We start from the raw sequence: 487,587 nt of genomic DNA on the forward strand, positions 1-487,587 counted from the left end.
CACTCACTTAAGTATTGATACGATGAGGAGACGAGACGTCATCCATGCAATGCATGGTCCCTACCCCAGGACGTTTAATCAGCATTAAGCTGTGTGCTTTATGTCCTAATTGCAACTGTTCTTGTGCTACAAAGTGGGGCCTATTTTCATCTTTCCTCAAGAAGGGACTAATCCTGCTGTGAGGGAAAACAAGGAACAAGTGCGTGGAAAACTAAGCTCTGGAGCAGAGAGTCCTAGCACGAGGGAGGCAGCAGGGCCCCCTGGCGTTCCTTGGAATTAGATGTGTCAGACGCTGTTGCTCTAACGCTGGTGGCCAAAAAGGATACAAGGCAGCGGCTGGCTCATAATGGGAGGGCTCCAAGTTCCAGTCAGACTACACGCGGGAGCAGGAGCCGCCAACTTGTATGGCTGGGTACAGCTGGCAAGCCAGAGTGGCCTTGCAGCCCATAGGTCCATCCTGCTAAGACTTGCCAAGATATCTCTGGCATTAAACAAAAACAAAAACTCCCCCCCCCCATCTCCTAGAAGGTTCCATGCAATACATTGCTGTATCCCATCTTGCAGAATAACCAGCAGAGATTTTCCTTCCTTTTTCATGGCCTCTCGTTACATTCCTGTGAAAATTAAGCTGCAGAGCTGTTGCTCTGAATATTTTGTTCCTATGGATTTTTAACAAATATCTGAGTAATGCTGCAAAATCCTTTGCCCCACCCTCTCAGGTATAGAGGTATAGTCGTGACCCCCTTGACCCCAGGTTTCTGTACTCTGCTTCTATTTAAATAACATTTTTCTTACCTCCTCGAGCCCTTCGTGCTGGGTACCAGCTGTGCCGTTGCTTATGGCCAGTGGAGAAATGCTTCACAGGAGCTGAAAAAGGAACTCCGGTTCAGTGTTTATTATTTACCTGGTGCTGGTTCAACCTTCTAGAGTACGATGCCAGGAAAAACGTTTCTTGGAAAACCGTTTACCTGTTGACATGGAGCCCAACCCTGTGTATACAGCACAGCTTAAGACATGTTTAACACCGGAACTCCAGTGTACGTATGGCATCTTTCATCAAAATGGGTTCTGTTGGCCGAGAAACAATGCTCAAGGCACAGGTCTAAGGAGAATGACTGGGGTAAAGATAATAACTTGGAGGGGTCAGGAGTGGTCTAACACAGAAGGCACCTAGGCTGTTGTAAAGTACAAGTGACATTTCTCATAAAGATGGGCTGTGTTGACTGGGAAGAGTCTGGGATAGCCAAACTCAACAGTCTGGGGGATTCCGGCAGAGCCTTGCCCTACAGGTAGCACAAATCACCAGGCTGTAAACTACATACTTCTCCCAGATTTTTTGGGTGGAAAACAGGTAAATGACTCTGTAGAGGAATGTTAATTCAGACCATGGCTGTTCTGGCAAGAGATCACATCCAAAGATTATCTAGGTCAGTGTGATCCGGCTGGGATACAAACACACCTTCAATCCAGCAGACAGAGTCAAACAGATCTAAATTAAAGGCCAGCCTGGTATAGAGCAAGCATCAGGTAAAGAAAAGCTTAGATCCAGGTATGGTGGCACATGCTTTTTAGTCCCAAACAATGAAGATAAAGTTAGTTTGTAGAAGGAAGCACCTATGTTTAGAAGTGATGCCTAATTAGTGGCAGAAAAAGTAATGAATCAGAGAAGATTTGACAGAACAGGATATGCCCAACTCTCAGGAGAAGAGAGAGGAAAAAGGGAAGCTACTTAAGAGGCAGTTTTCACCAGGTCAGTAACTGAGAGATGGGTGGCAGAGAGAGAACTTAGGTAAAGGCAGAACAGGCCAGAAAATGAGAAGAAGCCAGAAGATTAGAGCAGACTACTGAGCTAGTTTGAGGCCAAGCAGAGCAATTCTGGGCCGAGAGAGAAGCCAGATTAAATAAATCAGCTGGGAGAAGAGTTTGACCCAGAACAGCTGAGATGAACCAGTCAACCCAGAGCCCAGAAAGAACAAGTAACGGTGAGCTTATTCAGCAGTAAGTCTCAGAGGCTGAAAACATTCTAGGCTTGGGTTAGATTGTACAGAGGCTAGAAGCTTCCAGGACTAGGCCTAGGTAACAGAAGGAGGCAGTAAGCTTCCCAGACAACAATCAAGCCAGGCGAATAAAAGTTACTTTTATGCGTCTCCTTCCTCTAAATAGACAAGCCTGTGTGTTTAACTTTCCTGCAGTCCCTGGGGCCTGCCTGTTGAGCACGATGACCTCATACCTCTTGTCCTTCCTGCCTGAAGCAGAGGCTGAAGTGGACTCAGAGCCACTGGCTGTGGCCACTCCTTCCTGGCTACTGTAGAATGGACCGTGAGAGCTGGTTCTCCTAACAGAGATGCCAATTTCCACCCTGGAAGGTCCGTGAGTCCGAGATCAAAGTGTTGGCACAGGGTTGCTTCCTGCAGGGACCCCTGGGCAGGAGAATTTATTTGTTTCATTTTGTTGAGACAGGGTCTCACTATATTGCTTTAGCTGTTCTGGAACTCAGTATGTAGACCAGGCTGGCCTCCGAACTCATAAAGCTCTGACTGTCTCTGCCTCTCAAGTGCTGAGATTAAAGGTGTGCACCATCATACCAAGCTCAAGGGCAGGGAACTTTCTCACAGCTCTTCACTCTTGGTGGCTGCTGATGGCACTTGTTGGTTTGGGAGCTTGTCCCTCCTGCTTCTGTCCCATTGTTATGTGGCCATCTTCTCCCGTGCCTCTGATCATATTGTCTTCTATCTGTGGGTCCCCTTTCCTCCTAAGTCTTAAAAGGATGCCTGTTAGCTGGAGGAGGGCCACCCTGACTACCGCTGTTTACTGACTCACACCCACAGAGACCCTGTTTCTAAACAAGGTCACATGCTGTGGACACTGATCAACACAGAACATTTGGAAATCTCCATGACACCATCTTGGTTCACGGAAAGGAAATCTGGTACCCTAGACAGTGGCTCATCTGGATTGCTGGTGGGCAGTCCTGGCCGCTGGGGGTTTCCAACCCCATCCGTCCAGGGCTTTGCTTTTATGAACATATGAGGGAAGCTGTGTGCCTCCTGATCTGGGAGGCAAGGGCTCTCGGCTTCCTTGAAGAGTTGAGGTTACTGCAAGGCCACAGACAGGCTCTTCTGAGGTGGCTGCTGTCACTGTGGTAAGAACCATGAAGCTGCCGAGAAAAGGCGGGGCTGTGTGTGTGTGTGTGTGGTAGGGTGCCCTACTACACAGCTGTCAGCTGCTCTGTTTCAAACTTATCTCTGTCCCTAAGGTGTTCCATGCTGTAGCACCGCCAACCTACAGACTTTCTGGAGCTAGAGATCACATGATGAGTCCTGGGGGTGGGGCAGGTGAAGCTGGGCTCTATGTATTCTTTTTTTCTTTTTTTTCTTTGTTTGTTTTTAGGGTTTCTCTGTGTAGCCTTGGCTGTCCTGGACTCACTTTGTAGACCAGGCTGGCTTCGAACTCACAGTGATCCACCAGCCTCTGCCTCCCAAGTGCTGGGATTAAAGGCATGCGCCACCACGCCAGCACTCTAGGTATTCTTTAAGTTGGACATTGTTATCCCAGAACTCCAGGGCCTGTCCTATATTCTCCTGACAGTGGTGGCTGGGTACTGTCTCAGTGCCGACGGCAAGAGACTCAGCCCAACGTGGAAATCACCCTCTGCGGTTAGTATATTGCATCTGCATTTGTTCCTGAAAGACAGGGGCATCCCTGAACCAGCCATGGTGTTTGCTTCCCCAAACATCCACAGCCAGGTCCTGATGACTCAGAGGGGCTGTGAGGTGAGAGAAGAAGTCACAGCAGTGAGGGAGGACCACGCCTAGTGCAGCTGCAGAACGGGTGACAGGTGGCCAGCAGGAACTCCTGGCGACATTGCCCGGCTTTTGCCTTCTTTTCTCCACCTAACTGCTGGCTCAGATAACTGAGAGTGATACCTCAAGAAAAGTAAGGAGGCACCATGACTGGCCTTCACCTGCCTTGAGGACTTGATTTCCATGGGATGCTAACAAAGCAGGCAGTACCACTGCAATGCCATCCCTCTCATAGCCATAGCCTCAAGACCCAAGCAGACTTTACCCCATCCTGGCAAGTCTTTTTTCCCCCCCAGACACAGGGTTTCTCTGTGTAGCCTTGGCTGTCCGCGACTCGCTTTGTTGACCAGGCTGGCCTCGAACTCACAGTGATCCGCCTGCCTCTGCCTCCGGAGTGCTGGGATTCTTATATCATATAGTCACTTGAGGCTTTTCACTCCTCTCCAGGCTGTGACCTCTATGAGGTCCCGGTATCTGCAGGCTGACTGTCTGGTCTACGACGACCCAGGCTATGTTTGCTCTGGCAACGCTGCCTCCTCATGGTGCATCTCTGACACTGGGACCAGCCTGCAGGCGCAGCCCTGTCCGTTAGACCCTGCACATAGACCTGGCTTCCACTGGCAAGTCAGTGAAAGGTAACTCCTGGACACCCCTTTGGGTACTCACTCTCATACCTGCCCAACATGGAAGCCAAGTTTGAGCAGTTAGATGTAGCTATTTTGTGGGGGTGATGTACAAAATGTGCCGGAGGGTTCTCCGGTGGTCCCTGCTACAACGCCAGGCAGCGAAACCAGCCACAGCTCCTCAGCAGTCATCTTCTTGGGGGTGGAGTATGTTGAACTGATAGCTAGCCTCAGCTGCTGGAGCAATGTCGGCACGCACAGCATGCGCCACCGCACCTGGCTTGAGTTTCCACTTTTAAGAGTGACAGACAAGGGAGGCCCAGGGACCCAGCCTAGTTGTCACTTATGTCACTTATGTGTAGGTGGTGCTGTGGACGAAGTGGCCCAGGGGTTTTTCCTTCATTGTTCCTGGTGAGGGTGGTTGAGATGGCAAAACTAAATGTCCCTGCCTGGCCTGTGACTGTGCAGCCAGAAACCTTGCCTTGCAGCCTCACAGAGCCCTCTCCCAGCCTAGGCTCATACAATGATTGACAGACCCTGCTTCCAGGCTGGAATCTGCCCCGGCTGTCTGCACCCCTTCCCTGTTTTCCTCCCTAACCTCACCCCCCCATCCCCTCCCCCGCCCCACTTAGGATTGGGGAGGAGTCTTCTGGAATTTCACAGGATAGAGTCCAGAGTCCACATAACCCAGCAGATATAAAAGGGCTTTCCTTGTGACCCTGCACATCCTGGGTGGTGACGCTGACACTAGCCTGCTGCCATGGAGACCAGAGCCCTCTGGCTAATGCTGCTGGTCCTGGTTGCTGGGTCCTCTGGGGTAGCTGCAGAGTACATTGGCCTGTGTAAGTACCTATCTGGTTCCCTGGGAACTAGGCTGGAACCTTCCTAGCATGAGGAGGGAACAGAGAAGACCCAGGCTAAGACAGTGCTGTGAGTTTGAAATCTGAGGAAACTGCCTACCTTCTACACTGATCTAATAATTAATTACCGCCCATCAGGCACACGGCTTCTTGCAGCAGTCCTACAGAAAGGTTCTTTCTGACCCATTTCACAGACAAGTTAATGGCGGTTCAAAGAAAGTTAACATACTTGGGAGAACTCTCCTCCTCAGAGTCCGTGGTGGGGTTAAGAACCAAGGTTGTGGTGGGAGAGGATCTCTGGTGCCTCGCCCCTCATTTCTTTCTTCACCAGAGATTTCTGGGCACACTGACCATCTTGGCAAGTTACCAGAACAACAACAACAAAAAGAACCAATTGAGCAGGCTGTAGCTCCAGGCAGTTTCTAGAAACCCAGGTTCACTTGGCCACTGAGTCACAGTGCTAGGTGACAAATGGCCAAGCTCAGAGGCACTGAGTGTCACTGTCGCCAGGTCACCCTTGACCAGGTGAAGACAGTAGGTCCTCTGGGGACCTATGAAACCCTGCTGCCCTGAAGGTGTCAGCTAAGAGTATCTGGGAGCTAGAGCCAGGTTGAAATCTGTCTGGAGCCACCTGTGTCAAGGTCTGGAGGAGCCAAGGAAGGCATGGTGGACCCGCTGCAGCAGGGAAGATGTAGAAGATGGCTGGGCTCCACTTTCATAAGGGAAATCCGCTAGCTGATGAAAGGAGGCACATAGGGAGAACCATCTGATCTTCTGGAAGCAGGAATTCTGGAGATGGAGGGAGCGCACGGCTAGGACAGGAGCTAACCACCAGGTGGCGGGGAGCTGCAGCTGAGAGGTTAACATAGTACACATGCCGATTTTCCTTGTGGCATTGGTATTTCCTGGGACACTTTTCACTGTGTGTGTGTGTGGGGGGGGGGGGCGGGCAGTTCTTACAGATCAAACAAGGAAGAAAACCCTGTTTCATGTTTCAGGGGGCCCCTGGATGTCCAGGGATCTTGCCAGCTGTAGGGTATCTAGACCTGTTTTTGATCAGGTGAGATGACTAAGGCAGGTGAGGGGCCCCAGGCAAATGGCCCACTTCCTTGGGCTAGCATTCAGCGGTGGCTGCAAAGTATAGCTATCCTTCCAAATCGATGAGTGAACAGCAAGTTCAAGGCCAGCCTAGGCTACATGAGATCCTGTCTCAAACAAAACAAAACAAACAAAAACAAAAACCAGAGATTCACCCTGAGCTAAACGTGAGTGACTAGGGCCAGGAAGCTGCCCCTTCTACCACAAGAAGAAAGATGGTCTCAGATCAAGGCATTTCCCAAGTATACTGCCAGGGATGTCAGAGCAGGGGGTAAGTCGGGGCTCTGATGGCATTCTTAGCTTTGGAGTTGGTGGCAGCTAAGGCTCTGTGCTGGTGACACATTCCAAAGGTTTCACCTGATGGTCAAAGGATGTTAGTCAGATGCACCCATGGGTGGTAAACTACTAAGACTGAAACTAAGGCCAGCCCAGGATGATTTTAGCTCTGCATCCCCACTCTCCACTGTCAGGGAGATACCCAGGAAACTTCATTTTTTAATAGATCCTTTTTTTTTCTCTCTAGACATCCCCCTGTGGGGGCAAGAGCACCATTATCGTTGAACTTGGGGGAAGGGTTGAGGGGGTGCTCCAGGAAGCAAGGAAGTCACCCCAGCTGCCCTAGTAGTGCAGCAGCTGACTGCGTCTCATTTGCACAGCTCCAAGCCAGTGTATGGTGCCGGCGAACGTCAGGGTGGACTGTGGCTACCCCAGCGTTACAGAGAAGCAGTGCAACAACCGCGGCTGCTGCTTTGATTCCAGCATCCCAAATGTGCCCTGGTGCTTCAAACCTCTGCAGGAGAGTGGTAAGGCCGGCTGGTGGTGCCCATGGTGTCCCTGTCCTTCCATGGGGCTGGGCCTCAGCAGGACAACAGCATTGCCACTGTTCCTTGGTGGAGACCTCACGTAGGAGATCTCCTATCGGGGGCTTTGCACCTAGGCCAGCTAGTGGCCAGTGGCTAGCCCTTTCTAGAAAATATAAAAATGTGTTCTGACTGCCAGGGCGATGGCTCAGTCAATAAAATGCTTCCCACGCAAGCATAGGAATATGAGTTTGAGTCACAAAATCATGTCAAGAAGCCAGGGTTGGTGCTGTATGCGTGGACCCTCATCACGGGGGAGGTACAGACAGGCAGATCCCTGGGGCTTGCTGGTCAGCTAGCCTAGCCTAGTAGATGAGTTCCAGGCCAGTGAGAGACCCTGTCTCAATAAGCAAGGTAGGACCTGTAGGACCTGTGAGATGGCTCAGTAGATAAAGGTGCGCACGGCATGGATCACTTCCTGAAACCCACTTGGTGGCAGAAGAGAATTGACTCTGCCAAGTTGTCCTCTGACCTCCACGTGTGCACTGACATGCGCCCTTTCACATATGCACACAAAGTAAATAAAGTAAATATATATGAAGATGTACTCGTGTGTACACACACACACACACACACACACACACACACCAAAGCAGCAACACCTGAACTGACCTCTGCCCACCCCTTCTGACATGCAGGCATGCATGCACATGCACCCACAGTGACAAGGTGCCATATGGTGGGAGCTAGTTGAAACAAAGAGACACAGACAGAGAAGAGAGGGGACCTCGTGGGAGGGTTGGGGATGGGGGAGGGGGAGGAAGGAGACAGATACAGAGAGAGGCAGAAGCGCGCACGCGCACACACACACACACACACATGCACACACACACACACACAAACATAGACTGGGGGAGCGGCACTGTGTAGCTGTGGATCTGGGCTGATATTGATCCTGTTTTTAGCAAACAAGCCATCCATAGTCCCTTGTCACCCATAACATGCTCACAGCAGACCAGTAGCCAGGTGACTGTGTTTGTGCCCTGTTGGTTCCCCCTTCCCTGTCTCTCTTAACCCCACCCTGGGTGGAGTGGGTTTCTGGGCAAGTCCCCTGAGAATCCCTGGGTAGGGCCATGTGCAAACAGCAGATGGCCAGGCACACGGGGGGGGGGGGGGGGGGGGAGTAAGGGGGAGGGCACAGGGGGGGCGCTAATCCTACTTTACCCAGGTCCCAACCTACCACATCTTGCGGTAGCCACCCACTGTGAACCATCTGTCACATCCAAATGCTGGCTCACCTTCTAGGTATACAGAAGGCTGTATCTCTACAAGGCGTCTCCCTGGGCTGGCACTCAAAGGAGCCAGATGTGCTCTTTGGTCTGAGTAACAGATGGCTGAATTGGGGATGAATGAAGGCATACCACATGCAGCCTCCCTCCCTTCAGCAAAGACAGGAAAGGGAGCTGAGCTTAGTCAGGAGCAATGGCAGTGGGAGGAGCTAGCCACTGCCTCACAATTGGCAGGTCGCTTGCTTGTGGGACCCCCCTCCCCCCAGGTACCATCTCACATAGGCCCTGTCAGGACCACCGTGGGCAGGGGAGGGGAGGGGTGGGGTCTAGTTACCTGGTTTGGCAACACCGTGGAGGATGCACACTGTCTCCCAGGCTTGGGCAAGGGGGGGGGGGGGTGTCACATTTCCTTTTTGCCTGGGGGATGAAGACTGACTAGTGCTGGCCTTGGAGCTGGTCCTGACCTTGGGGAGCCAGGCACTCACCCTGACCCTTTCCTTTCTTCCCAGAGTGCACATTTTGAAGCCGTCCAGGCACTGGGCTCTGCACCCCTGGACTCTTGCAGACGGTGTTGGCCGAGGGCAGCTTTCATGCCTGCTCTGCTCCCTCTGCTGTTGACTAATGTAGGAGCCGGGAAATAAAGACCCCTCACAGTCAGCACAAGGCTGCCTTGACTGCTGAGACCTCTGCACCTGTGTTTATTTCCTGTGTTCCGCTCTCACTGGTGGGGAAGGTGAAGGGTCACACTGAGGACAGGGTGTCCCAGGCCAGTAGCGAACTGACCCTGAGTTGCTGCAACACCCTGGGGGCAAAAGCCTCAAGCCAGGAGCCCCCACCCCACCACCACCACGATTATTCTAGCTTCCTTCCACTGCTGTGACAAAACACTCTTGACCAAAATCAACTTAGGGGAGGAAGGGTTTGGCTTACACTTCCAGGCCACAGTCCTGTCACTGAAGGAGGTCACAGCAGGAGCTCCTGCGGGAAGAAACCTGGGAGGAGGGTCTCAGTCTCCGGCTCCAGCTCAGCTGACTTGCTTACAAAGGGATGGCGCCGCCCACAGAGGGCTAGGCCCTTCCTTCTATGTCGGTTAGCAATGGAGACAGTCTCCCACCCACCCCCCCTCCCATCCTCAGGCGTTCCAGGGAGCCAATCTGAGCTGGGCAGGCCCTCAGTTGAGAATGCTTCCTTAGGTGCCTCTAAGGGGTATCAAATGTTCAGTTTAGAGCAAGCTAGGGGAGCAGGTGGGTGGAACCTTTCACAGCACACTTCCTCTGTAAGATGAGAAACAAACAAACAAACAAACAAACAAGCAAACGAACCACCTCTCCTGCAAGATTTACGACCTAAGAAAACCATCTTACACGCCAGCCTGCTTTGTCCTTATCTACAGTTACACTAAACACCTGTCACACTGTAGGCAGCATTCTTTTCTTCTTTTCTTCTTCTTCTTCTTTTCTCTCTCTCTCTCTCTCTCTCTCTCTCTCTCTCTCTCTCTCTCTCTCTCTCTCTCTCTCGTGAACACAGAGCAGCGATCTGCATCTCTGTTAATGCCCGCTGGTGCTCTGGAGAGGGTCCAGGGTAGTTTCTCTGGTGTTGGATGCGGATGCCCTTCCAGTCCACTTTATCTCTTGGGTGGCCAGAGCTGATGGCTCAGGCAACCGATCAGGATTGAAAGAAGAAAAAGAAAGGAAGGGGAAAAGAGCCCAGGGTTTCTTCTCTAGGGACTGGCTGTACTGCAGCTGAGGAGAACTTAAACTGACCACAACTTTCCTATCGCTGAGGCTGTAAAAGCAGCTTCTGGCTAGAAACTGCACAGGGGTCGTAAAAGGAGGCTCTTTGGTCTGTAGACAGGCCTCTTTGCAGAGATCTCCAATAAGCTGGTGTAAATTTAGGCTTATTAGCCGTAGAAGGCTGATGGCTCTGAGTCTGTTAACTTATTTGCGAATCTACAGAGAAATAAGAAGTGAGAGAGAGAGAGAGAGAAAATCAACCACTCACACACATACGTTCAAGAGAAGAGGATCGGGAGAAAAGGTGGATGAAGTCAGGCATCTTACCTTCAACTGAAGTTAAGCTGCTCAATTTTCTCCCAGCCACGTTTATTGTAGGACCATGCTTACACTTCTGAGAAAAGGGAATTACCTCATAGTCAAAAGAATACAATTAATCACAAAAACAGATGAATTCTAAAATATAACAGGTTATATATTTTAAAGCTAAACATTTCTTGTCTATGTATCCATTACATAAGCTCATGGTGAGTTCAGAATGACGAAGGTTGGCAGGGTCTAAGGTTAATAGGGTCTGAAACTTACAAGAGTATACGACTTATCAGTTAGGACGGACCTGACTATACATTATCCAGCTATCTCTTAGTTCATATGAGCTCAGGACAATAATTTTGTCTGTCTTTCATTCTAAGAAACAGAGTAAATTCAGACATCTCTAGGTAACTTCATTCCACATAGGTTCACATGGAGTTTAAACAAATTTGGCTATATTTATGGTCAAATACCAGGATTCGTGGTGCCATCTGCGGTGGAGGCTTATCTGAAGCCACAAATCTGCTGGTAGGCTATCCTAGTGAGGCATCTGGAGGTCCACAAAGGTATTTATTGCAGCCATAAACTAACTTTAACTTTTAAAACTATTTGAGTCAAATCAGGAATTCCATAAGCAGGGACTAATTCATCTGGATAACAAAAAGTATAACTTCAATAAGATCCTCTAGGAAGTTTGCTCAATCAGAGCTGGTCAGTGCCCAGAAGCTAACAATTCACACCAGTGCCAGATGTATTTATTTTTGGTTTTTCGAGACAGGGTTTCTCTGTGTAATCTTGGCTATCCTGGACTCGCTTTGTAGACCGGACTGGCCATGAATATAGTCCTGGCTGTCCTGGACTCACTTTGTAGACCAAGCTGGCCTTAGACTCACAGTGATTCACCTGCCTCTACCTCCCTGGGTGCTGGGATTAAAGGCGTGCGCCACCATGCCTGGCTCTAATGTCAGATTTTAGAGAGATGCACAATTGACAGGGTAGTCAGAGGTTGGAAGCAATTCTGGGGTACATCACGATACAGACCTTGCAAATACCAGATCACCTCCAGAGATCTCTCATGCCTCCTAGACTTCCTCAAATCAACGGCTCCTGACAGCATGTCAGAGGCTGGAAGCAGTTTGGGGGTGCATCCTGGTATAAGACCTTGCAAACACCAGATCACCTCCCAGACAGCCCACATGCCTAGTGAGCTCCCTGAACAGGGTGGCTCTTGGCACATCTCACATCCCTACCCATGTCCACAGTCCCCTTCTCCTCATTTTCTGGTGTTGCTTTTTACTGCACCCACTATGGGAAGGTTTGGGGTGAGGCCCCTGTGTAGGCTGCATGGCTGATCCCTGCCTCTGCTCCCATAGGGGACCCTCTGTTACTGTATGGCCCACTTATACAGCACAGGGGCCAGAAAACATGGCTTCTTACTGTGCTGTGGCTTCCTGGTTTCTTCCTGAAAGAGACCGCGGTCCCCTTAAACAGCACTGCACTGGAAATGATGATTCAGTGTAAGTCTTGACAAGTCACATGTAAAGCATATCAGACTGACCATCACAGTGACCTTGATACCCAGGATGCACAGGGGTAAACTCTGAGTCTGTATGGTAAGCGAAGCCCCTGCCTTCTTGGCTCCTATTTGCTTTTATAAATAAAGACTTATTGGAAGCAGGGCCAAAATTACAGTGTAGCAGTAGGGTATTGTTGTCCAAGTGCAGAATTTTGGCATTTTACTAATGGTATAGTTAGTTCTGAATTACTTTTTTTTTTTTTTTTTGGTTTTTCGAGACATGTTTTCTCCATGTAATCTTGGCTGTCCTGGACTCGCTTTGTAGACCAGGCTGGTCTTGAACTTACAGAGATCCTCCTGCCTCTGCCTCCCAAGTGCTGGGATTAAAGGTGTGCGCTACCACGCTCAGCTTACTTCTGATTTCTAAATGCTGTGGTCTGTCTTGATGGCTGAGTTTTCTGTACATTTCCATGCAAGGTGAACACCACAATTCACTCTGGTCCCCACCTTGCTGAGTGACTGCTGGACTTGGGGCCCTCACCTTTGTAGTGACAGTTTTGAGAACTCTGGGATTTTGGTTCCCTTTTTGAAAACGCGGAAATATTAAGAATGTACTTTTGTTTTCCTCCCAGGGGTAGTAGGGACTTCTGGCTGCTTCGGACTGTCCGCAGCAGCTGACAATGATTTGCCTCGTGCTCTAGCAGAAGCACGGTTTTGCCAGCTGCAAATAATTCCTGTGTTTATGTGACGTTTGGAATTCTGGGAACTTTTCAGAGGGTTCCAAGAGTGGTGGGTGGTTGTTGATTGTTTACGGAGGTTGGTTGTGGTTTGCTAGTAGCCGTGGTCAAAGAAGAAGCAAAAGGAAAGAAATTAGATTCAGGGGTCAGCCCTACCCCTCTATCCTTGTTTCTTTACTATCTAGTGTTAGAGGGGATGAAACATGGCGGGGGGGGGGGGGATAAAGGATAAAGAAGAACCCACAAAGTAGGAAAGACCAGCTACAGCCTTTAAAGCACATCAGAAATAAGATGTCGCTGCCCTAGGCTCACATACAACAAGAAGCCTTCCTGTAGGCACGGAGTCCCAAGCCCCCGACTTAAGAGGGAAGCTGTCACAATGTTCTTAGTTAGAATCTAAAGGGTCCTTCAACCTGTCTGCCTGCCAACCTTAGGAGGAACACTTTTAGTTTCGCCTCACTCTTTACTAAGCCGTGTCTCCAGGCTAGCTCCCTGGGGCCCCTGCACACTGTCCTGGAGGGTAAGTGCCTGCCTAGCTTTGCCCTAGACCCTACTGTTTGGTGAAGGGAGGGACCCAGGCTGAGCCGCTAACTGGGGAAATGGTCAGTAACCCCAAGCATGGTTGGAAACCTTTTGAAGGTCCCACGGCAGAGGTGTAATCTCAGAGACAAGAAACCAGATTAAAGAGGTTCTAGAACATAAAAGAACACTGTCACGGAGTCCTCCATGAAAGTCAGTGGTCCCTGGCTCTGCCGTGGGGCCCGGATAGAGGCTGAGGCAGAAGTCCTAGGCCATGGTCATCATCAGAGAGCCTCTAGGCTGGCAGGACAGCTTCTGTCTTCTCACCCCCAACTAGGAGGTCAGATCTGGTTGGTTTTGGAAGTAAAGTACCTGCCAAGCTCTCTCTGATGTGTAAAGTCAGGGGCTTTGGGTAGGTTGGTGTGATTCAGCTGAAAGCAATCTGCCCACATTGTAGGAGCATCTTCTATGCCTGAGTGAAGCCAGCTGCGAGCCCACTCTGCGCCTTGAATAAAACTCACGCGGCCTCATAGCGCCCTCTGCTGGCAGCTAGGAGTGATGGCTGCTCTGCACGGCCTTACAGCGCCCTCTGCTGGCAGCTAGGCATGATGGCTGCTCATCACCTAGTATTCCCTGACCTACCTTCATGAACTTTCTATTTTCTTAAATTTCCTTGCCTTCCGACAGCACCCAATCCCGAGCCAGCCTGTGTCATGTCCTACAGTTGTTAATTCTCCCTGACACTGTCAACTTGAGCCAGTGTTGAGTACTGAGACCTTCCTGGCTGAGGTTGGCAAGCCCAGCGGCACCCTGCTGCGTGCCAATGATCTCCTGTGGGAGACGCGGGACTCACATGGACAAAAGAAAAGCATCTTCCAGTGAAGCCCATTTTTTAACTGTTCCCTATCTAGGTATTGGGGTAGACTGGGGCTCAGAGATGAAGTCTAATTGTATTGCCTTGTGGGTATTCTGAAACTTGGGGTGCATTTCTCGGTGTTACATAAATGTGGGGATAAGGCTGGCTTTGAGTAGATACAAGGTCAGAGATGGCAGGAGTCCATGATGTGCCATGTGTCACCCATAGTCTCCTGCCCCTGACAGTGACTATCCAGGGCGCTGACTGCTCATGGTGGTTTCAAATTCGTTGTTATGATTTGGACCTAGGCCCTGTCCCATGTTGCATCCTGATACAGATTATGTCCTGGTTTGATGCTGTGATAAACACCAAGACCAGAAACAACTCTGGAGGGGGGGGGCAGAGATGGAAGGTTGACTTGGTTTTTACAAGGCCATCGCTGAGGGAACTCAAGACAGGGAGCTAGGCACAGGAACCGGAGCGGAGGCCATGGAGAACCCCTGCTTACTGGCTCGCTTGCCCTGGCTTCCTCAGCTTGCTTTCTTATAGAACCCAGGACCACTTGCCTAGGGGCGGCTCTCCCACATCAATCAGTAATCAATAAAACACCCCCACTGCTTTGCCCATAGGCCAATCGGAGGGAGAGGCATTTTCTCAATCCAGTTTCCCTCTTCCCAGACGATTCAACCTTGTGTCAAATTGGCAAATAAATAAATAAATTTGCCAGGGCAGTTTGTGGGAAGGAGTAAGCTTTGTCACAGGTGGGAGCAGTCTTGGTGGGCTTTACCCTTGGGGCACCCCATGAATACCTTGTGACAGACTGAGTGGAGCCATCCTGGGTCTGGAATTCAGGAAGCAGACCTGGGAACCCCACCTGGACTATTGTCTTTCTAATGGACCCTCACCGGGAGAAGGAGCCGGTCCTTCTCACGTGACTGAAGGAGTTGGGGAAGAGAGAATTACAAAGTTGGGAGCTGGGAGAGCGTGCAGGAGCAGCGGACAAGCTGGATCAGCACGCCGGCCAGAGAGACACCTAAGGATCCGTCCCATGGAACGGCTACCGGAAGGTTCACTCTTTCGTCCCTTTAACCTTTTTCCTTCTTTTATAAGCTAGTTGGGTTGCATAATAAAGTTTAATTGCTAAGAAACAGAGTCAACAGCAGTTGCTTTTGTTTTCTGGCTTAACAGTGTCCTGCAGTTACCTAATGTGGAGCTTTAAAGGATGATGCCCATTCCAGTGCGGTGAAGCCCACGCTACACAGCTGCCCATCCAGCCTGCCAGGGGCTCCGGCACCCTGGTCCCCATTACATCCTATGGGGTGTGGCATGCCAGCACATGTTGCATTAGATAGTTTATCCTGTCATACCTAATAGGAATGTATGTATTTTTTGAAAGTTTGCATGCAGACTTGACTATGGTATGTAATGTGGAGGGGATGAGTTCTCTGTCTGTCCGTCCGTCTGTCTGTCTGTCTGTCTGTCTGTCTCTCTCTCTCTCTCTCTCTCTCTCTCTCTCTCTCTCTCTGTGTTAGCTGAGGTTCACTAGAGGAACAGAATGCATGCGTATTAGAAAGGGGGATTCAATAAATTGTCTTATACCATAGGGACGCTTGGAAACCAGAGACAGAAAGATCACTGCAAATTCAAAGCCAGCCTGTTCTAGCCTGTGAATTCTAGGGGTGACTATCAGCACACCCTCGCTCACTCACCTCACCTCTCTGTCAGTTTCCCACTTAGGCAGAGTCTGAGATTTGAGTGTGTTGCCAGGGACATAAGCCCTTGGTCCTGCCTGTTGCTTCTGACATGGCTTGTCCCTGTCCAAACTGACCCTGTTCTATTTCTAGCCTTCTCTCTGGACATAAGAGTTTATGAGCTGCCTTTCCCTGCAGCTGTCCTAGCCCACACTGGCACACCCCCTTGCAGTCTTTCCAATTTGTGACTCTACCTCCCCAGCTCTAACCTGCCCTCTTGTTCTCTTCCAGAGGACAGATCTGCTCCGCACACTGTGGGTGTTCAGCCGCAGTAACCACTAGAGGGCGCCAGTGAGTACTCACATGCATTTGTCCTTGTCCTTTCAAAGCCCAAGTAGGCAAAGGATGTGGCACTCAGGTCCCCCAGGAGGGGAGACTGTGCTACTGACACCCTAGAGACAGGTGAGCATATGTGCCATCCTCCTGCCTCCAAACTTCCAGTCAGAGACGTGTGCTGGGAGCTTTCAGAGCTGCTGTGTGTGCCTGGGGCAAGGAGAAAGGTTTAGCCCACTGCTGCGTAGGGAGGTGGAGAGCAACAGGAGTACCATGCTGGCTGCTCGAAGCTAGGACAGCTCGTGGAGAACCAAGTACTGGCTCCAGCAGGTCACCAGCAAGGGCCACCACATAGCTAGGTGCTTGCTCCCTGACTATTCTCGGCACCTCTGCCTCCCACGCGAAGAGGGACCTCATGGGGTTCCAGGTTTTCCAGAGGCCAGACCTCAGGGCTCAGTGGACACAGTTCGTTCCCTCCACACCAAAGACACAGGCCCACAACATCCTAAGGGAGTGAAGGTTCTGTTTGGTTCATCCAGTGCTGGCAGGCAGAGGAGACCAGCACTGTTGCCCTGAGAGAGACAGCACTGAAGGAGCCGTGGGTTAATGCCAAGGCTCGCTGTTCTGTCTATGGAGTTGTGAAGGATAGTTTTATGTCAATTTGATGCAAGCTCGTCATGAGAAGAGGGAAGGCTTCCATAAAATTGGGCCTGCTAGCAAGACTGTAAGGCGCTTTATTAATCAGTGACTGACAGGGGAGGGCCCAGCCCATTTGGGTGCTTCCAGACCTGGGCTGGTGATCCTGGGTTCTATAAGCAGGCTGAGCAAGCCATGGGGAGCAAGCCAGTAAGCAGCATCCCTCCATGGCCTCGGCATCAGCTCCCGCCTCCACCTTCCTGACCCGTTTAAGTTGCTGCCCTGACTTCCTCCAATGGTGGGCTACAGTGTGGAAATGTAAGCCAAACAAACCCTTTTCTCCCCAAGTTGCCCTTTTTTTTTTTTTTTTTTTTTTTTGGTTGCAGTGCTTCATCCTAGCAATAGAAACCACAGTTGGACGCGCGCCCTTGGCAAGATCACAGTGCAGAAAGGTTGTTCTATTGACATCACCCCTAAGCCATCCCTGGGGACCTAGAAAGAAGAGGTGGTGGGAGGGTCCTCACAGCATCTTAAGACAGTCACCGCTCTGAGCTCTAGAGACCCAGTAGCTGTGCCTCCCTGACACCTGAAGCCTTACAGGGGACAGGCTGAGGTAGCTCTGCATTGGTGTCAAACAAGGTGGCTTTTCTGCTTGCTTTCCTGGCACTCTGCTCTGCAGTGATCCTCAGGAGGAGGGGCCTTGGGGCCGCACCCACTGGTGACCAGGATTGGGGAGACATGTGGTTGGCCTGTTGTCTCCCTTTGGGGTCTGGGGACAGTCGTAAGGCTACGAAGGCATCAGGGTCTAGCCTGTGTGTCTTGGAATCCATCAGGCAATCTGCATAGAATAGGCCTCCTCCCTGGTCTCTCAGCACACTGCTAATGTCTGCTAGAGGAAGGCTCCATGTTGGCGCAGGGACAATGGGAAGTGGAGCCCAAGGCAAACCCTCCGTTCTCACCAGGATGAAAGCAAGATGGAGCAGGGCACTGAATTGTCACCGGGATGCTTTAAGACTCACACGGTGTCAGGAACGTGTGTCATCTCCTCTGCTTCCCAGAGCCCAAGCCTAAGCCTGATGCCTACCTCCTGCGGAAGCAGAATTCTGGGCAGGCCACCCTGATGCACCTGCAGGGCATGGAGAGGAGCAATAGGGAGGGCTGTGTGGGCTGTGCCTCTGGGGTTGCGGTGGTGGCAGCCTCCATGTTCCAGTGGCTTTACCGGGTCACATGGATCCCAGCAGAGGACATGGGTAAGGCATTTTGGGGAACGTGACCTAAAGACAGTTGCACAGAAAGTGCTGGGGAAGGCAGACCGGACTCCACAGTGGGTCAGACCATGAAGCCGGTCAGAATCCTTCACCAGGCAGACACACGCATCTTCAGAGAGTGGAACCACGGATCTGACTCAACAAAACACAAGCAAAGCCACTTGAAGCGTTTGACGCCGAACGCACGTGAGAGTTTTTATATAAAATATTTTATTATCAGTTTTTATCTCTTCCAAGGATCTAACTTTATATTGACACAGTCTGCTCCTTGAGTTCCCCTGCTGGGTTCTGTCACATTCTTTCTGTCACATTCTCGTTAGCTGGTGTTTGTCAGTAGCCTTGGTGGACTTTTCCATTGCACTTTCATCTCCTGTGCTACAGGCATAGATACACTTTGCCTTTCCTTCCTGGGGTAAAGGCAATAGGGAAGGACTTTGGAGACCTGGTGTGCTGCTGACACAGAATAACACTAGGAGACACGTGTGGGAAGCACATGTGAGTGTGTGCACGAGTGTGTGTGCAAATTCATGTGCAGACACTGAAACACAAATGCATGGACACCAGTGTCACTGGCCTGCGGTGGCCCACTAGGGTTGCCTTGGGAAGCTCAGATGGGAAAGAACGGGACCGCCTCCACTAAGACACAGGTGAGGTCGGCCCCTGTGTGGGCTAGTGACACTCATCATGGGCACTTGGATGTCAATCCTTTGGGGGACAAAAAGCAGATTGGCCTCCCACCTTGGCCATCTCTTTAGTGACTGGCTGGGTAGACAGTAGCATCTGTCCACCCACTTTGAGTCTGTTTGCATTGTTTGAACAAGGACAGCTGGAAAAGCCAGAGAACAGGCCTAATGGCCCTCAGCACCTCGCCAGCCCCTCCTCACCTTGCCTCAGTGCTACACAGATGAGGAGACCGGAGCAGCTCCCCACCAGGACAAGCCCTGAAGGAAGGCCCCTTCCCTGCACCCAGGGCCTGGAACAACAGAGAAACCAGCTCAGTGAAGGTACAAGGGATGAAATCAGCATGGAAAAGCAGATGGGGCTGCACAGGGCCTGGACACTCCCAAGGGGAGGCTCACTGGTTTTCTGTTGTTACGGACACACACAGAGGTGTTTTCTGCTTTGCAGATACTGTCTGCCCCTGGCCTCAGCCAATGAAATGACCTCTCTTTGGGTTTCTGAGATGAAAGCTGTATCTGCATTTCTCAAGTCCTATTGTGCTCTTCCCCACCTCCGGGTGAAGAAGGGAGATTCTAGCACCTACTGTGTGCAGCACTGGAAGGCTCATCTCCCTCCCTGGGATGCCCCCGGGGGAGTTTAACTCTCTAGACCAAGGGTAGAAGGGGAGGCCGAAGAAGCTGGGATTGCAGAGGTGGAGATGCGGGTGGGGGTGGTAGAGAGGGGGCAGGGCAGGTAGACAGGACAAAGGATGGGACTGGACAGAGGCTATCAGACCCACCCTTGCACCCAGCCTTTTCTGAGCCTGAACCTGGCAGGCCACAGGCCTCACTCTATGCCGAAGTCCCCAGTAAATTCTGTCTTAGGACCTTTGTTTTTTTGCATAAAGACTTTTGTCTTACTCTGCTAACATGCAGGGGTGGTGTAGGCTTTAACCTGATGGGTTCCTTCCTTTCTGTTGAAGAGCCTCAATTGGAGATGAGAGGAGGGGCCCGGGTCCTTAGGATCACACGGAACCCAATTGCAAGGGAGTTTCACTTTAACATCAGTATCGGGAAAGGTGGACACTTCCGGGTACCTCCTACCATGAGCAAAACGGATGCTCCCTTACCCTAGGGAGTGATCTAGAAATACAGATAGCATCTCTGAAACCTAAGCTATGTATGGTGATGAGAGGAGCCACACATCAGGGCACCTGTGGACACTGGGTGAGGGACAAGGCTGTAGGGTGCCCTAGTATGGCTGTCAACGTTCCTCGAGTCTACAGAACAAATGAGCGGTGCTGTCCCGAGAGGGGACTTCTGACGTCTTGTCTGTTCTGCTCAACACCCTTTACCAGCTGCCTGTGTCACTCTGCCCACCAGCAGCCTACCAGCTCCTGTATCCTAAGCTTAGACTCTGCCCTGTGGAAGGACCTCATCACACCCCCACTTACTTAGGAGCAGTGACAAGCCGTTCTCAGCGGTCCAGTGGCTGAGGGGCTCTTCCGGATCTGACACATGGGCCACTCCGCCTACGACTGACAGCAGAGCAGTCTGCAGAGAATGGCAGCCCCTGGCCCATCCTGCCAGGCATGACCCAGCACACTAACCCCCAAGGGGAGACACAGAAGGGATCGGTCCTTTGGCACCGACCTCACCAAGTGTGAGTATGAGACCTGGCCACCCAACCTCCATTCCTCTCAGCTCACACTTGACCAGCTGTTGGCAGGAAGTCCCTCTCTGGACGCCATACCTAACTTCTTGAAATTAAATAAAGACTTTCTTTCTTTCTTTTTTTTTTTTTAAATGAAGACTTTTTATAAAGGCGAATTGTGTCCCTGGTTAAAAGCTGAATCTAGAAGGCAATGCCATGTTTGTATAGAACAAGCAAACTGAAAATTACATTGTAATATGCATTTCAATCGTGTTCTCTATAAAAGATCTAGGAGTGAAAAAAATAAAAAGAATCTCTAAATATTTTCAAAGCACATCCATGCGTTAAGTAAAATTCAGACCCTTCTCATTCTCTGCAAGTAAGATATGAAAGCTTCAAGGCCACGACCAAGGAATCTCAGGACCTGTCAGAACATGATCTAGTGCAATTACTTATAGGTGTGGAAACTGAGGCTCTCAAGGGTAAACTGACCTACCCACATAAATACAGACTTTTGCAGGAGACTGATCCTAGGAGGGCCGTGCTCCAGAAGAAGCAAGCAGGTGTGTTTTCCTGATTGGGGCATCCAGGGTACCTCCTTTATACTTGGCCGGCCTGCTCATCACTGACGCCCGACAGTTTGAGGGCTACGCCCACTGTGACCCCAGGCCGGCTTCCCAGGCTTAGTGGAGGTAGTTAAGGTAACTCAGGAAGAAAAGGAAAAATGCTCTCCCAAAATCAACAAGATTGATCTAGTATTTCTTGGGCGACATGAAAGTGGCCAGAAAACTAGGAAGAAACCACGTACTTCGCTTAAAATGAGATCGCATGAAAAAGAAAGTCTGGAAGGAGCCTGCCGACTCCCACCTGGTCGGCGTTGCCCTTAGTCCTGCTGGCCAGCGCAGCACCTGGAGCCGGCGTTTGACCTTCTGTGGCTGTGGCTATGAGCCCCACTCGGTGGCTGTGTGGGCTTCTCCCATTTCTAAGCAAAACATACCTTCTACCCTGAATAAGTCCTCAAAAAGTACTAAAAAGATACAATCTCTCAAAAATGGATGAAATTTATCGACTTTGGCTCGGAAATTGACTTCATCATAAATGAGATGAACTTTAGAAAGATGAAAGAAACCATAAGGAACAAAAAGTCATCAAGCGGACGGAATCCCACCTTGCGTGGACTTTCCCCCTAAGACATCCACCTCTCTGAGGACCAACGTGGCCAACACCTCCTCCATCCAGGGCCAAGGTGCCCTGGACTCCAGGAAGACTCTACCGAGGAAGCCTCTTGTCCCCAGCTGGATCAGAGGACAGCATTCTGTGCCAGCTGTGTTTTGAATCCCTCATGTAAAAAAAACAAAAAACAAAAAACCCCAACTGCCCTACGTCTTCCTAGTTAGAAAAGGAAATGAAAACAGTTCCAACTGGGCGGGCAGAGGCGCTGAACACTGGTTGCCATCGACCTGCATGGGCTCCAGGTTGGGTTGGGAGAGTCTGTGTCACCAGGAGCATGTGCACTGCTGCCGCCCAGCGGTGCCCTTGGTCACAATGTCTGCTTTGCCTCGCTGCAAACCCCTGCAGGGGTTTTACCTCTCGGCCCGGATTTTGTATCTCAGGACAAAATAGGCAATGAGCCTCAGGGAGATGAAGAAGATGCCCAGGACGATGAAGTCCAGGTATAGCTTCGCGTTCTCCACGTCCAGCTCCCGCAGGATGGCCTCTGACTTCTGGAAGTGGCACGTCTCAGCAATGTCGCAGTGCAGATCCTCCCGGTCCAAGCCGTAGATGGAGAGGATGACCCCCTCGAAGCCGTATCTAAGAGGAGGAGCACCAGGTGTGAAGGTCACTCTGCAGGCTCTCTACTCTCAGTGACCCGCCGCCACCCCCCGAAACTACTTGTCACTGCGTCTTCCTAAGCCAGCACTCTAGCAGCCTCCCACCTTTGTTTTCTGATTCTGTTGCTTCCAAGGCCACCAGTGAAAATGCAAAATGGAATGAACTGTGCACAACCCACGGGGGAAATAAATAAATAAATAAATAAATAAATAAATAAATAAATAAATCGCATTTGGCTTCCTTCTGAACCTGCACACCTTTTCACTGTTAGGTCCTGTTATGGGTTAGATATCCTGGCAAGAACACTGGAGTATTTAAATAAAGCCCCTTTGGTCCAGCCTTGTTTTGCAGAACAAAAGCACCCATCTTCAGAAGAAAGGCGCTGGTCTCCAGTTTCCCAGAATTGGCAAGCGCGCAGGCAGCTGAAACCCGGCACAAGGGCTTTGTGTCTGTCTTGTTCTCCTAAACAATGTGGTGGGGTCTAAGCTGACCCTCCAGGAAAGCAGCACACTTGTTCCCAGAGTGGACCTCTGTGATGCAGGAAAATAGCTGCAGCTGGGGGTAGGGGACACAGGCCGAGTGCTAAGGATGCACACTGACCGCCCAGGGCATGGCCCATGGTGCAGAGTCAGTCACTCAGCAGAGGGACGGAATGCTGGTAGACCCTGGACTCAAATTGCCAGGAAATTCCTGTTGATAAGAAGGCCCTGGGGTATTTCAGTTGTGCCCTGGATGCCTTGTTTAGGTTTTATAATCAGGATAGCGTTGTGGTAGCACTTTTTACATAAATACGGGCACACCCTTGGAAATACCCAGAATCTGAGGGCATGCCATAGCATCTTCAGGGTGTGAGTCTCCATGCATTTGTGTGCACCGGAGAGGTGGGGCACAGAACTAAGGGAAAAATAAAGGCAGGTGCAGATTCCGGGGTGGCCAAGCCCTTTTGTCACCACTCAGTTCCCAGGCCTGCACCCTCCACCGCCACTGCCCACATGTACCTGACATAGGAAATGTAGGACATCCACTGCAGGTAGGCTGGGATCGTGTCAAAGCTGACGAAGAATCCGGAGAAAAGCAGGACAGGAATGGCTGTCACGGGTCCCACAAATGTCGCCACCTGGAGTGAGACGGGGCGGGAACCTGAGCAGTGCTCACTGGAGGGGGCGGGGCATTACCCACCCACTCAGGTGACCCTGAGGACATCCAGGTGGCTAGAAAGGAGGAGTGTCGAAGGGACAGAGTCTTCCTGGGCTGGCCAAGGCCAGGACGGTGGTCAAGAATGTCCCCTGGCAGGGCCAGAAGTTAATTTACTGACGAGGGGCCCTGAAAGCCCAGCTGAGGAAGGAGACCAAACAAAATGAACAGAATTTCCTGAGGAGAAAGGCCAATGTGTTCTGGGAATTGTCTTTAAGGAGTCTTAGTGAGCAGCTTATTGCTCTCCCTGGAGCTGATAACTGGGTAGGGCCACCTCTCTGGGGGTCCTACCTAGTGGCAAAGATGCTGTCACCTGCTGTGGAGCCAAATGCCAGAGACAGGTTTCAAGGACCCCATGGGACCCACTAGAGGGCCCCTCCTCTGGGGTCCTGCTGTCCCTGAGAGCTAAGAGCAACACGTGGCAAGGCTGGCAAGTAGCTGCTCCCACTGACCAGGCTCTGAGGAAAAGACTCTGAGACGTGGTTGTGACATGCATGTTGTTGTATGTATGAGCTTAAAGGACATCCAGCACGCAGTCAGTTACACCCTCTGAGGTCCAAAGCTCTGGGTAGAGGGGTGGGGGAGGATCTGCAGAGGTGAGATGGGGGTCAACATAGGGGAAAAAGCCATCTATAAAAACAGCATGGTTCTGATGTCTGGATGGGACTAACGAGGTGCATGGGCTACACTGACTAATGGGGTAGGTCAACATGGGAGTGACAGATGCTCTTCTACAGGCCTGATTTGGGGCTGATATGTCCCAGGCCCTTCTCCAGAGTGCTGTCATTGGCCCTTGTGAGAATGCTATGTGGCAGACACCAAGGATGAGTCCACTTCCAAGTAAGGAACCTGGACCCTGGAGGCCAGGAAGCCATTGTTGGGGACACTAGCAATGAATTGGGAAGCATTAGCACCCAGGAGCCCTTGGAACACGGCATGGGACCTCAAGAGCCTCAGGTGGCTTTGGTTTCTAAGGGGACATCAGCCATGGTCTTGGCCAGGTAGTAGGCCTTCAGGCTGTACCAGTAGTTCAGGTGCTCTCGGAGGAAGACACTCATCTCCAGGGGGACTAGGGACAAGAAGACAGAAGAGATGGGTCAGGTGGGCACAGCCAGGGAGTCAGAAAGGCACATGGATGGCCTTGGGCTGAGTCCTTAAGGTTCTGACCTATAACACAGTGTGGACCTGTCTAAGGACAGGGAGGGAGCTGGGGGTCGGAGATGAGACCACACTCAAAGAGACAGAGAAGCGCTATGCTTGCGAGGCTCTGGGTGAGGTGTGGGTGTCTACCATTGGTGGGCCAAAGGGTGGCCAAGTGGACCTGCGGAGGCAAGAGCAGAGGTGTGAAGGGCTTGGCCTCTGTGCCAGCTGTGTGTTGCCAACCAGTCAGGGCATCTCTGGTCCTTAGTCATCCCTACCTGTAAAATGAGGTCCTGGGGTGTGCTTGGTACAACATGAACAAGTCTGGGTGTGTACAGTGTGTAGGCTCAGACACTCCAAGTCACCACTGTGAGAATAATATTCTGATCATGGGTAGCAATGCTATTCTTTCCCATGAGAACAGTGTGACGACAACTAGAAGTTAAGGACAGAATTAAGGGTACGGGGCAACTGCCGAGCCCCATAGGGCCTCATTAAACCAAGGAGGCAGACGGAAGCTCAGCACTGCTCAGTACTTCCTCAGATGTACCTGCAGGGATGTGGAGGCAGCTCCAATCAGCAGGCCCAAGGACTGGGCCACGAGTGAGGTCATGGTGCCCAGAGCGGCAAAGAGTACAAAGCGCACAGCGTCTGATGGCTGCGATGTCATCCAGTACACGATGCTGCAGTAGGCCACGGGGAACATGATCTGCAAGGACAGAATCTGTGTCCCTGGGGGGGCTCTGCTTGTCCCCAGCGGGCAGCTATCCCCTGTGGCCCTTCCGGTCGCAGACCCCACAGATCCCACCAAATCCTGCTCCACTTCCCAGTAGAACCCTAGTGGAAACCGGTCCCACTTAGCTCCACAGGGTGCGGAGGACGTCCGTTCACCCTTGTAAGTCCCTGGTGGCTCGCATACCTGGAAGGGGACATCAGCCATGGTCTTGGCCAGGTAGTAGGCCTTCAGGCTGTACCAGTAGTTCAGGTGCTCTCGGAGGAAGACACTCATCTCCAGGGGAACTAGGGACAAGAAGACAGGAGAGATGGGTCAGGTGGGCACAGCCAGGGAGTCAGAAAGGCACGTGGATGGCCTTGGGCTGAGTCCTTAAGGTTCTGACCTATAACACAGTGTGAGCCCATCCCCCCAGCCCTCCCCAGCCCCCCCAACACTCCAGTACTCAGACTTTAAACAAAAGATGCAACCCAGACTCATTGGTCTGGAAAAAAAATCACCAGCCATTTCTCTAATCTAAGGATTTCATGGTGGTCTGAATGAGAAATGTCCCCCCACAGGCTCATGTATGTGACACTTGGTCCCCAGTTGGTAGCTGTTTGGGGAAGTTTTGGAAACTTCAGGAGGTGGGCCCTTGCTGGAGGAAGTGGATCACTCCGAGGGTGGGCTTTAAAGGTTTACAGCCTTGACCCATTTCCTGTTTTCACTCTCTGCTTCATGTGCGCAGATAAAGTGTGTCCAACGGGTTTCCTGCTCTTTGTGGGCCCGCCGTACCTCCCCCACCTTTACTGATGCTGGTTCTGGAACTGTACGCCTGATAAATGCTCTCTTCCTTAAGTTGCTTTTGGTTGTGCTATTTTCTCACAGTAGCAAAAACGAAACCAATCCAGGTGGTCCCCTGAAGACCCAGAGTGGACCATGTCCCTGAGAACACTGAGTGCCCCCACGGTGGCTCATGGGACCGTTCTGACCAGCCCTGTCTCTGATGGGGTCATCTGACCACTAGATTTCTGCTTTGTACCTAGCAGCCCAGAGAGGCCAGAGCTGACCAGCCCAGGCTGTCTGGATAGCTGAACTCCACTGGTCAGGTAGGCACAGCCAAACTGAGGGTCTCTTAAATAGCAAACTTTGGGGAATTTCCTTCCACTGCCTTCCACCAGCCTAATTGCCCTTTACTGAGATTTGATCATTTGTACTAGACACAGTAGTGTGTGTGTGTGTGTGTGTGTGTGTGTGTATGTGTGTGTGTCACATATGTACAAGTGTCCACAGAGACCAGAGGCATTGGATCCCCTACAGCTGAAATTACACATGGTTGTGAGCCATTCAACATGGATCCTAGAAACCAAATCTGGGGCCTATGAAAGGGCACGATGTCCTCTTAACCACCGGGGCATCTCCCTCAACCCACTATACAATAGTTTCTTACCCAATAGTAAATATAACACAACCTGTCTTGTTACCATAAAAAGGTTGAATCTGAGACATCAGGACATAATGTGGCAGTAAAAGCCACACCTGGCCAAAGCGACGCCTCAGCCCCCAAGCCTGGGTCAGAGTCCCGGCTAGCCGGGGAGGGACACTCACAGGTCAGAACGGTGGGCATGAGGGCCGCGAACATGAGGAACAGCATGGAGAAGAACAGGAAGCCGGAGTTGCTCAGGACCTTCTTGGCTTCGTTCCCGATCCCCAGGTACAGCAGGCCAATGAGGAGGCCGATGCCGATGTGGGAGGTGATTCGCAGGTGTGTCAGGACCTAAGGGCAGGCACAGCTCTCACCCAGTGCACAGGAGTGAGAGAGCAGGGCCAAGGCTACTGGGGGCATCGGATTCTGACTCCCGCGACAGAAGATCATAAGAGCCACCTTCTCTTTCCTCAAGGGAAGTAATCAGAGTCCTTACCAAGTGCATGCATTCACATTTACACACACACACACACACACGCATGCGCGTTCACACACGCACGCTGAACTCATGTACTACTGAAACAGAAAAAGAATTACTAGGCTTTGTTGCTTCTATTCAAATCTGGCAATCAAGGCTGGTCTCCCTCCCAAGGAGACAAAGCAATAGTGGGCATGGCTCTACAGGAGACCTCACTGCTGAGCTGTGGCTTGGGCTGCTATGAGCAGGAGCTCATAGGCTAAGTTACAGGTCTTCCAGCATAGGGCTGTGAGGCTACGCTGGACTTCAGCCTCCCCAGGCCGGCTGCCTAGTGCCCACTGGACCCATGGTGCTATCTATTAAACCCTCCATCTTCCCCTGCTTCCCTCTTTGCATGATCTCAGGCCTCTGCTTTCCTCTAGCACTTTTCTGTAGGCCCATACTAGAACTATCCAGTTTGGGGTTTGGAATGGGAAGATAGGTAGGGCCAAGCTCATCTTGACCTACGAGCACATATATGATACCAGCACCTAGGCCATGTGGACATAGACATCTGGGGGCATTCTGTTGCTGAGGCACAACAGTGATTGCCGATTGATGCAAACTGAGGATTACCAACTTGAAAGTGTGCTTGGAGTAGGGGGCGAGGGAACAGACCACCAAGGACATCCTTACCGAGTCCCGCATGATGCTGAGGAAGGTCCTCTTGAAGAGGATGCAGAACTGGGTGAGGCAGCTGGCCGAGAAGCTGTGACAGCCTTCCATGGAGGCAGAGTCCTGAGGATACACAGTGAAGGGGGTGACTGAGCCATATGCCTACCACACCCACCTTGCTCCAGAAGGGCCCTTATGCGGCAGGTGCATCAGGCACGCGAGCTACGCTGCAGGACCTATATCTCCGGACCACTCGAATCCCTTCACCTGGCTCACCTCTTCAGCAGGCCGGTGCCAAAGAAATGGGTTCACGTCTGTGTCGCCTCCGAGATCTCTCTTATAGTCAGAGTCACACATGCCCTCCCGCACGGCTCTCACCAGGCGGCTGTTCTGGTCGCCGTACTCTCCTGATGCCACTTCCATGACTGCAGAAGACAACAGAGGGTAAAGTGAGGCAGGGGCTCCTGGGAAGATGCACCACAGTGCTGGTGGGGAATGAAGGACTCTGTCGCTTTGTAATAGTAAAGCCTATATGGTAAAATGAGAATGCTCTAAAAGGAGGCACCACCAGAGAGCCATGGCAGCAGGTTGCCGACTGACTGACATTCGCTCACAACCCTCAGGAGACCGGAAGCACAAACACTCAAACGTGCCTGCATCTTGCGCATCTATGCCGTGACCATCTGTACAGCGTGCACTGAGTCCCTTGCTCTGGATCTGCACAGGCTAGAGCGTGGGTTGGGCAGGAGGAAGCAAGGCTCCTTGCTCAAGCATTGAGCATAAGGAACAATGAATGGATGGTCCACAGGGAAGGACAGCTCACAGCACATAGGCTCCACTGCTCTGAGACTGGGGACCATGGGCCACACCCCTCATTTCCCAGCAAGCAGCTCCATCTTCTGGTTTTCCTCACTGGCTTCTTCGGTCCTTCCTGGACCCCGTCCAAATTCCCTCTGCCTAGATTACTTCTGTGGTTGCTCACCGGTCCCCACTCACTCCGTGGTGATGACAGTTTGTTGCTGTCTAGACACCTCTGAGTCCTTCTCCTTCCTCTACTGCCTCCCTGGATAGCACAGCCCTCATCCCAATACCATGCTGAAGATGTCAAAGACCCTTCCTGCCCCTATAACCCTTAGTGAACTAGCAACTCCTTTTCTATGTGGCTATCAAGCTGAAGCCATCTCACCACCTCATCTCACCAGATACCTGCCATCTTCCCATGATCCATGTTTTTCCTCCCTCCTTTTGTCCCCCTTTTTGGGATTCCACCTCCCTTCCCCAGCTCAGTGGTGCTTATCACCTCTCTCTTGTTCTCGCTTGTGAGGGAATAAGCTGACTGCAAACAAGATCTTTCTGTTGGCTTTTAGATATGTCCAGTTCTCCCCTTTAAGTGGCGCTTTCCCTCGCCTGTCTCCTCCCCGCCCCACTTCATGGCAGTCTGCTTCCTGTGGGTGAGGAACATTCCCAGGGTCACTTAGGAAGTGACATATGGAACCCTGGGAGCTGTGAGGCCAGAGGTCTGAAAGAAATACAGCCAGGGGTGGGGGAGCCACAAAAGAGGGTTATCCAGCTGGGACCTGAGTGGTCCTGGGTAGCATCTGTGGATGTAGGGTTGGTCCTGAGTCTAGTGACCAGTGTGGGATGGCTAAGAGACAGAGGGTGAGGCTGTGCAGACAGGGTAGAGCCTGGTCATTAGACAAGTCCTCTGAAGAGAGGCCTGCCTGGAGTTCCTACAGGTACCACCACAGGATGGCCCCCGCCCCATCGGTCAGTAACCCCTGACTCAGGCATCAGACCGAATACACTAGACTGGGGGAGATTCCCTCTCCTTCCAGCTGGGCGGGGCTCTACTCACCAAAGTCTGCAGGGTTGTGGTAGGTAGGGCAGTTCAGACCCAAATCCCTCAGATATGGCACGAGATTCGAGACCTTTCCCCGGTATACGCACTGTCCTTGACTCAGGACATAAAGCTGAGAGAAAAGACGAGAGAAAGGCATCAACCATAGCCCTCACCTCTGTAAAGCACTAGAGGCTCCCACTCTGTCAGTCCTTCAATCCTGTCATCCATCCATCCATCCAGCCCACTGATGAGCCAGCTTGTCAGTCTGCCAGGCAACCAGCTATTCAGTCAGTCAACCAGCTAGTTAACCAACAGTCAGCTAATCACCCTAAAAACTAGTAGAGAGAATAAGGATCCAGGGTCTAATTTTTTTTTCAGGCTATCTCAGTCCTATCAGAGATCTTGAGATGGGGTCTGGGGTAGAAATCTGGGGTGGAAATTTAGGTCAAGGACCCTGACTGTGGTTGGGCCCACGTACCTGGTCAAAGAGCTCAAAGAGCTTGGCGCTGGGTTGGTGGATGGTACAGACGATGGAGCGGCCACCCTGGGCCAGCCCTTTCATCAGGGACACCACCTGGAAGCAGGAGGCACTGTCCAGGCCACTGTAAGTCAAAATCACCAGGAAAGGTTGAGAATGTGAGGGACAAGCCCAGTGTCCCAGGTCACTGCTGAGGGAGGGCTTGACACAAGACCGGTAGCTACACCCCCAAGGGCAGGCTCTTCTTGGCCTGTGTAACTGTTCAAGGGTCACACTTCCACGGGGACTGTAAACTGTATGGTGCTCTTGACAAGAAGGGAGAAGCCCAGCAGATTCCCCAAGGACTGGCTGTGGAATGGGGGGAGGGGTGCCCCACCTACCAGGCAAGGGACATCAGAACTGTCTGGGTAAATAGCTGGGCCCCAAAGTAAGCAGTAGTCACAATGCCATATTCTTTCACCCACGTGGGGGCTGTTAGAAAGGGTGGGCGGGGCAGCGGCTATGCTCCTAATGATGTTTTATTGACTATATTGATGCTTTTTGTGGTGAAGTGGTGTCCTGAGGCTTGCAGGGCTTTGCCAGTGTCTGGCACCCATAGGTGGGTTCTCCTCTCCTCCCCTCCCCTCCCCGCCTCTCCTCTCCCCTCCTCTCTCCTTTCCTCTCCTGCTTGTACACCCCCAAGCCTGTCTTGCTTCTACTGTGTACCTCCCAACAATGGGAATGCATCACAGTGGGCACCCCTGAGCACTGGCTTTCCCCACAGCACCAAGCCTGCCTGTGAGAGGCAATTTGTGTGTGTGTGTGTGTGTGTGTGTGGCAATTTTAAAGGTTCTTGAAGTTGTCTTTTGGGCCCTTTTAAGCACCCCTGCCCCGACTGTGGGCCAGGCACTCGGCAGCGCTGAGGTAGATGTGACCCTCCCCCTGTGATGCTTGGGATGCCTCTCAAGTTCAGTGGGCAGCCACGAGATGAGCACACAGTGGGAAGGAGATGAATAAGTCAGGATGAAGTCAGTCGGGCCAGCCCTGTGCAGCTGGCCTACTGTGTTGGGAATGCCTGAATACAACATGCTTGGATGAAAGGCGGGCTGATTAACCAGTGACCCGTGAACTCAGGAGCCAGGACTTGAGACCAGCATCGGCCCAAGTGTCAGCAGGTGTGTCCAGGACAGAATTCAGAATTCTCATGGCCACACAAAAGCAGTGAGGCACTTAAAATGGGAGGGGGTGCTACAAGCCTAAGATATCAGGCCCCTTTCTCAAAGTACCCCATTAGCACTAGCTTTCAGGGTACTATGCCACAGATAACTCGAGAAAAAGGGGGAGACAGATACTATAAAGGGCTGTTTCCAAACCGCAACCATACCTCTACATTCAGTACCCCATGTCCCAAGCACACACAAGCCTCTAAGCCAGTGGTTTTGTCCTGCCATCCTACAGATGCTAGCTCCTCCAAGGCCATACCAAGATGGCAGGGCCACCTCTAAGAACCTCAGAACATACTCTAGAAGTGACACTGCCTTGTCTCTTTTTGGTCACCAGTACAGAGACCAGACACAGGCTTACCTGGTGGGCTCATCAAAGAACATGACAGGAGGGTTGTTGACCAGTTCCAGGGCAATGGCCAGGCGTTTCCGCTGGCCACCCGATAGGCTCCCCGTGCGCGTGTTGGCACAGGGCAACAAGCCCAATGCTGTCAGGATCTCCTTGACCTGTGGGCAACAAAACCAGAGTCTCTATTAGGGAACAACCTTCTAAGCTTGTGACTATCAGGAACATGTGCTGAGCCCTGTGGGATGTCCTGATGAGCTCTGTGGGATACCCTACCCGGCACAGCCTCGCTAGTCCATACACAGACCATACACAGTGCTGGTCTGTTTCAGGTCATCTCAAGTGAGTGGCAGGTGCTGTCTTTAAACCTGTGGTCCTTCCTGGAGAGATAGGCAGAATTGTCAAGAGGCAAGAAGTAGCGTTGGGAGGTCAAGTCAAGGGTTGGAATCTTCACTCAGCCTCCGTGACCTCATATCATCCTTCAATTCTAAGCCAAGTGCAATGACTGGCATGAAGAAATGTCCTATATATTTTTGATCAATGGATGGATTAATGGACACATAACTAGATGGATGATCAGGTCTGTGACCAGTGCCAAGTGTCAGTGACCATCAAGTACAGTGATGGAACACTTGGCACATGGTAAGTACCCCCAACAGCTATCACTCATGTTCTCATCTCACATGAAGCATATGAGCAATTTCTCTGCAAGTTCCCTAACACGCACCCCGAGCCAGCCCTGTCAGGAGGCCACTTGAGACTGTGCACAGGTAAGTGGCTCAAGGTAGCGAACAGATCTGTGCTGTAACAGACAGAGTGGTCACCCCACGTCCAGGGCTCTGGGATGAAGGCGGAGAATAGAGACAGAGTTAGCTGCGTGCAGGGTCCTCTGGTTGGCCTAGGATGGTGACCTAATGTTGGCCAAGGGAGCAAACAGGTCAGCGGGCTCTTGGGAAGCAGATGCTGAGCCTGCTCCTCTCCTGGGGGTGGAGGAGGCCTCGGTGATTGGTTCCAGAATTTGTCCAGAGGCACAACAGCTCTGAGGCAGCCAGCCCCTGGTGGCCATACCAGGAGGATGTTGGCCAGTGGTTTCTCTGGGGAGATGAGGTCATCCAAGAGGAGGAAAACTCACAAAGAAGAAACTTTCCACTCTGGACTTCTGAATTATTTATGTGTGGTCGGTATAAAGTGGAACTGGTGGCTGAACTCGGGGCCAGGGACCCGGGATCAAGTCCTGTCTGCCTCTTCTTGTGGATGCTCTCAACCAAGTCTCCTGGAACGCCATGCCTCTGAGAGATGGACATCAACCTGAGATGGCTTCCGTGTGGCTGTCCGGGAAGGGCCAGAGAGGCAGAGCCAATCTTTTTGGCAGTTTGCTTCTTGCCACGATGTCAGCTGATTTTTCAAGGACAGGGCTTCAGGCTCTTCCAGACAGCTGGCTGATCCTGCAGGGTGGTTGGGGGGTGCTTTCCTCTGAGGGACATTCCATACACAAAATACACCCCCCTTTTCTTCACTTTCATGTCAGGGAAGTGGAAATAGAGGCCACCAATTTGTGGCTGCCCTTCTGCCTACCTAATGTGTTTCTACAGCCATTATTAGGCCAGGCCTGGCCTCTCCAGCCTTGTCTCAGAAGTGACTCTAACTATATAGGTTGGTTTAGGTTTAAAAGTAGTCAGCAGGGGCAAAACAAAAACAACAACAAAAAAAACAAACCCAAAACAAAACAAAAAAACCAACTGCATTTATATGTTTTCCTAAATAAGCAAACAAAAAGCAAAACAAAACTCCCCATGGTCACTTGCAATTCAAGGCCTCCTGGAGCCTCACCCTCTAGGGACGGTCTCAGCAGCACAAGACTGGCTCCCGGTGACCTCTCTCTTGAGGAAGCAGCACTACCAGAGAGCTCTCGGGGCCAAGGTGCCTTTTCTGGGAAACAAGGCAGGCTATGAACAGCACACTCCATGAAGTGCTGGAGAATGCCAGTCCATTGTTCACCCACGTCCTATACGCTGAGGTGCTGCTGCAGGGGCTGACGAGAAATGAGCCAGGGTAGTGTCCAGCCACAACTCTGTCCTTGAGATGCCTCTTACAGGCTCTTCATCCGAGAAGAGGCTCAGAGCAAGTGAGATTTCTGGTACAAACACAAGCAGGACGTACCAGTGCCTTAGGCCTGCATGGCTGGTTTACTGTAACACACAACATGGGCTATGACTGGAGGAGGAGTTAGGGCTTGGCTCTCTTGGGGACATTTCTAAGAACAGAATAATGGATGCTGGGTATACATGACAGGCCTGTCAGACTGAGCCCTAGTTATGACTTTTTCTAGAAGGCTCCAGGCTTCTCCAAAAAAGGCCACCTTCCACTCCAGCAGCGGAATGGGCTCCTGGGGCCCTGGCCAGCACCCACAAGAGGAGCTGAATCTAGAAGCTAGACTCTGACAGCACGGAACAGCATCAGAGGCAAAGATGGCATGCCTCATAGTGGTCACCTGCTCAGAGGCCCGAGTCCAGTGATGTCTTCTTCCCCAGCTACATAGGGAAAGGCTGGCCACAGAGCCACAGCTATGAAGAAACAGCCCCACCTCCATCTCTCCATCCTACACTCTCATTGATCATATTAACTTGAAAACTTAAAAGATACTGTCTCATTCGCCTGACTCTGCCTGAAAGGCAGGAGGGACCCTGTGTATGGGTGATATAGGCCAAGATACCCAGAGAGGTTCAGGGAAGCCACAGCTAAAGAGGCCACCACCAGTGTGGTCAGCTCTGCTTCTCCGCCGGACCCTCCCCTGTGGTCTGCTCACCTCTACACTATGAGAGTCTGTGGTCAGCCCAGACCTTGGGTCTTTGGTTTGAGCCCTTTGCCAGCTGCTCACTCTCCAGAGAGACCCAGCGTCTTCCACACCAGGGAGGACAATCAGTCTTGCCGTCATTGCTTTGCTTGGTGGCAACTGCCTCATCGAGGTTGGATGGAGCTTTAGGCCCTCATGGAGCACGTGAGGCCGGTAGATTGGAGGGACCAGGGATGGAGGTTGGTCCCAGGGTTACCATAGCCCTCTTATCAGTAACCAGGAAACACAAGGATGCTCCGAAGGAGAGTGCTCCATCTGAACTCACTTCTGGCTTCTGCCAGTCTCACTGTTGGTCCAACCATGAGTGGTCCTCCTCCTCACCAGTGAAAAATGGAATGCAGGACCAGGGAGTGTGGGAACAGGCCTCGGATAAAGGATAAAGGACCCCATCCATTGGTGTAGGCCACCTCAGGCTCACCCTGGCACACTGTGTTCTGACACTTGGTTTCCTTTCTTTTCTTCTTCCTTTCTAGACTTTTCTTTTGTCATCGCAATTGTTGCTTGACTTGACTCAGCACAGGTTGCCATGACAAAATGTCTCAAACTGAAGGCATAGACATTGGACACAGCACCTCAGAGTATGAAAGCGGTTGGTCAAGCCCACAGTGTGGGTGGTACTGTTTCTCCCAGTCTCTGTGACCCCTCTCTTCCAGGTTTGCAGATGGTGTCTTCTCCCTGGGCCCTTAACACTAACCCTTCTGAGTGAGTGCCTGTCCTGACCTCTTCTTATAAGGGCACAGTGAGACTGGATCAGGGCCATCCCAGGGACTCTGCAAATAGTCTGTTAATTCTGAAGTAGTGGGGTTAGAATTGCAGCAAATCTCCCGGGGCGTCAGCCCTTAAGCCTTGTCTCTTCTTGTCTTCATTCTCAGGGGCGGTGGAGGTAGATCTGAGGATGGGAGTCAGTGAGGGACAGGCGGTGGTGTCTTTTTATGTCACACTATTCAGAGGAGACCGGAGGCCATAATGGCTCTTGAAGTTCATCCTGCATGATGAGGTCACAAGCCCCATTCTACCACCGCCCACGCACGGCCTCTGAACTTTTCCACAGCTTCTCTGTGCTGGGTGCAAATGGTTCAATTTCTTCCCCTCAATCTCAGAATAAGAAAATCCCACAGGAAACATTTTCAGTAGTTCTGGGGAAATGTCCTCATCTCAGAAATGAGTTCTTCCTCTCCACGCTGCACACTCCACTACCGTGACAGAGAATCCCGAGAATGGGAGGGTCCTGTGAGGAAGGGGGAAGGGGGACCCTCAGGCTGCCCAGTGCTGCTTTCCCACAGCAAGCCACCTTAATCCACATCACATGAGCCCCTCTAGGCAGGAAAGGGAGGGGAGGGGAGAGCAAGTGAGCAGACTGGCAACAGATACTTCCTGAGGTAAGTATTTTGATGCTGCCCACACCACACTAATGTCCCTGGCAACTGCCAGTCAACTGCACTGCCCCTTGGCCTTGCAAGGTGTCAAAAGGCACAGAGGACATCGGGTGAGGTGACCTTCTGTTACACTGAGCAACCCAGTAACACTAGAGACAGCAAGAAGGGGGCAAGCTGAACTTCCCTTAGGTGGCCTGGGACTATGGACTGACTGGCACTCCCCACCTGCAGGACCTCCTGGGGCTTCTGCTGGGTTTGCTTACTTGTGTCCTACCCTGCTCCTTGAGTGCTCAGGGAGCCAGGAAAACTGAGAAAAGGGAGGAGAAACATCTCAGATAGGCTGGAAAAAATTTTTAAAAAAAATTTTCCTTGTAAAGGCTGGTTAATAATATGTAAAAGCCCAATTTCTCCTTGCAAAGGTATGTGGGTGGATGGGGGGTTATTTTTAAACCAATGACTAACTGTCTCCATTGTCAGTGTTTCATAAAAAAATAGTTTTATCTAAAATGTATTAAGCATCCAAGGGGGCGGAGCCCTTGGCCAGGCCCTGAGGTTTGTGTCTTCTGGCGCTGAGGCTTTGGATTGCTAGATCTACCTGTCATTCTAGCCCCAGAAACCATCTTTCCTGGACTCTAGCCACTGCATCCTACCACATGCTTTCTCATGCTCCCACTCACCTACACAGACACACTCAAGAGGAGGCAAAGAAAATCAACAGAAAAAAAAAAACAGAAGAGAAGAACAAGCCTCCCCCCTACCCCCCAACTTTTCACATGTATTTCTATCACGCTCTGGACCACGTGTGGCTTGGAGTTGCACACTCACCATCTCCCGTCTGCCTTCATCCTTCTCCTGCAACTTTAGATGCGCAGACACCTGTGGGCAAGAGGCAACAGTGAGGCGGCTTCCGGAAGGATGAGTCCCACAGGGCCATACCATGGTCAAAGCCACTCCACTGCCAAAGCCACACTACGGTCCAGGGTCCCATCAACTCTTTAGAGCTGCTTGATGGATCTCAGCTTCCCCGTGCCCACGGCCTGGTAGAGGTGTGGGGTCCTGGGGGACTTACATGGGTCGGCTATACTTCAGTTATCTCTGGTGTCCCCATGAGATGACTCAGATGTGCACACACAGAGATGAGGTAACCCTAAGGCAGCAGGGTTTGAAAACAGACTAGGAGGGGACCCGACTCAGGACCACCACGTTTCAGGTGATAAACTATTGCTGACTTGAAGTTGTCACCCTGGGAAGGTGGCAGGTGTGGGACAGCAGGGTGAGATTCCTGGTTCCCTTACTCAGATCCTGTTTACCAGTGTAGTGTGGGGTCTCCAGCCTTGCCTGGTGAAACCCTGAGACAGAATCACCTAGTCCAGGCTCAGCCCTGTTTCGATTATACCAGACTCTGCGTTCTTAGGCTCGCCTGGGCCTCGGTTTCCTCTCATCAGCACAAAACAAGCTTAAAAGCTACCGCCTTAATAATTCTGAAAACAGATGTATTTCCCAGCAAGACCTGGAAGGGACACGGTCACCACAAAAGAGAACTTGCTGAAGGGATCAGATCAGAGGCTGAGAGGCAGGAGAGGGGACTAAAGAGACCCTGGGCCTCAGAGTGGGACAAAGGTAGGCCTGCATCACCTCTGCAGGGCCAGCTGCCTGTCTTGTGACCCCAAGTGTCGCAAGAGGTTGTTAGGACGGAGGTGAGGTGAAAGAAGCACATAAAAATTTGCCACTGCCACAGGTCAGTAGCCAGTGGCCAGGAAGTGGGGCCCACAGGAGACAGGCCCTCAAAGATTAAAATGTTAGAGAGAAACATTTCCAAAGGTTCTGTGAAAGCCCCCAACTGAGCATCTGTGATTCTGTTAACAGATGCATTTCACAGCAAGACCTGGAGGGGACACGGTCACCACAGAAGAGAGCAGTGATGGGCACGACGGAGCTGGAGGCTCAGAGCGATGGTTCCATACCTGCAACCTCACGGCCCTCTAGTGACTCACCACGTGCTACAATCAGGTCACCCAACACACAGAGGGTCCCTGGGGACTCACAAGAGTGCATGAATACACAAGGACCGAGCCTCGAGGTGATGGCAACCTCAGAGGGCTTCCTGGCCTGGTCTGTGTGCAAACATTTTTCATCCTCTAAGCCCTCCAAAGCCCCCCATTGGAGGCCAGGTAAGTAGGCAGAGCTCCTTGAAGCCACTGTTCATGGAGATTGGGTGGTGGACAGGTGTTCCTTTATCCAGCACTAGGGCAGAGGAATGAAAGCAGCCCTAACAGCACCCCGCTTCCTCTTACCCCATAAAGCAGGTGGTGGAGCAGATCTCAGATCTAAAATCTTAACCCACTTTTCTTCATCTAAGAGTCCCCTAGAGCCACACAGAGTGCTGTGCGGTGGCCACTGGGCTTTGCCCAATTCAAGTCACGAACACAAGGGCAAGACCTTCCCACCTAAGGCTGCCAACACAAACGCCCCATCATCTACCGAAGCGCAGGGTTTCTGGCAATGTCTTCTTCAGGACCGGGGGAGGTACAACCCTACTGGGGGACTCTACACAGTGACAAGGAGAAAGCCGAGAAACAGCGCCAGCTAGGCACGAAGTGAGCCGGGCAACAAGCGGAGGCTACCAAGTAGAACTCAGTGTTCATTTTTTAAACCACTCTTTAGTGAGAGACATTCTAGGGGTTTCTTCTACTGACAGTGAGATCACATGGGCTGTCACTGACTATGGGGTTAGACCTTTAGTAAAAAAATGTCCTAGAAGCCCAGAGTTCCTGCACTGGTGGGGACACGGTCTGTGCCAAAGAGCACAGCCCGGCTGCTCTGGAAACCTATGACACAGGCTCCATTTGGACATTTGCATGGCCCCAGAGGGGAAGGTATTTTTAAACTCCTCCTGGACTTAGGTACTGGAGTCTCATGCGAAAATACAGTGAGAAGATGCACGAGGGGTGGAAAGAACCAGGATGGATCTGTAAGGACAGCACTAACAAGCCCCAAGACCTAGGTTCCCCCCACCTTCCTGTGGTCCCCATCCACCACAACTCTGGCAACACTGGAACAGGCCCATAGATGAGAAAAAGGCTGAAGAGACATCATGGAAGGAGGTAGAGTTTAGCAGAGAAACTCGGAGAGCCTGGAGCCAGAGCTCTGTTTGAGTCCCCACGCAGCTTTGGCAGACCTGTAGAGCCAGGCCTCACGGCTTAACTCTTGGAGGCTCTGCTCACCCCAGCTCCCTAGAGACTGCGTAGCCAAGACCTCGTGGGTACCCAGCAACGGCTGACTCTTATCTTTTCCCTGGCAGTCAGAAGAGAACTAGGACTCCACCAAAGGCAGAAGGATTCAAGGACAGCAATGGGGGTGTGTGCCTGTTAGGCTATGCCAGCTTAATGTAGGCTAGAGTCATTTGGAAAGAGGGAAACATCAATTGAGAAAACGGTGCCAGCAGATGGACCTGTGGGCAAGAGCCACCCCTGGGCTGGTGGTCCTTGGTGCTGTAGGAAGAGTGGCTGAGAAAGCCACGGGAAGCAAGCCAGTAAACAGCATTGCTTCAGGGGCCTGCTTTTAGTTCCTGCCTTGAGTTTCCTGCCCCAGATCCCCTGGATGATGGGCTACAGTTGTAAGATGAAATTAACCTTTTCCTCCCCTTGGTGCTTTTGGTCATGGTGTTTTATCACAACAATAAAGCAGAGGGGACATTGCTTAGCCCTAGGGAAATAGGACGGTGGTTACCATGGAAACAGACATTCAACTTAGTGATCAATAATCTCAGAAACTTGGCTGTGGCTTTGCCATTAAAGGAATTTTCCACTAAAATTCCTCGTCTCTCTGGGATTATGCTTCACATAGCTTGTGCAGGCAGCAGGACCAGGGCTGTAACTCAGCTAGAGAGGGGGGCAACTGTATGTGGCCAGGCGCAGCAGCAAGTCTAGTGTAGTACCGAGGGCAGGGGTGGCTCACCATCATGGCCTCCTGAACAGTGAGGTGAGGCAGCAGCATATCATCCTGCATGATGTAGCACGAGACCTTCCGGAAGCAGCGCAGGTCCCGGGGCATGCCATTGATGAGGACTGCCCCCTTCATGCCAGTCTCTCTGAAGTGACAAGGAGAAAGGAGACCATGAGCCCAGCTCCTTCGGCGTCCCGCCAGCCACCTTTAGGTGGCTTGGAGAAGCAAACCAGAGAGGGGCCTCCCTCCCTCCTGGGCTCCCCCAACCAGCAGAACCAGTCACCATTGCAACAAGGTGGGGCAGAGACACCAGTGACCCAGAGCACCACACTAGTACTCTCCTCAGGGGAGCAAGTGGTCAGCAGGGAGACAAGGCACACATCAGGCCCCTCCCGGTTGGCATGTATATCGCACCAGATGGATATGGCATCCTTTCTTTGCCTACTACCCAAAGATGCCCAGGGATGGCCCTCAGTACAGCTGCAGGGCAAAGATGTACAGCACTGGGTACTCTATCTGGAGCCCAGACTACACCACAGGGTACAGGTGCCTCAGGCTCAGGTGGCTTAGGGACAGTAGCAGTAGTCCAGCCATGACAGTTTTCAGCCCCATGACTAGCCCAGGTACAAGGTGAGGCCTGTAGGTAAGGAGGTTTGGAGCCTCCTGTGTCCTGAAAGGGATGGAGTGCCACCACCACAGCAGCCACCCTGTCAACTCCTCATTGTGCCTGTTGCCTCTCGGGTGCTTCTAAGCACCAGAAGAGCTAGTTTCCAGAGGCCCCCTCCGTCTTCCCTTCCTCCCAAGGACACATCTTTGCATCTCTCTCTCCCCGTGGCCATGGAGAACAGTAGCATTATGGAACCTGCGGGGACTAACAGAAGCATTCTGGGCCCCAGCCTCCTGCAGTCCACTGTCAAGGCTGAGGGCCTTGTAGTGCACCCTATTTTCCTCCCAGGCAATGGGCAGCTCCCCTAGCGGCCTCCTCTGAGTATCTAGCCTGGCAGGGCTGCCTCTGCATCTCTGGGATACACAAGCACCCTTGGTCTTCTAGGAACTGCTGTGGTGGTCTGAAAAACAGCCAGCCCCAAGAAGATATACCATTCAGTTCTTTGTCTGTCTTGACTCGGTGGGGGGGGGGCGGCGGCGAGGGGGTGGAGTGGAGGGTAGGGTTGAGAATTTGGCTTTCACCTTTAAATGTGAATGCACCAAACAGGAACTTATAGTGATGATTTTGAAAAATAATAATCTCCGATATTAAGAGATAATTCAGAGCTCTAAGGAATGGTGAGATGTATCTTTCTTCCCCTCCCCCCCTCAAATCATTAACATTACAGGTATCCATTATTTATTATTCTCAGGAGCGATATTATGCAATGGCTTGCATCTGAAATGCCGCCTACTCGGTGTGCTTGATAAGGGAGGCTGTGGAGCCTAGGTGGTAGAGGTGGGCCACTGAGGGCAGGGCTTTAAAGGCTGAAGCCTGCCTCTGCCTCTGGCTTCACTCTCTCTGCGTCCCGGGCAGTGTCCGGAAGTGAGCAGCCCTCACCTGTGGAAGCAGCCCACCAGCTTCCACAAACCCACGGCCTCAGCTGTCATGCCTTCCTTCCCACGACTGTGCTCTCTGAGACTGTGAGCCAAAATGGACCCTTCCTATCTTAAGCTCCTTCTGCTCCAGGGATTTGGCCACAGCAACAGGAAAGTAATTGACATGTGATCTGGGTAGATACTGAAACCATGCAGCGTTTTGTACACTATATGGACCATGATTTTTCCTATGCTGTATGTGTGAGTGAGTGTGTGTGTGTGTGTGTGTGCGTGCGTGTGTGCACGCACACACACATGCATGTGTGCATACACGTGTATGTGTGTGTGAAAGCTGAATTTATAAATTAAGCATGGCAAGAGATTAATAATAACTAATAGAGTAGTTGTTATTCTATTACAATTATTTGGGGACATTACTAAGGAAAACGAGGGTCCCTTGAACAAAACTCTACATCTCTCCAGCCAGTCTTATAGCCTGGACAGCTAACAGGCATAGAGTATAGATACAATGAATCCATGTCCTGGGTGGAACAAAGGCAGCATCAGATTTCATTAGATTTTTTTTTTTCTAAAGTGTGTGCAAGTAAGGTTTGAATAGTTTAGAATGGAACTTTAATTCTTTCTGAGCATGGTTAACTATGGACTGTTGCTGCCGCCACTCTTACTTTAGTTGTCAAGTGAACCCTGTGAGGACTGAAGAAGAATATTTTCAGAAAGCCTTTCTTGAGCACTTTAGAGTCACTCACAGATGAGAGGCCTTGGCATGACCTTGGAAATGGTGAGCCCTAAAAAGTCCTCAACAATCATGGGAACCACAGGCCTTGGGCATGGCAGCCCCTCATTGTCTTCTATCCACGCCCTCCATGTCTACCTGTCCAGCATGTCTAACAGTCCATTATGTGTAACTGTTTAACTGTCCATCATGTCTAATTATCTAACTGTCCATCATGCCTAATTGTCTAACTGCTCATCACATCTAACTGTCTGTCTATCATGTCTAAGTGTCTATCATGTCTAACTGTCCATCATGTCTAACTGTCTAACTGTCCATCATGTCTAACTGTCTAACTGCCCATCATGTCTAACTGTCCATCATATCTAACTGTCTGACTGTCCACCATATCTAACTGTCTGACTGTCCATCATGTCTAACTGTCTAACTGTCCATCATGTCTAACTGTCCATCATTCTCTCCTACTGGCTCTCAGTCTTCTGACCATTGCTTTCCTAGATCATGACCTTGGTACATTTTCCTGTCCAGAGGGTGGGCTGAGGGAGGAGTTAATTAGGAAGCTGCCTTGTGCACCTGTCTGTTGTCTCTTCTTTATGCCCTGTGCAGCCATCGGGAGGTATAGCTTTCAGTATTGTTTCTCTGTGCTGTTTCCTTCATGGGTTCTCAAGCTCTGGATGCAAACATGCAACACACACATACACACACCAGAGAGAGACACATACACACAGGCACACAAGCATGCATGCACACACACAGACACCCATACACACATGCAGTTTCCCAGGAGCCCATGTGAGCCAAGCTTCTGGCAGCCAACAGATGACAGCATGCTCCCAGTGACTGCAATGAAGCATGAAACGCCTCCACTCTTCACACAGCTTTCTCTGCTGGCGTCTGCTCACCTGTATCCTGCCAGAATGTTCATGAGTGTGGACTTCCCGGCTCCAGAAGGACCCATAATGGCCACCAGCTCTCCACTGTTGAATTTCCCAGAGATCCCTTTCAAAAGGGTCTTGTATCCTGCAAAATGCAGATTGGATTCATTTTCTAACTGTTGCATACTTTGTTTGACCCCAATGCTGAACTTCTGGGGCCAAAGGCACAGTCTCCCACAGTGCAGTTAGAAAGACTTACAGCGACAATCTAGCCTAGAAGCAGACCTTGTGTCTGTTTCCCAGACTGACCTCACACCTTAAAACCATGATCATGGAACATGCATATTGCTTAAGGTTTTTAGAGTACTTGTCCAAATAGCATCCAGGAAGATCCACCATCCCCATATCAAAAGGAGGACAGGTGGAAAGAGCCCACTTAGCACTGGACCCAATGGCCATTTCCCTCTTCCCAATATGGTGCATATGTGGCAGTACTATCAGGGAACTAGCTCAGTGTTTCATTTGCAGGTTTTTTATTTACTCCTTATACATAATACAAATTAGTACATAAATACAAATAATTGATACATGGGTTATAAACAATTGCTTTATGATTAAATAATATAATCAATGCATTGTTAATTCCTCTATGAATAATTGAAAGGGCTTATTGTCACATGGTCACATCGAATGTCTAGGGAATGTCTGCCAAGTGTCTTCTGCCTGGATCTTTAGAAGGTGGGGGGAGTCACACATCCAAAACAAGTCAGCACAGTCCAATTTTCAGGCAGACTGTGGAAATGTACTACAAATGGGAGCAACTGGGTCAGAGATAAAGATGCCAACTCAGGCGTGTCACTTGGTGAGGTGTCAGTTAAGAGTCCACCTAGCATGACAGGCAAGCGTTACATTTTAGCTCCTGTGCATAATGTCTAAAGAGATGTCATGAGCAAGGGACATGTGGGGACCTTGCCTGGTCTCCCCAGTCTCCAGCTAGCACCCAAACCTACCGGTCTGAGAAAGCTGAGTCCAAGAGAACATTCATACAGTCTTACAGTCTTTAACAGATGGGACTCTTGTACGTTCCAACCTGTCACCAGGTGCCACCTTATTTGGACAAGGAGTCCCTAGAGCCTTGTTTAAGGGAGGCAGAGAGTAGCGGAAGCTAGAGACTGGAAGCCTGCGGCTCTGAGACTGAATCATTAAGCAGAGGAGGCTGGCTCTCAGCTGTCGCCCCACAGGGCTGAGCAGCATCCCAGTGGGAAAAGGGGCCCAGGAACAAAGGGAGGGGCACTGGTGAGCAGGAGATAACTGCGGGGGGGGGTGCACGGGGGGCGGGAGGAAGGGCTGCTGGCTGTGTCTGCCTTCAGTGGACAGACAGGAGAGCAGACAGAAGTATGGAAGAGGCAGGGATGGCAGAAACTCTCTGCACATAGCCAAACTCCCTATTCTACAGGCTCATCAGACAGAGTTCTGCCACTTGGGGACAGATGTGGACCTCAAGGGGCCCCCGAGTGACATCACCAAGGGAGCACTAAATGCCCAGGTGCCTGCTCATTACTATACTTATCTATCTAGGCTGGGGTTGGGGTTACTGTAGAGCAAACGGTGCTTTCGGCTGCTGCTTCCACTCCAAGATGGACTCTCACTCCCTGCTGAGGCCCTCATGAGCCGGAAGCTGCTCAAAGCCCGAGACAGGTCACTGAGATGGCCACCGGCTGAGTGAAAGCCAAATATGGTGCAAGTCCCCTATGTATAGCTCACGTGAGAAAAGCACATAGAAGCCTGGGCACAGCCAGGGCAGGACCAGATAGTTTCTTCTCTTAGAAGTCAGGACTGCACGCATTCCTTTGCCTATGGACAAGCCAGTCCTTCCTCTCTTTCCCCTTATCCATTCCCAAGTGCTGTGGTATACGCATGTTTGCATGTATGTAGAGGCATGCACATATGTGGAGGCCAGAGGTAGGTGCTGGGAACCATTCTCCATCACTCCTCCACCTTACTGAGGCAGGATCTGTCAATCAAACCCAGAGGTCACAGATGTGACCAGTCTTGCTCTAGCTAGCTTGCACTCAGGAGTCCCTCTCTCGGCCTCCCTAGGCTGAAATTAAGGGTGAGCCGGCCACGCCCACCCAGGACTTAACGTTTACATCCTAACCAGTGGAGTGCTAATAGCGGTTCACAAATCGAACCTTCTTAGTCCAACTAAGAAGACGCAGGTGGTATAACTCAGGATCAAGACCACCTTTCTTGTTTTTGTGGAAAGTGGCTTGCTGGGTGTCCCAGAAGGCAGCTTGGCTCACTGGGGTTGGATGCAGCGCCAGCTCTGTTCATACTATCCTGTTTGCCTACGCTGTTTTTCTGTGAATTTTGCACACACAGAGAGATTCAGAGAGGACTGCCAACTGCCAACACCGCCCAGCAGCCCAGCAAAAGAAACAAGGCCCCGCAGCTTCAGCGGGGCCAGCCATGCTCATAGAGCATTTACATGGCTCTGAGGTCCCCAAACTGTTCTTCACACTTGTATGAAGCCCTCTGGCCACCAAGCCACTTCCCTTGCCCAAGCCTTTCCTCTTTAGAGGGGAGATCACTCCCTAACTAGCCCGTGGCAGGCCACAAGCCTGGACTGGCATCTTTGCCAGCCTGGGCAGGGCATCCTGCAGGTCTCAACAGCGGCTCTTCCCCTGACTCCCTTCCCCTGTGAGCAGACTCATTTCTCACAGGGTCCAGCCGCTCCATCCAGTCACAAAACACGCGGGGCATTAGTCCCTTACTCGTGCCTTGGGGTCAAAGCCTCTCTTCATGCCAAGTACAGGGCTGAGTATTCATGTCCATGTGGATTAAGGGTCCTGTCTGTTTCCAGGGTACCTACAGAGCACCAGCTCCAACCAAGCACTCACGAGACAAGACTGTTTTGATCCATCTGCTCAAGCCTGTGGTCATTTCCAGGAAAACCTGGGAGTCTGTTCAGAGGGCTGTCAGTCTGGGAGAAATCCTGTGCCCAGTATGTGTCTTTAAGGCTGATCTGTAGCTCTGAGAACCTGTCCCCACCACAGTGAGGACAGTCACTGCTGACTGGCACTCCTGGGGCCCAGCAGGCAGAGGGTACCCCATGAGAAGCAGCTAGGAAACCCACACCCGAAGAAGGAAAAAAGCATGTGTGTCTTGACAGTCTGCTATTAGCACCTTTGCAGATAGGGAAACATTGTGGGCTAGGGAGTAAACTACTCCCAGGTAGAATGAACTCTACTTTTATGACCTCAGCACCCCCAGGGGAGAAAGCAGGGAGGATCATATGACTGTTTTGTTGGTGGGGGGGGGGTGGGGAGGGGAGGGAGAGGCTGTGGGGGCCGTGAGAACTTGCAGGGGCCTCAGAGAGTGAGAGTCCATAGTATCCATACGTGCAGCAAAGGCCACTTGGCTCCACCCACTCTTCCTAGGACAGGCCGAGGGATAGGTTATAAAGTAAAGTGGATGTCCCATTCAGTGACAAAAGCTCCCAAGGGTTGAGTTGTAAAGCCCAGCCAGACTCCCTGTGGAGCCAGACAGTCTGAGGTCATCTGCCTAGAGGCAAGTGTGTGGACCCCTCAGCCTCAGGGGCTGGAGCTGGGAGAACCTGACTAAGATAGGGAAAGCAGAGCCACTCCCTCCCTAAGTAGGTGCATGGCAGAGCCCCAACTAAAACAAACAAACAAAAACCAAATAGAGGCCATCGGCTCTTAGGAGGCTGAGGATTTCTTCAAATCTAAATACCTCAGCCTCAGGTGGGGAAGAGAGAAACAGGCACCCCTAAATACTAGCAGCACTCCAGCCTACTCGGGACCTCTTCCTGTCACAGGCACCGGAAAGAGCTCATGGCAAATCTGCCTTACGCTTAAGTGCACACAGTCTGTGTACACGCTGCCAGCATGTGCACAGGGACATTCTGCGTCTACATCTGAACATGCCATGTGCACTCACATACCTGCAGCTTGTCATAAACACCGTGGGTGCAACCTATGCTCCTCCGCTGTGGTCACACTCATCCTTCACAGACACGCACACACTTAAGGCACACAGATTGTGTTCAGACATGCTAGGTCCTGAGATCACAGCCTGCTGCTCCTGCTCCAGCATGGATAAAACTGACAGGCACTTGCATCTCCCTGCATGAAGCAGATTTCTATCATACAGAAATTGTATGCTTCTAGAAGCGAAGGTGGTCTCTTTGTAAGCTTCTAAGCCTGGCTAGAACAATTTGGAAAATAGTTCTTATGGTCCAAATGATACCAAATGGCCTCTAACTGCCGCATCAACATTAGCCTGAAGGCTATGCACACCCAAGGCCCAAACTGCCTCTGCACAAGCCAGTTTTCCTAAGATGAGGCTGCCCTCACTTCCTGCCTCCCCTCCGCATCTCCACACTCTTTTAGCTCCTATCTGATAGGATCTGGCTCCAGAACAGATTGCTTGCCTTTCCCGAAGCATCACAGTCCCTCCCCAAGAACAAATACAACACCTAAAAGACACAGGTACACAGTCTCTTCCTCTTCCTCCTCTTCTTCTTCTTCTTCTTCTTCTTCTTCATCTCATCATTTTATATGTGTGTATTTTTGCCTGCATGCATGTCTGTGCACCATGTGTATGCCTGGTGCCCATCACAGCAAGAAGAGGGCTTCAGATCCCCTGGAATGGGTAGTTATGAATCGTCTTGTGATTTCTGGGAATTGAACCCAGGTCCTCTGGAAGAGCAGCCAGTGCTCATAACTGCTGAGCTGTCTCTCTAGCCCAGAGGTACATAACCTTGCTGTACCTGGTAGCATTTCTTTCTTACCCTCTTTGGGGGGGGGTTCTCCCCCAGTACTCAAGGACCTTCTGACCTGCCAGGCAGCCAGGACATGAGCCAACCCTCACCCTGCCAATCAAACTGACGACCCTGGCATTCTGTGCTCTCTGGAGGACAAGGGGGCTTTGGAACAATGACAATGGTGGACATGGGGTCTGGGACATTGTCTTGATAACAGAAATATGGACCTGAATGTTCACAGGGAACTAAGTCACAGGGAGCCAGTGACAGAGGATGACACTGATCTATCCCCCAATGTGCAAATAGCACACTGTCCCAGTGGCTGTTCCTCTCTTTGGCCCATGAGTAGGACCTCTGTTGGCCTATGGAGATCCCCCAGGGGTATGGGGAAACTGCAGAACAGGGGGCCCTGTGTCCCTCTGTCCCTAACTCTACTTTACAGGCTTAACAGTGTTCACCGAGCCCCCCAATTCACTCTCCTGGCCAGCAGTTCCCCTTTGCTTTCCTTCACCATCTTCTGCCATGGATTTCCTGCCCCCTAAATGTAGAGGCCTTCCCGCTTCTAGCCTGGATACACTACTTTTAGTTGTACTAAGCACAGGGTGACATCCAGAAGTGAAAAGGCATAAATACATCAGTAAAGATGGGGAAATGGCCTCTAGTCTCCCCTACACCCTCATGAGGCAAGCGCATCTTCCTTGCTTCTAGCTTTTGCCTATCACCAATGCCAACAGGCAGCACTAGGTAGCTTCTGTTTTGGGTCCTAGGAACCAGGTCCTCCAACAATTCTCTCCCTATAAGGCTCCACCCTGGAGGCCCAAGGCACACAATGTCATCTGCCGGGTGGGCGGGCTTCAGTGACATCACCAATCTCCAATGTGACTCAAGGGCTCTTTGTGTAGAAGGTTCATGGAAGAACAGGAAGTCACATTATTACTGGACAGTCCATGCCTCGTTCTGGGTCTCTCTTAACTGAGTCCAGTTTTCTCATTTCCAGCTCTCCACGGTAGCTAAAGGATGTGCTGGCTTACCTGGCCTGAGGCTCGGCTTCTGGTCTACCCCCAGCTCAGCATGTTCTGCCAAACAATCCTTTCCACACTGCAAGGCCTCCTGCTGGGAAATCCCTCTTTTGATTCTGACCAGGACCAACACAGACACAGAATAGCCTGTGTCTCACTAGCTGTGGTGCAAGGTCGCCATCGTGAACATGCGTCCACCTTGCCCTCTGTAAGGTGAGGCTCTGGGAGCATCTGATGTGGCATGCCAGGACATGGAGGGTACCCTGCAGAACTGTGGTGGTGGCTGCTGGCACAAGCTTCCCCTCCATGGCAACACCTGGCCCTGGCTTCCCTGTCTCATCCTGAAAAACTTGGCTTGCATTGGGAGGGATGCTTTCTTCCAACAGCGCCCCCAGATCTGACACCAAAGCAGGGTTTCAAATCTGAGTGGTGAGCCGGGCTCAGTAGCACTCGCCTCAAGTCCCAACCTCTCAGGATGCTGAGGAAGGAAGAGTGTAAGTTCAAGGCCTTCCGTGGACTTCTCAGTGAAGCTTCTCAACGTAGAAGATAGTAAGAAGAAAGGAACAGAGTTGGGGATGTGGCTCAGTGGAAGAGGGCTTGTCTAGAATGTGTGAAACACGAGGTGCCCAGTACTACAGATAAACCAGTAAAATAGAACCCACGTTCTAAACCTCAGAGGAAGGACCTAGGGAGGAAGGCCAGGCGAGATGAGGCTGCCCTCCAACCTGCAGTCACTGTGCCCCTCAGGTCCTTGTGCTTTTCTGCGCCGCTGCTGTGAGTAAAGGTTTACCTTGGGACACATGTCAGAGTCGAGTGACATCCGAGCCATGCTCCACTGAAGTGCAAGCAATTACAGTACAGCTTCTAGAAGCAAGTCTTGGCTGGTAACCACTGGGCCTTGCCATGTTCCCTGAATATTTACTTAGGGAGGGTTCTCAGAAGAAAACACCAGATCACTGCTCACTGCTCTCCTTCTCCTGGCAGCCATGGGCAGCTGAAGATATCCAGGTAAGCTCTGTGTGTGTGTGTGTGTGTGTGTGTGTTCCATGTCTGTGAGACATCTCAGGACAGCTTCCATACCTGGTTTCACCAACCTGCCGCTGTTGGGGTGGGGGTGGGGGCTACCTCCTGGACCACCCTCTCTTTGCTGTTCTGACTGAGGTAGACATAGTGAGAACCTTATAAGGCAGCAGCCACCCCAAGTAGGAGCATCCCTCAGAAGGCCTGCTCAGCCTGGGAGCTCTGCTGTGGCCCACGGAGGAGAGCTCAGTCTCCATGCCGGACTCAGCATCTCCCTCTTAATGGGATCCTGTCTTTCCACAGGACCAACTTTACCTCCTTCAGCCTGTGGCTCTGGGCCTACTTTCCATGACAGAGGCCTCTGGTCCATCTTCTCTTACCCTCAATATTCCCTCAGCTGTCCATCTGGTCTGAGTTTCCCAAACACATGTTGGCCAGTCCAATCGATCCTGCACATGCTTAAAGCCAGTTTTCAGCCCCCAAGAAGTACATGGATTTGACAGGGTGACTGGCCATGCCCCCAACCTCACTTAATATCATGAGTATATGATGAGATGGCTCCATGTGTCCCTATGGGCCATGCTTTCTCTTCTGTAACTTAGGGACAAGGATACCCACTCAGCACCCAGTGCCACTGAGGCACACTGGGAGGGTTACACAGTGCTTGATATATGTCTGTGCCCCACAGACCCCTTCTGTCATCATCCACACCCTCACCCACAGCAGATTCCTTCCTCCAGGTCAAGGGGCCACTACTCCCCTCTCTCCTTTGTTTCTTGTACATTCCACCCTCAGGGAGTCCAACTAGTAAGCCATATTGACTGGCCAGGACACTATCTCACCTCCTACCCCCCAGAAAAAGACAAGAGTGAGGTCATGGGACTGTGTTTGGGGTTAGGTAAAGTATGCAAGATGGCCTGTGTTGGGACCCGCTATTGCCTTATGTCCTGATCCCTCCTCTTGTTGCTGAAACTATAAGCCAGTACTACTGTCATCAGGTGTTTCACACACTGCATGGATAAGTCTCGATCCAACCCATTATCAATCCTGGGCCAGCCTCCAGTTACACAGTAGGAAAAGGCATAGTTACAAGAAGACAAAAATAGCTAATAGCGTCTGAAGCTCGGAGACAGTGGCTGAAGATGGCTCATGCTAGTGAGGGGGGCACAGAGGAGACACTGATGAAGGTTTGCAGTGTGACCCAAGTGCAGAACCGTAACAGTTAATGAGCAGCTGCAAGGACAGTCATGGCTAGGCTGAAGACAAGTCCCCAGGCTGCTCTTGGCCAGTTCTCTCTGGGATGCCCCAAGCCATCCAGAACATTCTCATGATCCAGTGAGCTAGAGTGAACACCATACACTGATGAAGGTTTGCAGTGTGACCCAAGTGCAGAACCGTAACAGTTAATGAGCAGCTGCAAGGACAGTCATGGCTAGGCTGAAGACAAGTCCCCAGGCTGCTCTTGGCCAGTTCTCTCTGGGATGCCCCAAGCCATCCAGAACATTCTCATGATCCAGTGAGCTAGAGTGAACACCATGGCTGCCAGACCTGGGAGTCTGAGTCTCCTGTCAGGCAGAAAGAAAACTGAGTCCAGCAAGACACTGGGCATCTCAGGAAAGCAACCTGTACCAGGCAGGGGCTAGGGAGCTAGCTCAGTCAGTAAGATGCTTGCATGTAAGCGTGAAGACCTGAGGTCGAGCCCTAGAACTCACATCAAAAGCAAACGTGCAGTGGTGTATACTTATAAACTGAGCGCTGGGAAATCTCAAGGCAGATGCCTGGGTAGCCAGGTAGCCTGCAAGGCAGCCCCACAGCTTAGCTTACTTGGGGCAAAGCACCATGCCAGTGAAAAACAGGCCACATCTTACAAAGAAAGTTAATCACACACACACACACACACACACACACACACACACGCACACACACGCGCACGCACACACGCACGCACCCACGCATACACACTTTATCCCAAGTTGGCAGGGCAGTGGCGTTTATCTCAGGTGTCATTAACATGCCCATCTATCTTTAGTTTCTCTCCTGTCTCAGACCTACACCTCAAAGTCTCTTTGAGCCTCCACTGCCTGGAGGGTCAAATGTGAACAAATGTGCCTCATTCAACTCCTTCGTTTTTCGAGATGGGGTTTCTCTGTGTAGCCTCAGCTGTCCTGGACTCGCTCTGTAGAACAGGCTGGTCTCGAACTCATAGAGCTCCACCTGCCTCTGACTCCCTGGGTGCTGGGATTACAGGCGTGCGCCACCAGGCCTGCCGCCTTCTTCTTGATGTATGTATGCTACAGGGGACACTTTCAGTACACTAACGTCGGAGAGAAGAAATGCTGAAATGTTTATCCTCGAGTACCTCACCACGTACATGGAAAGCCAGAACTTAAGAGTCACCTGGATGCAGAGTTCATGAGCTGCTCTCTATGGCAGGTTGGTCACTTCTGTGAGACTAACTAAATATGCTTGCTATTCAAGGAAGAAGGTGGTAGGGTCTCAGGAAAACCCACAATAAAGCTGAAGAAGTCCTGAGAAACTTCCAAGGCTCCAGAGGCTTCTCCCTGAGGCCAGGGAGGAGGGAGTCTTAGGTGGAGTTGTTCCCCCAGGGTGTGTAGGAACCTTCAGAGAGGCAGCTTCTATGACTTGCCACACAGGCTGGGGCAAACAATTAATGACGCTCTTGTCTGAATCACCTATAACTCCTATGTCATCCCTCACACATATTCCTGTCTCCAATAAACTCACTGGTTCACCAAGCTGAACCTGTGTATAAAATCATTGGTTTGTTTTGCTGTCGGTGCCCTCTCTGAGGCTTTAACTGTCAACTTGACACAACATAAAGCCATCTGAGAAGGGACTCTGCCCAAATCGACTCGGTCTGTGGGTTCACCTGTGTGAACTGTCTTGTTAATTGATGTAGGAGGGTGCAGCCCACCGTGGGTGGTACCATTCCCTAGTCAGGTAGTTCTGGGGTGTCTAAGAAAGCAGGTTGAGGGTAAACCTGCAAATAAACAACCAAGCAATGTTCTTCATTGACTTCTGCCTCAGTTTCTGCCTTGGCTTCCCTCAGTGATGGGCTGTGGTCTGGAAGTGTAAACCACCAAAGACTTTCCTCTCCTAGGCTGCTTCTGTTAGAGTGTTTTATCATGCCAACAGGAAGAAATCCAGAACACAAAGGCGCACAGTGTTTGATCATGTCTCTCCAGGAAAACTTACACAGCAACCAGCCTGTCTCCAGTCTGAGACACGCACCTAGCCTCTTCCTGGGCCTCAACCCTTCCTGATCACAGTCTCAAACCCTGCTGTACACAGCACCTCTACTGAGTTTTTTATTTTACCGTTCTCTTTTTTACTGCCTAACTATATTTATTCTTAAAGAGTTTGAGTAATTTTTGCATGTTTCTGGAATTTATATAAATGGTGAAATATTGTCCCAGGGGTGGTTTTTTTTGTTTGTTTGGTTGGTTTTTTTGTTTTTGTTTTTGTTTTTTTGTTGTTGTTGTTGTTGTTTTTTGGTTTTTCGAGACAGGGTTTCTCTGTGTGGCTTTGGCTGTCCTGGACTCACTTTGTAGACCAGGCTGGCCTTGAACTCATAGCAATCCACCTGCCTCTGCCTCCCAAGTGCTGGGATTAAAGGCGTGTGCCACCACCGCCCGGCTCCAGGGGTGGTTTTTATCACCCAGTTTATTGCTGTTGTTATTGGTCAAGAGACTAGGTTTTACTTCTTTACAAAATTCTAGAACAGTCCATGGCGAGTGTATCTGCAGTTTGCTAACTAGCCCTTCTTTCTAGTGATAACACATAGTATTCGGCATGGACAGTGTTGACCTCAGATTGGGGCAATTCTGCACCTGAAGGGACCTGCAGTATTGGACACTGTCAGTGTATTATGGACCCCAACCATAAGGATCAGCCCAGTAAAGAGGCACATCTGCCTGGGACACATGGCCCACTTCAGGCTGATGCTGGCCACTGCCTGCCACCCGGTCCTGCATGGGATATGCTGTGCCTCAACTGTGTGTACATCCGCTGTGTGTAAATCTCCTCCTGGTCCCTATGAAGACATTCCTCGCATTTCAGTCAGCTGTCTCCCTCCACATTTAGGATAGCATCTCTACAGTTGTGCGAAGTCTACCATTTAGCCCAAGGATTAATATTAGTAATTAAGCTGGGCGTGGTGGCGCACGCCTTTAATCCCAGCACTTGGGAGGCAGAGGCAGGTGGATCGATGTGAGTTCGAGGCCAGCCTGGTCTACAAAGCGAGTCCAGGACAGCCAAGGCTACACAGAGAAACCCTGTCTCTAAAAACAAAACAAAACAAAAAATTAGTAAGTAAAACCGGAATAAAGAAAAGAAAGTTAAAGAAATGGCCCAGTGGTTAGGATCACTTGCTGTTCCTGCAAAAAAGAGAAGTTTGGTTCCTAGCATCCAGGGTGGAAACCTCACAAGCACCTGCACCTCTAGATCCAGGGGACCGGATGCCCTCCTCTGGCCTCTGTGGGTAGCCACACATAGGCACATACATGAACATAAAAACATATCATTAAAAACATTAGGATAAAGAAAGCAGAGATTGCCACAGGTCATAAAAACGAATTCTGCAGCACCTGGTGAGCTTAAAGGCCATGAGGTTAATGTTATTTGTAAGTTACTGCCGTTCAGTAGATGGTGACATTGTAAGAAGACACAACTGTGCCCATATATGCTCCTGACCCTGGATTCACAGCACTTTATTTCCTACCTTTTTTTTTTTTTTTTTTTTGGTTTTGGTTTTAGTTTTGTTTTTTGTTTTCAGTTTTTCGGTTTTTTGAGACAGGGTTTCTCTGTGTTCGCCTTGACTGTCCTGGACTTGCTTTATAGATCAGGCTGGCCTTGAACTCACAGAGATCCGCCTGCCTCTGCCTCCCGAGTGCCGGGATTAAAGGCGTGCGCCACCACGCCCTGTGCCTTTCCTAACTTAAAGAAATGCCCACATTATAAACGTGGCTGAGCATGCACAGACACACACGTGCCACTGTACCTTAAGATGACATTTCTCACTATCTGCAGGGCAAAATCACATAGACAGTGAGATGCTCATGGGTTATTTTTCAGTCCCTAATTTCAGCGAGTTTAGGCTGTGACTGTGAATCAGTCTGTCTCCCTCCCCTTCTCTCCTCCTCTCCCCCTCCCCCCACCCTCCTTTCTTCCTTTTCTTCTCTTTCTTGGCCCCCCTGCCCCCCAGCCCTGAGCAGAGCTGTTCTTATTGTTTGTGCACATGGACTGAGATTGTTTTATGAAATATTTATTAACAAGTAAATTACTAGAGCAGCTTGGGTGCTCTGCCAGTATCCCTCAGAATTGAAACTCCTCAATAATAATTCCCCTCGGAGCTACTCTGGACCCACTGAAGACTCTATAGAAGTGCCTTCTCACAGACACCCTCTGGAGGAATCCTCCAGCCCAGTCCTTTGAAGTGCTTGCATGGTTGGTTCACAATTCCAGCGGCCCTGCATCTAGAATGTGAAGAGCCCCACACCCCATGTTGGCACTAACTCAGGAGTAGTGGCCCCTTCCGCGACCTTTTCCCTTCAGCCATCTACAGCTGCCCAGGGTACAGTCCCTGCCCTGCCCTGGCCCTTCCAGGACATTCCTGATAGGACACAGACCTTGACCAACTTCAAAGCCATCCCAAGAAGAGGCAGACAAGGTCGTATACTGTTGAACCAGTCCTTCGGGCTGCCTTCAGCGTGGTCCTTCCATCAACCTCCCTCCACCACACTTCCCTGCGAAGAGAGTCCCCAGAAAGGGTAGGTCTCGGGAATAGGTAGGGAAGTGGTGTTTGAGATGCTACGTTGCCCCCAGGATGGGACAATGACCTTGCTGTCCTCACCTCAGCCTTGGGCTGCTCTGGCTCTGGTGGGACTCCCACATGTACACCCAGGGTCTGAGCCTCCCAGGTGCTCTCTTCTCATGAATGACAGCTTTAGTCCTGTTTCTGCTCTGTTACTTGCCCTAGCCTCCTCTTGTCCCCACAGGCTGGCCTGAGAAGCCACCCGGGCTGTGTTTCATTGCAAGCACTGGAAGCCACTGACACACAGAAGGCCAGGCTGGGCCAGGAGGCTTCCTTGCAACAGCCTCTGGTGCAGGTGGGGTTAGCACTCTCCTGCATCCCATCTCCCCACCCGTGCCCCCCAACCCCCAGTGCCCCATCTTCCCATCCCCCAATCCCACCACCTCCTTGTCAGCCCTGTCCTGGATTCAAGTGAGAAGAGAATAGCCTTCTAGCTCCTTAATCTTCTGTATCCGATCCCCCCACCCCCCAGTCCCCCATCTCCCCATCTCCCCATCCCCCATCCCTTTATGCTCCTTAATCTTCTGTATAACAGTACTCTCAATCCATCAGTCAGTCACCTTATGGGGACTGATCGGCGGGTCTGTTGTTCATAGAGAGGCTCATCTTGCTAGCAAACAGTTTTTCCTGCAGTTGCTTAATCGGTTCTGTCTCAGAGGTTCAGTGACGCAGGAGTTTATTTTGTCTCACCCACTCCCCGGCACAGAACACAGCCATGTAGATTCCTTAGGAGGCCCAGGTTACACCAAGGTATAGTGGATCCATCAAACTGTCACCTTCCCTCCAGATACCTGGCACCTGTGTGAGGCCCCAAGAACAGCTTCGGGCCAGTGACTAAGGAGTGTCGTTGCCAGAAATGGGGTGTTCACACCATCGTCTCTCACCCACCCCCTCTGAATCTGACTCTGGCAAGTCACCTCCTGGCACCTCCACCAGTCCCTATGATGGTCCTGTATGTGAAAAAAACTTCCTCTATGCAAAGGTCACCTGGAGCCTCAGAAGTGTGGGTGTTTTCCACACTTTTCTTGGTAGGAACATGAGTTGCTCATAAACAACCCAGACCTCCATCAGCAGGAGTACTAAGAAGCTTCCATTGTCCCCTGTACACCAGGACCAGTGTGGCCATGTCTATGCTCCAAGTGCAATCTTTAACATTCAGGGGTTATGATCCTTGTACATTAGAAACTTCCATTATTTAAATAAGAAAAAATTGAAGTTTGTTCCATTTCCCAAGAGTAAGAACTGCAAAGTTAGACAATACAGAAATCGGGCTGCAGGAGACTTAGGACACTAAGCATCCAGGGCTTCTGTGTGGAGCACTGGCTGCGATAATTTTTTTTCCCCCTGAGACAGAGTTTCACTGTATAGTCTTGGCTGTGCTGGACTCACTTTGTAGACCAGGCTGGCCTCGAACTCACAGAGTTCCCCCTGCCTCTGCCTCCCTGCGTGCTGTGCCACACCTGGCTACGCTGCTATTTGCATGTTTTAATTTAGGTTTTATTTTTCTTCTGTGCATGGCGCTGAACCCAAGGCCTGTCCCTGCTATAGAAATACTCTGCCACACCCCAGCTCTACTTGTTTCTTACCTGACCCTAAGAGTCTGGAACAGAGGACTGTGGGAATATCTACTGTATTCTGTCCTGATATGTCATATATAACCAAATTCTGAGCAGCTGGCTCAGCAGGGCTGGGCATTGCCATCTACTCAACATCTGCTAGTCCCTGCCTGCACTCCATGACACACTCCTACTCTGGTGCCACCTGAGGCTCTGCACATGTTTCTGTCATTTCCAGTGACAAAGTGACAGAGGGTGAGTTTTCTTCCAGCCAAAGATAAAGATGGTTTACAGATGGATACAAAGACCTCTCCAGCCAGAATGGTCCATCTTTAGACTTCCCTCCTGCCACTTCTGACAGGACATGGCCCTAGAATCCTGGGATAGATGTGTCTCCTCCACTCACAGGACATTCTCTGCGGCAGTCTTCAGATGCTAGCTCGCAGGCGGGGATGGAGATGCTTCCCAAACCAGTAGATGGGACCCCATCTTTCCCACCCACCAAGGGACACAGCAGCTGCTCATTCAAGAGCACATAAAGGGGAGTTAGAATGTGCCTCTGGGGGGTGGGCGCGGGTGAGTGAGACAGAAATAAAATCTGCACTTTCTTAAATAATAGTAACAGGAACTGCTGAAGCCAGGCGTTTTGTCCCACACTCAGCACCAAAGTCTGCTGTCCCTGGCAGATGCCCTGGGGGAAATGATCCTCCGCCCAGATCCCCATGAAGGAAAAAGGACTGAGCAGCTCCTTGGGTTCACAAGATTTCTCTCTCATCCTCCAGTGTTTTTCCAGGGCTGGCGGATCTGCTGATATGTGGGGGCTGCATGAACCACTGTGAGTAAGATCCTGCCATTGTTGTCAGCAATGTCTGTCCCCCCTCCTCCTGCACCCCGAATCTAGGAAAATGATGAGGAGCAGTGATACTTCCTGACTCTGCTTTTCAAAGGGTCGAGTGTGACTCTCAAGTGGCCACGCTCTCCACATCAATCTGAACCAGCAGTTCTCAAGATGAACTTCCTGGCTTCCCCGCGCGACAGGGATCGGGCATTGCCAGAGTGATGGGAATTCCCACTACTACATGTTCCATAACTCAGGAGCACTGGAGTATCACAGAGTCAACGTGTTCCAAGCCCTCGAGACCACACCAGCAAAACACACAAACAGCGCCATGGGTCACTGCCCTGTCACGTCCACTCTGAAGGGCTGTGGGTGTGGGACTGTGAGGCAAAATGAATGGGCTCCTGGGCCATGCGTCCTCTCCAAAGGGAGAATTCACACTGCCAGGCTGTTATTGTCCACACTGATTAGCCTCACCGTTTCATTCTAGGGTCACTTCCTAGCTAGATGGGTCTAGCCTCAGTCCATGGCCACATGCAGCCAGGATAGCTATGCAGATGGCCTAACACAACAATTGTAAACGTACTTAGAATATTCTAAACGTTTAGGAAAAAAAACCTCATAACTTGATTGTAGAGCTCTCAAGCATGAACTCTATAGATGTCAAGGTCAAATGGTTGGACACGCGCCTGTGAGGTGCTTCAGTGTCTTCTCTCAAGCAGATGTGTGCAGCAAACACACAGTGCTGTGGCATTGGTTTCTTAGGGAATACATAGGCTTATGGGTCTGACTTCCCCATGGAACATACCCGGCGGCACCCACACCCCACTCCCACCTGTGCCAAGCTTGCTGATGTCCTGGGGATAGGAGGGGATCTATTGTACCTCAATGTCGTGACAATGGGTCCTGAGAGCTGGTAGAGAAGCCTGCTACTCCATCAGCATTCTGAGGGGCAGCTGAACTGCGCATACGCAGTGCTCTCACCACATACCCTTGAAATTCAGAATGTAAGGTCTTCAGAAACTCAGAAACTCCTCGGCAGAACTAAAGAGTGTTAGGGTGATTACTGTGGACACCTCTGCCAGCCAAATTCCTTCTGAGCCAGCCCACAGCCTGATGCTCTCTTTTTTGTTTTGTTTTGTTTGTTTTGAAACAGGGTCTCTCTGTGTTAGCCTTGGCTGTTCTGGATTCGCTTTGTAGACCAGGCTGGCCTCAAACTCTCAGTGATCCACCTGTCTCTGCCTCCCGAGTGCTGGGATTAAAGGCGTGCATGGCCACTGCCCAGTACCTGATGCTCTCTTAAACCTTCCCCCGTACCCTCAGACCTTTGGGTGGAGCTGAAGGTCTTGCTGGCCAGGTGTGAGTAAGTGTGGAATGTTCTGATCTTGGTTGTTTGTCCTCCCCAAGCACGGCTTGCAGGTGTCACCTGGGGAGCCCTGCTGGGGGCCTCCACCCCTTGAAACACCCCGAGCTCGCCAAACCTGTCTCTAGGTTCACTGCTTCCTCCTCACTGAAAGCTACTGCATGTAGGCAGCAAGCACATGAGTGTTCAAGGTCACTGGGTGGCCATGATCCTTGGTGCTCACTGACTGTTTCATATGACCTCCAAGGGAGGCTTAGGAGTCATGTCATGCTGGGCTTTGCCTTAGGGTCCCTCCTGTCATCAGCAGGGTCTCTGAACTTCATGCTGCAGCCTCTTCTTTGATAATATAAAAAACGATGCTTTACTGGGTTGCTGGGGGCACAGCCTAGCTGGCATCCTACCCGGATCCAACATTGCACCACCAGCCTCAGCTGCCTTCCTCTCCTGCATAATCCAGTTCCCCTTGCAGCCCACGGTAAACACACACAGGGCTCTCAGCACCAGAAGAGGGTGCCACCAACTGCCAGGACCTGGTGCAGAGGTGTCATCGTCACACGCCCCTTCTTGGGGTCTGATCTGAGGAATGAGGTGCTAGAAACCTGAACATCATCAGACATACCCAAATGACTAGAAGAACCTTCTAGAACAGTTCCTGTCCAGCTCCTCGACTCTGAAGATACCATCTGGTCAATGTTCTTTGAGTGTCATGAACATCTATCTGCCTGTGGCAGCTGCACGGGGGTGGGGGGAGGGGCTGGCCAGGCTGCAGGATGGGCCACTCCCAAAGTACATATTACACTCAGACATTCTGAGTTAGTTCAGCATGGAGATCTATCCAGGGCCTGTGAGGTAGCAGCCTAGATCATTTAAGGCTCTACCACCAACAGACTTGTGACTTTGATCAGGTTTTGAACACGTCTCTTGTCACAAGGCAGGAGTGAGGCTCCCAGAACAGACACCCAAGGGCTTTGAGGACCCAAAGCCTAGGAAAGGCTGAGCCAGGATCAGCCAACAGCCATGCTCACAGACATCTGAAGCCTGGTGTCACAGCATACTTTCTTTTACAATGACTAAAAAGCTTTTAATCCACTTTATTTATTGATTCTATTATTATTAGTTTCTGATGTCACACATAATACTGTTTGTTCAGTCCTGCCTGTGTGACATAATGCTCTGTAGGTGTCAAGCTCTTTGACCCACTAAGATCTGGCTTATTGCTGCTACGACTCCCTACTTTATAGGGAAGGTCAAGACTGCCAGTGTCCTGCCGGTGAGTGGACTTCAACACCTACATTTGCAAGCACTGGAGTCCTTACTTTGGCCTTTTCCTTGACTGGATGTTACAGAGTTAGAACCATTTTTATTAAGAAAAGAGACAGAGAAGTTGAAATTCAAACTAAGTTCAGATTGTTGTTTAATTTATTTTAGCCTTTTTTTTTTTTTTTTTTAAAGAAAAAAGAGAAATGCATTTTCTGTAACTATATGAGATTATGGAACTTACTGTTACTAGTCACAGACCCAAGAGCAATGCTCACACTCCGACCTGGCCTCGGGTATTGAGGCTGCTTCTCCGCCAGCCCTACTTCTGTCCCCGTTGCAGCTGCCAGTTAGAGCTGTGGGCACAACTAGAGCCATGCTTACAGCTTTCTCATGTTCACACATGAAGATCCAGCCACAAGACGAAAATACGTGGGGCCTGATAGTCTCACATCCTCCCAGAATGACCTACATTAACCTCTCTCGGGAGGCAGATTCTGAAGTGTAACGTTGCCTACCCAGCTCTGTTTCAAGGCTGGAAATTTCCACCCAGCCACTCACAAATGCCGATGCTTAAATATAAATAGTCTCCGAGATGCAAAACTCATCATCCAATGACCTGAAAGTTCTCAGAGGGCCTCTCAGGTGTGACACAGCTATGACCTGTCCTGTATGGGGCACTGCCGAGTCCTAAGTAAGGCGTGTTTATCAATGCCTCTGAAATGAAGGTTGACTCAGTTCTGATATTTGCCACCAGGAAGACACAAGTGGAAAGCCTTAGGATGGCAGCAGAGGGTGCCTGAGAGGGACAGGACTGGAGTTGTTAGGGACACAGACCCACCCCTGGTGGCCCTAACAAGCCATGTTCAGCCACCTGCCCCGAATATGTTGATTAAAGAGACAAAATAATACTGAACAGCAGAGAAAGAAAATGTAATGTAACCACATTGGGAAAACAAGTAAGAGGTCCAGTGACCCCAAAGTCCACCTTCAGGCTCAGGTTTAAGTAGAGGGACGGAGAGTATATATAACTGAGCATCCCGGTCAAAATGTCTGCCCACCCACCATGGACCAATCAATGTCTGGGCTCTGGGTTCTCCTGCAAGGTGGTCTGACAGGCTGTCAGAGAGGTGTGAAATCTAGTCCTGGGGTGGGGGTGGCGGGGAAAGTTCCTCTTTGGCTTTTCCTTCTGTCAGCCTGAGATTCCTGGGGAAATTCCAATGTTTTGGGGACGGTTGTTAAAGTCTGTTGGCCGTGGAGGAGGCACAAGTGTCTCCAGGAAGTTCCTTCAGTCTATACAGGGAACAGAGCTCAGAGCCCTCTGTAGCCTCTAAGCCCCAGCACTTCTGTCCCTCACAAGACGGGGAGCTAAGGACACTTCCACATGGGGTTGCTGGGCGTGTGGTCATGTGTCAGTGTCTTCAGCAACACCGCAGTTATCGCTCATGCACACTTCCTTCTTTCAGGGAGAGGTTTCCGCCACCTCCCTGACAAGCCCCAGGAAACAGAAGAGGGTTCACTGTGTCACTGTTACTCTCTGCCACAAATTTGCAGCTCGCTTCAGTCTGCTGTCGGTTCAGAGAATTGACACTCGGGAACTCTCGTCCCTCTTGCAAAATGTTAACTCTACAACCACAAAAAAACAAAAACAAAACAAAACAAAACAAAAAACAAAACAAAACAAAACAAAAAAACTGAGGCAGAGAAGCAAACCGTGAAAACACAAGCCAGAGAAGTCACCAGCCCCAGGGGGTCTCCTTGCATTAAGGCAGGAGCCCCAAAGGTTGAACAGATCATATGTGTGATAGTGCTTAGCACTTTACAAGGTGGCTAAATTAAGCCCAAAGGAACTATCAGGCCAACGTCTCAAGAAGGCCAGGGTCCCCTGGGAGGGCACAACATAGCACCTCCTGTTCCTTCCAGTCAGTCCTGGGCCTTCCAGTTAGACAAAAGGGAGAAACCATGCTTTTCTTACATCTACGAGGACACAGAGGCACAGACATGACAAAGTGCACTCCTGGAGTTCAGTATTGCTCATCCTCCGACATGCCCAGGGTGGAAGTGACTCAGCTGGGGCAGGGGAGCCCTCCGGATTCCAGCTGGCTTAGTAGATCCACAAACCAGTCTCAAAGGGAAATTCCGAGGTTTGGGAACCCATCCTGGTCCTTTTCCAAGGCTGGTCATAGAGAGAGCTGCCTCTTATGCCTTCTCCTGTTCTGAACTTAGAAGTGAATAGGACCATTTGCAAGGAGTCAAGGACCAGCAGTGTCTCTTCAAAGAGGGTGTGACCTGGAGCCATAAGCTCTCTTTGACTTTAAACAGCCTTTTAGAAGCACCCCTGACCCCACAAGACTGATCAAAACTTCAAGGCCATAGCCAGCACACAGAGAAGGTTGTAGAGTTCTGGTATCTGCTGTGTTATTCCCACCCAGCCACAAACCCCAATTAAGCTTAAACAGGAAACATGTTGGAAGAGCTCTCAGTTTTGGGTGCCTTTTGGACCTGGGGTGGAGAAGTGAACAGGGCTTTGCACTTCGCAGGAATGCGGAGCATCAGGACCACTTGAGCCCTCTAGAGCAGCAACATCCTTCTCTTAGCAACAGTGGCGCGAGCAGCCAATCGCGCAGCTCCCCGCGGCCGCCAGCTGGAGGTTACTAGCGAGCATTGACCGATAGTAACCCCGGCGCAGGCGGCGGCGCCAGGCAGGCATGCACTGCGCCTGCGCAGCAGCACACACCTGCCCCGCCCGCACCTGCACGATAGAGGAAGACAGCGCCCTGCTGTATCTCCTTCTAGTCATTGAGAATTCAGTTTCCTAAGAACTCAGAAATCCTGCGGGCAGCCTCCGCCAAGCCTGCAGCCAGGTTTACATGTGAGCGATGGAGCCAGTGTGTCCCGGCTGCCTGTAGGATGTGCACAGAACCACAGAGGGAGGGGAGGGGTGTTCTAAGCAATTAAAAACCCGTCCCTTGGCCAGTGCCTCCAATACTGGGGCCGTGTAGATGACAGTTGGCTGGAATGAACTATTCTCTCATTCATATTCCTAATGTTTACATTCATGTGTTTCTCTCTCTCTCTCTCTCTCTCTGCCTCCCCCCCTCTCAGCCCCCCCCCCCCCACCCTCAATTTCTCTCTGGGTGAAGATGTGTAAACTCCACCTTGGAGAGTGAGCAGAGATCCAATGTACCCAGCAGGCGCTGGAGGGGTTCTGAACTCTAGGTAGAGGCCAAAGCTGCCTCTTGCCCAAGCCTGAAAGATCCGCCCCCACCTCACCCCCCTCACCCCTCCCCCCGCCGCCCCCAGAACCTTCACTGATAGAGGCAAAGAGGCCTTCTTGTGGACACCCACAGTGCTTATCTCCTGAGGAAGAACACAACACAGGTCATCTTACGTGTGTCTGGGCCTCCTGAAACATTTTGAGGCAGGAGTTAAGCTCTGGGGTAATGAGACAATGTGGGAAAGAAAACAGTAAACATTTGCTATTTTTAATTGAAAATAAGCACGACTCTCTCAAAAGTGGGAGAAGAGGCGTAAGACAGGGACCTCCTACAAATCATGCTAGGATGCCTGGCCCAGGGGCTTCTGGGCAGAGCCACCAGTTGCCACATGACAGGCACAGAGCAGGTGACGAATGCTGTTCCTCCTCTGAGCTCTATCTACCCTTACTAGTTACAGAGAACCTTCTGGCTAGGCCCCTGCCCTGCTGCCCACAAGCATCACTGTGCTGTGTAACCACAAAACAAAACTGGAACCCCATTTCCTGGATGGCTGCATGTCATGTCCCTCCTGTCCCCCATCAAGGCTGTCCACCCTGATGCACTTGGTTATTGTTTTGTTTTGTCCCTGGGCAGGCTCTTATACTGCCTGATTTGTGAGCCTGGCTACAGAGTCCCAGAAGCAGAGTCAACTCATGAGCCTTACCCAAACACTAATCTTAGCTCACAAACATTTTCTAAGAATTAGCCTTGTGCAAGCACACCTGTGCTGTCCTGGAGTCTCAGTTCCTGATGGCTGAAATGATCACACGGGCTGACTTGTAGGGTGGGATGATGCAGATGGCTTGCCCCCGCCCTTGTCCCCGCCCCCCCCCCCCCCACTTCCAACACGGGAGTTCAGGCCAGGGTAGGCCTAAGGCTCCTGTTGGCTCCAAGATCTAGATTCTAAATATACGTCTTGGCTGGACATAATCACAGCCGCATTGACATCAAATGCCACTTACCCCACTGCGCAGACGTGGCTAACAACACACAGCTAGCTCAGCGGATGGCGAAACTATTGGCTTTGGGCCATGTAGGATGGACCCAGCAGGCATGTTAACCTTCCTTGACTCTGGAGAGCCCTTTGACACCTTTTCTCGAAGGAGCGAAGCTCTAGCAATAGACATATCTGATTTGAAGGTACCTTTTCCTCTGCATAGTAGGGATTTTTATCAGCATTTGTCTCGTGAAGAACGCACCTTGAAACCATCACCTCGATTGTGTAGTGCAGTCTTAACTATATTTAATCTGACCCACGTGGTTGCCTCTTTTCCTTAAACGAGGGAATCTGTTGGCTAAAACTGAACTCAAAGAGAGCAGGTGTGTGGTTGCTAAACACTGTTTGCCTGCCAGTTTATAAACAAAAGAATTGGTTTTATGTTCAGCAAGCTGTCAGCCGCGGTAATTTCTTGAACCAGGAGAATGGGCTTCGGTTTAGAAAGGTCTTTTGCCTCAGAAGGTGGAGGTTTCTGGATGCAAGCCCACACTGAGGTGCTAAATGCAAGCAAGCAGGGCACAGGGCAAGCGTGGCAAGAATGTCCTTGGAAAATGAAATAGCGACACTAATACCTGCCAAGCAGCAGTGCACAGGCCTGCAAAGCCATCCTACGGAGGCCAGATGGCCCAAGAACAGGGCCAATCTTGGGAAAGTGACAACGGGGTCACATGCCCAAATAAAGAAATGGCCAGACAGAGTGCCCAGGGAAATAAGAACCCAGGGTCAATGTCATCAGTGCACCTGACCCAAGTCCAGAGGTGTCGGCCCTGACCACACAATGCTTTGGAAACACATACCTCTGACTCCAGACCTTACCTGGAGATAGCTGGCTCCTCCTGTGGGCAGACTAGATGGAAAAGGTGTGCCAGCCAAAAGAAGGGAGACCCAAGACCCTGGCTGCTGAGACCATAAACTAGCAAGTCAATGGCTCTCACTGCTCTGTCTGGCGAGTCTATCATCAGTCCCTCAAATTCTATTTTTAGACCACCAAAGAAGTTCCTTATCACCAAGGGTGCTGCTTTCAGGACCCCGAACAGATGGCCTACCCATCTGTCCCCAGGAGTCACCAAATACTGAAGGGCAAGGACTGACCTAAGAGTTCACCAAGGCAGCAGATGGCCACTGGGGTACTCTCCAAAAACACTTAAAGTCACAAGAAGTCTCTGCAAGTGGCCTGTGGTACACGCTGCCTGAAAGTGAGCCTAAATAAAGCAAACAGTGTGTTCAAAAGCAATTTCTGTTTGGGCCCAAAAGAAAGCCCAACACTAGACAGGCCAAGAGGGTCAATGGAATTCTTCCATGCTAATGGCCCGTGAATCTCCCTTAAAACCTGAGCAACCTAACACTATCCTGGGGATCCCTAGAGCCTGGGCTCCCCTTCCCATTCCTGATCTTGGGCGTTTGGTTGAAGTCCAAGTCTCCTAATGGAATTCCTGAAAGGGGTTTATTAATGGCACATTCCACTCATTTTAGCCAGCCTGTAATGACAAGCCTTGTGAAATAGTGATGGAAATTAAGAGAAAGCAGACCTCAATTTGAGAAGGGCGTTCAAAGGCCTTTCATAACTCAGAAGCAAACCAATACACATAATCGGGCTTGGAGTTGCCTGGACTGCTTAACTCCTTCCTGGTTGGTTTGGCAGGGCTGGAACTGGTGGATTCGGTTTCAGCATAGGCTGTGGTGTATTCTACTCTGTCCATGGCATGTGGCATGTGGAGACATGGCCTAGCCTGGCTAAAGGGCAGGAAAGAAAATGTGCGGAAGGCCTGGGCTTGATTGCATTTGCTCTCAACCTAACCCTCACAGCTAGGTGACCTCTACAGGTGTATTTAATTCCTAAGAGCCATGTTGTTGGCTAGGGAGAGAGTTGCTCCCTGCCATCAGCCCCCTTCTCTGTCAAGGATGCAGGACAGACACATCTCTCCGGAGGAGGATGGAATTGTAAAGCCCATTAGATAGGCATATCAAAGGTTACATTGAAGCAGGACCATGAGACAGGAACCAGGACAAGCACAAATAACTCCATCTGTATTGTGGTGGTCCAGGGTGAACTGCCTGTCTCAGGGGCAGCCAAGACAACCACAAATAACTCCATCTGTACTGTGGTGGTCCAAGGTGAGTCTTCCACCCGCTCCCTCACCAGGGGGAAGCACTCATGAGGTTCCTTGCAGGGAACTGATCTTGGTTTGAAACACGACAAGCTGGTTTCAAGTTGGTCTTTCCTGCAGCCACGACCTTGAGATGGGCAGAGGGGGTCAGAACACCTCCTGCAGCGGCTTCATGAGCCAAGCTAGCTGAAGAAGTTCCCTCAGTCAGTCAGCTATGCAGGAAACCACTCAGAGGTGTTTGGGTGGCAGAGGGGACAGTAGACAGAGTACCCCAGCCATTCTGTGACGTCAGCCAACCACGTCGTAATGGAAAAGAAACGTGGAACAGCATAAGACCCCATCACTCTCAGCTCCTCAGTTCTACCATGTGTATTCATTGTTTTTAGGGGGATACTTAGCAACGCCACCATCCAGGAAGCATAGGCTGTCTCCCACAGTCACTGTGGCCTGGGGGGGGGGGCACTGCTCCCATCAGTCCCCTAACACAACAGCCAGTGTGACGGCACCAAAGACGAGATTGTTCCGAGTCATTTGTCCCATCAGCTCACACTACGTGAGTGGGGTTCCTTGAGGGAGAGTAATTACCAGATCAGAAGCCGGTGAGATGCTCCTTGGGGTGTGCTGTTTCCTCCCGAGACAGGCTCCTTTCACAATTACGTTCCCTACCAGGAATCTATTACATGATCTAGTTTGTCCTCCAAAGACATCATTAATCATAAGATGAAAACTTAAATACAATTGAAAATACATGTTTGGTTAAGCACTACTGTCAATTCTTAGCAGTCCGTCCAGTTCCTAGATGTTACAGAGACAGAATGGCCGCTCCTAAAGCTACGGGCGGTATTGCCTCTCCCTGACTCCCTTTCCTCCTAGCAGGACAGACTATGCATCCTCTTACTGTTCCTGCTTTCTTTAACATGACAAAGTATTTATAGTGTCACTGACTTCAGAAGGGCCAGTGTGGTAGCTCCACATTCTGGGAGGAATTGAGGAAGGAAGTGGTTTCCATGGGGTGGGGTGGGGTGGGGTGTCTACAGAATAAGTAGTCCAGCATCCATCTGGGTAATGGAAGAGAACAGCTGGGGCCCCTCTCTAGCTTTGACTTCGGGCAAACGGCCTCTGCTCCCAGACTCCTACTGGCCTTCTCAACCTATAAACCCGACAGGCTAGACGCCCTCCTAGAGCCCCTCACTCCTATAAGTCAAGTCAGGAGCCTTCCCTCCAGCAGTGCTGTGTGGCAGCCAGCCCCTGAGTTACAGTCAGCTCAGCACATGGGGCGAATCTTAAAAGCCAACAACCAATCAACTCGATATACAGACAGCAAAACTAATCAGGTGGCAGCGTATGAGAAGTGGCTTCTATGCTGAAGGTCACCTTGGAGCCTCACAAAGAGGATGGCAGATTCAAAAATCACTATGGGGGGGGAGGGGGTGGGAGTAGGGGGGAGGAGAAGAGAGGGAAAGAGGCAGCCAGGATATAAGCTCACCACTCCAGTTACTGCTGGAGCTCATGAGGGTCCCTAGCCATCAGAGGACTGAGAGAGGAAAAGGTCCCACAGAGGGATCTTTGGACATTCAGGAGCAGAGGTGGCAGCGGGGGATGGGGGTGGGTGGGGGGGGTGGGGTTTCATGTGGAAAAAGGGCAGGGGATCCAGAGGTGTAGAGTGTGTCAGCCAGCCTGATGCCTGGTTCTGGGTAAAACAATGTGCACTTTATCAATGGCCTGCTTCTTCCTGTGTGTTGAGGAAGTTCAGAGTCACCAAGATGTAGCACTGAAGAGCGCACTGGTGCTAAGAGGGAAGTTATAGGGGTGTCTGCAACTCATGCCATTCGCAGCTGATGGGACAAATGACTAGACTTTACTGAAAGGGCCTTGCAGGTTAATGACTATTTCCCCGGGGGGGGGGCACCTGAGCCTCCAGGAAGAGCCCTGTTTCCCTGCTGGCTGCATGAAAGTGAGCCATATGGCTCAGAAGTGAGCAAGGCCTGGCCACCATGTTGGGCTCCACCGAGTCGGCAATCACCACGCAAGCCATCACACTATACAACACTGCCTGAAACACACTACTGCAGATTAAAAAAAACAAAAAGCCAACAACAGGAACACACCAGATTGAGCATGTCTGTCATCCTCTGACTCATGAGCAAGTCCCGCAGGGCTCACGCTCGGCTCCTCCCATGCCCGAACCCACAGAGGTTACTACAGGGCAAGCAGCCATCCAGCTGAATAGCCATGAAGGGGCTGAGAAGGGACACTTGTTAAGTGTCTCAGCCTTGTTAAGATTCCACTACCTGTTGGCTGACTCTGATGGTGAATGCGCCCTGTTTACGGAGGCGGACGCAGCACCTAGAGGGTTGCCCCTGGATTTCAACTCAAGATGCTCCCATGGTTTGATGGCTCATCTGAGTGCCGGCTTGATAGAACTTAGAACACCCATAGAGACAGGTATCTGGGCGCTTCTGTGAGGGACTGTTACCTAGATTAGGTCAACTGGGGTGGGAGGACACACCCTAAACGTGGGTGGCAGCATGCCATGGGCTGGGGTCCTGGACTGAGTAAAAAGGAGAAAGAGAGCAGAAAATCACCATTGTCACTCCCTGCTTTCTGAATGGGGATACAACCGGCCTCATGCGGGCCGGATACAGCTGCCTCATGTTCCTGTTGTTATGACTAGTCTGCCATGATGGCCTGTACCCACCACCTCTGAGCCAAAACAACCCTTTCTCCCTTAACTTCTTCCTGTCAGGCATTTTGTTGCAGTAGATGAGATAAGCAAGTAACACACAAGGCTTTGAACCTCCAAACTCCTACATGGCAAGGCGTCCTCACCTTTAGTGTGGGTTTTCAAACCCCCGAGACCACACACAACACATGTTCAGAGATCAATCACTGTGCACCTCACAGGTGTGCCACGATTTATCCACACTAACCAATAGGCCCCATTTGGTACATTTTTTTTCCTGTAAAATCTGTATATTCTTACTTTGCAATTGGAGCAGGCTCCACAGAGTGGGCCCGTGGCTGAGCCTGGCGCAGTTTCTTTCTTAACAAAAGAGGCTGGCACCTGGAAACGTGAGTATCAGATGACAGTGCCCTACAATCAGCCTTTGAGAGGGGACTGGGCCTGTTCCTGGCTGTGCACACCCAGACACAATTGTTAAACAACCACTGAGCTTTGAGGACCTGGGGGATTGGCTTCTCAGGTTTCCAAAATTGTGTTTACCACCAACACCAGATTGCCCATGCCCATGATCTCACATGCTTAGTTTCAAGGGGCAGGAAAAAAGAAAAAAAAGGGGGGGAAGAAAAGAGGAGACGATGAAAAACTTAAAAAAGAGTATAACTTGGTTCTCCTGGAAAAAAAAATATGTTGTGGCAATATTTAAGGTAAGAGTGCCCTGTCCCCAACCCCGCCCTCACCTCAAAAAAATATCAGTCTTTAGCCGGGCCTGGTGGCGCACGCCTTTAATCCCAGCACTCGGGAGGCATAGGCAGGTGGATCGTTGTGAGTTCGAGGCCAGCCTGGTCTACAAAGTGAGTCCAGGATGGCCAAGGCTACACAGAGAAACCCTGTCTCGAAAAACCAAAAAAAAAAAAAAAAAAAAAAAAAATCAGTCTTCTGGTGGGACCTGATTCATTTTGGATGTCCCAGGTTCCTTTCAAGTTTCTAATTTGCATGTGGTGACTCAGTAGACACCAGGGACTGCCTGGTCTGTTCCCCAGCTACCCAGTGACTTCTACAAATAGCAGACTAGACTGGGAAACAAACAAACAAAAAAAACCAGTCAGAAAGGTGCATGCACTCAAGCTGGGTGGTAGTGCTTGCCTATAATCCCCAGTGCTTGGGGAGGCAGAGGTAGGCGGCTCTCTGTGAGTTCGAGGCCAGCGTGATCTACAAAAGCGAGTCTAGGACAGCCAAGGCTACACAGAGAAACCCTGTCTCGAAAATAAACAACAAAACAAAACCAAGTGAGACAAAAAGAAAGACCTGTGCACTCAAACCTCAGGCAGCCGAGAATGAGGGACTGTGGTTGAACAATTGGGACCATCAAGGTCCTTTGGCATATGACAAGGTCCCTCATGACACGGTTTTCTGGGATCTCCTCTTCCCCACCCTCCCATTTTAATGGACACAGCTTATTTTTATGGCAGGCTGTTTTTCACTCTGTGGGCCACCAGCACCATACATTGACGAGTCCTTCCAAAGATCTAAAATAAACCAGTTGGTTCCCAGAAAGGCTATGCCAGACCCTGGAATGCTCTTCAACAGTTGACACTTGGGAGGCAGCACCCCATTTTCTCTGAATGGCTAGAAAACTACTCCTCTTTAAAAGATGGGCATAAAATGAGTGCCTGCTAGGGAGGACCGTCATGCTAAGACCAAGCAAACCCTGATGCTGGGTGAGCTCTGAGAAATCCTTTATCCGGTCCCCAATATTGGACAATGCCTTGTCCAAGAAACATAAGAATATCATGGATACATTTGCATCCTGTCCCCAAGGTACCTCATTAGGGATATGTACATACTCCCCAAATCCAAAATATATACGCAGTCAAGAAGCATTTCTAGTCCCAAGCATTTTCAGCAGGGGACACGGAACCTGTACCAACACCGCCGAGTTGAGAGCCACTGAGAACTCTGAGGTCACATAATCCAGCCTGTGTATTTATTTCACAGGAGAGAATTCAGCTGTGGATCGGTGAAGGCAGGGCTGTGTTGCAAGAAAAAAAACATCTCAGCCTTCCAAACTGCAGACCAAGGCTCTCTCCCGAAACAACCTGTGGTTTCTTTCACGACTCCCCGAAGCCCAACCACCCATTCGCTGCTGCTCCCTACCTTTCTTCCGCCACCAGGGTCCCTCGGGAACAGAGTAGGAAAGGTCCTTGAATTCGATGTTCACAGCTGCCCTCCGAGGCAGGGAGGAAAAGCGCTGGGCCTCCGTGAGGTTATTGTCCACCTTTTTCAGGTGCCCGTTTAGCAGGTCTGTCTCCACGTCATCCACGTTGCTGGACACAACCTCGTCCACCGACACGCACACGGACTTGGGCTCTGTCATTGCTGCAGAGTAGCTGCTGGCAGTCTAGAAAGGAGAGCAGAGGCGATAAGTAAGATGCATTCAATGTGCTCCTTGGAGAGAAAGAGCATCAAGAAGCATGCCGCTGGCTTCAGGGTCATCAATTATCCATAGAGATACTTTTTAGACTTTGAGAGTACCTTTGGCCCCGGAGGAGAGAGAGGCCACCTGCAGGAACTGTCCTAGCGAACTATCCCTTTTGCTTCTAGTAAAAGAGGCACCTAAGATAAGATGCCAAACACATCTACTGTCTTCCTTTAGGATCTCGAAATCTGATCATAAAACTTTAATACGTGACTTGCTTTCCTCCATGGGCTCCCATGGAAAGTCACCTCCTTCCACTCTACTCATAAAAACCTCAGGGAAGACACGAGAGAGGCTACAAAGAACAGTGAACAGCTGAAACCGGCCTTTTTAAAATGAGATGTTGTCACGTGTTTCCTGTGCACCCCCTCCTGACGTGTCCCGGGCAGCATTATTAAAGTACTGGCCTGTGGTGGCTGATCACATTTTACTGTCACATTGCCTAGATCCCTGTAACTCCATGCTTGCATGTCTTTCTAAGAATACTGGAGGGCTGCAGTAGTTGGTGTATTTTCTCTGTTATACAGGCGAGGAAACTGAGGCACCAATGACTTAAGGTGCTGGCTGGGAGCGGGAGTGAGGCCTAACCCTGAGTCATTAAAACACGTGGAGATGCTTCCTGTATTAATTACCAAGGCACCCCTTAGCTAGCATAGGTGGGGCCTCAGAAAAGCCTCCAGCGCTATGTCATACACAGAGGCCTTGAGGCCTTAGCTTTAGCTTTTAAGCCTTTCAGGAGGAATCAAATGCACACTGCAGGTGGGCCAAGACCCAGGAGTATTTATGCCAAGCAAGGGGTTTGCTTTTCTAATGGCTTGGCAACCTGGGCTTGATCAATAAGCTTCAGGAACCTCCAAACACAGCAGAACCCTAAAGGGACAAGTTGTACTAAAGTGTTTCTTCTAGCTGTCTCCTCAAGACTAGGTACTATGTCCAAAAGCGTGGGCCTTCTGCAGGCTCAGCCAGGCTGCTGATAGTGTATGGGGGGGGGGGGAGTGGGGGAAGCCCACCCCTCCTCACCACTTCTGGTCACCAACCAAGGCCACTATGAGGCACTGTTGTTGTCCTCACTTCTTGAGGGTTGGGGAGGTGACTCAGTTGGTAGGATGCTTGCCCAGCACACTGCACAAATCCTGGCTCTGCCCCTGAGCACTGTGGGAACCTGATGCACCAAGTGCACGCCACAACTCTAGCACTTGGGAAGCGGGGGACAGAAGATTCGAAGTTCAAAGTCATCCTCAGCTACAAAGTGAGTTTGAGGCCAGGCTTAAGGAAAAATAACCCACCAGCGAAAATCTCTGGAACCCCGACAAGCCGTCTCCCACCCACAGAAAGCATGCAACAAACCACGGAAAAGCTGGCATTGTGGCATTTGGGGGTTCAGAGTCTAGTGGTGAGCTTGGGGGGGGCTCTGGATGCATAACACAAATAGGGCATGGAAGAGGTGGGCCTAGGGATTCAGAGTCTCTTAGTGATGGAAAACAGAGCTTTGCACTTCGGAAAAAAGATGTGTGAACCACAAATACACCCCCAGCCCCATGAGTACCTCCTAATTCTCACTGACACTCCTGCTGAGTGAAAGAAAATAAAGGTATAGAGACAATTCTTGGACTCCAGCTTGGGGCAGCAGCATGAATCATATATGTTCTTTCTACTGTCGAGAAGGGCAGGTTCAAGACTTTGCTCAAGACTTTGAGACCCACAGAGTCCAGTGGAGAGCAACCATGTGCGGCCTCAGGCGCCTTCCCTGTTAAGCCTCTTGAAGGGGTGGGTCACCTTGTCAGAGTTCAGTGGCTCTGGAGAAATGCACCCAGCAGGTACAGGGGCCTTCCCTCAACCCTACCCACTGCCTTTTGTGGCTATAGCTGCTGTGGCAGGTTCATAGGCACAAGGGCTATGGGGGGGCCTGAGAGGTGCCAGGTACTGGCTTTAGGAGCAGGGTGTCCTTCTTGTGGAGAGGCAGCAAGGCAGTCAGCTGAGGCAAGGCCATGTTCCTCCCACCGCACCTTGCCATGTGAGTTTGGAAGTACTCCAGACTTGGCTCCAACCCTGGAAGAGGTGGCCAGCCCTCCTCCAACATAGCCCCCCTGAGCTCTACTCCTTCAGGTCCCAGCTGCTGTGGGTAGTCCCTCCCTCCCTGCAGGTCCCCACCATAAGTGTCCAACCCCAGAAAAGCCAAGAAGCGTTTGCCTCCTTTCCCGCTGAAACCCACAGGAGTAAGGGGCCTCACAGCCATCACCCCATCCATCCGCTGGAGGGGGCAGATATCAGACAGGCATCAGGCCAACATCCTGACCTTCTCTACCTGACCTAACTATGCCTACGTTCATTCCCTTGGCAGACTGAATACTAGATAAAGCCAGACAGCTAGCTAGACACAGACATGGCCTCTGACCCTAGCAAGCTCAAGTTCAAGACTGAGCCCAGGAAAGGGAGTAGCCCATAACAGGATTAGGCAAAGGCCATGGGGGTTTATTTGATTCAGACCAGACCCTGGGGTGGGGGTGGGGGGCTACGGGTAGCTCCCTCCCTCCCCCGCCTTCAACAAAGTCTGTCTGCAGAAACGGTCCAGGCTGAGATTAGCAAAATGAGATGGGGGCAGGTCATTGTGTACCATGCTCCCTGCACAGGGCCTCTTGTGAACAGTGGGTGTGGGATATGGAGACCCAGACCTTTAGCAGAATCTGCCAGAATGTGGTCTGGGGTGCAGAGTGGGAGAGGAAGACCGAAAGCAGGGTACTTGGCATAGATGAGACTAGAGAGGCAGACTTTAGGAAAGAGATTTTTGAAGAGTACTGGGGACCCTGAAGGGGAACACAAGCCTGGAGCTCCAAGCTCAGAAGACTGTGTCAGTCACCTGCAGAACTGACTGGAGAGCTTAATCAATGGTGGTAGTAGTAGGGGGGTGGGGGTGGGGGTGGAGTCCATTATGCCAGCCAGTAGGCCTAGCTGGGTAGTTGAAACTGAGTAGGGAGGTTGGAAGAAGCCAGAGTCAGCTGCTTAGGATGTGGAGTATTCAAGACAAGAAGAAGGCCACGTGCGTGCCTGTCCATGCCGGGCAGGGGACCGTAAACAGCAGTGGGTAAGACTCAGCCTCGTATACTCCAGCCTGCAGCCGGTGCTCCTAGCATTTGTACAGCACTGGTGGTGGGAGGGAGGCTACAAGCTCCAGTTTGGAAGAGCACAGGAAAGCAGCAAGGTTGCCCACCTGGCTTAGGACCCCTCAGTCAGGAAGTGGTCCAAGGGGTCCAGCTCCCTGACGCTTCCAAGCCTGAGCTGGCCTCCTCCCGCCCAGCTATTTGACCATTGCTTAGTTCATTGTATACACTCCTTTAGAGTAAACTGCATAGCCAACAGGAACTCAGGAAGCCTTCCTGCCCCATCCCCCCCCATCACAGAGAACAGCCCCACCCTTCCTCCACTGGTGTCCAGTGGCCTCACCCAATTAATAAAATCATGGAAACCTATGTGATGAGGCAGTGGCCTGTCACTCCAAAATAGACCAGCTCTCTGGAAACACATCCTCCAATGAGAGCGTGTAGCTAGCAATGTAGGTTACAGCAAGCTCTGCCTCAGCCTCCTGAGCTCATTAAAAATAAAACAAACACCCATTCCCTCCTGCTCTCCCCCTTGGCTGGTCTGTTTCCCTACCTTCCTGTCTGGACACTGTGCCCTCTCTTCATGGAATGTGTTTTTTGCTGACAGAACAGATGGTGAAGGCAGGAAGTCTATTCCTGGGGACTTTGTGCAGAGGGGACCCTCTTGGGACCGTTGCTGGGGGGCCGTTCAAAAGAATGCTTCCTCATGGCCAGCTATGATGCTCAGCTGGGTGGTACCTTAGGACATCCAAGGAAAACATGCCAACCCATAACCTCATCAATTCTCCACAGGAAAAGTGTCCAAACGTCATATCCTGAACTTGAGTGACCACTCACAATGCTGCGAAGCTCCAGCACTACCATCTCTTGGGAAGACCTGCCTGTCTTGTATGTCTCTGCAACCTCCATACTCCTGGATGCTCTGGCCACCCTCCAGGGTGTTCCCCTCAGAGTTGTAGCTCACTCAGCCAGCACCACCAGGACCCCATGGTAATAGAGACTAGAAAGAAAATCTTAATGTCTTGTCATAACTAAGATAGGACATTAAAAAAAAAAAAAAACTCATCTTTGTTTTGTGCCTGTAGCACCTGAAATTCTAGCTGCTGATACTTCTCAAGCAGGCCCCAACCAGGCTGACCTCTCTTGGCTTCCAAGAACAGGCAAGACCCGTGGACCCAGGGTGGTATGATATCCACAGACAGACAGACAGACATTTAAAAAGTAAAACAAAAGTGCCAGGTTTCCAGAAGAAAATTCTTTTCAAATATACCAATAGGTTTCCTGGGTAATAATAATAATAATAATAATAATAAAAAATAATAAGCCCAGCTTTCATGATATGAGACCCTCACAGCAGAGATCTGGGCTGTATCAAACCATAATGTTATGAATCTGTGTAAAAACCTGCATCTTACAGCATTCTGGTTCATTTATCCACACACTCAAGTTCTAAATGGCGGGCATGTGCAGAGAGAACCCACCAAACTTCCTCTTTTTGCAAAGACCATCAGTTATCCTAATTTTCCCCTGCCAACATAATCCTCGCGTTGACAGATAAGTGCTCAAGGGTCAGTTTTTCAGTGTTTCCCAAGGAATCAACTCCAATAAAAGCGAGTATCTTGAGAAGTGATTCCTGTTTTCATTGACTCTGTCGTGTCAGAAACAGAGCACACCCCAAGGAGGATAACCAGCTTGGGGGTCTTCCCACCCGCCTCACTTCACCCCTCCTAACCACCACCCCAGTGCATCTTTGCTCTATTCTACCGGTTTACGCGAAATCATTACATAATGAGTCGTAGGGCTGGGCTCCAGGCGAGTTCTACAGTAACCTGTTTGGAATCACAGGATGCGGGTGTCAGAGCAGAGCATGCGCACAAGGCCCGGTGCTTTTTTTTTCCTCTAGAGCTCAAGGCAAGAGGTAACTGTCGGTCAAATCCTGCTGACTTCAAATACAGGATGCTAAAAATGAAATAAAGGGGAGGGACTGTGCTATGTGGGCTTCCAGCGTATGGGAAGGAGCAGGCAGGCTAGTAACAAAGCTAGAAGGCAGGGAAAGGGACGATCCGGGTGGAAATACGGAGGGCTTTTTGTTTGGACTCCACACAGTCTGAAATCAGCCTAAGAGGATATTAACCGCAATGTCCGCCTGTTAGGCGGAGCAGGTAGAAACTAAATGGGCGGTGGGCTGTGGTTTTGTTGTAGTTTACTCCCCCCCCCCCCCAGAGCTTTGAGTGACCGTGCAAGAGGAGACACTTGCCCACCTCTGGGAGCAGAGCTTGTCTTGCAATTAATTCGGTAGCACCCGGGTTTTGCCTAAAGACTGTTACCTTGAGTGGGGGTGGAGGGTAAATGTCCCCACTCTGTCCTCACCCTGACAAGGTTCTGGGCTCATCCTCCTCTGTCTCCCCTGGGACTCCGCTGCCTCCTCCAAGAGTAGCTGTCCCTGGGGAGCGCAGGAGAGCAGGCTCCGTTTCGTGGGGCGCAGTTTCTCTTTTTGTTGTCCCCCCCCCCACTGTGCCCCGAGCTACGGAGGGTGGCGCAAGAAGTGCCCACCGCCCGCCTGCCCCGTAGAGCTCCCCAGGGAGATCCGACCCTCCCTTCCCTAGGGCTGGGCCTGCATTCCCTCCCCAGTGCGCTCCCACAACCCAAGCCCCTCACTCAGGACTCGGACAAGTCAAGGCCATCTATTTGTCTACTTGTGGGGCTGTTCGCTGCCCGGTCCCCACACCGGATTCCCTCCATCTTCTCAGAGCCCTAAGCCAGTGCAGGAGCATCCCGAGACTCTAGGGGGTCAGGTCGGAGGCGAACAGAGATCTGCACCTCTCCAGGGTGTCCCGGGTTATCACCCAGAGGACGAGCTCCTAGGCGGCGGGTGTGAGGACTAGGATGCCCGGCTTTGTGTTTCCTGTTTCCCTAGAAGATAAAGGCCGGCCCCAAGTGCAAAGGATGCGCGACTCACCATGGCGGTGCCGACCGAGAAAGCGGCCATCAGACAGGCCATGCCCCGGGGGCGGCGGCGGCGGCGGCGGCGGCGGGGAAGAAGCTGCGGGCGGGGACGAGTTTGCAGAGACAAGGCTGCGTTAGCTCCAGCTTCACCGCGGCGCTCTGCTCGGTTCCGACAGTGGCCCGGCCCCGCCCCGGCCCACGATTGGCCCGCGCGCAGGGGGCGGGGCGCCGACAGGTGAGCGTGCTCTTGTTTTGCTCCTGTTGCAGAGGCTGGAGGACGCTGTGGACTGGAAGGCATCTGCTAGGCCGCTAGCTCTGCCCGGCCACCAGGGCCTGGCAATCCTAATACAGGGACCCCACAGAGGCTGGGTTAGCTCAAGCCTAGGCAAGCTACTGGAAGTGCCCACAAACCATAGGGTCCTTATTTAGGAAACCTCCCGAGGTAGCTTGAGGAGAGCAAAAGGGTGGGGGAAAAGGTTCTTTTCATCTGCCTTTGTCATGCATCCGTCTTCCAGGTGGAAACACCAGGCAACAAAAAAGGAAAGAAGACTGCTGCAGGGCCCTCCCCATAGCTCCAGTGGGGGGTGATTCCCATGTTGAGGCAGCCTGGGTATTCCCGTAGGTAACACCAAGGCCTCCATCCCCACCACTCCAACCTCAAAATAAGCCACAGGGTTGTTTCCAGGGTCTTCTGTACCCAGCACCTCCTGATGCCCCCTATGAAATAAATGTAAGTGTGCTGTTCCCTGATGAGCAAGCTGGCATTCTTCTAATCCCAACATCAGATGCTGTTGTGGGATCTGTTTAAACCCAACATAACTCAAACACCAGGTCCATACAGGTGACAGAAATTGATTGTAATCAAACCGATACTTGATCAATCAGGGCCACAGGACAGACAGGAGCTGAACTGCGACCCTGAAGGGATGTTATACAGTATATTTAAAGGATGAAACTATAAAAGCAAGAGGGTGCGGGGTGGGCTGTAGTAATTTGACATAAGGGGTTGAACAGGGGAATTTCCATCAATTAGGACCGGAGTAGTAGGTTCCTGGGCCTGGGCACTTGCCAGCAAGATGGAGAAGTTGTCCTTGAGATGGCTGGACTCAGACAATTTTCTCCTTACAAGTTGTCCCTGAGATGTCTGGACTCAGACAACTGTTTCCTTACAGCAGAGGCTGCACAGCTATTGGGAAGTCCCCAGTTCCCCTAGGGACCTTGAGTCTAGTTTCTCCCTATGATTAAACGGAGTCTGAAAATAAAATGGTGTTACCTAGACTACACTTCTTCTGCTTGTTCCCAACAATGCTAAGCTAAGGCTTCTGTTGAAACTATTGTCTGTCACTCCCAGCACAACAGAGCCACTCGCTCCAACACTCGGGTGTGCCAGGACACTTTCTGCTCTCCTAGAAGGGGGCAGGCAAATGAGTATAACACCCTCATATCTTTGACCTGTGGTCAAGCTTTTCGCTAGAATCATTGAAAGGAAAGTGGGTGTGGCTGAGATTGGGAGGGAGAGGGTGGGCTTCCATGCCTGAGGGGCTGATGTCCTGTATGGTATAAAAGAGGCTGGACAAAGGCTGGGCATTCTAGGAAAAGGTTTCAAATACAAACCTCTCAGGGAGTGAGCAGTTTTCTGGAGACTGGGCTGCTGTCTGCCCTGGTGCCCACCACTGCCCCAGAGGTGGCCCAGATGGACAAGAGGAAACCCTGAACAGTGGGACCAGGACAGAGGCCATGCTGTCAGCATGCCTATTTTCATAGACATCTACTCTCTGCTGGGCATCTGATGTCTACTCTCCCTATATCCAGAAGTCCATCTGGAATTTTCTTCTGGAAGTTTTCTTTTTCTCAAACCCCCCTTGCTCAGCCCTACACCTCATTTCCTGTTTCTATGCCCTTTTGACTCATGTGCATTTGATCAACCTTCGATCCAAACAAAGGTCAATTAGCCTCCATCACCAAGTAGCCTCAGTGCAGCCTGGCCACAGTGGATGGTCAGGAGCTTCAAATGGGAGGCAGTGCTTTCCGGGGTCAGGGGTCAGTGTGGAGCCCTGAGGAGGAAGTCAGAGGGGCACACAGCTGTGCATGGGGTCCTCACTGGTGTGGCTTGGGCCCCTGAAAGAGTTCCTCATCACACATGTGTACATGGGGTAATGATCCCCCTGGACCATAGTGGAACCAGCAAGTGATAGATGCTTTCCACCTCCAACCAAGGATCTATTTCCTCTCATCCCACTCATACCTGAACAGGGAATAAGTGAGGGGTAGAGTTGGACAGACTTGCATTGTAAGTGACCGAGAACCAGTTTTGGCTGTCTGAGAACACTGCTTTCTACAGTGAACAGATTCCTGAAATCTCAGGCCTGATGAGGCCAAAGACAAGGACACATATACACACACACACACACCTACCTACCTACCTCACTTTATCCATAGCTCTGCCTTCATGCGGTGGCTTTTTCAGGGACTGTTACCTTCTGTGGTGTCTAGTCTTGTGTCAACTTGGCACACGAACTAGAGGTATCTGAACTGAGAAAATGCTTCCATAAGATCTGGCTGCAAGGCGTTTTCTTAATTAGTGATTGAGGGCCCAGTCCATTGTGGGTGGTACAAGCCTTGGGCTGGTAGTCCTAGGTTCTATAAGAAAGAAGACTGAGCAAGACAGGGGAAGGAAGCCAGTAAGCAGCACCTGTCCATGGCCTCTGCGTCAGCTCCTGCCTCCAAGATCCCACTCTGTTGGAGTTCTTGACCTGAATTTGGTGATGAACAGCAATATAAAATAAGCTGAATAAACCCTTTCCCTCCCCAATTTGCTTTTGGTCATGGTATTTCATTGCAGCAATAGAAACCCTAACTAAGACTCAACCCCCACCCCGCCCCCAATCCTATCAGCTGCAGCCAGTCATTGTACCCAGTAGTGCCTAGCCCTGATGGACTCTCCCAGTCTGTGTCACATGGAAGGAAAACTCAAGTAGCTGAGTTCTGACGCACTATAGAAGAAGCTGCAGCCCGGATGATTCTGTGCCACTTGAAGGCCTTCTAACTACAAGTACTAGGCTGGCAAATGTGAAGCGGGCACAGGGCAGCACTGTCCAGCCTAGACACACCCCAGTGAGAACGTCTACCAAGACATGACCATAGATGGGGCTGGTTGGCCTTGAGGACCTCTGGTAGGCAGCCACTTCCTGTTTCAAAAAGAAAGTTTTCCATTATGAAACACTGTCATCCTTGTTGTCTTTGGGAGATTGGTTTCCACACCCCTACTCAATGCCAAATTCTGTGGAAGTCCATATCCCTTGTACGCAAGGACGCAGGGTTTGCTTATAACACACCTGTTCCCTCCTGTGAACTCAGCACCCATCCCCAACTCACTTCTAATATGATACAAACACATCTCATAAGAGGCAAGTGTCATTTTAGTGTTGGCGGCACTTAGAGGAAAGGTTCTTAAACCGCCGGCGGGGGGTGGGGTGGGGGTGGGGTGGGGGTGGGGGTGGGGGTGGGTTGTCGACACTTCATCTGGAGCTGCAATACATGAAGTGTGGGTCATGAAGAAGCTGGTATAAAAGTTCGTTCAAAATCAAGCACATAATGAACCCAAGGGGTTTCTGTCAACACTCACCTGGGTTGCATCACAGATATCACTACAGCCTTGAGCCTTAACATACAACACACACACACACACACACACACACACACACACACACACACACACTTTGCACCACACAGGCCATCATACTATACAACACTGCCTGAAACACATTATTGCAGATTTCCAAATACTGTTTGTTTGTTTATTTATTTATTTTTACCGTGCATACAAAGTTGTAGGTTCCCATGGAAACATAATGGTTTAATGATGGAAAATAATGTCTCTTAATACTGTTATGCCATTGTTCCCCAGCAGATGTGATGCTGGTCAGTTTTGTCACTTTGACACAAACCCAGAATCACTTGGGAGAATGTCCATGAAGGATTGTCGAGACTGGCTGGCTGGCCTGTGGGCATGTCGATAGGGGACTGTCTTGATGACACTAAGTTGATATTGGAAACCTAGCCCACTGTGGGAGGCGCCATTCCCTGCGTTTGCATCCTGAACTGACAGGGATAGAGGGAACCGAGGAAAGACTAAAAGCACCCGCACATTATGCATTCACTTCTCTCTGTTCTTGACTGTGGATGCGATGGGGCTGACGGACTTAAGTTCCTGCAGCCCTTGGCTTTTCTGCTATGAAAAACTATAACCTGGGCCTGTGAGCTGAAACAGACCCTCTTCCCTCCGAGTTGTGTGTGTGTGTGTGTGTGTGTGTGTGTGTGTGTGTGTGTGTTTATAATTGTGTGACTTGGTGCGTGTGTGTTTATAATTGTGTGACTTGAACTCTGGGCCTCAGGCATGTTAGACAGAGTTCTACCATAGAGATACACCCCAACCTTTCTTGCATTTGATTTTTGCCAGCGTATTTTGTCACAGCCACAGAAATGAAACTTGGACAGCATGTAGGCATCAAACCTGTATACCTAGGGATTGCATTAAGTTAGAAACACATTTATCTCACTTGTATGCCAATTTGCTTTCCTCTTTAATAGATGGTAAGATGATACGTGTAACTTTTTTTTTATCACAAAGTTGTGATTTACTTATCCGCAGCTATTTGATTTATATGCCTATTCTATAAAAGCACATACCCAGAGTTGTGTAAAAATGTCTCAGCCAAAAAAAAAAAAGGATGATGAGCGGAAAAATCTCAAGAAGCTTGTTTTAAAGACTAGCATGAAGTGGGTGTGAAGGCTGTGGTATCTGATGTAGGTGTGTGCCTTTTAACACTTTTCATCCAAGGTTACTTGAATCTACAGATGCAGAACACGCAGACACAGAGGGCTGACGACAGGTGCCGCAAGCAGAAAGACACCCCTGCGTCTGCCTCCTTCTCATCCTGACTGCTCTCAGTCACAAGGCTATATGATCAGTTGGCTCCCGTCTGGCACCACAGGCCCCAGTGAGGCAACCAAGCTATGAACCATCTGTCCAGGCCTCTACGCCCTTGTCTAGTCTCCACCGCCCCAGTTCTCCGGCAAAGCTTTGCAGGACATGCCTTCTACCCCTCCTGCTCTGGATGTGTGCCAGGTTCTTGGAATCCTTTGTGTGAAATGCTGAATCTACCATGGAGTACTTGCTATTCAGTGTGCTCTGATCAAGACAGAACGTGTGGCCAGGATAACCCATTCTCAAATCCAGATGCTCTAAGCTGCTAGCAAGGCCCACTCTGGATTGAAGGTGTGGGAAGCTGTATTGTGGGGCTTTGAGTGACATCCAGCCAGCCAGGGCAGGGCACAGCCAAGAACTGCTGCCTCTTACACTCCTCTGTGGCTGGCTTGTGTTGTGCTGGGTTTTTATAGCCTGAGTTCAGGCTCCACATTTATGTCTAATAAATGTGTCCTTATGTCTCACAGCATCTCCACGCCCAGGCTCCATGGCAGTCCCTGTGTGATATGATCATGTAGTCACCACAAGCCAAAGCCTGTATCCATGGCCAGGCTGTCCTGCAGCAAACCGCTGACTTGATATCTGTGAGCCCATAGGTCAACAGATCCACTGCTGTTAAAGTAACCTTTATTTGCCTGATGTAATTGTCGTCTCAGAGGCTTACTGCCTCTGTCTGCTATCCAAGTCTAGTCCTGGAAGTTTCTAGCCTCCATAAAATCTAATCGAGGCCTAGGATGTTTTCAGCCTCTGAGGCTTTTTGCTGAGTAAGCTCACCCTTATTTTTTCTTTCTGAACTCTTGCTGGCTGATTCAACTCAACAGTTCGGACTCAAAAACCCTCTCCTAGATGACTCAATTTGGTTTCTATCTTGGCCTCTGACTGAATTGCTCTGCTTGGCCTCATCTATTGTTCATTTATAACTTTAACAATATTTTCTAATTTTCTGGCTCCTTCTCATTCTCTGACTCATTCTGTCTTTACCTGTGGCTACCTTGTTTTCTCTTCAACCTGTCTCTGTGTAACTCTCCCAGTAAAAACTGCCTCAGAGTTCCATGAACTGAACTGCCACAAACTCAGCTCCACTGCACAGCCTTTCAACTCACAGACTCAACCAAACTGCCTGAACAGCACTGACTAGAACTCAGAGATCTGCATGTCTCTGTCTCCTGAGTTCTGGGAGTAAAGGCATGTCTGCGTATTCCAGCTCAACTGCACAGACCTACAAGGTCTTTGGATGTGATCTCTTCTTACCAGAGCAGCTTTGTTCTGAATTAAAATTCCTCTACACTCTGCCATCTGACTGTAATCACCACATGGACTTCCACTGGTCCTGTGTGCACCTTATATTCAACATCTCACCCTAAGGAATATACAATCTCTCCATTCGGGACAGGTAGCTGGTGAGTGAGCTGAGAGGGCGCGAAGGAGGGTCCCTGAGGTCTTAGTCTCTTGTGAGAACTCTACAGTTAGTATGTGGTATAGATGGATGCAATCAAGACAAGCACGTAGGATTCGCCATGAGGAGGCTGTAGCTTCCATGATGAGCATTTGCAGGAAGCTGGACAAGCATGATGTTGGCTTGACCTCTTAGACAGTCCCCTTCTTAGGTCAGTGGGCCGCCAGAAAAGTCCCCAGGGACAACCACTGCACCAGTTCTCTTGTCTGCCCTCAGCTAGCCAAGGAGAGCTCAGATGAGTTATTTCCCATGACTTATGGTCTTCTTTGCATTCAGGTGATGTGACTTTCAATGTGAGTTGGCTTTGTTGGGGTCAGGGCACCCTGCTCAGAAAGGCTGGGAGAGAATTCCTGTGGCCCACTTTCCAGTATTTGACTAGGGAGCTCTTTCAGTATGAGCAGCTCTTCCTGACCAAGATTGCACCTTGGGCTCAGCAGATCCAGATACACCAGGTGCCAGAGCTGTTCTCAGCACTGGGGACACAGGTAGACCAACCAAAATCCCACCCTCGAGGGACAGGAAGGTGTTAGAAGCCAAATACACAGCTTTGGCTCCCTCCAGGAATTGGGGGCATCACAACTTCGAGTGAAGACTGTGGTGTGTGTGTGTGTGTGTGTGTGTGTGCGTGCGCATGCGCGCGTGTGCCCGCTCCAGCCGGAGGCAAGCTAAGGATGGGGACCTCTCATCTTTGGCATCCTCGTCAAGTCTACCTTCCTGGCATCTGTTCTGGAGATTCAATCTCTGGGGCTATCTCCTGCAGGCTGCCTCACCCCTGTTGTAGTCTATGAATGCATAGCACCTCTTGAGTCATCTGTCCTGGTCATCCGTCCCGGACGTCAGGCTCAAGATGCAGTCATGTTTATCAGTAGCCAGATTCCTACCATGGGACAGTGTGAGCACTACTTTTTATTATATTTTAATGGGGTTTCTTATACCTCTACCTCCCTTCCACCAACGCCCCAACACTAGGTAGAAGAGAAAGAAGGTTAGAAGGAAAAGGGGGTTGGGTTCTTTGGGGGCATCAGGATATCCAGCAGTCCAACTAAACAGCAAACAGCAAGCAAACCCGCAGCCTTCTTCCTCCTCTGAACATCTCCCCGAAGCCACCTTGCAGTGTTCTCTCTGCCCATGGCCTCTGGTATTTATATCCTCCCAGAGTCCTCAGAATTAAACTACCTGTGGCTAGCAAAGACCACATCCCCTTCTGAGCTGCACGAGGCAATTATCAGCTGTGGATAAACCAAGGTAGCCCCATATCCCACACTTGGGATTAAAGCAAAAACATACTTTTTTAAACACAACATAACTAAGTTTTTAAAGAAACCAAAACTTCCACTGCAGGGCAGTGCCAGCTTGGGGGAGGGATTCTGTCTTGCTTAGAGTGTGCAAATCAAGCTTGCACCCCCAGTCTCTCTGACTCCCTCACTCAACTGGTTACTCTCCCCCTAGTGTAAACTCTGCTAGTCCGTGTGGATATATAGCTGCCAGTATAGGCACTGTCTGTCAGTGCAGACACATACCTGTTGATGTAGACACATGCCACTCAGTGCTGGCACACTCCTCAGTGTAGGTGCACTTCTGCCAGTGTAGACACTGCCCGTGCATGTGAACACACACCTCTGGGCATGTGTGAGTGTGGATACACTCTAACGACCATGAACTGGTGCCTGTCCTGCTTCTGTGTGGTTCATTGTGTGCTGGGGACACACAAATATCTTCGCTTGGCTGCTCTTCATATTTTGAAGGAAAACACAAAACTAAAGAATGCTGGCCCCCTGTGTGCCCTAAGTATGCTGATGACTGTCCATGGCCTTATTAGCCATAATGGATTAGAAGGCTTCTTCTTCTTCTTCTTCTTCTTCTTCTTCTTCTTCTTCTTCTTCTTCTTCTTCTTCTTCTTCTTCTCCTCCTCCTCCTCCTCCTCCTCCTCCTCCTCCTCCTCCTCCTCCTCCTTCTTCTTCTTCTTCTTTTTCTTCTTCTTTCCAAAGCCTCAAGCCCGGGCAGAGGCCTGGTCATGGGAGAGGTGTTTGCTTGAGTGATTGCAAAAGCTCTGGTCTCCCTTCACTCCCACTCCCTGCTGCACCATCCAAATATCCAGAGGAATTTCTTTGTCCCTGGCACAGAGAGGCAGCCGGAGGTAACGGAAGTGAACTGTGGAGAAGAGAAGGAACAGGCACAGGGCACATGGGAAGAGCCCAGAAGGCAGAGATGGGAAGGTGAGATTAGGTAGTGATGTCTCAGGGAATGAGAAAATACACAGGCACGCTTTTCAGAGTGAGAAAGAAGCAAGCTGTGTCCTGCTAAGGGCTCGTTTCCGTTCTCATTAGCCCAGAACCTGGAACGGCAGGAAAAGACCCAGAAGCCAGAGTCTTCAGAGGAAGGACGAGAAAGCACCAATTGGCAATGAAATGGTCTTCCTAGAGAAAGGTTAGGGAGGAGGTCTAGGATAAACATTCCAGAGACAAACCTTGGAAACTTCCTGGAGGCCACCTTCCCGCACATAATTAGAACCTCTTGTCCCCTAGCAGAGGTCCTTGCTCAAAAAGTGTCAGCAACCTACACTGCAAGTCCTCTTTTCCTTAGTGGACGATCCCTAACTCCAGGGGCACACTCCACTCAGAGCCAGTCAACATCCCAGGGCTCCAGCATTGCTGGGGTCCCATGGGTCTAGAAGGCCAGGAGGTCTTCAGCTCTCCAGAGACTAGCCTGGTTGCCAGAAGGAGGCTTCCCTGGGACAGACACAGCAGCCCTCTTGCTAGCCCTAAAGGCGATGGAGCTGAGAGCAAGTGAAGGCAGGGGTGGGGGGTGGAGGGGTAGGGGTGGGGGAGGGGGACTGGTAAAGTTTAATTTATAAACTAGGCTCAGCGAGAAATAAACAACAGTGACTAATATTGAAATGGGATGGTGACAGTGACACACTGCATGAAAGATACACAGGTGGCCACTTTTTCCTGATAGGGGTTAATGTAACCAGAAACAGAACAAAGCAAAGCAAAACAAAACAACAACAATAACAACAGAACGCCACAGTCCCCACTCCTGCCAGCACTAATGCCCATGAACAGGGCCTGGATCTCTAAGCTGTGCTTTAGCTAGAGCTCTAGTGATCCAGGAAGGCAGTAAGTTGTCACCCTAAAAAGACAACAAAACAAACAAACAAAAACCCAAAAAACAAAACAAAACAACATCAACAAAACAAAAACCCTGCCTCTGGCTAAGCTCCAGCCTGCAAGTTTTAAAGGGAGGGGGCACACAGGCAGTCAGTCATTTTGGAGCTCTGGCTCCCCATTCTGGTCACACGTGGTCAGTTGACAGGCATTTCTGACACAAGTGAATTGTCTGCGGCTGCCTTGTTATCACTGCTCGGGCTCTTCCTCCCCTCTTTGCACACCTGATCGCAGGGAGTCTGTGGGAAGACAGGCCTAGTTAGCGTCTGCCAGTGGCGACTCTGGCCACTCCAGGCTGGAGAGTCAGCTGGGGCAAGCCGGTCCTCGTTAGTGTGTTTGCACCAAGCTGCGAGTAACACGTATGTGCAGATAGGGAATGGAATAGGAAGGTACTCCTTCCATCTCCCTCCTCCCCTTCCCATCAATAAGACAAATAGTAAGTGTTTTCAGAGCGCAGGCAATGGTGGGGAACTGAAACGTCACAGTAATAATAATGCGAGTTGTCTGCTTCACTGTCTCACAGGGAAGTTTAAGCTGTTTAAGCATCTCTTTTGTTCTTTGACAATTTCATACTTTCATACAATGTATCTAGATCCTACCTGCTCCCTCCTCCCTGTTTCTACCACTCTTACCCAGTAGTACTAGGAATAATAGCCAGTGTGATAAAGCAAGAAAATGAAATAAAGGGCATAGAGATTGTATCTGCACTTTCTTCTTTTCTTCCTCTTTTTCTTTTTTCTTTTTCCCCAACACAGGGTCTCTGTGTTAGCCTTGGCTGTCTTGTCCTGGACTCACCTTGTAGATCAGGCTGGCCTAAAACTCACAGCGATCTGCTTGCCTCTGCCTCCCGAGTGCTGGAATTAAAGTTGTGTGCCACCACGCCTGGCTCACATTTGTACTTTCAAATAAAGAGCATGTCTGCATAGGAATTCACAAAACACCCTTTGAGTGATGACTTGGGGAGGTGAAGTCAACTTGTGAGCCAAACATAAGAGGAAAAAAAAAAAGAAAAATCTATCTTTATATTCTAGTATTGAACACATGGACTGACAGTAAAAATTCCACAGCCTTTGCGGTTGCTCAAACAAAACTTCAGTGCTGAGTCAGGTGTGGTGGTGCACAACTTTAATCCCAGCACTTGGGAGTCAGAGGCAAGCAGATCTCTGAGTTCGAGGCCAGCCTGGTCTACAAAGAGAGTCCAGGACAGCCAAGGCTGTACAGAGAAACCCTGTCCCAAAAAACAAAACAAAACAAAAACAAAACCACAGGGCTTAGGGGTAAGTCTCATAAGCATTGGAGGCTTCACATAATAGTTACTTCAAATTCTACTTGAAAATCAAAGAGTAAAATGTTTAAGAAAAATAGAAGAAGAGGAAGAAAATCTAGGTTGCAGGGCCAGTCCTTAAAATTCACAAAGAGAATGATCTAGAAAATGAACCGATAACCTGGGCTCATCAAAATGAAAACCATTTATTCTGAGAAGGGCTCTGTTATTAAGTTGAGAACACAACTCTAGACAGCAGCAGGAAGTGCCTGCAAATCTCACAGCCAGCGTAGGCCTGGGTTGAGAATGAAAAAAATCCTCAAAGTTTGGCAGTAAATACTCACTTAGACTATAAAACAAGCAAAATGTACCAATAGACATTCTATGGAAGGTAGCCAGATACCAGTGAGGCTAGAAGAGGTCCAAACTCATTAGCCACTACAGGAATGCACATTAAAACATAATGAGACAGTCGGGCAGTGGTGGCAGCTCGCACCTGTAATCCCAGCCTGGTCTACAGAGTGAGTCCAGGACAGCCAAGACTACACAGAGAAACCCTGTCTCAACCCCCCCCCCTTCCAAGAAAAACCTCGAAAACCAACCAACACAACAAAAATGAGACTACAGTCCACACCTATTCAAATGCCAAAATGAAAAAACAGGGATTCCAGGAGCAGCAAACACAGTGTGAAGGTGTGAAACACCCATTGCTTGCTGGGCATGGTGACACACTCCTTTAATCCCAGCACTTGGGAGGCAGAGCCAGGTGGATTGCTGTGAATTGGAGGCCAGCCTGCTCTACAAAGTGAGTCCAGGACAGTCAGGGCTACACAGAGAAACCCTGTCTTGAAAAACCTAGAAAGAAAGAAAGAAAGAAAGAAAGAAAGAAAGAAAGAAAGACAGACAATCACCCAGGCATTGCTGGAGGTCTGAGCAGGGCAGCCACTCTGAGGAAAACCTGACAGGCTTTTTACAAGCTCATATAATTACCATCTGACCTGGTAACTGCACTACAGACATGGAGAGGCCTAGCTGCTCAAAGCCCTGGCCGTCTATACTTAAAGCAGGTGTGTTTGTGAGAACCAGACTTGGTAAGCAGCCCGACTGTTGCTCACAGTGAAGCGAGCCTTTGGTTCGCCTGGGGGCAAAGAGTACTATGCATCTGGAAACAAGATGCAGATGGAAGGAATCTCCAGAGAATTCACCTAGGAAAAGCAGATCCCGAGGGTACCTGCTGTAACCTTCCTGAAATGAAGGTGTTACACAGATGGGCTTATGTCAGTGGGTGAGCTCAAGAAGGAGATGGACCCAGACAGGGAGAGGATGCCACTACAAAAGGGTGACAGGAGGAATCCCTTCAGGGTGATGTGCTCTGTCTCTAGGCTGTTGTCAAGGACAATACCCTGCTTGTGACATTACAACTGGGCAAGAAGTCACTGTTGAAACTCGAGCAAAGGCTATACGGCTGGTTCTTTCTGCTCTTTCTTAACCCTTCAATATGAACCTGAATAGTCTCAAAAAAATTAAAAAAAAAAAAATGTAACGTCTGGAAAGTCACAGGATAGTGAGGGAGACTCACACCCAGGCTGGGGAGAGGCGACATCACATGGGGTGGGGTGTCGGGATGGTATAGAGGAGCTGTTGGAAGATAGGGAAAAAGAAACTCTCAGGCTAGCCAGAACCAGGGTTGGTGGGCTCTGGGTCACTATTGAAAGTTACACCAGCCAAGTGCTAAGAAGGGCATCCTCACAGGGGGCACACCCATTGGACCCCCTCCTTAGCTGACTAGGGGTCAATAAGAAAGCTGGGTACAGTGCCTATTTTTGAAGATTTCTCTGGAAAGGTGCTGGACCTGTCTCTGGGGACCTTCCAGGGAACGTGCAATCTAAAAGGCCATCCCAGCTCCCTACAGATGCCAACACCCCTGTGGCAGGGACCCCTAGATGGCTAAGTTCATTAGAGCCATCCCTACCACACTAAGTAAAAGGTCTTCACCCCACAGATCAAGTTCTCAGGGGCCCCCTTTCTTCTTATTTCCTTCAGTCTGTTCTCACTGGGCCACTGAAGTTTGTCCATGCTTTCCTCCTGGGCACCTCTCACTAGTCCTTGAATGACTTACTGAGGTCATAGATCTTAGCCTTGAAGGTAAAATTCCCATGATTCTTTGCTGCCTAAATTGGGAGCCATGACTTACAATTTCCTTGACTGCATCTAGTTAGTGACATCCCAAACATTTATTTATTTAGGTTTTTCAAGACAGGATTTCTCTGTTTAGGTTTTTTTTTTTTTTGTTTTGTTTTTGTTTTTTGTTTTGTTTGTTTTTGTTTTTGTTTTTGAGACAGGGTTTCTCTGTGTAACAGCCCTGCCTGTCCTAGACTCACTTTGTAGCCCAGGCTGGCCTTGAACTCACAGAGATCTACTTGCCTCTGCCTCCCGAGTGCTGGGACTAAAGGCGTGTGCCACCATGCCTGGCTAAACATTTATAATTTTTAAATTAAAAAAAAACATATTGCTTTAGGCATAGATACTTTTCACTACATTGCATGGTTGCAAATCACCTCTGTTATCCATTCTAGGACTCTGCAAGTCACCAAGGGAAGGGGACCCTCCCTTTTAGGGGTGACAGGGTTTGATTGTTCACTGCTGCAGACATACAAAACAAACCCCAAGCCACCCACAAGGGTTCAGCTTCTGTTTTCTGCTTTGTGGAGAACAATTTTAAAATGAGCCTGATGTGGTCACGTGTTGTGAGGGGATTGCCTAATGGAGCTGTCTCTGCATAGGCAGGAAGGGCTGGGGTTACTCCAGGGCAGTTCTGAGGCAAGCAGAACCTAGCTCACATCTCCAGGGCCCTGGGATGAAACTCGCCTGTGCCCTGCAGTCACATTGTCACTTAAGACTAGGAACTGTGCATTGCGAACATGCCAGGCAGTTTTTGCTTTGTTTTGGTGTTGGTTTTTTGAGACACGGTCTCTCTGTGTTAGCCTTGGCTGTCCTGAACTCACTTTGTAGACCGGGCTGGCTTCGAACTCACAGCGATCCACCTGCCTCTGCCTCCCGAGTGCTGGGATTAAAGGCATGCATGCCTGGCTTACAGGCAGTTTTATTTTTTTTTAAGATTTATTTATTTATTATGTATACAGCATTTTGACTGCATGGGTGCTTGCAGCCAGAAGAGGCTAGATCTCATTATAGATGGCTGTGAGCCACCATGTGGTTGCTGGGAATCGAACTCAGGACCTTTGGAAGAATAGACAGTGCTCTTAACCTCTGAGCCATCTCTCCAGCCCACCTCTGAGCCATCTCTCCAGGCAGTTTTTAATGCACACTATAAACCAGTGGTTCTCAACCTTTCTGGGAGTTGAACAACCCTTTGGCAGGGGTCGCATATCAGATACTTACATTAGACTCATAACAGTAGCAAAAGCAGTTACAAAGTAGCAATGAAGTAAGTTGGTTTTACCCTCTTCCAGGCAGTTCAATTGGTCTTTGTTTCTTCTAGTATGGTCTCTTTTGACTTCAGGCAGTTGGGCTTCTCTAGGAATTTTTTTTCCATCAGTCTTTACTATTTATTTATTCTTTGAAAGGGAGGAGCCTTGTGAACCTAGTCAGTTTCAAGATTTTTTTTTTCTGAAGCTATTTTGAGTTACTTTCTGTCTTAGGGAGCTTCCTGAGATGCATTTTCATAAAAACTCTTTGGTTCACCAAAAAAAAAAAAAACAAAAAACAAAAACAAAAACAAACAACAACAACAACAAAAAAGTAGCAATGAAGATATTTTATGGCTGGTGGTCATCTTAAGGCTTGCATATCACATTGTGCTCTGCTCTGTCAGTTGGCCACTAGGCTGTCTGAACCACCGTAGTCCAAATATACATTTGCGCTTCCAGAGTGTACATCCAATGGTGCTCTTTCAAACTGCATTCTCATTGAAGCGCTGTTTGCAGCCATCTTACCCAGCCTTTCCATTGAAGCTCGTCGCCATTATTTCTAAGTCTTTGGCTGCCAGCTCTATTTACTCCGCACCGCACTGTCTGCTGGGAAAGAGGCAGAAGCTGTCACCCAGAGCCGAGTTGCCTCTCACCCATTTCATGCTGCTGTTTACCATGGTTTCGCCTCTCTCTGGCCTGCATTTCTCAGAGCTATTACCAAATACCAGGAACCCAGGTGGCAGATGCTACTGCCCACTGCATGAGGTCATTGGCCTGTGACTTGGAGTCAGGGGATGCCGGTCTTCTGTCACAGCCACTTTGGGAGTGCCAGGAGTGTGCCAACAAATCACTTATACCACTTCCCTTGAGTTGGCCTTACCACAAGGAAGCTTACCAACCCACCCAATCACATAATGAGAGTAAAATGTTATTTATTTATTTATTTATTTATTTATTTTAAATGATCTGAATTGGCCTTGGTAGATTTTGTGGGGTGTTTGTTTGTTTGTTTGTTTGTTTGCTTTACTTCATTTTGTTGAGACAGAGTCTCACTATGCAGCCCTGGTTGGCCCAGAACTCTGCCCGTAGATCAGGCTGGCTTCAATCAGTAAGGTCTTAACAGAACTCTAAGGACCGTGGTTCCTGCAGACAACCCCACATACGCATGCTCAGTGTGCAGGTGAGGCTGTGTGAGGACGGCCTGCTCATAGGGAAGGGCCGGGAGTCCCTCAGTCTCCGTGCGGCATGGAGAGGTTCTTAGCCTGATGCGGTCCAGATGCTTTCCATTTGGCTACATTGTTTCTGATCTGAAGCCGAGGAAGATGAGAAAAGTGCTGCTTGGGCTGTGGGATAGCTCTGCCCACGGAGGGGAGGAGGTGAGAAAATGGCAGCCAGTCCAGATGTACCTCTGAAACAGTCAGTATGGGCTGTGTCGAGGGGCCCTGAGGTAGACCTGGAGATGCTTACTGTCCTTGAAGCCTTTCTGGGCTAATCCTATCAGGGCAAACTCGTCCTCTGTCTGTGCTGTGCTTGGAATTCATCCCTCAGAGTTCATATGTTAGACTCTGATGGGCGGGGCCTCTAGGAGGTGACAAAGCCGTTAGAGCCCTTCTTCTTCTTCTTCTTCTTCTTCTTCTTCTTCTTCTTCTTCTTCTTCTTCTTCTTCTTCTTCTTCTTCTTCTTCTTCTTCTTTTGTTTTTTTGTTTTTGTTTTTCGATAAAGGGTCTCTCTGTGTAGCCTTGACTGTCCTGGACTCACTTTGTAGACCAGGCTGGCCCCGAACTCACAGCGATCCACCTGCCTCTGCCTCCCAAGTGCTGGGATCAAAGGTGTGCGCCACCACTGCCCGGCGAGCTCTGTCTTCTTAGACATGGAAGTGGGCTTCTGATGAAAGGCTGGGTCTGTCCCCGTCCCTCCCTCCTTCACCACCTGAAACCCAAGTGCTTCCTGAACACTGAACCTTGGTCTTGGACTCCTGCCTCTAAAACAGTGAAGTAACACAGCTCCATATTTAAAGTTTATCCACTCTTGGGTATTCTATTACAGCAACACAAAGCAGCCCCAGACACCAAACTGCCCTGGCCTCGCCCTGTGCTGTACACCAGCACCTCGTCACCTCCATGCTGCCCCTGTGCAGCTCCAGTGTGGCCATGCAGGTCTCCTTCATCGACCCATCCCAGACCAAGCTGTCGGGCTATGGCTCTCCAGCCACCGCGCTCTGGAGCTGGCTAGACATCCTGCCCCCATCATATACACACACAAAGACACAGGCGATAAGAGAATGGACTGGAAACTGGACGCACAGGGACTTATTTTTCTTTGTCCCTAAGCAAGATGTGTAGAAAGACCTTGACCCGGCATTTCCATGCTCGGCGGAAGGAGCTCAGAGGTAACTTAGTCTACAGAGGAAGTGTGTGGGCTCTGAGCAAAGGCTATATACATTTTATGTAGGGGAACATGAACAGCTGTGCCCTGGGGGTATCTGGAACCTACCCCAGTGCCCAGGAAAACTCCACTAGCGTGGTATGGCAGGCTGTTCTGTTTCTACTGAGCAGATCTGCAGGGCTGTTGGCTCCTCGGTCCTCATCAAATGCCATTAAAATTCACTCTGCCATTAAGGCACCAGCTTCCAAAGGGTTTTGTCCTTGGGAATCATGGAAGCTTAAACGTCAAGCTGAACTTTAGAATCTTTACAGAATGTTCTGGAACACTAGTGGAAGAGCCTGGAGTTGCTGTCATGAGAGTATGGTGCCCCTCTGTCTCTCATCACCCAGACTCCAGAACCCCACCGTGTTCTGCAGTTCTTGCAGGCGGTGCCGTCAGCTCCTTGGCCCATGGGCGATGCCTTGCAGCTGGGCCAGAGTGCCAGCCATCCCTCCACAGGCTTGCTAGTGCATCCGTGGGCGTTTTGTTTAGAATGCAGCACACACTTTCCCATCGGGTGGGGGTTAGGTTCCCAGGCCAGCCCATAAAAGCCCTGTTTTGTTCCGTTTGCAGAATGTGTCACTGTGGCTCTCTGTGGCAGTGAGCTGTGGAAGTCAGGGTGGAGAGCTGCACAGTGCTGCGTCTGCGGGAAAAGATGCCAAATCCAGGCTCCTGGAGCCGAGGCCCAGGCTCCTTCTCCACTCCAGCACAAGACTGTGGCTGCCCAGGCCTAATCTTCTAGGATCCACCTGCTGCAGGTGGTGTTTGCAGTGTGGCCAGTGGGGCAGCCACACCCAGACAGCATCCCAGGAGCGAGGCCAGTCCCAGGGCCAGGGAGATGATCTGGGGAAGGTCAGGTGAGAAGAGCCAGGTCTCAGACCAGGCACCCATAGCAGCTGAACTTCAGTTAGTACTGTGATTTCTTTTCAAGGTATAGATGTGGGTGCTGTGCAGGTTTTAATACCCCTCCACTACAGAGATAGTAAAGTGAATCCAGAAGCAGCCACTGGCCAGCACAAAGGACCAGCCTGGAGGAGAGGCAAAAAGGGCTCCTCTTGCATGCCTAATCTCATCGATTAGTAGGGCTGTCATTTGACCCAAATCCACCCACCATCCTAATCAATTAGTAATATCTGCCATGGGAGAGGTCAGGGCAGTATGCTGGGTATTTGCCAGCCTTTGAGTCTCACTGGAGAAGGCAGGATCTCTTATGGTTTTAGGACAATACCCCTTCACCCTGAGGAAAAGTGTGCTCTCCATGCAGAGGCAGACACTTGTGTCCTTTTCAGAATTATTATGTCACCTGAGAGCTATGCAGCGTTAGGAAGTCAAAAGTAGTTATGACTGGAGAGATGGCTCAGTGGTTAAGGCTCTCTTCCAGAGGACCCAGCTTTGATTCCAAGCGTTCACATGGTGGCCCACAACCACCTGTAACTTGAGTTCCAGGAAAGCAAATGTCCTTCTCTTGCCTCAGCAGTCACGCACATACCCGGAGGCAGAACACCCAAACACACAAGGTAAAATGAAACATAATCACTTTAACAATTAGTTATACTTGGAGGAAAAAAAGTTTTGCTTCCTGTGCATGTAGTCGGGTGCTAGCTGGTAGCTGAAATAACATTGGGGGAAATCCAGTTTCTTGATTCCAGTGTCCAGAGAATCTCCGTTACAGGGTGCGCGCACAGTCACTGTGAATCCCACTTGAGTTCCCACCACAGTTTTATCTCTGCATGCCTTGTGCGTAGGAGATATTACATATTCCAGGAGCATTGTCACCAAAATGTTTCAGCTCTACGTTTGTTTGTTTGTTTGTTTGTTTGTTTGTTTTCGAGTCTTGTGTAGCCCAGAAGAGTTTGAGGCTAGCCCCCACACTACTATGTTGCTGAAGATAATTTTGAACTCCCAGTTTTCCTCCTCCCACATCCTGACGCTGGGACTCAGGCTGGCACACCCAGTATTACTAGGTGCTGAAGACGGAGCCAAGAGCTTAGTGCACACAAGGCAAGCGTTACACGAACTGAGGCACATTCCCACGCCACAGTTTTAATGTCATTTAAAAGTGCTCCTCACTTGCACCTGCACCCTAAAACCCTTCATGTCAGTGTTTCAGGGAGAACCTTGGGGTGCTGAGAGATGCTTCAAATACCCAAAGATAGTACAAGTCCTGGGGGTTCAGCCCTTGGGATGCCCCACTGTGCATGGTTCCATAGTGTCCTCTGCTCAGCAATCTAGAAGCACTAACAAGTCTGTGACCGACTCTCTGCAGACCTGCATGTGCAGAGTGTGAAACTGGCTAGAAAGTGGGGATCTTGACTTTGCAGACATCGGCTAACCATGGAAACTCACTTTCATCCTTTTATATTTAAAAAGGAACCTTTAAGTCACTTCACTGAGCTTGACACATGTGAGGAAATGCCATGCGGGGCGTGCTTCTGAAGGAAAGGCTGGAAGAGGCGAGTGCCTGGTCCCGACCCTTCCTGATGGCCTTGTCTGACCTCCACTCTAAGTTCTCAATGTTAGCTCCAGCCCCAGCTGTGCAGGGGAAGGTTACAGACTTACACAACATAGGGGAGCCCCCTTCTACATGCCAGCTGCTGGTTGGCACAGTGATGGTCATGTGATCTCAAGCCAAGACAAATTGATTTCTCCTTTGGCCTTGTCACTGAGGCTCCTGGAAGCCCTTCTCTTTCTATGGAGGAGAAACGGTCACCCTCTGGGGTTCTCCCTACCCACAAAGTCCAGGGCAGGGCCTGGCTGCTTCCACAGAGAGCATGAACCAGGTGTGGAGGGGGCTGGGCACGGGGAAGGAGTGTGCCCTGGCCTTAGGAGGTTGGGAGAATTCATATTCTTCAGGCCTGCACTGAAATTGGCTTGTTTATTTTTATTTTTTAAAAGATTTTATTTATTTATTATTTATACAGTACTCTGTACCCCATGTATACCTGCAGGCCAGAAGAGGGCACCAGATCTCATTAGAGATGGTTACAAACCACCATGTGGTTGCTGGGAATTGAACTCAGGACCTTTGGAAGAACAGACAGTGCTCTTAACCTCTGAGCCATCGCCCCAGCCCAATTGGTTTGCCAGTTCACCCTCCCTCTAAGCCGAGGACCGCTTGTTAACTGTTTCCATCTCTGAGGACCGCCCCGTTACATCTTATCAAGGGCCTCCTTGCCCCACACTGAGCGGCCCCTTTGCTTGGCGAACAGCAGATGTTTAGAGTCACAACCTGCCCTGTTTTGCCTGGACTGGAGTAGCCCAGCTGTCACACTCGCAGCAATGAAGCCATGCACAGTGTCCACTCCATTATTCTTACTTCACAGATGAAGTACCAAGGGGCCAATAGCTCGTCAGAGCATGGGGTGAAGGGGCAGCCAGGACCTGCGGGCCTGCTCTCTCAGGGCCTCCTCTTTCTTAGACATAAAAGTGCAGATATGTCGGGGTGTTCTTAGTAGTCTAGACTCAAGCTGCCTCAAGGTCACCTGGAAGACACAGGTGCCCATGTAAGTAAGCTGTCTGCAGCCCACCTGAGGGGACTTTCTCTCCTCTGGGGCTCGGATTCCACGGGACCCTCCTCATCCTTGCTCTGCCTCTTACAGTACAGGACTCCTCCAGGAGCCTGGCCCTCCCCCTGCTCAGGCCCCAGGATGCCCTGAAACCTGCTTCCTTCTCCTGACATGGCAGCTTCCAACCCTGGGCAGATAACACCTGCTCAGTCAAGCAACGATGAGGGGTGAGTTGTTCAGAACATGAAAGAAAGAGGCAACTCCCTTAATCATGAGCTGCATCTCAGCTGCATAAGAGAGAAAACTAAAGATGAATGAAAACAAGGCTTTAGAGCCTTCGTTTTCTTTCTTCTTAATAAAAATGTCTGGTTTGACATGTAATGATTGCACATATTTATGGGGCCAAACGTGCAATTTTGATGTATGAAAGATTCATAATTAGATCAAATCAGAGGTTTGTGGCTATAGCTCAGCCCTAGATCTGATTCCCAACATCAGACAACAAAACCCGAAGCAAAGGCTCAAGTGAGCTAATTAGCATATCCATCGCCATAAACACTTATCCTTTCCTGATGGCAAGATTGGGTTGTGAAATGCTCTGCATTAGTGCTGAGTCCAGCACGCTGCTAGGCATGGGCCGCTGGCACTTAGTCCTCTTTTCTCTCATCTGTTAATTTTCTAAGAACATACATATGGCAAACAGTTTGGTGTGTATGGTGGCTATAGTGTGAATGGTCTAGTTGACCTGTCTGGGATCCCCTGGGACACAGGGCTCTGGGCATGTCTGATCATCTTGATTACTTTCTTTGAGGTAGGAGAGCCTGCTACCTGTGGGTGGCATGATTCCCTGGCTGGGATCCTGGACTATGTGAAGGGAGAAGGGAGCTGAGGAGCAGCAGGCATTCACTGCTCTCTTCTGACTGTGGATTCGATGTAACCAGTTGCATCAAGCTCCTGCTGCCTTGACTCCCCTGCTGCCATGACTGACTGTGTAACCTTGAACTGTGAGCTAAAAATAACCCTTTAGCCTCTCAAGTTGCTTTTGTTTAAGTTTCCCCACAGTCACAGGGTAGGAAGATGAGAATGTGTAAACAGTGTGTGTTTTTCCAAATCTCTGTGTTGGGATCTTAATGTGTTAGTATTTGGATGAGGGCCTTTGGTGGCGATTGGGCTGTAGCAGACCTCAATGACAGGACTGTCACAGGATAGGAAGATGAAGAGATATCAGAAATGTTGCTCATTAACTCTTCCCCATGTTAAGAGGACACAGCAAAGAGAAAAACAAATGGGTCAGGAAGTGTTGTCACCAGAACCTAGCCCTGCTGTTACCACCTGACCTTGGCTTTCCAGCCCACAGAACTGCAGGGCACAAATGCCTGTGGTCTATAAGCCACTCAGTCACTGTTGCTTCATTATAGCAAGCCAAGCTAACCTAAAGCAATGCCAGTGCAGAAGGCCAGAGCCATGCTGACCCAGACATGAGTTCAGGGCTGAGCTGAGCCTCAAAACATGAGTGTCACTTTAGAGTCTCACAGGAAAAGTAACTCAGCTTGATGAGTGCTTGCTTAGTATCTATAGTCTTACCAGAAGTCTCTGACAGGTTTTCAGACTGGTTTCATCAAATCTCCAAGAAATAGACAAATGTGCACACAGCCTAATTACTTCAAAGGCTTACAATACTACAAGATGCTGGCATAAGGCTAAGAAAGAGCCCAAGCCATCCTTAGCCACTCAACCACAAAGGCTCAATGTCTAGACTACACAAAGAAATGCTACAGCTCAAAAGCAAACCCTTCAGCCTTGTATTTAAAGTAGCACACAGGATATGAATGGGAAACTCACATAGGGAACGCAGACACCCAACAAACACTCAAGAAGATGCTCAGAGTTGCCAGTGAGTACAAAGCTGGGGATTACAACAGCACTGCCACTTTCCACTCAATCATATTGCATTAGTCTGCTTTCTGTTCTTGTAACAAAGTATCCGAGGCAATCCACTTTAAAAGGAAAAAGAAAACCAAACCTCTTTATTTTGTCTCATGGGTTCAGAGGTTTCAGTCTGTGGTGGTTTGAATAAGAGGGACCAAGAATACTTGCTCACTAGGGAGTGGCACTAGTAGGGAGCTTGGCCTTGTTGGAGTAGGTGTGGCCTTGTTGGAGTAGGTGTGGCCTTGTTGGAGTAGGCGTGGCCTTGTTGGAGTAGGTGTGGCCTTGTTGGAGTAAGTGTGCCTTTGGGGGGCAGATGCTCACTAAGCCAGTGGATCACTCTCTCTTCCTGATGCCTTTGGATCCAGATGTAGAACTCTCAGCTACTTTTCCAATACCATATCTGTCTGTGTGCCACCATGCTTCTCACCACAACGACAAAGGACTAAACCTCTGAATGGTAAGCCTATCCCAATGAAGTGTTTTCCTTTATAAGAGTTGCTGTGGTCATGGTGTCTCTTCACAGCAATAGAAACCCTAACACAGTCATTGTTGCTTGGTCATTAGAGAAGTAGCCAAGTGTGGTAGGTGCACATGAGGAATCTTTGCCTCCTCAGGACCTTGAAGAGAATGATAGGACAGTGTTGTATCCCTTCAAGGACACTTCCCAATGACCTAAGATTGCTCCCCGGGATCAACCATCTTGAAATATGCAATCTGTGACCAAGCCTCTAACACTCTGGCTTTTGGGGAGCACATACAATCTCAGTCCCAGCACCCCTGCCCACACAAGACTACACCAAGCATGCACCCCAAGCACACAGATAAACAGCATTTCTGCCAGGCTCAGGGGTACTTAAAGTAGAGCACCTACTGTGCCAGGCACCTTCCACAGCAGGTGGTTGTGACGCCTCTGTCAGCTGGCTCTATTAAAGATCAAAGATCGGTGGCCCGTAAGTCAGACTGACATGGCCTGCATGCAGAAGTCAAGGGCACAAGGTTAGGTGCGGCAGTATGCAGCTGTACCGAGGGCTGCCACCTACCTCTCAAAATCAGGAGCACATTGTACCGCAGGATGCATCTCCAATAGCATTTAGACATTTCAACAACTGCAAATTTGCTCACCCTAATGATTTTTCTCGTGACTTGAAAAAAGAAACTTGCAACGTATTTAATTAAGATAGGAAATCTAGCCATCAGATCTCAGCCGCTTGAGTGTTTCATTGAGGGGTGTCACCATTGCAAGTTCAGAAAAACCCAGTGGGTGTATTTTCAGCTGGATGGTAGCATAAAACAGTCATCTCAGCCATGCGAGCAGGCTTCCAAAAACACTTTTCACCACTTACAAATGGCCTATTTGCTAAAAAAGAATCCAGGGCCTCTGCTGGAGAAAATCCACATCTCTAAGAAGACAATCAGATCTTTCCATCTGCCGAGGACCACTCTGGGAATTCCTGTAAACATGGCCTGTGCTCCTTTGGGTTATAAGAGGCGTGGAAGGCAGAGTCATTTTGGGCAGCCAGATGAAGAAGGATGCCTGGCCTCCGTCTGACTTCCCTACAAGTTCCTGGCTAGACTTGAAGGACAGTGTTTCTCTGGACATGTGTGACCTTCCTCAGTCTTAGAGGGCTATATCATCAACCCTACTGGGGTGGGCTCAGCGATTCTGAACCCTGCCAGGAGGTGAGAAGATACAGTAGTGTTGGCTATTGCGCGCCTGGATCTTGAATCATCAAGAACTAACCACTTAGAGGTTCCAAGAAAACAGAAGGAGTAACCTGAATGTGTTCCATCACAGTATCACCTGGGCCCTAAAGATCAAGGAGCTGGGAACCCTAAGGACACCTGACAGTAAGAGTTTTTTTTAACCCATGAGGCACCAGGAAGCAGACAAGGAAGGACTCGGGACTCTCCACACTTGTGAATGTTGAACTTGGTGTTGACACAGTGCACCTGCCTCAATGGGTGGCACACAGTGAGGCAGGCACTGGGGAGAGTCCAGAACTGTTAGGCAGGCACTATGGGGAGTCCAGAGCTGTCTGAGGGTGGGGGGGGAGGAACGACGACTCAGTGGTTATATTATTCTAGAGATTCTCTGGCTCACAGCTCCAAACTCTTCCAAAAGCCCTGGAACCACTTGGTTAGTTTCACTAACACAAATCCCCCACCCCTGGGTCCATTTTTTTTTTCCATCTTAGTTCCTTTGCTTATTGCTCTAACAAAATACTGGACAAGAGCTTGTTAAGGAAGGAAGGGGTTTACTTGAGATCATGGTTTGAGGGGACAGTCCACACCGGCATGGAAGGCGTGGAGGATGGGTGGAAGGTCACGTTGTAGCCACAGTCAGGAAGCAAAGAGTGATGGTTGCTGGGGTTCCACTCACTTCTGCCTTTCCATTCCCTCTAGGGCTCCGGACTGGGGGATGGTGGCACCCACAGTCAGGGAAACTGTTCTCTGTTCAGTTAAACCCTCTTGGAAACACACTCACGGGCACACTCAAAAGTGAGTTTCCACAGCGATGTTCTGAATCCCATCTTTCTACCAATGAAGATTGTCCCACTAACCTTTACAATAAGGCAAGCTAGCAAGTCAAACAGGAATTTTAAAAACCACACATTTTGAAGCCACACAACCCATTTTTTTTTTAACGGATTTGATTCTTACACACCAAGGCATGAGTGTAGGGAAGAAGAAGGCTGTTTTCCTTGATTAAACCATGGTGTTTCTGGAAGAGCACTAAAAACACCTCAAATCCACCGCATACACTTGTCTGAGATCCAAGCTAAGTATCTCAGGCAATGTTTGTTGGCATTGTACGGGTGGAGACATGAGCGCACACCGAGCGTACAGGACCAAGGATAAAGTGAAGTCATGTGCGGCCACACCTGTGAGCACCACCAGGCACACCTCAGACTCATCACTCACTTGACTGAATTGAGTTTTTGGTCATTGAGCACCCAGGAAACGTTTTCCTATTGCAAAAAAAAAAAAAAAAAATCACAATTCCCCAATTCAGTCGTGTGAGCTGCCGGTAAGCCACTGAAGAAGCTGTGGCTGCGAGGCAATGGGAGATAACTTTGCTTGAGTCTCTCAGAATTCTTGAAATCAGATTTGAGGTGTAGTGCCAGGACAAACAGGCTTGATGTGAGAAAAGCCATAGTGAATATCGCTGGCGGCAGGCGGCAAAGCTTCGAAATACATCAACAGATGCCGCTAGCTGTAGATTCCACGCTGAGACCTTGCCTGGCCCTAGTAACGATCCAGTGGTACAAGAGGAGCTAGTCCTGGACTGATCCGTATCTGGCAGTTTAAACAATAAACTAAAAAGATGGAGAATGACTGTCGGCAGGGGCTGCTAGGACACCAGTACACTTTGCTGCCTCCCTGAGAGGATACCAGTCCTTTGTCACCAAAGCAGTAGGCCTGGCTTGCTAATCCTCTGTCTAGATCTGACCTATAAGAGCAGTCCTGCTACCCGCCACTTAAGTAGTCTGTTTTTTATTCATGTGACCTGGGTTGAGCCAATCAGAGCCCTTGAAAGCTTCTGATGGGGAAGCAATGGGATGGGGCTTGGGGGGGGGGGTAAGGGTTTGGAGGTGGGGGCTGGGAGGTGAGTGTTTGGGAGTGGGGGTTTGGGGCGTGGGGATGAGGGAGCAGCAGGGGATGGGACACACAGGACTGTTTGCATCTAGGGATCCAGCTAGGGGTGTTGGGACTCTGGCAATCTCCTCTCCAGCCTGTCTTGAGAACACCTTTGAGGGACAGGAGGACAGGTATAGGGGAGGAGGGATGAAGAAGGCATCATAGTGCCTGCTACCGAGGGGCCTCTGGGTTTCCTTTATGTGAAATAAGACCCTCCTGTCCTGAAAAGCCTGTGTGAGGAGGAGGCTGTAGCTCAGGAAGCTGGCTAGAAGGAGTGTTACTGTGGCGGAATTTAGGGACCATTTAAAATATTACAGCTAACATCTGCCCCGACAGAAAGAGAACTAGCTGTTAATTCAGGCCACTCAAAAAGAGAGACCAAGTGATCCACATGTTAGAGGTACAGATAGACGACTGTGTTTACACGGAATTTTCTCAAGCGTGCATACACTCTGGTACCTCTCCTCCTCTCCCCCACCCCACCCCTATTTCCAGGGTGTTATTTATGAGATGAAATCAGTTTCCCCAGGTGCTGGGCCAGCCCCAGAGTACTAACGTCTTAAATGGCACACCATCATTTTGGAAGAGTTAATAAAACTTCTCAGACAATGCCTCCTGCCTCACTTTCTCAGAGTCGTTTCCCGATTGGTTAAGTCAAACTGAACACTTCCTGGAAGCTCCCCATCTCTGAGGGTGATTGCTTCTTTATGCAAAGAAGATTTCACACAGCTTCACGTGGTGGGGGTCTTAAGGAGGCTTAGGAGGTAAGGAGAGTGGCCTGGAGCCATAGAGTGCTTCACAAAGAACAAGTCTAGCCAGTTTCCTTCCAATGTCTTCTGGACTCCTGGCTTATCCTTAGCCTACAAATCAGTGGTCCCCTCTCCCTGTCGCTATACCACAGCTTTCCGAGGCCCAGACGGACCTCGACTGGCCCTTTCATCAGATCCCAGCCTTCTACAGGCTCAGGAAGGTGCTCTATTGGATGACAGACAGTGAGAATTCCCAGCCACCAACCCAGCTAGTCACCTTCACTGTAGCTGTCCAGTCCCTCATCAGAATCCAGGGGCACTGGTCACTTCCCAAGGCAGTCTTCTCTCCTCCCCACTCAAATCACTGCCCACCAGGGGTCTCAGAGACATGTAACTGAAAGAGGTGGCATCTACGAGAGCTGGACCTGTGGGAGCATCTCTCCCACACAGCAGCAGTCCTGCATCATGAAGTCTCTATGATGCAGAAGTTGATAGCCGAACTGTGTGTACATGGGAAGGAAGAAAGATCTAGAACAAATGGGTGGTCATGCTGTGTATACTGCCTTCTTGTTTGGGGCATGGAGCTACATGGGTCTTCTACCACAGCAATGGGAGACAAACCCCACCTCGTCCCAAATCACACACTTAGTAGACAAACGAGGTGGGGTGGGGGTGGGGGGAGAGGAATGAACTTCATTTAATTTTACACATGAAAGTGCATCCCCTTTAAACAAGACTGTATACACACCTACACACCCCACTTTCAAATGGGTCCTCTTTTATAATAGATTGGAGAAGTGGAAAAATATTAGTTCTGGTTTTTAATTTATTTATGTAGAAATGTCCAATCAGGCACATTGTGAACATTTTTTTTCAACCTATCTCAACATTTCAAGGCTTAGAAAATGACAGAAAGGTCAGCTAAGCATGGGAAAAAAAAAAAAAAAGCCATAATGCTGGAATTGTTCTGATTCAGAATGCCAGAAGAGAAATATTTCCACATCCTTGTGTTTCAGAGGAGCTGAGAACACTGTTGCCTGTTGTAAGCAGTCCTGTCCTAGTCCAGCCCAGAGCCACCCAGTCACTTCACAGGGCCACCAGCACAGACCAGCTAAGCACCTAGGCACGTCCTAAGGCATGAATCCTAACCATCTCATTAAGCAGGGGGCATATCAGTTGAGTTCCAGAAAATTCTTTGTGCTGGATAAAGGTGCTAAGCTGCCTTGGTTTCCCCAATGAGATCAAGAGCAAGCACGAGGTTCTGAGTCACTTTCCAGGGCAGCTAGAAATGTGGGCCCTAGGCCCCACCCACAGTCACATTCATTCAAATGCAAACACACCCAAGGGCTCTGGACCCATTACCCATTGAAGTGTCTGAAAGGAGGCCAAGGTTAGGACTGCTGGAGGCCTCATTGCAGGTGGGGGACATTTTATAGTCAGCTTACTGGAGCCTACTATGATGGCACCTGCTGGCCTCTCCTTTGTTGCATCTTGTTGAAAGGTTTGATGGTGAAGGTGGGGACAAGGGAGAAGACGTACCTAAGTATCATTATCTGGTCTGCCTGCTGGGACATGTCCAAACCTGTGCTCAGTGTTTGTGTTTCTGTGGTCTCATCCTTCTGGCACCCTGTACGCCAGTTGGCAGGCAGGAAATGAGCGATGGCCCAACATTTGCTGAACTCCTGCCCAATACCAGGCATTGTGCTGAGTTCCAGGACGAATAGATGCTGCTTTGTCCCTAAAGGACCTTATTGTCCAAGGCAGAAGAATGACAAACAAATAAAAACAACACTAAAACAATGTCACAATCAAAGTACAAATAGTGCGTCCCAGAAGCAAGAGAAGAAGCCGTTTATCCACTATGGCACCACACTGCATGGCGACCATGACAGGGGCACTTACAAATAGTTGTCAATTCAGTTGTGATTTCAAAAGACCCGATCAAAATTGCACGTTGTGCAATTCCTAATGTGTGAAAGTGAAACAAACACAAACAATTACGTAAAAGAAGGACGAGGCCCACGGAGCAACAGGTGAGGGCGTTGTAAGCCTCTGAGCCTGTTCAGGTGTGGAGGTGGAAAGTCACCTGCAGGTGGCTGGTCACAAACTACCGATGCCATAGGGCACAACATTGACAGTCAGCAGGGTAATGGCTGAGGAACAAAACAGAACCATCTGAGATCCTAGAGCAGAGGCTTTGTTTAAATTGTGTTCCGTATGTTTCACCCCAGTGAGAGAATTATTCACTTCTCAAACTGACGAAGATAAAGAGGGAAATAATAAGATTAAGAAAACAAATCCTGAGATAGGCATGTCAAGTCTAGTCACACCCAAATTGATCTCTGGGGCTCAAGTGCTGGATTTTTAAAGGTAGAGCATTAAAAGGACTAAAAAGGAGGGTCCACATTTACTGGGTCCACCTCAAAGGCCATGACAGGAAGAGGACACTGCAGAATGACAGGGGCAGAGTCACCACAATACCATGTCAATCCCAAATACCCCCAAACAGAGCTTCAAACTGTGCATAAAGGAGTGGGTGAATACCTATCAACTCAGCACTCAGAAGACAGAGGCAGACGGATCTCTGTGAGTTCAAGGCCAGGCTGCTCCACATAGCTGGTTCAAGGCTGGCCGTATCTGTATAGTGAGAGTCTGCCTTCCTTCCCCAGTGCCAACAAGAAATGCACAAAGGAAAAGCTGGCAGATGTAAAAGGAGGTGCCGACGAGTGAGAAGCCAGAGATAGAGACCTCAGTGTTGGAGAGGACGTAGTTAGCGTGGCGTGATCTAGGCACTGGTCTAGGAACTGGTATTGAAGAATCTGTAAGTCACTGAGATTGAAAATGTCCCTGACAGACTTGACTGCTAACAACTATATCCCAAGCTGGTGATATTATTTTGCAAGATTCTAGGAATTCCAGGAGGCGGGGTTCAGCTGGGAGGAGGTCACTAGTCGTGAGTCCTTCAGGCACCTGGTCCCTTCTCATTCCTCTCTCTGTTTCCTGTCTTCCCACAAGGCGAGCAGCAACTCCCTCCCAACTGTTGGAATGTTTAAAAAAAAAAAAAAAACTTATGATTGATTATTTATTTATTTATATGTATGTGCTTGCATCTCACAGTACATGTATGGTGGTCAGAGGACAATTTGTGGGAGTTGGTTATCGCCTTCCAACCTGTGGATCCGAAAGTTTAAACTTGCTTGCTAAGCTTGGTGGCCAGAAGAAAAATTTACACCATGCGTTCTTGTCCTTGTGATGTCCTGCCCAAGTGTATTGATCCAAGAAACGACAGGATGAGCCATCTAAAACAGGGACCCAGATTAAACTCCTCCTCCCCCGATCCTGTTCTCTCAAGTATTTTTGTCATAACTACACAGATGCTCAGGAAATGGCCCTGGTGCTCCGGTCTGGGTGAGCTCAGCAGAGCACAGCAAACATGGCCACGGGTGTGAAAGGATCTTGGAAGTTAGGACACGCAGGGTCAAGAAGTCCTAGGGTATGAGCAAGGCAAAAGAGAACCTAGCAGGAACTCAGAAGCACAGCCGGGATAGCCATGCTGTTAAGGTTTCAGGTAGAAACAGAGGCATCTGGGAGTAAAACAACTGACCATTTGTAGTGCAGTCTAGCAAAGACTTTGTCTCCATGTTGTCCATGTACTGAGACTTGGGGTAAGACTCCAAGTTTTAAAGTGATGGCCTGGGGTTCGAGAGATGGCCCAATGGTTAAGAGCACTACTAGCTGCTCTTCCAGAGGTCCTGAGTTCAATTCCCAGCAACCACAGAATGGCTCACAACATCTATAATGAGATCTGAATTCTCCTCTTCTGGTCTGCAAGCAGAACAGAGCACTCATATACATAAATTAATTAATTAATTAAAGTGATGGACTAACGAGTGATGTCAGAAATGCCATGGGCCTTAGTAGCTGCTTTTAGCCAGGTTCACGGTGAGAACTGGCAAGGGCAGTTTAGTCAGAAAGGTGCATGCCCTAAGTATACACGAAGAAGGGATGTGCTTAATCTCAATCATCAACACAATGAGATTAGGGATCACATGGAAACATATCTCTGGTTAGGTCTATGAGGCATTATCTAGATGAGGCTAATTGAGATGGAAAAATCCACTATAGATGTGGGGAGTGCCGTTTCACGGGCAGTAGGGGTGAGCCTAAAAGGGAGAAGCCCACTGGTCATAAGCACTTAACGTTCTGATTCCTGGCTGTGACTACAACATGACCTACTGCCTCAAGCCATCCCCTGCCATTAGGACTTTTCCCATCACAATGGACTATACCTTCAAACTCAAGAGGCCAAAGTGAACCCTTCCTTCCTTCCTTCCTTCCATCCTTCCTTCCTTCCATCCTTCCTTCCTTCCTTCCTTCCTTCCTTCCATCCTTCCTTCCTTCCATCCTTCCTTCCTTCCTTCCATCACCCTTCCTGTCCCCACAGCAGCAAGACAAGCAATTAGTACAGAAGATGTGGCTGTTACAGATACTACTAGGTCTACTAAAATGAAACCAGTATGGGCTGCTCTTCCAAAGGACCCAGGTTCAATTCCCAGCAACCACATGTCAGCTCACAACTGCCTGTAACTCCAGTACCAGAGGAACCGCATGCATGAATGTCAAACAGCAAATGTACCTAAAAATAATTCTTAAAAAATTTAGAAAGAAGCCAGATGTTTTGTATTTGGACAATGAGAAAGACGCCTTGACAGCTGGCCAGACTCCACTCCTGGTACCACTTTTCTATGCTAGTTCTATCACTGATATGGCCACGCATCTGACAGAAGCAGGTTCACGGAGGAAAGATTTATTCTGGCTCCTGATTTCAGAGGCTTCAGTCCACAGTACTTGCTTCTGTTCTTAGCAAACAGCAAGGCAGAATGTCACAGAGGATTGAGTGTGGAGAAGGAGGCTTCTCAGCATATATTGTGTAGGAAGCAGAAAGAGTGGATAAAGGACTGAGAACCAGGTGACTCATTTCCCCAGCTAGGTTCTACTTCCTATGGTTTATTGACTGTCCTAAAACAGCGCCAACACCTGGAAGACAAAACATTCAACACCGAAGACTGTGAGAGTTTCCTATTCAAATGATACTGGTACAATTTTGAAAGTTAAAAAAAAAAATTAGAGGTAGAAATTTAAATATTCCTGTCTCAGTGATTGATAAACTAAGTAGAGAGAAATTACTAAGAATTTCCTTTGTACTCAAGAGAAAAGTATTAGGCACTGTGGGCCAACTAGCCCGCAATGGCTATTCCTCCTCACTCTGCCATTTCATCTACAGTGTTACAAACAATGGTCAAATCACAGTTGAATTGAAAATGCAAGAGTATGGCATACAAAAAAAATCCTTGCAATGGTTCTGTGGAGTTTAATTGGCAACACAACATTATGATAGAAGTGTCTATTTATTATTTATGAGCTCCACACAATTCTGCTTAGCAGTAGATTGCGGGGTGGGGAGGCTGAAGAGATGGCTCAAAGGTCAAGATCACTTGCCGCTCTTCCAGAGGACCAGAGTTTGGATCCCAGCATCCGTGATGGGCAAGAAACAACTACATGTAACGCCTGCTCAGGGGATGCCCTCTTCTGTCCTCTACAGATCTTGCAGTCATGACAGACAGACAGACAGACAGACAGACAGACAGACATGAAATAAGAAATAAACCTTTATGGGAAGTAGACCAGAATGTTACACACACACACACACACACACACACATACAGATACACACAGAGAGAGAGAGAGACAGAGACAGAGAGAGACAGACAGACAGAGAGACAGAGACAGAGAGACAGACAGAGAGAGAATTGGCAGGCAGGCAGGCAGGGTGTTTCTGTAGGGATCTAGTTGTTGATGTTTTCACACACTGCTGCCTTCCCAACCATCCCACCTTAGCTCTGCCTTCTGAGGCATTCGGTTGTCCCAGCACCCCATGCTTGTCCAGAGCGGCAGCAGTTGCAAGTAGAGTTGGAATGTTGCAGAGTGAAAGTTGTGGAGAAATACCAGGTGGCAGACCCTCGGCCTCCAGGGAGTACAGCCCTCTTTCCTTTGACTGTGGCCCAGCGAGCCCCAGGGAATATGCTCATCTTGGCAAGTTGAAGACAACTGTGTATTACTTCCAGCTGCTGCCCTGAACTTGTGATCCTTGGTTGCAGCACCCTCTCTCTCTCTGTATCCCATGCGATTCTATGGCATTACAGGGCTCTGGGCTAACTTGAAGGCCTGGGCCAGCCCTGCTAACACTGACCTAGCAAGGCTCTGGGAATAGGGGCAGCAAAGTGACCACATCAGATGGTTGTGAAAATTAAATGGCACTGTAGGGAAATGGCTGTCATGGTCCTGATATGGAGCCACAGAAGGCACAGGCACAAGGAGCCGAGTCCTCAGAACCAGTGTCTGGGAGGCTGAGGGCCACTTCCCAATGTAGTATCAGCAGACGAGTGTCCCCAGGATCTGCCACTGTGCATTGTTCCCAGAGGCAGCAGCCTGCCTCCTGCCTTCTCTAGCTCATGGCCTGGGGCCAGAAGGGCTGGTGTTTCTGTGTCCCCCTTTGTCCTCTAGCAATGAGCCGAAAGCCATCTTAGGGTGTGGCCGCCTCACTGAGTGGTCTCGAGGACCCCTTCCCTCCGCTGTGATGGGACTGTGGGTGCTGAGAACTCAGCAGTGAGGGCAGGATCGCATGAGCACTGCGCTCACTGCCTTTTATGCCTGACTTTGGCCTCGCTGGCATCTGTACCTAAGAGTGGGTGTGGATGGTGGAGAAGCCTCCACTGTCACCAGGGCCCAGAGGCTGGACACAGGTGGGGGCAGTTTGTCTTCACAAAACAGCTGTGAGAGCAGGGAGGATGGAAAACAGGGCCAGTGCGCCACCGGCACACCCACACCCTGTCCCCTCACATCATCTGGGCAGACTTCCGCCTTCCTCTTCTAGTTCCTGCCAAGGCAGTGACCCACAGTCCTCTCTGGGTTAAAGGTATGAACTTCAATGTCCAGAAAAATCCATAGATTAAGCCTGTGGCTGGCAGGCGGACTAGGGAAAAAACTTGGTTATGGGGAGATCGCGCCACAGGCAACTCAGATTTCCCTTTTGTCCTTTCTCAAGGCAAATCTGGGGGCTGGGAGGATGAGTGCACAGTCTTCTGGAGTGAGGGGCTGGGGGCTGCCTCTGAGTGGAAATAGGTCAGGAGGCTAAGGCCCTGGGAAAGGGGGAAGATTCACCAGGAGTTTCTATCTGGACAGCGCATAACCGGGCTCATCCAAAGTTTCAGGATTCCTGTCATCTTGTTGAGGGCATAGAGGTTGGCTGCAAAGAGAAAGGTACCCCTTTATCTGTGGGCACAGTGCTCTGGGGTCCTCACAAGCAGCTTCTGAGAGAAACCTTACGTCATTGTTGCACAAACTGCAGGGGTGCCTGTGGGATATTATGGGTGTGCAGCCTCGGGGATCCACAGTGTCTGGGTCAGTGTAGACAATGGAAGGTCTGACCAACAGAACAGCTGCCGGCAGGACCTAACCAGACCCCCAGATATGTCCACCCCTACTAGCCAACCCTGGATAAGCTCTGAGACCAGAATGTAGACTTCTTTGCCACCCTTCACCCCCAGAAATGCCTTCCCTCCCTGCCTCTCACAGCCTAGTTCCTGCCGCTTCCGGTGGTTAGACCCAGACCTGTGGGAAGGCTTCCTGTCCCTGGTGCTTCCAATACTGTACCAAATTCTTTGGGGGACAGGAATATGTGTTTTGTTCTTTATTTCCCCTATGATGACTATCTTTACAGTCTGGAAAAATTGTAGGAAGTACACAGATAGTGTTGGGGACAGTGGTGCCTTTCCACGGGGACTCATGTTACACAGAGAACAATGGGCATGGCCAAGCTGGCAAATATCCTTGTGTGAGGCTATGGTGGCTTCTGCACAGGCTTATGGAAGTGGCTTTCTCCTGCACTAGTTACTGTCAGGCGGTCCGGCAGAAAAGCCCTCTGTAGGAGTCTTCATAGGGTTGACACAAGTGACTCCACCTTGATTTTCACACCTTGACTTTCTTGCTCAACCTCCCACTAAGCTTTAGGCTCGGCCCACAGTGCCCTCTAGAGGCGAGTCCCTAAGAGCCGGCCGGCAGCATCCAGCTCTTGTCGATTGCAACCCATACTGCAAAGATCCACTTTGCGTTTTGAAAACTGCAAAGAGGATTTAAGAGTCTTGCTCAGGATACCACAGAAGAGAAGTGATGGTCTTACAAGTTCCTCCAGTACTTTAAGAACATGGTTCCGGAGCCGGGCGTGGTGGTGCACGTCTTTAATCCCAGCACTTGGGAGGTAGAAGCAGGCGGATCGCTGTGAGTTCAAGGCCAGCCTGGTCTACAAAGCGAGTTCAGGACAGCCAAGGCTAACACAGAGAAACACTGTATCAAAAAAAAAAAAAAAAAAAAGCAAAAACCAAAAAACCAAAAAACAAAAACTAAACTAAAACTTAAAAAAAAAAAAAAAAAAAGAACATGGGTCCATGGCCAGGCCACCTCTGGTTTATCAAACTAGAAACTCCTCCCCTTTCCATCTACACACACACACACACACACACACACACACACACACACACACACACACACAGACACACACACACACCACACTTTTGATGGAGGAGCATCATGGATTTCAGGTGTTTGGATTAGGGATGCTTGGGCTATACCAACTCCAGCCCATAGGACCACAGAGAAGGAAGCTCTAACTGTTGGCCATGCTCTGGAGGCTCAGGGTCTCTCACCACCAGCATCTCTGAGGTTATCTGTGTCGTGTAGCTTCTTGTACCACTTAAGGCTTTTGCCAGAATCTCCTTTCACAGGGCTAGAGAGGCCCTGACTCAGCTTTCCACCTGGATAAGACTTAGCTTGCAACCCAGCCTGCTTTTCGGAGCATCCCCTCATACCTGTTCTGCGGAAGACAAGGGCTCTGGGCACAGCTGAGAAGTAGCTGCATGCATGCTGTTTAACTGTACCGTGCAGATGCTGATTCTGATCTTGTGTGTGTGTGTGTGTGTGCAGGACTGGAAACATTCTGCGTAGGATTTTATCTCTTTCCCTCTGGACTATACTGCTGTTTGTGCCTGTTTCTGTCTCTCACATTGCAAGATGCAGGGAGAAGTCCTGGGTTCACCGGGCTCCACAATCCTTGGGATTAGCCTTGGCACGGGCCTGAAAATGCAGACACCCAAGCGCGGCATGGGCAGACTGGAAAAAGGAAACCTGGATGGCCCCATTCTCAGGAATCCTGGTCCATGTAGCTAAAAGCCCCTACCTGGATCCCAGCCTGGACACTGGCCACTACAATTTACTGTCATTGCGAGGGATCCAGGGCTTGTGAAATGGGGACAGACACCTCCCTAGAAGGGGACCAGGGATTCCAGCCCCAAAGACTGTAAAGGTTTACAAGCCTATCCATTCACTGCAACTCCGGCTCCCAGGTAGCACGCGGACTCCCCTCTTGTCCACCTGAGGCCTCAGCTTGGTGCTGAGTTACCATGGTTACCAACATGCTTGCTTTAGCTGGTGGGATGGCAATTTCTGCTGCTCTATAAAGAATATTTATAAATGCTTTTTAGAGAAGTACAAAGTGTAAGATGGATGGAATATGATCAAAAGAGGTCTCCTGCCACACAGCCCTGTCTCCTCTCACAGCCACTTATGGCTGGGAGACCCCGAGCTAAGATTGCCAGACACTTAGTTCACTTCTGTATAGTCTGGGGTTGGGACAATGTTCTCACCCAGAAGGGAAAAGAGAGCTGGAGACAGGGAGAGTCTGGACCCCACAGTTAGGTCCTGTCCCCCTGGGAAGTTAGCCACATCCCTGAGTGCTGGGGTGGAGAGGATGGAGAGCCTTTGCTCCCTGCCCATCCTGAGCACGTGCCCTTGATGTAGCAAAAGTGACAGAGGAGTGGGGAGCACTCAGACCCTACTCACTTCAGACTGGTTCTAAGGGGTCCTGGGCACAAGGCATAAGCTCTTATTGTAGCTGTTCTAGCAAAACAGGAGAGAGAGACATGCCGTCAAATTGTTTGAAACACTGGGTCTCAAAGAACCAAACTTTCCTGTCTTGCCGGGAAGAGATTTCACAGAGTCCCTACAACTTGCAGGAGAGACCAGGGGCCAAACAATGCTGCATCCATGGTGGGTGGGACTACTATTTAAACCTGAACCTCATGTGAGCACCCCTAAAGACAGACCTGGGCAGGGGGTGGGAAGTGTCACAGGTACATGGTAAAAGATCATTAGATACCAGAATGAAAATTTCTGCCTGTAGGGCCGAGAGGTGGCTCAGTCAGGAAGGAGGCTGCCACACAACCTTGAGGATGTGCGTCTAACCCTGGTACTAATATAAAACAGCCGGACCCAGAGCACAGGGGAATGGCTGGAAACCACTGGACTTGGAGTTGGTACCAAGACATACAGTTCCATGCAGGAGCTGCCAAGCTGGCAGCCCACACAGAGACTTTCCTCATGGGAACCATGGTGGGAGGAGCTTGGAGAGAATTCAGAGAGGGGGCTAGGGTCAGAAGTGAAGTGGGCTTGTCTCTAAGAGAGGCCAGACTAAGAAGAAGAAAGGTGGACTGATCTGTAGGAGTCTGGACAGGGCCTGGGAGTCTGGCTCCTCTGCGGCATGTGCAGGCCCTGGACATGACAGCTCCTGGCTGGCTTGTTGGGAACATGGCTGTGTACCCTGAAAGATCACCGACACCTCGGAAGGGAAGCCAGCCCTTGCTTGGGTGTGGCTATGGAGGTAGAGATGCTCTCTGAACTTGAGAAACATCTGCTGGGGAGCTCAGGGACCCCAAGCCACATAGTGGACTCTGTGTTTAAAATGTCTGTGATGTCGGCAAGAGCCATATGTAGCAGGGCTCCCCTCACGGCACCTCTGGCCCCTGCGTACCATGCATGGTGGATTCTGGTTTCTACTGTCCTCTTCACTGTGGCTTGGTTGTGCTGAGCCAAAAGCTACCAGGAGGAGCAAAGTAACCATACTTAAACAGAATTTGGATGTGTCCTAGGGCCCGGGAGCAACCTGTGTACAGAGAAATCATGGTCTTGGGCACTTGCCTGTCATTCAGAGGGCCCACAGGTTCCATCTCTGGACCCCACATTCACACTAACAAAACCAACACAAAACAGTACACTCATTAGCTTTCCACAGTCCTTCTGGACCCGGCTAGGGCAGCTGAGGCACTTCACAAAACAAATGGAATAAATTAAATTTGTAAATTCAGTTTAGAGCGCTTGAGGGGGATTTAACAAGCAGAATTGTTGATGAGGTTTTCACGGACGGAGTTGGTCAAATATGAATCAAGGGCCTCTTCGAACATGATTTGAAAATTCCCACGTGTGTACTAAATAAACAAATAAATAAATAAAAATTCTAAGTTGAATTTACTTAAGGAAAAGGAATCACCTTTGAAAATTAATCTCACCTGAATCTGTATTATATTTTGTCAGAGGAAGTTGGTTATCATGTGTGTACGCACGTGTTCAAATGTGTGTGCTCATCAGCTTCCTGGGAGAAAATCTGTTTAATGGTGTAACAGTCAACACCAGGCAGGAGACCAGAGCCAGGAAACCAGGGAACCAAAGGCCAGGTAGAGCTGGGAGGGTGGCTTTGACCTTGAAAGCCCCTTCTTCCCAGGTTCCATCTCCTACACTCTGTACCAGCAAGGGTTAATTTAGCTACAGGCGTGAAGTGGGCTGGCACCTGGCAGCAAGGACCTGCAGGCTTGGAGGTATCACTCACCTTTGTTTCCTGCCCACACCTGCCCGAGAACCTTTCATACAGGAACTGAAATCTCTGAGACAGCCACAGTACCCTGGTCCTGCTGCTCCAAGGAGGACCCATGTCATGTGGGTTAGCTAAACCCATCTGGGACACCCATCTGGTAAGTGAACATGTGTGACGGTGGGAAGGGACAGAGCAGGTATCATGTACCTGCACAGAGGCGAGCTCAGGGCTGCTCTTGGGAAGCTAAATTAGTTCCTTCCACTCTGGAGGAAGACAAATATGAGCCATTCCCTGGATTGGCGTCTACGATAGCCTAAACCAGCTCCTTTGGAAGCCTGGATGCCATTAGGCATAAGAGTCATAGACAAGAAATGCCGTGGGTAGGCTGGAGAGAGAGGGCTCAGAGGTTAAGAGAACTGACTGCTCTTCCAGAGGTCCTGAGTTCAATTCCCAGCAATCACATGGTGGCTCACAACCATCTATAATAAGATTTGGTGCCCTCTTGTGGTGTGCAGGCACACATGCAGGCAGAGTACTGTATAAATAATAAATTAAATTAAAATTTGAAAAATGCCATGGGCAGCTGGGGGTGGAGAGCAATGGCAGGAAGTCACATGGTACTTCAACACACACAAAGGATGCAGAAAAGAAGAGAAGCCGCAGGCACCTGTAAGGCTAACTCATATATTGGGTACCCCACAAAAGGCAAGTGGCCACTTCCTCCACAGACTCAGCTCCAGAACTCAGCATGGGGACATCGCAAGCCAGAGGCCGCTCCAGCCACTTGTGGTGGCACCTTCACCTAGGTCTCCAGCACTGCCTCCTGCCCTGGCTGCCCACCTGCCTGCCCAGGGTTCCCAGGGCAGCACCTGCAAGGCCTGGAGGTGAAGCCCCAGCAGGGGTAGGCTCTAACCACCTGCTGCTTTGCTGGGTGGGAGAGTCCAATGACCTGTCCCAGTCCCTGATTCAATACCAGGGAGTTTCTGTATCTTCTTTCCCTCTAGGCTTCTGGAAGGAAAAGGGGTTGGGGAGAAAGGAAGATTCCAAGGTAGCTGTGGGGGCCTTACCAGTACAGCCACTGTACTGAGCAGCCATGATTTCACTTTGCAGATTAAGTGCATGGTGACCAAGAGCCATTGTGGCCAGGGCTCAATTGGAGTCCCTTGGGTACACTTGACTAAAAGATGAGGAAATCCTAGCCATCTTTCCCAACCACATTTTCCTTCCTAGAAATGGACAGGGAAGGAAGAAAGGGACTGTTTTCCCTAAGAAATCTACTGAGTACATGCTACCTCCTACTTCCCACCCCCCCCAACTCAGCGTACCAGAGAGAACTGCTAGGTCCTATTCTCAAAGACTAATATTACCTCTGAGGCCCTGTGCCATCAGGCGCAGACCTACAGAAAAACTTCAGATTCATCTTTGCTTACAGGCAGGCGGTTTAAACCCCGCAAATAAACAGACAGGCGATGCTGCCAGAGCCGTCTTTACAGCAGAAACACAGGGGTTTGCACAGCCCTGGGTGCGAACTTGGCTCAGGGCTCCATCTAGTGGTGGTAATGAAGAGCTGCAGCTTGGGCCAGGCAGTGAGTGGGTCAAAGCTCAGAGGTTCTCCACCTCGGTTACACCCTCTTCCATCAACCCCACCACCTCCCATCAGAATTTACCTGCACCAGACCCCCCCACTTTGATCAGACCTTCACCTCCATCAGACCCTCCCTTCCTTCAGAACTTCTCCTTCAGAACTTCACTTCCATCTGGCCTCCTCCATCAGACCTTCACCTCCATCAGATCTTCTTCCTCCCACAGACCTCCTCCAACAGCCCTTCCTCCACCACACCTTCTACTACAAACAGACCCTCTTCCATCAGACCTTGACCTTGGTCAGATCTCTTTTATGTGTCATTTCCCATCCAGAATACTCTGTCAGGAAGATCAGGGCCAAGATGAGTATTCCCAGGGACCCAGACAGAACTACAGAAGGCGAAGGATGACCACTCTGGGGGATGCTCCATGACCATCTGGACTTTTCAGGTATATTCAAAAACCCACAGGGCCTTCCTCCCCTGTCCCCCAGGAGGCAAAGGGAGATGCAGACTTGACACCAGATCGGTCAGCTCCAACAGATAGTGGCTGGTTTTGGTTCCAATTCTGTGTCCTCGGCACATTCTATAAAACTCAACTGATAGGTACATGTCCTCACCCCCCACCCCAGAGAGGCCCTGGTGAGCACTGAGTGAGCAAATGCCTGCCACCTCTTCCACCTAGAGCAGACCTGACTGCTCATCTGAGGACTGGAGTCTCCGGAACCCTGAAGTTTGGCCTCACAGCTGGCATAGCCTGTCCACTGAGACTGCGTGAGAAGCGAAGATGAAGTGTGATGGAAAATTTCAGACTCCAAAGAGTTGCCTCATCCTGGGCTCAGCATCAGGTTTTTATGAGATTCTCACTCCTTTCCCCCCTGCCCCCTCCCCCTGCCAAGAACAGTCAAGGAAGGTGCTGAGCTGACGTCAGAACTGGTGGAGGAATCCCAGCCACGTGAGCTGAGCCACACGGGGAATCAACACAGCGAGACACGCTTCAGTGCCAGCAGAAATTTATTGCTCAAAGTCGGCTAGTCACACAGATTCCTGGTTGGCATCCTCACCCCCAAGAATATGCAATACATCAAGGCTCATGCCCCCTCAAGTGTTCTGGGTAAGAACAGAATTGAGCCTATTAAGGAAAGGAAATGCTAAGACCCTGTTGCAATCCTAAATTCATTAGGGGAAACACTATCGCCTTTAGGCAGTAACTATGTAACCAACTCTGGCCTTTCAAAGTGAGGATCTCTTAGCATGGCATATGCCTCCCGTGCCCTTTCCCTGCTTTCTTGTGGTGTGGTGGGTAAATCACACCTTCCTCTCATGGGATTACATGAAAAATGGCCATGGATGTGCTTGGAAACATGGGAAAAGCAGCGCATACACATCACGTGACTGTCACTTATTAGAAAGCGCCGCCCCTCCCATGGTCATGTAGGCTGTCTTGAGTCACTGCTGCCTAAGTGAAAGCCGAGTGCTGATAAGCAGAGCAGGGTTAGTGCGTTTGTGTGTGGACACGGACACAGCGCAGAGTTTATCAGATGGATCCATCCATCACAGGCATCGTCAAATGTCTGCGAAGGTGTGTTACGTAATTGTCAGTGAGCAAGGGTCACGTGGGCAGTTTGAATGTCAAAGCTTGGGGAGGCTGCGCCAGTAGCTTGGACGATGGAGGGGCCGTGTTTGTGCTGGTTCTGAGGGTGGGAGGCCATTCTGTCACTCGGCTCACATCTTCAGCAGGCCTGTCACTGGCCTGGTGGGCGGTGCTCTGCATCTTCAGCCTCTGGCGGGGGGGGGGGGGGGGGGGGGGGCGATAGAGGGTGGTGTCATTGTGGGGGAGCTTATCACCAAGTGCTGATACAGCGCTGTCCAGAGTGGACTCCTGTCAGTCAATGCTGGACGATAAACTACTGGACCTCACAGTGTGGCCTGTGTGGGGAAGGAGGTCACAGGGTCAGTCTCCCGGAAGGAGAAGAGCAAATTCACAAGGGGCCCTCCATGTCCTCAGGCTCCACAGCCACAGATCCACCAAACATGGGTCAAAGCATTCTTTAAAAAAAAAAAAAAAATGTGTCCCTGGTTCCAGTGAGGTAGTTCAGCAGGGAAAGGGACTTGGCACCAAGTCTGACGACTGGCTTCAACCCCTGGGACCCACATGGTGGAAGAAGAAAACCAACTAGTACAAATAAATAAATTGATAAAAAAAATATTTAAATTGTCTGCTTCAAACAGGGACTGGCATTTCTGGCCGTTATTACTTAAACAACACAGTGTGATGACTCTGTAGCGTTTCTACTGTGAACTAGCTTAGTCCATCAAGAGGGAAGCATCTCTGGCTGAGATTTAGGGTGGGCACGGCGGGGGGGGGGGGGGGGGTGGGGGTGGGGGTCACGGCACCATCTCTGACCGTGGTGTAAATGGCAGAACTCTTTGCTAATCTGCAAACGGTCTGTGCTCCCTCCCCACCTACTCTCACAGCTGCTTCTGGGGGTGAGAGCTTTGCCAGTTACAGATCTATCTACCCCTGGCCACGCCCACTCAGCCATCTCCTATAGGTGATGGAGGCAGGGTGTGGCATCAGACATGCTCCCTCTTACCCATCTCCTGGTCAGCCTGGGTCTCCTACTGAGAGAACACCTGGTAGCCGAAGTCATCAGACTGGATTCTGAGATTGTACTTTCCCCTTATTCTCTGGTAACGCAAGATCAGAAGGGTTGTGGCCCCTGCCACCACAATAAATGCAGCCACAGCAATGGCAATGATGTAGCCAGTCCCCAGGCCTGGCTTTGTACATTCAGGTATGCCTGTGGATGAGATAGGTGTAGGGTAAGAGAGGTGCCAATGTCAGAGGAAGCATGCTCCTGTGGCTGGATGCTGGCCCAGAAGCTGTGAAGCTAGCAAGAGGCAGAGGGTACGATTAGATTGCGGTAGGGGGTGGATCTGAGCCGTGTGCTCTGAATTTGATGTGAGGCCCCTCAAGGCAAAGCCCTGTGTGCACCTGTGGGACAGCAAAGAAGGCAGGGGCCCTCATCCAATGGGAGCAACTCAGCCTGCAAATGTGCAAAATGAAGCTTCTGCCCGGAAGTAGAGCTGTGCAGAACCTCTGGCCCCCGTCACAGCTGGAGAACCAGCCAGGTCCTCATAGGGAGACACAGGGGGGTCCTGTGTACCACCCGCATCAGAGGCCAGGGTTTGCCCCATGCCAGAGTAACAGCCAAAAGTCCAGGAGACTATAGACCCCAAAGAATGGAGAGAAAAGTTCCTCTAACAGTTGCTTGTACACTATGTCCATAGCAGCGCTGTTCATAATGGGTGAAATGTGGACATAGCCCCAATGCACGTGAATGAATGGGCCAACCATAACCAGGACTCACAATAAAGTTTCTTGTTTGTTTGATTTTGTTTTTTGATTTTTTTGGTTTTTTGTTTGTTTGTTTGTTTGTTTTTTGTCTGTTTAGTTTTTTTTTTTTTTTTCTTTTAGACATAGTCTTATACTGTAGCACAAGCTGGCCTGGAATTCACTGTGTAATCTCAGTCTCAGCAACCCTCCTGCCTCAGTCTTCCATGTGGTAGGACTATGGGCAAGAGCCCCACTATGTCCAGTTTATAGAATGGATTTATTATCAAGGCACAAAAAGGAACAGAGCTCTGATGTCACATGCCGCCTAGGAGACAGTGTGTAAGGGAGTCACAAAGGACCATGGTTAGTGAGACCTATTCATAAGAATGCTCTAGAACAGGCAAACCAGAGACAGAAGACTGATAGTTCTGGGGTTTGGAGAAGAGGCTGATGTGAGGCAGGGAGGATGCTGTTAGAGGGCCCAGGCTTGTTTGGGGGTGTGGATGTTCATTCACACCACAGAGACAAAGAGGCAGTTCTCTCTGATCACTGTGCCACATACCACCCAATTCTCTTCCATCGGGGCTGTCTGGTACACAGGTGAACTTGATCTCGGTCTTTAAAGATCCATGCTGTCAGGGCTGGGAGAGATGGCTCAGAAGAGCCCTTACTGTGCAAGCATGAGGTTCTGAATTCAAGTTCCCAGAATCCACGTAAAGGCTGCAGACCTGGAATCCTAGTGCTGTGGGGGCGCGGGGGAGGCAGGAGGATGCATGGGGCTGGCTGCCCTCATAGCTCTAGGAGCAGTGAACGACCTTGCCTCAAGAGACAGAGACTAAAGTGGAGTATGGTAGAGCAAGACACCAATGTCCTCCTCTGGAGAAGCACGTGCGCGCGCACACACATACGCACACGCACATGCACACACACGCACTCACACAATCCCCACTGGCATGGGCCCATAGTGCTTTGTGCATGAGTGTGACACATTGTCAAGGGCATCAACAGCAGGGATCTCGGATGTGCCCCGGGCACGCTAATCCCCCATCCCTTCCACTTCCGCTATTCTAGAAAGTTCTGGTTAGGGCACAGCCTGTGTAGTCTGAAGGATTCAAATCCCATTTCCCTTCCCTCATGTCACTTCTGGGCCCCACAGAGGACATTGAGCTGTCCTCTAGGATGTGGCCCACGGGTTGTTGTTGTCAATTGCTGTTGTTGTCCCACAATAGTCCTGGGGTTGCCTCTGGACCACCTAGACAAAGAGCTTCAACCAGACAACCTTGTTGTCTGAACATGCCAGAGTGGGGTGTCACCCCCTAGCTGCAACTGTGCAACTTAACTTCCCCAGGAAAGTGGGTCCTCATGCCTGGTCAGTCATCTTGTCAGGGACATGGAATAGCTGGTCCCAAAATCCAGTCAGCCTCCAGGGGCCTTCAGGAAGACCCAGCACAGTTGGGGTACCTGAATTGAATAAAGCAGAGGCAGGAGACTGGCCTTGTTGGCACTGTGGAACAGACTGTGACAACACACACTGTCAGCCCCTGAGAACAACACACCCCTGTCCTGATGCTGCCTGTCCATTTGAATCCTTATCACCGCCGACAAGGTCACTAACTCAGCCCAGCTCAGAGTGGGGCCTGCAGGCCAGGTTGACTCCTGACTGTGTCCACTGCGGGAGAGTCTGAAATGGAGAGCATGCTCTCAGAATTGCTTGTGCAGTTTGACACAGTGAATGTGTCCCTTGGCACGGCACCTCTGTCTGTCCATGTGAGGCTCTGAACATCACCACGTGACCTGGGTGGGTCCTGCAGGCACACCCTCTCTGTCTATGAAGCAGGCAGAAGTTTTGTAAGTGCAGACATGGAGGATACAGAAGACCTAACTACAGAGTGGGAAGTGCAGACAGACAGACAGCTCCTGGCACACACATGACCAGCCCATACTGGCCCTCCCACACGGCGAGTGTATAGTTCTCAAACAATATAAACAAACCCCTCCCTACCACATGCACAGCCCCTGCACAGCAGAAGCGATCTATCCTGGTACACGCGTTACCCATGCAGGGTGGGAGCAAGCCCTCCTGGTACTGAGAACCCCAGTTCAGATACTCTGGAAGGGCTCAGCAGCCTCAGTAACTGCCCTGGACATCTGCACGTGCCCTAGCCATTTCATGCTACCCAAGTTTTTGTCCAGCAATGAACAATCAGCAGGATAAGTGACTAGTGAAGAGATGGCTGCAGGAGACTCCCAAACTGGAGCAAAAGCAGGCAGCACATATTCAAGAGGAAGGCCGTATTTCCCTACAATCATCAACACATGAAACTATAGGTGGAGGGTTGCCCCCTATGAAAAAATATGTTAAAGCCCAAATCCAACAAATATAGGACCCATCTGAAACAGGGCCACTGTAGGGGGACTAGGGAAGATGAAGCCACACTGAAGGGGCTGGACCCTCACATAGTAGGGCTAGTTTTCTTTTTTCTTTTCTTTTCTTTCTTTTTTTGGCTTTTCGAGACCGGGTCTCTCTGTGTAGCATTGGCTGTCCTGGACTGACTTTGTAGACCAGGTTGGCCTTGAACTCACAGCAGTCTGCCTGCCTCTGATTCCCCAGTGCTGGGATTAAAGGCGCGCGCCACCATGCCTGGCTTTAGTTTTCTTGGGAGTTGCCTGGAGTAAGATGGAGCTGTGGGCTGGGGGATGAAAAGATAGGCCACAGGCCCGAGGGACCTGGAAGAGGCTGGACAGGTGCTTGACTGTGGGTCTCAGAGGAAACAGGGCCTGGCCACCCCTGCCCCCCCACCCCCACCCCACCCCCCCACCCCCATCTCAGGCTTCTGGCTCTCAGAACTGTGAGAGAACACAACTCTGTGGTCTATGGCACCCAGTCCATGGTGTTTTGTCATTTGCCCTGACCCTTGGGGACAAAGACAAACAGAGGGTTATGAGCAGCCAGACTCTGCCTCTGAGGCCCAGTTCACTGCAGTTCAGTTCCAGCCATAAGTGAACACACACACACACATTCTCCCAGATCTCAAGGTGAACCTCGTGCATCCCTGAAATGGAAGTGATGATGACAGTGGGGATAGAGGCCAGACGCTGAAGGAACATGCCAGGGGGCCTGTTGACTTCCCCTTGTCCCCGCAGACTCCCACAGTGCTTCTGCTAACACCACTGCTGCCACAGAGCAGTCCTTACCAACTGGAGGCACCATGTGTTGAGAGTGGCTTTCCTGTCACATTTGTTTGAGAATGTTGTCAAAATAAAAGCCCCAAGACAGTAAGGCAGCGTGGGGAACAGAAAGGAGGGTGATTGATAGAGCTTTGGGGACACATCAGTCACACCCTTGCTGCAATGCTGTCTATACTGGCCTAGTGTAGAGACAGACCTCTGCTTGGTAAAAACAGCAACAACCAACTCTTCTCCAGAAGCTCGGTTAGGTCGTTTTCTGTCTGAAGCAGGAAATGATGTCCCCATTTCGCAATTGGAAGATGAGGAAGGAGATAGCAGTGTGCCCAACATCCCAGAAGTATTACCATTAACCTGGTTTTCAATTCAAAGAGCCTCTCACATTAAGGACTTTCAGAGAGAGTGTCTGCCTATCTGACACATGGAGGGTGGAGAAAGAAAAGTCTGTCTGTCTCGTCTGTCTGATGAGTAGGTGACTAGTTGGTGGATGACTAGACAAGTGTGTGAAATGGATGGATTAGTGAAGATTAAATACATCATATAGATGACACATTGATGAATAGCAAATGGATGATGACGGCTGGATGGGTCATTGGAAGGTAGATGATGACCAGAGCGAGGATGCATAGATGGAGAGATGGTGATGGATAGAGCCAATAATATTACATAGACCACACAGCTTATGCATCAGCCTATGATCAAACTCAGGTCTACTAACTCCAAGTCCAGAGCCTCTCACATTCCTGGCATTCCCGTGACATCTATGAATGAATGAAGACATTCCATTTCTATTAATGAGAGCACATGATCATGCATACTCTTTCTTATTGGGGCCCAGGTTGACCAGTTCTCTACAGCATTTTTTTTTTTTTTCCTTTTTATCAAGACTGGGTGGTTTCTCTGTGTTGCCTTGGCTGTAGATTAGGCTAGCCTCAAACTCTGCCTGCCTCTGCCTCCCTGAATGCTAGGATTACAGGCGTGGGCCATAGTGCCCGGCTTCTCTACAGCAAGAGGATAATGACTGAAGAAAAGGCACATGGTTCTAGAACGTGGGCCAGCAGTTACCTGAGGACCCTCACCTGGGTCAGCAATCATTTGTGCTCCCCCCTCCCCCTCCCCTTGCCACCCAGGGTCTGGAACACTGTGAGTTAGTAGGCTGGGAATGTGTCCTGAAAAGTGTGCCTAAAGCTTTATTTTCCCACTGCTTGCATAAAAAGCAACAGCTGAGAAACACCAGCCAGCTGGGTCCTGCCTGCTGATGCCCTCACTCTTACCTAAAACCCAGCTCCCACCCTGAGCCTGAATCCCAGGAGCCATTATGCAAGAAAACACAGAGAGACACAAGATAATCAAGGTTGAGAGGGAAAAAAAATAACAGAAAGAAAACAGCCAGGATTGCGCTGAGCAACGGGAAAAGCTTAAATTTTTTTCTGGCATAAAGATGAGAGGCCAGCCAGGTGTCATGGCACATGCCTTTAATCCCAGCACTCAGGAGGCAGAGGCAGGTGGATCGCTGTGAGTTCAAGGCCAGCCTGGTCTACAAAGTGAGTCCAGGACAGCCAAGGCTACACAGAGAAACCCTGTCTCGAAAAACAAAACAAAAACAAAAAGATGAGAGGTCATCAGGGGACAAGGAAGAAGGAAGTGGCTACGGGTGGCACTGGATGATCCTTGAGGAGGGTCCCCTTGACTTGTCAATGCTTTCTTTCCCCTCTCACTGGCCAGAACTGACCTCCTCAGCCATACTCAGCAGCCCAGGAAGCTGGGAGCTGAAGTTTTTACTCCAGGAAGTCATGTGTCAGCTAAAGTCTGAAAATTCACTTACTATAGAGAGGAGAGAGAAACTTGGAGGCATCTAAAAACTTGTCATCGTGCCCAAGGCACACAGATTCCTCATTTTTTCCAAATAATTAGATCATGGGGCGGGGGCATGTTTGGAAAATTGATCCTGAAAACACATGAATGTAGTCATCTAGTAAGCGGAAACTGAAGGCCTTTTTTGTTCATCTTCTGAATTAAACAGATTTTCCATGTGGATGTGTAATTACATGTGCGTACACGTGAGCACACACCTGTGCACGCGCACACACACATGCGCACACACGCTGCAGCTGTCTGCTTACAGCTTGGCTCCTTCCTCTTTGTATCCATTTGACATTTTTACTCAGGGTCAAAGCCCTTCTCAGCTTCCTAGGACTCAGGTCACAGCACCCAGGACCTCAGAAGCTGGTACGCGTCCTATAGCATGGCCACAGAAGTAGATCTCGCCTCTCAAGGTGACCAAAAGGAACAAAGCTTGTCCTCCACGAGATGACCTTAGACCCCCTCCGCACAAGCACGTAGAGTCTTGAGGCCACTGCCATGAGTCTTTTACGAGAAATCTTTAAAGTCCCAGATTTCAAACAGGCACTTTGCATGCTGGGAAGATGGGTTAGTTTCTTTGCCATTGAAACCCAGAGGACTCACCTTCAGACCGATGGAGGGGCCCCCAGGACATCTGGTGCTCGGCTTCAGTGCTTCTCAGCAACCGTAAGTCGCTGCAGCTCTGTTTCGAAAAGAGAAACCTCACATTTAGTCTCAAGGTGCTTACAGGACCTGAACTCACTGTCTGGAGTTTTCCCCATCTGACCGTGACTATTTGGTCTTCTAGAACAGGACGTTGAACCATTATATGGGTGAGTCTAGATGGGGGTGTGGGAGCCGGGGAGCCTTACAGTCTGTTAAGGGAAGCCAAGAATGGGGGCAGGCTCTGAAGCAGAGGCCGAGGAGGAACGCTGCCTACTGGCTTGTTCCCCATGGCTTGCTCAGCCTGCTTTCTTAGACAACCCAGACTACATGCCCAGCAGTGGCACTGGCCCCAGTTGCCTGGGCTCTCCCCCAGCAATCGCTAATCAAGCAAATGCCCCACAGAGTTGTACACAAACAATCAGATGGGGGCATTTTCTTCTTCTAAGTGACTCTAGCTTGTGTCAAGTTGACAAAAACAAACCAGAGAACCACTTGAAGCAGTGGGTACACATGAAGGAATGGAGCACAAGAAGGGGTGCGGTGGGTACACATGGAGGAACGCAGGCGTGCGGTGGGTACACACAAAGGAACGGAGCACGAGAGGCATGTGGTAGGTATACACGGAGGAACGGAGCACGAGAGGCGTCCGGTGGGTACACACGGAGGAACGATGGAGAAAACACACAAACCTCTGATCCCTCCCCAGGACCATGCCTTAACCACACCGCCCAGATTTCCCTTATGTGTCCTCCCTGGGCTCAGCCAGGCCTTCACTCCTCCAGATTCCTTTGTCCTTCAAAAATCACTGCCTGGCTCAGTGGTATGGAGCAATCTGCCCTCTGGATACTCATCACCCACCATGGTCTTCCAAGAAAACGTTGGCACCCTAACCCCAGATTTCTAACTCTGATTGTCTTAGGGTCTCTATTGCTGTGATGAGATGCCATTGACCAAAGGCAGCTTGGGAAGGAAAAGGTTTATTTGGCTTACGTATCCAGAGTAACAGTCCACTGAGGGAAGGCAGAGCAGGAATGCAAGCCAAACAGGAACCTGGAGGCAGAGCTGATGCAGAGGCCACGAAGGAGTGCTCGATGTGACTTCCTCAGCCTGCTTCCTTACAGAGCCCAGGACCACTAACCTAGGGGTGGCACCACCCACAATGGGCTGGACCCTCCCACATTGGTCACTAATTAAGAAAATGCCCTACAGGTTTGCCTACAGTCTGATCCCGGTGGAGGCATTTTCTCAACTGTGGTTCCCTCCTCTCAAATGACTCTAGCCTCTATCAAGGTCACACAAAACTGGCCACATGACCATATTTGGTCAACTTCTTTGGTCGAGATGAACTTTAACCCCAGTTGTTTCTTGTCTGGCAGCCTTGGGAACTAATGGAAAGAAAGCTACACTCTAAAGGAAATGGGTCGGGGGTCGGTGGGCAGAAGATCAGGGTCAGGCTGCAAACACCTGAGAGCGGCCCCTGAGGAGACAACAGGTTACTATAACTGCTGACCCGGTGCTATAACTGCTGGCCCTGTGCTATACCTGCTGGCCCTGTGCTGTAACTGCTGGCCCTGTGCTATACCTGCTGGCCCTGTGCTGTAACTGCTGGCCCTGTGCTGTAACTGCTGGCCCTATGCTTCTGAGGATTCTATGGTTCCAGGCACATACTGGAGCACGCCACACAGTGAGCATCCTGGGAAATCAACTGTGCCTGCAGGAAGACCTACTGTGTGAGAAAGTTGGATGACTGAATTATCTGTCACTGTGTTGCTTAGCCACACATTGCTATTGGCCAAAGGCTTGTCACTTGGAAAAGCCCCAGATGTCTGGCACATCTGTGTCACCCTCAGAGATGGGTACAGTAGCAAAGGAGGAACACACATAGTCTGGGTAAATGAGAATACAAACTACCCATAAGCTCTATGTAAATGCCACACACAAGGAGAGAAAAGGCTGCTACGGAGGCTGAGAGCTGCGGATGCACCATTCATATCACTAAAGTGGTATTGGGTTAAGGTAATGTTTTACACCCAAGCTTCAATGTCATCGGAGGGGAATACTCCCGCAGCTGTTTGGGGTGGGATGGGATGGGGAAGGGTGGGTTGAGGAGGAGAGGGGTAGGAAGGGGAGGGGTAGAGAGGGGAGGAGTAGAGAGGGGTGGGGTGTGATGGGGTGGGGCAGAGTGGGGTGTGATGGGGTGGGGCAGAGTGGGGTGTGATAGGGTGGGGCAGAGTGGGGTGGGGAGGGGTGTAGCAGGGTGGGGAGGGGTGAGGTGACCGATTAGTTTTATTGTCAATCTGACACACCTGGGAAGAGAAACCCTCAACTGAAGACTAGCCTTGATTGGATCCGCCTGTGCGCACATCTGTTGGACAGTTTCCTCATTGCTATTTGAAGTAGGAAGGCCTGGTTCACTGTTGGTGGTCGCCACGCCTAGGTCTCAGCAAGCCAGGGGAGCAAGCAGTAAGGAGCAATACTCCACCATTGTTGTTTCAAGCTTCTGAGTTGGTTTCTCTTGAAAATGGGCTAAAATAGAGCTTTTCCTTCCCAAGTTGTTGTTGGTCATGAATTTTATCACAGCAATAGAAAACAAACTAGGACAGAAAGCTCAGGTGAAGCTGAAAGAGATGAGAAAGGGCAATGTGTGTGTGTGTGTGTGTGTGTGTGTGTGTGTGTGTGTGTATGTATGTATGTATGTCTATGTGTGTATGTGTACCTGTGTGTGTGTGTGTGTATATATATATATATGTATGTGTGTGTGTGTGTGTATGTGTGTAGATGTAGTGTGTGGTATGTCTGAGTGTATGTGTGTATATCTATGTGTGTGTATATACATATGTGTATATATGCATATGAATGTATGTGATGTGTGCACGTAAATGTATATGTGCATATAGGTGTGTATGTGTGTATATATGGTATGTGTGTGTGTATATATGTGTGATGGGAGCAGAAACTTGGACCATGGGAGGAGGAAGTGGGGGAGATGGGCATAAATAAGCAAAGCATGGCAATAAATATATATGAAGATTGTCACAATGGAATTCATTTCTTTGTATGCTAACCAAAAAAATTAATAAAAACCCAGGAAGAACAAATTTGGCCTGAATCAAAGTATGTCACATGTGCCACCCTGTCCTGCACCCTCCCTCTAAGTTGCATGCTTCTGGGCACTGCCCCTGTGCTCTTGTGCATGGGCCAGTACCTCCGCCAAGCAGGATAGCAAATCCCCACCACCATACCACAAGAAGCAGCAGAAGGAGCCAGCACTTACTATCCTGCACGTGTTCCTGGGGTCCTCCATGCACACTCTGAGCTTGCAGTGCAGGTAGACGATGGAATTGTTGACGAAGGAGAAGATCCTCAGCTTGAACTGGGCCTTGCTGGAGTTGCCGTTCTGGATCACACTGGTGTAGGTGTTAGGAACAGGACAGCTGGGGGAAGGAACATGGCGCCTTAAGTCAGCTGCTCTTCCCGGCTGCTACTCAGGCATGCCTCTTGTGAGAATCTGCCCTTCACAGGCATCCATGGAAGTCTTAGAGGCCGCTGCCTCATCTGGCCCCAAACCCAGGCTGCATCAGCATTTGCCTGGAAATTCCAAGGGGTCCAAAAGTAGGCCCTGGGGGCTGGGCAAGGTGTGGTTTCTAACCTGTTGTTGATGAAGCCAAAGGTGACGGGGTCCCTGGCGTTGCTGGAGGGGGTGGCCCAGCACTCGGTGAGTACCACCTTAAGACTGCTCTTCTGCCTGTGAAGTCCCACTTCAATCTTGATCTCATCGCTGGCGGACACGGTATAGTTCTGAGGTATGGGAGACTCGCCGATGAACAACTGCATTTCAGTGACAAAATTTCCAGTACCGTGGAGGTCTTCGATGACGGTGTAGACTCTGTTGGGGAGAGGCTCTCAGAAGCTTACTCTATGCACCCCTTTCTTCCACTACCTTCCCATAAAAGGTGATTCTGGGGGTAGCATAGAAGTCAAGGAAGACCTCCCCGCCGCAGGTAAGAAGAGGTGCTGCATGCACAGCTGGCTGTCACAAGGAGCTGGCTCCTCTCTGTGTAGGTGGGTGTGCCCCAGAAAGAGGGTGGCTGGTCATGGTAGAGGCTGTGACAGCTCTGAGGAGCTCGAGGTTGCTGTTTAGAAGCTTTTCCTCGTAGCTGATCAGCCACAGAGAGAGGACTGGGGACAGAAATGGGGGAAGCTGGCAGTTAGCACAAGTCCTGTTCACGTGTGTGGTCACTCAAGAAAGCCCTCGAAGGACTGATGCCCCAAACAGCCTTCAGGCAAAGGCGCTAGAGGGAGCCCAAGCTGGGTGGAGGCAAGGGCAGCCTCCCACTCACCCCCATTGTGGGGTGTAGCCCGAGGAAGTCAGAAGGTCATTGCGGAACACACACTGGATGGGACTGAGGATCTGCAGGTGGTGGATGACGCCCTCTGGGGACAGATCGTTCCTCAGTGTGGTCTTCACCACTGTGCTGGTCATGTTCTGAGCACAAAGAGATGGGGTGTAAGTGAGCTCCCTGGCCCGGAGGGTGTCCAGGCCCCAACTGCAGGCATAGCCCAGGTACTGGAGGATTATCCCCAGAAGTGTGACGATCCCAACAAGTGTCCCCTGATGTCACCAAAGGGAGACCAGCCTACCAATCATATGCATGTGCGCAGCTATGCCCTTGGGTCAGCCTGGATCTGACCATGTGATACCCTATCCTATCAATGGTGTTCTCTTTTCTCTCGGCATTCCCCCAAACCAGTTAATCTGCACTGAACTGCCAATTAGATATTTGCCTCAGAGCACAGAGCTGGCTCTAACCCTCCATCTGCTGGTTCCTGCATCCTGCCACTTCGAGGAGGTGCTGCTTCACTGGTACAGCTTGGCCTGCAGAGGACACTTGAGCACGTGGTACGGCTACTGTTCTTACTGTGGCCTTCCTAGTGTGTGTTCTTTAGACACGGCAGCTCATGAAGTCCCCCCCCCCCCCGCACATTTGTGGGCAACTCAGAGGGTTTAGAAAGTGGAGCCTAGATGGAGTAAGTTAGAACATGGGGTGGGGGTGGGGCATTCAAAGAGCTCTTGGATCTTAGCACATGCTGGTTCTCTCTCTCTCTCTCTCCCTCTCTCCCCTCCCCCTTCCTTCCTCTCCCATTTCTGGCCACCATGAAGCGAGCAGCTTTGCTCCATCATACTCTCCTGCCCAAAGCAATAGAGTCAGCCAGCCATGGACCGAAACTTCTGAGTGTGAGCTAAAATAACCCTTTCCCTCCCTTAACTTGACTTATCTCTGGTATTTTGTCACAGTGACAGAAATCTGACTAGCACACAAGTATACCCATACAAATACATAAGTATGTATACAGGTGGAGTCACACACATGTTCCCATGTGACTCCTTGGCTTTCCCATTTTTCCTTTCCATCTAGCCTGGGCAGAGAGGATTCCATAAACCCCGACTCTGGCCAACCCCAAGCTCTTTGCACCAGAAGAATTCTGCAATATGGAGCTTGCATTTACCTCAGGCTTCCAGTATGGCAACTGTGACAATGTGGGACTGTCTGACATCCTCTTCTTGTGTCTCTCGCTTAGAAGTCAGAGGCCCAGGGGTGAAGAGCCTGCCTGGCCTCCCTACCAGGTGCAAACCCTCCCCACAGGTCCCTCCAGGTGGCTCGCGGCAGCCAAGTTCACTCACACTCTGCACGAGGGTCCCGCACTCGCCCCAGCCTGCCGCCAGGAACACATGTGTGCTGTTGCTCTTGCTCACGTTGCAGGAGGGCTCTCCCAGGTACAGAGAGGCCTCAGGTATAGCCTCCTGCCGCAGAAAGCGCTTCTGGATGGTGATGACCACTGTCTCAATCTCACAGGACACTCCAACCGCATCTGTCAAGGTCAGCCGCAGGGGCAGGTCCTGGGCCATGGAGCTGGCAGCTGGCACATGGGTATCCCTAGTTCCTGTTAGGATAGGGGGCCACTCTTGGCCTGGGGTCTGGACCAGGTTCCCAGAAGAGCCACCTGAAGGTTCCAAGGAGACAAAGACTCAGGGTGAGTCTGTTTGGGGATTAGAGGGACAGGGTAGACTTCTAAGGCCCCACACTTTAAAGCAGACATAACCAGGAGCTTCCTGCTCCAGCCACAGTGTCCCCACACTTGCACTTGAGTGCCAAGTGAGAATAGGTGAGTAACCTGCCCCAGAGTCACTGAGGCCTGTCTCCAAGGAGAGTCCTAAGTTGTCCCCTCAGGAGCCTCTACTGTCTCGGCTTCCTTCTTGCCCCAAAGCTCACACCTTTGCAAGATCCAGGGGACTATAGAAAAGTCCCCCACACTCTTGGGTAGCATGTTTCCTTTTTCATCCACTTCTGCAGGCTCCCAAGTTTCAGCCATTCTCTGTTGCCTGCTTGGACCCACACTGCCAGGTGTTGACTTAGCTGGCCCTGCTGGTCAGTTTCAGCATAACTTGACCCCCTCTGTATTCCACCTTCCCCAGGCAGAGCAGGTCTCCTGCTCCACTGTCTACTCACACAGGTGGCTGTCTCCCCCCATTGGACATATATGAAAAAGGAGGGAGGGCCAGGCACACACAGACACCCTACACTTGCACACACACACACACACATATACACCCTATATGCACACACATATACCTTCCATATACACATATGCACAGTACACGCACACACAGACACATGCTACATGCACACAGACACATGCTACATGCACACACACATGCTACATGCAAACACACGCTACACGCACACACACACGCTACATGCAAACACACACATGCTACATGCACACACACATGCTACATGCACACACACACGCTACATGCACACACACATGCTACATGCAAACACACATACACACACATGCTACATGCATGCACTTATACCTTCCACACATACATACACATACCCTACATGCATACACACATGTATCTTTCATATACACAAATGCAAACATAATGCATATCCTACATGTATATGCATATACACCCTACATGCAAGGACATGCAAACACACACACACACACAAAACGTGCCCAGGTCATAAAAAACATGCTGATGTCATTTGGACAAAGGCCCTTTTTTCCTAGGAATGAGTGTCCTTAAGAGATGATGATATTAGCCGGGCGGTGGTGGCGTACACCTTTAATCCCAACACTTGGGAGTCAGAGGCAGGCAGATCACTGTGAGTTTGAGGCCAGCCTGGTCTACAAAGCGAGTCCAGGACAGTCAAGGTTACACAGAGAAACCCTGTCTCAAAAAACCAGAGAGAGAGAGAGAGAGAGAGAGAGAGAGAGAGAGAGAGAGAGAATATGATGATGATGATGATGATGATATTGATTGTCTTCCAGGAAAAGGCTTATAAGACTTACCATCACAGGATCTTCCAGAATATTCCACATGCGAGTCAGGTCTTCCCCCATCACAGCTACATGTAAAAGACCCAAAGGTGTTTCTGCACATCCCAGGTGCACAGTCATCTTCCCTCATTTCACATTCATTGTAATCTGAAAAGCATTGAGGGGAGAACAGGAGCCATGACGGGCCCACAAGCGGCTCTGGTGTGGCCAGCGTCATCAGCTGCATGCCCAGTCCTGCTCAGACAGTGCATCTCAGGAGGCAAGGTAAAAACATATGCAGATGGCAGGCTTAGGACAGTCTGTAAGGCTCTTCAGTGTTTGTGTGAGTTGCTGTGGGAATGGGGAGCCAGGGAGATTCTGGAAGGATACAGCCCTGAGGCAGGGAAGGGGTTCCCCCAGAGCTGAACCCCCTCCAGCCTGCTGTTTCGACCAAGAGATACACAGAACTGGAGACCCGAATGACGAGTACTGGGCCCAGCAGATGCTCCTTATGCCTTCCATCTTTCTGCCCATTCGGTCTGTCAGCCCTGCACAACAGGGCTATGAACCAAAACACAAAGCTAAGAGTCATACTGTTTCCTTCTGGTCTTTACAAAGCAGACTGCAGGTTGTAGCTCAGTGGTAGCAAACTTACTTAGCATGTACATGCATGCTCACATACACACTCTCATACATGCTGAGCGGGCACACACACATGTGCCCGCTCAGCACATACACAAGCAAATGTGTGTGTGTTTGTGTGTGTGTGTACATGACACCCACTGTAACTCAGTGCATGCCCTTCCAGCATCTTCTGTCTCAACAAACCCCGTTCAGTGATGACAACAGCCCACAGTGTGGGAAGAACTCAGCATAGGCCAGTTTTAGCCCAGACTATAGGTTGTTTACAGTTTCTTTGCTTTTTAAGGCACTCTGACAATGGCTGTCTTTCCATTAACTATGGTCTGAGCTGAGATAATTTCTTCCAGGACAGAGTCCCAGAATGAAATGCCAGGCCACTGAGGAAGATGCTGTGGACTACTGACACCCATCACTGCCTGGATTTTCAAAAAAGGTGAGAAAATCCTACTCTCCAGTCTCCACTGCTTTTCATGTCTTATCAGGGTCCATGCTGTTCTCAGAGAGAATCTGGGAGTCTTTTTAAAAAATATTTATTTATTTTTATGTATATGAGTATTCTATCTGCATGTATACTTACATGCCAGAAGAGGAGGCCAGATCACATTACAAATGTTTGTGAGCCACCATGTGGTTGCTGGGAATTGAACTCAGGACCTCTGGAAGAGCAGACAGTGCTCTTAACCACTGAGCCATCTCTCCAGCCCCTGGAAGTCTTTTTCGTTTGTTTGTTTCATTTTGTTTTGTTTTTTGAAACGGGGTTTCTCTGTGTAGCCTTGGCTGTCCTGGACTCACTTTGTAGACCAGGCTGGCCTTGAACTCACAGCGACCCACTAGCCTCTGTCTCCCGAGTGCTGGGATTAAAGGTGTGTACCACCATGCCTGGCAAGACAGTTTGTTTTTTAACTTAGGTTTATTTATAGTACTTTTTTTCCTTTCCAATTCTGTGGACAAAAGGAGCGATGTCCTTAGTGATCACATCTTTATTGGTGACTTGCATTTCCTTTGGGTTTTGTCTGTTAGCGTCTTTTGCACACTGACCTATCGGGCTTACTATTTATCAATGCTGTGTGATCTCACTCTGCACACAAGCTGTTTAATTCTTCTAGAAGTTTTCTTCTATCATTTCTACAGTGATGACTTTACTCTGCTTGACAATAAGACTGATATTTTTAGGTAATCATGTATTGCAGTCCTTTCCTCTGAAAACCTGCATTTACTTAAGTAGTTCTTCTCACTCTTCAAAAAAAAAAAAAAAAAAAAAAAAAGACATTCAATTTTAAAGTCTTCATTAAAAAAAAAAAAAAAAAAAAACCTATTTAGAGTCAGGCATGATGGCACATGCTTTTAAACCCAGCACAAAGGCAGGCAGATCTCTGTGAATGTGAGGCCAGCCGGATGTACAGAGTGAGTTCCAGGCCAACCAAGGCTACACAGTGAGACCCTGACTCAACAAAATAAAAGATCTATCTATGAGCCAATTGTCATTTTTCTTCAAGTCCGAGGAGGGTAGAGTCCAAATTGCCTTCCCCATGCTGCTTTCTTCACTGGTACTTTTGCTAGGCTCTCCTCGGACTCTTCCTGGACAGTGGCTGCCCAGAATGCCCCATCTGTTCTCATCCCATTAAAGCACAGGTAGAAATAAGAAGGACAAAGAAGGGACTGGAGAGATGGCTCAGAGGTTAAGAGCACTGACTGTTCCTCCAGAGGTCCTGAGTTCAATTCCCAGCAAACACATGGTGACTCACAAACCATCTATAATGTGATCTGATGCCCTCTTCTGGCCTGAAGGTGTAGATGCAGACAGAGCACTGTATACATAAATAAATATATAAATCTTAAGAAAATAAAAAAGGAGGAGGAGGACAAGGAAGCCCCAATCACTCCATGCTTCAGAAAGCTTTTGGGAACGCCCACAAGGAGGCGCAGAGAGCCACAGCTGACTATGTGACTTGGGCAGAAGAGCAAGCCCAGCACCCCGCCCCCCCTCACACACACCTTGTATAAAGGTTTTGCCTCTGACCACCTCCAGCAGCGATGTGTTCTGTAGGGCAGTGAGGAAGGCAGCAGACACCTCCCTGACGTCCACGTCTGCCATTATTAGCAAATTAAACTCCACCACGACGCTGCCATTGGTGATGCTGATGATGTCCACATGGATCCTGCCCGTGTCCATGTGCTGACGCAGCGTGGCTGGTAAAGAGTCCCGCACCTTCGAGAAACAGGCTGTGTGAGAAGAGCTGCCCACTGAGGTTACAGGCCATTTGTCCTAAGCGTAGATACTCCTGGTATTCTGCCTGGTGGCAGAATAGGCTTGTGGCAAGAGGGTCCAAGCCTGAAATCTGTTACTGGCCCTTTCACCCCACTAAAATACCAGAAGGTGCCGATGATGCCCAGGGGAGCCCTCCTCCCCTACAAGCAGCCCACAGCTTCAGAGAGATGCCTTTGGGTTGAGCAGGGGACAATGCCAATATCAGGGACCCACCTATACAGGCCTGTAAAGCAGATGCTCACAGTGGCAGTTAACAGTCGGCCGGGAGGCTGAGCAAGTGGTCCCAAGGAAGAAGACCACCTACTCACTTTGTTTTTTTCTAGAACTTACCTTTGCCTCTGATGCTTCAGGACATTTCCCCTCTCCTCCTCCCCTTCCCCACCTGTTGGCAGGCTACTTTTGAATGAGCGTCTCCCGTAGCCCTATCAGGAATCACAGTTCCTGCCTCTGAAGGGCTTGTATTTGTCCCCCATCTTTTAGTGCAGAGCCATGTGTTATAGGCTGCATCATTCTAATCCAGCTCAACATAGTCAGAGGCACACGCTCTTATAATAAGCCTCAACAGTCCATGTGATTCAAATTTCCTTGGAAAGAGCACCTCCAGGGACTGCCAGAGATACGCACGAGGGCCAGTACCCCATGGCATGAGCTCCTGGCCCCTCTTTCCTTTTCTGGGACACCCAAGGTAGAGAACCCCAATTTCCCCCATCAGTGGCTAAGTATCTCCAAGCCCACCCCCCACTGGCTTTGGGTAGCTCAGTCAGACATCTGCTGTGCTTCTTACCCCCTCCCCTGTTTTTTTTTAAAAGAGTTATTTATTATTTATACAGTATTCTGCCCACATGTGCGCCTGCCCACCACAAGAAGACACTAGATCTCATTACAAGTGGTTGTGAGCCACCATGTGCTTTCTGGGAATTGAACTCAGAACCTTTGGAAGAGCAGACGGTGCTCTTAACCTCTGACCCGTCTCTCCAGCTTCCTCCCCTGTTTTCTTTAGACATATCCGCCAAAGCACTGCATCCCCATTGAAATGTCACCATTTCCATTTCAAAGTGATCTCCAGGCAAGGCTCTAGCCCCTGCTAGGAAATGATGAGCCATTAGCCCACCACTTCCAAAACTGGTCCTATCGGTGTACATGGCCACATGACTGTTTTATAGCCTGAAAAACCAGACAAATAAAACAATGGTGTTCAAAAAAATGGGCCAGGGAGGAAATTGTTTTGAAAGGGAAGATTAATCTAGAAGCTTAGGGTAGAGCTGGAGCTGCTGTAGTTGGCCACCAGAGTGGGCAAGGGGCCCGGCATCTGCTGCTTGATGCGATATGCAAACATTGTTTGCTAAAGACAGGAGGCGATGCACGTCATCAGTCGCTCCACTGAAGACTCTTGGATCCAGGCACTGGGAGAGTTGGGAATTCCAGGATAAGGAAGGCAAGGGCTTCAGATCCTATGGAGCCAGACTGGGTCAGCTCCTGAGGTCCGCTCTGCTAGAGGCTAGCACCTATTGGCTTCTGGACGCATCAGCATAAATTCACAGCCAACACTAGGTGGCACTGTCCAACCCCTCTCTGAAACTCAAACTACAGAAAACCTAAAAGAAGGTTGACTTTCTACCGGGTAATAAAATCACTAGATTATAAGGGTATTGCCTATACGTTAAAAAGCAGTATAATTTAGGACTAGGGCCATATCTCTAGAGTGTAGCCTAGCATATGTGAAGCCCTGGGTTCCATCCCCAGCATCACAGGAAAACAGGCATGGTTGCGCTCAGCCATAATCCCAGCACTCAGAAGGTAGATGCAGGAGGATCAGGAGTTCACGCTTATCCTTGGCTATATAGAGAGTTTGAAGCCAACCTGGGGCCCATGAAACCCTGTCTGTGTAATAATCATAGCACCAGGACATGCTGAGATTGCTATCTGTGCTACACTGTAAGAATATACCGCCCCAAAGAGAGCAGGAGGGACAGCAGAGAAGAAACAGGCACAGGGTCAGAGCAGCTTTGCTCTAAACAGACAAGGAGCAGCAGGATGCTGCCTCTCCAACAACGAGTGCGTGGACAAATGAAAGGTACAACGGAGCAGTGTCCACCCGTGAAAGGATGGGAGTGCTGAGGCACATGGTGATGTGGATGGACCTGGAACACGTTAAACAAGTGGCAGACGTAACACATCACTTCTCTTGTCATTCCACGTTCACAAACACCCAGCAGGCAGATCCAAAGAGACCAAAGTAGTGGCCCGAGGGCTGGAGGAGGAGCAGAGGGGGAGTAACATGGAATGGGTAGAGAGCTTCTACTGAGGGTGATTAGACACTCTGGTATCAGGTGGTGGTAGTAGCTGCAGGTCTTTGCAAACAATAGAAATCACTTGATTTTACATTTAAGATTGTCATGCTATCTGTAATGGAGCTCAGTTTTTAAATATCCATTTATGTGTGTGTGTGCACACGCGCGCACATGCATACATGTGTGCACATGCATGCCTCCATGTGTTCAGTGCACAGATATCACAGGGGACTGAACCTAGGGCCTGGTGTACTCTAGGTAAACAGTGTAGCACACTTAGCTTTTTACTCTATAAATTTTGAAACAGGGCCACACTAAATCGTCCAGGCTAGCCTTCGGCTCTCTCTATAGCCCATACCAGCCTTGAACTTGCAATCCTCCTGCCTCAGCTTCCTAAATTGCTGGGATTATGAGCCTGCACCACCAAAGCCTTGCTCAAACACTTTGTTAAAGCGCTTCAGGGAGCATGAAGCAGGGCACACCAGAGTGGGGCCGGGGAGGTGTAGATATGGCTGGCTTCCGTCTCCAGGCAGGCCTCAGCCGTGCAGTTCAGAATGCTCAGACCTGCCACAGTCAGAAGCATCTAGAAACTCTCCCCATCCCCCACCCCGCCTCCTTCCTTTCTTCCCAGGAAGTAGGCTTGACCGTGCCAACTCACCGTTCTGAAGAACAACTGTACGAAGTCTCGATGCTCCCGGCTGCTGGCGTTTCGGAAGGATTCCAAATATCGGATGTTCGCTATCCGGACTTCACCAGTGAGTTTCTGGGCCACTGCAGGATGTAGCGTGCACTAGGTCACACATTGTCATTTCAGTGTCCCTGTTCACCGCATGAGACTGACCAGGCTACAGAGAAGGTATAGTGTCTGCTGCTCACAGACACAGCCCACCAGGCTCCAAGGGTGTGAGACACATGCAGCCAGCCTCCCTTGAGGCTTCTTTGCAAGTCAGGCAGCTGGCTAGCAAACCAGGACAGTTTGAGAAGGAACAGGTGCCAAGAGACAACCAGGGCCACAGTGTAAACCAGATGTACTTCCTCTGTTCGGAGCCTATACCTCACTGGGGGCCCTGTTCAGGCAGCTCTTTTTCCACCTGGCAGTTGTACCCGTCTGTGGTCTAAGGGCAGTCCCCCTTTCACCCAGGCTGGTCTCTGTGAGTCTTTGCCCTCTGGGGATTCTAGAAACACATGGGACATGAGCATAGTCTGGAATATTCCTAGTCACATCCTGGCCTCTGACACATCAGTCTCTCATTCAGCCCCTTCCTAGATGTCTGTGGCATGCGTGTTCCATGTAAGGGGCCTACATCTTCCCCCTAGTGACATCAACACCCCCCACACACGCTGAGAATCTCACTCAGTCCCAAGCCAAACCATAAAGCCACCTCACTATGCATTCCTGATAAGCGTCAGACCCGGGTCCTTGGGGACATTGCTGTCACTGTACCCAAGGGCCAGAAGCATGGCCAGTGGCATATGCAACTTGATGTATGAGGCACAGAGGCAGACAGGGGCATAGGCAGCAGTAGACGTGGGAATCGTCTTAAGGTGAAGGGCCACACACCCATGCACAGCCCGTTCCTTCCAGAGTGAGGCATTCAGAGGTCTCCTGGCTTGGTTCAGGCTCAAGGGCTTTTCTGCCTCTGATCATCCAGATACCACCAAACTCCTTCTCCTTTATCTGGCCATGAGCTGTTCTTACTGCACCCCAAAAGGCCATCTTAGGCTCACCCAAGGAATGTACCCCCCCAACCTGAGAGACAGCGCCCAGTGTGTGGGAAGCTTCTTGAGATGTGAAGACCCCCCACTACCCCCCCCCCCCACTACAGTATCACACACATAGGTAAGTCATGTGCTGGGAAAACAGATGTCAAGAAGGAATAAAGAGAAAAAAAAAAAAAGGATTTTTCTCTGACTATGTAGCTGTGGGAAGGACCGTCTCCCATGTAATGGGGTCCCTGGGTCATTATCCAAGTCTGCCACCATCTCCTTATAAAGTGAGCCCGGGGCTTCTATGTGAGGAGGGAATGGACATTCTGTAGCCCGCATGCAGGCCTTTCTATGTTCAACCCATCATGCTTGTCTGTCTGTCTAGAGTCCTTACCTGTCCGCACTTTCACCTGTGTTCTGGCACCTTCTTTCCCACACACCTTAGCCACGATCTCTACCAGGTGCAAGGCTCCGGGCTCTAAGCCTGACATTGTCACATTATTGTCCTGGGTCTCCATAGTTGTGGCTGGGCCCCGAGGAGAGACCAAAGTGAGGTAGAAGGTTGGGGAAAGGCTGATGTCTGCTGACCACTCCAGGGAAAAGCTGGTGCTGGTCACGTTGGAGACAGTGACCTTTCCGATGGGTCCAGGAACTGGGAAGTGGGACATACATGACAACACAAAAATCAATCCATGTGCATTGACAGACAGGAAAGAGCTTCCCAAAGCCCAAGGTCCAGTTCTTAACAACTGGAGGGGTGGTGATGCCAGCCAATGATGCAGACTGTCACAACCCCTTCACAGAGACAGTACCCCTATGCACAGAGCCTTGTGGGGTCCTTAGCTTGGCTTCCTAGAGGAAGCCCTGTGTTGTGACAGCAAGAATTGGTCCCTGGGATATTTTGTTCCAGAGGATGGTTCTTACTCATCTCTGGTGTCCTAGGCTGCCTCCAACCACTCCACCCTTTGCAGGTATGTCAGGGGCAGCCATTGGCATTGCTGGCCCAAGACAAGCTAAACAGATGGTTTAGCTTGTAGCAGGGAGGGCTCAACAGGGTCAGTGGGAGAGCTGGAGTTCAGGAAGCTGAGAGTTAGGGGGACAGTGATGCTTGGGATTATGGAACTGTTGGGGTATCCAACCCGCAAGGGAATGCTCCACTGCTAGATGGGACATATAGCCCATAAAGTCCCCTCTCTCTCCCTTGCCCATCTTCTGCCCCAGCTTCTGAAAGCCAAGGGTTCATAGGAAGAGGGCGAGGGATGCAAAGGAGCCCTTTGTCTCTCTGACTAGGCCAAGCACCTGCCAGCAAGGACCATTGTTCTATGCCTAAGTCCACATATGTTCAGGATGAAAGAGCACACCCTGCATTTCTGGCACACCTGACATCAGGGTTTACTCAGGCTGAGATTCCCACTGGGCTCCCTGTGCCCTGATGACTCACCACAGGCAGGGGGCTCTGGAGCCTCAGGATTTGGGGCCGATGGCAGGCCTGGGAAGGAGGAAGGTCCAGGGTCTTCATTCTGTACTCTTGTGGAGTTCAGGGGTATCCCCAAAGCAGGACTGGGGTGCCATACAACATAGCCCGTGGGTGGAGCAGTCAAGAAGGGTGGGTCTGTGGTGAAATATTCTTGTGTCTTTCCAGTGGGGTGCAGTGTGACATCTTTTGTCCCCTGAGGGGAACCATGGGTTGGCCCTGGAGACTCAGGAAAGGGGCTTGTCATCCATTTGGTACTTCCATGGTTCATACCCAGGCTCAGGGCCATGCTGGCCACCTCCACATCTTGCCCCGTGCTAGTCCTATCCTGCCCGACTGTGCTGCCACCATCTCTCCTAGATGGAAGGCCTGCGGTCCAGGTTTGGCCTCTTGCTGGGGTGCTCTTTGGTGGCCTGGGACTTGGAGACAAGGTGAGGGTCTCTGGGCCACTGGCTGCCAATCCCCTGCTGGCAGCTGGGGACGTGGCCTTTGTTACAGGCAGTTCATCTCCTGTGGGGGTCATCATGTCACCTGCAAGATACATCCACTGTCAGATGCCTGAGGCAGCTAGCAAGGCCATCAGAGTCCCCCTACAAGCAAAAGCTCTCCCTAGAGAAAGAAATGCATTGCAGAAAGATGTCCCTGTCATCACACACACACACACACACACACACACACACACACACACACACACACACACACACACACACACACACACACACGGTGAGTGTGCAGAGATGACTTAGCACTTAAGAACAGAACACTTGCTTCCCTTCCAGGCAATGCAAGTTCAGTTTTCTGATTCAATAGGCTGCTCACATCAGCCTGTAACTCATCTCTAGGGCATCTGACGCTCTCTTTTGGCCTCTGTAGGCAACTGCACTATTGCACACCCATCCACACAGACACATAATTAAAAGTAAATCTTAGAAAAAAACAATATGCTGGTCACAGTGGTGTGCATTTGTAATCCCAGCTCTGAGGAAACAGAGGCAGGAGGATACCCGGGAGCTCAGTAACCAGCCAGTCTAACCTCATCTGTGAGTTTCAGATCCTAGTGAGAGACCCTGTGGTGGTGCACACCTTTAGTCCTAACAGAAGGATTGATACTCCACAATCACATACACTTACATGTGTAAGTAACCCACCCCCACATGCTCACAAGAGGGGCGGGGAGAGGGTGAGGAAGGAGGAAAAAGACAACACCTTTTCTGTCCCAGCAGGCTCCCAAGGCAGACATGACTAATCACACACAGAGTCAGATATCTGCAAGTGGCTGCCTCCTGCTTCTTAGCTCAGCCCCCTCCCCCACTAGAAGACTTAGGAGTGGCAGAGATGTGGCAGGAGTTGGGCTCAGGAGCCCCACAGAAGGGCTCTTTTCTAGGAACTTGGTCTCTCCATCTTGAAGCCACCAAGACAGGACTCCCCTCTCCTGGGGACATATGGCTTCCTTGGGGCTGGGGTACTTAGCTTATATGGACTCTTTTACCTCTTTATTTAAAAGACAAAAACAAAAACAAAAAACAAACAAAACAAAAACAACAACAACAAAAACAAAAACAAACAAACAAAAAAAACAAAAAACCCTACTCCAATTATATTTTACAGGTGTCTTGGGAAAAAGAGCCACAGAACCCATGCTATATTTGCTCTTAGGTACATTTCCTATCACATCGATTCCTTCTGAATAAAAAAATAAAACAAAAACCAACTAAATAATAACAAAACAAACAAACAAACAACAACAACAAAACCCAGAAAGGCTACTGAGGCCCTTAGCAGTATGCCTGGCAAAGCTGGCCCTCGCTTCCCAGATCTCAGAGCACTGCCGGGCACACACACCCTCACAGGCCCTGCCGGCCCTGGAGGGGTTAGCATCCCTGGATGTGAGACACTGGCACTTGTAGGAGCCTTCCAGGTTGATGCAGCGGGCAGCTGGGTGGCAGTCATGCTCTGAGCTGTGTGCACACTCGTCCCAATCTGCGGGGAGAGGAGGGAGAGTTAGTGAGAAAGGGGCCAGACTGGTCAGGAAACAAAAGGGCAGCACACGGAAGTCTTCCTGTCCTTCCTACAGAGAACTGTTGGGAACTGATGGGCTTGTCAAGGCCCAAGTCTGTTACTCAACATATCAAGAAATTGAATTCATAACAGGGCTGATGAAACAGATCTATAGGTGAGCAGTTCACTGACAGGCACTGAGGTGCCAAGCCCTGGCCACCAGACACAGGGATCCCCTTTCCCTTCCCCTCCACAGACCCCTAATCCCTTACTCTGTGTTCTGGACCAGGGATTGCAAAAGGCACCATCCATAGAGAATGAGCCTACTTCAGGAGGAGCCTCTGGTCCTGGCCCTTGCTTCTCACAGAAGAGCCCAGGACACAGTTTACACTTTCATTTCATTCGCCATTCAGGTAAGGGGAAGATTGGCTCAAACTATTGCTTCCCTAGCTCTTGTGAACCTGAGGTATGCCCTGATGCCCTAAGGGACGTACCTTGCACTAGCGTCCCCTGCTGGTCAACCTGGAACACGGTGCTCGCAGACAGAGCCTGCAGCATGGGCCTAAGTGTGGAGACACCCACTGGAAACTCAGGGTCTTGCAGAGTGAGTCTAAGGGTCACCACCAGGCTCCCTGCCTCCAGGGACACGATCTGCATCCTCAGCTTTCCTTGTCGGTACACGTCAGAGATGACTTGGGGGAAGGATTTTTCCACCTACCAGGAGACACGCATGTCCTCTCAGCCATGGGGCCCACCTAGCTCTCCCAGGAACAGCTAGGGAAATCCCAAGCACCCTCTATAGCCCAGCCCCCAAGCTACATGCAGACAGCCCACCCAACTGTCCTGGGAGCGGGCGTTGAGGGAATGTGTGCATGTGGGTGAAATACAGAGCCTGGCAGCTTGATTGATGAACTGACTGACAAGGACGGACTATTTAGAAACAGCCCCATGACTTGTAGCTGTGCCCTCGTCGCTGGGGAGACACAAGCTTCACTGCCACCGTCCTGCCAATCATTCCATGAACACTGCAGTTAGCTTTGAGGGAGCAAAACCAGAGATGACGACAGCAGCAACAACAAAAACCTAGCTGTGTAAGAGCCTTCGAGAGCTGCTCCTGGCATCTAGGCAGGGGATCACCTCTAATCCAAGGTCAGCCTGAACTACATAGTGAGTTCTAAGGCATCTTAGGATGCAAAATGAGACCCTGTCTTTAAAAAAATAAAGGTAGCTGGTGCTCCTAGAGGCAGCTCTCAGGAGCAGTCCCCAACAGTCTGGCATCTCTGCCCACCCTGCACACAGAATACCCTAGATCCTTTTGTTGTGGGCACTTTTCAGTGAGGTGGGGTACACAGAGTAGCCTGGGGGCCCTCTTCTACCACTAGCACAGGGAACATAACCTCCCCTTCTGGAACACAATTTAGGGTCTGTAAGATCTGGAATCTCTAAGCCAGGGGTTGCTCAGCTGAGGCACGCCCCATCATGGACACACAGATCCCTGGATTGGATCATCCTGCATGCACACTTTCGGGGGGGGGCAAGATGGGGAACCAGCCTTACATGACCTGTTGTGCTGTGACAGGCACTCTGCCTCTGACCCAGGGACCTTGTGTCTCCTGCCAACATCTGCGATGCTATTATCAAGCTAGCCTGTGGTTTTCCAAAGGGGTAAAACCCCAGACCCTGGACAGCTGGAGAAGTCAGAAGTCAGCTTCCTCCCCAACCCAGAACCTATGTTAGATAACAAATGGCTGGCTCTGTTCTCCAGGCTCAGCGCCAGTGTCTCCTGCCAACCACGGGGGGCAACAGATGCTAAGACTGGTGACACAGCCTTGCTCAGGGAGCTACTATGAAGCCACACAGGATAACAGCATCCCAAGGCAGGGGCTCACACAGTGAGTCCGGCCGTGTAAGCAAGCTACTAATTTGATGGAAGATTGTTATCCCATGAGGGGCTGTGGATGGCAGGCGTGACCTTCTCAGGCTGTGATAGAACATAACTTTGCCTAACCTCAGGGAGGAGCCACATTGATGATGTGTATGTGTACATATGTATGGGCATATGTATATGCACACATGCGTGGCTGTTCATGTATGAGCACATGTGAGCATGTGTATCAGGTGCATCTACATGTGTACACATGTATGAGTGTGTATGTGAATGCATGCATGTGCATGTTCATGTGTGCATATGCCTACATGTGTGTCCTTGTTGCAAGGACTTGAGGACAGGCCAATGGTCTGCTCTCCTGCTACCTCATGAAACAGCTGTCGAGAAAAGTTCCAGAATTCCACACTGCTGCAATTGAGCATCTGCTCTGTCAGGTTCCGGTTCGTGATCCGTATCGTGACTTGGAAAACCTGGGCATCTGAGACAGAAGTGATACAAATTAGCCATAACACTGAGAGGGGAAGTCACATGCTAGGGCTAAGGTATACCTAGGTGGCGGAATGCTGGCCTAGCATGCACACAGCTTTTTAAAAAAAAAGAAAATAAACTGAGAGAGACATCAATTTTAGACTGAGGTGGTTAAACTGGAGAGATTGGTACAAGGAATGGTAGTTCTGACATTTGCACTGGAGTGAAAGAATGGAGCAGAGTCAGTTGGGTCAGGGACACTGAGTCACCATGCCTGTAGGAGCTGGGTTTCAGGACGTGCTTGTGGCGTCCCAATGTCCCTCCAGCTGTCATTTCCTGGGGTGGGAGAAGGTGCTGAGTACTGGGCCCGGCCAGGTCCTCACGTTCGATCACTCCCCGTGCCTCCCACATTAGAGTGACTGTGGTCCCAGTTTGCCAGCACTGAAAGTACCACCTCTGTGCACATAGCAAGCTGGTAGAGTTGGTCCCCTGCCACAAAGTTGCTTCTCCTCTAGATGCTGGGAACCTATGTCTCCTTCATGGGAGTACATTCACTGTGCACAGGCACTGGTGTGACTCCACTACAGCCCCTGACGCTCCCTGACTGTTGACAGTGAGCCACAGACTAACTCCAACCTGGGATGGAGAGCCCTGGGCCCACAGACCACAGAGTCAATCCAACAAGTCACAAGTGCACGTCACACTGAAACCACAGAAATGTTGCCAAGGCAATAGGGAAGCTCTTGCCCTGGGGGAGGCGTTCCTCCTAGGGGAAACCTGGAACCAGCTCCTTACATGTTCTTTGTCCTGCACACCCTCCTGGAATAAGCCTGAGTCACCGTCAGAAGAGAAGATTCTGGAGTGACAATGAACCAGACCCCAGCCCTCAGCAACCAGCTGTGCTAGAGGAGGGACAGACCTGAGAATTTAGGACTTCAAGGTAGCAGAGCCCCCTCCTCTTTACACATCACCAGCCTCAGAACTAGGGGAGCTGTCTCATTGCATTGCTAAGTCTGGTGAGGTCTGTATATCACCATGACCAGGCAGAGCCAGGTGGACAACCTATAAATGACCAGAAGGCCACATCAGCTGCCACCTAGTGGGAGAGGTCCGAGCATATTCACGTGTCCTGTAGGTTTGGAAGAATCCGTCCCTACTGGCACAGGCAGGGTGAATGCTACAAGCTGTAGGAAATAGGGTGTGCTCTAATTCCATCACAACAGCACTGAGCTGCCCAGCCCTGATGGCGAGAGGCTATATAAACAGTCCTGTAGGAGTCTGTGTGGCTGAAGGTCTGTGGTGCACCATCTGTGGGTACCTCCTGTATCTGACAACACCCATGTATGTCAGACTATTAGAAGGCAGGTCTCCATGGAGCCTGTAGGTCAACAAGCAAGGAGCCCATATAAATGCCAGGCAGCTCTCAGTACAATATGGGACATTCAGATGGTAAGAGGACACACACAGTAGGGGCAGTCACCGCTTCCCCCTGCTTGCATTCAGGAAGAATCATGAGGCATGTTAAGGTCCCAGAACTCTGGGACAAAGAAAGCTCACTCAAGGAAGCACTCAAGGCTTTCAGACTAGTGCCTTACCTGTCTTGACGACCAGCGAGGCAGAGACATCGGCCCCACACCCCTGGTAGCTGGTCGTCACTCTGTAAAGGACTCCTGCCTCCAACCCAGACACGGCCAGAATCCGGCTCCTTGCCCAGGTGCTTTTGAGTATCTCTCTGCCTTTGTACACTTGAACATTAAAAGTGTGGTTCTGAGTGGAATTCAAGCTCCAGGACACACGGAAACTGCTGCTGGTGACATCAAGCGCCACAAAGTCTCGGATTGGAGGGCAATCTGGGGAGAAACATACATGGATCTCAGCGAGGAGGCATCTCGGCCTCAGTTTCTCCTGTTTACCCAACCAGGTGACTGATGCACAGAATGCCTCTGCCTCCTGAGTGCTGGGATTAAAGGCATGCACCACCATACCCGGCTCTCCTCTTTTTCTTGACTGCCAATTTTCCTGGAGTTGAGTGCAGTGCCTAGTCACAGTTCTCCAACACTACCTTCTTGTCTCGTCCTTTCAACCACCATTTGCTGCCTTTTGTCACGCTAGCTCCCTGTGTGCTGGGCTTCCTGGTGGAGCACTCTCTCAGACCCACCTCAAGATGGTGGGCTTAAATTACCAGCAGCCCAAGCTCCCTGCTTGAGCCAGACGGGACTCAGATCTGCAGTTTCCTTGGGGTACTTCAGAAGTCTCAGCTAGAGGGATAGACACGGGCCTAGTGGCTCACTCGGTAGCTTCTCTGGTTGGGTTTTGTCAGCTTGTACCAAGATGGAGTCACTTGGGAGGAGAAACGTTGACTGAGAAAATGGCTCCATCACATTGGCCTGTGGGCAACTCTATAGATATTTGCTTGATTAATGATTGATGTGGGAGAGCCCAGTTCACTGTGGCCATTGCTACCCTTGGGCTGCCCACCTGAGGTATAAGAAAGCAGGCTGAGCAAGCCACAGAGAGCAAGCCAGTAAGCAACACCCTCCATGGTCTCTGCCTCAATTCCTTCCTCATCTTCCTTTCATTATGGAAGCTGAAACAAACCCTTTCCTCCCTGAATTGCTTTGGTTATGTTGTTTATCACAGTAACAGAAACCTAAGACAACGATGTTGTCCTCAGTGGCAGGAAATGCAGAGCACGTGGGCAGCTACAGTCCCGGCCTAACCATGGTTCCTATCCCCAGCTCTGGTTGGTTGGTCAGTGGATGGAACCCTGAGGTGGAAAGTTCCGCCCCAACCTTCTAGTCACTGCAAAGCTCAAAATTTGCTGGCCTGTGCTGGGAATAGATAACTCACAGAATGAAGGAACAAGGGAAGGGGGAGGGAGGGATAGGGAAGACAGGGAGGAGGGGGGCAGACGTGGAAGGGAGGAAGGAAGGGAGGAGGGAGGGGGAAGGGAGAACAGAGGGCTACACTCACCTCTCAGAAAATACACTGAAAGCTTTGTCTATGCTGTTCCTATAGTCCAGACTCTGCACTTTGACTGCCATGAGACCCTCCAGACAAAAATTTCTTTCTACGGCCCCACTTTATGGAAGGCAAAACTGAGGCCTAGAAAGGTCAAAGTGAAATAACACTTAAGGCTAAGCATTGCTGAGCCCACTGGCACTCCCAGCTGCATGTGGTCTCAGCTGGTCCCAGAGGATGGAAGGCTTACTGCACAGAGCGGTAGGGCGGGGGCTACATCTAAGCTGTCCATAGTCCTGTAAAACCCACACTAGGCTTCGATGGAACCATCTCTTTGGTCTGTTGTTGGAGCCTTTTCTTGGGTGGGTAGATATCGGCTCACACAGCGAAGTGCTACAGAAAGAAACTCTGGTTTTCTGAAATCTAGGCCAAAGACCTTGCTCTGTGGCTCTCCCCATCCTTTGGCTTGGAACAGAACCCCAAAATTTTATGGTCCCTTTGGAGAGGTCCATCAGTGTCACCAGGAGCGTAGGTCTGGCCTCTTGCTCCTTCCAGGTGGCCCTGACGCAGAGCTCCCTCGGATCAGGAGGAACACTACGACACCAGCCTTCACGAGCACTCCCTGCCACACTCTGGTCCTCTTTTCCTTCACAGCGAGCAGCTTGACCCCCATGCCTTGTGGAACGTGAAGCACTGAAGACAGATACAATCAAACATTCTCATTATTGAAATCAAACTTGAATCGAAGTCACAAGCATTGCCTCAGGGAGCCCAACCTTTTCACTTCACACCAGCCTTGCTTGCCTCTGCAGCTGGCACCCCGACCCACTGAGCCACGAATCTAGGTGACAGCTAAAGAGCTGGCAGGTGCCAGGTGAGCATGAAGATAATATGGGAAAGACTTGGGGCTCCCTCAGAACAGGACATGCTCCTAGGATAGCAAGGGCAAATCACACAAGGTTGCTTTTGGATGTTTTCTTGTGCAAAAACCCAGCTGCCCTGTGGACCATCAGCTGGGTGACTAATTTCTCAGGAACTGCATCTGAAATCTGTGCTGGATTCTCCAGCGATTTGTATGGCTGAGCCAGCCCAACAGATTGCTCATTGGTATTAGCTTCTAAATTTAAAACGCAGTGGTTCTTATAGCAGTGTGCAGGCAAAACTGGCCCTGTCTCTCCAGTCTGGAAGTGCACATACGTGCCTGTGTCACCTAGAGAAGTGTGATTAGGGATGGGCAGCCTTCCCGTGTCATGTCCCGCATCCTTCCTCAATCTAGGAAGGCCACTAGAAGCTCATTGTACCTAGAGCATAGCCCAGTTTAACTGGCAGCATATCTAACTGCAGGGAGATCCCGGCATCTTATCAGGACCATTGACCACAAAGTGGCAGTGTCACAGCTGCCTTTGCACTGCATGAACAGAGTTCTTGGCCTGGAGTCGGCAGACCAGGCAATCTCCAGGACATGAGGGTACACAGCAAGCTCCCTGGAATGATGGCGTGTGAGTTGGCAGTGCCATGCTACAGACCCTCAGGATCACAGGCTCCCCAGGCAGAGGAGGGCTCTGCAAACAGAATGGAGCTGCCAGTTGTCTGCCGTCATTTTCAATACCAGGGAACCCCGGGAGCAGAACCTTCAGGGTTCTTATATTGCAGAGATGTACAATGTGGCCTCCTACGTCTGGAACTTTCTCAAGAGATCTGTAACCTTTGAACACTGGGGCACGCTCCACTGTCTTTCTGTTATGAGGATTGAGGCATGTGCCCTGCCGTTGTCAGGGGAAGCATGAGGCAGCTTTAGCAGAGCGTGGGCACACACAACCCCATGGGTTTCTTCCACTGAGGAGGGAGATGGTGGCATGCATGGGGTCTCTATCTAGGTCCTTAATCCTTTCCTACCCAGCACCAGGATGCATCTGAGAAAAGGAGTCCATGCCTGGATTTGAAAGATCAGGGAGAAAACACCAGGTGAGAAGGTGACCACTTGGAGCCACAGGGGTCAAGAGATAGTGCTACATATCCCACCGGGAAAGGTGAGGGGCTGAGTGTACCCAAAACCCAGCCTGCGTATCTGTAGGAAGTGACACCAAGCCTCCATTATGCAACGAGTAGCAGGGGAACCCTGTGTAAGGGGCACAGCCAGAGGTGACTTTGCTCTGGCTGTAAGGTCGAGTCTGCTGTCTGTGTGTATGTACACCTGGGACCATTTTCTGAAGTGCTTTTAGCCTTACCAGGCACTAATGGGGTCCAGGGCCAACGAGAAGGGGAACCCCACTCCAAAGCTGAGGGCCCATCACAGGATTCCCAGGGAGATAGTCATAAAGTCCAGCCAATAGGGTGGCATGGGTCTTTAGGTCTCTAATCTGTCCCCACACAGCACCAGGAAGCACCTGAGATAATGCACCTCCCGGACTAAGGGAGGCCAGGATGCCTATACCTGTGATGACAAGAGGCAGACACAGAGGCAGAGGGGGAAATGACATAATTTAAAGTGAATAGCTGCAGAACCATCAGAGATAAGTGGTGAACACAGCTGAAATATATAAGTTCAGACTTTAAAGACGATAGTGAAGAGACTATCGTATCTCAGAGACTGGACACTGGATGTTACAATAGCAGGGTGTGTTATTTTGGATATGAGCATCTCTTAAAGATACACTAGTGTGGCTACAATGAAATAGGCTGATGAAGGTTTGATGCTTATGGAAGGTAGGAGGAGAGGGAGGTTTGCCAAGCTGGGACAAGATGGCCCAGGGAGGAGTGGGGGTTCTGTTGTGGATCTCTCTCTCTCTCTCTCTCTCTCTCTCTCTCTCTCTCTCTCTCTCTCTCTCTCTCTCTCTCTCTCTCTCTCTCCCTGTGTGTATGTATGGTGTATGTGTTTTCAAAGCCCCCATAGCTTCCCTGCCCCCCACCTCCGGCTTTGCCTTTATGTCACCCATACAAAGCCAGAGACAAACCGAGTTCATCCCTCAGGGATTGGTTTAAATATTCCTTGAGTCTCTTTCAGAACCTCAGTGTCCTATTCATGATCCTCCTGCCTCCGCCTCCTTCATCAAATCCTACCAGTGTGTGCCACCACAACTGGCGAGTGTCCTATTCATGACTCCTTGAATTCTCTTCTACCTCCCAGCCTCCTGTGCCCTTCCTTTGCTCCTGGCTTCCCTCAAGGGAAGATAAGAGGACGATCTATCTAAGGTCTGTGGGCCATCTGCCCTAGAAATGGCCTCTTTGCCACTCTCATGCAATCCGAGGACTCCAGAATTACCTTCTTTTGTGTGGTTCAGCTGCTGGGAAGGCAAGGTGGGCAGCTGCTGGGTAGAGACACATTGGTAGGAGCCCTCCATGTTCAGACACTGCTGTCCTTCAGAGCATACACGGAGTTCACTGTGCAAGCATTCGTTCACATCTGTGGAGAGGTGTGTATGGGGGGGGGGGGGACAGGTGAGACAGCACCACAGTTGCTTTTTCATTCTCTACAATGCTCTACACGTGACCTCCCATAGATTCAGACAAGGGCCAAGCACACTCACTGGCAGCTTGCTGACCCCAGGCAGCTGTTAGAGCCTGCACACATGGCTGGCCTGGGTCTCAGTGGTCACAGCATGCTGGGTCCAAGAATAAACCAAGGGAACCAGAAGTTTCCTGAGCTAAGAAGAATCTGGAACATTCTTCCAACATTTCCAGCTGGCCTGGCCCTCACTCTTGGGCCTGTCATCCTCCCATCTGAGGCCTCACATAAAGCCACTCTTTCCAGGGCAAAGAGGGCAAAGACAGACTACTTCATTACTTAAATATATTTAAGCATTAATAGGAAAGCTCATGGTCATCCACAAAGTACCAACCCCTTCTCTTGGGAGGAAAATAACTGTGTGATTATTAGTTATTTATCTTCACGCATTTCTACTTTCTATGAAATGTGATTTAGGAAATTAATCAGTTATACCATGACCTCATGTTATGACAGCCTCCCATTAGAACCAAACCTGGTCAATGCAGACTTCCCCAAACCTCCCAGCACAAGCCCACATTTGTGGCAGATTCTGGCTAAGGATGCTCACTGGCCTCCAGGAACAGGCCTGTGACCAATGGCTGAGGGACATTTTCAGAAGGATAGGATGAATGCTTTGGTCATGGGTTCCCCCTAACATGCTTGACACAAGAGACCGGGCTGCCCAGGAGCCTAGCTATACCTATCCCCAGCTTTACCAGGAGGAGGTTATCAGTCCCAGCCCTTTGCTCATATATACACCAGTGACTGCTACATGCCAGCAGCAGACCTAAGGAGCTGAAGTGAAAGAGCAAACGTTTTCAAAAGCATTTGCCAATCCCTGACGTTGATTTTTTTTTTTAAGCCATAGGTGCTATTATTTCTTTCATCTAGAGTTTGAGTTTTCCATCTGTGGTTTGCAGTTTAGTGTACCATGGGCAGTTGATGAGCTTGCTAGGGAGGAAGGAAGAGAGTACAGGAGATGTGTGTGTGTGTGTGTGTGTGTGTGTGTGTGTGTGTGTGTGTTGCACACTGGGAGTAGGTGCTGATGGAGCAAAAAAAGAATTCCTCAAATTGTCACATAGGAGTTTATACTTGGTTTGGGCCAGAGTGAACAGAAAGTGAGCCAAACCACGCCCATGCCCTGCAGAGCAGTACACCCAAACCAAGCCATCTCCCACACCTGAGCTTAAACCCACTTTAGTACCACATTCAGGACCAGATCGAGCCTTGGAGTCAGCTTGGTAGTGTGCCCACCTTGCACCCGGATGCTGATCACTTCATAGACACGATTCACCATGTCATCCAACATGGCTGAAACGTTGGCCACAGTCATGAGCTGCGGAAGGCCCAGCAGCAGCCACGACACTGTGGTGAATGTGTCCCTGCCACCAGTTGAGTTCAGGTAGTGTACAGCTGGGCTCAGAGGCTGCAAGGCACTGGTGACCTGGGAAGTAGAATCAGAGAGATGATCAACGGTAGAAAGGCACGCTGTGCTGGGGGAAGGAGCCAGATCCATGGAAAGCCAAAACAAATTGTACACAAGCACACGCACACATGCGCGTATGCACCAGTCTACCCAACAGTAAAGGACTGTTATGGGGCTGGGGTTGTGATTCATTTGTCACGAAGCCTCAGGTCTGATCCTTGGTACCACATAAACTGGGCGTAGCAGCATAGGCCTGTAATTCCAGTACTTGGAAGGTGGAGCCAGGAGAATTCATTTCAAGGTCATCTTTGGCTACCTGGTGAGTTCAAGGCTAGCCTGGGCTACACAAAATTGTTAAAAGGAGATGAAGAAGACGAGGAGGAAGAGGGGGGGGGAGGAAGAAGAAGCATAAGACTGCTACAATATCTTTCACATCTGTGACCTTCACAGAAAACCAGAGTCACCTCAGCTTCTGCAAGCTCCACCGTTGCTGGTAGATCCCACCACATCCAAATTCAGGTAGGAAGCTCTGACCTCCAGTGCCAGGTGTAGCCTTGGTTGGACACAGGTGTGACTGGCTAAGCCGAGGGCGGACCTTGATGCTGTCTCTAGTAAAAGGGGAAATTTGAGCTGGGTGCGGTGGCATATGCCTATATCCTAGCCATTTGGGGGCCTGAAGCTGAAAGATCACCTGACTCCGGGAGTCTGAGGCCAGCCTGAGCCACTTAGTGAGACCCCCATCTTGATTAATCAGAAGGCGGAATGCGGGCACGTGGCTGGGCATGCTCAGAGTAAGAACAATGTGAAGAGGGCTAAGGGACAGATGGCCATGCAAGCCAAAAGGGAGCAGCATCACTGCTAATACTTTGATGACAGATTTTCCAGCCCATGCTGCTGTAAAGAACTTTTTCTGCTAAGCCATCTATTATCAGCAGCTCTTTACTGGGGCTGCCCCAGGTTGCCTGCAAAGCTGTGGCTTGGGAACCTGAGTCCTCACCCCCTGTAGGAACCTGGCCTCAAGAGCAAGGGATCTAGAGTTAAGGAGTGGCTACTAGAAGGTGAGGCCTCTTGTTGCTCTGTCTCACTACTTTTTTAGATGGACAGTTCTTTTGCTTTCTCCATAGGATGCTTCCCAGTTAGACTGTATCTCAGCATCTCAACCCCAGGGAAACCAGGCAAGTTGGCACTGCACACCCGGACTGGTGTCTCCACAGCAGGTTTGTAAACAGACCTGACTCTGTGGGACCAGAGACCCAGAACCCTTCCCGGGAGACAGAGTGTAACTAACTCAGGAGGTAAGCCAAGATCTACCCACCCCACCCCCACTGGAACCCTTCAGACTGGAGCCCAGGGGCCAGCACCTGCTGCAGCCGGGAGCCTGCCTGGGCAAGCTGGCTCCCTCAGGAGGGAGGCAACTGCACGGCTACAGAAATAATGTGAGCAAAGACCTAGTGTGCCAGGCGCTGCGGCAAACGCCTCACAGGCTGTGATGGTGAATGCTGTCAATGTGATAGGTTCTTGTCCCCGAAGAGTTGAGTCTCTGAGTGTGCCAGGGAGGGCATCTCTCGGTTAACTGAGGTGGGAAGACCCACCCTGAATATGCATGGCACCACTCCATGGACTATACTCTCAAACTGTGAGCCCAGATAAGCCTTCCTTCCTTGAGCTGCTCAGTCACGCGTCCAGTCACAGGTACTGTTCAAACCACAGCTGCTATCTCGTGCAGAATTATGACCATCTGTATTTAACAAATGATTATCTGAGCACCAGAGAGGTGAAATAATTTATCTAAGGTCACACAGCAGGTGCCAGGCTGGGGTTTGTACCCTGGTGGCCTGGCTGCAGAGGTGTGCTCCTAGTGGCCAGTTGGGCAGGCCCTCAACAAACCAACAGCAAACAGAGTCCCCTCCAGCACTGGGCCCCAAGGAGCTTCTTGGCGGAGGTGAGGGTTCAGACAAGCCCTAGGGTAGCTGCATCACTTCACAGTGGCTAGGGCAGGGTACGCCTGGCTCCTCTATTCTAAGCTGCTTGGCTGGTAGGTGTAGTGACTGAGGAGGGATCCCATTCTCGTTCTTGTGCCCATGGGTCATTATCTGTGGGGCCTAGAGGCGCGGAATGGAAACCTTCATCCCTTGCTGGATTCGTTACACTGTGGTAAGCCAGCAGCGGGGCGGCAAACTCCTCTGGGCCCTCCATTGTGCACAGGCTCCTATACATAGTTGGCTACAAGAGCAGGCTGCTGTTTAAAGGCACACTGGGGGAGACAATGCCTGCTATGCTAGGATCCCCAAGTCTGGGACAATGCTGGCTTAGAGAGACTGACTGGGAATAGCCGTGACATGTTTACAGTGTGGCTGCACTGTAGGCAGGGATCTCTACCAAGGTGGCTTTGACCCCAGGGGACACCAGGCACTGCCTGGAGATGTGTTTGGTTGTCACACTTAGGGGATGCTCCTAGCCTAAACAGGACAGACCAGAATTCCACAAAGTGAAAATGAGGACTCCGGGGTTTGGGGTCTGAAAGACCAAAGCCATACTGAGAAGGACACCCTTTTAAGCACTCAACTGAGCCTCTCAAGAAGGAGGCTTCTCCATCCCATGCAGGTGTGCCTTCAGATACACATGCCAGAACTCATGAAATCACACTCTTATCACAACCATTCCAGTGTGTCTCTCTGATTTTTTTTTTCCAAAACAGAGCCTCAAGTAGCCTAGGCTGACCTTGAACTCGCTATGTAGTCATGGATGGCCTTTGAACTACTCATCTTCCTGTCTGTGTGCCCCCTGGGTTGGGGTTACAGGTGAGGCTGATTTACTTTTGTCACTAATTCAAGTTTGGTTCAAGGTCATTTACTTGGGGCACTTGTGGGATGTCACCCCTTTTTATCTGTCCTGGGAGAGACATGACGTTTGTAGCCATCACACTCACCAAAGAGTAGAGCAGGCGCGTGTGGTTCCGGAGCCCAGGGTCCTCTCGCTGCAGGTCCTCGAAGGCCATCTTCACCAGCACAGTCAAGTTGTACCAGCCCACCAGACTTCTCTCTGCTCCTACAGGTCAGATGCCAACAAGTTACAATCCTGGGGCCAGGGCACTACCACCAAAGGGCATGGGCCCCGGAAGGCAGGAGACCACCTTTCTGCATAAAATGCCTGAGGGGAGTTTCCTCCATTTGCCCTCACTCCTCTCTCTCCTGTTGTGGCAAAGACCACTGGCTCCCACCTGTGAAGAGTCAAAGGCCTGGCTTGAGGCCCCGCTTGAGTAGAGCCGGTTGGGACACAGCTCAGCCCACAGCCTTTGTTACAATGTAACATCAAATCAGTCCACTCCACCAATGTTTCCTTATCCTGACCGCAAACAGTATGCTGTTTGATACTCTGTGTAACATTGTTTATGTTGGATAGCTCCTGCTGTCTAGGTGTATAGTGTAAGTGGCTGACATTAGAGTGTCGTGTATGACTACACGCTAGACAACTGCTGTCACTTGCAGCACATGTATAAAACTCATACTGAGTCTATGCAGTTGTCCTCAGCAACAGTAAACATGGCTTCCAAGACTCCAGGGGTCACCAAAGTCTGCAGATGTTCAAGTTGCCTATGTAAACAGAACAAGTGGGGCTGCTGAGATGGCCCAGCGGTTAAGAGTTCTGGCTGTCCTTCTCAAAGACTTGAGTTCAGTTCCCAGCATCCCCGTGATTGCTCCCAACCATCTGTAACTCCAGTCCCAAGGGATCCAGTGCCCTCTTCTGGCCTTTGTGGGTACTATACATGCAGGCAAAGCATTCATTCACATAAAAATATAATTAAATGAAAATTTAAAAATAGTTAAAGTGGACAAGTGTTTGCATGTAAGAAAATGCTCTCCCAGACAATCTAATCATTTCTCGATTATAGGCGTAGAGTGCTGCATGCTGTGTAAATGCCTGTCACTCTGCATATGGATTGTTTAGGGAGTGGTGATTTTTTACATTGTCCTTATAGGTCCAGTACCAACTCAGGCCTACCTATATAGGACATATTGGCAACAAAATTATTTTTCAAATGGTTTTAAATAATTTGGATACAGAATCCTTGGAAATGGAGGGTCAGTTGCTGTTCAGGAGTATAATTGGCAAGGAGTTATAATATATTAATCCTTTTATTATATGTGCTAATTTTATGATTATATGCTAATAGGACAATATAATACACGTGGTATACATGCATATTACTTTTTTGGTATTTCTTAAGTTATGAACATTGATCCAACTCTGAACGCAGTATAGCCCCTAAGCAGAGAGTATGTCCCAGAAGAGTGGGCACATGTGCCAGATTGCCAGCAGCTGCTCTGGGCTGTGAGCTATGAGCCGAACAACCAGGTCTGTATTTCCTAGGGGGATATACAGCTCCAACAAGCTCACCTGCTGCTTCCAGCCTGACAAGCGACCATGGCTCTGCCCAGCACATCTGTCTTGTCACTGGTTTAACTCTGGAGGCTCTGGGGAGCAGCGGTGAAGTCAGGCAGACCCCCTGCCCTATCCCCAGCTCCGAGCTCCTCAGAGACCAGTGGCTGCCATGTCTTCTATGCCTCCCCCCAGACCAATGTCTTCTGGGGACCCCCCTTTAGTGTGACCCTACCTGTGGGTGTGGGGGCCACACAGCGGCGGGCCCCTGGCCAGGAGCAGCACTTTTGAAGTCCAGAGCAGTCGATGTCCAAGCTGCACGGTGGGCTAGCTGACTCTGGCTCAGCTGCTGGGCAGACCCCGGGTCTGGATGCAAACTCTCCGGACCGGTTCAGAGCTGGTGGAATGAGACAAGTTAACCATATTTAGCATCAAAAATAGACTCAGCTGGCAGAGTGCTTGCCAACAGGAAGACCTGGGCTCAGTTCCCGGCACCTGTTAAGACAGGGTGTGGTGCCATGTGCCTGGAATCCCAGGGATCAGGGAGATCCGAGTTCAAGGCCATCCTCACCCTGTCTCAAATGCAATGGCAGGGGCTGGGGAGGCAGTTCAGTGGTTCAGAGTGCCTGCTGTTTTTGCAGAGGACCAATATTCAGTTCCTAGCACCCACATGGTGACTCACAATCATGGGCTCAGAGAAAGTAGCCCTATAGAAGGGGGTCACACATGGGTCGGGGGAAACTCATAATGGCCCTGCTGTCCTCAGCTGCTAGGTAAGGCCTGCTGGCTAAGGATCACGTAGAGCTGGTGCACCACTGTGAGTGGAGTACAGATGGGGAGGGGTCCCATAGAGGCCCTTCCTGTGGGATGGGCCTGGAGGCTTGGAATCTTGTGGTGACGGAGACTCTTTTGGTGCCTCCAGGCCTTCAGACACTTTAGTGGCTCCGTGCTCTTCTCTCTTATCCTTCCTCCAGGCTACCACAGGCACTGGAGGTACTACCATCTCAGAAACTGGCTTCTCAGTTGGCCTCAATGCCATGCCCTCAACATCTGCTCCCTTCCCTTTGCTGTCTTACTTCCTGGGGACAAGGTTCACACGTCTACCGACACTCCAGGTCCCTCAAGGGTCAGGAATCTCTGACAATGCTGACCAATATTGTCATGGTCTGAGTGAGAATGGCCCCCACCAGTTCAGAGACTCACATACTTGGGCCCCAGTTGGTGAAATTGTTTGGGAAGGATTAGGAGGCGTGGCCTTGTTGAGGAAGGTGTATCACTTTTGAGGTTTTCAAAGCCCTCAGCATTCCCAGTTAGCTCTCTCTGTCTCATGCTTGTGGACCAGGTGTGAACTCTCAGCTGCTGCTCCAGCGCCATGCCTGCCTACCTGCCTCCTGCCATGCTTCCCACCATGATGTTCATGGCGGGCATGGATGCTAACCATTTGAAACAGTAAGCCCAAATAAATGCTCTCTTTCATAAGTCTCCTTGGTCATGGTGTCATGGTGTTTGATCAAAGCAATAAAAAAAAGTAACTAAGACAACACCCCGTGAGGATGGGAGGAAGGTTTGGTAGGGCCTCAGAGAGGTGGAAAGGCAGCCCAGAGATGCTGTAGTCTCAGAGGTAATCCTCTTGGGTCTTCCAGGGACTCTGGAACTTTCTGTAGCTAATGAAGAGAACTGTGGCCTCACTTCTGTTGGGAACAAGTCCCAAGGACAGGCACTCAGCTGAAGCAAATGTAGGGCTGCAGGCCAAGCAAACAAGAAGATAAGGGGGAGGTGTCCCAAGACAACAGAAAGAAGATGGAGGGCAGGTGAAGGCCGAACACAGCATGAGGTTTGCTGTCAGCTTTGCTTCATGTTCCTGGGCTGTAAAGCCTGTCCTAGGGAGGTAAGATGCACACAGTGGAGCAAAGCAATCTGCAGGACCTAGGCATAACCTCTGTAGATCTAAGACAATTTTATTTATTTATTATTTATTTTTATTTTTTAATTTAATTTATTCATTTTACAGATCTAGGATAATTTTAAACTGAAAAAAAAATAATTTAAAAAACATATACAGGCCACTTCATAAAAACTGGCTGCGGGCTGGAGAGAGGGGTAATGTGTTCGCCACACAAGTGTTAGGATCTGAACTCGAGTCCTGGAACCCAGGTAAAAACAGCCTTGCACAGTGGTGCACACTTGTCGTCATTCAGCACTTGGGAGTCACAGACAGCCGGATCCCTAGGGCAAACTGACTAGTCAGCAGAGCTGGACTGGGGAGAACTCCCAGCAGTGAGGCCCTGTCTCAAAAAAAAGGGGGGGGGGGATGGTACCCTAGGATGGGACCTGAGGTTGTTCTCTGGACACACACACCCCAGGAAGAAAAAGTTCTAATAACGGTTGCCTAGCAACAGCAGTGTTCTGGAACCCAAGTTCTTCATCTCAAGCTGATTGCTGCTGGGAATTCCCCTTCCCCTTGGGGGCAGTGACTAAATTATGTCCTAAAGGAATAGCCAGTCAACTTGGTAGAGAGTAAGTAAGTAAGTAAGTAAGTAAGTAAGTAAGTAAATAAATAAATAAAAACCTCTCTTTTCTTAACTCAAGGCAAACAAGGAAACAGCACTGTTCAGTGCCCAGCAACCCAGTGAGTCCCAGTTCAGCCAGATGGCCCCAGAGATTCCTACGTGGACTACAACCTCCAAGGCTTCCCTGAGCTGAGAAATCACTAGTTGGTGGGCACAATCCTTCAGCGAGCCTCCTCCCTCTGCTTCTTAGCCTGGGCAGCACGAGGGACCCCTGGACATCTGCATGGAGATGGGAGGTTGCAGGTACCCTGATCCAGCAGGTCCTGGGTGTTTACAAGGAGTGAGAGTTTGCCAGATTGCTGGCAGGTGGAGAGGGACCATGCCGAAAAGGGGGGGAGGGGCTGGGGTACATGGCTCCACCTCCTGGCATGTGCCCTGAGGATGGATCCAATGCTGACTCAGTGTGACGGGTTCTGTGTAATGCCCATTGCATGCAGGGTTATGGATAACTAAAAATTAGAAACAACTGAATGCTGAATAGCAAAATTGCTTAATAAACATTTATGCATCCATATGAGATAATTCCCCGAGGCCACTAAATCAAATGCTAGAGTAATATTTATTGATGTGGAAGACATTCTAAGTGATGGAAATATGCAACAGAAAGTTCCATCAGGGTGACCAGTCTCTTGTGCAGTGTTGGCTCTAGGGTATGAGTTAGGGGGGAAACATCACCAGAGGTGACCGTTGAATGGCGGCCTTTGCAGTGATCACCCTCCAATTTTTCCCCTTTGCTTCTAAAATGTGTGCCTTGTGAATTCATGTTTACAACTATTTAAAAATTTTTAATAAATGGAGCCGGGCAGTGGTGGTGCATGCCTTTAATCCCAGTATTCGGGAGGCAGAGGCAGGCAGATCTCTGAGTTCAAGGCCAGCCTGGTCTACAAAGCAAGTCCAGGACAGCCAGGGCTGTTACACAGAGAAACCCTGTCTCGAAAAACTAAAAAAAATATATAAATAAAATAAATAAATAAATAAAAATGAAAAATTTTAATAAATGGATATATAGCTTAGCATTGCATTCCAGGTGTGGGATTCTTGGAGCTGGAAAGAGCTGGTGACATTGGAAGTCACAACAAGTGTATCCGTGAGTTGTCTCCCTGTATTGAACGGTTGCTTACTGTGTGGAAGGAGGAAGAAAGGCAACGTCTGGGGTTGCCCTGATGGCTGAGGCATGATGCCAATGCTCAGACACCAGGCTGTAGAGATAACTGCTGCCCATGCTTGGGCGAAGGTGAGTGTGTCTTTGGTTCTGTTTGTTCTTTCCAACCTGTGGGCCTAGGTGGGATCTAGCCTTGTTCTACACACACCTGGGCCATGGTTGCTGAGACTGTCACCTTGGGCTGGCTCAGGTAAGCCTGTTGTGAGCTGTCTGTGAGTGAGCAATTCTGAAACTTATGGATTTATGAATTTCATAAACTTGTGAATTTCAATTATGAAACTCACCTCAAGTCAACAGCATGGAGAAAGCTGTCTGCCCACGGCTGTAGCATCAATGCTACCTTACAGGTAGCTTCAAGCCACCCAGGGGGATGTCCCTGAATACACGGCTGGGGACACTTAAGTGATCAACTCTCCAAGATGGGGCATGGGGGACACACTGCAGTGACCCCATGAGGTGTATCCAACACCAAGCCTTGACACCAGCAGGGATCTTCCTATGGGGGATCCCAGTGTCGGGACAGAAAGGATAAAAAGACAGACACTATGGTGAATGAAAAGGAAGGAAAGCCGGGCGTGGTGGTGCACGCCTTTAATCCCAGCACTTGGAAGGATTGCTGAGAGTTCAAGGCTAGCCTGGTCTACAAAGTGAGTCCAGGACAGCCAAAGCTAACACAGAGAGACCCTGTCTTAAAAAAGAAAGAAAAAAAAAAAAAAAAAAAAAAAAAAAGGAAGAAAGACTTTCCTCATGGGATCAATTTTGTCTTTCCCACTGATAAAGACAAGAGACCCCAGACCCCACATATGAGGCCCAAACTGGCCAACCCAGACAGCATGTCTTTTCCTACAGACATCTCCAAGAAACCATGCTTGCTTTATAACCTGTTGCCAACTCTGCAGTACTGGCTCATCCTGGAACCTGCAACAAAGCCACAAATCCCAGTTTCTCCTGAACAGGGGTTTCAGAGCAGGAAGAGAGCCCTCCAAGCTTCCGAGAGTGACAGAGGAGTCTCTGTTTCCGTCATCACTGGTGTCCTCTGTGTCCTGAAATGCCTCCTCTGCTTCCCTCTGTGGGACTACTAGCCTCAAATTTCAGACTCCCTTAAAGCGAGCTGTCCTGGGTGAACTGAAAAGTGTCCTTGATGGGCAGGAGATAGGAGGCTTGGGCACTATTTTTGTTGCATATTGTAGAAGGATTTTGCATACTATTATTAATCCAACACAACACACTCTTAAGGGCTTGCTTGGTCTGAGTTAACCCCTACCCCATCCCGAACCTAGATGTCCTTGGACATACACAAGGTTGATGCGGGCAGCAAACACTAACTTGACTCAGTGTTAGTAAGAAGTGGCTGGTGAGCTGGCAAGATGGCTCAGTGAGTTAAGGTGCTCGAGGCAAAGCACCACCCTGAGGTTGATCTCTAGGACCAACATGGTGGAAGGAGAGAGCTGACTCCTGTAAATTGTCCTCTGACTCCGCCCCCACACACGCAGGCATGCTCACACATCGTAAACTTTGTTTTTGTTTTTCTGAAGTTGACTGAACCCAGGGCTTCACGCTTGCTAGGCAAGCACTCTACTGTTGAGCTAGATCCCCAAAAACTCTGAAGTCACTTAAGAAAGAAAAGAGTGTCAGCTCAAATGTCCATAGTGAAGGAGGGATGCCAGGGCTGATAGGAAGAGAGGCACCGACACCTGCATCTCAGGGACAAGGCTGACCTCCAGGCCAGAGACCAAGGCTGGGGCCCAGGATGACTTCCCTTCACCAATCCTTACAGAGCTTGCTGCCTGGAGATGAGAGGGAGGCAGCTTCTAGGGTTGTAACCACCTTCCTTCCCAGACCACTGGCTCTCTGAATATGGCACAATGTAGAGCTTCTATTCCTGTCTTTTGCCCTTGTGGTGAGGGACACAACTGTCCCAGTTACAATTTCGCTGGGGCTGCTCATCTCAGGGTCTAGTCCCAGTCTGACCCCAGTTGCACTGCCTGTCAGGGCCACTCACTGGTCTTCCCCACACTGTGTCTGGGTGGGCAGACCCAGGGACCTCCTGTCCGCCTTGGCCCGGGAAAACCTCTGTTAGAAGACCATGGTCAGTGCCAATGGCCTCCCCTCTTCCATTCTTTCTGGGATGCTCTATAGCTGCCCATCATCCTGCTATTTGACTGGGCCTTCTAAGATCTAAGGGATCATGCATTGATTGACCCTACAGGACCACTCTCTCACCTCCAGCCATCTCATAACCACCAGCCCACCTGCCCTGCCCCTACCACTTCATCCCCTGCCTCTGCTGTCTTCCAGAGCAAGGCTTTACCCCTCTTCCTGCCCAAGCCTGGGGGCCCTAACTAGGGCTCTAACTGGGGGTCAACAGGACTATCATCTCCCTAATTAAAGACAGTAACATTACAAAAGTGGGGCTCAAGCCCTACAACAGACGTTTCCCCAGGAACAGTTTAGTGATAGGGAAAGGATAAGGGGTGGGGTATGGGGAGGGGAGGGAGAAAACCCAGCATCACTTTCTCTTTAATGCAGCAGGTGAGGTGGGTGGGGACTGCTGTAGCTGGCACACCTTGGGGTGGGAGCAGCTAAGGCTTGGCTTCCCGCTCACAGCCTCCTCCCCGATCTTCAGCCGTGTGATCCTTTATAACTGTGACACTAGCCAACAGCTAGGAGACGTCATGGCTGACACTGGACCAGGCCACAGCTGGCCTTTCACTGCCAGACTCTGCAGAGCCCACATGCTCTGATGCTCTGAACCACAGTACCAGGACTCCCAAGGCCTTTTCTAGCCTATGTTGATATCTAGTGGGAGCCACCGCCCAGCCTAGGAGCTGAAGGAGCATCAAGAGATGTGTAGTTGATGCCTAGCAGCCTTGGAGTGGGACCAGGGCATGTGGGAGGGAAGCCTTAGGCCAGCACCTGGCAAGATGGCCTCTCCAGTGTCCCTGCAGGGAGGCAACGGGAACCTGAATGGCTGCCTGCCCTGACTGATTCCTACTTGAGCCGGAGGCGTCCTTTAGCCTCCTGATCAGCAGCAGGTCAACTGTATCCTGCCAGCACCTCGCCCGACCCTTGGAATAGGGCAGGGGAAGTGTCAGCCAATCTTCAGGACGTCTTCAGAACATCACACTGTTGGGGCAAGTTGAGGCAAGATGGTCTCCCATAGGTTTTCAGGACATGAGTCTCTGAAGCCTGTAACCCCTGACTGGGGAAGAAGTCAGCCCTCCCTGATTGGGAGGGACCTTATATAGCCTTAACCAAGGGCTGTAGGGATAGGTCACGTGACGGTCCCTTTGGGGCACTCAAACTTGTACTTCTTGCAGTTTAAGGCAGCAGCCCTCATATCTCAGGGTGACTCCATCTGACACTCCATGACACTGCCCGCTGCTCCCCACATCCCATCTCTTTTGAGTGGGAGGCATGACTTTTTGACTATACAGAAGCCCATTCCAATCTGATATTGACTCAGAACAAGCAAGCACTGCCTTCTCCCCGCCCCACACCCCCTTGCTAGAAGAGGTACTTGATGTACACCCTCCAAGTTAGGAGCTAGGTCCTGAACCCCCAAGCCATGCCTGGCTCCAGCTGTGACATGGGCAACCATTTGGATCACCTAGGTAACCAAGCACAACCCTGCACCAAGGAGGTAGAGGATATGGGACCTCTGGGTAGTGAGGCGGGAGGCCCAGCCCCTCCATCACTTTTTAGTGGAGTCCAGATTAGAATCTCAGTTCCACAGCAGCTGTGAAAAGAGAAGGCAGTCTCTACCACTAGAGAGGTTGAGCACTGGTGTCAAATGCCACTCCACATTATAAAAAGCCACAGGTGTGCCAGGCATGGTGGTGCATGCGTTTAATCCCAGCACTGGGGAGGCAGAGGCAAGTGGATCGCTGTGAGTTCGAGGCCAGCCTGGTCTACAAAGCGAGTCTAGGAAAGCCAAGGCTACATAGAGAAACCCTGTCTTGGAAAAAAAAAAAGCTGCAGGTGGTCACAATGGATTCAGATCAGTTCTGCCACCAGCTCTGAGGCTGCTGCTTGGCGCAGTGTCCAGAGACGCTTGCCATACAGTCAGACCTGAGGACCGCAGGGTCTCCAGCCTGTGGTGCCTCTCCAGAACATGTTAAAAGGCTGGTGATGCTGACATAGTGCCACACGCCTTTAATCCCAGCACTTGGGAGGTGGAGGCAGGTGGCTCTCTGTGAGTTTGAGTCCAGCCTGGTCTACAAAGCGAACCCAGGACAGCCAGGGGTACGTAGTGAGATCCTGTCTCAAAAACACAAAAACTAAAAACCAAAGGGCCAATGATTCCTGTACTTTACTTGAGCTGTGGAATCAGAAATCTGAGGTTGGGTCTATCAAAAGCCCTCAGAAGCCCCTGGGGTTCAATCAAGATGGAGCAGCGATGTTCTAGAAAGATCTAGGACTTCAGGGAACCCTCTCAAGCCTGCACACATAGTCCCAGCAGCTCCTCCCTCCGGGAGGTGGGGAGGAAAAGCTCATCCATATCCCGCCCTTCACCCTGGACTCACGCAGAACACAGTAGAGGCCAAGCTGCTCAAAGCCCGTACAGCAGTCGGTCACGTTCTTGGACTCGGAAACCTCCACAGCCAGGTACTGGGTCCGGTACATGGTCTTGGGGCACTTTCTCCACGGGATCCATCCTCCACAGTACACATAGGCTATATGGGAGGTCTGCACCGCTTGCAGCCTCTGGACATTCCGGGTCACGGGGTAACTGCACAGCTGGTAGCTTAGCAGTGAGAGGCCATTTTCTACAAAGGAGAAAGGACTTTAGCAAGCCTTGGGCACCGGGTGAGATCACTGTGAAGTATATGAAAGGTTGCTCCCAGCAACAGCAAGTGGACTGAGGTCTCTACTGTTGGATGGACCCTAGGACCAGCCCTCTAGTCCTAGCACGACTTTCTCCTTTTCAAATGCCCAAGCCACCGCTTTGTTTGCATAGACGCAAAGCCATCAGCATCAACCTGTGCGCTAAGAACGCTCTTGTTTGGTGCCAGGAGCCACCCAGATTGCACTTGAGTGTAGTATTAGATTCAAGAGCATAGAGTTGGAGTCCAAGATCTGGGGACTGTGTCTCCATTGTCACTCTGGTTTTGGTCCCACTTGCTGCAGACTCCCCTACACAGCAGTTCCCCTAAATCTGAGTTTGGTCAATGGCCCACAGACAGGCAAACATCACCCAAAAAATGCATACTTTTTTTTTTTTAATGGAATGGCAGATGAACAACAGAACAGTGTGTGTGTGTGTGTGTGTGTGTGTGTGTGTGTGTGTATGCATGCATTTCAGGTTTTTTGTCACCATCATCATCACTGTAAGAGGACACAGTTGCCCTTGCTGAAGGCCAGCCTATCTCAGCTCATCCTCTCTGGCCTGGCCTGGGCCTCCCTCTCTGAGCCTGGTCTTGGGGCTGAGATATCATCCTCTTTTATCAAAAGCATCATGGCTCCCCAGACTTTCACCCCCATGGCACCTTCCAGTCCCTCACTTCTTCATGATAGGCTGTACCCCATGAAACCACTGTCACTTATGTCACAGAAACACTAGGGGACAAGGCACGTCCTTCCAATCTATATAAGACTCCCATAACCTGGGCACTCAGTGGCCTTGTTGAGTGGGCCCTGTAGGACTTTTGTCTCACACACACACACACACACACACACACACAGAGAGAGAGAGAGAGAGAGAGACAGAGACAGAGACAGAGAGACAGAGACAGAGAGAGACAGAGACAGAGACAGAGAGACAGAGACAGAGAGAGAGACAGAGACAGAGACAGAGAGACAGAGAGAGTGAGAGACAGAGACAGAGAGACAGAGAGAGTGAGAGACAGAGACAGAGAGAGACAGAGACAGAGACAGAGAGACAGAGACAGAGAGAGAGACAGAGACAGAGAGACAGAGAGAGTGAGAGACAGAGACAGAGAGAGACAGAGACAGAGACAGAGAGAGAGAGACAGAGGAGAGAGAGACAGAGACAGAGAGACAGAGAGAGTGAGAGACAGAGACAGAGACAGAGAGACAGAGACAGAGAGAGACAGAGACAGAGACAGAGAGACAGAGACAGAGAGAGAGACAGAGACAGAGACAGAGAGACAGAGAGAGTGAGAGACAGAGACAGAGAGACAGAGAGAGTGAGAGACAGAGACAGAGAGAGACAGAGACAGAGACAGAGAGACAGAGACAGAGAGAGAGACAGAGACAGAGAGACAGAGAGAGAGAGAGACAGAGACAGAGAGAGACAGAGACAGAGACAGAGAGACAGAGACAGAGAGAGAGACAGAGACAGAGAGACAGAGAGAGTGAGAGACAGAGACAGAGACAGAGAGACAGAGACAGAGACAGAGAGAGAGAGAGACAGAGACAGAGAGAGACAGAGAGAGAGACAGAGAGAGAGACAGAGAGACAGAGACAGAGAGAGTGAGAGACAGAGACAGAGACAGAGAGAGACAGAGACAGAGAGAGACAGAGACAGAGAGAGACAGAGACAGAGACAGAGAGTGCCATGTGAGGGAGAAGGCAAAGATCAGGGTGATTCTCTACACATTAAACAGTGCCAATGATTTCTAAAGACCTCCAAACCACAGGCTTGGAAAGGACTCAGCCCCCCCCACTCCGTGTCCCCAGAGGAAACCAGGCCAACACTTGGCTGTGGGAGAAGCCACCTGCTGCTCAAGCTTCTTTACTCAGCAGTCTTGAAGCTCTCATGCAGGGGCCATAGGCACCCTCTCACAGCAGCCCCTCAGCTACTAGACCAGTTGGCACACCAGCATCTTAGAGTACTCAACTTCAGAGCCCCCCCACCCCCCATCCCCCCACCCCACCACCAAGCTTCCTTAAATGGCAAGGTCACAGCTCCCTCCCCTCCATGAGGATTAGTGTCTGGGGAGGCTTGGAGACCGAAGAAATCCTAGGGGTAGTGGGCCGTTTTTCATCTACTGGACCATGACGGCACTTCTGTAGATCCCTCCCTGGGCCCAACAGCAGCTCGTAGGAGTGGGTGGCGTGACGCAGCACTGCATCATGGGGGTAGCTGGGCACGTGTGCGTGTGTGTGTGTATGTGTGTGTGTGTATGTGTGTGTGTGTGTATGTCTGTGTAGCACTTCAGCCTCATGAAAGGCAGACAGAGCACAGAGTCCCTTGCCCTGCAGCCACCTCAGAGGGCAGGGACAGCTATACCCCAGTCACCCCCATGGGGTCAGCCCGGCCTTGGGAAAACTTACTTCTCCTCTTTACCAAAAGTGGTCACAGAACATTCTGTAGAGAAATCGAGGCTCTTAGGACACGAATGTGGCTGGAGGCCAAGATCTCAGAGGTGACACAAGTGAAGGGCGGCAGAGAGTTACAATGTGACTACACCGAACAAGATGAAGCCCGGGGTACCCTGCAAGAATCTCCTGGAGTTGATGGAGAGTCTTCCAACTTAACCTCAGCTGAAATGTCAGCTGTGTTAATGAAGGACACAGGCTCTAGGGAGCCACCTGCCTCCGCCTGATCCTTTTAGGGCCAACAGTTCCTCCTTAACCCTCCTCCGCCCCCTCCATTTCCAGGAAAGCCTGGGAAATGTTTACCTGTTTTAGCTTTTTATCTTCTGAGGCCACTCCAAGCCCGGGGATGTGAAGAGCTGTGGTGGAAACCCCCTTATAAAATCTGTTGTGCAAAAATCTCTTTCAGGAGTCATCAAGGCAGGAGATGGATGAACTCATTGCTCTAGCCCAGTGGTTCCTACCCTTCCTAACACTGCAGCCCTTTAAAACAGTTCAGTTTCATTACTACTTCATAACTGTAATTTTGCTGTGTTATGAATTGTGTAAATATCTGCTTGCCAATGGTCTTAGATGACCCCCTGTCAAAGGACTATTTGACCCCTCCCAAGAGGTCACAAGCTCAGCCACCTCAACCCTCACATATTGCTCCACAAATGCCCGCTTAGGTCATTAGGGCCCCATTGCTCCAGAGATTATACCCTAGCCAACCTCCCTCAGCTGACCTCACAGTCATGCCCGTGTGGAGCAGCCCCCAGGAGTATGTTATACATCTCAGTGTCCCAGCGCTGTCATTCGTAAAATAACCTCTATGCCCTGTAGTTGTGGGGCTACACAGTGATGAGCCAGTACAGGTTCCATGGCTCTCCTGGTGGAGAAGGCTGCACTCTGTCCTGTGGCCTCACACGAACAATGAAGGGTATGAGAGCCTCATGAACTCCCCAATGTCCCACTCCTCCTGTGACTAAGCGTCATACAAAGAGTGCAAAGCACAGTCCCAAGTAAAGTAAGATCCTCCTCTAGATAGAAAACAACACAGACCTGGCACAAAGACAGAAGTGGCTTTAGAAACAGCATGGGTCTCTGAATTCCCAACCAAGGCAGACTGATTTTAAGAGGAAAAGGAATCACAATTCCATGAAGCCTGGGGTTTCAGGAATATGGAGGCTGGCTATGTCAGTTTGGTTTGAGCAGTTCTGGGGATAGAAGCCGGGGTTCATACATGCTGGGTACTCTGAGCTGCACCCCAATTCCACAATGTGGTTTTTTAAAAACACATTTTTAACACATGGTTTGCAAACCATGAACTTCCCAATGTTTTGGCCAGCACCCTCATTGCACCCCTCACTCTGTAATTCTGTCCTTGAGAACATATACTTCGGGGCATGTCTGAACCACCCTTCTGCCCTTTCCCTGATCTGTAAGTGAGACCTTTATGCTGGGGACAAAAGAATGCATTGTCCACATCCATTCCTCCCTCAAAAATTTGGTGCTTTAGGCCCAAATCCAACCTCAGAATCTGCTTCTCAGGCCCTGGAATCCTGGGCATCCTTCCCACTGGGGAAGACCTCTTTCTGAAAGGTACCCAGTGCTCCACTGTAGCCTGTTGCTATTGGTGCAGACAGTGTGGCAAGCCAGGACAAGATGCCCCTATCAGAGAAGATGCTTGCTAGCCTGCCAGGGTCCCAGCAGGCACTGTGCTCTTGAGATCCGCTTGAATCCCCTTCTCCAGACTCACCCCTAGATCCCTCACCTGTGAAGCTACTGGCCCGGATCAGGTCCACAGCGCAGGCCAAAGCCAGCAGGGCCAGCCTCAGGGTCCTGGACATCATCCCGTGCTGACAGTGGTGGTGCAGGCAGGGCTCAGGACCTCTCTCTACTGCAGTGGCCTGAGTCCTAAGTCAGGGTCAGAGGAGCCTGAGCTGCGTCAGTCCAGAGAAAAAGCCCTTCTGTCCCCGGTGCTGCTGCTAGTGGCAGTGACTTCAGAGGAGCGTTCACCGGGAGCGGTCCCTTATGGCTGCTCATTAACGCCAGCCACTGCCACGGCTGTTTCCCTGGGGGGCACCTGCATGTCAGAGCCTATTCTTGCTCTGAGCAGATGGCATCTTTTAGGAAAGGTGAGCAGTTAGCAGCCTCGGCCACATCACTGGGTCTCATCTTGTTTGTACGTAGAGAAAGCATTTCAGACCCAAATCTGACTCCCCACATCGGACACAAAGTATTCCATTACCCTGCTGTTCCCAGCTGGCAGAAGAAGACAGGCCCACATCAAAGTGTCACATCGGCTCCAGAAAAGAGCCTTCATAGCGCTCAACAATAGAGTTCAGAGGCCACAGCCACATTCGTCAGCTCCATGAAGTTTTAACTGGGGACTGGAGACCCTGTGCTCACACAGACATTCTATGTCCAAAACTGAAAGTATGAAGTGACCAGCTGGAGGAGAGTGGGCAAGTCAGTGACTGGAGAGCATCTACGTGCCATGTCACTCGGTTAGTAAAATCTTCACCCAAAGTCATTTTAACACCAGTTAGCGAGATTCAGCTGAGAGAGGCCAGGATAAAACCTCCTACAATTCCCCTGCACAAAGATGCCACTGTGGGGCTCTGTGGACACAAACACATCCAGGGACGGCAGAAGAGAACCGTATCGAGGGTTGATAGAAATACTGATGGTGTAGTTTGTATTTCATTAGTTATCATGCTATGCAGCAAAGGGACTTTTGAGGTTTCTGTCTGGTCTGGAGGACAAGGCTCAGGTGGTAGAATGCTCACCTGGGTTCAACCCCCAGTACTGCATAAACCAGGTTGGGAGCGCATGGCTGATAGGAGGTAGGAGAAGGAGGGTCATAGGCGCCAGTCATTCTGTGATACATAGAGAGTTTGAGAGTAGCCCGTGTTACATGAGAAACAATCAGAGAACACCCACAGAAATATATACATGTACACACACACATAAATATACATTTGTACATAAGCATTCAAATGTAAGCATAAAGGAACATGCACATGTATATATAAAAATATATACACATATATACACATACATAGATATATACATGAACGTTCACATAAATATACATACATAAATACACATGTACACAATAAATATAAACACACATACACATAAATATAAACATGTACACACATACACATGCATGTTGGGGGTTCTCTGTGATCACCATGGCCAGCAGAGTGCCCATCTGCAGGAGACAAGAAGGCAGTTCAGTTCAACATGACTAAGTAGACAATATTGGTTCAAAACTTCAGGAGTCTGACCCCAAGTGGTTTATTTTAGGCATGTCTAAGCACAGCGCAACTTGGTGGAAACTTTCCTGATGATAATCAACTTAGTGCTTTGTCCACAATAAAACACAAAGTAAGCTAAATAAAGTTCAGACGTGACGACACCGAGACTCTTTGTAAGGTATGTGTGATATATTCCACAAAGGTGGGTTCTGTAGATTGACTGAGAAAAACCAAGTTTATGATAAAAGTCTAGGAGGCTCCAGTGTGGTCTTAGCCATACAGAAAGTTCAAAGGTCACCAGGTTATTGGTCCCATCCACTCCCAGCCTTCTGGGTGGATAACAGGCTATGCATGCATCCCTTCGTTTGAAGGAACAACCCTGCGTGCTTAACATTACAGGTTTACCCAGTGCTCATCTGAGAGCGCAGGGACCTCCATGCCTCCTACGTCTCTGGCCAATGCTGTATGCATTGCCTGCAAGGCTAGTCTAACTAACATAAGCAAACATAACATAATTATAAGAATTTCAAACAAAGGACCAAGGAGAGGGGAAAGCCATGCTAACCTTGATGAGCATCCAAAGGTCGATTGGGAGATTTCGTTTATCTTTGTACAGATCACTGATTTGACCATTGATTGTATGAGAGAAATCTGACACATTAAACCACATATGCCAGGAAATTGCTGACCAAGATTACGCTTGAGCCGCAGATAATCTATAGTACTCTATTTTTTAAAGCGCCAGTTCTCAATTCGCCCACCTCTAGGTTGATTTCTGATAGCATTTTTTTTTTTTTTGCTACAATATTAGTAGTTTTACTAATCATCGTTGAGACCTGTCTGTAGTCCAGTAATCATTTCTGGGACTTGTAACTTTTTTTTCAAAAGCATAAAAACAATCTTAACATGGGAAAGCAGCAGCATCATGCAGTCTCCTAGGAAGGGCGTGCCTTTTATCCCCTCTGACAAAAGGCATTCGGATTCTGCATTGACAAGCTAAGAGTCAACATCTGGTCAGTACACGTAACAGCATCATTCCTGGGTCAGAGTGTTCTTGCTGCCTCCCCAAGTCACCGTCTTATTCTTTCTCTTGGGACGTGTCCTTCCCATAGGCTTGCCGTCTATCTTCAGACGCTTTCTTTGTCCGGTGGCCTCTGGGACGCTGTCCTGGTTGGACTCAACAGGTTGGGAGCCATCCAGGACTTCGCTCATTTTCTGGGAAGACACAAGCATGTCTTCACCCCAGTGTTAGGAGAACATCTGGCCCTTCTCATCTATTTGTTTCTAGATCTTTCCATTTAACATATACTTTAGGTTGGGTCTCCTTTAGGGTAAAACATTTGGGGGCAGCAGTGAAAACAATGTAAAGTTAGCATAGCTAAATGTGTCATGGTATGTGGGGATTTAGGTGGATGTATATACACTAATATATATGCACATATATTCCTATATGTTATAGATACTGCACATATACTTTTAAATACTGCATATATATTAATAATAACTACTATATATTATTAAATACTGTGTTTTTTTAAGTTGCCACTTAAGTACTTGATGGTGTTATTCTACAATAGTTCAACCATGTGGATTGTAAAGGATTCCAGTAATACAATTAATATGACATTATTTGCTAAAGCCCTTGAAGCGTTTGCTAGTATAAGCAGGGTCACTATCAGTTTGTAGTTGTGGTGGGAGTCCTAGAAAGGAGAAGGTGTATAATAAATGACTTATGGCATTTGAGGTTTTCTCAGCCCCTGTGAGCAGAAGCAACAGTCACATTAGAAAAAGCATCAACCACTACATGAACATATTTTAAATGTTCTAAATTCAGAGGTATGAGTACCAGTGGCATTAAATTTTAACCTGCGATGATTAATTCTGCCAGTAGAGGGCAGTGCTGTAAAAGAAGAAGGAGGTTGAAATCATTCCTATGATTTTTAATTTTTATTATTCTTTCTATCTATCTATCTATTTTTTTCTATCTATTTTTTTAGCAGCCTAAAAATGAAGTATTAGGAGTCAGCACACTGGCTTGAGCATTAGTGGATGTTAAAGGACCTGGCAAATCAGAATCAGCAGGAAATATGGGTTATGAGAAAAGGCTGAGCGCACTGTGCTATAGACTGCTGACGGGAGAGAAATAATTGTGAAATAACCTCAGTTGTGGCCTTGGGTTTAAGTCTTGCAGTTTCTAAAAGAGAAACAGTACGACCACAATATGCAGAGTCTGTTAAAATGCTCAGCGGTTGAGAAACGCCTGAAGAAAGCTAATTGATCACCACAAGTTCGACTGTTGAGCTGTATAAGCAGGGGGTGAGTGCGATCTTTTTTGTGGAGCATGTGGAATTTGTATATAAGACATAAGCTCCTTGTCCTTTTTTGTGGGGGGGTTGTTTTTGTTTTGTTTTGTTTTGTTTTTGAGACAGGGTTTCTCTGTGTAGCCCTGGCTGTCCTGGACTCACTTTGTAGACCAGGCTCGCCTCGAGCTCGCAGAGATCCGCCTGCCTCTGCCTCCTGAGTGCTGGGATTAAAGGCGTGCGCCACCACCACCTGGCCAGCTCCTTGTCCTTTTGAAGAGCCAGCCACCTGTGAAAGCATTGAGAGCAATCTCTGTAGGACTTTAAGGTGTAATTTTAGGTTATACCCGTGGGGTATCTTTAAAAAAAAAAATCTCGAAAGGGCATCTTTAGGTTAATGACTATCTATAGATCCTGAGTAACAGGCTAGTGCTACCTGCCAGTTATGATCAGTGTGGACCAAATAACCAGCCTGCATTTTATTTAGTGGTGCAGTGGTTTCTACAGCCTCTTTACCAGTGAATGGCTCAAGATGTGCCCTTTCCAGCATTAAGTCTATAGTTTCTTGTAAATAAGAAGTTACAGATTGCTGCATACAGCTCTATAATACCACTGCCTGTTGATATGTAATTCCAGTTGGTGAGGAGGAGGAAGGAAGGATAAACAATCGGTAAGGAAGTAGGGGTCACTTTTATGAGCTACCACTTTAGCAGCAGCCGCATTGTTTAGTTAGTAATAACCCGCCCTGCTTGAAGTGTTATGATCCTTATAGAATTTAACCAGGAGCCTCCAGAGAACAACTTTTAAAAGGTTGCTCTTTTAGAAAAGCCAAGTCCTTAGCAGTGATTGGCAGGCAAGGACATACTCAATTGGCATGGCCCCAACATTCTTGTAAGGAATGGAAGGTACATGTTTGGGAAATTTTAAATGGAGAAGATGATGGCGGATTTGAAATCTGGTGGAAACTTTCCAGTAATAATTAATTCAATCCCGTGTGGACAACAAAGCTTATATAAATCCCCTTAAGGAACAAAGTAAGCTAGATAAAGATTGGGCATGATTACATCGAAACTTTATAAAGTCCGCGTGACATGTTCCATAAACATAGACTGGCGAAGAAAAGCGTGCCGTAAGGATCTGTGGAGGATCTATCTGGTAAGGTTGCTCACACAGTCAGGCTACAATTCCCCTGCGCACAGCCTTCTGAAGGATTAATAGGAGGTGATGCATCCCTTCCTTTGAAGGAACAACCCTGTGTTTAACATTCCAGGCTGCTTTAGCACTTCTCTGTGAGCACAAGGACCTCCATGCCTCCTACAAATACATACTTGTACATGACATATTTACATGTACACACACATAAACACACACATCACACACACATAAACATACACATATGCGTGCACATAAATACAGACATGTACACACATAAATATACACACGTACACAACACATAAATGAACAGAGGTACTCACACATACACATATACAACCACAACCACACTCATGCACATATTAAATATACACATGTACATATATAAATACACACATGTATTTGCACATAAGCCATTATTAGTACATGAGCCTGAGGTTGGGTAATGCTCCTGGAAAAAACCTTTAGGAAACACTGGCTCATGCGGTTTTAGTCTCTGAGTGACAGAGTCTCTCATTTCACCTCAGCTGTCTCGGCCAGAGCTCATGCAGATTCTCTGCATGCGCAGTTCAAGCCTTCCCTTTCTGGTTACATCCTCCTGCCTCCTGGCCAGCCTCCAGCACGTCAGTCCTTCACAGCGCTCTTTACCCCAGTCAGTCTGCTCTTTGCTCTCCTAACCTACCGATCTAGTAAGCTTAGGCTGCATGGCACATCACCTTAGAAAAACCATTAGCCAATGACCTTATTGTCTTTCATGTCCATTTGGCCAAGCTCGCATGCGCACGGAGCCAGCCATCTTGCTGTTTCCACTTAACCCTGCTGGAGAAAGTCACATGGCCACCCGAATACATACTTACTATCTAACTAGCCTCTATATTCCCACATTCATCCTACTTCCCGAATGACTATTTCAAATATTTCCCCTTTCTGAATTCTACCTCGTGCCATGCTGCCCTAGCACGTTAGTACTGTGTCTGAGCTCCCAATCCTACGAGTCTGCTGTGTCTGTCCCCCTCCTCCCCTTCTGTGCCTGGGACTGACCTTGGGGATGCCTCTCCCTGCCTAAGGATGGCTCCGTTCAGACTTGGACTCCCACATCCTCCCGGTTTCCCAGGGAGCATCTTCCTGACTATACCTCTGCTTTTCCATATGAACACCATCTTACTCTCTTTGTTGTTTGGTTTTGGAGCCAGAATCTCACTGTGTAGCCTAGGCTGGCCAGGCTTGCTTTAAGCACACGATTATTCTGCCTTAGTGTCCCATGGACTGGGATTACATCACATATGTCTAGTTCACTGTAACTGGTCTTCTCATCAGCCATTGGCACTTTGACATGCTTAGGTCTTCCCATTATAAAAACGGAGGAAAGGAGGGAGGGAGGGAGGGAGGGGGGGAAAGAGGGAGGACGGACTGAAGGAGATAGGAAGCTCTTCCCTGTCACTTCATAAAATCCACTTCATAAATTCCTTCCTTTTCATAGCCCACATGCCTACTGTCTGCATTCACTAAGCCCCTTCTCACTCCTTTACTTCTTTCTGTCTAAGTAGGGGAAAACTCACAGAGATGCAACTTATATATAAAGCACGCTGATCTCAAATGCACAGTTCAGTGAAGGTTTACGCTTTTATGTACCCTAAGCAGCCACTTACCTGATCAACATACGCAGCATTTGCAGGAATATGATTTACTCAGGGCTCTCTAACTCTGTATTTCCACTTGATAATGTTCCTGGCAGACAATTCTATAGCAGTGTGTAGTGAGAGTTTTGGTTTCCTTAAAAACTCAGTTATGTGAATGTGTTTTTGCTTTGATCCCAGGTGTGGTATATGGGGCTGCATCAGATTGTCCACAGATGCTAACTATCATTTGACTTGTGTTCCAGCAGGGGCGTGATTTTTGCCAGCTGAACATAGTATACATTTGGAATCCTGGTGGCTGTTGAGAGGGTATAAATGCAAGAGCCCTGGGAAGGCCTGTGGCAGCTGCTGTTTGCCTTGCTGCTGCTGGTCCCTCCTGCTTCTGGTCCCTGCTGCTCCTGGTTCCTGCTGCTGTTGACTTCTGCTGCTGCTTTTGCTATTGGTGCATTGCTGGTTGCTGTTTTCCTGGCTTGCTGGTATTCTGACCATGAAGATTGGACTTGCCCCCAAGGAACTCGAAGCCACTAACCATCAGGACATAGTCTACAGAGGTCTACACCCCCTCTCCCCTCCTTTGTCACCTACCTAGTGTTGGGGGGTTGGAAGGGATTGGGGTGAAGAAGGGTGGTAGATAGAGAAACCCAAAATAGTAGCCAAAAGTATTGCTACAGCAGTATTTTTAAAAAAGATTTATTTTATTATTTATTTTAATTAAGTGTGTCTTCTGTGGATATGTAGCCATGTGAGTCCAGGAGCCTGTAGAATCTAGAATCTAGACGAATGTGTGTTTGGTACATGCTCTCTCATTTTCTTTTGTACTGGGAATGGAACCTAGACCCTCACACATGCTTGACACGAACACAGTATGTATCGCTGAGCTACAGCCTCAGCTCAGATTCCTAAAAGTGGCCAAAGACTAAACATATTGTCATGTGTGTGCATGCTGTCCGGCTTCTCCTGAGAGACCATGCCTTTCTTAATATTTTTGAAGCTTCATTGGAATGTAATTGACATGCCATGATATATTGTCACAAGTTGATGAATTTTGCTCTATGCACATAATCCTGAAATTATCATGTACCATCAAAGAGATACATCTATCTAGTCCCAAAGTGTCCTGTTCCTCTTTGTAATCTATCCTTCCCTTCACACCCCATCCTCAAGCATGTCAGTTCTCAAAGCCTTTACTTCTTCTACACTCCTGCCCCAAGGTTTCAGGAAATACCTATTATTATAGAGGAAAAGCAAAGAATAGAAAAGAAAAAAAAGGTGGGGGGAGGGGATAGTCTCAGTGTGACAGTGAGGAGATATCCCAGCCACTGGCCTCCTGCAAGCTAGGCTGATGGCCTCAGCTTGCAGAGCAAGGCTGAAATCAGCTGTGATTAATTCTCAAAAGTTCTGACTGGTGGACGGGAGATGCTACTCAGGGATTGAGAGCATAAGCTGCTCTTCCATAGGACCTGGGTTTGATTCCCAGCACCTGTCTCATGTGGCTCACAACTGTCCCAGCTCCAACAGATCCAATATCCATTTTGGGCCTCTGCCACAGGCATTCATGTGCACACACAAACATAGAGATACCTATATAGTTAAAAATAAATAAAATTGAGAAATTAAAGATAGCGGCAGATATCTCAGAGCTCTGAGGAGTCTGAGAGACTCCCGAAGGGCGAAGGGCGAAGGGCAATGCGGTAGCAAAAAAGGAGTCTTCAGGGCCCACAATAGCTCCAAAATGACAGGAGAGAGAGGGAGGGAGCGGTAGCAGGAGAGGGAGAGGGAGCGGGAGAGGGAGAGGGAGAGGGAGAGGGAGAGGGAGCGGGAGAGGGAGAGGGAGAGGGAGAGGGAGAGAAAACAAGTGAGTGAGTGTCTTATGGGAAGGTGCTTTTAAAATGTGGACTCAAGAACCAGGCCGTGGTGGCACATGCCTTTAATCCCAGCACTTAGGAGGCAGAGGTAGGCGAATCGCTGTGAGTTCGAGGCCAGCCTGGTCTACAAAGCGAGTCCAGGACAGGCAAGACTACACAGAGAAACCCTGTCTCAAAAAAAAAAAAAAAAAAAAAAAAAAAAAAAAAGTGGACTCACCAAATTGTATGGAAAGATGGCGGAACAGAGCCCTGGTAGAAAATGATGAATCTATATCTCTGTTACCATGTCTCAGCCAGGAGGCCGCAAGCAGAAAAATTGTTCCTGGTGCCTCTTGTATTGGCCAGCACTGACAACAAGGAGATGTGAGGCTCCCTGGATCTCCTCCAGAAGCAGGTTATAACTGGTAGCTTCCAACTTGAGCCGTTGTGTCTGTAGCCTGTGCTGCCTGCCCTGCTGGGAGACGGAAAGCGGAAAACACAGCACAGCACTCACGCCAGTGGCTAGCACCGAGGACAGGGCTATGTGCAGCGGCCTGGAGTTCCCTTGGAAACATGTCATAATTGAAAAGGACTGGTCCTGGTCCTAGGCCCGTCAGGTGACACAGAGCACGGAGTCCCTGCAGCTGTGGCCTGTGCTGCTTGCCCTGAGAGAGTGTGGGGCAGCTGCCTCCAGCCTCCAAGCACAAAGGTGGAGTCTGGTGAGCCTCCCAGCTGCAAGGTGTGCAAGGGTTGGGGGCTCACACAGACCCTGCACCCAGATGCTGTGCCTAGTTGCAACGTCACCCTGACTCGCCAAAACAGTGAGATATTGAAGTTGAGTCTCAACAATTGTCCAGTATTTATGGTGCTTCAGAAACCAGAAAGCTTGACACAGACCACAGACTGATTGCAATGAATATTTGCATGCGAAGCTACACACACACACACACACACACACACACACACACACACACACACACTGCAGTTTTCAATGCCACTACAAAGAACAAATACATGCTGATATCCTGGGCTGGGCTGGGCTACAGCCTGCATCATATTGATGTTTCCGGGTCATGCTGTTGCTGGGGAGCCATATTGATTTGAGTGGCCTGCACTGCTGCCTGAGGCGGGGTCATGCTGATGTCAGGTACTGCTGCCAAGGGTCCAGGTCTTCCTGCAGCCAGAGTCTGTGTTGATGTCCATGGCCATACGGACGTCCGTGGTCTGTGCTGCCACCGAGGGCTGTAATGGTGTCTGGGGCCCATGCAGCGACCAGAGGGCCGTGTTGATGTCCGTGGTCTGTGCTGCCACTGAAACCACACAGAGGTCTGTGGTGCATGCTGATGCTGGAGACCATGGGGATGTCCGTGCTGTTGCCAGAAACCACGTGAAAGTCCTTGATTTGTGTTCCCGCTGACTGTTAAAGGGCAAGGAAGCTATTTCTGTGTGGTACTGATGACTGCAGACTCACAGTTGAGAAAGGGGGACATATAAGGCTTCTGTGACAACCTCCAACCCCCATCCCCATCCCAAAGTAATAGCCTAGGCTGAAAGCCATTGAAAAGAATTCTTAAAAATTTTGATAAGGATGCTGAAATGCAGATCTCCACAACTGATGGCTTCTGACATGGGTGCCGTGGGAAAGGAAGGTCTCACTTTTCTTTAAGGATGGCGGGCAGACCTGGCATGACTGGAAAGTGAGTGTGCTCAAGGTTCATGATGTGCAAATCCCAAATAATCAATAAAAGCATTATGAAAAAAATTAAAAAATAAAATAAATCTTTAAACAACAATAAAGTTTTGACTGGAAATTTAGAAACCTCGGGAGAAATCTCATGACTGAAAACCAAGGGAGTAGCCTAAACGAAAAGAAAGAGGAGTCAGACACGGTGGCGCACGCCTGTAATCCCAGCACTCTGGGAGGTAGAGGCAGGCGGATCTCTGTGAGTTCGAGGCTAGCCTGGTCTACGAAGAAAGTTCCAGGACAGCCAAGGCTACACAGAGAAACCCTGTCTTGGAAATTTAAAAAATAAAAAATTTTTTAAAAAGAAAGAATAAGGGATGATAATACAACAGATGTTTCAGCTACAAATCACGTTCATGTCGCTGTAAATATTTAAAGTGGTGTAGACAAAATTTCTCAGAAGAGCGGCAGGGTAGGAGGGCAGGGCATGAGGTAGAGGTGAAGGAGGCTAAATTTTGGTTTGGTTTTTATCCTGATATTAGGGATTAAAACTAGCAACTCCTACATGGTAGGCAAGCCCGTCAAACACGTGACCAGCTACAGCATCCCGTCAGCCCTCTCTTACCCTTTCTGTGAGACAAAGTCTTACTAAGTTGCCTGGAGTGGCCCTGAATTTCACTCTCTAGCTCACTTATGCCTTGACCACACTGTGAGCCGCTTGTCTTGGCCTCCTGAGTAGCTGGGGTCACCAGGCTATACCTCCAGGTTCTTTCTCTTTCTTTCTTTTTCCTGTGTGTGTGTGTGTGTGTGTGTGTGTGTGTGTGTGTGTGTGTGTGTGTGTGTTTGTTTGTGTGTATCTGCCTGTACACCTGCAGGCCAGAAGAGGCCATTAGATCACATTACAGATGGTTGTGAGCCACCATATGGTTGATGGGAATTGAACTCAGGACCTCTGGAAGAGCAGTCAGTGCTCTTAACCTCTGAGCCAGCCCTCCAGCCCCCTACCTCCAGATTCTTATCTTCCATAAGGCAAGCTGAAGGACCACATGGCTGGAGCACCAAGGAGAAGCCAAGGAAGCAGATTCTTCCTTGATTCTTACGTGGCCAGGACATATTGACTTGAACAACAGACCTCTTCCCAGACTACCCATGACTGTGCTGGACTCAGCTTTGAAACCATGGGACATAGCCCCAAATGAGTCATATAAATGTGAAAATTTTGGAAGCAGTGAGCATCTCAGAAAGTGCCCAGTGCTATGAAGTTGCCTCCTAGGCCTGCCTTCATTCTGTCCCGTAAGCTCGGGTATGCTGTGTTTTTGTTTTCATTCAATTCTCAAAGTTTTTTTTTTTTTTAATTTTATTCTTGATTCCTGTCTTGACCCATTTTTCATTCTGTAGTGAGTTTTTCACTTGTTTTGTTTTGTTTTCTGAGACAAGGTTTCGCTGTGTAGCCTTGGCTGTCCTGGACTCACTTTGTAGGCCAGGCTGGCCTCGAACTCACAGAGATCTGCCTACCTCTGCCTCCCAAGTGCTGGGATTAAAGCTGTGTGCCACCACTCCTTTAATAAGAAGCTTGTAAGATTTTTATTGTTTCTGTTTTTATTAATATCCAGCTTTAATCTATGGTAGTCAAGATAGGATATAGGGTGTTTACTTCAATTTTCTTGTATCTGTTTGGACCTTTGTTGTATCCAAGTATGTGGTCGGTTTTGGAGAAAGTTCCATGAGATGCAGAGAAGAAGAATTATTCTTTGGTGTTGGATCAAGTGCTCTGTAAGTATATGTTAGGCCCATTTGGTTTATGACATCAGTTAGCTACAGTATTTCTCTGTTTAGTTTTTGTCTGGATGATCTGTCTATTGATGAGAGTGGGGTATTGAGGGCCAACATGTGACTTAATCTGCAGTAGTGTGTGTGTGTGTGTGTGTGTGTGTGTGTGTGTGTGTGTGTGTGTGTGTGTGAACTTGGGTGCCCTTGTGCTTGGTGCATAAATGATAAGAATTGTAATATCCTCTTGGTGGATTTTTGTCCTTTGATGAGTATGAAGTGTTCCTCTTTGAACTAGTTTTGGTTTGAAGTCTGTTCTGTCAGATATTAAATTGGCTACATTGGCTTGCTTCTTCGGTCCATTCACTTAGACTATCTCTTTCCATCCTTTTATCCTGAGGAGATGCCTATCCTGGATGTTGAGATGTATTTCCTAGATGCAGCGGAAGGATGGATCCTATTTTGGTATCCCCTCTGTTAGTCTGTGCCTTTCTATCGGGGGAACTGAGACCATTGATGCTGAGAGACACCAGTGAGCAGTGTCTGTTCATTTCCACTGTGTTGTTGTAGTACGGGTCCCGCCCCCGCCCCCATTTGATTTGCTGGTCTGATATTATTTATTCTTTGTGTTTATTTTTATTTTTTTATTTTTGTGGTTGACACCTTCAGGTTGAAGTTTTCCTTCTAGCACCTTCTGTAGGGTTGGATTTGTAGATAGATACTGCCTGAATTTGGTTTTATCATGGAGTGTCTTTCTCTATTGTGATGATAAGTTTTGCTGAGTAGCGTGATCTGGGCTGGCACCTGTGGTCCCTTTAGACTTTATAGACCACCCTTATGGCTTTTAGAGTCTCCACTGGGAAGTCAGGTGTTGTTCCAATAGGTCTGACTTTATATGTTATTTGTTTGGTCTTTTTCCCTTGCTGCTTTTAATATTTGCTCTTTGTTCTGTACATTTAGTGTTTTGATCACTTTGTGCCATGGGGAATTTCTTTTTGTGTTCCAGTCTATTTGGTGTTCTGTGTGCTTCTTGTGCCTTGTGAGGCACCTCCTTCTTTAGATTAAGGACATTTTCTTCTATGCTTTTGTTGAAATTATTTTCTGTGCCTTTGACCTGGATTTCTTCACCTTCCTCTCTTCCTATTAGTCATAGATTTGGTCTTTTCATAGTGTCCTAGATTTCCTGGATGTTTTGTGCCTGGTTTTTTTTTTTTTTTTTTTTTAAGATTTAACATTTTCTTTGACCGAGGTATTTCTTCTATCATGTCTTCAATGCCTGAAACTCACTTTTCCATCTCTTGTTTTCTGTTGGTGAGGCTTGCCTGTGACATTCCTGTTCGTAAAGACTACTGTGAAGTCCTTGCCTTATGCTGCAGCTACATTGCATTTCTTGGGGCCCACTGTGGTAGGGTTTCTGGGCTTTAGAGGAGACATATTGCCCTGGCTATTATTGACTCTTTTTATGCTGGCATCTAGGCATCTCCGTTTGGGATTGTAATTCAAGTTGCTGGTATCTGATCCTGTCTTTGTTGGGTGGGTGCTCTCTGGTTCTTAGGAGATTATGGGGCTGTGGGTTCTCTGGTAAAGAATGCTTCTGAGATCCTGCAAGGTATGGCCACCGGGGTTCCAGGCAGAACATGTTTCTTGGTACTGGGAGCTGACACTCAGGGATGGGATCTATGAAAGGGTGCGCCCCCAGGATCTGACTAGTCATCTGAGACTGGCAGCTGATAGGAAGAGGAGGCAGACTGTTTCAGAGGCAGGGATGGGACTGGGAATTGGATGTTAAGAAGAGGAGGGGCTGTGAGGATCACCTACCTGCTTCCCTGGGCAGCGAGGCCAGCGGGTTCCCAGGAAACCCCACGGTCTGTCTTCCTGTCTAAAAGAATGAGATCTGCACGCCATCAGGAATTTCATATCTCTTTCAATTCTGTGGTCTCTGGTTTGCTGAGACCAGGTCTCAGCCTAGTCCACACTAGGCAACTCACTTCCCTTAGCCTCCCAAATGCCTGCTTCACAGGTGCCAGTCACACCCCTGTTTTCCTGCTTTGTTTCTCTCTGTGTTTTTTTTTCTTCTTCTTTAGACTTATTTATTTTACTTTATTAATGTTTTTGCCTGCCTGCATGTATATGTGCCATATGCAGGCCTGTTGGATCGCCTGGAACTCACGTTATAGATGGCTGCAAGCCACCATGCCAGTGCTTGGAATCAGAGCCCAACTCTGCCGAAAGAGCAACAAGTGCTCTTAATTGCTGAGCCATCTCACCAACGCAGTCTCTCCTTTTTCTATTTTACATACTTCTTCCTATGTACATCCAATAGATTTTTCAAGTCCTCCCAATACTGTCCTTTCTGTGTTTGTTTGTTTTACCTTCAGATGGGGAAGTTCTAGGCCAGCCTGTACTACATAGTGAGGTCCTTAACAACGAAGCAAAGGTTGAGGTATTTTTGTGGCTTCTAACAAGGTGTCTTATTTACTGTTCTAATTTATGATTAGCCCCATCTGCTTCCTGCCAACCATCCTGTCAGCAGAGCGGAAATAATCATGGCGACTCTAGACACACCATGGCACCAAGGAAAGCTCTCAAAGTTACAGTGCTTACCCATGTTTCTTTATTAGAGAAAATGTTTTCCAAAGCAATGTGGTGGTTACCATTCTTTAAAAAATTTTAAATTACACTTATTTATTTGTTATGCGGATATGTGTATATGGGGGCAGGGGGGCATGCATGTCACTTCATGCATGTGGAGGTCAGAAGACAACGTTGGGAGTCAATTCTCCCCCACCATGTGAGACCCAGGATCAAACCCAGTCACCTGGCCTGGAGGCAAGTGACTTTACCTGCTGGTCCCAAACAGTGCTTCTTGATATGGTCCTCCCCAGGGCCAGGGAAAGGGTTCTGGCTGCAGACAATGGCACAGGTGCATGGCAATGTTGGTAGAAGTCTCTCAAAGTGGACTCCTTTTTTCTCCCCACCAAGGAAACACTTGAGCCACGAAAAAGGTTGAGGTGGGGACCCACCTCACTGTATTAGAATTGATGCTAATTTACTTTCCGTTGAATATTTAACATGCCATTTACATAGCTGTCTTAGCAGAATCAATCCCTGTGTTTTATTATTTGAGGATTAAAAAAAAAAAAAATAGTTTGCCTCCTAGGAGTCGAAAGTCGAGTCAGCCCTGTAGATTAGAATCAATTCTGCAGATGGAAAATAAAGCTTTGAAACATATTCTTGCCTTCCCTGAGCACGTTGCAGGCATTAGCGATAATGGGAGCCCTGTCTCTGCATTGGAGGGGTTGCATCTGCCAAACCGCAGCCAGTCCCACTCTGGGTTGTGCAAGCCCGTGACCTTCCTGGTGGAGGAGGGCTGAATCTAGCCCCAGCATCTCCTCAGCGTGGGCTGGAATGCACAGGACAATCACAGGCCCACATAGTGCTCTTTCCTTTGAGTTGCTAAAACACAGCCAGGGCAGGCATGAAGGAAGTGCTGACTCTCCTCGTGTCCTTCAGAACACTGTACCACATCTACTGGCCCAGTTTGTTAGATTGCTCCAAAATTCACAGGGAGCACTAGAGAGGGGGAGATGAAGTCCAGGGTCATCGTTTAGTTTCCTTCAGTTGCTTCACGTCCCTATCAGCACATCTCAAACAAAGAGATGAATCTGGAGAAATGTAAGACAGTAAGGTTCCTATGACTGAAGACTCTGCGCTCCATTTTATAGTATTACAGGGGTTGTGGGAGGGCAGACTGTAACTCTGCTGAGGGTTGAGGAAAGCCTGCCCTGGGGACGTGATAGTTGAGCTGGGGCCCTGGGGATGTGATAGTTGAGCTGGGGCCCTGGGGATGTGATAGTTGAGCTGGGGACGTTATCTACTAGGGGCCTGGCACTGTTTTGGACCCTGATGTTGTAGTGATAAAATAAAACAAAGTCAATAGCAAAAAAAAAAAAAAAATCCCATGACTGCTCCCTCAAATATATCACCAGTCTTGTTCCTATGCAAACCTGCACTCAAGTGTATTTCATCTCTTAATTTGTTTTTGCAGATTCTATTTTATGTATATGTGTATGTGTGTGTTTGTGCAAGTTGTATGCATGCCACATGTGTGCAGGTTCCAGTGGAGGAGGCTAATAGAAGGTGTCGACTTCACCCTGGAGTGGAAGTTACAGCGGGCTGGGAAACTGAGCACAGGTCCTTTCCAAGAGCAGTTTACGTTAACCACTGAACCATCTCTCCAGCGCCCCCTCTTAATTTTAAGAACAAGGGGGGGGGGGCGGTACTAGAGCAGACTATAAGACACACCCTACTTCTTCTCACAACATCTTTACCATGTGATGAGTCCATCCACTTTTGCTTGCTGTTCCATTTCTTCTTCAATATAAATTCCAGGTCACATGAGGACTTGTAGTTGGCCTATCTTGAGTGACCACTTATGCTTTCACCTGGCCTGCCCATGGGCCCAGCTACTCTGGGCAGGCTAGTGCTGTGGCCCCCAGCAAGCCTCTGCAGATTGAAGTCAGGAGGAATTATCAGGATCTTTCCTGCTCGCAGAGTGTCTCAGAACCCCATTAATGTTGTCTTCAGTGGGAGGCGTGCTGGGGCGACTGTAATCGTGTCTGCCTTGAACAAAGTCACTTGAAAGAGAAGGGAGTCCCGCAGGGTAAGCAGTCTGTAAAGTTCAGCGAGTTAGCTGTTGAAGACTTCAGTTCAGCCCCTACCCTGTTCCCAGGAGCTGGCCAGAGTGCTGAAGCCAGCAACCATTGGCAACCACCAGGTGAGCCTTGCTGGCTGCATAGCTCCAATAAAGCCACTAACTTATACCCTACAGGTCAGGATCGTAGCCCCAGGACAGGGTGGGGCAGCCAGAGAGTTCTCAGCAAGTGCCAGGCTTAGACTTATGGCCTGAGGCATGTAAACAGCTAGTGGAATTTCAGGGTACATAACATCGGACGGTTCCCAGACCTGGGGGAGCTATATTTAGCTTAGGCAAGTTTAGAAAGAGCTCAGAGGGAGTGCAGTGGCATTCAAACAAATGTTAATAGTATGGGGCCTCGGAGGAAGGCAAAATTTTCTTCAGCATCAGGAATCTGGAAAGGAAAACCTGCATTATAGATCTTGGGACATGGGCTGTGGCGAGCCTGGGAACCCAGAGTTCCAGAGGGACAAGCACTCCCCACAAAAGCTCCTACTGAGTTGCCCAGGCTCTTTCAACATCTCTCCCCTGGAAAATTTATTTCATGCAGATTATATCTGTCTGTTCCTTTCACTTGTGTAATTAATTATTCTCAAAACTTCCCAATTTATCCCACACTTATTTTTCCACTGTTCCCTGAGTCAAAACAACAAAGAGGTGCCCACTGGGAAAACTGCTCTTTTCTTAGGGAGCAGAGGAACCTGGGCCCACTTCCCCCACTGAACCCCTTTGTCTTGGTCGAGGAGGCAGCTGGGCTGCACGGCTATCTTCTCTCGCCTGAGGTTCCTCTTCCCTATTAACATAGACACAACACTCGGTTGAGGCTGAAGGCTAAGACATTTTCTGCTTGGTATGCTTTATGGCCCATTATTATCTGCCATACATGCCTCATGCCTCTCCAAGGGGCACAGGAGCATGTGCTTAGTGTAAGCATTGGAGAGAGTCTCCCATTTTTGACAGGGCGAGGGAGAGATCAGCCTCATGAGAGAATCCATTTGAAGCCACCCATCCCAATTTCAAAGGCGATCCGGACTCCTAGGAGTCTCTCCAACTCTGGAACCTTCCTTGGGTCTGCGAACACATTGCCTACACCCCCAGGGAGGCAGTCCTTGGGTTTGGGTCTCTGTAATGCTGTCCCCTGCCAGCTTTCTCACAGCAGCCAGTGGGCAGGAGTGATATTTCTCTCCCCCACCCCCCCATTCTATCTGCTGCTCATTATGTGTGGGAGGAGCCTGGAGGTGGGACAGACATTACTTACCAACAACAGTGTGTGGAGGGGTGGGTTGGGGAGGGGAGGGAATCAAATCAATCACTTCCCCCACTTCCCTCAAACATAACAACAGCCATGATCTAGCTCTTCCACTGGTTGGGAGAAATCAGAATTAGATGTTTGAATACACACAGCAGCCATGGCAATAAAGGAAATATATATATATATATATATATATATATATATATATATATATATATATATATGCTCAAAGTGGGAGGATTGCCAAGGTGGGGGGGGGGGGCCAGCCACCATGGCAATACCAGGAACAGTTGGTTTCAATGGAAGAGTCTCTTCTGAAGTCAGAGGACGTGCCCCAATTCTCATATAAGATATAGAATCTAGTCACAGATGAAGTGGGGGGGGTGGGGGTGGCAATTGATCCCTTGTCCCTCTAGATTCACGTCATCAGCACCCCAAGGAGGACATTCTTCAATGCCTCTAGATGAACCCTAGAGGGTATCTGAGCATCTTTACAACAGAACTGAGGGGTCACACACCACATCTGGGCTCCTCACTGCGGTACTTGCCCTAGTATCACGGACACAGCAGAAGCTGAGAACAAAGCAGCTTAAAAGGCGGGGTGAGAAGTGGACACCATCAAAGGCGACCCCTGGGCATTGCCTCAATGCTTATCCTCAACACCACTCACAGCCACTTGTTGTCCCGGCAAAGACAGGATGGTGAGGTGAATGGGCAGACGAAAGAACGCCAGCAGCACAGAGAAACCTTCTCTTTTCATGAGGAAGGCTGGTGCAGGTGGCAACCCCAGCCATGCACAAAGCACAGACTGGCCGCACCGTGCTGCACTTCGTGCTGGCTGAGGGACGAATGGCAGGGTCTCTTGTGGAACTGCATCTCACAAGTCCCAGTTCCACTAATCAGCAATTGCCCTTGAGTGTGAGCCTGGGGTTGATTTGCTGTTCTGTCTGAGGGAACCTCAAGGGCCTGTGGCTTTAACAGGAAGAAGTCCTCCTCATTTTCATTTTAGCAGCAATCGTTTGTCCCTCTCTTCCTGCCATGGTGATTAAATTAGCAGGCTGTCCATGGAGAACATATGCCGATGGTCCCAGGGAGGCGCTGCCCACTTGCCTGTCTGATGGGTTTGGAGAAGGAAAGCAAGGGGCGTGTGTGGTGTGCCTGTGTCCCTCCCCTTCCCTGTCTGTCCCTGGGAGGGTCTCCCACCTGGGATGGCCACCCAGCCAGCATCAAGGACCACAGGAAGGGTGGCACGGAGGCTTAGCTGCAGGAAGTCTGGTAGGTGGCTGCATACACACTGCTACCCACTGTGGCCCCACTGCTCACACTGCTGGTGGGACACTTGAGGGGCTTCATGCTGTTGTCACTCTGGATGCTCAGATGCTCCAACCTCCAGCGTTCCCAGCTCTTCCGAAACTCCATCTGGACCTTCCGTAGGGAAGAAGAAAAAAAAAAAAAAAGAGAGAGAGAGGGAAGCAAAAGCCATCATGCAAACCAACTGCCCACAAAATGGCCCTGTTATTACATTAGCAGAGAAGGGAAAAAATCCACTGGATTATATTAAGAGACACAAGCCAAGGTCTTCAGGCGCCTAAATTAATATCCCAATAAAATTGTTTATTGTTGTCTCCTATTTTTTGCCTCTCCTCTGGAGAGAGATGGGCTTGATGACCTAATTGGCCCTACCCATCTCTAAATTCAGTGATTCAGCTAAGTACCTTTTACAATCCATCACAGTATTATTTAACGGAAGAGAATGAGAGTGAGGGAGAGAGGCTGGGAGAGAGAGAGAGAGAGAGAGGGAGGGAGAGGGAGAGAGAGAGAGAGAGAGAGAGAGAGGGAGGGAGAGAGGAGAGAGAGAGAGAGAGAGAGAGAGAGAGAGAGAGAGAGAGAGAGAGAGAGAGAGAGAGAGAACTGGAGAAGATGGAGTCTCACTTTATAAAGTGCTCTCACAGTGTGGCTTTGACAACTGAACGGGGAAGGCACACCCATGCCTAGCTCTAGTGATGCCCTTGGCAGTCTAAATTCCCTCAGGAGCTTTTGCTTTGTTTTTATTTGGGTCTGGGTTTGGTGTTGTTCGTTTCTTTCTGAAAGAATACATCTCACTTATATAGCCCAGGCTGGTTTCGAACCCTTCACCCTACTAACTCAGCCCATTGAATGCGAGGAATTACAAGCCCAGTTTCCCTTCAGGTTTTCACTCAGTCCTTGAGCACCCCAGGCCAGAGAAGGGGTGAAGAAAGCAAGGAGGATGAGACAAGACCCAGGACTTCCGTGCCCAGCTTTGAACCCATCCCGTTCAGAAATACTGAAGAGAGCTTGGCTGGACAGTCCGCCCAGGTGAGCTCAGCCAACCTGCTTCCTCGTTGTGCTGAGCTCAGCCTTCCCAAGGGGAAGAGACTCCTCAGCAGGGAATGTGCTGGAAGTCAGACTGCTGGGGCAGACAGTTACACAGAACACAGGGCCCTCTGAACCCTCTGGGCTGTGGCTCCATCACGGCCCTGTGACTGGGGTTCCAGAGAGGCCTGTTACAAGCTGCTCAGCACATCCTGAGGGCTGGAGCACTCTTCTGCAGAGGTAATCTCCTTGTCTGCTCTTCCATCCTTGCCACCGGCCTTCCCAATCTAGAACTGTCTGGACTGTGTTCCTTTCAGACCCAAGCCCTCAGGAGGGCCAGAAGCCAGCAGCTGGCTATGTGCAATGTGCTCCTTGCCAATACCTCTCCCTGCCCCTAGGCGAACATTCCTCCTGCACCCTTCCCATGTCATCCACCAAGCCTTAAGCCCAGACAGACGCCCTGTGTGGCCACAAGACATCCCTTACAAGAACTTCTGTGCCGGGTAGAGCTAAGATTACCCAGCACCTGCCTGTCTGGGCATCATGGAGCCCAGGCCTAGAGGGCGAGAGAGGGTCATGGAGCAGGCATTACTTATGGCTGTCCTGCCGGGCGGGCTTGTGTAGTGCACACAGCTGGGATACAGCCCCTGAGCTCAAAGATGGCTCCCTTCTGCACAGCTGCAGGAAAGCAACTCTCTCAGTCTTCTACTTGGAGGAGGGGAAAGAAAACTAGTACACTGAGGCCCAGCCAAACCAACAGGGCTTAGAGCACATGGTTTCTCTTGATCCTGCCTTCCTTGGCACTTTTTCTGAGCCCCCATGGCAGGCCCCAGTCATCATGGTTGTTCTTAAGAACCACTGGCTGCGGGGGATGGTCCAGTCAATGAATTACCTGCTTCAGAAACATGAGGACCTGCATACTGGCTGCTCTTCCAGAGGACCCAGGTTCAATTCCCAGCAACCACACGTGGCTCATGGCCATTGACCATCTATAACTCCATTTCCAGGGGATCTAATGCCTTCCACTGGCCTCCATCGGCTCCAGGAATGCATGTGGTGGTGCCCAGACATGCATGCGGGTAAAACATTTATGTTTTACCAAGACAGGGCTTCTCTGTGTAGTTTGTAGACCAGGTTGGCCTCGAACTCACAATGATCCGCCTGCCTCTGCTTCCCAAGTGCCGGGATTAAAGGTGTGTGCCACTGTGCTGGCTCAGATGTATGAGTCTAGCACTAGAGGGGTATATGTTTGTGTTGGGGGTGGGGGACCAGCTGGACGCCCAGAGATCTAACTCATTGATGAACTCCAGATGTTAGCAAGAATCACTGTCTCAAAACAAGGTGAAGAGTATTTGAGGAAGACACTTGGCACAAGTGCCTGGCCTCCACATGTGTGTGCACACAAGTGTATACACACTCACATCCAAAAAGAAACACCGTCTTAGTAAATACCCGGGGACCAGCCGTCATTACTCAAGGAAAGATGAGGAAGCAGAAGACACATAAATGTTTCCCAGGGCTCAGCCAGGATGAGAGCCCAGGTCTGACTCCAGTGCCTGGCACCAAACCACTGGCTTCCTGCCTGTCACAGCTTTAGCTGGTCTCTGGCCATGTCTCCTCCCCACTTAGCAGAGAGCACTTGAAGGCATGACTACACCTGCCTCCCCTGAGTACCCAGGCTCCCAAGACAGCGCTCGGCACACAGCAGGCACTCGCTGCAGGTTCCTTCAGTGAGTCAAATGAACGGCCACTCAATGCATGGGCCTCTGACACAATGTCCTCGCAGTGATCAGTGAGAGAAACAAAACAAAGAATGACCCTGGGGCTGGTGAGATGGCTCAGTGGGTAAAGGCATTTGCCACCAAGCCTGTGGACCTGAGTTGGATCACCAGCGCCTACACGGAAGAGGGAGAGAATCAATTCCCCCAAGTTGTCTTCTGACCTTCACCTATGGTCTATGGCACATACACGCTGTTAATATCCCAATGAATGAATGATCGGATGAATGAATAATCGGCTGAATGAGTGAATGAATGAATGAATGAATGATCCTGCGTGGCATCTGTTCCATCTAATGTTAACTCTTTCTACACTGAAGCCCAGCATCATATCCTAAGCGCCCTCCCTGACTGGGCTTAGGGTTTGGTAAAGGTTTCTCACCTCAACTGACCTCTGGGTAGAAGAGGAAAAGACGACAAGGCGGCTAGCCTGAAGTCACACAGCTTGGCGGTGCAGAGCAGGATGAGCACTCAGGGCTCCTGAGCTACTTCACGTTGGCCCTCCGACACGAGCCACAGTAAATCCACCGGCGGCCCTCCCCTCCCCTAGTCCCACGCCCCACCAACCAGCAGCTGGTGCAGGCCTTGACAACCACATGAGACCGATGGATGTTAGAGCCATCTTCTCAGGTCACAAGTACCTGGCATTGCCATGGTAACCCCGGGTCTGGAGAACAGCTCTTGTGGGCAGAGGCCACAAGAGTGGCTTGGGCACATGTGTGTTGTATCACTGCAATAAATCAGGTGTGCCCAAGCTGTAACCTAATGGACGCATGCATATTAGGATAGCGACGGATGTGGCCCGGAACATTTGTGGATGACAATGACATATGGCCAGGTCAAAAGGTTGGACACCCCTGCTTGAAATAGTCAACATTAACCCTTTAACGTGAGGCTGGGTCATCCTAAGCTCTTTTTTTCATTTGTGTGTGGTCGGGGTGGGGGGGGGAGGGGGAGGAAGAGAGTGTAGGTGGTGTTTTGAGGGGGAGGCACAGAACAGAATATGTCACCTCGATTTTCAGCCATGGTGAAGGGACTGGAGGTGTTTCAACGAGAAAGACTGCAGAGAGACCCCACGGCATAGCCCCATAGCAACCAATGGCAGCAGTCCCAGAAGGGCCCCCAACACTCATCCCTCCTCAGACCTTACCTCATTGTTGACAAAGCAGTATAAGATAGCCACCATCAGGCCCTGGAAACAAGAGGCACGTTAGCAGGAAGGGAGCCCAAAGGAGGCAACTGGGCGACCATCCCCTGGGTCCCTCTTCTCAAATCAGACAGCCCAGGCAGGTTTTGGAATACTCGAGAGTGTTTTTGTTTTTAATTATGCAAAGCAAATTGTATGAGTGTGAGCGCGCGCGCGCGCGCGCGCGCGTGTGTGTGTGTGTGTGTGTGTGTGTGTGTGTGTGCGTGCGTGCGCACACACTTTGTCTCCATGTATGTCTGTGCACAACACACCTGGTGCCTACAGAAGCCAGATTTTCTAGCACTGGAGTTACAGGTAGTTGTGAGCCACCATGTGGGTGATGGGAGTTGAACTCAGGTCCTCTGCTACAACAGCTCTTAACCACTGAGCCATCCTCTCCAGCAATGGTTTCTTATATTTTTCACCCATGTCGCATCATCTAATGCTAGTGAAGAGGACGAGTTCCTTCCTCTGAGCCTTTGTGACCTCTACGTTGTACGGCTAGTTCTTCTGACCTAAGATATTCCTTCCTTGAAGGGGGAGGAAACGCATAAGACCCAGGAAGGTCACGGAACGTTTAAGACTCAGGAAGTTCAGAAAGGTACAGGTCCCTCCATAGGATTACATGAGCAGTCAGCGGTTGCTGGGGGAAGAGGAGACACCCCTCCACGGAGCTGCCTGCAAATTGTGCAAGGAGCTTCAGGTATGCAACTTTTGTGAGTCACCGCACATTTTCGATAATGCAGCTGGCTCTGAGTCACCTGTGCTCCTGTAACCAACCCCAATAAGCTCATTGGTTCACTAACTAGACTTCAGTGGAATCATCTCTTTGGTTGGCTGTCAGTACTCTCTGTGGGGTGAATAGATGTATATTCATGTGCCCCTAGGAAAAGTCACACAACACCCTATATGCAGATCTTGTTTTAACATCTCCAGGTCTCGGTTTCCAGTTATGTCAAGCAGGGGCAATCTCTCAACTGTGAGTCCTGGGTAGACTGAAAGAATTGTCTGTATAAACTATCTGGCGGGATGCTAGTGGATGGCGGTGCCTTTCTCTAGATGCCCAGATGCCCAGGTCCACATCTGGGAAAGGTTTCTTGTCCTGTGGACTTACAGAGAAGATTGCCATATATGCCCAATTACCTGGGGATACCAACTCTGGCTTTGCTCCAACCTTGTGACCTGGAGTAGGGGGCAGGATTGTTCTCCCAGGCCCCAGCCTATCCATCTGTATGATGCAGGCTGGTACCACCCCTCCCTCCCTTCGGGATATCCCAGGCAAGTGGCCCCAGCACTGAGTCACCTGGAAGGAAGTGAAGGAGAGCTCTGTGAACAGCTTGATGAAGCGTAGGGTTCCTCGGGCATGCTCGTCCATCACAAAGGCAAAGATGACTTCATGTGTCCCCAGAAGGGGGATGAGTGTCAAAGTGGACTTGGCAAGTCTGGAGAGAGGGTGAGACCGCTTGTGTCATTCTGGGCTTGTGTCCAGACTACTCTTTCAAAATACCCTGGACAGGCTAGGCTGTCTGGATGTGAGGGATGGGGGTAGAGGTCAGAGGTCAAGACTTCAAGATGAAGGGAAAGCTTAGGGGTTGCAAACCAGGCTTGGATTGGAAAAGAGCACTACATGGGGCTCCAAACAGAGTCCCCCAAGATTCTCTCTCTGATGGAAGGGAAGGCTGAGGACACCCCTGCAGCCAGCTTGGTTAAGCACCTGCATTTGATGTCAGTCTTGCACATGAGATTAGCCTTCAGTTTGGATACCACGATGCAGATGACCCGGATGAAAATGAGAAAGTTGACCTGCAGAGGACAGGGACAGGAGGCTGGGACCTTTCATTCTTTTCCAGGTCATTAGCCTGGTCCCACCCAGCTCGGGCCCACCAGCTTCCACCCTCCCCCCCCAATCCTGTCTCTCACCCCAATAGCAAAGAGAATGGGCAGCCGGATGATGAGCCAGTAGTTCATGTTGGAGTTCCTGGTCCAGCAGCTGGGGAGGAGGAGAGAGGTATACAAGCCCTCCAGCTAGACTCACAGAGACCCTGGTGGCTAGTGCAAGACAAAGCCACAAGTGTACAAGGCCAAGCAAAGGGCTACACTCAGCCACAGACCCATGAAGAGCCCTGCAAGTACATCCTATACCCCATCCCCAAGTCCTCAACACGCGGTCACACACAGAGTTGCCCATGCCCCTCCCCCATCTTCACAGACCTCTGCAAACAGTGACATGCACACCCAGAATTACACACAAAACAACAGGCGATTCACTCCAATGCCCATAAAAAGCCACCAAGAAGACACCATGGACTACAAAAGCCAGCGGTGTTGATCACCATACCAGGCTAGGCAAGTTCGGGAAGAGGAGATTAGGGACTAAATTCATATGCTAAACTCCTGCTGACCCCAGAGTTCTCCCCCAGCAGGGTTCAAGAACCCCAGGGACAAGACCCCAGCACATCACTCCCCTGCAGCAGGACACTCACCCCTCATCCTCATAGAGGTATTTGACAACGCCCCAGGGGATTACAAACAGCAGAGGGACACCTAGAAGAGGGAGGGAAAGACAAGAGAGAAGAGCTGGCAGGACAGAGCTGCTGACACAGTGGCCAGGTCTTCTCCACACCCCAGACCCCTCACACCCCCTTCTTGGCCCTAAAACAGGCTGGTCCGGGTGCTTGGGAGGATGAAGGTGCAGGGTCTACACTCATGCGCCACGTTCATCCTTACAGAGTTCTTCATGGTCCAGCCCCTCCCGTGTGCCAGGCCCACTATCACGATTTGCCTCCAGAGTCTTGGCTGTTAGACAATTGAGTAGCACAGGATTAGTACACATGATGAGGAGGACATGCTTGACAAGGAAGGGACCAGGGAATCTCTATGATGCTCCGTCCTCCCTTTCTCCAGCCCATATGTCCAGCTCAGGCCACTCCTTGAGGGGACAGAAGACCCCTCAGATACATGCTCCCTCCCCCATGCACTTGTCAGATGCCTAGAAAAGAGACATACTCCTATCCCAGCTGCACAGAAGCCTACACAATCAACAAGGCAGCAGTAAGACTTCCCAGTGAATGCTTAGGATCTCGGTAAGCATCAGTGTGTTGCTAGTAGGTGGGGGAGTCTTGAGAAGACAGGGTCTGTTGGGCAGTCCTTCCCAAAGGAGACTTTTGGGACCCTAGCCTGTCAGGTCTCTCATTTTTGCTTCCTCAAATGAGGTGGGCTATTTACTACTCTCTATGCACCCCACCACTGCAATATGGCAGCCCCACAAGAGGGCCAAAGCTATGGATCTGCCTAATCTTTGACTTAAACCTGCAGAACAGTGATCTTATTTCCAAACATTTTCTCTTTATGATAACCATGTTGCAGGTGTTTTGTTATGGCAATGCACAGCTGACTAACACAACTTATAGAGAGCCATTTAGATTGCCCCTAGCAATTACTAGTTCTTGGTATTCCTGTTGTTGTTGTTGTTGAGACAAGGTCTCAAGTAGTCCAAACTTGCCTAAAACTTTCTATAAGGTCAAACTCCTAATCTTCCATCTACTTCCTAAATGCTAAGATTATAGACTTGTGGTTTCTCTCCATCTAGTTGGGGGAAGGGCGTTGTCATGTCAAGAGTTCTATCTGACTCCTGCCTACAGCCCTGTGAGCTTGGACATAGATTTCCCCCAATCAGACCCTGGATGACAGCAGCTCTGACAAACAGACAGACAGACAAAGCCAGCTGGAGATTCCGCGTCAGGGATGGGCAGCCATGTTGAACTCAAGCCTTTTGAGCAGGGGAACTGTGGGGCAGTAGTTTGATACTATAAGTGGCAAGGGTCAGAGGTCATTATTAAACAGCAATGGACTCATGGTCCAGCTGGTGTCTAAGGTCTACAGGGTAGAGCCAGGAGCCTTACTCATCCCCAGAGCTCAGTCTGTGATGGTTAACTGGCAGGCACGCTGTTCATCCTTTTATGGCAGATGAGGTAAACCAGAAGGAAAGAACACAGGTAGGAGCAGATCTGGGGCTGCAACCCTGACACTCATTCCAGCCACCCTCAGTGGCTTCTGCATCAGTGTTCTCATTGCTTGCCTCCTACCTATGCCTTTCTCAAGTTGGTCATGCACATGTATGAAGTAGGACAGAGGGTACATATGAAGGTGTGTGGACACAGGTTTCATGTGTGTGGGTAGGGTCCATGCACGTGCATATGTGGATTTAGGACATCTCTCCCAAGTGTATACTCCCCAGGCTGAATTACTTTGTGACCTTTCCAACTGCCACTATCAGTGTCCTTAGTCACTGGTGCTCACACAGTCATAGGTGTCGAGCAACTTGTGTGTCTGGATCTCTGCACTGGCCCATGATTCAGAGAGGGGAGGGGGACCCAACAGTGTACACCTGGCCAGCGTTCATCAGATCTCCCCTGCTGGTCCATTTACTTCTTTTACTATTACTATTGTTTAAACGTTTTATTACATTCATTGTGTGTGTGTGTGTGTGTGTGTGTGTGTGTGTGTGTGTCCCTGTCTATATTCAAGGGTGTGTGTGTGTAAAAGTCTACATACTCAAGCATGTGATAGCCAGAGGACAACCTCAGGCATCATTCCTAAGGCTCTGTCTATTTGCTTTTTGAGTCAGGGTCTCTCACTAGGAACCTGACGTTTACCTGTTAGGTTGAACTGGTTGGCCAGTAGTCTTGAGCATCTGTCTGTTTCTGTCTCCCTAGCACTGGAATTACAAGCCTGTGTCATCACTTCTTTGTGTGAGTTCTAGGGAATCGAACTCCAGTCTTTATAACAGTGCAGTAAGCAGCTCCATCGAGTGAGCTATCTCTCTCTCTCTCCCTACCCTGTTTATTTTCACACAGATCAGCCATTCTAACATATAACCATATATAACATATAACATATAAACAGGCTTTCATTGGACTGAACAAAATAATGGGTGGCCTAGGAGGGGCCTGGGGCATATCACACACTCTGTCCCATAGAATATGCCCAATAGGAGAGAATAAATATTATCAGTGAGTGAAGGGACCGCCCCCCCCTCTAGACAAGAACATGCAATTTCTTGGGCCACACATTGTACAGGAACTTCCAATGTGTGTCCTCCATCAGCTGTGGTTCTTTCTCTCTGAGACTGCACTCCAGTATGAGAGAGCGTGCTCGTGTCACCAGCCGGCTCCGACGAGCTTTGTTCATTCCTTAACACCTGGTGAACAAAGTCCTTGTAACGAAACAGGAGCACAGCCCTACCACCTGCCGAGGTGAGATACTCCTTGCAGGCTCTAAGACGCTAGGACAAGCTAGGGGAAGAAGGTCAGGTCCTGGGAAGTCATGTCTTCCCACTATGGCGTAGCTCCCTTCAGAGGATGGGCAGTTGCTCACGGATGACAGCACAGGTTGTATACCTTTCAGGGCATTCCCACAGTCGCATCGGTCTTCTGGTTCAGCTGCACAGGAAGTCACAAGTTGCTCCCCAGCATCCTTACTTGGGCTAGACTTCCTGACAGGGCTATAGAGCCTGTAGGTCTCTATGACTCTTTCTTTTCTCTCTGACTCCTTCTTTCCTCCACCTCAGTTCCTCAAGAAAAGGTGTTCTGACTGGGGAAGATGTCCCCAAGATGAGCCCTGAGGTAGGCTAGGCAAGATAGACCTGTCACCCTTCTCCCGTCTCCTTCTTGGAGACTTCCGGAACACCATATGTCTCCACTGACCCCTACCGCTCCCTTCTTTTCTGCACACACCCCTTTGATTGGCCCTACCCTTGGGTTGCTATGGCGACAGATACAAACAGCGCTGATGTTATTTCCCAGAAATGGACAGACACTATCCGTCCCACACACAAAGGAAGTCCTTTCCTGAGTTCTCCTTAATGGTCTGTCCCTGCACCCCCTTAGGGAGCATCAGTATGCTCAAAGGGACTGCCTGGCAGGATGGAGAGGCCTAGGAAGGAAGGAAAGATCTAGTAGGACGGGCTGGGTCTTGGAGGAGGAGGGAGAAAAAGGACCATCAGGGATTTCTGTGCTCATTTTTATCTGTATAAAGACCTAATCCTGCTCAGCAGAACCAACAGGGGATCGAGGGGAAAGCAGATGCCAAGACTGGCGTTTGGCAAAGAGGTAACAAGGCCCAGAGCCAGGAAGCTAGGAGCCTCTTGTGACCCAGTGCCTGCTCTGTTGCTCTCCGGGTCTTAGAGACCTTAATACTTGGGCCACACTAAACCCCATTAGAGTTCCTCGGCACTGAGGTGGCTTAGCAGCCCCAGAAGAAATAAGCAGGGTGCAAGGAGAGTGCGGAGAGGCTGAGAGGGCCAGAGAGCAGGCAGAGAGGGCCTGAGGCAACGTTCTGGAGCCTTGCATGAGGAGGATGCTCTCAGCATCAAGCAGCATTTTGGAAGGACTGCAGCAGGACCAGGATGAGAAAACACAGTCCTCGTGACTAAGCTGAGACGTCTCTGGAAAGCTAAGGCTGGAGGGACCGGAATAGCTCCAGGGATTGAAGTATGGCACAAGGAAGAAAGCTCAAGGGCAGCTCAAGGAGAACTGAGCACAGGTCTGTCCTCTGATCTGTCCCAAGTAGAGGTATCCAGTGCTCCCTCTAGGAGGGACTGTCCCCATCTGTATCCCTGCTACCGAAGGATTCCAACCTGCCCAACCCCATTCCAACCGAACTGCAACACCCCCACCCCCTACGGCGCCCTCCAGGAGACTCCCATGTGGCGAGAGGTGGAAACACAACCAGAAATGTTCCAGCAAAAAAAAAAGGGACAATGGTACTCAGTAGACTTTTTTGGCTAGAACATTTCCAGCTGGGCTCCATGCAAGTCCGCAGTCCACCCCTTTCATTGGCTGGTCGCTCCTCCCAGCTTGGCTCTCTCCTGAGCCCTTCCCTTCACCAGCACAACAGCATCCTATCTTAGCCCGTGCCCTGTTCACTTGCCTACCCCTTGTCTGCCGTGAGGCCCAGGATGTAATGTCTCCCACTGGACCTCAGGTTGCCCTGCACTGGGTATAAAACACTCTCCCATAGGATTTCAGCAGAAAAGGTACTTGAAGACAGTGTCTTGACTTCTAGTGGTGTGATGGCAAGGCTAAGGGTTGGCAGTGGGGGCATAGGGCTGATGCGTGGCCATATGAGAGTAGAAGCATCTACTAAGAAAGGAGATTTATTTAAAAAAAAAAAAAAAAAAAGGTAGGGTAGGGTCTTCCACCCTTGCTGTAGGTCCCCCATGGAGGTGGTGAGGTGAACGACGGTTGGCCTTACCCCAGCCTACACTCAGGTACAGCATGAAGAGGCGCTGCTCCGAGAACACTGAGAAGGCCAGCAGCGTGTACAGGTACACACCCTCCACCAGCAGCCAGTAGTAGTTGGCCGCCACACAGTACTGCATGAGCAGGAACACCAGGCGGCATCCTAGAGAGTCCTAGGGGCAAAGAAGAGACCCGTGGGACGAGCAGCCCTGCCTCCCGCCCCTCCTGTCCCTCCTGCCACTCCTCACTGGCCTGGCCTGGCCACTGTCCTGCCATGGTTAACTTAACGCGGGATGACGGAGCTTTCATTCGGCCGGGGCTACTGCTGGGAACTCTCTCTGCTTTGGTTCGCTGAAGAAAGCACCTGCTATTGCCCTCATGCTGGGAGGAGACCTGAGCCCTGGAGAAGTTGTGTGAAGGGTCTCGGTTTGTGCATTAACTAGTATGTGGTAGAGCTGGGATTCAAACGCAGGTCTGTATGCAAAGAACTCCGTGTGTCAGACTGAACCTGCCATGGCGGAGTCTCTTACCTGTCCCAGGTAGACTGCCTCCTCCGTCAGACTAGGGGCTCCATGTGTTGAACAGCCCCGTCCATCACACTAGGGACTCCCCATGGTGGAATGAATGTCTCTTTTATCAGACTTTCCTCACACTACGCCTCCCAGCGTAGGTAGGCTACCTCTCACATCAGACTAGGGGTTTCCCATAATGAACTGACTTCTCCCACCAGACTAGGAACTCGCCAAATTGGAATGTTTCTCTCATCACACTAGGGGCTCCCCATGGTGTAGTGCCTCTCCCGTAAGACTAGGAGTTTCCCATGGTAGACTCCCATAACATAGGGACACCCCTCATCCCCTAGGGACGGCCTGTCCCATTATACAGGGGCTCCCCAAGGCTAAGTCTGAGCCACTCTTGCTTTTACCCATCCCAGGCTTATGCAGTGGACTCCTTCACCAACGCCCTCCCCTTCCCAGGCTCCCTGGGACACACCTGGTAGGAGAGGAGCCCATCCCACTGGTGCTGCTGGGCAGCCGTGCTGTACATCCACTTGAGGGCAGCATCCTTGATGAAGACGGACAGTGCACGGAGGATGAAGGATGCAAACAGGTTCAGGTGGATGTAGTTCCGGGTGCAGTGCAAGTGTCTAAGGGAGAAAACAGGGCCCTTCCCTGGCAAGGCGGCCAGCACCGGGCCCTCTGGCCAGCACCGGCTCTCTGGCCAGCCCACAAACACATCAGGCATGTGCCCATCTCTGGATTATATTCGCATCTTCACATCTTCCTTCCTCTGAGAATGCCCTTCTTCTTCATAGCCTTGAAAATCCCCGATGCCTTGCCTGTGTAAGAGGCCCTCAACCGGGCAGTCACCGCCCGCTCCCAGCCCATACTTTCCCCTTGGCTGTGATGCCTTCTTTCATACAGTTATGTGTAACCAAAGCAATTATGTGTCAGGATCAGTCTTCCCAATAGGAGTTTTGATTCTTTAGGCCAGGACGTTTCTGGACTGCAGAGTGGGTCTGAGGCACATGGTGGAAATTCAGAAGGAATTGAGTAGAGTGTCAGTAGACTTTCCAGTAAAAAACAAAAATGAAAACAAAAACAAAAAACATGTAGCAGGGCTGAGGGGATGACTCAGTGGGGAAGAGTGTGGTACAAGTGTGAGGGCCTCAGTTCAGATCCCCAGCAAGTGTGCACACCTCAGTGCTGGGGTAGGGGTAGGGCATAGAGACCAGGAGATTGCTAGAGTTTGCTGGCTGCCACCCTAGCTCAAGCAAATAAGATCAGAATGACAGAACGGGACATACAATATTTTTTTCTGGCTTCTGCATGCTTGGTATACAATCTATGTGCAGAGCATGCACATACATACTTACACAGACACACACACAGAAAATCTAAGGGCACTTCATTTGATAAAGGCCATCTCCCAACAAAAGCCAAAATCATTCTTTCTTTCCTGAGACAGGGTTTCTCTGTTTAGGTTTTTTGAGACAGGGTCTCTCTGTGTAGCCTTGGCTGTCCTGGACTCCTTTTGTAGACCAGGCTGGCCTCGAACTCACAGCGATCCGCCTGCCTCGGCCTCTCTGAGCCCTTAATGGAGAAACTTGGCAGCTATTTCCTTTAAATTCAGCAGCCGTGCTTCTAATGGCTATTCTACAGATCTGACCACCGCAACAGGGCCATGGTAGAGGTGAACCAGAGCTGCTTACGGCTTAGAGAGGGTGTCTTCAGTGAGACCCCCAGAACAATGCACAGATGAACTATAGCAACTAAAGAGTCCAGCAACAGCTTCCCCGACACATTCTAGCAATGCGCAATAAAAGGAAATTGAAGACTCATTCATAAGATTCTATCTGATTTCCCAAAACTATCTCTAACAAGAGAGTGGGTAAGATCATTACGGGCAACGTTGGCTGAAAATTACTAGAGACGTCTTTAAATGAGTGGGAAATACATAGTCACACTGTACTTATGACCAGAAATGCCACTGTCACTGTCCCGTGTTAAGTAATGGATTCAAAGCAGCTGTAATAAAATGACAACTTTTTTCATGGTACTTAAAAAATTTACAAAGCATAGCTAAAGGTCAGGAACAGTGTAAGTGGCCAAGAGGCGCTTTCCTATAATCCCAGCACATGGAAGGCTGAAGCAGGGTGACCAGGAGTTCTAAGCCAGCCTCAGCTCCATAGCAAGTTCAAAGCTAGCCTAGATTCCATGAGACTCTGTCTCAAAACAATCAACACACGAAAAGCAATCAAGACACAGGAGTCTTTGTTGTGAGAGAGTTAGCATTCCTCTGTGTGAATGTAAGTATGATGCCTGTGCATATGTGTGCATGTTCATGTGTGTGAGTGTGAGTGCACGTGCCAAGGTCAGAAGATAACCTCAGGTGCTGATCCTCCCTTCCCACCTTGTTTGAGACACTCTCGTTCTCCACTCCCCACAGCAGGCTGGCCGGCCCCTGAGCTTGGGTATTCCTGTCTCTGCCTTCTGTGCCTGCAGGAGCACCAGGTCACAAACACATGCCACTGACCACATCTGGCTTCCCGTGGGTTCTGGGCATGCAAACTCGGGTTCTCACACTGCATAGTGTGTGTGTTTACCTCCCCAGGCTATATCCATTGCCAGAGAGCCATGATTTATTTTTACTTCCCCTTTAAAAAAAAAGCATTATTACAGCTGGGCATGGTGGTGCACACCTATAATCCCACTCGGATAGGCAGAGGCAAATGGATCTCTGTGAGTTCTTAGCCAGCCTGGTCTATAAAGAAAGTCCGGGACAGCCAAGGCTACACAGAGAAAACCCATCTTGGGAAAAAAAAAACCACATTATTACATTAATTTATTTTATGAATATATAGTATATATGTATATGTTTGAGCCCACACATGCATGAACACTTGTGTGGTGGCCAGAGATGTGGGAATGAATTTGGAGGAGTCAGTTCTTTCCTTTCACTGTGGATTCCAGGGATCAAACTCAGGGCAGCGGGCTTGGCAGCAGGAACCTTCACTAGCTGAACCAACTTGCTGGCCCGAGACCTTAAATTTCTAATAAATCTTCAGGAGGGAGACAAGGCGCTGTGGTTTGGCAATAGGATAGATGAACAGACCAAGAGAGAAAGATGCAAACAACAAAAACCAAATTCCAGGGATCCTTGTGTCAAAAACCAAGGCTATTGGCAAAGAGACAGTACAGTGGTGTGTATGTGAGTGTGTATAAATGTGTATGCATGAGTGGGCATGTGTGCAAGTGAGTGTGTATGTGCATGCATATGTGTGCCTGCGTGTGTGTGCACAAGTGTGTGTATATGTGCATGAATATGTGTGCCTGTGTGTGTGTGTGTGTGTGTGTGTGTGTGTGTGTGTGTGTGAAATCCCTGTTTTTCACCTTATTGACATAAACTTAGTTCCAGGTGGACTAAAGAACCAAAGGGCAGAGCAAGACTCTGTGGCTTCTCGAGGGAACGGATGTGAGCGGCTTTGTAACCATAGGAGAAGAAAAGCGTGTCTGCAGGAGAGCAAAAAGAAATCTCGTCTTCAGTGACAAAAATAAGTATCAATTTACGAGATTAACTTTTGCTAATCAATAGTTATTATTGATGTATTTTACTCATCAATAAAGCTTGATAGTTGACCAATTTCGCTTCATGTAAATGCACAACTCCTGGGTATAAAAGGCACCATGGAATAATAAAATAAACACAGAGTAAGTATGTCTCAGGCTAATATCCAGATAATGAATCCCTAAGACAAGCCAGAAAAGCCAAATAAACTAATTAAAAAAAAAAAAAAAAAAAAGCAATGAACAAGCAATCCATAGACTAAAATATGAAAAAAAAAAAAAAAAAGAAAAACCACACCCCACTTCATCTCTCTAGGGGTGAAAGATAAGCAAATTAGAATCATAAGAATGTCTTTTACAAGCTTTATAGAGTAGCAGTGCTTAATTCTGAAAATATTAAACGTGGGTGGGGAGGGAGCACAGGGTACCTTCTTCATTGGTTCTTGAGTACAAACTAGCAGTGGCCACCAGGCAAGCAACCTAACAGCAGCTAACAAGACCCTCAAACCAGGCAGGTGGTTATTATTGTCGGCAATTCTGATGACTTGAATACGAAATATCTATGGGATGTGTAGATTTGGATGGTGGCAGTATTTCAGAAGTGATGATCGCTTAGCGGGTAGAGCCTAATTGGAGGAAGTAAGTCAGGAGGGGGTATCTCTGAAGGATATACTTAGCCTGCTTCCTGTCCACCAGGACATGAACAGCTCCCTGTGACTCACACTCTCATGGCCATAATTTTCTACCCGATCCCATGAGGATCAAGAGGCCCAAGGCTGAAGCCTCCAAAATCATGAGCTAAAACAAACCCTTCCACAATGAGCCTGCCCTTGCCTATATATCTCTCGGGTACATAAAAGCAGCTGACACAACAATCATCCAATGAATGCGCTTACTGAACACTGGCTGTGTCTCAGTGGTCTACTGCCGTGAAGAGACACCATGACCAAGGCAACTCTTATGAAGGAAAACATTTAACCGGGGCTGGCTCACAGTTTGAGATTGTTTAGTCCACTATCACCATGGTGGGACGCATGGCAGTGTGCAGGCAGACATGGAGCTAGAGAAGCTGAGAGATCTACAGGCAGCAAAAAAATACTGTGTCTCTACCACACACATACCTACATATAACCTCATACATTCATGTATATATACATAAACATATATACACACACACATACACATGCACATACATACATACATATACATACACGCACACATACACAACACACACACACACACACACACACATATATATATATATATAATTTGAGCATATATAACCTCAAACTTCCTCCAACAAGGCCACACCGCCTAACAGTGCTACTCCTTATGGGCCAAGCATTCAAACACATGAGTCTATAGGGCTCATTCTTACTCCAACCACCAGAGACTAAACGCTCAGTATTCACCGGGGGCTTCAGAGACAAGAGGAGGGAAACTACATCCCCTGTTTTCGTTAAATATTTTTTATTATTTTTTAGCTACGTGTATGTAGTGTGTATGTGGTATGTATGAGCATATGAGTTCAGGTCCCATAGAGAGCAAAAGAGGGTGCGTTGGATCCCTAGAGCCGGAATCACAGGCGGTGCTGGGAATTGAGCCAGGGTCCTCTGTAAGAGCAGGACATGCTCTTCACCACAGAGCCATCTCTCCAGTCCCACCTCTCTGATTCTTGATGACCGATATACTGAGGTTTCTGCCCTCATAATTCTCCTGACGTTAAACTCAGTTCCCCACGCTTATCCCAGAGAGATTAAGGAAGTTGCTTCCCAGCCCCTCATCAGCTAGGTTAGACCCAAGAAAGAACTTTCCTCTGGGGTTAACAAGGCCCAAAATGGCAGAATCCATAGCCATTGATGCTTCCCAAGTCAATAGTCACTGATTATTATCTGCTTGATGGATGAGACTTGTTGGAATTTCCCATCATCTTACCATCCACTGTTACATTTCATATGTGTGCTTGCATGTGTGCATGTGTGTGTGTGTGTGTGCGTTTGCATGTGCATGTGCACGTGTGTGTGCGTGCATGTGCATATGTGAGTGTGTGTGTGTAATTTGGAGCAGACACGCACAGTTACATAGTGGAAATTAGACTGAACACGCACTGTTGCAACCTACATTTTCAACCTCGTGTTTTCCAGAAAGATTTAGAAAGTTCCTCCACAGGGGAACTGGGCATACGACAGTGCCCTTCCCTCCCAGTCTTGAGCCCTGCCATCTTACCTGAAGCCAACAAGGATGGCTGAGGCGATGACCAAGGCGGAGAAGGAAAGCGCGTACCCCACGGTGTAGATAATGTACAGCGACAGGAGCTGTTCCTCGGGGGAGTTCTGTGTACACAGAGGGACATGAGGATGTGTGCCCATCCGGTGGCCTCCTTCTCCCATATCCTTCATTCCAGGGTCCGAGGACTGAAGTGACCTGGGGGGGGCCCCACTTGGAATTCCAGACTCAAGAAGGAAAATGACTTTGGAAGTGGTCCAGGCACATTTACGACCTCGTCCGAGGTGAGCACACATCACCTTTGGCCAGAGAGCAGATGGTCAGAGTCACCAGAAGCATGGGGGGGGGGGCATCGGGGCGTGACAGATGATGTGACAACAGCCAGCCCCACCCAAAGCCTAGGGCCTCTGCTCCCATGAAGCAGAGACCTAGCTGCCCCTTTCCCGCGGCTCAGAACCCTCCAACTCACTCTCTCCCCTCGCTTGGACTCTTCGCACTCCGACAGGTCCCTCCACGGCAGGCTGGAGTTGTCCTTATGTAGCCAGAGGCCCTCCGCTGTGCAGAACCGGTACACGTGGCCCTGAAGCACTGAGCAGGGACACATGGTGGCTGAGGCTCAGCCTAGCAATGAGCAGCCCACCCAGTGTTGCCCTTATCCCTTCCTCTCCTGGGAACACCCTGCTCCATTAGAGCTGACTCTTCTGAGTTAGTAACAGGACATACACACACACACACACACACACACACACACACACACACACACACGCACACACACACACACATACACACACACGCACATACACGCACATACATGCACACACACGCACACACACACGCACACACACAGACACCCCATAATGGTCCAGTACATGACAAGAGGTCCCCAAGGTTCTCAAGAGTCACCCAGCCACCCCCAGCTGCTCCTCCTAGCCACCCAAAGACACAGTTGAGTGAATCCCCAGCTTTTAGGCGAGACAAATAGGAGCCATGTCCTATTACCCAGCCTGGAACCATACTATTGACAAGGTCTGGTGCTGAGCAGAAGGGGCCCTGCCAATCAGTCACCCTCAGGGGTTTCTGATCTTCCTGACTCAGTCTTTTGCCCTCCCGCATTCTTTGGGGGATAGACAGCTTTAAGACCAAAGCTGGTACCAAACTCCTGAGAATGGAAGTAAAGCAACCTACCTACGGAACCCTAACCTGAGGAGGCATGGCCTGCCCAGGGAGGCCCAGTCTGTGGAGATTCAGACTTCCTTTCAAAGACCTCTAAAAGGAACAGAGTCTTAGCTGTTGCTCTTAGAAATTTCCGCTTCAAATAAGGAAACAAAGCTTGCTCCTGCAAGTAACCCCTACGCTCAAGAAAGAAACTGCTCTTTGAGAGGTCTGATTCTCTGCACGAAGGCGGCTCATGCAGCTCCCAGAAAAGAACAGTGCCAAGGGAAATCCACAGGGACCCAACACCGTCTCCACAGGGCTGGGTGTGTGCTGTCACCTGTGTTCTTCGCATCCACTTGAAGATCGGCATGCTGGAGCAGTGCCCAGCATGCCCTACTGTCTAGGAGATGAGGGAGAAGAGTGATTTCTGGCCCCAGACTCCACATGAGACCGGCAGAGTGTTCACTGTATCTAGGAAATGCCTCCTCCATTGCCTCCCTATGGGAGAACTTAAATCTTTCACCAGGGCCAAGGAGCAGGGGTGGGGGGTTGGAGGACAAAGTGGTTAGAGTAATGGGAATTAACACAGGACAGTGAGGAAGGCAGCCAAAGTCAGGGCCTGGCCGTCGAAGATTTAAATTCTACAGACTAAACTCAAATCAGTGAGATGGACCAGGAGGTAGAGTTGTCTGCTACGAAGCCTGGTGTCCCGAGTTCAGTCTCTGGGACCCTGTGATAAGAAGAAAAGAACCAACATCTATAAGCTGCCCTCTGACCTCCACGTGAGTGCTATCGCACGTGCCTCCCCTAAAGGAGCAAATTAATGTAATACAAATATTTTAAAGACCAAACGACTTGAAGAGCCTGTGGCGGTGGGCTGTGGGTGGCAGGCACTGTGGGCAGAAAGGCACAGGGAGAATATAGAAGTCATCAGGAGCCCTTGGTGGCCACGGCTGGTCAGTGTTAGAGGGGTGTCAGTAAGAATTAATTAATATATGTACACAGCAGAGTAGCAGCTGCACCCTTGGGTGGCATACCCAAGGAATGCCCACCTCCAGGGGGGCCACTCAGTACAGAAATCCAATTTCCCAGCTGCTAAGACCACTGTTGTGTGCCAGGGAGCCTTACTGTCCTGTGAGAGTCCTCTTCCAGTGCAGTCATGTACCTGTCAATCAAGCCTTATTCTCAACAGCAGCAACCCTGCCACCCAGCCCAGTGCGGGCAGCCTTCACATCTTACCTCTTCTTTCTCTCTTCCCTTCATGAATAGGCCCTGAAGCGGGGGTTGGGGGTGGGGGGGTGGCAGGGGGTGAGTCCCATGTGAGGTGAGAGAAGGTGTCAAAGTAAACCAGCTTTGTAATACCACTATGACTGTTAGAAGAGCCTCGTGTGTGTGTGTGTGTGTGTGTGTCTGTCTGTCTGTCTGAGTGTGTGTGTCTGTGTTTGTGTGCCTGTCTCTGTGTGCCTGTGTGTGTGTGTCTGTCTATGTGTCTATGTGTGTGTGTGTCTGTCTATGTGTCTATGTGTGTGTGTGTGTGTGTGTCTGTGGGTGTGTATGTCTGTGTGTCTGTCTGTCTGTCTCTGTGTGTATATATCTGTCTCTGTGTGTTGTATACATGCATGCATGTCTCTGGGACACATACATGTGAACATATGTGCATGGAGGCCAGAAGTTGATGGTGGATGTCAGGTGTCTCCCCAACAACCACCTTATATTTTGGACAGGATCTTTCACTGAACCTGGAGCTCCCTGACTGGGCTAGACTAGCTGACTGGCCAGCCCCGCCCCTGTGCAGGCACACCCCACCACGCCCAGCTTTTTGCACGCCCCTTGGCCTGGAACCTGCATTTTTGGAGACTCTAACAAACCCCTAAGAGTCTGATGGCAGCACGTCCAGCAGCGAGGAATGAGCTGAGCACAGGAACATATCTAAGGAGTTTAAGAATGGCTGGGTACAGTGGAGGGCCAGCACATGGCCTCATTTTAGCATCTTGAAGGGCTACCTTTGGGCCTCTGTTATCTGGTGTATGGAAACTTAAAGTTCTTTCTGGGAGTCCAGGCTCCTGGTAGATAGCACACCTGTCTTTGGGCTGTAGATGCACCCCAAGAATGGTGATGGGGACCTGAGCCAATTTTGTGGGAATGACACTGGTATCAGCCTGCTCCATAGGCTGTCTGTGTGGGAGGAAGTGGGGAGGGAGGGAGGGAGGGAGCTTGGGAACGAGAAGAAGAGAGAAAACGCAGCAGTGGACTCTTCCCAGATCTGGCACAAACCCCAGCACACACACAGTAGGTACCATAACCTACAAGCACTGTGCACACAGTAGGCATTATGCCTTATATGTACCATGCACATAGTAGGCACTGTACCCTACATGCACCATGCATATAGTAGACACCATAACCTACACTCATTGGCACACAGTAGGCACTATATCCTACATGCACTGGGAACACAGGAAGCACTGTACCCTACATACACTGTACACACAGGAGACACAGGACATGCATCATGCACACAGTAGGCACCATACTCTACATGCACCTGGCACACAGAAAGAACTGTACCCTGCACACACTGTACACATAGGAGACAAAAGACATGCACCAGGCACACAGTAGGCACCATACCCTACCTGCACCATGCACACAGTAGGCACCGTACTCTACATGCACCAGGCACACAGGAAGCACCATACCCTATGTACATTGTGCACACAGGAGACACAGGACATGCACCATGCATACAATAGGTGCCGTACCCTACATGCACAGCACACACTGGAGGCACTGTACTATTGGAGGCTTCTTTCCTACATGCATTGCACCTGTGGTCTCTGAGGACTATTTACCCACAGAATCAAGTTTTGAACACCTACTGTATGCCTGCCCCTAAGAACATCATAGCAGCCTCACCAAGGAGACATGGTTAACCCCATTTTACAGATGAAAATACCGAGCCTCTGAGAAGCCATGAAGCTCAGGATCATGCAGATAGGAAGCAGGATTCTAGCTCCTTCTAAAATAGACAGGATTCAAACTCTCAGCTCTCTGCCTCTAGGATCTAAACATTAGCAGTCAGAGTTGTGCCAAGAGTCAATTGTGGCCAGGTGCCATTTTCCCCTGTTCTTCCCCTGGGTTTGGATTCCCACACAGACCACGTGGCCCCTAGACAGCCTGCATAGCTCTGGGCTCTGCTTGGGGCCAGCTTGGGGATGGGGAGGCGGTGTGTGCAAGGATGTGTGCCTTCCTGGCTTAGAGTCAAGAGATCACTGTGTCCCAGCGAAGCCCAGGCAGCAAGTTAATCTGTCAGTTAGCCCTCATTAACATCAAATATTAAAAGCCACATCTGGGTCCTGGCTGAGCCCATGGTCCCCAAATGCCCTTCTTGGCTGGAGGTGGGTGGTCTGGGCAAAGCCCTGCTTATCAGTTCGGCTTTATCTGGCCTGTGAGGAGCTGGCCAATCACAGCATAGGCTTGGCTTGGTCTAGTCAATAGAAGGAGGGCAACCAGGCGGCCGCATGCCAGGAGGCCCAGGGATATTTCATTAAGTCAGACCCTGGTGCTGGAAATAAAACCCCCAATTAAACACTTCGCCTCCCGGAAGCTGCCACGGCGTCTGTAATCAAGCTAACAGCCGCCCTTCCACGTGAATGGCGGGCACTCAACGCTGTGGAGAGCTGCTAGCTCCTGCACCCTGGCAACAGAGATGCTGGCAAGGGCCAGAGGGGCCCCATTTCACAGATGGAGATGCAGAGGCTCAGAGAGCCTGGCACCTCTCCCCGTATGTGACAGGGCGGAGTAGGGTAGCAATGAGGGGGCCAGATCCGGGTGGGGGCACTGAGAAGCTTGGAGCATCAGGAAGAAGCTGGGTTATAAAGTCCAGACTCAAGTGTGAATCCTGGTGCCACTCTAGATCAGCCATGGCACTTGGGTGGGGGGAGGAGGCGGGATGTTACCTCACTTCCCCGGCTACATCACTTCCCCGGCTCTCAGCGTCCCTCACCTATAAAATGGAAGCCATTCTGAGAATGTTTAGGAACTGTCTGGCACACACACAGTCCCAGTGGGGGCCTCACTACCTCCCCCAGCTTTAGGAGGCGAGAACTCCTGTCTCCCCTTGGTAACCCCAGCCCTCTCTAAAAGCTCCCAGGCAGGCTCCACATTGCGCAGGGGAGGTGACCTGTCAGAGGCTCTAAGAATTGCGAGTGATAGGCTATTTTAAAAGCATTTTATGGCCCCCATATAATTAGAGTTAAGCTAACAAACAGGTAGGAACCTGGAGAGGGCCGGCTAATGAGCCTGGGATGATGTAAAGCAGCGGATCCCTGCTGGAGAGTAAATGGGGCTGCCATAAGGCCGGGAGACAGCCGACACACAGACTGCATCTTCTTGTCTCCTGTGGACCAGACTCCTCCTTCCTACGCCGTTATCTTGGTACTCATCCGATCTTTCGGCACTATCTGGAGTCCCAAGTCCATGACGAAAAAGGATCAGACTGCAAGGTTTTCCTGGGACACTGTGCACCTCTGAGGCCTGAGGTCTTGGTCCTGTGTCCGAGGTGCCCCCTAAGCACTCACCGGCCTCTTCCCCCGCCTATGCCCGTCCTCCCTGCCTGGCCCCAGTGTCACCTGTCCTGATGTCACGCCCCAGGAAATAAGATGTCTCTGACTTCCCCCACCTGCCTCTGCTTGGACCATAAAGTTGACCCCTCCCCTCTCCAGCTCCATGCAGCTCCCCTGCATATGTCACACAAACATATTCCTAGCTGCTGACGAGGACTTAGCTCAGCCACGGCCATTGGTTTGAATTTGGTTCTATGTGAGGTCACCCGCCCCTCCATCTTGCTCTGAACCCCAGAAGGCTCACTCCTTCTATGTGGCATCACACAATTCTTGCCCCTTCCATTACTGGGTTTGGTCAACAGGCGACACCGGCACAGGACACTAGGATGGGAAAGAACCCGGGCATCACTCTCTCACCTCTACCCTGCTGGAGTCTGGGGCTCCAGCTACAACGTTGCCCCTTCTTGGCCTCTTTAGCCTAACTCCAGCCATCTTGGGCACCTCTGGCCCCAAGCCTACTGCCTTCTTCTTCTCAAGCCTTTAGGGGTGCTGAGCTCTGTCCATTATATTCCTTTCATATGCCCCACTGGGCATGTTTTCTAGAGACACCCCCGCCCTTGCTGAGACAAGGCCCCACCTGTCATCTCCTTGTCCCCAGCACATGCTGTGAGGCCTCTCTACTAGCTGCTCCCTGTCGTAGGCTAAGAATGCTCCAGAGACGTCCCTTTCCTCATCCCTCACAGCTCTGGGCGAGGTTAGGGAGCCCCTCTGGTACAGTGATAGCATCATGTGAGTCCAGTGGGTGCCTCTGTGGGTCTCCAAGTCAAGAGAGGGAGCCAGGGTTGGTGATCTGGGTGTTGAGGAAGGTGGGAGGAGTAAATTAGCCTGGTGAGACGGGAGGGAAGGTGGCTGGCAGGGGGCCTGTGCAGAGGCCGTTATCTTCATGGAGAAAGCAATAAAACCGTGTTCGCTCATAAACGGGCACCACCAGGACCTATTTCCTGCTCAAATAAAATTAAAGGTGATGGATGGAGCAGCAAGCGCAGGCAGAGCTGGGGGCGCTTGGTGCTGAGTGATAGGCTCTGTCCCATGCCTGGCTCCCTGGGGTGTAGGGGCTCAGCCTGCCCGAGCAGAGGTCCCAAATCTTTGAGGCAGGGAACACGTGTGTCACGCAGGAAGGTGCCAAGGCATGTAGGGCAAGTGAGAACAAAATGAATGGAGACTTGTTTTCTCCCTGAGGATCTCCAATCCTCTCCCAACGGCATCACTCGGTTTTATCCCAGCCCCTGAGTGCGCATACAAACCAGAGCACAGAGAGGTCTAGGAACCACTCCTGACCACACAGCCACCTGGGCCTCAACGAGCAGAGCCACGGATTGCATGGCTCAGAGGGAGAGGGCAGGATCCCATTGCCCTTAACGTGTGTCCAGCCAGTAGAGGTCATTCAGACCACTCACCTGTCTCCAGACCCAGTGCCACACGCAGGCAGGCATGCACATGCACGTTCGGGCACAGTCCAGCTCCCCAGGAAGCCTGGCTCAGCAATTAAACAATGAAGTGCAGAGACTAACCCAGCTTTCTGGACTGATGCCCAGGTCTGCCAAGCCAGCTAACTGTGTGTCTTGGAAAAGCCATGTCATATCTCTGTACGTCAGCAGCCTCATCAATAGAGAGAATAGGAGTAATTGCTTCAGAGAGCTGTAGGCATCGCCGAATGAGTGTCTTGCCTGTCAACAGGCAAAGGGTGCGGAGGAATTCTGAGTGACAGGGCCACCTAGCCACTTGGAGCCTGCCTCTTTTAGGCTCCGGATAGCTCTGAATAGCTCAGGAGAGATGGGTGGAGCCTCGCTAGAAGACCTGCCTAGGTCTCATCAGACCATACTTCATCCTGAAGAGAAGTTTGTGTCTGGCCCACCAGGCCACCTCCTCCAAGAAACATGTGCTGGAGACACTTGAGAATGGCAGATCCCTAGGGTTTACTGACAAGGCAGTCTAGTCAGGGTGGACGTTCTGTGAGGCTCACCCAAGGCCCACCCTCTCTACATGGAGGGCCATACTTGTGGATGTAAATAAAATTGTACATAAAATTGCACCTGCACACATATGAACAGACACACACACAGACACACAGACACACAGACACACACACACACACACACACACACACACCTTTCCTCCCCTCGTGGACACTGGGATTCCTTGCAGCAAGAATGCTTGTCTCTGTTAACCCCTATGGAGCCTCAGCAAGGAGACTAGGATGGAGCAATAGCCACAGAAATTACCACTGCAGTCATGAGCACCCTGGCCCTTTGCGGGGCTCGGTGGGGAGTGACTTTCCCACCCACGCAATCATATCTTTCCCAGTGTAGAGTGTCCCCTGCAGGCTGGACCAGGACTGAGGGACCAGCCCACCATGCCCTGGAGCATGGTTCTCTGTGGTCCTTTAAAAGACTCTCTCTCTCCCTCTCTCTCTCTCTCTCTCTCTCTCTCTCTCTCTCTCTCTCTCTCTCTCTCTCACACACACACACACACACACACACACACACACACACACATGCATGCACACACCAGGCAGAGGCACCCCTCTAGGTCCCTCCTTCCTGTCCCCCCATGGTCTGTTCCTCCCTCCTGCCCCTTTGTTGACCAGGAGGGTCTCATTCCTGCTTTAAGTCATATTCCACCTCTGTCTGCACACGCATCAGACTCAGGACACCTCGGGCAGTTCTGACTCCTGTCATTGCTAGCTATCCAAGCACCAGGCCAAAAGCAGGTGGGCTACCCTCCAGGAGGCCTGAGGACACTTTCAGTACAGGATCTGGGTCCCAAAGGAAGGGAGGCCACGTCCCAATCTCCTCCAGAGTCCTGAGGACAGAGAAGGGACACACTCACCACTGCTGGCCCAGGGCAGGTACCAGGGGCAGCTGACATTCACGAAGGAACCCGGGGGCCCATCTGGCCAGCAGGCATAGTCATCAAAGGTTCGGTTGCAGAAAAGGCCTGTAGAAACAGCAGAGCCATCTCTGAATCCCAGGCTGTCATTTATCCTTCCTTCCTACCTCCTCCCCAACCACTGGAAGCTGTACCCCCAAACCTCAGCTGAGTGTTTACTGCATGCTGAGCACTCTCCCTCATTGGGCTGACTGCATGCTGAGCACTCTCCCCATGGGGCTCACTGCATGCTGAGCACTCTCCCCATGGGGCTCACTGCATGCTGAGCACTCTCCCCATGGGGCTCACTGCATGCTGAGCACTCTCTCTCATTGGGCTCACTGCATGCTGAGCACTCTCCCCATGGGGATCACTGCATGCTGAACTCTCTCTCCATGAGGCTCACTGCATGCTGAGCACTCTCCCCATGGGGCTCACTGCATGCTGAGCACTCTCCTCATGGGGCTCATTGGATGCTGAGCATTCTCCCCTCAGAGCAGGGACCAAGGAAAGACACCTTATGCATGCATCAGGGGCAGGACCTTTAAGCAGATTCCTTCACAACTCTATGCTGTCCTCTGTGGAATGGAGGTATGCCCTGGTCCATGGAACTTTGCTATAGCATATGCTATATAGAAGAAGCTATATAGTAAGGGCTCAACAGATGGATCCTATAAGGCATTTTTGAGCTGTTCTTCACAGATGGGAGGGAAATGTTGGCCCATGAGGCTGAGGAGACCTTCCCCAGGTCACTGATATGGTCAGAGATAGGATTTGAACCCAAGCCCAACTGGCTCCAATGCTGTGATCTGTAAACCATCTTATAACCCTCCCTCAAAGATTGACTCCCATTGGCTCAGCTGGTGGAATGTTTGTCTAGCATGCATAAGGCCCTACATTCAGCCCCCAGCACTGCATAAGCCAGGTGTGATGGCACAAAACACCAATGCTTGGGAGGTAGAAGCAGGGTGACCAGAAGTTCAAAATCGTCCATGGCTACATAGCGAGATGGAAGCTAGCCTGGGCTACATGAGCTCTTGTCTCAAAAAATAAAGATTGATTTGTATAAATGTCTATGTTGGGCCTTCAGTCTATGCACAATTAAGGAGGAGCTGAGGAGAACACTAAAAGGACAGTGGGGTACCTGCCCTGGGGGTAAAGACAGCAAGCAATAAAGCATTCTCACAAAGCTGTCTGAGAGAAGACAGGTGGGAAGGGGGCTGGAAAGCGCTTCAGTGATGATGTAATGTGGTCCCTGGGACAGAGCCCCAGGCAGCTAGCATTCCAGAAAGAAGCAACACCAGCTCTGGACTTGGGGTCAGAAGAGCCTCCCCTGGAGCTGTGTGGGGCGGTACAGGCGTGAGGGCTCATCAGGACTCACCTGTGGCCAGAAGCGGTGTTTCAGTGAGGAAATGCTGGCACTGGCGTCGGTATTCTCGCCATTTCTGCACCGTCTCCGAGAGGGATACCGTGGCACCCTATGAGGGAAAACAGAAATGGAGACCCTGTGGCTCCAGGAGCCCCTTCCACTCCCCCATCCTCATGGTCTCTTAATCTCTAGTGGAACAAAGCCCACTGGGAACTTCTGGAAGGGAAGAGAGAAGTGACTGTCACTTTGGGGATCCAGGCAGGGCCTTTTGTGTGTTTATTCCGCCCAGGGGACTGTGCAAGGCCAACGTGTACGAAGTACCCAGCAAGTGTCTAACAGATTAATGCCTGAGGAGGTGGGGTGAAGGAGAGTGCAGAGGGAGAATATGTGACTCATTCATGGTCCCATCTGCCCTTCATCTACCCTCAGCAAGGAGAGACTTCCTGAGGGACAGGGCTGCATCACAGCCTGGGGCTCCTCCCCTCCTGATGTCTGGCCATGCAGACTGCCTGGAGATGTCTTGCTTCCAACTGTTCTAGAAGAGTCAAGAGAAGACTCCATCAAAGGCACAGGGCATCTTGGGAAGCAGAGTCAAGGCCAGTAGGCAGATCCATCTAGTTCAGTGGCTAACCTCCAGCACCCGAGGATGCAGGATGTGGTCTCACTGAGGGCTTATATAAAGAGCCAAAATATCACCCACTCCTCCTGCTAGACTCAGTTGCTGCCCTAGGAAGGGAAGACCTTCCCTCCCCACAGCCTCTTCCAGTACAACACAGATCTGATATTCAGCCTGCTTCTATATCCCAGGGGATGCTGAGGGCAGGGCGAAGACAGAAAATTTCCAGAACACTTAAGTTGTACCTGCACTGGGAGATGGCCTCTTACCTGTAATGGAAGGCTGGGAGCCTAAATAAGTCTAACAGCACTGGCCTTTGAGAGTGTGCCACTAACATCCACTGAGCACATCCCCTCTGCGTATTTCTGAGTGTTTCCTTTGAGCTGTAATGCTTTTTAATTTGTCCCACAAACATCCTTAAAGATTAAAAATATTACCCACTTAGAAATGATAGTTGTCAAAATTATCAGAGAGCCCCTTGTTGGGATTTATACACAAGGACATTCACACATGAGTGTGCATATGTGCATGTGTGCACAGGAGAGAGAGACAGAGGGGGTGGCAGAGAGAGAGAGAGAGAGAGAGAGAGAGAGAGAGAGGTGCCACAGAGTACAGAGTGTATGTGGAGGTCAGGTGGCAGCCAGTGGAAGTCAATTCTCTCATTCAATCATGTGGGATACTGAGGATTGAACTCATATTGTCAGACGTGGCAGCAAGCACCCTGAGAGCCATTTCTCTAGCCTAGAAGTTTATTTTTCTGAAACCACAAGTTACACATAGGTGATAAAATGAAAAGTCTGATTTCCAGATACCTTGGGCCCCTGAGTCCTAGTCACGCCCTCACCCTGACACACACACACACACACACACACACACACACACTCATACACCAGATCTGATTTCTGGATGAGCCTGCCCTGGTTTAAGCAGAGTCTTAGTTCATATGACATCACCACAGAACAACATACAGTGACATGTGCTTGTTCCTAGTGACATGGAAAGTTCCAGAAGCAAGGGGGGTTGGTGGTGTCAAGCTTGCTCTGAATGCCACCAACATCTCTGGAGTGAGTGTGCTGGTGAGGCTGCCCTGAAGGACAGGTTCTTCTGAGAGCAAAGGTCAGCAGTATTTGCTTGGAGAATAAAGAAAAGGAAATCAAATGTGCCAGCAGCCAAGGTGGATTGTGCTTGGAGCCATTCCTGCGGGGTGGCAGATTCATTGGACTAAATCAGGGAGGATTGGTGCTACTTCCCTCCCTTCCTTTTCTGCTTCCCTCTTCCTCTCTTCTCACTGTCCTGAAGGCAGTGGGGCAGGTGAGGGCAGGCAGCAGCAAGGCAAGGAATCCCCCACAATGTCCGCTCTTAGTGGGACAAGTAGCAGAAGGCAAGGTCACTGCTGGGAACTGAGGCAGCAGGTGCGTCTAGCCAGGGAGTGAGCAGGAGGTCCGAGAATACAGCAGCTGGGGAAGGGCTGGTGGCCAGAGACAGGACCTTGATGGCCAGCCACCACAGGGAGCATCATCAAAGATACGTTGACAGTGACTAAGAGCGGAGGGAAGACATGAAACTTAACTTCGCATCTGGGGTTCTGTTGGGACTTGGCCTTGCCTCCCCCTAAAGCCATAGAGTGCCAAGGTTAGACAGTAGAGGGGACAGGAGAGATTTGGAGACTACGCTGAGAGTCTTCAGGCTGTATGAGGTTGGGTAGAATGTTCTGCAGGACAAATGACGTAAGGAGGCAGTGGGGGTAAGAGCTCAGGAAGTGGTCAGGGCAGGTCTCGGTGTTGATCCGAAGAGTCATCTGGGGCCTGAGAGGTACAGGAAGGCAAAATGGAGGCTGGCCTAGCAAGGAAGATGGGCATTTCAACAGGAAGGCACAGTAGGGACAAAAACGGAGAGCCGGATGGAAAATGGCTCTGTCCATAAAGTGTGCCCTGCAAACCCACGGAAGTCTAAATCCCATACCCAGAGCCCAGGTGAAAAGCTGGGTAGGGTGGCACATGCTTTTAATCTCAGAGCTGGGAAGGTGGGATTTGGGGCAGGAGCTGGTTAACATGATAATCAAGCCCCAGGTCCCAGAGGCAGAAAACCCACCTCAGAAGCAAAGCCAAATAAACCAAAAGGCATAATACATATGGTTCTTGAGGATCAACACTCAGGTTTGACCCACGTCCCCCACATGCATGCACACACATATGAATGCATGTAAGCCCACAACACATGTACATACATATGTACATACATGCTCATCCACAGAGACGTCCAAGACAATTTCCGGGGCAAAAAGAATGGTGGGAGTGACAGATAGGAAGCTCTGATCTGAGACAAACCCTGTTGAAGTCGGGGCCACTGAGTGCCACAGACCCTGGGGCCCAGGTGACAAGGCAGTGAATGGCCCTCGTTTTGGGGTTAGATCTGCACTTGATCCCGTAGCTCTCTCCTAAGTTGGGCCTGTGACCTTGTGCAAGCCTTCACTTCTAACCTCAGCTTGCCTATGTGACAAAAGGGACCGACAAGAGTCCACGCCTGGAAGACTGTGCCAACTAAGCTACAGCTTACAGTGACCCTTGGCAGATGGGAGAGGCTGTCAGAGCCTTGGTTCGGAGGATTTCCTCTGTTTAGAAGACAGACTGGAACCCTGAGGCTGGCTTCCTGGATTTAGGGAGAGTCTTCTTTCTAAATTCAATAAACTGCCAGGAGGGAGAAATTAGCAGGGCTGTCCCAGGGTGGTAACAATGGTTAGAACAGTTCAGAAGCCTCAGGGGCCAGAAGGACAGCCTAGCATTTCCTAGGACCAGCAGCTCCAGGGTATTGGGGCAGGGAGAAGTAAGTGAGGACAATGCCCAGGTGGAGGGGACAGTAAGGAGGGGACACCCCTAGGAGAAGAGGCAAGAGTTGGAGAATAGACCACTAAGGGGTTTACAGCCTGCTCCCATCTGCTCTGTGCACAATCTGCACAGCGACACAGGCCGCCCTCCATGGGCTCCGCATAAGAGTGTGCACCAGGGTTGTTTCTTTTCTGGAAATCATTTGGGTTGAGGGGTAGGAGAAAAAGGAGGCCAGTCTCTTCTTACTACTGGGGGAGGGAGGAGGGAGGTGCGGCCCCTCAGAAGGAGCAAACAGGGCTCCAAAGACAGTTTCTAGAAGCCCCAACCAGGTATAGCCCTGCAGATTCCTGCCATTTCCTTCTGGAACACCGCACTTTTCTTCTTTCTGGTTCCCCCTCCGAGCCTGGATCATGCTTCCCATTGCTGAGTCCTGTGGTTTTGTGTCCGTGTTTTGTTTTCTTAAGATCATTCCTGAGACAGCTGACCAGCCAGGGCAAGGCAAGGTACAGGCAACTTCTCTCAGACTCGGGTAACCGCTCAAAGGCACACTGTCACACACAGTCCCCCTCACACTGTCACACACAGTCCCCCTCACACTGTCACACACAGTCCCCCTCACACTGTCACACACAGTCCCCCTCACACTGTCACACACAGTCCCCCTCACACTGTCAGGGATGTTTCCAGCACTGAGACCCTGACCTTGAGTCTCCTGTCCCCCACACCATCACACCCAGACCATCGGACACACAGGCACATGCTGAAACACTGACCAATACACACACACACACACACACACACACACACACACACACACACACACAATCACACAATCACACATATAAACACTGTAAGAAGCTCAGCACCTCTCCCCTACGTGGGCACATACAAGCAGATCCCCATTCACTCGCCAGGCTGTTACATACAACCCCATACCCTCCCCCCCAAAACACAGTTTAACAGGCAGGATACCAGCACACACACAAAACACTACACCACACTGCACAGTTGGACACGTTATTACATGTTGATAGGTTATTGCTCATACATGGAGACTCCCATCCAGACTGTCACACAAACAGTCCCCAACAAACACATAGTGAAACAGGGGCTTGTACACCTTGTACACCTATCTCCTAATCTATCTCTGTCTCCTTATATGCATCTCTGTGTAATACACCACACACACACACACACACACACACACACACACACACACACACAGAGGAATTTGCCAAAGGACAGGTACAATAAATGAAGGACCTATTTTTCCTCAGCGCCAGGCACTGAGGGCCAGGATGTGGTTTCTTGGCTGCTCCTGGACAGCCCTGTGCTGGGTCTTTCCGTGTCTGGAAGGAAGCCCAGCTAGGGACAAAGTCCACCCAGACCAAGCTGTAGCCTCAGCCTCCATTGCCCTTTGCTGGAGTGCAGAGGCCGGGCGGGGGGGGGGGGGGGCTTCCAACAATCCTGCTCCAGGCTCTCCTCTGCAGCCTCGGGAACACACCAGGTTCCAAAGGACAGCTCCCCCAGAGGCCTTGAGTTTTGGTGTCCCCTTGGTGCCCCCCTCCACCCATTCATGTCAGATGCTGTGATCTCTGTTTTACCCTTAGGGAAACTGGGGGGTTTGGGACCCTGGAGGGTCCTGCTGAAGAGTTCCAGAGAAGCTCAGACCTGACCTCAGAACCCAGCTGCATCTGGTTGGCACGTCAAATGTCAAGGGCCCGCCTGCCTCTCAGGAGCCCAGCTCCACGGGGAGGAAGAAAGCAGAAAGAGGAGTGGTCCTTCACACACTGGAGTAGCAGGTCTGCAGAAGTCAGTCCAGCCATCCCTCATCCTGCAAGGAAGAAACTTCCGGCCTCACCAGACCTGCTCCCTCAGCCTTCATGGCCTCCAAAAGGAAGCAGTGAGCCAAGAACTGGGCTCCTTCACTCTTGCCTTCCCTGTTCCTGAGCTGCTGGATCACATCGCCTAGGGAACCCTGTTTCTAAGCACTTACCCACCGCAAGCGGCATGAAGGGGGACGTTGTAATCTTGCTGACCTCGCAGACAGAAACTAAAACACAAAATTTATTTTTGGGTCTTCTGAGTGTCCATGAGGTTGTGTCGTAATTACTGCAATCTAATCTCGAAGTGGCCTGGTCACATACACACTTCTGTGGCTGCTGGAAATTGTCGGTACACCCCCCCCCCATAACAAGGGCACCCCATCAAAAGCTCGAGTGTGTCTCTTCAGTGCCTGCATTTTCTGCCACCCGGGTGCTGTTACGCACCAGGGCTGGAGTGAGATGACGTGGAGGCGGTCCAAGGAGCCTGCCACTGGGGAAGGGGGATTTACAGGAGAAGACAGGCAGGCCCCAAGTTTGACTCTCTTCCTTCAATCCCAACCTGATCTGCAAATGTGGCCTGCAGCAGCCTTGAGCCAGGAGGCTCACCCGCCTCCCCACCTTCCCGGCTCACAGAACTCAGCAGTGTATCTGCGGTGGTGACTCTGGAAAGAACCCAATGTCACCAGGAAAGCCATGGCCTGTGGGGGGGGGGGGGGAGAACAGTGATGAAGGTGCCAGGGATTTGGGGAAGGTGTCTCTTGGGGTCGGCTGGCCCTGGAGAACAGGGAGAGGGAGAGGAGTAGCCTGGGATTTGGGATTTGGGGACACTAACAATGCTGGCACTTTCCTTGGGAGACACCTCTGCCCACAACTGGGTTCTCAGCCACGAGTATGGTCTGCACACCCCCGCCCCAATTCAGACCAAGTCAAGCCAGGGCAGGCCCGCTCCCTAAAGGTCTGCCTGTGGACACAGAAGATGATGGGACAAAGTGTTCTCTTATATAGGACACTGCCCAAGCCTGGGGCCTCTTCTACTCAGGGGTGTCCTGGCACTTTTGAACAACTGCCTTCCCAACAAGGAGCTGACCATCATGGGCAGGGCAGGAGTCTGGGGCAGGACACGCAGGCAGGTCAGTGAGAGCCTGAGAAGAATCCACCTGAGTCCAACTGCAACCTATTCTTTGGAGACACCAAGGAAGGTATGATGGTCCTGAGGGTCCCAGGATGCTTTCTGCTGGGTTATTGATCAACGGGGGACTAGAATGGGTGTTAGCCGACTGTGTGAGAAGGCTTATCTGATTGGGAGGGTTCGGGGGAACCTGCTGCATGCTTGCTGCAGAGGCTGGGGTGGGGGTGGTAAGCCAGTGCCACCTGAGAGGTCATCAGGAAGGACAACAAGCTGTCACCGGCAGGGTCCCTTGGGCTATGAGTCAAAGACTGTGATGAGGGGCCAATGACGGAGGGGGGGAGGAGCTGGGTTTCCAGGCCCCTTCAGCCTTCTAGAGCATCCTGAGTAACGCCGCCCCCCCCCCCCGCCACACACACACACACACACACACACACACACACACACACACACAAGAGAACACAAGACCCGAGTACAGGGGGAAGCTCCAAGAGCCAATGGGTTTGGCAAAAGGAGTTGGGAAAGTGGTAGAAGGACAAAGATGCTTAGCAGAAGTCAGAGCAGGGCAAGGCAAATGCAGGGCAGCTGGTGCCCTGGCAGTGGAGCTGTGGCCCAAAAGTGGGGTGCCTCTTCAGGATGAGGGTAGTCACCTGGTGTCCAACCCCAACTGGGCTCCCCACCTCCTTTCTCCCCTGAGCCTTGCACTTCCCCTGTCTGGGGTCCCGGAGTTTCGCTCAAGTCCAAAGGCCCTTCCGCTAGCTCCTGCGCCCGCAGAACACCGCAGCGTCCCCTTCCCATTTGTCTCCGGGGTCCCCGGGGCTCACCTGGGGGCGGGGGCCGGCCCTGCCCACCGCCCCGAGCAGCAGGAGCGCCAGGCGCAGTAGGCTAGGGGTGCTGGCCATGGTGGGGCGCTCAGGACTGGGTCATAGCTGCCACCTGCGGAACCGCGCACCGCGACTGATCCCTGCCGGGCTGCGGGGGAGGAGCCGGTGGGGGACCGCCCCGCCCGCCCGCAGAAGGGATCGGGCGGGGTCCCTGTCGTCTTCCGCCCGTGTCTCGGGAGGCTGGGGGGTCAGACAAGCAGCCTGCGTCCCGGGCCAGCGGGTGCTCCGCTTTGCGCTTCCCACAGGCGCCACTCAGGTTTAAGAACCGCAGGAGTGGAGCCACCAGCTCTGAGCGCCTGCGATGCGTGCGCCTGGCCAGCTCGCTGCGACCAGTGGGGCCCGCCTCCCACCCCCGCACCCCAATCTCCTTCAGGCTCCCCCTCAACTAGGAAAAGCCACGCCCCCGCCGAGTCAGTGCTTTAAAAAGGAAACTGAGGTCTGAGAGAAGTAGAATTGGACAAGGTCACAGTGTTTATCAGACTTCTCCTAGGGAGTGTATCCTACACGTTGTCAGTGACTAGGAAAGAAAGATCCATCTATGCGGGGCTATCTACTTGCCCAGTCCCATCCTTATGCCAAGCCTAGTTTCTGGGCCTGCCTGGGAGTCAAGGTTGCAGGACTCCAAGGAGGGTCCTCAAGCTCCCTTCTGTCTGGAAACTTTAGAAATTCCACGGTGGAAAGGCTTGAGGCTGGAGGTCTGTCTTTCTAGAACTTTCCAAATGTTCCTTGCCCACCCTTTGCAGCCTGCGGGGGCTTACTACTTACTATAGCCACTGCATAAGTGTGATCATGTGCTTTCTGACCGGCATCCCTGTGTACTTCAGTCTGTCTTCCTACTTTGTGGAGAGACTCTTAACGTTTTGATTTTTTTTCCCCATCTTTGCCCTTGCATCCAGTTCAGGTCTTAGGGAGCTCCAGTCTCCCATCTGTTCTGCAAGTCAGTAAATGGAACAGGCAAGCAGAGAGATACAACTAACCCTCTTGAGGGAGGCAAGAGGATGCCTGGACCCAAGAACTATAGTGTAAGGAAAGTTGGGTGTGGCTCTACTCAGCCCTGGACCTGCCTGGGGCTAGATAGAACCGTTCTAGAACATAGGGGCACCTCTTGGAGAATACAGAACTTCTCAAAGTCCTGAGTGAAGCAGAGATGCACAGTCAGGACTCCATCCCAGGGAGGAAGCAGACAAGCAGAGGGGCTTGCAGGCTCCATTCACAGAGAAAGATGCTCCCCTGTGGCCAGCTCTGCCTCTGCCTCCTGAGTCCCTTGTTCTCGCTCCACCCTCAGGTCAGTCAAATATGTTCTCTCTGGGTCCCACACAGGCTTGGGCTGTCTACCTGCCAGCGACAGAAAATTCCACCCCAAATAATGAGGTAAAGCAAGGCTCGAGGTTCAGCCAAGATTGGGATGAGTAGCCATTCTCTGATCATGGGAGTCTCTAGATCTTTTAGCGTCTCTGGTTTCAGGCATCTACCTAAACAACCAGAAGTGGCTTCCTGTAGACCCAATCATGATATCAAAAGTCCTGCAGGGAAGGACCAGTGACTACTGCCAGGGACATATCCTGAAGCTACCAACCATCCATCCCGCACTTATTGGTCAGAATTTATTTCCACTGTCACCCCCAGTTCTGGAAGGTACCTTTTATTGCAGGCTGTCATGGGTGCAGTTAAGTGGTGTCCCTTTTATTACTGTCTGCTTTCTGCTGCTAATAATGTCATACCACAGACTGAGTGCTTTGTGTTTTGTTTTAGACAAGTTCTCTCTATGCAGCCCTGGCTGTCCTAGAACTTGCTCTGTAAACCAGGCTGGCCTCGAACTCACAGAGATCTACCTATCTCTGCCTCTCAAATGCTGGGATTAAAGGCATGTGCCACCACCGCCCAGCTAGGCTAAGTACATTTTGAAGAAAATTTTCTTTGGGCTCCCGATTCTGGTGTAAGGGTGATGAACCTACCATTGGTGGCACCCTCCATCAGAATTCTGGAGTGGTGAAGGGTATCCCACAATGCCCCTCAGGGAGTTCTCAATATACCTAGCCACAGTAGCTTTGAGAACACAAGGGCTAGTCTTGGTTGTCAAACTGAGTCGAATCAATGCTCCCCAAGGGGCTTTCTTGGTCAGATTATTTAAAGTGGAAAACTCTACACTGTATGTTGGCGGCACCCTCAATAAAAGGGCATGGCAGAAGGAAGTCTTGGCTTTTAGCCTACCTGTCTTCACTCTTGCTGGCAAGCTCATCTACCCGATTGTTGCTACTGCTACATTCCTTTGCTGATATTAGAATAAGCTTCTTGAAGCTTTCAACACACACTAGAAGGTCTCCGAGAATCCTCCAGGCCTTTGGGGTGAAATTAGGATGGCTGAGACACCCAGCCGCATATCTATTCGGCAGGTACCAGATTCTCAGCCTCTCTGGTGTGAGTCAGTCATTGTCAGGTATCCTGGACCATGCATGTAAACTAATCTAACCAATCCTTCTCAGCACTACATAATTAATTGTTTTAATTGTATGTGTATGTGTGGATGCCTACATATATGTTTGTGTACCATATGTGTCCAGTGCCCCTGGAGGCCATAAGAGGGCATCAGATCACCTGGAACTCAAGTCGCAGGCACTTGTGAACTGCCATGTAGGTATGGGAACCGAACACGGGTCCTCGGCAAGAGCAGCCACTGTTCTATTAACCATTGGGCCATCTCTCCAGCCTTCATGTCACCTTTTAATAGATATTCATTCTGTAAGTTCTATTCTTCTAGAGAACACTAATAGAGAGAGCAAACCCACATGGGAAGCAACCCACTAACCCATGCATCCCTAACTGTTAACTTCCCTCATTGTGACCAAGTTCCCGACAAGAAGCAACTTAAGGGAGAGAGGCTTTATTTGGCTCATAGATTAAGGTGATACAGTCCATCCCAGGCAGGGAAGGCATGGCTACAGAAGCAGCAGGTGGTTGGTTACATTGTACCCTAGTCAGTAGAAAGAGACTGGTGATTTGAATAAGAACGGTCCCCATTGGCTCATCAATTTGAATGTTTAGTCGTCAGGGGGTGGCACTGCTTGAGAAGAATTGGGAGGTGTGGTCTTGTTAGAGGAAGTGTGTCACTCACTCGGGGTGGGCTTTGAGGTTTCCAAAGCCCAAGCCAGGCCCAGTGACTCTCTCTGCCTCCTGTCTGAGGATCCAGCTGTAGAACTCTCAGCTGCTTCTCCAGCACCACGTCATAATGGACTAAGCCCCTGAAACTGCAAGCAAGCCCCAATTAAATGCTTTCTTTTCTAAGAGTTGCTGTGGTTCACAGCCCTTTGAATGGGACAGCTTTGGGGTGGCACTGCCCTCCCTCGAGGGTCCCCAGATTCCCACAGTAAGCTGCCTGCACTATCATGTGCCCATTGCTAAATTTCTTTCTCCTCCTAGTTCATTTTCTAACAGTGTGGGTCAGGAGCAAGAACTTCTTGGGATTCACTTCCCAAATTTAAAATAAAGCATTTGTGCTTCTGCCCTCATACTAGCCTCTCTGCATGAGGTGCCAGTTTCTCTGGGTATGCGTGGGCGGAGTGCCTGGTTTCTTCCTTAAAAATCTGTGGATCCAGAAATCTCTGTGTGTGCTGTGGTGCTACCTCTCATCTTGGTATGCATCATCCTGGGACTCAGCAATAACACCTTCTCTCTAGACCATGGGAAGATGGGGTCCAAATGCAGGATTTTCGCATAGTTTACTTCTGTCCCTAACCTGGTTCCCTCTGGTTTCTGTCTCGGGATGATGGGTGGGTGAGAGCTGGTCCTCCGCCCTTTTGCAGCCATGGGTGTTTCTTTCAGCAGTCCATGGGACGTTTTGGAGGACCCATCTCTGTAGCACCTAAGGTATGAGACCCCTTGTACATAGCAATCTACTTGTTACAATTTGTCAATGCAGCTGGCTTTAGAATCACCTAGAAATAATTTCACATGTCTGTGAGGCATAGTGTTATAAAGACGTGTGTGTGCGCGCACATGTGTCTGTGCGTGCGTGTGTATGTGTGTGTGTTTGAACACATGCTGGAACAAGAGTTACAGGCAGGCGTGAGCTGACTACCATGGGTTCTGGGAACGGAACTCCTATCCTCTGGAAAAAAAGCCAAGCGCACCTAACCACTGAGCCATCCCTCTGGCCTCTCCAGAAGGGTCTCACTGAGATGAGGAGACTCAGTCTCAATGTGGGAGGACACCATTCCATGAGCAAAGGCCTGGGTTACCTGAGAGGGCAAGGTGAGCTAATCACCAGCGCTTCATCTCTGTCCGCTTCCTGACCACGGACATTCATGTCCCTGCTGCCACAGCTAGAGTGCTCTTTCCACTTAGAGGAACCTCAGCCTCACACTGTGAGACAAAATAAGCCCTCCATCCTTAAGTTGCTTTTGTCAGTGATTTTTGTCACATCCATGGGAAAAGCTCCAGGCAGATGCTGGCCTCCCTCTTCATCCAGGGTCCTTACCTGATTTGTCCCTAAGGCCATTCATTGACTGTCCATTTCCCCGTAACTTGGGAGCAAGTCCTCCAAACTCATTAGCTCCAAGGAGGAAGCTGGAACCTGCCCCGCCTCCCTCCCCTCTGCAACCTCTCATGCCTCTTCTGGCCATGCTCCTGCAAGCGCAAGTGCCTCTGATGTTCCCTTATTCCTGTCTCCTAACTGAATTCCAGACCACGCCTCAAATCCCATCTCAGACAGCCCCCTTCCCGGGAGTCCGTTCTCCAGCCCTGTCCCTCCGTGTCCTTTCAGTCAATATAGACGCTTACTCCAAATGGCTGCTCTGGCTGCTCTGGCTGCGGGAGGCTGCCCTAGACACACATCTCCTCAAAGATGCTGGACTCCTGCCCAGCCTCAGAGCCTCCATGGAGGGCTCATCCTTATCTTCGAGATGTATCACTCCTCATTTCCCAGGGCTCCTGGCCCCTCATGTTACTACCACTGCCAGGGCACCATGAAACAGTAAAGTGATAGAAGTAGTGGGTCACGTCCCCTATGCTGCCTAGTTTGTTCCCCTAGGAACACTGTGCCTCTTAGTGACCGAGCTTCATCTAGACCAGGAGTACTCAACCTTCCTAATGCTGCGACCCTTTGATACGGTTCCTCACATTGCAACTTCGTAGCTGTAAGTTCGCTGCTGTTATGAATCACACTGTAAATGTCTGTGCTTTCTGATGGTCTTAGGTGACCCCTGTGAAAGGGTCAGCTGACTTCCAAAGGGGTTGTGACCCACAGGTTGAGAACCATTGCTCTATACTTATAGCATCCAGCCTGGGAGTACTGTCCCTATCCATGTGACTTTCCCAGGAAACTGAAAGTTCCTTGAGTGAATACAGGTCCCCTCAGCCATCCCCAAATACCTGTATCAGCACTGGCCCTGGTCCATGGTAGGTGCTTGTTGCAAATGGCATGTGGGGATCCAAGTATTCTGTAGCTGTGTGGTATACAGAAGGTTAGAAGGTTCTGAGACCTTTGTTAGAATGGATGGGTTGGGAGAGGGGGCAGAGTATGCCTTGAGAACGCATACTCCTTTCGTGCCATCCTAGAGCAGGAGAAAGGATGACTCTCTAAGGATGGAGATCTGAATGGATGAAATAGTGTCTGCTAATTAGCAAGAGTTATGAGGGGATGGGGCCATGACTCAGTTGGTAAAGTACTTGCCTTGCAAGAAGGGGGATCTGAGTTCAATCCCCAGACCCCATAGAAAAAGCCAGGTGCAATGGCGTGCCCTGTCAGACAAGTAGATTTCTGGGGCTCACTGGCCAGTCAGCCTCACCTACTTGGTGAACTCCAGGCCAGTAAGAGACTTAAAAAAAAAAAAAAAAAAAAGACTGTAGACAGGCTTTGTGGTTAAGAGCATGTGATGCTCTTGCAGAAGACCTGAGTTCCTTCCCGGCACCCATATCAGATGGTGTACTGTCTGCCTATCACTCCAGCTTCAGGGTATATGATACCCTCTTCTGGCTTCCATGGACAGCTGTACTCACATGCACATATACACATATGTAATTGAAAATAAATCATAAAAAAGATAAATGGCATCTAAGGAACTGCACCAAAGTCTTTTGGCACACACACGCACACACACACACACACACACACACACACACACACACACACACACACGAGAGAGAGAGAGACAGACAGACAGACAGACCGACCGACAGACAGACAGACAGAGACAGAGAGACAGAGAGAGAAGACAGAGACAGAGCAAAAGAGACAGAAAGACAGAGACACAGATAGAGAGAGACAGAGAGATAGAGACAGACAGAGACAGAGAGACAGAGAGAGAAGACAGAGACAGAGTGAAAGAGACAGACAGAGACACAGATAGAGAGAGACAGAGAGATAGAGAGAGACAGACAAAGACAGAGAGACAGACAGAGAAGACAGAGACAGAGCGAAAGAGACAGAAAGACAGAGACACAGATAGAGACAGAGAGATAGAGAGAGACAGACAGAGACAGAGAGAGAAGACAGTAGAGACAGAGACAGAGAGAAGAGACAGAGACACAGATAGAGAGACAAAGATGAGACGGAGACTCAGGGAGATAGAGAGACAGAGAGATAAATGAAAGAAGCCACTGCCTATTGGGTGCTCTCCGGGGGCCCTGACCTCAGAAAGCATCATGAACTGGCAATGTCATACCCTTTTATAGACTGGAAGCCCAAGACTCAGGCATAGAAAACACACTATTCATGAGAGGAGAACTGCAGCCACCACCAACTCCCAAAGCTGGTGTGCCAGGCAGCTTGATGCCTAGCAGCTTGGAGAATTCAGGCTCGCACCCCAGCAGCTGAGCTTGAGCACTTCCCCAGGGCGGGGGGTGGGGGGCGGTGCAGGGGAGCTTCTTCTTCCATAGCCCAGAGTGAAAACACCTGCTTCTCACCCTTGTGCCCACATGCCCAAGGCTTCTCCTGGGGCCTTTGGAGGCATCTCACCTTCACTCTCAGATTGTCCTCAGAAATGTAAATGAGGTTAAAAGATGCTGGCACCGCCCTTCAGGGGATGCAGGCTAAGAGCCCCTGGCCACCCACCCTCCCTGTCCCTACCCAGGAAAGCCCCACCCTCTGCAAGAAGAGCAGGCATTGGGGAGAGTCTTTCTGCATGAGAGAAGGTTGGAGAGAAAAGAGCAAGAGGACAGGAGAGGAAAGCAAAGCTAGAGGTGTTGTCCAAGCTACTTCTCAAAGAAACCTACTTCTCCCAAGTTCAAGATCACATTCTGCTCCTGACTGGGGAGGCTGGAGCTGTTGTCTTTGGGCCTGCTATCATCCACAAACATACAGATCTTCAGCCTGGTGTGGTGGCACACACCTTTTATTCCAGCACTCGGGAGGTAGAGGCAGGCGGATTGCTGTGAGTTCGAGGCCAGCCTGGTCTGCAAAGTGAGTCCAGGATGGCCAAGATAATGTAGAGAAACTCTGTCTTGAAAAAAGAAAGAAAGAAAGAAAGAAAGAAAGAAAGAAAGAAAGAAAGAAAGAACAGATTTTAGAGGCTGAAAGTTGTGAGTTCAAATCCAGACCACCTCACTTCCTGTGCACCTGTCGTGGCTAATTCTGGCCTGCTGTCTATGAAGTATAGGTATGGTGAATAAAGCCAGAGCTTGCTGAGCATTTGCTGGCCTCAGGCTTACACCAGTGTCCCTGCCCTGCTTGCCACCAGGATCCTGAAGATCTGCCCCCTAGAGGACACAGAGACGACAGAGTCCCAAACCCACCTTCTGCCAGGAAAGCCTGCCAGCTGCAGATCCTGCATACAGGATCTTGTCACAGAGGATGCCCCTGCAGGCGAGGGCTTTGCTCTTCCATCTCCTTTGAGTAAGCTCCAGCCCTCGGCACCCCACCCCACCCCACCCTATCTCCTGCTCAGAGCGACACTGGCTTATAACCAGTTACTTTTATTACAGTTTTACAAATGAGTAAGGGATGTAACACAGCTTGAGATAGCCCAAGAGAGGTTTGATGCAAGCTCACACAGCCTGCACCCCACAGACCCCCACAAGCCACACTGATCACGCTGCAGGTATGTTTTACAGTCAGAAGCAGCCCCTCCCCAACACCTGGCACCAATTAAGTCTTCAGTCAACAGCAGCTTTAACTCAGCAGTTATACCCAGCCCCTCCATCTCCCCTGCTGTCAGTGCCCCAGCTGTGTGGGGCTCAGCCAGGCAGCAGGTGTGGCTGCTGAGACCTAAGGGCCTTAGCATGGAGCTCTATCCGCCCAGGTGGCTGCTGCCGGGACCACCAGCTCTAGCAGACAAGGAGGCTTGACCTATCTAAGGGCCCTTTCCCCCCACACTATCCCAGTGCATGGCTGCCCTCATCGCTCCGCACTCACTGAGTCAGCCAAGCTTACCAGGTACTGGGCCCTGTCCAGCTCCGGGCAGTCAGCAGAGAAGATTTACCACCTCTTGAGCTACAGTGATTATTGTTCTCTTGAGGGGCTGCGGCAAGCTGTATTTTCAAAATGTCAGAGCGTCGGTTTGCAAAGGGACTCCTCTGTTGAGAGAAGTCAGTGAGATCAGATCGCAACCCGCAACCCGTTTACTGGGGAAGACTCGGGAGTTCTACAAGCCTGGGCATTTGCCTGGGGTCACTTAGGAAAATGCAGGCAGAGTTCTTGAAACTCTGGACCAAAAGAGAGGAATCAGGAAGTGAAGGAAGAGTAGCTCCTGTGCCTTTTCCACATGGATGCACTAGCCAGAAATGGTTCAGGCCTTCGCCTGCTCCCAGAGTGCAAAGAAAGTGACAGAAAGCCCAGGGGACAAATGGGGCCTGGTTGATGAGCCAGAAAACATCCCCTGGGGAGATAGTAAAGTGCCTTAAGGAGGACCCATTTCTTCCTTTGGACAAAAAGAAACTGACAGAGCTGACTGGATGTTCCCCAGATCTGGACAAGGCACGGTGTGTTTCTGCTTCCTGGGGCAGCCATAGCAAGGCAGCCCACAGTGTGTGGCTTAACTTCAGGCATTTCATCTCAGACTTTGAGAGGCTGAGAGGCTGGGATCATGTGTGGGTCCTTCTGAGAACTTAGAAGAGTCCACTCCAGGTCTCAACGGTTTCTCACAGCCTCGGGTACCCCTTCTGTGTCTCTGCATGTGTGGCATGTGGTCTTTCCTAGGTGTTTGTCTCTCCATGTCCAGATACCCTTAATGTAAGAATGCTGGCTGGTGGGCACAGCTCAGTGGTAGAGCATTTGCCTGGCATGTGCAAGGGGCTGGGTTCCATCTCCAGTGCCTGGGGGGAAAAAAAGAAGTTGGCTTACTCAGGTTTGATGGCGCACACCTGTAATCCCAGCACTTGCGAGGTCGAGGCAGGAGGGTCAGAAGTTCAAAGTCATCCTCAGCTATATAACAAATTTGAGTTCAGCAGCCTGTGTGAGACCCTGTCCCAAGAGAAAGGAGAAGATGAAAGATGAGGAGCAGGAGGAAGAGGAGGAGGAAGAGGGGGAGGATTCAGCTCCCTTAGTTTCTAGGCTAATCTATGACGATCTGACTCGAACTTGATTATATCTCTGTAAAGACTTTATTTCCAAATTAAGCCACACTCTAGGATACCAGGGGTTAGGAGCTTTAGGACAGCTTCTTAGAGAGAGACTATTTGGTCCATAAAGCTCTGAGACACCAGTGTTTTCCTGTGGACCATGAACGGGGAAGAAAGGGATATAGCTGCCTACAGTCCTGGCCCACAAGATGGCTTGCTCTCAACCCTCCGGTACTTCTTCTTCTGCTTTGTGCAGTACAGGTGATCATCAAAGGGCCTGGGTCCCTGACTGCCTACATGGAGCAGAGCCTCCTGCCAGACCTGATTTGGATGGTATCATGGTAATCTCTGGGACTTGGAAGGTAGACAGCCTGGCAAATGCCCTTAGATACAGGCCAAGGTTAGTTATTCTGGGCCGAGGGCCCTTCTGAAGATCCCATCAGAGTAGCTACAATTAAGTGGAGAGGGCCCCTCACCCCAAGTTATCTCCTCCTCTGCTCCTCTCACTTATGTCTCAGGAAGACAGAAATCAGAAGATTCTGGGTCTGTGTCAGTGTGGTACCTGGCCCTCCTGTGTAGCTCGCCTCCAGTGTTCTTCACACATCGGCCCTTTTCTGTAGAACCAGAGTATCGGGGAGGGCGGGCATGACAGAGCCCATGGCTTCCTCATCCCTAAATTAAAGCTCTTATGGGAAAAGAGAAAACACCATATTTCACACACTCAGAAGCCAAAGGAAAAAGAGTGCCACGAGGGGCCTTCTCGTGCCTGAGAAACCCACCGTGACCAAAATGAGACATGAAACTAAGGTCAATGTGAGTGAAAAACCAGGGGGTGTCCCCAGACCATCACTCAAGCCCTTCACAGAGACCCTGAAGTGTACCCTCTTCAGAGCGTCCCTCGAATCGGGGTGGAGAGGAAATAGGAACTGGTGGTGCCTCAGAGTTTTCAGCTCTGGCACCACCAGTGTGGAGGTGTGGGGATCTGGGGCTGGGCTTCAGGTAGCGAGGTTATTAGAAGGCTGAGAAAGGTCATCACAGAATTTCACCTGGGTCTCCCAGGTTCAGGAAGGAGGAACTCTGGGGGCAGACAGGACCCCGACACCAGTAGACACTCATCCTGGAGCCTTCTGAGTCACCTCACTCTTGGATCTGTGTGTTCACATCAGGGTGAGTGGGCATGTGGGTACATACATGTACTTACATGTTTGTGGAAGTCAGAAGACAACCCTGAGCATGGGCATAGACTCATCTGCCTCTGCCCCTGAGTGCTGGGACCAAATGTGTGCTCTACCATGCCTGGATCTTTTTTTTTTTTTTTTAAATAAAAGGTGTGTGTGTGTGTGTGTGTGTGTGTGTGTGTGTGTGTGCTTGTGTGTGTACACTTACATGTGCGTGCCCATGAGCACTTACCTGTGTGCACCTGTGGATAGGAGAAGATGGCATTGGATGCCCCGGAGCTGAAGTTACAGGCAGTTGTGAGCCACCAGATGCAGGTGCTGGGACCTGAACTCAGATCCTCTTTGAGAGCAGCAAGCGCTCTTGACCACTGAGCCACCTCTGCAGTCACCACCTTGTCTTGGGAAGCAGGGTCTCTCCTTGGCCTGAGGCTAGGTTAGCTGAATGATAAGCCCCAAATACCTGTCTGCGTCTGCTGCTGCCTTCTGAGCACTGGGATTATAATCATATGCCCACCATGCTCATCTCTCCCCACCCCACCCCCACCCCCGACCCCTGGGGGATCATACTCAGGTCTTTTTTGCTTTGGTAGCAAGTACCTTGCTGACTGAGCCAGCTCTCCTGCCCCCGGTCTCCTCGCTTTTACCAATCACACACAGGCTGGATACAACTGCCTCCTCCCCAGCTTCTGCATGACAGACATTTAATGATCTTTGTTCTTTTCCCCTTGATAAAACAAATACAGGACAGCTACTCCTGGAGTTTCCATGCCCGCTTCTCTCAGCAGCTGAAACCAACCCCCCTCCCCCACCCCATACACCTTGGTTTTTAGCGTAGATTCAGTATTGTGGTGCCCAGACTTCAACAGAAAGTGAAGTGCCACCACTACTCAAGATTGACCCCAAAGTTGTCTTCATGCACAGGAGTACAGCCTAGGCACTCCCATCCCTGCCTCTGATAGTTTCTCCTGATCAAATCTGCCTTGGGCCATGGCAATGAGTCAGAAGCCCATGCCGGCCTGTGACTACAAAAGCTCTAGGTCTCTCGCTGCTACTCGGGTCCTCTCCAAGCACCTTCATTCCTTCCCCTCACAAGGCCAGAGCCAGAGTCACTTTTCCCCCCTTCTTCTAAATGTCCCCTCCCCACCCCCACCTCAACCTCATGCAGATGTCTTGGTTTCTGGCTCATTTGCCAAAAGGGACGGCAAACAGAGCTGATGAGCGCCTGTAGCATCTAATGAATGGCTCCGGTGCCCCACCCTCCCCCACCCCTCCCCGCCCAGCTGCTCTCAGAAGGTGGTGGTGGCTCCTCTGAGGGTAAAACCAACCGCAGCATTAATTTTAAACAGGCAGTCTCCTGATGGGAAAAGGCTGACCGTGTCAGTATTGAGGAAGAGATGCTGAAGAGGAGACTTCCAGATTGGTGTGGCTTGGATTTGGACTGGGGTCCAATCCCAGGGCTAAGGCCTCATATCTTGTGGGACAAGCCTCAGGAAAAGAATGCAAGTCTCAATGGCAAGCCCCATCAATCAAGGACCCGGAGACCTGTTTTTTTGTATTAGTTAGCTTTCTTATCAGTGTGACAGAATGACAGACAGGAATTTCATTTTGGCTCACGGTTGTAGAGGGCTCAGTCCTTTGCTGCTTGGCTCCAGAAGCTTGGTGGGCAGAACAGCACGGTGACAGAAGTGGGCGTCCATTTCATGGATAGCCAGAAAGGGGAAGGAGAGGGAAAGAGGAGGGAGAGAAAAAGACAGGGGACCAGATGCAACCCTCGAATTTGTGCCTCTGGGTACCAGTGAGGCTCCATCTATCTCTCAACGTTTTCAAAACCTCCTAAGATAATACCACCAGCAGCTGGGAAATGATATTTAAATCCTAGGTCTATGGAGTGTATGTGGTGTGTGTGTGTGTGTGTGTGAGAGAGAGAGAGAAAGAGAGAGAGAGAGAGAGAGAGAGAGAGAGAGAGAGAGAGAGAGTGCGTGTGTATGTATGTATGTACTCAAGCAGATTTTTTTATTCAAACCACAGCACTTCTCTCTGCTTATCAAGGGGTTCCACTCAAAGTCAAGCTTCTAAAGGTAATGCCACAGACAAGGTGGCAATGGTCAGTATAGGGAAGGACTGTGGTAAAGCCAGAGGTTTGAGTGACCCAAGGAGATAGCCACTGTCTATCAAACTTTCGACAAAGTGGGAAATGAGATTTGCAAGCTGCAATCCATGTCTTACATGGCAACACTGGTCCTGTTCTGTACTCACACACCTCAGGACCCCAGGATGCTGTGCACGTGTGTCCCTGAGTGACAGTTAGAGGACACCATGAAGGAGTTGGTTCTCTCCTTCCATCTTGAGGTCCTGGAGATTGAACTCAGGTCATCAAGCTTGGTGGCAGGTACCTTTACCTGCTAACCCTTTCTTGCCTGCATAGCCCCAGTGCTGGCATTATTGGTGTGCACCTGTGTACCCAGCTTATTGCCCTAATCATTTACAGTCTTAATGATGTCTACACATCTACCCCGTTAGCCAGAACCTCATCTGATGACACACCCATGACCCCATACCTCTGACCTCTAGGAAAAGCCCATTCTCCAAGTCTCCATCTCAGGAACACTCTGACATACCTGAAATATCCACTAGGGCCTTTACACAAGGAGAGGCAGTGAGTTAAATCCTACCAACACATTCAACCAAAGATGCTCAAAACCACTGTTACTAAGAACGGAGGTCTCTTACAGGCTTCCTGCTTACACTGTTGTTTAGGGGCAGGGTCCTACTTAAGATGTTGGAAGCTGCAGCACAGTGGTGGGGATATGAACATGTAATCCCACCCCTAGCTGTTAGCTGTTTGATGGCTGCTGGGAGAGGAAGCTCGGGTATGCTTTTTATTTGTGTTTTTGTTTTAATGGTGTACCTCCTGGTAGGCTGACCACACGTGAGAGCAGGCTCAGATCTCAAGACTAGCTGGGCAAGTGATACTGGACTTGACAGGAAAAGAAGAAAAATAAACAGGTAACAGAAGAAATGTCTACCTCTGTTTATTCTGTTTCCCCTTCTGAGTGAGATGTAAGCATCCTCCCTTGCATCCTCCTTGTTACTTATCTTCTTTGGCTCTGTGCATTGTAGTGTGGTTATCGTCTTCTAAGTGGCTGGAAGCCACTCATAAGTGAGTACATACCATATGTGTCTTTCTGGGTCTGGGTTACCTCCCTCAGTTGAAGAGAGGGAATAAGGTAGGAGAAGGAGCACAGAGAGAAACAAGGATGGAGATCAGGCCTGGGGAGAGCGGAGACAGGAGGACCAAAGGCCTGCAGAGAAACTGTGGGTGGGGGCATCTCTGTGACAAGCTGGAGACCTACGTCAGAATAGGCCTCTGGGAGGACCTGAGGGGGACTCTGGCTGAGACTCCTAGTAGCAGGGGCCATGGAGACTGACGAGGACACCCTTTGACTAGACAGGACTCCTCGTGGAGGCAGGAGAACATCAACCTACCTGCAAAAACTTTGATCCCAAACTTACCCTGCCTACAAGACGTGCAGGGATAAGGGTATTCTAAGATAGAGCAGAGATGGAGGGAATGCCCAACCAATGCCTGGCCCAACCCAAGACCCACCCCAGGGAAGAGAGCCAACCCCTGTGACGCTATTGACGACACTTTGCTATGCTTGCAGACAGGAGCCTAATAGACTTGTCCTCTGAGAGACCCCACCCAGCAGTGGTTCTAAATAGATGCTGAAACCCACAGCCAAACATTGGGCGAAGCATGGGAGTCTAGAGGAAAAGTGGAGGGAGGATAAAAGGGCCTAGAGGAGACAAGAGCTCCACAAGAAGACCAACAGAGCCTGTGGAGTCTGAGGTACCAACCAAGGGCCATGTAGGGCCCTGACCTAGGCCCTCTGCATAGATTTAGTCAATGGGCAGCTCAGGCATCATGTAAGTCCCCTAGGAAGAGGAACAGGGGCTGCCTCTGATGCAGACTCTGTTGCCTGCTTTTTCACTCACTTCCCCTAAGTGGGACTGCCTTGTCAGGCCACTGAGGAAGAGGACGAACTCAGTCCTGATGTGACTTGATGAGCTGGGGTGTGTGGGTAGGGGGTTCCTCTTTTCTGAGGCATAGGGGAGGGGTCAGGAGGAGTGGGGGAGGGAGGATGCAGAGGAGGGAGGGTGCTACGCCGCCGGAGATGTAAAGTGAATAAATAAATAAATTAAAAAAAAAAAAAAAAGAAATCTCAAAGTTGGATAGGAAGGGATGGGTGTTGAGAGGGCAGTATGGGGCAGGGTTGAAGAGGGTGAGTATGTTTAAAATACATTGTACGAAATTCTCAAGGAATTAGTTTTTTTGTTTTTGGTTTTTTTTTTTAGTGTTGGAAGAACTGAGTCTTCAATTCCGTGCTTCCACTACTCTTTGTCCTAGAGGCAAATCATGCACGCAGATCTCCCTTCTACAGATAGCACCCCCAAGTCCCGTCTTCCCAAAGAAAAGTCAGGATTCTGTGCCGTCTTTGTTACTATATATAGCTCATCATCCCTGGACCGGTGACCACGTCCTGGTTTACATACTGTCTTGTGGGCACGGTTGGTGCCTTCTGCTCTGATAAGTGTCTGAGATTTGTTCTTTGACTTGGTCACCCCTGCATTTCTCCTAGGGGTTGGCACAGAGTTCAGAGTCTGCAAAAGGCACACAAGAGCCTGGGGCTTGGTTTCGGAGAATTGGAGTGGACCTTAAGAAGTGATCAATGTCTTCTGAGCCCGCAGGCGGGAAGATGAGTGGCCAGGCTCCAGAGATCAGGCCCATAAACATCTTTTGACAGAATAGGCTAACTTCAAAGCCTAGCAATTTTAGATTATATTTGCATCTGAGGCTTTTAAAGTAGCAAAACTTTAGATTTATGCCTTTGTGAACAGATGTGGAAGGGAAAATCAATTCCTCGTAGGATTGGCTTATTTGTTTTTTATCTCAGTACTAAATATTATGCAGCAAGTGACAAATTAATACATAAATTGACCCGGAGACATCTACATACTGGATGGATGGTGATCAGAATGGAGTGAGTGGCTTGAGGAACTCAAGAGCCGGCTGGGCACCATGGATGCTTGCCCGTTACCTGACAATCAGATGCTTCCTAGGAAGACAGCTTCGATCAAGTGCTAAAGAAGAGAAGAAAGGCTCACAGGCTTCAAGGGGGACAGCGGCATGCAGGCAGGCAGTGTCACCTTACAACACTGGCACCGGAGCTGTGATCCAAACACGACCCACCGGAGGAGGACCAGCAGCATCCTGTTTGCTCCACACCTGTGTCCTTCCCTTCTCCAGGATCCTGGTGACAGAATGAAGGCTGACACAGGTGGCCTGTGGGGGCTCTGCTGTCAGGGTTCCAGGAGTGAGTAATGTGTGCTAACAAAGGATAGGGTGACCATACTCTCTGGAGTCAAGCCTCACCTCCCATAGCCTCAGGGCAGAGCAGAAAAGCGGACAGGAGTAGCAGGAGTCAGGCTCAGATAAAACACAGCTACTGGCGTGCCTGGGCCTGGTGCTCCGCTGCCCAGGAGTCACTGTGCACTGAAGGAACCCAAGGGGAGCATGGGATTTGAGAGCCTCCAGGGACCGCCACAGCTCCTGCTGGCACTCGGGACCAGCTTTCTGAGAAAGCAGAGGAAGCAGAAAGAACAAGTCAGTTCTCTAGAAGAAGAAAAAGAAAATTCCATAAAATGTGGAAAAAAACCAAAAGTGACTGCTTTTCCCAGGAGAGGGGATGACACATCGAAGACGAAGCTTTTGATACAGTCTAGCTAAATGCCAAACAACCAGTCTGGCTCTGGAGAGAAAGAAAAAGAGAGGAGAGATAAGGGAATGGGTGGGAGGGTGTGTGACAGAGTATTTTCTATTTGTCTGGCAACCTCTTTTTGGGTTTTATCGTGACAGGACACGGGTGTCCTTTAGGGCTCACAATAGAAGAGGGACAATAGAGAAGAGGCAGTTTGCATAATCAGGAAGGCATGCATAGAAGCCAGAAACACAGCTGGATGTCCTTATTCTCCAGACAGCGAGTGACATCCCCCCAGTCACATTCCTGGTGACAGAATTACTTGGGTATTGATCAGCATGGGGAACGGAAAAAAAAAAAAAAAAAAAAAAAAAAGCCCCCAACACACTCATAAACACCATCCTGAAGAAGCCAAGGAGGTGTCAGGGAATTGGAGCCGCGAGCGCGAAGTGTCTGGACCCGGTCAAACAAAGATTTCTGTCTGGAAACAGAGAGGAGGTGATTTGATTACTCCGCCCCACCTTTAGTAAGGATGGCGGGTGGGAGCTGCCGGCACCATATTCGTGTGCCGGGTTGTAGAGGCAGGTATGTGCCGCCCAAGGACACCTGTTCAATTAAGACTGTTTATAATGGAACACCTGTAGCACTGTCACTTTCCTGCACCCCATAATTCCCAAAAGAGTGATTAAGCCTTAGGGGTATGGGGGCGGGTGCAGTGGCACCTGTAAGGCCCTCAGGCTCATTCTGGGGTGAATAGAAGGGGTTAGGGTAATCTTTCCACCTGCAGCTCCTATGAGGCGTCTGTATTGATTCAGGATAGGTTAGGCAGAGACTATTTTGACGTCTTGAGTTTTACCCCCCACAGTATTTATATTCATCTCAGAGCCTTGCATGCAAATCAAGACTCGAGTGTTCAAAGACTGCACACTCTCTTTTGCAGTCAGTGCCAGATGTAATGGACCCGGCCAACTTTTCCCCATGTGCTCAAGGTACAAAAGTAATTTTTCAAAGGCAAAAATACAGCTAGCTCCTTCAAAACTTCTTAGGGAATTTATGGCCCCAAAAAACAAAACAAAAAACCCCAATACAAACAGCAATTAAGAACAGAGACTTTCAAATTTTAGCAGTTTTTGTGTCAAGAGGGCATTTTTTCAAAACCCGCCCATTTGGGGCTCACCCTGGGTCCTCCCTCAAGAAGGGATGTCTCTTCACCTGGTCTCTCACAGGTTAGAGTCCCTGCAGGTGTGTCACTCAAGGTATTGAATTCAGTTGTTCAGGTGGCTGAAGACAGTAAAGAGAAGAAGGAACACAAAAACAGCCTCGTGACAGGATTTACAACCAAAGCAGGTTGGGAAGGCGTGTGTGCATGTGTGCTTGCGTGTGACTGGGGAGGGGTGCTAGGTGCCCTTAGCTGGCTAATCCTACTCAGGCCCCAAGCTGTCTTCTAGTCTGCTGGGCTTATTGCTGCTGCTGCTGCTGCTGCTGCTGGCTACCTGCCTGATGCCCGGCCACACGTGGAACAGCCTGAAGGGCCGTCTTTTGCCTGGCAGCCCAACTTCTCCCTTGGCCCCTTGGTCTGTCTCCTCCAACCACACCACAGGAGCTGTGTGCCCCAGAGCTCTTTCTAGGGGCCCCAACCCCCAACTCCAAATCCATACCTCGCCCTCTTGGTTTCTGGAGAAGCCAAACTAAAACAGACAAAAAGAGAAGGAAGCTTTTGGGTTGTTTTTTGTTGTTGTTTTGTTTTGTTATTGTTGGATTTGTTTGTTTTCGCTTCTCTCAATGTATATATACATATACACATATACATATGATTAGTTGAGGTGTGTGTGTGTCTGTGTGTGTCTGTGTGTGTCTGTGTGTGTCTGTGAGTACAGGCATATGTGTACCACACCACAAATGGGGAGGTCAGAGAACAAACTCGGGTATTGGTCCTCACCTTCCACCTGAGACAGTGTCTTGAGGGATCTGGTTGCCTCTGTGTCTCCCATCTCACTGTTACTGGGATGGCAAACACATACTACAGTGGCCAGCTTCATGTGTGTGGGGCCTGGGGATCCGAACCTAGGTCTTCATGCCTGTGTGGCAGGTGCTTTATGGACTGAGCCACTTCCCCAGCCCTCTCCTAGATTTTAAGAACAAAAGAAACAAACATCCAGTCAGACTCTATAGACTATAAACAGCTGTATTTTCAACAGTTTGTATGTGGAGTATGTGTGCTATGTGTGTTGCGGCGTGTGGGGGATATGTGTGTGATGTTTGTGTGTATGTGTTATGTAGGGTATGTGTGTTGTGTGTGGTACATTTGTTGCATTTGTGTGTGTCATGGGGTGGTTTTGTGTGGCTATGTGTGTGTGCATCTGTATGTGGTCCTATAAGCAAGCTAGGCAAGCACTGCCATTCAGTGGCAGCCTTCTTCAGACTCCTCCTGTTGCTCCTTCTCAACTCAGCTTGCTGAGTCTCTGCATCCTCCCTTCTCTGCATCTTTCAGAAGCTCTGCCCTAGTCTTTTCTAATCGTCAGCTCTCTGGTTCCAACCTACAACAGTGGCTCCTCCAACCATCCTGTCCACCTCCACCCCAGCATGATCCTCTGGGATTCTCGCCCCTCAGACCTGTCTCTCATGGATGGTCCTGCCCTCCTCCTCATCACCTGCGCTCAAGCTGGGTTGCCATCTGTTTGCTGATTCTTTCGTTTTGACAATACTTTTTTGGGGTGGCTAATAGGCTGTACTTTGCAGAGGCTTGCTGGGGCGGCGGGGGGGGGGGTTGCCACTTCAGTGACAGGTTGGACAACAAAGCTGAAGTTTTGGCTAGCTCACGAGGCCTTTGGTATTTGGGGTGTGAAGTCCTAGTGATGGCAGTCTCTGTCTCTGGACACTTCCTGTCTTCTTCTCTTCTCTCCTCTTCTGTCGTCCACAGGCTCCTGTCTTGGGACAGCTGGTCTTCAGCTGGTGCTGTTGGCTGCCTTGGAGGGCTGTAGGTCCATCAGGAGGTGGAGCCTCGCTGAAGGAAATGAGTCACCGGAGGTGGTGGTCCCTGAGGTTGATAGCCTGGCCCTGCTTCCTGTCCAGTCTCTGCTTCCTGACCTACCCACCTCTGAGGCAGTGGTCTCACCTTCCAGCCACCACCACAGCCATGAGCCACTCCCACCACTATGATGAACTATGCCCGCCCCCAAACCGTGACGGGGGCAGGGGGGCGGGGAAGGAGATAAACCCTTTCTTATATACAACTTCTACTTGCCCGGCATTTGGCTACATCAATGAGATGACTACTTTATCTCCCTGACACTAGGCCCTTCCCTTGATGACATCCATAAAAGTTGAGAATCTAGCTCCAGAGTTGCCGCGTTTTTCACCTCCATCCCTCAGTCCTGAATATCCTCAACCACACCTGTGACCTTGAGCCATGGCCCTGAGTCACACTGCATCCCCTGTTGAGTCCAGGCCCCTACCCATCTGGAGCCTCTGAGAGCGGAGGGTGGCTAATTCACACATCACCGCCCACAAGACGGATCTCTCTCTCTCTTTTTTTTTAGGCTCTATCTTTGGATGCTTTCTTTTTGCCTTTATTTTTATGTAAAGTCCAAAGTAAAATAACATTTTAAATCAACGAAGATATAAATCTCGTGGCTCATTTTGCCGAGACCAAAATGAGAAAACGTGGACCGATTCCAAGGAGGGAAAACAAAACAAAACCAACCACTAACTCTGCCCCAGCTTCAGTTGGCTTAACCATCTCGTCCTCTCTGCTCTTTTATGCTCACCAGGTCTCCCTCACTCAAGTGTGGCAAATTATGTAATTAGTGAAAGAGCAACAATTTTGCTGAGAAAATGGTTATGTGTTTATGGAAGTTCAATGGTGCAAAAAGTCTAAGGAAAGCCATTTGCTAAGCCAGAGAAAGACAGCGGAACTGGGTCCCCAGCCAGCTCCCAGCAGAACCCAGGCGGCAGTTCAGAAGCGCCAATCATCAACAAAACCATTTGGAGGCACTGCCCAGGGGCCAGGTGCCCATCTTGGCCGGGCCCCGGTGCCCATTTCTCTCTCTCTTCACTGTCGACTCGGAGCAAAATAACCAGGCACAGAAGTGTTCCCAGAAGATGGTTCTCATGTACCATTAACCAGTCTTATGGGTGACCTTTGCCAGGGTTACAGCTTTCTACCTCGCTCCCCGCCTCGCCCCGCCCTGCCCCGCCCCGCCCCATTTTCTCCAAGCCATTCAAGTCATTAGACAACACTGAACCTAACTGTGATTCTCTAACTATCATCTCAGATATCCAGGGGCTTAGATTTTACACTTGCCTTTAATTGTTTTTATCACTTGACACGTGTGTTGTTTCAGAACCCGTGGGCTGGTTTGCTACAGTCTGAGACCTGCACTGCTCTCCTGGGTCCGCCCAGGCTGGCAGGCTGGTGCTTCCACATTCTGGCTTCATCTCAAGAGGGCGCTTCACCCGGGGATTGCTACCTTTGCTTTAGTATATGTCCTGGTCACGGAAGGTACAGAGACATTTGGACTACGAACTTGGCTGCTGTTCTAGTTAGCATTCACTGTCAGTTTGACACAACACAGAGTCGCCCAACCCAAAGGAAAATACATGTTACTGTCTTTATAAAGGCCATCTGCGGACATTTCTGTGAGGTCTGTTTTGATTGATGCGGGGAGGGCCCAGCCCACTGTGGGCGGTGCCATCCCTAGGCAGGTGGTCCTGAGCTGTGTGAGAAAACTAGTTCGAATAAGCAGGAGCCTATGAAGAGTGAGCCAGCAAGCAACCATCACCCATGGTCTGCAATTCAAGTTCCTGCTGGGACTTCCCTCAGGGATGGACTGTGGCCTGGAAATTTAACCCTAATGAAGCCTTTCCTCTCCCAGGTTGCTTTTGGTCAGGGTGGTGTTTTTTTGTTTTTTGTTTTTGTTTTTGTTTTTGTTTTTGTTTTTGTTTTTTATCACAGCAACAGAAAGGAAACAAGAGGCTTTAGGGACATATCAGAAGTTACCACTCTATTCTACTTCTGGGGGCTACACCAGACAGGAGGCACAACAGGACTTCCTCTGAAGTCATCCCCGGAGACCTTACCCTGGTTACCACGGGGCCATCTCACTTGATCTGCCATTACCATCTCTGATCAGGGTAACGAGGGACAACAGAGGAATGGCTCCTCCTCCAGAACAGAGAGGGTGAAGTTGGTGGGAGCAGCCAGGCAGCAGGCAAGAAGATTCCAGATGAGATGACAAGCAGAGACACACTTATTCACTGTCCCGGAGCTACACGGGCATTTCATCCGAGGACCCCATCTGTTTTGTTAAATTGACAATTTCCTTCTGCAGGAAATCAAGGTTCATACCGAGTCTCAGACTAACTACTGAGTAAGAAATAGCTTCACTTTCTAAAGACTCTGCTTTTTAAGACGTTCAGCATGTAACCTAATTTCATTTGATGGAGTTTGTTTTTGCTTTCTCCATTTGCTACCTAGATATGTGTTTCATTATTTCCCACAGAATTGGGCTTGGGTGGGAGAGCTGGGGAGACAGAGTTCACTGAGCCTCAAAGGCACTACAAAAAGAGGAGAAAATAATATTAAATAAAATTACAGTAAGTTACAGGATCAACTGTCCCTGTGGGTTTTCTGCCCCCCTAATATGAACACACACATATACATGCTCACATACATATACACTCACACATAGACACACACACAGACACACACACATATGCACATATACACACACATACACGAGAGAGAGAGAGAGAGAGAGAGAGAGAGAGAGAGAGAGAGAGAGAGAAGGGTAATATGTGAACAAATCTAGACATGGGAAGATTTTTTATTTTATTTATTTGATATAGTTAATATATTTATTTGTATATTTTAATTACATTTATTTGTGTGTGTGTGTGCATGTGCTTGCACACACACATGTGCATAAGCATGCTCCACAGTGCACATGTATAGATCAGAGTGCAACTTGTGGTAATTGGCTTTCTCCTTCTACCATGTGGATCCCAGGGCACTCAACTCATGTTGTTGGCCTTTACCCACTGGGGACATCTTCCCATCGCAAGATTTTTTTTTTTTTTTTTTTTTGAGACAGGCTTTCTCTGTGTAGCTTTGGCTGTCCTAGACTCACTTTGTAGACCAGGCTGGCCTCAAACTCACAGCGATCCGCCTGCCTTAGGATTAAAGGTGTGCGCCACCACCGCCCAGCCCTAAGAATGGTTTTCATTGGAGGAAAAAAGTTTCTATCTGTTGGGGTCCTTTTAGGATGACTCCTATCAAAACCCTGTTTTCGATTTTTTACTTCTAAAAAGTATTCTAACACCAAGGCAGGGGTTTATCTTTCAAGAAGTAATTATAACATAATGTGAGTTCTTGGAGCCAGAAGCGTGAATTCGGAACGGTCCTGTGAATAGTGATATGAGAGGAAGAAACAGGCAAGCAATGAGGAAAAAAAAAACATCAACTGTTTAATTGAGGGAGAATAATGAAGGACCTACCAAGGAAGGAAAGACATGAGTGCCTGAGTCTCTCAGCGGCAGGGCTTCTGTGTAGCTCTTCTGGGACTTACTTGATGTCACACAGGAGGGCTACTCCCCTCAGGATCCAGTGATCCGGGGACAGCACCGTGCGCAGGTACACCACGGTGATGAAGGTGAGGTCGGTTCGCCTGGGTTTCTTGTAGATAGGACACACGTACAGCTTCGGGTCCTTGGGGGCCGTGGAGTTAATGGCAAAGATGTGCAGGACAGGAAGTTGCATGAACAGAACCTTCGGAGTGGATTCTGTGAGTTTGCCGTTCCTCCTGTCCCAGGATGCTCCGTCCATATACAGCCCATAAATATACACACCTTCCTGGAAAGCCAAGTGACAGAGAAGGAGAGGTGCTGAAAGCTGGGCATCCATTATATAACGAGGGCTGCCAGCTCAGGAAGAAAACACATGCCAGTCTTAAAACTCTAGCAGATAAGAAAACACCACTGGGAAAACGAGGTGGCCATGTTTTTCCCCCTGGGGCACAAGGTGAGTCTAGCTGCATGGTGGAAATGCTCTGCCATGCGTTATTGGGATGTAGGGTGACCCACCTGGGTAACAGGAGGGCTATGAGTTACTGTTCTAAGTCCAGTTTGAACCGGTGCAAGCTGGGAGCATAGACTGTGACTTGTTGGACCTTAGGCTGAGTTGACCAAACTAATCCTAGGCTCCACCCCATCTCTTTCACAGAATGAAATCAGATTAGAGCGCCCCCAGAGGCATGGAGTGGTACAGCAAGGAGGGTTGGCTGCTCCACCGTGTATGGCCAACCATTCTCCCTACTTTTTTCCCCCCCCTACAAATGGACTTGCCTTTAAAGGCAAGGAAGCAAGACCCCTGAGACAGTGACCGCTTGAAATCCGTTAATGGAGTCCCTGGTGATGGGTTACGAGGGTAAATGCAGGGACTTCAGACTGAAGGTCATGGGGGCTTTAGCCATCCGGGTAGACTGTAGAGGGGACAATCTTGAGGAGATCCCTGAAGAGGTGGGGCAGCACGCAGAAATGGGGAGGAGGGTGCTGAAGCAACTCCACAAAGACAGAAAGGACAGGCAAAGAAGATATTTTACTCCTTGGCAAAAAGGGGTTCAAAGGTAATAAAGTGAGTTATCACTTGACCATGGAAGACGAGTGTGCAGAGCTGGAGTGTCTGAACTCTATCTCGCAGGCACGGGGGAGCCACAGACCATGTATTCATTAAAACAAGAAAGGGCCGGAGAGAACCATGCGAGCTCATAAAGTATATTTATGTAGAAGATGGTGACCGTTTTTCTATTTCTAATGAAGATGGGGCCTGGGGAAGTAAATGTAGATCATGATAAAGGACGGAGAGATTAGCTGCAAAGGGTTTCCAGGACTCTCTCATGTGGGCTGACTTCATGAGGCCCATATATTCTGAACCATGAACTGGGGCACATAGTTTGACAGTGAAATCCTGGGAAGTCCCGGAGAATCAGGACACAAGAGTTCCCATCACTAACTTAGTGGTTGACACTTATCTGCATGAGCAAGGCCACCACCAAGAACCATCCTACAGCCAGCTGTGTCCTTTTCTATAGCCCTTGCAATTTAGGGACCTTAAACATCACAGCAAGAAGACATAGCAGGTGGAATAGTGTCACTATGTGCTGGCCGCTTTTGCCTGTCAACTTGACACAAGCCAGAGTCATCAGAGAGGAAGAAGCCTCATTCGAGGAAATGCCCCCATGAGATCCAGCTGTAGGGCATTTTCTCATCTAGTGATCAATGTGGGAGGGCCCAGCCCATCTTTGGTAGTGCAACCCCTGGGTTGGCAGTCCTGGGTTCTATAAGAAAACTGGCTGAGCAAGCCACGGGGAGCAAGCCAGGAAGCAGCACCCCTCCATGGCTTCCGCATCAGCTCCTGCCTCCAGGATCCTGCCCTGTTTGAGTTGATGTCCTGACTTCCTTCAATGATGAGCATCAATGTGGAGGTTTAAGCTGAATAAACCCTTTCCTCCCACGCTGCTTTTTTGGTCACGACGTTCCATTGCAGCAATAAAGACCCTAACTGAGACACAGTCCAAATTTATGTCAACCCAGCACCCAGAGTGCAACTGTTTGGCTTTGCAGATACACTTTGTTTAGTTATTAACACACTGGGTCTGGAAAGGCTGGTGTGTGTGTGTGTGTGTGTGTGTGTGTGTGTGTGTGTGTGTGTGTGTAATGGGGTGGGTCATACAGAGGGACACATAGCAGAATAAAGCTTTTGACAGTTGTGGTAGATGCTGGGAAGATACAACCAAAATCAAACCAGTCTTGCCAACAGATGCCAGTAGGCATCAGAAGCCAGGAGAGAGTCATGGGGTAAGATCATTTGTCACAGCTTCCTCCTTCTGGAAGAAGCCAACACTGCCAGCCATTGACTTATTTTGTTTTGTTTTGACACAGGGTCACATGTATCCCAGGCTGGTCTTAAACTCCTACGCCTCCCGCTTCCATCTCCCAAGTGTTTGGATTCCAGGCGTGTGCCACAACGTGCAGCTCATGTGGTTCTGGGGATCCAACCCAGAGCTCCATGCTTGCTAGACCAGCACTCTACAGTGGTTTTGGACTTCTGGACTCCTTAACTGTGTGGGAACACACTCCAAGCTTTTAGTAACCCAGACTGTGGTATTCTAGGCAACAAATATGGACTGGGCACCGGGAAGCTAGGTGGTGCTGTAACAAACACGTGGAGGGGACATGGGGGGTGTGAGATAGTAGGTGGAAGATGCAAGAACTTTGGGGCATGTAACAGAGAGACCCTAAATTAACTTAAAGAGGGGCCGGAAGAACTACACAGGGCAGGGGTGTGTGGGATGAGGGTTTGAAGAACGTGCCAAGCATCTGTGTCAAAGCAGAGGGCTTTGGGCCTGCTCTCTCCGTAGCACGGCAGAGTCCCTGCACTCCGAGTCACACAAATAGACTGAGGGACACCATGGTGTAGGGTCTGAGCTTCCAACAGGTAGTCCGATGGATTTCCATGGCTCTCAGCTGCTACAGGGGGCCCCGCGAGCCCAGAGCAGGCACTGAACACACATAGAAATCCTCCTAAGCCATCATGTGCATAACCTGTACTTACTAAGAAAGGTCACCCCGGGGAGTCCCTGGGCTCACCTGGCCCTTGTCATTAACCTCCCACTCAGCAGACAGACGGGGGAGGCACTGGCCTTGAGGCTGTCCAGCTACAATGGAGAAAAACCTCCCTGAAAAGCAAGGCCGCTTTCATGGAAGAAGCCAAGGCCAGCTATTAATTTTTCGCTTGTTTCTGCAGTGTTGGGGCTTGAACCCAGGCCCTTGCCCACTAGCCAAGTGCCTGGCCAGTCACTACACTGCATCCCCATCCCTCAAGGACAGTTTTGAGCTGAGCTTGGATTTTTCACCCTCAGCTCCCCGCAGCACCTACCGCAGGGGGTGTTGTGATCTCTTCCTTGGTCTGCCGTAGGACATCATTGTGGATGGTCACGGTGTCCAGAGCCCAGCCTTTGTGGGCTCGGGTCACTTCTTGTCTCATTGCTGTGAGGAAACCTAGAGACAGGAAAGGTGGGGATGGAGACAGAGGTGGGGGGGATAGAGGAGAGAGAGAAAGACACTCTTGGTAAAGTCCATCTCAGAAACACAGATGAAATAACACAGAGGGTGACTTGACAGTCTCTATACTGCCTGCCCATCCTGGAAGGGGCTGAGACCAGAACTCCAGAGCAAAGGGCATTTCTTGCTAGGGATTTGTTTCCATGGGGACAGTGAAGAGCAAGGGACCTTGGTTTGGAAGTCTCCTGGAACTGCAAGTTTTTTTTTTGTTTGTTTGTTTTTTTTTTTTTTAAGAGTTTCAACCCAGCCCTAGCTTGTGTTCTCTATTGGAAAAGGCAATATCCAATGTGTGACCGGAATGGTAAAAATATTCTGAGAAGCAGCCTTCCAATTAAACTCAAATCAAACCATTATGGAGCTTCTATTTGCCATAATGGGACAATTTCATTTAGTCTAAGGAAATAAGGCATAAACACCATAATAGGAACCTGACTTTCAATTTGATCAAACAAGGCAATCACACCGGAAAGGGAAAGCTACATCTTTTAATGTGCATAATACAGTTATTTTAAGATAATGCGTGGCTCCCGTATCTGTGGCCTTTCTCTAAAGTTAATATTTGGGAATCATGCCATTCAACTCAATAAGAGAAGTCTTTTCTGGAGAGTGGCATTTGATGGCAGAAATAAAATATCCTAATTTCTAGAGCTGGCTGCAAACCATAGATGCTGCCTGTGGGCTACCCATTATATTTTGGTTTTCTGTTAAAAATATGGACTGTGTATGACCTCAGTACTCTTTTTTTTTTTTTTTTTATCTAATTGCTTTTTTTGGGTGATTTTATACAAGAATATGACGTGCTTAGAGCACTTCCAACCCGGGCTCCCATCCTGGCGCTCTTGAGTGACCTCTGAGAGCCAGAGAGCGGAGGTTGCAAAACAGCCTTAACATGCACTGAGTTAAGCTCCCTGGGAGGAAAGAGTGACACCCATTCTGGCTGTACTGGGGGACTCCGGTTTATGGAAAGGAGATCATTCTTCCTTTTATTTATTGGTCAGCTCTCTTGAGAGCGGCCACGGTGTACCAGGCACAGCTCAAGGTGGCACAAAGTGGAAGAGGCATCCCTCTGAGAGAGCCCCTAAGACCCAAGGTTCTCACCTTTTCTAATAACGACGACCCTCTAATACCCTCATGTTGTGGTGACAACCATCCAATCGCGAAATTATTTCATTGCCACTTCACAACTGTAGCTTTGCTATTGTTACGAGTTGTAATATAAATATCTGTTTTCCGATAGTCTTAGGTGACCCCTGTGAAAAGGTCATTCAACCCTCAGAAAGAGGTCTGGACCCACAGGTTGAGAAACAGAGACAGAGACTTAACAGGTCACAATCAAAGGTGTGGGAAAAGTTTAGAAAGACCTAACTGGAAAGCAGAAGTTAATTGCAACTTTTTTGATATTTACTTTTGTACTGCTTTTAGTTGTGGGGTGTGCATCGAGGGGTTTGGGGGTGGGGTGGGAACACAGGAGATGTCAGAGTATACTAGAGCTCAGCTACAGCTGTGAGCTGCCCAACATGGATGCTGGAAACCACACTCAGGTCTTCTGCAAGAACAGGGCACATCCTCTCCAGCCCCGGGTGCAAACCTTGAAAGTCGCATGAGAATTTGCAAGGCAGAGACAGGGCCACCGTGAGCAACAGCATGTATAAGGACACAGGGGCAGGGTCTAGGTAAAAGGAGGTGGTGAGGATTCCAGATGAAGACAGCATAAAGGTGGAGACATGATTTCTGGGGTCTGGGCCAGGAGTTCATCCCGCCCTCTTAAAAAAAATCAATTTGTATTATATTTATTTGTGTGCATGTCTGCATATGTATGTGTGTGTGCAGGCATGCTGTGGCATGCATATGGAAGTCAGAGAGCAATTTGCAGGAGTCAGCAACCTCTTTCCACCATGCGGGTGCCAGGACCTAATTCAGGTTGCCAGGCTTGGCGACAAGGGGCTTTATCTAAGAGCCATTTCACCACTTGCACTGCTTCTCGGGAGGTGAAAGCCACTGAACGTTTAGAGGAAGCCAAGGACTTGTCTGCACTTGCATCTTAGAAAGCTCACTCAGAGCACCCATTAAAACAGGATTTGGGCCACTAGAAAAAGCCTTCTGCCTTCCTCCAAGAGCCAAGCCCCTCTAGCAGCCAGAGTGGAAAAGAAGGACCCTCACAGTACCAGCTATAGTCATCAGGGAGCACAGTGGAAGTTCATCTGGCAACAACAGCTGGCCACTGCCTGGCTCTTCCTGGTGTCCCAGATGGTGATCTAATCACCAGGAGATCATGTTCGCTTGCGTTTTTTTTTTTCTTTTTGAGATTTGTTTATTTTTATTTTATGCGTATGAGTGTCTGCTTGCACCTAAGGCTGTTTGCCATATGCATGCAGTGATCATGGAGGCCAGAAGAGGGCATCAAATGCCCTGGGCCTGGTGTTATAGACGGTTGTGAGCTGTGTAGGTGCTGGGAGTCGAACCCAGGTCCTCTGCAAGAACAGTTAGTGCTTTTAACTGCCGAGCCGTCTTTCCCGCCGGAAATGCCATTTTCATAATTCAAGACATACTGTTCATCCATGTGTCTATTAGACACTGCTGATCCAACTTGAGTGCCTGGAATTAAATCGACCTTAGCTTATGATATTTTAAAATTTACCTCTGGTATTATAAAACTATGAGGTCACAATGTCCAAGTCGCTGATCCTACCCTTAACCTTCTCTCTGCACCAGCTGAGTAACTGACATCCTTTTTCTATAACATCTTAAAATCATGACTAGACTACAAATTGGCCTCACCCCTCACCCTGTATGGCTCTTGGGGCCAGGACAGAAGTGTCCAAAGAGAAAGGAAGCAGGGTCTTTACCACTACTACCCAATGCTTTTAATATCCTTTTTCTGCTTCTAAGATTTTAGTCATTATGAGGGAGTTCTGCAAAACTCCAGTGCAGTTAAGAGATACTATTTCTTGACTAGTCTCTACTGGGGAACACACATTACATTGTCCAGACTCCACCAGTCCGTTCCCTGATGGCAAAGAGGCACTCTTTGCATGCCAACAGGTGGAATCTACACACACACATACACACACACACACACACACACACACACACACACACACACACACACACACGTCCATTCAGCTATTAAGAAAGGCAGTGTTGAGTAGATCTATCTGAGACCTGGATTTAGGGCCAGGAAAGGTTTGTGAGCCATTCCTACTCAGAGGGCATGGAGGAGAGAGGATGTGTGTGTTTTCAAATCTGTCTGTCTATCCAATGTGTCCGTCCGTCCATCCATCCATCCATCCATCCATCCATCCATCCATCTCTTTATGTGAGATAGTCTCATTATTCCAAGTTGCCCCAAATGCCATCTGCAGCCAAGAATTACCTTCCTCCTTTGAGCTTCCACTCCTCCTGCCTCCTCCTCTAAAACCACTCATTGCATGTAGTATTGGGACTCCGGCCCAGGGCTCCATGTGTGCTAAGTAATCTACCAGCTGGGCTGCAACCCCGTCCACTTTTCCTGGCTTCGTCATTTCACATTGGCTTCCCACAGAGGACGCAATCTTGTCGCGTTCAAAATGTACTGAATCTACTGAAACATTAATTGTTGGTTTTTGGTTTTTTTTTTTTTTTTTTAAAGAATGGCTGTCTCTCTTGGAGACTGATGTCAAACCCAATGAAACTACAATCTGCTCTTTCTGCTGCTTGCATAAGTTTTTAAAAGGCCTATTGATACAGCTTTCTTCACAAAAGCTTGAAAATCAAACACTTTTGTTTTGGCATGAACTTAGTTATAATCATCCTGAAAGTGATTCATATGTTCCTGTGCTTGAAATCAGAAACAAAAAGTCAGTCGGGGCGAGACCTCAGCAGCAATAAGCTTCCATTCTTCATGAGACTTAACCACCCACGTGAAGAATGAGCGAATTGACTAAAGGCCGGAGTTGCATGTGGTCTGGAAGCTCAAATAAGTCTCCCCTTCAAATGCATAAAGTGCCACGACTTCTTAAAAACACTTGTCAAGTTCGTTTTGTTTTGTTTTGTTTTTTAAACTCACCATTAATCTAGGATTATGCTGTGAAAAGTCAGCCCTGCAGCAACTTGTTACATGTTAATTCCTATAACAGGACAATCTAACACGGAAGCAAACTGATTTCTGCCACTTGACTTGTGCAATCAGCTGGCCTAAGGAAAGCCATGGGGCGTTTTAAGTGGCGTTCCCTACAAGGTCTTAGGAAAAAAGGTGAAAGAAGGCAGCTCATCAGGAAGGCCGCGCTTCTCAGCTTCACAAAGAGTCAGTTGGTATTCTGTAATGAGGGTCCTGTGCCAATGACAGGTGCAGAGAGAGAGAGACGAGAGAGACAGAGAGAGAGAGAGACACAGAGAGAGACGAGAGAGAGAGAGAGAGAGAGAGAGAGAGAGAGAGAGAGAGAGAGAGAGAGAGAAAGAGAGAGACAGAGACACAGAGAAAGAGATAATATGTCCGTGTGCCTGAAGGCCAGACTTCAACCTTAGATATCTTCCTTAATTGCTCTCCACTTCATTCACCCATCCATCCATCCACCCATCCATCCACCCACCCATCCACCCACCCATCCATCCATCCACCCATCCATCCATCCACCCATCCATCCATCCATCCATCCATCCACCCATCCATCCATCCATCCATCCATCCACCCACCCATCCATCCACCCACCCATCCATCCACCCATCCATCCATTCACCCATCCATCCATCCATCCATCCATCCACCCATCCATCCATCCACCCATCCATCCATCCACCCATCCACCCATCCATCCATCCATCCATCCATCCATCCATCCACCCACCCATCCATCCATCCACCCATCCATCCACCCATCCATCCATCCACCCATCCATCCATCCATCCATCCATCCATCCAGCAGGGTCTCTCACTGAACACAGACTTCACCAATTCAATTAGAATGGCTGGTCAATGAGTGCTGGGTTACAGATGTGCGACACCATGCCTGACTTTTATATAGGTGTTAAGGTGTCTGAATTCAGGTCCTTATGCTCCACAAAGCCATCTCCCTGGGGCCTCCAGGTGGCATTTTTTTTTTTCTCCCTTCAATAAATGAACCAGTCCTTCCGTCATGCGCCTTGGTCTGCACAGTTATATCCTGCCTAAACCCTTGCCACACCTCCCCGCCGTGCCTCTAGAGATGAGGAGAAATGATGTCCCTGCCACGAGTTTATGGCAGGCAGTTTTTCCCCCAAATGAGAAACAAATGCAGTTCATTGGTAAGTTAAATAAAAGGACAGACATCGTTAGACAGCGACGAAGTTGGTCAGCTGAGCTGAGTGAACACGCCCTGGGCACCTTTCAGGGGTATTTGCTAGACACTATGGGGCAGGAAATGGCTGCAAAATCGAAAGGCCAGGGCAGCTTGGTCCAGAGCGGTGAAGTCTGAAGTGCCAGAGGAGGGGTCCACAGTGCGGTAGTAGAGTTTTTCTCAAACTAGTGTGTATGTGCACCCGTGAGTGTGTGTGTGTGTTTCTGTATCTGTGTGCTTGCACATGCGTGCATATTTGGAAGCTAGAGATTGAAGTCACAGGTCTTCTTCAATCACCTTCTTGCCTTATTTTTCAAGACAGAATTCACTGAACCTGGAGCTCACAGGTTTGGTTAGACTGGCTTAAGTGTCCCAGGGTCAGCACTGGGGTAAAAGGTGTGTGCAACCACACCCGGGCTGTTGTTGTTGTTGCTGTTTTTAATGTGGGCCCCAAGGATCCAAACTCAAATTTTCCTTCTTGTATGGAAAGCATTTTCCTGACTGGCCCGTCCCCTCACCCCCAACCCTTTCTCTCAAAGTTTAATGATCCGAGGAGTCATCTGGGGAGGGGACTCTAGTTAACCAGGGGGGATGGGTCTGCAGTTGCTGCAGGAGGCCCACACATCAGGTACCAGGGATCTAAGTTCAAAGTTCTTGTCACATTGGAATGACCAAGGGAGCTCTTAAGAAAACTCTTTTTAAAAAAGCTGAGAGCTGAGGCTCTCAGCTCATGAGTCTAGGGGTCTTAACCCTGGAGAGCAGGGACACGATTGGTTTTGGGTCCCAGCCGTTAGTACTTATTAGACATGTCCCAGGCGATTCTGCGGTGGAAGGCAGGCCTGAGACCGGCGCTCTGTCAAATGCTCTCGCAAGACAGGACACTTGGCCAGCCATTGACCCACATTTGTTTTAAGAACCAGTTTGACAAAGGGGGGAAGGTCAGTGCCTCCGAGTACAAGTGAAATATCTGGCTGTCGGAGGATGAGCTGGCTCTTTGCAGGGTCTCTGGAGAGTCACTGGAGCTCTGCGCTGTCATTCATCTTAACTGACAGGTTGTCGGGCCCATGAACGCAGTAAAGGGCGGGCAGTAAGGAAGGTTGGGACCCTCTACCCAAAGTGGCAGGAGTTCAGAAGTCTAAAACACACACACACACACACACACACACACACACACACACAAACACACACCCTTCTCCTTGAGTGATGGTGGCTTTCTCTGGACCCCTCCAGTACCAATTCTTCTCTCCCTCCCAGACCTTCCCATCATGCCCTCTGGCATGGCTCCATTTCCACACAAAATGGTCTGCCTACCTTTTGGCTTTTACTGGAATCGACTCTGGGTGCACAGCCCTTCCCAGTCATTTCCCCCAGCCAGCACGAGAACGTCTCTGCTGCCCTGACAACCACAGGCTCTGGAGACCAGCCCTTCTCTTCATCATCCCTGCCGTCTGTCCCAAGTCACTGAGCAACCACCAACATCTGCTTTGTGTGCATGCATGCGTGCATGCGTGTGTGTGTATGTGTGTGTGTGTAGTGTGTGCATGTGTGTAATATACATGTGTACATGGTTGGGGAGTGCAAATGCACATGCGAAGGTCAGAAGGCAATGTCAGCGTGTCCCCCCCCCCTCAATTGCTCTCTCCCTTATCTTTTGAGGCAGAGCCTCTCCCTTGAACCTGAAGCTCACTGATTTAGCTGGACTAGCCGGCCAGCAAGCCCCAGGGACCCTCCTTGTCTCGGCTTCCTGGGTCACAATGGGATTGTGGGTCTGAGCTAAGGTACTCAGCTTTCTTCATGGGATCTGAACTTGGGGCCCTCACGTTGGCATCTTGAGCACTTGACTGAGTTATCTCCTCAACCCATCTGACCCTCTTCAGTGTCCCATCCAGCAGTATGGCCTCTCTGTTCTCAATATCATCATGTCACTATTTATTTACTTTATTTCATGTGGGGGGGGTCTAGGGGGTGCACACATGTCGTGGTCCATGTGTGAAGGTCAGAGGACAGCTTGAAGGAATCAGTCCTCTTCTTCCACCATCCAGGTTCTAGGGACCAAACTCAAGTCATCAGGCTTGGTGGCAAGCACCATCTTGGTGCCACTGAGTCATCTTGCTTGCCCAGACCGCATTGTTTGTAACTCAACACTTCCACCTCCTCTCTGCCTTGCCTCATTAGATCCTTCTTTTTCACTGCATGCCAGGCAGAGCCCCAAACACAGATAAGCCCAGAGGCCCCTCTCCTTACAGCAGTAACTCACTGCAAGAGGATACCGCTGATGTGCAGAACCTCAGTGGGTTTCAAAGCCATCTGATGTCCTTCCCTGTCCCAACCAGCCCTCCTCTCCTGGCTTCTGTCACTTTCCTGAAATTCTTGCTCACAACATTTTCTTGCTCCCAAGACAAGCTTGCCTGTTTCTTTAGCTGGAGGATAGGAAGGTCCCTTTCTTTCCATCCTAGCACCAAGCCCGCACCATTATCCACTGTGAGCATCTGTCTTAGTCAGGGTCTCTATTGCTCTGATGAAACATCATGACCCAAAAGCAAGTTGGGGAGGGGAGGGTTTATTTGGCTTACACTTCCAGATCACTCTTCACCGCCAAATAAAATCAGGACAAGAACCCAAACAGGGTAGAAACCTGGAGGCAGGAGCTGATGCAGAGGCCATTTAGGTGTGCTGCTTACTGGCTTGCTCAGCCTGCTTTTCTAAAGAACCCAGGACCACCAGCCTAGCGGTGGCACCACCAACAATGAGATGGGCCCTCTCGTATCAATCACTAGTTAAGAAAGTACCCTACGGGTTTGTCTACAGCCCAATCTTATGCAGGCATTTTCTCAATTGAAGTTCTCATCACTCAAATGACCTTGGCTTGGGTCAAACTGGCATAACACTAGCCAGCACAGCATCTATGGTCAGTCCTTCCTTATTGTTCTTGTTACTGTGGAAAGGGTGTCCAGGCACCCCATCCACTGGTCCTGCACAGTCTCTCCACTGTGACACACACATCCCTCCTGCCTTTTCTAAGCCCTGCCCACTTCTGGTAGCCTTAGACTGTCTCTCTTTACCTCCCTATGCGCCATTTCCTCTGGTATTTGAACAGACTTCTCTTATCATTAAAAGAGAAAGAAGAATCTTTCTTCTTACAAATATCCTCCCGTTTTCTTCAAAGTCTGATTTCTCCATAGTACCTGCCACATCGTCCACACAAATCCATATTCTCTCTCTCTCTCCTCATCTTCTCTCTCTCTCCCTCCCACCTCCTCTCTCCTTCCTCAATCCACTCACTCGTCTTGAAATCTGACCCCTCAAGTTCCCACCTGCACCCATGGGACTTCTGATCCAAGTGCAGGCCTTCCTGAGAGACGTATGCAGTCACTCGGGGCCCATCTGGCTTGACCTCTGGCAACCTCTGTTACACTTCCTGCCTCCCCTTTCTTTCTCTTCTGGGACCCATGCGTTTCTGCTCTGCCTTTTCCAAGATATTTGGTGGAGGATCCAGATTTGTGTGTTCTGGACGATGGTGCACAAGGAGACAGTGGGCTCCCCATGAGGACGGCTTAAGGGAGGATCGCCAGATTGTGCACTGGGGAGGTCACTGGAGAACGAAACCTCCTACACTGGATCTTGGCAGTGAGTCAATACCCATGAGAAGAGGAGGCTGAGCCCAAAGGCAGAGGCTACCTGGGAGAAACCACAAAGAGGCCCGAGGAAGTACATGGATGGAAGCTGAGGTCTAAAACAGCTTCCAGGAATTGGAGAGACGGATCAGCAGTTAACGGCACTTACTGCTCTTCCAGAGGTTCGCTTGTAACTGTCTGTCACTCTGGCACGAAGAGGGGTGTCAGATGCCTCCTTCTGGCCTGTGTAGACACCAGCACGCATGCGGCACACACACATAAAATAAAAAGGAAGAAAGGAAGGGAGGGAGGGAAGGGGGGGGGGACCCTTCACACTTGGCATCCTAGCTACATTCAAGGGAATGAAGTTAGCAGAAATGTCATCAGGCGGAGTGGCCTTAGAGAGAGTGGTTTTGGTGGCTCCTGACAGCGGGCCAAATTACAAGGGACTAGACAGTTGGTAACCATGTGCAAGACTAGAATTTTAAGAGATATGGCTGTGACTGTGACCACACTCAAAGGCTCCTCGCATCCGAAGGCAGGCAGAACCACCTGTTACCCCCAAAGACGCTTTTTCACTCAGTGTAGTGGGTCCCTCTGCAGTTCCGAGATTTGGGCACAGGGACATGCAGAAACAGGCAAAGAATTGACATGAGGTGATAAGTTTTCCTGGTTCCTTTCTGATCCTGAAAGTCTGTTAACCCTTGGCCCACTCCCACCTTAACAAGCAGCAAACTCTTGGAGTGTGTGTGTGTGTTATGTGTGTGTGTGTGTGTGTGTGTATGTGTGTGTGTGTGCGCACACACACACAGCAAGATAACAGAACAAAAATGACCCATCTCTTTGCTTCAGCAACAGCCCATCTAAGTGAAAAATTCTGATTCACAGGAATGAATAAGTTGGTATTGATATCTGCTGCAACAGATGGGTATGGCTGAGGGAGACACAGGAGGAAAAATTGGGATCTAAACAGCACCAAGCTCAAGACTGAACCAAGCATTTGTTGCTGCAGAGTTCAATCTAACACAGGCGTTCAAGGCCTGGGGAACATGCCCAGCCTCCACCATCATGTCATTAGCATGCCTGTGAGTCACCCCCAGCACCAAATGACCAAATGTGGCTATTCACTTGAAGGTATCCCAATGGATTTTTAGCTTGAAGTTGGTCTTCCTATAACTCAGGCACATCTCCACATATAGGACACACAGGTGTACACACACACACACACACACACACACGTACACAAATGCACACGCACACAACACACATGCGCATGCACACATGTGTGCATATACACAAATGCACACAACACACACACATGAAGCCAAATCATGTGTGCGGTGCCCTGAGAATGGCACACTCGAGGGGCAGGCCAAAAAAATTCCTTTGTGGGCTGTGAGAATCACAGCCTTAAAGAGTTGAAGAATTCCATGAGCCCAAGACTGCCAGGGAAACCCAGTAGAAGACAAAATCTCTCTGGGTCTGCAGAACCTGCTGGAAAGTAAGAGCCATCCACCGAAGAAGCCGTGCCATTGAAACAAACAGCGCAGGGTCACCCACACAGCGAGCTGACCACTTTAATCATCCAGTCTAATTGTCCACATGGCTGAGCTCATCAATGACCACAGAAATCATTGTGAAGGGGGCCTGAAAATAGCAGGTGAGGCTGTGCGGTGTCTGGATCAGCCTTCTCAAATGTGTCAGCCCAAAGAAGAAAACAAAAATCAAGCCAGTCACAAGGCAAGTAAGTGTAAACAGTGCTGGTTGGGATGCTGGGATGCTGGTGTGTGTGTGTGTGTGTGTGTGTGTGTGTGTGTGTGTGTGAGAGAGAGAGAGAGAGAGAGAGAGAGAGACAGAGACAGAGACAAAGGATGTTACCTGTCCTTATGGTATCATGGACCTCAAAGTCACCTAAGTCTGAGAAGAAGGGCCCTGATGGGAAATAACACCACGCCCTGTAAGATACCACAGGCATTATACTGTGATAAATGTATTCACATGTGAATAATTTTATTTTTAATTCATTACGTTTCTTTACTAGGGGTGGGGGAGGAGCTTGCATGCCACAGCACACATGTGGAGGTCAAAGGACAACTTGCTGGAGTTTATTCTCTCTCCACAATGTGGGTCCTGGGGTTTGAACCCAGGTCATCAGCCTTGTTGGCAAGTGCCTTCATCCTCTGGGGTAGCTTGCCAGGCCCCAAACTCCATTTATTTGTGATGAAACTGTGGCCTCTTTGTAGATAGCACTATGTGTGGGGTTTTTGTTGTTGTTGTTGTTTTTTGTTTGTTTGTTTGCTTTTTTACTTGAATGTGTGGGGCATTGTTTATAAAGCCGTTTACTTAAATGTTTTAAATTTTAAAAAACAAGCTGATTTTTATCATAGTGACCAGGGAGGAAGGCACAGTCTCGGGAGATGAGTCCACATTGAAGGACCTACTGCTCATATCAAAGAATTCTTATCTGTTTTGGACACTGCCTGTGAACACACTTCAGGACAGGGAGGGGCCGAAAAGCTCCCTGCTTTTCTGATGCGGCCAACTGATGTGGAACAGGAAAGTAATTTGTCCCCTGTGTCAAGAGAAGGAAAAGGAAGCAAGGATGTGATTAGTGTGCACAAGAGGCGACCTCGAGGCTTCTAAGCAACAAGCAGAAAGCAATCACAGATAAGGGTGTGGGTGTGGGTGTGGGTGCGTGCCACTGTGCACGTCTATAAAGGGCAGGGTGCTGGCTTGAATCAAGTGTGGACTTTCTCAGACGCAGCCATGAGGGAAAACAGCAACAGTCCCACAGACACAGAAGGAAGGACCGTGAAAAGGGTTTTGTCTTATCAGCAAGAGAAACTAAAATGCACATCTATATTCAAAAGAAATTTTTTAAAGATTTATTTATTACTATATATACAGTGCTCTGCCTGCATGCATACCTGCAGGCCAGAAGAGGGCATCAGATCCCATTACAGATGGTTGTGAGCCACCATGCGGTTGCTGGGAATTGAACTCAGGACCTCTGGAAGAGCAGCCAGTGCTCTTAACCTCTGAGCCATCTCTCCAGCCCCACTCAAAAAAAATTTTTTTAAAAAGAATTAAGGAGCTGTGGAGATGGCTCAGTGGTTAAGAGCGTTTGCTGCTCTCATAGACGACCCGGGTCTGGTGCGCAGCAACTACCTTGAGCAGCTCCCAGCTGCCCATAACTCCAGCTCTGGGTGACCCGACATTCTCTGCGAGCCTCCGTGGCACCTGCACACACATACACTCAGGCCCCGCACATACATGTAAAATAAGATAAACTTTTACTTTTTTTTTTTTCTATTTTAATTATGTGTATATTTGTGTCTGTACGCATGAGTGCAGGCGCCTATGGAAGCCACAGCAGGGCATCTGATCCCCTAGATCTACTACTACAAATCACCATGGTTAGTGCTGCAAATTCAGGAAAGCAGGAAGGTCCTTGGAAACGCATGGAAGAGGGCCGGCAGGGTGGTAAAGCACTTGCTGAGAAGGCCTGATGACCTGAGTCCAATCCTCACAAACCACATGGAGATAGAAGGAGAGAACCCACTCCACCAAGCTGTCCTCTGACTCCCCGCCCCACACACCACGACATGTATGCCCCGCCCCCATCGCACACACATAATAAGTAGTTAATTAGTTAATTTAAAGAAGAATGTGCACCCAACATAGGAGCACATATGCACAGAGGGCGTGTGAATATACATATTTTAAAGGCATGATAGTTGCTTAAAATCTATTTATAAGAAGTAACTGAGCGTATAGAGTTTATAAGTCAGTAGATTGTCACCAAAAAAAGGGCCGTGTTGCCCACGGGAGGGACAACAGCACATCTCAGACTCCCAGGAAGTCCTGCTGTGCCATCTTACAGAGCAAGGCCATGATCCTGTTTGCCAGGACCCTGCATCTACTGTGCCCATCCTTAGCCCTCGAATGAACGGGCTCCTACAAGGTGCTGCCGTTTTCACCGGGCTGCCTTGACTCAACACTATTTTTATGAGATTCACCCAGATCGCTGCGATTCCTCCCAAATCAGCCGGTGCTTCTTAACTCACTGACAGATAGAGAGACCGGGGTGCTGAGCATAGAGACACCCAAATCCTTTCCTCTAGCTGAGAATGGCTTGTAAATGCCTGCACTGTGGTAAGACAGAACGTGGCTGGCTATCCAGACCTTACAAGGTCCATGGCACCAACCCAGCGACTTTTTCAGAGAATGTTTCTAAAATGGAAGGATGGATGACAGAACAGCCAAGCACCTTCAGGGAGAGGGGAGGACGCCCTGCCCCTCCTCCCCACCCCCCGACAAAGTTGCCCCGATTTTTCATGTCTAATTTTCTAACTTAAAGCAGCAATTTTTGGCACATCTTCTGGCATCTCATACTTTGGCTTTATTTGTTTATTTTCTATTATTTGTGTGCATGGGCACATGTTACACTGTGTGCACACATATGAGTGCTTATAAATAGAGGTCAAAGGCCAACGTCGGGCGACTTCCTCTATCTCTACTTTATCTCTAATGTTAAAGGATTTATTTATTTATTTATATCTTGTGCATATGCATGTTTTGTCGCGTGTACGTATATCACATGTGGGTGTCTGGTGATTGCAGAGGTCAGGAGAGGGTGTCAGATCCCCTAGAACTGGGGTTCCAGAGGGTTGAGGACCACCGCGTGGGTGCCGGAAACCAAATTGTGCGTCCTTCTCAACAGCAGCTGGTTCTCATAACTGCGGGGTCATCTCTCCACCTTCCCTCTTAGATGAAGGCTGTCACTGAACCTAGGGCTTGCTGATCTGACTAGCCTGGCTGGCCAGCAAGCCCCCAAGATCCTCCCATCAATGAAGCTCCCCCAGCACCATCCGGCCCGGCTGTATGTTGACACTGGTGTGGAGAATCAAACTCAGGTCCCAACTGACCCATCAACTGTTAAAAAACTAACGTTTGAGAGAAGTTTTGGGGGTTTGTTTGGTTGTTTTTTTTTTTTTTTTTTAACCCTTTCACCACAGGCCATGATATTTACTCATGTGGGTAAACAGGAAATGGCAGTGTTTGGCCACTGCACTGTGGGAGAAATGTGACAAGAAGGATTTCGAAGGACTACGTGTATTCTTGGACCTTTGAAAGGCTGTCCCAAGCTCCCGCCCCACCTACACCCCCATACAGCTTCATGGAGTGTACATTTGGCATGCAATGCCGTCACACAGCAGTGCGTGAACGTCCATGTCAGCCCACTTCCGTGATCACATACCTTGGGGGTTAAAGAACCCGGTCATCCAGAACACGTTAGGCCTCCCTTCAAATATCCACGTGGAAAACTGAGAGTTCCTTTCCAGAAGCTCAGTGAACCAGAAGCCCAGGGTGGAGGAATCCCAGGACACTCTCTTCCAGAGCTGAGGTATGCGAGCATCGTACATGTTGTCCAATGCATCCCGCAAGTTCTGAAGACAACAAGGGCAAAACACGTGACGGAGGGAACTGGAGAGATGTCTCGGAGACTAAGATCACACATCGCTCTCACAGGGAACCTGAGTTTGGCTCCAGACACCCAGGTCCAGGGGCTCATGATGCCGACCTGCAATACCAGCTTCAGGGGACCATCTGCCCTCTTCTTCACAGCCACAGGTGCCCGCACTCGTGTGCACATCACAGCCACAGGTGCCGGCACTCGTGTGCACATCACAGCCACAGGTGCCCGCACTCGTGTGCACATCACAGCCACAGGTGCCCGCACTCGTGTGCACATCACAGCCACAGGTGCCCGCACTCGTGTGCACATCACAGCCACAGGTGCCCGCACTCGTGTGCACATCACAGCCACAGGTGCCCGCACTCGTGTGCACATCACAGCCACAGGTGCCCGGACTCTGTGCACATCACAGCCACAGGTGCCGGCACTCGTGTGTGCACATCACAAGCCACAGGTGCCCGCACTCGTGTGCACATCACAGCCACAGGTGCCCGCACTCGTGTGCACATCACAGCCACAGGTGCCCGCACTCGTGTGCACATCACAGCCACAGGTGCCCGCACTCGTGTGCCACATCACAGCCACAGGTGCCCGCACTCGTGTGCACATCACAGCCACAGGTGCCCGCACTCGTGTGCACATCACAGCCACAGGTGCCCGCACTCGTGTGCACATCACAGCCACAAGTGCCCGGCACTCGTGTGCACATCACAGCCACAGGTGCCCACACTCGTGTGCACATCATACTGCACACAAATGCAGGGACAGGGACATGACTCACATGGAAAATAAGATCTTTTTAAAACAGTGGGGCTAGTGGGCCGGAGAGATAGCTCGGCAGTTAAGAGCACGGGCAGCTCTTGCAAAGGACTTGGGTTCAGTTCCCAGCCCCCGCACGGTGGCTCACAACTGTCTGTAACTCCGGTTCCAAGGAATCTGGTTTCCTTCTCTAGCCTCAGTGGGTGTGTATATATACATGCAGGCAAAACACTCATATAAAAATGAATAAATATTTTAAAACAATGGTTTCTAAGAATACGTGGCTAGGAAACAATACTGGGGAGCTGGGAAGAGAGGCCCGGTTGGTAAACTGATTACCCAGTGAGCAAGAAGACCTAGATTCTCCATATAAACACAGCTGGGTGTGGTTACACATGACTACAACCCCAGCACTGGGAAAGCAGAGACTGGAGGACCTCTAGGGGTCACTGGCCAGTTACCCCATCCTAATGGGTGAGAGCCAGGTCCCAGGGAGAGACACTGCACCCAAGTGAAGGTGTGTGAGGAATGACAGGTGAGGCTGCCCTCTGCCCTCAACATGACGTAGGGTCTCACACATGTTCATGCACACTCACACACCTTAGTACACTCACACACAAATGAACGCGTGTGCGCGCACACATGAATACATACATGCAAGAAAAGACAGAAGCAACCAGACAAGGGTGATGCCCACCTCACTCATGATGATTGTCCCTTCGATAGCCAACTTCAGATCGCTCAAGCTACTGCGGAGGATGGAGATGACTCTCTGCATCCTGTCAATTTCTTGTCTAAGAAATATGTTCATGGAATTAAGGTGTCCCATCTTTATCAACCGAGCTTTCACCTAAGGCAAAGTATAGCATGCCATAGTTTTAAAAATTCATCCATCACTTCTCTCCCAAATGACCTCTCTCCCAATCTCCATTCTTTCTCTTCCTCTGGATGTGTCTCCTCCACTAGACCCAACGAACTAGAAAACATCTCTTGCAGAACCAGACTGGCTGTTAAATCCCCCATTTTCTGAGCTTCAAAAACTTCTGTTCAACTTAAATGATTTTTATTTCCCACTGATTGTACTTAGTTAATAATTGGAAATGTTCTTTAAAAAGCTGAAATAAAACTGTACCTATTTCCTCTTTCCAAAGATTAAGTAGTGAGTGTCAGCTAAATATTCTTTTGCAATCTAACCTTCCCAGGAGTGTAGCAGGACGTTTTTCCATCACTCTTACAGAGCTGCTATTAGAAATGTCACCAAAAGTTAACGCAGCCCAAATCTTTACAGAACAGTCACCAGTAGACACAGTTAACTATAGGATCACGTTGGCCTCAGCTACAGAGGCTAAAAATGGCTTTCCTTAATCTAATCAGTAAAAAATGTTTGGCTTCGTGGGAGAGCCATTAAGTGACCTGTCACTTGTTCCTGTTGGCATATCATTTATCGACCATGTTGAGGAGATCAATACCAAAGCCTCTCATTGTGAAAACAATAAAATATAATGATTAATTCATTAATTAATAAGTCAATATACATTCACATTTCAGTTTAGTGATACACGCCGTGAAGAAATTGACCGTTGACACCAGCAGGAACTCATGAGTGGACATGAACAATTCAAGAGGTGCCAGGATGGAAGGGTGACGGAGACAGAAAGTTGAAGATTTGACTCATGGATGAGTTCAAAGAGCCACCGGGAGGCTAGCAGCCAAGGGACTTTCTTGCCAGAGATGCGCATGGCTCTCCTGAGATGTGGGATGTTAAGCATGTTCCTCCAGCAGGGGGCATCTCTGCTGTACAGCAGCTGTGTCATTCTCGGTGAGTTAAAGATAAAGGCGCAAAACAGTTACATAAGAGCTGATGGCCTGAGCTGAGGCCACCTGAGGAGGGCGGAGCAAATAGTACCACCCTTCCAGCCCAGCTGGGCCAGTGGAGGACCATGACCCAGTCCCACATACTAACTTTGGGGTTTCTCGTAACTCCAGCATTTACATTTTTCAAAGAATCTGTGTGTGCATCTGTGTTATGTATGTGTACAGGTGGGGTGCCTGCAGCAGGCAGAAGATGCCCTGGGACTAAAGTTACAAGTGGTTTTGAGTTGCCCTGCATGGGTCCTGGGGATGGAACGCAGGTCTTCTGCCAGGAGCAACAAGTGTTCTTAACTGAAGAACCATCTCCTAGACTCTAAAAGCCTTCATTTGTTCTTTTACTTAGAGAGAGCATCTCAGGCTGGCCTCCAACTTGGTATAGAGATAAGGATGACTTTGAACTTCAGATACCCCTGCCTCCACCTCCCGAGTGCTAGAATGGTAGGCGTGCGCCACCATGCCCATTGTGTGCAGTGTTGGGAATCGAACCCAGGGCCTTCTGCATCCTAGGCAAGCACATTTACCACCTGAGCCACATCCCAGTTGTTTTTCCAGTCTCCAGCGCTCTGCTCGGTCTTCATCCTGAACCCTTCAGCCTAGGTGGCTGACACCACACACAAGCATCCTTTGCTCATGGCTGTCATGTGGCAATTCACTCTTTGGGGAAGAAGAAATCAGGGAAAGACCACTTCAATCCCACAAACGGGACATGAATCCCAAGTATGGGCCACAAGATAAAACATCCCCGTGACATGTGGTAACTGCCTCAAAATAATTACCCTGTCCTGAGCTTAGGGTTTTAAAGGTTTACTCTGGGGCTAGAGAGTTGGCTCAGAGGTTAAGAGCACCAACTCTTCTTCCAAAAGTCCTGAGTTCAATTCCCAGCAGCCACATGGTGGTTCACAACCATCTATAATGGGATCTGGTCCCCTCTTCTGGCATGCAGGTGTACATGCAGGCAGAGCATGGTACACATAATAAATAAATCTTTAAAAAAAAAAAAAGATTTACTTTGTGTGTGTGTGTGTGTGTGTGTGTGTGTGTGTGTGTGTACACACACTCACATGCATGTATGTAATTAATGTATGTATGTGTACCGTGTGCATGCAGGTGCCTGCAGAGGCCAGTCGAGGGAGGGCATCAGATTGCCTGGACCTGGAGTTATGGCAGGCAGTAAGTTATTTGATATGAGTTCTGGGAACTGAACCCAGGTCCTCTGAGAGAACACCAAGCACTCTTAACTGATGAGCCAGCCATCTCTCTAACTCCCGGCTGCAGGTTTTAACAGGGAACCTCGTTGGGCATAATGGACTGCACCTGTAGTCCCAGCTACTCAGAAGGTAGAGGCAGAAGGATTACTTGAACCTAAGAACTCTAGGCTGGCCCAGGCAACATGGCATGGCCAATTTCTTCTTAATTAAAAAAATAAAAATAATAATTAAACCAGAAGGGGAACACCCTAGAAAAGAGTATAATTTTAATGCGGACTGTATTCAACACATGACTATGATTCCAGCATAAACTGCTAATAAAGTCAAAGCCTTGCTGTGGTCTCTAACAAGATTCTCCCCGGGCTTCTGGGAGCAGCTGTCTACGGTAATGGGGCTCCATTTGTGCTGTGGAAGCTAATGGCATAATTAGGTTTCAATTTACAGATTTCACTTGACTGCTACATTTCCAATAACATGCCTCCATAACATAAAAGCAAGAAAGGTTTGGCGAGGTGGCTTTTCGGGGGGGCGTAAAGACGCATGCCGCCAAAGCTAACAACCTGGATTTGATCCCTGAGACCCACACGATGGAGGGGAGGGGAGGGGAGGGGAAGGGGGGGAGGGGGGAGTAGGAGGGGGCGGAGCCAACTCCAGCAGGGTGCACTCTGATCTCTGCGTGAATGTTATTTGATGGGGTGGGTGGCGTCTCCCAGGATCTTGCCCAGCGGGAAGGGCTTGGCTTACCTCGTGAGGTATATAGTCAGGTGGCAGCTTGCTCAACATGTCCTCAGACAGCCTGTAGACAATGGCCTCGCGCGTCTCGCCCACACCGCCACCGCTCTCTTTGGGCTGGATGTTGGTGATGGTTTCGAGGACATCAGAAGCCGTGTTACTCTGATACCTGGCAAGAAGAGTGACCACTCAGCATGAGGAAAGGCAAACGCAGAGAGAAACTTGACCATCAGCCTACAGGAACGAGAATGCTTGGGTGTCTGTTAGCTTCCAGTGTGACATCTCGAACACCACAGCAACTCCTGTCCCCAAATTACCTTGACTGTCACTTCCTTATGCAAGCAGCTTACATTGATGTGATCACACCTTCTGTCCCCCACCCCCACCCCACCCCCAGGGCAAGAACGGCACAGGCGTCTATCAGAATATGGCAATTCATTACATCCAACAGAACCATCTCCTCGCCCCTCCCCCATTGTTTTATGATCTACTTAATTTTTTCCCCCTCTGGTCTGGTCTGTCTTGTCTGTGAGGTATAGCTCCCATGGTGATCTTCTGTCATCCATCTGTCCCACCTACTCAAAGGCAGCCACCCATCTTGAAAGTCCACTCAGCTGTGACTGAAGAGGATGACTCGGTCAGTAGAGTGCTTACAGCACAAGGTTGAGGACCCGAGTTCAAATCCCCAGCACCCACGTAAAATGCTGGGTACAATGGCACAGAAAATGCCAGGGGGCACATCCCTGGACAAGGAAACAGATCGTCAGTCATGTGGGAGCTGGATGCAGGAGAGCTTAACTGCAAATGGGTACACGGTTTCTATCTGGGGGAATAGAGGTATTCCAGCCATCGGCTTCAGGGATGGCCACACAGGTCCTGAAACTTACTGTATTTTTAGTCTCTAGCTAAATTTGGGGAACTGAAGGAAGGTGGACTATACTTTGTTAAAAGGGTTTTTTTTTTTTCCAAAAACCAAAGAGGATAATAGTAGCGTAACTTTGGAGAAAAATGGAGAAGCAAGCCACTAACATGCTGCTACTTGAGAAGATTCTAAAGAAACACGTCGGTGAGGAGAAAAATGAATCCCGTGCAAGGTTTGAAGTGTAGAAAGAGAGAGCCGATGGCTGGGTAAGCGTGAACAAGTATTATAGGGTAAAATAATAACTATGAATCTAATTGTTGGGGTTAAAAAGCAAGGTACAGTTAAAATACTGAAATGTCAGGAGGGGATTGCTTCATGTTAATGTTCCATAGGAATCTATATATCTATATATATTCATTTATATTTACTCTATATTTAATCCACATGCAATAAAGATGTTTTTAAAATAAATACTCATTTAACTGTATTTCTAACAAATAAATTCTGCCAAGGGCCTATAAAAAGCTGCATAGTGGATTAAAAACCAGGAAGTGTCTCTATCCTCATTGATAAAGTGGGATGTCATCTAGAGTTCAGAATAAAATGGCATGTTACAAAAAACCAGCTATGAGCCTAGAGAGGTTCTTGCCCGTGACCCCAGCACTTGGGAGGCTGATGCAGGAAGACAGCCACAAGCTTACGTCCTACCTGGGGTACAGATTGGGCTCCAGCATACTCCAGGCTGCAGAGAGGGGGAGGGAGGGAGAGAAGGGGGACAACCCCATCTCAACCAACCACAAACCCCACAAAAACAAAAAGCAAACAAAACGAGCAACTGTGCTGCTATCTTTCTTCTTTCTTTTTCTTTCTTTCTGTGTATGAGTGTGAGTGTATGTGTGAGTGTGTGTGTGCAGGTGCAAAGAGGTCTAGAATGGTATTTTGACAGTGGTGTTTCTGTGTGCTATGCCCTTCCTATAATCATTACCTTTTTTTCATATTCCTCCATATTTTAAGAAAGTGTGACTTCCATGATAGCGCATTAAGAAAATATGATTAAAAAAAGAAAATAGAGAAAAAAAAGAAAGAAAATATGATTTTATAACAAAATTGCAAATCCAGCCAGGCAATGGTGGCTCACACCTTTAACCCCAGCACTAGGGAGGCAGAGGCAGGTGGCTCTCTGTGAGTTCAAGGCCAGCCTGGTCTACAAAACGAGTCCAGCCTGCCTCAAAGCAAAACAAAACACAAAAATTGCAAACCCATTTTCTTTTTAAGAAACAGACACCACCACCACCCACCTCCATGGGCAAAGCCCATGTCAAGTGCAAAGAACTTGTCAGAGATGAACCCGTGGCAAATGTTTTGGGGACACTGAAATGTACCTCAAAATCATGCAAGCCATAAAAGCCCTCTGCTGACGGCTCATGTTTCTCTTCAGCATATATAGAATGACACCGTTTCCTCTCAGCATTCCTAGGTGTGAATTAAACATCTTTCTGTGGAGCCCAACGCAGTAACTGTCAGACACCTAAGGGGCTACTGATAGCACTGCCTTGCCATCCTCTTGTGAAGGAACTGTGTTCCGTGGGAACCAGAGAATCCCTCAAAGCCCGGGTTTGATCTCACTTGTGAGTGGAGTTGAAGAGGAGGACATGCTCCTGTCTCCATCCAGTATTCCTATCTGCCATGATGAGCCGGTGCAATCCACATGTGGACCCAGACATGGAGGCAACCTCCATGGTACATGCACGTGGCACCCCATTTTACACACTGGGCTGTCCGTCTGTGTGGCCATTGTGAGAGCGCCCGTGTTAGAGCGAATGTCTGTCACCCCACCCCAAGTTTGGGAATTGACTCTATCTTACCCTTTATAGTGTGAATTTCAAAATAAGAGTTAACAAAAGTAAAATATATTTTTGCTTGTATTCATGTGTGTGTTGTGTGTGTTTGCACGTAAGTGCAATGCCCACGGAGGCCAGAAGAGGGCACCAGGTTCCCCAGTGCTGGCGATATAGGCAGTTGTGCCTGACACAAGCTGTTGGGAAGCAAACTCTGCACTTTTGATCCCTGAGCCACCTCTCCAGTCCCCAAAGTTGATTTTGTTTGTGTGTTTTTTGTTTTTCGAGACAAGGTTTCCCTATGGCATCTTGGCGGTCCTGGACTTGCGTTGTAGTCCAGGCTGGCCTTGAACTCACAGCAATCCACCTCCCTATGCTTCCCAAGTGCTGGGATTATTAAAGGCGTGAGCCACCATATCTGCCCAGCTCCCCAAAGTTGATTTTTAATAAATAAAAATTTATTACTTAGTTACTTTTGGGGTATAAGCAACCCCTACTTAGATATTGGAGGATTTAGATTGTATCGAAGTACTTTTATTTTAACAGTGGAAAGAGGAACAGGAAGGGAACACACACGGCTGAACATGCGAGGTGGGAACAGAGCACTCCAACAAAGCAGTGCAGAAGGCAGCTGCCCTGCTCCTGAATTTTCAGTGCAATCCATATGTGCAAGTGTGTGTGTCACAATCCAAGTTTACAGCCATATAAAGTTTAACAAAAACACAAATAGCACAAGAGTGGGCAAAGTATATATCAATAGTTAACGAGACAACAAAAGGAAATGAGTCACGGCCTGCTACCTACACGTTATAATATCCAGGTTTCAGAAATCTAGATCTGTGTGTGATTCACGTCCATGACCTCCCTCTGTGGGTTGGCTACAGTAAGGACAGGAGATATGGATGAATCACTTTCAGAGAAATGGACAGACCACCATGGCCAACACTCACAGAGCACCGCTGGATACCAGGCCAAGCTGGTAGTATTAAATCCCCGACCTCCTCCTGAACACCCCACACGTAATACATGTCCCTGCACTCCTCGAGCTCTCTGTGTTTTACACTTTCACCCTTTCACACCAGATACACTATCTTCAGTCTCCTCTGTCCCTCGCCTGAAGTGTCCCTGGCGCCATGCCCTTCAGCAGCGTCAGTGTCGTCGCCGTTGCCAGCCTAGACCCCTCAGATACAGCTTCCTGATGCCGTTCCTATGTGCTCTTGGCTTCTGAGCTCCACTTCCCGATTGGCTCCATCATTCACTTCTCATCCTTAACCCCTACTATTTTCAGGAGGATTTATTTTCCCTATGCATGCTTGTATGTGTATGCGCATGTGTATGGCAGGTAGCTGCGGGTGGCATCAGATTCCTTGGAGGTGGGATTGTAGGTGACTGTCAACTGCCCGGTACAAGTACTAGGAACCAACTCAGGTCCTCTACAGAGAGCAGCAAGGCCACTTAGCCTCTGGTCCATCTCTCCAGCCTCCCTACTGCCTACAGAACGAGCCCAAACCCTCTGCCTAATGCCCCAAGGCCTCAGAAGCTGCACCCTGCCTCGGTCACATCTCCTTTCTGCAGGCACTGCTCCCCACGCTCTGGGTGAGCTACGCGTTCTGGACAGCCTGCACTCTTTCACTTCTTCATGCCTCTCTGTAGGCTCAATTTTTTTAACCAATATATTTTATTAACAACTTAGTGACGGAGCATATGTCACTTATAACCTGACTAACCAAAACAATAGGAAATGAGGATTAATGGGCACAATAACAAAACCGTAAGGATATCACTTCCGAGGAACGATTCTCCTGGTGCAATCTGCAGGATTTCTTCTGCTGGAACCTAGAGTAACCAGAACCCAGAACCTGCACAGAAGCCAGAGCCCCGAAGCCTTCCCTTGAGCAGTTCTCTCTAGGAGCGTCTTGAAGTGCAGCGATGAACAGCCAAAACTATCCCAAGTCTCAAAAAAAAAAAAAAAAAAAAAAAAAGCCCCACCTTCAGTTCAGTTCTGGGCTCATTTATATATCTCCTCCCAGAGTCTGTTCACGGGATCCTTTCAGCTGGCAACAATCAAGCTCCTGCACGAGGTGGTTGCTCTTCTAGTGGATTAACCTCACCTGTTCTCTCACGAGACCGTTCCAATCCTGCACTTGGGATCCTAAAAAACAGGTTTATCTCTCCTTCACCCCTCTTTGGTTGGTTGCTCCTGACACTGAGTCTCGGTCCTTACTGCCCACTGTGTTCTTTCTTTGCACTGTATCTTTCTTGCCCCATGATGAAGGCATCTCCTTATTCTCGCCCCATCCCCAAACTGACAACGATACGTCTATCTTCCAGCGCATAAATGGAATATGACCTCTATTATCGGCTGTCTTTGATCCCTAGATTGGTATTTATTGGGGTCTGTGTTTCTATTTTTCTCCCTGGATGGGGCATATACGCAGTGGCACTGTATATATAACCTGATTTTAGAGTTTATCAGATTGTCTTCCGTATTTACCATCCATCCATTTCCCTAATAGACGGTGAGCCCGGAGGATAAGAACTGCGTCTTCCTCGTCTTCACGTTCCCAAGCTGCCCAGACAGCAAGTTCTCAATAAATACTTGTTTGTTGAGCTGAAGCCAGTTGGTTGGAATCTTATTAAACTTCAAATACAAAGGAGAGCGGGCCTCCAATATTTAAAGGGCATGAAAATTTAATTATCTGTCCCTTCTTGTGGTAAGCATTTAGAGCAATTTTTATTACAAGTATTTCCACTTCCTGACATTTTTCCACCTAAAGGGAGAAATGAATACACATGCGTGTGCATGTGTACCCACACATATAGAAAGGTAAATATACACCACTGGCTCCTTAACTGTTAGTAATCTAAATTTGTGTTCCCACAGCCTATTCTCATAGGATTTTTCTCCTCCCTCAAAGTTATTTGTGCTTTCCTCGTGTTTCACATGGCTTTCAAAAAAACCTGGATTGTGCCACACTTCAAAATTCAAGGAGTAAATTGCCAACCCCTTTACATATTATCCTTCCAAAAACACAGGAGAGTCAGTGAGTCAAATTTCAAGATGAATAAAGCTATTTTGTAATTATATCACCAATGCAGATCTTCTAATGCTAAAGATAGAAAAACCACGGTAAATTTCCATGCTAAGAAGGTCATTCTGACCTGGCCTGTCTATCCACAAATAAAATCTAGAATGGCCCGTGTCTGAGGGCTTGCAGGAGCTCTCTCTGCTCACCTCCAGCCTCACACGCCCTCTGGAAGCCTGCCCTACACACCAGTCTCTGGGAGCCAGCTATGCACACCACCACGGGCAGGACCAGCTTGTTCTCCGAGGGCTCTGGTCAAGTTTGCAGGTACCCCCGGGCAAGGATCCCGATGGAGATGCTGCGGCTGCCTCTGCTCCATCCCCCCTACGAAACCACTTTCATGATGGGTGATTTTATTCATTTGTGATGCTATCTAAGAAGAGCCCTCAGCTGCGGGTATGACTAGGAAGCCCCAAAGAGTTGATGGACTTTGAATGACAGCAAGACAAGCTCCCCGGGTCACTTCATCGCCCATTTTTATTAGGCACATAATGCCATTCCCCAGCGTCCCGGGGTTGTATGACTTACATCTCCTTTTCCACAGCGTGATTTTTATGTTTGCAAAGATACAAACGGCAAGCGCCTAGTCAGCTGGCACTAAGGGATAATTGCAAATACCTCTACATGCCTCAAAAGCCCAAGGGCTTTCAGGGAAAACAGTCTCCACAGCTGCTTCGAGAAGAAACACAGAGACTGTCATAATTCCAGAACTTTAGTCCCGAGTCACTTCTTGAAAGATTTCTCTTTGGAGTAAAAGGTAAGAGGAGAGGCTATTTGGCCATTGTGGCTTGGTGGCTCGGGGAGTTGGGAGTCACGAACAGCAAGAATGCAAAACAATTCAAAGATAGCACTACCTATAAAATAAACAATCAAGCACCTAATGAGGTATCAGTGCACAGTTATTTCCAGATAAGCACATGAAATATCAATGAGCATAATTTAAAAAAAATAATAAATATAAAACTCAAAAAAATTGCCCGTTAATTCCAAAAGGAACATGTTTACATTTGCCCTGCACAGAAATGAATGGAGATGTTGTAATGAGGCATTTGATAAATTTCGGAAGGTAGAAAAAATATGCATAACCCGCTAATGAGAAAAAGAGCCAAAATAAATAACTGCTTTTGACATCGAGATAGAGGAATTTGCGGAGTCTTTGGTACCTTATAAATCTAGATAATAAAATGTGAATACACGGTGCATTTTTATAGCTTCTGTCACCAAGATATCTAACCTCACGGGAGAGATTTTACTTATTTTCAAGCATTTAATTCGGCGTGATCTCCCTCCACCACCACCTTCGGAGACTGCATTGGGAAACAAAGACCAAGGAGGAAGAGTTGTGATTCCCTTCTGCAGATTCCTCTCCTTGGAGATTTATGGACATGAACTTCAGAAGGCAGATCATCATAAACAGGGGGCGATTCTTCACCACGGTCCATGACACCCATGGGACTGTGTAGCAGCAAGATTGCTGTTGAATGGCATGGCCGGTTATATAGAGTAGTGATTTCTCTCACTGGGAACATCCACGTGGACTAAGCCACTGCTTTGCGGACTTCTTGTCTTGTAGCTTCCACTTGTCACCACAGTACACCCCGCATGGGGCTCTACTTCCCCTCTGTGCACTCTTACTCTAGAGTTCTATGTCATCCCACCCTCCCGGGTCAGACGTGGCAAAGGCACGGTGGATTACACAGACTTTGAAGAACTGAGACATGCTGGGGGTGGGGGGGGGGGGGTGGGGGAGGAAGGGCAGGTTGTAGCTGGGAAACTGTGTCCCTTACTGCCTCCTAGTGGCCACTAAGGGAACAACGAGGAAGCAGGAGGCAGGAGCCTCTGAAAAATAAAACAAAATTTTGGGCACTTAAAGAAATGTTCAATGTCCATAGTCATCAGGGGAATGCAAATCAAAACAACTCTGAGATCCCATCTTATATCCATCAGAATGGCTAAGATCAAACACTCAAGTGACAGCACATGCTCGCGAGGATGTGGAGCAAGGGGAACATTCCTCCGTTGCTAGTGGGAGCGCAAACTTGTGCAACCACTGTGGAAATCAATCTGGCACTTTCTCAGAAAATTGGGAATGGATCTACCTCAAGACCCAACTATACCACTCCTGGGCATAGACCCAAAAGATGCTCCACCAAACCACAAGGACGCTTGTTCAACTATGTTCATAGCAGCTTTAATTGTAATAGCCAGAAACAGGAAACAACCTACATGTCTCCCAACCAAAGAATGGATAAAGAAAATTTGGTATATTTACACAATGGAATACTACTCAGCTATCAAAGATATCGTGCAAATTGCAGGCAAATGGATGGAACTAGAAAAGATCATCCTGAGTGAGGTAACCCAGACCCAGGAAGACATACATGGTATATACTCACCTATAAGTGGATATTAGCCATACAGGATAATTATACTACAGTCCACAGACCCAAAGTAGCTAAGTAACAAGGAGGATGTTTGAATCTTACTCAGAAGGGGAAATAATATAGGCAGGTGGAGGGAGGGAGCTGGGTAGGAGAGGAGATGGGGAGGAGAAATACCTAGGGAGAGACACCCTGGTGCGAGAACAGAAATTGGACCGGGGGCGGGGGGAATCTCTGGAACATGTCAGAGACCTAGGGTGGGGGGGGCACCCTAGCTGAGACTCCTAGAAGCAGGGGATATGGAGTCTGACACATGCCCACCTCCTGTAGCCAGGCAGGACGTCCAGTGGAGGGATAAGGACACCAACCCACAAAACCTTCGACCCAAAATTTGTCCTGCCTACGAGATGTGCAGGGACAAAGATGGAGCAAAGATTGAGGGGACAGCCAACCGAAGACTAACCCTACTATAGACCCATCCCGTGGAAGAGAACCAATCCCAGACACTATTAATGTTACTCTGCTATGCTTGTAGGCAGGAACCTAGCATAACTCCTCTGAGAGGCTTCGCCAAGAAGCTGATGGAAACAGATGCAGAGACCCACAGCCAAATATTAGACAGAGCTCGGAGAGTCCTATGGAAGAGTTGGGGGGAACAACCAAGAGAGCTGGAGGGGTCAAAGACTCCACAAGAGGACTTAGAGAGTCAACTAAACCTGGGCCCATGGGTGCCCACAGAGACGGAAGCACCAACCAAAGAGCATTCACGGACTGGTCCTTGGCCCCCTGCACATATGTAGCAGATACACAGCTTGGTCTTCACGCAGATCCCCCAACAACTGGAGGACAGTGGGGGGCCCTCTCTGACTCTGAGGCCTGCCTTTGGATCCTATCTCTCTAATTGGAATGCCTTCTCTGACCTCAGTGGGACTTAATGTGTCAGGGTGGGTTGGAACCCATGGGGGACCTCCTCGTTCTCTAAGAAGAAACAATAGGGGAGAATGGGGAGATGGGTGTGTGTATGGGGGATTGAGAGGAGACAGGGGCTGCAATCAGGATGTAAAGTAGAAAAAAATTAATTAATTAAGGGGGAAAAACGCAGGATGATTTGGGGGTAGGGTTCTGGTTATCAGATATTTCTGGGTCTAGAAGAAAGAAGAATTAGACCCAAAATGATGTTCACCCAGTAACCAGGAAACTTTCCAAACGCAGAGCTGTGGGATACAGCTGACTGCCTGGGCGCAGCAGGAGCTACTGACAGGGTATTAAGCACGGTGAGAGGAGGCTCGAGATGGGAGAACCACAGGGAAAAGCCAAACGGGAAGACGGGAATTCAGCCAGATCAGGGGAGCTAGGCACACAAGTCTCACAGGAGAGACCCAGGGCTTAAGGGTGAGGAAACTGTTAAAGATTTTGGCATGATTTGGGGAGATGCTAGCTTAGGCTTGCTATAGCAGCCCACCAGACGGCTTCCCACACCCTCTCTACCACCCATGAGCACCAACAAAGGAAGGTAAGCTGTAGAAGAAAGCTCTAGGCCTTGGCTTTACACTAAGGAATCCTGCCAGATCTGTCTTATAACTTGCCCTGTCACTTTGCCCCACCCCATCAGCATCCCTGACCTAGGCTTGCATCCACACATCCCTGGATTTACCCTCCGGGTTGGGGTGTCTAGAATGTTGCACGAGGCATTGTCGGTGCTCTAGATAAGGCTGGGCAAGTGGCAGAGAAGTTGCCTTGTGTTCTAAGTGTCTTAGAAACTTCTGAGAAGGAGAAGAGGTGGCAGCGAAGGAAGGGGACCGGGGGGGGGGACGTCATGAGTCCATTTTGGGGGAGTTTGAGTTACTGGAAAGAAATCATATAAAAGACAGTGGTGAGATTTTCATCAGCCCCTTTCAGCTCCTTGTGCAGACAGCTGGCGGGGGGCATGGTGAACACTTTTGAACTCCCAGGTCCAAGTCCCATCACAGAGGTTAGTGCAGTTCTCCGTCCTCACCAGAGGACTTTGTGCAGCGAGTGGTGGTTATCCCAGAGACTCAACGACTGGCCAAAATACAGTGGATAAGTGATGGTGGAAACAGAGAACAAGCTCTAAAATGTTCATCAATATCACACCATCTCCCTGAAACGCAGGAAACATCCAGGAAGAGGGGGCAGAAAGGCTGTAAGAGCCAGCGGTCATGATGACAGCTATAAAACAGTGTCTGCTGGACACTATGGGCATGCTGTACTCAAAAATTCATGGCAACAGTAGACCCCTGCCCAAGATCTCCCCGAGATCAGGCCAGTCAGCACTGCATCATGGGTGGAAGAAATCAAGAGGCCCTATCCATAACCAAAGAGATAACTCACAGCCGATGGCTGCTGGGGGAGAGAAAGACAATGTATCAGGGGCGTGGCCCCTGGTAAGCTGTCCGTGTACCAGCGGATGACACCATACTCAAAGCACATACCTGAAGCACCAGCTGGACTGAGTGGGTTCTATCAAAGAAGGGGCATTAAGTTGGGAGGGGGACGCAGTAGGGGGCTCTGGGAGGAATCAGAAAGGAAAATGGGTTGATATGATCAAAATACATTGGGTATATGTAAAACTTCTGAAAGAATAAATAATCAGGAGACGAGAGGTCACACTGTTACCCGAACACTATATTAAAGAATGGCCACAACGCTCGTGCATTTTGCATATGGCTTTGCCACGGTGTGCATTCCCCATCAATGACTGAGGACCTGTTGGTCTGGGTCCTGTTAAAGAGGACTTCTGACTTGAGGTGTGGTGTTCGGCTCTGTCAATGTCAAGTTGGCCACCAGCGGTTTCGCTGGGATATGATGACTCACTGTAGCAAAGTGGCTGGCTGTAGATGCTTGACAGGTTATTTTAGGGGAGCTAGAATGATTCTTTGGAAGGGAGGCAGGAGTGGTTGCAAGCTAATGGGCTTCAGGCCAACGCCTACAGAGCTAGAGGCACGCACACACTTCCACGATAAATTTACCGAATGTACTGTGTGCACACATTAAAGCAAAGACTGCCTTGCAAAGATCCATGCAGACAAACATGAAAACACAGACTCAACCAATGATTTTCTTCAAGAATACAATTTATAAACCTTGACTGCACTTGGAACTGGAAGGACATTAAACATGGCAAAGTAGGAGCAACACTAAAAAGGCACTGGGCCCTGATGGTTTCACAGGATAACTCAACTCAATTTTTAAGCACATAAATTGTTTGAGGGATTAGGAAATGCCTGCAGTTTTATAAAACAAACATAACCATTGGTTAAACAATGAAACTGGATAAAGATATCACACACAAAAAGCTCTGGAGCAACATTGTTTGTGAGCCTCAGTGCAAATCTCTTCCTATTGAACTATTGATAGTTTACCCATAAAAAGAGAATAAGAAAAGAGTAATAAATTTCAAGACTGAATGGGTAATTTGGATTAGAAAGTCCATTATATATTATTTAGCAATTTGAGGGATAACCATATAATGTGTTTCAAAAATACTCAAAAATATTGAATAAAATTTGGGATCCAATATTTGTTTGGATTGATTAAAAAAAAATTTCAAGGATAGCAGGGAAAAATGCCAGAATGGGGGCATGCAATGAAGAAACTTGACTGAATAATAAAACATGAGAGTCTTTAAACAGACTATTGATGGGCTAACAGTTGAGATGTAATATGAATAAATTAATAAAAAAAAGAAAGAAACAGACTATCACAACAAAGAAAGCCCAGACATGGGCCCACACACCTATCAAAGTTTTGTCCACGTTTAGGGGAGCATCTCAAATCAGTGATAATGAATTATTTGATTGCCACTTGGAAAAAGATGGTTTCATCCATACAAACATTCCAAATGGCTGAAACAGTTAAATATGCAACACAAAACCATACAAGCACCAGAAAAGGGATTATTCACTTTTAACACCATAGGAAAAGAGACCCCATTGCTATTACTATAGACCCAGCTACAACAACAACAAATCCATCATTTGATCACACAAAACAACAGTGAAATCAAATGAAAAACAATACTTCTGCCTTCAAAAGCAAAGGCAAAATGAAATGAGAAAACAGGAAATAGTATTTGCAACATATATCACAAATAAAAGGCAGGAACCATGCGTGTGTATGTGTGTGTGTCTGTATGCGTGCGTGTACATATATATATGTATATACATATATACACATATGTGTGTATGTCTTAAAAATAAAAAAAGGACTAAACTTGCTCCTGGAGAAGTGTGGACAAGTTATACATCAATAACAGGAATAGAAAAATTCATTCAAAATAAGGAAGAGTATCTGCTCCCGTTTCATCTCTGTTGCTATGATAAAATACTCTGGAGAGGAAAGGGCTTACAGTCCCAGAACACAGTCCATCCTTGGCTGGTACATGGCGGTACATGGCTGTAATCTCAACACTTGGGAGATGGAGGCAAAAGGATAAAATATTCAAGGTCATCCTCAGCTACAGAGCGAGTTCAAGGTCAGCCTGAGATGAATGAAGCCCTGCCTAAGAAACACTGTTTTCCCAATACTGGGGATCAAACTTGGAACTTTGTGCATGCTAGGAAGGTATTTATCAGAACTGTACCTCCAGCCCACAGAGCACCATCTTTTATTACATCATTATGATTGCATGGAGTTCTGTCAACTACTTTTCTTCCCACCCATCGGAAACCATCACATTCTATGGATTGGCCCCACTGGTCAGACTCATTCGAGTCTAGAAGGACTTAGCATTCAGCCAACCAAAGTTTCCTGAGCGAGGGGCACAATTACAGACAGCAGTGAAAACGGACACAGGCTTTGGATGCGGCAGAATTTATATTCTAAATGGTGGCTGGTAAATACAAGCAAATAAGCACTGAAAATAGAGTGCGTCTGTGGCAGATACAAGGAAAAGTAAGTCAAGGGGTAGGGCGGGGTTTGAAAATGGGTCGACATCTTTACTTAGGGTGACTATGGGGAGGCACCCATGGAAATATGACCCTTAAGCAAGGGCCAGAAGAGGTAAAAGGTGAGCTGTAGAGATATTTCCGGGAGGGGGCATGCTCCAGGACAAGTGTGGAATCCTTTGGTCTAAGGAACAGGAGGCTGTGGAGAGCAAGAGCTGAATTCAGGGGTGGGCGGGGGGGGGGGATATAAGGAAGGAGGATGGAGGAGGGAACAGAGGTCTGGGTTATATGTGTGTAGGACACCTTTGATCTTGATCCAGGGTGAGGCAGGACCTTGGGAGGATTCTGAGCAGAGGAGCTACGGAGTCTGACTCACATTTTAAAAGCCTCAGCCCAAGTGAAACCACTTGCCCGTTCTCTCTCTCTCTCTCTCTCTCTCTCTCTCTCTCTCTCTCTCTCTCTCTCTCTCTCTCTCCCTCTCCCACACACACACACACTACTCTGAAACTGATTCTCAAAGAAGCTTCTTAAAAACGGTTTTGCTCACTGTGCTTGCATTTCAGCTCACTGAACAGAGCCTCTCAAGGCTCTCAAAGCAGCAGCCCAGGGGTGACACCAAGGAATTACCATGTTCCAACATAGGGAACTAAACACCCATGGGTTGTGACAGTTCTTCTGAAAGTGGAAAAGTACCAGGGGCCAGGGTAGAGGGTACAGAGGGGATGAACCCAGTATGGGTACAAAATCTCATACAGGGGGCATGCTGGGCCTGGCTGGGACAGCAACACGCTTGTCTGTAAGGACAGAGTAGGGGAAGTGGGGAGTGCCCATGCATGATGACAGAGTTATTAAAATTACAGCCACAGGAGTGGGAGAGAGGCAGGCATGCCATGCTTTCTAGAATCTTCTACCAGTGGACCATAGGAGGCAATACCTTGCAACGGAGTAACTCAGCTGGGCCTGAGTCAGCAGGTGGAATGAATGAGGTTGGTCCCTTTTGGTGGACGGTTCTTCAAAGAGAAACTTCAACTGGAGGGTGGGGCCAGAGAAGGGACTAGGAATTGGTGGGTATTTCTATGCCTTTGTGGGACCAGGGACCTCACACTAGCTGTGGGGTATGTGCCCATGAGGGGCTTGTGACCATAAGGTTGTAGGTGAGCAGGCATTAGAAGAGATGGTCCATCATGGAGAGACCCAGGCAGGACTCTAATTGTATGTCGCTTGCCCTTCCAGACCCTGCTAATGATATACCCTATAACATATATGTTACAATATATATTTAGTTCTTTTAAAGACATGTATGCATATGTGTCTATGTGTGGGTATGTCCACATGAGTGCAGCTGCCAAAGGAGGCCAGAAGAGGGCGTCAGATACCCTGGAGCTGGAGTTACAGGTGGTTGTGAGTCACTGCACATGGGTGCCAGGAACTGAATCTGGGTCCTCTACAAGAGCAACAACCACTCCTAACCACTGAGTCATCTCTCTGGTCCTGAGTGGTTTATTTTTAATGGATAGTTGGAGAAAGAGATAAGGAACCAGGAGATGACTATCAATGGGGAGCATCGATTGAAGTAAAAACATAACTGGCTTTATGACAGGACAGAGAAGTAATCAACGCATAAATTACGGCCTTTGTGCTGTCATAAATGCCAGGCCATGGGGATTTAGTGAGTGGAGGGCAGGCTGAGTTGTGACAGAGTTGTAATTGGAAGACAAGAAACAACACTATTTTTCACAGTAAAATAAAAAGAAAGGAAAGGAGAGAGATTAAGGGAGAAAATGAAATGCATAGTCTTTGCCAAGCTGAGTTACAAATGATGCCTTCGAATTAAAAAAAAAAGAAAGAAAGAAAGAGAAGTCAAGAACTTACGTGATGTCAGCATTAGGGTGGAGCCCAAAGACTTCCGGATTATCTAGGGATGGCAAGGACTGGATATACTCAAAGTACTGGTCCAAGGTTTTGCACACAGGGATTTTATATCCAGTGTAAAAACAGAATGAGGGCTCAAACATCTTCTCACTAAACCAGACCTATATGGGAGAGAGAAAATAAAAGAAAATTGATGAAAAGGAGCAAGGTTAGAAGGAGGGCGCTTATTTCCATTTTAATAGGCTTTCTTTTTCTCTTTCTTTTTCACTGTTGGTTTTGAAAGGATCTTAACAAAACTATCAACAGAATAATTATCGCATATAGGAAGAGAAGAGATAATCCACAGAAGAAAGGCTGCACAGAAATAATTAGCCACCAAAGAGTAGATCCAGCCAAGGTACGGAAGGTGGAGCAGGGCCGGAAGTGGGCTCACTGGCTGGGCACTTGCTTAGCATGTAGGGAAGCCCTGAGTTCAATCCTCAGCAGTGAAAAAAAAAAAAAAAACAAAAAAGATGTTGGGGAGAGTGGGGATGGGATGTGGCTCAGTTGGAAGAGTGCTCGCATAGCACAGACACTAGGTTCTATCTGCACTGCTTACACCATGCCTGGCGGTGTACTCCTGCAATCCCAGCACTTGGGGGTAGAGCCAGGAGGGCCAGAGGCTCAGCCTCATGTAGAACTACATAGTGAGTTCAAGCCAGGTTACACGGGAGTTAATCTGGTTATCTTGGGTCCACCCGCAGGCACGAGGACCCCCAGAGCATCTTCACAACCCTACCTCTCCCCAGGCAAGGCTCTTCTTTGGGGCTGTGTCTACACAGCTTCACTCACAGATAAATACTAAGCACCAACAACGCAGCCACAAAAGCTTCTCAGCGCCCGCCCTCCCACCCTGAGCTTCCTTTGTTAAGTTCTGTTCCTAGCCACAAGAAGCGAATGCGTCCGCTGCCCAACCTCCATTGTTGTTAGCCTGAAGATATACTTTTTTTTTCCCTCATCCCATATGAGTTGATTGATTATCTGTAATGAAACAGTGAGAGAACAAATATACACTTGGTGTGAACAGACTTCCTTTGAAAAGGTGGGAAAATGGGCTGTTGAATGCCCGAGCTGGTTTGAGGCTACAACTTCGGTATCTAACAGGGTGATTTCCCTAGTAGGGAGGGCAGTGAAGGGACAGGAATGGAAGCAAGGCTAGGGCCAAGGGGACGGGACTGTGCCTTGCCCATTCAGTCCCACTGTTCCTGACCGCCTCCCTCCATCGCCCGTTTGCAGCTCTTTTTAGACCCGGCGATTATCCTGAAATGTTGTGTCCTGGTTTTCTCCGTGGCTCTATTTGCTTCAGTGTCACTCTATTCAATTCCTGTGTGCAAGGTACAGAGCTGAGAACCAGAACAGAACGCAAAGGAGAGAGACACGCGGTCCTCTCACCCAGGCAGCTCGTGACCTGGTAGAGGGACAAGCCAGTTATGAAATAACCACTCTAATATGAGGTTCACTGAGGCGAGAGCCAGAGGGACATAAAAATAGGCAAACTGCACAGAAGGCGTAAGACAGCAGGAAAGGGCGACAGGCAAGGTGGGGATCAGGTAAGGACTTATCAAGGACAATATGATTTTGGAGAGAAGTCTTCAAGGAGAGGGGGTTTTGTTGCTGTTGTTTTGTTTTGGCAGGAGCACTTGGGATTAGGGAGGACGCGCTAGCAAAAACACAGATTAGTGGGCACCAAAGTGGGCTGGCAGATGCCATGAAGCTTAAAATAATTACAATATTGTGGGGAGGGAGAGGAAAGGGAAAGTGGGGAGAGTTCTATGATGGATGACGGGACGTGGGGTGCTGAGCAGAGTGGGCAAGCAATTTCAAGTTATTAAAGAAGATGGTACTCTGTGTGTGCAGTCGGCATGAAGACAAATGAGCTGTTTAGTGACGTGGGTGGCTTGAGCTGCAGGGACGCATCCTGGGATGGAGGCTTTGGGTCCCTAGCACATTCGTTATCTAACAAACGACCACACCAAGTGGCCCCATGACATGTGGTAGCCGAAGCAAAACAAAAGCCTAGCCCCGTGCTTCCCAGTTACTTTATTTATATATACCCAAGTACGTGGACTTGACACGCCCCTAGATCGCTGGGGTTCACCAGGTGTGACTATAATAAAATACAGAATATGAGCTCTGCATGGAATTATTCCATTAGTCTCTTTTTTTGTTGTTATGATGAAATACCCTGACCAAAGCAACTTAGGGAAGAAAGGGTTTTTGGCTTGGAGTCCCTGAAGGACAGAGGTGACGATGGTGGAGAAAGCACGGCAAAGAGCCATGAGGCTGGTTTGTCATCAGGAGGCAAAGAGATCACACTTCACCCATAAAGAGCAAAAGGGATTGGATGGGAGGATCAGAGACAGATAACAGGAAGTGGGGCCAGGCTATAAACCCTCAGACCCCGCCCCCAGTGACGTACTTCCTCTAGCAAAGTTGAGTCTTCTAAAGGTTTCAAAACCAAACAGCACCATTTACTGAGAACCAAGTATTCAAATACACGCGCCTGTGGGGACATTTCCTCATTCAAGCCGTCACAGACACTTTGGGCAGATGCAAAAGAAAGCAGCTGCTATAATCTAGGTCTAGAATTACCACAGCCCACGAAACCAGTGGGACAGTGGCGGGACCTTTAAAAGGCGTGGCTTAGCAGGAGGTCTGCGTGACCTATGCTAATGAGGGAACACCTGGAACAAGTCTGAGCAAAACTGTGGATTAAATGAGAGGAAGGAAGGAAGGAAGATGGGAAAGACAGAAGGAGGGAGGCGGTGGCCAAATGCGGAAGAAAGAGGGAAATCTTGAGGGACTTGGGAAGAGCTTGCCAGTGGTCAGAGAACTGTAGACTCTGAGGTCCCGAGTGGGTTGGGATGTCAATCTGGGTACAAGCGTGGGACAATAAATGCAGGGAGAGAGCTCAGAGGAGCTAGGAACAGGTAGTGGGGAAACTGCGATCATGACGGGGTGGGGTAACTACCACACTGGGGTAGGAAAGGGAACCTTGTGCCCAGGACCAGTGAGTGACTGAGACATAGCTCAAGTGTGTTCCCTGCAGGTGTGTCTCCCACACTTGGGGAGGCAGAATCTTGGGGGAGACAGTTAAAGTCTAACTTAGCAGTCCTCCATGGCCCCAAGTGTCCCATGTCAGGGTATGCCCAGGTGGTGGAGGAGAAGCAGGCTGAGCTAGCAGCAGCTGTCCCCTACTTGAACTGCTAGGTCAGCCATCCACCTGGTCAGGTGCCACGGTGGCTCTCAGCTATGCCTGGAGCTGGGCTCTGGTGCTTAGGTGGAAATCACACAGGGGCCCCTCAACAATCTCCTGTCTGCCACCAACCAAAATGCTCCAGCCACCTGAGGGTAAGGCAGTTCCCACAATGCAAAGGCAAAGGGAAGAAGGGAGCAGGATCCAAGGGGACTTTTCTTGATCTTGACGTTTTAAATAGTGAATGCAAGGCTTTTTCAAATAAAAGCCTCTAAGTGTTATGTGTTATGCTTTTTAAGTAGACCTAGCTTTCAGGGAGTGTTCTGAAGTCAGTAGAACTGAGCCCAGAGGATTCCGTCTTAGATGTTTGGACCCTTCTGTGCTGACAGCGCAGGTCACTCACCATCAACCAAGGTATGTGAGTCCCCAGAGGGCTGTAGGGGACAGCTGAAGAGCAGGACGATGTGGCTCCTTCCAAGAGACTTGCAATCCAGTGTGGACGGTGGAGAACATCTACTGGGGGCCCATCTTTCCCCGCTTTGCTCTCCTAGGCAACTACAAAACACCCTGTGATCCTTTAAACAGCTTAAAACTTCCTGCTGCCACCCCATAGCCAACGCCCTCACTTCTTCACTTGGAATGTAGACAAAGTCAGGAAAATATCCTGATATCTTCCATTATACCATCAGTCTCCTCCATGCACGCTTACCCCCCCACCCTAAGGGATGGAATGCCTTTCATCTGTCAGGAGGGAGTAGGTAAAGATGAAAACATGCAAACCAACAGGCACATGGATAGGCGTTGGTTGCAAAATCTATTGCAATAAGTAATGTGGGTATGGGAGCCCAAATCCTCATACAAATGTGGAAATTTTATGGGGAGGGCTGGGATCATAATCCAGAGTTCAATCCCTAGCATGGGATAGAGAGCTCATGAGTAAACATATCATGTGCTATGTTCACGTTCTATACATTTAAAAATATCGTACAGAGACGCTGGCAAGGTTGCTCAGTGGTTAAGAGCACTGGCTGCTCTTCCGGAAGACCTCAGATCACGTCTGAGCACCCATGTTAAGAGGCTCACAACTGCTTATAACTCTAGCTCAAGAGGATCGAGCTAACCCAGGGGATCTGGTGTACAGCTGTCCTTAACCCCAGTGCCAGGGGATCTGATGCCCTCTTTCATTCTCCATGGTCACTGCACTCACTTGTTTTCTTTGAATTTCAGGCACAGAGGTAAGTTTTTCACATACTGTATTTGTTACTTCTATAAATTAGCCACCCTTTTTGTTTCAGTTTTCCTCCATTCAGCTCCGAAATCCACCTACAGTATCCTTTTTCTTGAGGCTATTTAAATGTTCTTAACGTATGCCCTTGGATATGTACTCTCCCTGTGAAACATGCACAGCTTACTTTATAGATCTCGTTTTACATATTTTCCAGCTTCACTGAACAAATGTTTGCACAATCTATTCAGGATGTCACGTAGAGCATTTCTTCTGGGTACACAGCACTATTAATAACTGGTCTTTTGTCCCCATGGTGGATACGGAAGCTGCCCCCCCCAACACCTCAGACGATGCTATGGATAATATCTGTCCTGAGAGCATGTCTGAGACATCATGGAGCTGAGAGGACAAGAGCTGCTAGCGCGTGTGCCACAAGGGTGAGTGGCAGGAGCCTCCGTGCTGAATCATTACATCTCACTGTCTTAGGGTGCGGTGAGAGAACCCAGGCACTCACTCTCCCAGGTGGCTAGAGCAGTGGCTACCGTGAACTCGCAGTTCAGACCCTTCCCAGGAACTGCCCTGGCAGAGAGGAGCTTCCTCGGCTAAGGTCGTACATAAGGTCAGCCTCGGCTAAGGTCGTACATAAGGTCAGCCTCGGCTAAGGTCGTACATAAGGTCAGCCTCGGCTAAGGTCGTACATAAGGTCAGCCTCGGCTAAGGTCGTACATAAGGTCAGCCTCGGCTAAGGTCGTACATAAGGTCAGCCTCGGCTAAGGTCGTACATAAGGTCAGGCTGGAGAAATGGGAATGGGAAACCTGAACAGAGGGGTCACAGCCTCTTTCCAGAAAAACCAGCCTGTGATGCGCGCCTTCACCTCTCACACACAATGCCACCGTGAACATTTGGTATTTACACCTCTGTGGGCCTTTCCTTTGACATCGGTTTTGCTGGAGTACTTGATTTCAGCCAGTATCACCAGACTGCACTCTGGGAGGTCTGTCCCTATTTACCGTCTGGTTGACTTCTGAGCACTGGTGTCCCTACCTTTATGCATCCTTGCCAATACTTGCTGTTTTCCATGTGCAACTTAGTAGAAAGAGTTAAAACAAATAAACAACAACAACAAAAAAAAAACCCAGCTATCTGGTCAACCTCGAGTTTGCCAGACTATCTCAGCACTTTGGATGCTTTCTTGTAATTTATTTCTATTCTTTTTTCTTTTCCCCCCTCTTATTGGAAATAAATTCTTTTCACATACAGCATATCTAATTATAGTCTCCCCTCCCTTTCTTCTTCCCCCTCCCCCCCCCCTGCTTCCAGATCCATTCCTTTTCTGTCTCTCATCAGAAAAGAACAGGCTTCAAAGAGAGAGCTTTGTTGTGATTTTAATTAAGTTATGCCAAAAAGAAATGAAGGAGGAGGGGGAGAAAAAGAAAGGGGTAAAAGAAGAAGAAAAGGAAAGGAAGGAGGAGGAGTAGGAGAACATTATTTGCTGGACCAGAATTACTAGCAGAGTCCCTAATATAAAGAATTCAATAAATTATTCATGTATCCGCTTTTTCCCACTTAGGTAAATGCATATTGTTTCTTTAACACACAGAAAGATTTAAGAAGAGTGTGTGTCCAGTGGGCCTTGATTTATGTTATTTATCCTTCATGGTAGAGTCATCATTACTAATGAATAATATCCTCTAGAAAATATCTATTCAGGGGCTCTTTGTGGAGCTTACTGGGGAAAGAGGGGAAGCCCTAACATTCCATCCATCTTCAGTAGTTCATTCCAACAGAAAAGAACACTGAAATTATAGTGCATTCCCCCGGCACTTATTTTTAGCCTTGGAATCATGCTTTGTTTTGGACGCAAGAGGCAGAGGCCCAGAGAGATGGCCCGTGTTTTCCTGACATATTCTGGAGAACTGAGGCCATGAAGCAAGGGCAGTGGGTATCAGGCTCCTTGAGAGGCCCCGTGGGAGGGCTGATGGCTGGTTTATTGTTGGACGTGAGGGCAGTATGGTAGAAAGAAGGGATTCTTGGCTTATCTACTTATAAGCATGCCCCGCCGCCCCCCCCCCCCGCAAACATACCATTTGTCATGCCCATTGTAAATAAAAAGTATTCTTCAGCTGGGGAGATAGTTCAGTGGTAAAGAGCACAGTTCTTGATCTTACAAGGGCAACTGGAGTTTGGTTCCCAGAACACATGAGCATGCGCGTGCACACACACACACACACACCCCACACACACACATCCCTCCAGTTGTAGAGCATCTGACACCCTCTTCTGGCCTCTATAGGTACCCACACTCACATGCACACAGCCATGCATAGCCACGTGCACTTATGCATAATTAAGATGAAATACATGTTTTTCAAAAAGGAAACCACAGTGAAACCGTATCTTCACACGTTTTCCTCCCCAAAACTGACTCACTCTGGCAAAGCAATTAAGCAGCCGTTTGTCAAAGTCGTCTGTCACTCGGCCTCCGTACTGTACTTCTCCGATCATGTACCGAACTGTGCTCCACGATACACCCTGTGTTAGGAACAAGGTAGGGTTATCCACTGCCAAGGAGAACACTAGGAAAGTTCTGGAAAAGGAAATGCCACTTAGGCAATTATCCCCTTTAGCATTAATGGTCTACCTGACGCAGGCTAGAAGCACCTGAGGAAAAAGTCTTTATTAGGTTGGTCTGTGGGGAATTTCTGTGAGGGGCCAGTATAGGTGGAACTGTCTCCTACAGGTGTCCCTAGACTGTGTAAGAAGGCCAGCGAAGCATGAGCCAGCAAGCAGTGGTGCACCACGGTTCCTGACTTCCCTCGGCGACAGTGACCTGAAAGTGCGAGACAAACAAACTTTCCTCCCCTAAGTGGCTTCCAGTGAGTGTTTATCACACCAGCTGAATGAACCTTGAACAGCATTGAAAATTAACTCTCTATCTCACAGGAATAACTCACTGCCGTGAGGCCCGGAGCCGCTCCGGTTTGCTCACCAAAGAAAAATCTATGATATTAGGCGTTAAGAGGATACGCTGGCTATGGGTTATGTCAGAGAGGAAAGCAAGGCAGTATTTTTCTCTTTGTGATCGTAATTGCCTGTAACCCTCATCACAGCAGATGCCACACTGTTACAGAGGGGCGGGGGGCGGGGCAGGTGATGCCTAGTGGGGAGAGAAGCAGAGGCGAGGAAGGGGAAGTGTTAATGTTCTCTCCTAGCAATAGATTTTTCCAGAACCAGTAAGAGAATGCACAGGAAAGTATTTATTCCCAAGGCTTTTCTACAATGCAATCCTGCACTGTCTCATTCTGTAAACTAAAACTGCTTAAAGTCGTTATTAATTTCTTAGCAATCCTACACTAGCAATGTAATTCTGCTATTCGTAGCTATTTTGAAGAAAACAATATATTTAGAGTAAAAGAAAAGTGAAGATGCTTACGGATGTTTGATTCTTACTATTTTTATTTACTTATTACTGGTTAAACTTTTATTTTTCACCTTGGTTGCCTTTCAAAGCAACCGTTTTCAAGGCACCCATTATTTGTATATGCTGACATGATAAATAGATGCAGAGTATGGACCCACACAATATAATTTTTCATCAGACTGCCACAGTCTGAATTTACTATCCTTTTGTCATTTCAAGAGAAAATGACTGGTTCTAGACTTCTGTCCACCCCAGGTGAACATTCATCACGGCTCACCAGCACCACACCGCTACCACAGTGTCTATAGTGATGGGCAGGAAGAGAGGGGCAGAATAAAAGTGGTCTGTCTCTATTAAGCCTGTACACTGTGTTTCCATAAGTGCTAATTCATCTAAGATGCTACAACGACTTTACGGAGGAGCGGACAGTTTGCAAGGACTTGCTTGTGGTCCTGGAAAAGGTAGATTTCCCTTCATAGCCTGTGAGAGGAGCGACAACCAGGCTTATACTCCACAGCTCTGTGACCTCGAGGAAGCCAGCCATCATTACATGGACATAATGGTAACTCCGTCTATGTCAACCTCATGATGGTGCAGCCAAAAATGATGCCCTGCCTACATAAACGCCACGGAGATTAGTAGCCAATCTTGGAAGTGACCACTGGGGCTGAGGTGTGGCTCGGTGGTAGAGAAATTGTCTAGCATGGGCAAGGACATAACTTCAGTCCCCAATAATACAAAAAAAAAAAAGAAAAGTTTTTAAATTGCTGTTTATATGCTGAACTTAACAAGAAAATGAGCTAGGCTCTTGGGGCTCAGCATGTAAAACCACTTGGTACCCAGCCTGAAGGCCGGAGTCCCAACCCCAAGACCCACAATCTAAACAGAGAAAACCAGTTCCTGCAAGTTCTCCTCTGGCCTCCAGATGTGCACCATTGTGCATGAATGCCTGCACTCAAACACAGACATCACGTACACATGTGTGCATACATGCACACACATGGCGCACACACTAAACAAACAAATATGTATAATAAATTGAAAGAAATGACTTCATGGTTGGGGCTGTGGTCCAGTGATAGAAACGGCACTTATTGAGCACATGTGAAGCTTGGGTCACTAGCACCACACACACACACACACACACACACACACACACACACACACACACACACACACACACAAACCAGTAGAGGGGCTCAACTGTTACAAACACTTGATGCTCTTGCAGCAGATGAGGTTTGGTTCTCAGCCCACAGCTCAACCATCTATAATTCCAGGTCCAGAGGATCTGTTCCCCTCTCTTCTGGCTTCCAAGGGCACCGTACACACATGGTACACTACACACACTCAGATGCACACATAAGTCAATGCATACAGGAATCTCTTTTTAATGGTGAAGGAGGGAATTTAGGATCAGGAAAAAAAAAAAAAAGGCACGGCCTTATTGCCTAGCTGACCCCTCTTCCTCTCTTTTAAGGAAACTGGAGGAAGACCAAAGATGGCAAGCCTGACTGAGGTTGTCCCTCTTCTCGTGGGGCCCAGGAGTGGCATTAGGGGCAGGATTGTATTTTGTAGCCCAGGGTCTCATTCTTAGACTGGCAGGCACCTTCTGGGGGTTGGGGGACAAACTGTGAGTGTGTTGGTCAGGGGAGGACAGAGTGAGCAGACCAGCTGGTTAGAGTGGCTGTCCCTCCGAAGGCAGTTCTCGGGGAGACTTCAGCTAGTTCACGCCACGTTATGGGCTGTAGTGAAAAACAACAGAACCCCGGCCATCCCACTCACCTTTTTAATATCACACTCATCAAGGTGGTTCTGAATGAACTGAACGCTGGCTGAGAAGTCGGCAGAATTGAATTCATAGGGAATATTCCAGCCCAAGGGACCAAATTTCCGTCGCTCCTTAAATACAGCAAAGGAAGTCAGTGTCAGCTGTGATTTAAACACTGTGTGTAGCTGGATCTTTGTCTGTGGAGCTGGAAAGTCACCCTTGGGGTCCTAGGGCGTGCGAGGCAAGTGTTGTACCACTGAACACTTGGCTCTTGACAATTCTTCTGTTATTTATTGGGAGTGCAATACAGTTAAATAAATAAATAAATAAATAAATAAAAGCTTCACTGTTAAGATAAGTTGACACTGTGTGAAAAGAACAGTATGGGGCTGGCCTGATGGCTCAGTGGGTAAAGGTGGTTGTCGACAAGCCTGATGGCCTGAGTTCCATTCTACTGCAGCATTTGAACTTACTTGAGCGTGTGTGTGTGTGTGTGTGTGTGTGTGCACACACACACATGTGCTTTTTAAAATAAAAATGTTTTAATTAAAGAACAGTGTCTAGTTGGGCAAGGTGGTACAAACTAGTAATCCAGCACTTGGGAGACTAAAACAGGAGGATTGTGACTTCAGAGTCAGCCTGAGCTACATAGCACGACCCTGTCTCACAACAAAAGCAAACAAACAGTACGTATAGCTTGAGGTGTAATAACCACCAAATATTATTTAATAACTATAGCTAATGGCTTAAAGGTACATTTCTGAAAAAAAAAAAAACATTTTGTCAAGTTGGAGCTATTGTTTAAGTCTAGTAGGTTGTCATGGTGACATAGCGTATAATCTTAGTTGAAGGGAAGATGAGAAGTTCAAGGTCATCCTCAGCTACATAGTGAGTTCAAGGGCTATGTGAGATCTATCTCCAACAAGCAAAACTTGTCTGGGTCTCCATTGACAACTCCTCAGGAAACTGCAGGAGAATCTTAAAGAGTGCCTGCTGGCTCTGTTGCTGTTCTAAGTCAGCCTCCAAAGAGTTTGAGAGGCAAAAGTAAAGGCTGAAATCTTTCACGCTGAAGAACTCAAGCATTTATGAGCACGGCTCCCTGCTACCTTCACCCTGTAATTTTTCTGTCTCCGGTTTTGAAAACCAGGAATTTCTGTTATGCGCATGACACACCTGTCTTTAAAACTCTCACACCACCTTCACACCACTGTCACCCTCTTACTGAGTAAGACCTGGAAGACACCTAGGAGGAGACTGTGGCTGTTCTGAGTTGCTAAATTGCCTGAGAATAATCAGACTGGACTCGGTTCAGGGGATGGAGCAGCTTTGATATTCTGGAGACTACTGCGTTTCTCTCTGCCTGTGTTCATGTGGGTGCATGCATGGATCCGGAGGACAGCCTTGGGTACTGTCCCCGGAAAAGCTGGCTACCTCCTTCTAGATAGGTCTTACCTTGACCTGGAGATCACCAATTAGGCCAGACTGGCTAATTAGACTCGCTGACAGGCAAGCCGCAGGGATCCCTTTGTCTCTGCCTCCCCAGTGCTGAGATTCCATGCGCATGCCCCCATGCCTAGAATTTTAATGTGGGTCCTAGGAATCAAACTCAGATCTCCAAACTTGCAAAACAATTACCTCATTGGCTGAGCATCTCCACTCCCCGAGTCCTGGGGACCACTTTGAAAGCATATGAGTGGTAGCCCTAATAACTCCAAGCCCTGGAAACCCGGAAAGTCACACAGATGGGTGCAGCTTCTGTGTTACCAGCGGTCCCTGCCTGGCTCATGTGTATCTCTAGGGAGGCTCTGTGTGTCCTCTGGAGCACGGACAGCAATTCTGCTTCTCTGAATACATACTAGACCTGGTTTCTCTCCTCTGCCTTCTCCAACAGACAAGCATATGCACATGTGCACACACACACACACACACACACACACACACACACACACACACACACACGTGCACAGGCACATGTCTTCACAAGCCATTTCTTCCTCTTCCTGTTGCTGTTCCAAGCCTCACTGACTTCACATCCCACCTTCTAAAGAGATCTATTAGCTAGGATAAAACCATGGGCAAGTTACAGAAGAAATTCTGAAAGCCAGAAGGTTTTAATCACTGACCCTCAGGCATGCTTTTAAAATATTAACGAAACCATTAGTTTTAATTGAGCTCCAGTTGTTCCGACCCTGGGAGATAAGGTGAAGGGCAGAAAACAAAACAAAACAAAAAATGTAAAGCCCTCTCAAAAATGAGCAGTTGCTTCCCTTACTTCTTGGGTTAGGTTGTCACATGTCAATGGGACTCTTGTCCCCATCACTTAACTAATTAGTTATAGGAGGACAACCAGCCCAGGGGGTAAAAAAGGTTTCTACAAAGTAAAAAGAAGCCGCCAGCATAGAAAACAGACAACCTAGAGACTGAGGGAAAGCTTTTGCCAGCTATCCTTAAGACAAGGGGTTAGTATATAAAATATATAAAGAACTGCAAAAATTAAACATCAAAAAAAAAATCATCCTTTAAGTTTATACATGCACTATTAAAAGAAGCAGACAGATCTCAAAAGAAGAAACATAAGTAGCTAATGAATATTTTAAATGTGTTCAACATCCCTAACTGCCAGTACAAAACAAATTAAAACTACTTTGAAATTCCATCACCTCCTAGGTCAGAGTGGTGATTACCAAGAAAATAGACAGCAAATGCTAGTGTGAGTGCAAATTAGTGAAGCCATTATGGAAACCAGTATAGGATGGGAGTCCTCAAAAAAGTAAAAGTAGAAATACCATCTGACCCATCTGAGCATCACCTAAAGGACACTCTACCCTACCACGGAGATCCTGCACATCCAGGCTTACTGCTACTCTCCTCGTAATAGCTAGTAAATGGAGCCAGCATAGATGCCCATCAGCAGATGGCCGAATAATGGCAGCATACAAAAAACTGAATTTTATTCAGCCTTCAAGAAGAAAGAAAATCATAAAGTATTCAGGAAAACAAGTACACCTGGGAAGTTTACTATTAAGTTATGTATCTTAGGTCCGGAAAAACAAGTATCACATGCTCTCGCTCGTGAACATGTACAGATGCTAGCTTTTGTTCTATGGGGTGTTTGGTTGGTTGGTTGGTTGGTTTTTGGTTTTTCGAGGCAGGGTTTCTCTGCATAGCCTTGACTATGCAGGACTCGCTCTGTAGAGCAGGCTGGTCTTGAACTCAAAGAGATCTGCCTGCCTCTGCCTCTTCAAGCGTTGGGATTACAGACGTGTGCCACCATGCCCAACTTGTTTTATGTCTGTGTGTTTGTGCGTGTGCATGTGTGTGTGTGTGTGTGTTTAAGGGCATGTGAGTGTACACATAGGCTATGAAACTCAAAAGGAGATACAAGAGGACATAAGGAGGTGCTGAGGACTGAGATGGGAATGGACAGGAGTCATATGGCAGGAAAGCAAACGGGAGGCTACTGGGGGAATACATATGGCAACCAGCAATCAGAGGAAGCCCCCCCCCCCATGGGCACACCCATAGGCCAATCTGATGAAGACAACTCTTCCATTGAGGTTTCCTCGTCCCAGGTGGGTCAAGTTGACAGCAAACCTAACCAGGATAGGTGGTGTATGTATCTTCTTGCCTCGTGTTGGGATATTTGGTCCTTTAACCAGATTTGGAAGCTTGGCAGTGAAGGACAGGTCTTCCATCTGTCTTTGTTTGGCGGAAGGACTTGCAGTTGTCTACGCCACACTGGTCAGTCCACTACCTTCCCACCCTCAGTGAGGTCAAGTGAGAGTTGTGAAATTCCAGAGTAGATCTCAGAGACTTTGAGGTGGGCCTCTCCCAGATTATTCTGGCAGCCAGGGTGGGATGGAGCCTTTCGGATATCCACATGAAAATAGTTGCTGTGGTTTCTTCTGTCGTGTAATCTTCAAACAGCAGAGCGTAAGTCACTTAGTGAAATGGAAATATTAGCCATTTTTTTTTTTTTTTTTTTTTTGGAAAAAAAAAAAAAAAAGATCAAAATCTACAGTGAGCTTTACCTAAGCGTTTGGCTGAATTTTTTAAATTTAAGGTTCAATTATACAGCGGGCTGAATGAGACGTAATTCTTCCTTTGCAATTACTGGAGATACTCGAACTGGCTCCATGGAAACATTTCCATTTATATGCACAGAACGATGGCCACTCATCTATTCCTTAAAATGAGAGCTTTGAAAATTGCCCCAGTGCTGAAACTTGCCTCGTATCATGTCACTCCTTATCTATTTTCATTTAAAGTATTCTCTTTCTAAGTTGGCTCACAGAAGTCAAAAGACAGAGGAGTTCATCTTGGGGAAAAGACAAAATCTTGGTGGATGCTTTTTTTTTTTCTTTCACGTGATTCACTTCCAGTTCTTGTGTCCATCTGTTGGCATATCCAACCACCCATGGATCCCTCTAGATAACAATAAAGGAAAAGAAGAATTGGGCCCAGAGAGGTGGCTCAGCAGATAAACATGCTCTCACAAGCCTTGGTGGCCTAGATTGATGCCTGAGAACCTCACAGTGGGAGGAGGGAACGGGCTCCCCAAAGCTGTTGCCTGACCACATGTGAGTCATGTCACGTGCCTCCCCAATCAATAAACAAAAATGTAATTAAAAAGCATCAAAGACCAAGTTACCACAAGAGCCTGGGAGCTCTTTTGGAATCTAGGATGTGGAGATTTTAAGGCCATTTAGAATAGTGCATCTCTTCAGTGCAGTTAGTATTCTGCAAGCCCCAGGATAAAGTCGTATTAGTTCAAGAGAAAAACATTATCGAGTACATGTGTTTTCAAGAAGTTTTCGTCTGGTCGAGAAAATCAGACACAGAAACAAGAAAAGGACAGTGTGAAAGCAAATGCAATTAGCCGCTGAAATTTACCAGGAAGACAAGCCAGAAAAACAAAAGGAAAAACAAAACCAAGACACCTGACCCAAGGCTTCTAGCTCGCAGTGAAAATGAGGCTGGTCTGTTAAAACAGACAAGAAGCCGGCAGGTTTGGTGAAGGCGTGGAGAAAATACAGAAGCACAAAGTCTGTGTTGAGGACAGCAGGCAGAGGAGCCTACTGCAGTAGAGGGTGGGCTCCAGGAGCAGCAAGGACCCTGGGTTCATCTCCTTCAGGATGGGGTATAGACAGATTTGAGCACAAAACTCCATCTGCCAAAGAGCTTGATAAGGAGGAATGTGATGGGTTTAGGGGGACCAGAGCACACTCCGTACATCGTTTGAACAATCTGATTCCTCCCCATACCCTTCCTCTGTGTGTGTGTGTGTGTGTGTGTGTGTGTGTGTGTGTGTGTGTGTGTGCGCGCGCGCGTGCGCGCGCGCTCAGAAGTCACAGCTGGGTGTCCTCCTGAATCGCTGTCAACATTACTTTTTGAGACACGGCCTCTCGGCCTCTCGGCCTCTCGTTGAATCTGCCTAGGCTAGAAGGGCTGGCCAGCACACTCCAGAGACACTCCTGCCTCTGCTTCCCCTGCCAGAACTTGACAGGTGTTCTGGGGATCTAAATGCAGGTCTGCAAGCTTTACAGAGTTCTGCACACCCCACACCCCACACCCCATCCCTGCCCCTGCGAGAAATACATGGAACAGAACCACCTATGACACATGGAAATGCTCTGAGATCAGTGGTGAGAAAGTGCTCACTGGAGTCATTTAAATGGTGCTGAGGCTCATCCTGATTTTACACGGGGTTCGGTGTAGTTCACTGGCTGTAGTTAATGACCAGACTCAGTAAGATGGCGAAATGAAGTGTGCACTGAAATGAAAGATACAACCCGCACTAGGCGATCTGGGGTCAGAACCAGTAGGAGACGGGATGACAGGGCAATGTGGAAGAGAAACTCGCATCGTGTTACTGCAGCCATTCAGAAATATTTCAGTAAAGGTCTCATAAGCATGCTTGCCAAAGCAGGGACTTGTGCACGCGCTATTAGGTTGGAAAAGGGGTGTTTTGTCAAGACTTCAACTAGGCAGAAAAAAAGCACAGAGGAACTGAACACTTCCCTGAATGAAAACATAATGATGATGGTATTTCCAGGGCCCTGGTGATATGAATGTGTTTATTAAATTACTTTAAGGGCTGTGATAAAAAAAAAAAAAAAAAAAAAAGTCCACATTCACAACGACTGCTGCAGGACTCTAGAGATCCCAGAATCCTTCAGGGGCTTGTTATCCTGGGCCAAGAACAGACTGACTTTAGCAAAGAGACAGTAAAAACTCAGGATAAACCACTAGACGTGTCTCAAGTGTTAGAAACCCTGTGGGCAAACCACTGGGCTGAGGAGAGGGATTCTCAGACTACTCCCTTAAATGCAGTGGCTTTTTGTCACCGTCATTCTCAATTTTTGTTGTATGTAGAAACCATATTGGAAATTCTTAAAACAAGAATTTTCTACCCCCAACCCTGGTCCATCACTAACTTCACTCTCCTAGTCCCTCAGTCTGTCATTTTCCCAGAGGCTAATGTGACCAATCTGGCCGGCCTCCAGGCACTGGCTGAGGACCATGGCTTAGGGGATCTGTTCTACCGAACTCCTTGTTCAAAAGCAACACAAATTGCCACCGATAAGGGAAGGCAGAGGGGGAAATCACTGGACATTTTGTTGATCTTATTTCTATAGCTGTTGGGAGAGTAAAAAATGCAATTGCTGGGTTTCAGGGTCAAGACTTTGTAGAAAATGTGTTGACAAAGTCTCAAAGGGTAAAGATAAAAGCAGGCTTGCTGCATCCCCCAGCCATGACGCTGCACTGAAATAGAACAGTGGATCCAAGAGAGCATCTTCCCTCCTGGGTTCTGTTCAACACAGTGGTACCCGATCGAGCCTGGGTTCCTAAGAATGAAAGGTTCCCACAGGAAACAAAGGCGGAAGTAACGAAGGTAGCTACAGTTGGAGTAGCTCCAGTAGCAGAAACTTCTGCCATCAGAGGCTGCAGCCTACATGTAGCAAGGATTTTGGCTTATTTAAAAACATAGAAATGTTACGGGAATATGTTTTTGTTTTAATCGCAGGTGTGGGATATGAGGCAGCATCCAACTATGATTGTCTCATGCTCTGGCAGGGATGGGATTTTGACAACTGCAGATGGTTAACATTTGGAATTCTTGGGACTCTTCAGAGGGTATATAAATGCAAGAGCCCTGACAGAGGCGGTGGCTGCTGCTGCCCCTGCTGCTGCCCCTGCTACTACTGTTGTTTGCTGTTTGCTGGTTGGAGATATCCTGATGACTAAGATCAACCTTGCCCCCAAAGAACTCAACAGCCCTAATCAGCAGGAAATAGCCTAACGATAACAACACCCCCCCCCTTTCCCTCTAACTTTCTTTCTCTCCTACCCAGTGTTGGGGGATTGGAAGAAATAGAGGTGGTGTAGGGAAGTAGGAAAAAGAACCAATAAAGCAGCCAATATGTATATATGTGAATATATATTCCTATTCTACCTAAATGGTAACTTCCTAAAGAGATGGGGAGGTTTCAGAAACCTGTGTAGAGTGAGCAGCACTACTTTAGAGTTACCCTGTGCACGTAAGCAAGCCCACAAGGCAGCGGCTGAAGCATCCTCCTTCCATGGAGGAAGCTTGATCCCACATCACTAAGGAAACAAGCCACACCCTCCAGCATGTTGCTGCCCCTCCCGAACAGCCATGCCCACAAGCCCTTCTCCCAGCAGAGGAAGGATGACAACTGGTGTGGAGTCCACACCATGCACCTTGCCCTTGAGCTGGGTGAGTGGATGCATGACAAATCATGATTCAGAGAGAAAAAAAAAAACCATGTGGAGAGCAGGCAGCGGTTTGGTGAGCTCAGCCCCAGGTTGTTCATGCTTATGTGGGTGGACTGCCGTAGGCGCTCCTCCGCTCTACAGCTTGTAGTAATGGGGCACAAATCAATCAATCCCTTGTCATTTTGGTTAGCAAGGACAAGATCTGCAAGCTTCTTGTGGTTCGGGGATATACCTCCAAACCACAACACACAAACACACACACACACACACATACACACACGCACGCACGCATGTGCATGCTAAAAGCACATGTAGGCCTTTTTAAGACAGGGTCTATCATTAAGACTGGAACGCACCAATTTGACTAGATTGGTTGACCAGGGAGCCCGGAGATCCACCTGTCTCCTCCTCCTCCCTTCCCCTTCACTCTCACCCCTCCCACCTCACTGGGGTGGGGTTGCAGACACATGTGGCCTTGCCCTGGTTTTTCACATGAGTTCTTCAAGGCTCAAACTCTGGTCTTCATGCTTGGATGGCAAGTGCTTTACAGACTGACTTCTCAAAAAAAAAAAATCATTATGTCTCTGTCTCTGTCTCCTCTCTCTCTCTCTCTCTCTCTCTCTCTCTCTCTCTCTCTCTCTCTGTGTGTGTGTGTGTGCATGCGTGTATGTGTGTGTGTGTGTGCATGCGTGTGTGTGTGTGTGTGTGTGTGTACCATGGCATAGTTCTGAGGGCAGAGGACAACTTTCAGGAGTAAGTTCTCTCCTTCTACCATATGTTCCAAGGACAGCACTCTGGTAGTCAGGTATAGTAGCAAGAGCTTTTACCTACTTGAGCCATCTTGACAGACCTTCAATATTATTATTTTTTATTATTATTATTATTATTATTATTATTATTATTATTATTATTATACTGACATACTACTATTAGTCTGTTAGTGTGTCCCAGCCCTGGAAGTAGACATACTGTTTTTCTATGTTTTACCCTAAACATGCATCTTGTTTACCCCAAGCACAGTTTGGCCCCTGACTGGATCATGGGCTTTGGGCTCTTCCGTCCAGCTCCCAGATAATGTCCACATTCTCTGGCCAACACATGTTGGCACACTGACTATATGGAAAAATCCCTTCCCACAGCAACTCTCCAGGGTGAGCTCAGCGGAAGAGTTGAGTCACTGTGACTGGGAACAGTCAGAAAATATTGTTATCTGTGAATAGGGGATCAAATAACAGGGTCACAGCAGTCTTTGAACTGGAGCGTGATACAGGGGAACAATCCTCAGATAAGAGGCGTGAAATTGGTCTCTGGAAAGCTGTAATTTACAATCCTAAAGCCACAGAGGAATTTAGTAAAAGCAGCTACTCACAAAGCATGCAAGCCAATGTGCACTCTCCCGGAGCAAAGAGACAGAAGAACACCCACAGCCCTCTCTGGTGGCTGCAAAGGACCCAGTGTGGTGCTGCAGACAGTGAGCCAGGGGACAGTAGCAAGTCCTGGAGGAAACTATGCATTCCCCTGTTCTTGGAGAGATATGAAGGGACTTCCACACCCCACATGGGCACAGCTGAGGCCACACCTGCCAGGGCATGACCAAGGGCTCATGTTGTCTTTCTCCCAAGCTCCAGGAAGGAGAGACACAGAAAGAAATCCCTTCACGCCCTTGTGAAACCAAAGAATTCCTTTTGTGAATTAAGGGCATGACATTTCCCAATATTGAGCCACACATAAAAGAACAGAGTAAGTTTCTTAGTAACCCTAAAACAGTTAAATCACAACACAAGCAATTACTAATTAAAATAAGTATTTAGTAACAATTAACATAAGTAATTAGTGTGTGAAAGCTGTCATTACAACTTGGCAGGGGTGGGGAACTCTGGTTACCCCTCCCCATGTCCACTACTGAGAACTAGGGACAGGCCAGCCCAGATCTATCATGGATGACACAGACTAAGATTCAATCATCTCATTTTGTGTGTGTGTATGTGTGTGTGTGTATGTGTGTGTGTGTATACATAAAAGCCAGAAGACCCTTGGGGGTTGATACTTAGGCCCTGTCTCCTGTCTCCCCTTTTCTTTCTTTCTTTTTTATTTTTTAAATTTATTTGTTTTTATTTTATGTGCATTGGTGTTTTGCCTGCATGTATGTCTGTGTGAGGGTGTCAGATCTTGGAGTTACAGACAGTTGTGAGCTGCCATGTGGGTGCTGGGAATTGAACCCGGGTCCTTTAGAAGAGCAGTCAGTGCTCTCAACTGCTGAGCCATCTTTCCAGCCCCTCTTTCTCTTTTAAAAGACAGAGTCTCTAACTGGCCTGGAACTCATCACGTAGTCTAGTTGGCCAGTGACTAACAAGGATCTGCCTGCCTCTGCCTCCCAGCACTGAGATTACAAGCATATGCCACCATGTCAGTGTTCTACACGCAGGTTCTGGGGGTGACTCTGTTCCTTAGGCTTGCACGGCAGGCACTCATGGAGCCACCTCCCCGCCCCCCCCCCCAGGGCAATTGCCTCATTTTGAAATTGGGGGCAACCCTACCTTGAAAAGCAGTGGCTGTCACTATCTGAGGGGGCGTGGATAACACTGTTGGCCAACCCAGGCATTTTCAAGTCCAAGGTTGGCTCTTAATAATCTGTTGGTTCACTATACAAATATTTACCGCACTCGGCTTTATGGTTTAAAAGTAGGAACCCCTCCTCCCCCGCCGCCCCACAGGCTCATGTGTTAAAAGCAGTGCTATTTTTAGAGGTGGTAGAAACTTCTGGAATATAGGATTTAGGGGTAGTTGGTCCATGACAGCATTCTGTCTCCATTTCTGTTTCATGGCCACCACAGGGTGATTAAGCTCTGCTCCTGTGTCTTCCCGTGTCTTGACACCAAATGTTAGAACCATCTGACTTGACCATTTGCAACGTGAGCCAAAGTAAACGCCTCCCCCTAAACTGTTTCCCTCGGGTATTTCTCACAGTAAGGGAAAAAATGACTACAGCACCGTGAATGTGCCCTCACAGCGCAGTGACCACAGGACGTGAGTCGGCAGCATCAAAAGGAAGGCCTCTGTACCCAAGAAGGTCACATTTGCACAGTGGGGGCTACGGGCGAGATCTGAAACAAACACATACTAAGCCAGATGGGGTGAAATGCCAGGATGGAGGTGGGGATATGGACGCCTTCCTTCCAAGAGCTCTCTCTCCCATGGCAGCTACATCAGCTCACTAGCGCCCCCTAGTGGTGACCACTGGTTTCCAGGTTACCTGAACAGTGGAGTGCAGAAAGGCCACTGTGTACAGCATGGGCTTCCACATGGGTAAGTTACTGATGTCCAGAAGGTCTTGGTTGATCCCAGCAAATGTCCTTTTCAAGCCTGCCCGGACGCCTTGGGGTGGCTCATTTGTGAACTTGAGAGAAGTCTGTTTTGAGAAGCAAACATTTGTGTTACTGTTATAAAGTACTGTGAAGAATGCAGTTGAAATCATGCAACAAGAGCTGAAAAGATGGGTCAGTGGTTAAGGACACTGGTGGCTCTTGTGGAGGACCCAGTTTCTGTTCCCAGTACCTACATGGCAGCTCACAGCTATCTGTAACTCCAATACCAAGGGATCTAGTGCCCTCTTCTGGCCTCTGAGGGCACCACATGCGTATGGTACACACACATCAATGCAATCAACCAACCATAAACATAAAAATAAATTAACTAATAATAATGAAATCATAGCCTGGCACAGTGGCACACACCTGTAATCTCAACACTCAGGAAGGCACAGGCAGACAGATCTCTGAGAGTTCGAGGCCAGCCTGGTCTACAAAGTAAGTCTAGGGCAGCCAAGGCTATATAGAGAAACACTTGTCTCGAAAAAAAAAAGAAAGAAAGAAAGAAAGAAAAGAAAAGAAAAAATAGTAGCGTGTTAGGTAATATTGTGCTTATGGCACAGAATATGTGGGCTGGAATTCAACGAAAAAGCCAATTACATTGACCAGAGTGCAAACCCAATAAGCTAATACGGACTTAGAACTTTCTTATGGAAATAACAAGCCTGATGACTACAGCTAATTAATACACCCTGTCCTGTTGCCCCATTTAAAGCTGTGCGAGCTTGTTTACTCTTCGGGAGGCCTAGCATATGCCACAGCACACACGTGGAGCTTAGAGTCTGTTCTTTCCTTCTGCCCTTTGGCCTCTGAAGAGCAAACTGGGGTTGTCGGCTCAATGGCAAGCACTTCTACCTCGAGAGTCATCTTGCCCTCCCTCCCCACCTGCCCCTCAGCCGCTGTCGGTCGTGACTCATGCTGTGGTCTGGGTTGGCTCCCAGTGACACACCTGGAGTAACGTGATTGGAAACCGGTCGTGGGGCTCGGTGGTGATCCACACGCGGAAAGAGTCCTCCACGGTTTCCGTGATCATTAACGTCTCGAGTAATTCATCCATGAATTCTAGACCAAGGTGGCAATTTTGCAGTAATACCCAGCCACCCTGTGTCCAAAAAAAAAAAGAGTCCACATTTATTTCTTATATCTTGTGATTATTTTACCAAAACAAAATGAATTTCAGAAATAAGCTTGCTTACAGCATGATTGCTTTATTTTGAGTCTGTGTTTAGTAATTAAAACAAACAAACCTATATGTCAACACATATTCCTGGCCTAATCTGGTGACTTGCAGCCAACTGACTAATGAATAACATTGCATTCTGGACCGCCTGACTCCTCAGAGACTAGAAATGAAAACTTGAGTGTGTGTGCCATCTAATGGCAACGTTGGTAACTTGCACAGGTACGTCAGAATCCATTTGGCCTCAAACCAAGAAGAAAATGCTTGTCATCTTCTTAAAGTCAGAGGTCATGCATGTGGTGGCACCTGCTAGCCAAGTTCTAAATCACATTGTCATTGCTTTTCCCAGGGGCTCCTGAAAACATGATTTATTAAGCTCCATCTCAATGGTTAAGCAGAGCACTTTTTAACACTAAGCCAGAGGCCATCACTACTCTACAAAGACAAGAGTTGTTCACTTATTTATTGAGTTGGTGCTTCATTCTATAGTTCAGGCTGGTCTTGAACTCACTGTGTAGCCTAGGCTAGTCTTGAACTCTCAAGCCTCTTTCTTCTGACCACTAGTACTAAAATTATAGGTTTGCATCACCGTGCCCAGTAAGTCAACATTTTAATGTTTTGATCTGACTAGATAACTATATCCACAAACTGTTAAACATAGTAACTACATGAGGGTTATTTAAACCGTGCCTTCCACCAGAAGAAAAAAATCAGAGCTGGGCTTGCTTGAGTGGCAAAGAGGATGCGCTGAGCCTTTACCGTGGCCCAATATATAGATATCTCCTCTAGGTAGGAGAAGATGGAATTCAGCATCGTGGACCTGGACTTTCTGCTCCCTTACTCGGCATCCAGGGACATCAGATGTGTTTGAAATCTGGGGTTTCTCAAGGTCACAATACAGCCACACTTGTATTTGTTTGTTTTCTGATAATGCCATTAGAATACATTGTGAGAAACAGATGTGGAAGCTACAAAAACCATCATCCCAAAGAAGATTAAGGTGAATGTCGTATTTAAAGTAAGTTTCCCACTCACTGAAACTAAAAAAAAAAAAATCTCTTTTGCCCAAAGTAGAACAGACAAATCACCCAAAAGACTGGGAGATCTGACTCAAGTAGAAATAACTGCACATCATTGCCTTGATATATAAATTAAATATAATTTATTATCGAATTTAATTAGGTGATAGAGATTAAGGCTTTGGGCACTTGAAAATTAATGACCAGCTTGAAATTTTGATGACCTAAGTAGAGCTTTGGGCCATTAACTCTCACTGGTCATTAATTCCCAGAGAAAAGGCATGACAAAGTCGCCACAGTCGTGATGAGATCAAACACTTAAAAACAAACCAAGATTTTTATTTTACTTTCATAAATTATGCCCTTTCTTATTAGAGCTGAGATGGCTATCTGCAAGGCATTTTTAGAAACGTAACGATCTGTGTATTTATTAGGCACAACGCCAACTGCCTCTCAGCATTCCCCTTCAGTAAAAATCGTCATCAATATTTAAACACAAAGTCCTCAACTATTCTTATTTGCCCAAAATGATCCAGTAACGAAAAATGAAAACCCGCCTTTAACTGAAAATTGAAATTTAACTGCCCTGATTTGTTCCTTACATGAATATTGATCATGGAATTCCAAGATGGCTGGAGCTGTAACCTTAGGAACCAGATGTTGTCCCTTCTAGATTGTAAACAGATAGATGGATTGATGGATAGATACAAAAAAAAACAAAGTTGAATGTGGACCATAAGAAACAGCAAGCTTTCTATGGGGTTAAAAGGAGGAAACTGTGCTTTGAGATGACCACAGATGACCAATGGTTTGGCTGTGCATCAACAGGAATGGAAAATGAGCATCAGAGGAAGGATGCTTCCAATCACTGTGGCCTTCCAAGGTAGACCAGATGGATGGAACTGTAGAGCTTTGGTTGCAATGATGTCAGGCCTTGGTTGCATACCTGTTGCATGGACATTTGAATCAGTTTGCGAGCGTGCACTTCTTGTCCTTGTCCCATTGAGATAGTTCTACATTCTGTAATAAACAAAAAAAAATCACAACAACATTACTACTGTCTCCCTCCCTTCTTTCCTTTAAGAAGGAGCCTTTACTACTCAAATAGACCTGACTTTCCATAGTATTGGCCAGAAAATGTATGGCACAGAGAAATGGAGACGCCTAAAACAGGATGATGAGATATGAGAGCGGAAGACATAGGTTGGACTTCAAAAGACACATGCACACATATGTGAATGCATGTATGCATGTGTGTGTGTGTGTGTGTGTGTGTGTGTGTGTGTGTGTGTGTAATTTGGGGCCTTTCATTTTGCTCTATTGATTTGTTTACTTGCTTTTAGCCAGTCCCACACTGATTAAATTATTGTCATTTGATAAAGCTTTAAAAACTTAGGAGTGTTCATTTCCAATCATTGGGAAATTTTTTTTCTTTTCAAGCTTTTGTAGCTGTTTTTGTTCATCTATACCTCTGAAGATCTAATATCTTCTTAGGATCCAATTAAGGAAAAATTATGTTTGAATTTGAATTAGACTTACATTAATTTATAGACTAATCTATGAAATATTGACACCTTTACAATATTAAATTGTTATGCTGGGAATCGGCTTTAACTCTATTTATTTCAATTAACTTTCTATGTCACTGAGAAGGTTTTATATTTTTCTTCAAATGGGTTATTTTTTAAAATGACCCGTTTCGTTTTTATTGCAAAGTTAATGGAGTTTTTACATTTTATTTTTACAAGGAAGCACAATTGATTTTTTAAAAATATATACTGTGAGTCGCCATCTTGCTGAACTGTTCTATTAAGTAGGATATTTCCAGTTGATTCATTTGTGGTTTTTAAGCTAGACGATTACATTGTCTGAGAGTAGTGGTGGCATTTTTGCCCCCCCCCTTTCAGTAGTTACATCTTTTATTTATGATTCTCACAATACGTTAGCTGTACCCTCCTCGGAGATGCTTCATCACCTTGGCAGTAGGCGGACATCTTTGTCTTGAGTCTGGTTATGTCTCAGTTGCTCACCAACGAGTCTGGTGCTGACCCCTGCAGCTTACATTTATCACTTCATAGGGCACTTAGCAAAGTCAAAGATGGATGCTGAACTTTTTTAATGCTTTTATTATTTTTAGTGTGTGTGCGTGTGTGTGTGTGTGTGTGTGTGTATGTGTGTGTGTGTGTGTGTGTGTGCATGCACATACATACCATATCCTAAATGTGGAGGTCAGAGGATCACTTGTTGGAGTCTGTTCTTGCCTTCCATCTTTATGTGAGTTCTGGGGCTTGAACTCAGATCATCGGGTTTGGCAGCAGATGCCTTTGCCAGCTGACCTCTCTCACTGACTGTAAAATGCTCCCCTAATCTTTTTGACATGAATGAATCAACTCTGCAAGTACAACCAGCTGTAGGGGCAATAGCAACAACAGCCAGCATTTCTGAGTATGTAGGGAGGACAGTGCAAGCCTATCACCGTGGCCCCATCCTTGAGCCCACTGACTCCATCACTGCTGCCATGCTTGGGCACCACGGTTCCTTGCCCTGACTCCCCTCTCTGGGATAATTTCCTTCTGTCTCCTTTTGGTAATATATAACTATATCTTCTATTTAAAATATTTATCAAAAATGAGGCCAGGCTAGAGAGATGACCCAGTGGTTAAGAGCCCTTGTTGCTCTTGCAGAGGACACGAGTTTGGCTCCCAGCACCCATGTCAAGCAGTTCAAAACTGCCTGTAAGCCCAGCTCCAGGGAACTCAGCACCACCTTCCAGCCTCTGGGTACCCACGTTCACGTGCACATACCTATACAGGCATCCATGAACACATAATTAAAGATAATGTCTTAAAAGACAGCCATGCTGTCTTCAGGATCTGTGCAGCCGTGAACCTGTGACCCATCATTTCTATAGTACGTGGTTACAGTTGTCGTACATCCTCTTGGGTTATGTTCACATCTGTCCTCTCCAGCTGTGTTCTATTTATCTTCAAGCCTCTGCTGCGGAGCACACGGCTCGTTACTAACTTGTTATGGAAGGGAAAGTACGAACAAATGAGTCCCCGGTCATCAGGCGTTACTATAATGGTTCTAGCTTCTCAGTTTGTGACAAAATGCGCTTTGGTGTCATCGTTGTATATAAACATGGCAGCAGCAGATGATTGCTCCTTATGCTATTGCTACCTGCTGTCCTCCAGTACAGCCATCTGCTGACAAGGCAATCTGCGGTAGAAATTTTATATAGAGATATAGATACAGATAGGTATGATTTGCCCGTCTGTGCAATGACATCTGTGTCTCAGGCAAATAGATGGAAAGCGGGGAGGGGGGGGGGGACATAATTTTTAAACGTAGCTTTATCTCACACACAACTTTCTTTTTCTCTTTCTTTCTAGACAGGGTCTCACTATAGAACCCTGGCTGGCCTGAGCCTCAGTATGCAGACTAAGATGGCCTTGGATTCACAAAGTTCCGCCTGCCTCTACCTCCTGAATGCCAAGTTAAAGGCGCATGCCAGCAAGCCCAGACACAGAGACTTTTCTAAGTAGCCCTACCTGCCCCCCCCCCGCGCCCCTTCCCCCCGCTGCCGCCCGTGAAAGGCGACACTCAGCACAAACGTAGATGTGTTGCTAAATTTCATACCCAGCTTTAGCTTTTTGGCCAGTGCATCAATCTGGATGGTGGGGTCGGAGCCCATGGACAGGAAACAGATCAGAGGCGTGTGTGAGTCGCTTTCTTCCCACGTCTTCTCCAGATTCAGGATGACTGGCTCCGTGTACTTCTCCTCCAGAGAATCTGCAATATACTTCCTTGCTTGGAAAACCGTGCGGTCCGGGCACCACGATCTTGAAACGAATATAAATTAGAGGAAGTAAATTCAACATGCACCCCGCCCTCGCCCTGCCTGTCTAATTCTGAGTGTGCAAAGGTCACAACTTTAATTAACAAAGGGACAGCAAGTGAATCCTCCCTTCCATGGGGCTGCGTGAGAGGGATGGCAAACTCCGTGATCCTTGGATGAGCACAGATTTAATTGTGTATGGTTTGGGTGCCAGGCACTGGCAGGGAACAGTGTAGGATCAGTGACGACAGAGTGTCCTCTGCCGGCCTCAGCCCATGGCGGAGGCCAACCTACCACAGACACTGAAGCTCTGCTGTCTTCAGAGAGGGGCTGGGTGTGCCAAGGAGACCAGAAACAAGCTATCAGCGAGCATCTGTGTTCCAACCATTTGTGTGCCACATGCCCTAACAGGTTCAACACACACAGACACATCCAGAAAATAAACACCAAGACAGTTGATCGTTTAGATGGGAGACGTGCTGTCTCTCAAGCAAGTTCTCACTTACCAGTTAATGACACTGCTTGTGTGACCTGAGTCCAATTTTAAAATGACAGATAAAGGATATAAAGGATGACTGTGCGTATGTCAGTGAAAACAAGGACGTCTTTCATACTCTACTGACCAGAGGGGTCACCACTGAGCCTACTCGCATCACTCTCGTGGGCTACAAGAACCAGCGAGCAGCATGCCCAGTGGCAAACTCAGGTGTGCTGTGTTATGAAACAGGAAAACTGCTCTAACTCACCCACCTCTTCTTGTTGTCCATTCAACACAGATTCTTTCTTAATGTCAATTTTAAACTTTTGTGTCCACTTTAATGACCTAAAGAGCAGCTGCACATTTCACCAGTGTGGCATTCTTACCCGCCCCCTCAAACTAAACCGAGTTTTAGTTTCTGAACCAATTTCTTGCAAAGGCTGTCTTAAAATTTTATTTGTGTGTGTGTGTGTGTGTGTGTGTGTGTGTGTGTGCGCGCGCGCGCGCGTGTGCATGCATGTATGTTTATATATTTGTACAAACATGCACTTTATGCACATGCTGCAGCAAGAGTGTGGTGATCAGAGACTAACTTGCTAACGTTGCTTCTCTCCTTCCACAGCGTAGGTCCCAGGGATCAAACTCAGGTGGCCAAGTTTGGCAGCAAGTACCTTTACCCATGGAACCATCTCAACAGCCCAAATTCCATTTTTTTTTTTTTAAACGGAGGTAAATTCAATAGTGAGTGATTCACACAATACCAAGTGGATAAAGAAGACATAGGGGGCTTGAGAGATGGCTCAGCAGTTAAGAGCACTGTCTGCTCTTCCAGAGGTCCTGAGTTCAATTCCCAGCAACCACATGGTGGCTCACAACCATCTGTAAGGTGATCTAATGCCCTCTTCTGGCATACAGGTGTACATGCAGATAGAGCACGCATATACAATAAATAAAATCTTAAAAAAAAAAAGAAGACATAAAAACGTATCTTCCCTCGTGTTTCTACTAAAAGCGCTACGGTTAATGCGTTGTCCATCTAGACTTCCTCCCTGCTGGCATTTACTGTCAAAGAACTGGAGGGTTGCTTCCCTAAACAACACACGTTAACAGTGGGGACACGATGGTGATGCTGACAGGCCTGTGATGAGGTGCAGTGAGCAATGCTGTCAGTCTGTAAGCCCTCCCCCACCCTCCCCCCAGCCCCGGTGCCCACCTGATGAGCAGCAGCTTGCGGCAGGTGTCCAGGGAGTCGTTATATCCGTCAGGGATGATCTCTTCCTCCGGGGCATCCTTATCGAACCAGTTTTTCCACCCCTTCTCATTCCGAGATATCTAAGTGGGATGGAGACAATATAATCAAGCTGCAAGACAGCGAGAGATTGGAATGCACCAGATGCTCCAAAGGACCCAGGAGGAGCCTCTCTTGTGGGCTCTTAGCTTTCAAAGCTAAACAACCCACCACTGTCCGCAGTGACCTGAATAACATAGGCACAGCGTGACTGTTCCTTTCAGGGTTTTGTTCGTTGCCGTCCTGGGTGATTCCCAAAAGTTAGGATAATACCTCAGTGACACAAAATGGTTAGCAAGGATGACAAGTAGATCAAGGCTTCTCAAATCGTGACGCTTACTGACACATGGGGCTGGATAGGAAGCGTAGGGCTTTCCTGGGCACGAGCAGATGGACACTTGTGCCCCTCCCTAGGGTTAACACCGTCAGACCATACACTCCCTAGAAACTGGACTTTCGCCCAGCAATCTCATGCTAGGAGAAGGAAGGGCTGAGACCCTGGAAGCAGCCGGAGGAATGCCCCTCGTGGAGAATGATTTGCAACTTGTTAGGCCACCTTGTGGCAGACACTTGGGGCTGAAGCAGCAATGGAGGCATTGGAAGGGCAGGATGGCAACCATGGGCTGGACTGCTTCGCATGCCTTGTGACAACCTGAATCTCCTATTAGGCCCCTAGGGACAGACTGGCAGCAGGGAGTCACTAGACCTCTCTGTCTCACTCCCCAGTGTGTCTACCTTGGAGCTCATTTTTCTGCTTGTCACTATGAATTTGTCTCTTGAATTGGCTGATGGAGCCTGTGAGAGCCCTGGGAACACAAGCTCTACCTCTACTGGCTTAGGTAACAGTGAACATGCTTAGCAGCATCTCTGGCCTCTACCCACTAGATGCCAGTAGCATCCCTGCCTTTGAGTTGAAGTGATTTAAAAAAAAAAAAAAAAAAAAGTCTCCAGACTCCGCCACCTACCCTGCTGGGGGTGGCACTAAATTGTCCTCCACTGAGAACCACGGATGTGGACCAATTTCCCTGAATGCTGATCTCTATTTAAAAATAGCAAGAGAAGCCAAAATTCCCCACTTTTTATTTTCCTAGCGAGACCTTAGAGCCTGAGAGCGGGAGACGTCTCTCCAAGTGGGCCTCAAGTATCTGCTCTTTGGAACGCATGCAGAGGACCTAGGGGGTTTCAGGAGCATTAAAAGGAGGCCTGCTGCCCAAGTGCCATCCAGCCTAATTATAAACTCTGCGCTGCTGAGCCTACCCCATAATCCTCAGAAACCGCCAGGCCGGGGTCCTCGGAGGATGGCTTGTCAGCACTTTTGAGAAACTTATGGTGAGCATTAAAAGCAGACAGCACAAGTTCACATCTCAGATCCCATGTGCCAGACCTACAGACTAAACTTTTTTTTCAATTTCCTCCTCCTCTTCCTGTCTCTGTCTCTGTCTCTGTCTGTCTGTCTGTCGGTCTGTCTGTCTTGCTCTCTCCTCCCTCTTTCTCTCTCTCTCTCATCTCAGGCCCTGAGATCACAGAGTGCACCAATTCTCCTGGCCTTTTTTTTTTTTTTTAAACTGTGGGTAGCAAGGATCTGATCTCCTGCCCTTCGCTGGCACTCGCTATCTGCCAGGCCCCTGATTTCTACCCTTTTTATGTAGGATATGGACAGAGAGCGAGTTATTAACCAAACAGCAACTCTGCAGTTTGGTTGTTTTGACCTTGTCCCTGGGGCAGTATGGGGGAGGGGGGGATGGGTTCTGAAGTGCATCTAAATGGCTCCACGAGGATTGCAGTGGGTTCAACGCTCTTCCACCTTATTCCCTGGGGTAGATCACACTCAGAGGTCCTAGATATGGCTAGGATCTCTAGACAGCTTATCTGGGGACCCTGTATTTGCCTTCTGAGACTATAACTGCAGGGCCGCCTGCCATGTACCTGGGTTTCTGACCTCTGGCTATCTCACTTAGGTGGTAAGCTTTTTGACTGCTGAGCCATCTCTCCAGGTTATTTTATGTTTGCACCACTAAGCTAATTGATATGTTTTAAAAGTACACTATCCTCTTGGTTTGACCCAAACTCAGACTCGCATCGACAGACTTAACCATAGGCAGAAGTAGAATGTGACAGCACTGCTATCACGGAAGGGTCTACCCACCCAATCCTTACATCTCTAGACGTTACTCAAGCAAGAACAGAAGATAGACCCTTGGCTGGTGGGGGTGGGGTAGGCTGGGAGGTGGGCTGCAGGGCATATCTGAGCTGGTAAAGCACCTATCTTGCGCCCCATGAGGACCCCAACCTGTCCCCAGCACTCATATAAAAAGCTGGCCACGGTAGCGTGTGTTGGTAATTCCAACAGTGACAAGCAGAGACAGGCAGATCCCTGGGACTCGCTGGGCAGCCAGCCTGGCCTACTTGGTGAGAAAGATGGATGGAGACAGAGGAGTGACGCCCGAGGTTGACCTCCAGCTTCCACACACATGTGGCCCACACGTGCACACACATGCAAAGACTCTTGTCCACCACACAGGAGGAAAACTTGCTCCCAGTGCCTGTGAAAAGCTCCCTATGAAGTCTGTCCACCCACCCTCACCTCCCAGGCCCGGCGGCCACACTCTTGCTCTAATCTTTATTGTTGCTCAATATGAGTCTCATTATGTGGGCCAGTCAGGCTAGCCTGGGCTCCTGATTCCCCTGCCTCAGCATCCCAGAAACTAGGATTGCAGGCACATGCCACCACGCCCACACTTTCATTGGCTGCTCCTTTTGGGGCTAGAAATTGTCACTAGGAGGCCCCCGGGGGGAAAAGAAGACATGGGTGTGTTTTTATCTGCAGACCTGCGCTTTTATTCATCCTTTCTTCCTTTACCTGGTTCATGATTTCTGCAAACTGGGGGAGCTTACTGAGCTCCACGAGGTTCAGCCACGTCATGTCCAGGATCCAGCGGAACGGCTTAGGGGGGCATGCCTTCAGGTCCAGAGCTGCTCCGCCTGGGGAGGCGTGCAAGACACAGCAATCAAATCACGTCAGATGCAGAAGTCACGTAACTGCTCACAGAGGCCAAGGGCCGGGGTGGGGTGGGGGCATCAGATCCTCACTCCTCCTCCCCTCCCCTCTTCCCCCCCCCCCCCCCCGCCCCGGCGAGCTGGAGTTACAGGCAGTACTCAGCTACCCAGCAGGAGCACTGTGAACTGCAGAAATGACTCTTAACCTCGTGGTCCTTCTTAAGAACTCTGATCAAACGCCTCCCTTTCACACAGTAATAATACAGACCGACAATAAAGATACATGGGAGGTTCAGGTCTTTGCTCCCCCATTTAGCAGCTTCCTGAGACGCTGTATAAACTGAAGTGTTACATTAAAAAAACAAAAACATATATAGACCATTTTGCTCCACTTCAAAGGACTCCAGGTGGGGTATGTGGCTGATGAGAGCTGTGATATCCACAAAATATCTCGTAAGACTCCCCTCAGTTCCTGTCCCTTGGAACTGGGTATAGGAGGCGGCCTTGTTCTCACAGCACTACCGCTAATGGAAGAGTCCACACTGGGAGACACTGCCACCAGCCAGAGCCACCAGCAGTCCCATCAGCCAATGCTTCTCTACCACAGGGATGGACGTCACCCCCACCCCCTGTCTTCTTGATCCTTTCCATGTGTCTGTGGCTTTAGAGCCGTCTGGGGAAGAAGCTAGCTAAACTACCTCAGTGTTCCCAAGCATATGCTTTCCTGAATCACGGGGGAATAATTACAGGTGGGTCTCTGTGGGAAGGAGTAAGCTTTGTCACAGGTGGGAGCAATCTTGGTGGGCTTTACCCTTGGGCACCCCATGAATACCTTGTGACAGACTGAGTGGAGCCATCCTGGGTTTGGAATTCTGGAAGCAGACCTGGGAACCCCACCTGGTCTATTGTCTTTCTAATGGACCCTCACCGGGAGAAGGAGCCGGTCCTTCCCACGTGACTGAGGGAGTTGGGGAAGGGAGAAAAACAAAGTCGGCTGCAGTGAGAGCGTGCAGGAGCAGCGGACAAGCTGGATCAGCACGCAGGCCAGAGAGACACCTAAGGATCCGTCCCGTGGAACGGCTACCGGAAGGTTCACTCTTTCGTCCCTTTAACCTTTTTCCTTCTTTTATAAGCTAGTTGGGTTGCATAATAAAGTTTAATTGCTAAGAAACAGAGTCAACAGGTCTCCTTCCCAAACACCCTGGCTGTTCACACTCCATGTGCCTCGCCTGCATTTCCCAGGACAGAGGACTCGATCTCTCGTTTTCTCATCCGTCAGGTGGGAGTGACAGGTGGAAAAACAGACTCTGCTGGGTGGCTGCTGTGAGGTTAGTAAGAACCACGCCATCATTAGTGGTTGTTTTGACATTTAATTTGCATCCTCCTTATATTTTGTAAGACTCCGGTCTTGCAAGCAGCACCCTCCCCAGGGGTGCTGCTAGCAAAACAAAGATAATATCTTTGTAGAATAAACGGACAAGGAAACAGGGCTATCCGCTGTTCCATAGTGCAGGTTTGCCCCTGGCATCCGTTTCATTTTTCAAAGTGCTCTGACATCTTCAGCTGGAGAAGAGAGTCAAAGGCACCTTACAAATACTGCAGGAAAACAAGAAATAATTGATACCTAAGAACTGTCACTCCTGGGAAATCAAACACTGCTGTGACCATCAATACCAGTTCTTCTCCCTCGAGTATTGAGTTCACAATGATTAAAAAAAAAAAAAAAAAAAAAAAAAAAAAAGAGTTCATGATATAAGAGAGTCTATTTGTTAGCTCTATGAAAAAGCATTTAAAAAATAAGCCATATTATCCTTTAAAAAATAATTGCATCAAAATATAAGCCAGTTCAAAACTAATTCAGACTATATAATAAACTGGCTTTGTTAAAAAAAAAAAAAATACCACTACCACCCTCTTTTTTTCTGCTGATCTGATTGTAGTTCTGTCAATCAACCTGTCGTGCAATTCCAAATTAATCTTCCTAAAGCACTGCTTTGCTCGTGCCACATCCCTGCCCATAAAACACTTAAAGGCTCCCTACTGCCAACTGAATTGAGCCCAAAGTCCCCTTGCTAGCTGGGCTGACCCTGCGTAATCTGGCTGTCCAGTTTGATGAAATGGGGTCACAACTATGCTCCCACCACAGCCCGGGTGAGTGCCCATCTTTATCCTGTTGTGAGGAGCCCACCCCTTCAGAGGAAACCCTCCCCTCTGTCTCCATGGGTCTCAGCTGCCTCACAAACCCTCTTTCAAAGAGTTCTGTTTCTTTTGGCCACTAGGCTCTGGTCTGACTGGGTGGCGTTAACGGGAAGTGAAGACACGGCGTGAGGTTTGTCTGCATGGGAGGCTGTCTCCGATCTGCATGTGTTTCTGACGTAGGCTGTGTCCCTGGACCCTCTCAGTTTCCACAAGCCCTCTATGTGGGAACCATATCCCAATCACTTGGCCCTGACACAGAGTCTCCAGCACAAAGTCCCCTTGCTCCGCAGTATCTTGCTTGAACCGAGATCTCTGCCATGTGCTAGCCCGCCCCTTCTTTCCACGATACCACATTCCTTGCCCAACCTTGGAACCATTCACTAAGCTGCCCAACTCCATCAGTGGGCAGTGCTGCCTCTGTGGAGGGAATGGCAGTTCCTATATGAATTTTGGTACAGCTTGTTGATATATATATATATATATATGGGGAGAGAGAGAGAGAGAGAGAGAGAGAGAGAGAGAGAGAGAGAGAGTCAAATTCCAAGCCAGCCTTAGCTACACAGTAAAATCCTATATAGAAAAGAGAGAGAGGAGAGAGGAGGGAGGGAGGGAAGTAGAGAGGCCGGGAGGGAGGGAGGGAGGGAGGGGGCAGAATAAAGTTTGGCATTAGCTTTTCCTCATTTTGACAATAGGTCCCCTAACATGTCCCCATTGCTGCCCATGGGCAACAATGAAGAAACCAAACACAGTAATAGAATTGAAAAGACACAGGAGAAGCCCTGAGTTTTGGTAAGCAGAACTCTAGTAACAGAAATTGAGGGGAGGGGAGGGCAGGGACCAGAGCAAGGGATTAGGGTACCACACTGCTGCCCTCCTGCTCCCCTGGAATGGCAGCTAAGTATACCAAAGGGCCCACCAGAGCCGGTGTCCTCCCCAGCCAAGCAGGTTACCTTTAATCAGAGCCTGGAACTCTTTGTGCTTCACGGTCCCCCTCTGAAGGTCGATCTTCAAGGTCATGAGGAGTACAAAGAGGAACTTGTGGTTTTCATACAGGCCTCTCACCGAGTAAGTGAAAACTTCGTAAGTCAGGTACTCAATAATATTTGTAATTCTTTTTTGAGGTAGTGGAGACTTTTCAGATCTGCAATCCAGTTTTAAAAACAAGTAGAATTTTTTAAAAATCCCTTAAAGACTAGAAATAACAAAACTTGTGGTGTGTGTGTGTGTGCGTGTGTGCATGCGTGAGTGCATGTGTGTGTGTGCGTGCGTGTGTGTGTATAGGTAGGTATATCTATCTGACCAGAGGCTGACATCTGGTGTGTTCCTCAATTCATCTCCACCTTACTTTTTAAGAACTATTTTTTTTATTTAAGTGTGTGTGTGTGGTGTGAGGTAGTGTGTCTGTCTCTGTGTGTCTGTCTGTCTGTGTGCGGTTGCCTAGGGAGACCAAAAGAGCGTGTCACATCACCTAGAACTGGAGTGATATGAAGTTAGTTGTGAGTCACCTGACATGGGTGCTGAGAACCTAACTTGAGTCCTTGTAAGAGCGGTAAACGCTCTTAACCACCGACCCATCTCTCTAGCCCCTACCTTATTTTTTGAGACAGAGTGGCTCACTGGACTAAGAGGTCACTGACTGGCTACACTAGCTGGCCCCAGGGCGCTAGAGTGATCCATCTGTTTCTATTTACAAGCGTGGGGCAGACTTATGCTCCCATGCCCAAGTCTTTTATGTTGGTGCTGAGAATCTGGGCTGAAGCCTTCATGCATCCATAGTGTAGACTTTATAGACTGAGCCATCTCCCGGGAAGGTGAGGAGGACCTGCCTGGCCATGGACTGGTCAAATAGCTTCAAGAACTGAGCCAATGAGGTCTGGTACATGATGTTGACCATGCTCATCTCTGTGATGAGGAAATAGAGGATGCTGCCTCGGGTAGCCGCAGGCCGGAACTCCTCCTGTGCTGTGTTGATCTTGATCTCCGTCTCCGCGGCCACGTGGAGCTTTTCACTCACTTCTGCGGCCGTCTGCTTGGTGATGCGCAGGACACCAATGAGAGACTCGTCGTCCACCAAGGAGCCTGAAAGTCAAAGGCGGGAAAGCAGCAGGCACAAAATGGAGTTACCGAAGAGCAGCTGGCTTCTACCCTGACTCTCCCCCAGAGACCACAGGCAAGAAGAAATTAACACAGCAACGAGTTCCTAGTCCAACTTCCACCTAGTGCCTCGATCTTTCTAAACATTCTTACTGGGGGCTCTTCATCCTCCACCCTACCTAAAAACCCACAGCAAGAGATAGTACTTGTTTAGAGTGTGTGTGTGTGTGTATGTATGTGTGTGTGTGTGTGTGTGTGTGTGTGTGTGTGTGTAAAGCATGTGTTTGGGCCATGCTATCTCATAGCTACAATAACAGCTCCCTTTTTACATTATATTTTGAGAGAAGATCTCACTAATGTAGCCCAGGACGGTCTCACATTCTCACTCCCTGTGCCCCGGCCTCCCAGGCAGCTGGGGTTACAGGTATGGCCACCACACCTGGCCTTGAGTGCATCCTAGTGGCACCGTTATTCTAGGACACCAAGGTGGTGTTTTCTTTTCATCTAGGAATTTGAAGTGACGACAGGATGGATTCGTAAATAAACTACTCGTATGTGGTAGGGTTTAAAAGTAGGCTGCTGTGATTGATTTTGTTTTCTTTTCATAAAATGTTGGGGTTGTTTGTCTTTCTATACATCCCTGGCTGCCCTCAGCAGTTTTGCCTCAGCCACCCAAGTGCTGGGATTTCGGGTATGCACAGAAAAATCTTTTAGGGCACCTCCTCAAACTGGGGTGCGGGATAATGATTCTGGCTGCCCTTGACTGCTATGTTGGGATCATTTGAGATGAGCCAAGCCCTTGGGTAGCCACATTTTCCTGACACAAACGGCATATGTTGTACGTGACCCATCAAAACAGCTTTCATTTCAAGGCTAAATGAAAGGGTTGATTGGTCGATAAAAATAAAAGAAAAAAATAAAACACGAGTGTCCTTTGGGCAAGCAAATGAGGCCATCATGAGCTCCGGGGCTCCACTTAGGAGCCCTTGTTTTTCTCAGGAGAGAGTGATGATCTCAACAAGATGGCAGCGGTCGCATCCGCCGACTTCAGTTGCTAATTCAGACATCAGATTCTCTGTGGTGTTTCCTTAATGTCTGCAATGGAAGCTGCCCTGCTTGCTTTTGCATTGGTAAGTTGGCTATTTCCTCACATCCGTGGGGTCACGGCGGCATTGACAGGGGCGTGAGTAAACGAGCCCCTTCCTCGGGAGCCGCGGCTTGATCGCCCCTCAGTGGCGCGGTACCTTTTGTGGCGCTCAGTTTGTACAGCAGGTTGTCCTCCAGTTCCTTCATCTTCCGCTTATTGAAAGTGACGTCCTCCAGGAGCTTAACCCTCTCTGACTCCAGCTCCTGTAATTAAGACACGAACAAAAGGAGCCGGGAATCCTTGTCACCAATGCTCACAGGGAATCAGGCTCGCTGCGGTTTTATTAGCAGCTTCAAAGGTTTAGAGAGAACTGCTTTTTTGAATGATGGAAGAAATTATTATCATTAGTCACACTAACTGATATTTATGTTTCCCTGGGTAATCGATAAAACGATGCCCACCGGCACTAACACTTCGTAGCTCTGGGGCTGAGAGATGGCCCGGTCAGCAAAGTGCTCGGTGTGCAATCAGTAGAACCCAAGTTCGAATCCCCCAGGGACCCTTTACTCCTGGGTCTCCTGAGAACCTAGACATTGTCCTGCAGAGTCACAGTCCACGCTTCAAGCCCGGGACACTTACCAATGCCACAACACTCCTGTAGCGTCTACATAAAAATCATCTTACTAATGTTCATTATTTTTTTTCCTTATTTGTGTTTGAAAGGGGTGTGCATGAGTGCATATGCATGTTTTTGCGTGTGTTGGGGCGTGTGTGTGTGTCTGTGTGTGTGTGTGTGTGTGTGTGTGTGCGCGCGCGCGCATGCAAGGCTGATGATGTTGGACTCATCCTGAATTGCTCTTTCGCTTCATTGAAGCAAAGTCTCATTAAACCCAGGGATCGCAGGTACAGCTAGTTTTGCTGCCGGGCAGGTGGCACATTATGGACAAGCCACATTTCTGGGGACCTGAATTCTCCAAGTACTTTAACCCCTGAGGCACCTCCCTAACCCCACACCCTAAAATTTGGCGTTTGATGGGAGTCTAAATAAGAATTTAATATTCTCCTCTTTGTGTGTGTCTGTGTGTGTGTTTGTGTGTGTCTGTGTTTGTGTGTGTGCGTGTCTGTGTGTTTGTAGTGTGTGTCTGTGTGTGTTTGTGTCTGTGTGTGTGTTTGTGTGTGTGTGTGTGTGTGTGTGTGTGTGTGTATGTGTGTTGTTTTATTTTGAGATAGGGTCTCATCTGGCCCCTGGCTGGCCTCCAATTCACTATGGAGCTGAGGATGACCTTGAACTTTTGATTCTCCTGCTCCCCGCTCCCTGGTGCTGGGATTGCGGCTTGTGCTCACTCACACCTCCGGCATGCTGGGCAAGTGTTCTTCTACCCACTGAGCCCCATCCCCAGCCCTCCCTCACAATACTCACTGCAGTCTTTTCTCATCTATATGCAGAATCACGTTTTGCATTTAGGATTATATTTCAAGGTAAATCAAAGCCGCTGACTTGAGAACGTCCCTTGCAAAGCTGCTTTGGAAACCCCACTAACTTTACAAGTCTTCTGAAAGCCACAGGCGGACATCTGCCATGGCTTGAATCCGTCTGCCTGGAGACTATTTTCATCCAGAATTGGGCATCTAACAGGCAGTGGCTTGCCCTGTAGACTTTTAATTATCAAGACCACTAACGCAAAGGCTTCGCAGGGTTCACCCAACCACGGACTAGCTCCCGTTCACATCCTTTGTTATGTATCTGGGGAAGGTAAAATCCCTGGGTAGCATCCCAGTGTAACACAAGGCTAGTTACAGGCAGAGAGGGACCTGATAGCCTGTCCTCAAACCCAGCCTGCGGGCAGGGCTGTGGGGTTTGCTGCGGGTGGGGGGGATGAGGAGCGTGGCTACCATTGCAAGAGACAAGTTTAAAAAATGGTTTCCATTAAGATGATCACCCTGGGGATGAGCAATAGCTAAGTTGGTAAAGGGCTCAGGCCCTGATTCCCCAGCAGCTCTGTGAAAAGCTGGCCATGGTGGTGCATGCCTGTAACTGCAGGGCTGGAGAGCCTGAGACAGGAGCCTGGGGGAGGGGGACGTCGGGTCAGCCAAGCCTAACTGGTGAGCTGCAGATCCAGGGACAGAATTTGTCTCAAAAAAATAAGGGGGAAAACAGCCAAGGAAGACATCTGATAGCAGTCTTTGGCTTTCATATATACATATTGGTACACATGCATGAATGAACACACACACACACACACACACACACACACACACACACTCAGGAAAACCCAAACAATGAAACCACACTGAATCCCTTTTTGATACAATAGGGGAAAGCAGGTGCCATAATATATCAGACCTTTGTTAAGTTTTACAGCGTGGCCTGAGGAGCTTCCAAGAGGCCTGGCTACCTGGAAAATGCACATGTTATCACAGAGTGAGAGACCCACCCTCATCCTCTCTGGCCTCTGGAGGTTCTGTCGCAGGACTATTATTAAGAGGGGACTTTCTGCTTGTGAAGCTCTCCAGCAAGCCTGGTACGAGCATACCAACTGGCATTTTAAAGAAGAATAGAAGTTAAAATGGGGTATGTGGGCACTGTAGAAACCTCTGGGTAATACAGCCTCATGGAAGAGCTACACCAGGGAGAAACCACTCAGAACAGACCAACAGCACCTGTTTGCCGCAGAAGACTTGCTTTCAACAATTGACACCACGGGGACCCGAGAGGGGATGGAGGCAGAAAACGGGAAGGCTAGGGGGTTTGGTGGTCTGTCCCTTGTGGGGAGCCACTTCCAGTCATCCAGTAGGGTGTCATCGCTATTTCACTCCTGAAGGAGAGTTTGTATCGTGTCTCTTTACCTTCTGGATTATCTCCCCTCCCTCCAGAGCCCTCTACCCATAAACCTCCACTTCCTTCTCTGCCTGTGTTCTTCCTCTGCCATTATTTTTCTCACTTTCCTCCCCCATTTTATGCCTCTCTGTTCTTATTATCTCTCACCTTGCCTTTCCCTTGAATACTAAACTTAATTATGCCAAAGTAAGTGTAAACCACGTTGTGCTTTATGCAAATACAGTTAATATATGCAAATATATTTTGTGCATAAAATTGAGTCTTCTGAACACCTTAAAAGTTACTTTGGTCTCATATCTAGCTCTTAAAATGCCAGGCCTAAGGTGTTCTTTGCTTCACCAGTACCTTTAGTTATACCTAATTAGTTTCTGTCCTCCGATGCAAATTTTATTTGAAGTATTGTTCCCTATATCATTACATTATTACACTGTAATATCTGAAATCCCAACAGTTGGTAATGGCCATCCAGGGGAACTTTCTTTTCTCTAGGATCGATGTTTTTATTAAATTTTTCAGGTGTCTCAAGACAATCCACAGCACTATGGATTGAAATGTGCCGAATCAATACACCCAAAGATAAAAGAACAAAAACATGAAGTGATGTGCGTGTGTCCGTGTGTGTGTGTGTGTGTGTGTGTGTGTATGTGTGGGTGTGTGTGCATGTGCGTGGTATCTAGGGATGGAGGATAACTGAATCATATAATTTCCACCGAGAAAGAAATATTTCCTTCTGCTAACAAGAAGAGGTATGGTTTTGGCCTATATTTTTCACATATTTGCTATAACATACCCTAATCTAATTTTTGACAATTATTTTTGCATTTATTCACTTGTTTGTTTGTTTGTTTGAAGGTTCATCAATAACCTAAAATTTGATTCCCTCCTCCCACCATGTGGGCCTCAGGGATCAAACTCAGGTCTTCAGCCTTGGCAGCAAGCGCCTTTGCCTGCTGAGCCTCCTTATGGACACTCCTAATCTACTTATTGGGCGTTAGAACTTCTGCGTGGAGAATAAGCACCTGTTTCTCTGTTAGAATGACCCTCCTGAGTAGCTGGTTCTCAAGGCCCTTCATGGTGACGGTGAAATCGATGACCGACGTCTTGGCGTTGATCTCAGGGGTAAAGGCGGGATTTGGTAACTTCGTGGTGATGTACAGTTTGAATGTGTCCATGACGTCACATTCCTTATCGCCCACTTTCACCTACACAAGTTCAAATGTAAGATTAAAAGACAGCTTAAAGTTGCCTAGACAAGACCTGCACAGAGACATACTGGTTGATATGCCAACACGAATGGGAGACTCTCACAGGGCCGCCAGATAGTCAATGGCTGCCTCGAGGGGGAGGATGAGTCTTCTCGAGAGACCAGGCTCTTGGTGGGTTATCCGATCCCAAGGTCAGCCCCTAAGTGCATGGACACTTGAGCAACACTAGATGGTCTCAGTAGGTTGTGTTGTGTGACTGCAACAAGAATAACTGAAGAAGAGGAGGAGATCGTAGATTTTAAAGCGTGTGGGAGGACACAAAGAGAGAGTGGAAATGATGCAAATACGTATTAAATTCTAAAACAAAATTTGAACCTAAGCTTTCAAAAGGATGCAAATGTTGCAATAACCTGAAAGGAGGAAAAAAAAAACCAGCTTAAAAGCTGGGGAGGGCATTGGGGGTTCACGGCAGGGATGGGTGTCCCAGGGGTCGAGGCTGTGGGGGTTCACGGCAGGGATGGGTGTCCGAGGGGTTGAGGCTGTGGGGGTTCACGGCAGGGATGGGTGTCCCAGGGGCCGAGGCTGTGGGGGTTCACGGCAGGGATGGGTGGCCCAGAGGCCAAGGCTGTGGGGGTTCATGGCAGGTATGGGTGTCTCAGAGGCCAAGGCTGTGGGGGTTCATGGCAGGTATGGGTGTCCCAGAGGCCAAGGCTGTGGGGGTTCACAGCAGGGATGGGTGTCCCAGGGGCCAAGGCTGTGGGGGTTCACGGCAGGGATGGGTGTCCCAGGGGCGGAGGCTGTGGGGGTTCACGGCAGGGATGGGTGTCCCAGGGGCCGAGGCTGTGACATGTGAATGAACTGGGAATGGAAAATTTTAATTAAAAGATCTTTTTTTTTTTTTTTTAATTAAAAGATCTTAAGTAACAAAGCCTGTCCAATTCTGAGCAATTCGGATCTGTGCTTCTGCCTGAAGAGGTTCTTAGCTACCATCCAAAGCAAATCAAATGAAAAACTGATCGAAACCCAACACGGAATAACAGAAACCTGGACACATGTAAGGCCTCACTTAGGAATTTCAGCAGTTAGCACTGCACCACTCTTATTCTCCCCCAGATGGAGAAATGACATCTGACTGCAGGACTTTGTCCTGTTTGTAGGAATTATCCCTTCCTATCTGCATCCCAGAGCCCTATCTCAAATGTATTCGGCAACAGAGTCAATACAACTTTCAAAGAAAAAAAATACTAGAAATATAACACCAGTATTGGTAGGATATTGAAAAACAATGACTTTTTAACTTTCTAAAAACCATGTTGGGACCCACAGCATTTTTAAGTGATTTAAATTTCTAACGAACCCTGATCTTACATGGGACAGGAGGCCATTACATCCTCTACCCCATCCTTAAACGGAGGACGAGAATCCAAAGTCATGCAGATGACCTCAGTAATAGAGGCTCCATAACCTCCCTTGGCAGGTTAAATGAGGTGTCCAAAGAAGACCACATGCCGGAGGGCAAGTGCTATACATGATTTTACCCTTAGAGTCTCTAATAGCGTGGGACTCCCGCAAGCCGAGAATCCAGCACAGGTTATTTGGCGCTGGGCGGGTGGGGGTAAGGGATACAGTTAGGAGAGGAGGAGGGCTGGCCAGAGAGCACAAGCTTCCATTCCTACTGTGAACACATTCCAGATGTGTCTGTTTCAGATGGGCTCTGAAGAGATTAGTCACTCATACATATATGGAGGTCAACATTATACACTACAAATGAATGGCAAAGCACCACACAGTTCCCTTTGAATATATATACATGTATATATACACATACATATATATATATATATATATATATATGCCACTGAATATTTTTTGTGTGTATGAGTGCTTTGCCTGAATGTATATTTGTGAATCACATGTATGCTTGGTCACCATAGAGGTCAGAAGAGGGTATCAGATCCCCATGTGTATCCTGGGAATTGAACCCAGGTCTCCTGGAAGAGCAGCGAGGGCTCTTAACTGTCGAACCATCTTTCCAGCTCTGAACACTTTCAATGGCGATTCACAATTGTGGGCGAACCCACAGTAGCCAAGGAAATCAGCACAATTTAAGTCTTAGGTCCCTTTCGTGGGAAAACAAGATGAATGCTTGATGTTGGCTCAGTTTTATTCCTTTTTCCCTATTAAAGTAGGCGTAAGTAGATGCTCAATACTCCATATACATTTGTTGGAAGAAAAGAAAGTGGTAAATAAGAGAATTCACACTGCAGGGCTGGGGAGATGGCTCAGCAGTTACACTGCTCCGAACAGAAGCAGGAGGGCTGACGTTTGGATCCCCAGGTCCCATGAAAAATCCCTGGTGAACCTGGCAACCCACGTGTACTCGCGACTACAGACTCCGGCAGCAAAGGCAGGAGACACTCCCCCCCCACCCCCCACCCACACACATAAGCAAGCTGGCTAGGGAGGCAGGACGTATTGGTGAACCGAGAGGCGCGCCTCAGTGAACAGGGCGGAAGGCAGATGTAGAATGACCCGAGACATCAACCTCAGGTCTCCACACACACGCGTGCAAACGCACACACATGAAAATAGTTAACGAGGAGGAAGAAGCCAGGCCCGGTGGTACACACCTATAACCCCAACACTTGGAGAGGCAGAGGCAGGCGGATCTCTGTGAGTTTGAAGCCAGCTTGATCTACAAAGTGAGCCCAGGACAGCCAAGGCTACACAGAGAAACCCTGTTTCAAAAACCAAAACTAAACAAAAGAATCCACATAGTAAAGAAAACATTCTAAGTAAACCTGTTCACTTATTCCCCAGTAGTAAGGAAATTAACAAACGGGAAGTGAAATAATTGAATCTAAAACACTGTCATTTATCAAGAAATAAAACCAATGAACCTTCAAAGTAGAGAATGAGACCAATTAAAAAAAGAGACACTTATATTGAAAACAATTTGTGTTATCATCGACAATTGGGAACAGAATTCCGTGGCTTCTAGAAAAGTCGATGAGTTTAGATTGAAAGTTAGTAAAGACAGAAATAAACAAATCAATGTCTGCAGGCTTTATTAAAATGCCATTTGCTTCCGCAAAGAGATCCAGGTTTTCTTGAATTTGTATACGTATCTGGCTTGCAAAGCCACTTTTCTAACTTACAACCAATATAATATATGTGTGTGATTTCTGTGTAACACTATTATATTTTTTTAAATAAGAAACCTATTTCCTACTTCATTTCAATCCACTCAATACTCTTACAAGAATGTTGTCCATATATATATAGAGGGGGGGGGAAGGGAGAGAGAGAGCGCGCCAGGAATGTTGATATATATATGAAAGAAATCAGAACTGCATGGCGCCCATCAATACGCACACATTTCAATTGTATATATCCCTTCAAAGGTAAAATTTCAAGAACTCTTTCAGCAGTTTTGTCATGTGCAATACATTGTGCCCCACAAATATGTGAGATTATTCCTTTTTAATTAAGAAATAAATCAGCTCAAAGCAAAGCAAAGTTGGGTCTGAATCAATGGCTCAGGGGTTGAGAGCGATGATGTGCTTGTTCGGTTTCCCGCACCCACATGTTGGCTGCTGACAATCACCATTAACTCCAAACTCTGGGGATCCGATGCCCTCTACTGACCTTTGAGGACACCTGCACTCACGTGCACACATAGCCCCACACAAACATACATGCAATTAAAATAAAATATGTTTTAAAAAAGAAAAGTAATAGCTGCTGCTTTGGAAGAGAACAGGCTTGAAACGGGCTTTCAATGTCTAGACTCACCTTGAGGAAAGAGCGAGTGCTCGCCTGAAAGTGCTGGTTTCCAGTGTACAGAACATCACCACCCTAAAGAGACGGCTCTGCCACTGGGCTAAAAGCAGGTAGGTGCCGCTGCCGCTGCACTTTCTCCTTTACAAAGCACTCACCTTGAAAGTGGTGCCCGACTTGATGAAATTCTTCTCCAGCACATTATCCAGAGCCGGGTCCAGCTCCTCTCGAATGTCCTCGATGAGAAGGGGGCGACCCAGCGAGAGGCTGTCCTCCAAGTGTGTGCGGAAATACTTATGGTTCAGAGACGTCACCTGAAGATAAAGAGCTCCTCAGTGGTGCGCGCCTTTAATCCCAGCACTCGGGAGGCAGAGGCAGGCGGATCACTTTGAGTTTGAGGCCAGCCTGGTCTACAAAGCCAAGGCTACACAGAGGAACCCTGTCTTGAAAAACAAAAACAAAAACAAATGAAACCGTCCCTGGCAGCGCCCCCGGCAGCAGCCCCGACAGCGCCCCAACAGCACCGCGACAGCGCCCCGACAGCGCGGCCTCGACATCCCGACAGCACCCCAACAGTGTCCGGATCCCGACAGTGCCTAGGGCAGCGCCCCAACAGCGGTTGCTAAGTGCGAAGCAGGATGCCTGTTGGGTGGATGACTAGAGAGACTCAAAGGGCAATGTGAAAATAAAATAGAACTTAAAAAAGGACCAGAAACTGATTCTCAAAACTTGGAGGCTCCTGACTGTGGAGGCAAGGACGCCGTGTCTGTGCTCCAGAAGGAAGGAAGGAGGCTCGCTCTGATGGGACGCTGGAGCTCCCCGCAGATGCGAGTTGCCAAAGAGTCATCTCATGTAACTAGAATCACTCACAGACAGCAAGGTGCCATGGGTATTTATGGCACTTACCTGTCTTCGCTGGGCCCCTCTGAAATGAATGGGTGATAAATAATAAATAAATATAAGAATGTCAGGGGTGGGGGCTGGGGAGATGGCTTAGTGGTTAGGAGATCCTGTTGCTCCTCAAGAGAACTTGAGTTCAGCTCCCAGCACACACACACACACACACGCACGCACGCACGCACGCACGCACGCACATGGCAGTCCACAACCACTTATAACTCCAGCTCCAGGGATCTGATGCCTCTACAGGCACTGCGTGTATGTGCACATCCACACACAGATACACATGTGTACATACAACAGAACTAAAATATGTCAGAAGTGACCTACAGAGAAGCCAGGGGTCCATTCCAGAACTCAGAAGAAAATCGGTCTGCGTTTCAGTGTTAAGTATCTGCTTTGTGGGTCAGCTCCTCATAAAAGCTCCTGTTGGGGCTTAGAGGCGCTCCCCCGTCTTCCTAGTTCACTGGCAGCTCTGTCACAAATGGGTACTCCATGTTACCCAGTACTCTCTCTGCCCCCATTTATCAAGATGGTCCTGTGATCTTCCCTAGTAGTGATGACACACTTTGATGCATTCACTTAAGTTCAATAAATATTGGAATCCCTACACTATATAAGCTGTACAGAAAATACAGACATGGAGAAAACCATAAAGCTGACTAGCAGGAAGTTTATGGTTCAGCAGAAATAAAAGAGAGAGATGGGCAAGGAGCAATAATTCAAGTCAGACTTGGGAGTTCAGAACGGAACTGCACACAAAACACAGACAGGCCTCGGGATGGGATGCCTAAGCCGGGACACGGGGGAGTCCCGATGAAGCAAGCCTTGGCTAGAATAGGCTTGGAAGGAAAAATGCTAATTAAGACTTGTCTGAGATACAAGTGGATAGGCCAGCAGGGTAGAGAACATACTCCAATTAGTGAAAATAATATAAGCAAAATTATGAAAAGTCAGGGGAGGGGGTCAGGCAGATGCTCCAGGCTACTGTCAAGCCTGAAGACCCAAGTTCCATGCCTTGGACCTACATGGTGGAGAAAACTGACTCCTACACACTGTCTTCTGGCCTCTGTATGAGCACTGTGGCACACAGGGATATATATACATGTGTATGTGCACACACGCAATCATAAATAAATAAGTAGAATCTTTTTAAAAAGCGTGGGGCGTGAGGAGTTCTGGCAACAGGGTCTAGGAAACACTGAATAATCCATATAGCTAGCTGACCTGAAAACACCAGTGATCGCATGACCCGCCCCCCCCCCCCAAAGGAGCCAGGAATGTTGTAATCCTGGCCTTGCCTAACCCCATTTTAAAATTAACACCGTCGGGAGCTGGAGAGATGGCTCAGAGGTTAAGAGCGCTGACTGCTCTTCCAGAGGTCCTGAGTTCAATTCCCAGCAACCACATGGTGGCTCACAACCATCTATAATGTGATATGATGCCCTCTTCTGGCCTGCAGCTGTACATGAAGGTAGAGCACTGTATACATAATAATAAATAAATCTTAAAAAAAAAATTAACACCGCCTGGGTTCTACAGGCAATGCTGGGCATGGGTGTGTTGCCTGGTACCAGGTGCCTGGGTGGGACTGGCAGAAATCAGCTGAGAGGACACTATTTCTGCTGCTTTCCTATTAGTCCAAACTAACAAAAACAAAAAACAAAAAACAAAAAACAAAAAACCCACAATCAACACTGGCCAAAGTAGTCGTGCCAGGGAAATGAAGAGAAAGAGGGAGCGCGAGATCAAGAACGAAAAGAGAATAGGGAGGTGGAGGCAAGAGAATCACAAGATCAAAGTCGCCCTTGCCTACATAGTAAGTTTGAGACCATTGTGGGATCCAAGAGACCCTGACCCTAAAAATAAATGAACAAATAAACAAAAAGAATATGAAAGAAATGACATCATCAGAGCTGTTGCCCCAAATTGCTGATGCACAAGAGGACAAATGAGCAAACACTGGCCATAAAAAGTGACATCACCATTTACATCTGGAATGTTCCCAAAGGGCTGCTGGCTAAAGACTTCGTGGTTTCCAGCTTGGAGCTACTGGAAGATGCAGTTAATAGGTAGTGCATGAAAAAAAAAAAAAAAAGAGGTAGAGCACAGAGCAATAAGCTTACACCTCACAAAGTAACTGAACCAGCCAATAATGCACCAAAATCTTCCAAACTGCAGGTCTCAATAAACCCTCCGTCTTTATAACAAATCTCAAGTATTTGTTACAATAACAGCAAGCCGACAAGCACAAGGGACAACCACATGGGCAGCAAATTCTATACTGAGACTTTGAAAGGAAATGTTATGATTTACACACACACACACACACACACACACACACACACCAAATCACACATACCTGCAAGTCGTTTTCCTTTTCCTTATTTTTAATCCACGTTTTCCCCTGGGTCTGGGGATCGATGAGGAGAGGGTATCTGGTGGCCTTTGTCACAATAATGCCATTCTGAATGGACAAGTCATCTCCAGGTAGCCCCTGCAGGCCCCACTCGCCAATCTGAAGATGAAGAAATGATAAACCCGCTCAAGGAACAGGAATGTGTTGGTTGGTTAGTGAGTGCTTATAACGTTACATGGAAATCATTTAAACATGTGTTCTCTTGGGGACTATGCGGCCGGTATCTAGTGTGTGTGTGTGTGTGTGTGTGTGTGTGTGTGTGTGTGTGTGTGGTAGCGGGTGGGGCTGGGGTGGCACAGAACCAACCAACCTGCAAAGGTAAACCAAGTGATGTCAGATTTAGAAAGCAAGTTTAAACATTTATCATCTATACTTTGATTTGCATATGTATGTGCGGGTGGGTGCTTTTTGTATGCATGAGTGCACTGCTTGCAGAGGCCGGGACAGATATTTTCCCTGGACCTGGACTTACAGTGGCTGTGAGCCACCCAGCGTGGGTGCTAAGCACTGAACTTGGCTCCTCCTCTTGATCTAATGGATAAAGCTGGGTTTATCCTCTTAGGATAATCTCCTCTCTTATATATGAGGGGATTGTAAAAGTAAGCCAGTATCAGAGAAGAAGATAACCCCATCCCCCAGGGCTCCTTCTCTTCCTGGCTTTTGGTTCCGTCTACACGGCTTACAGAAGGATAACCGCAGAGCCGGGGAGACCTTGACTAAGCTACACTGTCAGGAGTTTATCAACGCTAAGTATGAACCTTTCCTTCCCCCAATTTAAACAGAATTACATCATGGTCAATAAAATCCCCAGAGATCCCATGACCCAATAAGCACCCACATTTGCTCAGTTGCCCGCTAGGACCTAGGAGGACTACCTGGACCCGCCTTGCCACACAGTGCCCAGTGCATCTCCTATGCATAATCTACTCCTGGTAAGGGTGAGACTAACGGTGACTGAACCAGAGGCTACTTTTTAAGCTTTAAATAAAGAACATGGGATAGTTCACAGCACTGCCTCCCGCCAAGCAAGCAGCAACTGGGGCCCATTTGCAAAATGGAAATGCAAGACACATTGACTGGGAAGGACTCATGGCCACAGGCCTTGGCAAGTTGTGTTGAAAACTGACATTGCCCAGGCACTGACTCTGACATGAACTCTGGTGCCCCATATTTGACCACCTCCCTTTGGTGAGGAGGCCTGGTGGCACTCAAAGAAAGAATAAGCAGGCTACCAAGATGAGACTTGATAGCCTATGACCATATAGTGGGGGAGGAGGTCCCCCTCGGTCTTAGACCTAGGGGAGGGGAATAGGGTGAAAGCGGGAGGGAGGGAGGAATGGGAGGATACAAGTGATGGGATAACAATTGAGCTGTAATCTGAATAAATAAATTAATTAAATAATAATAATAAAGAAAACTGACATTGGGAGGGAGGGAGGAATGGGAGAATACAAGGGATGGGATAACAATTGAGATGTAATCTGAATAAATTAATAAACTATATTATTTTTTAAAAAAAGAAAAGAAAACTGACATTGGCATCAAAATCCCAGCAAGTCAGGCTTAGTCACCGTCCCACCCCCAAGCACATTAGGGTGTTCGCTATCTGTGAGAGCTAATCTCTAGTGTCAGTCCGACTGGGTCTGTAGTTACCTGGGAGACACACTTCTAGGCAGCCTGTGAAGGCCTTCGAGAGGTCCAACTGAGGAGGGAAGACCCACTCGGGATGGGAGCGGCACCATCCATCCAATGGACTGGGGTCCCCCACTGACTAAAGAGGAGGAAGTGACCAGCTACCTCACACTCCCCCCACCGTAGCTTCCCCTCCCATGGTGGACTGTGCCTTCAGACTGTGAGCACACCCTCCCTTCCTTCTTTTGTTTTCCTCATTCTGTCACAGCAGTAAGAAAAGGAACTAATGCACTATAGCACCTGATATATAATGCCTAATATATGTTATATTTACATGCACAATATACTATGATGCCTAATGAATATAACATATGATACCTAACATATATTGTTACATTTGCATACACAACACACTGTAATGCCTAGGCAGTGTCTGCCTTTGCCTCAGACCTCTGAAAGAGAACAGAACAGAGCCAGCATTTTAAATAATGGAAAGCCACTTAAGTCGTCTTAAGTAACGGAAATAGTGTTTTCAGTTACAGGAAAATAAAACAGCCCTTCTTGGACTTTTTTTGTCTGGATGGTAAGAACTGAAAACCAGGCTGACATTCTGAGATTACTGGGAAGAGTCAGACTTACGGTTGGGGGGTCCACCAACATCGCAATCAGATTCAGGTTTTCAGTGAAGGGGATTTTCCGCGCCTTCAACTCTAACTCCCACTGGTCTTTGAGCAAATAGTTCCGAAATATCTGATTGAAAGGGCCAAGGTAGGAGAGAAAGCCCGTGCACAGCAGAACGTCGCCTACAAGTCTGCGAAGAAAAGTACAGATGCCCTCTCCTCAGAGGAGAAGCTTTGGTGCAGGCTAGCTTTGCCACAGGCTATAATCCATCTCTGGCCCTGACACGGAAAGACTGTGCAAAATTAGACCCCTAAACACAAACGGGGTAGAAGGGTCACACTTGGGTGGGGAGCTGCAAGCAGGCTCCTTCCTGAAGTATGGACCATGACTTCCTCCTATTGCACACCCTGTTCACACCCTGACTTAGGCAAACACTGTGTGTGTGTGTGTGTGTCTGTGTGCGTGTGCACGTGCTCGCATGCACACTTGTGTACACAGGACAGAAGTCAATGCTGATGTCATTCCTCGGGTGCCACCTCCACCATGTTTTTTGAGACCGTGTTTCTCTTTGGCTTGGAGCTCACTAGGTGATCAGAGAGTCCCGGATATCCACTAGTCTCCTCGCCCTTCTAGTTCTGGATTCCAGCTGTGGACCGCACGCACCTGCCTTCCCACACTTTGCAAGGTGAGCCCTTCACTGGCTGAGTCTTCTCCCCTGCTCAGTGCACATGTCCAGAATCACTGAGGGTAAGCCCAGGGGACCAGAGTGTCAGGAAGTCCTGGAGAACTCAAACACGGCTAGACGTGCCTCCTGCTAGAAACTCGTCCTGCAGAGCTGCGTGGAAGTCCCTCTCTACTCCAAATGTGTGAGCGCAGAGGTTGGGGCAGGGGCCTCAGAGAAGTGTAGATGGAGGTAGGTTTTGTGGTCTCAGTATCCCAGAGAGGTGGCATGGGAGTGATGGCCAAGGAGGGCGCCCACAAGGACGGAAACTCCTACCTATTAATCTGTGCTTTGAATTCTTTACTTTGCTGGGTCCACCGGACTTTCTCTCCACTCAGCCCATCAATAAGCGTGGAGGCTGCCTGCATCTTCTTCCTGCACATGTCAGCATCATTGAGCAGGTCCTACACTCAGAAATGAGAAATGTCTCAGACGTTTTTAAAGCACTTGAGCAGCTATCAGTTGTGTTCACACATAAAACCACACAGAAGAATTTCTCGGCTTGCAAAATAAGTGTGGTTTGAAAATAGTACAATAAAAAAAATTAAAAAAAAATAGTAATACAGTAACAAATTAACATATTAATTATGTTTTGATCATTCATTCATGATGCAGTTTTTTTTTAACCTTGGAAAATCTCAAAGACATCTGTAAAAAGGGCTGGGGATGTAGCTCAGTTGGTAGAATGCGTGCCTAGCATGCATGAGGACTTGGGTTTGAACCCTGGCATCATATAAATCCAGGCATGGTAGTGCATGCCTGTAATCCTAGCACCCCCACAGCTAGAGATTCAGAAGGATCGGAGGTTCAAGGTCATCTTTGGCTAGGCTGAGTGGAGAAAAAGTGGGAGGCATGAAACTCTGTCCCCCAAATAAGCAATTAATCGCATAAAAATTAAATGAGGCTAAAATTCAAGGAAATTTTATAAGAGACTCCAAGATTATATAAAACAAAATAGCACTTCTATTAACCATTTTCCAGGGAACAGTAAAAGTAAAAAAATGACGCTGTTTCTCTAATAAATTTTTTGAGTCAGCATATAAAACAATGGGGTTCATTATGGCATCATATAAAACAATGGGGTTCATTATGGCAGCTCCGTACATGCACTTAATTGTATTTGTCTTCTATACACCTCCCCTTGTCCTCCCTTGCCTTCTGATACTTCTGTTCCTCCCTTAACCCCATGTTTCTCGTCTAGCTTACATCATTTATAATAGATGATGGATAGATAGATATGAATGGATGGACAGACAGAGATAAATCCAGATGGACATAAGGCTGGTGGCAATAGATGCACAGACAGGTTCCACATATGAGAGGAACAAAAACATCTGAGAAACAAAAATACTTGAGGAGACAAGTGTCTGCCCTGACTTAAATGTCATCCTGTGTACACCTGCACTGAAACATCGCAGGGTGCCCACCAAGCATGCCCATGTTTTTAATGTATAAGCCTGACAATTGCACTTAGTTGAAGTTCAGAGCCTCTTCCCACAGACCGTCGGTCCATCGCTTCCGTCAGCTCACCATTTTCTCGTTCATCGCAGCGTCAAATTTGGCCTGCACCTTATCCAGCTCGGCCTGCTTCTCGTCCAGCAGTGCCTGGGCCTTCCCTAGTTCCGCGTTGGCCACCGCCAAGCGGCCTTCCTGCTTGGCCAGGTTCGCCTTGGAGAGAGAGAAAGGGGAAGAGTGGTTCACACAGAGTCACACAAGCTCCATGAAACATTTATGATTCTAGTTCGTAAGTTATCGCGTAAATCACAGAATTTTTTGCAGCGGATGCTACTTCTAGGGTCATCTGTTTCAGCGTTCACAACTGGGGAGGCAGGCTGTCTTGGGGATATTTTATTATTTTTCCCCCTTTAATTATTGATGTTTACTGTAGGAAACACAGAAAATACAACAAAGCAAAGGAAGATTTTTTTTTTTAACTTTGTTTTTTCTTAGACATAAGCACTGTGTTAAGAAGGTACTAAATAGCGCTCACTTCAGCAGTACATATTCTAAAATTGAAACAATACAGAGATTAGCATGGCCCCTGTGCAAGAATGACAAGCAAATTCATGAAGTGTTTCATATTTTTATTTGAGAAATAATGGGGGCAGGGAGCTAACACCTCTTAAAAAAAAAAAGAAATTACTAAATGCATTTTTCCCAATTAATAGACAAATTGTTGCCCCATATTAATATTTTTAAATAAAAAAAAACATTTTATGTGTTTGGGTGTTTTGCCTGCCATGTATGTCTGAGGAGAGGGCGTTGGATCCCTGGAACTGAGCTTATAAGCTACCATGGAGGTGCTGGGAACTGAACTCACATCCTCTGCCAGGGGAACCAGTGCTCTCAACAGCTGAGCCATCTCTCCAGCCCCTTGAAATGATGGTCTACGATTTGAATGCATTTTAACTAATTAATATTTTCCTGCGTATCCTTCCTCTCTCTGGTTTTTAATTCTTAAAAATGATACAGTGATAAATACTGCCAGATAAGCCAGCAATTTGGTTTGCTGTTTTGGTAAAGAGTCTTGAAATGAAGTTACTCTAACAGTATTTCTTTTCTTTTTTCTTTCTTTCTTTTTCTTTCTTTCTTTCTTTCTTTCTTTCTTTCTTTCTTTCTTTCTTTCTTTTGTTTTTCTTCTAAATCCTTAAGGCAATTATCGTCTTCTTATCAATTTAAAATAATCACTGTTATACAGCCAGAGCTCTCTGGGGTAGAAGTTCTTTGATAAATGTCTCATTTTCTTTCTTATTTGCTTGTTTGCCTGTGTATTTACTTAGGCGGGTTTTCACTCTGTAGAAGAGGCTAGCCTCAAATTCCCAGATATCCACCTGTTCCTGCCACCCAAGAGCTGGGATTAAAGGTGTGCGCCCACGTGCCTGGCCCACGTGAAGCCTACTTTAGGTCTATCCAGGACCCACGTGCCCCAGTCTCAAGCCATCAGAGTGTTTTTGTTGGTAGCCACTTAAGATACAGATTTTCATGCCTTATTTATGTTTTATTCAGTTCAATACTATCTTGTTCCCTTCATGGTACATTATTATAATTGGATCATCTCTATGGATCATACTTTTTATTAATTAAAAAAAAACTTTGCTCTTATAAGCCTTTACCTCTGAATTTTAAATTTCTAGTAACTTTTCACTTGGTTTCTTTCCGTTTGGGGTGTATTTGCTGTTTTCCCATTGTTTCCCTCTGGTAAAACCTTTATTTTCTACTTTGTTCAAAATGTCCCCATGAGGCATATGCTCATTTTTTTATTACTTAATTTATTTACTTACTTTACATCCCCATCGCAGTTTCCTTCCCCTCCTCTCCTCCTAGCCCTTCCCCCCGACCACACCCTACTCCTGACCCCCCCGCAATTACCCCTCTTCTCCTCCTCTTCAGAAAAGGGGAGCCCTCCCATGGATATCAACCAAAGTGACCTATCAAGTTGCAGCAAGACTAGGTGCCTCTTCTCCTACCGAGGCTAACCGAGGCAGCCCAGTAGGGGGGAAAGGGCCCCAAAGGCAGGCAACAGTCAGAGACAGCCCCTGCTCCCCCTGTTAGGAGTCCCACATGAAGACCAAGAGGCACACAACTAGCTAACAGTAACTCTTATGGACTGATTTTGCCAAGCATTGATTTATGGGGAGAAGGAAAATTTACCTTCAGGGGTAACACTTCCCTGTTGATGCCATAAAATATTGCCATAGCAAGTGTCCAGGACAGCAGCCCCGCCACGTTCCCACAGACTTTCTTGGCACTTTCAAAAGTGTAATCTTCCATGTTAAAATAGGGCTGCAGTAACTCAACAGTCTCTTCATTGATCGTGTCCTTCGGGAACTGCTGCAGGTTAAACAGGAACCCTGTTGCGCTCATCAGCTGGAAGACAGACAGCATGGCAATCTCTCAGGTGTGGGAGCAAAGAAATCCCACCTTCCTGCATTAGCGTAGACCCTGATATTGAATGAATATGGCCCCGTAGGCTCACATATTCAAATACTCAGTCCCCAGTTGATGGAACTGCTTGGAAAGGATTAGGGGCGTGGCCTCGTCTGAAGAGGTGCGTCACTAGGGGAGGGCAGGTTTGAGGTTCCCCAACTCTACACCATTCCCAATTAGTCTCTGCCTTGTGGTTGTGTCTCACGGTGTGGTTGTGTCTCACAGTGTGAGCTCTCGGCTGCTGCTCCAGCACCCTGCCTGCCTGCTTGCTGCCAGTGAGTCACGGCCCAAAGAAAAGAGCTAGCCAAAAGAAACCCTTCCTCTTTATAAATGTATTACCTCGAGCACTGTGTGATGGTGATGGGAGGGGGGGAAGCTGAATAACATGACGTTGAAGGTAAGAATCTTGAATGCATGATTAGTTGATTGTCGTCTGACAATTTGTCTGGCTGGTTCCTCGTGTCCTGAGACACCTGACGTGCCTCACAAGACTTACAGAGATTTCTCTTACCTTTAATGACTCTCCCCACGATGGCTTGCAGCAAGGCTTTTCTGGGTCCATAGTAACGGGGTCGATTTTCTTCTGGAACAGCAACAGCACACAGTCCATGATTCTCATAATCAGGTGTGGCGGTTTGGCAAGCTTCCTGACCGTGGCAATGTCATTCGGTTTGATAGTCTGCGGGTGGGAGGAGGAATCAATATAAAAATTTTCTCCTGAGTGGTATTAGTAGACATATATGTGGAAACCTGATACTTTTAAATACTAAGGTGGGAAAGCAATCAAAACATACTCCATCTCCCAATTCCTGTCACCATCTCCTCAAGGGATCAAATTCTCAAAGTTCTGTATAATGGCTCCTTCACGGTTAGGTTCCTGTTTCTGTCTGTTTGCTTTTATGCCTGTTCCATTGCCCCATCAAGAGGCTGGCTTAAAGTATCATTATCGCTCATGGCCCGCCACCCAGACCTCTGCTCACCCAACATAACTGGTACGAAATAGGTTAGACAGCTTGCATCTTCGTAGCACTGTACGGATAACTAAGAGAGGAGGCAGAGCTGGGGCGATGGCTCTGTTGGTGGTGTGGTTGCTATGCCACACATGAAAGCACCCACATAAAAGTCAAGTGTGGTGGCCCCGTACCTATGTCCTAGCATTGCAGAGGATCCTTGTGCCTAGATCCTAACAAAGACAGGAGGATCCCAGGGGCGTGGTGGCCAGCTAATCTGATCAGCTCCAGGTTCACTGAGAGATTCAGTCTCAAAATATAAGGCAGCGCATGACAGAATAAGACATTTGATGTGTGCATACATATGAACATACTTGTGCACAAATATGGACAACACACACACATACACACGAAAAAAAAATTTTTTAAAGAGAAACAAGATGGCTGAGTGGTAGTAGCACAGGCCTTTAATCCCAGCAATTGGGAGGCAGAGGCAGGTAGATCAGTGTGAGTTCAAGGCCAGCCTGGTCTACAAAGCAAGTCTAGGACAGTCAAGACTACAGAGAAACTGTCTTCAAAAACAAGAGAGAGAGAGAGAGAGAGAGAGAGAGAGAGACAGACAGACAGACAGACAGACAGACAGACGACAAAGCCATGAATATCAGAAACCTGACTTTTAGATTTTCACTTTTAGGGCTGTCTTGTCTCTGGGAGGAGGAGAAACTCCATGGAAACAAGAGAAATGATTACAGCATACGGCTTATGAAAATCCTCTTAGGAACTGTGAGGCTGATTTAGATGAAGACATCGCCAGATGCGATGGTTTGAATGAAAATGGCCCTCATGGAGACATCTAGTTAGTTTGAACTGTTTGGGAAGGATTAGGAGGTGTGGCCTTGTAGGAGGAGGTGTGTTCCTGGGTTTCCAACGGCTCAGGCCATTCCCAGTGTGCTCTCTGCTTCCTGTGTGTGGACTGGTATGTGAGATCTCAGCTGCTGCCCCAGCTGCCTCCCACAATGCATTTCTTTACTCCACCATCACAAACTCCAACGCTCTGGAACTGTAAGCCCAGTTAATCTCTTCCCTTTATCCTTTGCATTGGTCATGATGTTTCCTCACAGCAATAGGAAGTAAAGCAATGGGCCTAACGTCCAAATTGAGGAAAATAAGTAAACGCAGGTAAATAAGACATCCTAAGTTCATGTGGTTCACTGGTTCAGTGAATGCGTTTTCCTGAGTCATCGTAAGACCCACAGAAGGGGTCAGGGGTATCTCCTGGACATGGGACTGAATGACTGCTAACTATTTGTTCATCCTTTTAACAGCTACGGGCCTTCTCCTGTTTAAAACAAAGTGAGCACACAAAAACAGCCTTGCTTGCCTTCATAATCTCCCAAGGAAAGCAGAGAGGTTACAATTACTTTAAAGCAGGATTCCTGTAACGACAGACGCAAGGGATGATGGGAAAACAAAGAAGAGCACAGAAGAAGAACTCAACCCTTCTGGAGAAGTAAGGTCCAGATTTGAAGAGTGGCTATGGCTAGGCAGTGAAGGCCAGGAAAATCAGCTCTGGCAGGGGGAGAGGCACAGCGCATTTAGGTACAGGTAAAGGTGAGAGGTCACGGTGCTCCCGGAACCCTACAGGCGCTTCTGTATGGGTGGGGCACACTGCATGTAGGGATAGAAGAGCAAAGCAACGTTCAAGGCATAGATAGGGGTGGAGTTGTTTGTTTATCAGCAACAGAATCAGATAGATAGATAGATAGATGCATAGATACCTATATAAATAATACACAGACAGAACGAACATTATCAATGTGCCAACTAATTGTATTACTTCTAAATGCTTATACGGAAACCTCAAGAATCCATGACGGATTATAACGTCTGTGGAGACCTAAAAAATTAAGTACATTGACTCTGGATTATATGAGCAAAAATGGTGGTCATGAGAAGGAAACCCCGGTCTCCTGCCTCCAGAGCCATGCAGTGTGGCACACATGCAGTTTAAGTTGCTTGGTAGGCTGAGGCGGGAGGGTGGCTGAAGGAAAGGAGGGGGAGAGAGGGAGAGAGGTGCATGCTCAGGTTAGGTCACTGCCCACCAGCTTTGCTTCCCTGCTCTCTGAGAGGCTGGTCCAGGGAAGAAAGGAGCCAGCGCTAAAACCCTGGAGCTGAGGAATCCAAGCCAATGGAGACGTTTGCCTCCAGACAAGGTTATAAACGGGGCTGAGAACTCAACTGCTTCCTGATTACAAAGTCCCAGAAACTGGGCGCCCCGCCCCCCCCCCCCCCCGCACGGGTAGGGTTCGTACTGAGAGAGTAGGGGGTAGGAGGGAGGGAGAAAGGGCGGTGCTCACATTCAGGGCAGCCTCTGCCTCTTCCAGGGCAGGCTTGGCCGCCTCCAGCTTGGTCTCTGCTTTCACCTTTTCGCTGTCGATTTCATCCACGATCTTCTGAGCCTTGTCTTTTACCTCCTGGACTTCGTTCTTCACTTTGGCTGAAGCCTGGGCGCTCACTGTGACTTCCGCCAGCACCTGGTAATATTAAGAGAGGAAACCAAAGCCTTCAAAGAAAACGTGTGCATCTGTGTCCACCAGATACTTATCTAGCTGGTAAGGTACAAAACGAGAAACCAAGAGCAAACTTCTCCACCCAAGTCGCCTATGTTTTCATGTTTATGAAAATGGTTAACTTTGAGGGAGCTGGAAAGATGGCTCGGCAGTTAGGAGCACAGGTTACCCTTCCAAAGGACCCGAATTCAGTTCCCACGCGCCCACGTCAGGCGGCTCACAATCATCTCTAAGCCCAGCTCCAAGAGATCAGACGCCCCTTCCTGGCCTCCATGGGTACTGCATGCACGTGGACATGTACACATATATATATATACACATAATTAAAAAATAAATCTTTATGGTTTCTCTGAGTGGTGCCCTTGCAATATTCTACTTTATGAGCCGACCTTGAGCTCAGAATATATATGACCAAATGCACGCTTTCATATAAACGGTGTTTCCAGTCCATGAATGTCGAGATAAATTTAAATGATTCAACTACAATGGAGTAAACAAGAGACCACATTGAGCCTCCCATGATAATAATAATACAAATAGTTTGTTGAGTGCTTGGCACACGTCAGACGATGCTTCCCTATAGTACCACTCAATTCAGCAACCGGCTGAGGGTCCAGGCTCGGGTTTCCACTGAAAGAGGTGCTTGGACACAAACAAGCAAAAACTATCACCTTTTTGTGGTGCCTTTTTATGTTCTCGCTCTCTCTTTTTTTTTTTTAACTCCCCCAACTTCCTGTCTTAGTCTTTTCCTTACTCAGAAAAAATAATTGATGAGCTTTAAAGGACCTTAAAGCTAAGACTTAGTATAACTCACAGCTCAGGAGAAAGCAAGAGTTTGGTGGGGGGAGACGGAGAGAAGGAGGGAGAGGAATGTTCTAGACAAGGCAGCAAACGACATCTCTACCCATGTCTCTGTGTGAGTAGAACAAGAACAGTTATTTTTACCACACTTAGTCTGTAGGTTTGTGTCCTATTTGTTTTTTTTTTAATAAAAATTTAAAATAACTATTTTTAATCAATTATTTGAGAAGTATAAAACAGCATAAAATGCCTTTTAAATAATGAAGATGAAGCACTCGGGAGGCAGAGGCAGGCGAATCTCTGTGAGTTCGAGGCCAGCCTGGTCTACAAAGAGTTTCCAGGACAGCCAAGGCTACACAGAGAAACCCTGTTTCAAAAAACCAAATAAATAAATAAATAAAATAATGAGGATGAAATATTCCTTGCTGGTGGTGACAGTGCATAGTGTATGTGCAAACTCACTTCGTCCGCTTTCACAGATGCCACGGCCAGTTCCTTCTCCTTCACCGCGAGATCCTGCGAGAGTTTAGCGACAGATTCGCTGGCCTCCATCAGCTTGTCCAGACCTTCAGAAACACACGGGACAGCTGTTGCTGATGATGGTACCAGGTATGCATTCACTGCTGACTACGTATAAGGCACCATGTGTGACACTACATACTAAACACAACATGGTTCACAACGGACAAAAATATGCCTGCTTCAGAAGACCACCAGTCAGTTTTCTTAGCATTCCCCACTTTTCACATGGGTGCTCGGGATCAGAACTCAGGTCCTCAGGCTTGTACAGCCTGTACTATGCCCACTGAGCCACCTCCCAAGCCCCACTTTTATTCAATTTGCCTTTTCCCATGAGAAGGCTTTTCCTGGTGAGCGAGCGGTGCTTGGGGACTGTGTGGTGCAAGCCTGACACGGTGCACCCAAGGTTGAAAGAGCCATTAGCCATCATTCTAGAGAGGGAAAGGGGACCTCTGTGCACAACTGTCTAGGGTTAAAAAAAAAAAAAAGACAAGTCAAAGAGCATTGGGTAACATGACCCACTTTTAATAATCAAATTAATATTTGGATTGAACAAACACCCAAGTGTTCAAGTCATCCTGGGATATATATTGAATTGGAAGCCAGTGTAGACTACAGGAGACAATGGCTCAAAATGAGTACTAAACAAGTACAAAAAATATATAAGTATTTAGGGGCTGAAAAGATAGCTCATAGGTTAAAAGCCTGTTCTTGAAGAGTACCTAGTTCATTCCCAGCAGCTCACAACTTCCTGTAACTCCAGCTCCAAGAGAGTCAATGCCCTCTTCTGACCTCCATATGCACCTGCACTCACATACACACAGTCACATGCTCCCACACAGTCATCACATACACACACACAGTCAGTCACATACTTACACACAGTCAGTCACATACTCACACACAGTCAGTCACATACTCACACACAGTCAGTCACATACTCACACACAGTCAGTCACATACTCACACACAGTCACATACTCACACACAGTCACGTACACATACCCCACACACATACACAGTCACTCACAGTCACACTCACACACAGTCATATACACAGTCATAGACTCACACACAGTAAGTCACATACACAGTCACACATACAGTCACATACATAAGTCATATACACACAAAGTCACAGACTCACACACAGTCACATACTCACAGTCACATACTCACATACAGTCACATATTCACACACAGTCACATACATACAGTCACATACACAGTCACATACTCACACACAGTCACATACACACAGTCACATACTCACACACAGTCACATACTCACACACAGTCACATACACACAGTCACATACTCACACACAGTCACATACACACAGTCACATACACACAGTCACATACACACACACAGTCACATACACACAGTCACATACTCACACACAGTCACATACACACAGTCACATACACACAGTCACATACACACACACAGTCACATACACACAGTCACATACTCACACACAGTCACATACACACAGTCACATACTCACACACAGTCACATACACACAGTCATATACTCACACACAGTCACATACTCACACACAGTCACATACTCACACACAGTCACATACTCACACACAGTCACATACTCACACACAGTCACATACTCACACACAGTCACATACACACAGTCACATACTCACACACAGTCACATAATCACATACAGTCACATACACACAGTCACATACACACAATCACATACTCACACACAGTCACATACTCACACACAGTCACATACTCACACACAATCACATACTCACACACAGTCACATACTCACACACAGTCACACACACATATACATAAATTTTAAACTCTAAAACTCCAAAGAGTGCTTGATTTCCAAACACAATGACAACCATTCAATAAAATGTTGTGACTGCCATCAAACAGACCATAGAAAAAGACGACACTGGTCATTCCTCTCACCTATATTCATCCGCTCCGCTTGTTCATTGATATATTTCACCTTTTCAGTGTAGATGTTTTTATAACCATTTATAAATGAGAGATATGACTTGGGAGTCACGTGGGCTCTTCGGCGGTATCTGAAAATGGGATATGAAAACAGGCCCCGGGGTCACTCTGGCGTCCCTCTGTGAAGTACCCCCTACACTGTGAAAGCTATCGGCGGTAACTGGCATCCCAGAGGACCATGGGAAAACAGAGGACATGGCTGTCTGTTGCTTTGCCCTCAAGGGGTCGTTGGCCTGACTCTTGCCCTACTCTGGCCCCGGTGTTTCCACATATGGGAAGCTGAGCAAAGGACATCACATAGCTCCATCAGGATTTTGTGACGATCATACAAACCAGCATACATAAATGAGCACGCTCTGTGTGACCGAGAGGAGGGACAGCGGGGCTGGTGGCAATGTGTGCTGTGACTTATTTCCACTTAGATGTTATGTGCTGCTCCCCTGTCTTACTGAATTGGCCCTGAAGTTCAAACAGCCACACACTGGACTCAGGGTTCAACTGGCCGTGGGGCTTCACGTTCAGGCAGCCATCGTAGTAACCACAGACATAAACAAAGGGGGTAATTTTACATAAAATAAACTAAGCTCTGAGTCTAGACTCTACAGTCCTCATGTGCTGTAGCCGTGCTTTCTTGACTTAATGACTCACTTTTGGAGTTCTGGGGGTTTTCAACATTTCCAGAGTGTCTTTTGATTGTTTGGCTTTTTTTGTTTGTTTGTTTGTTTGTTTGTTTGTTTGGAATGCTGGCCTAGAGGTAACCATCACTACAGCATTTTTTGGAAACATTCACTTTGTAAAGCCATTTTGTTAAAAAAAAAAAAAATCACTCTTCAATTTAAGAGAATGGAGAAAACCTTGGAAGACGTGGTGAAATTTCAAAAAGAAAAAACCCAGAAAATACATTTTGTGACCGTGTGAAAGTAAAAGGAAATTGACTTTGCCAAATGACAGAGGCAGAAGAAATAACATCTGCCTAGTTGTGAGGATTCACACTCACAAACTCTACTGAGAGTCCGAGAAACACCTAGAATAAGTTAAGAGGGGTGGTCTGGGTGTGGTCCTGGCAAAAAGAGGTTGCGGCTTCAGCAAGCACTCCAAGGCATGGACCGGTGCTATCACCCAGACTCTGCCCAGGAAAACAACAGGCACAGCTTTTCAGGAAGGTTCCTTCCCTCACCAAGCCTGTCCACTCCCCCTAAGCAGGGAGCTCACTATCCTGGAGGCCCCAGCAGCCCCTGATGCAGTGCTTTCTACCTGCCAGTCTCACTCACCAGCTCCCATGCAGTGCAAGGCAAGGAAACCATAGTTTTTGTTTGTTTGGTTGGTTGGTTGGTTGGTTTTTGGTGGGGAGGGTATGTGGGGGGGGCGGTATGTGTATGTGGGGGGGGCATTTTAACCGCTGTGGCCAGCTTGCTCAGAGCAAGCAAGCACGGCTGTTTCCACTGACTGGTTCTCCTGCACCCAATTAAAGTCCTGTTTCATAATTAATTGCCAAGAAGCTTTGATAAGACTCGGCTTTGCTAATGCCAAATCTAAATGTTCCCTCAACATGAGGCAATAAAAGAAACTTAAAAATCAGCGCCCTTCTTTAATCAGGATAAATAATGCATTGGGATAGGAAGCTCATTTTAAACCGTTTATAAGGAATTATTTAGGTCATTTTCAAAACAAAATTAAGCAAATGGCACAGTGATTCATTAAGCATCTGCTACTTGGAGTCCTGGAGGGTACAGAGGTATTTAAAAGTATGGCCCCCAGTTAATTTTTAAATCTCATTTATCTGGCCTCTTTTCATTACTTGATCACTAGAAAATCAATGCAAGAAAAATGTGATGTGGCCAGCCCCGCATGACCAGTCTATGCTGAGAGTCCCTCACAGGTCATTATGTGCAATTCCTCTTTGGAGAGCCAGTTCCAACAGCCACCGATCTAAACAACCTCACTCCCCCTTGGAAACAATCCTCACAGCTACCGAGCTTAGGCGATCAATCGAACGAACCTTTGGAAGTAATTCTCGCAGCTCTCGGAAACCATGTCGTGAAAGAGCCCCATGGTTTCTACAACCTGCCTCTTAATCTCCCCAGAGCAAACGATGTTATAATCTGAAAGGAAGTAGGAGGCCACGGCGATCAGAGCCTCCTTGGGCCAGCGGCTGAACCAGTCCATGGTGCAGCCTGAAATCAAGCCGGGGAACTTCAGGGACCGAGCCCGGAACTTCTCACCAACCTGCGGAGAGCAAGGCCAGAAGGGTGAGAGTGAGGTCGGGCTGGAGAGAGGGATGTAGCCACACCCTGGGCCAGCAGGGAGAGGCTACAAGCTTTAGAAAAGGAAAACTCCTTTCTTGGCTTCAGCGGTGGCAGAGTCAGTGTTTAGCTGAGTGAGGGAGCTTCCGTCCATCTCTTCCCTGCCCTGGGGAGTGGCTGCCATATTGGGAGCACCCTTCTAAGAGGAAAGTGGCAGACTGACAACAACAACCCTTGGCGAGAGGGCAGGGACGAGGGAGGTCTGGACACTGAGATGAGTCCAAATGTGACAGTCCTGGGCGGAAAGAACATTTTCTAACCACCCACCCCACTCCACCACCCCACCCCACCCCCCGCCGTCCCGGCTGTCTATTGAATCAATGGACTCCAAGAATTTATAAGACCCCTTGAACGTCACGCTCAGTGAAGGAAAAGGCCGAAGCCTTGAGCCGGTTAGAGGAGGAGCTTGCCTCAAGGAAGAGAGCTCATACAACCCTGAAAAGCTGTCAGACCACCTAGCAGGAGGCTGGAGTCCAGACACTGACGATGGGCAGGACCAAACCTTGACATGGCTGCGCAGCTACGCATAGCTCTTGGCTTCTATCTAAACTCATCCCTCTGGACAGGACCTGGAGGGCGGACTTGGGGCAGCTGAGGGGCATGTTATTGGACGCCTTGGTTCTTCCTCCCAATGAGAGCACACTGAACAAATTTTCCTTTTCTGTTTCTCACTATTAATTTGTCTCTTTTTTAGGCCAGCACAGTGCCGGTGGCCAAGGCTGGCCTCTTGGAGCTTCCTGGCTCTTAGCCTCTGACCCTAACAGGTCCAGTAACACGGGCAGCTCAAGGGACAGGTGGTCCCTCTAAGGAAGAACTTGGACAGCTACAAAGATTTTTCTCCAAGCATCTGAGGAGCTCTGTATGTGGGAGAGGAAAGGGGCTCATTTTACAAGGCAGGAGCAGAGAGAGAGAGAGAGAGAGAGAGAGAGAGAGAGAGAGAGAGAGAGAGAGAGAGAGAGAGCTCAGCTATTATGGAGGAGGGTTCTGACCATCAGGCTGTCTCTCCATCCTTCAGGGCAATGAGGCCCTCTTGAGCAGGGCAGGGCTACACAGTAGAACATTCCATGAGGACCTTTCAGGCAGTGCCTCCCAGCATGGTAGCCACTGGCTTACACAAGGGCGGTGAATGCTGCAAATGGGGCTAGCAAGACCCAGGCACTGTATTTTTATTTTTTACATAATTTTTAACTAATTCAAATTTAAGGAGCCATGCCGGGGCAGATGGCGGCTACGTTGGCCAGCGCCGTGAGCTAGAGATACTCAAAGTTGGAAAAGCCATCCAGAACATTCTCAGTGCTGTGGTCATACTGGAGATACAGATGGGTGAGACTGGATCACCTTCAAGATCCAAATAACGTTTGTCTCTTGGCGATTTGTGAACTGGTGAGCAATGCAGTAACCGTCGATAATTCATGTAGCCTCAGACAGCCGCACAGGTGATGTGATTCAGGTCCAGGGAGCACGGTGTTAGGGGGCGCATGACTCTGCCCGCACCGTGAACCAAGACTCACCGGGGAAAAGCAGAGGACAACGTGTAGATTCTTCCTGGATCTGGTGATGAAGTATTCATAGAGGTTGTCAAAGGTAGGGGGGTGGCGAGGCAGCTCCCTCTTCATGACGGAGATCAGGCTCTGGGTGATCTCATCCATCTCATCGCGGGCAAATAAGTTGGAAATCTTTGAGGAACATACGAGAAAGGGAGAGAGTGGTGTGTGTTTTACGTAATTTCCCATTGCTGAATCACTGCTGTAAGTCTGGTTAGGGACCCTCCATATCTCCTCCCTTCCCTCCCTCCCTCCCTCCCTCCCTCCCTCCCTCCCTCCCTCTCCCCTCTCTCTCTCTCCTCTCTCCTCTCTCCTCTCCTCTCTTCCCCCCCCCACATACATACAGACACAACCACCACCACCTCTTTCTGCTCCTCCTCAGCCACACGTCAAGTTTGCCAGACATCATCAAAAGCACGACTCTTTTATTGAGCACGGTGATCAAGAGCAGTTCACCGCCCCCACCCCACCCCCAACACGTGCACACCGTTAAAGGCTGTCACCCTAAGAATGGTGCCCAATCAATCAATGCTTTTCAAGTATGTAGTGAACTCTGCATTTGACTCAGGCCTGGTCCCAACAAGCATCAGCGATCACCAGTGTCCTAGCCAGAGTCCGACCCTGAGCGGCAGCGGCAGGCCTGACTCTGAGAAGAGAGTGGTTTGGGAGCTGGGAACATGGTTTTGGGGATATCTCTTCCATTGCTAATGGATAAGATGGCTTCCCTGAGCTTCAACTATCAAGTCAAGCACTGCCAATACACGGCTGAGGGCCTGTTTCTCTTCTGGGGCATCCAGAACTTTGACAGTTGTAAGCAGTTCTAAGAGACCTCCTGACAGCTTCCCTGAGGAGAAACATGGTGTAAACATCATGGTACACCCATGTCAGCACCCCTTCCTGAAGGGGAGGCTTGCTGTATACGGCCCCTCAGTGAAAGCACAGGACACCTGGATGATGGGTCCTCAAGGCTATGTGTGGTGTATGAATGTGCATGCGTGCGTGCGTGTGTGTGTGTGCGTGTGTGTGTGTGTGTGTGTGTGTGTGTGTATGTGTGTGTCTGTGAGTATTCACGTGTGGCGAGTGCACATCATGTGTGCTAATGTGTGTGCATGCACATGTGGAGGCCACAGGACAATCTCAGTGTCATTCTTCAGACACCATCCACCTTGACGTAGAAATCACAAAGAAAGCAGCAATGGGATCCCAAGGACACAGCATCATGCATATTCTTTTGGTTGCTCCTCACCCACTTGCCAGGTTTGCCAGACCAAAAAACAAACAAACAAAGCAAACAACAAAAACATGGGTTCTGGGTATCAACCTCAAGCAAGCAGTTTTTACTGTTCAAACTGTCTCCATAACTAGGATGTCTCTTACTTTATGGCCCAGTTGGGCATCCTTAGCATAAATCTCAACCATTAGTGCAACTCCATGCTGAGTGCTGGTGACCTCCTAACCAAGTGCCACAGGTGGACAGCCATGGGAAGCAGCAATGTAAGAGCCCGCCCACTTCCAGCAAATAAATTCATTCAGCCATTCTACACTCTCAACCGGGAAGCAGCCGGAACAATAAAATAAGGCATAGGAGCAAACTTAAGATTAAAAAAAAAGATAGGCTAGGAACCGCTTAAGACGGAATAAAGCATACAAAATAATATGGAGGAAGACAGCGTTCATTTCACACAAATACAGAAATAAAATGAAGTAACCTACTACATCGCGTGTGCTTAAATCTCATTTCTCAAGTCAAGAATGCATGCAAAATAGTCTCGCTTTTGTAAAGTTCCTGTCCTTTCTCCACAAATAAAATTTAGATTTAGGGCCTGGGGGACGGCTCGGTTGGTAACATGCGTGGCAAACATGAGGATTTAAATTTCAGTCTCCAGAACTAGTGTTTCCAGAAAAACAAAACAAAAAAACCCAAAAATACGGTGTGACATAATCCAAGTATTGGGGCCCAGAGTTTGATCCCAGCATCTGAGTAAAAAAATCCATGCACAGTGGCACGTGTTCACAATTCCAGCTCTGGAGATCCCTGGCCAGCCAGGGTCCCAGGCATAGGAGAAAATCTCTCACCCCAAATAAACAAACCAAAGCATCTCAGTGTCTGAGAGGAATAACAGCCATGGTTGTCCTGGAACCTTCACATGCAAATTCACACATGTGCACATATATCCACGCACACACATTCACCTGGGTGGTGGGCAAACAAACACACACACACGTGTGCCAACACACACACACACACACACACACGCATGCACACTACACCCTTTGACACTGTGAACTGTGCCTCTCTGAGGCTCACCTCCCCTGAGGACAGCAAGTTATTAAGGTACTCCAGGAATGCCTCGTCTTTAATCTCGTTGTCCGTAAAGATGAAGGTGATGCCTTTGCCTTCAGCTCCGGCCACTTTGTATAAATTCTTTAGGTCATCTATTAGATTGCTCACATTGTAAGACCTGCAAGGGAAGCAGTAGATGGTTGGTTGGTTTCTTGTTTTTGTTTTTGTTTTTTCCAAATCATCTAGTGGAGTTGGAGATATGGCTCAGCAGTTAAGAGTGCCCACTGCTCTAGCAGAGGACCCAAGAGAGGTCCCCAGCTCCCACACTGGGTGCCTCACAACTGCCTGTAAGTCCAGTTCCAGGGCACCTGATGCCCTCTTCCGGCCTCCGTGGGCACCGCACACATGTAATGCGCATATAGACAAGCAGGCACACACATACACATAAACTTAAAAGTAAGAAGTTAGCATATATAGTCCTAGTTTATCTCAAGACACAGAAATAAAGTATGATAATTAGAATGAACATCTGCACCGGCTCCAACACATACTGAGTAATGGCGTCTGCCAGAAAACACGGGGAGTAGAGATAAAAAAAAAAAAAAAAAAAAAAAAAAAAAAACTAACTAACTAAATGTGCCATTCAAAACAAATACATCACGCACTTCAAGAACAGAGAAGTGGAGAGTTTAATGGAAGCGAACCACAAATAGCGGAAAAGGAAAATAAACATTCTCCCCTACCCAGGCATCCTACTCAACAGATAGGGTCCAAGTTAAGTACACATCCAGCATCTAAGACTAATCTGAAATCTCGGTGAGTTTGATTTGCAGGGGTGGGGAAGTGACAATAAATTATGAATAAAACTAGTGGCAGGTTACATATCGCAGCCGTGTGCACAGCTCACCAAGCGGCTTGATTTGGCGAGAGCCTACAGATAGACTATGCAATTTGGAATAAGTAATGGCGATGCTGTAATGCGAGGGTGGCCGGTTATGGAAATGGAAGCTTCTGGGCTTTTTCTACCCACCCTGTCTCCCCTTAGAAATAAGTACCACAGGCGGTGGGTGCGATACATAAAAATGAAACAGACCTTTTCTGAAGTGTCGTGCCCAGTGAGGAAACTGATGACAAGGATAGTGAAGACACGTCACACGAAGAGGGTGCCTTAGTGCAAGAGGCACAGCCACCTACTGGGGTCACGATTCAGATAGGAACATGGCTTAATATCAACAAGGGAGGCCACGCCTGGGGCTGGGGTCTCTCCTTGACGGAAGGAGCGCTCATCCCATTTAAGGAGACAGCCATTGCCTAGCACCAGCCGCAGGAAGGTAGATTCCATGAGAGCAGTTTTTCCAGTTAGCTCAAGAAAAGCCAGAAGTGTATCTTTACCTCCTAGCTTTTAAAGTTTCCAATTTTTAGCTAATTACTATTAACACATAACATGTCTTATGCTATTTAATTATTTATTGAGAATTTCATACACGGGTATGGTACTCACATCATTTCTACCTTTCTCCCCCTCTCCTCCCATGCCCGCCCTTCATGCTCTCTCTATTTTTACCTCTTGGACTATATTTATTATTCTTTCCTTTGCCCTTCTACCTGCCCCACACACACATGACCATATATAACTGTGTTTCAGGCTGACCCCTATAACCCATCAGGATGTCCATCCCTCGTGAAACTAAGTCTCCCTTTTTAGCATCCATTGGCTGCCTGCAGCTCTTCATCATCTATGGATAGGGTCTTATGAAATTTCCCCCATCCTCATTGGTACGTCGACCGGCATTGTCATCACGCAGGTCTGTGCCTGTGGGTGTACTCCTCAGCCACAGTCTGGGTATATCTCTTCTTCTATAAATAATACTTATGTAAAAATGTGCTTAGAAGCGGGAGGCCGGAAAGATGGCTCCAGGCGTAAGGGAAGCCACTATCAAGCCTGATGACCTGAATTCAATCCCTCGGGACCAGGAGAAAAGCCAGGAGAAGAAAACAGACCCCTGAGTGCTTTGGCGTGCCCACATACATACGCACATGCACACAAAATAAACAATAAAATTCGAGAAAAGAAATTGAGGGAAATCAACACAGCAACATGCCGTGTTTTTTTAAACATGAACATTTAGCTGGAATAAACGTGTCAAAACGGGCTTTGTCCCGCCTCACCTGGTTAGTGTGATCTGAAATATTTGGTACCCAGCAATGAAAGACGCCAACCTTGAAAGGCTCTGCTTGCCTGAGCCGCCGACACCCACCAGCAACGCGTTCCCACAGGAGGTTCGAACTATCCGAGAGATCTATTTGTGAAATAAGGGTGTTTATCAGAAAGACGGATGCAGGTGTTCACGTACCCTTGCACTAAGGGGTCCAAAGTCTGACCACATGTTCCCAGACTGCAGTAGATGCTTTCCTTATAATGCCCCGTCTTGGGCTTTTGTTGTTGTTGTTTCAATGTGCCCCATTGTTTTATTTAACTCAAATTCTTTTTTTGTTTGTTTGGTTTTGTTTTCTCAATTTATGTATGTGTGTGTGTGTGTGTGTGTGTCACATGTTTTAGGGGGCACCCTCAGGGGTCAGGAGAGGGTGACTGATCCTCAGGAACTGGATTTCCAGACGGTTCTGAGCTACCCAACATGGGTGGTGGGAGCCACACTCGGGTCCTCTGCAAAAGCAATAAGCGCTGGTAAGGACTGGGCTGCCTTACCAGCCACGTCATTTCTTTCTTTGCCCGCCTATATTTGCATCATAAAAAAGAGCAAATTTGTTTTGCTTTCTTGTTTCTTAACTCTTTCTGTGTGCTCATGCGCTTGTCATTACCTATTTCTAATTAAGATTTATTTGTGTGTGTGTGTGTGTGTGTGTGTGTGTGTGTGTGTGTGTGTGTGTGTGAGATAGGCACCCAAAGCATCATCCAGAAGAGGATATGAGACCCTCTGGAGCTAGAGTTATAGGCAGTTGTGAGCTGCCCAGCATGGGTCATAGGAACCAAACCCCAGTCCTCTGGAAGAGCAGCCAAGTGCTCGTAGCCGCTGCCTTCTCTCTCCAGCCCTCGTTTCATTTCATGTATACTCAGTGGGTGATGAGGATACACAAAACGTAACAGCGGGTTCAAGTAGACTGTGTATTATCCATGCGGTCTGTTACAGCAAAGCACGCAGACACCTATCCGCAAGGAACGCTGCCTCGTCCGTCCCACACAGTGTCGAGACTGCGTGCTGAGCGAGGGCGAAGGGAACAGGCACTCTTAGAAAAAGCCTGGGCAGCTAGCCTTCGGCCTGGTGTGGCTTTTCCGTGACTCATTTCCGCAGTAAGGATAACAGGCAAATGGGGGCTCAGAGCTTACTCAGGCCACTTGAAAACATTGCAAAAAGGCTGTCCTTTATGCTGATGTCACCAACGAGGAAGACTCTAGACCAGCGGTTCTCCAAACGCTGCGACCCTTTAATACAGTTCCTCAAGTCGTGGTGACAGCACCCCACCCATCACCACAAAATTATTCAATTACTACTTCATATCTGTAATTTTGTTACTGTTATGAATCATAATGTAAGTATCTGACATGTGGGGTATCTGATACTCAACCCCTCCGAAAGGCTCATTTGACCCCCAAAGGGGTCGTGACCCACAGGTTGAGAACTGCTGCTCAAAATGGATCACTGAATCCATTATTATCACTGAAAGTAGCTACTTTTAAAGATTTTATTTATTTTGTATGTGTGTACATATTTGATCTGGGTGTTTGTGTACCACATGTATGCAGCATTCATGGAGGCCAGAAGAGGGCGACAGATCCCCTGGAACTGGAGTTACTGATGGTTGTGAGATACTGTGTAGTGCTGGGAATCAAACCCCTGTCCTCTGGAAAAGCAACCAGTGACCACAATCCCTGCGCTATCTCTCTCCAGTCCCTAGAAGTAACTTAAAAAAAAAAAAAAAAAAAAAAAAGATGGTAGATCAGTAACCGCACTTTGATTTTGCATAGATTATTTCACGTTTTTAAAAGTTATTTATTTACTAAGTATACAGTGTTTTGCCTGCATGTGTGCCTGCAAACCAGGAGAAGTGGCTGTGAGCCACCGTCAGGTTGCTGGGAATTGAACTCAGGACCTTTGCAAGAGCAGGCAGTGCTCTTAGCCTCTGTGCCAACTCTCCAGCCCCAGATTACATCACACTTTGAAACATACTCATCACTGAGGGTTTTTTGGTACCTCGATGAGGGTCTCAAGCCCTGCCCCACAAGTCATTGTCATGGTGGGAGTTTAGTAACGAATGTGATGGATGCACTGTGTGGAAGCCTTGAGAACTCCCCCAACTTTGAGGCTGTACCCCTGCATGACGTCATCACTGCGGGGACGGGGGGAGGGGGAAGAGTTCCTCTTCCATCATCCAACAGCATAAGTGACTAGCCTGCTCTGTAGCTTTTCATCCTGGACCATGCCATGCTATCTCTAAATCACTCTTCTTTATCTGTCCTGTGCACCTGTCCTTCCCCGTCCCCATCAGTTTGTCCACAATCTGCTCTCCAAGGACAAAAGCTGACACTTGATAAAACATCGCCTTCTCTTCCCTGGGTGACAAGATTGCCACAACAGGGGAGACCTTGCTGTGTGCCTGGCAGCAGTGGTGGTGGCACCCGCCTTTAATCACAGCACTGGGGAGGCAGAGGCAGGCAGATCTCTCTGAGTTCGAGGCCAGCCTGGTCTACAGAGCAAATTCCAAGACAGCCAAGACTACACAGAGAAACCCTGTCTTGAAAAACTCATTTTTTAAAAAAGAGAGTCCTTGATGTGCAGCCATGGGAACCTGAGTTCAAAGCCCGGAACCTGTGTAATGATCACCCACCCCTGGCACTATGAGGGGCAGAGACAGGAGGAGCACCAGAGATGGTTGGCTGCCAGAGATCAAGTTTCAGTGAGAGACCCTGTCTGAAAGAAATTAGGTGGAGGGTGATAGCGCAGGGCAGCCGGCGTCCCTTCTCTGGCCTCATTGCAGGCATGGGCTCACACCCCTGCACACACAGTGCTTAAGCATAATTCCAAGAAAGAGCATTTCTCCAAAGGCCGTTTCAGCTTCCTCTGAGGATGGAGAACACTCAGAATCAGAACGCCAGGAGCTCCGGATGCAAAATCCATCTGCCTTTGGATAGCACATGCTGCTGTGCAGTGGGGTGGGGGAAGGGGAGATGACTCAAGTGGGGTTCTTAATAATCCACCATCTTCAGAAACAGGGAGCTGACTCAACCTATGGCCACCCTTCTCCGTGCTACCCGGTGGGACGGACACTCTCTGGGTAAGTCCACCTAAGAAAACTACGTTTTGGACAGCGTTCACATACACCAGGAAACAGTCAACCCAACCTTAATTAGGTGAGTCATGGCATCTTTAAAAAACACCAGGTCAAGGGACGTCCCTCTGATGATCTCATTAAACTGCTTCTGATAAAACTGGAGCTTTTCACACAGGATTTCGAAGGTCGGCACCTACAGGAGAGAAAAGGGACATTTAAGATGTAAACTTCTGGATGTCGCAAATATTTTTTTTCCCTTTGCTCTCAGTCTGTGTTTTCATATTTTAGCTTTTGGAAAGTGCACGCGAATTTTATGCTTTTTTTATATGACTAGATCCGTAAGTTTGTCGCTCTGGAGCAAAGCCTTGCCTACTGTGGCTTTCAAATTGTTCTTTTCCTCTGCCTGCGCTTTTAAACTATGTTGACACGTGGTCTCTCCCCCCCCTTCCCCCAAAACTCATTTGAAATCCTGTTTTCATTTCATTAACTCTACCCTTTTCCCCCCACTAACTTTTTACGTACGCGTATGCGTGTTCCTGGATTAGATTTTGTGCACCCTATGTATGCAGACGCCCTCAGAAGCCAGAAGAGGGCGCCAAGACAGCACAGAGAATCCAGGTCCTCTGCATGAGCAGTCAGTGCTTTTAACTGGGGGGCATCTCTCCAGCCCCAAATCTATCTATTAATGTAGGAAAATGGCATGACTCTATTTAACTCACTGAGGTTTTATCACACCAGTTCCCCAATAGTTCATCCAGGGACTGTGGATGTTGGACAAAACACTTTCCAAGTTACATTTTCTATCATGGGACTGTTGGCAAGGGCTGGCCAAACTTCTATAATGGCTAAATTATCCGGTGCTCTAGGCTTTGTGATCCTTACCATTTCTATTGCAATCACTCCACTCGGCTCTTGCAAGGCAGCCACAGACAAGATACAGACAAGTGTGCATGACTATGCTTCAGTAAAACTTTCTCTGGGAACCCTGAAATTTGAATTCTATATAGCGAATATAAAATAAAACACAGTGTTTATTCTTATTTATCTATGTCTGTCTGTCTCTCCATCTCTATCTCTCCCAATTGAATACCCACTGAGTGCATTCCAATGCTGCCTGTGCGTGCACGGGGCCGGGCTGTTTCCTAGCGCGTGCGTGGCCAGCCCCTCAGGGCCCTGAAGAAAAGTGACCCTCTCTCTCTCTCCCACTAGCCATCAGCTGTCAATGGCTCCTTATCTGACACAGAACTTCACGAGTCCCATCTCCATCCATGCTGTGAAAAAAAAAAAAAAAAAGTTTTATTTTCTCCCTGAAAACCTCTAAGAGGTGCAAATAAGTACCAATTCGTAGATTTTGGGCACTTCAAACAGAGTGTCTTCAGGCTCGTCACCAGTGGGCTCAGGCATGTCACGGAGAAAATCCACAAAGTATGGTTCGGGGAAAATGCTTGACGCGACGTCAGGGTTGATATTCTCTTCCACTGCCCGGATGAGCTGCGCGTTGAACCACTGCTCGTCGTCAGGAGTTATAAACCTGAAAGGAATGGGCACTGAGAAAGATAGCAGAAAAAAAAAAAAAAGCAACCTCTCTACCCAACCCTGACCCTTCCTCACCCCAGGACATGGCCCCATTGCTTAGGTGAAGCTGACAGGTCCCTACGACTTGCAGGGCAAGTGAGGCATGGTCACGTGACCTTCACTGTGCCAGACTTAACAGTGTCACAGAGGGAAGACAGAAGACGGGCTGCTAGCATCCACAGAGTTCCCACCTGTGTGCTAGAATGTTGCAGTCCCTGCTTTACAACCTCATGAGCCTGGTGGCATCATGTACCTGTCACAGAAGAGGGAACTGGATCTCAGAGAGACGGCTGAATGGGGCAAGAAGAGGTCTCGTCCACGAAAAGACGACAGTTTTTAGAAAACACACCCAGCTGAGATTCCCCACGGAATTGCATCAGCTCTCTGAAGGGGTGGTGGCCCATTAAGATAAGCTGCTGCCGCAGTGTGGGGCGGACTGCCAGAGAACTGCCTCAAATTGACCGGCAAGTGGCAAGTGCCATTAGTACCTTCCAAACCTCGTGGAAAATAGGCTCAAGGGCCAAGGAGATGGCTCTAGGAAGGGGAGGCAGAGGCTGGAGGACCTTCGGAGCCCTCTGGAAGGTCTGTCTAGAGGATTCAGTGAGAGACCGTGCCTCAAAAGATAAAGTGGAGAAAAACTGAAGAAGATGCCCGGCGTTGGCTTCTGGCCTCCACAGCACATGCGCGTGACACACAGACACACAGACACACACACACACACACAGACACACACACACACTCTTTCAGACAAGAATCCCTACTCTGGCTCTAAGCGGGTAAGACGAGAGCTAGTCTGGGCACATAAGCTTTTCGCATGCACACCTGTCTGCGATCACTCTGTTACACTCGTGCTTGAAGAGGGACATGAGAACGGGGATCGAGTCACACTCCTCGGCTTTTACAGTCAGCATCCCTTGCCAGATCCTGGAAAGGTCGCGGAGGTTGAAGATGTAGTGAAATTTGGAAGGCGTCGGTAGCATCTTCACCTGCAGATGAGGGACAGGGTGAGCATTTGCTACTTCACTCGCAGGTGTGTTCTTGGCTGTCCCGCCTCACACATCCTAGCTTTAATGTTTTCCCTTCACTTCTACGTTTCCTGGGTTTTGCGTGCACGTTATGTCTGGGCACCGCAGGTGTGCAGTTGCACGGTGAGACCAGAAAAGGGCTCAGGCCGTCCCCTCCCCCTCCGAGGACTGGCGTTACGGAAGGCTGTGACCCAGCATGTGGGTGCTCTGCCAGAGCCGCCAGTAATCTTAACTGTCTCTCCATCTCCCACCACCAATCCTATTTTACATAAGTCCCAGTGAGTGAATTAAATCAAAACCAAGTTCATATTTTTGTCACAGCACTAACAGTTAAAAAAAAAAGACCACATAAATGAGCAACATAAAAATTTTAAAGTCAAGAATCCTTAAATAGGATGGATTCCAGAACAGTGTACAAGAGACAGACTCTAACCCCCAACAGACTGTCCTAACACCAACAGTCGTCTCCAAACAAGTCCCTTTTCCACAAATTCCCAAGAACCACACGAACTGTGGGCAAAGTCATGCCTAATAACGGTTAAGTGAATGGACGGCTACACAAATATACAGCCATATACAAAGCTATGTAGACACGAAAATCTGAACATGAACTGGCGATCATGCAGTCAAGACCGACACATGTAGACTCAGGTACAGCTATTCTACTGTATGTGGTTTATGCATGTGTAGCTGTTGCTGTGTGTGCAGGTGCGTGTTACACATGTGTGTGGAAGCCAGGGGTTGAAAGCAAGTGTGTTTCCCTCTATCACTTTCCACCTTATATTCTGACACAACATCCCCCATTGTACTTGGAGACTAATGATTTGGCAGGACTAAATGGGCAGCGAGCTCCTATGGTCCTACTGTGTCTGCCTCCCAGAGCTAGGATTGCAGGTAGGTGTCACCTTGTTTGTCCTTTTACATGGGTGTTTGGGATCCAACTCAGGTCCCCAGGCTCACACAACATGCACTTTCCCGATTAAGCTATCTCCTCACCCACAAGACTATCGTCCACTGATTGCTCTGATCCAAGTCAGATGACCGGAAGCTAACTCCCCAGACAACCAACTCAGCAGATGCTCGCTTCAGTACCCGTTCAGAGAACAAGCTCTTTCTATATTGAAAATGTACCCTATGGAGTTTGTCAGGTTTTTTTTTTTTTAGACTCATCTATTTTTATGTGTATGAGTGTTTCTGCCTTCGTGTACATCCGTGCACTGTGTATGTGCAGTGGCTGCAGAGGCCTGAAGAGGGCGTTAGATCTTCTGTGTGGAAGTGACAGACAGCTGCGGGTCACCTCGTGGGTGCTGGGAACAGAACTGTGACCCTCTGCCAGTACAAGTACTCTTAGCTACTGTCTCTCGAGCCCGAGCCTGTCCTTCTAGTGAACTGCAGTTACCTTCGTCCACTGCCACAGCACTCGGCCCACCGACACTAAATTCCCAATCATCTCACATATTTCAGGCTTGAACTTTCGACAGGGATCAAAGTACCCGCAGCCAATAACTCCTGGGGAGAAAATAAGGTGGATGGCACACGCTTAGTGTTGAGAAAAGGCCACGAGTTACGCGTTTATTCTAACGAATTCATCCTTACAAGACTGACGGCCTAACACAGATCAGCACCGTTAAGTCAGAGGCGGTGAGTTATGTATTGACTTGTATTTAACCATCTTGACAGCCTTCCATGGCTGGGTCTTCAATCTACATGCATTTTCTTTTGTACCACATGAAGAAATCATTCCAGTCGACTGCATGTTTCATAATCTTTCACAGTACATGCTACGGATGCCAAATTTGATGTCAATGATCCTAGTTTTATCAACAGTTCAAAGTGCTAGTTACGGTTGGTAACCAGCAGAGTGTGTAGAGGTGCTGGTACTCATCAGCCCCGACTTCCCTGATTATCTGTGTGAGAACAAAACGCAAAGCTTTCCTTAGCTCGTGCATGTGTGTACATGTGTGTGTGTGTGTGTAGGTGTGTGTAGGTGTACTTATATGTGTGCATGTGGGAGGGTACAGGTGTACTTATATGTGTGCATGTGGGAGGGTACAGGTGTACTTACATGTGTGTATGTGTGTGCAGGTATACTTATATATAGGTGTGTATGTGTGTGTATGTGTGTGTGCAGGTGTACTTCTAAGTGGATATGTATGTGTGTGTGCAGGTGTAATTATATGTGGGTGTGTACAGGTGTGCATGCAGGTGTACTTATATGTGGGTACATATGTGTGCACATGTTTATGTGCAGGTGCACTTACATGTGGGTGCGTATATGAGTGTGTGTGTGAGTGCGTGTGTGTCTGTGTGTGTCCAGGCCAGAGGACAACCTCAGCTGCTATTCCTCAGCTTTTCTAAGACAGAGTTTCTCACTGGCCTGGAGCTTGCCAACTTGGCTAGGATGGCTGTCCTGCCTCTACCTCCCAGCACGGGGACTGGGGGAGGGGGGATGTCATCATGACAGGCTTTTTTTTTTTTTTTTTTAATGTGGGGTCTGAGGGATTGAACTCAGGTCCTCTGACTCACATGGCCAACACTTTACCAACTGAGCCACTTCCTAAGTCCCTGCTCACTTTTTATGCCACCATCTTACAAAGTTCTTTCTACGTGTCTTTTGAGTCCTAGAACAGGCTGTAAGTGTGGCTCATCTTAGTGTTGGTGTTTAGCTGTTCGTTTCAGACAGGCACTTTAGCTCTTAAGCAAATCTCCCCATGGCTTATGTCCGTCATGTGATGCAATTAAAAAAATTTAGCATCTAGATCTAGAGCGCTCCTACCAAAAATTTTGTCTATGGAAGCATTTGAAGGCAGCGTGCAATTGAACACGGTGAACTGCCTTTTCAGGCGCTGCGGGATGTCGTTGCGGCCCCCACCGGGGTGGATCATGGCTGCTATGAGCTGCACGTCGACGATGGTCGTGAAGTCCCCAGGCTTGTCCAAGCTGTACATGCCCTCCATTTCCATCATCTGCCGCACGATCTCATTAGTTATCTGAAACATCAGACGGTAACATCTTTTAGCCATGTCACTAGCCCTCAAGGACTCCTAAAAACTAGTAGAGATGAAGGCACTCGCCTCCTCCCACGGCGATGTGCGAACGACTTCTGCCATCACCTCCGAGGCAGCTTGGATGAAATGATACCAGTGGCCAGTGTGAGTCCAGTGTGCCCTCTACTCTACTGATAAAACAAACTTCCAGTTTCAGGTAGGCAGATGGTTGTTAAAATACTTGGTGCGCTGCCAACAGCACTCAACAGTTACAAGTTTTAACCAGGCAAGTGGTGGCGCACGCCTTTAATCCCAGCACTTGGGAGGCAGAGGCAGACGGATCTCCGGGTTCAAGGCTAGCCTAGCTTACAGAGTGAGTTTCAGGATAGCAAAAACTATAATTAGAAAGCCGTCTCAAAAAACAAACAAAAAGTTACAGGGTTGACTCCAGATGCCTCCCACACTCACTTAGATCAGAAGGTGGAACGGTCGCAGCCCAGAACCCTCAACACTATGAACTACTCAATGTCTCGGTTTGGGGGTTACAGACGCCTGCCTGCAGCTGCTAACCCTGTTAATATGTCCTCCTCCTTAGAGAAAAACCATCTTGCCTTGGTTTATGAGGCACACTTCTTCCCAGGCGCCTCTGATGACCTCTGGACCACTCTGCACCCTTGCTTTACCCACCCACGCTCACATTTCATTCCCCTCCCAGGGCAGCCGCCTTCCCTTCCTGTGATTCCAGCGACACCGCCAAAACTCCACACCCCAAGGAATCTCAAAACTGTTACTCTGGCTTTAGCCTCCCTCCTGCGCTCCAACTCTGTGCATTCAAATTCCTTTCTGGTTATCTCCAAGGGGACAGCACGTGAGCTCCCCCAGCAGAACCGTCTTTCATCCGACTGGTATTCAACCATTGTGTGGCCCGCTCTCTTTTATGCACACAGGGAGTCATCTTCCTGAAGCATGCATTCTTGTGGGAGACAAAAATGCACAAGTGTGTGCTTATATGCGAATAAAATAGGGTACTATAAATGTTTTAGGGAAAATAAAGCAGGGGAATGAAATACAAAGGCTCCCAGGAGGGGTGCCTCCACAGAGAGAGCAACACGATTCCTGAAAGGATGAGTAACGGCGGGGCAGCTGCTTCCTGAGTTACAGAAGCCTTGTGGCCAAACAAGGGTGGGATATTTTAAGTCTAACGAGAAGCCCCTACATGAGCAGATGAGTCTAGAATCCAGGAGCCACTCAGCTTGCAGGCAGTAAAGGCAGGCTGGTGCTAGACACGCCTCCATCTTTGAGAACAACTGCTCAAATCCTCTTCTTGGCCCTGCAGGAAATCATAAGCTACCCAAGGATTGCTCTCAGTGTGGCCACTGAGCTCCTGGTGGGTCCTAGAGGGAGGGGACATAAAGAGCAGGGACAGGGACAAAGGGCCAGACCAGGCTAGGCCTCCCCTCACAGCCTCATGAGGCTATGTGGTATCACCGGGACATGCCAGATACGGGCTACATTGGTAAGGTCCTCTAATGGCGGAATGACTTGACTTGACAACTGGGACCATAGTCTGTAGTTGAATGGACAAATGAGTGAGTGGGTGGGACGTGCTGTTTCATCGGCCTGTTTAGAAGGATTGCTTGGCTATTGGGTAGCCCTGGGGCAAGGCGGAAGCACGGAAGCCAGAAGGGGCATGGGATCAGGATGCCAAGTAGCCATGAAGAGCCCTACCAAACCATGGACCATCCATGGGTTTCCAAAGGGAGAAGGCAAAAGGGCCATAGACTTAAGGTGCCAGGCGGTTGCTTATAGCTGAAACCCCTGGGTTGGAAGGAAGGCTTAGCAGCAGCGTGTGCCTCTTTCAGAGGACCCCATTTCAACTCCCTGCACCCACCTTGGGTGACGCACCATCTCCTGTAACCCAGGAGGTTGTACCAGCTGTGTCAGCTGTAGCCCTGTAGCAGCTACGCAAGGCCCCTCAGGCATACCTGATCTCCCCATTCATTGATCACGGGCATGTTAATATCATCGATAAACACGGTCATCTTCCTGCCCCCCGGGGGGCCATAGGTGCTCCCCATTCTCTTATCCACGTAGCTTTCGATTGTTCGCTAGCGAAAAGGAAATGGTTGGTCACATGCACGGGATTTCGATCCTTAGAACTAAGTTGTGTTCTCAGAATACAATATAATTTGCTAATAACAACCAGAAAGTTTGAGCATAATTATTAAATATGCATCACTTGAATTTAAAACACACACACACACACACACACACACACACACACACACACACACAAAGCGGTGGAAATGTCATCCATCAGAATATCAAAGCTGATAAGCTCCAAAGCCCGGCCTCAGTTTCAGCACTAAGCCAAAGCACACTGCGTGGATCCAGCTTCTCACTCAGTCACCAGAGAGCAAACGTAGGTCTGGAGAGATGCCTCGGTAAGTAAGAGAGCCTACTGCTCTGGCCAAAAACCCACATCTGTTTCATACCAATCACATGGCAGCTCACAAATGCCAGTTCTAGGAGGTCTGGCATCTCTTTCTGGCTTCCTCAGGCTCCTGCATACATAATGGTACACATAAACTCATACATGCATGAGTGTATGCGAGCCCATGCGCGCGCGCACACACACACACACACACACACACACACACACACACACGTAAAAATAAATAAATAAACTTTTTTACGAAAGCAAACTGAGCTGATGCCACCACCTGCAGCCCCAAACACGTGTTTCAAACACACAAAGAGCAGACTCGTTTTATTGGCAGCACCACGTTAAACTTCCCGTGTGCTGATCGCCACGGCAAATGGCGGGCTCTACCTGAAACATCATTGGCTCTGTAGCAGAGGAAAAGTTCAGACTCTTGGACAGCTGTAGTTCAGGGTCATATTTCTTCAGATATGCCTTCACCATCACCGTCTTCGCAGTCCCCTGCTCTCCCGTGAGCAAAACAGCCTGCAATTGCGGAAGAACTGTGGTGCCACACCGTGCCTCATACTAAATACCTTACGGCTCCACTGGTTATTACTCACCATTCCATGAGCTGATACTACACTTATTTATTTATTTATTTTGTAACTGTTTTCTGTAATCACACCTCCATATCACTCCCAGTGAAATTAGATTTAAATGAAAAATGCACACAGCAATATTGAGGGCAGGAAGACAATACGGTTGGTTGCCCATTTGCATGTCTGTAGGGGTCGGAAAGAGAGCCAGAAGTGTGTCTCTCCAGTGATAGCCCCTCGGGGACCCTGGGCTGGGATTTGCGTTTTTCTATCCGTGGCATGTGTTTCTTACACACTTACTTTATGCTGTTTTGCGATGGTGTCTATCAGGAAGTTGGTTCTGATGTTGTCAACGTTTGGAACCAAGATGGATGAGTACTCCGGGATGCTGTCCGTCGGGTAGAAGTATGGCTGAAGCCTCTTGTTCCAGTGTTCCCAGTCACCTGCGTGGCAGGCAGAATGTCATCTCGATCAAAACGGGCCCTTTGACGGTTATGTTAAGCGACAGGAGCGAGAGCTTAGGCCACGTAGAAACGTAAAGGGCTTCCCTAAAACACTGACGCGTCTGCTTAGCTAGTGTTCCCACTCAGTCTTGCCAGCGGTCACTAATTCTCTCATCTATTTCTCCCATTAACATTTGTATATGCGCATGCACATGTGTGTGTGTGTGCGCGCGCGCGCGTACATGTGCACGTGGAGGTCAGAGAATAACATCAGGTGTGACTTTTCCTCAAGTGTCATTCAACCATGGATGGTTTTACTTATCTATTAAGTTTTGTTTTGAGTATCTCGTTGGCCTGGGGCTCACTAATAAGGCTAGCCTGATGGCCAGCGAGCACCAGAGATCCTCCTGCCTCGTCTTCCCTGTGTTGGGTAACACGTCCACACGCCACACCATCTTTTCTACATCCGTTCTGGGGATGAAGCTGGGGTCCCCTCACTTGCATGGTAAGCTGAGGTTTGCATTACCCACTGAGGTTACCTCCCACGTCACCAATGGTAACTTGTATCTTTCTGTACTTTTAACCTCTGATGCCGCTACCAACAGGTTTTATCATATCTCATCTCTTGATCTTTACAAAGAATTGTCTTTTGGTTTCATCCTTTTTGATTGATTGCTGTTTTAATCATTGCTCTTTCTTCTGTTTACTCAGGGATTCGCTGAAACCTTTGTTCTTTTGAGCTGTAGATGGGACAGTGCTGCAAAGACTCCCGGCTCTGAGCCTTTCCCCGGCTACCGCGTGGCTGTCAGTGTCTCTCTGGTCTTGGAAAGAAGGTGAACCCTGCTTGTTTGAGAGTAGGCCGTCCCCCAGCCGTCAGCTAGGTAAGGCAGGGACCCTGCACCTCCAGCCACCTGTCTACCTCCTGGCCCTCGTTCAGCGCATCGACTATTGCGGTTTCACTGTCTGTGGACTTGTCGTCCCTGCACGGGTCCCTCTGCTGCGGTGCTGCACCCTATAAATCAACCCCTTCCTGTCCCGCTGAGACTGGCGGGTCTGAGGGAGGTTCCCTAAGTGCCTGCCCGCCGGAAGCCTCCTCTTCTCATGGCGTGCTTCTCCTCTGTCTTTGTCCAGTGTCTACACACTGTTCCGTATACTGAGTCCAACTTGCTGATTTTAACTCATCTGGCCTGGAAGCAGGGACTTCTCCATCTAAGAATGGAGCGTCTCCAAAAGTACTGATGTCCAGTGGTAACAAGAACTCTCTTTCTCTCTCTCTCTCTCTCTCTCTCTCTCTCTCTCTCTCTCTCTCTCTCTCTCTCTCTCTCACACACACACACACACACACACACGAACACATGCACACATATATTCATATATATATATATACACTATAAACATAGAGAGGCACATAAAAACATACATATACATACAAAACATATATACATACATACACAGAGACACACACATACACACACACACACACACACACACACACACACACACTAACTGAAGGATGAGCTGATAACAAACTGAGAGTCCTTTATGAGCACAAAGTATGTAATGCTTTGGTCCACTTCCTGGGCACAGATGCTCAGGCATGTAAATTTCATCAACACAAAATCATTTAGAGTGGGTAAGACCAGAAAGGGCCCATAAGATGCCTCGGCAGCCAAAGGAGCTTGCCACCAAGCCTGACAGTTTGCGTTCAGTCCCCAGAACCATAGAGAGAGAGGAAAGAAACCAACTGCCAACGTTGTCTTCTGACCTTCTAACAGTGACACAATTCCTCCACCTCAGGCCTTTTGAGAAGGCCTTTCCAAACACAGCCACGTACCCCTTCCCACTGGCAAGGCTCCCCCAACACCTCGAAGGTGCCGAGGAAACTCAGAAGCTCCGTCAGCCCTCTGCGGCATCAGGTGGGCGCAGCTGCCCGGCAGCAGCTTTGGGAAGAGAACCAAGAAACCTTTTTCCTGGAGACTGAGACCCAGCCCTCTGGTTGCTAGCTCCACCCCCCATAGCTCTCCCACGCCCCCCCCACCCCCGCCCATTTCCACTCCCTGAGGCCTGTGGAGGTTCCAGGAGATGTACTTCAAATTACTTCAGAGGTAAATATTGGGGGGGGGGGGCGCATGGTGGGTTGTGGTTTTGTTCTCTCGGGGGCTTTGAGGAATTGGAGCCTGGTTCTGGACAAAAGCATCAAGTTGAAAGGTGTTTGTCTAAAGGAAAGGTGAGCTGGGCCTGGAGGAATTGTGCTACACAGCAGCAGTACCCGGCCTGCCGGGTTCCCTTGGCTCATTCTGACATCAGCAACACAGAGACTGGGGGACCCCTCACTCGTTGCTCCCTAAGCATTGGGAAGCAGGCGGTGTGCCAGCAATTGCTTCTCTCAGCAGATTTTTACTCAGGAAGGCTGCTGCCAGCTCCTAGCACAGCCACCATGCCAAGGCCTATCTCTGACGTATTTTGACAGCGGCGTTTGTTGATATAGTCCCTGGCTTAGTTCTCAACCCTTTGAAATGTGTATTTTAAAGTCATGTTGCCTGAACCATAATTCGCTGTGCTTACCGTAGTCAGTGACGAAGAACTCGTACATGGTCTGGTTGGTGCCCTTGGGTATCTCTGGCAGGTCTAACTTGCTTCCGTGACCTCGTAAGAAGACTTCCAGTTTTTCTCTGCTCTCCAGCTCTAAAAGAGCTCCCAAACTCCACATCAGGCCAAACACGAACAGCTTGTGCAGATGATCGATGGACGAGATGCCGCCTTCTTCCTTAGAGGGAATCAGACCTTCCAGGAGATTGAGAGACTGGAAGAGATTTTAAATAACATCTTTTTTTTTCTTTTCAATTAAAAAAAAAATGTTCAGGTTTAGGGCTGGAGAGATGAGTCAGAGGTTAAGAACACTGGCTGATCTTCCAGAGGAGCCGAGTTCGATTCTCAGCACCCACAGGGCAGCTCGCAACTGCCTCTGACTCCAGTTTCAAGGTATCCAAGGCCCTCACACAGACATACATGCAGGCAAAACACGAATGCACGTGAAATAAAAATAAATAATTAAGAAAAAAAAACTGCTCAGGTTTGAATTTTTGAAAGAAGAAAGCCAAAAGCAGAAAGGAAAGAGAAGAGAGAAGAGAGGTGAGCAATATCTCAAGACACTGCCTGGTGAGCAGTGTCAGAGGGCAGCTAAGGCTTCAGGCAGGCCGTGTGAGCTACAGAGATGATGCTGAGCTGGGAACCTGCAGTGGCATCTTCCACCTCAGCTCCTGCCGCTGAGTCTCACTTCCCCGATCTACCTCCCCCTCTAGGTGTGTCTTAAGGTCGCTTCTGGCTCCAGAGTGACAACACTCAAGTCCTAATCCATCCATGCCTCCTCCCCTGGGAATTCAGACCTCAGAGTCCTCGCTCTCACATCATAAAAAGATTTCCTAGACGCTAGGAGCCTCCTCCTATTCTAGACGCACATGACAAGTGGTGACTAGGTCTAAAGGCGTCACGTGTCCTTCAGCAGTGGAGGCACAAAACACTATGAGCCTTACTTGCATGATGTAATTGCACTCCAAGAGCTGCATTTTGGGGTTGAGGTTTAGTTTCATGTACGTGTACGTCTCCTCGAAGGCCTTGTCGTACAGACCCAGGAACACGATGGCTTCCTGCTGGGTGCGCCTCTTCAGCCACGCCTGAGGTCAAAGAACAGTGTCTGTGTTTATTAAGAAAGTGCAGGAGGGCTGGGAAGGCAACTCTTATCGATAAAGTGCATGCTCGCTTGACATGAGTTCAATTCCTGGAAGGAAGGAAGGAAGGAAGGAAGGAAGGAAGGAAGGAAGGAAGGAAGGAAGGAAGGAGGGAAGAAGGAAGGAGGGAAGAAGGAAGGAGGGAAGAAGGAAGGAAGGAAGGAAGGAAAGAAGGAAAGCTAGCTGGGTGTGATAATACATGCTTATGACACCAGCGTTGGGGAGGTGAGGGAAGCCAGATCTTTGGGACTCACTGGCTAGCCAGCCTAGCCTCCTTGACAGATTCCAGGCCATTGAGAGACACTGTCTCCAAAATAAAAAAAAAAAAAAAGGTGTCAACAGCTTGAGGGAAAAACACCAAGGTTGTCCTGGGGTCTCCAAATGTACCCCCGCACATACATACACAGGCATACGCACGGGTGCACGCTGGCGATGTGTAGAGCCCCTCCCACTTGCCGCTCCCACCTGTAATATTGGCCTCCAGCTGAGAGCCGAGCTGCTGATGTACACCATGCCCATCCTCGACACCGTCGCGGGAGAGGCGTTCTCAATGTTGTGTACCTCAAACAGCAGCTTGCAGTTAGGGGCCATGGGGATGCGGTCCCCGTTAGCCAGGGTGAGGGTCTTGTTATCATCCAACACAGAGTTCAAGTTCTCAATCCAGATGGCGTCCACAGGGCCATCTAAAATGAGGAAGATGTTTTCACCTGCAAACAAGGATGGGGAGTGGGGGGGGGGAGACAGGTCAGTTTTCCACAGGTCAGTTTTCCGTTGGCAAATAACGAAAGCAGGAGACTAAGCGAATGCTCCGCCCTTGTTTTGCTGAGGAAAGGCGAACCCAGAGGGAGGCCCCAGGCGTACCCTTTTTAGCTTTTAATGTCTTCCTCCACAGGGTGGAGAAGATCCCGTCTGTCCAGTCGTTGGTGGCTGTGTCCAGCCTGCCGAACATCTGAGGTGCGGTGATCGCCTTTGGGTTCATTCGCATCTCTCTGTGAGGCCTCCCGCACTCCGTTAAAGACTTCATCAGAATCGTTATGACCATCGTCTTCCCAGAACCGCTGGGCCCTAGAGTCATCAGGCCGTGCCGTACCAGAGAGGTCTCATATAACTGCAAGGACAATTGACGCATGGGAAAACATAGGTTTTTAAGTCTCCGGCCGACGTTTTGTCTAAGTTAACCGAAATTTCAAAGGCCTTAAGTAATGCCCAAGTGTTCTTTGTCTTATTGGATGCAGCAAGCAAAACTAGCGTCATGTTGGAAAAACAACATAAGTGATTACTTAATGACAACGTGGGACTTGAATTACATTTTTGGAAACTATTCAGGATCTGGCTCTCTGCCTCTTGTGTGTGTGTGTGTGTGTGTGCAGTGTGGTGATGTCGCCCCCCAGTGGTGGAAAGCAGCAACGCAAAGCCTCTCTGGGAAGGTCCAGGACGCCCGCCCCCTGCGCCTTCCTGGGCCTCCAGAAGCACAGCTTGAATAAACACATCTGTTGTGTGGACATGATTTATTCTGGGAGCACCCATATAACAGCGCAGGGATGGGAAGACCTGAGTAAAGTGCAACAGAGGGTGCTCCTGTGCCCGCACACAAAGTGATCCCAGTCTTCCATCTGCTGCAAGAAGCAGACACACACAGAAGCTGGGTGCATGGGGATGGGAGAGGGGATTCAAGGGCACATACTGAGAACACAGCATCAAGTGGGCTGTGGACACCACTCAGTCATAAGAGGGCTTGCCCTAGCGTACTTGAAGCACTTGGCTTTTGATACTCAGTACAAGGTGGTGCACGCCTGTAAATCCCAGACACAGAGGCAGGAGGATCAAGGATTCGGGGCCATCCTCAACTACGTAGGAAATTCTACGCCCACCCTAGGCTATAGATATAATTTAGGTGAGCCATAACATGTGCTCACGCTCACATCCACATGCATGCACACACGCACACACACACACACACATACACGCAGACCCCCATGCAGACCCAGGATCCTCAAGCTCTAGGGCCCCCTGAGGTGTCAGCAGCTGGTAATAATGCCAAAGTGGCTGCAAGAAGCCAGCTGGGCTGTCACCTCCCATCCCAACTGCTCTTAGATTGTGGTGGCCATCAACCCTTCTCATGAGAGTTAAGTGACAGCTAGAGACCAAATGACTGCCTGATTGTGGAAAGACACGGCAAATTCATTCCTTCTAAAAAAAAGGGGGGGGCAGGGGAGATGGCTCAACGCTTAAAAGCACTGGCTGCTCTTCCAGAGGTCCTGAGCTCAATTCCCAGCAACCACATGGTGACTCACAGCCATCTATAATGTGATCTGATGTCCTCTTCTGGCCTGCAGGTGTATATGCAGGCAGAGCACTGTATATATAATAATAAATAAATCTTTAAAAAAAAAAAAAAAGCACACACCCTTAGGAGTCCCCTCGGGTGGCCAGCAGGCATTTTAATTCGGTTTCACCACTTACATCAAAGTAAGTGTCTTGTGGTAAGATCTACTGCCGTGACCTCTGACGCGCACACGCTGTAAGTTTGCGATGTCCTCACCTGCACTAATTTGAGGTTCCAGGGCGGGTGGTTAATCAGACCTTCTAGGTTGACTTGGTTGTCCACTGCAGCCTGCAGTTCCGCATGAGTGCTACTGTCCAGTTGTAACCCTGGAAACAGGTCGTTGATCAAGCTGAGGAATAGGGGCTCGTCTTCGTCAACCTAAGATGGCACACGTTAACGCAGACATACTTAGTCGATAATCACTTCTTAGATACGTGGGATATCTGCCTTATTCTCCTCTACTTTATTCCCAGGGGAATCACTTCCTAATCTCCAAAGCAAGCTTGCACCTTCCGGGAAACTTTCTCAACACCACCACTGAACCTACGTGGCACTCAAAATGCCTTGGCATTCTATAATCCAGCTGTGACCTGGGTTTCATCTCGTTACTTTATCTGCCTCTCACAGGCCCATCTTCATGTTAACCTGGCAATGTAGCCAGGAGTAGTGGCACACGCCTTTAATCCCAGCACTTAGGAAGCAGAGGCAGGTAGATCACTGTGAGTTCAAGGCCAGCCTGGTCTACAAAGTCCAGGACAGCCAAGGATACACCAAGAAACCTTGTCTCAAACCCAGATAGATAGATAGATAGATAGATAGATAGATAGATAGATAGGCAATGTATTGTCCCACTACCATGAAAACAGAATATCGATACCTCACTTACAGTAGGAAATATCCCTTACCCTCAATGACTTCAACCAGTGATGGCCGGAAAACTGCCCTAGCTGTGTCTGACCTTTATTTTTAAGGAGCAGGTTTGAGTACGCTGACTCCAACACTTTGTTTGCTATGTCTTTAGTATACAGATTGCCCTATTCCCAACTTCCAGTTCCTTCTCAATTTTTTCTATCCTCTGGAGTTCCCCTGATGCTTTTTTTTTTTTTTTTTTTTAAGACTTGCTTTTATTTATGTGTCTGTGTCTGTGTGTGGATATCTGCACCTGAGTGCAATTACCAATGGAGGCCAGAAGAGGGCGTAGAATCCCTTGGAGCTAGAGTTATAGGCAGCTTTAAGCCACTGGACATAGGTGCTAGAGACTGTACTCAGATATCTCACACACACACACACACACACACACACACACACACACGAGAGAGAGAGAGAGAGAGAGAGAGAGAGAGAGAGAGAGAGAGAGAGAGAGAGAGAGAGAGACTGAGACCGACTGTCTTGACTGTAAGGAGCAGAGGACCTGACCTCAGCAAGCTGGCCACCTATGATAATGGATGAGTCTTCCTTCAGTTCCCTCACTCAAATAAATGACAGTGGGCCAGCCTGCCATAGAGATGCTAAGAGGATCCAACAGAAAAGCACATGTGAAGAGGCTTTGCAAAGCTATGAACTATACAGTTCTTGGTTAGCTTAGAAACTAGAATGCAAACTTCCCACACACCATTCCTTGTCACCTGACTACCCTGACCCCATCTGTAGCACATGAGCTTAACAGCTGGCTATCACCATAACAGCCATGAAAAGGGTAGGGTCACTCTTTTAGTTTCCATATGAACATTTAATATATTTATTTGGAAATTAAGACATTTTATGTGTAGGGCCAGAGAGATGGTTCAGCAGTTGAGAGAGCTTGCTGCTCTTCCAGAGAACCCGGAGTTGGTTCCTAGCACCCTCGTCATCCAGGTCACAGCTGCAGGGAATCTGACCCCCTCTTCTGGCTGCTGTTCACATATGTGCACACACACTCCTCTCTCTCTCTCTCTCTCTCTCTCTCTCACACACACACACATGACTTCTCACACATACACACACACACACACACACACACACACACACACACACACACACACACGAGTTCTCATAGTTCCTTGTGAGTCCAGAGCTTCGGGCTTAGAATTTATTACCCTGTGAATAATGTTAGAAAACCGCATTGCTGGGCTGCTGGGACGACACAGTGGATAAAGGCACCTGTTGCCAAGCCTGACAACTCGAGTTCAACCACTGGGACCCACATGGTAGGAGAAAAAGAACTGCCGTCCTGCACTAACGATGTAGCACTCCACACACACACACACATTTGCGCACATGCACGTGCACACCCACATACAATAATATAATTCTTGAATTTTATTAAGGGGGCCGGAGAGATGGCTCAGTGGTTAAGAGTGCTCGTTGCTCTTGCAGAGGACTACACAGTGGCTTTCGACCACCTATAGCTCCAGTTCCTCCAAGGGCACTGCATATTCATGGTATACAGATAAACTTGTATTCAAGGGGTGGGGGGAGAGTGTAGATAAATAAAAATTTTTTAACTAAAGAATTTTAAAGAAAACTGGACTGGAAATTTGGAGCAGAAGCCGTCTCTCTGAGGGCCTGATTTACCATACACAACCAACGAGGGGAGGCACTTTGATTGTGCGCCGGTGAAATGCACTCATCATCTTTGTGACTATGAATGTTAAAGCTCAACAAGAGCCAGTCATGTGAGTAGAAAGAAACCAGCTCTCCAGGATCCTGGAAGAGAGGAGAGTTCAGAGGCACTCACCAGTTTGGAAAGGTTCATGTCTCTTAGTCCCCTCATGACTGTGCTTAATTCGCTGTCTTCCGGCCGGGCTCTCTTCTGAGACCCGAGGGTCCTCAACACGGACAGGATATTTCTCAGTCCAAAGTCATAGTGGACCTAGGACAGGGAAAGAGATGCAAAAGATCCTTCATTGAAATGTTTCAAAAGTATGCTCACCCTGTACACATGAGCAGACAGACACTCGGCTGGCGTTGCAGAGTGGCTACACTGTGAAGTGCTGACCGCTCAGTTCTTCCCGCTTCCCTTTGAGTGAGAGAAAGATCGTACCAAGAAGAGACTTGATACCCTATGAGCATATACAGGGGGAGGAAATCCCCCTCAGGAACAGTCATAGGGGAGGGGAATAAGGGGAAAATGGGAGGGAGGGAAGAATGGGAGGATACAAGGGATGGGATAACTATTGAGATATAACAAGAATAAATTAAAAAAAAAAAAGAAAAAGCAAAGTAACATGACAGGGTTCAAGCCTTATATGTGGTTTCAGAATAAGACAGCTGGATGCAGTCTGAGAGCAGACAACAGCCTGTGGGTTACACGTTGACGACTGCATCTGCACAACATCCTTGAACTAACATCCCAGATAGAGAAAAGGACTGGTGCCTCTGGCAAGTTAGGGATTGGGGAGAGAGGAAGCTCTGCGCACTGATTGTGGTGGTGGCTACATTAATCTTCACGTGTGGTGTAAATGCACACACGTGCACACACTACAAGAGCACACATATAGTAGGCCCAACTCTCAAACACTCTTGTCCACTGTCAGACATCAAGCTGTGTTGCTGTACTCCAATCACAAGATGCCGATAGTGGAGGAAGCAGAGTAAAGTTACACATTTGGGCTTTTTTTTTTTTTTTCCCCAATTCCTGAGAATCTCCAAATATTTCTGAATCAAAAGTTTTAAAATGGGTAGTCAATAAGTTAAGATCACAGTAAATATACTTAGGAGAAATTCTATGTGTTTATTTGATCTCACTGATTAGCATCTATCAAGGTAAAATACCCAAGTTAAAACCATGATTGAGGAGTTGGAGAGACAGACCAGTGGTTAAGAACACACACTGTACTTGCAGAGGACCCAAGTTCAGTTCCCGGGACCCACAACTGGCAGTTTCCAACCAACTGCAAGTCTAACTCAGGTGGATCTGATGCCCTCTTCTGGCCTCCATGGGTACTGCATGCACAGGCACATACCCACACATGCATACACATTTTTATAAAAATCTAAACAAAAAACTTAAAATCTATACAAGAATAATAAGTATGTTTTTACCTGTTTAGTAAGTTGCTCTTCACAGAGTTTATAGAGAACATAAAACTTTTGCGCCAAGATAACATTTTCAAGAAAACCACAGCTTGCAAGTTTAACCCGCATGATGATCTGCAGATTAATACATTTTTAAGCAACTTTAGTGGCTGGGGGTTGGGGGAGGGAGGCAGAGTAAAGCAGAATACATTACCCTTAGAAGTCCTGGTACATACCTGCCTGTCAGGAACCATCATCGCAACTGTTCTAAACTGGATTTTTAAGTTTTCTGGCAGTTCCTGGCGCCCAGCATATCCAGGGTTCTAAGAGTTAAAATATATTTAAATTTCAATTATTGGTTCAGTTTTTATTTCCTGGATATAAATACATTTCAGGTACCTAATTCAGATTCTAAAGCAGTATACAAAAATATTAGATTTATAGAATGTCCTTGCTTTCTCAAAAATGTGTATTGGGCCATCCATACTTAATAGAATTTCATATCATACCTTTTTAATATATCCATTTTCAAATCATTATTAAAGTCACACATAGTTTTGCATAGCAAAAAAAGAATGGCTCTCACAGTCTAGGAGAAGACAATGGGCATTAGTATTACTTCTTCCTTCTGATTGTAAGATCACGCTCACCCTCCAGGCCCTCTTGAAAGGGAGATTAGTTTTCCCCCATGAGACCTGTGTGTGTCTCTTCTGGGCAGAAACTCTAAGTCAAAACATGACCATTCTTTTTTTTTTTTTTTTAACTTTTTCCTTTTCTATGGCATCCAACAATGACTAAGATGGTGACCACCAGGTCAACCTAACACCAGAGTAAGGACATACAAAGCTAACCCTGCATCTCAGCCCCCATCCCAGTCAACCCGTAGTGGGCATGAGAAAGGAAAGTCTTTGTGGTTTTAAGCAATTCACATTTGTAAGTGCTGCTCTTACATTCAGTTCACCCACGTCACGTAGGTCATGACTGCCAATAAACTTCAGCTCCAAGCCGGGCGTGGTGGCGCACGCCTTTAATCCCAGCACTCGGGAGGCAGAGGCAGGTGGATCGCTGTGAGTTCGAGGCCAGCCTGGTCTACAAAGTGAGTCCAGGATGGCCAAGGCTACACAGAGAAACCCTGTCTCGAAAAACCAAAAAAAAAAAAAACCAGTTCCAAGGGATTCAGCGCCCTCTTCTGGCCTCTACATGCACCTACACCCACATGCACATACCCACACATAGACACACATAATTAATTTTAAACAAGTTTGTATACCCACATGAATAGAGTCCATGACTTTTGGTCCATTTATTCTGTAATACATAGACTCATCTATTGATATCTGCAACAATTAAACACATTGACTTTCATTTAAACCCTGTGTTCTCACCATTGTTAGGAAGATTCCAAATTCTGGATTTAAATCCACACAATCGCCATCTGAGAAAATAAACTGTTTTTTCCTCTCTTTCCTCGCTGTCAAAACTATGTAAATTTGTTGGGCCGCCACAGATAAAACAGGCAATTCAATTCTGTTAAACTCATCAAAACAGCCCCAGGAACCCGACTGTGCAAGACCTGGCACGAGAAACAGTTAATTTGCAAAGCTTCACTTTGTGAGGCACCTTCTTGAGAGCAATCACTTCTCCAAAGTGCTCCCCAATAATTGTGCCTAAACACAACTTGTGTAAAGTTTCACATCGGCTTTTTATGAAGGCATATGTCATTCTTGTCCTGGGGAATGCTTAATTATCTGCATATCATCAGCAAGCAGTGGAAACCGTACAGTGTCGAAAGGAAAGCACAAATATGCCATCGTAGGCAGGTTTCCTGAGAGGTGATCAAATTGGAGCCTGTCTGTAAGGACCACCTTCAGTGAGCTTGGGGCAAAACAACTCTCTGGTCTCTGGGGGAAATGGCAGATTAAGGGGTGGCCCTCTGCCAGGTCCGATCTGTCTGTTTTCTTTTATTACAGTGAGATAGGAATGCCAGGCTGCAGGTTGAGAGAGAAAATGGCCAGAGGGTTTTTTTTTTTCTTTCTTTCTTATAAAACCAAGCACAAAGGCAGAACTGGTGAGCACACACGCTGTTCCTGGAGGAGTCTCTAAGGACGAGAAATCTTCATCACCTGCGGCCATGTGAACTGCTTTATCCCTTCTGTCATGAGCTGCCCAGCCTCCTCCTCTCCCCCTGGGGACTCCCACTCTAACAATATTGGGATGTTTATATCTGTCCCTCTAATGCTTATATGTTTCTTTCTGTCAAGCCCTCCATCTCCTCATCTTTTTCCAATGCACTATTTTGGCAACTCGGGGGAAAAGGGGGGTTATTTTTTTCCCCTTGGAAGTCGTAGTTTCATTCTCCTTGTATTCCAGTTATAGTTTTTTTCCCCTAGCAGCCTGTTTTTCTTTAGTTGGGTGAACAGCATAAAGTCTCGAATCTCTCTGAAGCTATTAGTATCATTGAGTTTACTTTGCTTTCTTCTGTTTCTTCGTCAATTTAACTTAGCCGTCTTTATGTGCTCTACTATCTACTTTCTTTCTTTCTTCCTTCCTTCCTTCTTCCTTTTTCTGTGTGCTTATTTTTTTTCTTCTTTGAGACAAGGCCTCATGTATCCCAGACTTGCCTTGAACCCACTCTGTAGCCAAGGCTGGCCTTGAACTCCTGATCCTCCTGCCTCTACCAGCTGTGTACTGGAATTACAGGTATGCACTGCCATACACTGCTCATATGATACTGAAAATGGAGCCCAGGGCTTCGGGAAAGCTAGGCAAGAACTCCATCGTCTAAGCTATATCCCCGGCCCTGGAGTGTCTTCTGGTTACACTGAGATAATGGGGTTCTGATACATTATTTCTTTCTTTTTTTTTTTTTTAAGATTTATTTACTTATCGTGTACACAGATTTCGTTATAGATGGTTGTGAGCCAACATGTGGTTGCTGGGAATTGAACTCATGACCTTTGGAAGAGCAGTCAGTGCTCTTACCCTCTGAGCCATCTCTCCAGCCCCAATACATTATTTCTTAACACAAATGCAAACTCCTGCTTGGGATGCATGTTTCTGGTGCCTCGCAGGAGGGGACAGGAAAGGCAGGAGCACGCGCCCTGGGCTTGGAGCTTGCCACCTGACCCAGCTCCTTGGCCTTCCCTCCCTCGCCAGGGCCCTGTCTGCGGATGTTCCCTGGCGGGGCTCCTACTTCAGAGAAGCGCCGACACTGACGTGCCCTCGTATGCGCTGCTTCTCCGTGTTATCTGAAATCACCCCCTGCCTACCCCCCTGCTAAGATTTTTCTCAAGAATTCCCCATCTTTGATGGCCAGCCCGCTTCTTGTTTTCCAGCCTTGCCAAGCTTGATAAGAAAAAGAAGTCTTCATTTCAGTGGGCATTAGCACAGCGAAGGGACCTTGTGTGTCCTGATAGGCTATGAAGACTACCTCTCCTCCACTACCACTCCAGACCGTTACAAATTGATTCTGTCTTCAAATTATTCAATGCATGCTCTCTAACACAATCAGTAGTATTGAACCACATTGAATTTATGCTACCCGGTCACTTTTAATGCGGAATGATGGCCATAGTATATAAACCAACCTAGTCAAACGATGATAGGGTCGTTTTAGATTTATATCAGAAGACAAGGGGGGGGGGGCAACCGGGACTAAATGCATCAAAAACTATTAGACACTTGCCTTTGAAAATCCTTCCCAGGCCTCGGAAATCCATCTGATCTGAGCAGTTGAACACAACCACGTACTTCCCCAAACACCTGCCCATGTCTTTTGTGGTTTCCGTTTTACCGGTCCCGGCGGGTCCTGCTGGAGCGCCTCCCATGTTCATCCCCAGAGCCTGAGCCAGTGTGATGTAGCACCTGCAATGCAGGAAGGAGCGAGGGGCCTGAGGGCTCAGAAGGGCCCGCTCCACACGGAGCTTGAATGGCCCACGCGCAACACGCAGCCAAACAAGAGACCAGGCGGAAAAACCGAGAGGAAGCCGAAAACATGAAATGGTTCTGCAGCAGTTTTGCCTGGAAGCGGACTCAGTTAACATGGCAGACGTAAATGATCCAACATGCGGTTTCAGTTGACGCTACAGACCTTTGCTGAGTGACTTCCGTGTACAGCATACTGAACTGAGTGTGGTGGGGTACATAATCGTGGAAAGGATCCACACCTTGCCTGGGGACAGGATCTGCCATCGACTGACAGACTCGACCAAGAAACTTCACGTTAAGTTCCGTTTCCACGTCTGAAAAACTGGGAGGTTGGCAGGCACTCCTATAATACCCATGAGGTAGAGGCAGGGGGATGCCTGCCAGTTTCACACCAGTCGGGGATACACAGCTAGTTCCATGCAAGCCAGGGCTACAGAGTGAGACTTTATCTCCAAAAAACCAAAAACAAGCAGAAGGTGATGCTTGCCTTCTTTCATCTCGCTGTGAGTTCTGGGCCACTCTAGTCTACATAAGTGTCAGGTCAGCCAGGGGTACACAGTGAGACCCTGTCTCAAAAATAAATAAAAGAATAAAACCCAACCAAAAAAAAAAAAATCCAAAACACAATGAGACTAAATTAAATGCTATCAAAGGCACTTTCCTTTCTTGAAATGTTATTAGCTTCCTTCATGGTTTGGGGCATTTCTCACTTTCACAATCTCAAAACCATTATTAAATTACTCACAGCAAATATTCGGTCTTGCTTTTACTCTTTCATCCGTTTCTACTTCATAAAACATTAATGCGTTTGTTCATGTAAGCAACAAGGAGGATTATTTCATTGTTCGGCTGCCTTTGATGACCCGGCCCAGACCCAAGATGACAACAGCATGCATTTAGGAATATTTCAAGTGGGTTTTTTTTTTTTATATACAGCAGTCTGAGCATAGCATTTAATTACCAAGTGGACCAGGAAGCACCGAGTTTCCTACCTATCTGTTAACGGGGTAATCACAAGGCGATCCGTGCATCCCAGAAATTCATTTTGGTAAATGAAATCAACATCCGTGATGGACACCACCGTCTGATCCAGATCTTCTTTGAAATAAAATCTGCTCTGTTTCAGCCATTCGAAGTCAGTAACAGACTTGATATGCATTTTTACCTTGGAGGCAGGAAGCAGGAAACGTTACAAACTGAGGGGCAACAGCCTATAACCTAAGCAGGTGGGTGGTCATGAGTCCCTGGTCCAGGAGCTAGTCAGTCTCCGTTTAACAGTATTTATGGCGTGCCTTCTTTTGTGCTGGGACTATACTGGGTGAACACAGGTAAACATGGTGTCTGCTTTCTGGAGCCTACCAAAAAGGTGGGAGTGGGGCAAAGTCAAGAAGTTTCAATGAAATATAAGCCACACTACTAAAGAGAGTCAAGGGAGATGGCTCAGCAGGTAAGAGAACTTGCCAGGTTCAGTTCCCAGCATCCACATGGGCAGCTCACCTCCGTGGTAACTCCAGTGTCAGGGGCTCTGGCTCCCTCTTCTGGCCTCCACAGACACTGCATGTACATGGTGTGTGTTTGTGTGTGTGTGTGTGTGTGTGTGTGTGTGTGTTTGTGTGTGTGTGTGTGTGTGTGTGTGTGTGTGTGTGTGTGTGTGTGTGTAGGAAAATATTCACACACATTTTTTAAAAAAATTTTTTTACAGAGAAAAAAATTCAAGGCCCATGGAAATATGTAGCAATAGGACCTAAGCTGGACTAGAGATGGGTCTTGGAGGAAAATATATCTGAAGTAAAAACCTGGCTGAAACAGTAGACATCAAGCAGGGAAAGAAAAGGCCCAGATCTACTAACGTGTTCAGCAACTGGAAAATGTTCCATATTGCTGAGGCCTAGCGCTTAAAGGACAGAATGTGTGTTGGGGCCTCAAAGGGTCACGGGAAGAGTTTGGGAGGCTCTCTTAAGAGCAATTAGAAGCCACTGGAGTGCGATGAACAAGGGATGCACAGCTATGTATACACTCGTGTCTCTCTGCCCTGGCACTACGGTTTGCCTTCCAATGTGACAGATCTCCAGCATGCACCTGTGAGGCAACAAGCTCCAGGCTCTCACCTCCATGGCTGTGACTTCAGAAACCACTCCACTACAGAGACAGAAAGCAAGTCAACACTTTTAGGGACCCACCACAGCCACATTCTGAGGCACTTGGTGACTTTCCCCTCTAAGCCTGGAGAACCCTCAGTCCTGCCTACTCAAGGAAACAACCAGTAAGCCAAGTTTCTAGGGGCTCTGACTCCCTCTTCTGGCCTCTTTGGATATTGCATGCACATGATGCAAATGCATACATACAGACAAACACTGATATACACAGGATGTACACCCCCGAGGTCACTTCCAGGTCATTCCAGATGACACTAGAGATGAGCTTCTGAAAATGTCTTTTTTCCGTGTTTGCATGCCCACATGGACAAGCACCCCTTTTTACCCACATCTCACTAAGCCTTGCTATTTATAGTCCCACCGTTTTGAAGCATGACCGTGCCCTTCCCTCCAGCTAAGGATTCTGATTTCCCACATTAAATGAGCTTCTCTTGGCTTAACATGGCTTGGGTCCAGCCCAGAGGCCACGCCCCCCTGACTCAGGAACCACAGCCACAGAGATGCAGTCAGCTAGGAGCTGTTGACACCCACTAAGGTTGTAAGAACGAGATGGGAGGGGAAAGAGAGGGTCGCCAACGTAGGTATCCAATTCTGACGGCGCGGTATTATAGGCTGTAAGGATTACACACATAAGAGGTGCATATGCCGGCCATGAGACACAGTTAAGTTAGGACGCAAAGCGACTCCAAGGTCAAGAGTGATGAAGACACAAGGAAAACAGTTTCACTGTTTTGCACCCCTGTTTTGTTTTACTCTTGCCGGCTTTTGTGTTTGTGGTGCTTGGGAGTGGACCCAGAGATTCATATAGGCTAAGCAAACACTCTAGCCAGGCACAGTGGCGCGTGCCTGTAACCCCAGCTCTCAGGGAGGCAGAGGCAGGTGGATCTCTGTGAGTTCAAGACCAGCCTGGTCTACAAAGTGAACTGGGGGACAGCCAAGGCTACACAGAAACCCTGTCTCAAAAAACCGAGACCAAGCAAACAAACAAACAGAACATTCTACCACCAAACTCAATTCCAGCGCTGGAAAAATAAAAATCGATTTAAAAAAAAAAATCCATTCTGTACAGAAAGGCTTTCCTCAGCACTGAGTTTTAAAATAAATTTCTGCCATGGGGCTTCTATATCAGTCAGGGGTGTATAAACACACCCAGCAGTGTGTTCACAGAAGACGCAAAATCAGATTCCACACCAGCGTTCCTGAGGTAGACTTCCTTGATTGTCAACAAATAACTTTGAGTCTGCAGAGGCCAAAACAAAATGCCAAATCGTGATTAGTATGATCTGGAGAAAACCTGATTGCTGCTTATATTCATTTTGTGTGTGCACGCACGTGTGTGCCTACATGTACGTGCACACCCACGCACGTGTATGCGCAGTTGCCCAGAGAGGCTAGCCAGGGAATCCGACGCCCTGGAATTGGAGTTCCGCGTGGTTGTAAGCATCCTGATGTCCTCTGAAAGAGCAGCAAGTGCTCTCAACCCCTGGACCACCTCTCTAGCCCCTTTACTTGTACTGTACTCTGCTTTGGGCTCACTCAGGAGTCTGATTCTGCAGAACTAAAGATCCTGCTTTCTGGTAAGTTCACACGTGAGGCCAACACAAGCCCTCAGCAAATGCTGTTTTGAAAAACGAGCCTGTAGGCTATAAGGGAATCGATGGGCTGGCCGAATTCCTTCAAAGAGTCATCAATACATATTACTTATACAAGCGGAGCTTTTGGTACAGGCTCGGAACAGGCGGTCTGTGATCAGCGTCTCTGCAGAAGTTCCTGAGCTGTGTGGATTATGTGCTTGCAACGAAGGGAAGTGATGCCTTTAAAGATGGATCAGACAGAGGAGAAGAGAGTGATGGCAAGGACTAAGACTGTCAAAAGACAGGGTACGACAGTCACCAGGGTCTCCCGTCCTGTTGGGATAGTGTTGATTGTCAAGGGGACAAGCTCAAGAATCACCCGGGGGGGAGGGGCCTCCCGTCATGCCGGGCGAGGCCACCTACCGTGCGTGGCACCATTCCCCAACTTGACTCTTGGGCTGTGTAGGAAAGGAAGCTGCGGTGTCTGGTTTGAATGAGAGCTGTCCCCCACAGATTTGTGTCTGTGACTTTAGCTGGGTATGGTGGTGTATGCCTTTAATTCCAGCACTCAGGAGGCTGAGGCAGGAGCCATCGCTTTGAGTTTGAAGCCAGTCCAATCAACATAGCAAGTTCCAGGCTACCTGAGGGACACGATGAGACCCTATCGCAAAAATATGTGTGAGTTCATCACAGTAAAGTGATTTAAAAACAGTCGCCAAAAAACAACAACAACAAACAAAAGACCCAGAAACCAAATTTCTCTTGAGGAAAGACATGCACTTGTTTGAAGCACCCAGCACACCCGCTCAGGTGTGGACTGCTGTGAAAGAGAACCACATGTGGGGGGAAACGGGGGGGGGGGGGGGGGCTGTGTACATTCATCCTTCTGACTATTGTTCAGCTGCCCACTCTGAGTTACCAGACTAAATCCCCCCAACCCCATCCCCGGGCAAGGCACAGGGTGGGGATGGGGGTGGGGGTGGGGTTGGGGTGGGGGTAGGGGTGGGGGTGAGGGTGGGGTGAGGGTGGGGGTGGGGGTGGGGGAGGGGGGTGAGGGTGGGGGTGAGGTTGGGGGTGGGGGAGTGGGGTGAGGGTGGGGGCGGGGTTGGGGGCGGGGTTGGGGGCGAGGGGTGGGGGGCAGGGTTGGGGGGTGGGAGTGGGGGTGGGTGGGGGCAGGGCTGGGGGCGGGGGAGTGGGGTGAGGGTGGGGGCAGGGTTGGGGGCGGGGGGAGTGGGGTGAGGGTGGGGGTGAGGGTGGGGGCAGGGCTGGGGGCGGGGGAGTGGGGTGAGGGTGGGGGCAGGGTTGGGGGCGGGGGAGTGGGGTGAGGGTGGGGGTGAGGGTGGGGGTGGGGGAGTGGGGTGAGGGTGGGGGCGGGGTTGGGGGCGGGGGTGAGGATGGGGGTGGGGGTGGGGGGCGGGAGTGGGGGTGGGGTGGGGGCAGGGGTAGAGGCAGGGTTGGGTGCGGAGTACTTTACCAAGTCATCAAAAATATCTCTCTGGTGCACGTGGATGGTGATCAAAGTCTCAAACTTCACTCTGTCAAACTTGCTGAGGTCATGGGTCGTCTGGCTAATGAGCGTGTTTAAAATATCCAGAAACTTCTGGTTGGTTATCTGCATGATCTTCCGGTCATCTTTTGCATTGTTTAAGGCCTCTTCTGAGTCATGCGTCCACAGCATCTGAATCCCCAGCAGCCCAACCTGCGGGCAGCAGACGAGCACGGGCGGCATGCTTAGGCTGAGCCTCGGCTGCCGCGCATTCACATGAGGCAGACAAGGGTGGGTGCTTTAAAGTTTAGATAACATTTTTATCTGTGTGTGTGTGTGTGTGTGTGTGTGTGTGTGTGTGTGTGTGTGTGTGTGTGATGTGTGCGCAGTGCAGTGTGCCTAGAAGATATACATGTATGTTTAGATGTGTGTGTGTGTGTGTACACATATATTCTAGGAGGGGATACAATAAAATGTAGAAATAGTCATTTCCAAGGAGTATAAATATATGTAATTTTTATTCCTTCTTTCATAGTTTTCAAATTTCAGGTTTTTATAGCAATGATCCGTTGCATTCATAATCTTTAAAAATATGTTCTGAGCGAAAGCAGAAATGAGGTATCAAGCAATTTTTTTAAATTAACTTGATAGCAGGCAGATTTCAGTTGTTTGGAAAAAAGTTGCTTTAAAGAAATAATATATGTGCACACTAAAAGAAATCTGGGAAGCTGCTCAGTTTTTCTATTACTTCCTGCTCAGCACCCTGACTACTCTGAACCTGCTCCTAATTCTCCTCCTAACTCTAACTCCCCGGCTAAGCCAAAGAAACAGGCCTCTTAGCATAAAGGTGGCAAATATATGCTTCTCGAGACAGGGTTTCTCTATGTATCCCTGGCTGTCCTGGACTCGCTCTGTAGACCAGGCTGGCCTCAGACTCACAGAGACCTGCCCACCTCTGCCTCCTTAGTGCTGGAATTAAAGGCGTGCACCACAACACCTGGCCTGAAAATAAATTAAAAAAAAAAAAAATCTTTAACACAAGCATTAAAAATTTTCAAGGCAACTATAAGACATTAAAATCATAGCATTAAAATAATCTCCACGGTGGAGTTGATCCCTGTCTGTGTTTGTACAGCTTGAATAACTAATGCCCAATTGTCGTTTTATGTCTCCAGAATGTGCTCATTAATTTGGGAACCAACTGGAGTTTAGGCCAGGGCAGGAAACATAGTTGGGACAAACTCTGTTTTGTTTGTTTGTTTGTTTGTTTTCCCTTAGAAATCTTCTTCTGCCTCATGCCACTTATAAAGAGACTGAAAACCACTTCCCACTTGTCCTGGGTGAAGTGTTAATGCAGTGCCAGGTCCTTATCCCCGCCACACGGGGCTTCATGATAGTTGGCACATGACAGGGAGCTTGTAAGAGACATGGGGCAGAAGAACCGTTGTTAGCACAAACACCCACTCCCACCATGACAAGCTGAGACTCACATCAGGAACACGTGTGGTTATTTCTCCTATGTGTGCCCATCTCCCTATCCGGATCCTCTCTCTATAAGTGAGATACGTGCACATATACATTTATAATGGTGCTTCTCAGCACGCCCAGTGCTGCAGCCCCTTAATACAGTCCCCTGTGTTGTAGTGACCGCCCCCCCCCACCCCACTCCCCACCACCCACCCATAAAATCATTTTCATTGCTACTTCATAGCGGTAATTTGGCTACTGTTGTGAACCACGAGGTAAATATCTGATATGCAAAGGGGTCACGACCCACAGGTTGAGAACTGCTGGTGTGTAAGATGGAATTTTTTTTTCCATGCACCGCTTGAGTCTTGGCGTACGTCCTTACGGGTGGGAGAAGAGGCAGAGGAGGAGGCGTGGCTGAGAACAGAGCAGCCGGATGAGCAGGTCCTGACTGAGGGTGTTGAAGCAACCTCCACCCCGCCAGGCTAAGCACGGCCTGCTCTCTATTCTCACATCTTTCCATTTGGGGGGAACAGTGTGGACCTCACCTGCGCTGGGAAGTGGCTGAGGAAAGGTAGGAGGAGAAAGCCCGAATCGCTGATCTGATAGTAGGCAGACCGGATTATATTATGTAATGACGACATCTGGACTTTCAGCAAGTCCAGAAGCCAAATCTCTACTGGACCTTTGGCCATAACAGCAGTATCCAACTGAAAAATAAAATAAAATAAAAACAAATTATTAACACGCTGTTTTGGCAAATTGTCACAACTGATAAACCCTAGTGCTATAACACAGAGTAAGTTCTTCTATAGTTTATGTCAGATAGTTATTGATTTATTTTGTGTATGTGAGCACTGTATGCACGTGTATGTATATTTAAATATTAAATATTTAAATATTTAAATTAAATATTTAAATAAGTGCACCCATGTAGTTGCCTCAGCTTTGTACTTTATATTTTATTTGCATTTCTTTCTCTCCCCCCCTTCCTGTGTGTGTGTGTGTGTGTGTGTGTGTGTGTGTGCGCGCACACGCGCGCACGTGCCCAAGGAGGCTAGATGAAGGTGTCAGGTCTCCTAAAGCTGGAGTTATAGGGTGGTTGTGAGCCACCTGATGTGGGTGTTGGAACCAAAGACGTATCCTCTGAAGGGGCAGCTAACACTCTGAACCACTGAGTCATCTCTCCGGCTCCCTATGCAAAATATTGAAACCACGGGTGAAATAAGTTAAAAATACGACTATAAGGGACGATAGAGATCTTGTTCACTAATGTTATTGGTGATTTTTAAAAAATGAATATGAGAGAAGCTAAATTATTTATCTACACTAATTCATAACAAAACTAGAGTTAAAAAAAAACTGGAACCCAGGGTTGCTCACCCTGCTCTCCACACCCTTTAATGTTCATAAGCGAATTGCGTTCTTCTCAACCTACCACTTTAAGGAAATCCTAATAGCAAAAATTTTTTTAATTACCATAATTTTTTCTCCTTCTCTTGATATGACAGCCATCATTCGATCATAGTCTTTTGTATGAAATGTTACCTCGTTTATGTTGTCAGACACTGCAGGGAGATGAGGCTGTAGGAGACACAAAGGCAGAGCCAAAACATCATGCATGGGGCAAACACAAACGCTACGGCGATGCCCCTTTAAAGCCTTAGTAGAGGCTGGAGAGGTGGCTCAGCAGCTAAGAGCATTTCCTGCCCTTCCACAGGACTCAGGGTCAGCCCCCTGGCATCCATCCGTATTGGGCTGCTCTCAACCACCTGTAACTCCAGCTCCAGGGGCTTTGGTGCCCTCTCTGGCCTCCATGGGTACTGCACTCATGTGTACATACACATACACACAAAAAAATATATAAATAAAATAATTTTAAAGCATAAAACCTTAGTATATTTTACTTTCTTATCTCAAAACTAAAAAGGAAATGGGGGGAAAACAGCAATATAAACTACTACAGCACCTGATTAACTTAGAGTCCCAGTGTTTGCTGAAAACACGGTCTCCCTATACAGTTCAGTTTAGCTTGGAACTTACTCTGCAGCCCAAGCCGATCTTGGACTCTGCTCCTCTTGCCTCGGCCTCCTGAGCACTGAGATTACAGTTGTATGCCACGGTGACCAACTGTGGCCCACTTTTTAAAATCCTATAAAATATTGTCCCCTAGTCCCGCAAATGTCACTTCTTGTACACTGACTGGCTCGGTGGCCATCCCTTTCTGCTCTCCAGAGAGAGACTGAACCATCCCATCCCACCCAGTTTTCCTGACAGGCACAGGTCCCTCTCACTTTTTCTCTTAACTGTCTTCTCCTTTCATGGCTCTTACATGTCACAGGCCAAAGAACTGAGAGGCTATAAAACCAAGAGCCTGGCAAGGTCACGTGGCTAGTGAACGGTGACTGTTACACACCACCTTCACTGGGCTGTGTGAGGCCAATAGGCTCTAAGGCCATAGAGAATAGGACATCTTCTCATCATATTTTTCAGGTGTGTGTGTGCAGGTATGCATTCATGTGTGTGCATGTATGTTGCAGGGAGTGCACAGAACATTACATGTCATTTTTCAAGCACCATCTAACTTGTTTTATGAAACAGGGGCTGGAATTTATTAAGTCAGCTAGGCTAGCTAGCCAGAAAACCCCAGGGGTCTACCCATCTCCTCTGCCTCCTCAGTATGCACCGCTGTGCACAGGAGTTTGTTTGTTTGTTTGTTTTTTAATGTAGGTTCTGGGGCTTGAACTTGGGTCTGCTTGTTTGTGTGGCAAGGGAGCCATCCTCCCAACTGTATCATCATGGCTTTTGAGTCTCATCTTCCCTGCCTTGCACTGTTAAGATGTTAGCTTTATTTTCCTTCTTGAGAGCATATCCCACAGATAAAGCGAATTAACCCTTGCATGTCCAGGTCGTACCTGTATGGTGTGGGAGTCACTAGCCTGTCCGAGGATTTCCAGCAGAACCGGATCGGAGACAAAGAAGAATCTTGGAAACAGCAATCGCTTCTTTTCCAAATACCTTCAAACAAGTCAAGAGCATCTTAACCAAGTGGTTCCTCTGGGGTGTTTGTGTATGTGTGTGTGTGTGTGTGTGTGTGTGTGTGTGTGTGCGTATGCGTGTATTTGTTTTGGCCATTAAGAGAATAGAAAGCACCAACAGGCATTTCCCAGTGGCCTCTGGGATATTTGGTGAGAACCAAAGTCCAGCAGGGAAGGCACTTAGGGTAAACAAAGAGGTTTCAAAGCAATAAAGGAGGACAAGGCCCCTACCCATCATCTCTCATCATCTTCTTTCTCATTGGAAGCCTCCCTGTGAGCCTTTGTCAGAGTATTGGGCACTTCATGATTTAAATTTGGGATGAAATTATCTCCAACCCAGAAAATGTTGAGGACAACACGGAGGACACCTCTCCATGCAGCTGGGGCAGACGGATAAACCTGGATGAACCAGGACTCAGGGTCACCACCATATTTTAAATAGAAATCAAGGATGGATTCCACTTTAGCTTATAAAAGCTTGCAGAAAGGTCTTTGGAAGACAGCATCTGTGCCATTAGTCTGGCCAGCTCTCCTCTTACTGCATACCTCTTCTCCACGCCCAAAGTGGGATCAATATGATTCCCTAAAAGAGAAATCTACATACACACCCTGGAATCTGTAAATGAGACTGCTTGGGAAGAGGACCCCTGAGGATATAATGAGTTGGAAGGTCTGTTTTTCAAGAAGACTGTTGGGTTTATTCAGTGTATGTGTACATCCCATGGTCCCAGGGAAACGAAGCCCTAGACCCAGATGGGCCCTATACCCAACAATAAGAGCCCACACAAAAGAAACAGAAGAAATGAGGGCCACGTGAAGAGCACACACGTCGGGGTTATGACACGAGCCACGGCAGCCCCAGAGCCACCCACAGCTCCACCACAAGCTCCAGGAGAAGCCAACACCTTGAATTCACACTTCTTGCTGCCAGAACTGGGACAGGGAAGGGGAAAAAAATGTCTGGTGCATTAAGACAGCCCTGGGAAGCAAATGCAATGCCTTAGCCCACTCACCCCGCGTCCTTCTTAATGAGAAATTGAGTTTACGGGAGTTTCAGGTTCCTATTTCCAGTGGGACCGGCCCTAGGAACACCGGAAATGCGAACAGAACTGAGTGAGTGGCTGGACAGAAGGGCGGACCCTTACCCTGTGAGGGACTTCTGACAGACTTCCAACTGCTCGTGCAAATGAGGCAGGAGCTGCCCCATCGTCTCGTCCCCAACACAGCAGCTGATCACATTAGGGTTCTCGTGAGCTCGCTGCATTATTTTTACCCACGCCTTGTCAATATTTTGGAAACGTTTGGCTTCCTAAAAGCAAATCCAAAGTTGGGTAAAGACGAGGGTCTGGATAACTGAGGAGAGCGAGCAGCGCTTCACTTTAAATTCCTTTTCTCCAAATGCAGCCTGCGCTCATCTCAGGCTGTATCATTTAAACAACAACAACAAAATTTTTTCATTTTTTTTTTCCTTAATTCTAAAGAGTGAGGCCCCAAACCCATCAAGCCACTTATTAAAATGCTCTGCGATGACGATGAGGATTATCACTTATTTGTCTCCTTGCATTTAATATAGTTCTGAAGTGCCACATGATTAATTTGCCGAGCTGCCAACTTAAAGTTCAAATCTAGTCTTTCAGCACCCCAGGTGTTTTCAGCTTGATGAGCCAACTGGAGAGGCACAGAGATAATTTGATCTCGGGGATCTTGGAATAATCATGGCTCCAACGTTACCTCAGGGAAAAGGCAAAGGGAGGAGGGAACAGCGAGGGCACAAAACAAAGCCTCATTTACATACTTGCAAATAAAAACTTTCTACACCCTGTGGACGATATTAAGTTCTTCATTCGGTTGTAAAAAAAAAAAGAAAGAAAGAAAGAAAGAAAGAAAAATGCCTCTGGAAATTAGCGCGATTTTTGTCTCTTTTTCAAGTGCTATTTTCCAATTAAAAATAGACTTTAACATTAGAGTCTAAAACAAAGTGTGTTGCAAAGAGAAATGAGCCATTTTCCTGCTTTTTTTAATCCTTGATTTATAATCTGCATCGATCCTGTCTTTAGGCAGGCGGACTTAGGGGGAGCAGGCTTAATTGCGTAAGAGAGAAGCCACCATGAGAGTAAACTACCACTGAACACTCGTTTGGTTTTGAGACATTGTCTCGTGAAGCCCAAGGCTGGCCTTGAACTCATCATGTACCCAGGATGACCTTGGATTTCTTATCCTCTTGCATGCCGGGATCGCAGGCAGGTACCACCACACACGGTTTATGTGCCGCTGGGAAACCGAACCCAGAGGTCCATGAATGCTAGGCAGAACCACATGCTCGGCCTGCTGGAAAGGCTCCCAGTACAGCGCCTTTGAAAGTCTCAACGCGTATTTCTAAAACGGGTTCTTCTTTCTAACTGTATGTTCCTGACCGGCTAGTAGTGGGTTTCCTATTAGATAACTGAACATAGATTAATTTTATTGGTGATAACTCCATTTGAAGGCCAGGCTGGCCTCAGACTCACAGGGATTCGCCTGCCTCTGCCTCCTGAGTGCTGGGACAAAGACATAGATGGCACCGAATATTTTTTTTAATAGTAATAGGGATCGAACCAAGGATTCCATGAATGCCAGGCAAGCACTACACCACTGAGCTATATCGCCAACCCTCTCTTTAATTTTCATTCTGGGAGGGATCTTTCAAAGTAGCCCAGGAAGGCCTTCAACAGAAAATTCCCCTGCCTCCGCCCCCTGAGTAGCTGAGATCACAGAACTGCACCACCGGGCCAAGATCACCAAATGACTTTATAAAGAATTGCAAAAGCTCTGTTTACCTGAGGCAGCTGTTTGGCAATGTCCCCGCCTACAAAGACAGCTTCGAGATAGACCCACAGGTTCTGCACCACCAGCCACTCCTCAATGATGTCCGAGGAAGTTGACAACTTGAACACCCAATTCTGGATGGTTTTTTTAAACGGAGCGTTATACCTAAAAGCGGAGGACAGAAAGCATGCTTCCAACTGTGGCCAGTGCTGGGGCACAACCTGTTGACACATTAGGGTTTCGCAGCTCTCTGGGAGGAGGAGGGACTTCCTGAATGAGAAACTTCTCAAATAACCGCGTACTCTCCCTAGAAGGGCTCTACACACTGCTGGGAACTGACTTCCAAATGAACCATCCTCCCTGACAGCTGTGAAAATATTGAGTCGTATGGTGTCATAAGTGTATTTTACCAGGTTATGTACATGTAAGTATAAGATTCAAGGATTCAAATCCAGTGCTCTCCTATAGCTTCCCTAGCTGCCTGCATTCATGTGACATACACACAAATATACACAGGTGCAAATATATGAAATTTTTTAAAAGACCCTATTGCAATTAGCTAGGAGGACTGAGGCTACAAATACTCAAACCAAAGACCTGAATCTCTTGCCTGCTGTCTTTCTCCAGCAGCCCATTTCAAGAGCCTGTCTTCTGGCAAAGTCAGGATGGCCAATCTGCAATGACCCATGGGAATCACCAGCCCGTGAAGGCCAGGAACCAATGACTACGCTAAGGTCACCTTGGTTAGGAGGACTCAGATTCAAATAGTGGATCTTTACCTCGCTAAGTCCAACCCATAATCCCCTGGCCCAGGGTCTCTATAGATTACACATATCCAAACAGGGGCCAGAGGTCATGGTAGATGCCAGCCATCAGCCCGGGATCCCATCTTAGAGAGTTAGGATGCTCATGGTCCCTGGACAGTGACCTCTGTTGACGATGGGGCTGTGGTGTGTTTCTTAGGCGTGTGAGAGGGGATAGTCAAGAATTACCGGGCAGGAGCCGGGCGTAGTGGCGCACGTCTTTAATCCCAGCACTTGGGAGGCAGAGGCAGGCGGATCGCTGTGAGTTTGAGGCCAGCCTGGTCTACAAAGTGAGTCCAGGATGGCCAAGGCTACACAGAGAAACCCTGTCTCGAAAAACCAAAAAAAAAAAAAAAAAAAAAAAAAGAATTACCGAGCAGTCAAGGCTACACAGAGAAACCCTGCCTCAAAAAAACAAAAAAATTTAAAAATTAAAAAAATTTAAAAATAAATAAAAGAATTACTGGGGCTAGAGAGATAACTTGGCAGTTAAAGCACTGCCTCTTCTAGAGGACCAGAATTCAGTTACCAGCACACACATCAGAAGCCTCACAACCACCTCTAACTCCAGTCCCAGGAGATCCAATGCCCCTCTTCAAGAGTCTACCACGGGCGCCTGTACACATGTGGCATTACACGCAGACTGATATACACGTGCACGTAATTGAAAAAACAACAACGACAATGAAATATTGTGAGGGTGGGGGTTACAAATGCTCTCACTGGTTGACAACTAGAACACAGGGTAACAAGTTAGAGCAGATAAAAGAAGAAGATGCCATCTTGGTACTGGTTAAGTTGCCATGTCCTAGGGCTAACAAGTATGATGGCCTCCACCATCCTGGGAAAACAGGGGAGAAGGAAGCTCTAAAGAGAGATGGAACGGCCACGATTGTTAGGGAAAAACAGACAGTGTGTACAGACAAGAGCTTGAATGGCAGGGCAGGATCTGATTAAACGCCCCAGCTACAAAATTTGGCTATGACGCTAGACACCAACTTTTTAAATCTTACCCGTGGTTTATAAAATTACCTGTTGCTTAGCAAGGAGCCTAAGACCATCAAGCTGTCCTCCATCAAAGTGATAATCTCCCCGGATTCCGTTCCTTTGAGCAGGAGCTCGCCTTTCCCCTTAAACGCTGCGAAACTCAGGTTCTGGTTGGTCCAGTTCTCAATCACCTGAGCCAGCTTGGCTTCGATATCCTTCTCCTTAATGGCAGATATGCAGATATCCTACGGGGGAAGACGAGAGAACGGCCGTGGCATTCTCAACCAGGAGCTGCATGTACCATGGCATCACAGCACACGGAGCGTGGAAGGGACCAGAAGTCGCTCAGTGAGTTGACTTGCAGCTGAGAAAGCCAAGGGCCCCATGCTGCGGGTTCATACCAGAACCGGTTAAAAAATCTGGAAAAGGCAGACAGGTGAAATGGCTCAGCAGACAAAGGTGCTTGCCACCAAGCCTGGTGGCACGAGCCCAGTCCTCCTAGGGCCCACATGGTGATAGGGGAAACCAAATCCTGGAAGTTCTTCTGTGGTTTCCACATGCACCTCCAAGGTATGTGCATGTACGTACACACACACACACACACACACACACACACATACTAAATAATTATTTGAAATATAGAAAAGGAAAACTGCAATACTATTTTTTTTAATTTTTTAACTCAAAATAGACTTCATAAAAACCATTGAATTAAAAAATTTAGACAAAACATCCTAAGGAATCACCAAGAATATAATACATGAATATCACAAACTTTCTTTTTAATGTTAGTATACTTAAAAGACAGGAGGATAGACTGATGGGCTCTAAAAATTAATGTGTTTCAAAGGACCATTTTATCTTAACATCAACATCAGCATATACTGAATGAACTCCCATCCGCCCTCCATTTCACTGGAGTACCTCAGAACCCCTGTACCCCAGAAACCTACATACATGTAAGGTTGCTATTCAACTGCTTCACAGCTGCCTGTTCCTACTGGCCCAAGCATATGCTCACAACTCCAATCTGACCAGCTCTGCATCTCTAACATGCTGTCAAGCGCATGCGCTAACTGCGCAGGCACGGCACAGTCTCTTATTTTACTGTCAACTATTCCTAGCAAGCATGCTATTTATACAAGCTGTTCTGGAAGAGTAAACACAAGTTTAAACTCCTTTTTCAAGATCTATGGAGAGCAAAACAAGTCTTAATAAAAAATAAAAAAAAAAAAAAGACAGCTGGAAGCTGGGCGTGGTGGCACACGCCTTTAATCCCAGCACTCGGGAGGCAGAGGCAGGCGATGTCTGCGAGTTTGAGGCCAGCCTGGTCTATGAAGTGAGTCCAAGACAGCCAAGGCTACACAGAGAAACCCTGTCTCAAACAACAACAACAAAACAAAATCAGAGCACGGTATGGTGGCATACTTAGGAGACCCAACATGGTCAACATAGTGAGTTCCAGGAAAGCCAGAGCTACATAGTGAGACCCTATTTCAAAACACACACACACACACATACACACACTCACTCTCTCTCTCTCTCTCTCTCTCTCTCTCTCTCTCTCTCTCTCTCTCTCTCTCTCTCTCTCTCTCTCATTACAGCTGGAGAAATGGAGAAATGGCTGGGCAAGTACCGCACTTGTGGAATACCAAAGCGCTCAGTTCCCAGCACCGACGTCACATGGGTCACAACTGCCTCTGACTCCAGCTCCAGGGGATGTCCCATTCTGTCTTGTGTGAGCACTGGCAATCATGTACATATTGATTGTGAGCACATGACACACACGCATATACACATAAAAATAAAATAAATGTTTTAAAATTTTCAAAACTCTGTGTAAGCTGTCCAGGATGGGAAGCAGGGCACAAACTCTCTCTCTCTCTCTCTCTCTTCTGTAGAAACTAAAACAAAGAAAATGGTGATGCAGAAGCTAAAAGACTGATCACAACAGGCAAGAAAGGGACTGACACCAGAGTGCTGCTGAGTGATGTGAGAAAGGACCCCTGGTGTCACACAGCGGAGTCAGATGACCATTCTTCACAATGGCATTGTGTATTTAATAAAGAACGGGGGGGGGGGGGGCCGGGGTTGGTCACAGTCATAAGGAAAGGATAGAGAGATAGAAATGTCAACCTCCCAAACTGACCACGACACATTCTGTACTTGTATTGAATCCCCACTCTGTGTTCCACAGATATATGCAATTATGCATAGAGTAAAAACTGAAAATAAAATAAATGTCAGAGCTGGAGAGATGGCACAGTGGTTCCCACTGCACACACCGGGCAGCTCAGAACCACCTGTAACTCCAGCTCCCAGGGGATCCAACGCCCTCTACTGGCCTCTTCAGGCACTTGCACTCAGCATGCGCATACCCACACACAGCCATACACACATAAGGAAAAAGCCAGTGTCTATTTGTGACACTGTCAGGAAAAAAACAAAACAAACAAACAAACCCAGCAACATTCCTTCTCGGCCTCATTCTCTCACACACCTCAATATCATCCTTGTTCTTAAGGAGGGGCGCCTCCATGATATTTCTCAGACAAAAGGAATCAGACTCCACGTCGAACGGGGTGCCAGTGAGCTCCGAGATGCGGTCCCAGTGTCTCTGCTTCATCGCTTTGTTGGTCATCATTTCCAGGAGGGGACATGACTCACTGAAGTCATCGATTCTTTTCTTGAGGTCCAGAAAAGCCTGCCAGTCTTTCAGTCCTTTGGGAAGTTTTCGACATCTTCCAGGAAGAAGAAAGAAAGAAGATTCTTATCTGTGAAGTTGTTGGGGCTTTTTGTTTGTTTTGTTTTGTTTTGTTTCGTTTCGTTTTAGCTGGTTGGTTTTGATTTTTAAGAAAGTGGTTTTCGGGGCTGGAGAGATGGCTCAGAGGTTAAGAGCACTGTCTGCTCTTCCAGAGGTCCTGAGTTCAATTCCCAGCAACCACATGGTGGCTCACAACCATCTATAATGTGATCTGATGCCCTCTTCTGGCCTGCAGGGGTACAAGCAGGCAGAGCAATGTATACATAATAAATAAATAAATATTTAAAAAAAAAAAAAGAAAAAAGAAAGTGGTTTTCTCCCCTTTGAATAAAGTGTTATGAACAGACAGCAATAAAATAGCTTGTGAAGCATATTTTCTTTTCGTTTTATGTTATGTGCATGACTGTTTTGCTTGCGTGTATGTCTGTGTACTACTTATGTACCTGGCGCCCAAGGAGGCCAGAAGAGGGTATTGGATCCCATGAAACTAGAACATGGCTGTGAGCTACCATGTGGGTGCTAGGAATAGAACCCTGGTCTTTTAGAAGAATGGCTAATGCTTACAATTGCTGGGACATCTCTCCGGTCCCTGAAATGTCTTCTTTTTTTTAATATTTATTTTTAATTATGGGTGTTGTGTGCCTATATATGGGTATATGCACCATTGCATGCAGTACCCAGAGAGGCCAGAAGACGGTGCCCTGGAATTGGAGTTACAAGTGATTTTTAGCCACCTGATATGGTTGCCAGGAACTGAACTGGGGTCCTCCGAAAGAGCAGGAAGCACTCTTAACCACCGAGCCATCTCTCTAGCCCCAGCTTGTGAATGGTCTTACGGGAGCCTTGTAAGATGAACGCTGTAGGAAAGCAAGCTAGTGTGACTGAGGCTCACCTGTTCTGGAATTCCTGCAGTTCTGCGTTGATTTTTTCAATATCGACATCTCCCCAAAGAATTTCATAATAACCACTGATGCTGCCCATGACAGTATCGTACAATCCGTACAGCTTCTGTAGCAAGTTGAGCTCTTTTCTGAGGAACAAAATAACAATGTGAGCCATGCCTCTCAGCCACAAGATGCACACAGCAGTAGAGGTTTCCAATACAACATCTTTGCTAAGGCTCCATCATCAGTAAGGTCGAGGCCCCACAACATCTCAAAGTATAGACTCACTTGGCATTAACAAATGGCTTGGTTATCTCATAAAGGACAAATCTGGACACTTTCCTAAGTCTATGAAGCATACTATGTTGTTAGCTACCTTGTTTTGTTTTGTTGTCCGTTTTGTTTTGTTTTGTTTTGTTTTCTTGGAGACAGGGTTTCACTGTGTAGCTCTGGCAGGCCTGGACCTCACTACGTAAACCAGGTTGAACTCACAGAGATTTCCCCCTGCCTCTGACTCCAGGGTGCTTGGATTAAAAGTGTGTGCCATCTCACCCCGCTTTAGTTACCCTGTTTTTCAATTTTGTAAATCAATTTTCTTTTCCGTGGTCCTAAGAATGACTTCATTTTTTTCCTCAGAGGTTATTCCAAGTAATGTTAAATGTGTGTAAAATAAGAGGAGAGAAGAACGATGGCATTGTCTACAGGGCGGCATCGTGCTGGAAAATCACAAAACATAAAAGCAGAGCTCTGAAGACACCATTTCTGCACCTTTCACTTATTTAATTTTCCCTTAATACAGCCACCTGACAATGTACGCACATTTGTTAGACTTAATAATTTACAATGGATGATAGATTTCAGGGGCCAGCACGATGGCTCAGCAGATAGAGGGGCTTGTAGCCAAGCCAGGTGACCTGAGCTTGAACCCTGGGTGCCATGGTGGAAGGAGATAATCAACTCACATATGTCTTCTGACCTCCACACGCATGCTGTGGCACATGTACACACACACACACACACACACACACACACACACAATTAAAAACAAATGTTATATAACTGTTAACTAAAATAGATTATCACTATAAAAATGGCCCCTGGGTCAGATGGCCACATGCCCTGCTCTCCTGGAGATTAGCATGTTGTTAAATCTCACACCAAGTGCGTGATTCTCAACACACGCCAAGTTACTCGACGGCCATGTAAAATTGACGATTTTCTAGAACCCGATCTTAAACAGTCACACATGAGGTCAGACACCGGCAGTTCCAACAGAACTGGTGAGCAGATTATACTTGGAGATCACTGTTTTGGGAGTGTAAACCATCTGCCCTAAACAGATGGCTCAACGGTTCATCCACCTTCTGATGAAAGTCAAGATTCTGAAGGAATTGCTGTAATGCCTCCCCCCACCCATCCTCCACTATCCCCGGGCTGGGGATAAAACCCAGGGCCTCACACATGCTAGGTAAGCACTCTACCACTGAGTCACATCCCAGCCTTGATGCTGCTTCTGAAAAAGACATAGCTAAGATCCTATTGACTGTATCTTGTTTAAATCCCAGATATGTTGCTTAACATCAAGCAAGTAACTTACCCATCAGTTTCAATACAATCTACACCTACCCTGTGAGGCAGAGCACCCTTGACATAGATGTTGTCAGAAGGGAAGTCAAAAAGCATAAGTGTTAAAATTGCAAGATTTCAGATTCACTAACGCTGTGCAACATTAATGAAAGGGGAAAGTAAGTCATAAAGACAATTTTACACAAGCCCAGAATTACTGCAGCCAACTTTCCACCTTCTCCAGAAATCTTCCTTTGCGTGTGGGCATTAGTTTCTTTACTGTTGCTGTGACAAAACACTCTGACAAAAGATCCTCCAGGAAGGAGGGAGTTATTTTAGCGCACAGTGTGAGGTTACAACAGTCCCTCACGGACAGGAAGCTGAGGCAGCTGGTCACACGGCATCCACAGTCAAGATGAAAGTGATGAATGCTTGTGCTCAGTTTGCCTTCTCCTTTCTATACAGCATAGGACCCCAGGCCAGGGGATGACTCCACCCACGGTGAGAGGGTCTTCCCACTTCAGTTAACCTGATAATCCCCCAGGGGCATGGCCTGGTGTCCATCTCAAGTCAACAGATGAAATGAGCCACCACAGAGATTATGCATCTAACAATCCAGACATAGTAGGTATATGGAAAATACAGAGGGGCGACCGAAGCCGTGTTCTATCCTTACATGGGCAGTACTGACTGATTTACATGGAATACTCATGCATTTTCAGAACCTACCTAGTTTTGTGCAAAACCTCGTAGTCTGTCACGGGTAATCCGAAAAGTTGCTCCCCAGATGAGTATGTAACAAATTTCCTCCATAGATCATCAAAATTGGCCTATAACAAAGATTTTAAAGTTTCACTGACATTGAATTAATTCAGATCTCATTAAAGTGTAATTTATTATAATTGAGAGAAAGGGTAATACACATGAAAGAAGGACTTGCGGAGCAAATTTATTCTCATCCAAGTCACCAGAGGACAGCAGGACACTTACTGAAGTTAACTTCCCAGCATTCTACACGCACCCATTTCATATCAAATTAATTCTTTAATGAACTAAACAGTCTCCAGAAATGCTATATTTCAAATCCCTGTCTGCACATTTGAAAGTAATAAAATGGCATTTTAAAAATCTGTAATTTAGTTTCCCGCCCCCCCCCCCACTACTTTAGACTAGCGGCCTCTCTCTCCCACGGGGACTCAAACGTGAGAAAAGTGTTAGCGTACGGAGTCAAGCTGTTTTCTCTATCTGCAACACAGAGCCTAAAACACCAAGGGTAACACACGCCTTTTCCTTCCTTAGGATTTCTTTTATTTTTAACCTTGTGTGTTCATGTGTGCCTGTGTGTACGTCTACATGTATGTGGTGGCCGTGGAGGCCAGAGTACAGTGTCATATCCCCCACAGCTGGAGCTACAGGGGGTTGTGAGTCGCCATGTGGGTGCTGAGAACCAAACTCAGGTCCTCTGCAAAAGTCTTAAGAGGCCTTACCTGCTGAGCCATGCGAGCCGGGCTCAAAGCATGGAACCACCTATTGCAATAGGAACACTCCCCAGAAGTCCCTTCCCCACAGGGACACTCCACAGAGAGTGAACGTCACAGCTCCCTACATGCCGCTGCTTATGTCTCACTGTGGAGCCTGTGCACAAACTGTGAGTGCTCCCCCCCCCCCCGCCTGACTCTAACCGCTCCTGCACAATGCATCTGAGATGCCTCTTCTTCCAGGGAGCCTTCTCTGCTTGCCCCAGTAGTTCCCATCTGGGCTGGGAGACCTATAGCCCTGCTTACAAATCCCAAGTTTCCGTAACTAGGTCATAGTGCCTGCCCCGTTGCCTTCAGAATCATGTCCCCTAGCTTTATTTCCTCTCACGTGATATTAGCAGCTTAGAAATCACAACCACTTCCTAATTGAATTTCCATGATAAAGCTACACAGCAAGCACCTGACAGTTTTTTCAGATTTATTTTTAATATTTATTTATTTATTATTTATTATTTATTATGCTGCCTGCATGTGTGCCTGCAGCCAGAAGAGGGCACCAGATCTCATTATAGATGGTTGTAAGCCACCATGTGGTTGCCGGGAATTGAACTCAGGACCCTTGGAAGACCAGACAGTGCTCTTAACCTCTGAGCCATCTCTCCAGCTGCCCTCTACCTTTAATTATTGAGAGTGCAGGAGGAACAGGAAATACAAAAATATTCTCTAGCTACTATGGGAAATAGAGTTTTTAAAGCAAGGAGGTGGGGCTGGGAAGCCAGAAACAGAGAACAGAATTCCTTAGGGCTCACGGGGCCGGGGGGGGGGGGGGGGGGGGGGGATTTATAGAGCACTCCATGGATTTACAAAACTGTCAATCAAGTAGATGTGTTGTTTTACCTCAGGATGTTCTCACCATTCTGAGTGTAGAAAGAGCAAAGGAAACAGAAAAAGGAAACGTCAATGACACCAAAGAATAACATCAAGGTTGTTTTCTGGCCTCACATACACATGTGCCCCACACACACAGGCACACACACACATATGTACACACATACATGTGCACATGTGCCCACATACACAGGTACATACACACACATATGTACACACATAGATGTACACATGTGCCCCCACACACAGGTACAAACACACACACATGTACACACATACATGTGCACATGTGCCCACACACACAGGTACAAACACACACATATGTACACACATAGATGTACACATGTGCCCCCACACACAGGTACAAACACACACATATGTACACACATACATGTGCACATGTGCCCACACACACAAGATTCGAATGTAACTAATATTTGTATGTATTTTGAACATTAGGTTTTTCTATTGTAAGATAAAACAAAATTTCCTCTAAAATCATGTTTTTTTTTTTTTAAAAATGCATTGTCAATGTGACAGAAAAGAGTTGTTTTTTTACCTGGAATATCTGCAGCCTGTTGCTAGCCTCTTGGGGTGGAATATTTGGAACCATGGGTCCTTCCTGTAAGAAATAATATTATCACCATTCCAGCTCTTAACATACGTGTCCATTTAGTGGTTCTCATCTAGAACTCCCTTTATTTTTAAATTTTATTTATTTACTTTACATACTGGTAGGAAGTTCCCCTTTCTGCTCTGTTCCCAGTCCTTCCCTCTCCTCTCCCCTATCCTCCCCCAACGCCCCTCCTCCTATTCTCCTCAGAGAAGGGGAGACCTTCCACGGACATCAACCGGCCTTGGCATACCAAGTAGGACTGGGCTCAGCTTCTTCGACTGACGCTAGATAAGGCAAAAGCAATTTAAACCTTCTTTTAAAAAAATAAATAAATAAAGTGGTATATAACTAACAGACATTATTTATGCCTTTATTTTTTAAGATGATTTAAATTGCTTGTGTGTGTGTGTGTGTGTGTGTGTCCATGTGCTTGTGTGTGTCTGTGTGTCTGTATGTGTGTCTGTGTGGGTGTATGTGTGTCTGTGTGGGTGTATGCACACATCAGTGCAGGTACCCTCAGAGGCCAGAAGGGGGCATCAGATCCCCTGTAGCTGGAGTCACAGGCATTATGAGCTGCCCAGCATAGCTGCTTAGACTCAAACTCATGATTGAGCAGCAAATGTTATTAACAGATGAGCCAAATCCCCAGGATCCTTTTCAGAAATTCTGTAAGAATTCTAACCTCGAGACAGATAAAGCCCCTTTGCTCTTTCCACACCTTTCCAGATTGTTGCTTATCTTAACAGTCAAACCTGCTTTCTTTCTCTGCAGCACATGATCCAAGGAACAACCGGGTCATTGATGCACAAGTTACCTACTTCTTGAGATAAGAGTCCCTTTCATCTCGCATAAACCTACCACGCACGTTGCAGCACGCAGTGTGCCACGTTTAAATTACCGTCTCGTAGGCTTCCGTAAAGTTTACAACATCCTCGCGAAAGGTCTCCACCGACTCGAGCAGATTGCTTTTAAACTTGGGTTGCACTTGGACAAGTTCATCTTGTACGGAAACCTAGAGTCAATAAGAATCTTCAGCATGAGGGTCTGAGTGATGTGTTAAAAATGGAAACTGCAATTCTCCCGCAGCGGGTCTGCCATGCCATAGGTGGTGGGGATAAAGACGTCTCCGCTCACTTGTTATAATAAACATGAAGAACCCAGATGTCCCTGAGGTCTTTCTCTGCTTTGTTATTGAAGAGGACTGTTACACCACAGACAAAAACTAACCCAAAATGCCGCAGAGACTTAAATGGAAAAGCTAAAATTATAAAACTACTCTAAGAAGATGTAGATGTGATCAAGGATTTCCTGCATATGGTATGAAAAGACAGACGGCTAAAGAAAAGGGTAGATTGGTTTAAAAACACTTCAGGGGGCTGGAGAGATGGCTCAGAGGTTAAGAGCACTACCCGATCTTCCAAAGGTCATGAGTTCAATTCCCACATGATGGCTCACCACCATCTACAATGAGATCTGGTGTGTAGACAGAACACTGTGTACATAATAAATAATAAATAAATAAATCTACTTCAGAAGGTGCCACTGAGAATGTGAAACAATTGGCGCTGGGGATATAACTCAGTGGTAGAACTCCACTAGGCATGGATGAAGGCCTCAGTCTGACTGCTCCCAGCATCACCAACCAACCTATGAAGTAAAAAGACTATCCACAGAGCCAAGAGAGGAAATACTTACAAATCATATATGAGATAAGGAACCCAGAATATATTAAGAACTCATAAAAAAAAAAACCTCAACAATAAGAAAGGAAAGCTCAATTTTAAAAAATAAGCCCAAGTTTTACATGTGCATTCCTCTGGCGATATACAAATGGCCAATAAAATGGTCACATGAACGGATGAGAAATATCATTAGCAACTGGAAAAAAAAAAAAACTAAAGTGCCTGGGGTGCTACAGTTGAGCCTTGGAAATGAACGCTGAGTTAAAATTCCTCACATAGGCCCACATACTGCATGATCCCATCTACGTTAAATATTCAGGAAAGATAAATCAACGGGCATGAAAAGTCCTCCAGGGTTAGGGTAAGGAGGAGAATGAGGGGCACCTGCTGGTGGGCACGGGGCTCCTTTAGGGGATGATGGGGTGATGAATATGTTTTAGAATGAGGGTGTGGTAGGGTTATATGATTTTGCAAATATACAGAAGAAGGAGGAGGGGAGGAGGAGAAGGGGGAGGAGGAGGAGGAGGGGGGAGGAGAAGGAGGGGAGGAGGAGGAGGAGGAGGGGAGGAGGAGGGGGGAGGAGGGGGGGGAGGAGGAGGAGGGGAGGAGGAGGAGGGGAGGAAGAGGGGAGGAGGAGGAGGGGAGGAGGAGGGCAGGAGGAGGAGGGGAGGAGGAGGAGGGCAGGAGGAGGAGGGGAGGAGGAAGAAGAGGGGAGGAAGAGGAGGGGAGGAGGAGGGGAGGAGGAGGAGGGGAGGAGGAAGAAGAGGGGAGGAAGAGGAGGGGAGGAGGAGGGGAGGAGGAAGGGAGAAGGAGGGGAGGAGGAGGGGAGGAGGAGGGGGAGGAGGAGGGGAGGAGGGGGAGGAGGAGGGGGAGGAGGAGGGGGGAAGAGGAGGGGGGGAGGAGGGGCGGGGGGAGGAGGAGCGGGGAGGAGGAGGGGAGGAAGAGGGAGGAGAGGAGGAGAAGGAGGGAGGAGAAGGAGGGGAGGAGGAGGGGAGGAGGAGGAGAAGGAGGGGAGGAGAAGGAGGGGAGGAGGAGGGGAGGAGGAGGAGAAGGGGGAGGAGGAGTGGAGGAGGAGGGGAGGAGGAGGGGAGAAGGAGGGGAGGAGAAGGAGGAAGAGGAGAGGAGGAGGAGGAGAGGAGGAGAAGGAGGAAGAGGAGGGGAGGAGGAGGGGAGGAGGAGGGGGAGGAGGAGGAGGGGAGGAAAGGGAGGAGGGGGGGAGGGGGAGGAGGGGGAGGAGGGGGGGAGGAGGAGGGGAGGAGGAGGAGGGGAGGAGAAGGGAGGAGGGGGGGAGGGAGGAGGAGGGGGGAGGAGGGGGGAGGAGGAGGGGAGGAGGAGGGGAGGAAGAGGGGAGGAAGAGGAGGGGAGGAGGAGGGGAGGAGGAGGGAAGGAGGAGGGGAGGAGGAAGAAGAGGGGAGGAGAGGAGGGGAGGAGGAGGGGAGGAAGAGGAGGAGGGGAGGAGGAAGGGAGGAAGAGGAGGAGGGGAGGAGGAGGGGAGGAGGAGGAGGGGAGGAGGAGGGGGGGAGGGAGGAGGGGGGGAGGAGGAGGGGAGGAGGGGAGGAGGAGGAGGAGGAGGTGGTGAATTGCCTATGTCAGAATGGCTACTCTTCTAGCATGCAGGTCATAGATCAATAAAAATTATTGTAAGTGACAGTGTTTAGAAGTTCACCGTGCGTTTTCCTGGAAGGGGAGGGTTGGGTGTGCTTACAGCTTTGCTCTGCAGCTTGTTGAACGAGTATCTCAGTGTGTCAACACCTTCTGACTCCTCTTTGGTTACTTCTACTTCAAATCTGTTCAGAATGCTGTAGGCTTCCTGCAAAGCAGCAGCAGGGGTCAGGGGAAGTGCCCACGAGGATCCGTAGATACATCCTAAACACACTACGTCTTCAATCCTACCAGCGTGGTCTCCAGAACTAAAGCTAGGCTGTATACCTCTAGGGTCTCAGCCGCTTCTACAACGCTGGCTCGGAACTACAGGCCCTGAAACCCACACCTCCCTGTCACCTGCATGTCACAATGAGAGGCTCAAACTTAGAAAATATCCTTAGAGCTACTTTCTGTCTCTCTCTTCCTTGGACTTGGGACAGTGCCTATGATGGCATCTCATACATTAGTTAACTATATAAGGAGTAGAGAGAGATGATGGTACATATAGTCTCAGGGTTGGAGAATGGGTTAGCAACTGGGTTTACCAAAAGAATGCTTGCTGAGGAAGTTAAGTGTATAATTTATTAAAACAGTGAGGGATCCATGGTCAGCATCCCAAGTTCCTAAATATTAAGATCTTAAAAATAGGAAAAAAAAAAAAAAAAAAAAAAAAAAAAAAAAAAAAAACGAAGGTCATTAGCTACCAAAGAGAATAAGATGGCTCAGTGGTTAAGAGCACTGGCTGCTCTTCCAAAGGTCCTGAGTTCAACTCCCAGCAACTACATGGTGGTTAACAACCATCTATAATGTGATCTGCTGCCCTCTTCTGGAAGGCAAGTGTACGTGCAGGCAGAGCACTGTATACACGATAAATAAACCTTTTTTAAAAAAGAAAGAAAGGAAACACTTGGTCCCCAGTTGCTGGCACTGTTTAGGGACTTTCAGAACATGTAGTCTTGCTGGTGGAAGTACGTTACTTGGGGAGGGATCTGAGAGCTTAAAGCTTCCCCCTTATTCTAGTTTGCTCTCTCTGCCTCCTGCGTGTGTTTGAAGACGCGACCTCGTGCCTGCCTGCCCCTGCCACCAGGGCTGTTGCTTGCTGCCAAGCTTCCCCACCCCCACCCCGGCACGACGGGTGCTCCTCCCTCTGGAACAATGAGCCAAGATGCTTTTGGTCGTGGTGTTTAACAGAATGGTGCCAAGAGGTGACACAGGTGCCAAGAGGAGGCAGTGCCAGTACCAACTCCTCAGACACTATAACCCACATGGGAGGGTGCTGCCTGAAGGGAGCATGCCAAGTGGAAACCACGCTAAGAGTGATTCTCATGATCACTAAGTCAAAACAACGATCTATCCCAAATACGATGAATCATAAAACACTTGATAGATGAAATAATGACATCCCCAGTGGCCTCTAGGACCGAGATAATAAATGTTTGTTTTAAGCCATTTAGAATTTACGCTCTGGTAATCTACCATTGCTGTAATGGAGAAAGAATATGGCATTGTTCTAAGCTCCAGCAGGCGACTACTGAGCTTACACGGGCTCTTAGTACCCTCCTGCCCACGCAATGCATATCCTTTAAGTAAGGCCAACAACTGGTCTCTAGGAAGCTAAAGCTCTTTGGAGAATTCACCTGCCAAAGTAGAACTAACCTGAGAGGGTGCATTCAATATAACCCATAAGATGTTGGTGTCCGTTACCAAACACTAAACATCGGCTAGACCGTTAAAGTGCATTGTCTGCATCTGGTTTGTGTTGGGGTCCTTAGAATTCCCTCAGAGACATTAACATCAAAGAAAACTATTCCAAGCTGGGTGTGATGGTACACACTTGTAATCCCAGCACTCGGGGGCAGAGGCAGGCGGATTTCTAAATTGGAGGCCAGCCTGGTCTACAGAGTGAGTTCCAGGACAGCCAGGGCTACACGAGAAACCCTATCTCAAAAAAGCCAATGCCCTCAATCCCCGCCCCACACACAAAGAAACCCTATTCCATTTATTAGATGAGGAAATGTATTACAGAATAACTTTTTTTTTTAAGCTTGCTTCTATTTTTAAAAGGTATTTTGAGGAAAGCAAAATGCAAAATTATTTCTCACCTCAATTGGTCCCAAAGTCATGTCCATTTGAATTTCGTTGTCCCGGATACAAGACAAAGCTTCCATGGCGAATCTGACATCGTCTAAGTCGCGGATGGGCCTGGACAACTTTTTCAGGTATTCATTGATAAATGTTATCATGTCTGACATTTTCTTCTTATATTCTTCGTTCAAGTATCGGCATAGTAGCATCTTCCATGCCTTGGCCTCGATCGATAAGGCTAACTTCATTGGCTCTGGGGAGGATAAGGAAGATGGAAAGAGAACTCTGAAACAGTCCGCTGCGCAGCAGAGGACCTCAGCGTCTCAGCCATCCTCCCACATGCAGCGTTCACTCATCACAAGTGGCCACTGGTGCCCTGGAGCATGACCAGCCTGCTAGGCGTGCTGTGACATTACTGGATCTCAAAGAGTGCTCCTGCCTCCCTGAGGTAAATCTGGCTGCTGGAGAGTGGTGGCGTGACTGCCTATGGGGGAGAGTTTTTCTTTCTTTCTTTTTGAGACAGAGTTTCCTTAGCTGTCCTGGGCTCGCTTTGTAGGTCAGGCTGGCCTTGACTACAGTGACCCACCTGCCTCTGCCTCCTGAGTCCTGGGATTAAAGGCGTGCGCCCCCATGCCCAGCAGAGTTTCTTTGTATAGCCCAGGCTGGCCTTAAACTCAGAGATGTGCCTGCCTCTGCCTCCTGAGTGCTGGGATTTTAAGGTGTGTCTGTAACCCCAACACTTAAGAGATAAAGGCAGGAGGATCTGGAGTTTAGGGTCTTCTTAAGCTTTATAGTCATTTCGGGGGGGCTAGCCTGGACTAAATGAGCCTCTGTCTTAGCAAAACAAAAGAAAAAAACGAGGGGAAAGAATACAGGTGGCCTAGAACTGCTTGGCATTTACAATATTATACCAAAGCTGCTCGCTGAGCCAAATACCATTCCACAGGTCCTATCCTGCTGTCCCTTCCATCCGAAGTAAAATACCTTTACCTTGTAAAAACATACACACTCCACTCATTCATTCATTTATGTACTTATTGGTTTTCTTAGACAGGGTTTCTCTGTGTAGCCTTGGCTGTCCTGGACTCACTTTGTAGATCAGGCTGGCCTCAAACTCACTGAGGTCCACCTGCCTCTGCCTCTCGAGTGCTGGGGTTACAGGTGTGTGCCACCAAGCCTGACTTAGATACTACCTTCTGTAACTCTTAGACTCTAGACCACACTACAGGAGGAGTCTGCCCACAGTCCCGCTGACAGACACCACTGACATATCATCATTTGTGAGTCCCTAGCTACCAGATTTCCAGGTTCCCAGGTTTCTCACCTGGGGAACTGAGTTTGGGTATGGATGTCCGTGCAGCCTGTTCTCCACCCTGTCCCCTGTCTCCGGCCTTGAAAGCAGAGAACCTGGCGGCAGGCTGTGCTGTGAAACCTCCCCCATCCTCAAAGAGCTATAAGAAAGGACTTCAGTTGTGCCGTGGGCCCTGATTCCTCCTCAGAGGCCCCCACCATGCTGTTGTCCATGACACTGATAATTCTTTTAGTAAACCCTGACCCCCAATAATCCATGTCAGTGTTCCCTCCCTTGAGCCCCACCAGAGACCTGTCGGAAGCGTTGCTGGAGTTACCCGTGTGCAGTTCGAGGGCTCCTACGACGATGATGGGTTTCAACTCCTCAATCTCCTGCTCGAATGTGGCGTAGTGGAGAATTTCCGATCTGATCTCAGTCAGGGAGGGGTTGTTGGCCAAAAACTCCTGTCAGGGAAGGCAACAGTTAATACTTCCTTCAGTCCTTCGGAGCCTGAAGTATGCACTTATGACAGTTACATTGGAAAGTAGCACTTGCCCTCTATCAGGGTTCTCGTACAGGGAGGTGGGACCCTAAGGCTCGGCTTGGAAGCAGTGTTTGCGCCTGCGCAGTGGGCTCATATTCCAAAGGCCGAGCTCTGAGCACAGCAGAGAGTAGTAGCCTTAAAAGCCCTTCCTTAGTTCCCTTTTATATTTTAGCCCTTTGCTCCCTGACATGGTTAACATATATTCCGACCCTGGTGGTCTAAATTACAGGGTAATCCAGAGCCAAGCATATGCACATAGACCTCAATTGTGCCATATTGCCTTCCATTTGTTCTGGGAGGGGCCTTAGGACACCTCATACACGTTTACACTAGTCTGTGCTACAAGACAGTGGCTTGGAATAAAACAAGATATCCTGATAAGCCCCAGGGCTGAAGTCGGCACAAAGGACTTTCACAGGACACCGGGACTGCTCGGTCTGGGATCAGAAGCCTCCTTGTGTCTCTCTGTGCCCAGCGGGGCCGGCTTGCAAAAGATCATCACAGCTGGGCTTGCTAACTGTCACCCTTCCCTCATAGAAAGAGAGGGCAGGAAGGTCGTAGAACCCTCCTCAAGTCTCCGGCCACTCTTCCCAGGCAACTGAATCCAAGCCTGTCCTAATTGTCCACGGCCTTAGTGGTCTCTGGGAGGGGCTGGAGTATAGAAGCCAGAGAGGGCCTAAAGGAAGGGGCGGGGACTCCATCTACACAGCCCATGGGAAAGATACCATCCATGCTGGGTACATCCCTTACAACACAGCTTTTGGGGTTACCTACCCATGCTCTGTAGGTAAATGAACTCATCAGTTCCCCCGCCCAAGGGACCTTCATTCGTCATTGGGACTTAAAGTGTACAAAGCTCCCTTGTTGTCAGCTGCCTCAGAGTCTCAGTGTGAGGATAACTACTTGCTCGGCATTTGTGAGCCCTTGCCCTCTGCTCAGAGGCCTCTCACTATCCTCAATAGCTTTATTCCACCCCCACCCCATACACACACACACACACACACACACACACACACACACACACACACCCCTCAAGGATCAGAGATGAACAAACCAAACCTACACCAGACCACAATCAGCGTGAACTCACCTTCACTTTCACGTCCCGGTCTTCGGTCCAGAGAGTCTTGTACTTCTGGAAGTCCTGCAGGGCCTCGTTGGCCGCCTTCCGGAGAGAGTTCACGGAGGACGAGAGGAGGAGGACCAGCTTGGAGATGTCCTTGTGCTCCGCCACCCCAGGGTAGAAGTTCTTCAGCTTCCTGGCTGGGATGCTCTCTTCAAAAGACCCTGAAAAGCCGATGTTTCCAGTGTCGGCAAGCGTTGTTCGTTCACCCTGAGCCGGTGGCTCATTAGCCCCAGATAGGGTATACATACATACATACATACGCATATATATACACACATATATATAACTTTTTATATTTTTAAAATATTTTCCACATATCTATATTTTTAAGTGTGTCTATGTATGTGCATGTGCGTGTTCTCAGGCGTGCCATATTGTGGAGGTCGGCAGTCAGCCATAGTTTGCTACCTCCACCATGTGGACTCTGTCGACTTAACTTGCATCCTCAGGCTGGGGAGTGACCACTTTTACTTGCTGAGCCATCTTGCTTACACCCCCCACCCCACCCCAACTCCCCTCTCCCCATGCCCCGTACTCCCTCAGCTTTCTTTTTGAGACAGGATCTCATATATAGCCCAGGTTGGCCTTGACCTTGCTACTTATTTGACAAGGTTCTTGAACTCTGATCCCCTCTACAGCTACCTCCCTCTCGAGTGCAGGGATAACGGGCACGCACCACCACGATTGCCCCCGCTGACCATTGCTTGGCCCATAAAGCACTTTAAAAAAAAAAACACACACACACAGTTTTTGACACTTAAAAAGCATGGGAACAACAGCTCAGCTGACTGGAACCTGTGGTGTTTACCCAGTTGTCTGCAGTCCCATTTGCTCTGTTACCAAGTGAGATATTTAAGCAAAATAAAACACAGGTGTCGGCTTAATTTGCTGTGGCATGCTTTGTTAGCACCGAGAACTTCACTTTATAAAAGGCTATACATTTGAGGCTGGAGAAACGGCCCCACAGTTTAGAGTGAGCTGGGCCTCTTTCCCAGCACCCACGACCATTTGAAACTCCAGGTTATAGGGAACTTGGTAACCTCTTCTGATACGGCATATGTTGGTGCACAGACGCGCATGCAGAAGAAACACTTGAACAAACAAAATAAGTCTTTAAAAAATGTTTAAGATCGTATCAGCTTTTCCATTCATGTTCTGAGACATTTGTTAGCAATTGGAGGCTATTACCCATCATGCAGCTGTGAAAAGCACTATAGTTTATGAGAGCACACAGAATGCTGAAGGGAGAATAAGCGCTGAGATTTATCTTCGCACTTTGCCTTTCAAAATTACTACAAAACAGTGATAAAGCTAAAAAACATCGTTCTCCTGTGACCAAGAACTAGAAAGAAATGGTTGGATGTTATGTTTTAGATGAAAGAGTGGGGAGTAACGATGTTGTTTTGTTTTGTTTTGTTTTGTTTTGTTTTTCGAGACAGGGTTTCTCTGTGTAACAGCCCTGTCTGTCCTGGACTCGCTTTGTAGACCAGGCTGGCCTTAAACTCACAGTGATCTGCCTGCCTCTGCCTCCCGAGTGCTGGGATTAAAGGTGTGCACCACCATGAAGACAGGTGTGTGGTACACGCTGGTAATCTTATCACATGGGAGGTAAAGGCGGGAGGATCAGAAGTTCAAGGTTATCTTTGGCTACATGGAAAGTTTGAAGCTAGCCTGGCTTCATGAGACCCTCTGCCCAGATAGATAGACAGACAGACAGACGACAGACAGACATACAGACAGATATATATGGGGCTGGAGAAATGGCTCAATGGTTAAAAGCAATTGCTGCTCTTGCAGAGTACCCAGGTTCTGTTCCCAACATCCCTACCAAGAGGCAACCACCAGCTCCAAGGCATCATGGGTGTCCTCTTCTGGTCTCCGTGAGCACCTGCACCCATATGCACACACACACACACATTTTGGGTTAGCTTTTTCTTTCTCCCTCTGGATCAGGGGATTTAATTTGGGTGTCTCAATTTTCTTACTCTCTTCCTTCTTCAGTGGTTTTCCTGTGGTTGGGTGGTTCTGGTCGGGGACAGTGCGAGAGGAATTGTTAGGAACAGACTTGATTCGCCGGACCTGCTGCTGGCCCCAGTGTGCCACTCCTCTGCTGACCTCCAGGGTAAACTGGATCATGCGGTTGATGGCTTGCTGAATGTCGTCCAGGCTGGGAACCATCACCTATGGGAAGCAGGAGCCCGTGAGTAACCCTACCAGCACAGAAAGCAAGCCCTCCCCAACCCGCCCGATTCCAGTCATCCAACTCCCCACAAGCAGTCAGAGCCTGTGGCGGGCTGCTCTGGAGTGAGGGTATTTAGTGGAGTGCATCATGATGCTGAGATGTTAAGCAGGGTGCAGCAGGGTGCACCACAATGCTCGGTTTGGGATGGGACTTGAGGCTCCCAGGATGATTTTATCTTAATGTCTACAGATAAAAAGCAAAGTCATTTTTTTATTTGCTAATTGATGGCAGACTAGACCTTCACTCCTATGCCAGCTTGGAATACACCACAAACCACTTAGAAATAGGGTGTGTGTGCATGTCTGTGTGCATGCATGTCTCTGTGTGTGTGTGTGTGTGTGTGTGTGTGTGTGTGTGTGTGTGTGTGATGTTGGGATCACAGCCAGTGGCTCTCTGTACACTAAGCAAATGTTCTACCCCTGAGCTATACCTCAGCTCAAAAGTTTTAATAAAAGATATAAATGGTGATGTTTTTATTTTTTGTTTTTGTTTTTTTGAGACAGGGTCTCTGTGTTAGCCTTGGCTGTTCTAGACTTGCTTTGTAGACCAAGCTGGCCTCGAGCTCGCAGTGATCTTCCTGCCTCTGCCTCTCGAGTGCTGGGATTAAAGTTTTTATTTTTATTCAAGACTAGGGCAAGTAAAAATAAAAGCACATGGTCACAGATTAAGAAAGTGTACCTCAAAAACAAAAAAGAAAGAATGAAAGTGTACCTCTTGCATAGGTCCTAAGCTCAGTTCCCAGCACCTATGCTAGGTGGCCCACAACCACCAGCTTCAGGGGATCTGATGCCCTCTTCTGGCCTCCATGAGTACTGCATTTATATGTACACACACACACACACACACACACACACACACACACACGGAGGAGGGGAGATGGGGAGAGATAGGGAAGAGGGAGGGAGAGAGGGAGGAAGAGAAAGAGAGGGGGGAAGGAAGGAGGGAGGGAGAAGAAGAGAGAGAGGGAGAGAGGGCGAAAGGGAGAGAGGGAGAAATAAACTTTTAAAGTAAAATAAAAACACACAGAACCAAGATCTTAACTGTGAATCAAAATCCAGTTCTCATATATAATTTATTTTTATTTTTAGTTACTTACTTATTTTTGCAACATGGGGACCCAAAACCTCACATTCTGAACACTCACTCGATGCTTCACTTTAAAAAAAAAAAAGTACATTTCCAAAATCATCACTGCAAATGAGACTCACCACATTAGGGATTGCAAGGTGCACTTCGGCTTTTATGAAGGAGACGATGTCGTCCGTCCGCTTCCACCCGTGGCTGAAATGAACAGGTGAGCTGGTGAGCGTTAGCTTTCTAGCACTGTAAGTTTCCATCCTAAAAAGTAAAGGCCATCTCCAATCCTGGAAAAATAAATGCCCCCAGAGCCAAAGCTCAGCGGGGGGCGGGGGAAGACGGGGGGGGGGGGGGGCCGAGGATGCTGTGAAGCACTGCCTGGCCGTGGGCCATTGCATTCATCGGCTCACTGAGCATAGGGTCACCTGCATAGGCTCAAGGCGGCAAGATCAGTCAACACCCAAGTGTGCGTCACTGATAAGACCCGCCGCGGGTACCCAAGGAAATAGAAAGAAAGAAAAGAGAGAGGACAGAAGGGAGGGGTTGTGTTGGGAGTGCCTGGGGAAAGTAGGAAGAAGAGGTTTGGGGGCTGCAGATATGATCAATGTACATTATTTCCATTTATGAAGCTGTCATGAAATAAAAGGTAGTGTACTTTTAAGACTGTTCTTTTTAAGACTTTTAAAAATACCAACTTATACCAAAAGAATGCTATTTATCGTAAAGCCATCGATTTGATGTTCTCAGGGTAAAATACTAATCGTGCATACATTTCCTAGTATTCTGAGTGCTGGCTTGTCTCAGTGACATCTTTCCTCTTGTGCGACGTCAGTAGATGGCACTCTTTTGAGAGACAAGGTGTTAAATAGACTCCCTGGTAGGCAGACAGACAGGGACAGGAGCCATAGCTATGTGATAAAGGTGGCAAATCTCCAAGATGGCCGGCATCTTCCTCACCCTCCTTACTTGAGACAAAAGCCTGGCAGCTTTCTGTCTCTTTTTCTTTTTCTTTTTCTTTTTTTTTTTTTTTTTTTTTTTTTTTTTTTTTTTTTTTTTTTTCCCCACCTCTGCTGTTGGACCATTGGACCAGCTCAACAAGTTCAAGGCTAGACCAGGACATGAAACACAACAGTTCTGGGCCCATCAATTATCCCATTTTTCTTCAAACTCACTAACTCTAAATTAGGGGAGGAAAATTCTACTAGGACAAAAACATCTGTCCTTGTATGAGCACCCACAGAGAGACAGGAACCAAAGGGCAGTTAAAAACAGCAGTTCAGAAGCAAACAGAGAGCTGGTGTTTGGTCGCTCAGTCCCCATTCTTTCAGTGAGGAGCAGAGCAAGCAAACAAAGTGCAGTAGCTATTCTCCCTGAGCGACCCAATAAAACAGGAGGCTGAGGCCCAAAGGGCTCAATCTGAGAACAAGAAAAAGCTCCCCAGCGGGTGTGGTGGCGCACGCCTTTAATCCCTGCACATGGGAGGCAGAGGCAGGTGGATCGCTGTGAGTTCGAGGCCAACTTGGTCTACAAAGTGAGTCTAGGACAGCCAGGGCTACACAGAGAGACCCTGTCTCGAAAAACCAAAAAAAAAAAAAAAAAAGGAAAAAAGAAAAAAGAATACAAGCAAGCTGTGCAACCAAGAGAGGCATCCGAGAACCAGCTCCATCGCTCAAGGACCTGTTTCAGAAACCAGAGGAGCAAGAGGGTGGCCACACACCCCGCTCCCCACCTGCTTCCCTGCCTCCTGCTGGCTGCAGGTGTGAACCATTCCTCATCATCACAGAGCCATAAGAGGAAACACCTAAATACCCACAACAACCCACCCACACCCCTCTACCCGCCCCCTCCCATGCACCCTTCCAACTCTGGTGCTGGTGTCTGAACTGCTCGGAGCCCCCTCCATGCTCTTATCTGTCTGTCCCTGGGGTTGAGAACTCTCCTAATAAACTTCTTCCCACAGACAAGCAGTCTTGGCCCCTCCTTGAACCTGAGAACACTCAGTGGCATGCTTGCCTAATGTGCACAGAGCCCAGGGTGTGGTCCCCAACACTGTATAAACTGTGCGGCGTGGTGCGTGCCTGCAATCTCAGCACCTGGGAAGCACAGTCAGGATGAGCAGAAGCTCACAGTCATCCTTAACAATGGTGTAGCTAATCTTGGTTGTCGGTTTGACTACATCTGGAATCAACTAAAACGCAAGCAGCTGGACACTCCTGTGGGGGCATTTTGCTTGACTGGATTATTTGAAGCAAGAAGGCCTGCCCTAAATCCAGACAACATCTTCTGGTGGCAGCCTACATACAAGGACCGGAAGAAGGAAACTTTGCCTTATGCCTGCTTGCCTTCACTCCTGCTGCAAGTCCATCTATTCTGATGCTGCTGCAGCAGCCTCCAGTCACTGATAGTAACACCAGCTTCCTCAGGATCCCAACATACACGGAAGACCATCAGCTGTCCAGGAATCCTCCACCCTTCAGCGCTAGATTGGGAGTGCAGAGGCATGTAACCTCTTGGACTGAACAGCTGCTGGATTCTCAGCCTCTCTGGTGTGAGACAGCCATTATTGGACTACCTGGACGGCATGCTGTAAGCCAATCTAATAAATCCCTTTAATATATATGTATACAAACACATACATACTAATATACATACGTCATTAGTTAATGTAATGCATAAATGCACATTAATGTATATATTAATATAAATCTATTATATATGTATTATGTATGCATGTGTATATATATATACACAGAGAGAGAGAGAGAGAGAGAGAGAGAGAGAATCAGGTATGCTCCACCAGCCTGCCTTTCAGTGACTCGCTTACATCATCACCCGCCACCAGGTGCAAAACATTTCCACTACCCCTACGAGGTTGCTTAGCAACATGTGCCCTCTTTAAAAGGTCCTAGCCACCCCAGATCACTCTCTCTGTCTTCTATTTATTCTCTCTGTCTCCCTATCTGTCTGTCTATCTGATTGTCTGTCTGTCTGTCTGTCTGTCTGTCTGTCTCTCTCTCTCTCTCTGTCTCTCTCTCTCTCTCTCTCTCTCATGAGCCTTCTCTGAGAATGCCTTTTGCTCTCCCCCCCCCCAATAAATCTCTTGATACATAGCATGATCTATCTCTCAGCAGCCCCAACCTGCCAAGGGGACCTTTTTGCTGCTTTATTTTAACATATAATATATATATATATATATTACATATATATGAGATAATATTATCAGTTCTGTTCCTTTAGAAAATGCTAGTGTACCTACATAGTTTGGGGTACATAAGACCGTGTCTCAAAAATAAGTAAACCTAAGTAATAAGAGGTGCTATTGAGTTACATTATTACAGGCAGTTTCCCTGACATGTTTGACACATTTCCAACTTGCCTTCCAACAAATATTCTCTTTTTCATTGTGTCCAAAGACAAGCGTGTCGCTTTTTGTAGACTGTCTAGCAGCTGATGAGAGAAGAATGCGTAGACCTCCTTACACTCCTGAAAAAAGAAACTGTGTTACATTTGATACCTGAGATGAACTCCTAACGTCCCCAAGGCAGCAGCTCAATGTCTAACATGACCCATGAACAGCAAGAGAGAAGAAACCATGCAACATCAATGGCAACAGAGAAATAAATTCAACCCTGCATTGCTTGCCTGGGTCTCTTTAGACAGATACATAACAAATATTTGTTAACAACGTATGAAGAGTGCTGCAAAACAAACAAACAAACAAACAAACAAACAAAAAACAGCCTAGCAAGCTACGTGAGAGCAAACCAGAGAGCAGAGACAAAAAAAGAAAAAAACAAACAAAAACTCCCAACAACACACACACAAACAAACCAAAACCAAAAAGCAAGCAAACCAACAAAACCAGCGTGTTTGAATAATCCAGGTTTGCTCAATATTAGATACAGCATACCAGACCTTGAGTGTGAGGTTTTGCATTGCCTGGTGTGGGGGATATGAGCGGGGCGGGGACACACACACACACACACACACACACGTCTCTCTCCTCAAAAGGTAGGGATGGTGGGTCCAGCCTCTGTTTTCTTTTACCATTGTTGTCCTGTTGATAATCAAACCCCCTTCTGCATGCTAGCCCGGTCCCTGAACCCCTGGAGCCCCCACCATCTACCCTGAGTCACACACAGGACTAGGTTCTGCCTCTCGGTTACTGTAGAAACCATGGCCTCTTTCAGGCCAGTGGGAGAGTCAGGTTAGGTGGAGGCAGAGGAGTTGCCAGGACTAACAGGAGTGCCAGGCTGAAGTATCTAGCCAGACCACAGATATAATCAGAATCTGCTAGAAGACATTCTGGGAGCACCACGAGAGGAAGGTGAGGTGACAGTAGCCCCCTCAATCAGACAGACTGACAAATGAAGCTCAGTCTTACACACACACACACACACATACACACACGCACGCACGCATACAAGTTATAACTGTTTTAAAACACAAGCAATCAGAATATCATATAACCTGCCATGGAGAGAATCATATCAAAACGGGGACACTGAGGAAAACTGTAAGGATGCTACAGATCTTGTCAAATAATACAGCATTTAAAAAAAAAAAACTGGGGCTGGAGAGATGGCTCAGTGGTTAAGAGCACTGGCTGCTTTTCCAAAGGTCCTGAGTATATAATAAAGAAAGAAAGAAAAAAAAAAAACCTGCACATGGTATTTTCTGGGTTCTGCCATGAGTCAGACACTGCCTTGGCTGCAGATCTGCCCCAGAGCAGCCGCATCTGTGTTGTCCACAAACCCTCGTGAGATTTCCCCACAGTAAATACCTTCTTAAATTCATCTTCTTTGTCATTGGTGTCAACCTCCTTCGCTTCACCATCATACTCAAGGCTGTCGCCCTCTTCTGTCTCACTCCCAAAAACAACATGCTTCCTCTGCTCTGGACACAGAAGACAAAACCAAAGTGTAACACGTGAACGTTCAGGGCACGGTCCATCCTCATGAGGAAGCTCTCATTTGTTTGTTTGTTTGCTTGTTGTTTTAATTTTTATTTTATGTGTATGGGTCTTATGCCTGTGGAAACGTATGGTCAGTACACGTGCGCAGTGCCTGTGCTGGCCAGAAGGGGGCGTTGAAACCCTGGAACTGGATTAACAGACCACAGTAAGAGGCCATGTGGGTCTTGGGAACTAAATTCACCAAGGTCCTCTGTAAAAGCAGCAGTGCTCTCAACTGCTGAGCCATCTCGTTCCAGCCCAAGATGCCCTCCTCCCTCTTCCCCAACAGGGTCTCTCTGTGTAGCCTTTGCTATCCTGGACTCGCTTCATAGACCAGACTGGCCTTGAACTCACAGAAATCCTCCTGCCTTTACCTCCCAAGTGCTGGGATTAAAGGTATGTGCCACCACCACCCAGCCCAAGAAGTTCTTTTCAAAAATTAACTTTAAAAAAATGCTTTATATATATATATATATATATATATATTTTAAAAATGGTTTTGTGTCTAGGGTTTCTTTTACATTCCTTCTATTAGGAATTCAACTTAAATTAGCAATCTCAAAAGACATACTCTTTGGGCTGGAGAGATGGCTCAGAAGTTAAGAGCACTGGCTGTTCTTCCAGAGGTCCTGAGTTCAATTCCCAGCAACCACATGGTGGCTCACAACCATCTGTAATGTGATCTGGTGCCCTCCTCTGTCCTGCAGGTGTACACGCAGGCAGAACACTGTATACATAATAAATAACTGAATCCTAAAAAAAAAAAAAAAAAAAGAAGAAGACATACTATGCAACTAAAAGTACATTCCACCAATATATTCTACCTTTGTGTTTAAGCTCAGAGGGGAGGATAACCGTGTGGAGCTATCTCTGCCAGAGAAGTGCTTGCTGTGTAACAGGAGGACCTGCATTGGGTTTGTGGCACCCACATAAAAAGCCAAGAATGGTGGTATGCTTGTAACCCCAACACTGGACAGACAGAAATAGGTAGGTGCCTGTGGCTTGCTGGCTATCGGAGTAGCCAAAATGATGGAGTCTGAGCCACTAAGAGATGCTACCTAAAACTATAAATTAATTAATTAATTTTTAAAAAGGAAAAAAAATTTAAATCCCAGGTGTGGGCTGATGAGATGGTTCAGTGGGTACAGGTGTTTGCTGGCAGGTTGATGACCCGAGTTTTGTCCCTGGAGCCTACACTGTGCAAAGAAAAACAGACTGCCACAGATTACCCTCTGACCCCCACACACACACAAACAACAAACATACACACATATATAATTTTTAAAATTTAAACTCAGGTAGATAGCATCCTTAGGAATGTCATGTAAGGCTGACCTCTGACCTCCACATGCACATACACATGCACACATGGGCACCAGTACACACATCAAAACAAAACAAACCAACAACCTGTGTGAGAGTGCGTGTGTGTGTGTGTGTGCGTGTGCATGTGTGTGTGTGCGCGTGTGTGTGTGTGCGTGTGTGTGAGTGTGTGTGCGTGTGTGTGAGTGTGTGTGTGTAAAGACTTTAAGACAGTTGCCCATCATATCTTTCTAAGTCACTCAGTGACACCTTGAGTATTCCAACGTACTGAGCTGACATTTTTGTGGGGTTGACACTCCTAACAAAGCTAAGTAGAAAACGAAGGTGAAAGAAGCCAGGCCGAGTAGTTGCTCTGTAGTTCAGGGCTTCTCGTCCTCAGCACATTGACACTCTGAGCCCCACAGTCCTTTGCTACTGGGGCTGCCCTGGAGGATGTTTCCAGGGTCCCCACCCAGAATCCGGTAGGGACCGAAGGTTGTGTGTCCACAGGCATTGTTCCCAAGAGGTCTCGCACCTTATCGAGAATCGCTGTGGTCTCTGAAGCTGGACATCACCAGAGGACTCGTTGAAAAGACAAACTCATGGGCCTAGAATATCCAAAGAGTCTCTGTCTATCCATCTATCCATCCATCCATCCATCCATCCATCCATCCATCTTTCTGTCCGTCCATCTATCCATCCATCCATCTTTCCGTCCGTCCGTCCATCCATCCTTCCTTCCTTCCTTATATCACTTTAGTGGGATCTCTGACTGGAATGTTCCCATCTCACTGAACATGGGGAGGGTTGTCAGCTCCCCTCACGGGCCTTGCTACTTAGCTAACATAGCTGACCTCTGACCTCTGCCAGACAGCCTTCCATCATTGCATTGGCAACACACCCCTAGTCTAGTTAGAGGTGGGGTCATAAAAACCAGCCCTGGGGGCTGGAGAGATGGCTCAGAGGTCAAGAGCACTGCCTGCTCTTCCAGAGGTCCTGAGTTCAATTCCCAGCAACCACATGGTAGCTCACAACCATCTGTAATGTGATCTGATGCCCTCTTCTGGCCTGCAGGTGTACATGCAGGCAGAGCACTGTATATATAATAAATGAATCTTTAAAAAAAAAAAAAAGCCAGCCCTGTACTGTAGCCTGAGTGGAGGATGCTAGGAAGAGCAGGCGTTTGGGCAACCAGGGCCTGTGACCAACAGGGACAAAACCTTATGAGACCAAAAGGTAAAATAGCCAACCATGGACTTCTACCCAGTTTGTTCTCTTACATAGAGCTCAAATTTATTTCTTTATTTCTTTATTTTAGCTAAACAAACCTTTCATTGCGAATTTACCCAATGCCAGAGCGATGTCAGCAAGCCTAAATCCAGCATGTTCTTAAACAACAATCTAGAAGCAGAAAGTTAAACAGGGAACTCAAGGTCACATGACCCTAGAGGTTTGGATTCAGTAGCTTATGGTGTGGGTTTATGTATTTACTGGAAATATTGGGGGGCCTGGGTTCTTGGTTCTTTCAGCAAAGTAGGAGATTCTAAAAAAAATAAAAAATATGGAGAACAGGAAATACATATAAAATCCAAAATCATTTCAGCCTAACAGACGATAAGATGGAAATATTTCTCTTATCCCCAGCCAGCCACACTTAGCAGACTAGGACAGAGTCAGAAGTTTAAGACAGAAAGCTCCATGCTGAGAGATGGCTTGGCCCTTAAAAGAATCCACTGCTCTTCCCAGAGGATCCGAGTTCAGTACCCATCGCCCACGCCCACGGCCGGTAGCTCACATTGCCTATAATTCCAGCTCCAGGGGATCTGACACCCTCACACACAGGTGTCATTCACATACCCATAAAGAAAAATAAAGGAATCCTTAAAATAAAAAACCCATGGGGCTCCCTTAAGCCATCCTTTCATCAAGGCGGGTGGGAGGAGTGACAGGGGCACACATCGTGGTGTGATCTTCGCTTTCCTTTGCTCTGAAGTAAAAGAGGACTTGTCTCTGCCCTGAAGCCCTGAAGCTTTCCTAAGTGGGAATACACAGCAGCCCTGAAGCTTTCCTAAGTGGGAATACACAGCTCATTCTGTAGAAAGGACTGGGGGATGTGGGGGACGGCTTAAAAAACAGTCTTGCCCAAATTAAAATTTCCAGAGTTGTGAGAGTTATAGATGTTGCTCTTAGGTGTTTAAAAAAGGCAAAATTAGTCAAATGACCAAAGTGGTACAACAATCGCACGTGCGCACGCACGCGCGCACACACACACACACACACACACACACTGAGGACTGAGAGGGCTCCCTGTGGGAAGGTCGGCTTGTAGAATTGGCTGATGGCTGGCATATGAAAACTAGGATGTCAAAGACCCCATTATCAGGCAGGGAGGTAGTGGCACACGCCTTTAATCCCAGCACTCAGGAGGCAGAGGCAGGCGGATCTCTGTGAGTTCGAGGCCAGCCTGGTCTACAAAGCGAGTCCAGGACAGCCAAGGCTACACAGAGAAACCCTGTCTCGGAATACAACAACAAAGACCCCATTGTCCCCACTTCCCTCAGGAGCTCACAGGGTCTAGACTGTTTGTGCCAACAGTGTGGGTTACCCTGGATGCCCACTTTCCCTCTGGGAAGCTGAGACCTTGCTGTCTGCGAGGTGGGAGGTGTCTGCTGGCGGACCTAGCTGCAGTCCTAGTGGAATTACCTGGCAGCGCCTTGGCTGGTTTCCCGGTGTTCTTAACCTCGTAGATTTGCTCAAATATTGATATGAGCTCTTTCACAGCCTCCTCCACGTGCCTGCTCTTATGGTTCAGAATATCAGCCCATTCTTTTGTGTACGTCTATTAAACAGATAAATCGCCATTAATTCTCAGGCACCTTAAAAACACCAAGAAATTATTATGACTTTAATTTCTACAGCTATGATTAGTTCTTCTTGAAAATATCTCCAGTCCCAGGTGACCCAACACCCTCTTCTGGCCTCCTCAGGCACCAGGAATGCATGCAGTGCACAGACGTACATGTAAACAAAACACCTATTCACATCACTTTTAATTTTAAAAAAAGAGTTGCGCAGGGCCGGGTGTGGTGGCACATTCCTTTAATACCAGCACTCAGGAGGCAGCGGCAGGTGGATCACTGTAAGTTTGAGGCCAGCCTAGTCTACAAAGTGAGTCTAGGACAGTCAGGGCTACACAGAGAAACCCTCTTAGGCCTTCTGGCCTAGGTGTCCACTTTCAGATTATGGAACTCCACGTTCGGTCAGTGCCTCCATACTTCTGTTGTTAATGGACGCATACCTCGTTGAGGGTCAGCATGTCTTCTACCCTGGTAGCGCCACTGTCCGACAAGGAAATTAGCAGCGTCTTGGCTATCTCCTTCAGAACTGTGTCAATGTGCATTTCACACAGGTCACTGACCTACCCACAGGAAAAAGAGTTGCAAAAAGTAAGAAAGAGCTCACTTTCCCTTTAACATTAACGTTTTACCCAAAATGCACCGGAGTATAACTCCATTTACAGACCTGAATCTAGAAATTTGCATCCTGGTTCAAGCATGATTTGGTGAACGGTCCAGGAATACATGTGCAAAGAAACCATGGCCTGGGTCTCAAGCGGCATGGGCCGGAGCATCAATCACAGGCATGGTTTTCTTTGATCCTCATCTTTCACAAATGAGCCGTTCGTGTCCCGGCTTTTCAGCTAAAGGCACCATGGCTCGGAGAAGGAAAGATCACTAGGAGGGACACACAGCTAGTAAAGGGCAGAGGCTGGCGGCCAGGTTTGGGCTGACTCCAGCATCTCTGAGTTTGTCTGTGACGCCAATACGCCACACAGAGAGGCCAGCCCATCCCAAAAGATGAGCATGCTTTGTACAGCAGACAGATGAGAAATCACCAGGCTGTCATCCACTGGACTGCTGTGTCATTTGGTCAACATCAGACACACGTTAAGGTTAACGTTGAGGCAGGGTTCACTGCCATTTTTAGCATTCTACAATTATCCTATTTTTTATGTGTCCATGTGTGTGTGTGTCCATCTGTGTATTGGTGTCTGACTCTCTTTATGTGTCTGTGTGTCTGTATGTGTCTGTGTGTGTATGTGTGTTTATGTCTGTGTATGTATGCATATGTATCCATGTGTGTCTGTGTCTGTATGTATGTCTGTGTATGTATATCTGTGTGTGTACATGTATGTGTGTGTGTCTGTGTGTGTACGTGTATGTGTGTGTGTATGTGTGTATATATGTCTGTGTGTTTATGTGTCTGTATGTTTATGTGTGTGTGTGGCTATAGAGAGGTCAGAGTTGGACAGCAGGTTTCCTCCTCAGTCACTCTCCACGTTGCTTACTGAGGCAGGACCTCTCTCTGACCCAGAGCATGCCAAGTGGGCTAATCTAGGCTGCTAGCTTGTCCTGAGGATTCTCCCAGCTCTGCTAGAGTTGCAGGTGGCCACCACACCCGCTTGGCTTTTTATGTGGGAGCTGGGGATTTGAACTCAGGGCCCTCGGGTTTGCATAGCAAGCCCTTTACCCACTGAGTTACCTCTCTCTAAGTTCCAGTCACCCTATCTTAGACTACAGCGTGGAGGTGAACCATCCCCTTCGCCTGTTGAGGTGAACCATCACCTTCGTCTGTTGAGGAAAGCAGGGCACCGCAGAGGGAAAGGCCCCAAATCAGGAACAGATATAACATTTGTTTATTTATTTATTTAGTGGGTGTTCTTTTAGTTTAAAATATCATACCCTTTTTAGGATCTATTTTATTTTTAATCACATGCACATGTTTCAGTGTAGGCATACACATGTAAATGCAGGTGCCCACGGGTGATCAGAGGTGTCAGTTCTCTGTGGAGTAAGAGCTACTACCAGTTATGAGCAGCCGGACATGGGTCCTGGGAACCGAACTCAGATCCTTTGCAGAGTGGCACTTGCTTCTAACCAGGGAGCCTCCTCTCAAGCCCAAATCACACCCTTTAACAGGCCTCAGGGTGTGACTAAGCCACTACCAACATCTGGAGTGCTAATGTGCATAGCTCTAGAGGACTATCGGTTTTACCTTCTTTAGAAGCTGGTTGAACATATCCAGAACGGATTCCACCTCCTGGAAGAAGCTCTCCAGCATCAACGATGACCACGTGAGTATGGTGAGCCCTTGCCTCAGCACGGACTCCACCTGGGAAAAGCAAAGCAAGGCAATCAGCAGCCATTGCTCAGGGAAGTCTTTTTCAGAAAAGCCTCTGTTGTTGCTTGAAAATGTTATGAAATGAGCCAGGCGTGGTGGCGCACGCCTTTAATCCCAGCACTCGGGAGGCAGAGGCAGGCAGATCACTGTGAGTTCGAGGCCAGCCTGGTCTACAAAGTGAGTCCAGGATGGCCAAGGCTACACAGAGAAACCCTGTCTTGAAAAAGCAAAAACAAAACAAAAAAAGAAAGAAAGAAGGAAAGAAAGAAAGAAAAGGGGCTGGAGAGATGGCTCAGTGGTTAAGAGCACTAAATGCTCTCCCAGAGGTCCTGAGTTCAACTCCTGACAACCACATAGTGGCTCACAACCATCCATAATGTGATCTGATGCCCTCTTCTGGCCTGCAGGTGTACATGCAGACAGAGTGTTCATATACATAAAATGAATAAATCATTTTTAAAAATATTATGTGATGTGTCTCCTTGATTAGATCCCCGACCATTACACCTAATAGAGATGACATTTCTTTTAAACCATCTTTGGTTGTCCTAGAAGCAGCCATAACTCCTTACGACGATGTTCTCGTGACTCGTGTTTACTTATTTTTCAAAAGTAGCAAAAATCTAGACAAGAAATCATTCCATTGGAAGAGAAAGAAGGAGAAAGAGAGGAGGGAGGGGGAGGAGAGGGGGAGAAAGAGAGCTGTAAAGTTGAAATGAGAGATGGTCCAGGCATGGAGATGTTCTGAGATGCTTCGTCTACAGAAGAGGAATCTAATTTTAAATCAGAGAAATCAGTACAAGCCATCAGCGTCACCAACCTTTTTCATTTTAGGGGTCATCAGATTGACAAACACAGAAGGCACTTCCTGGCACAAATCGTCGTAATACTGCAGAAGACCCTGGACAAAGTCAAGATGGCAGAGCTTATTCCAATTCATACTGAAGCAATGGCCGCATTTTGGCTCATACCGGAAAGGCTTCGTTGCACCTGTCCCGCCCCCCCCCCCCCCCCCGCCCCGGGTCTGCCAGTGTGGGGGCTGCTCTTCTCATCAGGTGCCAATCCTACTCGATCAGAGTTCACATCCCGGTACCCACGACGGCTGGCTTACAAACACTTGTAACTCCAGGCCCAAAGAAGCCAAAGCAATCTTCTGGTCTCCTAGGGCACCCGTGTTCACAAGCGGCATACACTGAACACACATATGCACATAGACACACACACACACTAAAGTCACAATTGATTCTTAACTGTTTTAAGATTTAATTATTTTATAAATAGGTGTTTTGCTTGCATGGTAGCTGTAAACCATGTGCATGCATTGCCCAAGGTGGCCAGAAGAGGGCGCTGGGTCCCAGGGACTGGATAGAGACGGACATGCTGCAAGAGCTGCAGGTGGTAATCACTGCAGAGCCATTGCTCCAGTCCCACGCTTCTCAACTCTAAATAAATTTAACTGCTCCACACAACCAAAACGGATGAGCTTTTATTTTTCTTTTAGAGATGAGCAACACATGACGACCAGTTTGGGCTGGTTTGTGACATATTACAGGGTGTGGTGGGAGATGAGGAATGAAGGTTGCTTAACTGGTTTTTAAGCAACTTCAGTTTGACTTAATAGATTCAGAGCTCTTGATTCTGTAAGCCCTAGGCTCAGCAAGAAACTCTGCCTTTCATGATGTCACCCAACGCTAACGAAATCGCATGAGACGCAATGTCAGTGGTCTTAGCCTCCTGGTCTCACGGTGCAAAGACCCAAAAAGCACTTGCTGCCAAGTGCACAGTGTCCAGGATGCAACGCAGTTCTGGGGTAGGAGGGTTCTTTAACAATTGCATTCTGTTTCACTAGGAGCAGTAACTACCATGTCTTTGAAAAAAACACAGAAATCTTTGGCATTAGATTAGGCAAAGAGTTCTCCAGCACGACAATGAAAATACAAGACGCAAAATAAAAAGTAGAAATATATTGAACTTCATCGAAAGGTAAAGCGCTTACATTTCAAAGCACATGCCTGGGTCAGGCATTGGGACGCACACCTTTAATACCCGCACTTGAGAGGAAGACACAGGCAGGTAGCTGTGAGTTCAAGGCCAGCCGGGTCTACATAGAGAATTCCAGGTAAACCAGAGCTATACAGTGAAAACTCATCTAAAATGGAAAAAAAAAAAAAAAAAAAAACCAGCAACAAAAACCCATCATTAGCAAAATGAAAATAAAACCCACAGAATAGGAGAAAAAAAAAATCAAAACTAGTATCTAGTGACAAATTGTATCTACAAAGACCTATGATAATTCAAAAATTAAAAAGATGAACAACCCAAACTTTAAAATTAAAAAAAAAAAAGGGTCTGAACAGGCAACAGAACTTTATGACAAAACTCCATGCCTCCAAAAACCTACAAACAAGCCAACAGACTCATGAAAAGACGCACAGCATCGCTAGTCACCAGGGAAACGTGAGTCTGAACCAAATGGAAATACTGGATCAGAGTGCTGCTAATGCGAAGGACGGGCGTTAACAAGTAATGGCAAGACTCGCCCTCACTCCCCGGGAGGGAAATAAAGTGAAGGTGTCGCTTTGTCATTTCTGCGAACAGAAGGTTGCATGGGATACTAGCAAACACAGCCTGGTGACTCCGCTCATGTGTAAGACACTCCTTCCTCAAAAATGTCCACAGACACATTCACGGCTGCATTGATTCACAAAAGACACAAATGGAAACAGACCTAATGTCCATCATTTGAGTAACAATTTTTCCCAAGATCAAAACCTCTCTCATCTTGGAGGGAAGCGTGTTAAGACGTGGTGGTTTGCCTGGCAATGGTGGCACGCACCTTTAATCACAGCACTTGGGAAAGCAGGGGCAGGTGGATCTCTGAGTTTGGGGCTAGCCTAGTCCACAGAGTGAGTTCCAGGGTGGCCAAGGCTATGCAGAGAAACCCTGTTTCAAAGAGAGAGAGGAGAGAGAGAGAGAGAGAGAGAGAGAGAGAGAGAGAGAGAGAGAGAGAGAATAGTTAGAAAGAAGACGAAACATTCCATCCTGAAGGAGAAGCTTGTTAAGGACAGGAAGTAAACGCTCAAAGGCTTCAGGAAGTCCCTGATTGGCCAGATTCGCCAAGTCCCTCCCTCCCCAAGCATATATACACTGTTAGGAGCCACCCTCGGGCAAGACAAGCCTCTGGAAAAAGACAGAGACAAGTCAGAGTGCCCAGAAGCCTCTCAGACCAGCGGAACCGATTGGAAGAAGCAGAACTAGTGAGCTGCTCGAAAGAAATCCAGACCAGACAAGCTGCCTGGAAAGGACTGAGAGCAACACAACTGCTCAGAAAAGACACTCTCCCGCCCGTTGCTCTGTCAGCAGGGTGTGCAGTGTGCTCCAAGTTTCCAGCTTTCGTGATCCGTTGCCCATGCTGGGATGGGCTTCGCTGACTTGGCTGCAGTTGAGCCATTTTTGTAAGTAACCCCTTAACAGATATCCCTGAAAACATCTCCCAATAAAACATTGGTTCACCGAGTTAGAGCCTCGTGGCACCCTTATTTTAGTCCCCCAAGGAATTGTGTCACACAACACATAGTAAAATCACACAGTGGAACGAATGTGAAGCCCTGACACACAAAACAATGTGAATTAGTCGTGTGTAATGAAGGAAGCTGTGTACAAGAGGCCACACGCTCTATAATACCATTTGTAGGAACCGCCTAGCATAGGCAGACCCATAGAGAGCATGCCAGTGGGCGTTTCCAGCTGCAGAGCAGGAGGGTGAGTTGGTGGAAAGTGGGAAGTGAGTGCCTCTGAGCACAGGGCCTCTCTTTTGGGGAATAATAAAAATATTCTAGAACTGACTGCGATAATAGTTGTGTAGCTTTGTAGAGACACTAAACCCATTTGAACGATTATTTTAAGTGAATTAAGCATATGGTATGTGAATCAGAGTTCAGTAATATCCTAACTTGAAACTAAACCTGTTTGGCCACGCCTGGTTGGCACAGACCCTAAACTCATCACTTGAGAGGTAGCCGGAGGGAGATCAGGAGGGCAAGTGTCTTCTCAAACCATACAGCAAGTCTGAGACCAGCTGAGCTAAAGAAAGAAAAGAAAGAAAGAAAGAAAGAAAGAAAGAAAGAAAGAAAGAAAGAAAAAAAAAAGGTGGGGGGAGCTCTGTCTCAAAACAAAACAACAACAAAAGGTAATAAAAACAAAACTGTCTAGGAAAACTTTCGCCTTTGCTCTTTCTCTATCTTCTTGAAGATGTCTTATTTCATGTATGCCTGTCTTCCTGTCTGTATGTGGTGGATCCCCAAGAACTGAGTTCCAGGCAACAGGCAGCCATCATGTGGGTGCTGGGAACTGAGCCAATCCTCCGTGAGAAACACCAGCGCCCTTAGGCGCTCCGCCATCTCACCAGGCCTCTTTTAAAATGGAATGTTGTTTACCAGTTCTTTGAGAGTTTCCTAGATGCGTCCACTGTATTTTGATCATATTCACTGCCCAGCCCTTACCCCATTGGCTGTTCCTCTTAAAGCTACGTATCATAGCCAACTGTTAATTTGTTACAACTTCCAAGGTTTTGAAATAGTCTCTGACACTTTTTATTTCCTCCCAAAAGAACAAACCAACCAGCTTGTCCTTATGCCCAGACGTGGACTTTAATTAGACCAAGGGATTTCGATGTAATGACACAGTGAAAGGAGCAGACTCACTGCTGTCTTCCCAGAGAGACGCGGGAAGAGGTCTGTATGGACTTATTATGTTGTTGGTGAAAAGAAGGTAATCCTCTTTGTGCCCAAGCAAATAGAATCCTTTTGCTCGCTGACTCATCAGCAGTTCCATTAATTTCTATGTATTCATATTATAATCCATATTTAATCAGTTCTTTATTCTTGGATTTATAGTCCACTCTTTTACTATGACTAATGCTGCTGGAAAGAATCATCCTTACATTTATACATCTTCCTGTCTCCCCAAAAATAAATGATCACAGACTTCCTAGAAGAAACAAAGAACACTGGGGCTGGTTCGGCTCATTCTTTTAGCCGGCTTTTGAAAGAAATATGATGCTGCCAACTCTTGTCTCACATGTCTTTGAAACATGCGCTGAATTTCAATATACTCTTCATTTACCTGTTTAGTTTGGTTTTAGCTATGTGTATGCCTGTGGCTGTGGGTATGTGCATGTGCACACAAATGCCAGCGCCTTCGGACACCAGCAGAGGACATCTAGTGGCCTAGAGCTGGAACTGCAGGCCGTTTTGAGCCACCCAATGTGGTCCTCTGCAGGAGCAGGAAACACTCTCAACAGCTGGGCCATCTCTCCAGCTTCTTGAACTTGTTGAATTGACCCTCTTTCATGCTGTTTTTGAATGTCAGGGTTGTGGGGGGGGGGGCGCTGTGTTTTGTTTTGTTTATTTCTCCATTTTTGAGGGCTTGGATTTTTTTGTTTGGGGAATTGTTTTCTTGTTTGGGGGGAGAGATTTTTTTTTTCAGGGGGTAAAAGAATTTTACTATTTGCTCTGGCAATCCTGGAACTCATTATGTAGACCAGACTGGACACAGATTCTCCTGTCTCTGTCTCTCAAATGCTGGGATTAAAAAGCATGTACTATCACCTTTGACTTATATTTTATTTTAATTTATGCTAGTCATAAGTGAACTTAATTTAGAATGCTTCATTTTACCCTAAAATGTTGGTGAATCCTTTCCATTTGTGTTATTTTTATAGACATGACTCTCATAATTTATATTTTATTAGTGCCAGGTATTAAATATATTAAAGTTAATGCTCCTGCTCCATAAAGTTATAATTGAAGCATTGTTAAACCTGATGCTTTATCACCGAGGACTGAGTGTCCCATTGAGCTCTGGAGCTCCCTCTCTCTCCTTTCCATCTCTTCTTGTTTGCAAGTTGGGCTTGGGTTTTTTTGTTTGTTTGGTTGGTTGGTTGGTTTGGTTTGGTTTTTCGAGACAAGGTTTCTCTGTGTAGCCCTGGCTGTCCTGGACTCACTTTGTAGACCAGGCTGGCCTCGAACTCACAGCGATCCGACAAGTTGGTATTTTAATCCTACCAAGAATGGGGCTTCAGAGATGGCTCAGGGGTTCAGGTTTACTGCTCTTACAGAGGACCCAAGTTCTGATCCCAAATCCCATCATAAGTGACTCACAAATGTCTGTCACTCCAGCTCCAAGAGGTCTTATCCCTCCTGTACTGTGTGAGTACCCACACATGTGCATGTGTACTCTCCTCCCTCCCTCTCTCTCTCTCTCTCTCTCTCTCTCTCTCTCTCTCTCTCTCTCTCTCTCACACACACACACACACACACACACACACACACACACACACACACGCATAAACAAAAAGCAACCATCCGAAGGCACTGTCTGTCTTACCTGCAGATACAGCTTGTCTGCCTTCAGTTTGCTTTCCAGTTTGAGCAACCTTTTTGCTTGTTCCGGAACATCCAGCTTCATCTTTATCATGCACTTTGTTTCCCGCACGACTTCCAAGATTTTCGGATCAAAATTAACCAGCAACTTCCCCGTTTCCGGTTGCCGCACAAACAGCGTGGCTTGCAGAGCTGCAAATGAATCCCGGGGCCGGCATCGATTACTCTGCATTCCTCAAGTCTGCTGCCCTACTCCACTCAGCCTGCCACTCAAAGGCAGAGCAATCGTTCTGGATCCTACCGTGCTAAGGCTCGGTCTCTCACACATAGTCGGCCATCAAGACTCAGATCCAGAGAGACAAAAGTTGCTGCTGGGTATATCACATGCTTTATGCCACGAGTCGCAATACTTCCACGAGTGGGTCACAGAGGTCTTTCTGTGGCTTATTTTCATGGCTTGTAACTCAACCCTTTCCAGCTTCCTTTCTGTTGCTGTGATTAAAATACACTGACCAAAGATAGCTCTGAGAAAGACAGGATTTATTTGCCTTTGGACTCTGGATCACAGTCCATCGCTGGCTGACGCTCAGGCCTGGTTACCTTCAGCTAGTTTTGTTGTACAGTTCAAGACCACCTGCCTAGGGATGGTACCGCCCACAGTGGGATAAGCTCTCTTAAATCGATTAGCCATCAAGATGATCGCCCCACAGGCACGTGGCCAGCCTGAGCTAGTCAGTTCCTCAATACTCCTCTCAGATACCCCTAGGCTGTGTCTCAAGGCTAATGAGACAGCCCCTGGAAAAGGGTCAGAGTGACAGAGGTGGCATGCTGCCTGGACTTCAAACTATTTTTTTTTGTTTTTGAGACATAGTCTCATATAACTCAAACTGGCCTTGAGTTCATTACGTAGCACAGGATGACTCCGAACTTCTGATCTCTTCCTCCTGCCTCAACCTCCCTAATTCAGAGATCACAGGTGTAAGCCACCACCTCCAGCTAGAAATACTTATTAAATAACATTGAGTCCAGGCCTCTTAGAATACACAGGAGTTTGTTTGTTAATTTGTTTCACACTACACATTACGTGAACATCGGTCATACAAATAAGCATTTTAAAATAGGCCTTTTGGACCTCAGCAAGCCTGCACACTTGAGTTTGATTCCTGAGACCCAAGTGGTAAGAGTAAAGTTATCCAAAAGTTGTCCCCTGACTTCCGCATACATGCCGTGTCATTTGTGAATGCAAACACACAATAAATAAATAAAAAGTTTTAAAATGTCAAAATGTAAATAGATACTTTTATTATGAATTGAAATGCACAACCTCAAAAAATTCTTTCTGGGACCTTAGTTACTTATTTATTTTTATTTGATGTATATGGGCATTTTACCTGAGTGGATGTCTATGCAACACATGTGTGCAGAGCCCATGAAGGCCAGAAGAGTGTGTGGGATGCCCTGGGAATGGAGTGACAGATGGGTGTGAGCCGCCATATGGGTGATGGGAACTGAACCTGGGTCCTCTACAAAAGTAGCCAGTGCTCTTAACCACTGGGCCATCGCTCCAGCCCCTTAGCTTATTTATTAATGTAACAGGAATTACTGCTAGAGGCATAACAATAAAACATAATTATAGGCTTATATGTACTAACTCAAATCACATCTTATTTCAACAAATTTTATTAATACAAGAATTTCATTATGATCATGGACTCTGCCAAGTCTCATGTGGCCTGACAGAATTTCACAGCATCAATTTCTAGGAAAATAAAGTACTCTCTAAATCCCTTTGAAGTTGGCTGATTTTTTTTTTTAACTCACTGGATAAAATTAGAGTTTCCTCTTAAAAGATAGTTTTAATTAATTTGTTTTTAAACCTATTATCGGGAGGGTATGCCGCAGCACACCCATGTGGAGGTCGGAGGACAATTTGAGGAGTCAGTTTTCTCTTTCCATGTTTAAATGGATTGGACTGAGGTTGCCAGACTTGTGCAGTAAGCTCCTTTATGCTGACTGAGCCACCTTGCCAATCCTTAGCAAGACTGTTTTGTTTTGTGTTGCTTTTAGACAGGGCCTCACTGTCTAACCTGTATCTCACTGTATAACACTGGCTGGCCTTGAACTCACAGAGATCCTCCTGCCTCTGCCTCCCAAATGCGGGGATTCAAGGATGCACCACCACACCCAGCCCTTCAAAGGGTCCTTAGTGGGGCCAGTTTTCCTGAGGATCTCAGCTGAGAATTTTATCCAACATCTTTAGAACCCTTTCAGAACTCAGCTAAGAAATTATATGTCCAATCAGATAATAATTCTAAACATGGATCTAATATAATCTATTCATCCTAAAACTGTGCTGAATCTGCACGACAGAACAAAAGCCTAAGTAAGACAGATCCATAAGGGCAGTTGGGATGTAAGGACCGTTCCAAGGGGGGGGGCTGGAGAGATGGCTCAGAGGTTAAGAGCACTGACTGCTCTTCCAGAGGTCCTGAGTTCAATTCCCAGCAACCACATGGTGGCTCACAACCATCTGTAATGTGATCTGATGCCCTCTTCTGGCCTGCAGGTGTACACACAGGCAGAGCACTGTATACATAATAATAAATACATAAATCTTTAAATAAATAAATAAATAAATAAATGGACCGCTCCAGGCCAGGGCAACTCTCTGAGACCTAGCAGATCTCTACCAGGAGAAGCTCTGTGCAGCATCCATCAAAAGGAGGCCCAGCCACCAACCCAAGCACAGTCAAGCGCAGCCAGTGTAGACAACAGGAAATTGCCCAGAGCAGCGTGTCCCCCACAGCCTGGGCTGGCATGAAAAACTCCCAACTGTTAGCTCTGCTTGGGAGCACTTCTCCTGGGCTCTAACTAACCCACTGTGGTGACTTCTACTGCCGAGCGATGTTTTCAAGAGGCAAAGAACATTCCAGAAAACTTGATACAAACTTCATCTGTCAAGACTGCCTGATCTCTACCTATTGACCCAGGTTCCACACTCCCTGTAGAGAGCCCCAGGGTCTGCCTGATTTCACCTCCCCTGTGCTGGGCTTACCAGAGTATGGCACCACCCCTGGCTTTTTCACACGGGTTCTATAGAATAAATTTACCAACCAAACCACCTTCCCAGCCCTAAACCCAAACTTTAACCAGGCCAATTGTACGCTAAAAAAAAAAAAAAAAAAAAAAAAAGCACATGCCAAATGCAACAGAACCATGAATTTGTTTGAAATCAAGCCTCAGTTGTGAGTCGCATACGCACCATACTGTAGCTGGGAAATCTCTCTGACCCAGGCTGTGTGGTAGACCACCTCAAATTCCACCAGCACGTATGAGATCTTGTTATACTGACGGATGACGGCTTTACCTTCTGCACTTGACAAAATCTCTGAGTTTTTCTGTGGGGTTTTTTTTGGGGGGGGGGGAGAAAAAGTTCTATTTTAAGAGATTGCAGACTTTATTCCACAAGCTACTTATACCGTCATCAAATAGTCATGGTAGCCCCTTAGATTCTGCCTTAGGGTTCAACAGTGATGGGGAAGGAGGAAGGCCGTGAAAGCTGGAGACTGGGAAGGAAGGAATGACGGAGAGCTGTGTTGGCCCACAGGCAGCACAGTTCTCCATCTCCATCTCATGTTTCTCCTCCTCGCCCACTTCCCTGGACTAGGTACAACTGGCTGATTTTCCTTGAACAGTTATCAGGGCAAATTCCTTAATTGTACACAGCCGGGGAGAAGGCAGAGGAAGGGAGGAGGGTGAATCAAAAAGGGTTCCTTTTCGTTAACACTGGAAGAATTCACAAGTGCCAGACTGTACCTTGCCACTATAGCAACTTAGCCTCTTGTCTAAAGCTACAGTCTAAATGTCTTCTAAGATTTTCTTTTTTTTTTTTTTTTTTTTTTTTTTTTTTTACTATTTATTATGTGTATGTCTGCGGGCTTGTGCACCTGAGTGCAAGTGTACACAGAGGCCACAAGAGGGCAGCAGATCCCTTGGAGCTGGAATTACAGGTGATTTTTTTTTTTTTTTTTTTTTTTTTAACCACACAACATGGGTGCTGGGAGCTGAACTTGGGTTCTTTGCAGAGGCAGCATGCACTCTTAGCTGCTGAGCTGCCTCTCCATCCCCTGTTTAAATATGAGTAAATATGCAGAATACTGAAGCAGGCAACAGCAGCCCTGCAGAAACTTTACTTTTAGCAGTGCCTCCGTAACAAAACTACTTCAAGCCTGTGGTCCTGTGGTTATTTTCTTCTCTCTTCAGGCATGAAAGACAGTATCAAACAAAACAGGCTCTGCTCTGATAGTCTGTCTCTTGAACAAATAAAAACAAAACAAAAACAAAGGAAAGACAGAGTGACACTTCCAGAATGCTGGCTGGGTCTACAAGGACCCTGATCTTCAGAAACCTAATAATCCCATACTATATATGCACTCTGCTTTGCCCTGCCTGGGGCTCGGTTCTTCAAAGAGGGACGAATGCACTCAGCATCCCGGCTTGGTTTTCATTAAATATACATCAGCACCTATCCATCCACGCATGCAAATAGGAGTCGGGAGGTAGCTTACACTGGTGTCTTCAAAACAATTATTTTTAAGAGCCTTTATAAGGTGTCTTCTGTTATTAAAAGACATAAGATTTGCCAACTATAATTGAACTGGTTGGTCCACTGAACACAAAAAGATTGACTTAGCCCCTCTCCGGCATATTTATAAGCCATTTTCCCCCCTTGGTTAAAAAGCATTGGTTCTGACTGCTTCATTGGCATCAATATTGTAGGACAGGATGCATTCGTAATGTAATTTCGTTTCCACACCACCATGATTCATATATAAACTGGATGATTGGCTTACAAAGAAATAGTTGATGGGCTCATTTATCCGGCGGTACAGCTGCCTCACCCAGAGAATTTTTCCTGCTATGGGGGGCATGTTGCGAGCGAGAGGGGGGTCATCTTTCTGAGAATGATAGAGCTGTAATTAAAAAAAATTACATTAATGCTTGAATTCAGCACAGCAGAGAACGCAAACAAATTTACAGCCACATCTGCACACAGGTTTTCAGCACGCTTCACAGGCCGGGTGCACAAGGGTTGGTCGATAAATATGCAAATGAGCTTCAGAAACAATAATCGGAGGCTCAGAAAGAATCAAGTCCACATGTACAATGCTTTACTCTCTCTTTGCCTTCATTTCCTGTTACAGTGTTGTTATGCCCTGAATTAGAAATGTTCCCTCACAGGTGCGTGCGCGCATCCGTGCGCCCTTGCGTGGTGTGTTTGCGTGCACATGCGAGCGTGCATGCATTGAAGAGTATGCATGGCTCTACGGATGTCAGGGCTCACTATTGGCATCTTCTGTCACTTTCCACTTTCTTTTTGGGGACAGAGTCTCCCACTGAACATGAAGCTCACTGGCTAGGCTACACTGGCCGCCATCAAGCCCCGCCTGCCCCCACCAGTGCAGCATGGGGGTAACAGGTGCCTGCTGCTGCAACCAGCTTTTTCTTTGAGTGCTGGGGATCTGAACTCAGGGCTTCATTTTTGTACCATAGGCTCTTTACTGATGGGACCGTCGTCCCAGCCCTGGGCTTCTTATTTGGAATGTCCGCCCACCCCCAAGGCGGTTGTTCTCTTTGGGAAAGCTGTGGAATCTCTCTCGGAGGTGGACATAAACTGAAAAGCGGTGGGGCGTCTGGGAGTTACACCCACTCCCTGATCTGGTCTGACTGGCAGCCATGTGAATAGCTTCGAGTCTGCACGCCCGCCCGCTGCCACACACTGAGCCACTCCATTCTGACAAGCTGAAACACTATCCAACATAAATATCCCCCCACCCTGAAATTCTTTCCACCAGGTGTTTCAGCGGCAGGGATGCAGAAGGAACTAACAAGCATGTATTCTTTTCTCTCCCTATCTCACTTTTTTTTTTTTTTTTCCGGTTTTTCGAGACAGGGTTTCTCTGTGTAGTCTTGACTGTCCTGGACTCACTTTGTAGACCAAGCTGGCCTGGAACTCTGCCTCCCGCGTGCTGGGATTAAAGGCGTGTGCCACCACGCCTGGCTTTATCTCATATTCTAAGGAGGTATCAAAAGAGGAATCACATAGCCACATTGTATCTGGTATAGTACTCAAGGAACGAGCAACAGAACGAATGCTCTGAAGACCCTGGCATTTGGTGACAATGGTGAAGGCTTTCAGACCTTGCCTCTTTGTAGGAGTACACTCCGCACACATGCAGGCCACTTACCTTCTTGGTAGCTTCAAGTTCAGCCACATAACACTGAAGAATCCGCTCAATTGTGTGATTGATTTCCAGTTGAAGGCAGGGAATGTTCAGCTTCTGAAACCTAAAAGTAATCGAAACTGGGTAATTAAAAGGGAAATGAGAAGTGTACTGCAGAATGGCTGGAGTGCTAAATATCCGTCCGTTCATGCACTTGATAGACGGTTATTCCAGGCCCCACGCGTTAAGCTGGGTGTGTAACAGCAAGCAAGGCAGGTGTACTCTCCGCTTCCCTGGACCTTGCAGCTTCCACGGTGAAAGGCAGAGATTCTAACAGCAGCCTGTCAGCCAATATCACACCTCCTTAGAGCCTAAGTGATGCCTGGGAGGTACACGGACCACACTGTTCTGAGAAGAGCATGGACTGACCAATCGCATATTATAGGTAGAGAGGGCAATGGGAGGCAGACAGAGTGGGGGAGGGGCACCGTTAAAATGCCACCTGAGCTGTCACTGGCCAAAATCACTTCATGCCTGCTTTGACTGTTATGGTAGTCAGTCTCTGTCTCTGTCTCTGTCTCTGTCTCTCAATTATTTTTATTTTATATGCATTGGTGTTTTGCCAGCATGTGTCTGTATGAATGTGTCGGATCCCCTAGAACTGGACTTTCAGACAGATGTGAGCTGCCATGTGTGTGATGGGAACTGAACCCAGGTCGTCTGGAAAAGCAGCCACCTCTCCAGCCCTCATGGTAGTCTCTTAGGAGATAGTCACTGTTGGAGATACGGAACTACAGCAACTACAGCGAAGCTGCCAGAAAGCCAGATTGCACGGATTCCCAAGGAGGACTTCCTAAAGGGGCCTCTGGCGTGGGTCTTGTCTCTATCTCTGTCTCTCTGTGTGTATATGTGTCTGTCTGTCTGTCTATGTGTGTGTATGTCTATCTGTCTCTGTCTCTTCTTTGTTTCATCTCATATGGGCGCGCGCACACACATTTCCGCCCTCTGTGGGGAGTACTGCTAATGGGAATAGCGGGGAAAGGAGACTGAAGGGGAGTAAACTTTAAGTGCTTTTGCTGTAAGTGGCTATGGGGAAGGGAGGACGCCTATGTGAGATGGAGGACATTACTTGCCTGACTGCGCTGACCATTTTTCTATGCATACCAATACACCAAATACATCTGTTCTAGATTGCTTCTCTTGATACGATAAATACCAAAAGCAACTTGGGGAGGAAAGGGTGTATTTCAGCTCATACCTCTCAGGTCACAGCCCCCCCCCACCCCCCCAACCCCGTCATGGAGGAGAGTGGGGGTAGGAACTCAAGGAGAGAACATGGAGGCAGAAACCGAAGCAGAGAAAGGCTGCCTACTGGCCTGCTTCAGGCTCACCGTCAGCTGTCCTTACGCAGCCCAGCTCCATCTGCCTAGGGACAGAACCACCCACGGTGGGCCAAGCCTGCTCACATCCTTAGGCAGTAAAGGAAAATGCCCACAGACATGGCCACAGGCCAATCTGACAAGGCAGCTCCTTAGTTGGGGGCTCCCTCTTCCCAGACGACTCCAGGTTTGTGTCAAGCTGGCATCCAAAGTTAGCTAGGACAGTATGCGATCATGTTCTTTGGAAATCCTTTCCCCAAGTAAAATTAAGCATCAGTTGTTCCCTCTCCAATTATAACTGTGAAATTAAAGTGAAGCACGCTACATGGCCACTTGAGACGCTCCTAGGAAAGACTTTCTGTTATTGTTTTTTAATTTACTGGAGCATCATAGTGCACATCTGCCACCCCAGCATCTGGGAAATGGAGGCAGAAGAGCAAGAGATTTAAAGGTCTTGGCCACAAAGCAAATTTGAGGCCAACCTGGGCTATAAGTGAGCCTGTCTCAAAAAACAAACAAACAGAAAAATCTAAAATGGTATGAAAAACAATGTTCTTTATTTAAAGAAAAAAACTATTTAGTGGCAAAATGTTTATAACTCTTAAAAGCTTATGAAGGAGAAGTTTCCAGAACATCTAATTTGAAAATGTGGGCAGGAGTTTGTGTGCGTGCATGCGTGCGTGCATGTCTGAGAGTGTGTGTGTGTGTGTGTGTGTGTGTGTGTGTGTGTGTGTGCACATGCATGTACAAACATGCATGCATGTGTGCCTGTGTGCACACGCATGTGTGTGTGTGTTGTGCAGGGCTGTGCAAGGTTATGGGAGGTATGCAGGTACATGTGTATGCAGGTGCATGAGTGCATGCAGATGCATGGGTACAAATGTATATGTAGGCAGGTGCACATGTGTGGAGATCAGAGTACAACCCAGGTGTCATTCCTCAGATGCCACCCAGCCTTTTTGGTTTTTTGAGACAGGCTCTCTCACTGGTCTTTCTAACTATAGTTTTTTCTTTCCTCAGATGGTGGGATGAGATGAAGGCTGTACCCAAGCTTTATGAATACATGACTTTGGCTAAGCCTAGAGCCTGTCTATCTATCTCTAGGCCTCGGCCTGGAAGCTTCTAGTCTCCGTGCAATCTAATCTTCTGTAAGCCCGGACCTTGAAGGCTTCAGCTTCCAGCCTCTGTCTGCTAACCTAGACCTAGATGTTTTCTTCTTTCTCTCTCTCTCTCCCTCTTCTTCCCCCGCCTCTCTGAGCTGCTCTAAGGTAGCATCTGTTTCCTGTCTGTTCTCCTAAGAGTTGGGTGTATCCAATCTGTGACTTATTCTCTCTGACTTGTCACTTTGTCTGTCCCTCAATTAGATGTCATTGGGATTAAAGGTATGTACTAAAAGTGTGTGTCTGTCTTCCAGCCAAGGGGATTAAAGATGTGTATTCCAGGCAGAGGGATGAAAGGTGTGCACTAAGGGCATGTCTGTATTCTAGCTGGATCACACCGACCTAGGTTTTTGGATATGATCCCTTGCCAGAGAAGCCATGTTGCTGGATTAAAATTCCTCTACAGGCCTTGAAGTTAGCAATTCAGCTAAACAGCATGCCTACTGAACCCCAGAGGTCCTCCTGTCATTGCCTCCCAGGAATGATGGCCTACTAACATGCCCTACCCCACCTGACTTTCTTCTTCTTTCTCCTCCTCCTCCTCTTTTTCAATGGGTTCTGGGAATTGAACTCAGATCCTCCCCATTGCAAAGCAAGCACATTACCACCTGAGCTATCCAAAATCGTGCTTTCAGAGAAACCACCCTCACCCTCTCTAACAAGTACCTCTGAAGCAGCTGCAGAGCCTGCTGGGAGGACAAGATCTTCCCGAAGGTGCTGTTCATAAATGCCTGGATTTGTATCTAAAATAAAACATTAACGTTCAAGTTATTATTACGGGACTGGGACTAGTTTTGTCTGACACGTAACAACATTCCTCAAGACTCAAACACATCTGCCACCTAAGTGTCTGTGTGTGTGGTGGCCGGCCACAAGCCATGTCACTGCTGAATGAAGCATCATCCCTTTAGAAGTGAGATGTGGTGAATATAAAATACACTGCGTCTTAGACTCTGTCCGCCCCCCCACCCCACACACACACAAGATTTTGTAAAATACTTCCTCCATGGCTTAGAAATCAATGGCATGTAAAAATCACAATATTCCAAATAGACTGAATCAGACGCAGTATATTATTAAAGTGAAAAGTCACCTTCTTTTTAGTCCATTCATGCAGCTGCTAGGAAGGGGAAAGCCCCTTGTATGGCTTGCATTTGCAGCTCCTGATTGGGTATTCTGATTGAGGGGATGTATGGGAGGTGAGAGGGTCCCTTGCTAAGTGATTTTCTTTGGGACATTTGTAATTTCTAAGCAGTGTGCTGGCATTACAAGATGTGAGCTGCTTATGCCACTGCCCTGGGAAACCTCGTTGTTGGGGCTCAGGAGGTACCGGGAGCAGAAAATGTTCCTCCAGGACTCCCATCCCTAGCAATGAGCTTCCAGCTCTGAAGGATGGAGCTGAGACTGTCCCTTGCAGACTCGCTTTCCCACGTGGCCTGTATCGGTACAGGCAGTGGGATGGATTGCACCCCCAAGTCAGTCAGACGCTGGAAAAGGAACTGAAAACACTGACACGGCAATCAAATTGTCTACTAATAACTATCAAAGGGCGCGTGTAAGCTGGGTTTGACGGCATATGCCTGTAATTCTAGCACTCAAGAGTCAGAAGCAGGAAAACTGCAAAATCTGAAGCCAGCCTGTGCTAGGTACAGACACCCTGTCTCTGAAAACCTGAAGGGCTTGGATATAGCTCAGAGGCACAGTGCCTGCCTAGCTGGAACCAACCACCAGTCCTCAAAAAAAAAAAAAAAATGTCATACGGCCACTAACTTTATTAAAAGCTAAAATTTACATCTTTCATAATATAGAATCTTCATTAATAAATCATAAAATTTTCAGGGAACAAAGTTTTTCATTCCTGTTGCTATGAATATTTAACTCTGGAAGCAAATTCCATCCAACTCAACTACCCAAAATGAAAAGTAATAACCGGACTATTTCTTGATATCTGAATCTAATTTTCAAAAATGGAAGGGAAATGAAAATAAGTTAACTTATCCGGCCTGATGATGTGGGCCTAGGATCCTAGCTACTCTGTAGGCTAGTGGAGAAAGATCACAGGTTCAAGGACTATCTTAGCAACAGAAGGAGTTCAAGGCCAGCCTAGGCAACTTAGTGAGACCCTACATCAAAATGAAAAGTAAAAAGAGGATAAGGAATATAGCTCAGTGCTAAGAGTACCATCAGCACACATGGGACCCACAGTTCATCCCTACTAACATACACACACCCACCATCACCACCAACAATAACAACAACAACAATCTTTTCTTTAAAAAGAGAGAGAGAAGCGCTGGGCATGGTGGTGCATGCCTTTAATCCCAGCACTTGGGAGGCAGAGACAGGCAGATCGCTGTGAGTTTGAGGCCAGCCTGGTCTACAAAGTGAGTCCAGGACAGCCAAGGCTACACAGAGAAACCTTGTCTTAAAAATACGAGAGAGAGAGAGAGAGAGAGAGAGAGAGAGAGAGAGAGAGAGGAAGAGGGAGAGGGAGAGAAAGAGAGGGAGAGAATATGAAACTTGATAAATGACCCAACAGTCGAGAGCACTGGCAGCTGGCTGCTGTTACAGAGGACCTGGCTTCAATTTCTGACAACTATAAGACAGCTTACAGCCTTCTGTTAACTCCAGTTCTAGGGGATCTAGTGCCCTCTTCTGGCCTCCACTAGTACTGCATGCATGAGGTGCACATATATAGACATGCACACATATAAAAGAATTATCTTTTTCTAAATTGAAAGGAAACTTGTTTCAAAAATAAAAAGTATGATTCTAGGAGTAGCAACATTTTAGGAAATGTCTTATTAATATTGCCAAGATTAGATGTACTACAAATTTAAATGATCTTAATAAATAAATAAATGCGACAAAAATATTATTTTTCCCTCATTGTCATGTCAAGAATCTGAGTTCAAAAATTGGAAAAAGAAGGTCAGTGAGAAATCTCACTTTGCACCAATGTATAAAATCCCCTTTGGAGGTCCTGCTACTCACATGGGCTTTCACTGGATATACTCATTTTTCATTTAGAAGGAGGGAGGAGGAGAAAGGTTATCTGGTCAGGAAGGACCATGGGCTACACGCATGAAGATGTAAGGTCAGGACCTGTGGCGGTGTGCATGAAAATGGCCCCCACATGCTGGATGCGGTGGTGCACACCTTTAATCCCAGCACTTAGGAGGCAGAGGCAGGTGGATTGCTATGAGTTCGAGGCCAGCCTGGTCTACAAAGCTACTACAGTCTAGGATAGCTAGAAAATGGCCCCCACAGACACCTAGGGAGTGGCATTTTTAGAGGTGTAGCCTTGTTGGAGTAGGTGTGGCCTCATTGGAGGAAATGTGTCACTAGGGGGTGGGCTTTGAAGTTTCAGAAGCTTAAGCCAGGCCTAGTGGCTCACTCTCTTCCTGCTGCCTGTGGCTCAAGATGTAGAACTTTCAGCTCCTTCTCCAGCGCCATGTCTGCCTGCATACCGCCATGCTTCCCTCCATGACAATAACGAACTAAACCTCTGAATCTGCCCCAGTCAAATGTTGTCTTCCATAAGAGTAGCGGTGGTCAAGCTGTCTCTTCTCAGCAACAGAAGCTGTCACTAAGACAGGGCCCCCCCCCAAGAACCCACATTAAAAGCAAGGAACAGTGGCGTGTGCCTGCAATCCCAGTAATAAAAAAAGATCACACAGACAGGTGGGTCACTCGAAGTTTGTAGGCCAGCTAGCCTACTTTATGTGGTGGAAGACACCTGAGGTTGTCCCCTGGCCTCCCACCTTGCACATAAATATCTACCCACGCATGCCCCAGGGGAACTCTGCGGAGGGACTTCAAACACATAAAAGAACTGAGTCTTCCTGGAGAGAAAAAGGAGAGGCTCCAGGTTGATTAATGGTGGGGTAACAGAAAGGAATAGGCCACTGTCAGAACCGCACCCCTGCCCCCCACCAGTCACCTTCAGAACACCATCAAGGGTGTCACACTGCGCTTCCATTACAAGGTGATCTCTGTGTATACTCTCTACCCGTCAAGTCGTTACTCAGGAGAATGGGTCTTTGATTGAAATCTGAAATTTCTTGGGTGACAAATACATCTGCAGGGTTCGGATGAGGACGGGGTGATGCTTGTCCTGTCTCTCAAGCCCAGAAGGTTGGACTGACCCTTGAAGGAAACGCTATGGAGCTTGTTTCACACTCAGCGGCTCTGATCCAGCACGCCACAGCAGGGGGAAACAAGGCTACCGGGAAGGTTTTGGATGGTGTCTGGGTGTCTGAAAAAGGGAACAGTTCAGCAGGCTCACGCATATGATCTACGTTACCCAGCCCCAGAAACAAGACCCTGAATTGCAAGTATGTTTGGGGTGTTGTTGGGAACGATAAAAGGCTTATTGAAAACAACGTCAACCTGTCTCGAAAAAAAAAAAAAAAAAAAAAAAGAAAACAACATCAATGAGACCAAATACATGAATACTGTTCTATATGGATATTCACAATTATAGCTCCAAACAGCACCACCAACTACGGTTCAGTCTTCATAAATACAAGCTTCTGTGACTGCTTACCTCTAAAGTATTAATCTTTGACATAAATTCTGAGAAATCTGTGTCAAATTCCGTTCTCCGTGGATCCAGGATGTCATATTGGTTTTTCTTAATCCCTTGATAGATATTTTTGAACTTTATCGACAAAATGTCTATTCCTTCAATGGTAGAATTACTCAGGGCTGTGTAAGTTTGCACAATGGTTATCATTTCTGTAATCTTCAAAAAGAAATGTTAGATGGTTAGAAATACGCCATTAGGCCCCTTCTACAGACTTAGGCTCCTGTGTTAAGTGCTGGGAGCCAGTGGCACTATTTTGGTGGCTGAGGCATTAGGAGGTAGGCCCTAGGCACTGAGCGTGTGCCTTCGGTTGTGCCGGGTCCCCGCAATTTCTGCCTCTCTACCTCTCTGCCGCAGAATGAGCAGACTCCTACACACTCCCACAACCATGACATTCGGGCCCGAGGGCATGGGGCCAACCATGAACAGATCCCTCTGAACTTTATGAAACAAAATGAGCGCTCCCCTCATCTAACTTGTCTCAGTAGCAGCAGCAGCAACAACAAGGAGAAATCTGACACACACCCCAGAAGCCTGAAGCATGAGAGAAACCACTGGTGACCTGGAAGGACCCCGAGGAACTCTCCATGCAATTGATTTTAGAGTTTATTTTGGGACTAACTTCCAGTGTGCCACAGTAACTCTCAATGTACCAATGCCATATACACTATACACACACACACACACACACACACACACACACACACACACCATACACAAGCTAGGCGTGATGGCACACACCTTTAATCCCAGCACTCAGGGAGGCAGAGGCAGGCAGATCACTGAGTTTTAAGGCCAGCCTGGTCTACAGAGAGAGTCTAGGACAGCCAAGGCCAACACAGAGAAACCCTGTATTGAAAAACCAAAAACCAAAGCCAAAACCAAAACCAACACACACACACACACACACACAGTTGGGAAGGGCTGGAAACCCACAGGACATGAGTTCAGTCTGTAGTACTCACATTCATGGCTCAATAACCATTTATAATTCCAGTTCTTGGGGAACCAGCAGACCTCTGAGGGCACCAGGCATGCACGTAGTACACATACATAAATGCAGGCAGACCACTCATACAGATAAATAAATCTAAAACAACAAAACCATCTCATACCCACAAGTCACGCAGTTCTTAATCTCCAGTGATACCCACTGAGACCTGCTTTCAATAACATAGCTCCGAGCTCTCCAGGGAGAGGTTATCTTTGTCCAACAGCGGGAAAGGGACCGTGGCCCGCTCCTTAGCCTGCCCTCCAAATACCATCAGAAGCGGCACACAGTCCTCGTGTGAGCCAGCCCTTGCCAGGGTGAGAGCTATTGCCACCATGCAATTTCTGTACACTTCCAGAAACCATTGGCTCCAAGCCTGGAGGAAATGCAAGCCACCTGAGGCTTACAGTACAGTACACAAGAGATGACTGGACTCCCTCCTAATACAGGCTCTCCGCGTGCCCACTCTGCAACTCAAAAGCCAAGACAGGGCTTCAGGGGCCCCAGCTGGAAGTCATTCTCCTCTAACCCTGAGCCTCCTACCCGGCTACAACAGCTGGAATGTAGAGCACAATTTTAGGTGCCCACATAAATAAAATCCATGAACCGTAATGAGAAAATATATGGGACTTAGCTTTGCTCCCTTCACATGGTAATCTTCAGCTAGGTCTACTTTCCTACAGAGTCTAAGATTTATTTTATTTTTTAATTATGCGTGTGTGGGCCATGGGTATGTGCCTGTGACTACAATTTCCTCCAGAGGCCATAAGAGGGCATGGGATCCCCTGGAGCTGGAATGGCAGAGAGTTATGGGTGCTGGTAACCAAACTCTTGGCTTCTGGAAGAGCAGTATGTGCTCTTTTGTTTGTTGATTTTGTTTTTGTCTTTGTTTTTTGTTTTTTGGTTTGGTTTTGGCTTTTTGAGACCGGGTTTCTCTGTGCAGCCTTGCCTGTCCTGGACTCACTTTGTAGACCAGGCTGGCCTCAAACTCACAGTGATCCACCTGCCTCTGCCTCCTGAGTGCTGGGATTAAATGCATGCGCTCCCAAGACCGGCTTTGTCTTTGTCTTTTGTTTGCTTGCTTTTGTTTCTTGAGACAGGGTTTCACTGTGTAGCCCTGGCTTTCCTGGAACTCACTTTGCAAACCAGCCTGGCCTCAAACTCAGAGATCAGCCTACCCCTGCCTTCCAAGTGCTGGGAGCAAAAGTCTACCCCACCCCCACCTGACCCCTAGCTCAGTATGTGCTCTTAACTGCTGGGTTATGGGGACAGGGTCTCTCACTGGTGCTCTACTGACTGGCTAGGCCGGCTGGCCAGTGACCTCCAGAGATCCACCTGTCCCTGCCCCACCAGCACTGGAATTAAAGGCAAGCACCACCATACTCATCTTACAGAGCTGAGAGGTATCCACCCGGGTATCCAACCCAGGTCCTGACACCTGCTTGGTAAGCACTTCACGGAAGCCATCTTCCGCAAAGAGCGACACCAAGGAACCTTTAGTTTGGGTTCCCGACAGCCTTCTAAAGAATGTCAGAGAGGTACAGGAGTTTCCGGCTGCTGTGTGTCCAGCAAAGGATTCCCCTACACACTGTTCACAAATACATCACCCACACTGATCCTGAAAGGAAGGCGTCTACACATTCAGATACTGCGTTGTTTATAGGTCCCCGCAGCTGCACACACTTTTCTCCGCTTAATATTACAGTGGAGAGCAGAAGCCTTCAAGTTCAAGATCTCTATCTGTGCTTGAAGAATTGAGGTCTCGGAAGAGGTGAAGGTTTGCAATAGCTTTTGTGCTGGCACAAAAGAAAAGATACCAGCTCAAATAAAGGCAGTGGTATATGAGTGACCTCAGTGCGTGGGGTGGATCGATGGAGGAGACCCGAGCCAACAGTCCTCACCCACACTACCGCAAACCCAAAATAACCTGCACCGTGCAGTTTAGGGTGGGGTCCTGTGACTGCAGACTGCTTACCTTCTCCAGTCTCTTACAGAAGGCTTCGAATTTTCCAAATATGTACATTTCGGAAACCTCAAAAGACTTCTCCCCTGAAGATTCTAAAATCTGCTTCCTTGTTTTGTGAAAGGATGCCTGGTATTCCTTGAAGAGAAAGATGCAATCCTACAAGAAATTGGGGGGGGGGGGGGAGCAGGGGAGATAATCAGGGAGGGTGATGGGTGACAGCCTTATGGGCCCCATCAGCCCCTCAAACAAAGGCTGACACTGTTAACAGGTGGTCATGGTCTCTGGCTATGTATTAAAACCTAGGAATACCAGTATCTGGTTTTAAATGTTTTATTTTAAACATTATAAAAAAGGTCACACACACACACACAAATCACACAACCAAACTATGCAGACTCAAAGACAATATTCAGCCCAATATTAACTTCTTTGCAGTTAGAATAGCCATTCAGAAAACACAGTTTTTTGAATCCACGATCTACTTCCATCTCTCCTTTCTCACTATTTTCCTTTAACGCTCCCCCGTAAAGTGTAGCATTAGCTTTTGGTTTTATACTTCCATGGCTAATTAAGTGAAATTGCCATGCTGTTAAATCACCTTCTAATTATTCATGTTTGCACTCATGGACAAGTGCTGCTCTCAATCCGGGTCAGGGGAGCTTCTTGTGCAGTGGGCAGCAGTCACTGGAAAGATGCAGAAAGGTCAGAATTCTGAGAATGGGAGACTGAGCGCTCAGCACTAAAGGGGACCACTAGATCAGTACCCCCTCCACAACCAAGGCTTAGGGACCATTGAAGAGTAAGAGACAGGAAAGAATGTAAGACAGGAGGAGGGGTTGCGCTGCTGTGAGGTGCAATCTTCTGGACATGGCGTGGCTATCGCATTCATCAACTCATGGCGGCTTCGGTTCCCTGCATAAGACCTGCATAAGATCAAGCCAGCCAAAATTCAGATATAGATGGGAAGGGTTAGCTCCAGGCCCCACCCTTTCCTGAGGAGCTACTGACAGACTTTATAGCTGGAGTGGGGAGCTTTCATTCTTTCAGAAGGATGTGCCACAAGTAGGGTTCTCATGCCCCTGGGGATGGCCTCACACCAATGCACTAACTGGACTCAGTGGGTCATAAAAAATAACAACAATAAAAGCAAACAAAAACAAAAACAAAAACAAAAACAAAAAATTATGAGAAGCTGGGAGAAGACCTGCTGGAGGGAATACGAGTTGAAGGGGGAAATTGGTATTGGGGTACACTGTGTAAAGTTGTGTCTCTGTCCTTCCTCACCTACCTAAGGCATTCTCTGACTAGCTTTAATAAAGAGCTGACAGCCGATAGCTAAATCAGGAAGTGGAAGGCAGGACTTCCTGGTGGGAAGAAAGCGACTCTGGGAAGAAGAAAGAGGAGGGTCTTATCACCAGGAGACACGAGAGGAGATGGGAAACAGGACAGGTATAGCTGTCCACGTGGTGGGACAAGGCCAGGTGGTCGGGTTAACTTAAGATGAGCCAGTTGAGAGTCTTCCCAGCTAAGGCCTAAGCTTTAAAACGCTAAAGGCGTCAGTGCCGTTATTTTTATGGCTGGTGGGTCACTAGGGTCTTCAAACAAACGGGAAATGAGAAGATGCCGTCATAGTTTGTTGTATCCATGTGTCAAACTCTCAGGGAAAAAAAGAAAAAAAAAATCATAAAATCGCCAAGAGGCTGGGAAATTCTCTATAAAGATGTCTGTATTCAGCTAGCATCCATATTTGCACCAGCATGCTCCCTCTGGCTGTTGTTTGTTTTCCTTGTGACACTCTCTCACTGCATAGACCATTTGTGGCTACAGGTTTGTGGTCGGCCTAACTCGGCCTCCTGGATATCACAGGCACGCATCACCACATGGTCTGCACCAGCATTTGCTCCATCCGTGAATACACAACAGTAAGGTTTTGCATTGATAATTTGCTTTGTTAAGAGAGGATTTCAGTTCATAACCCTGGCTCACCTAGAACTTGCTATGTAGACCAAGCTGGTCTCAAAGTTACAGAAATCTGCCAGCCTCTGCCTCCTGAATGCCAGAATTAAAGGTATGTACCACCAAGTCTGACTAGTTTTCCTCTCTTGTTTTGTTTTGGTGTTGGTGTTGTCCTGGTCGATCTTATTTATCAGGGGAGACAGGGCCTCTCTGTGTAGCCCTGGCTGTCCTGGACTCACTTTGTAGACCAGGATGGCCTTGAATTCACAGAGATCCGCCTGCCTCTGCCTCCCAAGTGCTGAGATTAAAGGCGTGCGCCACCACCTCCTGGCCTGACGATGAGGCTCTGAGGCTTCAAAATCCCAAGCCAGGCCCTGTTTTTGTTTTGATCCCAAGTGTGGGATGTGAAACAGACTTCTGAGAGGGCGTGCAAGGTTTGTCCACTAGAAAGGGAACTGCCTCGTGCAGGGGCATGGCCTTTGCACAGTTGATAAACATCCTGGTACAGACTCTGAGAAGAGATGAATAGAGCCCAAAATACAGAGGCTTGGCTTCTGGTTGCTCATCGCTCCGCTCTGAAACACTCCTAGAGAGGAACACTCCAGAGAACCCTTAGGGGTTCTGGTTCTGGCTGCGGTGGTTGCAGCCACTTTTGCTGATTTTCTGGTTTGCTGGAATCCTGACTATGAAGATTGAAATCGCCCCAAGGAGCTGAGTCTAAAAAAAGGTCTTCTTCTCCTGTCCCTATAAACCTTTTTTTTTTTTCTCTCCTATCTAGGGCAGGTGGGTTGGAAGGGAAGTAGAGCATTAACGGACCCCAAATAACATAGGTCTTTAAAAGTGCAAAGCCCACGGGGCCCAGCAGTTCCCTCTCTCTTCCTGCTACCTGCAGCATCAGATGGAGAACTCTCAGCTCCCTCTCCAGCACCACGTCTGTCTGCATGCCGCCATGCTTCCCACCTTAACAACAATGCACCAAACCTCTGAGCCCGTAAGCCAGGCCCAATTAAGTGTTTTTCTTTACAGGAGTTACCATGGTCGTGGTGTCTCTTCACAGCAATAGAACACTGACTGAATACGACAGTCATTCTGCATATATATATTTGAGTGTTCTATTCACATGTATGTCAGAAGAGGGCATTAAATCCCATCATAGATGGTTGTGAGCCACCATGTGGTTGCCAGGTACTGAACTCAGGACCTCTGGAAGAGCAGACAGTGCTCTTACCCACTGAGCCATCTCTCCAGCCCTTCATTCTACTATTTCTTGCCTGTCCTTGCCCTCAGCACTGGCTCTGGAGTGTTTCTGTTTTTCAGAGCCTTTTTTTTTTTTTTTTTTTTTTTTTTTTTTGCCTTGCTGACTCTGACACTCTATGTCTTAATGGGCTCAGGGCATCCCTTTTGATAAACAATCTTGTCCTTGCAAGTGCGGTTTTTCTTTTCTTTTCTTTTCTTTTTTTATTCCACCACCTTTTAAGGTGTATTCTCTGGACACATTTCAAAGCTTCTTCCAAACACTTGCACTGCTCTGCTGTCAAAAGGTGAAAGCTGTGTGCAGACCTTCAAGTCACCCTGAAGGGGTCTTCCTGTCACCTTAGGGACCTTAGAGCTTGTTCTTTTATAGTTAGTGGGAGTTCGTTTGCTCCTCCACTTTCTTATGAGGGCGCCGTGTTTGACGATTCTTTTCTTTGTCCACTATTGTTCTTGACACCAGGAAGAGTGTGTTTGTATGAGGGGCAACAACGTCCCATCTGGAATGTATGCAGGAGAAGAGATACCCACGCCCTCCGTGGGTAATTGCAACTGTGTCCCTTCAGAACAGTTTCTACCTTCGGCCACTGATTTCTCCTTTTGTTGCTGTCCTTTGAGACAGGGTCTCATGTAACCCAGGATGGCCTCAAATCCTTGTGTAGCCAAGGTGGACTTTGAATTTCCAATCTTCCCATCTGGGATGCCAGAGACGGGGCCCAGAGGTCTGTGAGAGCTTAGCAAGCCCTCTCCCAGTGGAGCTACATCCTTAGCCCAATTTTCCCCGACACTTCTAGAAGTTGAGGGAGGGGTGTGAGGTGGGGCATCCATCCCTGCCTCTGTAGCACAGGTGAGGACTTCAGTCCTGCACTGCAAGCCTGCCAGCTGGAGCCTGCTGGTTTCCCCACTTCTCCCAGCACTATGCCCTGTTCCTCTCGTTGTGACACATAAAAGGTTTTTTAAATTTATAACCATCGGGGCAGGGGCAGGGGCTGGTGGAGCGTTGCACATGCGTGTAGGCACCGACAGAGGCAAAGGCATTGGATCCACTAAGAGTTACAGCAACCCTTGCCAATGAGCCATCTCTCTAGCCCCACCAGAGCGACTACTATCAATGACAAGCCCTTTTTATACTGTTGTGCCACTCCTCCACTCTAAGGGACACTGAACTGGTGGGTGAGTGTAGGCTCAATTTTCATAGCAAATATATTTTATTACGAACTTATTAACTGAGCATACCTCACTTATAACTCGACTAACCTAAACAATAGGAAAAGAAGACTAAAGAACACAATAATGAAACCGTAAGGATATCAGCTCCGAGGAGCGATTCTCCTGGCATAGTCAGCAGGATTTCTTCTGCTAGAACTGGAGCAAACAGAACCTGGAGCCTCAGCCGGAGCCCCGAAGCCTTCCCTTGAGTTCTCTCTAAGAGAGTCTCAAAATGGAGCAATGAATAGCCAAAGGCCCCACCACTTGTTTTTGGCTCATTTTTATACCTGCTCTCAGAATTTGTTCAACGATGTTTTTCAGCTAGTTAACAAGCAGTCTCCCCCACATGGTGGTTCAACTTCTAAGGGGATAAACATCACCTGCTCTCTCACAAGTCTTTTTCTTATCCCCCATTTGTATCTCTCCTTCAGGTTAGGGCTTTGCTTAATGAAAATGAGATGCCTTTGCAAACCTGGATCTTCTTTAGGACAGCTGGTGTCTCCTGGTCCCACACGTGGTTTGTTCCTCCGTCAGTAATATAGGCTTTGCAGGCGGTCACCATCTGATTTGTTACCTAAAATAAAAGTAGGTACAAAGGAGCTGTAGGTAAGTGACTTTTGAAAGCATAAAATGCAGTGATAAATCATAAAATCATGGAGTAAATAAAACACAAAATTAAAAACAGCAATAACAAACGAACACAAATCCAGTCAAAAACAAAAAACCCAAAGTCACATTCACCTACTGCAATTAGGTCACTGTCACTGGGGCCATGAGCCTCATAATCAAACACATTTTCTATTGGTCTAGTACTTCCATTTAGGTCCTGACCTAATCCAAAGTAATGAATGATAGCCACTTAAAAATGGTTAGGTGTGTGGTGGCACACGCCTGTAATTCCAGCCCTTGGGAGGCAGAGGAAGGTGGATCGATATGAGTTCGAGGCCAGCCTGGTCTACAAAGTGAGTCCAGGACAGCCAAGGCTACACAGGGAAACCCTTTCTCGAAAAAAAAAAAAAAGTGGTTAGGAGAGGCAGACCCTCTTCCTTCTTGCTGAACTCCGCCAACAGCAATAAGGTGTTCAGGCATTTTGCGGGGGATGGCCAGGTGGCCTACTGGTCACTACTATAGACGTTACTGATTAGAACAGGGCTCTAGTGGATGGACCCTGCACCTGGGTGAGGAGACAGGCCATGCCTTTCAAAGGCATGCAGCTCACTGACTTCTTCCTCAAGTGCCCACACAGGGCCGGCCCATCAGAAGTATGGTCAAAAAGCTTGGGAGAAGGCAGATAACAATACGAAGTGGGCAGACACAAGACGGACCAAGAAGATTGATGGCAGAGAAAGGAAAGCCAAGATGACAGAGTTTGATTGTTTCAAGGTTACGAAGGCAAAGAAAATGAGAACCCAGAGTAATTAAGACGGAAGTCAAGAAACTGCAAAGAACCGCTAGCCTGAAAGGACAGCCAAGGCTACACAGGGAAACTCTGTCTCGAAAAACAAAAACAAAAACAAAAAAAAACCCAAAAGCCAGACTTGGAAAGGAGGGGAGGTCCTTAACTGCTGAGCCATCCCTAAGCAATGCCTGGGAGCATCCCTGAGATGATGCCTCCTACACGGCACCTCCTTTATCATTAATCCATCTCACCATGATGGGATGGTGAGACGGCTCAGCAAGTGAAGGCATGTGGCTCACGAGCCAGGTGATCTGAACGCAAGCCAAGGAGCACAAGTAAAGGTGGAAGGAGAGAACAGACCCTACAAGGTTGGCCTCTGGCCTCCACAAGCTTCTGTAGCACAACTGCACCCTGCTACACACACACACACACACACACACACACACACACTAATAATAATAATAATAACAACAACAACAACTAAAGAAGCTCACCTTGATAAATAATGACGTCATCCTTTCTGATGTATTATAATACCTCGAGACGCTGTGAATCATTCTGATGGCATTAATCAAGTTTTGTATTCCATGTGCCATGGAAACCTAAAATCGAGATACAGGAAGTAAGTTCTATCACGCATGTTACTCTGGTTTGGCCATGACCGGAAGCTTTAATTACAACGGGCTAATTTTAGCAACCACACTTTTTACATTCGTTGGTTCTGAGCCATCCCTCCAGGCCCCCGAAAGTGCCCCTACAGAAGCTTGCTCACCAGGTCATAGTTATAGAGGGGCTGACACACTTTCTCCAGGGTGTACAGATACCGCACGTTGTCTCTGGACTCATTTGCTGTGTCGGTGATTCTCGCATCCAGATCACGCCAATTCTGAGGAAGCAAAATTGTTTAAGTATCCAGTTATCAGCCCAGAGGTCTCAGTGCGCTCCAATTTAGTCAGGAAATTCAAGCTGTTTTCCCTGAGCAAACAGGGTGATATATACATTTTTTTTTTTCAAAAAGAAAATATAGATTAGGAGCACTGGCTATTCTCCCAGAGGTCCTGAGTTCAATTCCCAGCACCCACAAGGCAGCAGCTCACAACTGTCTATAACTGTAATTCTATGGGACCTGATACCTTCCCTCTGGTGTGCAAACATACAAGTAGACAACACACCCATATACGTAAATCTTTTTTAAAAGAAAATAATGACTTCTATTTTTTAATTATGTGTATTTGTTTAGTGAGAATGCTGGAATTTTGGTTTCTTTAAAAAAAAAAACACAGAAATATTATAAAACTGTTTTGTTTTCATCCCCAGATGTAGAGATATGTGGCTGCTTTGCAGAAGCTGCCTATGATTTGCCTCGTGCTCCAGTAGAGGCATGGTTTTGTCAGCTGCAGATAGTTTCTGCAATTGTGTGACATTTGGAATTCTGGGAACTTTTCAGAGGGCATATATATGTGCATGCTAGAGCCCCATGAGGTGTTGGTGGTAGCTGTTGGTCATTCAAGGGGTTTGGTGGCGGTTTGTTAGTAGTTGTGCTCAAAGAAGAAACAGGAAGAAAGAAATTAGATTCAAAGATCTCTGCCTCTTTCTGTGTGTCTTAGTCTCTCTCTCCTCTCTCTCCTCTCCTCTCTCCTCCTCTCCTCTCTCTCTGTGTCTCTCTCTCTCTAGTGATAGTGGGTAAAACCTGGGAGATAAAGGGTGAGAAAAAGAACCCACAAAGCAGTAAATCCAGTTACAGATTACATTATGGGGTAGGGAGAGAGGTGCAGGAGTGTAGGTACCTGAGGAGGCCAGAAGAGGGCATCAGATTCCCTGGAGCTGAAGTTACAGGTGATTGTAACCTGTAGCCTGGTGTGGATGGGAGAACGAAAACTAGGGTCCTCTGGAAGAAGGGTTAAGGGCACTTAACCACTGAGCCATTTCTCCAGCCCCTGATACCTCCTTTTCTTGCAGGGCTTAAGACTTGATGCTATAAGGGCATTAAATGATTGGCTAAAAACAAAGGCCATTCCTTTGTAGTTAACATCCTGTCTATAGACTTGGACTGGGCCTGCTTCTACTTAGAATGATTTTTTTCAAGGTCCTAAGGCTTATGGCATTGTAAGTCATAAGGTCTTCGGCAGTGAGTCACATCACCGCAACATGATTCAAAGGAAATATTCTTATTAGCAAAATGGACTCAATTGGAAATCAACTTTTTTTTTGTTGGACTTCGAATCTTTTTTGTTTGTTTGTTTTTGTTTTGTTTGTTTGTTTGAGACCGGGTTTCTCTGTGTAGCCTTGGCTGTCCTGGACTCACTTTGTAGACCAGGCTGACTTCAAACTCACAGCAATCCACCTGCTTCTGCTTCCCAAGTGCTGGGATTAAAGGCGTGCGCCACCACACCCAGCTGCATCTTTTTTAAAAAAAGATTTATTTATTTATTTTACATATATGAGTGCTCTATTTACATGTATGCCTGCACTCCAGAAGAGGGTGTCAGATCACATTATAGATGATTATAAGCCACCATGTAGTTGCTGGGAATTGAACTCAGGACCTCTGAAAGAGCAAGCAGTCAGTGCTCTTTACTGTTGAGCCATCTCTCCAACCTTGGACTTTGAATATTAAACGTGGCTCAAAGGCTCAATGCTTGACTCTCATCTTGTAGAACTATTTTGAAGGCTGTAGAAAAGCTTTAGGAGGTGTGGCCCAGCTGGTAGAGGAAGGCCTCCACAGAGAGCAGTGTATTTTCTCTGTCTCCTGGTCTGCACCATGTTAAAAGCCTCTGCCTCACACTCCTGCTTCTATGAACTCCACCGGGCCTTCCATGCAATGATGGAGTAATAGTTCTGAAACCGTGAGCCAAAAATGAGCATTTCCTCCTTTGGACATTCTAATGTCCTCTCACAGTGATGAAAAAGATAGAGAGGACTGACTGGTGTCAGAGACAGGAGATCATTACTGCAGTGGGCCTGACCACGTGGCTCTCAGGCCTTACAAACTGGCTTGCGGAAAGAACTGTTGGGGAGCATGGAGCTGTGGGCTAGAGAAGCCTTCTAACGCTGTAGGCAGAGCTCAGCAGCACCGTGGTTATCCTTCAGAATCAAGAATGGGAAGTGGGGGGCTGGAGAGATAGCTCAGTGATTAAGAGCACCACCTGCTCTCCCAGAGGTCCTGAGTTCAATTCCCAGCAACCACACGGTAGCTCACAACCATCTATAATGAGATCTGGTGCCTTCTTCTGCAGATAAAGCAGTCATTTGCGATAAATAAATCTTTTTTTTTTTTTTTTTTTTTTTTTTTTGGTTTTTCGAGACAGGGTTTCTCTGTGTAGCCTTGGTTGTCCTGGACTCACTTTGTAGACCAGGCTGGCCTCGAACTCACAGCGATCCTCCTGCCTCTGCCTCCCGAGTGCTGGGATTAAAGGCGTGCGCCACCACGCCCGGCTACAATAAATAAATCTTTAAAAAAAAAAAAAAAGAGAATGGGAAGTGGGGATTGCTCAGTGCTTAGAGCACGTCCTGCTGTTGCAGAAGACCGGGGTTCGATCCCCAGAACCCACACAGCAGCTCACAACTGCTTTTAGCCACAGTTCCAAGGAACCCAATGCCCTTTTCTCTTCAGCAGACACCAGTCACTCACGCAGCACACAGACATGCGTGCAGGCAAAACACTCATATGCATAAATTAAAAATAAATTAACCTTTTTTTTTAATCATAAAAATGATCCCTAGGGAAAGCTGTGTGAAGTGGTTGTGTGTGTGTGTGTGTGCTGAGCAGAACTTTTGTCTTTTCGTGTAGCTCTTTATTATTACTATCTTAAGGTTTGCCGTTTTCCTATTTTATGTGTGGAGTGTTTGTCTGCACGTATGTCCGTACAAGCCACATGTGTGTAGCAGCCAAGGAAGCCAGAGGAGGACGTCAGACATCCTGGATCTAGACTTGGCAGAAGGTTGCCAGGTGCCATGTACAACCAGGTCCCTCTGTGAGGGCAGCAAATGCTCTTAACCACTGAGCCACCTCTCCAGGGTGGATCTTTACCTCTACAAGTCTCTATTGACTTACAATTCCCCAAACAGCTTACAAAAAAAAAAAAGGCCATTTCTCTGGGTGGCGCTCCATAGATGAACTGTCAAAACTGAGAAATGGATCTTTGTTCCCTCAGCTGGGAATTACGGTGGTTAAGTAAGAAAGCTGATCCAAAGCTTGACACTTCTCAACACATGCCTACTGTGGACCGAGAAGCCGTGTCGGACACCGTAGAACAAGATGTAATAGTGGCTCTCCGACTGGGAAGGGCACCAAAACAAAGCTAGACGGGGAAATCAGCTGTCCTATGGCACAGTGGGGCTAACTACACTGACTGAACCAGCCTGCAGCGTATTGCGTAATGACTAGGAAAGTGTGGAGTTCCTAGCAACAATGATACACTTTTGGGGACACTGGGTGGGGGGGGGGGCGCTTACTCCAAAAGTGCTTGTTGCAAAACAAGAAGGCCTGGGGTTTGCACCCCAGAACCCATGTCAAAAAAGTTGAGTACAGTGGAACATGTGTAACTCCAGAGCTGGGGAGGTGGGGCCAGGTTCTCTGGGGCTCTCAGGTGAGCCTAGCCTGCTTAGTGAGCAAGGTGGGAGTAAGGGAGATTGCTCAGCATTGACGCCGCTTGCTGCCGTGAGACAGGCTCCCAGCTATGGCAGCTGGGTGGCTCACAACTGCCTGTAACTCCAGCTCCTGGGGAGCCAATAGCCTAGCCCTCCGTGGGGCATTTAAGAAGCACTTTGAAAAGGGTTATTTTCTAATAAGTTGTTATAAAGCACATCAGGGTTTACAGGGAAAGGCCTCTTACCTTTAACAGCTTGGAGTGTGCAACGTTAAGCACGTTTATGACAGCCTTGCAGCTGGACCCCTTAATCTGCTCAATGATGTAGTTGAACTTGGCCGACATGCGTTTCCAGTGCTCCAGTTCAGTGAGTGGACCTGAATCATCGGCCTCTTTTCTCATCTGCTCACTCTCAATAAGGACCTGAAATAGAATTATTATCACGACCACCTGTGGCCCCCTCTCTTCTGGCTGCTGTGGGAACTGCATGCATGTGGAAAACACACATATAAATAAAATAAATAAAAACTTAAAATTTCAGACTTCTATCATCACCAAATACAGCCTGCCAAATGAAGACATGACATGAGAGGAACAATAAGGAATTAAGATCTGGAAAACAGCCGGGCGTGGTGGCGCACACCTTTAATCCCAGCACTTGGGAGGCAGAGGCAGGTGGATCTCTATGAGTTCGAGGCCAGCCTGGAGTCTAAGACAGCCAGGACTACCAAAGAAACCTTGTCTCACAAGACAAAAAAAAAAAAAAAAAATCTGGAAAACAGTATGTAGAGTCAAGCAGCTCAACAAGATAACACCAATCAATCCAAAAGAAAACTAAGTAAATGAGCTGCACGTGTAGGTCAGCAAGGAAGAAGCCTAAGCAACCACCAGATGTGGCCAACCCCGGCAGTACTCAACATAGTGCAGAGTTGATCTTGATAGCATCGCACACCTGATATAATGGCTGTGTGTGTGTGTGTGTGTGTGTGTGTGTGTGTGTGTGTGTGTGTGAGATACTGGGAACTAAACTTAAGAGTTTTATATGCGTTAGGTAAGCACTCTACCGTAAGATATATTCCCAGCCCTGCTTCTTGTCAGGGTATTCTGTTACAGTACTGAAAGCGAAACTACAGCAATCTCTGTTAGGAGGGCATAATACTGTCCAGTATGAGACCTATACGCAAACGCTCTGAGGGATTCCACTGAGAGACTCCTGAGCCTACAAGGAGGAAGCCTGAGCAAAGGCAGCTGTTACATATGCATTACTGTCCTCTGTAACAGCAGAAGGAGAAATTACTTATGGAGGGAATAGAAACACCAACCCCTGCTTCCTTAAATAACGGATAGCTGATACAACATAAATGCCAAAATGTCTATCTAGCGAAATACAATTTTTCCTTCTTCCTCTTCTTTCTTCTTCTTCTTCTTTCTGGTTCTTTGTGCCATGTAAAGTCACTTCCTTTTTTAAGATTTATTTTATTTTATGCATATGAGTGTTTGTCTGCATATTTGTAGGTGACCCGTGTACATGTAGTGCCCATGGAAGTCAGAGAAGGCATCAGATCCCCTGAAACTGGAGTTATAGCTGGTTGTGAGCCGCTATGCGTATGGGTGCCTGCTGGGAACTAAACTCAAGTCCTCTGCAAAAGCACTGTGGTGGTTTGGAAGGCGCCATTAGGAGGTGTGGCCTTGTTGGAGAAGGTGTGGCTTTGCTGGAGGAAGTGTGTTACTAGAGGGTCAGCTTTGAGGTCTCAGAAGCTCAAGCCACACCCAATGTGGCAGTCACTTCCTTTGCCTTTGGATCAAGACGTAGAATTCTCAGCTCCTGCTCCAGCACCATGTCTGCCTGTGTGCCACCACACTTAGCACCATGACGATAATGGACTAAACCCTTAAATGTTTTCCTCTATAGGTGTTGCCATGGTCATGGTGTCTCTTCACAGCAATAAACCCCTAACTAAGACACAACCTCAGCAAGGAATGGGTTCCTCAGTGCATCCCTGTCGGTTCAAAGGCCTCACCTGAACTGCAGCCTGATGCCTCTCACCTGCAGAGTGGCTCATCCTGCCTCCCCTCCCTTCCCCTTTCCCCTCAGAATTTCCTCTTCATGGTGAGAGTCACTGTCAACTGTTTGACTGGATGGCTTCCAGGTCCTCCCTACCCAAGGTGTCACCTGTACTCAGGCCTCAGCTCCTTCTGAGCCCACAGCTCTGTATCTTCCCTGAGCTCCGCCCCCCACAGCCAGCTGACGACCTCATTTCTCCAACTGGGTCTACCAAGCCATAAGACCCAACAGAGCTAACCCCTACTTCACCTCTAAGTCCAGACACTGGTCTATGGGGCTGCCTCAGGATCCCCACACTCACGGGTCTCACAGAGGGAGAGGAGGAGGCTGAAGCTCAGGGACACGCCCCCAGCTGTGGTGCAGAGCTGGGGTGTGAGCCAGGGGAGCTTAGGTTAGCCACTTCGCCAGAGCACCCATCAAGGAAGAGGCACATCCTAATCCCAGAAAAATGCCCCAGAGACTGTGCTGCTCTGTCTGCCTCAGTTAGTCCCATCTTCCAGGTCACTGCAGTGCCACCACCTGTGCTGGGCCACAACAGTACTGCTGTCTTGTGATGTTCAGCCTCTGTGATGGTTTGAATAAGATGGTCCCATAGGTTCATATATTTAAATGCTTAGTCACCAGGGAGTAGAACCATTTCAAAGGATTAGAAGGATTGGGAGGTGTGGCCTTGTTGGAGGAAGTATATCACTGGGGGTGAGGTTTGGGGTTTCAAAAGCCTAAATCAGGCCCAGGCTCTACCTCTCAACGACTTCTCTGGCACTGCGCCTGCCTGTCGCCATGTTCTCTGCTATGATGGTATTGGTCTAAGCCTCTGAAACTATAAGGAAGCCACTGAGTTGCCTTGGTCGTGATGTCTCTTCACAGAGAATGCACTTGAGTGAACAGGAAATGGGTGAAAGGAAACATTAAGTGATGGGAGTGGGGCTTTGAAAATGATACCCATGGCCTGGCAGTCAGCATTTGGCGGTAAGGGCTTTGGAAGGTTATTAAATCACGAGAGAGAGTTCTGCCCTTATTACTAGGCTTTGCATCTGTGTGCTCATGTTGTGTGGGTGTGCATGCCCGTGGGTACACGTGTTGTTCAGAGGCTAGAAGTCAAGCCCAGTCGTCACTCCTCTGGCGCCATCTACTTGGTTTTGAGACTGGGTCTCTCACTGGGTCCCAGAGCTCACCAGTTAGGCTAGACCAACTGGCCAATAGGTGTCAGGGACCCACCCGGCCCTGTTCCCCCAGTGCTGTGGTTACAGGTGCATGCCACCACACATGGCTTTTTAGGTGGCTGCTGGGTATTGAACTCAAGTCCTCACATGTACAGTGGCAAGAACTTTAACAAACAAGCCATCTCCACTGCCCCAAGTTTAATACCTACTATTTTTTTTTTTTTACAATTTCTAAATATATATTTGCATTATATATTCACAGACTCTAGGTATGGTCATTCATGTATAAATATTACATAGCATTTAAACACAATATTAGCATTTCTATGACCATATTAATAACATATTAAAATATCTATTTTATGTATAGAATATCAATATCTGTGTGTTTTAGGTGATTTTTTTCTTTTTTCTTTTTTACATATACATTTATACTATAACACATATGTAAAATGAACTACATACAGCAAGAAGAACCACGAAACAATCAGGAATTATATTAATGTTACATTCAGAGTGTTTTGGCTATTTGTATTTGCTGCTGTGGACTTGGCATTGGAACGCTGATACGGAAACCTAGGCTGAACCTATTTGACACGAGCAACGCTCCCATGGGCCACCCAGGATGTGCTCGTGCACCGTCTGTCTCTGTGGCTCTTCACTGTGTCATTTCCCCCTTCCTCTCTTCCATGGAGAGTATTAACAAAACGTAAGTCATGCATGGGGGTGGGACGAGGGGCGGGAAGGCGGGGGGGGGGGGGGGGGGGGGGGGAGAGGGGGAGGGGCGGGGACTGTCACGGCTCTGAGCCACAAGACGAGGGCAAGGGGGGTGGCCTCACCTGCTCTATCTGCTTGTACCATATCATCAGCACCTCCTCCAGCTGATGCACCATCTCCGAGTTGCTCGCTGCAGCTGTGACTTCCTCAAAGGTAAGCAGTTTGGAGAAGTCGACATTGTCTACCTTCCTCAACATCACTGTCCCTTCGATGCTGATTCTAGCACCTTAAGGAAGAAAACGGGACGTTAGAAAGACGTGCCCGAGCCGGGTGGGCGTGGTGGCGCACGCCTTTAATCCCAGCACTCGGGAGGCAGAGGCAGGCGGATCGCTGTGAGTCCAGGATGGCCAAGGCTACACAGAGAAACCCTGTCTCGAAAAACCAAAAAAAAAAAAAGAAAGAAAGAAAGACGTGCCCGAGCCGGGTGGGCGTGGGGAGGGCAGAAGCAGACAGATCGCTGTGAGTTCGAGGCCAGCCTGGTCTACAAAGTGAGTCCAGGACAGCCAAGGTTACACAGAGAAACCCTGTCTCAAAAAAAAAACAAAACAAAACAACCAACAACAAAGAAGTGCCCATACGGTAAACATCAAGGTGCGCTTTCGAGCCGCACCATTTACAGAAAAGCCAACGGTCTCCTGAATTATAAGGATAGAATTCTACAGTTAGGGATGGGCACAGTTGGTAGCATGCTTGCTCAGCATGCACAAAACCGTGAGTTGGATCCCCAGCCTCACATAAGCCGAGTGTGGAGGTTTCACCCAAGGACTTGTGAAGGTGACAGTATGAAGACCAGGAGTTTAAGGCCATCCTGGGCTACAGAGGTAGTTCAAATTTTACCTGGATTACATGAGACCCTACCTCAAAAAAAAAAAAAAAAAAAACATAAGAAAGAAAGAAAGATTGTGAGTTGACTTATGGATCATATTGTATACTTTTGCAAGATTAAGTGATAAAAATATTTTATCATTCATATTGTATACTTTTACATTAAGTGATAGAAAAGAGTTTTAAAAACATCATCATAAAACGCAGCTTAAAAATACTTATTTTATGTTTACATGTATGTGTGTGGACCACATATGTGCAATACCCATGGAGGTCAGAAGGGGGCGTTGGATCCTCTGGAACTGGAGTTACAGGAGGTTGTGAGCTGCTGTGTGGGTGCTGGGAACCAAGCCTGGGTTTTTTGGAAGAGCCACAAATGTTCTTTTGTTTTGTTGTTGTTTTTCAAGACAAGGTTTCTCTGTGTATCCTTGGAGGTCCTAGACTCACTTTGTAGACCAGGCTGGCCTTGAACTCACAGTGATCCACCTGCCTCTGCCTCCCGAGTGCTGGGATTAAAGGTGCGCGCTACCACCGCCCGGCTGGTGCGCAAATGCTCTGAACTGCTTAGCCATCTCTCCAGCACAAGTACATATACTTTTAGTGGCAAATATTTGACTAAGATCAGGAAAAGCTTCCTCCAACTAGAATGCATTTCAGCAAAGACCCCTGGTAAAGAGGGGGGGGGGTCTCCTGTTTCCCATCTCATATCCAGGCCCCCTGGTGACTTTCAATACCATCTCCTTTTGGATATACACCACCACCCCCTCCCACCCCCCCCATCCCCCCTATAAAACCCTGTTTTCAGTAACATATCTCACAACTCATTTTGAGTTGTTTGCCATCAAGTCTTACACTCACCATCTAAAAATGAAAGATATCTGTTGATGGTTTCTGTGAAGATATGTTTCTCAGATTCACCCTGCTTGGACTGGTTTAAAGCACCCCAGTTGCTCGTTGCAAGAATGGCTGGTAGAAATATGAGTTGTAACATATTCCCGATTCCTTTCAAGAGGCCGTTGGATGCATCCAAGGTGGTGAATAGCACATCCTGAAAGGGTGGTGTTCAATTGTCACATGTTAAGCCCATTAAAAAACCGAGGGGGAAAAAAAATCATGAGCTATTTTTCATCTGCAGTGAACAGCTGATACAGTTTGTAAGGTCCTGGACACAGGTTAAGCATCTATGAATAGTAGAGCTCTCAAACCCACAACCTGGCCCTAGTCTGCCACTCCCACTGGGTCTCCGGGAGATGCCGGTCTCATCTGTACTTTAATCTCTGCAACCCAGCCAAGGCATGGGAAAGGCAACTGACTGAGCCTCTCCCAAAAAGACATCCTCAAGTGTAAGGTGCCCTATTTGTGAAAACAGCCTTGTGAAATAGGATGGGGGGGGGGGGGGGAGATCTTCATTGTCAACTTGAAAGAAGCCCAGAAGTTTAGTGAAGTGCGCCTCTGGGTGTGTGTGGGGTGGTGTTTCCATAGACGATTACCTCCTGGAGCATCTGAACCAAGCCACAGACTAATTCCTCTGTAAGGAGGCCATTATATGGAGAAATGGTACAAATAGGTGATGGGGCATGGTTGGAGGAAATGGGTCCTTAGGGACTTGTCTGTGGGCTGTGTCTTGCCATGGCCCCTTCCTTTATGCCCACTTTCTCATCTTCCTGATTGTCATGATTTTGAAAACCACTGGTGCACTTTCTGCCTCCACTGGGATTGCTTTTGCATAGTTACAAAAGATTTTAAATTGCCAGGTATGGTGGCACACGCCTTTAATCCAGCATTTAGGAGGCAGAGGCAGGTTGATCTCTGACTTTCAGGCCAGCCTGATTAACATAATGAATTCTAGGACTCTATAGTGAGATCCTGGTTTAGGTTCTGTTTTTTTGTTTTTGATTTTTTTTTTTTCTTTAAGACAACTAAATTCTCATTTAAAGAGGAAAGGCCACATATGGTGCCTAAAATGGTAAAAAAGAGACTTGTAGAGCTAAATTTAGCAATGTCTGGAGGTAAATAAAAGAATATTCTATGAGTCTTTTAAATTTGTATTATGTCTTTAAGTGCATGCATATGTACAGAGGTCAGTGTGCAAGAGTGCAGTGACTGCGAAGGCCAGAAAAGAAGGTGTCAGATGACCTGCTTTTGGCGGTTATACGCCAGCGTGGGTGCTCAGAACTGAACTCGGGTCCTCTCTAGAAGGAATACCTTCTGAGCCAACCCTCCAGCCCCATCTAACAGACCTAAGAACTGCTTCTGGAGAGTGAGGTACAGGTTCGTCCTGCTCAAAGAACCTGTTCTTCTTTAAACTACATACACACATCACTGCAGCTCTTTTAAAAACCTAGAGTAAGTAAGTTACGGTCACAGACAATTGTAGTCAGAGCGACTCAAGACGCCAAGGCAAGTTCACTTGAATCCAGGTATTCAAGGTCAGCCTGGGTGACATAGCGAGACCCTCTCTCCAAAAGCAAAGACAAGGGGGCTGGAGAGGTAAGCGAGTGCGTGAGCACCTGGCTGGCAGATGCCAGGCCCAGGATTTGGTCCTCAGAACAAAAAGAAAGGAAGAGAAGGGATGGAAGAGGAGGGGTATGAGGAGAGGGTTAGGGGGTGAGAAAAGGCAGGAAGGGAAAAGACAGGGAATGAGGAGGAGGGGAGGGGTAAGAAAAAAGGTGTGAGAGAAAGGAGGGGGCAAGGGAAAAGGAAGAGGAAATGGGAAGAGAATGGGAGAGTCTATTTGATAATTAGTAAGGAAATAAGATGCCGGGCAACAGATATTAGATGAGTTTATTAAGTGGAGCACAGGGAGAGAAGGAAAGGGGGGAGAGAGGGGGTACCCCAGAGAGAGACAGAGAGGCAGAGAGACAGAGAGACAGGGTGAGAGAGGAAGAAAGAGAAAGGTAAGAGAGCGAGCCACAAGAAGGGTTTGGCCTTTTATAATCTTGGGCAGGGCCACTCCCCCACAGCAGGTAGGCAGACTGAAGCAGAATCCTAACAGTCTATATTATTAAAAATAGCAGAATGAATTATATATTAACTGAAGAGAGCATTACTGAAACTGATGACAAATTGACCATTCGTCCGTCCGCAGGAGAGTTCAGAACAAGCAAAGCAAGCAGAGGGGGAAGGGCTGATTCCTCCCCTGCAGGGGTCTCACCCAGCACCAGAGGCGCAGGGAAGTCCCCACAAGGACCCTGGAGAAGTGACTGCCCACTCAACAGCCTCTCTTAAGGCAGTCTTTCCTCACAAACAGAAAAGAAGTCAAACTCCACAAACAGAAAAGAAGTCAAACTCCACGGAATTTGTTACATACCCCACTCTAGTAGGCAGTAAGACCATTGAGAGCAAGAAAGAGGCCAGGCATGGTGGTGCACGCCTTTAATCCCAGCACTCGGGAGGCAGGTGCAGGTGGATCGCTGTGAGTTTGAGGCCAGCCTGGTTTACAGAGTGAGTCCAGGACAGCCAAGGCTACACAGAGAGACCCTGTCTCAGGAAAACAAACAAACAAACAAAAAGTAAGAAAGAGAGTGGAGGGATGCTTTCTGAGAATCTACAATCAGTTGGGCAGTATAGCGAGAATTGTTCCTTCCGAGGTCTCACAGCTATCCAACAAAGAAGGTGTCATTAGTCCCCATTCAGGCATGCTCATCTCTCAGAAAGGATGAGCCACTTGCCGAAGGAGACAGCACTAGCCAGCGATGAGGCTTGGAAGCAAATCCTGGCCTACCTAACTCTACTTGCCATTTCCAGCCTGTGGCCCAGCCTTCCCCAAACTAGGCTAACAGCGTCTAGACTCTAAGGCAGCTAGCTCCTCCTTCTCCTAAAATGACTAAAAATGTAAAACGCTAAGCAAAGAATAGGTGTACTAGAGCTTAAGGTAATACGAACAGAATCGAAAATACCCCTAAAGAAGGGACATATGGTAACTCTGTGTGCACGGTACAGAAGAAGGCGCATTTTTATAAACTGTAGGGCTGGTGGCTACCCTGTTTAGTTTTTGTCAAACTGACATAAGCTAGAGTCACCTGGGAAGAGGGAAGCTTAACTGAGGAACTTTCTCTGGTAGACTGGCCTGTGGGCATGTCTGAGAGACACTTTCCTGATTAATTGCTATGGGAGGGCCCAATCCACTGTGTTACCCAGAGGCAGATGGTCCTGCCTTCTATAAGAAAGCAGGATGAGCAAGCGAGCCATGGGGGCCAAGCCAATAAGCAGTGTCCCTCATGGTCTCTGTTTTCAGGTCCTGTTGCAACTTTCCTCAATGTTGGAGCATGATCTGGAAGTGGAAGGGAAAGGAAGCCTTCCTTCCCCAGCTTGCTTGAGGCCAGTATTTTATTCTAGCAGCAGAAAGCAAAGTAAAACCGTGATGCACAGCTGTGATCCCAGCCCTTGAGAAGTGGAGTGGGAGAATTAGGGGTTCAGAGGACGTTAGCTCTGTGTGTATGTGTGTGTATATGGTGTGTGTGTATGTGTGTGATGTATGTGGGGTGTATGTGTGTGTGTGATGTGTGTTTGTGTGTATGGTGTATGTGTGGGGGGGGTATGTGTGTGTGATATGTGTGTATATGTTGTGTGTGGTGTGTATGTGTGTGGGGTGTATAGTGTGTATGTGTATAGTGTGTGTGTGTGTGTGTGTGTGTGTGTGTGTGTGTGTGCGCGCGCGCGCATGCGCACATGTGTGTTGAGCTCAACGCCAGACTGGTCTCAAAAACATAAACTTTAAAATTTCAAAACATAGACTTTTAAAGGCAGTATCTGTAGGATGACAACAACTCAGCTCTATTATAGCCAGTACCTTAGTTTCTTTGAGTATGCAAATACAGTGTTTCCTTATAACTCAGTTCAGTCGAACATACAGGAGAGGAGAGTAAGGGGACTGGGGAAGCATGGAAAGCTATCGGCGTCTTAAAACATACCTCATAAACGCTTTTAGTATTAATGGCAACATCATTACGACATCGAACAAAAAACATGCACAACCCTTTTAGTTTTTCTGGAGATGCGTTATCTATAAACAGTCTCATCATCTTTGCGCCTTTGGGTACTCCAGTGATAGTTCGACCACATTCTGGAAGCAAACGTCAAGGACTGAGCATACGTACGGTAACAGAACCGACGCCGCACGTAAGCGGCTGCCTAATGGCCAGCAAGCGTAGCCTAACAGCAGGCCCCACGCCAATGCGAGAGCCTGAGGTTGTCCTCCAGCCCCTGTTCCCCATACACACGTGTGCAAGTGCACACGAATACACACATGCACATGCACACGAGCACACACACACTAATTTTTCAAAATAGTCTGAGTCTAAAAGGACAACCCAAGTCTGTAGCTACTGAAACAAAAGTATAGTAACCCAGTTGCACATTAATTATCTTAGGCGTAATATAGGAAAGCCAGATGTTGAAACTAACAGCTGCAGCAGGCACAAGACATCGAGACAGGGCCACAAGGGGCAGCTGCCGGGCTCCAGAGAGGCAGCGTGACTGCTTCTAGCCATCTGAAAACATACGGACAAAACGGCCCACCTGTTCTAGGGAACTGCAATTAAAGTCTAATGGAAAAACTGTATTTCCCAACAGAGGCGATGTCTCTGACATCTCTTGCTAAATCGTGACAGTGATGCCTCAAAGTATTGGCTCTGAAGATGGAATTTTTAAAAAATTATTTTGTGTTTACACACACAAGTGACACAGGGTGCATGTGGAAGTCGGAAGACAACCTGTAGGCATTAATTCTATCCTTCCACCTTGTGGGTCCTATAGACGGAAATTAGTCATGCAGCTTAGGTGGTGCCTTTACTTGATGGAGCCATCTTGATGACCCTGGAGTGTTCATAAGACAATGCTTTTCAAAGATTTATTTTGCTTTTACGTACAAGAATGTTTGTTTGGCCAGCATGTATGTCTATGTACCAAATGCGTACAACACCAGTGGAAGGAAGGAAGAAGACATCAAATGCCCTGGAATTGGAGTGCTGGATGGCTGTGAGCAACCAGGTGGGTGCTGAGAAATGGACCTGGGTCTCCTTGTAAGAGCAGCAAGTGCTTTTAACAGATGAGACACTTCTCCAACCCATCCAAAAAAAATGTTTTTTAAGATTTATTTATTGTATGAGTGCTTTATCTGCAGAAAAGGGCATCAGATAACATTATAGATGGTTGTGAGTCACCATGTGGTTGCTGGGACTTGAACTCAGGACCTCTGGAAGAGCAGGCGGTGCTCTTAACCACTGAGCCATTTCTCCAGCCCTGCCCCCGCCCCAAAATTTTTTTAACAATGGTTTCTGGTCAAGTTTTCTCTGCAAAAGTGGAAATCATCAACCGGCAAAAAAGGGGAAAACAGGCTGCACTTCAACGTTCATCAGCTCGGTTCAAGCCAAGGGCCTTCATAAAGCATCCTTACCAAGGCCAGGCGCTTCTCCTTCCTGGTACAAAATCTTCAGTGTCTTACAGCCACCTTTCTCAAAAAAATGAGTGAATGAGTCCAGCTATTAAATGAAAGAGAAAATAAGGATCAATAAAGTAACTTTGGCGTTCCAATAAAATTAAGTGATTCCTGTACTTAACTTCATGTACTTCATGTAGCTTCTTAGTCAATGTCCCTTTTCAGATATAGAAAATAAGACTCAAAGCCCGTCCTGAAAGGCCTGGTAGTCTAGGTCTGTGATCTCAGCTTCTTGAGAGGCCGAGGCAGGGGGACCACAGGTTCAAGGCCTGCCGGGAATACTGAGCAGTTTCACGGCTAACCTAGACAAGTTTGAGAAATCCTCTCTCAAAACTAAAAGCCACTGGGGGTGGTTGGGAGGGAGCAGGGGAAGGGCAGCAGTGGCAGAGGTAGTGGCACACGCTGCCTTTAGTCCCAGAACTCGGGAAGCAGAGGCAGGTAGACCCCTGAATTTGAGGCCAGCCTGATCTACAAAGTGAGTTCCAGGATAGCGAGGGCTACACAGAGAAACCCTGTCTTAAAAAAAATATTTTTTTTTTAAGTAAAAAAGAAAGGGAGTGGGGATGAAAATAAATAGATCAAAGAGCAGGAACATGCGAGAAAAGATTAGCACTAAACTAATTTCAGTACTGAGGGACAGGGAACACAGGTGAACTTCATTTCTTGTTGTGACTGTCCTGGACTCGCTTTGTAGACCAGGCTAGCCTCGAACTCACAGCGATCCGCCTGCCTCTGCCTCCCGAGTGCTGAGATTAAAAGCGTGTGCCACCACCGCCCAGCGCCTAGTTTGCTTTCTATTGCTGTGGTAAGCACCATGCCCAAGAGCAACTTGGAGAGAAAAAGTGTTATTTCACAGGCTACAGCCCATCCTTGAAGGAAGCAAGGCAGGAAGGGACTTGGAGGAAGGAACTAACACAGAGACCACACTTGCTTCCCCTGGTTTGTTCAGCCAGGGCCCACAAGCTCAGGGATGGCACTGCCCACAGTGAGTGGGGCCCTCCTGCATTAATTAACCATCAAGACTTGCCCAGCCTGAGACTAGTCCTCAACGGGGATCTCCTTTTCCCATGGGTGTCTAGGTGTCTATCAAGTGGACAAAAGCCAACTGGCACACTTGGTTTGTTGGTTGATTGATTGGTTGGCTGATGGGTGGCTGGTTTGGGTAATGCATACATGGGAAGGGGTGTGTGTGTGTGTGTGTGTGTGTGTGTGTGTGTGTGTGTGTGTGTGTGTGTGTGTGTGTGTGTGTGTGTGTGTGTGTACCCATGTGTGCAGGTTTTTGTATACATGTGTTTAGGCATTTAGAGGCCAGAGGGTGAGTTCAGATGTTCCCCAGGCACTGTCCACCTGTTTGAGACAAGGCCTCTTGCTCATCTGAAACTCCCCAGGTGGGCTGGGCAAGCTGGCCAATGAAACCTAGGGATTCACTCATCTCTGCTTCCCTAGCTGAGATTATAACAACAGACTACGGAGCCAAGCTAGGGATTTGTCTTTTTTATAGCATGGGCCCTGGGGACCGACCTTAGGTCCTCACATTTGCAAGGCAAGTGCTTTATCAACTAGCCATCTTCTCCACCTAGGTTTGGTTCCCAGCACCCACATGTTGGCTCACAACAATTAGCAACTTGGGTTCCAGGGAACCTGATGCCCTCTTCTAACTTCTACACGTATCCAACATGCATAGGGTGCACATATGTATACACAGGCAAAACACAGAAAAATAAGTCATACACACAAATATACATGGTAGAGAGACAGAGGGAAAGACAGAAACAGACACAGAGAGGGGGAGAGAGAGACAGACAGACAGACAGACACAGAGAGAGGGAGAGAGAGAGGTGGGGGGAGGGAGAGAGAAAGCCACCAATATTAATCTCTGGTCCTCCACAGGCACATACATGTGCACACATGCATAGGTGCATGAATGAAGCCCTTTGCAGGAATTTAAGGTAGGGATGTGTATGGCCAAGTAGGAGCAACCAGACAATTAGGCAGAAGCCAGATAGCAAGGGTGCCCACATGTGCAGTCACAATGACACCAGCTTTCTAGGCCACAGGACAGAGGTAGGCACAAGGAGAAAATAGACCTGATATGAAAAGAACCATCATGCCAGGAACACCAAAGTAATGTCTTTATTATTCCCTCTAATAAGCTGCCTTTTATCCTAGACTAATGTCGGGTTTCACATTAAAATGATAGTTTCCCATATACCCATTTTTCTATACATGATACCCAAAAACTGTAATGGTTTAAACATAAAATGTCCTCCATGGCCTTGGCATCTCAACACTCGGTCTGCAGCTGTTAGTGCTATTCTAGAAGGTTGTGGAAACCTCAGTAGGTAGATGAAGTCAGTCCCTGAGGAGCCGGCCCTAGAGTGTGTGTGTGTTAAAGCTTGACTCCCCTCCCCCCCCCCCCATTTTTCGAGACAGGTTTTCTCTGTGTAGCCTTGGCTGTCCTAGACTTGCTTTGTAGACCAGGCTGGCCTCGAACTCACAGTGATCCACCTGCCTCTGCCTCCCGAGTGCTGGGATTAAAGGCGTGCACCACCACACCCTGCTATTGACCCCACTTTCTCTCCAGTCTCTGCTTCCTGACTGCTGATGTAATGTGACCTGCCACCTCAGTTCCTGCCACTGCGACTTGCCTGTAGTGGATGGATTGTTGATGGTGCTGTGGGAAGGTAATAGAACCTTTAGGGGATGCAGCCTTGCTGAAGACGTACGCAAGTGGTGTTTATAGCCTGGTTCTACTTCCTGTTCTGTTTGCTTCCGGTACGTGTATAGAAATGGGATCGCGCACTTCCTGCTCCCGTCACCGTGCCTCCCTGCTTGCGGTCATGGCCTCTCTAGTCCTCTGGAGCTGTAAGCCAACTAAAACCTTTATTCTCTAAGTTGCTTTTGGTCTTGGTATTTTATCACAGCAACAGAAAAGTAATGATACAGAGGGTCTGCACAAACAAACCTGCACTCTCGTGTTAGCATGAGAAAGTCTTTTTTTTTTTTTTTTTCCCCCCAAACAGGGAACACCAGCTCGGAAGTCTAGGTGGCAATCATGACAGCAGGCTCAACCACCCTACAGTACTTCTCCACTCAGCCACAGCAGCCATTCTCCCCTGGAGGCAGGGGGGGCGGGCCCCAGTGTCTGTGCCTACACCTCCTGCAGAGGTGCTAGGATTCCAGTACAGCTTCTAGTATGCAATTCTAGGCACCGAAATGGCATAGCAATTTGCAGGTGTAACACAAGGTTGATTGCCTATCCTGTTTCCTCCCCAAACAAGTATAAGAATGGTGGTTGGCTCATGAGACCTACAGAGCAATCCCTTTATGAAACTGGCCTTCTCTTCATCTGCCAGCCATTCCCCCGCTGGCTTTTGTATTGTTTTTCAAGACAGGGTTTTTCCCCTACTGGCTTCTAAGTGGTCTGCAGGAAGACATAGTGCCAGAGTTACCAAAGGAGCCCACATAGGCTTGAGAAGGAAAGGCATTAAAACACAGCTTGAGAAAGATAGAGAGAATCCTCTTATTGTTAAGGTAATATTGCTGATAGCCAAGACTACTGGCAAAATTTGTATGGCTCAGGGCAAAATGAAAATGAAGGATCAGGGCTGGAGTGATGGCTCAGAGGTTAAGAGTACTGTCTGTCCTTCCAAAGGTACTGAGTTCAATTCCTAGCAACCACATGGTGGCTCACAGCCATCTATAATGAGATCTGATGCCCTCTTCTGGCGTGCAGGAAGAGTACTGTATAAATAATAAATAAACAAATCTTAAAAAAAAAGAAAGAAAGAAAGAAAGAAATGAAGGATCATTTAAAAACTTCAAGACAAGGTCGGGTGGTGGTGGCACATGCCTTTAATCCCAGCACTTAGGAGGCAGAGGCAGGTGGATCTCCGTGAGTTCAAGGCTAGCCTGGTCTACAGAGTGAATTCCACGACAGACAGAGCTGTTACACAGAGAAACCCTGTCTTGAAAAACCAAAAGAGAGAGAGAGAGAGAGAGAGAGAGAGAGAAAGAGAGAGAAGGAAAGGAAGAAAAGGGGGGGGGGGGGGGGAGAGAAACCGAGCCTAAGAGCCTGTACAGTTCCACAGCGCACACGTCCATGAAGCCAGCCTTGACCATAAGGTGTATTCTAAAGGGGGAACTTTGGTGACCTAGTAAACCATACCCTATTTCCATCCCAATGTTCACTATGGCACTTCTTGTTCAACAAGCGCATTTCCAGGGTGGAGAGTGGTAGAGGAAGGCACCGGAGGCCCACGCGCACACACGCTCCCACCCCAAATAAAGGGGAAAGCAAAAACAAATGAGGGTAAGACTTCAGCTTACCGATGGGCAATCCAAAATTAGTTCTTCCACGGTTGCCACATCCAGCCCGAGCTTTTCTCCTATAATTTCAAATATGTATTTATATGAGGGGTCAATTCTCATTTTCCGGTTCTCCCTTGCTTCTCTAAATCTCGCCTAAAAGAAGTGAAAACATGTCTGAAAATGTACGCATGTAAGTATGAAGAAATGCATTTCCAAACAACGGAAACTCCCAGGACTTTCCCATGGCAAGCCCTATGAGCTGCAAACCTGTCTCTCTTTGAGCGTCTCTTGGAGGTTCGGAATGCCACTCATACTTCGGCGGAACTTGGAGGACCGACGGGAAGACTGCCCATCCGACAGCACTGACTGCACAGGCCTCGGGGTGATCCTCTGCCGGACCCTGGTCTGGTCATCCTCGGTCTCTGCTGTCTCCTCATCGGAGGGAATCAGACTCCTATAGTCAGTCACGGGAGGACTACTGCCCTGTACAGACGGGGGCGTGGCATCTTCGCCCGGGGTGGGCGGAGCCTCTTCTCCGGGGCCGGCCTCTCCCGTGGGGGGCGGGGCCACGTCCACTTCAGGGGGCAGGGTCTGCTCCGAGGGAGGGGCAGTGTCCCCCGGAGGTGGAGGGGGCGGAGCTCCCTCTTCCATCGGAGGAGGAGCCTCTTCACTCGGAGGTGGTGCTAGCTCGCCTCCGTCGGACTCCATCTTTCAACAAGCTTTCCTCCAGCAGAAGATCTTCAACGTCAAAATCTAGAATTAGAAAGCATTTTCCAGCTGGGCGTGGTGGCGCACGCCTTTAATCCCAGCACTCAGGAGGCAGAGGCTAGCGGATCGCTGTGAGTTCGAGGACAGCCTGGTCTACAAAGTGAGTCCAGGATGGCCAAGGCTACACAGAGAAACCCTGTCTCGAAAAACCAAAAAAAAAAAAAAAAAAAAAAAAAAGAAAGCATTTTCCTTGAGAGTTGTGCAAACAACTTGACCACTGGGTGTGTTTATTTCTCCCAACTATGGCTAATCTTGTCAACTTGACACACTTTGGGTGGGAAGATGAAACCCTCAGTTGAGGAATTACCTACGTCAGATTGGCCTATGGGCATGTCTGTAGAATAGATTCCTGATAGTTAACTGATAATAGAGGGCCCACTGTAGGTGCTACCATCCCTAGGTCGGTGGACCTGGGCTGTATAAGACAAGTAGTTCACCATACACTACGAGCAAGCAAGAGGGCTAGTCAGTAAGCAGCTTTTCATTCACGGTTCCCTACCAGTGCTGTCGCTTGAGTTACTATCCTGACTTCCCTCAGTGGCAAACTGTGACCTGAAAATATAAAAATAAACCCTTTCTTTCTCAGGTTGCTTTTGATCGTGGTGGTTATCAAACGCCACGGAGAGCAAACTAGGGCATTCCCCTTGAAAGCCAGATGGGTAACAAACACACTCATCTACTCCTTTCCCATGGTAGTAAATAAGCTGAGCACAAGGCTGTAATCCTTCCGCGTGGGATGTAGTAGAAGCAAGTGGAGTGGGAGTTCAAGGGAACCCTTAGCTACATAGTGAGTAAGCGATCAGCCGGAACTATATGAGAACACATCTCAAATATAAATAAGTAAAGGCTGGGGGTGTGGCTCAGTCGCTAAAGCACTTTCTGTGGAAAACGTAGGGCTAGAGTTTGGATTGCCAGAAAGTCACTTATCACTGGGCTAGTTCACTGGCTCAGTGGTTGTCAGTTGCACGCAGCTCCTGCAGAGAACCTGAGTTCAGTATTCAGCATCCACAGGGAGTGGCTTGCAGCCACCTGTAATCCAAGGCGGGTAAACGCTCTCTGCTGTCCTCCCTGAGCACTTACACCAACCAGGGGCTGGAGAGATGGCTTAATGTTTAAGAGCGCTTACTGCTCTTCCAGAGAATAGGGTTCAATTCCCAGCACCTGCACGGTGGCGCACACTACCTGTAGATCCAGCTTCACGGGATCCAATACCCTTTCCTAACCTCCATGGGCATCGGGCATGCACGTGGTACACAGGCATACATGCAGGCAAAACATTCATATACAAAAATAAGATCTTTTTGTTTGTTTTGTTTTTCGAGACAAGTTTTCTCTGTGGTGTAGCCTTGGCTGTCCTGGACTCGCTTTGTAGACCAGGCTGGCCTCGAACTCACAGTGAACCGCCTGCCTCTGCCTCCCAAGTGCTAGGATTAAAGATGTGCACCACCACACCTAGCTTCAAAAATAAGATCTTAAACCAAAGTGACTGTGGCTATTTTGGCATTTGGTCAATTGTGATGGCACACATCTATAATCCTGACATCAAAGAGGTTAAGGCAGCATGATCACAAGTTCAAATCCAGCCTGAGTTTCATAGAGAGACTCTTGTTTCCAAAGTCCCAAAAGAAAAACAAAACAAGCACAAGAAAGAACTCTCGGGACTGGAAATGTGGCCCAGGCAGTCTAGATTTATGTATCTTTCAAAAACTAAAGAAGCCAGGCATGCTAAATAGCAAGATTTTTGTCAGAGAGAAAGAGAGAGAGAGAGGGAGGGAGGGAGGGAGAGACAGAGAGAGAGAGAAGGGAGAGGACAAAGAGAAGGGGGAGAATGGGGGACAAAACTATTATTCTCAAATTATCTGCAGTTTTTTTAAATAGCCACTATTATTTACACTATCAAAGAAAACTTAAAACTGAATCACAATACTGTGCTAAGAAATCAGTATGTAATAAGTCTCAGTGAGTTTTCCATTTCAAATGGATTCTTTTGTTTTTTGAGACAGGGTTTCTCTGTGTAGCCTTGGCTGTCCTAGACTCACTTTACAGACCAGGCTGGCCTCGAACTCACAGCAATCCATCTGACTCTGCCTCCTGAGTGCTGGGATTAAAGGCGTGTGCCACCATGGCCAGATATTATTTTTTAAGTGGAAGCACACACTAAGTTTTGAGAAAACATTATTACCCGAACCGCCTGCCTCTGCCTCCCAAGTGCTGGGATTAAAGATGTGCGCCACCACACCTAGCTTCAAAATAAGATCTCTTAAACCAAAGTGATGTGGCTATTTTGGCATTGGTCAATTGTGATGGCACACATCTATAATCCTGACATCAAAGAGGTAAGGCAGCATGATCACAAGTTCAAATCCAGCCTGAGTTTCATAGAGGACTCTTGTTTCCAAAGTCCCAAAGAAAAACAAAACAAGCACAAGAAGTTAATTCCAGCACTTGGGAGGCAGAGGCAGATGGATCGCTGTGAGTTCGAGGCCAGCCTGGACTACAAAATGAGTCCAGGACAGCCAGGGCTACACAGAGAGACCCTGTGTCGAAAAACGGAAAAAAAAAAAAAAAAAAAGAAGTAACAAAATTACTAGTAGTAGTTGTCACTTTGTGTGGAAAAGGCTAGATTGAGAGCTTTATTTTTCAATACTATGTTTTATTGTGTGACACTTTGCAGAAGCGTGCTAATGCTATTTATTTGTGTTGGGTGTATATCACATACAATAACACTGAATATATGTTCATATTGTTTCTCCACATTTCTTATGATTTAAGTTTTATGATCTAAGACTGGTGAGGTGGCTCATTTAGTAAAGAATTGACCCCTGAAAGTTGTCCTCTGACCCCTATACGTGCGCCATGACACTCATGGGTATGCGCATGCGCACGCGCACACACGCACACACGCACAGTGTAACAAAAAATAAAATTTATGCCACACTCGATAAATAAATAAATAAATGTGGCCAAGCATGTTGGCGCACGCCTTTAATCCCAGCACTTGGGAGGCAGAGGCAGGTGGATCGCTGTGAGTTCGAGGGCAGCCTGGTCTACAAAGTGAACCCAGGACAGCCAGGGCTACACAGAGAGACCCTGTCTCGAAAAACCAAAAAAAAAAAAAAAAAAAAAAAAAAAAAAAAGTAACCAAAAATTAAAATGTAAGATCTCACACTGGGGGTATATATTAGTGGTGAACTGTGTATGCAAGACCCTAGGTTTAATGCCCTACATCATAAAAATAATTTAAGAGTTAAATTTAAAAATTGGACCTGAAATTCCCCATGAGTTTACCTCAAGCATCCATACTCTACTGACTTCAAGAACACAGCATAAATAGTGAGCAATTGTTTACCTTTTCCTCACATAAGCATACCTAATCCCACTCTCAATTAAAAGTTTGAAGTCCAGGGAATTTCCATGAAGTTGCTTCCTAGTCATTTTTTCAGAAGCAATAGAAAGTAGAAAGGCCCCACAATTTGGAGGAGCTGGGTACACACTTGTGTCCTGTGTGCATGGTCAATTGCATTCCACTATTTCCTCTGGTCCCCATTTCTGTAGCCCCAACTGGGAAAAGCACTTGTTCTTTACTGATTTTTGTGAGTCCTCTGCATGGTTGGGTGCCATGGTTACTGTATATAGCGAGGACCGCTCCTAGGTCTGGTTGAGAAGAAGGTTTTTATTGTAGACATGAGGGTGAGTACGGCCAGAGGCATCTGGAAGAGTCCAGAGCAGAGAGAAATAGTAGCAGCCTGAACCAGGCTACGAGTGGAGGAGGGGAAGAGAGCAAGAGAGAAAAGACCAGAAGACCTGGACGAAGACAAAGGAGAGGAAGACCAAGAGGGTGCACAGCTAAAGTGGCAGGGTTGTCTAGGAGTGAGAAGCTGAGGGAAAGCCCATGAGCCGGAGACGGTTAGGGTATGGGGCAGGGTGAGAACCACCCGTGTGCCAGCATATTTGCAAAGCTGATAGAGCCTGGAAGCCAGCGAACATGCACTTTGGTATGCTGCTAGGCACCACTGTTGCCTATTTGTTCCCAGTTTCTTTTAGACCTGACAGGTGCATCTAAAAGTGAGGAGTCTGCCGGGGGGGGGGGGGTGGATCTAAAAGTGAGGAGTCTGCCGGGGGGGGGGGGTGGTGGTGGTGCACACCTTTAATCCCAGCACTGGGGAGGCAGAGGCAGGTGGATCTCCCTGAGTTCAAGGCCAGCCTGGACTACAGAGCTAGTTCCAGGACAGCCAGAGCTGTTAGACAGAGAAACCCTGTCTCAGAAAACCAAAAAAAAAATAACAAATAAATAAATAAAAGTGAGGAGTCCCTGTAAAGCAAAATGCACAGACTGGCAAGACAGACTGTTAAACACAGCTAAGGTTGCATAGTCTCAATAGAAAGTGGTTGAGAGGCTGAAGAGATGGCTCAGCAGTTTAGAGCACTGGCTGTTCCTCCAGAGGACCTGGGTTGACTCCCAGAACGCACATGATGAGTCACAATCATCTGTAACTCCAGTTTGAGAGGGTTGATGCCCTCTTCTGGCCTCTGTGGGTACCAGGCAAGCACGTAGTGCCCAGATATACATGTAAACAAGCAACCATACTAATAAATTCCTTCCCCCTCCTTCCCTGCTTTTTTGCTCCCTCTCTCCCTTACTCCCTCCATCCCTCCTTCCCTCCCATCTTTTCTTCCTCTCTCGTTGCTTATCCTCCTCCTTCCCCATCGCTCCTGGTTTCTTTCCTTCATCTGTCCCTACCCTACCATGCATACTAATAATTTACTGCCAGGAGCCTCACTCCTAACCCCTAACTTTCACATTTAAAAAGGAGCGGACCAGGATGTGGAGTTAGACACCCAGCGAAGTCTTGGATTGACAGGAGCCATGCTCTTCCCGAGTGGTAGCTGCTGCACCCGCCACTTCACAAGAGCTTCGCTCTTCCCGGGTGGTAGCTGCTGCAAATGCCACTAACCCCTAACTTTCACTTTTAAAAAGGACCGGAACAAGATGTGGCGTCAGACACCCAGTGAAGTCTTGGACTGACGGGAGCCTCGCTCTTCCCAGGTAGTAGCTGCTGCACCCGCCACCCCAAGCTTTGGGTCTACCACTTACTCACCTTTACGCAAACTGGTGGGTGGCTGTCTCGAACCTTAGACCACCAAAGCCGGTCGCAGGTCGCAGGAGTGGCTGCTCCAGGAGAGCTGCTCTTAGCCTCTGCTGCCACCCGGGGCTCAGCCGTTGAGAGTATACAAGGGAGGTTGGGTGGAGGCGCCTCGCGCTGGCTCCCGCAAGATGCTGTTCCCTGTGGGGTTCCTCGCTGTGGAGTGCTGCAAGGCAAGGAAGGGTCTGCCCATCACGTAACCTACCTATACAAGTCTGTGAACCGAAACCTTGCTTAGGGGACTCTGGGCACAGAGGAGCATCTACCTGGAGATGTTAATTGTGAGGGTGGGGGCCCTGGCCCTTTCATTCTTATAAAACACGATGAGAATTCAATAATGTGCCACTTTCTTGAGAGCCTCCTAAAAGCCTTTGAGGGAGCAGCATAGAGCTGTGTAAATTGCTAACAATGCTTTCTACGAATTTTACAAATTTCTGAAATTTCTTAGCGTTACATTTTAGTAACTTAATTACTTAGATGCCTTAGCTTGTTAGGAGTGACTGACCATAGGCTGGGGAGACTGAAGAAAAAGGATGTGAGAGTGTTATGGAGTTTGAGACCCCTGGGACAAAGAACACAGATTCAATACACTTTTAAATAAAGGGTTTACTGTTTGCTACTAGCAGAACCACAGACTTTAAGCCAAGTCTCAAATGTGTTCTACAGGAAGGGTACACAGAAGGATTTTTTCTTTCTTTCTTTCTTTCTTTCTTTCTTTTTTTTTTTTTTTGGTTTTTCGAGACAGGGTTTCTCTGTGTAGCCTTGGCTGTCCTGGACTTGCTTTGTAGACCAGGCTGGCCTCGAACTCACAGCAATCCGCCTGCCTCTGCCTCCCGAGTGCTGGCTTTAAAGGCGTGCGCCACCACGCCCGGCTAGAGAAGGATTTTTTTAAAGGTGAAAACCACAAGAGGACCTTCAATATCTGTGAAAGCAAGCAAAAAGTTGGTCTATTTTGCCAAGTGTGATCAAGGCAACCCAACGGAATCCTTAGATGTGTGTGTGTAAGCAAGTTATAGAAGCAAATAAGAAAACAACAACAACAAAACCTCCAACAAGAAGAAAGCAGCGGTTAGCCATACCCTTATCATGACAAAGCTGGCAGTTATGGCTGTACACTACAGGGCGAGGGTTACTAAGTCAGGGTTGTTTGCTGGGAACTCACTTCCAAAAATTTGGGGTTAAGTCTGAGGCTGGAGGTTTGGCACAGAATAGCATCAACTTGCTAGGACTTAGAATCCCTTAGCAGATGGGCCTCTGAGCGAGTCTGGGAGGTACGTTGAATTGGGGGCTCATCTCACTATGGGAGACACCATACCATGGGCTGAGTGAGGCCCTGGACTGAGTGAAAGGAGACCCAAGTGCCGATTAACGGTTTTTATCTCTCTCCCCTCTCCAACTTCTGACACAATGTGACCAGAGGTCCCAAGTGTCTTCTGCTGTCACGGACTGAAATAAGCCCAGGGCTATGAGCCAAAAGAAACCCTTCCTGCGTTAAGTTGCTTCTGTCAGATATTTCGCTTGGTGAGCAGACAAGTATCTAAGTCTCTAAGACATTGTAATAGCATTTACACTGTGGGTTTGGCCCCTCTCCCTTTGTAGGTTTTTCTGGAGAATCCTGGGAAGAATGATCTTAGAGGAGAGAAAGCCAAAAGCCACCTTACCCATGAATATATGCCACTGCCATCCACTTCATAAATATTTATTTAAAAAAAAAAAAACAACTTTAAAATCCACAGCAGAGGACTCACTGTGCAGTCACCCTCCCTTGGGCAATCCACTTCAATCTCTTTGGAGTGCTTGCTTTGTTTTGCTAAATAAACTGCTTCCCTGCTGTCTCTTGACTGAATTCTTTCCTCTGAGATGACAAGAGCCAAGAGAACCTTTGCTAAGAGGTATCAACTTAAATAAGCCAGAGTGCAGGCGTGGGAAGAGCTGCCAGGTAGCAATGTAGAGTACGGGGGTCTAGGATGAGGCTGTCTGCGGCACACAGAGTAGGTCCAACTTCTAGACCTGCCGTAAGAGCCCCTGGGTGAGAGCCTGAGCTGCTCCCTTAGCTCCTGAAGCAACAAAATAAGGTTCCAGCAAATATCACACGATGAAAGCCCAGGATATAAGCCGGGCGTGGTGGCTCACGTCTTTAACCCCAGCACTCAGGAGGCAGAGGCAGGCAGATTTCTGTGAGTTCAAGGCCAGCCTGGTCTACAAAGTGAGTCCAGGATAGCCAAGGCTAGACAGAAAAACCTTGCCTTAAAAAAAAAACCAATAAAATAAAATAAAGAAAGAAAGCCCAGGAGACAGAGACCAACTTATTTACTGTTTGCTGAACCCTTCAGCCTAGATTCCTAAGCTGCCCACAATGGCCACTTGCCTCTTGCCCATGGTGTCCACTGAGGCCATTGGTAGCAGAGATGCTGGTGCTGTCATGTGCCCATTTCATCATTTATTGGGCTCTGAGTCATAAGCACCTTTCTCCTGTTGCTGGAATTTCCTTATCCTCTTTTGGCATGGATTAAGATGCTGAGGCTTAGCTCCTTGCCATTTTTCTTTTATTTATTTATTTAGTTAGTTTGTTTGGTTTTGGTTTTGGTTTTGGTTTTGGTTTTTCGAGACAGGGTTTCTCTGTGTAGCTTTGGCTGTCCTGGACTCACTCTGTAGACCAGGTTGGTCTCGAACTCACAGAGATCCTCCTGCCTCTGCCTCCCGAGTGCTGGGATTAAAGGTGTGTGCCACCACACCTGGCTTCTTTGCCATCTTTCATGTCATGCCTACATCTATGTCTCCTGACCTAATTAAGAAACAAATTACTGAGTATCATATCCTATAGAGCTTTAAATGTATTCATATATCTCAAGTGGTACCTTATCTCTTTGAAAATACGAAGTAAAGCAATATTTAGAGGAGCTGGGTAGGAAGTTCAGCTGTTAAGAGGGAGAAGGAAAGGGTGGAGGTTCAGATCCTAGCCTGAGGGTCCTCAGTCACTTACGCAACTCCAGCTCACGGAGATCCAACGTCCTCTTCTGGCCTCCACAGGCTCCTGCACGTACCTACATGTAGACATACACAAATGTATAATTAATAAAAATAAATCTTTTAAAAAGAAATAAGACATCCAGGATAGCCAAGGCTACACAGAGAGACCCTGTCTTGAAAAAAAATAAAAATTAAATTAAAAAAAAAAAAAGAAAGAAAGAAGACTATATAGAGGCAGAGCGTTTGTCCTGATGATACCTGTTGCTGTATCGTGTTCATGGGCACCATGATTCATGCAATGGCTTCATTAGGTTTGGCAGGAAACTAAGTCCATGGAACACTGCCAAATGAGAACACTCTGGAGACGCCCAAGACACTGGAAAACTATACGTAAAGCAGAGCTCTCTTGAGGTGTAAGAAAAGTAAACACCACAGAGCACGAGGTACAGTATTACACACACACACACACACAGAGGTGGGAGGACCCCTCTACACATGGGAGACACCATTCCATGGGCTGAGGCCCTGGACTGAGTGTAGAGAAGTGAGCCGAGTGTTCATCTCCTCTCTGCTTCCCAACTTCATACATAGTGTGACCAACTGCCTCAAGCTTATAATGTCTTTATAAGCTATTAAGTGCTCTAGACCTTGAGAATTAAATGTTCCTGAAAATACAGTGAGGGGTGTTTATAGAAAACAGCAGCACCTGGCAACAGCCTAGCCAACGTTAGCTATGGTCACTGGCAGTTTCGTATAGCACACTAATGCAGTGAACGAAAGCACTGAAACGGAAATCAGGAAACCGAGATTCAGTATGGGAATAGTTAATTAGGTAACTAACCCTAATTGTGAAATCAGTCTATCTCTGTGTATCCTCCTTAAAAAAAAAAAAAAGTTCTAATTTCTAGAGCATCAGGACTCTAGAATTTCATCAAGTTTTTTTTTGTTTGTTTTGTTTTCTGTTTTTTGTTTTTTTGGGTTTTTGGTTTTTTTTTTTTTTTTTTTTTTTTTTTTTTTTTTTTTGCTTTCGAGCCTCAACAATGAGGCAAATGGTTAAGCTATTGACACAAATTAGAAAATCCAAACTAATTACTCAAAATGCTTAGGTGTCACAGGGTAAATGCAATGCAACTGCACAGGTCATCAGGATTTGTTATGCTGTCACAGTCCTAACAGAACCATAAGGTCTTATTGTGAGATCCACCTGCCTTTGCCTCCCGAGTGCCGGGATTAAAGGTATGCTCCACCATGCCCAGCTCGTGGGATAATAATTTAAGTAGCCAACTGTTTCTACATGTAATTCTTTTTTAAAAGATTTATTTGAGTGACTGTGAGTATATGTCATGTGACCACAGGTGCCCACTGAGCCTGGAAGAAAACAGTGAAGCTTGTGAAACTGGGGTCACAGGTGGTTGTGAACTGCCCAACATGGTGCAGGGAACTG

General features: G+C 48.4%; 5 protein-coding genes, 1 non-coding gene and 1 pseudogene across 7 annotated transcripts; 3 read left to right on the plus strand and 4 right to left on the minus strand.

Moving 5' to 3' along the window:
* Nucleotides 1-5,158: 5,158 nt before the first annotated feature.
* Tff3 (trefoil factor 3) lies at nucleotides 5,159-21,312 on the plus strand. The gene is made up of 4 exons (XM_051152507.1): nucleotides 5,159-5,268; nucleotides 7,041-7,187; nucleotides 17,865-18,056; nucleotides 21,275-21,312. Exons 1-4 carry the CDS (start codon nucleotides 5,187-5,189, stop codon nucleotides 21,310-21,312), a joined length of 459 nt encoding a protein of 152 aa, XP_051008464.1. The 5' UTR covers nucleotides 5,159-5,186.
* Nucleotides 21,299-78,338, minus strand: Abcg1 (ATP binding cassette subfamily G member 1). Its single transcript, XM_051153388.1, has 15 exons — nucleotides 78,269-78,338; nucleotides 71,890-72,133; nucleotides 43,046-43,163; nucleotides 39,878-40,010; nucleotides 36,746-36,796; nucleotides 31,706-31,851; nucleotides 30,143-30,266; nucleotides 29,680-29,794; nucleotides 28,101-28,249; nucleotides 27,846-27,947; nucleotides 26,875-27,043; nucleotides 25,474-25,574; nucleotides 25,105-25,263; nucleotides 23,219-23,337; nucleotides 21,299-22,199 (listed from the first exon to the last, which is right to left on the minus strand). The coding sequence occupies exons 1-15, from the start codon at nucleotides 78,308-78,310 to the stop codon at nucleotides 21,971-21,973; spliced, it is 2,001 nt and encodes a 666-aa protein (XP_051009345.1). The 5' UTR covers nucleotides 78,311-78,338; the 3' UTR covers nucleotides 21,299-21,970.
* A 42,413-nt stretch (nucleotides 78,339-120,751) lies between these two features.
* Umodl1 (uromodulin like 1) lies at nucleotides 120,752-172,350 on the minus strand. 2 transcript variants are annotated; one of them, XM_051152622.1, is made up of 22 exons: nucleotides 172,272-172,350; nucleotides 167,764-168,006; nucleotides 159,741-159,902; nucleotides 158,055-158,173; nucleotides 154,954-155,143; nucleotides 153,475-153,615; nucleotides 148,847-149,101; nucleotides 147,149-147,261; nucleotides 145,390-145,609; nucleotides 144,740-144,877; nucleotides 143,202-143,428; nucleotides 142,865-143,123; nucleotides 141,818-142,075; nucleotides 140,375-140,487; nucleotides 137,152-137,365; nucleotides 134,548-134,682; nucleotides 132,866-133,185; nucleotides 131,523-131,668; nucleotides 130,832-131,068; nucleotides 130,457-130,616; nucleotides 127,141-127,219; nucleotides 120,752-120,952 (listed from the first exon to the last, which is right to left on the minus strand). In XM_051152622.1, the coding sequence occupies exons 1-22, from the start codon at nucleotides 172,348-172,350 to the stop codon at nucleotides 120,771-120,773; spliced, it is 3,990 nt and encodes a 1,329-aa protein (XP_051008579.1). In that variant the 3' UTR covers nucleotides 120,752-120,770. The 2 variants fall into 2 exon arrangements, with proteins under 2 accessions (XP_051008579.1, XP_051008578.1); XM_051152621.1 differs by having other exon boundaries at nucleotides 142,865-143,428.
* An 18,577-nt stretch (nucleotides 172,351-190,927) lies between these two features.
* Nucleotides 190,928-226,513, minus strand: Glp1r (glucagon like peptide 1 receptor). The gene is made up of 13 exons (XM_051152623.1): nucleotides 226,162-226,513; nucleotides 218,957-219,053; nucleotides 217,537-217,644; nucleotides 209,397-209,515; nucleotides 208,928-209,034; nucleotides 203,628-203,781; nucleotides 202,648-202,807; nucleotides 197,877-197,937; nucleotides 197,314-197,383; nucleotides 197,108-197,196; nucleotides 196,697-196,835; nucleotides 195,358-195,399; nucleotides 190,928-191,520 (listed from the first exon to the last, which is right to left on the minus strand). The coding sequence occupies exons 1-13, from the start codon at nucleotides 226,237-226,239 to the stop codon at nucleotides 191,353-191,355; spliced, it is 1,392 nt and encodes a 463-aa protein (XP_051008580.1). The 5' UTR covers nucleotides 226,240-226,513; the 3' UTR covers nucleotides 190,928-191,352.
* Nucleotides 226,514-249,077: 22,564 nt separating this feature from the next.
* Dnah8 (dynein axonemal heavy chain 8) lies at nucleotides 249,078-477,747 on the minus strand. The gene is made up of 92 exons (XM_051153391.1): nucleotides 477,529-477,747; nucleotides 477,280-477,414; nucleotides 472,909-472,993; nucleotides 471,425-471,576; nucleotides 467,370-467,559; nucleotides 465,749-465,912; nucleotides 461,928-462,104; nucleotides 457,865-457,978; nucleotides 457,587-457,694; nucleotides 456,166-456,267; nucleotides 451,287-451,433; nucleotides 448,282-448,479; nucleotides 444,399-444,475; nucleotides 441,218-441,317; nucleotides 439,823-439,942; nucleotides 438,232-438,367; nucleotides 434,974-435,161; nucleotides 429,407-429,487; nucleotides 428,461-428,577; nucleotides 426,704-426,823; nucleotides 426,109-426,244; nucleotides 421,933-422,045; nucleotides 420,526-420,632; nucleotides 417,281-417,353; nucleotides 415,816-416,011; nucleotides 413,795-413,991; nucleotides 412,498-412,624; nucleotides 410,887-411,122; nucleotides 408,846-408,950; nucleotides 406,357-406,470; nucleotides 405,402-405,464; nucleotides 403,206-403,306; nucleotides 400,919-401,056; nucleotides 399,763-400,003; nucleotides 397,308-397,507; nucleotides 395,484-395,637; nucleotides 393,813-393,976; nucleotides 392,545-392,647; nucleotides 391,109-391,213; nucleotides 390,178-390,339; nucleotides 388,151-388,375; nucleotides 383,939-384,111; nucleotides 382,705-382,883; nucleotides 380,405-380,592; nucleotides 379,256-379,342; nucleotides 379,047-379,154; nucleotides 377,740-377,874; nucleotides 375,240-375,401; nucleotides 373,559-373,805; nucleotides 373,163-373,404; nucleotides 372,503-372,643; nucleotides 371,535-371,772; nucleotides 368,827-368,969; nucleotides 368,339-368,473; nucleotides 367,491-367,613; nucleotides 365,295-365,508; nucleotides 363,918-364,027; nucleotides 362,316-362,479; nucleotides 361,257-361,449; nucleotides 359,989-360,111; nucleotides 356,799-356,929; nucleotides 354,654-354,807; nucleotides 352,313-352,477; nucleotides 350,498-350,724; nucleotides 348,451-348,569; nucleotides 346,444-346,547; nucleotides 344,968-345,144; nucleotides 342,172-342,339; nucleotides 341,385-341,600; nucleotides 339,264-339,401; nucleotides 338,010-338,137; nucleotides 337,031-337,202; nucleotides 334,703-334,858; nucleotides 331,599-331,754; nucleotides 327,475-327,657; nucleotides 323,774-323,879; nucleotides 322,262-322,514; nucleotides 321,386-321,576; nucleotides 318,100-318,221; nucleotides 315,165-315,283; nucleotides 313,275-313,477; nucleotides 310,582-310,655; nucleotides 308,386-308,538; nucleotides 307,322-307,477; nucleotides 296,343-296,459; nucleotides 293,567-293,668; nucleotides 286,673-286,833; nucleotides 271,739-271,895; nucleotides 268,612-268,764; nucleotides 266,937-267,126; nucleotides 252,585-252,706; nucleotides 249,078-249,500 (listed from the first exon to the last, which is right to left on the minus strand). The coding sequence occupies exons 1-92, from the start codon at nucleotides 477,571-477,573 to the stop codon at nucleotides 249,213-249,215; spliced, it is 13,782 nt and encodes a 4,593-aa protein (XP_051009348.1). The 5' UTR covers nucleotides 477,574-477,747; the 3' UTR covers nucleotides 249,078-249,212.
* Nucleotides 339,716-339,819, plus strand: LOC127196013 (U6 spliceosomal RNA). Its single transcript, XR_007831419.1, has one exon. It is a non-coding gene; the product is annotated as a U6 spliceosomal RNA (small nuclear RNA).
* LOC127195257 (60S ribosomal protein L9-like) lies at nucleotides 446,804-448,028 on the plus strand (annotated as a pseudogene).
* Nucleotides 477,748-487,587: the final 9,840 nt, after the last annotated feature.

This window comes from Acomys russatus, chromosome 11 (assembly GCF_903995435.1).
Source record: "Acomys russatus chromosome 11, mAcoRus1.1, whole genome shotgun sequence".
In the NCBI taxonomy this organism is placed as follows: Eukaryota; Metazoa; Chordata; class Mammalia; order Rodentia; family Muridae; genus Acomys; species Acomys russatus.

Excerpts from the sequence above, each read along its gene's own strand:
- Tff3 (XM_051152507.1), top strand. The coding sequence starts at position 5,187 with ATGGAGACCAGAGCCCTCTGGCTAATGCTGCTGGTCCTGGTTGCTGGG. Across the intron at positions 5,269-7,040 it reads TGCAGAGTACATTGGCCTGT|CTCCAAGCCAGTGTATGGTG; the intron begins GTAAGTACCTAT and ends TCATTTGCACAG. Across the intron at positions 7,188-17,864 it reads CAAACCTCTGCAGGAGAGTG|AGCCCAAGCCTAAGCCTGAT; the intron begins GTAAGGCCGGCT and ends TCTGCTTCCCAG.
- Abcg1 (XM_051153388.1), bottom strand. The coding sequence starts at position 78,310 with ATGGCCTGTCTGATGGCCGCTTTCTCGGTCGGCACCGCCATG. Across the intron at positions 43,164-71,889 it reads ACCCTGGTGGCGGAAGAAAG|GATACAAGACCCTTTTGAAA; the intron begins GTAGGGAGCAGC and ends TGCATTTTGCAG. Across the intron at positions 31,852-36,745 it reads ATGAAGGCAGACGGGAGATG|GTCAAGGAGATCCTGACAGC; the intron begins GTGAGTGTGCAA and ends TGTTGCCCACAG.
- Umodl1 (XM_051152621.1), bottom strand. The coding sequence starts at position 172,350 with ATGATGTCCAGGACCCTGAGGCTGGCCCTGCTGGCTTTGGCCTGCGCT. Across the intron at positions 147,262-148,846 it reads CTCGCTGGTCGTCAAGACAG|ATGCCCAGGTTTTCCAAGTC; the intron begins GTAAGGCACTAG and ends CTTCTGTCTCAG. Across the intron at positions 131,069-131,522 it reads GGCTACACCCCACAATGGGG|AGTCTACACCGTCATCGAAG; the intron begins GTGAGTGGGAGG and ends TCTCCCCAACAG.
- Glp1r (XM_051152623.1), bottom strand. The coding sequence starts at position 226,239 with ATGGCCAGCACCCCTAGCCTACTGCGCCTGGCGCTCCTGCTGCTCGGG. Across the intron at positions 197,938-202,647 it reads GTACCTGAGTGTAGGCTGGG|GTGTCCCTCTGCTGTTTGTA; the intron begins GTAAGGCCAACC and ends TCCCTCTTCTAG. Across the intron at positions 196,836-197,107 it reads AAGACTGACATCAAATGCAG|ACTTGCCAAGTCCACTTTGA; the intron begins GTGCTTAACCAA and ends CCCTCTCTCCAG.
- Dnah8 (XM_051153391.1), bottom strand. The coding sequence starts at position 477,573 with ATGAGTGGCATTCCGAACCTCCAAGAGACGCTCAAAGAGAGACAG. Across the intron at positions 457,695-457,864 it reads CCCTCTATAACTATGACCTG|GTTTCCATGGCACATGGAAT; the intron begins GTGAGCAAGCTT and ends TCTCGATTTTAG. Across the intron at positions 354,808-356,798 it reads TTTCAGATCACACTAACCAG|GTCTTACAATGTGAGCAATC; the intron begins GTGAGGCGGGAC and ends CTTCCCTTGCAG.